The sequence below is a fragment of the Scyliorhinus canicula genome, chromosome 2 (assembly GCF_902713615.1).
Source record: "Scyliorhinus canicula chromosome 2, sScyCan1.1, whole genome shotgun sequence".
NCBI lineage: Eukaryota > Metazoa > Chordata > Chondrichthyes > Carcharhiniformes > Scyliorhinidae > Scyliorhinus > Scyliorhinus canicula.
Window position 1 is genome coordinate 41,851,428 of NC_052147.1, and position 514,183 is coordinate 42,365,610.

A 514,183-nucleotide genomic window follows, 5' to 3' on the forward strand; every position below is an offset into this window, starting at 1 on the left:
CAGCTGGCCCTACGGTCCAGGAACCTCCCGGCCTACCATTGGCAGGAGGTCCTCCCTGATGCACTACACCCCATTCGGTCACTACTGTGCACCGCCACTAACAATACACCTCATGAACGTCTTTTTGCCTTCCCCAGGAAGTCCATATCCGGGGTGTCGCTCCTGATTTGGCTCGCAGCTCCAGGACCCGTCCTGCTCTGTAGGCACGTCCGACTCCACAAGGTGGACCCGTTGGTGGAGAGGGTGCATTTGCTCCTTGCAAACCCCCAGTATGCTTACGTGGCGTACCCCGATGGCCGCCAGGATACTGTCTGCCTCAGGGACCTGGCACTAGCAGGTTCCACACACACACCTCCCCCCCCCCCCCGGCCCGGTGCCACCATCCCCTCCCCCGGCGCTCCCAGCAGCAACACCCCCAGGACCATCCGTCCTCCCCCTGTCCACGCCTGAGAATGAAGAGGATTTTGGCATGTTCCCAGAGTCACCGGACATCAGACCAGCATCGGCATCGCCACCACCACTAGGTCGCTCCCAGTGGCACATCAAGGCCCCGGACCGGTTAAACCTCTAACTGGTCCACTGAACTTCAAAAGACACTTTTTTTTTTCTCTATCGAATATTGTAAATATAAAAACCATTTGTTGTATATAGTTCTCCACCACCCCCGCCGGACTCAATTTTAACAGGGGGTGAATGTGGTAAACCACTGTTGCACCTTTATTAGGTGATGTATGGTAGGACCTATACTACAGGTACATTGGTAGTCCCTGCCTGCTGGCTCCGCCCAGTAGGCGGAGTATAAATATGTGTGTCCTCCATGCTGCAGCCATTTCGCCAGCTGCTGTGGGAGGCTACACATCTTAGAGCAATACAGCCTCAGTTGTATCCAACTCAAGTCTTTGTGCAATTGATCATGCATCAACCTGGGTGCCTATTTTTCTGGGTAAGTTGAATTCTTCAATTTAGACTTTGAATTGCCAAGTATTACATATATTACAAGGACACAGTTTGTCTCTGAGAAGCCAGTTTTCAGGCAGAGAAACGGCATATGTTACAATTCAAGGTGTAGTGGTTAATATTGCTGCCTCACAGCGCCGAAGACCTGGGTTCGATTGCGGCCCTGGGTCACTGTCCGTATGGAGTTTGCACATGGGTCTCACTCCCACAACCCAAAAATGTGCAGGTTGTGGTGAGCCACATATGGCTACTGTATATACTCTGTTGTTCTATTATTACTATTGTCATCGACATCCACTATTGTATATACTTACTGTTGTTGCTGTTACTGTTGCTGTTGAATTGTTGTGTTGGTGCTGCCGTTGGCTCCGCCTGTGGCTCCGCCCCTCTGAGGAGGTATATAACCGGCCGATCTGAGACAGGCTCTCAGTGCGGGAGAAGCTACAGGTTGGCACACATCTAGTTGATTAAAGACTGAATTGATGGTCATCACAGGTAGGTGGATTGGCCGCGCTAAATTGCCCCTTAATTGGAAAAGGGACTTTAAATTAAAAAAAAACAATTCAAGATCTATTCTTCAATGTGTAACAAGTGAGCATTGTGATGGCCCCAGCAAGTCTGCTGATAGCAATTTGATGGCTACACCCCAGATATCGGATCACCGATATCACTATTTGCAAGGCAACGTAAGTGCTTTTGTAATGATTAAATAGTTTAATTAAGCATGCGGACCTTTAATGTGATTGGTTAATTATTCTCACATACAATGCATGATGTAACCTTAATCGATAGTCATGATTTGACATGGATAACTAGTAACAAATGATTGGTATATGCTAATTCCTTGTAATCAAATTGTATCATTTTTGAATCTGGGCTTTCTTGGTGTCCCAATTGGAGTGCCAAAATCCCTCTCGAGCTTGTAAATAAAGACTAGTTTTTAATTCCAAGAGTCTTCCTCTGGCTTCTCATGAGTGAAAGTGAAGTACACTACAGTCAAATAGCTGAACAATTTTTCTCTCAACATGGTACATTGTGCCACTGTGCATTGGTGGTGGACTGAGTGAATTTTTAAGTTGTTGGATGGGATGCTGATCAAGTGTGCTTTTTTGTCCTGAATAGTGTTGATCATTCTAATGGAGCCACACTAATCCAGGCGAGTGGAGAGCATTCCATCACATTCCTGACTTGTGCCTCGTAGATGGTGGACAGGTTTTGGTGAGTCAGGAGGTGAGTTATTCACCTCAGAATCCCAGCTTCTGACCTGCTCTTGCCTTGTGGTCACAGTATTAATATGGCTGGTCAAGTTAACTTTCTGATCAATAGCACAGAGTCTCACTCTATGGAAATGACCCGCTCCTCTACGTCTCAAAACCACAGGAAGGACGGAAAGCAATTATCCAGATCCTGAAAGAGTTTGGATCCTTCTCCGGTTATAAGCTCAACCTGGGCAAGAGTGAGGCCCAAACTGGGGAGGGACAGAGCTGGAAACCAGCCCAAAACAGATTCAGCTACTTGGGGACCCAAATAGCCAGAGACTGGACACAGATCCACAAGTGGAATCTGACAAGCCTAGTGGAGGAAGTGCAAAGATGGGACACACTCTCACTCTCCCTGGCGGAGAGAGTGCAAATCATCAAAATGAACGTACTGGCGAGGTTCCTCTTCCTGTTTAGATCCATATCGACCTTCATCCCCAAGCACTTATTCCAAAACATGCACAGCTTAATCATGGCGTATGTGTGGAGAGTAAGAAACTGAGAGTCCCCAAACTAACACTGCAAAAGAGGAATATTAAGGGTGGCCTGGCATTACCAAACCTGCAATACTACCACTGGACAGCAATGGCAGAGAGAGTGAGGGGATGGGTACACAAACCTAATTTGGAATGGGTGCGGATGGAGGTGGCCTCCTGCAGGGGGGTTACCCTCCGGGCCCTAGCCACGGCAGCACTCCCATCTCCCCCGACGAAATATACATCCAGCCCACACTGAAAACATGAAACCAAATGAGGCAACATTTCGGACTGACCAAGATGTCCCCCATGGCCCCCATCTGCGGAAACTACAAGTTCCCACCAGCCATTCTAGACACCACCTTTAAGAAATTGAGACATGAGGGGAACACTGACGGTTAGGGATCTCTGTATAGGAAACAGACTGGCGACACTAATTGAACTGAAGGAGGAATTGGAACGTCCAACAGGACAAGAAATGAGGCACCTACAAATAAAATACTTCCTCCACAAAGAGACAGGAGTATAACCCAGGGCCCAGGAGACCACACTATTAGAGGACCTGATGAATACGGACAGTAAAGAAGGGGGAAATTGTGGGAAAATGTATGGACAACTACAGGACAGTAGTAGTAGTAGTAGTAGGACCACCACTGTGCAAGACCAGGTGGAAATGGGGGGGGGGGGGGATGAACTGGTGGCAGAAGTGGGTTGGGGACTCTGGAGCGAAGCACTGAGCACGGCCAACCTCACCTCCTCCTGCGCAAGGCTCAGCCTCATGCAGGTTAAAGTGGTGCAGAGCGCACCTAACCAGAACCCGATGAACAGGTTCTTCCAGGAGGTGGAGGACAAATGTGAACGGTGCTAGGGAGGCCCGGCCAACCACACCCACATGTTTTGGGCCTGCCCCAAGCTTGATGGGTTCTGGACAGCCTTTTCCGAGGCAATGTCCAAGGTTTTGGGGGTGAGAGTGGAGCCGTGCCCAAAAGTGGCAATCTTCGGGGTATCAGAGCAGCCAGAGCTACACGTGGGAAAGAAGGCCGACTCCCTAGTTTTCGCTTCCCTAATCGCACGCTGGAGAATCCTGCTCGGTTGGCAATCGACAGCACCACCCACAGCTGCAGACTGGCTTGCTGTCCTGGTGGAATTTCTCCACTTGGAGAAGATCAAATACACCATCCGAGGGTCAGGGGGAGGCTTCCTTAAAGCATGGGGGCAATTTGTCGGCTTGTTTCAGGGCCTGTTCGAGGCCAACAACAACCAGAAAGAAAGAAAATAAAAACAATTAGAGTAGGACTGACAGGGATACACAACCCGGGGGGTGGGAGGGGGGGAGAGAGGAGGGAACTGGAGGGAAATAAAGGGAACAACACAGTGGGAGGGGGCAGAAGACCCCCTTCACCCCCCACCCACAAGGCAGATACGGTGGAAAACACAAAGGAAATAAAGGGGGGAAGGGTGAGAGCGGAAGTACAGGGGGAACCCCCCCCCCAGTGAGCAGGGAGGACATCAAGGGGGGGGGGGGCGCTGGGGATAGCGCTCCGAGAGAGATGGTGACAAAATGTAAATAGATATAAAAGAACCTTATGTACTGTACAATAACGAACACTTAATGCAACTGTATATAAAAATCAAAAATGCCAATAAAAATATATTATTTTAAACTTTCTGGTCAATAGTAACCACAGGATGTTGATAGTAAGGAATTCAGCAATAGTAATGCCATTGAATGTCAAGGAGAGAAAGTTAGATTCTTTCTTGTTGGAGATGGTCGTTGCCTGGCATTTGAGTGGCGTGAATGTTATTTGCCACTTATCAGCCCAAATTTGAATGTTGTCCAGGTCTTGTTGCAAATTAGCTTCGGTATCTAAGGAGTTGTGAATGATACTGAACATTTTATGATCATCAGCAAACCCCCACTTCTGATCTTACCATGGAAGGAAGATCATGATGAAAACTCAGTCGAATGCTGCCTTAATGTTAATGTCAGTCATTCTCACCTCCCTTTCAGTTTAGCTCTTTTGTACACATTTGGACCAAGACTGTAACGAAGTTGGGAGTTGAGATGTTCTGGTGAAACCCAAACTGAGCATCAGTGAGTAGGTTATTGCAGTGTAAGAGCTGCTTACTCGCACCATTGATTACACCTTCTATCACTTTACTGGTGGTCAGGACTTCACCTTCACAAGATTAGTGTGGTGGTCACTCCTACCTATACTGTCATGGATTGATGCATTTGTGACAGGTTTATAGGTGAGGAAAAGGTCTAGTCATTTTTTTATTTCTTGTTGATTCCCTCACCACCTGCTGCAGGTCCAGTCTGGCAGCTAGGTCCTTCAGGATTCAGCCAATGTGATCAGTTGTGGTTTAATTCTTACGTTCTGTACCCTTGCCACTCTCGATGCTTCCTCCAAGTATTGTTCAACATGGAAAAGTACTGATTCATGAGACAGAGCAGTAGCCGGAAATCAATAGGAGGTTTCGTTGCCCATATTTACCTGATGCCTTGAGACTTCATGGGGTGCGGGGTCACTGTTAAGGATTCCTCCCAATTGTATACCATTGTGCTACCACCTCAGCTGGGTCTGTCCTATTGGTGGGACAGGGCATACCCAGGGATGATGATAGTGCTGTCTGGGATATTGGCTATAAGGTATGTTTTGGTGAGTATGGCTAGGTCAGGTTGTTGCTTGATTAGTCTGTGGGACAGTTCTCTCAATTTTGGTACAAGCCCCCAAATATTAGTCAGAAGATCTTTGCGTGGTCCACAGGGTTAGGTGTGCTATTGTCATTTCTGGTGCCTAAGTTGATGCCAGGTAGTCCATCCATTATCTTTTTCCCTTTTGACTTCTCTAGAGCAGTTTGGTACAACTGAATGACTTGCTTGGCCATTTCCGAGGGCAGTTAAGAGTCAGCCTTAATGTTGTAGGTCTAGCGACGCATGTCAGATTTCCTTCCCCAAAGGACATTATAGTAAAACTTGGCTCTGAATTTGTTGCACTCCTTGGGCTTGAAAGTTACACTATTCATCAGCAACATATAACCTGAATATGTTAATTAATACTTGAACAGGTGTAAATTCAGGCATAATTTGCATGGAAAATTAGTAAGCAATTAAACTATGCTTCTAGATGACTTCAGATAGGAAAAATTGTAACTTTAAACATGTAATTAATTAACATATGAATATTTAAATGGGTAGAAATGGTTAGATATTCCACAATGACAAATCACTTGCCTAAGTCGTAATCACATAGTTATTAAATATAGTCCACAAGTGAAGGAGCCAAACACACTCACAAGGTTATGAGCTAAATACTCGTCAGGAGTAGAATAAAAATCATATTCGACAATTTATGATGTAGTGTTCTATTGAAATATTTGGTCTTGTTTCATGTTATTTTATTACCAACTTCAATTAATCTTACATTTTAGCAGTGAAGTTTTTGAACATAGTGCTTTATATTATATGGAATTGAATGCTGTGAAATAGCATTCATACTGCTTTATTACTGTTGCTGGGTATTTAATCTGTTGAAGTAGAGTATCAGTCTCTGTTAATAGTGAGAATGTGTTGCAAGATGATGAGAAAACATTTTTTTCTGGTTTATTGACAGAAAATGATTATGGATGCAATACGCTGCGTTTTGCTTAGTCTTCAATGCAAGAAGCATCAGGAATAAGGTTTGTGAACTTAAGGCATGGATTGGTACTTGGGACTACGATGTGGTGGCCATCACGGAAACTTGGAAACTTGGATAGAAGAGGGGCAGAAATGGTTGTTGGAGGTCCCCGGTTATAGATGTTTCAACAAGATTAGGGAGGATGGTAAAAGAGGTGGGGGGGGGGGGGGGGGTGGCATTGTTAAATAGAGATAGTATAACAGCTGCAGAAAGGCAGATCGAGGAGGATCTGCCTACTGAGGTAGTATGGGTTGAAGTCAGAAATAGGAAAGGAGCAGTCACCTTGTTGCGAGTTTTCCAGAGGCCCCCCAATAGCAGCAGAGATATGGAGGAACAGATTGGGAAACAGATTTTGGAAAGGTGCAGAAGTCACAGGGTAGTAGTCATGGGTGACTTCAACTTCCCAAACATTGAGTGGAAACTCTTTAGATCAAATAGTTTGGATGGGGTGGTGTTTGTGCAGTGTGTCCAGGAAGCTTTTCTTTTTTTTAAAATACATTTAGAGTACCCAATTTATTTTTTTCCAATTAAGGGGCAATTTAGCGTGTTCAATCCACCTACCTTGCACATCTTTGTGTTGTGGGGGTGAAACCCACGCAAACACGGGGAGAATGTGCAAACTCCACACAGACAGTGACCCAGAGCCGGGATTGAACCTGGGACCTCGGCGCCGTGAGACTGCAATGGTACCACTGTGCCACCGTGCTGCCCCAGGAAGCTTTTCTAACACAGTATGTAGATTGTCCGACCAGAGGGGAGGCCATATTGGATTTGGTACTTGATAATGAACCAGGGCAAGTGATAGATTTGTTAGCGGGGGAGCATTTTGGAGGTAGTGACCACAATTCTGTGACTTTCACTTTAGTAATGGAGAGGGATAGGTGCGTGCAACAGGGCAAGGTTTACAATTGGGGGAAGGGTAAATACAATGCTGTCAGACAAGAATTGAAGTGCATAATTTGGGAACATAGGCTGTCAGGGAAGGACACAAGTGAAATGTGAAACTTGTTCAAGGAACAGGTACTACGTGTCTTTGATATGTATGTCCCTGTCAGGCAGGGAAGAGATGGTCAAGTGAGGGAACCGTGGTTGACAAGAGAGGTTGAATGTCTTGTTAAGAGGAAGAAGGAGACTTATGTAAGGCTGAGGAAACAAGGTTCAGACAGGTCGCTGGAGGGATACAAGATAGCCAGGAGGGAACTGATGAAAGGGATTAGGAGAGGTAAGAGAGGGCATGAAAAATCTTTGGCGGGTAGGATCAAGGAAAACCCCAAGGCCTTTTAAACATATGTAAGAAATATGAGAATGACTAGAGCGAGGGTAGGTCCAATCAAGGACAGTAGCGAGAGATTGTGTATTGAGTCTGAAGAGATAGGCGAGGTCTTGAACGAGTATTTACAAATGAGAAGGGCCATATTGTTGGAGAGGACAGTGTGAAACAGACTGGTAAGCTCGAGGAGATACTTGTTAGGAAGGAAGATGTGTTGGGCATTTTGAAAAACTTGAGGATAGATTCCCCTGGGCCTGACGGGATATATCCAAGGATTCTATGGGAAGCAAGAAATGAAATTGCAGAGCTGTTGGCAATGATCTTTTCGTCCTCTCTGTCAACAGGGGTGGTACCAGGGGACTGGAGAGTGGCGAATGTCGTGCTCCTGTTCAAAAAAGGGAATAGGGATAACCCTGGGAATTACAGGCCAGTTAGTCTTACTTCGGTGGTAGGCAAAGTAATGGAAAGGGTACTGAGGGATAGGATTTCTGAGCATCTGGAAAAACACTGCCTGATTAGGGATAGTCAGCATGGATTTGTGAGGGGTAGGTCTTGCCTTACAAGTCTTATTGAATCCTTTGAGGAGGTGATCAAGCATGTGGATGAAGGTAAAGCAGTGGATGTAGTGCACATGGATTTTAGTAAGTCATTTGATAAGGTTCCCCATGGTAAGCTTATGCAGAAAGTAAGGAGGCATGGTGATAGTGGGAAATTTGGCCAATTGGATAACGAACTGGCTAACCAATAGAAGTCAGAGAGTGGTGGTGGATGGCAAATATTCAGCCTGGAGCCCAGTTACCAGTGGAGCACTGCAGGGATCAGTTGGGTCCTCTGCTGTTTGTGATTTTAATTAATGACTTGGATGAGGGAGTTGAAGGGTGGGTTAGTAAATTTGCAGATGATACGAAGATTGGTGAGTTGTGGATAGTGAGGAGGGCTGTTGTCGGCTGCAAAGAGACATAGATAGGATGCAGAGCTGGGCTGAGAAGTGGCAGATGGAGTTTAACCCTGACAAGTGTGAGGTTGTCCTTTTTGGAGGGACAAATATGAATGCGGAATACAGGGTTAACGGTAGGGTTCTTGGCAATGTGGAGGAGCAGAGAGATCTTGGGGTCTATGTTCATAGATCTTTGAAAGTTGCCACTCAAGTGGATAGAGCTGTGAAGAAGGCCTATGGTGTGCTCGCGTTCATTAGCAGAGGGATTTAATTTAAGAGCCGTGAGGTGATGATGCAGCTGTACAAAACCTTGGTAAGGCCACATTTGGAGTACTGTGTGCAGTTCTGGTCACCTCATTTTAGGAAGGATGTGGAAGCTTTGGAAAACGTGTAAAGAAGATTTACCAGGATGTTGCTTGGAATGGAGAGTAGGTCTTACGAGGAAAGGTTGAGGGTGCTAGGCCTTTTCTCATTAGAGCAGAGAAGGATGATGGGTGACTTGATAGAGGTTTATAAGATGATCAGGGGAATAGATAGAGTATACAGTCAGAGACTTCTTCCCCGGGTGGAACAAACCATTACAAGGGGACATAAATTTAAGGTGAATGGTGGAAGATATAGGGGGGGATGTCAGAGGTAGGTTCTTTACCCAGAGAGTAGTGGGGGCATGGAATGCACTGCTTGTGGACGTAATTAAGTCGGAAACATTAGGGACCTTCAAGCGGCTATTGGATAGGTACATTGTCTGTGGTAGACAATGTCTACCCCCCCCCTCCTTTCATTGTGGATAGCACAATTGCTTCACAGCTCCAGGGTCCCAGGTTCGATTCCCGGCTTGGGTCACTGTCTGTGCAGAGTCTGCACATCCTCCCTGTGTCTGCGTGGGTTTCCTCCGGGTGCTCCGGTTTCCTCCCACAGTCCAAAAATGTGCAGATTAGGTGGATTGGCCATGATAAATTGCCCCTGGTGTTGGGTGGGGTTACTGGGTTATGGGGATAGGGTGGAGGTGTTGACCTCGGGTAGGGTGCTCTTTCCAAGAGCCGGTGCAGACTCGATGGGCCAAGTGGCCTCCTTCTGCACTGTAAATTCTATGATTAATCTAGGACAAAGGTTCGGCACAACATCGTGGGCCGAAGGATCTGTTCTGTGCTGTATTTTTCTATGTTGTTCTATGTTCATTCTTTCAATTCATATCCTGGCCCTCATATTATTGTACTGTCTGTAGTTGTGAAATATTTTAACATTCTGGAGTTAGCGACAAACTCTGTTAAATGATATTTCAAATTTGAATACATATGTCTATATAAACACATTTCATGGTCCAGAAGTAAAGGTTAAAGCCAACCTATGCCATTGTCACAAATCTCTGTTAAACATGCAGCATTGACATAACAGAAACCTCAACAACAGTTACTAGTTGCTGTTGCTATGGTTGCAGTGAACTTTGCTTTGTGGTGACAAGCACAGTTTGGTTTTATTTTGAACAACCAATGGCTGTGCTTATGGAAAAGTAATTTGTCCAGGCTATATAAATTAATTTTGCATGCACTCACCTGAGATAGAAACTATGTTACATTTGGTCACTGGTCGCATTCAGACCTAGGACACATCCTGTTCTGATTGGGTCACTTCTAAACTGCAGAACAGCATTTCCCTTTTAAACCTTTTCAAAGCATATTTAACATGACCTAAATTTTAAATTAATTCAAGAAGAAATTGAAAACAATAAAAATATTGGGGTAAAATATATATGTTAGTTATATATACACTGAAAACATTATTAAAAATCCTCTTGTATTTCATAAAAATTACAAAGCAACTTGAGGACCTCAATGTGGATAAATACAATGGCTAGAACTTGCAGAAGGGAGTGAGTGCTGTTCATTAGATTTTCTTCTTTATCCTTCAGCTGTAATGAGTTTTGTATCATAAATCGCTGAAAGTGTGAATTGATAATGGGATGGAGACCTTGGCGAACTACTGAGAAGTAGGGTGAATTGAAGTCAGATTTAGATACAGCAAGAGAAAAATAAAGATAAGGGAAGGTAGGTAGAGTTGAGAGTGATAACTAAACAGAAAGGAAACTGAAATATGAAATTTTAATTAAAAATAACCTGTCTAGGAACAATTTCCAGAAGTGCGACATGACAGTTTCAGTTGTTCTCTTTCTGGACCACTAAAGATGAGCGGTATATCAGGATCATAAATCACTCTTTAAAGGATCTATCAGCCCAAGCTCTACATAGCCAGCTTAATTTGTATTTATGGTACAAATCCAATATATGTGGGTCAGTGGTTTTGTCACAGAGTGACATTAAGCATCAAGGGTAGTTACTTGGTCTACTGCCACTGGCTTGCTTACTGTGAAGAGGGAGCTGAGTGCCAGTACACAGCTCCTATATCACTAAAATTCTCTTTTGTCCTTCCTGACGATGGCACTCGGCAACTAGGATCCCACACATCAAGCTGAACTGCAGGGATTCTTGGAGGAATCTTGGTCCCCAGAGATGTGATTTGCAGTCCCATCAGCAATGTGGACACATCCTAGCATCCATAACCAGGTCCCAGCTAAGGATCAAATAGTACCCTCTGACTTGTGGATCTGGCTCAGGAAGGTCAACGGCCTAGGAGTGGAGGCCTGTGGACAACTAGTTGTCTTTTTAAGCAAATACTTTAATATGGTCCTGACAACCTAATTACCTTATCTCCATTTACTTGCATTTTCTGCTGGTCGTGCCCTTTTCTCCATAGTCCTGTCTATTTGTACTACCCATTCCATATTTCTCTCATTTCCCCTGTTGCCCAATCTGTCCATTGTTGGCTATACCATCCCCTGAATGGCTTATGTCTATATGTATATTGTCAGGGGATATGATCTCACTCTATACTTTTTATAAAAGTCTATATATATCATCCTGGCTAATTTATATATATATATTTAAAATTGGACAAAGGCTTTAAAATGGCTGAAGCCAGGGCTCCTTTGGCGCAGACAAAAGGAACTTTCTGGTATTCCGAGAAGGGGCTGGTTTAGCTCACTCAGCTAAATCGCTGGCTTTTAAAGCAGACCAAGCAGGCCAGCCTCTCCGGACAGGCGCCGGAATGTGGCGACTAGGGGCTTTTCACAGTAACTTCATTGAATCCTACTTGTGACAATAAGCGATTTTCATTTTTCATTTTTTTTCATTTCATTATCTCTGAAGATACACTAATGATGTTGTAAACTCTGTTCTCTGTTTTAAGTGTGTGTGAAATAAACTAACCTTCTGGTTTTTCTCTATCTGGAATTTGCTGTGGGGTTATTAATAGAAATTGGATCACACTAAAACAGAGGGGTTGGGAAAATATGGCACTGCTTATAGAGGGGGAAATAAAAATCCAAAACACCTTTCTGTTTACCGATGGTTGGTGAGATTAAACCCCTCCTGTCGGTGACAATATAGAGAAAGAAATTGAACCACACTGTCACCTTTTCCTAGTCTATACAGACAAAATATAGGGTACTGCCACTGCTGTACTATGAAACAGCAAAGTATCCACCATTACACTTTTATGCATTTTAAATAATTGCATTTGTATTATTGTGCACAAGTTGTGGTAATTTGACGGTCGAACCAATGAACGGTATAGAACTGAGTCTTGAATTACGGACTTGAAGGGGTATCACAGAAAGTGGAAACCGCAAATTTTCTATGTTGCATCATTGTCAGATTGCTTAGAAATGACTTAAATAATACATGCCAGCAATTTCCGTCAATGGAATATTTTTAAACCAACCTGTGATGACTTCATAGTTGCACTTATTAGCTGAATGTTATTCCAGCCGATAGACCCACTTAGATGTTTTTGAAATCCTCTTCCGGTTGCTTCGTGTTATATTTGGTTTGGCACAAAGCCATCTGTAAAGCTAGCGACTAATACAGTAGTGTTAGAACAAATGACGTGATCAGCGTGTCTGAAGTTCAGGAGAAGCAACTGCAGCACTAACATATATTTTAAAGAGCAAATATTTATATATGTTTTTATTTTAAGAGCTATTATATACTCCTTCAATTCGAAACTTTATATTTGGAAACGAGTGCTTTAAATTGGGAAAAAATAAATTGCGGTTGAAATCTAAAATCTCCTGGAAACAGAAGTAAACAAACTGCAAGATCAGCGGACATATTCCTCTCCTAAGTGTTATGTGTAACTGATTTACACCGAAGTGGAGTACCATAACAATCATATTCGGGATGACACATATGATAAATTCGTTGAACGATGATACTCTGAGAGAAAAACCTTATCACAACCAAAAGATGCTGGTTCATTTCACATTCAGCAATCTGCTCAGAGCTAAAGGTGAGACTGAATTTTCGCGCGTTTATTGAATATTGTGAAAACAATAGTTTGAGATCGTCTCTCCCGTTTGTCATATTTTCTATCCTCGTCCACTTCTGGATCCAAGGGGGGAAAATCAGAAGGTTTTCTTGAAGAGGGAACACGAGGCTGGAGTCGCAAAGAGGTTTGTTTGGGTGTCCAGATACATTGCGCACTAAAACTATATTTTTTTAAAATAACATTTACATCAAATGGAATGAAATACAGAGGGGAGGAAATTATGCTTCAAGTCATACGGAGCCTTGGTCAGATTCCAGAGAACTTCGCTCAGTTTTGTACACGAACATCAGGCAGGGCATAAAAGCAAAATTCTGTGGATGCTGAAAATCTGAAATAAAATCAAAGTGCTGGAAATGCTCAGCAGGTCTGGCAGGAGCTCTGTCTGAGCTATATTCAATTGGAAACATTACCTCCGTTGCACTCTCCATAGAGGATGCCAGATCTACTTGAGTATCTCCAGCACTTTCTGTTTTTATCGCAGGAAGGACATAATGGTCTTGTGCAGTGTGTAAAGGGCAGATTTACTAGAATGTTACCATGACATAAAGGGTTACATTATGTGGACATGTTCCATAAACTTAGCTTTTATCCGTGAGAGGTTAGCGTATGGAGACAAGACCTAAAGGGATTTATTTGATAGAGTAGATACAGAATCATTGTTTCCTTTGCTGGGAGATCTCCAACAAAAATACATAATTGTAATATTGTGCCAGGTGATTTCAGAATAAAATCAGAAAGCACAATTTCAAACAAAGGATGGTGTAAACCTAGCACTCTATTCTCCAAAAAGGTTCTGGATACTGAGTCAATTTAAATTTTCAGGACTGAAATTAATATATTTTGTTAGGTAAGGACATCAAGGGATATCGTGCAAAACAGGCTCAAGGGGGTGCATGGCTTATGATCTGATGATTTTTTTTGAAATCATGGAATGGTCACAGCACAGAAGGTGGACATTCACTTGGTTGTGTCCATGCCAGCACTCTGCAAAAGTAGCTCTGTCAGACCCACTTTCCAAACTTTTCCCATAGCCCACCATTTTTTTCTGTTCAGGTACTGATCTAATTCCCTTTTGAAAGCCCCGATTGAATCTGCCTCGACCACATTCACAGAGTGTTTTCCAGACCCTATATACTCGCTAGTAAAAAGGTTCTTCCTCATGTTACCATTGATTTTTTTTGCCAATCACTTTGAATCAGTGTCCTCCGGCTCTTGATCTTGAAACCAAAAGTTTTTACCAATCTACTATGTCCAGACCCCTCCTGATTATGAACACCCCTACCAAATCTCCTCTGAACCATCTTCTAAGGAGCTTCCCCAATCTATCTATGAAATCTCTCATCGCTGGAATCATTCTTGTAAACCTTTGCTGCACTCTCTCTAAAGCCTTCATACATTTCCTAAAGTGCGGAACCCAGAATTGGGCACATAATCTAGTTGAGCCAATGTTTTATTATGAAAATGAAAATCGCTTATCGTCACAAGTAGGCTTCAAATGAAGTTACTGTGAAGAGCCCCTAGTCGCCATATTCCGGCGCCTGTTCGGGTTAAGGTTCATTATTAAGGTTCATTATAACTTCCTTACATGTGTGATGTCTGCCTCTTTTTTTAAAGCCCATGATCCAATATGTCTTTTTTTAAAAAAAAGGTATTTTTATTAAAAATGTTTACATTTCAACATTCAAAGCACACAACAGTACAAAGTAAAACCAACACAACCCCCCCCCCCCCCCCCCCCCCCATCCACTTCCCCGGCAGCCTAACCAAGCACCCCCAAGAGGCCAACTGTTCCCCGTTCCTAGTTGCTCTTTGTTCACCATTGTTTGCCATTCACACATTCTAATCTCTTTATGTGCCACTATCAGCACCCATTTTAGCCTTAATCACTCCCATTTACATTCCTTTTGTCTTTTTGTCCATGGCATCTTTTTCAATCTCCACTTATCACTGCTGGTCTCTATGCAGTCCCACAGCTCATCGCTGTGGTGATATGCCTATGGGCTTTATCATAGTTGGATAGTATGAGACCTCCAACCAGCAGGTGGTGGTACAGACACTCCATGCAGTCTCCAGACCAAAGTCATGTAACCTGGGACCCAGATATAAAGAGAGGCACATCCGGCCATCTTCGCAAGACGAAGGAGAGGGTAATGAAATGTACATGTAATTGGTCAGTTCTAGGTGGAAGTTCCGGAGGAGTAACAAGACTCCACGATAACGTGCTCTGTATCAGATTACTAACCTACAATGAGACACAATAAAAGGATCCTGGTTTGGACTTAAAGTGTTTGGTGAGTTTCTTCATAAAGTACAAGGGACCAATCACAGCATGGTACCACGAGTGCTGAAGATTTGAGGTTGGCAACGGCAGTGACAACGTTAGGCATTCGGCTTGAAGACCAGTCAGGCGAACTGCAACCTGAGGCGACCCAACGTGTAAGAAATGCTGAAGCTCGAGATGGATGGATTGAAGGACCCCAACCAGCTTCAGATATCCGTAATGTAGGTGAGAACTGGCGGCTGTTCAAACAGCAGTTCGAACTTTATGTATTGACTGTGGACCTGCAACCCCAGCCTGATGGAAGGCAAATTACATTGCTGCTAACATTGGTAGGTTCACAAGCACTCAAACTATAGAACTCATTTGTCTTTGAAAGTGAGGGGGACCAGAATAACTTTGATGAAGTGATAAAGCGTTTCGACAAGCATTGTTCCCCCAAGAAAAATTAAATGTTTGAGCGTTATATGTTTCGTATGCGTAGCCAGAGACCTGGCAAATCTTTTGACAGTTTTATCACAGACTTGAGGCTGAAGGCCCAGTCATGCAACTTCGGTGACTTAAAATCCTCCTTAATCCATGACCAAATTATCTTTGGTGTGCTTGATGATAAGCTTCGGGCAATATTATTGTGGGAGGAAGCTTTGGAGCTGGAAAAGGCAGTGAAGCCTTGTTAGGCGAGCAAGATTTCTGTACAAAGAATAGGCGCACTCTGCTCAAAACATTTTGGCACCGACATGGATAAAGAAGCCAGCGCCATTAGTACTGTGTCCCACATCATTAAGGAACGTGGTCTCAGTGCAGGCGGCTATTTTAAGTGGCCGACAGGAGCTGTCGCTGCCACCTTGTGCCACAAATGTGGCACTCAACATCCCCCAGTCAATGTCTGGCCTATGGAAAAGTTTGTTCCAGGTGCAGCCACGTTGGACACTTTGCAAAGGGATGCTTTGCGCATTCCACCATAGATCATGTACGGACGGTGTATGCAGTAGATGAGATATACACATAAGAACAATTTTTCACTGATCTCATTACGCCGAGAAACCACACAACTAACAGAAAAAAGATGGAAGCAGAATCAGAACAAAGCATGAAGACAATCGGAATGTTCCGAAACACTTCACGTCTGTACTCAAATCGATGGAATGCTCACTCGGTGTGACTTTGACTCTAAAGCGACAGCCAACCTCGTAAGTCAAAAGGCTTGCAGAAGTTAAATGTGCAATGAGACTTTGCTAATCGGACAGAGATCATGATATCTTTGGCACAAGAACTCTAAAAACCTTTGATGTTTGCGAATTAGTGCTCTCAGTGGCAGGCATAACGCACACAATACTCTTTCACATTGTAGATTTGAATGTGGACTCAGTAATTGGTATAAAATTGTGTGAATCCTATAATCTAGTCGAGCGGCTAAATCTCCTAGGTGATAGTGGTCACCTGAGCACAGTGAATCACTGCAAAGCATTACAGTATGCACAGTGTATGAGGACTTAGAAGAAATCCGAGTGGAAGATGACAAACCAGGCATGGGGACGGAACTGCCGACGAGCCGTCCGCAATTCTGGTTAACAGTCTTGGAGAATGTGCATAAACTCAATGGCATGATATGAGGATATGATGAAACCGTATTAAAACATCTGCGAGATGTGAGTGTTAAATGGACAGAGATTGAAAAACTGTGGAGCTTCACTCTGGAGTTACAGTTCGGGTCTAATGGGTATTTCACAAATGAGCTGATCACTGAAGTGTATCAGTTGGACTCATGGCCGCTTGAATCGTGCATGGATGAGCCGCAGATCATCGGCTCCATAATTGACTGACTGGAGGGCAAAAATGTAACAATACGAACAATACCAAAGTACAGGGGTGGAAGCAATCCAAGAACAGGGGCAAGAACCATATCCAAGGAATGGTTCTTCAAATTCTTCAGTCCCACTGAAGGTCGATGGGCTGGAATTTTGAGCCAAGCTTTGGCGGCCAAACAAAAGGCTGGTTTTTAACTTGGTGTGCTATTTCGAAAATGAGTAATTCCGTATGCAAAGTTACATTTTTCGGGTGAAAAGACTGACGATGATGCTGAATCTAGGGCCCACTACTCTGAAAATCTGTTTGGGATTACTGACAATGATGAAGGTGAGACGGATGAAGAACTCTCTGAGCTGCTAGTACATCTCTTCTCCAGCAGCACAGATGAGACTCTAGAGACAAGGCTCCGTGGCCTGCAAGCCATGGCGAGGTGGTCACAGGGACGCCCGGACCACACTGGCCTCTGTGGAGAGGGGGAGTTTGGAGGTGGTGCAAGTAGAATTCAATACGACTGATGATCAGCTGTTAAGGGTACCAAAGATGCAAGAAATCGTACTGATCTTGAAAAAAATGGCCCCGGAGATATATGATGTCACGCTGCAAGTTCTAGAAACGGCTCCAATGACGTACTCCCAAGCAGTCGGCGACACCGATAACGAGTGGGAGGACGTTGATGAAGATGCTGTTTGCAATGATGTGGAGGTTGAACTATTAGGCGACTCTGACACTGATTCTGAAGGCAACCTAATGTCCATATCATTGTGCAGCTCCATGGACCACGAGTTTGATCTAGAAGACCCAGCGCTAGGATCAGCTAAGCCAGAAACTATAGTCATCTCCAGTCATGACGACAAAGTAACTGATGCTCCAGCAAGCCAAGGGGAGGTGAGACTGCAAAACATGGTTCCATCCTCCATGCCGGCACTAGAAACCAAGATGATCAGTATGTTGATGAGGCTGCAGAAATGGGCCCGCTCACACCGACCAGGGATGAGGAGATGCCTAAACCTCTTTGGACACCTCATCACATAACGATAGGCAGCGCCACGCCAGAGGCTGCTACAAAGAAGACAACCAAGAGACACATTGGACGCAGATATGGCGGTCTTGGACACAGGCCTTTCAAAGACACAGGGCGAAGCGTGAGAAAAGCAAGAAGCCAGCAAGTGAGCTAGATTCTGCAGAAGTGGGCACCGACTTCAACAATGACGTCTGCACAGAATGCAAATGGACACTTTTTGTAAAACTTGCTCACTGAACCAGCTGCATGCCATATCTGTATAAAATGTAGTGTTGCCTGTAAAAAATCATTTTATATTAATGTTTTGTGAGGAATGGGGATGTGGTGATATGCCTATGGGCTATATCATAGTTGGATGGTGTGAGACCTCCAACCAGCAGTGGCGGTAAATATATAATAATCTTTATTGTCACATGTAGGCTTACATTAACACTGCAATGAAGATACTGTGAAAAGCCCCTAGTTGCCACATTCTGGCACCTGTTTGGGTACACGGAGGGAGAATTCAAAATGTCCAATTCACCTAACAGCACATTTTTCAGTGCTTGTGGGAGGAAACCAGAGCACCTGGAGGAAACCCACACAGACAGAGGGAGAATGTACAGACTCCACACAGACAGAGACCCAAGCCGGGAATTGAACATGGGACCCTGGAGCTGTGAAGCAACAGTGCTACCCACTGTGCTACCATGCCGCCCACTGTGCAGACACAACATGTGAGCTCCAGACCAAGGTCATGTGACCTGGGACCCGGTTATAAAGAGAGGCACATCCGGCCATCTTCACAAGGAGTGGATAATAAGATGTACATGTAATTGGTCAGTGCTAGGTGTCAGTTCCAGAGGAGTAGCAAGACTCCATGATAACGTGCTCTGTGTCAGATTGCCATCCTACCACAAAACACAATAAAAGGATCCAGCCTTGGACTTATCAAAGTGTTTGGAGAGTTACTTCATAAAGTACAAGAGACTAAATACAACAAACACCCCCCCCCCACCCCCACAACAGTATATATCTGACATTATTTCCAGTTCTCTCCAGCTTTGACAAAGAGTCATCCACCTCAAAATGTTAATTTTTCTCATCACTTTTCTGATGATTAAAAGTAGACTAATAGGATGATAATTGGCTGAATTGGATTTGTCTAGCTGTTTATTAACAGGACGTGCCTAGAAAATTTCCATGTACTGGAAATATATTAGTTAGATGGGCAAAATCAAGGATCAATGTTAGCTTGCTCCCGAGTCCATATCGGTAAGTACATTTTACAAAAATTACCAAATTGGTGGTGGCCTCCAGTAGTTCCTTTAAAATCCAGTGATTATGCTGCATGCAGATCCCATTTTATTGAACACAGGAGGCTTGGCACGGGATGGATCCTGGGCACTGGATGGATTCAGGGCAAACCAATTGACAAAGGTGGCATCAAAGTGGGGTAAACAGAGAACATACAGTGCAGGAGGAGGCCATTCAGCCCATCGACGCTGCACCGACCCACTTAAGCCCTCATTTCCTCCCTATCCCCGTAACCCAATAAACCCTCCTAACCTTTTTGGACACCAAGGGCAATTTAGCATGGCCAATCCACCTAACCTGCACATCTTTGGACTGTGGGAGGAAACTGGAGCACCCGGACGAAACCCACGCAGACACAGGGAGAACGTGCAGACTCTGCACCGACAGTGTCCCAGCGGGGAATCGTACCTGGAACCCTGGCGCTGTGAAGCCACACTGCTTGCCACTTGTGCTACCGTGCTGTCCTAAATTAATTGAGGGTTAGGCCCCTCATTTCATGGTATATATAGCCTGTAGGCCTTGAATGACTCTTTTGATTGCTAAACCAATATGACAAGCATTTCCAATTTAAAATAAATGAGCAAACACCTCCTGTCATATTGGGCACTTTGGTGTCATTTTATACTTGCAAAATAGATGAAGCATCATTGAGTCCCTTACTCACTTGGTGACACCCTTACCTCTGAATCACAAGGTTCTGGGCTCAAGTCCCACTCAGGGGCTTGAGTACAAATATCTGTGCTGAGACTTCAGTGCAGTACTGAGTGAGTGCTGCACTGCAGGAGGTGCTATCATTTCAGCTAAGATTTGAAAACAAGGCCCCATCTTTCTCCTGGGTGGATGTAAAATATCCCATGACACTAGTTTGAAGAACAGTAAGCATTATCAAGGTATTCCGGCTACAATTAATCCTCAATTGACATCACAAAAAAAACACATTTGGGTTGGAACTTCCGATGAGAGACTAAAGAAAATAATTAAAATTAATAATCAATACTCTCAATATTCAATATGTGGTAGTCGGACTTTATTTTTACACAGAAATTAATTGGGTCGAATCTTACCGCCTTAGGTTTTAAATGGCCAGAACCATTTCCAGGACCCACCCCGGATGGTTTACGAGATCTGCCTACCTGCGCAATCTTCCCTAAAGTGGCCAATTAAGGATAGTTGGCAGGCTGCTTAGGTGGAGGGGTGTGGGCCAATCAGAGCACCTGAGATTTGGGACAGCTGGCAGCCCCATGGGAAGATGTGGACATTGCCGCTCAGCTGTAGGTGGGAAACCGTAAAGATGCCTTATGATGGAGGTGTCCCACAAGCATTTTGAATGCATATAAAGATCACAGCTGCCAGGCAATGGCATATGTAGCTGCAACTGTATCTCTCTGGCCCTTGTGGCTTAAGCGTGTGTGTGTGTGTGTGGAGGTAATTAAAGGAAGCAATGCTGGACACCGCCACCACCGCTCCACCTCCCTGCACCCTACCCACCCCTACTCCACCACCAACCTGTGACAGGTTGCTACCTGCAGCCATCTGCTGGGTCTCAGCAGGGAGTCAATCTCACCATCAAGAAGGTGCTGGCTGCATTACCATTCTGCCCACAATGGGGTACTTAAGTGCCAATAATTGGTGATCTGCCTCTTTTGAGCGAGTATCATTTGCTGTCATTCAGCAAGATCACTAGAGGCAGATTGTGTCAGGTGTACAACCCAAACTTCCTCTCTGCCTCCGTAGTCATGGCTTTGATAAGATTCTGCACATTATCTACTATATTATGGAAAATAAATATTTAATTTGACAGCAATATGATGAGAAATACATCGATGATGAAGTCGACCATAATGTCTTATCATCTCGATAGATTTACCAATGGAGATATTTATAATACTTTATTGGTGGAAAATATATCCTGATCACTGTGCCTTGTACTGTTGAAAGATGATGTAATAATAAAGTGATATGACCTCATGGACTGACAGTCTGAAAGGTTTGACTTGGATAAATTTAGCAGATTTCCCTTCTGAGAGATATGAAAAAGTTATAACGTTGCACAAAAGAGAAATCAAAAGGGTCCACTTGAGAACTGATAATGGACAGAGGTATATTCCATTACAGTAAGGAATAAGAATGAGAGATTTCTGCACTTCCAAATACCTTGTTGACTTATACAAAGATACAGTAAATGGATTTTTTTTTTAATGACAGGTGAATCAAAACATTTTATGGAATAACTACCTCAGGGTCTTAATAATAACTACTTTATATCATCTTTTAAATTTAGAGGACCAAAACACCAAGAAACGTTGCTTCCTAGGTAAGTACATACATAAGATTGCTTACAGAATAGAATAGTGTTTCGAGACCGGGCATACTTATTTATTTTTAATTCACTGCCTTTTGCAGTCAATTTCTAATCGTTAAATGTCAGAGGAAAGAACTATACTGCATTTAGATAAATTAACATCATACAAAGAGTATTTTAGAAAATAGGAAACATAAAAGATAATCCTTTAAGGTCTAAATACGTTGGGCCAGATTACATGGTCAGTAGCAAAGCGATGGTACTTGCTGCTGACCTCCAACTAAAAGTGTCCACTTACTGAATGCAATGGTGCAGTGATGGCAGGGGCGATAATTCCACCTGGATGACAGGAGGATTTCCTCACGACATCGACTATACTATAGCTCTGCAGCATTCTCTTAGGCAGTGGGGGTGAACAGTAAAGAACAGATCACATGATGTTGAGAAGAAGACATATCACAGAACCTGTCAAAACTAAGCTCCTGCAGCACCTGCCAAGAGTATCATGTTAAAAAGTTATTTAAATTTAATGGCTTAACCGTCAGACAAATATTAGAATCATGTTAAAAGTTACTAAAATGTAATAATTTTAATTTAATAATATTTTAATGAAGTTAAATAAATTACAGCAGAATCACGTTAAAGAATAAGATTGAATAATTTAAAAAGTCAGATTCAGAATCCTTCCCACAGCCATTTTGAAAGCTGAAAATTCCCGTATCAGTGGCCTAATTGGCCCATATTGGGTCACTGTCTGTGTGGAGTCTGCACATTCTCCCTGCGTCTGCATGGGTTTCCTCCGGGTGTTCTGGATTCCTCCCACAAGCACCAAAAGACGTGCTGTTAGAATTGGACATTCTGAATTCTCCCTCTGTGTACCTGATGTACCATCAATTGGACTCGAGACACGATTAGGATCCGAACTGTGGCTTTAATCAGTTGTTAGCCCGGTGGTCGACTACAGAGTAAGGCCGACCTCCGAGAACTCTGGGTACTTATACCCCGCCTCGGAGGCGGGGACTACTTGCCTCTCGACCAATTGGTGAGCAGTCACATGACTAGTCCCAGCCAATCGGATGAGAGGCACATGACCAGCCAGAGCCAATGGGAAACCCATGCTCTGCACCAATGGCAGTGCTTACATTCATACCACCACAGTACCTGTACAGGCGCCTGAATGTGGCGACTCGGGGCTTTTCACAGTAACTTCATTGCAGTGTTAATGTAAGCCTACTTGTGACAAGAAAGATTATAATATTTGTTTTTGGGGTGTGCGCATCACTGGCAAGGCCAGCGTTTATTACCCATCCCTAATTACCTTTGAAAATATGGCGGTGATTCACCTCCTTGAATTTCTGTAGTCCATAGGGTGTAGGTCCACCTAAGGTGCTGTTAGGGAGGGGGTTCCGGGAATTCAACCCAATAATAGTGAAGGAACAGTGATATAGTTCCACCATATCTGGATGGTTTAGAGTGGAACTTGCAGGATGTAATGTTTCCATGCATTTCCTGCCCTTGTCTTTCCGGGTGGTAGAGGTTGCGAGTTTGGAAGGTACTGTCGACGGAGCCTTTGCTGCAGTATATCTTGTAGGTCCTTCTGTTTTAGTATCATATACTATCCATATTCTGCCAACATACATTTATTTTGAATGTGGTTAACAATGACCAGATAATCTTTTTTTTATAATATTGATTGAGAGCTCTATACCGGCTGGGGTACCAGGGATAATTCCTCTGCTCTTCAAAATAATGCTGTGGGGTGTTTTACACCCATGTCTGTTTAACATCACATCCAAAAGATGGTACCTCTGATGGTGCTATCTCACACAATATTGCACTATTGCTTTGATGTTTATGTGCTCAAATCCAGGAATGGGATTTGAACCCAGGATCTTGTGGTTCAGAGGCAAGAGTAATCCAACTGATCCACAGCTGACACAAATAGTACACTTTGCTGCCACTGTGTGCCAGTAGTGGAGGGAGTGAATGTTTAAGATGGTGGGTGAGATGCTAATCATGCGGGCTGTTTTGTCTTGTCGAGCTTCTAGAGTGCTGTTGAAGCCGCACCCACCAGTCAAGTGGTGAGTATTCCATCATATTCCTTCCTTGTGCCTTGTAGATGGTGAACAGACTTTGGGGAGTCAGGAAGTGAGTTGTGTGCCACAGAATTCCCAGCTTAACATACTGTATTTATATGACTGGTCTAGTTAAGTTTCTGGTCAATGTTAACCCCCAGGAGCCTAATGGTGGCGAATGCAGCAATGTACTACTGTTAAACATCAATGGGAGATTGTTACATTCTCTCTTAATTGAGGATGGTCACTGCCTGGCATTCGCCTGACACGAATGTTACTTATCAGCCAAAGCCTGAATATTGTCCAGGTCTTGCTTCATGTGGATACGGAACCAGTTCAATATCTGAGCAGTTGCAATCGTCAGCAAACATCCCCATTTCTGACTTTATGTTGGAGAGAAGATCATTGATGAAACAGCTGAAGATAGTTGCACCTAGGAAAGTATCCTGAGGGACTCCTCCAGCAATGTCCTGGGGCTGCAATGATTGACTTCCAACAATTACAAACATCTTTTTAGTGCTGGGTATAACCAGTGGTTGAAGGTACTCTTCTCAAAAGGACTTGAGGGCGTTAGTTGGCTCATCCAGAGTCAATGGTTTGTCCATACTCTCCCACATACTGTCATCCATGATAGGGGACAGAAAGGACCAGGAGGCCATACTGTGGGCTTCATGTCATCCGATCTGGCATAAAAGGATTTGCTGATCCTGAAAATGTCAGACTGAGATGACTTTACGGAGCCATCTTCATCCTTCAGGCTGCTGGTCACAGAGATCTGTGTGTGTACCTTTTGGAAGTAGAAACACAAGCACATCTCATTCTGTTCCATGGAACGGTCACTAGACCAGAAGTTGATCTTGGAGGCCTCCGTGACAAAGAGCAAGGCTTTCCGGCTCTTCACGTCTTGGAGATTCCCCTTGACATCAAGCCTCATTGATTGCAGCTGGAGCAGATTTACATGGTTTTACGGAGTCAGGAGATTTCCTTCTGTTCCTTTCTAGCCTTGTGAACATCTTTGAGGATGAAACACCTGCTGTTCGCCTTGATCACTTCCCATCAGTATGTTGGGGACTCAAAGAGAGGTTTCACGGCACTCCAAACTTTGTAATTCCTTTTGAGCTTCTCAATGTTTTCAGGGTACAACAGTTTCATGTTAGTTTCCATGTCCTGTCCCCCACCCAACCCTCTTTATTTCCTGTAAGTGACATTCAGCCAGTAGGAAGCAGAGGCCAAGAAGAACAGGTGGATCTGACTGTGAACATTTAGGACACAAAACAGGAAGCCTATCCTGGAATGGTTGACCCCTCTAGCCGTGACCTGGTCTACCTATGCTGCACCCCATCTGCAGGGTTGCTGAAGACATCATGCAACTTGGCATCTTTTGCTATTTCCATCAGCAATCTGATCCAATCTGCTGTCGGCCCGACTGAATCATTCAGCTGTTAATTAACTGGAGCGGGGCATATTGTGCAATATGTTTGCTAGGAGGAGGTGCCCGCCTACCACATTTTTAACTTTCGAGATGGCGAAGTTGCCTCCTCACAGGAGAATATCCAGGTCGTAACCTCCTGAACAGATCAATGGCCAATGGGACACCATCGTCACCACTACCTGTAAGAGCCGCAGCATGGTTTTGCATACTCCACTACCTGTAAGAGCTGCTGCGTGGTTTTGCATACTCCTGAAGAAACGGCAGGTCAGCCTTTTTTAAAATAATGTTTTTATTAAACACATTTTAACAGATGCAAACCATAAAACAAAACAAACAACCAAACACAGCAGCATCAACCATCATCCCCCTTAACAGCCTACGGTGACTAGGGGTGGAATTCTCCCACCCCCCGCAGGGTCGGAGAATCGCCCAGGGCCGGCGTCAATCCCGCCCCCACCGTGGCCCAAATTCTCCGCCGCCCGGGAATCGGCGGGAATCGCGCCGCGCTGGTCAGAGGGCCCCCTGAGGCGATTCTCCGGCCCGCAATGGGCCGAAGTCCCGCCACTGACAGGCCAATCCTGCCGGCGGGAATCAAAACATCTCTGGTGCCGGCGGGATTGGCGGTGCGGGCGGGCTCCGGGGTCCTGGGGGGGGGGGGGGGGGGGCAGGGTGATCTGACCCTGGGGGATGCCCCCACGGTGGCCTGGCCCGCAATCGGGGCTGTGCCGCGAGGGCATTCTTTTTCTTCCGCCCTGCCATGGCTTTCACCATGGCGGGGACGGAAGAGAACCCCCTCCGCTGCGCATGCGCCGGTATGACGTCAGCAGCAGCTGGCGCACCGGCACATGCGCGGACGTCAGCCGCCCGGCGAAGGCCTTTTGGCCCCAGCTGGCGGGGCACCAAAGGCCGTTTGCGCCGGTCGGCGGAGCAGCAACCACTCCAGCATGGGCCTAGCCCCTCAATGTGAGGGCTTGGCCCCTAAAGGTGTGGAGACGCCACTCCAATACGCCGGGAACCACCGCCCTGCCGGGTAGGGGAGAATCCCGGCCTAGCTCTTTAAAGAACACAATAAAAGGCTGCCATCTTTTGTAGAACCCCTCAATTGCGCTCCTTTAACGTGTCTTTAACTTTCTCAAGATGCAAGAACTCCATGAGATTCCCCAGCCACACACCGAGGCATTGGATGGAATTGCTGACCTCCACTCCAACAGAACCCATCTGTGAGCGTCAACGAAGCGAAGACTAAGCCATCTGCCCCTGCACCCATCTGCAACTCCAGCAGGTCTGACACCCCAAATATGGCCCATGGGCTGGTTTAGCACAGGGATAAATCGCTGGCTTTGAAAGCAGACCAAGGCAGGCCAGCAGCACGGGACACTGTCCATGTGGAGTTTGCACATTCTCCCTGTGTTTGCGTGGGTTTCGCCCCCGCAACCCAAAAGATGTGCGGGATAGGTATATTGGCCACACTAAATTGCCCCTTAATTGGAAAAAAGGAATTGGATACTCTAAATTTACTGAAAAAAGGTAAGTTGGTTGTTGGATTGCTTAGCTGTCTTAGCATGTGTTGCTCGTTTATAACCACAGTGTGTGCTTAACCCGTATGGTGGACAAATAATCACACAAGTATTTCAGTTCAATCACAGTTTATTTATTAAACACAAGGTTATATAATTAAGTAATCACACGTTCATGTATACTAAGACTATAACTATCACACTTAAACAACCTTAACTTAACTTCCAAATGACCGGCAGGTGCAGGGTAGATAAGGCCTTTATCTGTTTCCTAACTTCTGGCGGCTTGAACTCGGGTAGCTTGTCTGTGCTTGATGGTCGTCCTTCGGTAGATGTCGCGGGTCCTTGAACTTGGCTGATATCAGTAGCTGTGCTGCAATCAGATGTCACGCGCAAGAGCTGGTCCAAAAGAAAGAGAAATGATGGCTGCCCAGTCTTTTCATCGGCTTGAGTTTTCCCTGCCCCCTTTTGTGGGTGGTTTATGGGTCACTGTCAATCAATTCCTCAGGGCTCCACCCTCTGATCGGTCACATCCTATCAGGGGCTGCCACATCACTTTTGAGGTGGGCACTCAGTGGCCAATCAAGGGAGTGCTCCGAGCACGGGCTTGGTGCCGCCCAGTCTGGGAGATGATGTGATGGACAAGTTTGTCCATTGTTCCTTTAATTGCCTTTCAATGGCCCATTTGCAGATGTGAGTTTCTACATAAAGTCTGGGCTGCCATTTGCAAATATACAAACTGCAGCTTGTCTGTGTCCCAAGCTTGACCACATTTCCCATCACTCTTTGCGGGAGGCCATTTTAGATGGCCACACATTCTACCTCCATTCTTTAGCATGAATATTTATCCTTTGTTATAGCTTCTCCAGATCGCCTCCTCATTTTATATGGTATGGCTGGTGCTGCTCCTGGAATGCTCTCCTGCACTTGTCATGAAATTCATTGATCTCTGTGTCCCTGGGTGTTAAATTAGCCATCTGTGGAGATTGTAATATATAAGGTACAGGATGTTCCAATGCTTGTTACATTGATTCCTGTCTAGTAGCAAGGATGGAACACTCTTGGAATGTTTTGATAGGTTACTAGATTGGTTCAAGGGTCAGTGAGTCATTCTTCCAGCAAACAAGTGCCATAGAAACAGAGACAGTCAGACGTCCCAGTTCAATTGAGTTTTAAAAATTGGAGGAAAGGGTGTGGGGAAAAGACTTTAAATAAAGAGGGCCGTTGGGTACCCCTTTTGGAGCAGTGGTGTCCTGCTTGGCTCAGCCATAGATCTGAAAGTGTGCTTGTGAGCTAGGGTTTGAGTGTACTCAGGAATCCAGGGAGAAGAAATCTTGGAAGGTGAAATTAAAACCCTGTGTGGTGGGCTATTGTTAAAAGTCGTGAGTGGGAGTGACCTTTGGAGAGAATTCCAAGGATAGATCTTCAAAGATGGAGATTGGAAACCCTTGTGAGAAAAACAGAGTTTCAGTGAGATTGGTTAACTCCTAGTGTGACTAAGGTCTGGGTGATTTGTTTTTTTTGGAAATGAGTTTTATTAAATGTTAAACATTTTAGACAGAATGTTACAAAAGACATAACAAACACTTTACAAAATAGCAACCCCAGCCCCACTTCCACCCCCAACTAACAAAACGAACCCAACAAAAGGCGAATAACCCCTCCCCATCCAACCTGCCAAACACACCCCCCCCCCCCAACAGATAACAGTGACCAATGCTCTAAAGTACAATATAAACAGCCGTCATTTTTGATAGGACCCCTCAATTTACCAGCTCACGGTATATTTGACTTTCTCAAGGTGAGAATTCCTAAACTTCAGTCCGGAGGCAAGTATCAGTCGAACACCAGATTACTTCAGTGATTCTTTTATTCACTGCGGGGCTACACCAGTGTAACTCTGGGTTACAGCAAGTGAAGGCAATTTTCTTTCAGTTACAGTTAATTATATACGTGTACAAAACCCCTCAAACCCCTCCTTCATATATTTATTTCTTTGTCTCAATAGTCACACAGTTATTCATTAGTTACATTATTTCTTTGTCTCAATAATCACAGTTAGTTCATTAGCTACATAGCATAGCAATTTTTATCTTCAGAAGGAGTAACCCATCCCCCAGCTGCATCTCAGGATCGCGATAAGGCCATATCAAGCCGAACACAGAAGCAATTAATCTCACAAGGCACATACACATATTACACAAACCTTGACATTCCATTTCCCATCAAGCTCTGATTCTATCTTGAGTCAAACTTGACATTCCATTTCCCATCATGCTCTGATTCTATCTCGAGCCAACCTCTCATTCCCCCCTTTTATCATTTTATGATAACTTCTAATCCATAGCCACTTGCCTCAGTCTTTCCCATTCTATCTGCACTTCTATCATTTTCCTATGTTCCTCTGCATCTTCTTTCTCATCCATTAGGCTCACTTCATGTTGCTGTATTAACTGTTGGGGAATTACTGCTGCACCGACACTTTTACACAAGCATTTAATTAGGAAGCTAAACATGATTATTACAAGTATTACAACTCCCAGGATCATTAATCCATGCACCATGTAAGACCCCCATGATTGCTTTCACTCTCTTGCCTATAAGGGTTGTTCTTCACTAACACATCTCTAAAACACCCTTCCTTATACTTTCGTCCTGGCGGTACAGTTTTATGCCTGTTTTTGTAATTATAGTCCCAACCACATCCAATCCGATGGCAGGGCAATCTTCCTTCAGTTCTTCCATCAAGGAGCAGAGTTTGGTGTGGTCGTCGCACGTAGGCCGAACATCCGTCCACTGGGGTCACATTCCAGGATCCTCCTTCCTCAGGGTCATTGTTGATGCAGCGTAAAGTGTCCTCCCGACACAGGTGATGGACTCGTTTTCCGCTGCCTCCACAGGTTCTTTGCTTGGCCTCCCCACTTGTCTCCAAGAATCCCAGCAGGACTACGATGATAAGTAGGTACTTCATCCTACAGGCTGGGTGGAACTGTAACCTAGGGCTTGGAAACAAAAGAGGCTACTTCTCATTTCACTTCAAGGCCTTGCAATGATGGATGTGGATCCAGGCATGTTTCCCTTCCACCTTTACTGCAGTTGGGGTGGTAAGTAGGACTTGGTAAGGTCCCTCCCAATGAGGTTCCAGTCCTTTCCTAATCCAATTACGAATCAGGACATACTCTCCCGTATTAATAGTGACAGAACTGGACAAGGGAGGTATTTCCTCATAAGCAGCTCGCACCCGTAAATGGAGGCCTTTCAACACCTTAGTTAAGGTTATCACATAGTTGGCCATTTCAGTAGTCATGTGGTGGAATTGGACGTCCTTGGGATTTTCTTGATCCCAGGGAGTTCAAAAGGGTCTGCCGTATAGAATTTCGGCGGGACTCAGTCGTGTCTTTCCGGCCGGGGTTGCATGTATCTGGAAGAGGGCAATAGGCAATAATTTAAGCCAAGTGGCTCCAGTCTCTGCATTTAGTTTTGCCAGTTTCATTTTTAATGCCTGATTAGCTCTTTCTACCATTCTCGCTGCCTGGGCTCGGTACGCGTAATGTAATTGTTGTTTTATTCCCAGCTGAGTACAAAATTCCTTATTGATCTGTCCCACAAAATGAGGTCCATTATCAGAGCTTAATCCATGTGGAATCCCAAATCTAGGAACAATTTCGCACATCAAAACTTTTACTACCATGGAAGCTTTGTTATCTACAGTGGGGTAAGCTTCTATCCACTTACTAAATACATCAACAATAACCAATCATGTTTATAACATTGGCATCTTTCCAACTCAATGTAATCCATCTGGAGTGTCTCAAAGGGACTTTCTGGTAACGGGGTTTTACCCATTTCACAGGGTATTGCTTTTCCAGGGTTATATCGCTGACATACCAGGCAACGACTGCTAATGTTTTGTGCTATTTCCTGCAGTCTTGGATGCCACCAAGTTTTCAGCAATATATCACCCGTAGCTTGTGCACCACAATGAGTTGCAAAGTGAACACATTCAGTGACCCAGGCTGCCAAGGCATCGGACATACAAGTTTGTCCTGCCGGGGTGACCCACAAATTAGTCATGTGATCGTAATGACACCCTAATTCTTCCCACAACTTTCATACTTTTAGGAGCGCCCTCCTACAACTTAACGACGTCGGTAATGGTTGGCATTGGCTTTTCCGAGGGAGACTGGCTTGGTGAGCTTTTAGTCTGACTCATCATTCTTGGCACCACCATCTCCTTCCATTGGGAGGCTTCTTTGGCTTGGTGGTCTGCCTGTCTATTTCCTATATCTGTTGGGGTTTTACCTGATGTATGGGCAGTGCTTTTTATGACCGCGATTTGTTTGGGCAGCATCAGGGCCTGTAACAAGTGAGAAACTAATGCCTTGTGTGAAATTTGTGTATTGGCGGATGTCAAAAATCCTCTATTTTTCCATAATTGGCCAAAGTCATGCTTAACTCCAAAGGCATATCTAGAGTCTGTATAAATATTCACCCTTAAATCCCTTCTGAGGACACAGGCGCGAATTAGGGCAAATAACTCAGCCTGTTGGGCTGAGAATGGGGTTTCAAAGGCTGCTGCCTCGAATTAGTTTGTATTCTCATTTACATACAATCAATCAACGATATTCGCGTCACACTTATTACATGCAGTCAATCAAGTTTACAAACATCCCCAATTATCACATATATGGTTAAAGTGGGTGTTGTCTTACCCGCCCCTAACTTCATACAGAAGGTAGCAGCAGGGTAGCATGGTGGTTAGCATAAATGCTTCACAGCTCCAGGGTCCCAGGTTCGATTCCCGGCTGGGTCACTGTCTGTGTGGAGTCTGCACGTCCTCCCCCTGTGTGCGTGGGTTTCCTCCGGGTGCTCCGGTTTCCTCCCACAGTCCAAAGATGTGCGGGTTAGGTGGATTGGCCATGCTAAATTGCCCATAGTGTCCTAATAAAAGTAAGGTTAAGGGGGGGTTGTTGGGTTACGGGTATAGGGTGGATACGTGGGTTTGAGTAGGGTGATCATGGCTCGGCACAACATTGAGGGCCGAAGGGCCTGTTCTGTGCTGTACTATTCTATGTTCTAGAAGTCATTCAAAACTAACATAATGATGTCCTGTCTACAGTTGTAGACCTTGAGCAAGGATACATTGCATGTCTTGTACTGTGAAGCTGTTATCAGCGGCTGTTGGGATACTGCCTGTACATACCCACGCTTGGGTCCCATAAGACAGTTTACAGGGAATGTGGCTTGTTCAGCCATTTTGTGTCATTAATATCACAATATAAGTTGTTCTACCTTCGCATTCAACCTTTGCATGTCTAGTGACTTTACCATAGAAGTTTCTGTCTTAAATCAAGTCACTACATTATTGATTATGCCTCTTCTAACCCTGTGTAGGCCGTCATGCCCTCAAAATCTAGTGGCACCCTTGTCATTGGCAGCCTGCTTCATAACAACCTTATTTAAAACACTGTACATATTTAATTCATATTATAAACAATACCAGAACGCGCGAGAAGCAGACACAAGTTGTATATACGCATCCAATGTCTTTCCCCGAATGTAACTGTAGCCAAGCATTAAAATAAGCTATATCCTTGGTCCAGTCTCTAACTGCTGGGATGCATATCCCATCAAATTATGTACAGCACCATAGTTCATATAGCTATGTGCATCCTGTGTACGTTGTGAAGTCAATGATGTTCAAGCGCCTTGAAGTGCTTGTAGTTGTTCTGAGATCTCAAGAGCCATCACAAGTCTTCACAGGTGCTGCTGTCATGCCAGCCTTTCCTAAATGTTTAACCTAAAAATTTAAAGGAAAAGTGGAAAAGTGTCCTGGTCATCACCAGGTGTTAGATGTTGTCCGTATGAAACTTTTCCTGTCTGGGCCGAACACTTGTGTTATGCAGGGGTTAGTTGTCCTTATATATATATTCCGAACCTTTCATATCCATTTTCCTAGTTCTGTTGCGTTTGAACCCGACCTTGACGTGCATTTGCCTGGTTAATTAGCCAGTTTATAATAACTCAACTGTCTCAAATTCCTGAAGCTACTGCAAATATCGTGGCACTTATAGTTACTTGTAAAGTTCTGCACTATACGTTCTATGTTCTAACACCAAAGATCCATTCAGCATGGGACAGAGTGGCTTAACTAATCTGAATATATCTGAAAATTCAAAACTTAAGATTTGTAAGTTCCAATTAAAAATACATCTTCAGCTGTTTTGACTTTTTATTACTTTATCAGAATTACAAAGTCAGAGCTCAGAGTGTAGACAGGCAAACCCAGCACGGCAGTGTTGGATTGCTGCCAAGTTCCTGTTATCAAGTGTCTGAGAACTATGTGTTTTTTTTGGAATATAGATTTGCTTTCAATCACAGTTGTGTGTTTTTTCTTTTAAAAACAGCTTCCACATTGTCTGCAGTTTTAATTTCCGAGCTAATTTTGAACAATTATTTTGAACTATCAAACACAGTAAGTTATTGAATATATGACTGAACCAATTTTGCTCTGTATCGTGTTTCTCTACCAGACGTCCTTTTGTCACCACCCTACTTTTGTTTAAACAAGAAACATGATCATGGACATATTTTATTTACCCATCTGTCCTTTACACTTAATGCTGCAATCTCAGAATTAAAACATGTGCGTTGTGAGACAGGTTAGTTTTACCCTACTGATGATTACAAAGTATTTGTGTCAGGGAAGTTTCAACCCTGAACTAATGAAACACCGGCTTGGTCATATGTCATATGCATTGCAACTGTCATATGTATTTCAACTATCCCAACTTCCACTGAACACCATAAAACTAAGATTTTCTTATTCTTACATATGTGATTTTGCACCCTGATTAAAATTCCTTGTGTATCAAAATTACCCTGGAAATGTCAATGATAGCCTTTGAAAAGAAAACATTTGTAAACTGTACTCAAACTATGATCTTTAAATCACAATGTCAGACGACACACCACAATAAGTTAGGTAAAAATCCTTCTGGAGCCTATTCTAAAATTCCTGATTATAAACCCAAGGTTACTTTCTCAGAAGATAAATCATAGCAGAGAGATATTAACATTCACAGACCAAGCATACACATTCTCACAGGTCGCAAATATCAGAGTAAAGAGATAGAAATTTCACAATAGCTCAATTAAATACTGAACAAAATCTTCCATTCTCCTTCGAAAACTTTGGGCAAATTCTCCGCAAATGCGGAGAATCGTAAAGGCTGCCGTGGGACAGGCCGTGACCCACGGCAGCCTTCATGCCCACTTCTGGGGCCGATTCTCCCCCCCGGGTGGGGCTAGGAGCACGGCCCCGTGCGTCACGGCGGCGCGGCCTTGATGACGGTCGTCAAGGCCGCACGTCAAGCGTCACGCCGGCTGACGTGGCCGATGACGTCGGCCGCGTATGCGCAAGTTGGACAACGCCAACCCCCGCATGCGCAGTTGGCATCTTTTCCCTCAGCCGCCCCGCAAGACGTGGCGGCTTGATCTTGCGGGGCGGCGGAGGGAAAAGAGTGCGTCCGTTACGGACGCACGGCCCGCGATCAGTGGGCCCCGATCGCGGGCCTATGCCCCCCTTGGCATGGCCGTGGTACTGCCATGCCAATCGGGCCCCCAGATGCCCCAAACGGGCATCTGGCGCCCGTTTCATGACGGCAGCGAGCAGGTGTGTTTGCTGCCGTGTTGAAACGGGTGTGAAGGCCCGGCCGCTCGGCCCATCGGCCTCAGAGAATCGCCGCTCGCCGTAAAAAAACGGCGAGCGGCGATTCGTGGCGTGGGGGGGGGGGGGGGAGAGAATAGCAGGAGGGCATGAAAAATGTCGGGAGGCCCTCCCGCTATTCTCCCACCCGGCGTGGGGGGGCGGAGAATCGCGCCCTTTATCTGTGTTATTCCATTTAAGTCAATTTCCACTGATTAATTTTAGAGGCATTAGCTATTCTTAGAGACGTATATTTCTTTGTGAAGATGACCTGCTTGCTGAAATGGCTAAATTTTTGTACAGAATTGAAAGTGGTGGAGAACTTGGCATGATGCCATTTTTATCTGTTACGTGACCTCAGACATTATTTATCCTTTCCTTCAAAGTTACTCAAATTTCTGTCTTGTTCTTTAAACTGAATTCAATTTTCAATGTTCGCTATTTAACCAGTTTTTGAAAGAGATATTACTGGATGTTTATTTTTAAAATTTCAAATGAATTGAATTACCGCCGAGTTTATCTGGATGGCTTGAAACGATCTGAGGTTATTCTAGACAAAAATCCATTGTTAAGTTTCTAACCTTAATCTTGTATTGAATTTACTCCCCATTTTTTTGTTTTGGGAGGCGGATTTGTCATCCTCAGATATTTCTGAACAAAAGCTGGTTGAGCGTTTCAGCCCCTTTCTGATCTTTTGGACTTTACTTTATTTGATTTTTTTTTTTCTTCTTGAGACATTCCAGGACAGTCATTAGCCGTAATTGTTGGCAGTTTTCTGTGATGTCTTTGCCAGTTTGCACAATCTGCACTGCCGCTATCTTTACTCGCTTTATTGCTATGTTTAAAGGAGTCAGAGCTCAATTCCTTTAAACTAGCCTGTTTTCCAAATGGTGTGAAGGCTTAATTTCAGTCATTTGTTCTTTTAACGGGTGAACTAAGATGATTCCTGCTTTATTTGTCTCATCTCACTTCTGTGTATCTCACCATTTTTCCCTGTTCCACAGGGATCACACCTATCTTTGATCATTGTTTTTTTTTTGTACCAGAGTATTTTGCTCTTCAAAAACCAAAAAAAAGAAATTTTAAACTGACTCTTTTACTCACTTAGCCTTGATACCAGATTCGTTGGATGTTACCTCACCGTCCGTCTGCCTTGCCGAGTGACTCTAATTTCTGGCGGTCAAAGGTTTGACTACTCGCCTTGTCCACCGGCTCGAGCGGCGTCTGGCTCAGCAACATCCTGCCAGACTACACCAAATGTTAGGGGTGAAAATATTCACCCGAAGGCCTGAGTATCAGTAAAAAAAGCAGTTTATTATGTCAGAATTCTGGGAGACAAGATCTGGGGATTCCGCAGCCCCTGACAGCACCTTATCCCACTTAAGGTTAAGCTCACATGGATTAATATACAGATTCAAGGCGGATAGCTTAATGACCTGGTTCTTTTCCCATGCGCGCATTCCTTTTTCAAGACCTTGGCTGTTTTAACTATTCCTCCCTCTGTCAATTCTATACCCAATTTTAATGCATTATCCTGCCAGCTGGCTAACAAGGAGGCATCCTTCAATTTTTTGACAATATTCCCTCCATAGAGCAATTAACTTTTTAGCAGTCGACCCTCGGTTATTTTCCAAATTAAATGTTGTGCTTCCATGACTGTTGATGGGTCTTTAGTTCCCCCAGTGGCCATTTCCCTTCTCCTAATTTTTAATGCAATTCCCCCGATAATAGTCTCAACTGCTTAGAGTGCTCCGGATATTGTTCACAAAGCGTTTGCAGTGCACTGCCACTTTCAAAAGTTGTATCTAAAGTATTACCCATTATATCTTTTGTCTGATGCCAGATGGTCCTTCCGATTACAATTTAATAGTGATCCTAGATCATTAATCCAATTTTGAATTTATTACAGGGTTATCCTGCCCTGTTTTTCAATTGATTAAGGAGATTACGTGTATGGTGGTTTATGCCAGGGTCCGCAACGCTTTTGCCCTGTTTTATGTGTTGGTAAGCAGAGTTATCCGCACCTGCAGGGGATTATAATTTAAGTCACGGAGTAATCGCGCTCCGAACAAGTCAATTTACAGCTCAGAGGTGACACTGTAAAGATTCTATGTCACCCGCCTTACAAAGTTAACAGGAACCTTTTATCGCTAAGGTTTTAGGTAATAACAAGGATCATGTCGACATCGATATCTCTTTACCTCTTTTAGCTATTTCTTAGGGACTCCAACCCTTGTTCTTTAGAGGACTCTAACCTCAGGGACTCTAACCCAAGTTCTTTCAATTTTCTGGGGTTCGCCGGACTGACCTGAATCTCGTAGGGACATCTCCAGCAGCAGACAGTAGGACAGGCTCGCGACCGGGACAGCAAAGGGGAAAACCAAAGTAGTAAAAATACTCACATTTGGGGGCCCTATTCCCCCTACGCATCCGGAGACGATCTGTCGCTTACACCATCTGCTTCTGTCGACGCACCAGAGATCCCACCGCTGCCACCAAATGAGAATTCCTAAACTTCAGTCCGGATGCACGAATCAGTCGAACACCAGATGACTTCAATGATTCTTTTATTCACCGCGGGGCTACACCAGTGTAACTCTGGGTTACAGCAAGTGAAGGTAATTTTCTTTCAGTTACAGTTAATTATATACTTGTACAAAACCCCTCAAACCCCTCCTTCATACATTTATTTATTTGTCTCAATAGTCACACAGTTAGTTCATTAGCTACATTATTTATTTGTCTCAATAGTCACACAGTTAGTTCATTAGCTACATAGCATTGCAATTTTTATCTTCAGAAGGAGTAACCCATCCCCCAGCTGCGTCTCGTTTTTGCAGACAGTCACAGCCAGGATCGCGATAAGGCCATACCAAGCCGAACACAGAAGCTATTCATCTCACAAGGCGCATACACATATTACACAAACCTTGACATTCCATTTCCCATCAAGCTCTGATTCTATCTCGAGCCAAACTTGACATTCCATTTCCCATTAAGCTCTGATTCTATCTCGAGCCAAACTCTCAAAGGTGCAAAAACACCATAACATCCCCTAGCCACGCCAAAGCACTCAGCGGTGTTGCCAAATTCCAGTCCAATAGGATCCGCCTCCGTACCACCAACAAAACGAAAGCCAGGATATCTGCCTCTGTCCCCGTCCGCAGTTCAGGCACATCAGAGACCCCAAAAATCGTCGCCACTGGGCTGGGTTCCAGCCCCACATTCAGGATCTCCGACATGGTGCCAAAAAAGGACCTCCAGAACCCCACCAGCCTGGGACGCAACTAGAACATGTGTGTAGTGCGCAGGGCCCCTCAAGCAGCGCTCGCACCTGACCTCCACCCCTTCAGAATAGCGGCTCATCCTCGCTTTAATGAAGTGTACTCAAAATACCACCTTCAACTACATAAGGCTCAGTCTTGTGTAAGACGATGTCATGTACATCCTCCTCAGTGCCACACTCCACACCTCTTCCTCCAGTATCGGACCCAACTCCTCGACTCATTTTGCCTTCATCAAACCCGACTCCTCCCCCACTATTTGCTGATACATACCGGACGTACTTCCCTCATCTGATCCTGTGCAGGGTAGAGGGTTGTACCACCAGGAAAGACGGAAAAATCTCCTTAACCCAGCTCCACACCTGGAGGTAAATAAACACGTCTGCGTCTGGCCCAAATTAATTCCTCCAAGCTTGCAAACTGCCCCTCTAAAAAATAGATCCCCCACCTTCTCCAACCCTTTCCCCCTCCATGCACCAAATATGGCATTTAGCTTTGCCGGCTCGAATAGGTGGTTAGCGCAAATGGGAGCCAGCCATGAAACTACTCCCAACTTGAAATGTTGGCAGAGTTTCCTCCAGTTTTTAGCGTGGCCACCACCACTGGATTTGTTGAGTATTTTGCCGGCACCACCGAAAGTGGCACTGTTACCAATCCGCCCAGGCTTGTCCCTTGAGCTCATTCCGGCTCCATCTGGACCCAAAGTGCCTCCAGATCCCAGCGCCTTCTCCACGTTGGTCGCCCAATAATAGTATAACAAATTTGACAACACCAGGATACCACCTGTCTCTAATAACTGTCTGGAAGTAAGGAGAGAAAAGAGCTAACGTTTAGAGTCCAGATGACCCTTTGTCAAACCCAGTAATAAGTTGGTCCACCTCTCTCAAAAAATCAACTTGGGGCAGAAACAATGGGAAGCATTGGAATAAAAATAGAAATCTTGTCAAAATATTTAGCTTAACTGACTGGACATGGTCCGCCAGCGATAAAGGGAATCTATCTCACCTCTGCAGGTCTGCCTTGACCTTCCCCATCAAGCTCATGTAATTCAGCTTCTGAAGTCGTCCCCAATCCTCACCACGCGTACCCCCATGTACCGAAAGCTAGTCCCTGCTAATCGAAACGGCAATCCCCTCAGCCCAGTTCCAGCCCCGGTGCCCCTATCAAAGTATTCACTCTTCCCTGTCTTCAGCTTGTAGCCTGAGAAAGCTCCAAAGTGCTGCAGAATCCCCATAATACTCCCAACAGACATCTCTGGGTCCCTAACGTATCATAACAAGTCGTCGACAAATAACGATATCCTGTGAATCACCCCCTCTAATGACCCCATTCCATTCCTTCAAGGCCCTCAACACCATGGCCAGCGGCTCAATTGCCATTGCAAACAACAAGGGAGACATTGGACACCCCTCTCTCATACCCCGATGCAGCCAAAGGCCCCAGGTCATATTGTTAGTACAGACACTAGCAAACATCCGCATTCCGCAGCTGCACACAGGACACAAACCCGGATCCAAACTTTTCCAATACCTTAAAGAGGTACCCCCAACCGGTTTCTTGACGGACTGGACATACCAGTTGTGGGAGAGGGCAGAAAACGGGATCTGGAAGCACCACTAGCACTGGGAGAGATCATGGACAGCATTAGCTCCATGCAGGCGGGGAAGGCGCCGGGACCGGACGGATTCCCGGCGGACTTCTACAAAAAATTTGCGACAGCGCTGGCCCCGCACCTGCGGGAGATGTTCACAGACTCGCTAGCTAGGGGCACGTTGCCACCCACGTTAGCACAGGCCTCAATCTCGCTGATACCTAAGAAAGACAAAGACCCAACGGAATGTGGGTCATACAGACCCATATCTCTGCTGAATGCAGACGCCAAAATACTGGTCAAAATCCTAGCCAAGAGGCTAGAAGACTGTGTACCTGAGGTGGTCACAGAGGACCAGACGGGCTTTGTCAAAGGTAGACAGCTTACCGCGAACATCAGGCGCCTGCTGAACGTGATAATGACCCCCTCCGGGGAGAGAACACAAGAGGTGATCATCTCCCTGGACGCAGAAAAGGCCTTCGACAGAGTCGAGTGGAAATACCTCATAGAGGTACTGGAGCGGTTCGGGCTTGGAACAGGGTTCACCGCTTGGGTAAAGCTCCTGTACAACGCTCCCATGGCGAGTGTACAGACCAACAATACCAACTCCCAATACTTCCAGCTGCACAGGGGCACCAGACAAGGATGCCCACTGTCCCCGCTGCTGTTCGCACTAGCAATTGAACCGCTAGCAATCGCGCTCAGGGCAGCAAAAAATTGGAGGGGGATCCGAAGGGGAGGTAGAGAGCACAGAGTCTCACTCTATGCGGATGATCTGCTCCTCTATATCTCGGACCCACAAAGCAGCATGGACGGAATCATCGCGCTCCTGAAAGAGTTTGGAGCCTTCTCGGGCTACAAACTCAACATGAGCAAAAGTGAGATCTTCCCAGTACACCCGCAAGGGGGGGGGGGGGCAGCACTAAAGGGGCTGCCGTTCAATCAAGCCCGACATAAATTCCGCTACCTGGGGATCCAAATAGCCCATGACTGGAAAGGGATCCACAAATGGAACCTCACCAGCCTGACGGAGGAAGTTAAAAAGGACCTGCAAAGATGGAACACACTCCCGCTCTCCCTCGCGGGGAGAGTTCAGACGATCAAAATGAACGTACTGCCCAGGTTCCTCTTCCTGTTTAGATCCATTCCGATCTACATCCCCAAGGCCTTTTTCAAAGCGCTGGACAAACTCATCATGGCGTTCGTATGGGGGGGGGTAAAAATGCTAGGATCCCAAAGAAGGTCTTACAAAAAACAAAAACCAGGGGAGGGCTAGCCCTCCCGAATCTACAATTCTACCACTGGGCAGCAACAGCCGAGCGAGTAAGGGGATGGATCCAGGAGCCAGAGGCTGAGTGGGTGCGTGCGGAGGAGGCCTCCTGCATGGGAACCTCCCTCCGGGCCCTCGCCACGGCAGCACTCCCATCCCCACCCAAAAAACACTCCAGCAGCCCAGTGGTGACAGCCACCCTCCAATCCTGGAACCAACTGCGGCAGCAACTTGGCCTGACCAAAATGTCGAACAGGGCTCCCATCTGCAACAACCATAGGTTCACACCAGCACTGACTGACGCCACCTTCAAAAGGTGGAGGCAGGACGGGGGGACACTGACAGTCAGGGACCTATACACGGACGACAGGATCGCAACACTGGACGAACTGACAGAGAAATTTCAGCTAGCTGGGGGGAACGAGCTACGGTACCTGCAGCTCAAAAACTTCCTACGAAAGGAGACAAGGACGTACCCACAACCGCCACGACAGACACTACTGGAAGACCTACTGGACGCAAGTATCCTAGAGAAAGGGAACTGTAGTGACATGTATGACCGACTGGTAGATAGGGACGACACCGTACTGGACGCAACAAGAAGGAAATGGGAGGACGACCTGGGGATGGAGATAGGGTGGGGACTCTGGAGCGAAGCACTGCATAGGGTCAACTCCACCTCCACGTGCGCAAGGCTCAGCCTGACGCAACTAAAAGTGGTACATAGAGCCCACTTAACAAGAACCCGTATGAGTAGGTTCTTCCCGGAGGTGGAAGACAGATGTGAACGGTGCCAAAGAGGCCCGGCCAACCACGCCCACATGTTCTGGTCTTGCCCCAGACTCGTGGAGTACTGGACAGCCTTCTTCGAGGTTATGTCCAAAGTGGTGGGAGTGAGGGTGGAGCCATGCCCGATAGTGGCGGTCTTCGGGGTTTCAGAACAGCCAGATCTATTCCTGGGGAGGAGGGCGGACGCCCTTGCCTTTGCCTCCCTGATCGCCCGCCGTAGAATCCTGTTTGGCTGGCGGTCAGCAGCACCGCCCAGAGCTGCGGACTGGCTGTCCGACCTCTCGGAATCTCTCCAAATGGAGAAAATCAAATTTGCCATCCGAGGGTCGGACGACGGCTTCCACAGAACGTGGGAGCCATTCATGCAACTGTTCCGGGACCTATTTGTGGCCAATGTACAAGAGGAAGAATAGTCGGGGGAAGGTAGCGGGAGGGGGGGGGGGGGCTACAGGTTCGGTACGGGGGGTCGATGGCTAGCTAAGGCCCAAAACCAAACTAAATAAACATGTTGAGGGGGGGGGGGGGGGGGGGGGGGGGCGGGCGCAGTTACTACTACGAAGATGCTTACCTGTAAATATGTATGTTAATTTTTGCGTGTTTGTTTGTTTTTTTTGTTTTTTTTCTCTCCTAACAATTTGTAATTTGTTCAATATAAAATATGAAAACTGAATAAAAACATTTATAAAAAATAAAAAAAAGAGGTACCCCCACTCCACCCGGTTAAACACCTTCTCCGCATCCAAAGATACAATGACATCCGGCACCAGACCGCCTGCAGTAAGCACCACATTAAGCAACCGGCATACATTTGCTGACAACCTCCGCCCCTTCACAAGTCGCGTCTGATCTTCCCCTACTACTCGGAATCTGGGAGGCATGGGCCTAATCTTAATGCCAGCACGTTGGGCAGCAATTCGGCATCTGCGTGCAGCAGGGAAATCGGAGGCTACGACCCATACTTTGTGGGGTCCTTGTCCTTCTTCAAGAGTAGTGAGAGGGATACCTGCCTCAATGTCTCTGGGAGGATGTCCTGCTCCAAGGAGTCTCTGAACATGCCCAACAATAGAGGGCCCAACTGATCCACAAGCGTTTTATAAAACTCCACTGGCAATCAGTCCAGCCCCACTGCCTCCTCTGGCTGCATCTATTTCAGCGCTACCTGGACCTCCTCCAAGCTCAATGGGGTCTCCAACTCCTCCCACAATGGCTCCCCCACCTTGGGAAACTCCAGATCCCCCCAAAATTCCGTCATCCCCCATTCATCCCCCAGTGGCTCTGATCTATATAGCTCCTCGTAGAAGGCCCTGAACACCCCATTCACCTTGTCTGAGGCAGCGACCTGCCTACATTCCCGATCCCGAACCTGAACAATCTCCCTGTCCACCTCCTGCCACTGCAGTTGATAAGCCAAGAGTTGACTCACCTTCTCCCCATATTAATATGCTGCCCCTTTTGCCCACCTCAATTGCTGCACCGCCTTGTCCGTGGACATCAAGTCAAATTGTGTTTGCAGGTGCAATGTGGTTGTTCAAGGCAGCTAACCAACTAAAGTGGCCAAAGAATACATGAACTCTCATCGTTTGGGTTGGGGAGGCTATGGATATGTATTTTAGTCTTTCAGAAGAACAATCTTCAGATTATGAGACAGATAAAGCTGCAGTAATTAATCCCTATGAGCTTGTCCTGGATGTCAGTTGAAATTTCAGACTTTAAAGAAAAGACCAAATGAAAGCTTTGTAGAGTTTGCTAGAGACAAAGAACTGCAGTGGGACCGATGGTTTTGATCACGAAAGTTGGAACAAAATTTAGAGAATGTGAGGGAGCTAAATATAATTGAAGAATTTCAAAATAGCATCCCAATAGATATATTCGATCACACCTGAAATAGCATAAGGTTTCTAAGGTACATGAAGCAGTGGTTCTGAAAGAAGAGTACGACACATCACATTGGCAGCTAGCGGGCGAAAATTCTCCATATGTAAGCCAATAGGGAAACTAGAGGAATAGGGAAGAGCCTAGCTTTATGGAGCATGCAGAGGAGTCAAGAAAAATGATAGTGTGGAGAATAAAAGGAATGAAAATAAACCGGTATGATTTCATTGCCACAGAACAGGGCATCCCAAAGCCCATTTTTGGAAGCTGAAAGGTAAAACAGTAGCAGTAGTAAGAATACTTAAATAATTCACAGAAAAGGCTGTATCAGAAGACAAAATGGATATTAAAAATGTAGCAATGGTAAATTGTGAAAAAGGGGGATATGGCTCAGGATAGTCAAGGGAATTCTTCCTTGACTACTGCTAAATTGAGCCAGGTTATTGGTATTTTATCCAAAGTTAGAAGTGTTCCTTTACTTCACCAACAAAATAAGTAAACACATTAATATTTTGAGAGATGCCAGAGCGGATCAGTCAATAATGGTGGCTGATGATACAATTTATGTTCCAAATGGTTTGATGAAGGAACAGATATTTTTGGAATGATTAATGGAACTTATGAACCTGTTCCCTTGTGTGAGGTCAATTTACAAAATGACATAGTTATCAGAATGATTACAGAGGAATTGTTCCTAGTTTACTGATGGAAGGGATAGATTTTGTACTGGCAATGATCTGGCTTGTGGATACAGTAACATGGCAACAGCTGTATCGCAGCAGGCACGTGATCATATTGATCTTACAAAACTCATTAAAATTACTTTGGCCAATCATGAGAAGCTTAGTACCAATGAGCAATTGAAGGAAAAACTGATCAATGCGAAGAACCAATTCTCACACACAAAAGATGAGTTTGCTAGTGAAAATTGAGAACCGGTGTGAGTTCTGGGTATTATTTGAACTCAAATTAATTTTGTTCATTTGAGACTTTAACCAAAAAGGCAACAGGCGACAGTCTGGTGAATTAGCTCAGGAAACTTTATTTAAGTTATGAATTAATACTTAACACAGCAGGGCAGCAATTTTGTTTTATAAATTGAGTGTACTCAATTATTTTTTTTCCAATTAAGGGGCAATTTAGCGTGCCCAATCCACCTAACCTGCACATCTTTGGGTTGTGGGGGTGGGACCCATGCAGACGCGGGGAGAATGTGCAAAGTCCATACAGACAGTCATCTGGTGTCGGGATCGAACCCGGGACTTCAGTGCCACAGGCAGCAGTGCTAACCACTGTGTCACTGTGCCGCCCGAGCAGGGCAGCCAATTTTTTAAAAAAGTATTTTTATTGATTTTTTTGTGGTATACAAAACAAGGATAAATAGGAACAAACACCAGGAGACAGAGTAAAAAGAAAAATATTTACGCATCGGTTGGTTTCAACTATTTACATACATTTGGGGGCCTCACGGTAGCATGGTGGTTAGCATCAATGCTTCACAGCTCCAGGGTCCCAGGTTCGATTCCCGGCTGGGTCACTGTCTGTGTGGAGTCTGCACGTCCTCCCTGTGTGTGCGTGGGTTTCCTCCGGGTGCTCCGGTTTCCTCCCACAGTCCAAAGATGTGCGGGTTAGGTGGATTGGCCATGCTAAATTGCCCGTAGTGTAAGGTTAATGGGGGGATTGTTGGGTTACGGGTATACGGGTTACGTGGGTTTAAGTAGGGTGATCATTGCTCGGCACAACATCGAGGGCCGAAGGGCCTGTTCTGTGCTGTACTGTTCTATGTTCTATGTTCTATACATTGTAGTTTTTTTTCTCTTACATTATTTACAGTGGTGGTTGTGGATTCCTGAATTTCGTTCCCCATCGGTTTTCTTTTTTTCCTTTGGTTCAGGTTGTTGCCCCTGCGCCCCCCCCCCCCCCCTTCTCTTTTCCTGACCCTCCCCTTGTATCTCATGCTTCTTTTATTGAACATGGTTAGGTTGCATGTTTCCCTGCCCCTCCTCTCACTCCTCTTTCCTCCCCCCTCCACACTTCCTTGCTGTGTCGTGGCTACCCGCTCCTGTTCTTTGGCTTCTTAGTTGTTGACTACAAACAGGTCTTGGAACAACCGAGTGAATGCTCCCACGTTTTGTGGAAGCCCTCCTCCGAACCCTTGGATGGCGAATTTAATTTTCTCCATTTGGAGAAATTCCAATAGGTTGGAGAGCCAGTCTGCAGCTTTGGGTGGTGCTGCTGACCGCCAGCTGAGCAAGATTTTCCAGCAGGCAATTTGGGAAGCAAAGGCCCTCCTCCCCATAAAGAGATCTGGCTGTTAAGATATCTCGAAGACTGACACTCTTGAGTAAGGCTCTTGGACATTGCCTCGAAGAAGGTACCGGTGCATTTTGACAATTATCGCCCTTGGCTGTTCCCCGGTTTTGGGCTTTGGGCGAAGCAACTGGTGGGCTCTGTCAATTCCTGGTGGGTTGGGGAAGCTATCCTTTCCCACCAGGTTGCCTACCATTTGGGCCACATGGTCTGTAGGGTTCCTACCTTTGATCCTCTCTGGTAAGCTTAAAATTCGTAGGTCTAAATGATAAACTTGAAGCAAATTCAACAAAGGTAGTTCTCATTTGAAACTTGATGAACTTCAAGTATCAGATGAAGTATTGCCTTGAGCAGGAAAAGGAATTGCTGGTGAATAACAATTGGTTGAATGCAGAATTAATAACCAAGACTGATAAACTGTTAGAACTTTGTTGGGAAAAGAGGATGAGCTTTGGCAGAATTACAACTTTGATTAATGAAAAGGATGGCAATTGGGCTGTGGACTTTACCGAAACATTAATTTTTGAGTGAAAGATTGAGAATCAGAGGAAGAAGCAGCATTGAGATATGACAATTCTGAGATATTTAAATCCTGCTAATACTACATGTTACATGTATTGACTTTTGTTTTCATTAAACCTTTGTAAATTGTATAATGTGATGTGTAGTTATGAAACAAAATGAAAAGTTTATCTGTATAGTTAGTGATAAGCTTTTCCTTAAAAATTATGATAAGTACTTACTGTGAAGAAACTTTAAAGCCATTGTAAAAACAAACCTTAATGGCTCAGACTCCACTGCAATACGGAGCAGCGAGTCCAGCCCTGGACTCTCTGTTGTGTGATCCTGTCCAATAGGTAAACTGCCTACTTGAGTCTCTGGCCATCTCTTACTTTTAAGAAAACTGTTATAACCTGCCTGCTTACCACTGGCTGGGGACTAATGGCAATCCCACAATGCTTAGGGAGTATGAGGTTCCCCAATTTGGGGGGGGGGAGAAATCATTAGCAGGCCCTTCGTGGCCCTCACAAAAACCATTCATCATCACAGTTCACTTGCCAGCAGCTGGAAAATGTAAGCAACTTCACTCTGTGATTTGGTGCCAAAAGCACGTACCTGGAGGACGCTTGATGTCAAGTGTGCATGCAGGGCATGTGACCAACTCTCTGTTGCCGCTTCCAGCCCGAAGAATCCACACAGCCTAAGTTATTCCGATTTAAAAGGTGGCAGCAGCCGCCATTCTCAATGTAAGAGCCAGTAGCAGTTGTTGGGTGCTTCTCCCACGATTGGGGCCATCGTGGGAACGGCATGACCAATTGCTCCGCAATCTGCCAGACACCTCCCCACAACCTACCGGCACTTTGAAAAACCCTGATTTAAGGTATATGCTCTTCCAATGTTTGTTACATTGATTCCTGCCTCATCACAAAGGTGGGACCCTCTGGGAGCATTTTGATAAGTCATCAGATTGGTTCATGGGTCAGTAAACAGCTCTTCTTGAGGAAGTCATTTGAGGTAGTCTACATAGGAATTAGGAGCAGAAGTAGGCAATTCAGCCCTTTAAGCTTGCTCCACTATTCAATTAGGTCATGGCTGATCTCTTCCTGGTCTCAAATAAACCTCCCTACCTGTTCCCCAAATTCCTTTAACCCTTTTTTAAAATCAGAAATATATCTATCTCCTTCTTGAAACCATTTAATGGCTCAGACTCCACTGCACTATGGGGCAGCGAGTTCCATAAACTCACCACCCTCTGCAAGAAGTTGTTCCTCCTCATCTCAGTTGAAATCTACTGCCTCTCAACCTATATCTGTGACCTTCCATTCTAGATAGCCCCACAAGGGGGAACATTTGGTTTACGTTTACTTTATCAATCACTCTTAGTGTTTTATATACCTCGATCAGATCCCCTCTCATCTTTCTTAACTCCAGCGAGTATAAGACCAAACTGTTCAATCTCTCTTCATACTTCAACCCTTTTATCCTCGGAATCAATCTGGTGAACCTCCTATGAACTGCTTCGTATGCCACCACATCCTTCCCCAAATACGAGACTAAAGCTAGACACAATACTCCAGATGTGGTCTCACCAACACCCTATACAATTGAAACAACACTTCTCTACTTTTATAGTCCAGTCCTTTGCAATAAGCGCTAACATTCCATTTGCATTTTTAATTACGTGCTGTACCCGCATAACAACTTTCTGCGATTCATGAACACAGACACATAGATTCCTCTGCACAGGCGCATTTTGAATTTGCTTTCCATTTAGATAATAATTTGCCTTTCTATTTTTTCGACTAAAATGGATAACCTCACACTTATCCACATTAAACTCCATCTGCCAAATTTTGGCCCAATCTTCTAGCCTATCTATATCCATCTGTAAACTCTTTATCTCCTCTTCACTGCCTGCTTTCCCACCTATTTTAGTATCATCCACAAATGTTGCTATGTTACACTCTGTCCCTGCTTGCAGATCATTTATATAGATTGTAAACAGTTGAGGACCGAGGATTGACACCTGTGGCACTCCACTAGTTACAGTTCGCCAGCCAGAGAAGGACCCATTTATCCTGATCCACTGTTTCTGTCAGTCAGCCAATCGTCAATCCAATCTAGTACTCCACCTCTAACCCCCTGCAGTCTCACGTTCTGGACAACTTGTCAAACGCCGCCTGGAAGTCTAGATATACCACATCCACAGGTTCCCCATTACCCACCTTGCTGGTTACGCCCTCAAAGAACTCAAGCACGTTTGTCAAGCATAATTATAAAACCATGCTGACAATGGTGAATTGAGCTTTGTCCTTCCAAATGTTCAGTCATTTTCTCCTTAATGATTAATTCCAGCAACTTCCCCACCACAGAGGTCAAGTTAACGGGCCTATAGTTTCCTATTTTTTGCCTCACTCCCTTTTGGAATAGGGGCGTCACATAAGCGTGTTTCCAATCAACTGGGACCCTTCCAGAATCCAGGGAATTCTGAAATATCATAACGAATGCATCCACTATCTCTGCTGCCACCTCCTTAATATCCTAGGGAGCAGGCCATCAGGTCCCGGAGACATATCTGTCTTTAAACCCATTAATTTATTCAATACTCTCTCCCTAGTGATGGTTATTGCACAAAGTTCCTCTGCGTTAACTGCAGTTTTTGGAAACATTTTATTATTTTCTACCATGTAAACAGAGGTAAAATATTGGTTCAGTGCCTCCGCCGCCTCTGTTTTCCCCATTATTACTTCACCAGTATTGTCCTCTGAAGGGTCAACATTTACGTGTATTCTCTTCCTCTCTCTGTACTTATAGAAGCTTGTGGTTTTAAGTTTTCTCGTAGTTTCCTTTCGTAGTTCATCTTAGCTCTTTTGATTTTATTTTTAGTAGCCTTTTGTAGAACCTTAAAGTTCTCTCAATACTCCTGCTTACCACTAGCTTTTGCAGTATGGTGTACCTTAGTTTTTGCCTTTGTCTTCCCTGACTTTGTTGTTTGGCCATTGAACATTTTTCTCCCTTTTACAATTCCTCTTCCTCTCAGGAATATGTACTTTAACTGAGAGGTATTTAGTATCTCCCTGAACATTTGCCATTGTTCCTCAACTTTCCTACCCTTAATTATTTGTGTCCAGTGTACTTGGGCCAACTATTTCCTCAGGCCTGTACAATTACCTCTGTCCAACGCTAAAACTCTGGTATGGCACTCTGTCTTCTCTCGCTCAATCTGAATTTGAAATTCTAGCATGCTGTGATCACTCCTTCCAAGAGGATCCTTAGCGACAAGCCTATTTATCATTCATAGTTCTAAATCTAAAATAGCCTGCTCAATGGTTGGCTCTTTAACATATTGCTCTAAGAAACAACCCCTCATACACTCAATGAAATCGCCTTTGAGGCTACCCTTGCCAATTTGATCAATCAAGTCAATATGCATATTAAAACCACCCATGATTACCATTGTGCCCTTCTCACAAGGCCTCATTATTTCTTGGTAAGAAGTCTTACAACACCAGGTTAAAGTCCAACAGGTTTGTTTCAAACACGAGCTTTCGGAGCATGGCTCCTTCTTCAGGAGCCATGCTCCGAAAGCTCGTGTTTGAAACAAACCTGTTGGACTTTAACCTGGTGTTGTAAGACTTCTTACTGTGCTCACCCCAGTCCAATGCCGGCATCTCCACATCATGGTCATCATTATTTCTTGGTTTATACTATGCTCCACTGTGGAAGTATTGCTCGGTACCTGCAAACTACTCCTACCAAGGAGTTTTTTTCCCCTTGTTTTTATTTCCACACAGATTGATTCAACATTTTATTCCTTAGTGCCAATATCATTTCTTAATTCAGCCTTGATGTCAACTTTAACTAAAAAAGCAACTCCACTTTCTGTTCAATCCTGTCTATCCTTTTGGAATACTGAGTACCCTTGGACATCCAACTCCCAGTCTTGGTCCTCCTGCAATCATGTTTCAGTAATCCCACCAAATCATACCCATTTGCCTCTATTTGTGCCATCAGCTCGTTGATCTTATCCCGAATACTGCGTGTATTTCGGTACAAAGTTTTAAAATATGTCTGTGGGATCTCTGTCAATGTCCTACTGATTTATCTTTCCTTTGCAGGATTTTCTTGTGCACTTCGCTTGACACACATTCTGACCTCCTTTATTAATCTCTGATAACACTCAGCCTCATCCCCAACTTTCACTCCCACAGTCACCTTACATTTTGACGCTGATTGCCACTCCGAGGATGTCATGGACCACTGTTGATTCCTTGAGAGTATTCAATTAATATATTCTACTGACAATGAATTAGACAAGCTGGCAACAGATGATTTTAAGATAGTGAACCACAATTTTGAAGATATTAGGATGAACCAATAGACAAGGCTCGACTATATTAATACCCTGTCAGCCAACAAGTACCACAGGGAAAGGGACAGACAGAGGTCTCAGTTCAGTTGGGTTAAAAGTTAGAGAAAGTGGTGTCCTGATAGGAAAAGACATCAATCCGAAAGTGGCTTGTGAGGTAATTGTTTAATTGTACTTTGGAATCCAGGGAGAAGTAATCTTGGAAGATGAGTTTGAAACCCTATGAGGTGGGCCATTGTTAAAACCATTTGAGTGGGAATGACTTTTGGAGAGAATTCTAAGGAGAAGTCTTCAAAGATGGAGATTGGAAGCCCGTGTGAGAAATATGGAGTTTCAGTGAGATTGGTTAACTTACAGTGGGACTAACGTCTGGGTGATTTGTTGAGAAATCCATAGAGTCTGCTTTTGGTTGCACCTGTAGTTCACTCTGAAGTATGGTATCCAACCATAGTTTGTCTGTTAATTCACATGTACTTCATACTTAACCCTGAATGTTAATGTATAAAGTAGATATTGTAAATTGTTTTATCTTTCTGAACTTGTGTTGTTTTTTTGTTGCTTGTTCAAAACACATGGAATCTTGTGGCTTTATTCAAAAAGCAGGTGTCTTGATTATTTACCTTTATCTAATTTAAACAAAATGTTATTGGTCCCTAACCGGATCTCCTTTCACGTCCAGAGTTTGGCCAAGGATCATACCACACTTCTCATCAAACTAAGGTTGGTCCATTGGCTTGATGCTAGTGATAGAGTAAAGTATATGCTGGGCCATTAGTTGTCAACCAGAGTAAAAGGAAATTAATTATCTGAATTTAACTTGGAGCCAATAATGAAATGCACACAATCAGGGACAGGTGATCTATACACTTGACACTTATGCCTGATATGCAGCCATTACACATAATATGATACAATGCAGATAGAGAGAACCAATTCATTACTGAAGAGCTACAGGTCATCACGAAGTGAACAATAATATTACAGGTTGGAATTCCAAAATCTGTCTGTTCAAAATCCAGAATTATCCAAAAACATGCCATTTTTGAAAATATTTCATTTGATATTCAGTTGTATGAAATTTGGATACCAGGACCATTTGGCTAGGCACTAGTTTCAGTGGTGGACGAGTTATTGAATTTTCCACTTAGTTTAAAGTGGCAGGTCAGTCTAGTTCTTGTGCTCTGAGTCGACCCGAATGGCGCTCAACTCCAGCCTTGATTTTTGCTACTCTTGTTGCTTCACGCAATTGATCTAGTTGTCCCAAGTGGTGACCATTAAACAAGTTGCACTATATAGCTTTGAAAATGGAAATGAATAAATGTTTGAAGGTAAAAAGAAAAGGATATGGGGAAAGAGCAGGGAAATTAGATAAAGCATGCAGCTCTTTCGGGAACTGGTGGTGGTGCCAATAATCAAATGACCTTTTATGTTTGGTAAAATATTTTGATTTCCAGTTTTGGCGTATTGATATTTTTCTTTTTTTCACTCCTTCCCCAGCAAGAGTCTGCTTGGAGGCAGGACTATGCCAGCATTAGTGCAAGTATCACACTCTGTTAAACTTATAGGGCATAGAGTTTTAACAGAGTGCTTTCACTTACATCATACTATTTGGAATAATCCCACCTTCCCATTCTGCTGCTTTCTCACTCTCCATGCAGGCAGAGAAAGCAAGAGAAACATGATACATGTGCCCACAAATTCCACCGAAGAGCAGACTTTGAAGACAGCTGATAAAAAGAGACAGAGAAAGCAAGGTAGAGAAAATAAGAAAATGCAGAATAGAAAGCACGGGAGAAAAATGAATTAATGCCACGTTTACACTTTTTGATCTGAAGGTTGCAGTTTGGTTCTATTTATCGAAATCATAGAAAATTTACAACACAGGCCATTCGGCCCATCACATCCTTGTTGGTGACAAAGGCTACCAAGCCTACTCCCACCTTCTTTCACTAGGTCTGTAGCCCTTCAGGTTACGGAAGTTCAAGTAGACACACAAGCACATTTTAAATGTGGTGAGGGTTTCTGCCTCTTAATTCTGACAACCAGTGCCAGGTCATTGCAACGTTAGGAAAGCATGGTTCCGAAATAAGTCGCCAGTGTTTTTTTTTTAAGTGTTGAAAGCTTATTTTGTGAGCCGTCATATGGCATTGTGCAGAAATTGGTGCACACCCAAATGGGGCGTGAAATCGCTCCATCTGCATGATTTTTATAAGACGTCTGCCCGAAAGCACCAACTATTGCGCCAGTATCGGGAGACTCGGTCACTCCAATAATAGATGGGCAGTGGAATCAGTGACCGGGCACTGCAGCATGAAATGGCGATATCAGATGGACTGCTGAAGGCAGGGTCCCACTCAACGGTTGTTGTTTTAAACTGCTCTTGGTACAGCCATTTAAAAATGTTGTAGGAAATCTTTTAGAAAATAAGTATGGACACTCGAATCTGATATCGAGTATGAGGAATAAAAAAAAACATCGTTAATTTAGGAAGGAAATGTCGTAGCCTCACTCACACTCCCCTGGAGAGATTAGGGAGCGGGCAGGTGCCCCGGCCCACACCTGCTCGAGCCCGGGCGGGGCAGGCGTGCCCTGTTTCCAGGGCAACGAGGATGTGAGACACAGGCCGTGTCTCAGCCCTCCCCTCAGCCGTTGCTCGAATTCCTTAATCCCCGTGTGCGTCGAGGTGAAAACATAAAAGCGTCGAATCACAGAAATGCATTCAGACTTTAAAACCATGAGCCGACGATGACTAGTAAGAACGATAATTTTTTTTAAAAAGAAGCAGGGCAAACGTGAAACAGGCGGCCCGAGTGGGACGCTGCTCCACGGAGGTGGTCTGCCATCTTGTGCACACCTGGGTATCCGTGAGTGAGAAGCAAGATGTGTTACCTGCTGCCGGAAAAGGGCATAGGATCAATCCTACCAGTGTAATTTTCAGTTTAAGGGCAGTGGGGTTCGGGTTTGCGGTAAACCGGCGATGCTTTGTTTCATTAAATGTTGTTGTTTATTTTTTTTTAAAAGAATATCGACTAGTAGCTAAAATAGGCGAGGGGACATTTTCAGAGGTCTGGAAGGCGCAAAGCTTAAAAGATGGGACCTACTACGCTTGTAAAAAGATGAAACAACACATTGAAAGGTAAATTGAAATTATAATGCTAAAGCTTGTGAAATTAACATATTTACGATGTTTAATATGTTGTGAAATTTATTTTTAAATCCTAGCGTTGTCTAAATGGAACTTGACAAATATTTGTACTATTCTAAATATTTTATTAAAAGTTGCCATTAATTAGAATCTGTTTTAACTACAGCAAAGCCTAGTAATCAGCAATAGATTTTTAAATACTTTTTGTTACTGACCATTTATTTAGTGAAATCAATACATTGCCACTTTAAATTTCTGTGGAGAGCTAAAAACGGTGGCATGTGTTTAATTAATCTACTGCCTGGAGATAGGAGTTCCCCAAATCTGTCCCTTATCACAACTTGCCTTATTTGAGTCTGGATTTTATTTTTATTGCTGCTGTTTTAAGAGCTTGAACTTAGCAATATAACTAAATAAAGTCACTGCAGCTTTTACTTTAGCGGTAACAAGACTGACTAAGAAATATGGTGGAAACATAGACAGGGATTGACATGAGTAACTGCAGTGGAATTTGTTTAGGAGCTGGGAACAGGGAGGAAAATCTAGAGAGTAGTGGGTGGGAGAGGGTGCTCTCGCTCCGGCTCTCCCTCTAGCACGGATGAGATGTGAATTAGGGAAAGGGGGCCACTACGCAAATGTGAATTAGAAACATTGAGGAGGTACATAGTGCAGTATGGACCAGCCTCCAGAGATGACATTGGTGACAGCAGAATGTACAAACATATGAATTAGGAGCAGGAATAGACTATTCAGCCCCTCAAGCCTGCTGTACCATTTGACAAGATCACAGCTGATTACTGATTATGACCTCCACTTTCCTGTCTACTCCCTTGTCAGTCAAGAATCAATTTAATTCAGCCTTCAAAATTCCAATGACCCAGCATCCACTGCTCTCTGGGGAAGAGAATTCCACAGATTAATGATTCGGAGAAAAAACATCTCCTAATTTCCTTCTTTAAATGGGAGAACTCTTATTTGAAATGGTGCCCTTCACTACTAATTGCTCCCATAAGGGCAAACTCAGTACCACCCTGTCAAGCCCTCTCAGGACCTTATATGTTTCAATAAGATCACATCTCATTCTTCTGGACCCTAGTGGATACAGGCCCAAATCTTTCCTCGTAAAACAATCCCTTTATTAAAGGAATCGGTCGAGTGAACCTTCTCTGCACTCCTTTAAATGCATTTATATCCTTTTTTTAGAGATCAAAACTGTACACAGGACTCCAGATATTGTCTCACCAATGCCCTGTACAACTGCAGCAAAACTTTCTTTCCTTTACTTTCCATCCCACTTGGATTAAACATCAACATCACATTTGCATTCCTAATCACTTGCTCTACCTGCATACTAACATTTTGCAATTCATGAACCAGGACACCGATCCCTCTATAATGCAGAGTTCTGCAATTTCTCTCTGTTTAAATAATTTGCTGGAGAGGGTGAGAAAATAAATAATGCAAGCTTGGGTAAGGTGGTGGAAGACCCTGCTTTGGAAGAAAAAGCCTGTTGATTTTGTCCTAGTGTTTGCAACCTTGATTTTGAACAACTTCTTGCTACTTTTGATACATTCACATAATATCTAGGGCCATAGCAACATACCCAGTATTGACCATGGGCAAACCTTGGAGACATATGCAGCTTAAAGAAATAAACTTCTAACAATCTAATGCAGCTCTCAGACCTACTTCAGTGAAAAATATGGTCAGTCATAAAACCCATTAAAAACTTTGAAGTCTCAAATGGTTAATCTCTTATAAATAAACTTCTATTCGGACCACACATCAAAGACAGACAATCGTTTAATAACCTCTTTAAAATGTCAATCAAACTGAACCCATCCCCCTGCTGAGGTAATTATGGTTTTTGAAACTCAACCAAGCTATCATAATGAAATAATGATAGCCCTTGGGGAAATGTCAACAAAGAGCCAAATGCTACTTTTTCTTCTATCAAGCAGCATGTGGCCTGAGAATTAAAGCAATTCAACAGGGGATTTTTAAAAAATATTTTATTCAAGACATTTCCTATAAACAGACAAAAGCAGAAGCACAACCGAACAGCATTATGAACTACCCACACCTACTCCCACCCCTCCTCGTTCCTCTAATACCACTCCCTCCTCGTATCCCACATTCCCCATTTTATCTCATCTCTGCCCCCCGGACTCCTCAAACCTCCTTAAACAAATTAATAAATGGCTTCCACCCATGATTGAACCCACCCACTGACCGGCCCTCAAGATGAACTTTACCTTCTCCAGCCTCTGGAATTCTGCCAGGTCGCTCACCCACCCTCCCCTGCTTTTGGTGTCTGAGTCCCACCACCCGAGCAAAATCTGTCTCTGGGCTTTCAGGGGGGCAAAGGCCAAACCATCTCACCCCTGAACCCGATCTTCTGACACCCCGAATATCAGCACCTCTGTACTCGGGATGAGCACCTCTGTACTCGGGACCAGCTCCACCCCCAGCACCTTGGAAATTACATCTGCAAACCCCTGTCAGAACTCCTTCAGTCTTGGACACTCCCAGAACATGTGGATGTGATTTGTGGGTGTCTCCGCACACTGCCCACACCTATCCTCTATCCCCTCAAAGAACCTATTTATCCTTGCTACTGTCATATGCTACCGTCATATGCATCCTATGTATTACTTTAAACTAGGTGGCACATTGGTTAGCACTGCTGTCTCACGACTCTCCTGCTTCAGCAGCTTGTTCCTTCTTGCACCACTCCTAGTCTGTAGATCCATCCACCAATCACACCAGAGGAGTAAAACCTTCCCCAGGCACTTCTGCACCACTTGCTCTCAAATACTTCGCCCTTCGGGTGGGGAAAAGATCGAAAAAAATCTGCCTTGAACACGAGCCACCAAATGTGCGACCGTTCATTCCCTGGCCTCCGCTGGAAGTCCCATCAAGAGGATTTTTTTAAAGGCACACGGACCTTGCGCATGTTTCAAGAGCATTTCCGCATAATCCTACAATTATGACTCTTACATTGGGGTTAAGATCCTTGGAATAGCCAAAATGAGGTCTGTGCTCAGCACCAAATTCAAATGGTCCTCCTGAGTTTGGATTTCACTTGTATGTATAATGTCCTATCCCCTTCCCCAGCTGGCAAAAATTGGATTTGTCTGAAATGGGGCGGGCCTTTCACATTAGGGCCCTGTCTGCCATTTAAAAAAAATCTGCACAGTCTTTTCGATCTTGTGAAAATACAGTCCCTAATGTCATTTCTGTGATGCTCCATTGATATAGAATCATAGAATCCCTATTGTGCGGGGGGTTTATAAAAAAAAAATTAAACTTATTGCCGATTGTTGTAAAAACCTATTTGGTTTACTTTATATTCTTCCTGGTCTGTATAGTTCAGTTACTAGCCAGGTAAAATCACTGTGAACCAATGAACCAAACATAATATAAAAAATGAAAATTTTCTGGGAAACTGCACCAAAAGAACACCTCAAAAATAATTTTAAATCTATGATGTGCAGTACAGTCACTTCTAAAAGCACTGAGCGGCCTTGCATATCAGGCAATTAAAAATCCGACCAGTGCCAACATCTTAAAAATGCTGAAAAATTTGTGACCGCGCTGGCCCCGCACCTGCGGGAGATGTTCACAGACTCGCTAGCTAGGGGCACACTGCCACCCACGTTAGCACAGACCTCAATCTCGCTGATACCTAAGAAAGACAAAGACCCAACGGAATGTGGGTCATACAGACCCATCTCTCTGCTGAACGCAGACGCCAAAATACTGGCCAAAATCCTAGCCAAAAGGCTAGAATACTGTGTATCCGAAGTGGTCGCAGAGGACCAGACGGGTTTCGCCAAAGGTAGACAGCTTGCCTCGAACATCAGGTGCCTGCTGAACGTGATAATGACCCCCTCTGGGGAGAGAACACAAGAGGTGATCGTCTCCCTGGATGCAGAAAAGGCCTTCGACAGAGTCGAATGGAAATACCTCATAGAGGTACTGGAGTGGTTTGGGCTTGGAACAGGGTTCGCTGCTTGGGTAAAGCTCCTATACAACGCTCCCACGGCGAGCGTACGGACCAACAATACCAACTCCCAATACTTCCAGCTGCACAGGGGCAACAGACAAGGATGCCCACTGTCCCCGCTGCTGTTCGCACTAGCACTCGAACCGCTAGCAATCGTGCTCAAGGCAGCAAAAAATTGGAGGGGGATCCGAAGGGGTGGCAGAGAGCACAGAGTCTCACTCTATGCAGATGACCTGCTCCTCTACATCTCGGACCCACAGAGCAGCATGGACGGAATCATTGCACTAAAGGGGCTGCCGTTCAAACAAGCCCGACACAAATTCCGCTACCTGGGGATCCAAATAGCCCATGACTGGAAAGGGATCCACAAATGGAACCTCACCAGTCTGACGGAAGAAGTAAAAAAGGACCGGCAAAGATGGAACACACTCCCACTCTCCCTCGCGGGGAGAGTCCAGACGATCAAAATGAACGTACTGCCCAGGTTCCTCTTCCTGTTTAGATCTATTCCGATCTACATCCCCAAAGCCTTTTTCAAAGCACTGGACAAACTAATCATGGGATTCGTATGGAGTGGGGGGGGGGGGGGGGGGGGGGGAATGCTAGGATCCCAAAGAAGGTCCTACAAAAAACAAAATCCAGGGGGGGGCTAGCCCTCCCAAACCTACAATTCTACCACTGAGCGGCAACAGCCGAGCGAGTAAGGGGATGGATCCAGGAGCCAGAGGCCGAGTGGGTGCGTGCGGAGGAGGCCTCCTGCATGGAGACCTCCCTCCGGGCCCTCGCCACGGCAGCACTCCCATCCCCACCCAAAAAACACTCCAGCAGCCCAGTGGTGACAGCCACCCTCCAATCCTGGAACCAACTGCGGCAGCAATTTGGCCTGACCAAAATGTCGGACAAAGCTCCCATCTGCAACAACCATAGGTTCACACCAGCACTGACTGACGCCACCTTCAAAAGGTGGAGGCAGGACGGAGGGTCACTGACAGTCAGGGACCTATACACGGATGGCAGGATCGCAACACTGGACGAACTGACAGAGAAAGTTCGGCTAGCCAGGGGGAACGAGCTACGGTATCTGCAGCTCAAAAACTTCTTACGAAAGGAGACAAGGACGTACCCACAACCGCCACGACAGACACTACTGGAAGACCTACTGGGGATTGAGATAGGGTGGGGACTCTGGAGCGAAGCACTGCATAGGGTCACCTCCACCTCCACGTGCGCAAGGCTCAGCCTGACGCAGCTAAAAGTAGTACATAGAGCCCACTTAACAAGAAACCGTATGAGTAGGTTCTTCCCGGAGGTGGAGGACAGATGTGAACAGTGCCAAAGAGGCCCGGCCAACCACGCCCACATGTTCTGGTCTTGCCCCAGACTTGTGGAGTACTGGACAGCCTTCTTCGAGGCTATGTCCAAAGTGGTGGAGGTGAGGGTGGAGCCATGCCCGATAGTGGCGGTCTTCGGGGTTTCAGACCAGCCAGATCTATTCCTGGGGAGGAGGGCGGATGCCCTTGCCTTTGCCTCCCTGATCGCCCGCCGTAGAATCCTGTTTGGCTGGCGGGCAGCAGCACCACCTAGAGCTCCAGACTGGCTGTCCGACCTCTCGGAATCTCTCCACATAGAGAAAATCAAATTCGCCATCCGAGGGTCAGACGACGGCTTCCACAGAATGTGGGATCCATTCATGCAATTGTTCCGGGACCTGTTTGTGGCCAGCAAACAAGAGGAAGAATAGTCGGGTGGCCAAGAATCAGGGGAAAATGGACGGGAATCGGGGGAAGGTAGCCGGGGGGGGGGGGGGGGGGGGGCTACGGGTTCGTTATGGGGGTTTGTTCTCATGGTTTTATGCTTATTTCTTTTTCGTGTTAATTTATTGTTTTTGTATTGGAGGGGAGGGGCTACTGTTTTTCTCTGTTGTGATAAAATTTGTTGTTGAAAACTTGAATAAAAATTATTCCAAAAAAAAGGAAGGACAAAGCCGCAAGCGACAGTCTGATGGCAAGCTAAGGCCCAAAACCAAATTGTAAATAAATGCCTATAAACATGTGCCTCGGCCATATTGGGGAATGTAAAATATGTATGCCGGTTAAAAGGGGTGGCCACAGTTGTTATTATGAAGATGCTTGCCTGTAAATATACACATAAATTTTTGCGTGTTTTTTTCTAGTAATTTGTAATTTTTTGGATATAAAATATGAAAACTCAATAAAAAACATTTCCGAAAAAAAAATGCTGAAAACTTCCACAGACAAATTGAACCACTTAGAAAGACATGTGAAAATTTGTTAAAGAAAGTGACAGACTTTTCAGGTTCAGTTGACATTTATAAACTTTTTGTAGTTGCGTACTCTTGAATTATATCTGATGATAGTGAGCTGCTGATAATCATTGTTCTCAATTGAAATTTTGTAATTAGCATAGAGCAAGTGAACAATCTACGTGAAATTCAAGCCATGCGCAGACTGAGTTTACATCCTAATATTCTTCAATTACATGAAGTGGCCTAGTAAGTATTGCTTCATTGATACATTTAGTAAGTAATGAAATATATCAATAAATAACATTTTTATAGATCTGACTGTTTTCTACTTGCAGCTGAGTTAAAGCAAAATGTTTGAATCTGAGAAGTGCTTTGCATTCTCACTAAGTATGGTGTACCGATACTCATTACTCACCAACAATGTGTGTATGCCGTACCGGCCTCCCTGAACAGGTGCCGGAATGTGGCGACTAAGGGCTTTTCACAGTAGCTTCATTGAAGCCTACTTGTGACAATAATTTATTATTCTATAGCCTGTTTAATGCTGTAAAACATTTTGAATATTTATTTTTATACTCTGACTGTTTACTGTCAGTTATGCATGCTGATTTTCTGATTTTTCTGGTCAATTGATAGAATCTCCATTCCATTGTTTCCTTGCTTAAAACTACAGTATAAAGAATTGTATTCTAACAAAATACACCTCGCCTCACTTTTTTAACAAGCTTTTATTGTAGAAAATCTTTAAAATGCTAAATGCACAAGGGATTTACTGCTTCCACTATGCTATTAATTGTAATAAATATTTCTATTAATGGTCACTTTTGTGCCCTCTCTTCTCCATGAAGGCATTCACTGTTTGCTGACATTACTTGCCTCTAGTTTCTTGCAAACTGCCCATTATTTCTGTTTCAGCTTTGACTTTGGACACTAGCAGGATTGTTTGTCAACCAAAGAGGAGAGAGTTAGTTGGGAAGAGACAATAGACAGTCGGGGCTGATTCTGATCTTTAGGAACGTAGGAAATAAGAACAGGAGTAGGCCATTTGGTCCCTCAATCATGCTGCGCATTTGATTAGATCATGGCTGATCTTCTACCTCAGTTCTTGTTTTCCGCACTCTCCATATCCCTTAATGTTTTTAATATCTAGGAATATATCAACCTCTGTCTTGAACAACTGAGCCTCCACAGCCCTCTGCAGTAGAGAATTCCAAAGATTCACCACCCGCTAGTGTGAAGAACTTCTCTGGATAACAGTCTTAAATGGCCTACCTCTTATTCTGTTGCCCTGGTTCTAGATCCCTCAGAAGAGGAAACATCCTTCCTGCATCTACCCTGTCAAGCTCTATAATATTTTTGTCTGCTTCATTGAAATCGCCTCTCATTCTTCTAAATGCTATAGAATTTTTAAAAACTCATTCAAGGGATATGGACTTCGCTGGCTCAGCTAGCATTTATTGCTCGTTCCTCATAGCCCTTGAGAAGATGGCGGTGTGCTGCCTTCTTGAACCACTGTAGTCCCAAGTATGGGCGGCATGGTAGCACAGTGGTTAGCATTGTCGCTTCACAGCACCTGGGTCCCAGGTTCGATTACCGCTTGGGTCACTGTATGTGCGGAGTGTGCACATTCTTCCCATGTCTGTGTGGGTTTCCTCCGGGTGCTCCGGTTTCCCCCCACAAGTCCTGAAAGACGTGCTTGTTAGGTGAATTAGGCATTCTGAATTCTCTCTGTGTACCCGAACTGGCGCCGGAATGTGGTGACCAAGGGCTTTTCAAAGTAACTTCATTGCAGTGTTAATGTAAGCCTACTTGCGACACTAATAAAGATTATTATCTGGTGTCGGTAAACCACAGAGCTGTTCAGGGAGCTCCAGGATGTCAGGGGTGACCCAGTGACAGTGAAAGAATGGTGATATATTTACAAGTTAGGATGGTGCATGGTTTCGAGTGGAACTTCCAGATGGTCATGTTCCCATGTGTCGGCTGTCCATTTCCGTCTAGATGGTAGTGCTTGGGGGGTTTGAAAGGTGCTGCCTAAGGAACTTGGTGAGTTCCTGCATTGCATAGTGTAGATGGTATGCAAATATGCCACAAGTGTGTTTGTGGTGGAGGGAGTGAATGTTTGTAGATGGAGTGCTGATCAAGTGGGCTACTTTGTCCAGGATCGTGTCAAACATCTTGAGTGTTCTCGGAGCAGCATTCATCCAGACAATGGGACTGCATTCCATCACACGTATAAACCCAGTCTCCTTAATCTTTCATTTTAGGACAATCCTGCCATGCCAGTAATCAGTCTGTGAACCTTCGCTATTTCAAGTATATCCTTCCTTGGGTAAGGGGACCAATACTCCAGGTGCAGTCTTACCAGGATTCCATAAAATTGCAGCAAGACTGTTTTACTCTTGGGGCAGCATGGTGGCGCAGTGGTTAGCACTGCTGCATCACTGTGCCAAGGTCCCAGCTTTGATCCCGGCCCTAGGGAGTTTGCACGTTCTCCCCATGTTTGCGAGGATTTCATCCCCACAGTCCAAAGATGTGCAGTGGAGGTGAATTGGCCACGTTAAATTGCCCTTTTAATTGGCAAAAATGAATTGGGTACTCTAAGTTTACTCTGGGGAGACAGTGGCAGAGTGGTAATGCCCTGGATAGGTAATCCAGCAACCCAGGCTAATGCTCTGGGGACAATGATTCAAATCCCACCATGGTCTTTGGTGGAATTTAAATTTAGTTAATAATCTGGAATTGGAAAGCTCATCTCATAATGGTGACCATGAAACCATTGTCAATTATTGTAAAAATCCACTGGTTCACTAATCTCTTAAAGGAAATCTGCTGTCCTGATGTATGTGTGTACAATGTGGTTGGCACTTAATTATCCTCTGAAGTGGTGACATGGGGACAATCAGTGATGAGGAAACAAATACTGGTCTTGCCAGTGACATACATATCGCAAAGAAAAAAAACACTTCATCCTTCTGCAAAAAAGACCAACATACCATTTGCCTTCCTAATTGCTTGCTGTACCTGCATGTCGGCTTTCAGTGACTAATGAACAAGTACACCCTTTGGGCATCAACACTTCTCAATCTCTCGTCATTTAAGAAATAGTCTGCATTTATGCTTTCCTAGCAAAGTGCATAACATCACATTTTTTCCATGTTATATTGTTAAGAACACTGCTGATGTTGAATACGATGGTTATCCCAAAACCCAGAACAGTAACTTGGAACATGGTCTTGAGTAGTGAGTAGTGTATGTTTTCAATTTGCTATACTGTGAGAAAAGATGTATGCAAACCAGGGAGGAATAATCAATAGATCAATTAAAGAATATTTATTAATTTAAAAGAAAAACATTCGGCAAGAAGGACTATAATATACTACAACAGTACACTTAACTACACTGATGGCTATACGCACAAAAGTATTTGATGAAGTTATCCCTTTGTTCCCAACTGCCTTGGTTTCCTGAACTCTGAGACACTCTTGTACCCAAACAAAATCCAATATTATTTAATCCTGGGAGAAATCCAGCAGTTAATTACCATGCACAGGTTATTTGCCCATTTTTGGAAAACCATCTTTAGTTTCAGAGAAGGTGTAATCTTCTTGGTTTGAGTTTTGGATTTTAACCGGCTGCCCTTTTAGCAATAACTTATTTTCAGGGGTGAAACTTGTATGCAAGTATATTCACTCTATTTTCTGCACCTGGGTGTGGCTATAATTGTAACTGACTCTACTGTGTCCTTTTCTCCGGTTATTGTGCTATGGATATTTAATTATTTCCCTTTGATGTTACCCACTATATGGACCCAGCATTCAGCATATAAGTGCCAATTCCCTTACCCCTCAATTTGTTTTTATAAATTTAGAGTACCCAATTATTATTTTTCTATTTTCCAATTAAGGGTGTTGCTCGTTGTGTTCTCTTTAATTGGCTCTTTTATGGTGGTTAATATGGTCACCTTCCTTAATTCTAATTATGTTTGCTCAAGAGTCGCCAGGTATCTTTCGATACCGCCACAAGGTTCAAAACCGAATACTGATCAAAGACTCGATACACCAGTTAGTAAGTTTGAAATCAATGCTCATTTATTTACACACACAGTCAATTATATTCATGCACAAACTCTACCAACTAAACTATCACTACTATTAAAGCCTATACTTGGCTTCGGGCGCCCACTCAGTCAGAGGAACAATGGCCGTTGTCCGGTTCTGAGGTTGCTGGGGTCGAGCTGGTACGGAATAGTAGCTAGGAGCGTCTGTCTCGTAGCATGCGTTGACTTTGAACGAACTTGTTCTGGTGCAGCTGCTAGGTAGGTCTCTCGTCGCTGAGAGCCAAGGCCAAGAAGAACGATTCTCTCTTGGGGGCTTCTTCTTATACCCAAAGGGGACTTTGCGCGCTTTTGGGCGGTCCTTGAACTTGGTCCCAATTAATTGGACCGCATCCTGATCATTGGTATCGATTTCCTCCAATAAAGGGGTGGCTGCCCTGATTGCTGGGCGGGCTCTAGGTGGCCGTTGGCCTGCTTTGTTCTAGTCTCCTCTGGCACCAGGCTGTCTGCTTTAGTATCATTTATCTAAATGTTTCTCTTTTGTCCCCGGAGATGGCTCATTAGTATGGTAATGGATTTGCAGTATCGGTCTTGTCTGGGAGCTACAGCTCCAATCAACAGACAAACCTTGCACCTGCTTGCTTTCTCAGCATTGTCCATTTTTCCCTTCATTCTTTGCATAGTGTCCATTTTGTAATTGGGACGTGGCCATCCCAGGTGACTACAAGGGGTAATTTAGCGTGGCTAATCCACCTAACCACATCTTTGAGTTGTGGGGGTGAAACTCACATGGACATGGGGAGAATGTGCAAACTCCACATGGACAGTGACCCAGGGCTGGGATTCTAACCCAGGTCCTCAGCGTCGCAGTCCCAGTGCTATCCACTGCACCACATGCCGCCCCATACCTCTCAATTTTGAAGTTGTCTATACCCCATTGCTTTCCCCTAGTCACATAGGTAAACAATTCCTTTTCTCACTTGTATGTTAATTAGAATATCAAAACACCCCTTCAGACCGCTGCCCTTATCAGTTCCCCTTTTTATTTTGTCCCGATTTCATTATTTAATCTTAAGTTTTCCCCAGTTGCCATGTCCATGCCCACTTACTTAGCCTGTCTAAATCCGCTTGAAGCCTCTTTGCATCCTTCTTGCAACTCACATTTCGGCCTAGTTTTAGAATTATTACATTTGGTCCCCACATTCAAATTATTGGCAGAGACTGTGAATAACTGAGGCCCAAACACTGATCCTTGTGGTGCCCAAGAGTCACAGCCTGCCAAGCTGAGAATGACGCATTTATTCCAACCAATGCATTGCATCCACTTATCTATTCTGCTAGTTACAACCTCAACAGGTTTGTCAATCATGATTTGCCTTTCAAAATTAACAATCGCAAACAGGAACTATGGGGTGATCTTTCCCTCCCCAACCAAAGCATCAGCTGAGTTGGCACAGATCCTATTCATCCACATTAAATTTCACCTGCTAATTTACATGTGTTTTCTGCAATCCTTTCAAATCATTAATGCTTCTATCCTCCAGTAATGGAAACACAATCTCAACATTTTCCAATTCTAGATCATCAGTGTATACTGAGAATAAAACTGACCCCAGGTGTACATAATTTTCAACCTTTCACTATTTGTCTCCTCTTTTCTGTCAGTCAATCATGCTGCTACATTTCCTCATTCATAGAATGCTACAGTGCAGAAGGAGGGAATTCAGCCCATCGAATCTGCACCAACACTCTGAAAGAGCGCCCTACCTCGATCCAATTCCCTGCCCTAACCCCGTAACCCCACATTTTATTTTTGGATCCACATCATTTTTTTAGTACACCTAAGGGGCAATTTAGCATGGCCTATCCACTTAACATGCACATCTTTGGACTCTGGGAGGAAACCCATGCAGACACTGGGAGAACAGGCAAGCTCCACACAGTCAATGGACCAGAATTTTCCTCACAAAATCTCATTAGATACTTTATGAAACACTTCCTAAAAATCCATTTATATATTACATCTGTCCAATTACTGGCCTAAATTATGTAATTAGGTGATTTTTGTAGCAGCTGTTTTTGCTTTAATGCAATTTTTCTGCTGTAAGAACATCAGCATTCTTTTCCAAAACGATTTGATGTATACGGCCTAATTTTGCTCCTATATTCCTATGGTATATGCACGCATAGGATCAGTATCCTGTCCATATATCTGTGTGCATGATGGCACTTTAATCATTGGGGGAAAACCAGAATGTTGATACTACCTACACGTATCTCTGTGAACATGAGAGGTAGAACTTATTCTTTTTCTTTTTCCACAGCTAATGGTTAATGAGGGAGACCAAGCAAGTGCTTGTGTCTGTTTCCATAGCTAGTTAATAATCCTTATTAGTGTTACAAGTAGGCTTACATTGACACTGCAATGAAGTTACTGTGAAAATCCCCTAGTTGCCACACTCTGGCACCTGTTTGGGTACACTGAGGGAGAATTTGGAATGTCCAATTCACCTAACAAGCACGTCTTTCGGGACTTGAGAGGAATCCGCAGCACCCGGAGGAAACCCACGCAGACATGAGGAGAACGTGCAGACTCCGCACAGACAGTGACCCAAGCCAGGAATCAAACTTAGGTCCCTGGCACTGTGGAGCAACAGTGCTACCGTGCCGCCTGTTGTTCCTGGAACAGTCGGTAACGTGCCAGCAGTGGCTATAGCTTGGGGCTGGGTACCACTCTGCATCACTCTCCTGCTCTTACTGCCTGCCGTAGGCATATTGGAAGGATTTACAGGTCCTAAATCTACCTGTTTGGTCACGGAATGAATGCACCTTCTGTGGCTATCAAGTACTGGAGCTGGCTCAGGGGTACAGGTGCTACCTACTACACAATAAGGACTCCCCAGAACTTATTATTTGAAGCTAATAAGTTTATTTAAAAAAAAAATGATTACTTGTTTGTCACAAAATACAATGGATTCTGCACGCTCCCCACTTCAGGTGTAACGAATGCGACGCTCAAATACAACGCTTAATTGTGAAGCCCCTGTGAAGAGTAGGAATTCTTGGAAAATCTACCCTTTTATTCCTTCTGGCAATTTTCTAACTTCTCCACTTTGTGTGAAGTTTGTGCTGAAGTACTGGTTCCATTGGTACTTGCACTGTTCAATATCCAGTCAGTTTTCATGTATGAAATAAAAAACAGTGAGTGTTTGCAGACTATTTGAGCATAGAGGCAATGGGAAAATAGGGTCATTTTTGTCTTTTAATTTTATACAGTGTTATAAAATAGTTGGAATTAAAATTGAAACTTTAAATTGAAATTTAAAAGTGGAGACCAGAAAATTAGTTATCTATAACACTAGACTGGATTGAGTAATCTGGAAATTATTCAGGATACAGGTGCTTCTGGATTCTATTTATATTATACATAATCGAACATGTGAATAGCTACCCATGTATGATGTACAATCTCTTCTACTGAAGGTCTGCTAAATACTTTTATCCAAATGTCCTGTTGTTTATCAAATTTTGCAATGTGTATGTTCTTAAATTTTTCTAATGTTAACTGACCCTTTTTCCATTGTGAAACTTTGCATGCTCAGTTTCATGCTGTGTTGCTGCTTCTATGTACTAATTGATTTATGAATTAAACTTGTTTGAGCCTGTGCGCCATGGTCTGATGAAAGAGATCAAAGTGGTCAGTATCCCAGGTGATCTCCACAATTAGAGAAAATTATTAATCCTGAGCTCGCTTTCCTATGGCAAATTTTAATGAACAAAATAGGCTATTTGCTTATGGAAACTATCTTTTTTGTTTGTGATTAGAAGAATAAGACAGTCCAAACTATAACAACAGCATCATAGTATCCATATTTGTGCTGTACAACAGAGGTTGTTGAAAATCAATCATGAGCTGGAAGCCTGACCAATTTCCTCTTCATAACCCATAAGTACTGAAGTCAACTACAGTGCCTCAGTTATTATGAGTGAAAGTTGTTATCTCAGCACATCCCAAGATTGGAATGTGAGAACCTTTAGGACTGTTTGCTGTTCAGTATTTTACTTCAACCAGCTGATCTATTGGGGGAACAAATCCATGAATATATTGATGCCACAAGACACTCTGGTAATACAAGCAAATATATAATTGCAGTATTCAGTAGAATTTTTGAGAACTGTAGGCTATGGAAAGGTTGCAGTTTAAGAAGGTTTTAAGAGCTACAATTATTATTAGGTTGAAAGCCAAATGGATTCACAAGCTGTCCACTCCAGAGTTACAGTGGAATGGCAGCCCCTTTTTAACTGCAGAGGCTTTTTAACATTCTGCTGATATTACAGGAAAAGTCTGCAGAGTTGACGACCCTGCTGAACAAACCATTAGCAAACTGTCTTGTGTATTTTTGCTTCACTGAGATCCTGCAAATGCCTCCGTCAGAACTCTGGAAGGTCCTGAAGGCAAAGAAGTTGAGAGAGGTGGTGACTTTGACGGCCTTTGGTTTGGTATAGCTATCGGGTCTGCCTCGTAGCAAATCCTGTTCCAATATGCTGCAAATATCTGCCACCACTGATGTGATACTCTGTCTCCTGAGACACTGGTGTTCTGACATGTTAAGGAAGCTGATCTTCTGCCAGTAGACTGTGTCCCTGGTGTGATCTCCTGCAAACCACACCTCTCTGTCGTTTCCCTCTCTGCTTTTGAGCAGCAGGCTTATGAGCTGCCCCTACTAGCGCTGGCCACCTTGACCCAATTCTGAGGTCCAAACTAACATAGCATGAATAGCACCCATGCTGATGCGGTAGATAAGAGCTCCAAAGTGCTGATCAAATGTACAAAACTCCTAACCGTGGATGGCACTTCCAAAGTTGTACGGTTAAACTTTCAACACCGATAACACCTTTAGACAAGCAGGCAAGAAAGCATCTGTGAGATCAGTTGTTGGCCTGCCATATATTCAGTCTTCCTCAAATGCATTGCGCACTTACCTTACTTTCACTGGCACATTCCAAGAATTGTAAGGATGAACTTTCAAAACCTTTAGACAAGCCGGCAAGAAAGCATCTGTGAGCATCAGTTACTGGCCAGCCATGTATTCTGTCTTCTCAAATGCCATTCCATCTCACTTTACTTTCGTTGGCAAGTTCCAGGAATTCCAGGGTGCCCATGGACCCACAGTTAAATGACATGTTACTATTGTAATAATTAAGCAATTAACATTTTAAAATTGATAACCTGGACTGGATGACACCCCTCCCCGAATTAGCAGATCACCTGGCAGTGGATGTCCAGCTCACAGCTGATGCCATCCGTGACCGGAGAACTGTCGTGCTCGGACCCAATGCCACTCATGATACCGAGGAGGCACAGGTGTGCAGTGAATTCTGCCAGAGTGCACCCCTGCTTGAATGGAATTTCACATTGGCCCAAAGCCTGGAACCTTCCCTTGGGAGTCAGAGCCCACAGCCCAAGCAGACTTGCTGAAATGTCCTCTGGTGATATCTCCAACCTTCTTTCCGGATATACTTGTAAAATATTTTAGTTTTAACTATTGTGGTGGGAAAAAGGAAAACTCAGAAACAATCAGTCATGAATAAGAGAAAGTTTATTTCTTAACTCTGCAGAGGACACCCTCCTCTCTCTACAGGAGAGAGAGGAAAGCACGCCGAGCGCCGCAACCTTCAGTCTTTATACATTCAAAAGATACAAGTAAATCTCCATTCCATATAAGGAGTTGTTTTTCTCCTAACTTTACTATCTCGACCTTCAGACAGCTGGGATATTAGTTTTGCAGTTTCTCTCTCTCTAACCTTGCGCACACATACACACACAAATGTCTGCAGGTTTAGTTAATCACACTATTAAGCAGTTATTCAATATTAAGTATTAAAATTGTTCATTACAATTCCCTCCTTTTTGTCATCTTAATGACAACATCTATCAAAATTTTAATCGCAGCCAGTCACCTAAGCAGTATCTACATTCCCTTATTGTTAAACAAATGTTTGCTCAAAGAACATACATCAGGTATCATCGTACTCCTGTAGATTTTTCAATAATACCATCATTAATCTTTGGTACATAAAATGGGAAACAGGTTGTCATTATAGCTATATGATACAGAAGATTTATCTGTTGACAGTTCATTCTCGAATGGAGGTATCCACTGGTTTGCGTCCTCTAAGTCAACTTGTTCCCTTGCTGCTGTTGGGTCAGATAGTTTCAACATCCGGTAACTGCGGGACAGGTTTGCTATAGCTGCTTTCTGTAGGCATTGGCAGATGCATGGTCCAGTTTTGGGGAGTCCTTTCGCTGTGGTCGCCACCACCAGGTTCCAGTTGTATGGGCCACAGGGGTCTCGGCATAAGTACTTATCATCTCACAAGTATTTAGAGTCATAGGGCCACGGGTCACACGTAAATGTGCCTGCCTCTCCTCTGGTTAATATCACTGTAACCTCTCCAGCCCAATACGCTTTTCCCATTACCAGTTCCAGCATAAGCATCATGATAAGCGACATTACCCCTTTCATGTTGACTTGTCTGGTGTGAGCTAGGGCTCCGGCACCCGCTTAGAATGACTAGCGTGAATTCACGTTGCTCTTTCTGCTACCTTTATCGCTGTCTGCGTCACAAGGAGCACCTGGAATGGTCCCAGCCACCGTCTAGCTCTCCAGCTCATCCTCCTGAAGTCTTTCACCACTACCCAGTCGCCTGGCTGCAGGGCATGCAACTTCCCCTCAGCCGGTTATGGCAGGGCTTCCTTCACTTGAGCTTGCACCTGAGATAAAATCGCAGAGAGTTTTGTACAGTAACATAACATTTCATCCTCACAATGGCTAGTCAGGGTCCTCGCGACAGGTTTTGGCCCAATTCCAGTGTTGGGTGGTCTGCCGAATAATATTTCAAATGGACTTAAATTGGCTCTACCTCTGACCCTAGTCCTCATGTACATTAGTACTACGGGCAGGGCTTTCGTCCATGGTATTCCCATTTCATCGCAACACTTTGCTAGCTTATTTTTCAGAGTGGCATTTACCCTTTCTCCGCTCCTCCACTCGCTGGATGGTATGCACAGTGTTGCCTTAGATCAATGCCTAGGTATTCTCCTACCTGCTTAAGAGCCTGATTTACAAATGGCGTGCCATTATCACTGCTGATTTTCTCTGGGATGCCCCATCGTGGAATAATTTCAGTTAACAGGGCCTTGGTTACTGCACTAGCATCTTGTTTGGCTGTAGGGAACACCTCTACCCACTTAGAGAACATGTCAACCATTACTAGGCAGTATTTCTTCCCTTTCACTTGGGGTTAGCTCAATAAAGTCTATTTGAATATGCCCGTAGGGTCTCAGTGGTTCTGGGTGCGCCCCTGGGCTTATCTTAATTCCTCTCCCCACATTATTGGTAGCACAAATAACACATCGCTCACAAAATTTCTGGGAGTAACTAGTAAAGCCTCTGGTGTACCAATGTGCAGCGATACTCTTCAACATCCCTCCTTTTGACACATGGTCCTTGCCGTGTGTCAACTTAGCATAATGAGGAAATAGCGCTCTCGGTAGACATGGCTTAACATTGGGGCTGTGCCATACCCCTTTTTTTACCTTACCCCCTGCCTTTGACCATTCTTTCTTTTCTTCCCGTGAGGCTTGTGTTTGCAGGTCTTGTATGTCCGATGTTGGGATAGGAACTGTTAGCATTGGCATGTTTACATTATCACTGATAGGTTTTCGCGCTGCTGCTTTCGCTGCCATATCCACCCTTGCATTTCCCTGTGAGACTGGATCGGTTTTCCCTGTATGTGCGTCACACTTACAGACTGCAATACACTTGGGTAAGAGGACTGCGTCCAAGAGATCCGAAATGAGCCCATGGTGCGTGATTGGTTTGCCTGTTGATGTTAAGAATCCCCTATGTTTCCACAAGGTTCCGAAATCATGACTCACCCCAAAGGCATATCTACTGTCTGTGTAGATAGTAACGGACTTGCCTTCTGCAAGTTTACATGCTTCTGTAAGGGCTATCAGTTCCGCAGTTTGTGCGGAGAGGTGTCTAGGAAGCGGCTCTGCTTTTAGTATGTTGTGTGATGTGACTATGGCATGCCCCACACAGTTCTGGCCTGCTTCTCGATCTCTGAACGCAGACCCATCCACAAACAGTTCCATGTCGGGATTTTGTAGGGGGGTATCCTGCAAGTCAGGTCGCGGACTACAAACTTCATTAGTTAGAGCAACACAATCATATGGTTCCCCATCACCGGCGGTGGGAAGAAGAGTGGCGGGGTTAAGTATGGTACACCTTTTCACTGTAATGTTTGGCATTTCCAGCAGGACCGTGTTATATCTTAACCACCTTGCCGCAGACATATGAGCTGTTATTTGCTCTAGGAGAAGTAGTCAGACTGCATGTGGTACCAACAAAGTTAATTCACTGTATCCCACAATATCTCTAGAGACTGCTATTGCTTTTTCGGCAGCTGCGACTGCTCTCGGGCAAGTAGGCATCCAATTTAGCAGAGAAATTTGGGCAGCACGGTAGCATGGTGGTTAGCATAAATGCTTCACAGCTCCAGGGTCCCAGGTTCGATTCCCGGCTGGGTCACTGTCTGTGTGGAGTCTGCACGTCCTCCCCCTGTGTGCGTGGGTTTCCTCCGGGTGCTCCGGTTTCCTCCCACAGTCCAAAGATGTGCGGGTTAGGTGGATTGGCCATGCTAAATTGCCCGTAGTGTTCTAAAATGTAAGGTTAAGGGGGGGGGGGTTGTTGGGTTACGGGTATAGGGTGGATACGTGGGTTTGAGTAGGGTGATCATGGCTCGGCACAACATCGAGGGCCGAAGGGCCTGTTCTGTGCTGTACTGTTCTATGTTCTATGCCACTGGCCGAAGTTTCCCTCCGTGCTCTTGTAACAGCACGGACGTCATGCAGCCTCGTTTTACATCTACCGTTTGGATAAAAGGCTTATCTGGGTTGGGAATTCCTAGGGTCGGTGTAGACTGTAAAGCCAATTTCAAGTCGCTGAACGCCTTTTCTGCTTCTGGGGTCCAGCTGAGTGTACTGTGGGCTTGCAAGCCCTTCCCGTGGGCTATGTCACTTGTGTGGGCTTCAAGGACGGCATAGTTGGGAATAAACATCCTACAGTATGAGCACACCCCCAAGAAGGACATCAACTTTTTTAGTCCTGGGTTTAGGAATTTCTTGGATTGCTTTCACTCTGCTTTGTCCTAAGGTCTTACACTGGGCTGATATTAAATGTCCCAGAAACTTTACTTGTTCTTGCACGAACTGCAATTTTGAAAGGCTTTCCTTGTGTCCTTCCTCAGCTAGGTGGCATAATAGTGCCAATGCATCTTGCTCACGCTGCTCCTTGGTTGGAGCTGCGATTAGATAATTGTCTACATACTGTAGGAGGGCTGATCCCGGGGACAGGATTAGTGGCTCCAAACTCTTTTTTTTTTAACGTTTCGTTATAGTTGGTGGGCGATTCACAATATCCCTGACATAACCTTGTAAATGTATAAGAACTTCCCTTAAATGAAAAAGCAAACCAGTACTGACTGTCTGGGTGAACAGGAATGCTAAAGAATGCATTAACGAGGTCTACTACGGAGAACCACCTGCTCCCGGGTGGGATCTGTGCCAAAATGGTATATGGATTCGGAACATTAGGGGCTCTGGCCATAACAGCATCATTGACTGCCTGCAAGTCCTGTACAAATCTCCATCCCTTGGGTTCTCCCGAGAGAGTCGCCTTTTTTACTGGGAAAATCAGTGTACGCACTGGTGAGTTTTCGCAGGGTACTATGACTCCCGCCTTCAATTGTGAATTGAATACGGGGGTGATCCCTTCTACCGCTTCGGGTTTTAGCGGATACTGTGTTCTGCATGGTCTATAATCAGACTTTGGTGTAATCTTTACGGGCTCACAATCGCGTATTAGACCCACATTATGTTTTCCCTTTGCCCAAAGTTTCCCCGGAACTGTCTGCAGTCGCGGGTCATCGGCAGTAATTTGTACAAAACTCCAGTTTGTTCCCCTATGGCTCTGGTCCGAGGCGGGGACTATTTCCACCACACTCTCTGCCTGAGATAGCCAGTTAAGATTCTTTTTATAAGCTTGCATACTCGTACTGAACCACACAGTTGTGACTGAAAGCAGTGTCCAATCATTGACTTTGAGATTTTTAAGGACCCACGGTCCCAAATCTTTCCATTGTCTATTGTGCCCTTTTGCTAACGATACATGGGGGTGTGACCCTTCTATTGTAAAGGGGTGTGGTACTCCCGATCTCAGACGTATTCTAGACAGGTCTATACTTGCAGCGCACCTATGCTCATCCCAATATAATTCCTGTATCAGCAGCACCTCAGACTTTTGCAACTTCCCGAGCCATTCATTCTCATATCGATTATCTGGTCCCCCCCCCCCCAAGTGAATGTGTGCAGTGCAGTGCAGATTCTCCTTGGACATAAAGTCAGTGTTAATAGGGTTAACACGTTCGCGTGCTTCTCCCATGAGTGCTCGGTTTACTGAACTCACTGCCGCTGGAGTCAATCTCCATTCATAAATATACATCAGAGGTCTGGCGTCAAATTTAACTCCTTGGAATGCTATTTCCTCTCCTTCCATAACCCTTAGCCTGATCAGCACCCCAGAGGGACTAAGTCCCAATTTTCCTATCAAATCCCGTCCCATGAGATTAATCGGGCAACACCTAGAGAGTAAAAATGCAAATTTAAACCTTTCTCCATAATTAGTCTCACACCTTAAGGGTGCAGTAAATTGTTCTTGTACTATGACGCCAGATGCCCCGATGGAGTTCAGGTACCTCCCACTCGTCTTAATCGGTGCCTTTAATTGACTAATCTGATTCACAGAGTTTCCCGCACCGGAGTCAACGAAAAACATAAGCCTTTCCCCTTCCACAGTTAATACGTACACTGGCATTCGTCGATAGAATTCTTCATTATACTTAACATAAGTGCCTCGCGGTTTAGATTTGTGCATCACGCTCTCTATAGTCTGTGTAAGGTTTTCCAGAACGTTAGTACAAGAGGTTAGCTTAAGCGGTTCTTCATTGCAAAGCATCAAGGTTTTGGACTCGCCCTCTCCTTCAGGCATACCTCCATCGTCCTCTCCTCCCCTTTGCCAATTACCATAGTCATCATCGTCTCTTGGCCCTACTTGTCTCTTTGTTGGGCAGTCTCTTGCCCAGTGGTCCTTGCTTCCGCACGTGAAACACCCATCCGTCTTACCGCGCCCTCGACCTCCCCTGCCTCTTCCTCTTGTCCGTCCTCTACCTCTTCCTCGTTGCTGACCTTCTGCAACCTGTGTCACCATCTGCATCATAGTTAGCTGTGTTTGGTGACTCTGATCCTCCCTCCTTTTGTTCCGCTTCGCCTTTTCTTGTGTCAGTAGCTTTTCAGCGTGTATGGCGTGTTGTTCGATTTAAGTTGAGTTTCCCTGTGTCCCATGTAATACATGTATTTTTCACCTTCTTAGCGATGTCCTCACTTAATCATAAAACTGTTCCGCAGATGTGCCTCATACGGAGTCACTTCAGCTATATTCATGTCTGGGAGTTGTTCATAGGCACATTCAATGTCTTTCATTGTCCACGGTCTGTGGACAAGTATCGGTTGTCCTTCCAGGCCCGCCACCTCTATCATTGGAGCATTGAGGACACTGCCGAGAAATCTACTGTCTCCTTCCCTTTCTTCGTCGTCTTTGTGATAATTAAACGGTTCTGGTGCATCTGGAAGGGCAGATTTAGGTCTGCACGATGCCTTACTCCGGGTATGGTGAGCTACTGGGGAGTCAGATGTAGTCATGGTACTGATATCTGGGTAAAGGGGGTGATGGTCAGCTCCTGACGGTAGAGTTCCCATGGACGTCTCAGGCGTTCCCCGAGGGGGTTCACTATATGGTGGAGGGCTCGGTCGCGACTGTTGGCCTGGGTTTGTGGGGGCCACTTGTGGAGGAGCCGTTGGGGGCAGCCATCCAGGTCGGGATCATCCGGAATGGGGTGACCTGAAATAGACTTAACACACTGAAGAGAGTTGGTTTTATTTGCAGTTTCTTTGGGTTTCGCCTGTGATCGTCTATTTCTTATTTCTGCCTCTGTTTTCCACATACCGTAAGCCGCCCAATTTATCGTTTCTCTTTTCCTTTTGCTTTTCTTTCCACTTTCTTTTGCCCTCTGTTCTAACTGAGTTTTTAATAATTCCAATTGTCTTAAACTAAAACTTCCTCCTTCAGGAAAACCACACTCCTTCACCCACATTTTAACTTGACTCACCGAGTCTTGTCCATAATTAGTAACCATGTATCGTATATTAGGGCTATTTAAACTTGCGCATTTGTTTGTTTTTTCCATTGCTATTACCCATGACCGGTCTCTTACTGGTGACCCAGACTCACAGCGGCCTTATCCCTTGTGACTTGATTTTCCTCCGGAGGCTCCCGCACGTAATCGCGTCCGCTTAGGTGGCTTGGTTTTCCTAAACCAGCAAACCAATACCTACCGTTTAGGTATTTTTACAGGTCCAACCTGTTTGATAGATCCAAGTCTAAATCCACCCGTCACTGTGAGACTGTTCACCACTGTCTATAATTAATAATAGAGCAATTCTTTACCACAGATTTCAGTCCGGATCCCGGTGCTGAGGTGACACAGTAATTCCTGGTCCTCGCACGCTGATGGCCAATTGAAGCGTTTGAGATGAGGTGAAAAGCCCTCAATGTGTCAGCGCTAACGCCTCCCCGGAATCTCCCAGTGTCTATCTCAAGCACGGGATCCCATCCTTCGTCGCCAAGAACTGTGGTTGGAAAAAGGAAAACTCAGAAACAATCAGTCATGAATTAGAGAAAGTTAGTTTATTTCTTAACTCTGCAGAGGACACCCTCCTCTCTCTACAGGAGAGAGAGGAAAGCACGCCGAGCGCCGCAACCTTCAGTCTTTATACATTCAAAAGATACAAGTAAATCTCCATTCCATATAAGGAGTTGTTTTTCTCCTAACTTTACTATCTTGACCTTCAGACAGCTGGGATATCAGTTTTGCAGTTTCTCTCTCTCTAACCTTGCGCGCGCACACACACACACACACGCCTGCAGCTTTAGTTAATCACGCTATTAAGCAGTTATTCAATATTAAGTATTAAAATTGTCCATTACACTATACACCAGTTTCTCCATCAAAGTACTGCTGAGGTGAGAATTGACATTCAGTGAATCTTTTAACACTCTCAACCACAAACTGCACTTGAACGCATTACAAAATTGAAGCTGAAAATGGAATGCTTGAGGAAAAGCACTTTAAAATGTAGGTTTAAAGCATTCTTTTATTTTAAAATGTTTCAGCTATTCCAGGACACCTGAATAAATGTAACTAACTGGTTTTGTTTCTTCTTGGCTGTTTCTTTCCAGTGATAAGAGGTCCGGGTCTCTTGCTCTAATATGTGAACTAATGGACATGAATATCTATGAGCTTATACGAGGTCAGTATTATTATATTGACTGACTTCTAATAAATTGCTTACATTATTCAATAATAGAAAAGTCATATCTAAGTTATTTTCTATACTGTAACTGTTTCTAAATGATTCCTGGGATGTGGGCATCATGGCAAGGCTAGTATTTATTGCCCACTCTAATCTCCTTTGAGAAGGTGGTAGTGAGCCACTTTCTTGAACCACTGCAGTTAGAATCCATATAATCCATACAGTGCAGAAGGAAGCCATTCAGCCCATTGAATCTGCACCAACCCTCTGAAAGGCCCACTGTCCCGCCCTATCCCCGCAACCGCGTGTATTGATCATGGCCAATCCACCTTGCCTGCATATCTTTGGACTGTGGGAGGAAACCAAAGCATCCAGAGGAAACCCACGCAGCCTCGGGGAGAACGTGCAAACTCCACACCGTGTTATCCAAGGCCTGAATCAAATCCAGGACCCTGGTGCTGTGAGGCAGCAGTGCTTGCCACTGTGCTGCCCTTTTTGTGGCCTAGGTGCAGACACTCTGCTGTTAGGGAGGGAGTTCCAGGATATTGATCAGCGATAGTGAAACAATAATTTCCAGGTCAGGATGATGTGTGACTTGGAAGCAAACTTGCAGTTGGTGGTGTTCCCTTGCATCTGTTCTTCTAGGTTGTAAGAGGTTGGAGGTTTGGCAGGTGCTGTCGAAGGAGCGCTGGAAAGTTGCTGCAGTGCATCTAGTAAATATACTCATTGCTACCACTATTCTAGTGGTAGTGGGAGTGAATAAAGATGGTGGATTGGATGGCCATCAAGCAGGCTTCAAGGTCAAGGTTCTTGAGGGTTGTTGCACACATCCAGGTAAGTGGAGAGTACTCCTCGCAAACTTGACTTATGCCTTGTAGATGTTGGAAAGGCTTTGAGGAGTTGGAGACTTCTCAGTCTCTTAACCTCCCCTTATAACCACGCTACTTTTATATCAGGATTTTTCATACTGCCGGTCGCAACCTGTGGGTGGGTTGCGGGAGGGTCACCGATTGTTCCCGATCCCGGGAGAAGCAGCCAGTAGCCGTAACCAACTTTTAAGAATGCCGACCATTATTGGCTTTTACGTTGAAAGTGAAGGCCACGACCGGCTTCTAAATGCAAACCATGCAGTCTTCCCACCAGAAGCAGCGATAGAGAGCAGGTCACGCACCCGGCATTCTTGTGCTCTGTCGTCCGTACTTTTGGCACAAAACCATGGAGAACAGATTCTCCACTTTCTAACTGTGAGCAAGCAAGACATCAGAACTGTGAAGAACTGAAGATGGATCATTTTGTTATAAGGAAGCGAGTGGCAGAGACACAAACAGGCCAGGATCTCACAACTGAATCTGCTGGAGAGAGCTGCACAGGAGAGACCACAGCAAGACAAAGCAGTGCTAATGTGAACTTATACAGAACTCCAGGGCCTCTGGTGAACAGCCTACAATGCAGAACATTTCTTGATGTATGGCTTTGTTAATTGTGCCAATGCAGATCAGGATGCAAAACCCATGTGTGCTATATGCAGAGGAGTACTGACAAATGAAAGTTGGATGCTATGTCTTGCCTTGCAGACATCTTTTCAATTGTAAGCGAATTGAATTTCAAATTACAAGGGAAGGATGTTGATTGCTCTCGGCACTGAAGAAATAGATGCTTTCCAAAGTAATTGAAAATTTGGCATATGTGAGTACAAATCCAACATGTTTCCCACACTGCTATGACACATCACACATCGAAGAAAACCGTGTTCGTAAGGGATCTGTCAATAGACTGGCAAGCCTTATTCAGTCGCATCTGGCTGCCCTGATCAACAGTTTTGTTGTTACTTTCCAGAGGAGAAGTTTCCGATTTTGAAAGAGAAGAGATGGGTGAAAAATACGTTTGCGTTTGAGACCCCAGAGCAACTCTCAATTATTAACTTACAGCTGACTCCAAATTAAGAGTCTGAACTTGTCGCCCACTTGTTATAGCATATTAAAAACACTCCACAAGTCCACGTGTCTGTCAGCATTCTGGAGTAGCATCTCCGAGGCATGTCCAGTGCTGAGTAAAATGAGCATTTTGTTGCTATTGCCCTTCACAATGATCTACATGTGCGAGGTTGGATTTTCCATCCTCACAAAGGTGAAAGACAGCACAAAGGAACCAGCTAAACTCTGAACCTGATATGCGCATTGGCCTCTGCTCGTGTGAACCTGATCGGAGTGAGACCATGAGGGTCAAGCTGGCTCACCTGTTGCATTAAAGGTAAGTGAAAATGGTATGTCACGAAGGTTAGCCAGCGTGGTTCCCGAAGGTCGGCCTGTTTGTAAAAAAGGGTCCTGGGGAAAAGAAAACTCAAACACTGATTTATATGGCTGGTCCATATAAGTTTCTGGTCACTGTTATACCCCCTGGATGTCTGTGGAGGATTCAGCAACGATAATGTTATTGAACATCATGGCGAGGTGGTTAGATTCCATCTTGTTGGGGATGGTCATTGCTTAGCACTTGTGTAGTGCAAATGTTACTTGCCACTTATTAGCCCAAGCCTGAATTTTGTTGGGTCTTGCTACATGTGTGCACAGACTACTTCAGTGTCTGAGGATTGCGAATCATTCACAAACATCCCACTTTTGGAACAAAGGCCACTGATGAACAATTGAAAATAGTTGGGCTTAGAATGCTTCCCTGATAACTCCTGCAGAGAGGTACTGGGACTAAGATGATTGGCCTCCAAGACCATAGCCATCTTCCTTTGTGCTTGGTATGACTGCCACAAAACTCTTATATAACTCTTTAAGGAGGCATTAGCAAATGGAATAGTGTAATTGAGAAGCTTTTATATCTATATAATTAAAAGTCTTGAGCTAGAATTTGCTTTTCTAGAAGTGATAACATTTTTGAGAGGTGACAGATTGTCAATTGTGAGCCCTGCACCTATTACCATTGAGGTAGGCAACACACATTTCTCCTCTTAATATGCTATAATGATTGTAGTGTTGATCTGAACAGGGCCCATCTACGTGAGCACTCCGCAGAGAACTGAGCATTGTTTAGAGATCACACGATACAGACAGCCTGCTCCTCTTTAAGGCATTCAACCTCTCTGAGAGGGGAGCTATTGAATCACAGAAGGCTGCTGAATATTATTACCATAATTCTGAACAAAGAAAACGGAACAAAGGGAAGAAAGAAGCCTCCCAGATTCATTGATGCAGCACTCAAGTATTGGTGGTGTTGGTTGATAGGAGGAGGTAGGCCTTTAAGGACCATGCCCAGCATTAATGGGGGGAGCTGTTGGCCAAGGAAGTCCATTCCCAGAGTCCAGCCCCAATGTCTTAATAGCAGTGTCAGAAAAAATTCAGTAATCCCATGTGAGTAGTCAAGATCAGCGAATACATCTTCATGTGACATCCACACCAACCTCTCGTGCTGCTCAATTCACCACACCTCTATCACTCGCCCATCAACAGTTCCTGACATCTAGGACGTCGGTCTAACATCCAGATACTCCACTTCACATGCATATTATGCCAACTTCACACCCAACTCTGCTGCAGCTTCCTACCCAACTCCTACTTCCCGCTACGCAACTATCAAGCACATGACTGAAACAACACAATCACAAGGGGAGAAGGTAGCCTGAAACAGGTGGGAACAGAACAGAACAGTTGGAGCCAAAGATGCTGCGTCTCTTGAGCCCTCTGGAGGAGATGGTTCTCTGGGTCATGTGGCCAGACATGACCAAACCTGTGACATCCAGTGTCGCTGAGAAGATGGAGGATATGTTACTGCCTTGTGCCCAATCTCAACTTCAGCTCACCTTCATCCTGTTCTCTGAAATGATAACCTAACTGTAGATGGGTGTGACCATAGGCCTCTTACTTTCTACCCAGTCCCCTTCTCCTCAATCTAACCTTTTGCTTTCTGATTTTCTGCTCTCACTCCCGACACTGCCGCCAGCCTAGCCTCAGTGGCCCCAGGAGAAAGGTGAGAACAATAGCACAACACTGATGGAGGCCACTTCACTTGATCTGACAATGCTAGCCACCAGTTCAACAATGCACATATCTAGTATAGAGTTAGAATCTGCATATGGTGATAAGCCATTGGACACGAGTGGGCTGTATCGACTTCCCGTGTGGACCATGGAGTAAGTGGTCACACACAAGGCAGCTCCTGCCCAAGGTTATAGAAAAGAGCTCTTTTTTGAATCAATACGGGGTTGAATTTTGATGAAAAGATGAAGGTTAAAGTTGGAGAAGTACTTTCCCCCAGGAATGGTATGTCTCTTGGTTACCAGACCCAGCAGAAACAGTGAAAGATTTGGCTGGAGCTGCAGCAAAGACAAAAGCCTCTTCCAGCATGCAGGCGGGGGAAGGGCGAGCTTAAAGGCTTCAAGCTGACTCGAGAGCCTTTATTAAAGCTGAATTCTAGCAGCAGAGGGAACAACTGTGAAAAGATCTCGCCAAGGCCATTGAGGAAGGGGTGACGAGACTTCCGGTGGCGGCCATGGAGGAGTGGGTCGTGCATTCGGCAGCTCCCGTCTGGAACGGACTCTCGGACCTTTTTCAGGAGTTTCCACTGACTTTTTGGGGCAGACTGGTGAAGCGAACACTGCCAAAAGGATTCCCTCTCTGTTGTATGGATAGCTGGACCAGGAGTGGCCGGGTGAAGCGTTTAAGTCCCGCCAGACAGAAGCGTGCGGAGCTGGTGCCGAGGCACGGCATGGCGGCCGGTATAGACCAGGATGCATGGGTGCAGTGGGCACAGGAGCAACAGGAGTTCCTTAGGAGCTGCTTTGCTGATCTTAAAAAGGACATGCTGGCCCTGATGAAGGCATTAATAGACAAAATGATCGCAACTCGGGCAACACAAGGGAAAGCGATTAAGGAGATGGAGAAAAAGCTGTCCGACCATGAGGACGCGTTGGTCGCATTGGCCCTTAAGGCGGAGGTACAGGATGACATCTACAGGAAGTGGCAGGAGGGGCTGGAGGACATAGAAAACAGGTCCAGGAGACAGAACTTGAGAATTATGGGCCTCGCCGAAGGTGTGGAGGGGTCAGATGCGGGAGCATTTGTGTTCAAGATGCTGGGCCGCTGATAGGGATGGGGGTATTCCCTTGACCCCTGGAGCTGGACAGGGCGCACAAAGCCCTCGCGAGGAAGCCCAACGCGAATGAACCGCCGAGGGCCATGGTAGTGGGATTTCAGAGCTTCTTGGACAAGGAACTTGTCTTACGGTGGGCAAAAAAAGAACGGAGCAGCAGGTGGGAGAACAGCGTGATACGCATCTACCAGGACCTGGGTCAGAGCTGGCCAAGAGGCGTGCTGGATTCAACCGGGTGAAGACGACCCTCTTCAGCAAGGGCGTGAAATTTGGGATGCTACACCCAGCAAGGCTATGGGTCACGTACAAGGAACAGCATCACTATTTTGAGATGCCGGACGAGGTGTGGTCATTCGTCAAACCAGAAAAGCTGTACTTGAATTAAAGGACGGCTGAGCTTTGGTGGAATGCGGCGGTGGGGCTGGGTAGCACGGTACCGTTTCTAATATAAGATTGTATACAATGTTGGGTGTGTGTAAGAGCTGTGGTGGTGGCTGGAGGGTGCAGTGTTTTCGGCAAAGTTGAGATATGGAGGGGGGAGGGGGCCCTGTACTTAGTGCGAATTTTCAGGAAGTTGGAGCCTTGGTTCAGCAAGTATCCTCACGGGGCAATGTTAGTGTCTTCTGTTTATTTTTTGTTTCGTGTTACTATTTACTCACTGGGGCTGGAGAGGTAGTTTAATTGGTTTATTCATTTGGGGAGAAGGGTCCGGACAATGAGGTGACAGTCTGATCGGCGCCAGGGGCGGGAGCTGTCTGGGTCAGCTGACTCTCGGGAGCGTAGTGGGGGGTGAGCAAGTGCCCAGCCGGTGCTTGGCAGGGGGTTTTGGATTGTGGGGCTGTTGAGGGGGGGATGCTGCTTTGCTGACAGAGGAGGTATCAATTTAGGGGTACCAATTGAGGGTCGGGGCGGCGGCTCCCTGTGGGGGCGCTTGAGGAAGCGAAGGGCATGGGCTCGAGGTTGGCCAAGAAAGGGCGAAGGCTAGTCGGTGCGGGGGGGGGGGGGGGGGGGTTAGCACCCCGTCTAGGCTGATCACGTGGAATGTGAGGGGTTTGAATGGGCTGGTCAAAAGAGCGCGCGTGTTCGTGCATCTAAAGGGGTTAAAGGCAGATGTAGCAATACTTCAGGAGACACATTTAAAGCTCGCAGATCACACGAGATTGAGAAAGGGATGGGTAGGCCAGGGCTGGATTCGAAGACAGGGGGGTAGCAATTCTGATCCGTAAGGGTGTGGCATTCGTGGCTGGTAGAATTGTGGCAGATAAGGGGGGCAGGTAAATAATGGTGAGTGGAAAGTGGGACGGGTTCCGGGTGGTGTTTGTGAACGTCTGTGCTCCGAATTGGGATGATGTGGAATTTGAGACGCATGCTGGGCAAAATCCCGGACTGAGAGTCACACAACCTGATCATGGGGGGAGACTTTAACACAGTCATCGACCCCGAGCTGGACCGGTTGAAGGCCAGGACAGGGAAGCGACTGGCAGTGGCTAAGGAACTGAGGGTTTTATGGAGCAGATGGGGTGGGGGGGAACATTGCGGGTCATACCCGCAAATTTTGGTCCTTTAGAGGATGAGAAGGGAGTTTTAATAATGGGAAATTAGGAAATGGCTGAGGAACTGAACAAGTTTTTTGGGTCGGTCTTCACAGTGGAAGACACAAATAACATGCCAGCGACTGATAGAAATGAGGCTATGACAGGTGAGGACCTTGAGAGGATTGTTATCACTAAGGAGGGAGTGATGGGCAAGCTAATGGGGCTAAAGGTAGACAAGTCTCCTGGCCCTGATGGAATGCATCCCAGAGTGCTAAAAGAGATGGCTAGGGATATTGCATATGCACTAGTGATAATTTACCAAAATTCACTAGACTCTGGGGTGGTCCCGGTGGATTGGAAATTAGCAAACGTGACGCCACTGTTTAAAAAAAAAAGGAGGTAGGCAGAAAGCAGGAAATTATAGGCCAGTGAGCTTAACTTCGGTAGTAGGGAAGATGCTGGAATCTATCATCAAGGAAGGAATTGTGAGGCATCTGGATAGAAATTGTCCCATTGGGCAGACGCAGCATGGGTTCGTAAAGGGCAGGTCATGCCTAACTAATTTAGTGGAATTGTTTGAGGACATTACCAGTGCAGTAGATAACGGGGAGCCAATGGATGTGGTATATCTGGATTTCCAGAAAGCCTTTGACAAGGTGCCACACAAAAGGTTGCTGCATAAGATAAAGATGCATGGCATTAAGGGTAAAGTAGTAGCATGGATAGAGGATTGGTTAATTAATAGAAAGCAAAGAGTTGGGATAAATGGGTGTTTCTCTGGTTGGCAATCAGTAGCTAGTGGTGTCCCTCAGGGATCCGTGTTGGGCCCACAATTGTTCACAATTTACATAGATGATTTGGAGTTGGGGACCAAGGGCAATGTGTCCAAGTTTGCAGATGACACTAAGATGAGTGGTAAAGCGAAAAGTGCAGAGGATACTGGAAGTCTGCAGAGGGATTTGGATAGGTTAAGTGAATGGGCTAGGGTCTGGCAGATGGAATACAATGTTGACAAATGTGAGGTTATCCATTTTGGTAGGAATAACAGCAAACGGGATTATTATTTAAACGATAAAATATTAAAGCATGCCGCTGTTCAGAGAGACTTGGGTGTGCTAGTGCATGAGTCACAGAAGGTTGGTTTACAAGTGCAACAGGTGATTAAGAAGGCAAATGGAATTTTGTCCTTCATTGCTAGAGGGATGGAGTTTAAGACTAGGAAGGTTATGTTGCAATTGTATAAGGTGTTAGTGCGGCCACACCTGGAGTATTGTGTTCAGTTTTGGTCTCCTTACTTGAGAAAGGACGTACTGGCGCTGGAGGGTGTGCAGTGGAGATTCACTAGGTTAATCCCAGAACTGAAGGGGTTGGATTATGAGGAGAGGTTGAGTAGACTGGGACTGTACTCGTTGGAATTTAGAAGGATGAGGGGGATCTTATAGAAACATTTAAAATTATGAAGGGAATAGATAGGATAGATGCGGGCAGGTTGTTTCCACTGGCGGGTGACAGCAGAACTAGGGGACATAGCCTCAAAATAAGGGGAAGTAGATTTAGGACTGAGTTTAGGAGGAACTTCTTCACCCAAAGGGTTGTGAATCTATGGAATTCCTTGCCCAGTGAAGCAGTTGAGGCTCCTTCATTACATGTTTTTAAGGTAAAGATAGATAGTTTTTTGAAGAATAAAGGGATTAAGGGTTATGGTGTTCGGGCCGGAAAGTGGAGCTGAGTCCACAAAAGATCAGCCATGATCTAATTGAATGGCGGAGCAGGCTCGAGGGGCCAGATGGCCTACTCCTGCTCCTAGTTCTTATGTTCTTATACAGGCCGATTTTGCTTTTAAACGTGGATGCCAAATTGCTAGCTAAGGTTCTGGCCACAAGAATTGAGGATTGTGTCCCAGGGGTGACAGAGGAAGACTAGACTGGGTTTGTTAAAGGCAGACAACTCCATACCAATGGCCGGAGACTTTTGAATATTATTATGATGCTCTCAGAGGGAGGGGAGGCGGAGGTGGTAATAGCGATGGACGCAGAGAAAGCCTTTGACTGGGTGGAGTGGGAGTACCTGTGGGAAACACTGGGGAGGTTCGGGTTTGGCGAAGGCTTTATTGGGTGGGTGAAATTGCAGTACCAGGCAGCTGGTATGTACAAACCGGCTGAAGTCGGGGTACTTCGAGCTTCACCGGGGAATGATGCAGGGGTGTCCCCTCTCCCCGTTACTATTTGCCCGAGCTATAGAACCACTAGCTATGGCGCTGAGAGCCTCGAGGAACTGACGGGGACTGGTTCGGGGGAGGGGGCGGGGGGGGGTGGGGGGTGGGGGTGGAACATCGGGTCTTGCTATACGCCGATGATTTGCTCCTGTACATTTCGGACCCTGTGGAGGGGATGGGGGAGGTTCTGTGGATTCTGAGGGATTTTGGTAGTTTTTCGGGGTGCAAACTGAACGTGGGAAAGAGCGAGTTGTTTGTGATCCAGGCCAAGGGCAGGAGGAGAGACTGAAAGAGCTGCCGCTCAGGATGGTAGAGAAAAGTTTTCGTTACCTGGGTATACAGGTGACCTGGAAATGGGATGCCCTGCACAGGCTCAACCTGACCCGGTTGGTGGAACAAATGGAAGGTGGGACATGCTCCCACTATCACTGGCAGGGAGGGTGCAGACCGTGAAAATGACTCTCCTCCCCAGATTTTTGTTTGTCTTTCAGTGCCTCCCCATCTTCATCCCTAAGGCCTTTTTTAAGCGGGTGAGTAGGATCATTTATGGGCTTTGTGTGGGCGAGTAAGACCTCGGGAGTAAGGAGATTGCTGTTGGAGCGCAGTAGGGGGGGGGGGGGTTGGTTGGCACTGCCGAACCTTCGCAACTACTACTGGGCAGCCAATATAGCTATGATTAGGAAGTGGGCGATTGGGGGCGAGGGGGGGCGGCATGGGAGGCAGCTGGCGGCGGCGTCATGTAAAGGCACTAGTCTGGGAGCTTTGATAACGGCTCCTTTGCCGTTCTCGCCAACCCGTTACTCCACAAGTCCGGTGGTGGTGGCGACACTGCAGATCTGGGGACAGTGGAGGAGGTACAAGAAAGTGGAGGGAGCGTTGGTCTGGACCCCGATATGCAACAACCACAGGTTGGATGGTGGGTTCCAGAGCTGGCAGAGGGCAGGCATCAGAAGGATGGGAGATCTGTTCATAGACGGAAGATTTCCCAGTTTGAAGGCGCTAGAGGACAAATTTAATCTGCGGCCAGGAAACCCCTTTAAATATCTGCAAGTACGAGCCTTCCTGAAAAAACAGGTTGTGGCCTTTCCAACGCTACTGCCACTTGAGGATACAGGACAGGGTGGTCTCCGGCACCTGGTTGGGGGAGGGGAGGGTGTCTGATATCTACCAGGAACTACAGGAGGCGGAGGAAACCCCGGTGGAGGAGCTCGAGGGCAAATGGGAGGAGGAGCTAGGTGAGGAGTTGAAAGCGAGTCTGTGGGTAGAGATCCTGGGCAGGGTTAATTCCTCCTCATCATGTGCCAGGCTCAGTCTAATTCAATTTAAGGTAGTCCACTGGGCACACATAATGGCAGCAAGAATGAGCAAGTTTTTTGGAGTAGAAGACAGTTGTATGAGGTGCAAGGGCAGCCCTGCAAACTATGTCCACGTGTTTTGGGCATGCCCGGAGCTTAGCGTGTTCTGGCAAGGGTTCGCAAGGGCAATGTCCAAGGTGCTTAACACATGGGTGGGGCCGAGTCCAGAGATAGCAATCTGTGGAGTGTCAGAAGACCCGGGAGTTCGGGGGGCGAAAGAGTCTTGGCCTTTGCCTCCCTAGTAGCCCGGAGACAGATTTTATTAATGTGGAGGGACTCTAAGCCCCCCAGTGTGGAGACTTGGGTTACCGTCATGGCCGGGTTTCTCAGCCTCGAAAATAAAGTTTGACTTAAGAGGGTCGACACTAGGGTTCTCTCGGAGGTGGCAGCCATTCGTCTACTTTCTCGGAGAAAATTAAAATGTCAGCAGCAGCAGCAATTGCTTCATTGGGATGGTGTGGGAAGACTTGGTCGCGTGGGGTAATGTCTATTAATTGTTATTGTATATTCTCTTTTTGCACTATGTTAATGTTCACTCTAGTTTGTTTTGTTATTATGGTTACTACTGTTTTATTATGAAAAATTCTGCAAAACCTTAATAAAAATACTTTTATAAAACAAAAAATGAGTGGGCTGTATCCAGTCCAGGAGGATAGGACAGTCCATGTGCCAGCTCCCCGGAGGGCAGTCACGGATGAGCTCTTCTACAGCAGATTCAGATGAGGACGTCGATGGGTTGACATAAAGAAAAAGTCTGATGACCATGCATCCCAAAATTCTGAATGTATTGGTCAGCCTGCCGGATGTCTCCTGTCAATATTCAGAGAGTTCTTGTCTGGCCCTTTAAATAATGATTCTGCTGGGCCCCTTTTGCAGCTGAATGCATGTTCTTAAGTGGCAAGTATTTTGAGTGGACCAATCTTGTGAAACCCCATTTACAATGGAGCATCAAATTAGCCGGTCAAGCTGAGTTTTGTCATGACAACACCGGTAAGGAGGATCCTGGCTCATGCAGGGGATGCTTGTATGAGTGCACTTTCCAGCACTGGATGCCATGTGGGCCACGCTGGAAATGGCTGAAGCAATCTCAGGATCTCTGACCTTTTGAACACATTCTCTGACTGTATTGCAGATCTAAATTTGGTGCCCCTTTTTTGTCCACACACTTCCTGAACAGAATTTTCTCGGCCCGTGAAATGGGATGGAGTTGGCCAGGAATATAGTGGGAAACCACATCATATGCAGGCTCCCTGCCAGCTGGCACATTTCCAAGTTTTAGATATGGTTTTTGGTATGTTTAATTTATTGTTTCTTTGCCTGGAAGGTTAAAACCTCTCATTAGATTAATGCTGGACAAAGGTGTTTGTATATGTGGGGGTTGGTTAAGTTCCAACTGTGTTTCTATTGTGCTTAGGGCTACACTTGTTTTTTAAAATGAGTAACCAATTTTTTTTTTTTCCCAATTAAGGGGCAATTTTAGCATGGCCAATGCACCTACCCTTCACATCTTTGGGTTGTGGGGATGAGACCCACGCAGACACGGGTTGTGGGGGCGAGACCCATGCAGGCAAGGGAAGAACATGCAAACTCCACACGGGCAGTGACCCCTGAGCTGGGATCGAACCCGGGTCCTCCGTGCTGTGAGGCAGCAGTGCTAACCACTGTGCCGCCATGCTGCTCTAGGGCTACAGCACTGTCTACAGAATTTGAATTAGAAAAATGACACTGAGAAGCAGAATTTAATTTATTGAGGCATTTATATCAGCAACAAACACACAAACTAGAGCAGTGTTCTTCAAACTTTTTTTCCAGGGACCCATTTTTACCAACCAGCCAACCTTCAGGACCCAACATGGCTTGCCTTCGCGACCCACGCCGACCATCCTGAGCGACCCACCATTTTCTCTTGCCTTGTTTGCTGCTGATCAAAATGAAGGAAATGGTTTTGGGTCCCTTTGGCCCTTTTACACGTTCCTCCAATGGAACCTGTTGTATGAAGGTGAAGCCTTCTGGTGTCGCAAAGTATGGATCTCCATCTGTCCAAAGTTCTGCCATTTTTTTCCTGTAAAATTTTATCAAACAAAGCCCCCCAAACTTGTAAAAAAAAATAAAATGAATAAAATAAATGAATAAAAATAAAATGAATAAAACCCCCCCGAACTTGTACAAAAAACCAAAATGAATAAAATAAATGAAAAAAATAAAAATAAAATGAATAAAATAAATGAATAAAAACCCCCTGAACTTGTAAACAAAAAGCTGGGACCATTTAACAAAAAAATAGCGGTCCCACTGCGCATGCGCGCCCGATCATCGGCGCACATGCGCATGGTTTTGCGCATGCGCGTCGATGCATGCGCAATGTGGCTGATTTTTTTTTTTTTTACATGCTCGTGGCCATTTTAAAGGCTGCTTGCAGCCGGCGTTATTAAAAGCCGGTTGCTGCGCGGGGATTTGCGCAATCAGGAGCGCCGTGAAGGACGACATCATGACCCTCCCGACATCCGCCCGTGACCCACCCGCGGGTCGCGCCCCCGAGTTTGAAGAACACTGAACTAGAGCAGAAGCCAAATTGTACAGCATAATAAACAACCAACAGCCACATCCCCCCCCTGCCCTTCCCTTCCTCCCGTTCTGCCTTCCCACTTTAACCCCCGTATTTCCCCTTCCCCTTTGCTGACACCCCAGTCCTCCTTCAAGAAGTTAATGAATGGCTCCCACCTCCAGGTGAACCCATCAACCGACCCTCTCAAGAAGATCTTGATCTTTTCCAACCTCAGGAATTCTGCCAGGTAACTTACCCACACCCCCTCTTTCGGCGGCTCCGAATCCCTTTCCCACTGGGCAGCTCATACTTTTCCTCCAGGTCTTCTAAGTTCGCAAAGCTGCCCCGATGAACAGATCCCCAAACTGCTCAATCCCCTGCCGCCAGCCCAGAACCTTGTGTCCAGCCCCACCCCCGCGTAAACGTATGGTTGTCACAAATTGGTGCCTACGCTGAGGCACTGTCCGGTCTCTGTTGTCTCCACAGCTCCCATCCCCTCCAGGCCGACATCACCAGTGGGCTCACGGAGTACTTGGCTGGCGAGAACGGCAAAGGCGCCATCAACAATGCCCCTAAGCTTGTTCCCCTGCAAGAAGCCGCCCCCATACCGATCCCTTCCCCACTAACCATAGCAATGTTAGGCGCGCTGTAATAATTCATTATATGCGGCAACGCCAGCCCCCACGCCCCCCCCCCCACCCCTGTTCCAAAAACGCTCTCTTGACACGCGGGGTGTTCCCCACCCACACAAACACCAAAATCAATGCATTGACCTTTTTTCCTTTTTAAAAAAAAAAAAATGACTTTGGAACAAGAGCGGGAGCAGCACTGTCATCTTCACTGCATCTAGGGCAGCACGGTGGCCTAGTGGTTAGCACAACTGCCTCACGGCGCTGAGGTCCCAGGTTCGATCCCGGCTCTGGGTCACTGTTCGTGTGGAGTTTGCATATTCTCCCCGTGTCTGCGTGGGTTTCGCCCCCACAACCCAAAAATGTGCTGAGTAGGTGAATTGGCCACGCTAAATTGCCCCATAATTGGAAAAAATTATTGGGTAATCTAAATTTTAAAAATAAATAAATAAATAAATAAAAAATTCTTCACTGCACCTGACCCGCCAATGATAAGAAGTACATCTCACCTCTTAAAATCCCCCTTCATCTGCTCAACCAACCAAGCAAAATTCAACTTATGCAGTTGCACCCAGCCTCATGCCATCTGGATGCCCAAATACGTGCAGCTTACCCCACCACCTTGAACGGCAGTTTCCCAAACTTCTCTCCTGCCCTCTGGTCTCAATCGGGAACACCTCGTTCTTTCCCATGTTCAGCTTGTATCCACTCTTCCAATCTCCCTCGCCGCCTCCTGCTTCCTAGGTTGGTGGCCAGCATCCTGTTCGCCTTCTCCCCGTACTCTTACATCGTTCCCCCTGGCCCTCGGCAACTGCCCTATCCCCTTCCCTGTAGACACCAACCCAACCTCCATTTGGACCTTCTGACACTCCTTCAACAACCCTGCCTCTCCCGGGCCTCGGAATACCTCGTATTGACCCTCAAAATCTCTTCCACCAACCTTGCCACCTCTGCTCGTTTCATATTTTCCCTGTGCTGCCGAATCGGAAAAACCTCCCCCCTAACCACTGCCTTGAGTGCTTCCCACAGCGAAAGCTCCCCCGTATTGTTGAGTTCCACATACCCCCGGATGACAGCCCTCACCTCGCATACTGCCTCATCCGCCAACAACCCACATGCAGCCTCCACGGCGGGTGCTGGGTCCACTCGCAAATCCACCCAGTGCATGGTCTGAGACCACAATCGCCGAATACACCGGGTTGACCATACCTGCCAACGGCGCTTTGTCCATCACAAAAAATTCAATCCTGAGGGCAGCACGGTGGTGCAGTGTGTTAGCCCCACTGCCTCATGGCGCTGAGGTCCCAGGTTCGATCCCGGCTCTGGGTCACTGTCCATGTGGAGTTTGCACATTCTCCCCGTGTGTGTGTGGGTTTTGCCCCCACAAACCAAGGATGTGCAGGCTGGGTGGATTGGCCATGCTAAATTGCCTCTTAATTGGAAAAATGAATTGGGTACTCTAAATGTATTTTAAAAAAAGAAAAAGAAAGTCAATCCAGGAGTACACCCGGTGCACTTAAGAAAAATACAGAAACTCCTACGGGTCTCTTTCCTCTCTCTCCTCTCCAAGCCCCCTACCCCTCCACTGATTCCCCCCCCCGTTCGCACTCCCTCAAGAAACAAAGAAACAGAAAAAAGGTGCACTTGTCCTTGGTGCTTCCCAAGTACCCGACCACCAAGTCCAACAAAACATTTCAAAAGAGAGAAGCTCTCCGAACAACCATCAAAAGACACCACCTCCAAAATTCAATGTCCTCCTTCTCCTGCAAGTTCATTGTCTCTCAAAATCTATGTTGCATCCTCTGGCGTACCAAAACAATATTCCTGATTCTGGAAGGTGACCCAGAGGCAGGCCTGGGTACAACAGCCCAGACTTCACCCACTTCCTGAAGAGCCTTGCCACAGTTAAACCCGTTCCTCCTCTTCGCCAGTTCTGCACCCAGGTCCCACAGCTCATTCCCTTCCCATGTGCACCTCCTCGTCTGCCTCCCCCCATCGCAGAATCTTCTCCTTGTCCAGGAAACAATGCAACTGCACCAATATTGCCCTCAGCGGCTCACCCGTCTGCAGCCTCCTCATCGGCACCCTGTGCCCTCGGTCGACCTCCAGGGGCCAGGCAAAGGCCCCCTGCCATCAACGTTTCCAACATCATGGCCACATACATACCGTCACCCACTCTTTAAATGCCTTCGGGCATCCCCACAATCCGCAGATTTTTTCTTCTGGAGCAGTTCTCCAGATCCTCCTCCTTCTCCTTAGCTGCTTTTGGGCCTCTCGCATCACCCCCATCTCGGCCACTAACAAGAAGAGCTGCTCCTCGTGCTCCTTCACTGTCTCCTCCACTATCTGAATCGCGTGGCCCTGGGACACCAGTTTCTGCTCCACACGGCCAATCCCCACTTTAAGCGGCTCTATCACCATGTTTAGGTCCTCATGGGCTTCCCTCCTCTGCTGGCTGAACTTCTCATTTAAGGAATCCACCAACTGCTCTGTTGACCACTGGGCGGGCAGGATAGGCCCTTTGCCCTCCGCCATCTTGACCTGTGGCGCATGAAGATACTCCTCCTTCTCGATCGACTTCTGGTCTGTGGATCCAGCCACCAGCCACACCAGTGGAGTCTCACTTTCTCCTGGCACTCCTAAACCTTTTCCATCCAAACTTCACCCTACGAACGGGGAAAGATCCAAAAAAATCCACCTTGAGCGGGAGCTACCAAATGTGCGACCGCTCCCTCCATGCCTGCCACTGGAATTCCCCACAAAGTATTCTAATTCAAAGTGGAATAAAACCAATATAGCAGAAATATATTTTAAAAGTCAGTATGCAGCTGCAAAATCATTAGCTCATCCTTAGGCTCATTAAGTCACCTTAGACAAATGCAGGGCCTAAGGAAGATCCTTGAGTTGACAGACCAGAAATTCTTCAAATGACCTCACTGCAGTTATAACCACAAGCCAGAGTGCTGGAAGATGGTCGCTTCGAATTCGCAGCCTTCAACACATCATCGATGAAGATGAACATCTTGCCAAGGTCATCCCCACACCCCCACTACTTGCCTTCAAACAACCGCGCAACCTCAAACAAACCATTGTTTGCAGCAAACTACCCAGCCTTCAGAACAGCGACCACGAACACCACACGACCCTGCCAGGGCAATCTCTGCAAGACGTGCCAGATCATCGACATGGATACTACCATTACACGTGAGAACACCACCAACCAGGTACGCGGTTACATACTCGTGAGACTCGGCCAACGTTGTCTACCTCATACGCTGCAGGAAAGGATGTCCCGAAGCATGGTATATTGGCGAGACCATGCAAACGCTGCGACAATGAATGAACGGACATCGTGCGACAATCACCAGGCAGGAATGTTCCCTTCCATGCGGGGAACACTTCAGCAGTCAAGGGCATTCAGCCTCTGATCTCTGGGTAAGCGTTCTCCAAGGCGGCCTTCAGGACGCGCAACAACGGAGAATCGCCGAGCATAAACTTATAGCCAAGTTCCACACACATGAGTGCGGCCTCAACCGGGACCTGGGATTCATGTCCCATTACATTAATTCCCCACCATCTGGCCTGGGCTTGCGAAATCCTACCAATTGTCCTGGCTTGAGACAATTCCCACCTCTTTAACCTGGGGTTACCCCTATCTCTGGATCTGTAAAGACTTCATTACCTGCAAATGCTTGCATTCTAAGCATTGTCCGGCATCTTTGAATTTGTCTATATATATATGTTTCTGGAACATACCTCTTCATTCACCTGAGGAAGGAGCAGTGCTCCGAAAGCTAGTGTTTGAAACAAACCTGTTGGACTTTAACCTGGTGTTGTAAGACTTCTTACTGTCATCAAACAAAGACCATTGTGGTTTTTGTAAGTATGTTTCTATTAAACTTCTTAGAACTGTATTAGAAATTGTTATGAGATACTTTAGAATTTTCCATGTTTAGATGTATCCTCTTTGAGAAGTTAGTTTATAACAAAGGATTGTTAACTGACATTTTTGTGTTTAATGAGACCATTGTAGCTTAAGATGTACTTTGAAATCTATGTTAATCTTTAAATCTGTGTGTAGTTGCTAATCTAAGAAAGGAATAAAGGAGTATTGTATAATCAATTTTCATTTATTTTTCTTGTTAACTAATTAGTGGCCCTGTAACTTTGTTCCTCAGTGTTTAAAAAATGTAAAAGTTACGGTCTTTTGAGCCAATCTGGAATCTTCCCGTCCAGTTATAACATCAACTGGGATCATAACACAAGGGCAGCTGGGAAGCAGACAGGAGCCCGCTGGCCGGCAGAGGACACCCAACTGAAGCTGTAAAGAGTGGACCATTTACAGAAATTTTACATAGGGATTTTAATTTTGTAAATACGTACAGGACCCATGGAGCTTCAGTGACTCGCCAGTCTAAATGAGGAGAGAGCACAGAGGGTGGGATAATTGTTGCCTTTAACTGAGGGGCATTAGTTGTGCAGATTTTCCAAGCAGGAAGACTTTGTACTGTGATTGGATGACAATGTGCTTTGAAGGGATTTTTGTATGGAAGGACTGCTGCCGAGGCCAGTACCTTTTGAGGTTGAGGTATTCACTCAGGATCCCTGCACCAAGCCCAGTCAAGGCAGACGTAAGGTGTGACACCCATCGAAGGTTGAAAATTACAAATGAAGATGAGTCTCCTGCATTCAGAATTTGTCCCCTCCATCTGGAGACGAGTGAGGGGCAGATGCTTCAGCCACATGGGAATGGGCTACCCTGGGCAGAGGAGGGGCATCAGCAGCATGACGCTGTGCTGGTATGTGCAGGTGGAGGGTGCCAAGTTGTCAGTAAGGCAGTCAGATGATCGAGGAAGGTAATACCAGTTCACAATGAGACAGTGGATTAGCTTCATGGAACTGTTGGAGCACCAGTACTTCCGAAGGCTGTGGTTATCAAAAAAGATGGTCACAGATCTATGGAGGTGTTGAGGCTTCTGGAATGTGGACTCAGACTGCCTGTGGCTCAGCATTTTTACTTTTAGGGATCAGCTGGGGACATTGGTGGGATCACGCAATCTGCGGCATATCGTTGCATCAAGCAGGCCTATTTACAAGGCAAGGGGGCGGGGACATGAAGATTCTGGACCAATCATGTAACCCAGGTCAGGAGAACAAGCAGCGTTCGAGCCATGGCAGGGTTCCCTTCAGATCAGGAGGTCATAGAACATAGAACATAGAACAGTACAGCACAGAACAGGCCCTTCGGTCCTCGATGTTGTGCCGAGCCATGATCACCCTACTCAAACCCACGCATCCACCCTATACCCGTAACCCAACAACCCCCCCCTTAACCTTACTTTTTAGGACACTACGGGCAATTTAGCATGGCCAATCCACCTAACCCGCACATCTTTGGACTGTGGGAGGAAACCGGAGCACCCGGAGGAAACCCACGCACACACGTGGAGGACGTGCAGACTCCGCACAGACAGTGACCCAGCTGGGAATCGAACCTGGGACCCTGGAGCTGTGAAGCATTTATGCTAACCACCATGCTACCGTACTGCCCATGTCATGCACAACATGTTTTCTGGCCATCCAAGCTCAGGTGCATTCATCTACAGGAAGGAGTTCCACTCACTCAAATGTGCAGATCATGTGCAACCAATGCAAAAGGTTCCTGCAAGTAGGGACTAGGCTCCTGGGAAGCAACCATGTCTCTTTATTCTGAGACAGTCCCAGGTGCATCAATTGTTTACTCCAGTAAACCTTCAGAAATGAATCCTGTGTGACAAGGGGTAGCCACTGAGAATATGACTGCTTACCCCAGTGTAGAACTGCAACACTGAGGCACAAGAAATATAGAACTACAGCCAACTAGCTATTAGGTTGGCCATTGAGCATGCCCTTAGAAGATGTGCCTCAGAGGTTTATCATTCTGGGAAATTCTCCAATATCTCCTGGATCACGGTGGTGTGTGCTTTACATAAGCACTTCTGTGGTGATTACACATGATCTGTATATTGAGTGAGTGGAACCTTTTCCTGGAGAAATAAGTGTTTGGCTCTTCTGAGGGAATCTTGATGGCCACGTGTGCAGTGAATGGCCCCTGGGCCTGATGAAAAACTTGTCATGGCACCAACCTCCCAAAGCAGAGTTGAACCGTTGCCAGATGATTCTCTTGAATGCATCACTACCTGTAATGAGGTTGAGAAGCACCTTGTGCAGAGCCCCAATGGCCTTCAACTATCCATTCCTTGATTCTTTCATGCTCCACATGCACTCCCCTGCTTGAGAGCAGTAGACGACCACCTGGTCCATGCACCTATGATCTATCACATCAACCCAGGGCTCAGCATTGCTCAAAGTTGACACACATTATGGAAACCCTTTCATGTCTCCAGCAAAGACTTAGTACCCTGCTGCATGTGGCTCTCTGGATTCGCCATTCTCTCAGTGGAGATAAGCTGGATGCATGATACATAGTATGGATGGATCCCTTCATGGCATGGATGGATTGCTCCATCGTGTTCATATGCAAGTGAACAGTCTCTGGAAACTCTTGATGAATGCGCCTGCTTCGCTTATGACTCCTAAGGGCCTGCATGGATCTGAGCTTTGCTGAGCCTGTCCTCATTCCTCAAATGAGAACTGGCCGAAGCTGTCACTGCCTCCATCACCCACTCCTATATGTTTGTGCTGTGTTCACCAACTGGCATCACCTATTCTAATTGTGTGTCATGCCCTATTAACACAAGTTTGCTGGTGGAGGGTGCACTAGGCTGATGGTGATTCCTTCTTGAAGTCTCTGGCTTCGATACCCTTTGCTGTGCCACCTCCACAACTGGCCGTGTGAGAGAGGCAAAAGCACAGTTATCAACATCCCTCGGCTTCCTTTCTCTTGACTGTACATTCCAATGAAAAGATGAGTGAGGTTTCGGGACTGCAGTCATTGTGTCTCTTGCGCTCCCTGTGCTCCACACCTGCCTTGTCTTCAGCCAATAACCATTGACTCCTCCTCCGTCTGCATTATAATGTGAAGAAGGGCACACCACCAATGATTCCTCCCTTCTCCCTTGAATTATGAGTCAGTCATGTGTGACATCACTGCCTCCGCGATGACAATAAGGCTGTGCCATTTTGTGCCCATTATTGCAGTACTGGGTGGCCGGCTGTTTGTGTTCATCCATGTCTGGCACTGCATCAAGTGCTGATGATTGGCCACGGTGCTCTGGAGTGACACTATCTCAGTCTTGATGCTTAATACACACATTCATCCTTGTTGAGCCCCTGTATATGGGTTATTCACAATGCAGGAGATGTTATGGCTGTCATGTTATCAATACATGCAAGCCTACCAGGTCATTGAAGTACTTCTGGCTGCTCACTTCTTTGGTCTGAGTAAGGCTGCTTGCTTTCTTTGCCCTGTCTCTGCTTTCCTGCTTTTCTGCACCTCCATGCACTCTTTATACCTCGCATGCCTCTCGCTCACCCCAAACCTGTTATTCTTCCATGTAGGGTGACTTGGTTAATTAGATATTTTCAAACTTTATTGTGACATTCGGGTTTCAAGTGTATCACTGCTTGTCTGGTCTCTTATTTTCAAGTAAGCGACGGGGTCTGGTGGTAGTTTGCGATTGAGTTTATTGCAAGAGTAGCACACATTCAAATACAAACAAAATAAATAAAAGCCCAGCAAGGCATAAGGAAGAGAACAATAGAAAGAGAACAAAGAGAGAGAGACAGCAGTGCACCAAGAGCTTTTTACCTGCACTCTCTGGTACTGTCCCCCTCTCTGCCCAAATTGGCTTACAAGTTTTGAATTGTGACTTCTGAATAGTGCTCCATACCCTCACTCACGCTGGTATTCACACTTGTAGTCTGGATCCTGAAAGGCTGATGTAGCATTTCACTTATATCATGACTCAGAACAATACAGGCTTGAATTTCATCCCACAATTACAATATTTGTATCAAAACTTGGTTTTTATATTTCCCTACACTGCCTATCAAATAATCCCACCTGATTTTGAAAACCCACCACTATTCTTAGAATTCCACCTATACCAAAAAGGGCCGACATTCTAAATGGTGAACAGGGATTCTCACTCCCTGTCTCCGATGCAGTCTTCAGTGGGTGCTATTCTGGTCAAACTATATTTTCAAGTTATCCCCCGGTATAACCCATACTTTCACTGAAGATTTTATCTACTTACCACTTAGTAGCATCGATGTCCTGGGTCCTGCATTGCTAAGTAAGTAAAGTAGACTTTAGGAATAACCACTTTTTCAGGTTAAGTTATTTTATTATTATATTTTTTCTTTTAAAAGCTGCAAACACTTGCTTTACAGAAAGGTAAAAAGATCTTGCTTCTGGATCCTGCTGGTTGGTTGGAGGGACCTTCAGGCCCACCTTGACAATCAATCTTCTTTAAAGTCTGGTCTTCTTGAGATGTGTTCGCTGGTTAGCTCTGTTGCTGTGTCTTGTTGATCCCATGTATTGAACTATAAGAGCTGGCTCTGCTAGCTATCTCTCAGCTGACTCTGACTCCTGTTTAAATTCTAGTCTTCCTTGGATGTATAGCTGTTTAAGCTCGGCTGCTCGTCTTGTCTTTCCCATGACCAAGCTGTGAAAGCTGAATATGCTTCTCTCCTCTCTCTGAGTTCTCCTCCCCTTCCCTTCTGGTTCTGCTCCCTGGGTTTATATTCTCTTTCTAACAATTATTACGTTTTTATTACCTTATTGTAAATTAACTTAGAATCAAAGAATCATAGAATTTACAGTGCAGGAGGAGGCCATTAGGCCCAACGAGTCTGCACCGGCTCTTGGAAAGAGCACTCCACCCAAGGTCAACACCTCCACTCCATCCCAGCAACCCCACCCAACACCAAGGGCAATTTTGGACACTAAGGGCAATTTATCATGGCCAATCCACCTAACCTGCACATCTTTGGACTGTGGGAGGAAACCGGAGCACCCGGAGGAAACCCACGCACACACGGGGAGGACTTATTTCACTTTGATTGTTAAAAAGTATCTTTGATCTAAACTTTTTAATACAACTAAGTATTCATTTTGGCATGATCTGATTACATTGTCCTTTGTGATGTTCAAGGTTCCTTTGTGATATTCAAAAAATGCTTTGGTTTCAAGAGGTGTTACTTTTAATTTCTGTCATTTGAATAGTTTAATTTGCCAATTGTCCCCAGCTCATAACTTTGCCTTTGATTTTGACTTTAAATGATGTTTCTCATAGACAGGTTGTCTCCAATTTTCTTTAATTTACTTGATGTTAGTAGAATTTCACACTTAGAATTGACACCAAATTCAACTGAACATCATCCATCCTTTCCAGCTGTTTACTAAGAGAGTTAATTTCAATGAAGGTGTGAAACCTTTGCTTTTAGCTGTATGCTAAAAATCCAGTTAGTTATAACTTGAAAGTCCTGCCTGTTTTAAACATTTGTCACTTAATTCAATTGAAACTCTCATCCATGCTTTTCCAGATGCTTCCTAAGATAGTTACTTTCAATGAAGGTGTGAACCATTGTTTTTAGCTTAATACAAGAATCCTTTGTGTTTGCTGAGCCTGCTTGTGAGAAAGATTCTGCATTTTATAATTCTGCTCTTTGCAGCTGCTATTAACCCTTTGTGGGATCTTTCCCTGTATCCTCTCAGGTTTCTCGCAGACCAGATATTGCCAGACTTCCATGTTTCAAATGACACATTTTTCTGTATTTTCAAGAACACACCCCTTTAAACTGAGGTTGAGGATTATTTTAATTACCTCCGCCACTGAAGGTGGGCGGAGGTAATATTTTTGTTCCTGTTTGTCAGTCTGCCTGTTTGTAAACAATATATCCCAAATCTGAATGATAGAATTTACAGTGCAGAAGGAGACCAGTAATTCTGTAATTTTTTCTCAAATATTTTCTTCAGGCCTTTTCATAAAATAAACCAAAGCAGAAGAAAAATCATACAACATTTGGGGCCTCACGGTAGCATGGTGGTTAGCATCAATGCTTCACAGCTCCAGGGTCCCAGGTTCGATTCCCGGCTGGGTCACTGTCTGTGTGGAGTCTGCACGTCCTCCCCGTGTGTGCGTGGGTTTCCTCCGGGTGCTCCGGTTTCCTCCCACAGTCCAAAGATGTGCGAGTTAGGTGGATTGGTCATGCTAAATTGCCCATAGTGTAAGGTTAATGGGGGGTTTGTTGGGTTACGGGTATACGGGTTACGTGGGTTTAAGTAGGGTGATCATTGCTCGGCACAACATCGAGGGCCGAAGGGCCTGTTCTGTGCTGTACTGTTCTATTCTATAACATTACAAATAACCCCCCCCCCTTGCTGACCCCTCAATCCTCCTCAAAGATGTCAGTGAATGACTTCCACAAAGTATCTGACTGGCGAGAATGGCAGAGGCGCTGTTAACAACACCCTTAAGCTTGTTCCCCTACAGGAAACCGCCCCCATGCCGACCCCTTCCACCACTATCAGTTTCTTGACCACAGCAATGTTTGCCACTAAGTAGTAGGTCATTGTATTCAGCAATGCCAGCATGTCCTCCTGACCCCCAGGGTCTTCCACGCCCACAAAACCCAGAAATCTGCGCATTGACCTTTTTAAAGAATACCTTGGGACAATGGTTGGGAGGTTCTGAAATACAAACAGAAATTTTGTTTGCATCCGTCCCTCCAGCGATAATGGCAGCACACCCACCTCTTAAAATATCCCCTTCATCTGTTCCACCAACCGCAGCAAGTTCAACTTGTGCATCTAGGCCCAACCCCGCGTCACCGGAGTGCCCAGTTATTTAAAACTCAGCCCCCCACCTTAAACAGCAGCTCTCCTAATCTCCTCTCCTGCCCTCTAGCCTCCCATGTTCAACTTTACCCAGAGAATTGGCCAAAATTCTCCAAAATCCCCATAATGCCCCCAATACCACTAAGTGGGCCCGAAATGTATAACAGCAGTACAGTGAGTACCAATGCTCAGTGCCCCGCCCCTTCCCGTACAATCCCTCGATGCCCTAAGTGCCATTGCCAGCGGGTCTATTACCAGAGCAAAGAGCAACGGTGAGAGCGGGCACCCTTGCCTCGTCCTCCCCGATAATTATTTTAAAGTATGCATTGATATTGAGAGATAGGGCAAATTGATTTTTTCGAATGTTGTCAAAATTTGACCAGAGTTTTCAGAGCAAGTCATTGGATGTGGATTAGGCTGAAGCCAGAGATGGAAGTTCTTCAGGAAGAGATTTCTTTTTGGCTTTGTAGTTGCAGAGCTTCACCAGACAGGGAAATGTTTCAAGGAAGAACTGTGTAATTGTATTAACATTGAATTAACACAGCATGGAGGAAGTATGTGCTCTACTGAATGGTTTCCTCACTTGATGATGTGGAGGTGTTGGCGTTGGACTGGGGTGGGAACAGTAAGAAGTCTTACAACACCAGATTAAAGTCCAACAGGTTTGTTTCCAATCACTAGCTTTCGGAGCGCAGCTGATTCCCCTGAGGAAGGGGATAAATCGATAAAATTGCCATTGATTATGAACTGTAAATTATACATTAAATGGCAGATACAACTAAGACAGATCTCACAAATTGGCTCAGCAGTCCACTCAGTACAACAATCTCCATCACAAGTTCCTTCAAAACTAAGTTTCAGCACATGCAACCAATGCCGTCGGGAACTTGGCTGGTCGGGGGCAGAGCACCAGGGGGGTGGGCCTCCGGCAATGTCCTGAGGCCGTCGATAGGACGTACAGCGCACTCCCCGAGTATACCACTTTGGAGGGGATGGAGCATTGCGAAAGCAGCGCCGCCCTCGATTCGGCTGTGAATGGTGATTCTCCAGTCGATCACCAAACTCTACTTCGGTGTTGGCGACCGGAGGATCCCGCCCGCTGTTTCTGGATCTTCTCTTCCAGCTGTTCCTGGAGCCTTTGCTGGATTGAGGAGCTTTAGTTGATCTATGAAGCTTGCGCTTGAATGCTATACCGTGCACCCATCAACTGGTGATGCATCTAATGTTGGCACGCGTTTGAAGTTGCAGGCAAGTGTGCAACTTTAGGAATGATCTGTACACCTTGCATTTCTGGTATGTGAGCTAGATCAATGTCCTCAACATTAGGCATTCCTTCGTCACTTTGTGATTTAGCCTCAATTAATGGTTCATCCTCAACAGATGTACTGATGCATGCTTTGTTGTTTGCACGAAGATGTATCCATCTGTTCTTCCTGCAAATGTTTTGATGGACTGGCCTTAAGTGCTTGGGAATCCATTGCAAGAGCATAGGATAATCATGCTTCTCCAGAAACAATTTCTCCAAAGTGGGGATAATTTCTTCAATTTGAAGTTGGCTGTTCGCAGTTGATGTGCTCTCACTGAAAATCTTATCAACGACAGACAGGACTTCGCTGTCTGTCCCCTCTACCAAGTGAAAGGTTTTGGTCGCCCCAGTATCCAACAGGAGTAACACTGCCAGGCAAAGTGGTTTGCTCTGCCACATTTGGAACCGATCAGTCCAAAAGCTGGACACCTTCGTGGCAAATATTGCCACATCACTGGAATATCATGGAGGATTGGGTCGGTTGCTCAAAATGGCCACCTGCATGAGGAGCAGGTTTCGTATTCAGCTATGTCACCCCACTAATGGCGTCTGCCGCCTCTTCTGCCTTTACGGCAAAACTACGGAGATTCAATGTGTCGAGCTGCTTTGCAGCAAGCTCACTAGCATGACATATTTGAACGGCACTTTCAAATTTCAGGTCTGTTTTCCGTAATAGCCGCTCGCGCACTTTATTATTGGAGATTCCAAAAACCATCTGGTAATGTATCATCGATGACTGGAGTGTGCCGAAGTTACACGACTGCGTTTTCAATCGCAAGTCAGTGAGGAAGCTATCGAATGCCTCTCCCGCGTTCTGGGTTCGCATACTGAATTTATAGCACTGTAAGGTTTTGTTTTTTCTAGGGGAGCAATGCTGATCAAATCTTTTAAGCACTTCTTCAAAGCTTTTGCCGTCGGCCTTGTCCTCAAATGGGTAAGTGTTGACGATCTCAATTATTTAGGGACCTGCTACAGTGAGCAGCAATGTGATACGCCTCTCATAGGGGTGTGCCTGCAGACCAAGGGCTGTAACATAAAGTTTAAACTGCTGCTTGAACACCCTCCAATTTTTGTCTACATTACCGGTAAACTGAAGCTTTTGAGGTGCCTTGATAGTTTCTATTCCAGGCTTCAAAGCTTTCCTGCACGTTAGCTTGCAAGGTTAGTCGCAAAGATTTGTTCCCTGTCTTATCCTGCAGAGTTATCTTCAGTGGTTCAAATTGTCTTGCACAGAATCTTCCAAGTTCTGGTTAAGTCATCAAACCTGGTACCATGTCATGTTCTGTAGACTGGCCGAAGTGAATGATAATATACTGAACATGTAGTTTTAAATATTTTATTATAGAACAAACTGTATGGTAAGATAACTAGGATAAATTAACGAACAAACAACTAACACTAAACAACTCTCGTGAAATTACTGCAAATACGTCTACCTCCCAACACGACCAACTCCCAGATCATATGGGGACGTGATGGGTTTGCAGTGCCACCAAGTGCCTAACATTATGTACAAACTTACATTATTCATATCATCATACACTCCATGTCTTTGGGTTGTGGGGGTGAGACCCATGCAGACATGGGTACAATGCACAAACTCCACAAGGACAGTGACCCGGGGCTGAGATTGAACCCGGGTCCTCGGCGCCTTGAGGCAGCAGTGTTAACCACTGGGCCACAGTGCTGCCCATTGTTATCTTCAAGTAACAGAAACATCTACAGCAACTGTATGTTCACCTATTCGCATTTTCAGGATTTAGCCACAGTCTTCTTTAGCCTGCCTGTACCACTGAGATAATTTCAACCAGTTTTAATCTCCCCACCTTTTGTCTCCAGTTTCAGTCTTAGTTTCCTTAGAAACTGGGAGGGTCAGTTTCCTTTCTGAGATTCCCCTTTTAATTAGAGTCTGTCTCAAAAAATACAAGCTGTGAAACCACAAATTTTGTCGCTGTTTTCTCATGAGTATTCTTTGAGTAGGCTTTCGGAAGGTTTTTGTGTCTGTGCACAAATGTGACTTTATAGCACTGGTTGCATGCCAGGAGGAGCAACGGAGAGTAGGGAAGATCGGATAGGAGAATGTTAAATCGTGCCCAATATCTATGCTGGTGAATATGGGGCAGCACAGTAGCACAGTGGTTCGCATTGTTGCTTCACAGCAGGGTCCCAGGTTTGATTCGCGGCTTGGGTCACTGTCTGTGCGAAGTCTGCAGATTTTCCGTGTCTGCGTGGCTTTCCTCGTGTGCTACGGTTCCTCCCACAAGTCCCGTAAAACGTGCTGTTAGGTAATTTGGACATTCCGAATTTTCCCTCTGTGTACTTGAACTGGTGCTGGACTGTGGCGACTAAGGGCTTTTCAGAGTACCTTCATTGCAGTGTTAATGTAAGCCTACTTGTGACAAGAAAGATTCTTATTCTTATTATATAAAGGAAAGGGCATTATAATATTTAGAACTCAAAACGTTAAGCCACTTCCATCGGTTGCTCTGAAATTAGTTTAAAATTGAACAGACTGAGTAAGAGGAATCTGAAATAAAGTAATGGCTCTTCTATCCACTTGGTGTTTAACATCTTGTCAGTTGTGGCAAGGCCCAAACAACATAATGGGCTACAAAGCAAAGCCGAGCAGTGACTTCGGTGTCAGTGGACCTCTCCCTGATGAACTCAATGCATTCTATGCTTGGTTTGAGCAGGAAACCATCAATCCGCTGTCGACTGCCCCAGCCGCCCCGGACCCACCGTATCAGCTTCCGAAGTCAGATCAGCCTTCCTGAAAGTGAACCCTCGGAAGGCGACGGGCTGGATTGGATCCCTGGTCATACACTCAGAGCCTGCGTGGACCAGCTGACAGCGGACCAGCTGGCAGATTTGTTCGCGGACATCTTCAACCTGTTCCTACACCGCTCCGAGGTCCACACCTGCTTCAAGAAGACCACCATCATACTGGTGCCAAAGAAGAACCAGGCAATGTGCCTCAATGACTGCCGTCCAGTGGCCCTGACATCAATCGAATGAAGGGCTTTGAGAGGTTGGTCATGAAGCACATTAACTCCATACTTCCAGGATGCCTAGATCCACTGCAATTTGCATACCGCTACAAACGGTCCACAGCAGACGGCATCTCCCTGGCCCTACACTCATCCCTGGAGCATCTCGACAATAAGGGACTGCTACTTCAGGCTCCTATTTATTGACTACAGCTCCGCCTTCAACACCATAATCCCAACCAAGCTCATATTAAAGCTCCAAAACCTAGGACTTGGCTCCTCACTCTGCAAATCGATCCTTGACTTTCTGACCCATAGACCCCAATCAGTAAGAATAAACAACACCTCCTTCACGATAGTCCTCAATACCAGGCCCCGCAAGGCTGCGTACTTGGCCCCCTACTATACTTCCTATACACACACAACTGTGTGACAAAATTTGGTTCCAACTCCATCTACAAGTTTGCTGATGACACAACCATAGTGGGTCAGATCTTGAGCATAGAGGCAGCACGGTAGCATAGTGGTTAGCATTGTGGCTTCACAGCGCCAGGGTCCCAGGTTCGATTCCCTGCTTGGTCATTGTCTGTGCAGAGTCTGCACGTTCTCCCCCTGACTGCGTGGCTTTCCTCCGGGTGCTCCGGTTTCCTCCCACAGACCAAAGATGTGTAGGTTAGGTGGATTGGCCATGCTAAATTGTTCTTAGTGTCCAAAAAAGTTAGGAGGGGTTATTGGGTTAAGGGGATAGGGTTGAAGTGAGGGCTTAAATGAGTCGGTGCAGACTCGATGGGCCGAAAGGCCTCCTTCTGCAATGTATGTTCTATGTATAACAATGAATCAGAATACAGGAGAGAGATAGAGAATCTAGTGGAGTGGTGTAACGACAACAATTTATCCCTCAATGCCAGCAAAACTAAAGAGCTGGTCATTGACTTCAGGAAGCAAAGTACTGTATGCACTCCTGTCTGCATCAATGGTGTGAGGCAGAGATGGTTGACAGCTTCAATTACTAGGGGGTATAGGTTTAAGGTGCGAGGGGCAAGGTTTAGAGGAGATGTACGAGGCAAGTTTTTTACACCGAGGGTAGTGGGTGCCTGGAACTCGCTGCCGGAGGAGGTGATGGAAGCAGGGACGATAGTGACATTTAAGGGGGCATCTTGACAAATACATGAATAGGATGGGAATAGAGGGATACGGATCCTGGAAGTGTGGAAGATTTTAGTTTAGACGGGCAGCATGGTTGGAACCGGCTTGGAGGGCCGAAGGGCTGTTACTTTTCTTTGTTCAAATTCCTAGGTGTGCACGTCACCAAAGATCTGTCTTGGTCCATCCACGTCGACGCTACCACCAAGAAAACACAACTGCGTCTATTATTCCTCAGGAAACTAAGGAAATTTGGCATGTCCACATTGACTGTTACTAACTTTTATAGGTGCACCATAGAAAGCATCCTATCTGGCTGCATCACAGCCTGGTATGGCAACTGCTCGGCACAAGACCGCAAGAAACTTCAGAGAGTCGTGAACACAGTCCAGTCCATCACACGAACCCGCCTGCCTTGGGAAAGCGGGCAGCATAATCAAAGACCCCTCCCACCCGGCTTACTCACTCTTCCAACGTCTTCCATCGGGCAGGAGATAAAAAAGTCTGAGAACACGCACAAACAGATTCAAAAACAGCTTCTTCCCCGCTGTTACCAGACTCCTAAACGACCCTGTTATGGACTGATCTGATTAATACTACACTCCTGCATGCTTCACCCGATGCCGGTGTCTATGTATTTACATTGTGTACCTTGTGTTGCCCTATTATGTATTTTCTTTTTCTTTTTTCTTTTTTCATGTACTGAATGATCTGTTTGATTGAGCAGCATGCAAAAAAATACTTTTCACTGTACCTCGGTACAATCAACAAGTCCAAATCCTGGGAATGTTTTGAAAGTGTGTTTGAATTACATTGTCTATGAATATAGCCTACACACTGCTGGTGTAGTTATTGTTTAAGAGTACAGTTGACATTAGTGAGATTTACAGAACACTCTTATTTTCAGGGCGGAGAAATCCATTACCGGAAGGTAAAATAAAGAGTTACATGTATCAACTATGTAAGTCCCTTGATTACATGCACAGGTAAGGAAAGTATCAACAGTGAAAATAAGCATCTTAAATATTTTCTAGAGAGTATTAAACTGAGTTAATTTACAATTAATTTAAAATGTTTAATTTTAAGGACTATTTTGGCTGATTGTATTGCCAAATCATGGCTGTTTATTTGTTTACAAAAGCTTTTTATATTCACCACAGAAATGGGATTTTTCACCGTGATGTAAAGCCCGAAAATATTTTAATTAAGGTAATTATTTTTCTATAGTCCTTCAATGCTCCGTAGTATGGAGTAATAGGATGCTAGCTTACACCCTCACTGTATGATGATTAACCAAACCTAGCTGTTTCCAGGAGGAAGTGCTTGGCTATTGACTGAGAAATAGGGAAGTTTGAAAGTTCACACTGAATTGAATGGATGACCTTTTTAAATTAAAGCAGAGTAAAGGAAATTTACTCTGTATCTAAGTATATAACCTAGAATTGCTTGGCACTAACAATGAGTTGGCCAAGTAAAAGTGTTCCATTTGGCATATTGATCCTTGTCACCTTCATAAGCACAAAAAACAGCATACAGAATGTAAGGAAACAAAATTTGATATTCGCAATCTTTGACTGATTAGCTCTTGTACAAAATTGAAGGAGATTTGGATGCTTAACTATAACATACTTCAATCAGTATATTACATGTTGAGACCTTGAGATCGAAAGTCCAAGGCTATTTTGGTACACTCCTGCTGTAAATTGGTGGGAGGGCAAAGTGAACAATGGGTACAAGTGGTGGATGAGAAACTACACCAAGTGTGAGGATTCTAGGCTTACATTGGGAATTCTGCGGTGCCTTGTTGGTGTTGGGACCTCTTTACACCTCAAAAAGAAAACCATTGGCATAAGAAATGGTGTGGTTGGGATCAGTGAACTCAAACCTTTCCTGCCGTTAGTGAGACCTAGTATTTGGGGTATTAAATTAAGGCAGGAGTACAATTTCAACCAGGGATAGAAATGCCCAAGAAGGAAAACATCGCGTGGAATGTAGGGAGAACATAGCAGGAGGCCCAGAAATTGGTTTCATGCTGACTTGAATTTAAAGCAGGATTTTCCGCTGGTGCTGCCAGCCAGAGCCCGTCATGAGCCTCCTTTGCATCGCATTAATATGTAGGTCCGACCCCTCATGCTAGATTCTCCGTGATGCCAGTGGGAAAACGCACTCACGTGAAATACATTTGGAGCAAAATAGTGTGCAGATGTTGGGACGCGCCTGAATAATGCCTGGAGCTGCTTCTGCAGATCAGGATGGAGGTAGCCCACAACTTTGGATGCTGGAACATCACAGAGGCGGGTTAGGGGTGCAACTACAGGTGGACCATCAGATTTGGTGTCCTGGGGAGGGTCCATCTTCCAGCCTCAGGATGTTCCTGGAGATCCATCTTCATTCTGAGGATTTCCGCCTTCTTGTCTGAGTGCCCACAGACATCTGTCTTCATTTTCAGGCAGTCCATCTTCTTTCTTTAATAGTGAGTCAGTTGGGCACCTTTTCAGTATGGCACCCAGACACAACAGTGGACTATGCGCCATCCATATCTGTAATCCCCCCCCCCCCCCCCCCCCCCCCCCCCCCCCCCCCCCCCCCCCCCCCCCCCCCCCCACCCCCCCCCCCCCCCCCAAGTTGGTGTATTTTATCAGCCCACCTCTGCAGTGGGAACATTCCACGTTAATGCCCCCGCGCGCTAAGTGGCAACGGGAGCATTCCACCCATTATTTTTATTGTAAATATGGCAATTCTGTTTTGTTTCAAAGGGCATCATTTCTCATTTATTTCCAGCTTCCTGGATGTAGATGTCTGTCTTTGCAATGTAAAGTATAGAGCTTCTCTAACTGGGAAGTCCATGCGGTGAACGGTAGAGACTTATTATGGATTAATCTTTGTCTCTTTGCCAGGTTGTTCTAGGGGCTTTTCACAGTAACTTCATTGAAGCCTACTTGTGACAATAAACGATTATTATTATTATTATTCTCCTATGCAGATTCCCACGGCCCTTGTCTGTTTTTTTGTTGCACAAGGTGACACAATATAATATTCTATTATATATTTCTTGTGCTCTAAAAACATTTTCTTTGTGAGCTATTCTGTGAATAAAATTTAATGTATTACCCCATTTACTGTAATTTCATTCCCATCTTCAACATTCTGGTTAGCCAAGAGGGCAGATATACGGCTCTAGCTGCTTATTACGTACCATATAAAATGTAGTCCCATCATTATTCATTTATTTGCTGTTATGGCACCCTGCTAAACAGAAATTGGCTGCCATGTTTGCCTATGTAATAATATGAACTACACATCAAAAAGTAAATTTATTGGCTGTGAAACAATTTGATCTGTCATGAGAAAAAATGCTGTATAAATATGTTAATTCATTCTATTAGTTGATGATACCAAGAAGGAGCTGATTGTGATGTTTAATGAAAATAATTGCGGAAGTGAGAAAAAGGAATCTCTGACTAAATGTATCTCCGCTGAGTTTCAGAATTTTAGCAGGGATTCCATCTGTCCCAGAGGCCTTGTTGCATTTCAGCTTTCAAACGTTCAACTTTGCCCTGGACCAGGGTACTGCTGAGACCTAGTCAGACGGGGTATTGAGGACTAGAGTTAAGGACATTAAAATCAGGAGTTCACTCAAATGAGTACTGACTGCCTGCCTCTCTGTCCATAATGAACTCCTCTGACAGTGGGGTGGGCCCTTGATCGTTTTGACACTCCTGAAGAAACCGTGCATGTCCTCTATGTCTGCCAGTTTTCATCTCCTGGTCTCTTTCCACTCCCTGAGGGACTAGATAAGTTCATTTTTGTGGTGAAGCCCACCCCGTGAAGGTGTTGTTTCTTTTTCTGGAAGGCCTGTCCATAAAAAGGTGTATCCATTGCTTTCTTATTTCAGTTGGCCATCTCCTGCATGTTGCGTCACCCTTAGGGTGGCAATGTTGATGTTGATGCAGCAGAGTTCCTGAATTTTGGTGGTGCGGTCTTGTCTGTCACTGTTGGGAGTTGTCCAATAGGGTCCTGAGTTCCAGGTCCTAAACTTCATTTTGACGCAGACTGCCACACTGTCTTGGCAGAGGGTGACCATTGGCCAATGACTTGGGTTTTGCAAGAAGACGAGTGCTTGATTCTGTGCATGGTCATAATGAGATGCATGTATAACCTGTGACCAGGAACAGACTGAAGCTGAAATAGCAGTTGAATCAGTAGCTCAGCACAGGCTCAGTAGGAAACTGAAGTCTCTCAATCATTGGAGAGAGAGGGGCAATAGAATGAGATCAGCAAGATGGACATGGGATATAGCCAGTGTAGTTCAGAGCAGAAAATAGCATCTTGACATCTTCCTGCACCAACTTTCTTCTCCATTTTCCTCGCTGCAGCACTGAATCTCCTCTGCAGCAAATACCCCATAGGTAGGAAGGTAACAGGTGGGAAATTATTCCACCTTAAGACAAAACCACTTCAACCTAAATAATGGAGCTTCAGTATGCAAATTATACTTGTGTATGCACTCACTCAAACTGAGTTCTGGGCCTTTCATTAAACATCCGGGAAAACTAAGGTCCACTTCTAACCAGGCACCACAGCATAACACTTTTACGACCACCTCGGGCCAAACCCTATATTGTATATGGTTCCCCTCCTACACCCTGGAGTACGAACTCCCCAGGTGATTTCCCCCCCCCCCCCCCCCCCCCCCCCCCCCCCCCCCCCCCCCCCCCCCCCCCCCCCCCCCCCCCCCCCCCCCCCCCCCCCCCCCCCCCCCAATTGGGAGGAACCTCACAGGATATGGATATAAACCCCAACCCTGAAGCAGATGGGGGGTGACCCTGTGGGATTAGGAGTAGTGTAATTATAGTATTATGAGTAGAGCAAATAAACCTAGTTGTTATCCTGCCTGCTAGTGTTGTGTGAAGTCCTTGCCTTCGGCTATCACACTTACGATGAGGATAAAGTAGACTTTTCCACTGGACTTTTCACCACCGACCAGCTTCATCTAGGCTTGGGAGAGGCCTCTGTGCTAAGCAGAGCGATGGCGCTCATTGGTAAGCTGGAACCATTTGACCCTTACACTGACGACTGCCGAGCGGGTACAACTGTTTTGTTGGATGATGAAAGGCAGATGGTTACACTGCTAACTGCTGTTGGTGGTCCAACCTTTGCTTTAATTAAACGCTTTGTCTACCTGGACAGGCCGGACACGCTGCCTGGTTGAAAGATACTTAAACCCAAAGCCTCCAATCATGGTCTGGAGGTACTGTTTCCACACGGCCTCGCAGGCCCCGACCAAATCTAATGGGCTGCTTTTGGCGTCTGTGGAAGCTCGCCGCCCCCTGCAAATTTGGGATGGCCTTGGCTGAATCCCTGCAGGACCGTTTTGTCTGTGGCCTATGGAACCGAGAGATGCAACACCAATTATTGATGGAGACACCCCTGACCCTCCAGGGAGCAGTAGACATCGCACACTCCAGTAAGAATGCCGACCATGGCATCCAGGAACTCCAGGGCTTAGCGGTACTCTCTATCGGCCGTCGGCAGGACTGCCGTCCGCAACTGCAAGTTATCAGCCTGGGTTTTTGCGAGGAAGAACCCACCCCAGCTCTGCGGCTAACGCCACAACTCCCCCGGGCGACCGTGGAGTTTCTCCTGACCCAACCCCAAATGTTCCAAGATCTTGGAGATCACAAGGGGAAGCCGTTCCCCGACAACAGACCAGTCGCCATCCTACCCCCCCTCCCCAAACAAGAGGCCAGACGTACTACATGGATGATCCAGAAGCAGAAGCCTCTCCCCTGCCACTACACTGTGTTATGTGCCCCAGGACCACACTATCTGGTTCACGCTACAGATAAATTGCCACACACCGACATGGAACTCGACAGTGGTTTCAGTGATCAGCCATTGGATGGTTGCCGCAATCCTAACCGGCCTCCAGACGCTGGAACTTAGGGACACGTGAGCCAGGTTGGCCACTTTTTTTTCATTTACGGGATGTGGGTGTCACTGGTTAGGCCATTATTTATTGCCCATCTCTAGTTGCCCTTCAGAAGGTGGTGGTGAGTTGCCTTGAACCGCTGCAGTTTTATTGAGGTGTAGGTACACCCACTGTCTGTAGGGAGGTAGTTTCAGGATGTTGCCCCAGCAACACTGAAGGAGTGGCGATATATTTCCAAGTCCGGGTGTTGAGTGACTTGGCGGGGAACATCCAGGTGTTGGGGTTCCCAGGTATCATCTACTCTTGTCCTTCTATATGGTAGTGGACGTGGGTTTGGAAGGTGTTGTCTAAGGAACCTTGGTGAGTTCCTGAAGGGCATCTTGTAGATGGTACACACGGCTGTCTCTGTTCATTGGTGGTGGAGGGTTTGAATGTTTTTGGAAGGGGGAAGCAATCAAGTGGGCTGATATGTCCTGAATGGTATCGAGCTTGCACCTTGGAATCATTGGCCATCGGGGGCATTGCCCATGTGCCTGTAGTATACAGGGACCAATCAGCGTGCTTGTCATTGGTGGTGGGCACGATTGGCTATGCCACCTGCGGTTGAATTTCAGCGTGCATGTCAGATGAACTCCCGCGGGCCGAAAGGTGCGGTGGCCAAGTTCCTGGGAGTCTTCACCATAAGCCTCAGTACCATAAAGGGAGTGATGGCCAAGATTAGCATGGACGAGGATGCTCAACCCTGCCCAGTACCTTGCGCACTGCGCCCCAAGGTCAAACATGAGCTAGACCGGTTTGAGCATTTGGGCATCACCCTCCCTGTCCACTTCATGGATTGGGCCACACCAGTGGTCCCAGTATTAAAGCCCAGTGAATCCGTATGAGACTGTAGCGACCATGAACCGTGTATCCCACCTCGACCCTTACCTGGTCCTGCATATCAAGGCCCTATACACTAAGCTCAGTGGGGGCAAGATGTTCATGAAGCTTGATTTGAGCCATGCATGCCTGCAGCTGGTGCTGGATCCGGGGTCTTGCAAATTTGTAACGATTAACACTCATAGGGGGCTATACGAATACACCCAGTTGCCGTTCGGGGTTTCCTCAGCCTGGGCTGTTTTCCAGCGTGTCTTGGAAAACATCTTATGGGGTTTGCCAAGGGTGACCTTGTACCTCGACTTCCTTCTTACAGGCACCTCCAAAAAAGAGCATATGGAAATTCTCATCTAAATCCTTGAGAGGTTTGAACAGGCTGGCGTCTGCCTCCAGAAAAGCGTTTTTAATGCCCCTGAGGTCACTTCCTTGGGTTACTGGGTGGACAGTTGGGGCCTCCTACCGGTGGGGGACAAGGTACAAGCAATTCGACCAGGCCCCCATCCCTCATGACCCGACGGAGTTCCACTCCTTTCTTGGGCTGGCCAACTACTATAGAAAATTTATACCAAGAATGGCCACATTGCTCAACCCGCGCCACCATCTTAAAAAGGCAGCGTTGGGACTGAGGCAGCTCGCACCAGGAGGGCAAGCGGCGCCTATCGTCAAAATAACTACTGACACACTTCAAAACGTCGAATCCGGTGCTTCGCGTATGGAACACCTCGCCTTAAGGTGTTGGAGCGGTCCTGCGCACCAGATGTCCCACTTCTCAGAACGGCCAGTAGTCTTCAATTCACACAAGCTCGCTGACACCAAGCAAAATTATGCGCAGGTTGAGAAGGAAGATTTGACCGTCATATTTGCGGAACGGAATTTCGATCAGTACGTTTACGGGTGAGCCTTTACGATTTATACAGACCACAAACCCCAGCTGGGATTATTTAAGGAGGACAGGGTGATCCTGACGATCACATCTGCCCGGGTCCAATTGTGGGCTTTGCTACGAGCCGTCTACAAATACACCCTGGAGCACCATCCAGGTATTAAAAGACCACAAGCCGACATGTTGAGCTGCCTGCCAGCGCCTGCTACAGCCACGAAAGTAATCGCCGCCCTCCACTTCATGGACACCTTGCCCGTCACGGCGGCTTGTATTAAGGTGTGGACCCAGACAGACCCACAATTGTCACAGGCCCGACACATGTTTCAACATGGCGGCCAGCATACAGCAATGCCGGATGGTCTGAGTGCCTACACCACGATCAGCTGAGTGTAGAAGGCGGTGTCCTTTTTATGGGCGGGGGAGTGGTCATCCCCGAGCAAGGTCGCACGTCCTTGTTAAAGCACCTCTACAATGGGCACTCGGGGGTGGCCAAAATGAAGATACTGGATCGCAGCTACATTTGATGGACTCGGGATGGACTCCGAGATTGAGAGAGTGGCCCAACACCTTGCCGGGAGCACCAGAAAGCCCCACTGGCGGCCCCGATGCACCCAATGGAATAGCTGGGGAAATCATGGTCCCGCGTCCATGTGGACCTCGGCCCGTTCCAGTGGACCATGTTCCTTATCCTGGTAAATGTCCATTCCAAATGGTTCGAGGTCTACTGGGTACAAACTGCAACTACACGGATGACCGTAGACAGGCTATGACACATTTCTAGCATACACTGAATACCCAAAATCCTGGTGACCGATAATGGGACAGCATTCACCAGCCAAGACTTTGCATCATTCATGGCCACAAGTGGAAAGTGGAATCTGGCACGTGAGGACTGCCCTGTACCAGCCGGCCTCCAACTGTTTGGCCGAGCGTGCAGTCCAGATTGTTAAGTGAGCTATAAAGAACATGACCGCCAGAACCCGGGAGACACAGCTGGCCCGTTTTCCCTTCAGCTACAGACGACGCTGCATGCCACCACTGGGGTTCCACCGGTGGAATTGCTCATGTGACCGGCTCAGAATTCACCTCAGTCTCTTATTTCCTGACATTGGCCCACGGATCCACTAACGGCAGGATTGCTCCAAAGTGGGCTCTTATCGGCGCTCACCACCACGCATTTTTGAGCTGGATGACACTATATCTGCGTGCAAAATTTCAGTGATGGAGCCGCATGGATCCCTGCCGTTGCCCTCCGAGCGATGGGCCCTGTCTACATGGTCAAGACTCGAGGGAATGAAGCAAACCGCCACCTTGACCACATTCGATGATGCAAGCAAGAACCGCTAGAGCTAAGTCAGGATACCCCAAAAGGGTCCTGGCACAATTCTCTTTAAAGCCTAGGAAAGACCCCTGGGGCACCGCCAGGGTCAGAGCACCGCTCACCACCGTCGCCACTTGTCAGGCATTGGGAGCCTAGGTACCCAATGCATCCACAGGACCATCCAACGATGTGCCAGCTCAGCCTACGATCGACTGACGGCAAGCGTATTTGAGGATCAGACTCTCAAACCTGTGGCTAAGTTCATAGTTTACCAGGTTGCAGTGATCCCTGTGCCCTATGGTTCGGAACTTTTGGAACTGACAGCAGGCATCTCAAAGTACTGGAGAAGTACCTCAGCAGTGCCTTTGAGGGGGGATTTTGATAAGGTCAGATATGATTTGGCCACAGTGGACTGGAGCAGACACATTTTGGTAAATCTGTGACAGAACAGTGGGATGCATTCAAGAAGGAAATAGGAAGAGTAGAGGGTCAACATGTTCCAATCAAGAAAAAAAGCAGATCACCAAATTGAGTAAACCTTGGATATCAGGGGATACATATCATTGGATGAGGAGAAAAAGGGAGGCTTATGTCAATTATCGAGGCCTCAAAACAGCAGAAGCCCTAGAGGGATTCAGGACTGGGCCCAGCTTCACAAGTTAAATCTGGCAGTTTAGTGGAGGGGATGAAAGAGAAGTTTAAAAGATGGGACAGATTGCCGCTATCACTGTCTGGGAGAGTTCAGACACTAAAGATGGTGATCATGCCGAAGTTCCTTTTTGTATTCCAGAATCTCCCAATTTGCTTGCCCAAATCTTTTTTCAAAAAGGTGAATAGGTTTATTCTGGGTTTTGTGTGGGCGGGGAGAATTCCCCTTATTAAAAGAGTTTATCTGGGGAAGGGTAGACGGTGTGGTGGCTTGACTCTCCCTAACTTTCAGATTTACTACTGGGCTGCCAATATTGTCATGGTCCAGAAATGGGTGTTCGATCTAAGATCAGTGTGGTGCAGGGTGGAAGAGGCCTCGTGTAGGGAGACCTCCTTAAGGGAATTGGCTTCAGCTCCTCTACCATTCTCACCGAGCAGGTACTCACCAAATCCAATGATAGTTTCCACTCTGAGGGTGTGGAATCAGTGCCGGCTACTTGGAGGGCATGTACAGAAAGACCTCGATCAGTGGTAACCATAGATTTGTTCCAGCAAGATTGGATGCCATGTTTAAGGAGTGGGACTGTTTGGGGATCAAATGCTTAGAGGTCTGTTTTTGGGTGGAAGTTTGCAGACCTAACTGAGCTGACAGAGGCTTACCAATTGCCCAGCAGTAATAAGTTCAGATACTTCCAGATAAGGGCCTTTTTGAATAAAGAGGTAATAATAATCTTTATTATTGTCACAAGTAGGCTTGCATTAACACTGCAATGAAATTACTGTGAAAATCCCCTAGTCGCCACACTCCGGCACCTGTTTAGGTACACGGAGGGAGAATTCAGAATGTCCAAATTACCCAACAGCACATCTTTTGGGACTTGTGAGAGGAAACCGGAGCACCTGGAGGAAATCCACGCAGACACTGGGAGAATGTGCAGACTCGCACAGACAGTGACCCAAGCCGTGAATCGAACCTGGGACCCTGGCACTGTGAAGCAACAATGCTAACCACTGTGTTACCGTGCCACCCTAGTGGTTTCGTTCCCAATGTTGCTGCCCTTGGGTCTACGGGACAGGCTCCTCTCAGAGGATGTTGTTGGGGAGGGCAAGATCGCGAATCTGTGCACCCAGTTTGCCAGAAGGAGGAAGTTTCGTTGGTGGCAAAAATGGCAGGAAGAATTGGGAGCATGGTACGAGGTTGGATTTGGTAACAAGCACTGCGTAGGATTAATGCATCCTTGTTGTATGCTAGACTTCGTATAATTCATCTTAAAGTTGTGCATAGAGCACATATGATGCTGGCAAGGTTGAGCCGATTCTTCCCTGAAGTGGCCGAGAATTATGCCACATGTTCTGATCCTGTCCAAAATTGGTGGGGTTCTGGGTGGGGGTCACAGATAATACATCTGTGGTGGGAATGGTCGTCACACTTTCTCCATGGGTAGCTATTTTTGAGTGTCTGAGGATCCGAGTGTTTTGGTGGGGAAGGAGACTGATTGAGGCTTTTGCCTCCCTATTCACCCGAAGGAGAATTTTGCTAAATTGAGGAAGGTGACTGGGTACAGTAACCATTGGTTGTTAAGGGGCTGGAGGGGCTACATTATTTTGTTTTGAAAAAATTCTTTAGGGGTGTGGTTGATTTATTTGTATATATGGAGGGTTCCTGCTGTGTTATATTGCTATAGTGTTATATGCATTGTTGATATGTTATGGCGTGTTCGATATTGTTTTGTGTTATTGACAGCTCTTACTTTTTTGTATTTTCTTAATATACCTTCAATAAATTACCTTTTTTTTAAAAAAAAATCATTGAGAGGGATTGTGATGAAATTAACATAGAGAAGAGGTACTGAGTGATATGTCATGCTTCAAAATAGGCCAATCTCCATGGCCAGATGGAAAATGTATCCCAGGCTGTTGAGTGAGGCAAGGGAGGAAATGGAGGCGCTGGCAATAATTTCTGGCCATAGGAGAGGTACCAGAGGACTGCAGAATATCCAATGTGGTACCATTATTCAAGTAGGGTGGAAGGGACAAACCAGGGAACTATAGGCCAGTTAGTCTAACTTCTGTGGTGGGACAGCTATTTAAAGTAATTCTGAGACAGAATTAATCTGCATTTGGATTAATCAAGAACATCAGCATAGTTTTGTTATGATGTGGAGATGCCGGCGTTGGACTGGGGGGGACACAATAACAAAACCAGGTTCCATTCCAACAGGTTTGTTTCGAATCACTAGCTAAAGTCAATGATGCAAGACGATACTTTGAATGCGAGTCTTTGCAGGTAATTAGGTCTTTACAGGTCCCGACGGTGCGACTGGAGAGAGGGATAATCACAGTTAAAGTGTGAATTGTTCAAGCCAGGACAGTTGGTAAGATTTTGCAAACCCAGGCCAGATGGTGGGGCTGAATGTAATGCAACATGAATCCAAGGTCCCGGTTGAGGCCGTATTCGTGTGCGGAACTTGGCTATCAGTTTCTGCTGGACGATTCTGCATTGTCGCATGTCCTGAAGGCCACCTTTGAGAACGCTTACCCAAGGATCAGACGCTGAATGCCCTTGACTGCTGAAGTGTTGCCCGACTGGAAGAGAACATTCCTGCCTGGCGATTGTTGCGCCATATCCGTTCATCCATTGGCGCAGCGTTGGCATAGTCTCGCCAATGTGCCACACCTCGGGACATCCTTTCCTGCAGCATATGAGGTAGACAACCTTGGCCGAGTCGCAAGAATATGTACTTCGTATCTGGTGGGTGGTGTTCTCACATGTAATTATGGTACCGATGTTGATGATCTGGCACGTCTTGAGGAAGTTCCCATGACAGGGTTGTGTGGTGTCATAGTCGCTTATTTCCTGAAGGCTGGGTAGTTTGCTGCAAACAGTGGTCTGTTTGAGTTGCGTGGTTGTTTGAAGGCAAGTTGTGGGGATGGCCGTGGCAAGATGTTCGTCTTCATCAATGACGTGTTAAAGTCTACGAAGAAGATGTTGTAGTTTATCCGCTCCAGGGAAGTACTGGACGACGAAGGGTACTCTGTTGGTTGTGTCCCGTGTTTGTCTTCTGAGGAGGTCGGTGCGTTTTTTTGCTGTGGCGCATTGGAACTGTCGATCGATGCGTCGAGTGCCATATTCTGTTCATATGGTGGCATCTTTCAGCATCTGTAGATGTCTGTTGCGTTCCTCATACGAGCAGATCCTGTGTATATGGAGGGCTTGTTCATAGGGGATGGCTTCTTTAATGTGTTTAAGGTGGAAGCTGGAGAAGTAGAGCATCGTGAGTTTATCTGTTGGCTTGCGGTAAAGCGAAACGCTCAGGTGACCGTCCTTGATGGAGATGAGTGTTGTTACGGGCCAGGGTTTAGAAAATCCAAAGTGTATCATGGAGTTCACCTGACCGACAACTGTTAATTAATTTTGGTTACGAGGAGCAGAAAGGCCTACTTTTCAGGTGTTATTTTAACAGAGGCCTTAAGCACTTTTAAACAGAACAAAGTTTATTCTACGAATTCAGTTAACATTTTATAAACACACACAGTAAGCATTTTTTTATCAACTACAAACATAAATTCCCCACACAGTTACAGTTCTATTAATAACTTCCCTTTCTGCTGTTTCAACTTGATAACATCATCCAATAAAAGCAGGAAACCCTTTTAACAAAACAGTAGGTTTGAATTCTTTTGAGAAATCAGTTATCGCTTTTAAATTAGCAAGTGATCTGGATTAACGTACAGAGAGAGAGAGGGGAAGCCTTCTTTTTCTGAATCCAGCTTCCAACAGTGTAAACCGAAAGTAAAAGCCAGGGCCACAGCCCAGCTCCACCCACACAATGACATCACTGAAGCCATGTGATAATACAAACATTTCTTCAAGGGACACTTGCATGACAAGTGTCCAAGAATGCATGCGATTCTGCAGAGTAGTCCATGGTGAGTTTGATGGTGGGATGGAACTTATTGATGTTGTCAGGTAGTCGTTTCAGTGATTCTTCACCGTGGGTCCAAAGGAAAAAAAATGTAATCGATGTATCTGGTGTATAATGTCGGTTGAAGTTCATATGCGATGAGGAAGTCATGTTCAAACTTGTGCATTAAGATGTTGGCGTATTGAGGTGCGAATTTGGTCCCCATGTCTGTTCCGTGTGTCTGAATGAAGAACTTGTCGAAGGTGAAGACGTTGTGATCCAGGATGAAGCGGATGAGTTGTAGAATTGCCTCTGGAGATTGACAGTTGTTGGTGTTGAGTACTGAGGCTGTTGCAGCAATGCTGTCGTAATGGGGGCTGCTGGTGTAGAGTGTTGAGACGTCCATTGTGATGAAGAATGTTCCTGGTTCAACTGGTCCATGGGTGTTGAGTTTCTGTAAGAAGTCCGTCGTATCGCGACAGAAGCTGGACGTTCCTTGTATGATAGGTTTCAGGATTCCCTCTATGTAGCCAGAAAGGTTCTCGCACAGGGCCCCATTACCTGATATGATAGGACAGCCTGGTGTGTTTGGCTTGTGCCTTTTTGGGAGGCAGTAGAGATCTCCACACAGGGAGTACATGGGTTGAGAGCACGTAGGGTGCTCTGAAGGTCTGGATCCAAGCTCTTGATCAGTCTGTTGAGTTGGTGGGTGTGTTCCTTGGTCGGATCTGCGGGTACCTACCTGTAGTGTTCCTAGTGTTCCCGGTTGTTGAGTTGTCGGTACACTTCTTTGCTGTAGTCCGTTCTGTTCAGTATAACGGCCCTCCTTTGTCTGCTGGTTTGATGATGATGTTGCGGTTGGTCTTGAGAGCGCGGATGGCGTTGCATTGTGCTTGCGTGACGTTTGGGGCTGTCTTGTGAATGCGACTGATGAATTTGGCATTGACGCGATTCCTGATAGCTTGAGCATACATATCGAGTCTAGGGCAACGGCTTCCGGAGAGGTCTAATTTGACTCTTTCCTCTTCGGTTTCTGCACCGGTTCTCTCGGTGTGTTCCGGTTCATTGGGTTCGCTGTCGGCCTCTTGAGGTCTGTGGAAGAACTCTCGGAGCCTCATTCGCCTGATGAATTCCTCCGTGTCTGCTGCGAGACTGATGGGGTCCATTTTGGTAATGGTGCAGAAATTGAACCCTCTGCTGCAGACTTCGATTTCATCTGGTTGAAGGGTGCAGTTCGACAAGTTGTCAATAGATTTCCCGGTATTGTTTTCTACTGTGGTACCGGGGGAGACTTGTTTGCTGCTGGTGGTGATGCCGAGTTTCTCAAGCTTCCTGTTCTTGGTGTGCATATAGGTGGCATAGTACCGCTGTCTCATGTGTTTGGCGGTGTCTGCTGTGTCCTGAGTGCAAGTTGAGAATATGGACTCTATCTTGGTTTCCAGGTTGCGGTGTCTGCTGTAGAGCTGGTGTACGAGGTGGTTGAGCAGAGGTTTTGCTAAGGGGATGTCATGTCTGACCAACTTGATTGAATTTTTCGAAGAGGTGACTGGGTGTGTAGATGAGGGCAACTCATTTGATGTAGTCTACTTGGACTTCATCAAGGCTTTTGATAAATTTCCACTTGGGAGACTGATGGCAAAACCTGTGCACAGTGGAGTCCTGCAGGGATTAAGAACAAAGAAAAGTACAGCACAGGAACAGGCTCTTTGGCCCTGCAAGCCTGCGCCGACCATGCTGCCGGTCTAAACTAAAATGTTCTACACTTCCGGGGTCCGTATTCCTCTATTCCCATCCTATTCATGTATTTGTCAAGATGCCTCTCAAACGTCACTATCGTCCATGCTTCCACCACCTCCTCCGACAGCGAGTTCCAAGCACCCACTACCCTCTGTGTAAAAAATGTTTGCATCTCCTCTAAACCTTGCCCCTCGCATCTTAAATAATTGACTCCTCTACACTGGGAAAAAGACTCTGACTATCCACTCTGTCCATGTCCCTCATAATTTGTAGACCCCTATCAGGTCGCCCCTCAACCTCCTTCGTTCCAGTGAGAACAAACCAAGTTTATTCAACCTCTCATCATAACTAATGCCCTCCATACCAGGCAACATCCTGTTAAATCTCTTCTGCACCCTCTCTAAAGCCTCCACATCCTTCTGGTAGTGTGGTGACCAGAATTGAACACTATACTCCAAGTGTGGCCTAACTAAGGTTCTACACAGCTGCAACATGACTTGCCAACTTTTATACTCAATGCCCCGGCCAATGAAGGCAAGCATGCCGTATACCTTCTTGACCATCTTCTCCACCTGTATTGCCCCTTTCAGTGACCTGTGGACCTGTCAATACTCTTGAGGGACCAACCTTTGTGTCGTCTGCAAACGTACTAATCAGACCAGTTACATTTTCCTCCAAATCATTTATGTATACGAACAGCAAAGGTCCCAGCACTGATCCCTGCGGAACACCACTAGTCACAGCCCTCCAATCAGAAAAGCACCCTTCCATTGCTACTCTCTGCCTTCTATGACCTAGCCAGTTCTGTATCTATCTTGCCAGCTCACCTCTGATCCAGTGTGACTTAACGTTTTGTACCAGTCTGCCATGAGGCACCTTGTCAAAGGCCTGACTGAAGTCCATATAGACAACATCCACTGCCCTACCTGCATCAATCATCTTTGTGACCTCTTCTAAAAACTCTATCAAGTTAGTGACACAACCTCCCCTTCACAAAACAGTGCTGCCTCTAGCTAATATGACCACTTGCGTCCAAATGGTAGTAGATCCTGTCTCGAAGAATTTTCCCCAGTAATTTCCTCACCACTGACCGAAGGCTCACCGGCCTGTAGTTCCCTGGATTATCCTTGTTTCCTTCTTGAACAAAGGAACAACATTGGCTACTCTCCAGTCCTTCGGGACATCACCCGAAGACAGTGAGGATCCAAAGATTTCTGTCAAGGCCTCAGCAATTTCCTCTTTTGCCTCCTTCAGTATTCTGGGGTAGATCCCTTCAGGCCCTGGGGGCTTATCCACCTTAATATTTTTCAAGACGCCCAACACCTTGTCTTTCTGGATCTCAATGTGACCCAGGCTATCTACACACCCTTCTCCAGACTCAACATCCACCGATTTGTTCTCTTTGGTGAATACTGATGCAAAGTATTCATTTAGTACCTCGCCCATTTCCTCTGGCTCCACACATAGATTCCCTCCCCTGTCCTTCTGTGAGCCAACCCTTTCCCTGGCTACCTTCTTGCTTTTTATGTACGTGTACAAAGCCTTGGGATTTTCCTTAACCTTATTTGCCAATGACTTTTCGTGACCCCTTTTAGCTCTCCTGACTCCTTGCTTAAGTTCCTTCCGACTTTCCTTATATTCCACACAGGCTTCATCTGTTCCCAGCCTTCTAGCCCTGACAAATGCCTCCTTTTTTTTTTGACGAGGCCTATCTCTCATTATCCAAGGTTCCTGAAATTTGCCAGATTTATCCTTCTTTCTCACAGGAACATGCCAGTCCTGAATTCCTTTCAACTGACATTTGAAAGCCTCCCACATGTCAGATGTTGATATACCCTCAAAACATCCGCCCGAAATCTATGTTCTTCAGTTCCCGCCTAATATTGTTATAATTAGCCTTCCCCCAATTTCGCACATTCACCCTAGGACCACTCTTATCCTTGTCCACCAGCACTTTAAAACTTACTGAATTGTGGTCACTGTTCCCGAAATGCTCCCCTACTGAAACTTCTACCACCTGGCTGGGCTCATTCCCCAATACCAGGTCGAGTACAGCCCCTTCCCTAGTTGGACTATCTACATATTGTTTTAAGAAGCCCACCTGGATGCTCCTTACAAACTCTGCCCCGTCCAAGCCCCTAGCACTGAGTGAGTCCCAGTCAATATTGGGGTAGTTAAAGTCTCCCATCACAACAATCCTGTTGCTTTTACTCCTTTCCAAAATCTGTCTACCTATCTGCTCCTCTATCTCCCACTAGCTGTTGGAAGACCTGTGGTTAAACCCCCAACATTGTGACTGCACCCTTCTTATTCCTGATCTCTACCCATAGCCTCACTGCCCTCTGAGGTGTCCTCCCGCAGTACAGCTGTGATATTCTCCCGAACCAGTAGCATAACTCCTCCACCCCTTTTACATCCCCCTCTATCCCGCCTGAAACATCTAAATCCTGGAATGTTGAGCTGCCAATCCTGTCCTTCCCTCAACCAGGTGTCTGTAATGGCACCAACATCATAGTTCCAAGTACTAATCCAAGCTTTAAGTTCATCTGCCTTACCTGTTATACTTCTTGCATTTAAGACATATGCACTTCAGGCCACGAGTCCCGCTGTTTTCAGCAACATCTCCCTGTCTGCTCTTCCTCAGAGCCATAGTGGCCCTATTTCCTAGTTCTCCCTCAATTGTTTCACCTTCTGACCTATTGCTCCAGTACCCACCCCCCTGCCATTCTAGTTTAAACTCTCCCGTGTGACACTAGCAAACCTCGCGGCCAGGATATTTATGCATCTCCAGATGCAACCCATCCTTCTAAAACAGGTCACACCTGCCCCGGAAGAGCTCCCAGTGGTCCAGATAACTGAAACCCTCCCTCCTACACCAGCTGTTTAGCCACGTGTTTAGTTGCTCCATCTTCCTAATACTAGCCTCACTGGCACGTGGCACAGGATTACAACCCTTGAGGCCCTGTCTTTAACTTTCTGCCTAGCTCCCTGAACTCCAGCTGCAGGACCTCATTCCCCCTTCCTGCCTATGTCATTAGTACCAATATGTACTATGACCTCTGCCTGTTTGCTCCCTTCAGGATGCCCGCTACCCGTTCTGAGACATCCTGGACCCTGGCACCAGGAAAGCAACATACCATCCTGGAGTCTCTTTCACGTCCACAGAAACGCCTATCTATGCCCCTGACTATAGAGTCCCCTATGACTATTGGTATTCTGCGCTTTGACCCTCCCTGCTGAACAACAAAGCCAGCCGTGGTGTCACTGCTCTGGCTGCTGCTGTTTTCCCCTGATAGGCTATTCCCCCTGACAGTATCCAAAGGGGTATACCTGTTCGAGAGGGGGACAACCACAGAGGATTCCTGCACTGACTGCCTGCCCCTTCTGGTGGTCACCCATCTCTCTGCCTGCACCTTTGGTGTGACCACATCTATATAACTGCTGTCTATGATGCTTTCCGCCACCTGCATGCTCCTAAGTGCATCCAACTGCTGCTCCAACCGAACCATGCGGTCTTTGAGGAGCCCCAGTTGGGTGCACTTTCTGCAGATGAAGCAATCCGGGATGCTGGAAGCCTCCTGGACCTGCCACATCTCTCAGTCAGAGCACTGCACCCCTCTAATTGACATTGCGTTAACTAATTAGTAAATTTTAAATTAAATTATTTTAGTGTTGGGGCCCTTGCTGTTTATGGTTTATGTAAATGATTTAGACATGAACCTTTAGGAAGGTTGATCAATAAGTTCATGAGTGATACGAAAATTGGTGCGGCGGTAAATAGTGAGGAGGATAACCTTAGATTACAGGAAGATATTGACGGATTGGTCAGATGGACTTATCAGTGGCAAATGGAATCCGGATAAGTATGTGTTAGTGCATTTGGGCAAACCAGGCAAGGCTATACTTGATATAAACTGCAGGACCCTGGGAAGCACTAAGGATCAGAGGGACCTTGGTGTGCATGTACATTGGTCCCTTAAGGTAGAAGGGCAGGTACATTCAGTGATTGAAAAGGCATGTGGTATGCTTGCCTTTATTAGCTAAGGCATAGAGTTTATGAGCAGGGAGGTTATGCTGGAACTGTATAAAAAGTTGGTTAGGCCACAGCTAGAGTATTGTGTGCAGTTCTGGAATCCACATTATAGGAGGGGTGCGATGGCACTGGAAAGGGTGCAGAGGTGATTTACCAGGATATTGCCTGGGCTGAAGAGTTTTAGCTATGAAGTGAGATTGGATTGACTGGGGTTTTTCTTGGAGTAGTGGAGACTGAGGGGGGACATGAGGGGCAGTGATGGAATAGACAGGAAGAAACTTCTCCCCTTGGAAGAATCAATGACCAGGGGCATAGATTTATGATAAGGGGCAGGAGTTTCAAGGGGATGCGAGGACAAACTTTTTCACTGAGAGGGAGGTGGGAGTTTGGAATTCACTGCCTAAAAGGTGGTGGAGGCAGAAATCCTCATAAGATTTAAGAAATATTGTGACTTCCAGTGATAGGGATGTGCTGAATGAACGTACGAAAGGTGACTGTCCTCCTAAGAATTCAAAATTAGGCACTTTTAGTCAAAAATAGCCCGCCAGAAGCGGAAAAAAAGCATCCTCTCACCCTCTCCAATCGAAATACAAAGAATGAGGCCGAACAATAGCTCCAGAGGCCAAAAAGAGGCAAAAAGCAACAGAAGCCAGGAGAAGTGAGCGAACGGGATGGTGGACCCACAAAGCGAAGAAACTCCGACCACACCCGAAAGAGAGGGACTAACAAGCCGGAAGGCGATGGAAGAGGTTTCTCATCAGGGAGCTCAAGGAGGACATCAAGGTCGACATACAGGCGGCGGTCACAGTAGAACTGGCCGTCATGCAGGTGACCCTGGACAAGGCAACGAGAGGCCCGGGCAACACCATTAAAGAGCTGGAAAAGGCCTGAACAAACCAGAGCAACCAGATCGTCACCTTGGAGATGGGGATGGCGAGATTGGTGGCGACACAGGGGAACCTAAAAGGGAAGATACAACACCAGGAGAACCAGTTGTGGCGGCAAAATCTGAGGGTAGTAGGCCTGCCAGAGGAAACCGAAGGCAGGAATCCTACAGACTACGTGGCCCAGATGCTGGGAAACCTGGTGGGGAGGAACAGCTTCCCAACCCCCAGAGATAGACAGCCCACAGGTCACTCCGGCCGAAACCCAGGACCAGGGAACAGGTGAGGGCAATAATTGCCAAGATGTACGGTATCAGGACCGGGAAAGTATCCTACACTGGGCCAGGCAGACAAAGGAGATTGGGGCACAGTTTAACAGAGTTAAGGTGGCCCTGTTCAAAAGTAGGGTGAAGTTTGGGAAGCTGAACCCAGCCATGGTTCAGCTTTCTGTCTGAAAGCGCCTCCCCATGACTTGGACGTGGCGCCGTAATGGGCCCACATCGGTGGCTGTCGGAAGTTCCTTCCGGAAGAGAACCTTCTCCAGAGCCCATGGATGTAGAGCCTGGTAAGCGCAGGACTTGTGGATGCCGACCCCAGCGCAGATGCTGGTCGTGGCCACTTCAAGAGGGCCATCTGCTCCTGCAGGATCTGGGGCCAACCCAGGGCCTGTACTTTCCATGTAGATGAACTCGAGGATGACGCACCCAAAGATGAGGGCATGGAGGATGACTGCCTTGCAACTGTGGTGCATGGCAGCCCCCGAGTGGCCCCCATTATGATATGGGTAAATGGTCACCACTTGAAATGGAGTTGGACACCAGTGCAGAAGTCTCTGTGATTGGACAGAAGATGTTTGATAGCATCAAGCGGGGTATACATACCCTTGCGTCGACTGATACATAGGACAGGTTGGCCACATATATGGGGGAGCCATTAGACATTGCTGGGGTTACAATGACTCCTGTCGCTGCCGGGACTACAATGATTCCTGTCGCTTACGGATGCCAGTCGGGGAGCCTCCTGCTCATCGTGGTGCGAGGCCACAGACCCAGCCTGTTGGATCGGGACTGGTTGTGCCATTTGCTGCTACAATGGCAGCACATTCCTCAAATAGGCTCTGGTGGTTTGACTGAGGGCACTAGGAAGATATCCAGATTTGTTTCAGCCTGTTCCTATCCAAGGTTCGGCACTTGGTTTGATATGGTGTGCAGCAGAGACAGTTCCTAGGCAATTTGCGCGCATTTTCCTCCAAGCTGTCCAAATTCAGTGTCGAAGATGGTATCTTGTTGTGGGACACGTGTGGTTGTCCCAGAAAAGGGCAGGAAATAATCCTAGAGGACCTCCACAATGGCCATCCGGGTGTGACCAAAATGAAAATGTTGGCGCGGTGCAGACTTGTGTCTGGTGGTCAGGCCTCGATTTCGACATTGAGAAGATGGCCCAATGCTACTCCATCAGACGTTTCCGCCAGCCACACCCCTGCATCTCTGGGAATGGCCAGGCCGATGTTGGACGCGAATACATGCTGATTTTGGTGGCCCTTTTCAAGGATCCATGTTCCTCCTATTGATTGATGCCCTTTCACTGTGGCTCAAGGTACATTGGATGGCAGGAACGACGTCCCGTGCAACCATAAGTGAAGATGCATTATTTTTTTTAGCATGCATGGCCTCCCCGAGGTGCTTGTCACTGACAACGGCATTTCTTTCGTAAGTGAGGAGTTTGCAGGTTTCATGAAGATGAACAGTATCCGGCTTATTTGCACTGCCCCGTACCACCCGGCTTTCAATGAGTTGGCGGAGTGCCCAGTGCAAACATTAAAGCGAGGCCTCAGGAAACAATCTTTCCTCTCATGAGTGAGGAGTTTGCGGGTTTCATGAAGATGAACGGTATACGGCTCATTTGCACCGCCCCATACCACCCGGCTTTTAATGAGTTGGCGGAGCACCCAGCGCAAACATTGAAGCAGGGCCTCTGGAAACAGTCTTCCAGGTCCATGGACACTAGACTGGCTCATTTTTGTTTTGTTATACGACCACTATGCATTGGGTGACTGGGGTAGCTCCCATGGAACTACTAATGGGCCGCAGTTCGTACCAGCCTCAACATGGTTTTCCGGACATTGGCGCGAAGGTGCGCAGAAATCAGGAACGGCAGAGGCATTGCCCTTCTCTACACCACCCAGTCCGGCAGTTTTCACCCGGGGACCTGGTGTTTGTTTGCAATTTTGCCATTGGCGCTCGGTGGGTCTCTGGCATTATCTTTCGTCTAACGGTGCCAATCTCTTACCAGGTGGAAGCCTAGGGCTGTGTTCAACGTAAGCATTTGGACCACATTAGATCCAGGAGGCCACCTCTTCCGTAGATTCCTCTCCCTGGAAATTGCTTTTCCAGCTACAGTAGCTACAGGATCCAGATACAGTGGATGCTTATTCTCGAGAGCTCTCGTGGCCTGCTCAGGTCGCTACAGAATCCCACGAAAATAGGGATGCAAAGATGATGGAGGCTCTTGACTCCCAAGATGGACATGCGGGACACCTCTGAGGGCGAGGCCTCTGTTCCACAGCCCACGAACGTGCAGCCGTACAACGTTTGTCTCGGAAGCATTCTTCGTCTTGCCATTATACGCTGTCTGATCTGGCTCCTCACGTGCATGACGCCTAGCCTGATGCCAAGAGTCCAATGCCCTTTTCGCCCAGGGTCTTTGGCGGATGCCTTGGTCTTTTGGGGGCGGGGGGTGTTATAACCTGCCCGGATCGTATTGGCTGGAGACAATTGGTTGCCCCAAGTTACTTGGGAAGTATTATGAACTCCACCAATAGAGCTGGCCATTTTGGTACCAGCTAGAGAGGGAACTAGAAGTAAAGTACTGGCTCTGTGTACATATTGTTGTGAACAAAGTTAATTTCTGCTTGACTGCAGAAATTTGTGCTGGATTCTTTGTGGCCCTCAGAAAACCCGCAGTCTTCGCTTCTATTCGCCACTGACGATTATCCTCAGAATGAGGATCCAGTCAGGTGTGTGTGCGTGCGTGATCCCGATGTATGGCATCTCAAGTCCACTTCTTTGCGTGCACGAGCCAATATGCTTACTTCAGGGCATAACAGGCCTCAACTTGAGAAAGGATCTGAACCTTCAAGCACCGGGTCCCATGGGAGTAGGCTTCTTCATTGTGAAGGATGTTGTGGTCGGTGAAGCCAGAGACCTGATTATATTTGATGCCATCCCCTCCTAATAGGCACTGAATTTTTTGAGCAGAGGTGGAGATGGTTGACGGCTTCAAATTCCGAGGCGTAGACATCACAAAAAATCTGTCCTGGTCCACCCACGTCTATGCAACCATCAAGAAAGCACCACAGACCTTTATTTCCTCTGGACGCTAAGGAAATTCGGCATGTCCACACTGACTCTTACCAACTTTTAAAGATGCACCATAGAAAGCATCCTATCTGGCTGCATCACAGCCTGGTATGGCAACTGCTCGGCCCAAGACCACAAGAAACTTAAGAGAGTCGTGAACACAGCCCAGTCCATCACACAAACCTGCCTCCCATCCACTGACTCCATCTACACCTCCCGCTGCCTGGAGAAGGCGGGCAGTATAATCAAAGACCCCTCCCACCCGGCTTACTCACTCTTCCAACTTCTTTCATCGGGCAGGAGATACAAAAGTCTGAGAACACGCACAAACAGATTCAAAACAGCTTCTCCCCTGCTGTTACCAGACTCCTAAACGACCCTCTTATGGACTGATCTGATTAATAAGAGACTCCTGTAGTCTTCACCCGATGCCGGTGTCTATGTATTTACATTGTGTCCCTTGTGTTGCCCTGTTATGTAATTTCTTTTTCTTTTCGTTTCATGTACTAAATGATCTGTTTGAGCTGCTCACAGGAAAAATACTTTTCACTGTACCTCAGTACAGTTGACAATAAATAAATCCAATCAAATGCAGAGAGTATTTTGAAATGAATGTCTGTAAAGGATTCCCTGCCATTTCCTTTCATTGGATTAAATGGATGGAACAACAGACAAGTTCCTTTGCTGCGGAGTATTCCCACTTGTTCCATCTTCTGAAATTGACCATACCTCGGGAATCCAGTAAATGTGGACAAAATACAAACAAAAACGTCAAAACATCTGATCATCTTCTATTACAGGGGTTTTCAAACTCAGGGTCGCGACCCACAGGTGGGTCATGGACAGGTTTTGTGATAGGGGGGCATGGCGTTTTCGATCGCGGGAGGGACGGCCAACGACAGCGACTGGATTTTAAAACTACCAGCTGCAATGGACGTTTGAGATTGCCGGCCATCCCGCGCATGCGTGCAGGATCAAGCAGTGCGCAGGCCTGGAGCACAGCGTGGTGGACCACCTCCTCTGGATGCCATCACGCTGTGTCCAGGGCCAGTTTTGTTTAGCAAATGACTGAGTCCTCCCACCGGAAGAGGTAACAGAGAGCAGGTCACACGCCCTGTATGATGAGAGATTCCTCCATTTTGCAGCTGCCAGCAGTGCTGGTGTGAACTCCAGGGCCTCTGGTTGTTAACCTATGAAGAAGAAGCTGAAAAAAGGAACAAAGCAGCATAAAGATGATTACTTGAGGTGTGGGTTATTAATTGTGCCACTGCAAATCAGGATTCAACGTTCATGTATAATATATGCAAGGAAGCACTGGCAAATGAAAGTTTAAAACCCTCAAAACTTCAAACACATTTGAAAACTATACATGGCGTGTTCGAGAACAAACCTCTTCTTTTAAACGGATACAGTGAGATCTTGTATCAGCTGAAGTAATTATCAGAAATGTAACATTGAATAACAAAGCAAGTGAGATCGTGAGGACCAAGCAGGCTCATCTGTCCCATTAAAGGTAAGTGAAAATGGAGGATCATGGAGGTCAGCCGGCGTGGGTCCCGAAGGATGGCCGGTTGTTAAAAATAGATCCCGGACAAAAAAATTTGAAAAACACTGTTCTATTAGACGCAAACAAATATGTAATGACAAGACTATTGCACATGGCATCCAGTAAGAGAAGGCCTTTTTGAAGTAATGTTTGGAGCTGGTATTCTAGCAGATGTTCCTGTTTTGCCATCGAAGGCCTCGGAGGACAGCTCATGAGAAGCCGAGAATAGGAGCTTCCACCAAAGCTGCATAGGCTGGTCATACTGACTCCTTTGTGAGATTGCTCCTGAAGAGTCACTGGTACTTGACAAGACACTCCAGGGTAGTCAGTAGTGTGATAATGCTGGTGAAACTTAATGCATGGCTTGGCAAGATCATGTTTTGCCCTTGAGAAGATGGTAGTGAAATTTCCTCTTGTAGCACTGGAGTCTGTGTGTGTGTGTGTTTGTGTGTGGGTGTTTGTGTGTTTGTGTGTTTGTGTGTGTGTGTGTGTACTCCCACAGTGTTAGATAGCAAGTTCCAGGATTTTCACCCAGTGACAGTGAAGGGACGACAATTTATTTCCCCATCCGGATGGTGGATGGTTCAACCAATACTGACATGAACAGATAACATCTTTGTCAGATCTATTAATGAGGCTGAGTTCAAATAGGTTACTCCCTTTTAGCTCACTCACCACCTGCTGTAGGCCCAGTCTGGCAAGTATGCCCTTCAGAAATCAGCCAGCATGATCAGTAATAGTACTAACAAGCCACTCTTGGTGATGGACTTGATGACAGATTGAAGTCTCCACCTGGAGCACATTCTGTGCCCTTGTTACTCTTTGTTGGCTTCAAGACCAAAAGCAGAGTGTAAGTAAAGCGTAGTTATTCATATAGTCGCTTAGAAGTACAGAATGAGTATTGCTGAAAAAAGCGACAGGCTGCGAAAAATTTTAATCTTGCACTCAAACTTAAGAATGCAAATTTCAAAGGGAGCAACAATTTATTCTGCAGAAGAAAAAGATGCTGGTTTGTCAAGATGTTACCCTGAAAAATTACACGGGAACTATTGTCTGTGCGGAGTCTGTATGTTCTCCCTGTAATGATGTGAATATGTGTATATAACTAAAGGGTTAATTTGAGCATCGAGCTGTAACACTACCACTAGAGGGCACCACAAGATCCACCTATAAGTATCACCTCCCAGAGGATCTTGGTCTCTTTCAACACAGGAGTGTTTAGTAAGCAGTTGTGTATTTAGATAGCTCTCAATATGGTTAGTATGTATAGTTGTGAATCATTTAATACAATTTCCTTAAGTTGAAGACTCGTGGTTTCTTCAGGATCACACCATCAGACCATCTGCATTAACAGCAACTAGTAACGATACATATTACTAGACCCAGGAACATAACACTCCCTGTGTCTGCGTGGTTTCTTCTGGGTGCTCCCGTTTCCTCCCTCAAGTCCGGAAAGACGTGATGTTAGGTAGTTTGGACATTCTGAATTCTCCCTCCTTGTACCCGAACAGGTGGCGACTAGGGGCTTTTCACAGTCACTTCATTGCAGTGTTAATGCAACCCTACGTGTGACAATAAAGATTATTATGATTATTATTATGCCCCGTCCTTTTGTTTAATTCAAAAAAGGCACAATATCTGGACATGTTCAGTTTGCCTGTGGAGGACAGGTTCTTGCTTATTATTATATGTAGCTTCTAGCATTGCAAGCCTAACTGATTAATCTTAAATTGGTTCTAAGAATTATTCTTAGCAAACTATGATTATTAATCAAGTATTGTCCAATCGTGGAAACATACTGAAGGCTAGACATGATGCTCTGCGTTTTGCAAGCAGAGGCTAGTTGTGGATGTTCAAGTACACTGTCTATTGTGAACAGCCGAAGAGATATGCTTTTTGATATGATCCGCCAGTCATTGGGGCTTGCGGTCTCTGTACCTGGCATCAGACTGGCACTAAAATTCCTCTACCACGTTACTTACTTATGTGGTCTTCTGGGCTTGAAGGCAGCATACTGTGCAAAATACCACTTGTGTTGCAACTACAAAGTGGCAGAGTGAAACGGCTAGCATCACTTGTTGCTCAATTTCTTTGGGATACCTTACCCTTCCAAGGTAATTTGTAAGTGGGGCCTGAGCCATTTGTTCACTCGATGCTGAATTGGGGTGCATCAAAGCTGTCCAACGGTCTGATAGCCACCCCGATCCACCCATTACTCACTATGTGTAGCATATATGCATGGGCCAATAAGGCTGCCACTTTCAGATCTGAAAAGTGTCGTGTCTACCTCAAATTACCCAAGAAGAGTGTAAAGCATCTCAAAAATTTGAGCAGCGGGTGAAGCTAACTATTTCAAGCTGCGACTATGCAGTGGCAATGTGTTACTTTCCACTAACAGGGCATTGCCGTCAATTCGAAGAGATATTCTGTCCAGAACACAAACAAGTAATGTGGTGTATGAATTTCTGTGCCAGTCGAAGCCGGGTATATAGGCTGTATGTTCCAACCTTTAATGAATTGTATCAAGCAGCACGTCTCTCTGGCTATTCATCAACTGATTAATGAACAGAAAATACTGGGTCAATCAACATTTACCAGGCTCCGTCACGAGAGAGTGCAGAGGAGATTTACTACGATGACGCCAGGCATGAGAGAATGCAGTTGATATGCAGGGTCTGAAGAAGTTGGAATTCTTCTTAAAGCAAGGAAGTCTAAGGCGAAAATTAATAGAGATGTTCAAGTAAAATGTGGTTTTGTTAAGGAAGAAACTTTCCAGCGGTAGAAGGGTTGATAACCAGAGAGAAATGAATGTGAGATAATCAGTAAGAAAAAAAGGCAGAGGGGGAAATGAGAGTTTTGTTTTCCATAGAATGTTCTGAAAGGGCACTGGAGCAGATTCAATAATAATTTTTAAAAGCGGATATGAATACAGATTTGAAAAAGAAATCTTTGCAGAGCTTTATGGAAGAAGCAGGTGGGAGTTGGGCCGATTGGAAATATCTTTTGAAGAGCCAGCACAGGCATAGCGGGCTGAATGCATTCTGTATTTCAACAAATACGTAAAGAAATTTCACCCAACTTCTTCCCACCCTCTATGGTTTTAAATTGACCTTTTATCACTAACTCTCCAAACGGAGCAATTAGTCCTCTAGTCCCTCTGAACTAAACCTTTTATAATTTAAAAGAAAGTTGCATCTTAGCTCACATCTCGGCCTTCACTGCTTGAGCGGAAATAGTCCTGATGTCTCAACTGTCTCCTCATCGGTACAGTTTCTAATCCTTAAAGTTGCCCTGTTTGATTTCTTTTTATTTAATTCTATTTATCATTTATCTAATTCTCTTCACCTTTCATATTAACTCTTGTTTGAGCACTAAGGATTGTAGTCTGTCCAGACATCGAGCTTATCTACAACATGTGATATGACAGTCATATTTATGGAATCAAAAATAAAAATTATACACGGGAATGGGTTTGAGGGTTGAGGTTTTGCCTTGTGAAAATTCAAGAGATAACAAATGATTTTTGTTAAGTGGATTTGGTTACTCATCAGAAAACTGAGAAGGTGACTGTGCCGTGGATTAAAATTCCATAAATTATTGATCTACATTTAATGACTGACCTGTATTTATTAATTATGGTTCCGTTCTTTTAATTTAGCTTGCATCTTTCAGCTCCCCTTGTGATGCTGCCTATTTAATATCTGAACAATAATCAAAAATGGAAACTGAAATGGACAAATTACGTGTCTGTAACTGATTTCTAGAACAGTTTATTAATATAGAGAGATAATATTGATAACTACTCCATGTTTTAAATATGCTGGGTTTACCGTTGCAGCAAAACTTACTGAAGTTGGCAGATTTTGGTTCCTGTAGGAGTGTCTTCTCAAAGCAGCCATACACTGAATATATTTCCACTCGATGGTATCGAGCCCCAGAGTGCCTTCTTACAGATGGGTACTACAGTTTCAAAATGGACATCTGGAGCACAGGCTGTGTTTTTTATGAAATTACAAGGTGAAGTTCGAACTCTACTGTCGTACAAACATTATTTGGTGTTATTGAAAAAAATCTATGTCGTTGAGCTATTTATTTGACAGCTCAAGGTTTAAACAATCTAATTTGTGCACCTATTTAACTTGATATTAACATTTCCTCAAAAAATATAAACTACAGTGCCACCTACAGGTCGTTGCAACATGTAGATATGCTGGTTTGCTCTTGGGATATGCAATTGTTAACATTACAAAAATAATTTAAAAGATTTGAACTTATATAATGTTCGAGATGTTTCAGATTTATTCCCTAAATTTGTAGCTTCCTCCAACCATGTAAACTATTCCCTCCAAACTGCTTATTCCTTTGACTGACCTTTTGCGCACTCCCACCTTTCTTTTTGACCCACCATTCATTGCAATGTCTTCAGTTGTCTGAGCTCAATGCTCTCCCTAAACCCCTCCATGTCTTCCTTTTAAAACCCTCCTTGAAACCAACCACTTTATCAATTGGTCACTCTAATATCTTTTTCTTTGGCTTAGCATCCATTTTTTGTCTAATTTGAGGCTCTCCTGAAGCACTTTAACACTAGTTGTTGTCAGAAGCCGCTACATTTGGTCACAAGATCAAAACATAATTACACACTTCTGGAAGCACTGCTATTAGTGAGAATTTTGTATTAAAAACCTTATTAAGTTAAATGTAGCTTCTAAATGATTCAAATTCAGATCGGTGGAGATGAAAAATGTTCGTTAGAATTTAGATGAAGAACCTGAATCAGAGTCCTTTTGACAATGAAAGTTAGTTTAGCGATTCCAACGAAGGTTCGCAAATGTTTTAGCAAAGTTTACACCCAATAATCAATTCCATCATTTGGCTTGGGATTGATGTAAAATGAATGAGTGTGGCATTGCCTATGATTGACTTATTGCACTTTTTAAGGTTGGTCATCATATTAGCATGTTTTGAAACTGCTGGTGCTTTTTGTATCCAATGTCGGCCTCATAATGTCTCAGGAAATTTGTGTTTCTTAGCACTCTTTTATAAATAGCTTCTATCCCAGGGGATTAATTGGTCTTCAGACATTTAAACCTACTTTGGACTTTTTTGATATAAAGTCAATTTGTTTAGCCTACGCTGTCTCTGTTTGGCAGGGGCACCCTTGTGAATACTTAGAGAAAGTAATTATTCAATGTTAACTGTTAAATGCCCTCTGTTTTAAGGCTCATTTGTTCAGGTTCTGTGAATATTGTTTACTCTTACGGCTTGTCTCTGCAGCCATGCTTTTTTCTAGGTATCTCTCTTCTCTGATCAGTTTGTCAACATATTTATGCATAGAATTATCAAATAATACAGAATAGAAGGAGGCCATTTGACTCATTATTCCTGTGCTAGCTTTTCAAAAGAATTATTCAATTCCTCCCGCTCCTTCATTCTTTACCCCATAGCCCTCCAATTTGTAAGTTGGGAGGTTTGGAGGCTGCGGTGGGCGTTCAAAGATTGGGGCGGTATTCAAAAATGGCATCCCAATCTCTTCCTGCACCGGCAAACTGAGCTTGTTATTGCAGGAAATGGGCGTAAGTGCGACCTCAGCGGGGCTTTCGTTGCTGAGGCTCGGAAAAGAAGCAGAGTCCCGTTTATGAGCGGAGTAGTTTTTGGTGCTGCAAGCGTCGGGGAAACACCCAGCTAAACGCACCCAAAACAGGATTTTGTTTCATTTCCATTAAATCGTGATTCTTGTTGCTTCATGTTCTTTTGCCAATTACCTTTAAATTTGTGTCCTGTGTTTACTAACTCTTCAGCTTTATCAAAATTCTTCAATATTTAATAACCTTTATCAAAGCTTCCTTTTATTGATCTTGCTTGTTTAGTTTGCACTTGCTGGTCTAGTTATATTGTTATCTTCTGCGTTCAACATTATGCATTTAAAGGTGTGCTATATGTCAGTGTTCTTCAAACGTTTTTTCCGGGGACCCATTTTTACCAACCAGCCAACCTTCGGAACCCAACCCAGCCGACCTTTGCGACTCACGCCGGCCGACCTGCGAACCCACCATTTTCTCTTACCTTGTTTGCTGCTGACGAAAATGGAGGAAATGGTTTTGGGTCCCTTTGGCCCTCATACACGCTCCTCCAATGGAACCTGTTGGATGAAGGTGAAGCCTTCCGGTGTCGGAAAGTATGGAGTCTCCATCGTCCAAAGTTCTGAATTTTTTTTCCTGTAAAGCTTTATCAAATAAACGCCCCCGGAACTTGTAAAAAAAAATGAGTAAAATAAATGAACAAAATGAATTTTAAAAAAAACCCCCCGACCTTGCAAAAAAAATCAAATTAATAAAATAAATGAAAAAAAATAAAAATTAAATGAATAAAATAAATGAATAAAAACCACTACAGAACTTGTAAAAAAGCTGCAACCGTTTAATTAAAAAAAGCGGTCGCATGGCGTGCACAATTTACGCATGCGCACTGATCATCATGCGCGCACGCGCAATGCTGCCGGATTTTTTTTGGACATGTTCCCGGCCGCTTGCAGCCGGTGTTATGAAAAGCCGGCTGCTGCGCGGGGATTTGTGTGATCGGGAGCGTCACGGACAATGGTTCCGCGACCCTCCCGACACCCGCCCGCTACCCACCCGCGGGTTACGCCCCCGACTTTGAAGAACACTGCTATATGTCCTCCATTGGAGTAATCTTTTTTTTAAAATTTAGAGTACCCAGTTATTTTTTCCAATTAAGGGGCAATTTAGCGTGGCCAATCCACCTATCCTGCACATCTTTTGGGTTGTGGGGGCGAAACCCACGCAGACACGGGGAGAATGTGCAAACTCCACACAGACAGTGACCCAGGGCCGGGACTCGAACCTGGGTCCTCAGCACCGTAGGCAGCAATGCTAACCACTGTGCCACCGTGCTGCCCCCATTGGAGTAATCTTGAACAACCCTCTGTGACAGTGTGGACATTGAATGGTAAATGAAGGGTTAACAATTCTATGTAAATACATCGAACCACCAGATGGTGATCAAGAGCAGTTATGTAGATCACGTGACACCCTTGATTCTGGAAGAAGGTGTTTAGGCATGAGAGAGAGCAGTCGTATGTTCAGGAGATCTGTAGATAAGAGTTATAGCATAGTTTATTTAGCAACCTTTGTACTTTTGGAAGACATTCTAATCTAGTTATAAGTAGTGTTAATAAATTAGCTTTGTAAATTAAGGGGCAGCACAATGGCATAGTGGTTAGCATTGCTGCCTCACGACGCCGAGGTTCCAGGTTCGATCCTGGCTCTGGGTCACTGTCCGTGTGGAGTTTGCACATTCTCCCCGTGTTTGCGTGTGTTTTACCCCACAGCCCAAAGATGTGCAGGGTAGGTGGATTGGTCACTCTAAATTGCCCCTGAATTAGAAAAAAATGAATTGGGTACTCTTAAATTTAAAAAAAAAAGCTTTGTTAATCAACATAGCTTGATCTTTGTTGAACACTACACATCAAAGCCATTCTTATCAGGCAAGCAGAGAACATCACATGGTACAGGTGAACTTCCTAAGATAAAATAGAAGGTTTAGTGAAAGAAAAAAAATCTCTGCAAAAGAAACTTACGAAGAAAGTAAAACTGTCCTACTGTGATAAAACTTTCCGATCTCAACGACCTCCTTGAAGCTAGTAACGTCGAAAAAACTGCCCAGTCAAAGCGAGATGGAAGGTTTGCAAACTCCACGGCAATTTCGACATCGGGTAAAGTTGATGTTAACTGGAAAAATTTCAAACAGCAGTTTGAATTTTTTTCTCTGCCGTAGACCTTGAAGTGGCCAGCGTCCAGCGAAAAATATTGTTGTTCCTAACAATGGCTGGACCACAAGCCTTAGAAATATTCAACTCATTCCGCTTTGAGAATGAGGATGCTAAATATATAGCAAAGTAATTGAAAGTTTCGACAAGCATTGCGAGCTTCAGAGAAATTAAACTTTTGACAGATATATTTCAGTCAAAGAGTCCAGACAGCAGGTGAAACACTTGACTGCTTTATTACAGATCTCGGGCTTCAAGCTCAGGCCTGTAATTTTTCCATTCTCCCTTCTGTGCAATCAGATAGTTTGTGGAGTTAAAAGCAAAAAAGCTGCTTGAGAGATCACTGAGACAATCAAAATTAACATTAGAAGATGCCATTAGCATATGTCGTCCACGCGAACTTGCAAAAAAAAAAAAATCAATATTCTGAAATGCTGGTCCGTGAAAGTGGCGCGAAAACGAACAACATGGCCGATGCCTTTGATTCTGTGGCGCACTTGATGAATAAGCGCGCTCCATACGCCGGCCAATTTGTGCATGACGTCACGAACATATTGATGGGCAAGCAATGTGGCCACGCCCACCAAGTGAAAAGATGCCCCACATTCAGTAAAACCTGTGCAAAGTGTCACAGACTTAATTACTTTGCTTCTCAGTGTAGAACGGAAACTACATTGCAACAGTTTAAGAAAACGGGTACAGTTCACAAGGAAAGATCTGTACAGGAAATAAGTTTAAAGAAACATGAAAATATAGCAAGTAGACCTGTACAAGATGAATTTGATCTAGAAGTCTTTTTTTTTTGTCGATATAGTTGAAAGTGTAGACAAAGTTTAACAGGCAATTTCTGATGCGGTCATTTTAAAACCAATCTCAATCGTTCACTATCATGATGATCGGATGATTCCATTGAAATTTAACGGCATCAATAATCCAATGACATTGGATACAGGTGCGAAAGCGGATCTCCATAATCAGACAGATGATAAGCCAGACGATCCTGTAAATTTATTTTGTTTATTTGGCATCAGTAACAAGCTGATAACCAATAGTATCCAATCTGAGCAGGACAACGGCGAGAGTGAAATTTCTCAAATGGACTGTGCAGAGGCTGAACGTGAAAGTGCAACAGCAGACAAATAAGTTGATAGCACATCAGTTGCGAACAGGAAACTAAAGACATCCTGGAGAAGTTGACTCGAGCTCAGAAGCATAAGACTACAATTGATGCATTCTTATCACTTTTTGTTGGAAACTTAAACTCTGAGAAGAATTCTGAGGAACTAAAGAAAGCGTTGAATAACTTCTTCACACAAAAGAAACTGCCAGTCACGGATATCAAAAGTGGGTCCAGAAGGAAATTTGGTTATGTAGACTTTGAAACCAAAGAACAACTAGAACACGCATTGCAGTTCAATGAAAACAGAGTGTTGGGACTTGCAGTAAAACATGACAAATCACGCAGTATGGATAGCAATGCAGATAGCAAACTTGAAGAAAACCCCCCATTCCAGATGACACAGGTAGATGTGTGTATGTGTAGACCGTACCAAATTCACGTATGACCATATCAAGTTCATGTATGATGGTCCTAAAGCCAGGAAGAAACGGAGAAGGAAAAAAGCGTCATTTTCAACAGGCTGAAAGAGTTGGTCCTTGCTCAAAGACCAGAAAAAAAAACTAGCTTTTCGGGCAAAGGAGACAAGAAATCAACACCACAAGCACAAGAGAAAGACCAATTCAGGCAACAAAGATGGTTCAGCATCAGAATCGACCTGATAGATTGAACTGATAACTTGCTGGTTATGTACCACATTTCCACAAACAACAATTGACACAGAGCTACTTATGGCAACTTCTACAGCATGACAGCGAGGTGGTGTTACTACAGCAAAGACAACAACAGCAGTTCACAACCATGATTGAGAAAGTCCACACATAAAATAAAGAAACCGGACAAACTCAATTTGTGAACATAGGAGTGGCATGTGGTGCAGTGGTTAGCACTAGGACTGTGACGCTGAGGACACTGGTTTGAATCAAGGCCCTGGGTCACTGTCCACGTGGAGTTTGCACATTCTCCCCATGTCTGCGTGGGTTTCGTCCTCACAACCCAAAGATGTGCAGGTTAGGTGGATTGGCCACGCTAAATTGCCCCTTAATTGATGGAAAAAAAATTGGGTATTCTAAATTTATAAATAAAAAAAAAATGTTGTCACTGTCCATGTGTGAAACGAGAACATTAAAAAAAGTCAACTTCTGAACTATAACCATAACAGTAACAATTCCACCATGAATAGTACATACATTGCTCCTATCATGTAAATATGTTTGTACAAGTCTCCAAACAGATTCAAATGAAGGGGGAATGTGACGATCTGGATATCGTATGGTAAATGAAGGGTTAATAATTCTATGTAAATACATCTAACCACCAGATGGTGATCAAGAGCAGTCACGTAGATCACATAACATCCTTGATTCTGGAAGAAGATGTTTAGGCGTGAGAGAGCAGTCGTATGTTCAGGAGATTTGTAGATAGTTATACCATAGTTTATTTTGCCACATTTGTACTTTAGCAAGACGTTCAAATCTAGTTATAAATAGTGTTAATAAATTAGCTTTATTAATCAACATAGCTTGATGTTCTTTGTTGAACACTACACATCAAAGCCATCCTTATCAAGAAAGCAGAGAACATCACACCCTCTACGAGTTGTTTCCTCATTTTCTGGAAGTTAACTCTTTTTAAAGTAATGCGAGGTCAGAAGTGAGGTTGTTTCCTGATGATTGCACAGTAATCCGATCCATTTACAACTTCTTGGATAATGAAGCCGTCCGTGTCTAGTTGCAGCAGGACCTAGGAAATATCCACGGTTGAATTGAAAACTGGCAAGTAATATTCACACTACAGAAGTGCAAGGCAATGATCATCTCAGCAAGAGAATCTAATCACCTTCTCTGGACATTCAATGGTATTATCATTGTTGTATCTCACATCATCAACATTCTGGGAATCAGGCACTGACCAGAAACTTAACTGGTTTAGCCAGATACATACTGTGGTTACCACAGCAGGTCAGAGACTGGATATTCTGTGCCGTGTGAATCACCTGCTGACTCCTCCAAGCTTTTCTAATAACTAGAAGGCACAAGGCAGGCGTGTGTGGAAATATTCTCCACTTGCCTGGATGAATGCAGTTCCAGTGACCCCAGGGGAATCTTGACACCATCCACGTCAAAGAATCCTGTTTGATTGTTACCCCACTTACTACCTTAAATATTCACTTCCCTCACCAGCACATTATTGCTGCAGTATGGAACATCTACAAAATGCCCTGCAGAAACTCACCAAGGCTGCTTCCACAGCAGCAGCTTCTCAACCTAAGGCTTCTTACATCTAGCTGGCTAACAGCAGTAAATGCATGGGAACAACACCATCTGCAATTTGTCCTCCAAGTCGCACACCATTCTGACTTCAAAATACATTGCAGTTCCTTCAGTGTGACTGGGTCAAAAACCTGGCACTTGCTACCTAATAGCATAGTGGGAGCATCTACGTAACACAGATGCAGTTCAAGAAGTCGGTCAGAAGCAGCTCGCGAACAGTTAGGAATGGGCAATAAATGCTGGCCTTGCCAGTGAAGCCTAAATTCCATGAATGATTAAAAATACATTTTAAAAGACTTGACTCTTGTTATTTGATATTTCTAAAACAGATTATGTTGATTTAATCATTCTTTGGTCGCTGTCCCTCGGTGTAATAAGACTTCAATTTTCTATATGTTGTTCAGATCATTTATGAATACCAGGTCAGTATGAACACTGCCTCTTGTGGCTTGTCTTATGGCACTGGGTCTTAAATCTGATGTGCATTATGCTAACCACCTTTGGCACTTAATAATTTGGATTCTCCGAGTTCATATTTGGTGATAAGTTACATTGAAATGCAGTGCTTGTTTTCGAGTAGGCAAAATTTATGATTCACAAATCTATTTAAACCTGTGTTAAAGTGCAATCTATAAGGCGTTTGACCGGGTAGAATGGGGGTACTCGATGGCAGTTCTGGAGCGGTTTGGGATTGCACCAAGATTTGTGAACTGGGTATAGCTATTATATAAGGAGCCGAAGGCGAGTGTCCGCACAAACAACATCAGCTCAAGATACTTTTCTCTCCACCGTGGGACGAGGCAGGGATGTCCCATGTGCCCCCTGCTGTTTGCACTTGCGATTGAGCCATTGGCCATCGCATTAAGAAGTTCGGGAGCATGGAAAGGAATAGTGCAGTGGCGGGGGGGGGGGGGGGGGGGGGGGGGTGGGGGGGGGGGGGTGGGGTGTAGAGCATAGGGTATCCTTATATGCCGCTGACTTGCTGTTATATGTGTCGGAACTGAATGTGTCGATGGGGGAATATTGGAGCTACTGCGAGTATTTGGGTCTTTCTCAGGGTACAAGCTGAACCTAGACAAGAGTGAGTATTTTGTGGTGTCGGGGGTGGGGGCAGGGGTGGTGGGGCTGCCATTCCGTAGGGCAGGGACTCACTTTAGGTATCTGGGGGTGCAGGTTGCGTGGGAGTGGGGGAGGCTTTGCAGGTACAACATCTTTAGTTTGGTGGGGAGAGTGAAAGCCAATCTGGCAAGGTGGGATTGTCTCCCTCTGTCACTGGCGGGTCAGGTACAGGCGGTTAAAATGAATGTGTTGCCGCGATTCTGTTTATTTTTTCAATGCCTACCGATTTCCTGCCAAGGCTTTTTTCAGGGAGATTGAGGGAAGGATTACCTCATTCATATGGGGAGGAAAGGTGCTGCTACAGAGGGAAAGGCAGGCAGGGGGTTTGGGTCTTCCGAACCTGATGTACTACTACTGGGCGGCGAATGTGGAGAAGGTGCAGAGCTGGGTCAAAGGGGTTGATTCCAAGTGGGTCAGAATGGAGGAGAGTTTGTGCAGGGGGTCGGGACTGAAAGCACTAGCAACAGCGCCGCTCCCGATAGCTCCGGGGAAATACTCAGGGAGACTGGTAATAATAGCTTCATTGAAAATCTGGAGGCAGTTTCGCCAACACTTCGGGGTGAGGGCAGGGTCAAGGGAAATGCCGATTCGGGGGAACCACAGATTTGAGCCAGGGAGGTGGGATGGACATTTCCGGAAATGGGAAGAGAAGGGGATTAAGACGCTGAAAGATATGTTTCTATGGGGACGGTTTGCAGGATTAAAGAAGCTGGAAGCGAAGTATGGGCCGGAGCAGGGAGAAATGTTTAGATACATGCAGGTTTGAGATTTTGCTAGAAAGGAGATACAGAGCTTCCCGGAGTTACCGGTCTCCCCATTGCTGGAGGAGGTGCTGACGACAAGTGGACTGGAGAAGGGGGTAGTCTCAGCAGTGGGGTGGGGTGCCCGCTAATCACGTTTATATGTTTTGGTCCTGACCAAAGCTAGAGGATTGCCTGGAAGTAGGGTTTAGGGTAATTTCCAAGGTGGTGCATGTGAAACTGGACCGGGTCCCCGGGAGGCCATATTCGGGGTGTCGGACCAGCCAGGGTTGGAAATGGGTGCGGAGGGAAATATCATAGCCTTCGCCTCGTTGATCGTCCAAAGGCGGATCATATGGGATGGAGAGCAGCCTCTCCACCTTATGCCCTGGCGTGGCGGGGAGACCTGTTAGAATTCTTGACTCTTGAGAAGGTTAAGTTTGAACTGAGGGGAAGCTCGGAGGGGTTCTACAAGTCATGGCCATTATTCATTCTGCACTTTCAAGAACTGGATAACATTGAACATTAGTTGGCGGGGGATGGGTGGGAGGGTTGGGGAGGAGGGGGCTGTGTGTATTCAGGGTGACTGTGGGTAATCCGTGATTCCTTTTTATCATTTGTTTATGTAAACATGCGGGCTAATGTTGGGGGTTGGTGGGAGATGGATCGTTGTTATTGTTATGGGGATTTACATATTGTTGCTGATTATTGTTTATTGTCGGTGGGTGTAAATTTGGGAGGAAAAATGTGAAAAAGGAGAATAAAATATATATTTTTAAAAGTGCGATCTATCAAATACATTGTATTTTAAATTTATATGAATGAGATTTTAAATATGAACATACACATAAATATGTACATGTGTATATGCTAAACATATAACTTTGTGTCATCTCCTATTTCCAGTAATCCTGTTAAACTATTTTATTCCACTTTTTCCTGACTCAACAGGAGAAAATTGCAGTCTAGAAATTCTATTTCAAGGATGTATTGAATGTGGCTGTGTGCCAGAGAACTGAAGAGTAGCTAATGCAGCACACATTATTTAAAAAGGTGATGGAGATAATCCGGGTAATTACAGGCTGGTCAGTTTAGATTCTGTGATTAGGGAAGTTTCAGAGATTTTGGTGAAGTGCGTCAACCTACTGAGAGGAGGATGGAAAACTGAATTAAAACTTGGTCAGAAGAGGGAAACTGAGTAAAATTAAGGGCAGTTTTTCATTGTGATTAGAAGTCGGTAGTGGGTTGTCCCAAAGAGTGTTCAGTTCAGGGGGTCAGTTAGCACAGTTGGCTGGATGGCTGGTCGTGATGTGGAGCAACACCAACAATATGGGTTCAGTTCCTGTACTGGCTGAGGTTATCCATGACGGGCCCTGCCTTCTCTACCTTGCCCTTTGCCTGAGGAGTGGTTACCCTTAGGTTAAATCACCACCAGTCAGCTCTCTTTCTCACAGCGGAGAGCTGCCTATGGTCCTCTGGGACAATGGCGACGTTCACTTCTCTGTTCACCATGCAAATCAGTGATTTGGTATGGGTCTAGAGACAAGTGGTGTCAGAATTTGCACATTACTGCAAAATAGTTATAGTTCATTTTTTTAAAAGACCAAATGAAGTTACAAAGACATATTCATAGAATGAATACAGCATGGAATGGGGCTATTGTGTCCTGCTGGCTCTCTGTAAGAGCCATTACCTAGACCCTCTTGCCTGCCTTTTCCCCGTCGCCCTGCAAATATTTATTTTCTTATAATTACCTCATTCTTCTTGAAAGCCGCAATCCAACCTGCCTCCACCTCCCTCTCAGACAATCATTCCAGATCCCTGCCATTTGCCAACCACCTTAAATCAGTGCCCTCTGGTTTGTGATTTCTTCACCAACAGAACAATTTCTCCCCATCTTTTCTGTACAGACCTGTCATGATTTTTAACCCACTTCTTTCAAATTCTCTTTCTCCAAGGGGAACAACCCTAGCCTCTCTAATCTATTTATTTAACTGAAGTTCCTCCTCCCTGGTACTGTTCTTGTAAATCTTTCCTGTACCCTTGCTAATACCTTCACATCCATCCTAAAGTGTGGTGCCTCGAACTGGGCACAGTGGTGAAGGCCAGGCACGTATTTTATAATGACTTCCTTGCCCTACCTATAAGCTCAGTTTCTGTCTGTTTTTAAGGCTTTAACAAATGCTTTGCCACCTTCAGTTATTTGTGCATATAATCCCCCAGTTCCCTCTGGTCTCTATTTTCTATTGCCTTTCATTTTTCCTACCAAAATGAATCATTTACATTTCTCTGCATTAAATTTAATCTGTCAAGTGTCCTCTCATTCCACCAGTTATCTGTATCTTGAACTTTATCACTACCCTTCATACAGTTTCCAATACTTCCAGGTTTTGTGTCCTGTACATTCAAGATTGGGTCAGTAATAATTATCAGGTAAAGCAGGGTCTTAACTCTTGTGTTCCTCAGGGGTCAATGACACCTTCCTATAGCCTGGAAAAACAACCATTCACCACTACTCTGTTTCATGTACACCACATCATCAACATTACCCATATCAACCTTCTCTGTATTTCATCAAAAACTCAAACAAATTGAATTAAACCTTATTTTCCCTTAACAAATCCATGCTGGCTTTCCTTAACGAATCCATATTTGTCTAAGTGACAGTTTATTTTTCTAAATTATTGTTTCCACCATTGAGGTTAAACTGACTTGCCTGTAGTTACTCATCTCATCCATACACCCCTTCTTGAACATAGCTGTAACATATGCATTTTTGCAGTTCTCTGACACATCTAAGGAGGAATGGGTGAGGATGGCCATTGCTTCCAGAATTTCATCCTTACTTCCCCCGGTATCCTTTGATGATCTCATCTGATCCTGGTTACTTACCAACTTTTAAGTACAGCCAGCCATGCTAATACCTCCTCTTTACCAATTTTTAGCCCATTCAAGTTTCAACTGCCTCTCAACTGACTTGGACAGCATCTTTTACTTGGCAAAGGCACAATTCTCTTTCCATCTTTATTTGTTTTATCACTGCCCCTCTGATCGTTTCTGGTTCTCGCTTGTATTACCCAACTGACATACGCACATGCAGCTTTTTCATCTTTCTATCTCTTGCATCTTCACGAAGGCCCTGGATTTGTTTGTTGTAATGAACTCCAATTGGCTTTATTGGTTGGCCAATTGGAGTATGAGCTCCCTCAATGATAGCTCATTGAGGGGGCCCATATAATCACCTGTGTAGACTTTGTGAGCCAGTCTTAGGTTGACTGGACAGCTAGCAGCACTGTTTGTAGCTGCCCCTGTAATATCGTTATTGTAAATAAATATTGGTGTGGTGACGGAACTCCTGCCTCCCGTGGATTACAAATTTGTCCTACCTCTTTCCTCTCATGGAAATATATCTTGACTCTATCCAAGCTATCTCCTCTTTAAAGGCATTTCATTGTACTATCATAGTTTTGCTTCTCAATCTTTGATTCCAATTTACCTGCTCTCATTCCAATGAAGTTGACCCTCCCAATGAATTATTTTTACCCTGGATTACTCCTTGGCTTTTCCATAGCCAACATTTTTCTTTAACGTTCATTCATTTTTAAAAAAAAAAGTATTTTATTACAAACATGTATCAAAACAGATTACAGCGAAGAAACGCCCTGGGAAACATACTTCCCAGCAATCAACTATACAGTCTGTACAGATTTTTTCCCTTTTTCAGCCCCCCCACCCCCCCACGACGAATAGCCCCTTAAACATGGACACTTGCCACTTGTCAGCACAAGCCACAGCCCACAGGTGCAAGCTTGAAGTCACAGATGCCATGTATGCCCAGGCAGCGATTATATTAACTTTGAGCTGGGCCCAAGCCCCATCAAGATGCCTGGGCAGTAAGATTCCTTGCCATCGCCAGGATACCCCCGCACCCCTGCAAAGTCCAAGAACCAACCGAAGACCTGGTGAAGGAGGGCGACAGATTTGTTTTGCTGCAGGTCGGACACTATTTGCAGGAGGTGCTGGATTGGGCTGGCGTTTATCGAGAAGAAGAACGGTTGCTTTCCGTGATGAACGGCCATAACGGTTGTACATCCACAGGCCATGGGGACCGTGGACTCCCCCTCAACGGTGTCCTGTGTCTCCATCCCGGAGTCAGAGTCCACTGCATCCGTCATCTCGGGGTCCCTATATCAACGCGGCACTGCAATGACCTGCGCAGGCTTTGAGTGCGGCGCCAGAGGAAGATCGTGAGGATGAACCTCCACTGTGTCTGGCGTCTGCGGCTAAGTGAGCTCACGGGGGGGGGAATTCTTTGGAAGTGGCGGCCTTCTGAGACTGAACGTGGTCTCATGCTTGCACTGAAGACGACCCTGGGCTTGTACCTGGTAAGAAATAGGGCCCGTTCGGCGAAAGATAAAGCCAGGAACCACTGGGCACCACCAGCAAAATTCAAACGAACACCGGTCACCAGATGCAAACTGCCAAATCGGCCGATGCCGAGAAAGGCCATGCCCCTGCCGTTCTTGAGTGCGGTGTACTTTGCGCCAATGTCAGGAAAAACCATGCTAAGGCGGGTGCGAAGTCTCCGACCCATTAGGGGAGATACTCAAGTCACCGCATGTGGAATGGTCCAATACGAAACCGAAAATGAGCCAATCTAGTGTCATCAACCCGGAAGACTTTCTTTAGGCCCCGTTTGAACGTCTGCACTGCGCGCTCCTCCAACCCATTGGAAGCCGGGTGGTGTGGAGCGGTAGCGGATATGGCATATGCCATTCATCTTCATGAACCTAGCAACCTGCTCACTTGTGAATGGAGTGCCATTGTCCGTGACGAGCACCTCTGGGAGGCCGTGCGTACTGAAAGACAAACGCATCTTCTCAATCGTTGCGTAGGACGTTGTGCACACCATCTTATGCACCTCTAGCCATTTAGATTAGGTATCGATTAATAAAAGGAACATGGATCCTTGAAAAGGGTCGGCGAAATCCGCATGCAAGTGCGCCCAAGGCCGCCCTGGCCATTCCCAGTGATGTAGGGGCGTGGCCGGCAGCAGCTACTGGCAAATGGGGCAGTTTTGGGACACCTTCCCAATGTTGGCATCGAGGCCTGGCCACCAGACATAACTCAGGGCCTACATTTTCATTTTGGGTCACACCCGGATTCCTAATTGCAAGCCCTTTAGTATCAGCTTTTTTCCGGGGCGACCACATGCATCCCCCCCACAACTGGATACAGTCTTCCATGCTAAATTTTGACAGCTTGGAGGAAAATGGCCGCAACTCGCCTGGGAGCGGTCTATGCTGCCCATCATACAGGACTATGTGCCGAACCTTTGACAGGACTGGATCTGTCTGGGTCCACTCACGGATTCTCCCCATTAAATGTGGACGCCAAACTGCTGGCTAAGATATTGGCCACAAGGATAGAGGACTGTGACCCGGGGGTGATAGGGGAAGACCAGACGGGGTTTGTAAAGGGCAGGCAACTCACGGCTAATGTTAGAAGGCTCTTGAACGTTATCATGATGCCCTCAGAGGGGGGGGAGATGGAGGTGGCAAAGGCCTTTGATCGGGTGGAGTGGAATTATTTGTCAGAGGTGTTAGGAAGGTTCGGGTTTGGTCACTGCTTAATTGATTGGGTGCATTGCTGTCTTCAGGCACAGTAGCAAGTGTGCGTACGAATCAGCAGATGTCGGGCTATTTTAATCTGCACCGAGAGACAAGGCAAGGGTTGTCCCCTCGCCCGCTGTTGTTTGCTCTGGCCATAGAGCCATTGGCTGTGGCGTTAAACGCTTCCAGGAACTGGAAAGGGCTGGTCTGGCGGGGGGGCGGGGGGGGCGGGGGGGGGGGGGGGGGGGGGCGGGTGGAGCATTGGGTCTCGCTTTATGCAGATGACCTGCTCCTGTACATTTTGGACCCATTAGAGGGGATGGGGGAGATTATGCAGATCTTAGGGGAATTTGTCAGGTTTTAGTGGTACAAATTGATTATGGGGAAAAGCGGGATGCTCGCGATCCAGGCGAGGGGGCAGGAGAGGAGACTGGGAGAGCTGCTGTTTAGAATGGTAGGAAGGAGCTTTCACTATCTGGGAATCCAGGTGGCACGGGAATAGGAGACATTGCACTAGTTAAACTTGTTCTGGCTTGTAGAACAAATGAAGGAGGACTTTAAGAGATGGGACATGCTCCCGCTGTCACTGGCGGGGAGGGTACAGACTGTGAAAATGACGGTTCACAGATTTCTGTTTGTCTTTCAGTGTCTCCTCATCTTTGTCCTGAGGGCCTTTTTTAAACGGGTGAATAAGGTGATTTTGGGCTTTGTGTGGGCGGGTAAAACCCCGCGAGTGAAGAAAGTGTTGTTGGAGCATAGTTGGGGGGAGGATGGGTTGGCGCTGCTGAACTTTTGTAACTACTACTGGGTGGCTAATATAGCCATGATTAGGAAGTGGGTAGTGGGCCATGATTAGGAAGTGGGTATTGGGTGGGAGAGGGGGGGGTTGGGTCAGTGTGGGAGTGAGTAGAGGCGGCATTGTGTAAGAACACAAGTTTGAGAGCACTGATAAGGGCTCCTCTGCCGTTCTTGCCGGCCCGATACTCCACAAGCCCGGTGGTAGTGGCGGCTCCGAGAGTCTGGGGGCAGTGGAGGAAAAATAGGAGAGCGGAGGGAGCATTGATCTGGGCCCCGATTTACAACAACCATCGGATTGTGCCGGGAAGGCTGGATGGAGGGAATCGGAGATGGTAAAGAGTTGGAATTGAGAGGATGGGAGATCTGTTTATAGACAGAGCTTCCCTAGCTTGAAGGATTTGGAGGAGAAATTTGAACTGCCAGCAGGGAATGGGTTTAGATATCTGCAGGTACGGGATTTTCTGAGAAGGCAGGTTCTGACCTTCCCGCTCCTGCCACCACAGGGGATACAGGACAGGGTAGTTTCCAGAACATGGTGGGAGAGGGGAAGGTATCAGATATCTACAAAGAACTTATGGAGTCGGAGGAAACTCAGGTAGACGAACTAAAGGGCAAGTGAGAAGCTGAGCTAGTGGGAGAGATAGAGGCGGGTCTGTGGGCAGATGCCTTAAGCAGGGTTAACACATCCTCATCATGTGCCAGGCTTAGCCTGATACAATTTAAGGTAGTCCACCGGGCACACCTGACGGCGGCCCGGATCAGCAAGTTCTTTGGGGTAGAGGACAGGTGTGCAAGGTGCACGGGAGGTCCAGCAAACCATGTCCATATGTTTTGGGCATGCCCGAAGCTTAGAGGGTTTTGGCAGGGTTTTGCTAAGGCTATGTCCACGATACTTAAAACACGGGTGGCGCCGAGTCCAGAGATGGCGATCTTTGGAGTGTCGGAAGAGCCGGGAGTCCAGGGGGAGAGAGAGGCTGACATTTTGGCCTTTGCCTCCCTGGTAGCCCGGAGATGGATACTGTTAATGTGGAGGGACTCAAAGCCTCCGAAATTAGAGACCTGGGTTTGTGACATGGCTGGATTTCTCAGTCTTGAGAAAATAAAGTTCGCCCTAAGAGGGTCAATGTTAAGGTTCGTCCGGAGGTGGCAGCCGTTCGTCGCCTTTCTCGGAGAAAATTAAAATGTCAGCAGAGGCAGAAATCTAGGGGGCTATTATTTCATTGATTGGAGGTGCGAAGAACGTGCTAGGAATGGAAATGTTTTATGTACCATGTTTATGCTGCTGTTGTTGTTATTACCATTATAAAAATTACAAATGCCGTAATAAAATGTTTTTAAAAAAAAGAAACGATAGTGTGAAGTGGCAGCCATAAACATACTGGTGGAAGCGTTTCACCACAAAAAACCACCGCCAGGCCCTCCTTCTCGATTTGTGATTATTTATTTTCTGCTGCAGTCAATGTGGGGGAGGCAATGTGGGGGAGGCGAAAGCTATCGGCTGCTCGGTTCCATTCTCCATCTTTTGGGACAGGACAGCCCCAATACCATATGGGGATGCATCGCACGTGATGAGCAAAGGCTTTTTAGGATCATGGTGGGTTAATAACCCAGGCAACTACAATTGCTGTTTCACCCACCGGAAAGCGGTTTCTTGCGGCTGACCCCAAACCCAGGTGTGATTCTTCTTTAACAGAAGGTGCAATGGGGCCAGTGTCGTTGCCAGATTGGGGAGGAACTTCCCATAATAGTTTACGAGGCCGAGAAAACAATGAAGATGCGAAGTGTCGGGGCAGGGACCTGGAATTGCGCGCACCTTCTCAATTAAGGGGTGCAAACCTCTGCGGTCCACCCGATAACCCAGGTAGACCGCTTCCTTCGTCTGAAAGACGCATTTTGTATGACGTAAACGGACTCCAGCCTCGGAGAAGTGTTTCCTAAGGACAGCCTTCAAATTTTCCAAATGTTCCTGCTCCAACATCCCCGTAATCATAACATCTTCTAAGTAAACAGTGACATATGGTAAACCTCAAGATGCCCCCCATGACACGTTGAAAGATAGCGCAGGCAAAGGATACTCTAAAGGGCAACCATGTATATTCATACAGGCCCCAGTGTGTATTAATAGTTACATATGGCCGGGAGGCAGTGTCCTGCTCCAACTGTAGGTAGGCGTGACTCGTATCGAATTTTGTGAACGAGAATCCGCCTGCAAGCTTCGCGTAGAGATCTTCTATGCGGGGCATGAGTTTGGACGAGCCGAGAAGCCGTATTCACTAAGTCTACTGTCGCCGCACAAGCGAACCTTCACATCTGGCTTCAATACAGATACAATCGGCGCTGTCCAGTCAGCGAAACGGACGGGGCTGATAATACCCAAGAACTCCAAACGAGTGAGCTCCCCTTCTACCTTCTCAAACAAGGTGTAAGGCACTGGGCGCACCCGGAAATAGCGTGGCGTGGCTCCTGGTTCGACCTGGATATATATGGATATTTATCTTCTCCAAACCGGACCTAAATACATCTGGGTACCGTCCTAGTACCTCCGTCAACTCTCCAAAACCTGTTTGAAGGATGTGCTGCCACTGCAGCCGTAAATGGCACAACCAGTCCCAACCCAACAGGCACTATGATAAGCGGGAAACGCCCCTCCTGGCGTCCATAAGCAACAGGGGTCATCGTAGTTCCAGCAATGTCCAATGGTTTCCCCCGTGTAGGTGGCCAACCTGGCCTGTGTGTCGGTTAAAGTAAGGGTCTGTAAACCCTGCTTGATGTGGTTGAATGTCCTCTGGCAATCACGGAAACCGCTGCGCCAGTGTCCAACTCCATTTCAAGCGAGTGACCATTGACCCATACTGTCACCTTAATGGGGGCCACACGGGGAGCTGCCACACAATACAGCTGCAGACAGTCTTCCTCCGTATCCACATCCTCGGGAGTAGTTGCCACAGGTTCATCCAAATGAAAGGTACAGCCCCTAGGCTGGCCCCAATTTCTGTCGGAACGACAGTGCCTCTGGCTCCACCAGGGCCGGCGTCCAAGACGGGGTTGGTGTTCACATGTCCGACACTGACATGGCTCTTCATCCATCGGATCTGGCGAAGGCTCCCTTCGGGGACAAACATCCGGCAGCCACTGCCGTCGATCTGAACACCGCCCCGCCCAAGGTACGGCAGGGGTGCAGGGAGGCGATTTTGGATGGAAAGGGTTGCGCCCCAAGGCATGCACCTCCATTCTCTGTAGCTCCTGCACTCCCCTCTCTGCACTCTCTCGGGATAATACCATCTGAATGGTGTAAAAGTCGATGTCGGCTCGACTAACAACTTTCTCTGGGTGGCCGCGTTGTTAATACCGCAAACCAAAGAGTCGCGTAACATTTCTGACAAAGTTTCATCATAGTCACAGTACTCCAGAATCCTGCGTAGCCTACATAGAAACTCATCAAGTTTCATCAAGTGCCATATGTCCTGGGGTCCTCTCTGCGGTATTAAACCGGTAATGCTGGACTATCGTGGACGGAGTTGGGTTGAAATGTTGCCCCACCAAGGTCACAAGTTCATCAAACGTCTTGATGTCCGGCACAGCTGTGTACGTAATGCTCGTAATCACCGCAAACAGGCGGTGAGCAGAATTACCACCTGCCCTTGTTTTCGGTGATGTTATTTGCCTGGAAATAGTAACGCATTCATTGTCGAAAACGTCGGCGACTGGATTGTTTTCCTCCAAGAAGAAGATATTACAGAGTAACATTTTAGAATACTGTGCTGGTAGCTCCTGAGCCTGACAAATCTTAATTGTTCATTCCAAAGGCAGCTCCAATTCCCTCAGCAACCGTTCCCTCAGCTTATTTTCATTCACATCAAACACAATCTGGTCCCAAATCATGTGGAACATTCCACCGCAAAAAAATTAGCTTTTAACTTTAAATGAGTGATGAACTGACCTATGGATTGTCCTGTCTTCTTTAAACATGATCTAAACATATAGCATTCATAAATTTCATTCTTTCTGGGGCTGCAATGGGCACCAAATGTTCGAAATCCTTTGTTAAAATCTTTACTATCTTCATCTTTTGCTAATTTTAACGTATTAAACACAGCAATTGTTTCAAGCCCTGGCGCTGTTAGGAGCATCGCTACCTTGCATGAATCTGATTGATCATCTTAATTTATTGTAGTAAAAAAATAGATTAAATTGTTCTTTAAATTAGATTTGTTTATTGTCACATGCGCTGAGGTACAGTGAAAAGTATTTTTCTGCCAGCAGCTCAAACAGATCATTTAGTAAAATACAGAAAAGAAAATACATAATAGGGCAACACAAGGTCCACAACACAAATACATAGACACGGGCATTGGTGAAGCATACAGGAGTATAGTATTAATCAGGTCGGTCCATAAGAGGGTCTTTTAGGAGTCTGGTAACAGCGGGAAAGAAGCTGTTTTTGAATCTGTTCGTGCGTGTTCGCAGACTTTTATATCTCCTGCCCGATGGAAGAAGTTGGAAGAATGAGTAAGCCGGGTGGGAGGTCTTTGATTATGCTGCCCACTTTCCCAAAGCAGCGGAAGGTGTAGATAGTCAATGGATAGGAGGCGGGTTTGTGTGATGGACTGAGCTGTGTTCTCGACTTTCTGAAGTTTCTTGCGGTCTTGGGTCGATCAGTTACCATAGCAGGCTGTGATGCAGCCAGATAGGATGCTTTCTATGCCTGTTGCTGTCCCCGTTACCCTGAAAGCTGAGACTCTTTGGTGGCTTCAATGACTCCATGCTGTTAATTCTGCAGTCTGGAAAATCTTCAAATCTGTGTGGCAGGCTTTCTCAGTGTTTCATACCATCCAACCCCATTCCAGGTGCCATTTAGTTTGTCAGATGGCCTGATTTATTACAAGAACACTTGTAGCTAAAGCTGTAAATGAATTATTAACATTAACTGTGGGTAAACTATATACGAAACAACATTTTCTCTTATCTTGTTTGCTGCTGACAAAAATGGAGGAAATGGTTTTGGGTCTCTTTGGCCCTCATACACGCTCCTCCAATAGAACCTGTTGGATGAAGGTGAAGCTTTCCAGTGTCAGAAAGTATGGAGTCTCCATCTGTCCAAAGTTCTGAACTTTTTTCCTTTAAAATGTTATCAAATAAACCCCCCCCGAACTTATAAAAAAAATAAAATGAGTAAAATAAATGGAAAAATATGAATAAAAACCCCCAAACTTGTAAAAAAAATAAAATGAATAAAATAAATTTAAAAAATAAAAAATAAATGAATTGAATAAATGAATAAAAACCACTACAGAACTTGTAAAACAAAAAGCTGCAACTGTTTAAAAAAATAGCAGCCGCTCTGCGCATGTGTTAATGCGCATGCGCGCCGATCATCGTGCGTGCATGCGCAATGCGACCGAATTATTATTTTTTTAACATGTTCGTGGCCGCTTGCAGCCGGCGTTATGAAAAGCCAGCTGCTGCGCGGGATTTGCACGATCGGGAGCGCCGCGGACAACGGCTCCGCGACCCTCCCGACACCCGTCCGCGGGTCGCGCCCCCGACTTTGAAGAACACTGTTCTAGAGTATTGATAAGATAGGAGAATGGAAATGGACTAAAAATGGCAGCTGGAATTCTAAGTCCATAAATATGAGGTGACACACTTTGGTTAAAAAACACTCATACTCTAAATAGAAGTGGGATTTTTTGCGGTGGATGTACTGAAAGATTTGGGAGTACAAGTTAATAGAACATGAAAAGCAGCAACTCGATCACGAAGCAGCAAAGAATGATTAGTCAAATTCTTAGGTCTTCTCACAAATATAAAAGGCAAGAGGTCAAAATGAGCCTGTATAAAATCTTAATCCCTTGGTTACAGTACTATGCCGATTATTGAGCTTCACCTTATGGGAAGAATATTGTTGCTTCAGAAAGCTTACAGTGTACAAACTCTAAGATGTTGCCTGGTTTGATGTTTTCTTCGCATTACAACCATGCAAATGATATGATAATATGATGAAAATGTATAAAATTATGAAAGGATAGAATAGGCTGACTGTTTTCTGTAGTTGAAATGTCAAGGTTAAATGTAGGCGATTAAGAATGAAGAACAGGCAGAACCTCTTTCCACAGAGACTTGTGAGGCTGTGAAATTCTCTTCCAGGATTTGGTGATTGAGGTGGAAACTATGTCAACATTAAAGATTAAAGCCTCCCTGGACAGGCACCGGAATGTGGCGACTAGGGGCTTTTCACAGTAACTTCATTGAAGCCTTCTCGTGACAATAAGCGATTTTCATTTCATTTCATTTTCATAATGAAAGAATATGGTAATGAAATGGGTGCATTTTGTTAGAACTGACGTCTCATGGGATGAGTAAACACTGATATGGGCTGGGTGAGCGAAATGTTGTAATGTCTTATGTATTTCTAATGCCACAGGAGATCCCATATATGACCATAAAACCATAAGATATAGGAGTAGAATTAGGACATTTGGCCCATCGAGTATGCTCTGCCATTCGATCATGGCTGATACTTTCCTGACTTCTTCCCATTACCCCTGATCTCCATATTAATCAAGAAAAACCCTTATTAATAAAGAACTCCAGATTTGTGCTTGAGGTGCTGTTACATACAGGGCTACAAACCAAGATCTGGATGGTGAAGTCAGACAATACTTCTCCCTTAGAACATCAGGGTACGGGATTCTCCCCTACCCGGCGGAGCGGGAGTTCCTGGCGTAGCGGAGTGGCGCCAGCCACTCCGGCGTCGGGCTTCCCCAAAGGTGTGGAATTCTCCGCACCTTTAGGGGCTAGGCCCACGCCGGAGTGGTTGGCGCCACGCCAACTGGCGCCAGAACCGGTGCCAGCGGCCTTTGACGCCCGCAGCCCGGCGCCAGGGCTGGCCGAAAGACCTTCACCAGTTCGCGCATGCGCGCTGGGGGATTCTCTTCAGCCTCCGCCATGGTGGAGGCAGTGCTGGCGGCGGAAGAAAAAGAGTGCCCCCACGGCACTGGCCCGCCCGCCGATCGGGGGCCCACTCGTGCCGCCAATCCTGCCGTCACCAGAGGTGGTTGAAACTATGGCGGCAGGAGAGGCCTCTCAGCGGCGAGACTTCAGCCCATCGCGGGCCAGAGAATCGCTGCGGGGGGCTCGGCGATCGGCGATCGGCGCGGAGGGCATGCCTATCGGCGGGGCGGGATTCCCGCCCCCGCCAATTCCCGGGTGGTGGAGAATTTCTGCCACGGCGGGGCGGGATTTTCGCCGGTCCTGGGCGATTCTCCGACCCTGCGGGGGGGGGGGGGTCAGAGAATTTTGCCCCAGAACTAAGAGCAGGAGTAGGCAATTTAGCCCCTTGAGCCTGCTCCACCATTCAATAAGATCATGGCTGATCTCATCATGGCCTCAGCTATACTGTCTTGCCCGTTCTCCATAACCCTTCAACCCATTACCAATTAAAAATCTGTCAAACTCCTCTTTAAATGTGCTCACTGTCCCAGCATCCACTGGACTCTAGGGTAGTGAATGTCATTGATTCACAACCCTTTGGGAGAAGCAGTTTCTTTTCATCTCTTTTTTTTAAATAAATGTTTTTATTCTCCATTTTCACATTTTCCTTCAAAATTTACACTCCACCCACGGTAACAAATACAAAATCAATCCCCTTAACAATAACAACGATCCCAGCCTCCCACCACCCAAAACAATGGCCCACCTGTCAATATATGCATCCAATAAAACAAACCCTCCCACAGTGAAACAAAAAACAAAGGAGAAAAAGAAAAAGGAGTTCGGGACCGCCCATGGTCACCATTAACCTATACCTTAAACCGGCCAGCGTGGAGGCCCCGCCCGAGTCCCTTTCCCCCTTGCCCAGCCCTCGGAAAGCCCAGAAATCCCCTTTTAGCACTCAAACCCCGCATATCCACCTACACCCCAAAGAGCACTCATTTCGAGTGAAAGTCCCATCACTTCCCTTGTCCAAATATATACAACATTGGCTCCTTTCGCCCATACACCCGCACGCACTGAAACAAAAAAGAAGAAAATACAGTCATGAGGTTACATCGGCACATGGCCATTTCTCAATTTCTCAGTTCTGCCACAGTCCTTCTGCCTTCGCAAACTCCTCCGCTGCTTCCGCCGTTCCAAAATAAAAGTCCTTGAGCTTGTAAGTCACCCTCAGCTTCACTGGATATACAATGCCGCATTGCACCTTGCTAACGTACAGTGCCCTCTTCACCCAGTTGAAGGCAGCCCGCCTCCTCGCCAGCTCCACCGTAAAAACTGGTATACACGTATACCAGCTCCAGCCCACTGCACCACCCGCTTCTGTTTGGCCCAGCACAGGACCTTCTCCTTCACACTGTACCTACGGAAGCACAGAGTCACTACCCTTGGCGGCTCACTCGCCTTTGGTGCAGGCCTCCACAACCGATGAGCACGATCCAGTTCATATCGGGAGGGATCCTCCCCCTCCCCCAATAGTTTTGCCAGTTTCGCGGCAAAATACTCAGTCGGCCTCTGTCCTTCAACTCCTTCGGGCAGCCCCACCATCCTCAAATTCTGTCGCATGGATCTGTTTTCCAGGTCTTCCATTTTTCCTCGCAGATCCTTGTTAATCTCTATCACCTTCCCCATCGAGGTAAGTTGATCACCGTGCTGCAATAATGTCTTCTCCACTTCCTTCAGCGCCTCACCTTGCTTCCGCACCTCCGCCACTGCGCTCGCCACCGCCGTCCTCACCGGGGTAATTGCCTCCTCCACCAGCACACTCAAAACCTCCCTCATCTCCTTCCTCATTGCCTCCATGTGTTTTGTCAACTGCCTTTCGAATTCCGCAGCCATCACCATAGTCATTTCTTCAGCCGTAAGCAATTAGGCCTCCCCTGGTGCTCCAGCCTCCATTTTCCTTGGTGACCCCGCAGTGACCTTTCCACTCCCCGACGGACTTTCAGCTGTTTTTTTTACGGCCGTTTTTTTGCTCACCCGTGACATTTTCCTTTACTGTGCCGTCACTGTGCCTCCTCTGTGCCTTCTCCCTGCTTTTGCTGTCCCCGTGGCCCCTGGGACCAGGCTTAAAGCCCCGAAAATGTCGTTCCCGAATGGGAACCCTCCAATGTGCGGCTGCCTCCCACCCGCCGTCACCGGAAGTCTCGTTTGTTTTCATCTCTGTTATAAATTTGCTATCCATTATCCTGAGATTATGCCCCACAAGAGGAAGCATCCGGACCATAAGACCATAAGACATAGGAGTGGAAGTAAGGCCATTCGGCCCATCGAGTCCACTCCACCATTCAATCATGGTTGATTTCAACTCCATTTACCCGCTCTCTCCCCATAGCCCTTAATTCCTCGAGAAATCAAGAATTTATCAATTTCTGTCTTAAAGACACTCAATGTCCTGGCCTCCACCGCCCTCTGTGGCAATGAATTCCACAGACCTACCACTCTCTGGCTGAAGAAATTTCTCCTCATCTCTGTTCTAAAGTGACTCCCTTTTATTCTAAGGCTGTGCCCCCGCGTCCTAGTCTCCCCTGCTAATGGAAACAACTTCCCTACGTCCATCCTATCCAAGCCATTCATTATCTTGTACGTTTCTATTAGATCTCCCCTCAACCTCCTAAACGCCAATGAATATAATCCCACGATCCTCAGACGTTCATCGTATGTTAGGCCTACCATTCCTGGGATCATCCGTGTGAATCTCCGCTGGACCCGCTCCAGTGCCAGTATGTCCTTCCTGAGGTATGGGGCCCAAAATTGCTCACAGTATTCTAAATGGGGCCTAACTAGTGCTTTATAAAGCCTCAGAAGTACATCCCTGCTTTTATATTCCAAGCCTCTTGAGATAAATGACAACATTACATTTGCTTTCCTAATTACGGACTCAACCTGCAAGTTTACCTTTAGAGAATCCTGGACTAGGACTCCCAAGTCCCTTTGCACTTTAGCATTATGAATTTTGTCACCGTTTATAAAATAGTCCATGCCTCTATTCTTTTTTCCAAAGTGCAAGACCTCGCACTTGCCCACGTTGAATTTCATCAGCCACTTCTTGGACCATTCTCCTAAACTGTCTAAATCTTTCTGCAGCCTCCCCACCTCCTCAATACTACCTGCCCCTCCACCTATTTTTGTATCATCGGCAAACTTGGCCAGAATGCCCCCAGTCCCGTCATCTAGATCGTTAATATATAAAGAGAACAGCTGTGGCCCCAACACTGAACCCTGCGGGACACCACTTGTCACCGGTTGCCATTCCGAAAAATAACCTTTTATCCCAACTCTCTGCCTTCTGTCTGACAGCCAATCGTCAATCCATGTTATTACCTTGCCTCGAATACCATGGGCCCTTATTTTACTCAGCAGTCTCCCGTGAGGCACCTTGTCAAAGGCCTTTTGGAAGTCAAGATAGATAACATCCATTGGCTCTCCTTGGTCTAACCTATTTGTTATCTCTTCAAAGAACTCTAACAGGTTTGTCAGGCACGACCTCCCCTTACTAAATCCATGCTGACTTGTCCTAATCCGACCCTGCACTTCCAAGAATTTAGAAATCTCATCCTTAACGATGGATTCTAGAATTTTGCCAACAACCGAGGTTAGGCTAATTGGCCTATAATTTTCCATCTTTTTTCTTGTTCCCTTCTTGAACAGGGGGGTTACAACAGCGATTTTCCAATCCTCTGGGACTTTCCCTGATTCCAGTGACTTTTGAAAGATCATAACTAACGCCTCCACTATTTCTTCAGCTATCTCCTTTAGAACTCTAGGATGTAGCCCATCTGGGCCCGGAGATTTATCAATTTTCAGACCTTTTAGTTTCTCTAGCACCTTCTCCTTTGTGATGGCAACCATATTCAACTCTGCCCCCTGACTTTCCTGAATTGTTGGGATATTACTCATGTCTTCTACTGTGAAGACTGGCGCAAAGTACTTATTAAGTTCCTCAGCTATTTCCTTGTCTCCCATCACTAGATTACCAGCGTCATTTTGGAGCGGCCCAATGTCTACTTTTGCCTCCCGTTTGTTTTTAATGTATTTAAAGAAACTTTTACTATCATTCCTAATGTTACTGGCTAGCCTACCTTCATATTTGATCCTCTTCTTCCTTATTTCTCTCTTTGTTATCCTCTGTTTGTTTTTGTAGCCTTCCCAATCTTCTGACTTCCCACTCCTCTTTGCCACATTATAGGCTCTCTCTTTTGCCTTGATGCATTCCCTGACTTCCTTTGTCAGCCATGGCTGCCTAATCCTCCCTCTGATAACCTTTCTTTTCTTTGGGATGAACTTCTGCACTGTGTCCTCAATTACTCCCAGAAACTACGATCCACGTCTACTTTATCCATAATTTTTTATCATCTTGTATGCCTCAATTTGATCTCCCCTCAAAGTCTATACTTTAGAGAGTATAGGCCTAAACTGATCAATCTCTCTTCATGCGACAATCCCCTCACCTCCAGAATCAATCTTGTGAACTTCTCTGAACTGCCTCCAATGCCACTACACATTTCCTCAAATAAGGGGAACAAGGGTTTCGCTAGGGGCTGGTTTAGCTCACTCAGCTAAATCACTGGCTTTTAAAGCAGACCAAGCAGGCCAGCAGCACGGTTCGATTCCCATACCAGCCTCCCCGGACAGGCGCTGGAATGTGGCGACTAGGGGCTTTTCACAGTAACTTCATTGAAGCCTACTCGTGACAGTAAGCAATTTTCATTTTCATTTCATTTTCAAGATGTGCAATGTAGGTGGATTGGCCACTTTTAATTGCCTTAGTTGTAAAAAATGAATTGGGTACTCTAAATTTATTTTTTTAAATGAGGGAAACAAAACGATGCCACAAAATTCCAGATGCAGTCTTACCAATGCCTTGTATAGTTGCAACAACACTTCCTTACTTTTATATTTTATTCCTTTAGCTATAAATGCCAACATTCCATTCACTTTCTTTATTCTCTGCTATACCTGCATGCTAGTTTACTGCAACTCATGCATGAGGACACCCAGATCCCTCAGCACCGGAGCACCCCGAAGCCTCTCCCCATTTAGATAATAAATTGCTGTCCTATTTTTCTGATCAAAATGCATGACCGCACACTTATCCACATATATGTATATACACACACACAGCTGATTTTAAATATAGTGAAATATAGAATCATTACTTAAAATTTATTTCAAAAACTTTTTGCCTGCAGCCTACAGCCACTTTTTCCTGGTTCTAATGAAGTTGACCAAATTGCAAAAATCCATGAAGTTATTGGAACTCCAAACTCCGAAACCCTAAGGAAGTTCAAGCAGTAAGTACATCCTAAATTACAAAAACATGGATACCTTTCAGAATTTTGTTTTGGACCATTTACTTTTTCAAAGATTGAAAAATAATTTAAAGACTTTGAAGTACTTTTATTTACTATTTTTGCATATTTAGCATTGAGGTGTTTAACTTCATGTTAAGATTTTTTTGAAAAACATGAAGCTGATAAATGTTTTTGCCTAATGGCAGTTGTTGCACAAATTTACCAGTTGCTGTAAATAATGAATGTACCTTTTTTTTGGCAATTAGAACACAAGAAGTAGGACTAGACCATACTACCCCTTGATTGATAACCCTCTATGATAGTGAATTCCAAAGAAGCATCCCTCTGATTTGAGGAAATTTCTCCCCATCTCAGTCCTAAATGATCAATCCTTTATTCTGATACTGTGTCTCTTTGCTCTAGATCCCCTAACCACGTGAAACAACCTCTCTGAAACCTCATACTGAAATTAAGAAAGAAATGTCCCCAAATTTTTAATTCCGTCATTTTCCATAAAAATCCTTTTAATGCTGTCTACCCTTGAAACCTCATCAGAATTTTATACGCTTCAATGAGATGACTTTGCATTGTTAGTTCCAGCGAATGTGCCCAATTTACTCAGCCTCTCATCATTGGACCACCTCTTATTCCAAGGACCAATGTCGTGAATGTTTGCTGCACATATTAATGAAGTAAAACCCCAAACCGATGGAGTGAGAATAGATTATTGCAGACATTCATTCTGGTCATGTAATAATATGAAACAAAATCTCGTTAGTCTTTCTGTTGAGCCCTATTGCTGAATAAAAATTGGAAAGGATTAAAAGGAAACATTAGTAGTACTTAATTGCATTTGAAGATCTTTGATGTACCTTTAAGAAACATATGAATACATATTTAATTCTTAATCTTCCTTTCATATGTCATATTGATTTTCTTTCTTCCAAACCGGCTCTTGAACGGCTGTCTGCTCCTCCAAGTTGCCTGCAGCCTTTTCACAAAGCAGGTTAGGGGTGACACATTTGTTTGCCGACTTCTAGCCTTCTCTTCTTAAAGGCATGCTGTACCTTAAAAGGAAGTTCACAAAAATATTACTACAATATGAATTATCACAAACTGAAAACCCTGGGTATACAGTGGGTTTCAGAGTAATGGGCACTGGAGGCATTAATGTGCATTAGCTCTGCAGGAGACCCTCCAGGATCACCGTCACAAGGGATTGGAGAAGATAGTCGGGGAGGTCAACTTCCAAAGTCAGTGTTCTGCTTTTGCTATTGGGCCAAAGATGATTTTACAATGTTTAGAGAAGAGAAGATCATTTGGTTAACATTATTCACTATCAAACTCAAAATTTCTTTCAAGGGATAAAGTCCCTGTAATTTCTGTTAGAAATCTTTTGTTTATTCCTGTGATATGTGAAGGTTGCCTAATGAAGAAGAAATTTATAATACCACAGGAATTGAAGTTCAAACAATTGTGTGGTTTCATCTGTTAATTTTTGTAATGTCTTTTAAATGCTGTTTACTTAAAGCTGTTTTGCTTTAGACTACTTGAGTAAAATAATTACTTTTTCAATGTAGAACACGGGCTATGAGTTTTGACTTCCCACAAAAAAAGGGAACAGGCATATCTTGTCTCATTCCGCACCCTACCTCTGAGAGTATTTCACTGATGCATGCAATGATGGAGTATGACCCTGAAGAAAGAATCACTGCTAAGCGGGCATTACAGCATCCTTATTTCCGTGAATTGAGGTGAGCCAAGGTTTCCAAGCAGCATGACACTTAGCTATTCCTCTCATTGAGTATTAATCTGTCTTTGACCACGAAAATATTCGATATTTCTCTTGAACCAACTCTCTGCACCTGTCAATAGATACATTTTCTACAATTGTATTGATATTTTAAAAATAATTCCATTTAATATTTTGGTTGAATCATAACGTTTTACTTTGCACTTTCAGAAATTGAATTGTGTTTATAGGTATAAAATTGAATGTCTTCCCCCTTTCACAAAATGAATGCTAAGTAGCACATTATGGATTGTTCACCTTCAAACAACAGTAGATTTACTTTGTTGAAAAAATAGTAATAATTCCAGTGGTTGGGGTGAAATTTTATTCAGGGTTTTCAAAAGGATAATTATCTCAATAAACATTACTGATATTCTGTTGACTTTCCCATTGCATTTTCCACTCAAGAAACCAAAACAAATTTGGACACTATCAAAGCCTTGGGATTTAAAGTAGTATGTTCCATACCATAAGCAATTCAGTTGAAAGGGAAAGAAAATAAATTACATTTATTTAGGGCCATCTTTCATCCCTGAGAATTGTGTTAAGTGTTAATTTATACAAATTACTTTTGAAGCACAGTCATTATGTCCTTCATTTTTAGCAGGCAAATATAACTACTTTGTAAATTAGACACTTGAATATACTTTTAAATTTTTTTAGCAAAAGGGCAATTTAGCGTGGCCAATCCACATCCAGCACATCTTTGGTTTGTAGGGGTGAGACCCACGCAGAGATGGGGAGAATATGCAAACTCCACCAGAACAGTGACCTGGCACCAGAATCAAACCCGGGCCCTCGGCGCCGTGAGGCAGCAGTGCTAACCACTGCGCCACTGTGCTGCCCTTAGATATTTGAATTTGCAAAGGAATTTTTTTCCCAACAAGCCATGAACTTTGCAATTAAAGCATGAAAGGTTCTGTGTCTGTATACATTATAAACCAAAAAGTTGTGAATTTATCATTTGAAAAGATTTGCTGCCAATATAACTTCATGATAGTTTTGATTTAAGAATACTGTAATGGTGAAGATGATACTTTATCCTACATATATACCAGCAGATATTCAAAAGAGGTGACAAACAGGTACAGATATCTACAGACCCATTCATCTCACTTGCATGCCACTGAAAACACTGAAATCAGTTATCAGGATAAAATCTGAGGATTGTCTGAGGAACTCTAACCTAGTAACCAGCTCCGGACAAGATTATTTCTGAGCATAATAGGTGACTTCTTTGAGATAGTGACATCCGAAGTGAACTGTTTGAAACCATATAATATGATGGCATGAAAATACAGCCACACAGCACCCATTGAACAGATTCCTAAACTTCCAAAAAGGAAGTTCATGCTCATTACAAGCCAAAACTATGGCACCCGCCATATTGATTGAGGCCAAAATATTGGTGCCTGAAATATTCATTAGGCTCTTTGCATGCACAAATAAAATATAGTTGCAAAAAATCAGAAAATCTAGGTTTACATGTGGCCTAACCATCAGTTCTTCAAGTTACAGTCCATCAGGTTGCAGCCAACTATCCGCCCTCCCTTTCCTGTTCCCTTTTGTTAATTACTTGAAGGCCATGGCCAGCGTCACTTTTGCCCTCTCTTCAATTGCATAGCACTGGCAAGCTGCCATTAGTGTCCAAAGCTTGCTAACTCAATTATATTGTGACCCAAAGCTCAAAATCTGTAATCAAGGCCCAAATGCCTCAGGCCTTGTTATTCAGAGACCTTGTGTGTCCAGTAAAAGCATTTTGAATTGAATTGTTTTTGATTGGTTTATCAATGAATGTTGCAAATTGAGCTAGGGAAATTATACTGGGAAATGTGGTCTTGGGAATTTACAATGGTGGAATTTACATAAACTTGATCACAATGTGACAACTGGGGGAAAATTTACAAACAGAAAATGCAGGCTGATCTAAAAATTTTAATGAGCCATATAGATTATTTGATTTGAGAAAGAAGACTATTAGTTTACATTAAGTAAATGAACACGTCCATCGTGATTTCTCTTTCCTGTAGATTTGCTGAGAAACAAGCTGCCACAATGCAGCGTAGAGTTAGATGCTTAGAAGGGAATGAGAACAATCTAAGCCCAGCTGTGGTGCACAACCTCTGGCGAATCCATAAGGGGCGTAAACAGGTAAATTGAGGAACATTGTCACTTGCCACCCTGCCTTTAACTGTTCCACCATTAAATCAAGTGCCAAATTTTTCCAGCAAAATATTATCTGAAATAATTGCATAATTAGGATATGATGTTTAGGATGTTTTAAAATTGGATTAATGACGCTAGACTAATTCTTAAGCAGAAAAGCTCATTTTTAATATTGCTCTGGCCTTGTGTTTTGTAACACATTTAACTATTTCGTACAGGCCCAGTAGATAATGCTCATGGATTACATGAACAAATTAAACTAGTTTTTTTTCATCTTGACCTAACATCTTGATAAAGCTGTTAGTGTCATTTAAAATGAAATGAAAATCGCTTATTGTCACAAGTAAGCTTCAAATGAAGTTACTGTGAAAAGCCCCTAGTCGCCACATTCCGGCGCCTGTTCGGGGAGGCCAATACGGGAATCGAGCCGTGTGGCTGGCTTGCCTTGGTCTGCTTTCAAAGCCAGTGAGCAAGTGTTCATTGTCCAGATGGTATTTTGACAGGGAAGATGAGGTCGTGACCCGTGGGTCACGGGATGATGTAAAATGAGTCACAAAAAGGTCTCAAAATATGATCCCAGGGGTTCGTCTGACCGTTTTCCCCATTTTCTCCCTGGGTGAATTCTGGCTACACTGCAGTGTGTGGCCACTTGAGGCTGATGTAGAGGCCGGTGCCGTGGACCTTCGGCCTCCCTGGGTCACTGTTACAATCACCAACACCGACACAGCCTCCAGCAGCCACTCCTGTTTCTGCAGCAGCTGATCATCCAGGTTAGTCAGCCCCTTCACCTACAACTGAAGAGTCTAAAAGGAAAAAAAAATCAATTATCTTTAAATTTATTTCCTGCAGATACTCCTGCACAATGTTAGTTTCCATCAGTGCTTCACAAACTTTTTTTCCAGACCTGCATCTCCCATCCAAAACCAAGTGACTGCCGACTGGAGTATATGTCCACCAGTATCCCAGTTAGTAACTCATAGCCGGAGTACTCCCTTATACAGGATCTGATCTCCCCACCTTTCAATTGATCCATTGTCACAAAACTGATTTATATTTATATTTGCCCCATTTTGAACTCTGCTCTGGGGGACGCGTATAGGTTTGGAAACTCCTTCCATCCCAGTCAGGGGGGAAATGCATCTGTTCAAGTACAGTGCATAGGAAGCACAGTCAATGATCACACAAAGAGACCAACTTCCATCCATCCCAGTCAGGGGGGAAATGCATCTGTTCAAGTACAGTGCATAGGAAGCACAGAGTCAATGATCACACAAAGAGACCAACTTCAGGGTTAACGTTCTGAATCGGAGACATGTTTAATTTCTGCCTTACCATTGTCAATTAGTCTTGAATTTCTGTTACCATTAACATTGTCAGTTTTGGTTAAATTTCTGTGACAATTAATCTTGTTTATGTCTGTTTCATTTACTCTTAACCTTGTCAATCAGATCTATGCTTAAGTTGTGCTGTGTGTGCATTAGGGTTTGATGTATATTTAAAATGCTACTCTCCGCTCACTTTCTGAGATCAGTCGCTCTCTCAGTGAGACTGACTTTGCGATCAATGGTGAGTCTCCGTTCTTCCCCATTAGTCCAAAATCCAGACCAAAATATATTTTCAATTATAATTTTTTACATTTAATAGTACAGAAGTGCCAACAATGAACGTGATGTTTTAAAAAGTAACTGTGGAGAAGCTATTGTCTATTAAATCGATAACGCGGCGTGGGTCGCTAGAGGCAGCTATTTTGCAAAAATGGGTCGCCCGAAAAAATGTTTGAAAAACACTGGCCTAGGTGATGAAGAGGAAAATCTTATTCAGTGTTTTTCCACAAAGTTACCAATCTTAGCTTAAGGAGGACCCAACAATCTGAGTATGCACACTGTGGAAACTTTCCCACAATGTCCCTGAAGTGGACATTCTGATTCCTTCCTCCGTGTACCTGAACAGGCACCGTAGTGTGGCGACTAGGGGATTTTCAAAGTAACTTAATTGCACTGTTACTAAGCCTACTTGTGACACTAATAAAAGATTATTATTGGGTTGTCTGCCGAATGAAAAGAATCATTTTCTTCAGCCTCATTTGATTGTTTTCCCAAAATACTTAAAGACATTTGGGAGACAATTTTCAAAGGCTTTAATTGGCTAAAATTAACATTGCACATTGTGTTAACAAAGAAGCTGCCTAATAGATATATGGAAACGGATTCCACTTTAAACTTGATCCCTACTGAAGCGCATCTTCCCATGCCATGTTAATCTTAAAATTCCAAAAGTGTCAAATACTTTATTATTCTCAGTTACCATTGGGGAAACTTTTGTCAGATAATTGTGCACCATCTTTAAATATGATTTTGGTTCAGACCTACTGAATTACACATGGTGTTTTTGTGTATTTTAAGCATCACTTTAATCTTTTTTTATGACAAACTTCAAACAAGCAAAACAGCAACTTTGGTCATAGTGTGAGAGCATACTATAGTTACTTACCATTCAGGGCACTGATTATTCCGTCATGGGAGCCATGCCAATAGATTTCTTGCTTCTATGGAGGATTCATTGTAGCTCCTCATAGATGCATGCCCTCTTTTTTTTTTCTTATTATTGTTCAAAACACTTCCCTTTGTCTCACAGACTTTACATATTCTTTATTGCATGAAGAAAGGAAGTCAAATCAAGGAAATGATTCCCAATTGCTGAAATAATACTTAAATCCTAGCAAAAATGTTGCGAATGCTGGAAGTCTGAACTATAAACAAAAGATACTAGAAATACACAGCAGGTCACACAACATTATGAACACAGAAACAGAAACCGAAGGGTGTAATGTTGTTTGATTGGCTGGTATTGAATCTTGATACTGTAGTGTGAACAAAGAACATTACAAAGTTATTTATTACTAGCACTACACAAATGAATTACTAAAATGTCTAAGATTAATACAATTGGAAATAATGGTCGAACACTAACTTACACTAACATACTACAGAGCTACTCTAATATGCGACTGCTACAAACTCTTTACTAACACCTTCTCCTGGAACACATGGGGCTGGATTCTCCTCAGCCCCGTTCCGCCATCGCTCCCATACTCTCCGGTCCCTGGAGAATCGCTCGCACGCGGATTACGCGGCACGGCTGGGGGGCCATTGACAGAGGTCCCCCCCCCCTGCCCAGTGATTCTCCGGGCAAAACTGGCCGAGTTCCCGACGGTGTGGTTCGAACCACGTATCGCCCGTCGGGAGCCTCGGGTTGTGGCTGCGGACTCAGTCCATGGCTGCCCTGGTGGGGAGGCGGGGGGGGGGGGGTCGAGCACCCGGGGGGGCCTCATGGGCGGCTGGGGCATTGATCGGGCGGCTTGGAACCATGGGTGCGCCCCACTGGAGGGGGAGGCCTACATTGTCGATATCGGTCCGCTTCCGAGTCTGCCATAGCACATGGCGCAGCTGCTAGAGCCCGCCGCCGTGTGCACGTGCGGGCACTCGACCGGAAGTGCTGGGCCCTGTATCCACAGCCAGAGCTGCGAGAAACACTGGTGGGCCTTCCTAGCACCCTGCAGGTAAGTGAATCACTCTTGACTTTTTTAAGGAAAGTCAAGAATGAAACGCCCGGGGCAGCACGGTGGCCTAGTGGTTAGCACAACCGCCTCACGGCGCTGAGGTCCCAGGTTCGATCCCGGCTCTGGGTCACTGTCTGTGTGGAGTTTGCACATTCTCCCCGTGTCTGCGTGGGTTTCGCCCCCACAACCCAAAAATGTGCAGAGTAGGTGGATTGGCCACGCTAAATTGCCCCTTAATTGGAAAAAATAATTGGGTAATCTAAATTTATAAAAAAAAAAAAAAAAAAAAAGAATGAAACGCCAGCGTTTTACGCCTGTGTGGGGACATGGCCCCATTTTTGGAGAATACAGCCCATGGTGTGTCCAGGTCACGTATCTGCATATTCACACTACCTGGTGGTTGGATGCTGGAACTACAACAATTATACATATATTATTATTTACATACAGATGACAATCTACTTATCATCACAATGGGGAAAAGTTTTGCTTGTGGAGAAAGAGCCTGGGAGAGGGCGGAGTATTAAAGCAATGAAATTGAGCTCGCCAAGAAGCTGGCTCCAATCTACTGGCTTGTGCATTTAATTGCACTGTGTTAGGCTGCATTGGAGCAGCCGCCTCAAGAATGAAAGGTGGATTCTTAAAACGGCTCGCTTAAAGTGATATTAACTTAGGTTTGGGGATTTTCCTGCTGGTGCATGGGTTTCCTGTAGGTGCATGGGTTTCCTGGTCTTCCTGGAACCTACCAGTGAAAAAAGGTTAGTACAGTGGCAATTGAAGGTATTGAAAAAAATGATAGGAAAACGTTTCCTTAAGTACTGAAATTTCATAGCTGCTTTCTTGCCTAATTGTGTGATAGACCTTTGCTCTCAATACTTGTTCTGAGAAACTACTTTCTCTAGTTTGGAGGTGACCACTTGGGAGGGTTGAGCATCTGATTTCCACTTTCAGCTGTGAGCTATCAAATCAGCCGAGGTGTTGCTTATGCTGGAACTTGGACTGTAAATGAAGACCAAAATGGAAGAACACCATTTGCTGGAGGACCAACGGCAGGAGAGCCTCCAAATCACACACTGCTGAATTGGGACTATATTGCCTTTCCTTCACTGTCGTTGGGTCAAATTTCTGGAATTCATTCCCTAACAGCATTATGGATGTACCTCACCAGATGGACGACAGCAGTTCAAGAAGGTGGCTCACCACCACTTTCTCAAGGGCTATTAGGGATGGGCAATAAATGTTGGCCTTGTCAGTGGTACCCTCATCCATGAAAAAATATTCAAAAATAAATCACTTCCCACCCCACTAAACTGTCTATAATAACAATCTTTATTGTCACAAGTAGGCTTACATTAACACTGCAATGAAGTTACTGTGGTGATATGCATCACTGTAAATCTACAAGGGGTTAATGTAGATACATGTAGACTAGCTAGACACTAGAGGGAGCACCAGAGACATGACACACAGACATTCAACCAATAGGCCAGTAAGATAGGACATGACCAATGGGCATTCACGACACACACAGAGGTGACATTACCACAGGAGGGCATTACACCAACCCATATAAAAGGTCACAGCACACATGATCTTCCTCTTTCCAGTGGAGACACTCAGTGAGTATACAGGGTTGATTTGAAACACATCACACCCACCCCGTGGATTGTAGCAGACTAGTTCGTCAGTCTGAGTAGCTATAGCAGGATTAACAGGAGAGTCAAATCCAAGTAGGAGAATTGTTAACAGTTTAATAAATGTATTAAAGCTATCTCCGTCTGAACCTTCCTTTGTCAGAGTGCACAACAAGGAAGCAGCTTATGCTACATCAAAAACAGTTACTGTGAAAAGCCCCTAGTCGCCACATTCCGCGTCTGTTCGGGTACATGGAGGGAGATTTCAGAATGTCCAGATTACCTAACAGCACATCTTTTGGGACTTGTGGGAGGAAACCGGAACACCCGGAAGAAACCCACGCAGACATGGGGAGAATGTGCAGACTCCACCCAGACAGTGACCCAAGCCGGGAATCGAACCTAGGATGCTGGAGCTGTGAAGCAACAGTGCCATCATCTCCTCCAATCGAGTATTTTTACTCTTGTTATTCTCTGTCCTTTTCTATAGCTAACCTGAAACTTTTATGGTACTATGACCATTGTTTCCTAAATGTTCCTCTACTGATACTTGATCAACTTGACTCACCTGATTACCCAGAACCAGGTCCAGCAATGCCTCCTTCCACATTGGACTGGAAACATACTGATGAAGAAAATTCTCCTGTACACGACTTCAGAAACACTTCTCTCTCGATTTCCGGTGGCAGCCATGGACGTCGCTCATTTTGTGGCTCCCGCTCAAGGTGGATTTTGTTAGTCCTTCCCCACCCGTATGAGGGACTTTCTGAGTACAAAAACTGTGTGAGTGCCCAGGGAAGGTAATCGGTGTATGGATCAGAGAATGGGACGTGCCACGAGAAAGCTGGAGCAGGACAGTTTTTATGGTGTGCTACAGGTTAAGGTGGTGAAGGGGAGGGGGCAGCGTTGCCTGCCCAGTGGTCAACTGAACAGCTTGTGGAGTATTTGGATGGGAAACTCTAGCAGCAGAGAAAGGAGGCTTTGGAAGACATGAGTGGTGGAACCGCTCAGAGCTGGGGTGGAAATTGGAAGCTCAGGGCCTGGCGAATCAAAAGGTGGAGAAGGCGGTGGGGGAGCATAAGGAGTGGATGGCCTCATTGGTGGCGGAGTTGGAGATGGTCTTCAACAGCCAGAAGAGGCTGAGAGAGAAATTGGAGGACCTGGTGAATTGCTCCAGGAGACGGAACCTGAGGATCGTCAGGATGCCTGAGGATATCAAGGGAGTGGAGGCTGGCAAGAATGTGGTGAGGATGCTGGAGCAGTTGATGGTGAGGGGACCTTTGACTGGCCCCTCGAGGTGGCTTGGGCACACAGGGCTCTGAGGAGGAGGCTACAGATGGGCGAGTCGCTGAGGGTGATGGTGGTGCAGCTGCATTGTTCCTTGGACGAAGAAAAGATTTTGAAATGGATGAGGCAGACCAGGAGGTGCACCACCTAGGAAGGGAGTGATCTGCGGGTCTACAAAGACCTGGGTGCAGAGTTAGCAAAGGGGAGAGCTCGGTTCAACCGAATAAAGGTTGCCTTCTTCAAGAAGGGGGTGAAGTTTGGGGTTCTGTACCCTGCCCGCTTATGGGTGACACCCCAGAAACAGGAGTTTTATTTTGACTCACCAGAGAAGGCGATGGACTTTGAGGGACCATGAACTGGGAGGAGTGTGAGGACACTCGACTTTGGAGAGGAGCTTTGTGTGAATGGGAAGGGAGACCTTGGGCGGGCCCACCATGCTAACTGGGTGAGCTAGTTAACTTAAGTGAAGTGGGTGGTCATCAGGAGGAGGGACTGGGTGGGGGGGGGGGGGGGGGGGGGAATGGGGTTGATTCTTTGCTGGTGACGGGAGGGGAGGGGGAGGTTTTCTGACATGAGTGCAGTTGGTGTTGCACAACTAGGAAGGGAGAAATGGCGGCAGACATTCGAGGATGGGCCCAGAGAGGTGCATGACTCAGGCTGGGGGCTGGCTCAAAAAGAGGTATGGCTAATCGGTAGGGGAGGGGGGTGCGGGGAGCTCCCCCAACCAGGCTGATCACGTGGAACATGCAAGGGTCGAACAGGCTGGTTAAATGGACGCATGTGTTCACGCATCTGAGGAGTCTGAAGGTGGACTTGGTGTTTCTAGAGGAGGCGCACTGAAGTTGGTGATCAGATGAAGCTGCAGAAGGGATGGGTGGGGCAGGTGTTCCACTCAGGGCTGGATATGAAGACGAGGGGAGTGGTGGTGTTGATCAATAAGAGGGTGGCATTTGAAATGGGGTGTATTGTGGCCGATCCTGGGGGGTAGGTTGTGAAGGTCAGTGGGAAACTGGGGGGGGGGGGGGGGGGGGGGACACCGGTGGTCCTGGTGAATATTTATGCCCTGAATTGGGATGATGTGGATTGTTTGAGGCAGGTATTGGGGAAGATTCCAGACTTGGACACTCACCGGTTGATTATTGGAATGATTTTAATACAGTCCTGGACCCGAGTCTGGGCCGGTTTAAAATGTTTTTATTGGGTTTTATATGCGATATAATTACAAATATACACACAGAAAAATAAAAAAACAAAGGAAGTAGAAAACAAGTAACAGGAAAAGGGGTCTCCCCCCCCCCCCTTTTTTTCTTTTTACAAAACAAAACAGGGTGGAAGGAGTACCTGGTGGTGCCCTGATGCTATTTACATTTCTCGGTCAGTTTTTTTTATCTCTGTACAAATGGGTCAGGGTTTAGAGAACCCCAAAGTGTATCATGGAATTCACTGACCCACAACTTTTAATAGGTTGTGGTTATGGGGAGCACACGGGCCTACTCTACTGCCGTAGTACAACAGAGATCTACAGTACTTTTAAATTAAAACAATGTTTATTTATGAAACCAGTTAACACTTTTAAACCCACAGCAAACATCTTAACAACTATCAACACCAATAAATCCTCCAAAGAATACAGTACTCTATAAGTAACTCTTAATCTTTCCTTGCAAAAAAGGACAAAAAAAAACCTTTTTACAGAAAGACGTCAGGTTTAACTTCTCTACAGAAACAGGTATTATTTTTAGATCACCAAAGGATCTGGAGACAGTCTTTAGATTGTAGAGAGAGAGACTAATACACCTTCCTGCTGTGACTGCAACTATCCAGCTCTCAAAACGAAACTAAAACACACCCTGTAGCAAAAAGGTACACCCACTATTGCTATTTTATAAACACCCATTTCTTAAAGTTACTCTCACGTGACAAGTTGCATCAGCATTGGCCATTGGTCGTTCCTTGTCCCGTTCTTTCTTTCTTTCCTTCGCCTTGCTGTGCTTGTTGTGGCCGTTGTCTTCCCCTGCGCTCTCTTTCCGTGCCCCCCCCCCTCCCCCCAGGTTTGTGTTCCCTCCTCTTTTCTCCCTTTGGCTCCCCTCTATTATTCTTCCTGCTCCCCCCCGCCCCACCGCTTCTTCTCCGTTACCCTTCTTTCTTTCCTGCTGGGTTTGACTACCTCTTCTTGCCCCCCCCCCCCCCCCCCCCTCCCTCCCGGGTCCTCGCTTTCCTCTCTTCTATCTTGGCTACTTACCCCTGGCTCCTTATTTATTTATGTGTTGGCCACTAACAGGTACTGGAACAGTCGGGTGAATAGCTCCCATGTTTTCAGGAAGCTATCTACCAACCCACGGATGGAAAACTTGATTTTCTCCATCTGGAGAAATTCCGATAGGTCGGACAGTAAGCCAAGCAGGTTTCCACGGCAGGCGATCAGGGAGGCTAAGGCAAGAACATCAGCCCTCCTTCCCATGAAGAGATCTGGCTGGTCTGATACCGCAAAGACTGCCATTTTCGGGCATGGCTCCTCCCTCATCCCCACCACTTTGGAAATTACCTCGAAGAAGGCTGCCCAGTACGCAGCAAATCTGGGGCAGCCAGAACATGGGGTGTGGTTGGCCGGACCTCCTTGGCAACATTCACATCTGTCCTCCACCTCTGGGAAGAACCTACCCATTTGGGTTCTTGTTAAGTGGGCTCTATGTACCACTTTTTAAAAAAAAATTTAGAGTACGCAATTAATTCTATCCAATTAAGGGGCAATTTAGCGTGGCCAATCTACCTAGCCTGCACATCTTTGGGTTGTGGAGGCGAAACCCACGCAAACACGCAGACAATGTGCAAACTCCACACGGACAGTGACCCAGAGCCGAGATCGAACCTAGGACCTCGGTGCCGTGAAGCAGCAGTGCTAACCACTGCGCCACCGTGCTACCCTGTACCACTTTTAGTTGCGTTAGGTTGAGCCTTGCGTACGTGGTGTTGACCCTACATAGTGCTTTGCTCCAGAGCCCTATTTAGAACCCCAAGTCTTCCTCCCATTTCCTCCTCGTTGCATCCAGTTCGGTGTTGGCCCTCTCTACCTGTCATTCGTATATGTCTCAACAGTTCCCTCTGCCAAGAATGTCTGCGTCCAGTAGTTCTTCTAATAGTAATAATAATAATCTTCATAGTCACAAGTAGGCTTACATTAACACTACAATGTAGTTACTGTGAAAAGTTCCTAGTTGCCACATTCTGACGCCTGTTCGGGTACATAGAGGGAGAATTCAGAATCTTTCGGGACTTGTGGGAGGAAACCAGAGCATCCGGAGGAAACCGACGCAGACACGGGGAGAACATGGAGACTCCACACAGACAGTGACCAAAGCCGGGAATCGAACCTGGGATGCTGGAGCTGTGAAGCAACAGTGTTACCCACTGTGCTACCGTGCTGCCCATAATAGTGTCTGTCATGGCGGTCGCAGGTGTGGCCTTGTCTCCTTCCGTAGGAAGTTTTTAAGCTGCAGGTACCTGAGTTTGTTGCCCTTTGTCCAGTGTTGTAATCCTACCATCAGTGTATAGGTCCTGACTGTCAATTTCCCCCGTCCTGTCTCCATCTTTTAAAGGTGGCGTCAGTGAGTGCCGGCATGAACCTATGGTTATTGCAGATGAGGGCTTTGTCGGACATTTCGGTCAGTCCGAATTGCTGCTGTAGTTGGTTCTAAGGGTGGCTACCTCCACTGGACTGCTGGAGTGTTTCTTGGGTGGGGATGGGAGTGCCGCTATTGGTTGGCAAATATTGCGATGGTGAGGAAATGGGCGTTGGAGGAGAGATTGGCGCGGGGTGGGTGGAGGTGTCAGCATGTAGGGGAACGGGTTTGAGGGCTTTGTTATTGGCGCCTTGGCTGTTCTCACCAGGCAGGTATTTTGCGAGCCCAGTGGTGGTGTCGGCTTTAAGGATGTGGGGACAGTGTAGGCAGCATTTGGTGTTGGAGGATATGTCATTGTGGGTACCAATTTCCGACAACCATAGATTTGTGCCGTCGAAGCTGGATGCGAGGTTCTGGGGGTGGTGGCAGGTGGGGATTGAGTACTCTGGGGACTTATTTATAGGGAACAAATTCGCAGGAGTGGGGGAGTTGCAGGAACTGTATGAGTTGCCCAAGGGGAATGGTTTTAGGTACCTGCAAGTTCAGGATTTTCTGAGGAGAGAGGGGCTATCTTTCCTGGGGCTACCGTCTCCTGCACTGCAGGAGAACTCTTGTTGGAGGACGAAATTGAGGAGGGCAAGGTGTCAGATATCTATAAGGAATTGATGAAAAGGGAGAGTGCCCTGGTGGAGGACGTTAAGCGCAAGTGGGAGGAGGAGCTGGGAAGAGAGATAAAGGTCGGGATATGGGCTGAGGCATTGTGGAGGGTGAACATGTCCTCATCATGTGCGAGGTCCCCGTCGTGTGCGAGGTTAAACCTCATCCCGTTTAAAGTGGTGCATAGGGCCCACATGATGGGGGTGAGGATGAGCAGGTTCTTTGAGGGGGTGGAAGATCAGTGTGGGCTTGGATGTTATGTCTGAGGGTCTGAGTGCGGGGGTGGCTCCGAGTCCGGAGGTGTCGATATTTGGTGTGCCAAAAGACCGGGGAGAGAGGCTGTTATATTGGCCCTTGCCTCTCTGATAGCCCAGAGACAGTTTTGTTGTGTGTTGGCGGGACTCAGAGCCACCGAAGGCAGGGGGAGTAATCTGGCAGAATTCCTGAGGTTGGAGAAGATCAAGTTCTCTATGCGGGGGTCGCTAGAAGGGTTCACTCGGAGATGGAAATCGTCCATTGATTTCTTCAAGGAAGATTAAGGGGTGGGGGGGGGTTCTTGGGAAGGGGTAAGGTGGGTTAAAATTGGGATGGTGGGATGTGGCAAAGGGCTGGGGTCAACGGGGCTGGAAGGTTGTGTTTGTTTATTTGGTTGATGCGTTCTTCTGATATTCTGTATATTTTTGTTGAAAAGCCTTGAATAAAAATATTTTTAAAAAAGAAACTCTCTCTCTGTCTTTTAATTATCCTAATACAGACAAAAGCCTGGCATTTTCACCTCCCTGTAATGTCTCTGCAAGTAGTGTGCTCCTCTATATCTTTCACACTAGTTGGTGGCCCATACACCTATTAGTGTAAAGGTATCTCTCTGTGGTGAGATAACCACTGTAGTTATGTGTACTGCAGTAGGGGGATGTATGCCTGTACCTGTAATACAGGTTCCTCCGGTCAGCCCCTGCCGGCTAGCTCCGCCCACAGGGAGCTTATGTATAAATGTATGAGAGCTGCTCAGACCCTTAGTCTACTGTTGCAGATGGAGGGACAACATCGTACAGCAATAAAGCCTCTATTGTACTAGTCTCTCGGCTTTGAGTATAATTGTTAGCGCCACAATTTATTGCTGTACGATTTTCCAGTCACCATGGACATCAGAGTCAAGCCTGACCGTCTGCAGCTGGATCCGCATTCGCCTCACGCCAGAAAAGACTTCGATCACTGGCTCGCAGTCTTCGAGGCCTACATCTCTTCAGCAGACCCTCCCCCGACGGAGGCTCAGAAAAAGCAACTCCTGTACTCCAGACTTAGCTCCAGCGTCTTTCCGCTCATTCGAGATGCGACCGACTACACCGCAGCTATGGAACTGCTCAAGGAGAACTATGCACCATCGGCGAACACCCTGTTTGCGAGGCATCAACTTTCTACTCGCGTCCAGCAGCCGGGTGAGTCGATTGAGGACTTCTGGAGGGCCCTTATACCTCTGGTACGAGACTGCGACTGCCGGGCCCTCACAGCCACGGAACATTCTGATTTACTCATGCGCGATGCCTTCGTTACAGGCATTGCATCGGACCCCATCCGGCAACTACTGCTGGAAGGGGTCGCCCCCGACCTCACGGCCGCAAAGGCCCTGGCGCTCTCCATGACGGCCGCCTCCCGTAGTGCGCAAACTTACTCCGCTAGCCACTCGGCCCACCCGTCCTACCCCTCGTGGTTACGTAAACGGCTCCCCAGGCCCATCCATCCTACCCCTCGTGGACCCCGCAAACAGCCCCCCCAGCAGCCGCCCCCGCGCACTATGCCTGCGCTGCCCGCCGCACCGCACCCCCTGGGGGTCCCCACTGTTACTTCTGCGGCCAACAGAAGCACCCTCGCCAACGCTGCCCGGCCCGCACAGCGACCTGCAAAGCTTGTGGCAAGAAAGGCCACTTTGCAGCGGTGTGTCAGTCCCGGACGGTCGCCGCTATCACGCCGCCGGTCCCCACGCCTCAGCCGCTTCCTCAATGGGCCCCGCCGTCCGCTTCCCCCGACCCCACGTGCGATCAGTGGGCGCTGCCATCTTTTGCCACCCCGCCACGTGCGCCCCATGGGCGCCGCCATCTTCATCCACCACAGCCATGTGCGTTCCATGGGCGCCGCCATTTTGTTCCGACCCCATAACGTGCGCTCCATGGACGCCGCCATTTTACCCACAGGTACTGCGGATGCCGCCATCTCGTCTCCAGGGGCCGCCATCACGGGACACGGGTCGCTACCGCTCCTCGTCGGACTCATCTGACTCAACCGCCGACCAACCACTGCTCGCCTCCGTTACGCTCGACCAGTCCCGTCCTCGCAACCTGGCACCCTCTTCCACATCGGTGCTGGTCAACGGCCATGTGACCTCCTGCCTCATCGACTCCGGGAGCACCGAGAGCTTCGTCCACCCGGACACGGTAAGGCGCTATTCCCTTGCGATCCATCCCGCCGACCGGCAGATCTCCCTTGCCTCCGGTTCCCACTCTGTCCCGATCCGGGGTTTCTGCCTGGTTAAACTCACTGTACAGGGTGTGGAATTCGACCGTTTCCGTCTGTACATTCTCCCCGACCTCTGCACTTCACTCTTACTAGGCCTGGATTTCCAGTGCAATCTCCAGAGCTTCACCCTCAAATTCGGTGGACCCCTACCTCCCCTCACCGTTTGCGGCCTCGCGACCCTCAAGGTCGAGCCTCCCTCCCTCTTTGCCAATCTGACTGTGGATTGCAAGCCCGTCGCCACCAGGAGCAGACGGTACAGCACCCAGGACAAGGCCTTCATCAGGTCCGAAGTCCAGCGGCTGCTTCGGGAGGGTATCATCGAGGCCAGCAACAGCCCTTGGAGAGCCCAGGTGGTAGTGGTTAAGACCGGGGAGAAGCACAGGATGGTCGTGGACTACAGCCAGACCATCAACCGGTACACGCAGCTCGACGCGTACCCCCTCCCCCGCATTTCTGATATGGTCAATCAGATTGCACAGTACCGGGTCTTCTCTACTATTGACCTGAAATCCGCCTACCACCAGCTCCCTATCCGTAAATCGGACCGTCCCTACACTGCCTTCGAGGCGGACGGTCGTCTGTACCAATTTCTGAGGGTTCCCTTCGGCGTCACGAATGGGGTCTCGGTCTTTCAGCGAGAAATGGACCGAATGGTTGACCGGTACGGATTGCAGGCCACCTTCCCGTACCTCGACAATGTCACCATCTGCGGCCATGACCAGCAGGACCATGATGCCAACCTTTATAAATTCCTCCACACCGCATCTCTCCTTAATCTCACGTACAACAAGGAGAAATGCGTGTTCCGCACAGACCGCTTAGCCATCCTTGGCTACGTAGTCCAAAACGGACTACTGGGGCCCGATCCCGACCGCATGCGCCCCCTCATGGAGCTCCCAATTCCCCACTGCCCCAAGGCCCTCAAACGCTGCCTTGGATTTTTCTCTTATTACGCCCAGTGGGTCCCGCAATACGCAGACAAGGCCCGGCCACTTATCCAGTCCACACATTTTCCTCTCTCGGCCGAGGCACAACAGGCCTTCGCCTGCATTCGATCTGACATAGCCAGGGCGGGGATGCACGCCGTAGACGAGACTCTGCCTTTCCAAGTAGAGAGCGACGCTTCAGATGTCGCCCTTGCCGCCACGCTGAATCAGGCCGGCAGACCCGTGGCATTCTTTTCACGCACCCTCCACGCCTCCGAAATTCGGCATTCCTCTGTCGAAAAGGAAGCCCAGGCAATCGTTGAAGCGGTGCGGCACTGGAGGCATTACCTGGCCGGCAGGAGATTCACTCTCCTCACTGACCAACGGTCGGTAGCCTTCATGTTCAACAACACGCAGCGGGGCAAGATCAAGAATGACAAAATCTTGCGGTGGAGAATCGAGCTCTCCACCTTTAACTACGAGATCTTGTATCGCCCCGGCAAGCTCAACGAGCCCCCAGACGCCCTCTCCCGAGGTACATGTGCCAGTGCACAAGTGAACCAGCTCCGTGCCTTGCACGACAGCCTTTGCCATCCAGGGGTCACTCGCTTGTACCATCTGATCAAAGCCCGCAATCTGCCCTACTCCGTCGAGGAAGTACGGACAGTCACCAGAGACTGCCAGATCTGTGCGGAGTGCAAGCCGCACTTCTACCGGCCAGATCGCGCGCGCCTGGTGAAAGCATCCCGCCCCTTTGAACGCCTCAGCGTGGACTTCAAAGGGCCCCTTCCCTCCACCGACCGCAACACCTACATCCTTAGTGTGGTCGATGAATTTTCTAGGTTCCCCTTTGCCATCCCATGCCCAGATATGACGTCTGCCACCGTCATCAAGGCCCTGGATTCCATTTTCGCCCTGTTCGGTTTCCCCGACTATATCCACAGTGACAGGGGATCCTCATTCATGAGCGATGAGCTGCGTCAATTCCTGCTCAGCAGGGGTATCGCCTCCAGCAAGACGACCAGCTACAACCCCCGGGGTAACGGGCAGGTAGAGAGGGAGAACGGGACGGTATGGAGGGCTGTCCAGCTGGCCCTACGGTCCAGGAACCTCCCAGCCGCTCGCTGGCAGCATGTCCTCCCTGACGCGCTCCATTCCATTCGATCACTACTGTGCACCGCAACTAACAGTACACCCCATGAACGTGTTTTTGCCTTCCCTAGGAAGTCCACATCCGGAGTGTTGCTCCCGACTTGGCTCACGACTCCGGGCCCAGTCCTTCTCCGTAGGCATGTACGGCACCACAAGGCGGAACCCCTGGTGGACAAAGTACGCCTTCTCCACGCCAACCCTCAGTATGCCTACGTGGAGTTCCCCGACGGCCGCCAGGACACAGTCTCGCTCCGGGACCTGGCTCCCTCAGGTGCCGATCCCATGCCCACACCCCTTCCTGCGCCAACCCCAGCGCCCCCCTATTCGTCCCCATCAGGTCCATCCCTCATCCCCCTGCCCACCCTGGAGGACACGGAAGATTTCGGCTTGCTCTCGGAGTCATCCCGCCAGCAGCCAGCACCAACACCAGCAGCACCTGCACCATCGGGGCCATCACCGCCTGTGCCGACGTCACCACCACAGCTACGCCGATCACAGCGGAACGTCCGACCACCGATTCGGCTCAACCTGTAACCTGCTAACCGGATGGACTCTTGATTTTCCTTGTTGGACCCTCTTGTAAATAGCATCCTTTGTATTAGAGTTACATGTCACCCCCGCCGGACTCATTTTTTACAGGGGGTGAATGTGGTGAGATAACCACTGTAGTTATGTGTACTGCAGTAGGGGGATGTATGCCTGTACCTGTAATACAGGTTCCTCCGGTCAGCCCCTGCCGGCTAGCTCCGCCCACAGGGAGCTTATGTATAAATGTATGAGAGCTGCTCAGACCCTTAGTCTACTGTTGCAGATGGAGGGACAACATCGTACAGCAATAAAGCCTCTATTGTACTAGTCTCTCGGCTTTGAGTATAATTGTTAGCGCCACACTCTCTTATTGCTTATGTCAGTGCTGACTCTGTTGGTAGCACGCTGTTTTCTGAGTCACAAAGTTCTGAGTGCAAGTTCTTCTCCAGGGCTTGAGCAGAAAAATCAAGGCTGACATTTGTTGCAAATATCTAGTTAATGGTTTTGTTAATATTTTGGATTTGTTTTTGTTCGGGGCAGATTGCAGTTGTAACGGTAAGGCAATTAATGCTGGGCTTTAGAGATTGCCATATCAGTTCAAAAGGTGATCTGTGTTTGTTTAATAAATCGGAATAGAAGAGAGATCCATAAAACAGCAGGTGGCTCACTTGGCTGAAGAGTTGGAGATCTGGGGTTGTTTTCTCCGCCGTCGGGATGCTCCGTTTTGCCGGCAGCCCGGGGGTTTCCCGACGGCGTGGGGCTGCCCCACATGGGAAACCCCATTAACCAGCTGGCGAAACATACATCCCGCCAACGTCCTGAATCAGAAATCTGGCGCGGCAGGACAGAGAATCCAGCCCTTGATGTCTGCAATGTTTACAATGTTGCTATTCCAGAGAGATGTTTTTGTTTTGGAAATTAGGGCTAAAATAGTTTTAAAGTGTTCAGTAGTCCCCAAAAGGTTGTAAAACCCATTTACTTAATCAGATCAAAGAAGACATTGTAAATGAGGACCATTAACCTAAAGGTTGGGTTGACAGTATCCCAGAGCAGGCTACATCATCATCATGTTGGGTAGACGTTCTCTGGTTTCAAGATTAGCTTGGTTTTTAAACTGCAAAAGATGGCCAAAGTAACTGTAAACCGAATATAAAACTAACTTCTTCATTCACCATGTAGAATGTAGGTTAGGCTTAATTTCGGTTTGCATTTTGTGAGGGAACAGAAGCTTGAAGATTGCCTAGTTTGAAACTAGTGGAAGAATTTACAGTGGTCCTCCAGTGTCTTGTGCCAAAATAAGCAAAATGGGCAGCACAGTAGCATAGTGGTTAGCACTATGGCTTCACAGCGCCAGTGTCCCAGATTTGATTCCCGGCTTCGGTCACTGTCTGTGCGGAGTCTGCACGTTCTCCCCGAGTCTGCATGGGTTTCCTCCGGGTGCTCCGGTTTCCTCCCACAGCCCAAAGACGTGCAGGTTAGGTGGATTGGCCGTGCTAAATTGCCCTTAGTGTCCAAAAAGGTTAGGAGGGGTTATTGGGTTACGGGGATAGGGTAGAAGTGAGGGCTTAGGTGGGTCGGTGCAGACTTGATGGGCCGAATGGTCTCCTTCTACATTGTATGTTCTATGTAATGCTGGTTAGCTGGTTTTATTGAAAAAGTAACCAGAACAAAGAACTGAGACATTCACAGCCAGGAGATGGCACCTCTGAGAATAGCTGGAGCTGATCTTTCTAGTTTGAACGAAATAGATTCTATTCTTGAACTCTTCTCTAGCATTCTAATATTCTCAACACAGAAAATTCTCACGCTCGCTTTCCTTCCCTATGTTTCCTGAAAAGGAAACATTTTGTGGCATAGCATAGCTCTATTGATTAAAACAAAGTGTTTGGATTTCTCTTTAAATGTTAATGGCAGAAAAATACTTTTCACTGTACCTCGGTACACGTGACAATAAACAAATCCAATCCAATCCTTGCCGTATCTTAACAAATTCTAGGGCAATGTTGAGAGTATGTTGCACAGAGGTTTTGTCACTAAGATGAGACTGAACACCTTGTATCCAAGGATATTTGGTACAAGTTCTACCCTTTTTGAGCCTGGCCTCTATTATTGACACACCATATTCCATGTGTTTTTCTGCACCTGCAGCTTACCAACCTTGTTTGCCATACTAGTATTTACATACGTGCACTATAAAGCTAATTTAGACCTGATTAATTAATTAATTAAGCAGAGATAGACAGGTTCTTGATTCACAGGAGGATCAGGGGTTATGGGGAAAAGGCAGGAGAATGGGGATGAGAAACATATGAACCATGATTGAATGGCAGACTCGATGGACCAAATGGCCTAATTCTGCCCCTGTATCTTATGGTCTTATGATTGCATTACCTCTTGGTCTGACCCCACCTAATACTTTGCTGTTTCGTAATCCAGTGTTATATGGCTCTCCCAATCCTTTTCGTATCTTTTTATCCATTCTAAATCCTGGTTCCCATCCCCTGTCAAGTAGGCTTAAACCCTTTTCCAATAGCACTAGCAAACTGTCATGCAAGGATATTGGTCCCAGCTCTGTTGAGGTGCAATCCTTTTGTATAGACCCCACCGCTCTCAGAACCATTCCAATGTCCCATGAATCTAAAGCCCTCCCTCCTGCATCATCTCTCCAACCACGCATTCATCTGCTGTATCTTCCTATTATAACTACACTCACTAGCACATGACACCAGGAGTATTCCAGAGGACACCACCTTTGATATGCTGTTTGCTTGTCTCCTTCCTAGGTCCCTAAAATTTGTCTGCAGGACCACATCCCTTTTATTCACCTACATTTAAAAAAAAATGTATTCATGGGTATTGACATCGCTGGCTAGGCCAACATTTATTGCCCATCCCTAATTGAGAAGGTGAGGAGTGCTGCCTTCTTGAACTGCTACATTCCATGTGGTGTAGGTACATCCACAGTGCTGTTAGGGAGGGACTTCCAAGATTTTGACTCAGCGACAGTGAAGGAATGATTAAATATTTCCAAGTCAGGATGGTGAGCAGCTTGAAGAGGAACTTCCAGATGGTGGCGTTACCATCTGCTGTCCTGTCCTTCTCAATGGTAGCGGCTGTGAGTTTGGAAGGTGCTATCTAAGAAGCCTTGGTGAGTTCCTGCAGTGCAACGTGTAGATGAGACACACTGCTGCCACTATTCATCGATGATGAAGAGAGTAAATGTTTATGAAAGGGGTGCCAATTAAATGAGCTTCTTTGCCCTGGTTGATGTTGATCTTTTTTTTAATAAAAAGTATTTTTAACATTTTATACAAATCGGAACAAAACAACAGTAAAGCATGTATCAATGCCCAAAAAGGCAAACTCCTATCAACAACTATAACAACCCTCCTCAAAGAAAACCTAGAACAACCTCACCCCCCCTCCCCTACCTCCCCCGACTAACAGTGACCAGATCCTTAAAGTGCGATAGGAATGGCCACCATCTACGATAGCACCTCACAGTGAACTAAACCATCTCGAGATACAAAAACTCCATCAAATCACCTAGCCACAATGTGGCACTAGGTGATGTCGTCTGCCTCCAACTCAGCAGAATCCGCTGCTGAGCCAGCAACGAGGTGAAAGCCAAAGTGTCCTAAATTCCAGCTGGTCCAGCATCCCAAATATCGCTACTAATGGACAGGGCTCCAGACCCACATTCAGGATTGCCAATATGTTGTTGAGAAAAGACCTCCAAACATCCTATCAACTTGGGACAGGACCAGAACATGTGCTTATAGTTCTCAGGCCATCCCAAGCACCGCTCATGGCTGTCAACCCCCTCAAAAAATTGACTTATTCTGGCCTTGGTGAGGTGTGAGCTGTATCAAACTTAACCGGATGGCATAGTGTTCACCCTGCGTAGCGACTCACTGCACACCACTTCCTCCAAACTGGGTCCCAGTTCCTCCTCCCATCTGCCATCACCTCCTCAACCGAAACCTCCTCTTTCCCCATAAAACGTCCGTATATCCCGGGCGTGCTGCCCCCCTCCGACAGGAGTGTATCCTTTCCAGGAAAGTGGACGGTGGCACCTCCGGAAATATTGAAAAAGCCCGCCTAACCAATTACGCCCCTGAAAGTACCTGGACATATCCATCCACCTCCCCCAAGTCCTACTTTATCCTTCAGCTCCTCCCAGCTAGTAAACCAACCCTCAAAATACAAGTTCCTTACCTTCTCCAACCCCTTGCCTTTCCACCCCCCCAAATGTCTCATCCAATTTCGCCGGTTCCTACAGATAGGGCCCCACCTTGATACTACCTGTATCTTAAAATGTTGGCGGAGTTGCCTCCATATCTTTAACGTGGAGGTGACCACCGAATTCGAAGAATATTTCGCTGGGGCAAATTGCAGAGATGCCGTCACCAGCGCCTCCCATGCATGACCCCGACACCATCCACGCCCAAGTGACTTCCTGGTCCCCAAACCAATCCAGCACTTCTGTGCATTGGCCACCCAATAATAAAACAGCCATGTTCAGCAGTGCCAGCCCTCCCGCCTGCCTCTCTCCCTGCAAGGCCCCCTCAGAATCCAAGGAGTTTTATTCACCCATTTGAAGCCCGTTATGAACTGCTCCAATGCCCGAAAAAACGCTTTAGGCAGAAAGACTGGGAGGTATTGAAACAAAAACACCAGCGACAATGGGAGACTGTCCCACCTCTGCAGATCCACTCTAGCCCTGCTCACCAGGCTAGTGGCGAAGCCGTGCCCAATCCCACGCCACCTGGACACCCAGATAGCGGAAACTAGTCCCAGCAAGACAAAATGGCAGCACCCCCCACACCCCCCACCTCTCAACCCAGCTCTTTCCTCAGGGGTCCAAACACAAAACACTCTCTCTTCCCAATGTTTAGTTTATACCACGAAAGGAGCCAAACCTCTTCAATATCCTCATCCTTGTCCCTGTGTCCCTTACATACAGCAAAAGACTGTCAGCATGCAAAGACACCTGATGCTCCACTCTCTCTCCACTTATCCGAAGCCCTCAAGGCAATTGCCAAAGGCTCAAATGCCAACACAGAAAACAACAGAGACAACCTTGTCACTTCCCCCTATAGGACAACCTTGTCTCTTCCTCCTATACTTCCTAAAGGACCCCAAACTCAAGGTGTTAGTTCGCACATGAGTAGACGGTGCCTCATATAGCAGCCAGACCCATGAAACAAACCCGGGATCGATCCCAACTTCTCCAGAGCCAAGAGCAGGTAGCTCCTTCCAACCCTATCGAACGCCTTTTCTGCGTCCAAAGATACGATTAACTCCAGTTCCGGTCCCACCTCTGGCATGAGTAACCACCTCGTGTTTAACACCAGCTTCCTACTCTTCACATAACCTGTCTGATCTTCCCCCACAACCTCTGGGACACGGGGCTCCAACTTTAACGCTAAAACCTTATCCACACTGATCAGAGAAATCGTCCGGCACGACCTGCCCTCTGTGGGGTCCTTACCCTCTTTCAGAAGGAGGGAAATGGACACGTGCTGAAAGTCTCCAGGAGAGAACCCATGCCAATGAATCATTAAACATCCACAGCACCAATGGAGCTAACTGATCCACAAACTTCTTATAGAATTCTTCCGGAAACCCATCTAGCCCCAGCGCCTGTCCCGTCTGCATCTTCCTCCAGGCCGTGCAAACCTCCTCCAAACCCCAACGGCACCTCCAACTCTCCCTGCACTTCCTGCCACCTGGGTGAACTCCAAACCCTCGAAGAACTCTGCCATCCCCTGCTCATCCTCTGGTGGCTCCATCTTATAAAGCCCCTCATAAAAGTCCCAGAACACCCCATTGACTTTCTCTGGGGTGGACACCAACTAAACCCCTGACTCCTGCACCTGCACAATCTCTCCAGCAGTTTCTTGCTGCCTTAATTTTTTTTCATGTATTTTATTCCAAACATGTATAAACAAGAACAATAATAAATCCAGCAAAACAATCAACAACATACACCTTGTACAATTTTATCTTGTTTCACCTTTACCCCCTCCCCCTAACTCAAATTTGATCTGGCTAATCTCTACATACTCGATTGTTGACCTCACCTTCTCACAAAATCCCTTGTCTGCCAAAAGACTCGAGTCAAAACCTCCAACCTGCCCACCTCACTGAGTCTCACCTCCATCCAATGCTGTGTGTGGTCGGATATTACGATCCCCGCATACTCCGCCTCCACCACCCCCAACAACACTGCCCGGCTCACCACAAAAAAATCAATCCCCGAGTATGCCTTATGTACATGTGAGAAGAAGGAATAGTTCTGTCCACCTTTGGCTCCATCACACAATTGAAATCTTCCAATAATCAATTGGTGTGTATCTAGGTTTGGGATCACACCCAGCAGACTCGTCATAAACCCCATTGTTATAATATGCACTCATGCACATTATGAGGTAAAGACAGGCAGTGCGAGACACCTAGGTTAGCCAATCAACACACAGGACAGAACACAACCAATCACTAGACAGAACACGAAAGGGGGGCTTCCCACTATAAAACACACGAGGCATCAGCACTCCACCTCTTTCTACTGGTGACAACTGTAGTGACAGTCAGGGTGTACATATTAGCACCTTCCACACGTGACTCAGGGCTAGCCTGGTCTAGTTAGTTGGAGTTAGTATACTTAGAATAGTAGTGTCAACCCACAGCAAGCTGTGTGCCTTGTTACAGAAGTTCAATAAATCTTATTGAACCAACGTCTAGGTTTGGTGTCTGCTTTACAGTCTAACTGCATTCCGTTGCAGTCTCTGTTACCCCAGGGTTAATAACACGACATGATACCAGGAGTGTCTACTTCATCTCAGTAATTTACCTTGAATAATCCACTGATGACCAGCAAGTGCCTTCCAGGGGCATGGAGAAGATCCAGGCCCCTCCACAGCTCTGGATCTCCGGCAATCTCGGCACCAACTGGTGGGTCTTCAAGCAGAAGTTTAGTCTCTACATAGAGGCCTCATGCCTCGAGGATGCGTCCAATGCCAGAAAGATCGCACTGCTCCTATCGACTGCGGGGGACCAAGCCATCCAAATCTTCAACTCACTCACTTTGGCGAGGACAAAACCAAGTTCAAGACCGTTCTAGCCAAATTCAACAGTCACTGTGAAGTCGAAACGAACGAGAGCTTTGAGCGCTATGTCTTCCAGTAATGCCTTCAGGGTAAGGTTGAGCCTTTCCAATCTTTTCTCACTCACCGCTGACTCCCTCATCAGGGATCAGATCGTGTTTGGCATCCACTCCGATGCCCTACAGGAGCATCTCCTGAAGATAACAAACATGACCCTGCCAGTCGCTATTGAGACGTGTAAAGTGCATGAACAGGCAAAAAGTCTGTATTCTTGCCTCAAATCGGCAGAACAGGACCAACTTGCCTCCCACGAGGCAGAGAGTCTACAGGCTATCGCCCGGAGGCGGTGCCTTAGCATCGATGAAGGCAGCCATTTTGCGCGCTTTTCCCGGAGTCCCACGCATGCGCACCACGGATGGGAGAACGAAGCGACCAAAGACCACACTGCGCAGGTAAGAACGGCGGCTGATCGCATTGCGCATGTGCGACGACATACGGAGCGTGATGACGTCGACGTCATGATGTGCCCAAACTGCGGCACCGCCCACTTAAAGCGCCAATGCCCTGCAAAAGGCAGGCGCTGTTTAAATTGTGGGAAACTTGGACATTATGCAGCCCTGTGCAGGTCTGCACCATCGGTCGTGGCCCAAAGATCCCAGTTCCAATGCAAACGCGTTAGATGTGTGCATCATGGGCTGGTGGATTCTGATCCTGGTAGCACCACGAATCCAGAGGACGACTGCTTGGAGGTCCCACATCGTGTGGACATCATTACTACCTGTGACTAGGCCTCCTCAAACACAGCCACACACCTATCTATTCTCAATGTGGATTCTGTGGACGAATGGCGTGCTGTCGTTCACGTTAACCAATGCAGCATCCGGTTCAAGCTGGACACTGGTGCTTCAGCCAATCTCATATCACAAGCAGATCTTGATCGCATCAAAAGACGACCTAAAATCCTTCCGCCGGCCTTCCAGCTTCTTGATTATAATGGCAATGCCATTACTACATTAGGGTCTTGTCACCTGCATGTCTTCAACAAGGCTATCACGGCCACACTGAGATTCAAAATCATCAAGCTTGACAAGGCTTCCCTGCTTGATGCCCATTCATGCAAGCTACTCAATCTTGTGCAGCGCGTCCATGCCATGTCCTCTGCCAATGTGAATCTTCGGGCTGACATTGATGACATCTTGTCACAATACCCGGATGTGTTCAGTGGGATGGGTACACTGCCGTACCGATACAATATCTTACTCAGGCCTGATGCCACGCCTGTGATCCATGCTCCACGCCGGGTGCCGGCTCCTCTGAAGAAATGTTTAAAGGCGCAGCTATAGGAACTCCAAGACCAAGGCATAATCTCTAAAGTGACGGAACCAACTGACTGGGTCAGCTCGATGGTCTGTGTGAAGAAGCCCTCAGGAGAGTTACGCATATGTATAGATCCAAAGGATCTCAATCGGAACATCATGCGGGAACACTACCTGAAGCAGGAGCAGCTAACCAGTGAGATGGCACATGCCAAATTCTTCACGAAACTAGATGCATCGCGTGGTTTCTGGCAGATACAACTGGACGAGTCCAGCAGGAAACTCGGCACGTTTAATACACTTTTCGGAAGGTACTTTTACAAACGCATGCCGTTCGGTATTGTTTCAGCCTCTGAAATCTTTCACAGGATCATGGGGCAGATGCTGGAGGGAATTGAGGGAGTGCGGGTCAATGTTGATGATGTGATCATATGGTCCACGACCCCAGAGGAACACACAGATCGTCTCAAACAGGTCTTTCACCGCATCTATGCCAACGGCCTCAAGTTAAACAAAGCCAAATGCTCCTTTGGCATGTCATCAATCAAGTTTCTGGGCGATCAAATCTCCAAGCAGGGTGTGCAACCAGACTTTGAGAAAGTCAAGGCCATCAACACCATGAAGACCCGGAAGACAAGAAGGCGGTACTACGCTTCCTCGGTATGGTTAACTTTCTGGGAAAGTTCATTCCCAACCTCTCATCACACACCACGGCTCTCAGGCATCTCGTGAAGAAGTCAATGGCCTTCCACTGGCTACCCACACATCAAGCAGAGTGGTTCTAGCTAAAGGCAAAGCTCAGCACTGCTCCGAAACTAGCATTCGTTGACCCGGAGAGGGAGACGATAATCTCCACAGATACCAGCCAGGACGGCATTGGTGTGGTACTCCTCCAGAAGGATGACTCCTCGTCCTGTGCTCCAGTGGCCTATGCGTCAAGGGCCATGACTCCCACTGAGCAGAGGTATGCTCAGATGGAAAAAGAGTGCCTGGGCCTCCTAACCGGTATTGTAAAGTTCCATGACTATGTCTACAGTCTACCAATCTTCACAGTAGAGACTGACCACAGGCCCTTAGTCCATATCATTCACAAGGACTTGAATGACATGGCGCCCAGGCTTCAGCGCATTCTCCTTCATCTCCGCAGGTATGATTTTGAGCTGGTTTACACAACGGGTAAAGAGCTAATCATTGTGGACGCCCTGTCATGCGCCATCACCTCGCCCTGTGAACAGGTCGACTTTACCCGCCAAATTGAGGCACAGGTGCAACTGTGTGCCAGTAACCTCCCGGCCTCAGACAAATGAGTGGTCAACATTCAAGAAGAAACTGCTAAGGACACTCTTCTGCAACGGGTCATGCATCACCTTGCTAATGGTTGGCAGAAAGGGCAAAGCCCCCAGTTCTTTAATGTCAAGGACAACCTAACTGTTGTCAAGGGGATCCTCCTCAAGGTCGACCGCATTGTTATTCCTCACAGCCTTCAGAGCTTAGTGCTCAAACAGGTCCACGAGGGACGCCTTGGTGTTGAGAAATGCAGGCGCAGAGCCCGGCAGGGTGTCTATTAGCCTGGAGTCAACCAGGACATTTCCAACATAGTCCTAAATTGTGCAACCTGCCAACGTTTCCAGCCTGCTCAGCCCAAGAAAACACGCCAGCAACACGAGATCGTGACCTCTCCGTGGTCTAAGGTGGGAATCGACCTTTTTCACGCCAATGGGCGTGACTATGTGCTCATTATCAATTTACTTTTCGAACTAACCAGACGCTGGGACAAGCATCCATCCCTCTGCTCCTGAAACAGGGTAAGGAATCCAGAGTTTGGGTCGTCTCCTGTGATCTCACTGCTAAATGTAGTTACTAAGTTATTGGCCAAATATACCGAGAGGGGGCCGATTGAAGGGTTCTATTCGAGTTGGTGGTCATTTATAGTGTATTCCAGAGAGTTGCTCACTGTTAGCTGTTAAAGGGGGGTGGGTATGAAAAGGTGGGGGGGAAGGGTGAATATGCGGGGGGGGGGGGGGGGTCTTATTCCTTGGGTTGTAGGGTTTTTTGGGGGTTCTGTTTATTTGCATCTAATTAAGGGATATTATTTGTCCATTTTGCAATTTTGTATAAAATGTTAAAACTTTAAAACATTTTTTGAAAACTAAGAAAAAAGGATTTAGGGTGATAAGTGGGGGGACATTGAAAAAGAAATTAAAAGCTTGGAGGACATTCATTTTAATGGTTTGAATCCTGCCCGTCAACGACAGGGGGAGGTTATCCACTGTTGCAAGTCAGATTTGACCCCATTCACCAGACTAGCATAATAAATTTATGAAGCAAGGCCCAATTGTGGACCACCCAGATACCCCGATAATGAAAGCTAGATCTGACAAGCCAAAAAGTAACATCCTCAGATTGGCTCCCCTCCCAGGGGGATTAACCGGGAAGTATTCCCTTTTATCCAGATTCAACTTGTACCCTGAGAAGGAGCCAAAACTCCTAAGTAGCTTCATTATCTTATCCATAGTGGAGACTGGGTCCGTAATATAAAGAAGCAGATCATCTGCGCACAAGGACGCCCTATGTTACCCCCCTCCCCACTTATCCTCTTCCACCTATCGGAAGATCTCAACGCTATGACCAATGGTTCAATTGCTAAAGGAAAACAGAAGAGAAACAGTGGACATCCCTGTCTCATACCCCTGTTCAACAAATAAAAACCCGAGCTCAAGGCATTAGTGCGGAAACTAGCCGTGAGAACCTTGTACAGTAACCAAACTTTTTCCCAAAAGCAAACCTCCTTTTTCCCAAAAGCAAAGGACATGGATCCACACTCCACCCGATCAAACGCTATTTCAGCGTCCATGGACATAATCACCTCTGGTTCAGGCACAGGACGGGGGGAAGGAAGATATTTAACAGCTAACGTATATTGGCCGACAATTAACAAAGCCTGTCTGGTCTGTGATTACCTCTGGGTGGCAGGACACCAATCGCAGCGCTAATCATTTATATACACCACGAACAACAAAGGCCCCAGAACTGATCCCTGTGGAACGCCGTTAGTCACAACCTTCTATTCAGAAAAACATCCTTCTACTGCTAACCTCTGTCTTCTGTGCCCAAGCCAGTTCTGTATCCAACTTGCCAGCTCCCCTCTGATCCCATGTGACTTCACCTTTTGTACCAGTCTACCGTGAGGTACCTTGTCAAAGGCTTTACTGAAGTCCATGTATACAACATCTACTGCCTTTCGCTCATCTATCACTTTTGTCACTTCCTTGAAAAACTCGATGAAATTTGTGAGGCACGACCTTCCCTTCACAAAACCAGCTGTTCATCGCTAATAAGTCCATTTGTTTCCAAATGTGAGTAAATCCTATCTCTAAGAATCTTTTCCAATAATTTCCCTACCACTGACGTAAGGCTCACCGGCCTATAATTTCCTGGATTATTCCTACGGCTCCTCTTAAACAATGGGACGACATTGGCTATTCTCCAGTTCTCTGGAACTTCACCTGCAGCCAATGAGGATACAAAGATTACTGTCAAGGTCGCGGCAATTTCCTCCCTCGCCTCCCTCAGTATTCTGGGGTCGAACCCATCAGGCCCTGGGGACTTATCTACTTTAATGCTTTTTAAGATGTCCAACACCTCCTTTTTATTAATATCAACATGACTCAAAATATCTACACACTCTACCCAATACTCCTAATCCTCCAAGTCCTTCTCTTTGGTGAATACTGAGGCAAAGTATTCATTTAGTATCTCTCCCATTTTCTTTGGTTCCATACATATATTCCCTTCAATATCCTTGAATGGGCCAACCCTTTCTCTGGCTACCCTCTTGCTCTTTACATATGTATAAAACGCCTTAAGATTTTCCTTAATCCTGTTTGCCAATGACATTTCATGATTCATTTTAGCCTTCCTAACTCCTACCTTAAGTTCCTTCCTACTTGCTTTATATTCTTCAAGGGCCTCATCTGTTCTAAGCCTTCTAGACCTTACGAATGCTTCCTTTTTCTTTTTGACAAGGTTCATAATATCTCTCGTTATCCAGAGTTCCCTATACTTGCCACCTTTATCGTTCCGCCTCACAGGTACATGCCGGTCCTGAATTCTAGTCAACTGACATTTGAAAGCCTCCCCCAAGCCGGATGTTTATTTTCCCTCAAACAGGCTCGTCCAGTCAACACTCTCCAGATCCTGCCTAATGCTGTTGTAATTAGCCTTCCCCCAGTCTAACACCTTCACCTGAGGACCACTCTTGTCCTTTAAGCAGCTTAAAACTTACAGAATTATGATCACTGTTCCCGAAATGATCTCTCCTACTGAAACTTTGATCACCTGGTGTAATGAACTCCAATTGGCTTTATTGGTTGGCCAATTGGAGTATGAGCTCCCTCAATGATAGCTCATTGAGGGGGCCCATATAAGCACCTGTGTAGGCTTTGTGAGCAGTTTTAAATTGACTGGACTGCTAGCAGCACTGTTTGTAGCTGCTCCTGTAATATCGTTATTGTAAATAAATATTGGTGTGGTGACGGAACTCCTGCCTCCCGTGGATTACTACACCTGGCCAGGCTCATTTCCCAGTACCAGGTCTAATATGGCCCCTTCCCGAGTTGGGCTATTTACATATTGTTTCAAGAAACCCTCCTGGACGCTCCTTACAAATTCTGTTCCATTCATGCCTCTAGCAGTACGTGTGTCCCAGTCAATGTATGGAAAGTTAAAATCACCCACCACAATAACCCTATTGTTTATGCATCTTTCCAAGATCTGTTTCATATCTGCACCTCTATCTCCTGCTGGCTGTTAGGAGGTCTGTAGTAAACCCCCAACATTGTGACAGCACCCTTCCTATTCCTGAGCTCTACCTAGATTGCCTTGCTGCCTGAACCCTCCAAGGTGTCCTCCCTCAGCACAGCTGTAATATTCTCCTTAACCAATAATGCAACTCCCCCACCCCTTTTGCATCCCCCTCTATCCTGCCTGAAACATCTAAATCCTGGAATGTTTAGTTGTCAATGCTGTCCCTCTTTCAACCAAGTTTCTGTAATAGCAACAACATCATAATCCCACATACTAATCCAAGCTCTAAATTCATCTGTTTTACCTGAAATACTCCTCAGCCCACCAGCCTCGCTGCGTTGACCAGCCACTCCCTGCCTGCTCTTCCTCTTAATTTTACCGGCCTTAGTCTGTAGCTCTCCCTCAGTTATTTCTTCCGCTGACCTACTGCTCTGGTTCTCATACCCCCTGCCATACAGCGCAGTTCAATCTGTTTCTCTGCCTTCCACTTTTCTCCTTACTAGCTTTTGTTTCTGTCCCTTCTTTAGTACCCTCTGACTTCCTGCATTGGTTCCCATCCCCCTGCCACATTAGTTTAAACGCACTCCAACAGCACTCGCAAACAACCCCCCTAGGACATTGGTTCCAGTCCTGGCCAGGTGTAGACCGTCCGATTTGTAATGGTCCCACCTCTCCCAGAACTGGTTCCAATGTCCCAAAAATCTGAATCCCTCTCTCCTGCACCATCTCTCAAGCCATGCGTTCATCCTGTCTATCCTATCATTCCTATTCTGACTAGCACGTGGCACTGGTAGCAATCCTGAGATTACTACCTTTGAAGTCCTACTTTTTAGTTTATCTCCTAACTTCCTAAATTCAGCATGTAGGACCTCATCCCATTTTGTTCCTATATTGTTGGGGCCTATATGCACCATGACAGTTGGCTGTTCACCCTCTCCCTTAAGAATGTCCTCCAGCTACTCTGAGACATCCAGGACCCTTGCACCCGGGAGGCAACATACCTTCCTGGAGTCTTGTTTGCGTCCGCAGAAATGCCTGTCTACTCACCTTACAATCGAATTCCCTATCACTATAGATCACTCTTTTCCTGCCCTCCTGTGTAGCAGAGCCAGCCACGATGCCACGAACCTGGCTATTGCTGCCTTCCCCTGGTGAGCCATCTCCCTCAACAGTATCCAAAACAGTATACCTGTTTTGGAGGGAGATGACGCAAGGGACCCCTTCTTATACTTCCTCTGTCAGGTGGTCACACATTTCCTACCTCCCTCAATACTCTTTATCTGCGATGTGACCAACTTGCTAAACGTGCTATCTACGACTCCCTCGGCATCGTGGATGCATCAAAGTGAGTCCTTCCTCAGCTCCAGAGCCGTCAAGTGGTCTAACAGGAGCTGCAGCTAGAGACACTTCTTGCACGTGAAGGAGCCAGGGACAGTGGATGTCTCCCTGAAATCCCACATCGCACACGAGGAGCCAGGGACAGTGGATGTCTCCCTGAACTCCCACATCGCAAACGAGTAGCATGACACTGGTCTGGGATCTCTTGCCATGTCTAAACCCTGAAGTTAACTTCCGATCCACATTCCGTAGGGTCCTTATCCTTCTTCAAGATCAGAGAAATAGAAGCCTATGTATGTGTAATGGGCTTGAATCCCAGGACAAGGAATCATTGAGCATGTTTAATAGTAAAGGAATGAACTGACCTGCAAACATCTTGTAGAACTCGATGGGGAATGCATCAGGGCTGGGCGCTTTACCCTTCTGCATTAACCCAGTACCTTTCAAAATCTCCTCAGACTCAATAGGGATTCCAACTCCACCCGCCTTTCTCTCCACCAATGAGAAGGACAACCCATCTAAAAACACCGCCGCCAACAAACCCTCCTATCGGGTTCCGATCTTTAAAGATCCGATCCCTATAGAATTCTTCGAAAGCCGTATGGAAAGGGGGGGGGGGGGGGGGGGGGGGGGGTGGAACGGGACCAAACTGCCACTCTAGTCCCTAATCTGTATAATCTCCCAGGAAGCCGCCTGCCACCTCAGCTGATGAGCTAAAGTGTGACTGGCCTTTTCTCCATATTCATAGAACACCCTCTTCGAGCGCTGCAGCTGACTCACCGCTTTACCTGTTGATGATAATTCAAATTGCGTCTGCAGGTTTTTTCTGCTCACAAGCAACTTCGAGGTAGGGTCAAGTGAATACGGATTGTCCACCTCAAAGTGTAGAGCATGGTCCGAAATTACAATAGCCGGGCTGCACGGTGGCGCAGTGATTAGCACTGCTACTTCACGGTGCCGAGGATCCAGTTTTAATCTCGGCCTCAGGTCACTGTCCATGTGGAGTTTGCACATTCTCCCCGTGTCTGTGTGCTTCTCACCCCCATAACCCAAAGATGTGCAGGATAGGTGGATTGGCCACGCTAAATTGCACCTTAGTTGGAAAAAACAATATTTGGGTACTCTAAATTCATTTTTTAAAATTACAATAGCCGAATACCCTGTCCTCTTCACCCAGGGGAGAAGAGACCTACCCACCAGAAAAAAGTCAATCCATTAATAAACCTGATGGACATGGGAAAAGAAGAAAAATCCTTATCCCTCGGGTGCAAAAAAACACCATGGATCTGCACCCCCCCTTCTATTCCATAAAAGTCAACAATGCCTTTGCCATCCCCGATGGAGCCAACGATCTGGGCCTAGATCAATCCAACATCGGGTCAAGAACATAGTTTAATTCCCTCCCACCCCCAGGATTAGGTAATGGGAGTCCACGTCCGAAATGGATGCCAACAACCTCCTAACAAACTCCGTATCATCCCAGTTTGGCGAATAGACATTGGCCAGGACCACCAAAGTGCCTGCTAAAGACCTACTAACCATCACATATCTACCACTAGTATCCGCCACGATCTTCGCAGCTGAAAACTGTCCACCCCAGGCCCTACTGTCAAAGACCAAATGAAATACCTAGCTCACCCACCCCTTAACCGCAAATAAGTCTCCTGCAAATACACCACATCAGCACTCAAACTTTTCAGGTGAGTGAATACCCTCGACCTTTTCACTGGGCCACCCAACCCCCTTACATTCCAGGTGACCATCCGAATTAGGGGCCTCCCCACCTCCCTTGACCATGATTCAGCCATTTCCACCACAAGGAGTTATCCAACAACTGTTCCGAGAGCATTGGCACAAGGCCCACCCAAGATGGTCGCCAAACCCACCAGCAAGACAAAACAAAGAGACATTTGTAAACTTACACTGCCTCCCGCCCTCAAACAATACCACACCCAAATGTACATTCCAATAACAATAAAACGAATGAAACCCCCTCACAACTAACCCTAACCCCAAATAAAACAAAAACACTAAGGTCATTGTCCCAAACCAAACCAGTGTAATGAGCTACAGCTATCCCCACCACCTCGCTCCTGTTAGCTAGCAAACTCTTTGGCTAGTAAGGTGGCACCCACCCAGTGTGGGGGGAAAAAAAACTACTGGCCAGAATAAAACCCCTTCAAACATCATATTCCAACCAGGAGCTGTATGATCCCCACAACAACCTTAGTACAAAGAACAACACCCTTCATAACATTAAGCCCCCCATCAACATCCAAAATATGAAACAATCATCCCACCCAAGAACAGAGAAATACAAACATCTATGAACAAGGAACCCGAACAAGTTTCCACACCCACTTTCCCACCCCAACAATCAAAATCCTCACAAAAACACAACTTGAACCGAGCCCTTTTTTTTACACAGACATCCGCATCCTCCGGCACATCAAAATAATAGTCCTTTGTCTCAAAAGTCACACGGAGCTATGCCAAGTACATCACCCCCAACTGAACTCCACTCTTATACAGGGCGACTTTAGCTTTGTTAAACGCTGCCCACTTCTTTTCCAGTTCTGCTCCAATGTCCTGGTAGAGCCTGATTGCGTAGTCTTCCCATTTATAGTCCCGAAGCTCCTTAACCCATTTCAGGACCTGTTCCTTCTCCTGGAAGCTGTGGAACAATAACAGCCCATGGTGGTGCATTGGGTCGGGGTTTCTGCCGAAGAGTCCGATGGGCTTGATCCAGCTTGGGAGGGGACGTGAAACCACCCTCTCCCAACATCTTCCCAAACATCTTCCGTGGGAGATGGGCCTTCCATATCCTCCAGCAGCCCCACGATATTGACATTCTGCCTCTTAGAGCGGTTCTCCAAATCTTAGTGTTTTATTTTCACCGACCATCAGGAAGATCTCTGCCTCCAGCGAGGCAATTTGTTCGCTGTGTTTCAAAAGAGCAGTCTCCACTCCCTTAATTGCCGTGCCATGCCCTTTTTGCGGACATTTGCCAACGACTAGCTTACCCAGCATTTTGGCCACGTACTCCGTTAGATTCCAGCCCTCTATATCCTCCGGTGCGACCACAGTGCGGAGATTCTGGCAGCATAACCGGTTCCCCTGATCCTCTACCTTCCCTTGAGTGTTCCTTGGGTCGCCACCAACCTTCCCACCTCTGTCTCCAATGAGGCGATTTGGTCGCTTTGTTTGGTCGCTGGTTTTTCCAGCTCCCTTATTGTCGCTTCCTGGGCCTCCGCCTTTCCCAGCGCTTCCTTGAAGGGGGCTAGCACATCCACGACTGCTGCTTTCACTGTTGCCATCATCTCCAGCTTAATGTTTCTGTGCTTTAGGTGCTCCATCCACTGGCTTACTGGCGGATAGTCTGGCATGTGCACAGCCTGTTCAGTTGCGACACACTCTGTCTCGCTCCGTGTGTTCATAAGAACATAAGAACATAAGAACTAGGAGCAGGAGTAGGCCATCTGGCCCCTCGAGCCTGCTCCGCCATTCAATTAGATCATGGCTGATCTTTTGTGGACTCAGCTCCACTTTCCGGCCCGAACACCATAATCCTTAATCCCTTTATTCTTCAAAAAACTATTTATCTTTACCTTAAAAACATGTAATGAAGGAGCCTCAACTGCTTCACTGGGCAAGGAATTCCATAGATTCACAACCCTTTGGGTGAAGAAGTTCCTCCTAAACTCAGTCCTAAATCTACTTCCCCTCATTTTGAGGCTATGTCCCCTAGTTCTGCTTTCACCCGCCAGTGGAAACAACCTGCCCGCATCTATCCTATCTATTCCCTTCATAATTTTAAATGTTTCTATAAGATCCCCCCTCATCCTTCTAAATTCCAATGAGTACAGTCCCAGTCTACTCAACCTCTCCTCATAATCCAACCCCTTCAGCTCTGGGATTAACCTAGTGAATCTCCTCTGCACACCCCCCAGTGCCAGTACGTCCTTTCTCAAGTAAGGAGACCAAAACTGAACACAATACTCCAGGTGTGGCCTCACTAACACCTTATACAATTGCAACATAACCTCCCTAGTCTTAAACTCAATCCCTCTAGCAATGAAGGACAAAATTCCATTTGCCTTCTTAATCACCTGTTATACCTGTAAACCAACCTTCTGTGACTCATGCACTAGCACACCCAAGTCTCTCTCCACAGTGGTATGCTTTAATATTTTATCGTTTAAATAATAATCCCGTTTGCTGTTATTCCTACCAAAATGGATAACCTCACATTTGTCAACATTGTATTCCATCTGCCAGACCCTAGCCCATTCACTTAACCTATCCAAATCCCTCTGCAGACTTCCAGTATCCTCTGCATTTTTCGCTTTACCACTCATCTTAGTGTCATCTGCAAACTTGGACACATTGCCCTTGGTCCCCAACTCCAAATCATCTATGTAAATTGTGAACAATTGTGGGCCCAACACGGATCCCTGAGGGACACCACTAGCTACTGATTGCCAACCAGAGAAACACCCATTAATCCCCACTCTTTGCTTTCTATTAATTAACCAATCCTCTATCCATGCTACTACTTTACCCTTAATGCCATGCATCTTTATCTTATGCAGCAACCTTTTGTGTGGCACCTTGTCAAAGGCTTTCTGGAAATCCAGATATACCACATACATTGGCTCCCTGTTATCTACTGCACTGGTAATGTCCTCAAAAAATTCCACTAAATTAGTTAGGCATGACCTGCCCTTTATGAACCCATGCTGCGTCTGCCCAATGGGACAATTTCTATCCAGATGCCTCGCTATTTCTTCCTTGATGATAGATTCCAGCATCTTCCCTACTACTGAAGTTAAGCTCACTGGCCTATAATTTCCTGCTTTCTGCCTACCTCCTTTTTTAAACAGTGGTGTCACGTTTGCTAATTTCCAATCCACCGGGACCACCCCAGAGTCTAGTGAATTTCGGTAAATTATCACTAGTGCATCTGCAATTTCCCTAGCCATCTCTTTTAGCACTCTGGGATGCATTCCATCAGGGCCAGGAGACTTGTCTACCTTTAGCCCCATTAGCTTGCCCATCACTACCTCCTTAGTGATAACAATCCTCTCAAGGTCCTCACCTGTCATAGCCTCATTTCTATCAGTCGCTGGCATGTTATTTGTGTCTTCCACTGTGAAGACCGACCCAAAAAACCTGTTCAGTTTCTCAGCCATTTCCTAATTTCCCATTATTAAAACTCCCTTCTCATCTTCTAGCAGTGCATCTCAAACTATCTGATGTGGCAGACCGGCAGTTTTGTTTTTCAATGTGCCAGGGACCGGTGAGCGAAACAAGCCAATCCAGGATTACTGTCTCTTTCTTTTCTGGAAACACTCCAAGTACCGGCAGACGATGGCTCGCGTACCGGCACCGGTACGCGTACCACACTTTGAGAAGCACTGCTCTAAAGGACCAATATTTACCTTAGCCACTCTTGTTTGTCTTATATATTTGTAAAAACTTTTACTGTCTGTTTTTATATTCTGAGCAAGTTTACACTCATACTCTATCTTACTCTTCTTTATAGCTTTTTTAGTAGCTTTCTGTTGCCCCCTAAAGATTTCCCAGCCCTCTAATCTCCCAGCAATCTTTGCCACTTTATATGCTTTTTCCTTCAATTTGATACTCTCCCTTATTTCCTTAGATATTCACGGTCGATTTTCCCTCTTTCTCCCGTCCTTCCTTTTTGTTGGTATAAACCTTTGCTGAGCACTGTGAAAAATCGCTTGGAAGGTTCTCCACTGTTCCTCAACTGTTCCACCATAAAGCCTTTGCTCCCAGTCTACCTTAGCTAGTTCTTCTCTCATCCCCTTGTAATCTCCTTTGTTTAAACACAAAACACTAGTATTTGATTTTACTTTCTCACCCTCCATCTGTATTTTAAATTGCACCATATTGTGATCGCTCCTTCTGAGAGGATCCCTAACTATGAGATCATGAATCAATCCTGTCTCATTACACAGGACAAGATCTAGGACCACTTGTTCCCTCATAGGTTCCATCACATACTGTTCTAGGAAACTATCGCGGATACATTCTATAAACTCCTCCTCAAGGTTGCCTTGACCGACCTGGTTAAACCAATCGACATGTAGATTAAAATCCCCCATGATAACTGCTGTACCATTTCTACATGCATCAGTTATTTCTTTGTTTATTGCCTGCCCCACCATAACGATACTATTTGGTGGCCGATAGACTACTCCTATCAGTGACTTTTTCGCCTTAGTATTCCTGATTTCCACCCAAATGGATTCAACCTTATCCTCCATAGCACCGATATCATCCCTTACTATTGCCCGGATGTCATCCTTAAATAACAGAGCAACACCACCTCCCTTACCATCCACTCTGTCCTTCCGAATAGTTTGATACCCTCGGATATTTAACTCCCAGTCGTGACCATCCTTTAACCATGTTTCAGTAATGGCCACTAAATCATAGTCATTTACAATGATTTGTGCCGTCAACTCATTAACTTCGCCGCCACATTCTTTCTCTCCAGAGTCTTGCTAACTCTACCATCTCTTCTGCTTTTTGAGTTGTTCATGGGCATCTCTTTGTATCTGTGGTGATCTTGGAGGAGAGGGTGTTGGCCTATTTCAGTCTAAAAGTGCCAAATTCCAAACTTGGAGGAGGAGCGCCATCTTTCCTGCAACCATTCAGCACATCCCTGCCACCAGAAGTTGGAGCTGAGATGATTGACCTGCAACCACCACAAACATCTTCCTTTGTGCTAGGTATGACTCCAACCAGTGGAGAGTTTCCCCCCTAATTCCCATTGAATCCAGTTTTGCTAGTGCTCCTTGATGCTGTACTGGGTTAAATGCTGCCTTGATGTTGAGAGCAGTCACTCTCCCTCACCTGTGGAGCTCCGCTCTCTTGTCCATGTTTGAACCAAGGCTGTCTCACAGACTAGTCACAGAATCATACCTTAGAGACAATGGGCGGCATTCTCCCCTACCCGGCGTGACGGAGGGTCCCAGAGTAGGGGAGTGGCGCCAACCACTCAGGGGTCGCGCCTCCCCAAAGGTGGGCCGCTGACGTCACTGCAGACGCATGCGCGATGTGGGGTTCTCTTCCGCCTCGTGGAAGAACATAATACAGCCAGGGCACTGGCCCGGAGTCTGAGCGGGGGGCCCCGATCGCGGGCCAGGCCACCGTGGGGGCACCCCCCGGGGTTCGATTGCCCCCCGCCCCCCCAGGACCCCGGGGGCCTGCTTGCGCCGCTGAGCCCGCCGTTCCAGAGGTGGTTTAAACCTCGGTGGCGGGAGAGGCCTCCCAGTGGCGGGACTTCGGCCCATCCAGGCCGGAGAATCACCGCAGGGGCCTCTCCGATCGGAGTGGCGAGATTCCGCCGCGGCCACTTCCCGGGTGGCGGAGAATCTCTGCCACGGCGGGGGCGGAATTTTAGGCGCCCCCCCAGGCGATTCTCCGACCCTGCTGGGGGTCGGAGAATTTCGCCCAATGTCCCAGACAACACCACTACAGCTATTCCTGGGTATGTCCCGTCTCACTGGCAGGAAAGATCCAGCAGAGTTGGCAGTACAATAGTATACAGTCGGGAGGGTGTTCCCCTGGAAGTCCTCAACATAGACTCTGGAATCTATGAAGTCTCAGGGTTTCAGGGCAAACATGGGCAAGGGACCCTCCTGCTGATTATCACGTACTGTCCACCATCAGCTGATAATTCAGTATTCCTCCATGTTGAGCATCACTTGGAGGAAGCATTGAGTGTGGCAAGGGTGCAGATTATCATCTGGGTGGGGGACCTCAGTCCATCACCAATAGTGGCTTGGTAGTACCATCACAGACCGAGCTGGCTGGATCTGTAATATAGCTGCTTGACTGTGACTGTAGCAGGTGGTGAGGGAACCAACAAGAGGGAAAAACATACTTGACCTCATCCACACCAACCTGCCTGCTACAGATGCATCTGTCCATGACAGTTTCAGCAGAAGTGACCACAGCACAGTCCATGTGGAGACAAAGTTCCATCTTCATTTTGAAGATACCCTCCATCATGTTGTGTGGCACTGCCACCATGCTAAATAGACTTTGAACAGATCTAGCGACTCAAGCCTGGGCAGGCGCTGCAAAAAGCACCGAAGTTCTACTCAACCACAATCAGCAACGTCATGGCCCAACATAATCCCCCACTCTACTATTACCACCAAGCCAGAGGATCAACTTTAGTTCAAAGAAGAGTGCAGGAGAGCATGCCAGGAGCAACATCAGGCATACTGAAAATTGAGGTGTCAATCTGGTGAAGCTACAACACAGAAATACTTGTGTGTCAAGCAGCATAAGCAGCAAGTAATAGATAGAGGCAGCGATTCCACAATGAACGCATCAGAGCTACGTAAAGCTCTGCAGTCCTGCCACATCTAGCCATGAATGGTGGTGGACAATTAAACAACTCACAGGAGGAAGAGGCTCCACAAACGTCCCCATCCTCAATGATGGAGGAGAGCCAGTGCAAAAGACAAGGCTGAAGCATTCGCAATACTTTTCAGCAAGAAGTGTCGAGCGGATGATCCATCTCGGTCTTCTCCAGGATCCCCAGCATCACAGATATCAGACCTCAGCCAATACGATTCACTCCATGTGATATCAAGAAACGGATTAAGGCACTGGAACTGTAAAGGCCATGGGCCCTGAAAATATTCTGGCAATAGTACAGAAGACTTGTGAACCAGAACTTGCCGCATCCCTTGCTAAGCTGTTCCGGTACAGCTACAACACTGGCATCTACCTGGCAATGTGGAAAATTGCCTAGGTGTGCCCTACACAAAAGAAACAGGAGAAATCCAATGCAGTCAATTACCACCCTATCAGTCTACTCTCCATCAGCCACGTGAAAGAAGGAGTCATCAACAATGTTATCAAGTGGCATTTACTCAGCAATAACCTGCTCACGGACATGCAGTTTGGATTCCACCAGGTTCACTCAGCTCCTGACCTCATTACTTTGACACAAGCCAGATGTTAGTAAGAAGGGCTTTGCAGGGTCACAAGCCAGATGTTAGTAAGGAGGACTTTGCAGGGTCGACAGGGCTGGGTTTGCCATTTACGGTGCCTAGGTTGATGCCAGGTGGTCTGTCCAGCTTCATTCCTTTTTTGTGTTTTTGTGGTGGTTGAATACAACTGAGTGGGTTCCTGGGCCATTTCAGAGGGCATTTAAGAATCAACCACATTGCTGTGGATCTGGAGTCACATGCAGGCCAGACCAGGTGAGTACGGCAGATTTTCTTCCCTAAAGGACATTAATAAACCAGGTGGGTTTTTACAACAATCAACAATGGTTTCATGGTCATCTTTGAACTTATTCCAGATATTTTTATTAACTTTAAATTCCGCCATCTGTCATGGTGGGATTCAAGTCCTGGTCCCCAGATCATTACCCTGGGTCTCTGGATTACTAGTCCAGCAACAAAACCACTACCACCACCTCCCTGGATGTCCTCTGATGTTTGCACAATCACGATTTGCCACTCCGCAGACAATGAAGCAGCCCAAGTGCAAATGCAGCAACACTGGACAATATTCAGACTTGGGCTGACAAGTGGAAAGTAACATTCGCATCAGACAAGTGCCAGACAATGACATAGAACATAGAACGGTACAGCACAAACAGGGCCTTCGGCCCTCGATGTTGTGCCGAGCAATGATCACCCTACTCAAACCCACGTATCCACCCTATACCCGTAACCCAACAACCCCCCCCCCCACCTTACTTTTTAGGACACTACGGGCAATTTAGCATGGCCAATCCACCTAACCCGCACATCTTTGGACTGTGGGAGGAAACCGGAGCACCCGGAGGAAACCCACGCACACACGGGGAGGACGTGCAGACTCCGCACAGACAGTGACCCAGCCGGGAATCGAACCTGGGACCGTGGAGCTGTGAAGCATTTATGCTAACCACCATGCTACCGTGCTGCCCCATCTCCAATAAGAGAGAATCAAACCATCGCCCCTTGACATTCAATGGCATTACCATCACTGAATCCCCCACTATCAACATCCTGGGGGTTACCATTGACGAGAATCTGAACTAGATTAGCCATATAAATACTGTGGCTACAAGAGCAGGTCAGAGGCTAAGAATCCTGTGGGATTGTCTCACCTCCTGACATCCCAAAGCCTGTTCACCCTACAACCCATAAGTCAGGAGTGTGATGGAATACTGCCTGGATGAGTGCAGCTCCAACAACACTCAAGAGCCTCAACACCATCCAGGACAAAGCAGCACGGTTGACTGGCACCCCGCGTCAAGCATTAACTCCCTCCACCACCGACACACAGTAGCAGCAGTGTGTACCATCTACAAGATGCATTACAGGAACTCAACAAGGCTCCTTAGGCAGCACCTTCCAAACACATACCACTACCATCTAGAAGTACAAGGGCAGCAGGTATATGGGAACACCACCACCTGGAAGGTCCCCTCCATCCTGACTTTGAAACATATTGCCATTCCTTCACTGTTACTAAGTCAAAATCCTGCAAGGTAAACATGCAGGTTGAATCCGTGATTAAGAAAGCGAATGCAATGTTGTCATTTATCTCAAGAGGGTTGGAATATAAAAGCAGCGATGTGCTACTGAGCCTTTATAAGGCTCTGGTTAAGCCCCATTTGGAGTACTGTGTCCAGTTTTGGGCCCCACATCTCAGGAAGGACATGCTGGCACTGGAGCGTGTCCAGCGGAGATTCACACGGATGATCCCTGGAATGGCGGGTCTAACATATGAGGAACGGCTGAGGATCCTGGGATTGTATTCATTGGAGTTTAGAAGGTTAAGGGGAGATCTAATAGAAACTACAAGATAATACATGGCTTAGAAAGGGTGGACGCAAAGAAACTGTTTCCGTTAGGCGAGGAGACGAGGACCCGTGGGCACAGCCTTAGAATTAGAGGGGGTAAATTCAGAACAGAAATGCGGAGACATTTCTTCAGCCAGAGAGTGGTGGGCCTGTGGAATTCATTGCCGCGGAGTGCAGTGGAGGCCGGGACGCTAAATGGCTTCAAGGCAGAGATAGATAAATTCTTGATGTCGCGAGGAATTAAGGGCTACGGGGAGAATGCTGGTAGGAGTTGAAATGCCCATCAGCCATGATTGAATGGCGGAGTGGACTCGATGGGCCGAATGGCCTTACTTCCACTCCTATGTCTTACGGTCTTATGGTCTAACTTCTTCCCTAATAGCTTAGTGGATATACCTACACCACATGGACTGCAGCCGTTCAATAAGGGGTGGCATAGGGGTATTGTCACAGGACTAGTAAAACCAGAGGCCTAGAGTAATGCTCTGGGGACCCAGGTTTAAATCTTGCCACTTCAGATGGTGAAATTTGGAATTAAAAGTCTAATGATGACCATGAAACCATTGTTGATTGAAGTAAAAACCTATTGGGTTCAGTGATGCCCTTTTGGGAAGGAAATTTGTTGTCCTTACCTGGTCTGGCCTACATAAGATTCTAGATCCACAGCAACGTGGTTGACTCTTAACCTCCACTCAAGGGCAATTAGGGATGGGTAATAAATGCTGGCCCAGCTGTGACGCCCAGATCCCTTGAACAAAGTTTTTAAAAAAGGTCAACTCACCGCCACCTTCTGAGGGTAATTAGGGATGGGCAAGAAATGCAGCCCTGCCAGCGAAGCCCATATCCTGTAAAAATGAATTTTAAAAAGGGGGAATTTATCAAGTGCAACAAAGAAATGGCTGACCAACTAAATGCATACTTTGGTTCTCCTTTGCAAACTGAGACACAAGTAAAGTACCAGAAATGTTGGGAAACACAGGGTTGAGTGAGAGGGAGGGAAGAACTGAAAGAAATCAGTATTAACAGGGAAATGGTGTTTGGGAAATTGATGAGAGTGAAGGCCGATAAAACCCCAGGGCCTGATAATCTATATCCCAGAGTGCTTAAGAAAGTGGCCCGAGAAACAATGGATGCATTGGTGGTCATTCACAATTCTATAGACTGTGGAACAGTTCCTACAGATTGGAGGATAGCTAAATTTACTATTTAAAAAGGTACTTCGAGAGAAAACTGAATTATAGAGCAATCAGCCTGACACTGTAGTGAGGATAATGCTAGAGTCCATCATCAAAGATTTGATAGCAGAGCACTTGGAAAACAGTGGCAGGATCGGACAGAGTCAGCATGGATTTACGAAAGGAAACTCATGCTTGACAAATTTATTGGAATTCTTCAAGGATGTAATTAATAGAGTTGACAAGAGAGAACCAGAGGATGTGGTTTATTTGGACTTCTTTCGACAAAGTCCCATATAAGAGATTAGCGTGTAAAATTAAAGCAGATGGTAGACTGAGAGTAGTGTATTTAGATGGATAGAAAATTGGTTGGAAAACAAGAAACAAAGAGCAGGAATAACGGGGTCTTTTTCCAAATGGAAGACAGAGACTAGTGGGGTACTGCAGCGATCAGTGTTAGGACACAAGCTGTTCACATATATTAATGATTTAGATGTGGGAACTAAATGTAATATCTCCAAATTTGCAGATGACATAAAGCTGTGAGGATGATGCAGAGGTGCTTCTGTGCGATTTGGACAAATTGAGTGAGTGGGTAAATGCATGGGAGATGCGGTATGTGAGGTATAAACGTGTGGTTATCCACTTTGGTAACAAAAACATGAAGACCGATTATTATCTGACTGGTTATAGATTGAGAGACCTTGGTGTCCTTCTACATCAGTTGCTGAAAGTAAGCATGCAGATATAGCCGGGCGGTAAGGAAGGCAATTTATAAGAAGGATTTGAGTACAGGAGTGGGGATGTCTCGCTGCAATTATAAATTACTTTGGAGAGACCACATCAGGAATATTGTGTGCAGTTTTGGTCTCCTTATCTGAGGAAAGGTTTACCAGACTGATTTCTGGGATGGCGGGACTGGCGAGATTGAGTTGATTTGGATTTGATTTCCTGGAGTTTAGAAGAATGAGGGGAGATCGCATAGAAACCTGTAAACTAACAGGACTAAGCCAGGTAGATGCAGGAAGGAGTTCCCGATGGCAGGGGAGGGCAAGGGCACACTAGCACAGTGGTTAGCACTGTTGCTTCACAATGTCCAGGACACGGGTTTGATGCCCGGCTTGGGTCACTGTCTGTGCGGAGTCTGCACGTTCTCCCCATGTCTGCCTGCTTGGGTTTCCTCGGGTGCTCCGGTTTCCTCCCACAAGTCCCGAAAGACGTGCTTGTTAGGTGAATTGGACATTCTGAATTCTCCCCCAGTGTACCCGAACAGGTGCCGTAGCAGGTGTGGCAACTAGGGGCTTAGATGGGTTAAAAATGTGAACTGGCCTGGTGTTTAGTGAAGTCTTGGGCTTCTTCCACTCTTGCTCATGTTACTCAGTCCAAGTGAAATCCGTTGTCCTCTGCAGGAGATCACGTAGATGTGTTGCTTTTGTTGACAGGTTTGGAATTCATTTCCCTATAAAATTGATCATACACATCACTCTAAAGGTGGCTTTCTTGTTGTGTGGTTTTTGGCATGTTGAGAATCGCTTGGATTTTGTCCTTGTCAGGTTCAATGCCATGCGATGAGAGCTTGTTACCTTGGAATGTGACCTCAGTTATTCCAAATTGGCACTTTTGCTTGTTGAGCTTCAGCCCATTTCTCCTGATGCTCATTAGAACTTTAAGCAACCTTGAATTATGCTCTTCTATGGTTGAGCCCCAAGAAATGATATCATCCATGTACACACGTACACCTTTAATGCCTTCGATTATGTGCTCCATGGCATGGTGAACAATTTCTGATGCTGAAATTATGCCAAATGGCATTCTCAGAAAGCAGTACCATCCAAATGGCACGTTAAAAGTCAACACTTTGTACTTTGTTCCTCTAGCTTTAGTTGCCAGAAACCTTGAGATGCCTCAAGTTTTGTAAAGAATTGTGCACCAGCCATCTCAGGTGTGATTTCCTCACGCTTTGGTATTTGGTAATGTTCTCTTTTGATATTCTCGTTCAGATCTTTAGGATCCATGCAAATGCTAATATCGCCATTATTTTTCTTTAAACTCACCATAGAGTTTACCCAATTGGTAGGTTCTTCTATCTTTCTGATTACTTTTAATTTTGCCATTCTGTCTAGCTCCTTTTTGAGGCTATCCCGAAGAGGTGCAGGTACGCTTCTTGGTGCCTGTATTATAAGTTTTGCATCCTCTTTCGTTGTATCTTGTAGGTGAATGGTAGTGTACCAAAAGCTTTGAACACATCGCTGAATTTGTTGATAATGTTCTCAGAAACGTCGGTGTGTTGATACAATCCTTTGTGGATGCCATATACCAACTGCACTAGACCTTATTCTTCACAGGACTGATCACCTAATAATGAATCCAAGCCCTTGGATACAACACAGAATAGGACGGAATAAACTTTGTTCTTCACCAGCACACTCGGATCACAAGCACCATAACATTTAATGCTTGAACCATTAAAATCTCTCAGAGATCAAGGGTGGGATCCTCCGAGCCGAAATTGCGACCAGCGCAGAGAATGGGCATCAAACCCGAAATCTGGGCCAACTCTGCTCCCGCGATTCCCCGGTCCCCAGAGAATCACGCGCGCACGGTCGACGCAGCCCGTGTTGGGGGCCATTGACAGAGACCCCAGCGATGATTCTCCAACGTAAACTAGCCGAGTTCTGACAGCGTGGTTCTAAGCACATTTTGCATTTCGGAAACGGCCAGTGGCGGCTGCGGAGTCAGTCACGAAACCCTGATGGGGGGGAGGGGGGCCCTTCACCGGGGGAGGCCTCACAGATGGCCAGGATATTGATGGGGGGCCACCGATCCGCGGGCGCGCGCGATCTCAGTGGGGGGGGGTGCCTATCTCTTTGGTGCCTGTCCACGGTGTGGGTCTGCCATGTTGCACGGGGCAGCCGCCACCATGCACATGCGCGGACCCCGACCAGAAGTGCAGGGCCTCGTATTGGCAGCCGAAGCTGCGAGGACTACTCTGGGGCTCAGCTGGCCCCCTTCAGGTAGGAGATTTTGTGATTTCTTCTAATCAGCTGAATTTTTTGATTTTTAAAATCAGTCATGCTGATTAAATTGACTTTGGCACCAGTGTCTAACTTCATTTGAACCACTGTACCGTTTACTTGAAGTGGTAGCAGCCATTTGTCCTCATCAACCGCATTTATTTTAAATGGAGTATCAGTTTGTATGTTTTGAAGTGCAGGAGAATTTTTTAATGTCTTTATTCATCTATGTTATTACTCCAACAAACAATAATGTTTCATCACTGGAGACTGCGTCTTCCACTGTGCTGACTGATCTGAGGTTGAGCTTAGAGTAACAATTCTGAGCTAAGTGATTTTTTTTCTTTGTATCTGGAACAAAACTAGCCAAACGCTGGATGCTGCCTTAATTTGTGCCTTGGACCACATATTTTACACAGAAATACTTTGTCCTGATCTTTGACCTGTCTGTTGGTGTATGAGGAGCTTCAGGAACTTTCCCGCCTTTTTTCGGAAGTTTCTTATCTTTTTGGAAATATAGTGTCAACTGGAGTGCTTTCTTCCAAGAAGAAGCCAACATTACTGAGAAACATTTTAAAATGCTGTGCTGCTAGCTCATGACCCTGACAAATCTTAACTGTTCATTCCAAAGGCAGCTCCAATTCCCTCAACAACCGTTCCCTCAGCTTATTTTCATTCACAGCAAACACAATCTGGTGCTGAATTACGGAAAATTCCAACTCGGAAAAATTTCAGATTTTAGCTTTTGACTTTAAATCAGTGATGAAATGATCTATCAACTCTACTGTCTTCTGTAAATATGATATTAACAGATAGCACTCATAAATTTCATTCATTCCGGAGGTGCAATGTGCATCACATCTTCAAATTACTTAGTTAAACTTTTTACTATCTTCATCGTTTACAAATTTAAGCTTATTAAGCAATTGCTTCAGGCCCTGCCGCTGTTATGAGCATCGCTACCTTGTGGGAATCTGTTTGATCTTCTAAATTTACTGCAGTAACAAACAGATTAAACTGTCCAAACACACGCCAGTTGCTGTCCACATTACCATGAAATCTGAGACTCATTGGTGGCTTCAGTGACTCCATATTGTTAATTCTGTCAGTCTGCAAAATCTTCAAATCTCTGTGGTCCTCATGGCAGGCTGATGGTTTTTTTCTCAGTGTTTAATACCATCCAATCCTGGTACCATGTAATGTTCTTGTCAGATGGCCTGATTTTAGTACAAGAACTCCTGTAGCTAATGCTATAAACAATTTATTAACATTAATTGTGGGTCAACTGTATACAAAACAACAGATGACTAACAGTATAAACATGCACAAGCAACCTCTGCCAGCTCTCCAATCAGTCTGAGGTCACCTGACTCTAACATTCACTTATATACTATGTGACTCCTAGTGGTCAGTCGGTGTACTACAATACACCCATGATATCACCATGCCCCTCTCTGTTGATTCTGATGTACTTGGATTTCCCCTGTGTTTGATTCACTCCCCTCCTTTATATCTAGCCTCCAATTTTCTGGTGTGTTTTTTTTTTAAACCCTACCTGTTCCTTTTCTTTTATAGCTGGCCTCTGATCAATCCTGACTTCCTTCTTTTGTTCTCTCATCTCTATATCCATCAACTGTGATTTTCCCATTACGGTTATTGTATAGAGAGCCGAGGGCGAGTGTTTTGCACAAATAGTAAGAGTTTGTGGTATTTTGTTCTGCACTGGGGGACCAGGCAGGGGTGCCCCATGTCCCCTCTTATTTGCACTAGCGATCGAGCTTTGGCCACTGCGTTGAGGAGTTTGGGGGTGTGGAAGGGAATAGTATGGGGGAGAGGTGGAACATAGGGTATTGTTATATGTGGATGATTTGTTGTTCTATGTGTCGGAGCCGTGTGCGTCAATGGGGGCTATATTGGAGCTGCTCCCGAGTGTTTGTGTCCTTTTTGGGGTATAAGCTAAATTTGGACAAAAGTTAATATTTTGCGGTGTCCCGGGCAGGGGTGGTGATGGTGGGGGGCTGCCATTCCATAGGGCGGCGACTCACTTTAGATACTGGGGATGCAAGTGACAAGAGATTGGGGGGAGCTCCATAGGTATAACCTTATAAGTTCGGTGGGGAAGATGAAGGTGGACTTGGCAAGATGGGATGGTTTAAAAAAAATTCTAGGTCCTCGGCGCCATGAGGCATCAGTGCTAACCATTGCGCCGCTGTGCCACCACTGGAGCCCCAAGATTTTGACACAGGGATTTGACCTGAGGAAAGTGAAGAAATGGTGATTGTATTTCCAAATCAGGATGGTGAGTGACTTGGAAGGGATCCTGCAAGTGGTGGTATTCACAAACATGTGCTGTTCTTGTTCTCCTGGGTGATAGAAGTCGTAGGTTTGCAAGTTGCTGTTAAATGGGCCTGTGCAGATTGCTTCAATGTATCTTGTAGATGGTACACAATGGTGTGCACCACCAGAGTGAATTTTTCAGGTGACAGTTGGGGTACCAATCAAGCAAGCTGTTTTTTCTGATGGCGTTGATGATCTTGGGAATTTTTGGTTTTACATTCATCCAGGCAAGTGGTGTGTTCCATCTCATTCCTGACTGGAATCTTGTAGATGGAAAACAAACTTTGGGGAGTCAGGAGATGAGTTATTTGCCATTAAATTATAGCTTTGACTTGCTTTCATGCCACAATATCTATATGGTTAGTTCGGATATAAGCTTCTGGCCAATGGTAACCTCCAATATGTTGATGGTGGAGGATTCAGCAATGGTAATGTTAAATATCAAGGGTGGGTGGTTAGATTATCTCTTGTTGAAGATGATCATTGCTTGACACTTGTATGACAGAAACTCACTAATCACTTGTCAGCTCAAGCTTGATAGTTGTCCAAGTCTTTCTACACACAGACATGGACTGCTTCAGTACCTGAGGAGTTGTGAATTGCACTGAACACTGCAATCATCAGCGAACATCTCCAATTCTGATGTAACATTAAGGACACAAGGTCATACATAAAGCAGTTGAAAATAGCTCTACTGAAAACAGAAAATGCTGAAAAAACTCAGCAAGTCCAGCAACATCTGTGGACAAAGAAATAGTGTTAACATTTCTTCAGCGCTCAGGACCAGCTGAAGATAACTGGGTCTAGGACTCTACCTTGAGGAGCTCCTGCAGCAATGTCCTGGAGTTGTGATGATTGGTTTCCAACAAGAACAACCACCTTCCTTTGAGACACTGTGATTTAATAATCACATTATCATGTTAAATTTCATATTTGCATAAAACAAAGCTTAACATTGCTGAACTAGCAGATTCCTACATCAATCAAGTTAGTCATAGGATATATGTTGCTGTCCTGATTAACTCCTGCGTGATGAATGTATAAATTGTTACAATATTTTCTATTTGTGGCAATAATGTTATTACTACAAACCCTGGTTTAAAATGCATATAGGCAGTATGTCTGTTAAAGCTGTACTTAAGAGTTGAAAGAAGGTGAGGTAATCATTGATTCCAACCAATTACTTGGTTACAGATAAAGGGCTAATGGGATATTGTTATGATTTTTGGAGATTCCCTGGAGAGTAGATAATTTATGAGGGATTTTACTTATTCCTAGGTTAACAGGACATGGCACTTAGAGCAATACCGATGGTATAATTAATGGGATGAGCCAGGTCTATCTAGTTTTGCAGTCTGTTGTAAGATTTTAAGTTGAACTGCAGTTTGCCATTGGATTTGAGTCTGACAGTATCTATGAGGAAAGAAATGAGTTACATTTCAGATCAACGATCTTTCATTTAAACAATCCTGTTCAAAAGCCCTGGGAAAAGCAATGACAACTGGCAACCCAATGTTTTGCCCCGGTGTCAGGTTCACAAAATGTAGATATTACAATCCCATTTGATATGACAGGCTGGAAAGATCCCAGAATGAAAGCCTAGCTCAAAAGACCATAACTTTTTTTGTATGAAACCTGGAGCAACAATGTTAGAAGAGCACTAATTAGTTTTAACAACAAGGAGAAAACATTTATTAACCATTAAAAATTGGATTATAGTACAATAGATCTTTACTCTCCCCTTTGCTTAACAATTACCCACAGGTTTTAAGTTTAACACTGATTACATACATCTTACTCTACAATGGTCTCATTGACACACAAAGTCCCTTTCAGGCACACAGGTGGCCCTGCAGGTTGCCTACCACTACCCGACACAATGGTACCTTGACCTCATGAACTGCAGCAGTTCACGGAGAAGGTCCATAACCATTTCCTCGAGCAACTAGGGATGGGCTATAAACTTTGGTGTTGCCAGTGATGCCCTGATCTCAAAGAATGCATTTTTTAAAAGAAAGTCAATTCATGGTAAGGGGGTTACTGGATTGATTTGCATTCAGAAGGTGAGGTTACCCTGAACAGGTGAGGACAAAACGTAGCTTGTGGCTTCTGAAGACTTTATTTCCAGGATTTAAGCTATTTTCCGCATTTGTTTAGCATACATAATTTTTCAGATTACAGTTAAATTTCTTTCAGCACCCTGAAGCAGATGGTCATTCCCAGAAAAAAATGATATTGTTTTTTATTGGGTATGATATTCAGTTGAAAAAGGACATTTTGCGATTATTACTATTCTTTCATTTTAGGTGCTATTTTTACAAGTTATTATGTTAAACCATATCTGAGATGGATAACAATATGAAGAAATTTCAGTGGAGGATTGTACAACAATTCTTAAGCGTGAAAAATTTATTTCAGCATACAAATTATCCACAGGGAATTCCTATTCGACGCCAGTTTCCACCGTATCCTGTGGAACTACCAAAGCTGAACGTGCCAGCCACAACAAAGATTGTTGCTTACCCCAGTCAAACTTTAAAGTCTGTCTTTCCAACAGCATCACGGGCTGAAAATGGAACTCTACCCCAAGTGCCATACATTGGCAAAAGCAAGGTATGAATTTTCATTTTTTATTCGGCTCTAGTTAAAGAAAGGTCACTTTTTAAAATAAACCTAACTGTTTTGCATGTGATGCTCAGTCTTAAAGATTTGTAAAACGGTTCAGGTTAAAGGCAATTGTCACCTGATATATTGCTTTCAATGGTCAGTAATATAGTACTTCTCTTCAGGTGTAATGATTAATTATTTGAATTCAAGTACACATACCATGGGTAACCAGCTAACCTACCTGGGAAAATTACAGGGACATCAACAGCTTCATATTGTTTTGGTTTGAATCTACTGCCATTCACACCTCCATTACAGGTGACATTTACGTGCAGATTTTTTTTTTTGATTTTGTTACTGAGGCATGGATTAACAAGCAAACCTTTAAGATCTCAATGCAAATGTTATTTAAGAGGATTGGATTGGATTGGATTTGTTTATTGTCACGTGTACCGAGGTACAGTGAAAAGTATTTTTCTGCAAGCAGATCAACAGATCATTCAGTACATGGAAGAAAAGGGAATTAAACAAAATTCAAGAAAATACATGAGAATACATAATAGGGCAACACAAGATATACAATGTAACTACATAAGCATTGGCATCGGTTGAAGCATACAGGGTGTAGTGTTAATGAGGTCAGTCAATAAGAGGGTCATTTAGGAGTCTGGTGACAGTGGGGAAGAAGCTGTTTTTGAGTCTGTTCGTGCGTGTTCTCAGACTTCTGAATCTCCTGCCCGATGGAAGAAGTTGGAAAAGTGAGTAAGCCGGGTGGGAGGGATCCTTGATTATGCTGCCCGCTTTCCCCCGGCAGGGTGGATAATTTCAAAAACTATGCATACACAAACTGATTTTTTTGGTACAATTTATTTCCTCTTCCAACCTCTCCTAAAGGTGACTCATGCTCCGATACTATTGTCTTACATTGCCAAAGTTTTTCTACTGAGTTTTTGAAAAAGATATCTTTATCTGGTATTTACATATGCAAGATTCCAGCTTTGTTTTATGTATAGTTTCCAGAAATAGGAACATTGACAATATGGTTATTGTTATCATGTGAGAAAAAAGATAATCAAAAGTAATGTGAGCCTTTAAAAAGCAAACTAAGGAAATGGCAGACCTGCTCATAATTACTTTCTATCGGTCTTCCCAGTGAAGGAAGAAGATTACATATCTGACTTTTAGGGAAATTAATAATGAATCGAAGATTGGACCTCATTAAAGTTAATGTGGGCAAGAAAAACAATATTAGAAAAAATAGCAGCCCAAAAGACTGGCAAGTCCCCAGGATCTAATGATTCTCACCCCAGTGTTTTAGAGGAAGTTGGCAAAGAAATTGTAAAAGCTTTAACCATAACCGTCCAAAGTTCACTCAATTCAGAAATTGCCCTTTTAGATTGGAAAATTGCAAATATAATGCCGCTACATATGATAGATGAGAGAACGAAACCAGGAAATTATAGACTGTTAGTCTAAAATTTGATGTGGGTAAACTATTTAAATCTGTAATAAAGGTTAGAGTGACTGAACACTTAGAAAATTTGAGATGATTGAGAAACTAGTCCCACGTACCCGCATTTGGCCCATATCCCTCTAGACCCACCCTGCCCATGTAACTGTCCTAACTGCTTTTTAAAAGACAAAACTGTCCGTTGCAGGGCCGGGATTATCCCCTACCCGACGGGCCGGAGGGTCCCTGTGTACCGGAGTGGTGAGAACCACTCCGGCATTGGGCCTCCCCAAAGGTGCGGAATTCTCCTCGCCTTTAGGGGCTAGGCCCACGCCAGAGTGGCTCCCGCTCCGCCGACCGGCGCGAACGGCCTTTGGCGTCCTGCCAACCGGCACCACGGCTGGCCGAAAGGCCTTCGTGAGTCCGCGCATGTGCCGGAGCGTCAACGGCCGCTGACGTCACCCCGGCGTATGCGCGGTGGAGGGGGTCTCTTCCACGTCCGCCATGGTGGAGGCCGTGGCGGCAGCAGAAGAGAAAGAGTGCCCCCACGGCACAGGCCCGCCCACCAATCGGTGGGCCCCGATCGTGGGCCAGGCCACCGTGAGGGCAGCCCCCGGGGTCAGACCGCCCCACGCCCCCCTCAGGACCCCGGGGCCCGCTCACGACGCCTGCTCCTGCCAGCACCAGAGGTGGTTTAAACCACGTCGGTGGGAGAGGCCTGACAACGGCGGGATTTCGGCCCATCGCGGGCCGGAGAATCGCCGCGGGGGGCCCGCCAACCGGCGCACCGTGATTCCCACCCCCGCCGATTCCCGGGTGGCGGAGAATTCCGGCCACGGCGGGGGCAGGATTTACGCCGGCCCCGGGCGATTCTCCGACCCTGCGGGGAGGTAGGAGAATTCTGCCCCAGATGCTGACCACCCTCTGTGTGAAGAAATTTCCCCTCTGGTCTCTTTTATATTTCACACCTCGCACCTTAAACCTATGCCCTCTAGCTCTAGACTACTATACCTTTGGAAAAAGATGTCGACTATCTACCTGATCTATGCTCCTCATTATTTTATAGACCTCTACAAGATCACCCGAAAGCCTCCTACGCTCCAGGGAGAAAAGTCCCAGCCTATCCAGCCTCTCCTTATAACTCAGACCCTCAGGTCCTGGTAGCATCCTCGTAAATCTCTTCTGCATTCTCTCTCGTTTAACAATGTCCTTCCTATAATAGGGTGACCAGAACTGAACACAGTAGTCCATGTGTGGTCTTACCAATGACTTGTACAACTTCAACAAGACTTTCCAACATCTGTATTCAATATTCTGACCCATAGAATCTAGCATGCTGAATGCCTTCTTCACCACCCTGTCCACCTGCGACTCCATCTTCAAGGAGCTATGAACCTGTACTCCTAGATCACTTTGTTGTGTAACCCTCTCCAACTCCTTACCATTAACTGAGTAGGTTCTGCCCTGATTTGATCTACAAAAATGCATCACCTACATTTATCCAAATTAAACTCCGTCTGCCATTCATCAGCCCACTGACCCAATTGGTCAAGATCCTGTTGCAATCTTTTATAACCTTCATTACCCACTATGCCACCAATCTTGGTGTCATCTGCAAACCTACTAACCATGCATCCTACATTCTCATCCAAATCGTTATTTATTATATATTACCCACTACAGAAGTAAGGCTCACCGGTCTGTAGTTCCCAGGCTTATCCCTATAGCCCTTCTTAAACAAGGGCACAACATTTGCTACCCTCCAATCTTCAGGCACCTCTCCTTTGGCTGTCAATGATTCAAATATCTCAACCAGGGGGCTGGTAATTTCTTCCCCAGCCTACCACGACGTCCTGGGACACATTTCATCAAGTCCTGGGGATTGATCTATCTTGGCGCGCTTTAACACCTCCAGCACCTCCTTCTCTACAATATCTACAAGTCCTCAAGACATCACTTTTTATTTCCCCAATTTCCCTAACATTCGTGCTTTTCTCAACAGTAAATACTGACGAGAAATATTCATTTAGGACCTCTCTCATCCCTTGTGGATCCGCACTTAGATGACCTTGTTTATCTTTAAGAGGCCCTACCATCTCCCTAGTCACTCTTTTGCCCTTTATGTATCTGTAAAATCTCTTTGGATTTTCCTTTCTTTTATCTGCCAAGACAATCTCATGTCCCCTTTTTGACCTCCTGATTTCTCTCTTAACTCTATTCCGACAAGCCCTATACTCTTCAAGGGATCCACTTGATCCCAGCTGCCTATGCATGTCATATGCCTCCTTCTTCCTTTTGACTATGGCATCAATATCCCGAGTCATCCAGGATTTCCTACTTCTACCAGTCTTACACTTCACTCGAAGAGGAATGTGCTCACCCTGAACCCTAGTTGACACCCTTTTGAAAGATTCCCACTTACTAGCTGTCCCCTTGCCTGTAAATAGGCTCCCCCAATCAACTTTTGAAAGTTCCCACCTAATACCATCGACATTGGCCTTTCCCCAATTTAAAATTTTAACTTTGGGGCCAGAACTATCATTCTCCATAGCTATCTTTTTTTTTCTTTTATAAATTTAGAGTACCTAATTCATTTTTTCCAATTGAGGGGCAATTTAGCGTGGCCAATCCACCTAGCTGGCACATTTTTGGGTTGTGGGGGCGAAACCCACGCAAACACGGGGAGAACGTGCAAACTCCACACGGACAGTGACCCAGAGCCGGGATCGAACCTGAGACCTCGGCGCCGTGAGGCCACAGTGCTAACCTACTGCGCCACCGTGCTGCCTTCGCCACAGCTATCTTAAAACTAATGGAATTATGGTCACTGATCTCACAGTGATCCCTCACTAACACTTCCGTCACCTGCCCTTCCTTATTCCCCAAGAGTGGAGTATCTTAGGCAGTGTCTCAGAATCAAGGATGGCTTGCTTCCATTCTGGTTCAGTGGCTGTTATCCATTGTGCTACCTGCAGACTCTGCCACATGTGAGGCAGGCAGTGCTTGGAGGGTTGGCCAGGTGAGTTATTTGGACGTTTGAGTGCTTTCTCTGATGCCTTGAATTCGTCCATGTGTGTGAAGTCACTCAATGTGTTTGGTGCCTTCCTGAATGAACCTTTTCTAAATTAGTCTATCACAAACCAGGAACTCCCATGTGTCAGTGGGGATGTTTGACCTCTTCAGAGATGCTTTGAGAACATCCATATCGCATTTCCTCAACCCTCCTGTGAGTCTCCTGCTGTAATCTAGTTCTTCAGTTGCTTTAGGATTCTGATTTTGGCATGAACAACCTGTGCAATGGAGCTGGTTTTAAGCATCTCAGTGCTGGGCATATTGGCTTGAGAGCTTCCCCTTCAATGCACCTATAATATTCACCTCAATTACTCCGTGTTACTGAGTTCCATATTCTCACCAGTCTCTAAGTAAAGGAATTTCTTCTGAATTTCTAATTTGATTTCTTGGTCACTATCTTATATTGATGGCCTCTAGTTTGCTCTTACTCACAACATTCTCTCTGTGCCTACTCGATCAAAACCTTTCAATATTTTAAATAGAATACTGATACTCTTCCTGGAAGGAAGTACCTGGGCGTGTCCCACAAGGATCTTTCTCAGGGCCTCAATTATTCACTGTTAATAAGTAACTTGAATAATGCAATATAAAGCCATATATCCAAGCCGGGCCATTCAGGAGAAATATCAGGGAAGACTTCTCCAAGGAAAGAATGAGTTCAGAGAAGTATTCTCTCCTTCACCGCAAAGAGCACCAGGCACGAGATTTTAAATCCAAGATTTGATTAATTTTTTGCGAGCCATAGGTATAAAGGAATATGGAGCAAAGCCAGATGGATGGAACTAAGATGCACATCAGCCTTTATCTCGTCAAATGGTGGAACAGATTCAAGGGATTGAATGGGCTACCTGTGTTCCTATGTTCTTAATCTCTGCATCCTGCTCAGTGAGTTTGCTAAATTGTGCAAATTTTGATCTACATGCATATGCTTATTAGGAACTTAGCACCCACTACCCAACTTCATTTCACAGAAGCCCTAACTATAATAATCCAAAGATATCATGACTCGGGAGCCATTATTAGATTGGAAAATTGTACCTGTCACTCTGTTATTTAAGGTGACAGAAAAACACCAGGGAAATTTAGCCTAACATCTATTTTTGAGAAATTGCTAGTGTTTATAATTAAGAATAGTGTGAGTGAACACTTTGAAAATGTTCAGCTTGATCAGAAAGAGCCAACATGGATTTGCAAAGATTTCCATGCCTGATGAATCTGATTGTGGACAGGGAATATCTATGGCTATTATTTATTTGGGCCACCATAAGGTATGTGAAAATGTTTGCTCATGTGAACCCCATAGAATTGAAAAATTATAAGGGAAGGCAGTTGAATACAAACGTACGAAGGCTCCACAACTTTACTATGATGCCGGCTGTGGAAGGGGAGGCGGAGATAGTGGTGGCATTAGATGCGGAGAAGGCCTTTGATAGGGTTGAGTGGGGGTATCTGTGGGAGGTGTTGGAAAGGTTTGGGTTTGGGGAGGGGTTTGTCCATTGGGTGAGGTTGCTCTATAAGGCCCCGATGGCAAGTGTAGCCACGAATAGGAGGAGGTCGGAGTACTTTCGGTTGTACCGGGGGACGAGACAGGGGTGTCCCCTGTCCCCCTTGCTCTTTGCATTGGCAATTGAGCCCCTGGCCATGGCATTGAGGGAGTCAGGGAACTGGAGGGGCCTGGTGCGGGGTGGGGAGGAGCATCGAGTGTCGCTTTATACGGACGACCTGTTGCTGTATGTGGCGGACCCGGTGGGGGGGATGCCGGGGGTGATGAGGATTCTAAGTGAATTTGGGGGCTTCTCTGGGTATCAGCTGAACCTGGGCAAGAGCGAGTTGTTCGTGGTGCACCCGGGGGATCAGGAGGAGGGGATTGGTAGGCTCCCACTGAAGCAGGCAGGGAAGAGCTTCAGGTACCTAGGAGTCCAGGTGGCTGGGAGCTGGTGGGCCCTGCACAAGCTCAACCTCACAAGGTTGGTAGAGCAGATGGAGGAGGTGTTTAAGAGGTGGGATATGTTACCACTGTCACTGGCAGGGAGGGTGCAGTCCGTTAAGATGACGGTGCTCCCGAGGTAATTGTTCCTGTTCCAGTACCTCCCCATCCTTATCCCGAAGGCCTTTTTTAGGAGGGTCAACAGGAGCATTACGGGATTTGTGTGGGCGCATGGGACTCCGAGGGTGAGAAGAGTGTTCTTGGAACGGGGCAGGGATAGGGGGGGGCTGGCGCTTCCCAACCTATGTGGGTACTATTGGGCTGCCAATGCAGTGATGGTGCGTAAGTGGGTAATGGACGGGGAAGGAGCAGCATGGAAGAGGATGGAGGTAGCGTCCTGTGTGGGTACGAGCCTCCAACGAGGCTCCAACGAGGCTCCAACGAGGTATACCATGAGCCCGGTGGTGGCGGCTACCCTAAAAATCTGGGGGCAATGGAGACGGCATAGGGGAGAAGTGGGGGGCTCGATGGAGGCCCCGATACGGGGGAACCATCAGTTTGTTCCAGGGAGCATTGATGGCGGATTTCTGGGCTGGCACAGGGTAGGGGTTAGGAGGTTGAGGGACCTGTTTGTGGAGGGGAGGTTCGCGAGCTTGGGGAAGTTAGAGGGGAAGTTTGGGCTCCCCCTGGGGAACATGTTTCGGTACATGCAGGTTAGGGCGTTTGCCAGGCGGCAGGTGGAGGGGTTCCCCTTGTTGCCCCCAGGTGGGGTACGGGACAGGGTGCTCTCGGGGGTGTGTGTTGGAGGAGGGAGGATTTCGAACATATACCGGGTAATCCTCGGTGGAGGAGCTGAAGGGTAAATGGGAAGAGGAGCTGGGTGAGGAGATTGAGGAGAGGACGTGGGCAGATGCCCTGGAGAGAGTGAATTCCTCCTCTTCTTGTGCGAGGCCTAGCCTCATACAGTTCAAGGTGCTGCATAGGGCCCACATGACTGGGACGAGGATGAGTAGGTTCTTTGGGGGCGAAGACAGGTGTGCTAGGTGCTCGGGGTGCCCAGCAAACCACGGCCATATGTTTTGGGCGTGCCTAGCGCTGGGGGAGTTTTGGAAGGGGGTAGCAAGGACGGTGTCGAGGGTGGTGGGATCCAGGGTCAAGCCAGGCTGGGGACTCGCAATTTTTGGGGTTGCAGTGGAGCCGGGAGTGCAGGAGGCGAAAGAGGCCGGTGTCCTGGCCTTTGCGTCCCTAGTAGCCCGGTGGAGGATTCTTCTTCAGTGGAAGGATGCGAGGCCCCCAAGCGTGGAGACCTGGATCAATGATATGGCGGGCTTCATCAAATTGGAGAAGGTGAAATTTGCCCTGAGGGGATCAGTACAAGGGTTCTTTAGGCGGTGGCAGCCTTTCCTGGACTTCCTGGCGGAACGGTAGGGAAATAGGCTGCAGCAGCAGCAACCCGGGGGGGAGGAGGTGGGGAGGGGAGGGGGGGAGGAGGTGGGGAGGGGGGGGGGGGGAGGAGGTGGGGAGGGGAGGGGGGGAGGAGGTGGGGAGGGGGGGGGGGGGAGGAGGTGGGGAGGGGGGGGGAGGGGGGGAGGAGGTGGGGAGGGGGGGGGAGGGGGGGGAGGAGGTGGGGAGGGGGGGGAGGGGGGGAGGAGGTGGGGAGGGGGGGGGGAGGGGGGGAGGAGGTGGGGGGGGGAGGGGGGGAGGAGGTGGGGAGGGGGGGAGGAGGTGGGGAGGGGGGGGGAGGGTGGGAGGAGGTGGGGAGGGGGGGAGGAGGGGGGGAGGGGAGGGGGGGAGGGGGGGAGGGGGGGAGGGGGGGAGGAGGTGGGGAGGGGGGGAGGAGGTGGGGAGGAGGTGGGGAGGGGGGGAGGAGGTGGGGAGGAGGGGGGGAGGGGGGAGGGGAGGGGGGGAGGGGGGAGGGGAGGGGGGAGGGGGAGGGGAGGGGGGAGGGGGGGGTTTGGTTCAGTGGGAGGGAGAACTGTATACATGGGTTTGTGGAATGTGGGGGGTGTAATCTCTCCTTTTTGTTTTTGTTGTTTGCTTTTTTTTTAGTTGCTTTTGTAGTTGGGTGGGTGTTGTTCTTGGGTTTTTACCATGGTTGTTTTGTTAATATTGTGTTGTTGTTTATATTTTGTGAAAATCTTAATAAAAATTATTTTAAAAAAAGAATTGAAAAATTATTGACCTGGTTAGGAAATTGACTAAGTGGCAGGGAACAGAGTGTGGGGATAATGGGCAGATACTCTAATTGTCAGGAAATGGCTAGTGGTGTCCTACATAACCTGGGGCCAAAGCTATTCACTGCATAAATAACAACTTAGATGATGGAATAGAAAGCCGCATTTCAGATGGCACAAAGATGGACGGCATTTAAAGCAGCATTGCTGAAAACATAAAATTACAAGAAGATATTGCCAGATTAAGTGACTAGGCAAAACTGTGGCAAATGGATATCAATTTAAGCAAAAATTAGGTCATCCACTTTAAACTTGAAAAGGATAGCACATGGCACTTCCTAAATCATGAAAAGCTAGAAATAGTGACCGTCCAAAAAGACTTGGGGTTTCGTTACATGGGTCATTAAAATGTCACGAATGTGAAAAGGTACAAAAAGTTAATCGAAGTGGTCTATGGAATGGTGGACTTTAAATCTAGAAGAATAAAGTGAAAAGGGTTAGAAATTGTGCTTCATCTATACAAAGCCCTGATTAGACCATATCTGGAGTGTCATGAGAGGTTCTGGGCACCACACCTTAATAGAGATAATTTGGCCTTGGAGAGAGTACAGCATAGTTTTACCAGCATGATATCTGGACTGCAAAGACTAAATTACAAGGATAGATTATACAAAGTAGGATTGTACTCTTTGGAATTTAGATAGTTAGAGGGTGACTTTATTGCAGTTTTGAAGATATTAGGGGGAATAAATCAAATAAATATTTAGCCAAAGTCCACGAGGGACATTGGCATCTATCTATGCTAGAAAGAGAAATTTGTTCCAAATTTTGACGGGCACCACACCACACCAGCCATGGGGCATGGCTCTACCTCAACTGGAACAGGAACCCACATTGTTTGTGTTACTCTGAACCACGTGTTAGCCATCTAGCCAACTGAGCTAATTGGGCTCAAGCAGATAGGGTAGATAGAATCTAGTTCCATTGGTTGGGGAGTCTAGGACATCTAGGAGCGAGTCTTAAAAATTAGAGCCAGACCTTTCAGGAGTGAAATTAAGAAACAATTTTACACACAAATGTTGAGAGAAATTTGAAACTCTTCTAAAATGACAATTGATATTAAAATAATTGTAAATTGATAGGTTTATTTTATCTAAAGGCATTAAAGGATGTGGGACTACGGTTGGGTATATGCACTTATATCACAGATCAACCGTGATCACATTGAATGGTAAAATGGCTTGAGGAGCTCCTGTTCCTATGTTCTTTATTGCTAGTAGAGAGAGACAGAGGTAGAACATTTTCATTATATCAGTCTGGTGCACTCATTTTGTGTCACCATCTAGTGCTCTTACTCATTATTTGCCGAGCATTACATTGATTTACTTGCTCAACTTCCTTAATTCCTTGATCTGTACTTTCAGGTCAGATAGAAAATTGAAGGTGAGAAAAAAACACTGTGCTTATAACCAAACAATTGCTGAGCGTGTTCCGCAACAGCTCACAATAACCTCATACAGCATCAATCTGCCCCTGTACCTGAGATCTTCTATAAACACAACGGGGGAGATTAACTGCACATGGTTTAAACACAGAGATTTTCTCTAAACAATAATGTGATGTTGAATGAGAAAATCCAAATCTGTGGTGAATAATCTAACGTTATAAAAAAAATCATACTTCCAGAATTAAGAGTAGGTAAATTTTCGGTGTAATAAACTCTCCTATTTGATTAACAAAGAGCAACTCTCATAACTCTACTGTCTTGATAAAAGAAATGTAATTGATGTTGATAAATAACAACGGGTATGATCTATTAGCTCTATGGATATCATTAAGAAAACATCCGGTGCGCGATTCTCAGGCCTCATTATGTTCTCGCTCAAGCGAAACGAACCCGGTGAATAGCGGGAGAGACCAAAACCGAGATCCGCGCCAGGCGCCGAACAGTTTGCAACTGGCCCGCTCCCGTAGGTGAAATCGGGATCTCGCTGTAATGTGGCGAGAAACCAATTATCACCACTTCAGCCCAATTCCCATACAATTAACAGGAGCCACCCCATATCCAAAGGCCTCCTGTTATTCAGCGGTCTCCCCAGCAAGTGCTCACAGCGACGATTAGTGCTCCTTTTGAAAAATGTGAACCTGGCAGAATGGCTTCTGCGGGGAGCCGAGAAAGCGAGTAGCCATCTTTGTTCATAGGCACCGAGCCGGGGGTACTGGATTTGCCATCCCATTGCTCATGGGGGGGTGAGAGTCCCTCAGCTGGGGGTGGGGGATCCTCCGCAGGAGTGGGCCGCCGGGGGGCTCAAAGGGGGGCAGCCGCACAAGGCACCACTATGCCAACCCCTGGATCGTGTGACCCGTTCCGGGGGCAACCCTTGTCCCTGCCCGTCTGCCCCAACGACCACCCATAGCCCCCACCGACTGCTGAGGCCTCTGACTGCACGGCTGAAGGCGATTGCCAACAGGGAATTGGTAATTGTGGTTAAGTGAGCACTTCACACATGCCAAGTGGATTCCCGTGGGTGGGTGGGCCATGTAGCATGTGGGAGTCATTGTCTAGCATCCCAATCACACCCTGTGTTTGAACAATGCGGGAGGCAACACCACACACGTTTCATCTGAATACCCGTGGACATGCCCACAGCCAAAGGGTGGGTGAGCGCCATGGGGAGGGGGCGGCGGAGGATGTCGGAGAGATAGGCAAAGGGTCCGCACATCAGACCGCATTGCAGAAAGAAGTGAAAGAGGCATCATAATGGTTGTGTAAAAGTGTGTTTAATGTGCTGTACAATACCCCACTGCTGATGTGCTGCCCACCCCCTTCCCTGTTGCCCTCAGTGATTCTCAACGTGCTTGGCCCTCCTAGCTCTACCGTCTAGGTGTTTCCCCAAGATGCACATCTGAGGTGGATGCTGCCAGCTACCTCCCTTGTCCCATGGCCTTCGATGCCCCTGGCGGGCGTCCTTTGGGGACTCTGGGGCTGGAGGGCCCCTGCTCACTTGTCGGCTGCAAATGACAACCGTGCCGCCCTGCCCATGTGCTGACCTTGAGACGCAGCCTCATCAGAGGGGTGGGACAAGGGGGAGCTGGTGGCCACCATTCCCTAATGTATTTTATTACAAACATGTATCAATCAGGTTACAACAAATAAACACCCCAGGAGACTTACCTCCCAACAATCATATATAGTCTGTACAGATTTCTCCCCATTTTCACCCTGCCCCCCGTGACAAACAGCTCCTCAAACACAGTCACAAACATCCCCCACCTTTACTCAAACCCACCTGCTGAGCCCCTTAACTCCTACTTTATCTGCTCTAACCGCAGGAAGTTGTACAGGTCACTCAACCAAGCTGCTACCCCCGGTGGCGATGCCAACCGTCACTCCAGCAAAAATTGCCGCCGTGGAATCAGAGAGGCGAAGGCCACGGCATCGGCTTCCTCCTCTCCATGAGCTCCACCGCAAATATCGCCACAAAGGATCTGGGTCCACCTCCTCTTTCACTACCCTGGCTAAGACCGCGAACACTCCTGCCCAGAATCTTCATAATTTTTCGCAACCCCAAAACATGTGCGTGTAATTCGCTGGCCCCCCGCCCACACCTCTCACACTCATCTGCTACCCACTGAAAGAACCCACTCATTCTCGCCCGGGTCATCGGCACCCTGTGCACCACCTTAAACTGTATCTGTCTCATCCTTGCACAAGAGGAGGTCCCGTTTACCCTACGCTGTGCTTCACTCCATTATCCCCAATTGATCTCCCCTCCTAACTCCGCTTCCCATTTCTCCTTCACCTTCACCACCCGCTCTCCTCCCTCCTCCGGCTTATATATATATATACTTATATATATCCCCATTTCTTCCCTCCCCTTCCACATCCGGAAGCAGCAGTTGCTCCAGCAGGGTGTATCCTGGAAACCTAGGGAACCCCCTCCAGACCTTTTGCGCAAAGTCCCTAACCTGCAGATACCTGAACTCACTCCCCCTCGGCAGCTTTATCCTCGCCCTTAGCTTCTCCAGACTGGCGAACCCTTCACCAAATACAGATCCCTCACCTTGACCAGTCCCACTTCCCTCCACCTCCTGCATACACTAACCCCCCCACCGCTCAAGCCCATGATTCTCGTACAATGGGGTTAGCACCGACATCCCTTCCACCCTAAAATGCACCTTCACTCATGATGCCGCGTCGTGCACGAGGTTCTCCACTGCGGTCACCACATGAGCAGTGTTGGCCTCGGTACCACTCATTGTCGGAACCATCCCTGTGCCCGTAGCCTTTGGGACTCCTCCAATCGGTTATGGATCTGCTGGAGTGGTGCTGTCATCTGCCTCTGAATATCCCGGTCACTCCCTATCGTCTCCATCAGCTCTGAGTACCTCTGTACCACAGGCTCAGCATCAGGCTGGAACCCAGCTGGAGCCCTCCTACTGCTGTTTCGCCTGGAGTTTCCTACCTCCGCCTAATGTGCATCATCAGCATTGTGGTGCTTACCAGATTGTGATCCCGAAGCCTGTCTTCTAACATGCCCCACCGAGGTGCGTGTATCTGTGCTGGTGGAGGGTGGGGATAACAGCTGTGTTGCGACTATAACAGTTGCGTCCTCGGAGCTCCCCGAGATGATCTCCTCAGAGTCAGGAGAGGGGGCCATCTGGAATGCACTGGCACCGTCGGTTGGAGGACCTGTGGGAGAATGGACATGCGGATGGGTCAGTCAGTGAGGCACTAACAACTGTCGTTTGACACCTCCACCTTCAGGTGAAGCCTGGTGGTTCCACACCCCTGCTGCATCCGCCAGTCTCCGCATAGTTGAATGATCTGTCCTCTGTCATCCCACTCTCCTCCAGGGCACGCTCCTCTAAGGAGGTGAAGGTTCTTAAGTCCAGCACCCATCCGCCAGTCTGGGCCCTCTCCCAGCAATTATGGGAAAGCTTTTCCTGAGGAGACACAGAGAGGGCACCGTTAGCCATACGCTAAGTTCAAAGTAGTAGGGGGTGTGTGTGAAGGAGGGATTGGGGGGGAGTGAAGAGGGAGGGGGTTGAAGAATGGTTTGGTGTCGCATGGGGAGCTGGGGGGGTAGATGCTCCCTTGGGGGTGGGGGTGCGTTGGTGTCTATTCACTTGTGCTGCTGCTCAGTGTAGGTCGTTGACCATCTTATGGCATTGAAGGCTAGTCCTCCTGGTCACACTCCCCGAGCTGACAGCTGCCGCCACCTCATTCCAGGCAGCACTGGCTGCCTGGTGATTGACTCTTTGGAACCCTTGGGGGAACAGGACAACCCTCCTGGCCTCCACTGCATCTAAGAGCCTCCTCAGGTCAACATCCCCAAATCTTGGGACTGGACTCCTTGGAGACATTGTTGCGAGCTTACTGGGGTTGGCTGAGCAAGTGCAATTTAAGTGCTGCACGACCTTGTTAGTGGGGGGTTGGCGAGCACGGTCCGGGAGAATCAGCTGGCGAGCCTTTATTTGCGACGAGAAGCCATTGAGACCTTGTTAAGTGGACCAATTAATGTTGAATAGCGTTGTCGGTCTTGCTGGGCTGAGCACCGAGAAGCTCGCGGCAATTCCCGCTCGCTACCACACTTAGAAATTTTTCTGGAGAATTGCGCCCCAGGTCCTTTTTTAAAAATATTTTTGTTGAAGTGTTTTCATTTATAAACAAACAAAATACACAATAACAACATGGAAAACGAATATTACAAAGCACAGTATTATAAAAAACAGAATCAACTGTACAAAACCCACCCAGGAAAGAAACACCTTTCCCCAGACAATGGGAGCTAAAAACTAACTCCCCAACAGCTGATGGTGATTAGTTCTTTAAAGTAGGAAATGAATGGCCGCCATCTCAGTTAGAACCCTTTGGTGTACTTGACCTTCTGTAGATGTACAAATTTCATAAGGTCATCCAACCAGACCGAGGCACTGGTGGAACAGCAGGCCTCCATCCCAGCAGGACTTTGCCTCCGGACTATTAGCGAGGCAAAGGCAAGAACATCCGCCTTCACCCCCAGTGAGTACGACACTCCCAAAATGGCCACCAAAGGACAAGGCTCCAGATCAATGTTAAGAATTGCTGGCATGGTTCTAAAGGAGACCCAAAATCCTATCGTCCTGGGATACGACCAAATCATGTGGATGTGATTAGCAAGTCCCAAAGAATGCCACTCGAACCTGTCTTTCACTCCCAAAAAGACACTGTTCAACCGAGCTTTAATTAGGTGAGCACTATGTATTACCTTGAGCTGAATTAGACTAAATTGGATTGGATTGGATTGGATTGGATTTGTTTATTGTCCCGTGTACCGAGGTACAGTGAAAAGTATTTATCTGCGAGCAGCTCAACAGATCATTAAGTACATGGGAAGAAAAGGGAATAAAAGAAAATACATAATAGGGCAACACAAAGTATACAATGTAACTACATAAGCACTAGCATCGGATGAAGCATACAGGGTGTAGTGTTAATGAGGTCAATCCATAAGAGGGTCATTTAGGAGTCTGGTAACAGCAGGGAAGAAGCTGTTTTTGAGTCTGTGCGTGTTCTCAGGCTTCTGTATCTCCTGCTCGATGGAAGAAGTTGGAAGAGTGAGTAAGCCAGGTGGGAGTGGTCTTTGATTATGCTGCCCGCTTTCCCCAGGCAGTGGGAGGTGTAGATGGAGTCAATGGATGGGAGACAGGTTTGTGTGATGGACTGGCGGTGTTCACAACTCTCTGAAGTTTCTTGCGGTCCTGGGCCAAGCAGTTGCCATACCAGGCTGTGATTCAGTCAGATAGGATGCTTTCTATAGTACATCTGTAAAAGTTGGTAAGGGTTAATGTGGACATGCCGAATTTCCTTTGTTTCCTGAGGAAGTATAGGTGCTGTTGTGCTTTCTTGGTGGTAGCATCGACGTGGGTGGGCCAGGACAGATTTTTGGAGAAGTGCACCCATAGGAATTTGAAACTGCTAACCATCTCCACCTCGGCTCCGTTGATGCTGATAGGGGTTTGTACAGTACTTTGCTTCCTGAAGTCAATGACCAGCTCTTTAGTTTTGCTGGTGTTGAGGGAGAGATTGTTGTCGCTGCACCACTCCACTAGGTTCTCTATCTCCCTCCTATATCCTCACTCGTCGTTATTCGAGATCCGGCCCACTATGGTCGTATCGTCAGCAAACTTGTAGATGAAGTTGGAACCAAATTTTGCCACACAGTGTGTACAGGGAGTAGAGTAGGGGGCTAAGTATGCAGCCTTGTGGGGCCCGGTATTGAGGACTATTGTGGAGGAGGTGTTGTTGTTCATTCTTACTGATTGTGGTCTGTTGGTCAGAAAATTGAGGATCCAGTTGCAGAGTGGGGAGCCAAGTCCTAAATTTTGTAGCTTTAATATGAGCTTGGCTGGGATTATGGTGTTGAAGGCGGAGCTGTAGTCAATAAACAGGAGTCTGATGTTGGAGTCCTTGTTGTCGAGATGCTCTAGGGATGAGTGTAGGGCCAAGGAAATGGCGTCTGCTGTGGACCGGTTGCGACGGTATGCGTATTGCAGTGGATCAAGGCGTTCTGGGAGTATGGAGGTGATGCGCTTCATGATCAACTTCTCAAAGCACTTCATGGCGACTGAAGTCAGGGCCACCGGACGGTAGTCATTGAGGCACATTGCCGCGTTCTTCTTTGGCACCGGTATGATGGTGGTCTTCTTGAAGCAGGTGGGGACCTCGGAGTGGAGTAGGGACAGGTTAAAGATGTCCGCGAACACCTCTGCCAGCTGGTCTGCGCAGGCTCTGAGTGGATAACCAGGGGTCCCGTCCGGGCCCATCGCCTTCCGAGGGTTCACTTTCAAGAAGGCCGATCTGACTTCGGAAGCTGTGATGGTGGGTACGGGTGAGTTATGGGCTGCTGGGGCACTCGACAGCGGATTGTTGGTTGTGCACAAGAGGTCGTGGAGTTCACCCTGCAAAGGGCCTCATACCCCACGTCTCCATCTAAAATAGGTCCCAGTATTCCCTCCCATTTTGCCCATATCTTGTCTAGTAAAGCCACATCTGTTGACAAGATTTACCATTGATGTTGAAATTGGTCCCGCCACCAGACCCTGCAAGCAATAGGATCCTACTCAATAAGGAGATTGCGAAGTCGAGGGGAATGTGGGAAAAGCCTTATGAACAAAATCACATACCTAGAGGTAATGGAACAAGTTCGTTCCCGGAAGTTGAAACTTGGTCGATAATACCTCCAAACTAGTAAACTACCCTTCCATAAATAGGTCCCTCAAACACCCAAGTCTCTTCCCCTTCCACGACCTAAATATCGCGTCTAAACCCGACGGAGCCAATATGTGGCTGCCACAGATAGCAATAACATGGATCCTGATTTGTAATGCCTAAATTTCAGCCATATTTTAAGTGTGGACACCACCACCGGGTTCCAGGAGAGCCTCATCGGAGAGAAGGGAAGCAGGGCTGTTGCCAAAGCATTAGAGATTAGAGCCCCAACATAAGCCTATCTCCATCTGTCCCCACATGGGGCCCGGCTCCCCGATTCATCCCAATACCGTCTTGATGTTGGCCGCCCAATAATAAACAAGCAAGTTGGGTAACACCAGACCCCCGACTGCCTGTCCCTCTGAAGGAAAGCTCGACAGACTCTGTAGGCACTCGGGAGGCTCGGAAAAAGAAATAATACCGCGGAAGAACATTCATTTTCATAGTCTAGATCATTCCCGCCAAGAACATCGGGAGGTTATCCCACTTTTGCAAGTTGGACCTCACCCCGCTCACCAGACTAGTGTAGTTACGTGTATGGAGATGGCCAATTGCAGGCTACCCAGATACCGAGGTAACAAAAACTACCTCTGGCAAGATGAAAAGGTAATACCCCCAGATTAACTCCCTTTCCTGGGATGTTAACCTGAAAACATTCACGAAAAGCTCCTGAACTGGACATGTGCTCACAAAACCCACTGCCTCCCAGCAGTGCTATGTCTAGCTCCCACAGTGGGCGCTGATTAGAATCTGTTGCCAAGACCAAGTCCACAAACTGTGGATAATGGTTCGAGATAACAATTGCTGAGTATTCTGCTCTCCGGGGTAGGAGGGACCCACCCATTAAGAAGTTAATCCTGAAGTAGACTTTATGTACTTAGGAAAAGAACAAGAACTCCCTGTCCCCTGGATGCAAAAGCCATCATGGGTCTACCCCCCAACCTGTTCCGTAAAGACCAGGAGCACATTCACTATCACCGAGGGAGCAAACGACCTAGGCCTGGATCGATCTAGTTTAGGATCCAAAACACAGTTGAAATCCCCTCCAAAGATCAGGTTGGTATCTAGGTCATGAATGGCAGACAACATTTTTTACACATGGCACATTATCCTAATTTGGTGGGTAGATAATTACTAGCCACTGTCATGCCCGTGAGAGACCACTGACCATTACGCCATTCGGATCCACAAGGGTCATAGTGGCCACACCCAAAATGACCACCATATCCATCTACAGAATGAGACAAAGAGAATCTCGTAATCCCCCCACCCCACCTTCTTGCTCCTGTTAACGAGTTGAATTTTATTTCTAGCAGGGTAACCCTCCCCCATCTGGATAGAGAAGAAAAAACATAACTTTATCATCTGCTCCAAGGATAATACAAGCTTCTCAATACCAATGCATCCACAAGACTATGTTCCCAACCGGGGAATATAACTCCAACTATAGTACAATAGACAGAAAAAAACACTTTTCATAGAAGTTAACTCGTCACAAATAACCAAACTACATGTGAAGCAAAAAATCTCCCGTCATCCCCATTGAAGAGGAAACAGAAAAAGATAAGAATTTCACCCTCAAACAACAACAATTGTATATAGGATGCCCCAATATTCTTCCCAACCGATAGTGGTCAAAGACCAAACAATGCATCATAAATTTGAATGAAGTTAATGCTTCTTGATGAAGGCGCCCGTCTCATCCGGTGTATCAAAGTAGAAGCCCCGTGATTTTTAAGTGACCCACAGCCTCGCCAGGGTACACCACCCCGAACCGAACTTCTTTCCTGTGCAAATCAGCCGTAGCCTTGTTGAAGGCTGCCCACTTCCCCACCAGTTCAACTGCCACGTCCTGGTATACCTGCATGAGGCCGCCTTCCCACCTCCAATCCCGATGATCGTTGTCCATTTCAGGGCCCGCTATTTCTCCAAAAACTATGGAAGTGCACTATTATCGCACCTGGCGGCTCTATCAGTCGAGATTTTTGGCGAAGGGCCCAGTGGGCTCTATCCAATTCCAGAGGGGATGGGGGGCCACCCTCATTTTCACAAACATTCCAGCAAGATGCAGTTGGGTTCGGGCCCTCTACTCCCTCCAGCAACCCCAAAGCTCGTAAGGTTCTGCCTCCTAGCTTGGTTTTCGAGGTCGTAGGCTTTACCCTTCTGTTTTCAGCAGCCCGCTACCTCTATTTCAGCTTCTAGTGAGGCAAGCTGGTCCCCATGACTCGTCAGTGCTTTTTCCATGCTTTCGATCACCTCGCCATGTTTTTTTAACTGAAGCCGTTTTTTTCTAATTTCACCCAGACAGGACCCAGGGCTTCCTCAAATGACTTAGGTAGTTTTTCTTCCAACCGCCTCCACTGCTTCTCGAGGTGGGCATCGAATTTCTTAGCTAGCATGCTGGCCAGCATGTCTGCTGTGATCGGGGAGGCCACCATCGCTGACGCAGCCTCCGCCATTTTGTTAGCAGCTGTGCGACGCCTCCGAGTCAGTTGATTAATTTCTTTCAGTAGGTTGCTTATGCCTTTTATTTGGCATTACAGTGAATTAGGAATCCTTTATAAACAATATAAAGCGATTTGGTGAAAGAATTTCCCAAAATAAATGGGCAAAAAGGACTCTAGAAAGAGGGTCCTGGTGGAAGCTGCGATATATGGGTCCTCATCACATATGACGTCACCCGAAGTCAACATCAGAGATCTTTAATAAAAGTTGAGCTAATTTAATCACAAACTTATTTCCTACTAAGTAGAAGGCCACTTTGAACGAGTTAGAGTTGTTGGATTCTGCTTGTTACTAAAGTTTCTGTCTATATGTAAAATCTTGTGTGTGTGTATATATGTATATATATATATATATATGAGATTTTACCTTATATACTAATGTAAATTATTTTGCTTTTAATTTGCTTTGTCCTATTACAGACATCCTTTGCTATTCAAATGATCATACAAATTTGAAGAAAAACTGTTGCTCCTAACATATTTTATTAATGAGAAATGTCCTTGCAGCTGAGTGAACCAGGCTACAGAATAACATCTTGTTATGGACATTTTGAAATATATATATATATATAATATATTTCGATATATGTATAGACCATGTCATAGATGGACTTCTGTAATTCGTAACATTCATTCTAAAGTTGTCTGACTTTTTATTCTTATTCTCTGCTATGGCTGAGAAGCATTCATATCCTGAAAGATGATATTTATTCAGTTATTTCCTTTGCAGTATGTAAATGATCTGATTTTGCATGTGTTCAGGAATCAGCTATGCTAAGGATGTATTTTTCCTCATGCTTAAGATTTAAATTGTTTTTTCCAACAGATGTTCCTGCTGATATTCACACCCTTCGACCTCTCCTGTATGGGTCTGGTTTTCAAATTTGTATCTCTATGTGGTTATATTATGTATTTTTTATACAGTTGGCTGGTTGTGAAAAACAATGGCTTTGATGGGTAAAGTTAACAAAAGATTAATTCCTCCTGGAAGGAATTTCTCCATTTTCCATTCAGTTGTGACCTTTTCCTATAAGTAACAGAAAATCATTGGCAAGAATGAATTAAAGTGATAGGCCCAAAAATACACTTTTAGAAGGGAAAGCTTCAGGGACCTTTGGGTGTATGAGCAAGGAAAGAGCATTATGTTTGTTTTTATTCTCTCTTTCCCTTCAACCCCCCAAAAATAGGAGGATCCATTCAATCTTTCCACTCTTCAGAACAAGCTTGTGTCATTCAGGAAGACTACTGATGACCGGAGATAAATTAGTTTGGGTAAGATTTTTTTTTTACATGCTTCTGGAAATCCCTAAATTAACACAGAGCAGCTCATTACAAACTTTTATTTCGAAACTTCAAATATTAAAAAAAAACAATCGGCAAATGCAGCAAAAACAAATAGTACTGCAACCAACACACTCTGAAATGCAAGAGTAATGACAATGGTGTAATGGTGGATGGGAGAATTCAATTTACTATTAAAATTTGTAATTCAACTAATTTAAAAGAGATTATAAAAACACCATCGGTATCTGTTACAAAATTCTGAGAAAGAAAATTGAGCACCATCGTTATTCCTTATTAACATTTTGAAATATATTTAATATTAAATATTTAAATATTAGAACATAAAGACCATGGACAAACAAGGTAAACCTATTAAGTGTACAGAATTGTACAAAATAATTAGAAGGGATTCAACTGATTCAGGGATTATATTGTACATTGACTAATTAGTGTGATATTAAAGGATACATACAAGATCAACACTGTAGTGACCTCAGTTTATGTTAATACATGAAGGGTTAATGTGTAGGCAGTGCAGTCAGATGATCACTAGAGGGCAACACTAATGAGAGGTCTATAAACAGCCACAATCTGTTTTCCCGCTCTCTTTGAAAGTGTTGTGGCTAGAGTAATGAAGTATATCAAGATCAGAGTGCAGTGTATAAGTTTCATTGTTAATCTAAATCTACCTTAACTAATTAGAACTGGTAAAAGTATTGAAGAAAAGAACTGACGACTAATTTAATCAGTTACTCAATAAATTTTATTGTCAACTGGCCGACTTCGAGTATTCATCATGTAAGTTAAGTTCAACTCGGCAGAAACAAATTAGTAACAAATATGACCCCCAAGTAATATAACATGGTACCAGGTAAAAGCTTTAAGAAAATAATACTGGATAGATTAGGTAAGAAAAAAGAAAGTTCCAGTACCGACTGTTCGACTGTGGAAGACTTTGCAGCAAACGGATCCTCAACAACAAATCGCATCAATGGACCATGTTCAAGCTCCACAGCAGCTGAAAGCCTCTGGTAACTTAAACTTAAATTGGAAGTTGTTTAAATAATAGTTCCAACTGTACCTAGAAGTGCATGATTTAAATTCTGCCTCTGAAGCCAGAAGAATAGCATTGCTACTGTCAATGGCAGTATGCTATCGAGATATATAATTCATTTATATTCTCCGAAGGCGAAGACAAAATCAAATTTGGTGTGATTATCGCGAAGTTTGATGACCACTGCAAGATGCAGACTAATGAAATACTGGAGCGTTTCAGGTTTCATAAATGCTTTACAGAAAAACGGCGAACTTATCACTAGCTTTGTCTCCGACTTAAATCTGGTAGCGCAAACATGTAATTTCACTGATTTTCGTGATTCATTAATAAAGGAGCAAATTGTTTACGGACTTTGTGATGAAAGTTTGAGAGAAGCATTACTGAGACGAAACGATCTAACGCTCAAAATCGCGATCGAAAGATGTATTTCGCATGAGTAAAGCAGAAATCAATATTTGGAGTTTAATCACCGGTAAAAGGGCGCGAAAGTCCACCATGAGGTTGAGAGTGTTAAAATGGTGCCGCAGGCAGCAAAGAAGCACGTTCAGGATAGCAGCTATGTTGCGCGCGCGCAATCCAGCTCGGGACATGCACAGTTCGTACAAAGATGCGGGGCTCGAGAAGAGTTTGCGCATGCCTGAACGTGCATCGTAAGTCATAGAGATGACGTCCTGACATGCTACCGATGTGGTAACGTCCACTTAAAGGGGAAGTGTCCTGCACAAGGAAAACAATGTTTAAAATGCTCAAAAGCTCAACCACTTTGCATCTCAGTGCAAGTCCACAGCGATTTTTTATAATCCAACTTTGAAACAATAACAATTCAATGTTCGTAACATTGATAAAATGGAACATGAAGAATCCAAGAAAGATTTTATGGAAGATGAAGATTTTTTCTCCTTAGAAAATACTTTCTTTGCGGGAATAATAAATACAGAAGATGAACTTAAAGATGAACTTCAATCAACGACTAAGGCTCATAAGCAAATAAATCAAGTTGATTACAACAGTGAATGAACCACAACAGTGCAAGTCAGTGATGTATCAATACTCTTCAAACTTGACACTGGTGCTTCAGCAAACTTGATGACTAGCAAAGATCTCGCATCAATCCATGGGGAACATGAGATGATACCTGCAGCATGCAAGTTAAAAGATTATAATGGCAACCAGACAGTTTCCAAAGGTTCATGCCATTTAAGTGTGATCAATAAAAAGTTCAAAAGAAAACTACGTTTTGAAATCGTGTATGATCCGAAATCTTTGCTGTTAGGTGCTCAAGCCTGCAAGGACAGATTCATGAATCTCCATGAATACAGAAGACACATCCCAACTGGAACATGACATCCAGCAACGTCTTAGTGAAAACCCAGATGGGTACATTACCATACACGTACAAAATTTTGCTCAAAAAGGATGCAAAACCCGTCATTCATCCACCAAGATGAGTACTAGCTCCACTGAGAGAATGACTCAAAGAAGAGTTAATACGATTACAGTCTCAGGGAATCATATCAAAAGTAATTTAACCGACTGACTGGGTCAGTTCATTGTTCTGTGTCAAGAAACCTTCAGGTGACCTACGAATCTGTATGGATCCCAAAGATCTAAACAAGAACATCCGTAGGGAACACTACCCTATTCCCAAGCAAGAGGAGATAACTTGTGAAATGGCAAACGCTCGCATTTTTACAAAACTCAGTGCTTCACAAGGTTTCTGGCAGATGCAATTAGATGATTCCAATAAATTACTCTGGATGTTCAACACACCAATTGGACATAATTGTTTTAATCAAATGCCCTTCTTGATCATCTCAGCCTCAGGGATTTTTCACCGAATCATGGAGCAGAGGATAGAGAACATTGAAGGTGTCAGAGTCTATGTGGATGACATCATCATTTCGTCGAAGACTGAAGAAGACCATATTGCAAGACTTAAGCAAGTATTTCAGAGGATACACCAGTATGGACAAAAGCTCAACAGATCTAAATGCATGTTCGTGTGTTCATCCTTGATCTTGGGTGATACTATTTCAGCTCAAGGTGTCAGACCAGACAATGTGAAGATATCAGGGGCGAAATTCTCCGACCCCACGCAGGGTCGGAGAATCGGCCGGCAGCGGCGTTAATCCCGCTCCCGCCGGGTTTTTTATTCTCCGACCAGCCAAAAACCGGCATTGTGCAAATCCCGCCGGCAGCCTCTGAAAACAGCTGGCGCCGGCGGGATTTCATTATATTTTTCTTTCACAAAATCTCCGGCCCGGATGGGCCGAAGTCCCGCCGACGTGGCCATGGGTCACGTCGGCGAAAAACAGAGTAGCTTTAAAACGACGTCGGGGTGGTGGGGAGGGGGGTAGGGGTGGTGGGGAGGGGGGTAGGGGTGGTGGGGAGGGGTGTAGGGGTGGTGGGGAGGGGGGTACGGGTGGTGGGGAGGGGGGTAGGGGCAGTGGGGAGGGGGTGGGGCGGTGGGGGGGTAGGGACATTGGAGGGGGTAGGGGTGGTGGGGGGGTTTGGGGGTGGCGGCGTGCAGAGAGGGGGGGGGCGACGGATGCCCGGGGCCAACGCACCGTCGCTCCGCCTCTGCGCGCCGCTGCCCCCTACCCCAACCACCCCCCCTCACCACCCCTACCTCCCTCCAACGCCCCTACCCCCCTCACCACCCCTACCCCCCTAACCACCCCTACCCCCTCCAACGCCCCTACCCCCTCACCACCCCTACCCCCCACCCCACCACCCCTACCCCCCTCCAACGCCGCCCCCCCATCTCTCGCAACGCCGCAACCCCCCACCCTCAACGCCGCAACCCCCCACCCTCAACGCCGCAACCCCCCACCCGCTCAACGCCGCAACCCTCCCTCGCAACGCCGCAACCCCCCCCTATCGCTGCAACCCCCCACCCTCAACCCCTACCTCATCGCCGCAACCCCCCACCCTCTCAACGCCGGCCCCCCCCCCTCTCAACACCGGGTCCCCCCCTCTCAACGCCGGGTCCCCCCTCCTCAACGCCGGGTCCCCCCCCCAACGACGGGTCCCCCCCCCCCCCCCAACGACGGGTCGTCCCCCCCCCAACGACGGGTCCCCCCCCCCTCTCCTCTCAACGCCGGGTCCCCCACCCCTCTCCTCTCAACGCCGGGTCCGCCACACCTCTCCTCTCAACGCCGGGTCCCCCACTCCTCTCCTCTCAACGCCGGGTCCCCCACCCCTCTCCTCTCAATGCCGGGTCCCCACCCCTCTCCTCTCAATGCCGGGTCCCCCACCCCTCTCCTCTCAACGCAGGGTCCCCCACCCTCTCCTCTCAACGCCCCGTCCCCCACCCCTCCTCTCAACGCAGGGTCCCCCCCCCCTCTCAATGCCGGGTCCCCCACCCCTCTCCTCTCAACGCAGGGTCCCCCCCCCCTCTCCTCTCAACGCTGGTACACACACCCCCCCCCTCTCAACGCCGGTACCCACACCCCCCCTCCACCTCCCTCTGAAGGCCGGTACCCACACCCCCCTCCCTCTGAAGGCCGGTACCCACACCCCCCTCCCCCTCCCTCTGAAGGCCGGTACACACACACACCCCCCCCCCGCTCTGAAGGCCGGTACCCACACACCCCTCCCCCTCACTCTGAAGGCCGGTACCGACACCCCCCCCCCTCCCCCTCACTCTGAAGGCCGGTACCCACACCCCCCCCCCCTCCCTCTGAAGGCCGGTACCCACACCCCCCTCCCTCTGAAGGCCGGTACCCACACCCCCCTCCCTCTGAAGGCCGGTACCCACACCCCTCCTCCCTCTGAAGGGCGGTACCCACACCCCCCTCCCCCTCCCTCTGAAGGCCGGTACCCACACCCCCCTCCCTCTCTCCTCCTCCCCCCTCCTCCTCCCCCCCTTCCTTCCTCCTCCCCCCTTCCTTCCTCCTCCCCCCTTCCTTCCTCCTCCCCCCCACCTTATTTCCTCCTCCCCCCCACCTTCCTTCCTCCTCCCCCCCCACCTTCCTTCCTCCTCCCCCTCACCTTCCTTCCTCCTCCCCCCACCTTCCTTCCTCCTCCCCTCCACCTTCCTTCCTCCTCCCCCCCACCTACCTTCCTCCTCCCCCCCACCTTCCTTCCTCCTCCCCCACCTTCCTTCCTCCTCCCCCCCACCTTCCTTCCTCCTCCCCCCCACCTTCCTTCCTCCTCCCCCCACCTTCCTTCCTCCTCCCCCCCACCTTCCATCCTCCTCCCCCCCCACCTTCCTTCCTCCTCCCCCCCACCTTCCTTCCTCCTCCCCCCCACCTTCCTTCCTCCTCCCCCCCACCTTCCTTCCTCCCCCCCCCATCTTCCTTCCTCCTCCTCCCCCCCCCCATCTTCCTTCCTCCTCCTCCCCCCCCCCCCCACCTTCCTTCCTCCTCCTCTCCCCACGCCGGTACCCGCCCTCTCTCTCTCAACGCGCCACTTCTGCAGCGCATTAAAATGACGCGTATCGCGTCGGTCCGATGCTGGCCCCTCCGGGAACGGAGATTAGCGGCCTAAAAGAAGGCCCCGACGCCGGAGTCATCTGCACCACATTTGCTCGCCGGAAATTGGCGTCACGACCAGAACATGCAGCAGCCAAAAGACAAGAAAACTGTGCTTCAATTTATGGGATTCATAAATTTCCGAGTGAAATTCATTTCAAACTTATCGACGAGGACGTCAGCTCTACAAAACTTGATCAAGAAAACTACAGAGTTTGAGTGGACTCCACGCCAAAGGGTTTATCCTGATGTTACCTATGGTTACAATTGGTGTATTGAGAGTTAAGATTTTTCCTTAGTTACTATATTTTTCCCCAAATAATCGTAGTTAATAAGCTCCATGGGAAGTACAATACTAAATCCATAGTTACCATTGGGCCTTGCATTCCCACAGGGCACCAAATTGCACAATATCCAACATTACACTTGCATGATTTTTTCTGGTATTTTTATCCAAGATAATCAACCATTTGCATTTATATGGAACCTTATCTTTATCTTAATTTGTGGAAAAGAGAGATTATTTTATACATCATACGCTGAGATTTTACCTACTGGTGGAATAAATTATCCAAAGACAATAGCAGTCTAAGAGCCTTTTTTAATTAGTTGTTGCTTCATTCAATTCCCCCAGGACTCTGATATTTAAATGACTGCTCTCATTCTAAGCTTATGTCTCAGTTTGCACTGCTGAGTTTAAATCTCATCTTTCATTTTCTATTCTATCAAGAGGAATAATTACCATTTAAATATCATAGCCATGTGGAGAAAGGAAATAGTTGACCAAAATACCCTAAAAATATTCAGGCTCCTCCTGAATTGATATTTGAAATTTTAAATGATTCCCTTTAGTAATTGATGGCTTGAATTTATTGAAGTTTGAAAATATTAAGATTACATAAACAACACAATAAACTGACAGTGCTGGACTAGTAAAGCAGAGAGACAGTTGACAGCTGATAAAATTGAACTCCTTTAGTGCTGGATTTTTCTGTAAAAATAATGGTGGGGCTGACAGTGTTTCAATGTAAGGAGTGTGAGGAATAAGGGAGATGAACTTAGAGCATGGATCAGTACTTGGAACTACGATGTTGTGGCTATTACGGAGACATAGATTTCACAAGGGCAGGAATCGTTGTTAGATGTTCTGGGGTTTAGATGTTTTCAGAAGAATAGGGAGGGAGGTAAAAGAGGAGGGAGAGTGGCACTGTTAATTAGGGAGTGCACCACAGCTGCAGAAAAGGATGTAGTTGAGGAGGGTTGTCTACTGAGTCAGTATGGGTGGAAGTCAGAAACAAGAAAGGAGCAGTCACTTTATTGGGAGTTTTCTATAGACCCCCAATAGCAGCAGAAAGATAGAGGAACAGATTGGGCGGCAGATCTTGAAAAGTGCAGAAGTAACAGAGTCATTGTCATGGGTGACTTCAACTTCCCTAATATTGACTGGAACCTCCTTAGTGCAAATGGTTTGGATGGAGCAGATTTTGTCAGGTGTGTACAGGAAGGATTCCTGACTCAATATGTAGATAGGCCGACTAGGGGGGAGGCCATATTGGACTTGGTGCTCGGCAACGAACCAGGGCAGGTGTCAGACGTCTCGGTGGGAGAGCATTTTGGTGACAGTGACCACAACTCCTTGACCTTTACCTAGTCATGGAGAGGGATAGGAACAGACAGTTTGGGAAGGTATTTAATTGGGGGAGGGGAAATTATACTGCTATTAGACAGGAGCTGAGGAGCATAAAGTGGGAACAATTGTTCTTGGGGAAATGCACACCAGTAATGTGGGGGTTATTTAAGGAGCACTTGCTGCGAGTGCTGGATAGTTTTTTCTCACTGACACGAGGAAGGAATGGTAAGGTGAAAGAGCCTTGGATGACAAGAAAAGTGGAGCTTCTAGTCAAGAAGAAGAAGGAAGCTTACGTAAGGTTGAGGAAGCAAGGATCTGACTCAGCTCTAGAGGGTTACAAGGTAGCCAGGAAGGAACTCAAAAATGGACTGAGGAGAGCTAGAAGAGGGCATGAAAAAGCCCTGGCAGGAAGGATTAGGGAAAACCTCAAGGGGTTCTACACTTGTGTGAGAAATAAGAGTGAGAGTAGCACCGATCAGGGATAGTGGAGGGAACTTGTGCCTAGAGTCTGAGGAGATGGGGAGGCCCTAAATGAATATTTTGCTTCAGTATTCATTAGAGAGAGGGACCTTGTTGCTCAGGAGAACTGCGTGAACCAGGTTAATAAACTCGAACAGGTTGATATCAAAAAGGAGGATGTGCTGGAAATTTTGAAAAGCATCAGGATAGATAAGTCCCCTGGGACTGACGGGATATACCCAGGTTACTACGGGAAGGGAACGAGGAGATTGCTGCACGGTTGGCAATGACCATTGCATCCTCACTCTCTACTGGAATAGTACCAGATGATTGGAAGGAGGCGAATGTTGTTCCCCTGTTCAAGAAAGAGAGGGAATAGGGAAATCCCTGGGAATTACAGACCCATCATTCTTACGTCTGTGGTGAGCAAAATATTGGAAAGGATTCTGAGAGATAGGATTTATGATTATTTAGAAAAACATAGTTTTATTAAAGATAGTCAGCATGGCTTTTTGAGAGGCAGGTCATGCCTCACAAGCCTCATTGAATTCTTTGAGGATGTGACGAGACACATTGATGAAAGTCGGGCAGTGGATGTGGTGTATATGGATTTCAGTAAGGCATTTGATATGGTTCGCCAAGGTAGGCTCATTCAAAAAGTTAGGGGGCATGGGATACAGGGACATTTGGCTGTCTGGATACAGAATTGGCTGGCTGAAAGAAGACAGCGAGTGGTAGTATATGGAAAGTATTCCGCCTGAAGGTCTGTGACCAGTGGTGTCCTGCAAAGACCTCTGCTCTTGGTGGTTTTTATAAATGCCTTGGATGAGGAAGTGGAAGGGTGGGTTAGTAAGTTTGCCGATGACATGAAGGTTGGGGGAGTTGTAGATAGTGTTGAGGGTTGTTGCAGGTTACAACAGGACATTGACAGGATGCAGAGCTGGGCTGAGAAGTGGCAGATGGAGTTCAACCTTGATAAATGTGAAGTGAATCATTTTGGAAGGTTTCAATTTGAATGCTGAATACAGGGTTAAAGACAGGATTCTTGGAAGTGTGGAGGAACAGAGGGATCTTGGGGTCCACGTACATAGATGCCTCAAAGTTGCCACCCAGGTTGATAGGGTTGTTAAGAAGGCGTATGGTGTGTTGGCTTTCATTAACAGGGGGATTGAGTTTAAGAGCCACGAGATTTTGCTGTGGCTAGTTAGACATACTTGGAATATTGTGTCCAGTTCTGGTCGCCTCATTATAGGAAGAACGTGGATGCTTTGGAGAGGGTACAGAGGAGATTTACCAGGATGCTGCCTGGACTGGAGGGCATGTCTTATGAAGAAAGGTTGAGGGAACTAGGGCTTGTCTCACTGGAGCAAAGAAGGCAGAGAAGTGACTTGATAGAGGTGTACAAGGTGATGAGAGGCGTGGATAGAGTCGATAGCCAGAGACTTTTCTCCAGGGTGGAAATGGCTGTCACGAGGGGACATAATTTTAAGGTGATTGGAGGAAGGTATAGGGGAGGTGTCAGAGGTAGGTTCTTTACACAGAGAGTGGTGGGTGTGTGGAATGCACTGCCAGCAGAGGTGATGGAGTCACAGTCATTAGAGATATTTAAGCGACTCTTAGGCAGGCACATGGACAGCAGTAAATTGAAGGGGTGTAGGTTAGGTCGATCTTAGATTAGGATAAATGGTTGGCACAACATCGTGGGCTGAAGGGCCTGTACTGTGCTGTACTGTTCTATGTTCTATATTCTATTAAAGCGTCAATCAGATACTTTCAGTGACCGCAGGAGTGCAGTTAAGTGCAGAAATCTTGGGCGGAATTCTCCGACCCCCCGCAGGGTCGGGGAATCGCCCGGGGCCGGCAGAAACCCCGCCCCCACCGTGGTCGGAATTCTCCGCCACCCAGGAATCGGCGGGAGCGGGAATCACGCCGCGCCGATCAGCGTGCCCTCCGCGGCGATTCTCCGGCCCGCGATGGGTCGAAGTCCCGCCACTGACAGGCCTCTCCCGCTGGCGGGAATTGGAGCACCTCTCGTGCCGGCGGGATTGGCGATTGGCGGCGCGAGCGGGCCCCCGGGGTCCTGAGGGGGGGGGGGGGGGGGGGGGCGCTGGGTGATCGTGCCCCGGGTGGGTGGGCCCAATCGCGGGCCAGGCCACCGTGGGGGCACTCTTTTTCTTCAACCGCCGCCACGGCCTCCACCATGGCGGAGGCGAAAGAGACCCACCCTACCATGCATGCGCCGGTGGTGACGCCAGGGGCCGCTGACGCACCGGCGCATGCGCGAACCGGCGAAGGTCTTTCGGCCAACCCCGACGCCGGTGGAAATCACTCCGGCGCGGGCCTAGCCCCTAAAGGTGCGGAGAATTTGGGAGGCCCAACACCGGAGTGGTTGCTGCCACTCCGCTAAGCTGGGAACCCCCCGCCCCGCCGGGTAGGGGAGAGTCCCGGCCCTTATTTCTGCCCTTGTCAGCCGCTTCTCCAGCTGCTGCGCTATATCCACGTTTAAGTCAAGAAACTTGGCATTGAAATAAATGGAACTGGATGGGTTTGCTGCACTAATGTGATAGATAACCATTAACCTTACCAAAAAAGTTAGAGCTTGTCTTCCAGTAGAAGAAAAGTTTTAACTGCATGATCAATCTTACTGCCAAACAACTTCTTTGACACGCATATCAACTTTTTAAATTGTCGTCACTTCAGACTTTAATTATTGTTGCAGGTAACTCACATTTTCTTTACTTTTTCCTAATCATCGCTATCTTGCACCTGCTGCTTAAATTGGAAGCATTCAGCATGATGCATAGCTAAAGATCAACCTCAAAATCAGTACAAGATGCCAAGGCTGATGGGTTGCTGTTTAAATATTACAATTTTGAACAAAAAGTTGGGAAAGAGCTGATAGGAATTTGCTGGTTGGAATGAGAAAGAACAAAGGAACAGTGTACTAATGGACTTTTGTCAATGCGAGACAAGAGCATAAGAAGTATGAGCAGGAGAGGGGACATGTGGCGAATCAAATCTGCTCAGTCATTCTATAAGATCATGGCTGAACTGCTGCATCAATTCCAGTTTGTCTCTCTGTTTCCATATCCCTTGATGCCCTTAGCGTTCAAAAATCTTATCAATCTCTGAGCAGTGTGACTGAGCAGCCACAGGAGTCTGGGGTAGTAATTCCATTGATTCACAACCTTCTCAGTGAAGAAATTTGTTTGGTCTTAAATGACAACCTCTTATCCTGACACGATGGGCTGAATTTTGCAAGAGGAGTCAGGTCCCTGACATTGGGCTAAAAAATGTACCTTGAGCCTGCGTTTACAACAGGCAGCCTCCTAATTGACCACCCATGGGTTTGCTGTCCATTTAAGGATGGTCATACCGACTTCCGGTTGCGGCTATGACTAGCTAAGCCGCACATTTGGAAGCTCCTGCAACAAAGGTGTTTTTGGGCCAATTGGAGGGCCCCAACGGCGCTGAAAAAACGAATCCCGGTGGGGGAAGGTCCCCTGAGGAGAACTAGACCGATTTTATGGTCGGTACCCGGAGTGGAGCGGCAAGAAAAACGGCAGCAGCTCCCCAAAAAAAGCGGGGGAAGAAAATCAAAATGGCGGCCGGCGGTGCACCGGAGGAGTGGAAGAAATGGGCGGAGGAGCAGCAGGCCGCTCTCCTCCGTTTTTTCACGGAGATGAAAGTGGAACTCTTAGAGTCCATGAACGCGACGGCCACCAGGTTGGTGGGAGCCCAGGCGATCCAAGAGGCGTCGATTAAAGATCTGCAGCAGGAGATGGCCGCGAGGGAGGAGGAGGCCACAGTCATCGGGGCAAAGGTGGAGGTGCACGAGGCACTCCACACGAAGTGGCAGAGCCGCTTCGAGGAGCTGGACACTCGGATGAGGAGGAAAAATTTGAGGATCCTGGGCCTGGAAGAAGGCCTGGAGGGGTCGGATCTCCCGGGATATGTGGCGGAGATGTTGAGCTCCCTGATGGGGGAAGGGGCCGGTCCGGCGCCCCTGGAATTGGAAGAGGCATACCGGGTCATGGCCAGGAGGCCTAGGGCAAACGAGCCCCCGAGGGCGGTGCTGGTGCGGTTCCAGCGGCTAAGTGATCGAGAGAAAGTCCTGAGGTGGGCTAAAAGGGAGAAAAGCAGCAAGTGGCAGAACTCGACGGTAAGGGTGTACCAGGACTGGAGTGCGGAGGTGGCAAAGCGGCGGGCCCGGTACAACCGGACAAAGGCGGTGCTACACGCGAAAAAGATCAAATTTGGAATGTTGCAACCGGCGCGCTTGTGGGTCACCTACAAGGACCAACATCATTATTTCGAGTCCCCAGAGGAGGCCTGGACCTTTGTACAAGAGGAAAAGTTGGACACGAACTAAAACCTGGGAGCACCGGCGGTCGTAGCCGCCGGGGGACTCTTGATTGTGCAAGTGGCCCTTTTCTTTTTCAGGCCAGGTCGGAACTGGGTAACAGTTTTGTGGAGTGTTTGGGGTGTTTTTTCTCGAACGGTTGACTTTTCTGAATACTTTGAAGGTTTCGAGTTGTTGGGTGTTTCTGTATATTTGTACTGTTGAAATCTCTATTGTGGGTCGTTGGCTTCTTATGGGGTGTTTTTTCCCGTTTCCAATTTCCCTTAGTTATTTACCCCTCTTACCCTTTTTCTTTGGGTGCTTGGGGGGGTTTTTTGGTTCTTTTTTTTCTTTTCGGGTTATGGTTATCTGCGGTTATTTATACTGTTTGATGGAGGGTGATGGTTGGGCACGCGGTTAGTTGATAGTTAGTTAATTATTTTGTTATTTAAGTATGTAGTTAAGTATTTATGTATTTAGTTGCCATTGGGTATTTGTATTTATATCGTTAAGTTGGGGAGACGGGACGGGGGGGGAGCGGGTTGATTATGCGGGTCTTTCTCGGGGGTTTTAAGGGGATCTTTCACGGGCGCAGATGGGGTGAACCGGGAGGAGTCGGAATGTGGCAGGAGCAGCCGGGTCAGCGGAGACCAGCTGACTCTCGGGAGTACGATGTGGGGTACATCGCGGCTAGGAGGGGTCCTAGCCAGGGGGGGGGGGGGGGGGGGAAGGGGGGGGGACTGGGGGGGGACACCGGGTTGCTGCTAGAAAGACCAGGGACGAGAAGGGGAGAGCCGGGGGGGGTGGGGGGGGGGGGGGGGCCATCGCTATGGGAAGCGGGTCAGAAAAGAAGGGATGACCCGGGGCGAGCAAGGGACAAGACATGGCTAATCGACAGGGAGTAGGGACGGGTCGCTCTGCGACCCGATTGATCACGTGGAACGTAAGGGGGCTGAATGGGCCGGTCAAAAGATCAAGGGTCTTCTCACACCTGAAGGGACTGAAGGCTGATGTAGCAATGCTGCAGGAGACTCATTTGAGGGTAGCAGATCAGGTCCGCCTGAGAAGGGGGTGGGTGGGACAGGTGTTCCACTCAGGCTTGGATATCAAGAACCGGGGGGTGGCGATTTTGGTGGGAAAGAGAGTGTCGTTTGTGGCGGCAGAGGTGGTGGCAGACAAGGAGGGCAGGTACGTGATGGTGAGGGGTAGGCTGCAGGGAGAGAGTGTGGTACTGGTAAATGTGTATGCCCCGAACTGGGACGACGCGGGTTTTATGAGGCGCCTGCTGGGCCTCATCCCGGGACTGGAGGCAGGGGGCCTGATCATGGGAGGGGACTTTAATACGGTGTTAGACCCTGGGCTGGATAGATCGAGTTCCAGGACGAATAGGAGGCCGGCAGCAGCAGAGGTGTTAAGGGGGTTCATGGAGCAGATGGGAGGGGTAGACCCATGGAGATTTGGTAGGCCTAGGGCGAGGGAGTATTCTTTTTTCTCCCACGTCCACAGAGTGTACTCTAGGATCGATTTTTTCGTATTGAACAGGGGGCTGATACCGAGAGTGCAGGACACGGAGTACTCGGCCATTGCGATATCGGACCATGCACCACATTGGGTGGACGTGGACATGGGGGAGGCGCGGGACCAACGCCCGTTGTGGCGCCTGGATGTAGGGCTGTTGGCGGACGAAGAGGTGTGCAGAAGGGTGAGAACGGGCATTGAGAACTATCTGGGTACGAATGACACAGGTGAGGTGCAGGTGGGGACGGTCTGGGAGGCCTTGAAAGCAGTGATTAGAGGAGAGCTGATCTCCATAAGGGCACACAGAGAGAGGAAGGAGAGGCAGGAAAGGGAGAGGCTGGTGGGGGAGCTCCTAGAAGTAGATAGGAAATATGCGGCGGCGCCAGAGGAGGGGCTATTAAGGGAGCGGCGTAGCTTGCAGGCCAGGTTCGACCTACTGACCACTAGGAAGGCGGAAATGCAGTGGAGAAGGGCGCAGGGTGCGGCGTATGAGTACGGGGAAAAGGCGAGCAGGATGCTGGCACACCAGCTTCGTAAGCGAGATGCAGCCAGAGAGATTGGGGGAGTGAGAGAGAGGGGTGGGGATGTAGTGCAGAAGGGGCAAGAGGTGAATAGGGTCTTTAGGGACTTCTATAGGGAATTGTATAGGTCTGAACCGCCGAAGAGGAGAGGGGGAATGAAGAACTTTCTCGACAAATTGGGGTTCCCAAAGGTACAGGAGGAGCTGGTGGAAGGGTTGGGGGCGCCGATAGAGCTGCAGGAGCTAATTAAAGGGATAGGCCAGATGCAGGCGGGGAAGGCGCCGGGGCCGGATGGGTTCCCGGTGGAGTTTTACAGGAAATTTGTGGACTTGGTGGGTCCAGTGCTGGTGCGAGCCTTCAATGAGGCGCGCGAGGGGGGGGTTCTGCCTCCAACAATGTCGCAGGCCCTGATCTCCTTGATTTTGAAGCGGGACAAGGACCCGGTCCAGTGCGGGTCCTACAGGCCTATCTCCCTCTTAAATGTAGATGCCAAGCTGTTAGCAAAGGTCCTGGCAACCAGGATAGAGGACTGTGTGCCAGGGGTAGTCCATGAAGACCAGACGGGGTTCGTGAAGGGACGCCAACTTAACACAAATGTTCGGAGATTGTTAAATGTGATTATGATGCCAGCAGTGGAAGGGGAGGCGGAGATAGTGGTAGCGCTGGACGCGGAGAAGGCATTTGACAGGGTGGAGTGGGAATACTTGTGGGAGACGTTGGAAAGGTTTGGGTTTGGGGAGGGATTTATCAAGTGGGTAAAACTGCTCTATTCAGCTCCGATGGCAAGTGTGGTAACAAACGGGAGGAGGTCAGAATATTTTGGGCTCCATCGAGGTACTAGGCAGGGATGTCCCCTATCTCCCTTACTCTTTGCATTAGCGATTGAGCCGTTGGCGATGGCACTGAGGGGTTCAGGGGGGTGGAGAGGACTGACAAGGGGAGGGGAGGAACATCGGGTCTCGCTCTATGCGGATGATTTGTTGTTGTATGTGGCAGACCCGGAGGGGGGAATGCCGGAGGTAATGGGGATACTAGCGGAGTTCGGGGACTTTTCGGGATATAAATTAAATCTGGGGAAAAGTGAGGTCTTTGTAATACACCCGGGAGACCAAGGGGAGGGAATTGGGAGGCTCCCCTTCAAAAGAGCAGTTAAAAGTTTTAGGTATTTGGGGGTGCAGGTGGCAAAGAACTGGGGGACCCTACACAAGTTGAACTTTTCCAGACTGGTGGAGCAGATGGAGGAGGAGTTTAAGAGGTGGGACATGGTGCCGCTGTCGCTAGCAGGGAGGGTGCAGTCAGTTAAAATGACGGTCCTCCCGAGGTTCTTGTTTTTGTTCCAGTGTCTGCCCATCTTCCTCCCCAGGGCCTTTTTCAAGAAGGTAACGAGTAGTATCATGGGGTATGTGTGGGCACATGGCACCCCGAGAGTTAGAAGGGTCTTTTTGGAGCGGAGTAGGGATAGTGGAGGGCTGGCGTTACCCAACCTTTCCGGATATTACTGGGCGGCAAATACATCGATGGTACGAAAGTGGATGATGGAAGGGGAGGGGGCAGCCTGGAAGCGCATGGAGAGGGCGTCCTGCGGCAACATAAGCTTAGGGGCACTGGTAACGGCACCATGGCCGCTCCCTCCCACGAGGTATACCACGAGCCCGGTGGTGGCGGCCACCCTCAAGATCTGGGGGCAGTGGAGGCGACACAGGGGGGAAGTGGGAGGTCTGATAGGGGCACCACTAAGAGGGAACCACAGATTTGCGCCGGGAAACACAGGAGGGGGATTCCAGAGCTGGCAGAGGGCGGGTATTAGACAACTGAGGGACTTGTTTATAGAGGGGAGGTTTGCGAGCCTGGGAGAGCTGGAGGAGAAATTTGGGCTCCCCCCGGGGAACACGTTCAGGTACCTCCAAGTGAAGGCATTTGCCAGACGACAGGTAGCGGGGTTCCCCGCGCTCCCCGACAGGGGGGTGAGTGATAGGGTGCTATCAGGGGTCTGGGTCGGGGAGGGGAAGATCTCGGACATCTATAAGATTATGCAGGAGGTGGAGGAGGTACCAGTAGAGGAGCTGAAAGATAAGTGGGAGTTAGAGCTGGGGGAACAGATAGAGGACGGGACATGGGCAGACGCCCTGGAGAGGGTTAACTCGTCGTCGTCATGTGCGCGACTAAGTCTCATTCAATTTAAGGTACTGCATAGAGCCCACATGACGGGGACAAGGATGAGTCGGTTTTTTCGGGGGTGAAGACAGGTGTATTAGATGTTCGGGAAGCCCTGCGAATCATGCACATATGTTTTGGGCATGTCCGGCACTGGAGGAGTTCTGGAAGGGGGTGGCAGGGACGGTGTCGAGAGTGGTGGGGTCCAGGGTCAAGCCAGGATGGGGACTTGCGATCTTCGGGGTTGGGGTGGAACCGGGGGTACAGGAGGCGAGGGAGGCTGGAATATTAGCCTTTGCGTCCTTGGTGGCTCGGAGGAGGATCCTGATTCAGTGGAGGGACGAAAGGCCTCCGAGTGTTAACACCTGGTTAAACGACATGGCAAACTTTATCCAATTGGAAAGGATCAAATTCGCCCTGAGAGGGTCGGTGCAGGGGTTTTCCAGGCGATGGCAACCCTTCCTAGACCTCTTGGATCAGAGATAGAAACTGAGGCCATGACAGCAGCAACCCGGGAGGGGAGGGGAGGGCGGGAGGAGGGGAGGGGGGGGGGGGGGGGGGAGGGGGGAAAACGACGAAGGAAGTACGGTAGCGGCGGTGGCACGGGCAAGGCCTGCCCGAGGACGCTGCTAGAAATGATAAGTTGGTCTGACTGTCGGTTCGCCGGCGGGGGGGGGGGGGGGGGGGGGGGGGATGCGCGGGTAGGGGGGGGGGGGGGGATTCTTTTTCTTTTCCTTGTTAAGTAGGGGGGTTTGACTTTGTTTTGTTATAATTTAAATGTAAATGTAGGGGGGGTTAAAATGTTTTGTATTTTGAAAATTCAATAAAAATTATTTAAAAAAAAAGGATGGTCATACCCCTGATGCTAATAGTCCACCTGAGGACCGGCAGATCTTGAAACAACAAGAGAGGTTGTCACTACTGAGAAATTCAGAAGACGTGGGCGAAATTCTCCGACCCCCACGACGGGTCGGAGAATAGCGGGAGGGCCTTCCCAACATTTTTCCCGCCCTCCCGCTATTCTCCCCCACCCCCCGCCCAACTCCCGACCCGAATCGCTGCCGCCGTTTTTTTACGGCCGGCAGCGATTCACAGCTGTTCGATGGGCCGAAGTCCCAGCCCTTTACGCCGTTTTTACGAACGGCAAACACACCTGGTCTGGCCGTTCGTAAAAACGGCATCACAAATTCGCTTTTTATAACCATGGCACCGATTGGCACAGCAGTACCACGGCCGTGCCAAGGGTGCCATGGGCCCGCGATCGGTGCCCACCGATCGCGGGCAGCGGGCCCGATGCCCGCGCACTCTTTCTCCTTCCGCCGCCCCGCAGTATCCATTCGCGGGGCGGCTGAGGGGCAACCCGGCCCGCGCATGCGCGGGTTTCGCGCAAATACGCGATGACGTCATCCGCGCATGCGCGGGTTGGAGTCTTCCAATCCGCGCATGCGCGGCTGACGTCATATGACGCGTCAGCCGGCGCTAACTCCGGCAAGCGGGCTTAACGATATTCGTTAAGCCCGTCATGCCCGAGCCTACGGCGTCGGGCTGCTAGCCCCGACCGGGGACCAGAATCGGTTCCCGGTCGGGAAGGGGCGCGCTGGCGTCAACCCCGCCCGGGTTTGACGCCAGCCTTACGATTTCTCCCGTTTTGGGAGAATCTCGCCCATGGGGTTTTCAAGTTTAAAAATAAATTAGAAAATCATGGGGTCCCTTCTCTGAGGGGAATTCCTTCCAGGGAAATAGTTGGGACCATGGACCCTGCCTGCAGCCCACTCTTTGTTCCATAGAACTTTGGCCACACCCCCCAGTCAGCTACATTTAACAGTGTCCTCCCTACCCAGCTGGTGGGTGTCACTCTGCCATTGACATTTTGCCAAACGCGCTGTTAATTGGCCCCTTATTGGGCCATTCTTTATGGCAATCAGCTGCCTGCCTACTTGGAATAGGCAGCCTCTCCACAGCTGGTCCCGCCATCAATAAAATGCCTTGACATTGGGAATTCAATCCACTATGGCTCCCCTTGATTTTACTGCCTTCAACTCCCAGCTTGCTTCCTGTGGGGTGAGTAAACTCCTGGCCTAGTCTCCATCAAGCGGGGAAAAATGTCTCAACATCTACCCTGTCAAGAACAGAATTCTATGTGATCCAACACAACTAATAAACAAGACCATAACACATAGGAGCATAATTAGGCCACTCGGCCCATCGAGTCTGCTCCGCCATTCAATCATGGCTGATATTTTTCTCATCCCCATTCTCCTGCCTTCTCCTCATAACCCCTGATCCCCTTATTGATCAAAAACCTATCTATCTCTGTCTTAAAGACACTCAGTGAGTTGGCCTCCACAGCCTTCTGTGGCAAAGAGTTGCACAGATTCATCACCTTCTGGCTGAAGAAATTTCTCCTCATCTCTGTTTTAAAGGAATGTCTCTTTAAAATAGTATTTTAACAAAGTCATTTACATCTATATACAAGTGCAGGCATCATATTATCCTGCAATAACACAGACAATAAGATAGACAATCAGGTGGACGTTTATTTCTCGCTGATTGCCTGCACACCTCCGGACTTTGTCATTCTCAACCTTAGATGTACTTTCAGGTTCTCCAGTAGATGTCTCTACTCTGGATTGAATTGGATTGGATTTGTTTATTGTCACGTGTATCGAGGTACAGTGAAAAGTATTTTTCTGCGAGCAGCTTAACAGATCATTAAGTACATGGGAAGAAAAGGGAATAAAAGAAAATACATAGTAGGGCAACACAAGGTATACAATGTAACTACATAAACACCAGCATCGGATGAAGCATACAGGGTGTAGTGTGAATGAGGTCAATCCATAAAAGGGTCATTTAGGAGTCTGATAGGGAAGAAGCTGTTTTTGAGTCTTTTTGTGCGTGTTCTCAGGCTTCTATATCTTCTGCCCGATGGAGGAAGTTGGAAGAGTGAGGGCTCTTTGATTATGCTGCCCACCTTCCCCAGGCAGCGGGAGGTGTAGATGGAGTCAATAGATGGGAGGTAGGTTCGTATGATGGACTGGGCGGTGTTCACAACTCTCTGAAATTTATTGCGGTTCTGGGTCAAGCAGTAGCCATACCAGGCTGTGATGCAGCCAGATAGGATGCTTTCTATGGTGGATAGGATGCTTTCTATGGAAGGCTTTACAGTCTCTTTTTCTGAAGGAAGACTAGTAATAGTAGGTATATCTATTCTGCCAAGAACAGAATTCTATGTATTTCAATGGCATCATCTTTAATTCTTCTAAAATCCAGAGAATTTAGGTCCATTTTATTCACTCCTCATAGGACGTCCTCTCATCTGAGGAATCAATCTAGTGTCATTCCATCTTAGCCAAATATATCCTTCCTTCACTAAGAACACTAAAGCTGTACATGCTATTCCAGATGTGATCCAGTAAGGATCTTAATATTGCAGCAAGTCTTCCCATTTATCTTCCTAGTTGCTTGCTGTACCAGCATCTTAACTTACAGTGATCCGGACTTCCAGTTGCGGCTATGCGGAGCTAAGCCGCACGTTCGGCAGCTCCCACTTTAATACTGTAGGACTTGTGGGCTCTTTTAAGGGCCCCAAACGGCGCTGATTCGACGATTCCCTGTGGATAAAGGGGTCTGGAGCAAAACCCCTCTGGATTTATGGTGCGGTCTCGGAGTGGGGCGAGGAGAAAAACGGCAGCAGCTCCCCTGGAAAAGGGGGGGGAAGATGGACAAAATGGCGGCCGGTGGAGCCCCTGAGGAGTGGAGGCAGTGGGCGGAGGAGCAGCAGACGGCCCTTCTGCGCTATTTTACGGAGCTGAAAGGAGAGGTGTTGGAATCCCTGAATGTAACGACTAGTAAGCTGCTGGAGACCCAGACAACCCAGGATGCAGCGATACTTGAGTTGCAGCAGCACGCCTCTGAGCGCGAGGATGAGGTTTCGGCCCTCGTGGGGAAGGTGGAGATACATGAGGCGCTTCACAAAAAGTGGCAAGATCGGTTCGAGGAGGTGGAGTTTCGATCACGGAGGAAGAACTTGCGGATCCTGGGCCTCGAGGAGGGGCTGGAGGGGTCGGACCTGCCGGCCTATGTGGCCGTGATGCTGAACTCGCTGGTGGGGGCAGGATCCTTCCATCTGCCCCTGGAGCTGGAGGTGGTCCACAGAGTACTGGCCAGGCGGCCTAAGGCGAATGAACCCCCGCGGGCGGTGCTGGTGCGGTTCCATCAGTTCAGTGACCGGGAGTGTGTTCTGCGATGAGCCAAGAAGGTGAGGAGTAGCAAGTGGGAGAATTCGGTAGTGCGTATCTACCAGGACTGGAGTGCGGAGGTGGCTAAGCAGAGGGCCGGGTTCAACCGGACAAAGGCAGTGCTCCACGGAAAGCAGGTGAAGTTCGGCATGCTGCCGCCTGCGTGCCTGTGGGTCACCTACAAGGACCGGCATTACTATTTTGAGTCCCCGGAGGAGGCGTGGGCCTTTGTGCAGACTGAAAAGTTGGACTTGAACTAGAGATTGGGTGCTCTGGGAGTTTTTTTATTTCTGTATCACTGTTTATGCTGTTGCTGGTTATTCTGTTTGTTTCTGTTTTTTTTCTCGCTTTCGGATGATGTTGGTTATGGTTTTGTGTTTTAAGGGGGGTATTGGGGTTTGTAGTTGATCTGTGTTTTTGTTTGTACGGAGATGGTGGATGGGTTGGGACTGCTGTTTGGGAGCTGCGTTGGGGGTGTGGGGTGGGGGAGTGTGAAAGTGCGGGCTTTTCTCGAGGGGGGTGGAGCTGGTGGCAAGGGGCGTGGCTATCAGATCCGTTTTCCCGCGCTGAAGCGGTGCCAAGGAGCTGATGCAGGGGAGGAGGGGTGACCTCATATCGGGAGGGGTCGGAGTTAGGGCGGGAGCTGCCGGGGTCAGCAGAGGTCAGCTGGCTCACGGGAGTACTATGGAGGGAGCGTCGCGGCTAGGAGGGGTCCTAGCCTAGGGTGGGGATACCGGGTTGCTGCTGGATTGGCCAGGGAGGAGCTGGTGTGGGTCGGGGTGAGGTTCTATCGCCGTGGGAAACGGGCCGAATGGGTGCTGGCCAGGGGCGAGCAGTCGATGGGCTATGGCTAGTCGACGGGGGAGGGGGGCGGGGTGGGCGGGGTGGGCGGGGTGCCCCCTGATCCGGCTGATTACGTGGAATGTGAGGGGGTTGAATGGGCCGGTTAAGCGGGCCCGGGTGTTTTCGCATCTGAAGGGGCTGAAGGCGGACTTGGCCATGCTCCAGGAGACCCACCTGAAGGTGGCGGACCAGGTCCGTCTGAGGAAGGGGTGGGTGGGGCAGGTTTTCCATTCAGGGCTCGACTCGAAGAACCGGGGGGTGGCGATCCTGGTGGGGAAGAGGGTGGCGTTTGAGGCGTCTGAGGTGGTGGCTGATAGTGGCGGCAGATATGTGATGGTGAGCGGTAAGCTGCAGGGGGAGAGGGTGGTGTTGGTAAATGTGTACGCCCCAAATTGGGATGATGATGGTTTCATGAGGCGTATGTTGGGCTGCATTCCTGGCCTGGAGGGGGGGGGGCTTGATCATGCGGGGGGGATTTCAATACGGTGCTGGATCCCCTACTGGAGCGTTCTAGTTCAAGGACAGGCAGGAGGCCGGCGGCGGCCAAGGTGTTGAGGGGGTTTATGGACCAGATGGGAGGAGTGGATCCCTGGAGGTTTGGGAGGCCGAGGGCTCGGGAGTACTCTTTTTATCTCCCATGTGCACAGGGTTTATTCCCGCATTGATTTCTTTGTTCTGAGTAGGGGACTGGTCCTAAGGGTGGAGGATGAACCATCAATCGAACACGAGACGAGTTGCTGTACAAAAGTTAGGCTTTAATAAGCTAGAAGTTAGCCCTGCGGTCGACTACAGTAAATGGACGACCGCCGGGCGTTCTGGGTATTTATACCTCGCTCTGGAGGCGGGGTTAACTCAGCCTCTCGACCAATCGGAGAGTCGTCACATGACTGGTCTCAACCAATCGGTCGAGAGGCACATGACCGACCAGGGCCAATGGTAAGCCAGTGTTCTGCACCAATGGCAAATCATACCACCACACGGACCATGCTCCGCATGGTGGATCTGGAGATGGGGGAGGTGCGGGATCAGCGCCTGCTTTGGCGTCTGGACGTGGGGTTGTTGGCTGATGAGGAGGTGTGTAGGAGGGTCCGGGGATGTATCGAGAGGTACCTCGAGGTCAATGATACTGGGGAGGTTCAGGTGGGGATGGTGTGGGAGGCTCTGAAGGTAGTGATTAGGGGGGAGCTGATCTCCATCCGAGTCCATAGGGAGAGGGGGAGAGGAGGGAGAGGGAGAGACTGGATGGGGGAGCTGCTGAGTGTAGATAGGAGGTATGCAGAGGCCCCGGAGGAGGGATTGCTGGGGGAGCGGCGTACCCTGCAGGCCAAGTTTGATTTATTGACCACCAGAAAGGCGGAGACACAGTGGAGGAAGGCGCAGGGAGCGGTCTACGAGTATGGAGAGAAGGCGAGCAGGATGCTGGCGCATCAGTTTCGTAAGCGAGACGCAGCTAGGGAGATTGGTGGAGTGAAGGATAGGGGTGGGAATGTGGTGCGGCAGGGGGCAGAGGTCAATGAGGTCTTTAGGGACTTCTACAGGGAACTGTACCGGTCGGAGCCGCCGGTGGTGGGAGGGGGAATGGAGAGCTTTTTGGACAGGCTGCAATTTCCTAGGGTTCAGGAGGAGCAGGTGGAGGGACTGGGGGCGCCGATCGAGTTGGAGGAGCTGGTCAGAGGGATTGGCCACATGCAGTCGGGGAAGGCGCCGGGACCGGATGGGTTCCCAGTTGAACTTTATAAGAAATACGCGGACCTGTTGGGCCCCCTGTTGGTTAGGACCTTTAACAAGGCATGGGAGGGGGGAGTTTTGCCCCCGACGATGTCTCGGGCGCTGATTTCCCTGATCCTGAAGCGTGATAAGGACCTCTTGCAGTGCGGATCATACAGGCCAATTTCACTGCTGAATGTGGACGCCAAGTTGCTGGCGAAGATCTTGGCCACTAGAATAGAGGACTGGGTGCCGGGGGTGATACATGAAGATCAGACGGGTTTCGTGAAGGAGAGGCAGCTGAACACTAACGTGCGAAGGCTGCTAAATGTTATAATGATGCCGGCAGCAGAAGGAGAGGCGGAGATTGTGGTGGCATTGGATGCGGAGAAGGCCTTTGACAGAGTTGAGTGGGGGTACTTGTGGGAGGTGTTGGAGAGATTCGGGTTTGGGGTGGGGTTTATTAAATGGGTGAGGTTGCTGTACGAGGCCCCGATGGCGATTGTAGCGACAAATGGGAGGAGGTCCGAGTACTTCAGGCTCCACCGTGGGGCGTGACAGGGGTGCCCCCTGTCTCCCTTGCTTTTTGCATTGGCAATTGAGCCTCTTGTCATGGCTCTCAGGGAGTCAGGGAGGTGGAGGGGTGTGGTGCGAGGTGGGGAGGAGTATGCAGACAACTTGCTGCTGTATGTAGCAGACCCGGTGGGGGGAATGCCGGAGGTGATGGAGATTCTTGCTTAGTTTGGGAGTTTCTCGGGCTATAAATTGAACCTGGGCAAGAGTGAGCTGTTTGTTGTACACCCGGGAGATCAGGAGGAGGGGATTGGTAGGCTCCTGCTAAAGAGGGCAGTGAGGAGTTTTAGGTACCTGGGGGTTCAGGTGGCTAGGAGCTGGGGGACTCTGCACAAGCTTAATTTTACTAGGTTGGTGGAGCAGATGGAGGAGGAATTTAAAAGGTGGGACATGCTGCCGTTGTCGTTGGCGGGTAGAGTACAGTCCGTTAAAATGACGGTGCTCCCGAGGTTTTTTGCTTTGTTTCAATGCCTCCCCATTTTCATTCCGAGGTCCTTTTTTAGGAGGGTGAACAGCAGCATTCTGGGATTTGTTTGGGCGCACGGGACTCTGAGGGTAAGGAGGGTCTTTTTGGAGCGGGGCAGGGATAGAGGGGGGCTGGCGCTGCCCAACCTCTCTGGGTACTATTGGGCGGCTAACGTCTCGATGGTACGTAAGTGGGTAATGGATGGGGAGGGGGCAGCATGGAAACGGATGGAGATGGCGTCCTGTGGAGGCACGAGCCTGAAGGCACTGGTAACGGCGCCGTTGACGCTCCCTCCAATGAGGTACACTACGAGCCCGGTGGTGGCGGCTACCCTCAAAATTTGGGGGCAGTGGAGGTGACACAGGGGGGAAGTGGGGGGGCTCGGTGGAGGCCCCGCTGCGGGGGAACCACCGGTTTGTCCCAGGGAACATGGATGGCGGGTTCCTGGGGTGGCACAGGGCGGGCATTAGGAAGTTGGGAGACCTGTTCATTGACGGGAGGTTTGCGAGTCTGGGTGAACTGGAGGAGAAGTTTGAGCTCGCCCCGGGGAATATGTTCAGGTACCTTCAGGTCAAGGCGTTTGCTCGACGGCAGCTGGAGGGGTTCCCTTCGCTGCCCGCGCGGGGGGTAAGGGATAGGGTGCTCTCGGGGGTGTGGGTCGAGGATGGGAAGGTGTCTGACATCTACCAGATGATGCAGGAGGTGGAGGAGGCGTCGGTAGAGGAGCTGAAGGCTAAGTGGGAGGTGGAGCTGGGGGAGCAGATTGAGGAGGGGACATGGGCGGACGCCCTGGAGAGGGTGAAGTCCTCCTCTTCATGTGCGAGGCTTAGCCTCATCCAGTTCAAGGTGCTGCACCGGGCCCACATGTCCAGGTCTAGGATGAGTAGGTTCTTTGGGGGCGAAGACAGGTGTGTCAGGTGTTCGGGGAGTCCAGCGAACCATGCCCATATGTTCGGGGCATGCCCGGCACTAGAGGAGTTCTGGAAGGGGGTGGCGAGGACGGTGTCGAGGGTGTTAGGATCTAGGGTCAAGCCAGGCTGGGGACTCGCGATTTTTGGGGTTGGGGTGGAGCCGGGAGTGCAGGATGCGAAAGAGGCCGATGTTTTGGCCTTTGCGTCCCTAGTAGCTCGGCGGAGGATCTTGCTGCAGTGGAAAGATGCGAGACCTCCGAGCGTGGAGACCTGGATCAATGACATGGCGGGATTCATTAAGCTGGAGAGGGTCAAATTCGCCCTGAGGGGGTCGGTACAAGGGTTCTTTAGGAGGTGGCAGCCTTTCCTCGACTTTCTGGCTCAACGATAAGGAACTAGGTCAGCAGCAGCAGCAACCGGGGGGGGGGGGGGGGGGGGGGGGGAAAGGGGGGGTCTTAGGGGATAGTGTTTAAGTTAATTTGCTTATTGTTAATTTATTTTGTTGTTTATTGGGTTTGGGGGGGGGGTTTGTTATATGCGCTGTTACGGGTGCCGGGGGGGGGGGGGGGGGGGTTATTATTGTTATTGTTATTATTGTTCTGTATATTTTTCAAAAAATTCCAATAAAAATTATTTTTTTTTAAACTTACAGTGATCCGACAAGTATCTCCAAATCCCTCTGAATAACAAGGAAAACTTATACTTAACATAATAAAACCTTCCAAGGCACTTGATAGGAGCAGTATAAGACAAAGTATGACACACAGCCGCATCAGGTTTGAAGGGTTGAATGGCCTACTCCTACTTCTAAGACCTATGTAAGGAGATATTAGGTCAGATGACCAAAAGCTTGGTCAACAAAGTAGGGTTTAAGTAGTGTCTGAAAGGAGCAAAGCAAGGTAGAGAGGCGGAGAGGTTTAACGAGAGAGGTCCAGAGCTTGGCGCTTAGACAACTGAAGGCATAGCCACCATTGTTGGATCAATTATAAATGGGAATGCACAAAAGGTAAGAGAGTGCAGATATCTTGAAGGGGTGTGGAACTGGAGGAGATTGCAGATCTTAGGAGTGGTAAGGCCATGGAGAGATATGAAAACAAATGAGAATTTTGAAGTTGAGACATTGCTTGGCTGGAATGCAGAAGTCAGCAAGCACAGGGATAGATGATAGGGGAAATGGGACTTGATGGGAGTGAAGACAGAGTCAGCTCAAGGTTACTTGGGTAGAATGTGAGAGACCAGCCAGGAGTGTATTGGATGTCAAGTCTAGAGATAAAGAAGGCATGAATGAGGGTTTCAACAGCAGATGAGCAGAGAGGGGTAAAGTTGGTCGATGTTGAAATAGACAGTCATGGATATGAGGTCTGAAGTTCAACTCAGGATCAAGTGTGACACCAAGGTTGTGAATTATTTGGCTTAATATGAGGCTGTTACCAGGGAGAGGGATGGAGGCAGTACATGGGAAATAGTAGCAGGAGTAGGCTCTCTTGCCCCTCCACCCTGCTCCGCCATTTGCAGCTGTTTTTGTACCTCATTCAACATTATCCCATATCCCTTGATATCTTCAATATCTAGAAATCTATTGATTTGTGTCTTAAATATACTCAATGACCGAGCTTCCTCAGTCTTTTGAAAATGAAAATGAAAATCGCTTATTGTCACGAGTAGGCTTCAATGAAGTTACTGTGAAAAGCCCCTAGTCGCCACATTCCGGCGCCTGTCTGGGGAGACTGGTACGGGAAAATTCAAAAGATTTATCACCCTTTTGAGTGAAGATATTCCTCCTCATCTCAGTCTTAAAAGGCCTACCTCTTATTCTGAGACTGTCCCTGGGTTTTAGGCTCCCCGCCTCCCAGCCAGAGGAAACATCCTTCTTACTTCGACCCTATCATGCTCTATAAGAATTGTGTATGCTTCATTTGAGATCACCTCTCATATATCTAAATGTTACTGAATAAAGATGCAGTCTCCTTAATTTCTTGTCTTGGGATAATCTGCCATGCTAGAAATCAGTTTAGTAAACCTTCATTTCACTCCCTCTATGAGAAGTATATCCTTCCTTAGGTCAGGTGACCAAAACTGTACACTACTCCAGCTGCTGTCTCACCAAGGCTCTGTACAATTGCAGTAAGACTTCTTTATTCCTATACTCAAATCCTCTTTCAATAAAGGCCAACATACCATTTTCCTTCCTAATTGCTTGCAGAACCTGTATGTTGGCTTTCAATGTCTTATGAACAAGGCCACCCAGATCTCTTTGGACATCAACCCTTCCCAATCTCTCACCATTTAAGAAATACTCTGTTTAAGAAATATGCGGTTTTGGACCTGGTGGGGGTGAATGGGGTGTTTCGGGATTTTTACAGCAGGCTGTATGAGTCGGAACCCCCAGCCAGGGTGGAGGGGTTGAGGCGGTTTTTGGAGGGGTTGGAGTTCCCGAGGGTGGAAGAGGAACTGGTGGAGGGGCTGGGTGCTCCCATTGGGCTGGTAGAAGTGGTGCAGGGGCTGGAGGCGATGCAATTGGGCAAGGCGCCGGGCCTGGATGGATAGCCAGTGGAGTTGTATAAAATGTTTTGGGGGTCATGGGGCCCTTGTTGGTGAGGGCGTTTAACGAGGTGAGGGAGAGGGGGGTGCTCCCCCCGACGTTGTTGCAGGCCTCGATATCCTTGATTTTGAAGTGGGATAAGGATCCGGAGCAGTGTGGGTCATATAGGCCGATCTTACTGTTAAATGTGGATGCCAAATTATTGGCCAAGATCTTGGCCTCGAGAATTGAGGACTGTGTGCCAGGGATGATAGGGGAGGACCAGACGGGGTTCGTGAAGGGGAGGCATGTGGCGGTTTATATGAGGAGGTTGCTAAATGTGATAATGCTGCCCCCCCCCCCCCCACCCCACCCCCGTCGAGGGACGAGAGGTGGATGAATGCAGTGAAGGCCTTTGATCGAGTGGAGTGGGACTATTTGTGGGAAGTTCTGAGGCAGCAGGATTTTATGGATTGGGTCCGGCTGCTGTACCCAGACACCGGTGGCGAGTATGCGGACGAACTGGGTGAGCTCGGGGGATGAGGCAGGGATGTCCACTGCTCTTTTCCCTGGCTATAGAGCCATTGGCGATGGCGCTGAGAGCGTTGAGGGACTGGCAGGGGTAGTGCCGGGGAGGAGGGGGGGGGGTGGAACACAGGGTCCCGCTTTACGCGGACGATTTGTTACTGTATATTTCGGACCCGTTGGGGAGATTATGGGGTTCTTAGAGGACATGGGGAAGAGTGATCCAGGCGATGGGGCAGGAGAAAAGACTAGGGGAGATGCCATTTCAAGGTGGTGGTGGGGGTCGATATTTGGGCATTCAGGTGGCGTGGGCGTGGGAGCAGCTGCATAAGTTAAATCTGGCTCGGTTGGTGGAGCAGATGAAGGTGGACTTTAGGAGGTGGAATGCACTCCCGTTGTCATTGGTGGGGAAGATTCGGACAGTAAAGATGATGATCTTCCTGAGGTTCTTGTTTGTATTTCATAGCCTCCCAATCTTCATTCCCAAGGCGTTTTTCAGGAAAGTGAATGCGGTGATCTCGGGGTTTGTGTGGGCGGATAAAGCCCCGTGGGTTAAGAAGGTGCTGGAGCGGGGTTGGGGGAGGTGGTTGCCCTGGCTCTCCCAAAGTTTATAAAATACTACTGGGCGGCGAATATAGCAATGGTCAGGAAATGGGTAGCGGGGGAGTGGTCTGTATGGGAGCGTTTGGAGGCAGTCTCATGTGAGGACACGGGTTTAGGGGCACTGTTAATAGCGGCTCTGTCATTCTCGCCAGCCAGGTATTCCACAAGGTAGTGGTGACGGCCCTGAGGGCGTGGGGACAGTGGCGGCAGCACATGGGACTGGAGGGGGCATTGGTGTGGGCACCGATATGTTGCAACCACTGCTTTGCTCCGGGTGGGCTGGATGGGAGGTTTCTGGGGTGGCAGCGGGCGGGGATCGAGTGGTTTGGGGATTTGTTTATATACAGGAGCTTTCCATGCTTGGAAGAGCTGGAGGAGGAGTTTGAGCTGCCAGGTGGGAAAGGGTTCCATTACTTGCAGGTGAAGGACTTTGTGCGGAGGCTGGTATCGACGTTCCCACACCTGCCGCCCCAGGGGCTCCAGGATAAGTTAGCGTCGAAAATGAGAGTATGGATGGGGAAGATATCGGAAATCTATAAGGAGCTAATGGACTGGGAGGGAACCCCAATAGGGGAGGTTAAGTGGAGGTGGGAGAAAGAGCTGGGTTGGAAGTTGGAGGCTGGGTTATGGGAGGAAGCCCTGAGGCAAGTCAGTGCGTCCTCGTCGTGTGCCAGGCTTAGCCTTATACAATTTAAGGTGGTCCACAGGACACAGATGACTGTGGCCCGGGTGAGCAAGATTTTTGAAGGGGTGGAGGACAAGTGTGGGCAGTGTGTGGGTGAGCCTGCGAATCATGTCCATATGTTTTGGGCATGTCCAAAGCTTGGGGGATTCTGGCAGGGGTTTGCCGAATCATGTCAGAGGTAATGAAGGTAAGGGTGGTCCGAGTCCAGAGGTGACGATTTTTGGTGCGTCGGAAGACCCGGGGCTCCAGGTGTGAGAGGGGCCGATGTCTTGGCCTTTGCCTCCCTGGTAGCCCAGAGACGGATCTTGCTAGCATGGAGGGACTCAGAACCCCCGAAGTTGGGGATATGGGTTAGTGACATGGCTGGGTTTCTCAGGCTTGAGAAGATCAAGTTTGCCCAGAGGGGCTCGATGCTGGGGTTTTCCCAGAGGTGGCAGCCATTTATCAACTTCTTTCAAAAGGACTAAGCTGTCAACAGGGGGGAGGGGGTGGTTAAAAAAGGGGAGGCAAGGTGAGTTGGGTAAGGTGGGGTAGGCTGATGGGGAATTGTTGTTGGGGTGTTGTTTATGTAAGCCATGTTGACTGGGTTTTGTTTTTCTTGGTGTGTGGTTTCTTATTTTGTTAATTTATAATATAAATGCCTCAATAAGGGCGGCACGGTGGCACAGTGGTTAGCATTGCTGCTTACGGCGCTGAGGACCCGGGTTCGAATCCCGGCCCTGGGTCACTGTCCGTGTGGAGTTTGCACATTCTCCCCGTGTCTGCGTGGGTTTCGCCCTCACAACTCAAAAGATGTGCAGGATAAGTGGATTGGCCACGCTAAATTGCCCCTTAATTGGAAAAAATAATTGGGTACTCTAAATTTAAAAAATAAATAAATGCCTCAATTACCTACTTTAAAAAAAAAGAAAATGTCTTCACTATACAAGGTTTGGTACTAGACTCCTCAAAAGCCCACAAAGTAGTCGATGACATCACATAGGTCACATAACTCCATTCTTAAAGTGACAATGCACACAACTACAATAACCCACATGTATAGCATCTCTCCCCCTTTGCTTCTAAGATCCAACACAACTACTAAATAGTGTTTTAACAAAGTCATTTTAATCTATATACAAGGGCAGGCATCGTATTATTCTGTAATAACACAGTCAATAAGATAGACAATCAGATGGACGTTTATTTTGCGCTGGTTGCCTTCGCACTTCTGGGACTTTGTCATTCTCGACCTTAGATGTACTTTCAGGTTCACCAGTAGTTGCCTTTACTTTGGAAGGTGTTACATGCCCTTTTTCTGAAGGAAGACAAGTAAAAGCAGGTACTTCTGATTCAATCACTTCTTCCGTAGATGAACGAGCAATTACAGTCAGATGGAATGGATACTGTTACCTCTTGAGGCATTTCTGGCACTGGTACGCTGATGTGTGTTGACAATAATAAATCAGCATGGCGTCTCCACATCTGGCATTTGGACTGTGTATGATATTGGAACTATTTGAGCCAAAAATGTATCAGGGACCCACTCACTTCTGTACTTGTTGAAACAAGCACTTCCTTGAGTTATTTTCTTGTCTCATGATCTATGACTGTTGGTTTTGCTCTACTATGTCAGATGTCTCCTCTGGCAGGAGTGAATCAATTGCCGTCCTCAGCTTCCTTTTCATCAATAGTAAAGCTGGTGAACTTTGTGTAGTATTCCGTATGTTGCTAAAACATTTTAACATGGCAGTGAAGTGAACCATGGTCTTTCAAAGCCTTCAGTGTGTGCTTCAAGGACCGGACAAACATTCCACCAAACAATTCGTAGATGGGTGGTAAGGTGTTGACTTAATATGTTTGTTGGAACCAACAATTCTACGGACACGTACTTGTAGGATTAGAATAGCGGTTTTAATATACTTACAACAGAGCCAGTCTGTTAGCCGTTGAACTTTCGGTGAACTGGCTGGCTGACCCTGTGGCACGGATCTTTATACAGCAGCTCCAGGGGGAGGAGTCCTGGGCGGAGCCAAGGGAGGAGCCCAGTACAAACTCTCGAGTACTCCCAGAGCTACTCCCCCTGGTGGTCAGGTAGTGCAACTGCACTCACAATATTGATGCATTATATACAGATTATAATACCCCTGTGAAAAAAATCGAGTCCGGCGGGGGTGGTGGCTCACAGAGTTAGTCTGTCCGGTGGACAAATTGTCCGTTTCGATCTGTGGAGCACCGGGGTTGCAGCCTCTTGCGGTGGCTGGGTGGGTGTTGAGAGCTGGGGTATGATGGCAGACTCTGGGGCGGGTCTCGTCCAAACTTCATACACCTCTGGCTCGACTGGGGGCGCTGGGGGTGGGCTGGTGCTGGCGCGTGGAACCAGTGGGGCGAGCTTGCGGAATCGGGGGCGCGAGGGGGCGGCCGCATAGGGAATGGGGTAAGGGGTTCCTCAGTGGGGGTGGGGGGGGGGGCTGGATCCAGCGGGTGCCAGGTCCCGAAGGGATACTGTGTCCTGGCGACCGTCCGGGAACTCCACGAGTGCGTACCGGGGGTTGGAATGGAGGAGGCGCACCTTTTCAACGAGGGGGTCAGTTTTGTGCCCCCTGACGTGCTTCCTCAGGAGAACCGGGCCTGGTGTCCTCAGCCACGCCGGAAGTGAGATCCCCGTGGTAGTTCCCCTAGAAAAAATGAAGAGCCGCTCGTGAGGGGTTTGATTTGTAGCTGTACAGAGGAGGGATCTGATTGCGTGGAGCACGTCTGGGAGGACTTCTTGCCATTGGGAGACTTGGAGTTTTCTACACCGGAGGGTCAGTAGGACGGTCTTCCAGACCGTCGCGTTCTCCCTCTCCACCTGCCCGTTCCCCCTGGGGTTGTAGCTGGTAGTCCTGCTCGAGGCGATGCCCTTGTCGAGCATGTACTGACGCAGCTCGTCGCTCATAAAGGACGAACCCCGGTCGCTGTGCACGTAGCTGGGGAAACCGAACAGGGTGAAGACACTATGCAGGGCCCTAATGACTGTGTGGGAGGTCATAACGGGGCATGGGATGGCAAAAGGGAATCGGAAGAACTCATCGATGATGTTGAGGAAATAAATGTTTTTGTTAGTGGAGGGGAGTGGCCCTTTGAAATCGATCGCAAGGCGTTCAAAGGGCCTAGAAGCCTTGACCAGGTGGGCCCTGTCTGGTCTAGGAGTGCGGTTTGCACTCTGCACAGATCGGGCAGTCCCTGGTGACCGCTTTTACCTCCTCGTTGGAGAAAGGCAGGTTTCGGGCTCTGATGTAGTGGGCGAGCCGGGTGACCCCTGGATGGCAGAGGTCCACGTGGATGGCTTTCAGACGGCTGATCTGCGCTGGCGCATGTCCCGCGGGATAGGGTATCCGAGGGCTCATTGAGCTTCCCTGGTCGATATTTAATATCATAACTATAGGTGGAGAGTTCGATCCTCCACCGAAGGGTTTTATCATTTTTTATTTTGCCCCTTTGCGAGTTGTCAAACATAAAGGCAACCGATCGTTGGTCGGTGATGAGGGGGAACCTCCTACCTGCGTGGTAGTGCCCAACCGGGAAAGTCATAGTCTTCAGATGAGCTTTCTGAGCATGCCGATGCAGATGGGGCCCGTGGATCGCACGTGGTGAGCGGCGAGGAAGATGGCGGCCCCCATGAGTCGCACGTGGCCGGCCGCATGGTGGGGGTTTGCCAAGATGGCGGCCCCCATGGATCGCACGTGGTGGGAGGGGGAGGAGTCGGGGCGTAGGCCGCAGCGTTTCGGGCCCCTGGTGTTGGGAGCGATTTGTTCTCTCTACTGGGGAGTTAAAAAACTGGGGCCCTTTTCGCGAGGCATACTCTGGCATAGTGGCCTTTCTTCCCGCAGCTGCTGCAGGTTGCGGATCGGGCTGGGCAGTGCTGCCGCGGGTGCTGGCTTTGGCCACAGAAATGGCAGGCTGGGGCAGCTGAGTAGCTGGCTGGGGCAGCAGAATAACTGGCTTTGGCAGCGCGGTAGCTGGGGGGCCTTGCGGCACAGGCCTGGGAGGGATTGGTCGGGGGTCCACAATGAGGTCGCGGGGTCCGCGGGAAACGACGTGAGGCTGCGGAAGGAGACTTCCATAGTGGTAGCAGCCTCCACAGTAGTATCTAAGTCCTGGGCCCCCTTTTCTAGCAGTCTTTGGCGCACATAGTTAGATCTGAGGCCCGCTACGAAAACATCCCGCACAGCAAGCTCCCTATGTTCAGCCGCGGTAACGGCTTGATAATTACAGTCATTGGAAAGATTGTTCAGTTCCCGTACAAACTCAGCTAGCATTTCTGTAGGCCGCTGACGGCGAGTCGTAAACACGTGGCGTGCATAAACCTCGTTAATGGGTCTAACATATATTTTGTCCAATATTGCCAGCGCTGCGTTGTAAGAACCGGCCGGATTTAGCTGTGTGGAGATTCTGTGGCTTACCCTTGCGTGCAGTAGGCTGAGTTTTTGTTCCTTCGTTGTTCCGGCGGTGCTGGCTTCTGCCAAGTAGGCTTTAAAACATCTCAGCCAGTGGAAAAAAATTTCCTTAGCCTCTGCATCCTGCGGGTCGAGTTCTAGGCGTCCGGACTTGAGGGCTGCTTCCATAATTTATTTCGACTGTTTCGTAAGTATATTAAATTGTTGGAACCAACAATTTTACGGACACGTGCTTGTAGGATTAGAATAGCGGTTTTAATATACTTACAACAGAGCCAGCCTGTTAGCCATTGAACTTTCGGTGAACTGGCTGGCTGACCCTGTGGCACGGATCTTTATACAGCAGCTCCAGGGGGAGGAGTCCTGGGCGGAGCCAAGGGAGGAGCCCAGTACAAACTCTCGAGTATTCCCAGAGCTACTCCCCCTAGTGGTCAGGTAGTGCAACTGCACTTACAATATTGATGCATATATACAGATTATAATACCGTGTGAATTCTCATTCACCACAATGTTGAACTCTATACATCTAAGTAGCCTTTTAATTCTTTGGCTGTAAGCTGTGGCTCAATGTCGCTCACGATCATAGAATCCCTACAGCACAGAAGGAGGCTATTCAGCCTATCGAGTCTGCACCGACCCTCTGAAAGAGCACCCTACTTAGATCCAATCCCTGTAACCGCACCTAATCTTTGAACACTGAGGTGCAATTTAACATGGCCAATCCACCTAACGATCTGCTCTGGTTTACTGAATCTCACAAAGATCTTGTTGAGTCTCTTGATGGTTTGTTCTGCAGTGGTTGACTTCATTACCACCACCTCAGGCCACTGAGTGTGCGTCTACAATGACATAAACATGTGCTCCTTGAATGGACCGGCAAAGTCAATACACATGAAAGATCCCGCTGATGATCTTTTGTGCTGTGCCACCACCCCCCCCCCCACCCCACCCCCCCCCCCCCCCCCCCCCCCCCCCCCCCCCCCCCCCCCCCCCCACCACCCCCACCTCTGTGTCTTACTGTACTGCACATAGCAGGCCCTGCAGCCTGACTCCTCAGATTGCCGGTTTTAAAATTGCTACATGTCCTTCCTTTGAATATTTGCTCTAATACCTTACCCGTTCTGACGCCAGTGATTTCTGACCTTCTGTTAATCAGTTGATCGGTTGACCTGTTGAAGCTGCTCCACCCACAACAATTTTTGAAAAATAAACCTTTTTTCTTTCTTCTGATCAGTTCCTTGTCATTAGTTTTTTTTGTAAACTGTTGTATTTTTAGACTAACAGTATAAAATAATTAAATTGCCATAGCACGTGGGTTTGATGCAAGATTAACAGTGAGATGAATGTAGAAATTTCATGTTTGTAGCGGTAATGTTATTAAAAACCCTGATTTAAAATACATAGTGCACACACTGTAATTGAGAAGTCATAAAAGGTGAGGTAATGATTGATTTTAACCATTTACTTGATAACCGAGAGATGACTAATGGGAATTTGTATTGATTGCTGGATATTCCCTGGAGAGTAGATCATTTATGACAGATTGTATTTAGTCCTGGCTAAGTAGCTGATGGGCATCTTTGTGGGATACAGGTGATGTAATTAATGGGAGGAGCCAAGTCTGTCTGTAGTTTGCAGTTTTGTCAAATACTGTTAGGTCAAGCAGAAGGGTCTGACAAGACAGAATGTAATGGATGTGTTCTTAAAAAGGGTCTCTCTCTGAAAATCTCTGCACAGATAAGCAAATAAACTGTTTTAACTTTGTTTCTAAATGGCATTTGAATTTTATTGGGTTACATAATTGGAATCGGTAGCAGATGTAGATAGTTAGTTCAGGTTTTCCTTTATTTAAGAACTGTTCAATTGTTCATTGTAAAGCTATTTCCTGATGTTAATGTGGTTAATTCTGTGTTTCAATTAAAGTTTGTTTCAACATAAAAGATACCTCTTAATCAGAGTCATCCCTCCTAGGGTTCTTGCCCAGCATCTGAACAAAAGTTGGGGCCCAGTATCCTAACTCAGAGGTTCACTGAATAGGTCTTCACTGTACATAGTTTGGTACTAGGCTCCATAAAAGCCCGCAAAGTAAATTAAATTAAAATGAAATGAAATGAAATGAAAATCGCTTATTGTCGAAGTAGGCTTCAAATGAAGTTACTGTGTAAAGCCCCTAGTCGCCACATTGCGGCGCCTGTTTGGGGAGGATGGTATGGGAATTGAACCGTGCTGCTGGCCTGCCTTGGTCTGCTTTAAAAGCTAGCTATTTAGCCCTGTGGGTGTCACATGACTCCATTCTTAAAGAGACATTGCACACAACTACAATAACCCACATATATAACATTATCTACTCAGTCGGTCTGTCCAAATCCCTTGACGCTTCTTTGCATCCTCCACAGAACTCACATTTTCACCATGTTTTGGGTCATCAGCAAACTTGGAAATTATGGCCCCTAACTTCCTGATTCCCCGGTGTCGCATTTAGGGGATAACCCAATGATGCGGTGGGGAATTCCTCTAGGAAGTTCTCACGTAAGGGTTTATCCAGCAATTGCCTAGAAGTGCTAATTCTTCTGGCCAATAGCACAGGGCTGGCAACCATCGACAGAAGTGATTTAAATCGCTAATTTTTGATGGTTCTGCCAGTTTTACACTGATAGTTACTCTGAAAGGGTTAGAGGAAAGAAATCACTTATACCTCCAGAGTAACTGTTTAAAAATCCCAAACCTAGTCTTGCATGGGATCCCCCCACAATTTACACCCCCTCTCCTCCTCTCCACCACCACCCAGGGCACCGACCCGAATGTTATTAAAAACCCTGGTTTAAAATACATCCAGCAATGTGTCTGCTAAAGCTGTAATTAAAGAGTTCTGAAGGGTGATTCCAACCACTTACTTGATTAATGGAGTAGTGTAGTGATTGTTGGAGATTCCCTGGAGTGTAGATCATTTATGAAGGATTGGATTTAGACCTAGCTAAGCAGGTCATGGAACATGGTCCAAAGATGGGCACGTTATGTGGATTAGCCATGCTAAATTGCCCTTTGTGTCTAACGTTTAGGTGGGATTCAAGGGATAGGGTGGATGAGGGACCCTAGTGCCTAGGTAGGATGGTCTTTAAGATGATTGATGCAGACTCGATGGGCCAAATGCCCTCCCATCTACACTGTAGGGAGCTATGATTCTAACTCAGTGGGATGCAGATGATGTAATTAATGGGAGGAATCAGGTCTGTCTACTGTTTTGCAGTCTGTTATAAGATTTTATGTTGAACAGCAGTTTTGCCTAATGCTGTTAGGTCGAGCAGAAGTTCACTGGATTTGCTCTTGAAAGGAACTCTCAAAGTCCCTGCAGAGATTTAACAAGTAAGCTGTTTTGTTAACTTTTATAAGGGTCATTCTTTATAATGGATTTTAGCATTTTCCCTGCTACTAATGTCAGGCTAACAGACCTTTGGTTCCTTGGTTTCTCTTGCTCTTTTTCCTTAAATAGTGGGATTACATTTGCTACCTTCCAATCTGCAGGAACTATTTCAGAATCTATAGAATTTTGGAAGGTGACCAACAACATATCCATTATCTCTCCAGTCACCTCTTTCAACACTCTTGGATGTAGATCATTAGGTCCCCCTTGGGGGAACCCCCCCCCCCCCCCCCCCCCCCCCCCCCAGCCCAGGAGCAGGTGGTGACTAGCTCTTTAAAGTACAGAATAAAGAGCTGCCAGAACCCCTAAATTGCATCCCTTATAGTGTACTTAACTTTCTTGAAGCTGTAGAAACTCCACAAGACCACCACCCCCCCCCCCCCCCCCCCCAACCATACTGATGGATCTGAACTTTGTTAATATATTTATGTGTCGCCGCACTATATATTAATCGACAGAACACGAGACTGAGCTTCTTGGGTGAAGTCAAGTAGAGCTTTATGTCAGTTTTAAAGTCTACTAATCAAGTCAAATTTTATGCAAATGCAGAATCTAGAAAGTTGTTTGTGCAACGCCAATACAGATGGCTGAGTTGAATTCAAAATACAATTCAGTTTGTGGTCATTTCTTCAGATCAAAATGCACAATACAAAAATGAAACAAAAGAAAATGAAAGTTGTTTGCAAAGCAAAGTAGGAATAGGTTTGAAAAGTTAGGTTAAAGATGAATTCAGAGAGAGCAGGCAAAGGTTCTCTCTCGGTCTCTTAAGGAAATCATAATCTTTTGAGGCTCTATCCCCTTTCTGACTGTGATTGGGTTAAAATAATTATAATTCATCTAATTCAACCAAAATGTCTGTCTATCAAGTTTTAAGAGATAATGTGGCATGGGAGAATTTCTCTGTTTCCATAATATGGTGTGATTGAACCACCATGTTTTCTAGAACTGCCCAGTAATGATAACAATGAGTCTATTCTGCAACGTGGATAGTCAGCTTGAGAACTGACCTCCTTATCTGATCTTTTCCCATGCTCTCAGAATTCCCTGCTGGCTAATATATGATTTTTAATAGTATAATGTCACAAAATAATTTTTTCCCTTAAACTTTTATTACCTATAAGAAAAGTAGGGGCGGAATTCTCCGCTGCCCGGAAAAATCGGGAAGGCCGTCGTGAACTCGGCCGAGTTTCACGACGGCCTCGGAGGCCGCTCCTCTCACCGTATTCACCCACACCTGGGGGAGGCTTGCATCAAGGCGGCGCGCCGAGAATGATGCGACGGCTGCGCCTATGTGACGTCAGCCGCGCATGTGCAGGTTGGCCGGCTCCAACCCGCACATGCGCGGCTGACGTCACGACGGCTGATGGTTCAAACCCGCGCATGCGCGGTTGCCATCTTCCCCTCCACTGTCCCGCAAGACGTGGCGGCTTGATCTTGCGGGGCGGCGGAGGGGAAAGAGTGCGTCACTTTGAGACGCCGGCCCGACGATTGGTAGGCACCGATCGTGGGCCAGTCCCCTCCCGAGCACGGCCGTGGTGCTCACTCCCCTCTCCGCCCCCCACAAGCTTCAAACGAGCCTTTGGCGCCCATGTTCATGACGGCAGCGAGCAGGTGTGGTTGCCGCCGTCGTGAAATGGTCGCGAACGGCAGGCTGCTCGGCCCATCCGGGTCGGAGAATCGGCGGTCACTGTGAAAAACGGCAAGCGGCGATTCTTCCGAACGGGGGGTGGGAGCATCGCGGGGGGGCGCCAGGGGGGCGTGAAATGAGTCGCCCGGCCCTCCCGCGATTCTCCCACCCGGCGTGGGGAGTGGAGAAACGGACCTCCACTCCAACAGAATGCGCCTGCGCGTGATCAGCGAGGCGAAGGCAAAGGCATCCGTCCTCGCACCCGTCTGCAACTCCGGCAAATCTGACACCCCAAATTTGGCCGTAGGAGTCTAGGCTCCAATTCCATTTGCAGAATCGCCGACATAGTGTTGAAGAAGGAGACCCAGAATCCCACCAGGTCAGGACATGCCCAGAACATATGCACATGGTTTGCCGGGCCCCTCCCACAGGACTCACACTTATCCTCCACCCCTTGAAACAGCCGACTCATCCTAGCCCTTGTTAAATGCGCCCGGTACACCACCTTTAACTGTGTAAGCCCAAGTCTCGCGCACAACAAAATCGCGTTTACCCTTCGCAGGACTTCGCACTACGCCTCCTCCTCCAATACCACCCCTAGCTGCTCCTCCCACTTGACCTTCATCCCCTCCAGGGTGCAGCATCCTCCACAAAAGATCCTCCCATAAATTCAAGATAACTCCCCGCCTCCGTACTGGTGAGCAACAAATCCCTTTCCAACAATGACGATGGCGGCACTACTGGGAATGATGGAAAAATCTTCCTTGCAAAGTCCCGCACCTGCAGATACATAACGTTTTCTGACCGCGAAGGCCCAGACTAGCCAGCCAACAATTGACTGGCCTTCTCCCCATATTCATACATCGCCCCTTTTGAGCACCGTAGCTGACTGTGGACAGCAGATTGAACTGCATCTCAAGATTCTTCCTGCTGGAGTGGGGTCCTCTGAGTACTTACCGTCCGCCTCCAAAATTTGATCCCCCAGCCATTGGCATTCCTCCCTAACCTCCCTATCAACCTGCACCTGATATGAAATTATCTCCTCTCAATTATCTCTTCAAAAGACTTGCCACAGCACCAAGGGCGAAACCTCCCCATTTTTATTAAACCCTACATCTAAACACCACCATCTGCTCTGACCTATGTCTGAGTGCCTTGTCACATGACCACTGACTCGAGAACACATGGTGGATATGTACCGCCACCTGCTGGTTGGAGGTCGCACCACCAACTATATACAGCACCATCTCCAGGAATATCACCGCACCACCCTCTACAAAATCGACATCATCCCAATTTGCCTCCCCGAAAAGGTGCCGGAATGTGGCAACTAGGGGCTTTTCACAGAAACTTAATTTGAAGCCTACTTGTGACAATAAGCGATTTTCATTTCATTTCATTTGGAGCGTATACATTTGCCAAAACCACCGACCTGCCCTCCAGCACCCCCATGACCATGACGTCTACCTCCCTGGTCAGCCACTACCTTCTGCATCTGAAATCGGACTCTTTTGCTAATCAGGATTGCTACCCCCGGGGCTCACTATCAAAACCCGACTAAAACACTTGACCTACCCAACCCTCACCGAGCCATACCTGGTCCTTCACCTGCAAGTCGGTCTCCTGCAGCAGCACCACATCTGCCCTCAAACTCTTCAAGTGAGCAGAAATCCTCGCCCATTTTACCGGGCCCCTCAGCTCCCGCACGTTCCATGTCACCAAAGGGGGTCTCTCCGACCACCGACCCCTCCCCCCGACTCAGCTATCACCCCCATGGGGGATGCTCCCATCCTCCCACCATTCTCCATAACCCAAGATGACACCCAGCCACACCCATCGCATGGGACAAAGAACAACTCCCAGTCCCCGTCAGCCAGCTACCCCATTCCTTTCCCAGAAATCCCCCTCCCCTTCCTCTTGAACCAACACCTTTCTCCTCTGTCCACTTCCCTCCACCACTCACACCTCCTAGGCATGCGAAAAGCTCCCTAAACAGGTTCAGCAGGCAGCGGCCCCGCCCACAACTCCCTCCCTTTCACTAGCGAACTGCAGTTTGCTACCAGGATAGCCCCCCTGCCAGAGTCCCCCTCCTCCCCAGTGACCAACAAAGAAACAATAAACACTCCACACCCAACCCATCCACCTTAAAGTATCAAAACTCCCCATCCCCCCACTCTTCCACAGCAACTGCTAAACACTTCTCTGTTTTTATGTACCCGCTCCAACTCCTAAAATCTCTGAAAAAGGAGAGAAGCAACTCCAACACAAAGAACCATCCCCCAAACCTATTTTCAATTCACAATAACTATATACAGAAGAAAAAGTAAGGAGCCCCAACAAAGAGAACAAATAACAGGCGAACACTTCCCTTATTATCCCACCATACCCCTCCCAACAACCTCCACAAAGTCCCACTTCCACCATTCTCAGTTCAGTCCAATTCTTTCTGCCTCCATGAATGCCTCTGCCTCTTCTGCCGTCTCAAAAAAATGATCCCTGGAGTTATGTGTGACTTGCAGCTTTGCCAGGTAGACCACTCCAAAATGCACTTTGCTCTTGTAAAATGCTGCCTTCGCGCTGTTGAAGCTCTCTTCAGCTCCACCATGACATCCTGGTATATCTGAATACCACTAGCTTCCAACCTCACCTTACGGTTCTGCTTGGCCCATCGCAGTACCTTCTCCTTCATCTGGTAGCTCTGAAAGACTACTGCAGCTCTTGGTGGCTTGTTCACCCAAGACTGGCCAATGGAACCTATCCAGCTCAAAGGAGGACATTGTCCTCCTCCCACAACAGCTTCGCAAACATCATCATAATGTACTCCTTCAGCCTTGGGCCTTCAACCCCCAGGCAGCCCCACGATCCTTACATTCTGCCACCGCAACCTGTTTTCCAGGTCTTCGACCTTCGCTGTCAGGCCCTTGTTCCTGTTCTGCACCTTTACCACCTCAGCCTCCAGCGAAGTGAGATGTCACCGTGCCTCAACAGTGCTTCCTCCACCTCCTTCAACACCTCACCATGCTCCCACACCATCTCCGACGTCCTTCCAAGTACCTCCCATATTGGGGCCAGTGAGTCTTCCACCAACTGTTGAAACTCTCTAACATCTCCTATGCCGTTCAAAATGTTTCCTGGACTGCCATTCAAATTCAGCCACCATCACCTCCACCAGCGTGTCCACCGTAATAGGACCGACCCCACCCAGAGACCTTACTCTTGCCATCTTCCCTCCCACTGCACTCAGCACTGCACTTGACCCGGCAGGCTTGGGTTCTCACCTTTTATCCCCATATTCTTTGTTTGGTTCTTAGCCATTATTAAGAACCCACTCTCGACTTCTGGTGGCCGCCATTAAGGACCAGGACGCACATTTGATAGCTCCCGCCTGTGACGGACTTTTGGACCTTTTTCTCCCGTTTTTTTCTGGATTTTATTGGATAAATTGGTGGAGAGTGAGGCGGTGAGGAGAAATCCCCCTCCAGCGTATGGAGAATTGGACCAGAAGTAGCCGTGTGAGAAGACAAACTTCTACCAGGAAGACGCGAGTAGAGCTGGCAACGTGGGAAAGCATGGCAGAGAAGCAGGGCAGCGGGGAGACGGCACAGTGATCGATGGAGCAGCTGGTGAAGTTTTTGAAGATTGCTTCGCCAAGCTTAAGAAGGATGCGCTAGACCCAATCAAGGCTTCGATTGATCAGGTGGCGCAAAATCAAGAAACCCACGGATGTGCGATCCAGGAGGTGGAGAAAAAGGTGTCTGAGCATGAGAAAAACTTAACCGTGCTGGAGACCACGGTGGAGATGATGCATGACCGCCAGAAAAGAATGCAGGAGAAGCTGGAGGACCTGGAGAACAGAAGTCAGAACCTGAGAATCGTCTGCCTCCCTGAGGGCAGTGAGTGATCGGATGCGAGGGCTTATGTGACGAACATGCTGGAGAAGTTGATGGGGGCTGAGGTGTTCCCTCGGCCCCTGGAAGTGGATAGAGCACACAAAGTCCTTGTGAAGAAGCTCCAAGTGAACGAGCCGTTGAGGGCTATGGTGGTACGTTTGCACCGATTCCTGAACAAGGAACACGTTCTGCGGTGGGCCAAGAAAGAATGGAGCAGCAGCTGGGAGTATTGTGAGCTGTGCATTTATCAAGAGCTGGGCGCGGATTAGGCCAAGAGGCGAGCTGGGTTTAATAGGGCAAAATCGGCCCTCTTTAAGAAGTGGGTGAAGTTCGGGATGTTGTACCCAGCGCGTCTGTGGGTCACATATGAGGAACGGGATTTTTACTTTGAAACATCAGACGATGCATTGATTTTCATCGAGGAAAAAAGACTGGATGTGAACTAAAGACACTGAATCCTTGGGGAGAGTATTGCAGTGGCGATTTTTTGACAATCATTTTTGTGCTGGTTTGAATAAGTAGTATTATGCGAAATAATGAGCTGTTTCGATGGCTAAAGTTAACTTTGTCTTACTGGGAGCTGGGTAGAGCGGGGTGGTTTCTGTGGTTGTTTTTTCTGTGGTTGTTTTTCCACTGTTTTTTCTGGTTTGTTTACTGGGGAATGCGATGCTTTGAATATGTATGTCCAAGTGGGGGGAGAAGTGAGAAAACAACGGGGAGACAGACTGTTTGGTGCCATGGGTGGGAGCTATCAAGTCAGTGAGATCAGCTGACTCACGGAAGCACAGTGGGGAGGCGAGCAGGCGTTAAGCTTGAGCTTGAAATGGGGGGTTGGGTTTCTGGGGTGGAGGGAGTGGTGTGGGGGGGGGAGCTGCTTTGCTGACAGGGGAGGAACTGTAACTAGGGGACAGATGGGAGGTCGGGGACGGCAAATTCCCAAGGGCGGGCTCAGGGCGGCCGGGGACGCGAGCTGGAGGCTGGCCTAAAAAGGCTGATGGCAGGCGGGGGGGGGGGGCGACCAGGCTGATGACATGGAACGTTTGAATGGGCCGGTCAAGAGGGCTCGCGTGTTTGTGCATTTGATGGGGCTGAAGGCAGACGTGGCAATGTTACAAGAGACACACCTAAAGGCTACAGACCAGACTACGTTGAGAAAGGGGTGGGTTGGCTAAGTATTCCACTCAGGGATGGATTCAAAGACCAGGTGGGTAGCGATTTTGATCAATAAACGGGTGGCATTCGAAGCAGGGAGAATCGTGTCACACAGGGGGGGAAGGTACATAATGGTGAGTGGGAACCTGGAGGGGGTGCGGGTGGTACTCGTGAACGTATATGCTCCGAATTGGGACAATGTGGAATTTATGAGGCGGGTGTTAGGTAAGATCCCAGACTTAGAGTCACATAACTTAGTCATGGGAGGAGATTTTAACACAGTCATTGATCCAGAATTGGACTGGTCAAAATCCAGGACAGGGAGGGTGCCAGCTGCGGCAAAGGAATTGAAGGGTTTATGGAACAGATGGAGGGAGTAGACCCATGGAGGTTTGCACGGCCAAAGGCGAAGGAGTTTTCTTTTTTCTCCCATGTCCACAAGGTATACTCTTGCATCAACTGTTTTGTTCTGAGTAGGGCTGTAATACCGGGGGTGGTGGCTACTGAATACTCGGCAATCGCAGTGTCGGATCATGCCCCACATTGGGTGGATCTATGGGTCAGTTTGGAGAAAGGACAACACCCGCTATGGAAACTGGATGTGGGGTTGTTCGCGGACGAAGCGATCTGTGGGCGGGTTAACAAGTCCATCCAAAACTACCTGGAAACAAACGATACGGGGGAGATCTCTGCAGTAACGGTTTGGGAAGCTTTGAAGGCAGTGGTCAGAGGGGAATTAATCTCGATACGGGCCCACAGAGAAAAGGTGGAATGGGCTGAGAGGGATAGGTTAGTTGAGGAGATCCTCCAGGTGGACAGGAGATACTCAAGAGGCCCCGGACGCAGGGCTACTTAGGGAGCAGCGGCGGTTACAGGTGAAGTTTGGGCTGTTGACTACAGGGAAAGTGGTGGAACAGCTGAGGAAGGCAAGATCCATGAGTATGGGGAAAAGGCAAGTAGAATGTTAGCGCACCAGCTCAGAAAAAGGGGGCGGCCAGGGAGATAGGGAGAGTAAAGAGTAGAGGTGGGATCACGATCCTGGACCCAGCGGGGGTGAATGAGGTGTTTAAAGACTTTTACAGCAAATTATATGAGTCAGAATCCCCGGCTGGGATGGAGGGGATGGGGCAGTTTTTGGGTCAGTTGAGGTTCCCGAGGGTGGTTGAGGATTTGGTGGAAGGGCTGGGAGCCCCAATTGAAATTGAGGAAATAATTGAGGGGCTGGAGGGCATGCAGTCGGGCAAAGCCCCGGGGCCGGACGGCTACCCAGTGGAATTCTATAAGACGTTTTCAGAGATATTGAGCCCACTGCTGGTGAGGACATTTAATAAAGCAAGAGAGAAGGGAGTCGTCCGTCCCCCCCCCCCCCCCCCCCCCCCCCCCCCCCCCCCCCCCAACAATGTCTCAGGCCTCAATTTCATTGATCCTGAAACGTGAAAAGGATCTGGAGCAATATGAGTCATACAGGCCAATTTCTCTACTGAATGTGGACGCCAAACTGCTGGCTGAGATACTGGCCACAAGGCTAGAGGATTGTGTCCCGGGGAAGATATAGGGGAAGACCAGACGGGATTTGTAAAGGGCAGGCAACTCAAGGCCAATGTTCGAAGGCTTTTAAATGTTATTATGATGCCCTCAGAAGGAGGGGAGATGGAGGTGGTGGTAGCGATGGATGCGGAGAAGGCTTTTGATCAGGTGGAGTGGGATTACCTGTCGGAGGTGCTGGGAAGGTTTGGATTTGGCGAGGGCTTCATTGACTGGGTGCAGTTTCTCTATCAGGCACCAGTAGCAAGTGTGCGTACGAACCGGCTGAGGTCGGGGTATTTTAAACTACACCGAGGGATGAGGCGAGGGTTCTCCCTCTCCCCGCTACTGTTTGCTCTGGCCATAGAGCCACTGGCCATGGCGTTAAGAGCGTCGTGGAACTGGAAAGGGCTGGTTCGGTTGGTGGGGGGGGGGGGGGGGGGGGGGGGGGGGTGGGGGGGTGGCCGTGCAGCACCAGATCTTGCTCTACACAGATGACCTGCTCTTGTATATTTCAGACCCATTGGGGGGGATGGGGAAGTTATGCGGCTCCCCAGGGAATTTGGTAATTTTTCGGGGGTATAAATTGAACATGAGGAAAAGCGAGATGTTCGCGATCCAGGCAAGAGGGCAGGAGAAGAGACTGGGAGAGCTGCCGTTTAGAATGGTAAGAAGGAGCCCGGGAATGGGAGGCACTGCATAAGTTAAACCTACCCTGGCTTGAAAACAAATGAAAGAGGACTTTAAGAGATGGGACATGCTCCCGCTATCACTGGCAGGGAGGGTACAGACTGAAAATGATGGCACTCCCCAGATTTCTGTTTGGCTTTCAGTGCCTCCCCATCTTCATCCCGAGGGCCTTTTTCAAGCGGGTGAATAAGGTTATTTTGGGCTTTGTGTGCGCGAGTAAGGAAGGTGTTGCTGGAGCGCAGTCAGGGGGAAGGTGGGTTGGCGCTGCCGAACTTTTGCAATTACCATTGGGCGGCTAATATAGCCATGATTAGGAAGTGGGTAGTGGGGGAGCGGATGGAGGCAGCGTCATGTAAAGACACAAGTTTTGGAGCACTGATAACGGCTCCTCTCCCGTTCTCGCCGGTCCGATAATCCACAAGTCCGGTGGTGGTGGCGGCTCTGAGAATCTGGGGGCGGTGGAGGAGATATAAGAGAGTGAAGGGAGCATCGGTTTGGACCCTGATTTATAATAATAATCGGTTTGTACCGGGTAGGCTGGATGGTGGATTCCGGAGATGGCAAAGGGCAGGAATTAGGAGGATGGGGGATCTATTTATAGATGGGAGCTTCCCCAGCTTGAAAGCCGTGGAGGATAAATTTGGATTACCAGCAGGAAATGGGTTTAGGTATCTGCAGGTGCAAGACTTCTTGAGGAGGCAGGTTCCGGCCTTCCCGCCGCTGCCGCCACAGGCAATACAGGACAGAGTAGTCTCCAGTACCTGGGTGGCGAGTAGTCTCCAGTACCTGGGTGGGAGAGGGGAAGGTATCAGATATCTACCAGGAACTTTTGGAATCGGAGAACTCTGTTGTTTTATTGTTGGGGGGTGTGAAGATTGGGATGGGGGTGGAGATGCTTATTGTGCCATGTTTATGTTGTTGTTATTGTTATTATTATAAAAACTTGCAAATACCCTAATAAAAATATTTTTTAAAAAAAGAACCCACTCTCAATTGGGACGAGTTTGCATACAAATTCTCACCAGAAATTGGGTGAAAGGGGCCAAAAACCAAGGACTCTGGTGGGAGCTACCTCCTCCTACATGTCACCACTGGAAGCTCCCTAGAGGTGGGTTTAAAAAAAATATTTTTATTATAACAAAAAAAACAATACACAAAACCCAACCCCGTAATATCCTAAAAGTACACCCCTTCTTTTCCTCCCCTCACCTCCTGTAGAGAAATTAGAACTTTAATTTAAAATATAAAAAGAGAAACACCCCCGCCCCCTCCCACCCCAACAGCTGACGGTAATCAGTTTGCTGAAAAAAGAAGTTAGAGCCCATCCCTCATCCACCGAATCCCTCATGGTATACTTGATCATCTCAAGTTGCAAAAATTCCATCAGGACCCCAACCAAGCCGAGGCCGTAGGTGGCACTGGGGATCTCCACCCAAGCAGAACTCTCCTCTGGGCTATTAGCGAGGCAAAGGCTAGGAAATCTGCCCTTGTCTGCAGTACCGGCGAGTCCAATACTCCACCGGGCCAAGAGAATCTAGCAGGGGAAAATGGGAGTGGTGCAATAACCAGGGCCCTCAGACTCAACCATGTACATGAAACCTCCTCCATCCACCCCATATAGAGTTTGGATCCTCGAGTCACCCCCGCACCATACCAATATTTGGCGCCCAGTAGTAACTTAATAGATTAGGCAGTGCCACCACCCCCACCCCCCTTGCCTGCCTATCCCTTTGCAAAAACATCCTACAAACCCGAGGAGTCTTACCAGCCCAAACAAAGGCAGATATAAATTTGTTAAACCTGCAAAAGAAAGCCTTGGGAAGAAAGACTGGGAGACACTAGAACAAAAACAAAAACCTTGGGGGAATATTCATCTTCACAGTCTTTACCCTTCCCTTCAGGTGAGAAAAGTTACGTTTATGGAGGGATGCCCAAATCATTGGCCACCGGTTCCCAGATACCAGAAGCTGGTCGTTACCGGTGGAAATGGCAGCCTCCCCAGATCAGCTCCCTTCCTCGGGGGGTTCATCGGAAAATATTCACTCTTGCCCAGATCCAGCTTGTATCCAGAAAAGGAGCCAAACTTCCTGAGGAACTGCATTATCTCCCCCTCATTGGAGAGTGGATCTGTGATATATAGTAACAAATTATCCGCATATAAGGACACCCTATGCACTCTCCTCCCACGCTCTATCCCCTCCATCTGTTAGATGACTTCAATACAATGGTCAGCGGCTCGCTTTTTAAGGCAAACAAAAGTGGAGACAGTGGACACCCCTCCCTTGTACTCCTGTTCATTTGGAACTAACACAAGCTCAAGGCATTAGTACGTACACTCGCGGTGGGGGCCCTGCACAAAAGCCTAATCCATGAAATAAATTTTGGTCCAAAGCCAAACCGCCCCAGGATCTCAAAGAGATCCCCATTCAACTCTATCGGATGCCTTCTCCGCGTCCATCAAAATAACCACTTCTGGCTCGGTCCCCAAGGAGGGCAAAAGCACAACATTTAACAATTTCCTAATATTGGCATACAACTGCACCCCGGATAGGCAGAATTCCAAATGCATTGTCAACATCTTAGCCAACAATGTAGCTCAATCATTTTCAAACCCAGGGCCACGACCTGTCGGTGGGTCGCAGGTGGGTGTCGGGAGGGTCACAGGGCCATGCGTTGCGGTGTTAACGATTGTGAGGCCATGTGTCGTACCGTTCCTGATCTCGGGAAGTAGTGCCAACGGCCACGACTGGCTTTCAGAATGCCAGCCGCTCCACACATGCGTGCCTCCTCAACAGTGCACAGGCCAGGAGCACAGCGGGGCAGAGTGCCTCCTCCTGATGTCAGGGCGCTGACCCAGGAATAGATTTTTTTTTTTTAATTGCTGGAATCTTCCTGCCTGGAGTAGTGGCAGAGAGCAGGTTATGCACCCCATACACTGACGTCATGTGTTCTGGGCATGTGAGAAATTCCTCCATTTTGCAGCTGCCAGTAGTGCTGGTGCGAACCACAGGGCTTCTGGTAAACATCCCATGAGAAAGAAGCTGAACACAGGAACAAAGCATCATAAAGATGATTATTTGAAGAATGAATTTATTAATTGTGCCACTGCGAATCAGGATTCAAAGTTCATGAGTGTTATATGCAGGGAAGCACTGGCAAATGAAAGACTAAAACCCTCAAAATTTCAAAGGCATTTGAAGACTAAGATTGGCGAGTTCGAGGAAAGACCTTGATGTGTTGGGTAAGCTGGGTCTACGTGGGCTGCGTTTGATGCAGTGTAGAGAGAGACAGGCTTCCAACACTTGAAAAAATGTAACACTATTTTATTGATCAACTAACTATAATACATGCTTAACTGTGGATTGACACTATGCTGACTTGACTGGAGATCTGAGGCTAACCTGACCAGGCTATCTGACTACCACATGGTGTTTGTACTAGTTGCTGCTCACGCGCCCTGACTGTCTCAGAGGCTGGATCCCGAGAGAGCGGGAAAACTGGTGCCCTCTGGCTTTATAGTGGTCGTGTCCTGTCTGGTGATTGGCTTTTGTGTGCTCACTGGTCATCCTGTGTGTCAATCACTGCCTGTCTGTGCTCCATCATATACCTGGATGTATATTATGATATCTCCCTCCCCTTTTAAAAAAAATGTGTTAAGGTCAATAAATAATGAATATGTGTACAGGAACCTGACTATATACAGAATATGCTAACGTATATACATGGGAAGGTGTCTAGTGCAGATAGAGGGCAGATAAAACATGAGAAAAAAAACAATATGTACAGATGTGTGAACGATGAGATAACAAGGTAATGCAACATTCAGTCTATAAATTCAGTCTCTGTGGCGGGCGACGAATTTTGGTTGACTGCCTCAAGGGTGGGTTAGGGGCCGCCTGCACTTGAATGGGCGGAACTGCCTCCAATGTCGTGGTCTTAGAGGTCGGTAGAAGAACTGGCAGATCGGTGGCCTCGTGGAAGGGCCCGTCCTGAGGAAGCAGTGTGCGAGGCGGGACATCTCGGTTGGGTGGCGGGTGTGGAAGTCTACGCAGTGCCCGCCTGTTATGCCAGAGAAAGGAGCCATCAGCATGCGGACGAGGAACGATCTCGGGTCCACTTGTTTCACCACCACAGCTGTGGCGGACCAGCCACCGTCAGGCAGCTGAATACGAACTCGGTCAGCAGGGACCAGCTCGGGGAGATCTGTGGCATAGGCATCGTACGCTGACTTGCATTGGGCCCGTCAGTGCTGCATCCTCTGTATGACCGGGAAGTTATCAAGGTCCGGAATGTGGATGGCCGGCACCGTCGTTCGCAGGGTGCGGTTCATGAGGAGCTGCGCTGGGGACAGCCCAGTGGACAGAGGGATAGCTCTGTAAGCCAACAGCGCCAGGTTGAAATCAGAACCCGAGTCAGCAGCTTTGCACAATAGTCTTTTAACGATGTGGACCCCTTTTTTGGCCTCCCCCTTCGACTGGGAGTAGTGGGGGCTGGATGTGACGTGCCGAAAGTTGTACAGCCGGGCAAAATCTGACCACTCCTGGCTGAAGAAGCAGGGGCCGTTGTCACTCATCACCGTGAGTGGGATCCCATGCCGGGCAAAAGTTTACTTGCATGCCTTGATTACCGTTGCTGACGTGAGGTCAGACAGTTTGACCACTTCGGGGTAGTTGGAAAAGTAGTCCACTAGGAGGACATAGTCACGCCCCTTGGCCTAGAACAGGTCAACACCAACTTTGGACCATGGGGAGGTCACCATTTCATGCGGCTGTAGAGTCTCTTTAGGCTGAGCCGGCTGGAATCTTTGACACGTCGGGCAATTGAGGACCGTGTTGGCGACATCTTGGCTGATGCCTGGCCAGTATACTGCCTCACGGGCTCGACGGCGACACTTTTCGACCCCCAGGCGACCCTCGTGGATTTGGCCGAGGACCAAATCTCGCATGCTCTGTGAGATCACAATTCTGTCAAGCTTCATAAGGATACCGTCTACCACCGATAGATCGTCCTTGACATTATAAAACTGGGGACACTGCCTCTTTTGCCAACCATCCATGAGATGCCGCATGACCCGCTGGAGCAGAGGATCCCTGGCCGTCACCTCACGAATTTGCACGACCCTCTCATCAGTGGCCGGAAAGTTGGAGGCACAGAACTGCACCTGCGCATCTATTTGACAGACAAAGTCAGTCTGCTCAAAGGGTGTGGTGATAGATCTGGAGAGTGCATCGGCAACAATGAGCTCTTTGCCCGGGGTGCACACCAGGTCGAAAGTTTAGCAGCGGAGCTTGAGGAGGATACGTTGTAGTTGTGGCGTCATGTCATTGAGGTCTTTTTGGATGATGTGAACCAATGGCCTGTGGTCCGTCTCGACCGTAAATTTGGGGAGGCCCTACACATAATCATGGAACTTGTCGGTCCCTGTAAGGAGGCCCAGGCATTCTTTTTCAATCTGAGCGTATCGTTGCTCAGTGGGTGTCATGGCTCTAGAGGCATATGCAATTGGGGCCCAGGAGGAGGAGTCATCCAGTTGGAGGAGCACTGCCCCAATGCCAGCCTGGCGTCGGTGGATATTTTCGTTTCCTTGGCGGGGTCGAAAAATGCCAGCACCGGGGTCTTGGTGAGTTTCGCCCTGAGCTCACACCACTCTTGCTCATGAGCGGGTAGCCACTGGAAGTCTGTAGTTTTTTAACTGGATGGCGGAGAGATGTGGTGTGTGACGTCAAGTTGGGGATGAACTTCCCAAGGAAGTTGACCATCCCTAGAAAGCGGAGGACCGCCTTCTTGTCCTCCGGGGTCTTCATGGCTTTGATTGCCGAAACCTTGTCCGCATCTGGCTGCACACTGAACTGCGAAATGTGGTCGCCAAGGAATTTAATTTCTGATTGACCAAACGAGCATTTGGCTCTGTTGAGTCGGAGGCCATGCTCGTGGATCCTGTGGAACACCCGCTTGAGGCGATCGATATGTTCGTGAGGAGTTGTGGACCAGATAATGACATAGTTGACGTACATCGTCGACCCCTCGATGCCCTCCGTTATTTGTTCCATTATGCGGTGGAACACCTCTGAGGCGGAGATGATGCCAAAGGGCATTCGGTTGTAACAGTAGCGACCGCACGGGTTATTAAATGTGCACAGCGTTCGACTGGACAAGTCCAGCTGTATTTGCCAAAACCCCTTGGAGGTGTCCAGCTTCGTGAAGAATTTGCCATGAGCCATCTCGCTGGTTAGCTCTTCTCGTTTAGGTATTGGGTAGTGTTCCCTCATGATGTTGCGGTTCAAATCTTTGGGGTCGATACAGATGCGAAGTTCCCCTGACAGCTTCTTGACACAAACCATGGAGCTAACCCATCCATGGGTTCCGTGACCTTTGAAATGACACCCTGGTCCTGGAGGTCTTGCAGCTGCTGCTTGAGGCGGTCCTTGAGGGGTGCCGGCACCCGACGCGGTGCGTGAACCACAGGGGTGGCATTTGGCTTCAATAGGATTTTGCATCGGTATGGGAGTGTGCTCATGCCTTCAAACACGCTATGGTATTGCGCTATGATGTCATCGAGTTGAGCCTGGAAGTTATCATCTGGCAAGGCTGTTGCCTGTGCGGACGACATGGTGTGAACCCGCTGCACCAGGTTCAGGAGTTTCCAGGCCCGAGCACCGAGCAGGGAAGCTCTGTTGGTTCCTACGATTTCAAATCGCAGCGTTGCTTTTAATGGCCTATTGGACACTGCAAGTTGGCATGAGCCACTGGCAGCAATGGCATTGCCATTGTAGTCGAGGAGCTGGCAGGTCAGTGGAAGAATGCTTGGTTTGACATGGATGGTGTCGAGGTCAGACTTTGAAATGAGGTTTGTTGAAGCGCCGGTGTCCAGCTTGAAACTTATGCGAGCCTTGTTAACCGTAAGGGTGGCACACCACTCGTCGTCCGGATCAATGCTCAGAGTTGGGAGTTGTTTCACCATCGTTGAGAAAGGCAGCGCATGCTTGGTGAAGATGCCCACCCGGAATGGGGATTTGAGGCCCTCAGCGTCGGGATCTGATAGACTGTCGGGATCGGAGTCTGTCACGGGTTGCTGTACTGACCAGATGCTCCTGCGCTGTGGCTGGGATCGCTGTGTGCTGGGCAGTGGAGCAGATCTGCAAAGGGCTGCGTAGTGGCCAAGCTTGCCACGCTGGAGACAGCGTCGAGATTTTGCCGGACATTGCCACTTTAAGTGGGCGGAGACACAATTGGAACACGTCATGACGCCGATGTCTGGACGTTCCGTGTGCCACCACGCATGCGCAGTGCGGTCGAACGACGTGCGCGCTTGCATGGGCTGGTCGTCGGTCTTCCATCCCCTCGGTCGTGGCGCGCAAGCGCTGGAGCCCGGGAAAAGCGCGCAAAATGGCCACTCTTATCCAGACTCAGGCCCTGCATTTGTTTGATGGCCTGCACCCATTCTGCCTCGTGGGGGTTTTGCCGTGCCGTTTTTGGCGCCTTGATATGGGAGTACAGGTTGTTAGTGTGCTCGTGGAGGACGTAGGTTTCGATAGCGATGGTGAGGGTGAGCTGCTTAGCTTTTAGGAGCTGCTGGCGAAGGGAATCGGAGTGGACCCCGAAAACGATCTGATCCCGGACCATGGAATCAGTTGTCGAGTCATAGTTGCATGACTGTGCGAGGATGCGGAGGTGAGTTAAAAAGGACTGAAAAGGTTCATCCTTACCCTGAAGCCTCTGCTGGAAAACGAACCGTTCAAAGCTCTCATTGACCTCAGTGTCGCAGTGGCTGTTGAACTTCAGCAGGACCGTTTTAAACTTCGTCTTGCCTTCACCTTCAGCAAACGTGAGAGAGTTGTAGATGTGGATAGCGTGGTCCCCGGCTGTAGAAAGGAAGAGTGCGATCTTCCTGGCATCCGATGCGGCCTCGAGGTCGGTGGCTTCAAGATAGAGCTGGAACTTCTGCTTGAAAATCTTCCAGTTTGCACCTAGGTTGCCGGCGATGCGGAGCTGCGGAGGGGGGCGGACGCTGTCCATGTTACTGGATGGCTGATCACTGGTCAAAGGCAGATTATCTCAAGGTAGGTCCGTCAAACTTCAGCATTACTCACTGGTACCATGATGTGTTGGGTAAGCTGGGTCTACGTGGACTGCGTTTGATGCAGTGTAGAGAGAGACCGGCTTCTAACACGAGAAGAAATGCAACACGATTTTATTGATCAACTAACTATAATACATGCTTAACTGTGGGTTGACACTATACTGACTTGGCTGGAGACCTGAGGCTAACCTGACCAGACTATCTGACTACCACATGGTGTTTGTACTAGTTGCTGCTCACGAGCTCTAAATGTCTCAGAGGCTGGATCCCGAGAGAGAGCGGGAGAACTGGTGCCTTCTGGCTTTATAGTGGTCGTGTCCTGTCTGGTGATTGGCTGTTGTGTTCTGTGTGCTCACTGGTCATCCTGTGTGTCAATCACTGCCTGTCTGCACTCCATCATATACCTGGATGTATATTATGACAGACCTCTTGATTTCTTTCAACGGATGCAGTGAGATCTTAAATCTTCAGCTAAAGTCATTATCAGAAATGTAACATTGAATAACAAAGCAAGTGGGATCATGAGGATCAAGCAGGCTCACCTGTAACATTAAAGGTAAGTGAAAATAGTGAGTTGCAAAGACGGCCGGCGGGGGACCCGAAGGATGGTGGGTTGGTGAAAATGGGTTCCTGGTCGCAAAGGTTTGAAAAACACTGACTTAGCATCAGCACTTAACAATGAAATAGGCCGATACAACCCACATTCCATGGAATCCTGGTCCTTCTTCAGGACCAATGAAATCGATGCCTGTGCCAGGGTGGCCAGTAACACTCCCGGGACTCAGAATCATTAAACATATCCAGCAGAACTGGAACCAACAGACCAACAAACTGTTTGCAAAATTCAATAGGGAACCCATCTGGATCCGGTGCTTTGCCCACCTGCATTAACCGAATACAGCTCATGATCTCCAGCCCTATAGGCATCTCCAACTCCTGCCTTCTCTCCTGCTGCACCTCAGGAAAGATCAACCATCCAAAAATGGCTTCATTGATGAACCCTCCTCTGGGGGCTCGGCCTCATACTGAGGCCTATGGTAGAAGGCCTCAAACACCTCATTAATCTTCTCTGGGGCAGAAACCAACCGGCCACCCAGGTCCCTAACCTGAACTATCTCCTGGGAGGAAGCCTGCCATCTCAGCTGGTGAACAAACAGACAATGGCATTTTTCCCATACTGTACTCATAAAAAGTCCCCCTTGAGCATCGCAGCTGGCTCACCTGTTGACAACAACTCAAAATCTATTTGCAATTTCTTTCTTTCCGGTAGCACTGTTGCTTCACAGCTCCAGGGTCGCAGGTTCGATTCCTGGCTTGGGTCACTGTCTGTGTGGAGTCTGCACATTCTACCTGTGTCTGCGTGGGTTTCCTCCGGGTGCTCCAGTTTCCTTCCGCAAGTCCCGAAAGACGTGCTGTCAGGTGAATTGGATATTCTAAATTCTCCCTCTGTGTACCTGAACAGGCGCTGGAATGTGGCGACAAGGGGCTTTTCACAGCAACCTCATTGCAGTGTCAATGTATGCCTACTTGTGACTGTAAAGATTATTATTACCAAAAACATCAGTGTCGGGACGATTGAGTACCGGCGGTCCACCTTGAAAATGGAGTCCACCAACTTCTGCCTTTCCACCTTCCCAGATATATCCCTATGCATCTGATAAGAGATTATCTCCCCCTAATAACTGTCTTTTTGGCTTCCCAGAGTGTGGAAGGTGAAACCATCTTGTTCCTGTTGAACTCAACATATTTCCCAATGGCAGAGGAAACGCGCTCACAATAACTCTTATATATGAGCAATGCTTTTTCCAGTCTCCATGGGGGGCGCGGAGAGCGGCCTGGCTCCAACATAAGGTCCACAAAATGCAGAGCATGATTCAATGTAATGATCGCCGAGCACCACACCCCCCTCATCCCCGGGAGAAGAGATCTTCCCACTACAAAGACGTCAATCCGGGAGTAAACCCAATGGACGTGGGGGGTAAAAAAGAAAGCTCCTTATCCCTCAGAAACCTAAATCTCTAAGGATCCTCCCCACCCCCACCTTTCCATCTGTTCCATGAAAACCAATAACTCCTTTTATGGACTCAGACTTGGGACTCAACCTATCCAACCTCGGATCCAAAACACAATTGAAGTGCCCCCCCCCACCTAATCCCCATAATTATCTGATGTGAATAAAGATCTGGGACAAATGCAGCACCTTATTAATGAATGCTGTGTCATCCCCGTTCAGTGCATACACGTTGACCAAAATCACCGGTGTGCCCGCCAATGACCCACTGTTGATTACCGGTCTGCTAATATGTTAACCGCAGAAAGAAACACTTATTAATCAATACAGCGGCCACGCCCCACAATCAAAACCCAAGTGATACCTGCCCCACCCATCCCTTATACCTGCCCCACCCATTCCTTCCGCAACCTTGTTTGATCCTTGATTCTCAAATGGGTCTCCTGTAGAAAAAACGCACCTGCCTTCTAATCTCTCAGCTGCGCAAACTGGTACCTTTTGTAGTGGACCATTCCAAGTTTACAACTGGACAGAGGGCCTTTTGAGGCAATTCACCAGTGCCCAACCTGCACAAGCTCCAGGCCCACCCAAGGTGGCCATCACTTCCCCCATCAAGCCAGTTCCAAAACAAAGGAACCGTCACCATCAGCAGTCTAACCCCCCCCCCCCCCCCCTCCTCCCCAGCCCTTCCCCAACATGGGAACCAAACAAACAACCAACAAAAGAACAGAAGCCCCCTCCCCCCTTCCCTGTCCCCAAACAGAACAGAAACAAAAAGTCTAAGCTCATTATGTTAATAAAAACAGAAAAATCCACCCAATGGCAACAAACTGCAGACATCTCTTCTCCGCTCCCATTAACTAGCTATATTGCTAGCAGAGTGATCCTGCACGGGGTCGAAATCAATGTCAATTAAATAATATATCAATGATCATCTCCCTTGCCTGAACCAAACTTTAATACAGAAGAATAGAGGAAAATCACACCAACGCCCCTCCCCCCCACAAAGAAAACTCCCAACAGTACAATATACAAACCCCAACTTCACCCAGAAAAAGCAACCACCAACAAACCCAGTCACAATACCAAGCCCTCCCCACATTACAACAATCCACAATAAATACAAATACTGATGAACTTAACAATGAACAAACAACAAACCCCATAGTCCTTGAGCACTTTAGTTCACCCTTAGTCTGTGCTTCTTGACAAACTCCTTTGCATCCTCCGACGCATCGAAGTCTCTGTCCTTGAAAGTCATCTGAAGACAAGCCAGGTACACAACACCAAACCTCAAGTTGCTCTTGTACAGCGTGGCTGTGGCCTTATTAACTGCCACACACCTTCTCACCAGCTCTGCTCCAACAACTTGTATATTCTGATGGCCTGGCCCTCCCATCTACAGTCTTGATGGTCTTTTGCCCACCTCAGGGCCCACTCCAGGAATCGATGAAACCTGACTATGATTGCCGGTGATGACTCCCCAGATCTGGACTTCTGCCTCAGTGACCAATGGACCTGACCCAACATGGAGTGGTCGAAAAGACCCCCTCCCCCACCAACTTTCCAATTATCTTGGATATATGGGGCAGGGTTCTCTCTTCTGGGGACTAAATCCCCACGCCGGCTGGAAAACTGGCGCCAACCATTCCGGTGTCAACAGGCCCCGAAAGTGAGGAATTCTCCGAACTTTCGGGGGCTAGGTGGATGCCGGAGCGGTTGTTGCCGCTCCAGCCAGCGCCAAAGGGCCGGCGCGACTTCGTGCATGCGCGGAACGGCCGGCGTGATCTCGCACATGCGTGGACTGGCCGGCGTATTTCCGCGCATGCGCCGACCGGCTGCCGTATTTCCACGTATGCACGGGGGTTCTCTTCTCCGCTCCAATATGGTGAAGTCCTACAGGGGCCCGGCGCGGAGGAAAGAAGTCCCCCCACGGAACAGGCCTGCCCGTAAATCTGTAGGCCCAGATCGCGGGCCAGGCCACCATGGGTGCCCCCCCTCGGGGTCAGAGCCCTCCAGCACCACCCCCCACCCCCGAGCACTGCCCCTGCATACTCACCTGCCAGGCCGTGTGTGAGGTTAGTAATTCACGCTGGCGGGACTGGCCAAAACTGGAAGGCTGCTCATCGGGGCCCATAGAATCGGCGGGAAGCCACTCTGAACGGCGTCCGACCGGTGTGGCCGCCCGAAAAACTGCGCCGGAGAATAGGGCAGCCAGCGTCGGGGCGGGATTCGCGACTCCCCCGGGGATTCTCCGACTCGGCGGGGGGTCAGGGAATCCCGGCCGTATTCTTTGGAGTCCGAGCCCTCCAGGCCCTCGGACAGCCCAACGAGTCTTAGCTTTGGCGTCTGGAGCAGTTCTCTAGACCGTTAACCTTGGCTGTTAGCACTCTACACTCCTCAGCCAACAATGCCATTTCGGCCTTCAGGGAGACAATCTGATCACGATGGTCAGAAAGTGCCACCTCCACCTTGTGTATCATCACTCCTTGAACCTCTATCTGCCAATCCATCTTGTCCATGGCCGCCAGAATTGGGGCCAAAGCCCCCTCCGTTGCCTTCTCCAGATTCTCAACGTCCGCCTGCTGCTGCTTCTTAAATTTATCGGTCAAGAAGCTAATCAGCGTCTCAGTCGACCAATGAGGGACCAACGACAACAGAGGCCTCCGTCATATTCCCCCATGCTGAGTCTCAAGGAACGTCTGAGTCTGACGACGATCCCTTGCCCGACTTCTGCCTTTTGTTATATTTACCAGACATTACTCGTACGAGGGAATCTTATTCCATCAAAGTACACCAATTTCCTCCAAAAGAATCATCCATAAATGACAAAAAGGGTCAAAAATAAAGTACTCTGGCAGGAGCCACTGTAGGCTCCACCGAAAGTCATGCACCCCAGAGCATAAATCCTGCCATTCGGGTGAGTTCCTACCGGGTTTGGAAGGGCGAGCCAGGAGTTTTTCCGACTCCCTGATTTGGGAACGAAAATCCGCACTGAAATGTCTCTCATTAATTTGTATGCAGTTGCTGGCTTGTCATGTGATGTGTAATATTACTGTGCTTGATTTGCTTTAAAAGTTTTAACGCAAGCATTTTAAGACAAGAAAAGGTCATTTTGTATTTACGACTTTGAAAAGTAGAAACTGCATCATTTTACATGCACAATCTCTGAGCAAATAGGCCATGCAGTTTCAGACATCGCTTCTGCTGGTGCTAATTTATCGAAATGCTTCTGCTGACAAATTAGGGAGAAATGCTTTATTTTAATCTTCTCTATAGGCCTTGCTCCTCAGCAGCAATGGAGTTCTGTGATTCATTTCACTCTACCAGAGCTATCTATATGATTTCTTAAGTTTATAATGGTTCCTTGGATGAATGTTTTTCTACATTGTTCCCTGGAACATAAATCTGGGTAAAATTGGTTTCTATTGAATTTGTTCTCTATGATATTTACAAAGTAAAATAGAATAAAACCTTTGTTAAACCAGTTTGCAATACATTTGCAACACAGAACCTCAAGATTTTAAGAAGTGCACACTGGTGTGTGCACCCCAGGGTAGCCTGTCTGCCTGCTAATATCAGCTCTTTTTTAAAAAATGACTAAAATTAAGTAGGGCACAAATGAGTTCAAACTGGGTTGGTCAACAGAAAACTTGGTTTATTGCACAGCAATTATATTTACAATATACATCAGAGTGGGTCTGCTCTGTTGGTTCCTTACCTGGCCAAGCTTTATACAGATCTCAATCATGAATGTCCTCAGGCTCCCTGCTCTCTTAGCGAGGGAGCTCATAGTCTGCGCGACTCACGGGGAAACTGATTGCTCCAACCCCGTAGGTCTCGTGTGAGTTATAACATCCCTCACCCTCCATCCACCCCCAAAGTCTGAAGACTTCTGACGACTGTGGAGTAAGAGGACGTCGGACTCTCTTCGCCTTTGGCTGTTCTTCCTGCCCTTGCGGGGCTGGATCAGATGCCATTAATCTGGACGATGAATGCCGCTTCTATTCGTAGCACTGTAGTGGATACATTGTCCGAGGCTGCTCAACAGTTTGCTCCCCTTGGGAGACTTCTGATGCTTGCGTCTCCATTTCGGAATCCGTATTTAAGGCCTCTCTCATTTCAGTGTCTTGACCTGCTTGGTGTAGTGCTCTAGCCTCTACTGACATTGATTTTGGTAGGACTGTAATTTTCCACTCCCGAGGAATTTTTCGGACAACAGTTTCCTGGACGTATGTTATTATCATAGAATTTACAGTGCAGAAGGAGGCCATTCGGCCCATCGAGTCCGCACCGGCTTCTGGAAAGAGCACCCCACCCAAGGTCAACACCTCCACCCTAACCCCACAACCCAGCAACCCCACCCAACACCAAGGACAATTTTGGACACTAAGGGCAATTTAGCATGGCCAATCTACCTAACCTGCACATCTTTGCGATCAAGATGCTTTTTCATGACCCAACCTTGTGCCTGAACTTGATAAGATACCTGGCCTGTCTGGCCGACAATTGTCTCTGAGATCCACTGGATGCCGTCTGCAAAGTTAGGAACATAAACTGCGTCAACTGGTGCAAACAGTCAGGGCATTTCTTTTTTTTATAACATTTTGTTGAGGTATTTATGGTTTTACAACAAAATAAACAATGCACATGAATTTATGAACATAGTGCAAAAGCCATCTTCCTCTCTTACAGGTCCCACCTTTACTAACTCCCTACTCTAAATTAAGCTAACCCCCATCGCCCCCCCTCCCCCCTTCTGCTGATGGTTAATTTTCCACAAAGAAGTCGACGAACGGCTGCCACCTCCAGGCAAACCTGAACATTGACCCTCTCAAGGCGAACTTGATTTTCTCCAAGCAGAGAAAGCTAGCCATCTCAGATAGCCAGGTCTCTGACTTCTCCAAGCTAATAATATCCGTCTCCGGGTACCAGGGAAGCAAAGGCCAGAACGTCTGCCTCTTTCTCCTCTTGGATTCCCGGATATTCTGACACTCCAAAAATCGCTACCTCTGGACTCGGTGCCACCCTCGTTTTTAACACCGTGGACATGACATTCGCAAACCCCTGCCAGAATCCCCTCAGCTTTGGGCATATCCAGAACATGTGGACATGGTTCGCTGGCCCTCCCGCACATCTTGCGCACCTATCTTCCACCCCAAAGAACCTGCTCATCCAGGCCACTGTCATGTGAGCCCGGTGAACGACCTTGAATTGTATCAGGCTGAGCCTGGCAATTGTTGTGGATGCGTTCACTCTACTCAACGCGTCCGCCCAGAGACCATCCTCTATCTCTCCTCCCAACTCCTCTTCCCACTTGCGCTTCAGCACCTCAGTATGCGACGCCTCTGACCCCATGAGCGAGACCCTCCCTTCTGAAAAATGAAGTGAAAATCACTTATTGTCACGAGTAGGCTTCAAATGAAGTTACTGTGAAAAGCCCCTAGTCGCCACATTCCGGCGCCTGTTCGGGGAGGCTGTTACGGGAACCCACCACCTTCTCCCACCACCACTCTAGAAACTACCCTGTCCTGTATCCCCCTTGGTGGTAGGAGCGGGAAGGTTGAAACCTGCCTGCGTAGAAAGTCCTGCTCCTGCAGGTACCTAAATTTGTTTCCCTTCGCCAATCCAAATTTCTCCTCCAGCTCCCTCAGGCTTAACATGTTTGAGCATCGGGACCACCGGCGCCGCCCAATCGGCAAAACACACCAAATAATCCCAAGGCCATCGAGCTGGCTGAGTTTGGCCTCAACCTTTGCTAACAAAGTGTATGGGACCGGCAAGCCCTGAAGTACCTTGGTTTTGTGTCCAAGCATACCTGAATTATTGGCATGGCCCCTTTAATTTTCCCCAGTCCAGGTTGGAAAACCTCAGGGTACCTTCTTAATACTTTGTAAAAGCCCCTGGATCCCATTTGGAAAATTTGCTGCTTGTCCTAGGTGTTTTATCCAGTCGCAGCCTACCAGGCTGGGGCCATGTCCCTTGACTATGATCAACTGAAGTCGAACTGACTGTTGTCCATAAACTACCAGGGTTATTGTGGTTCCTGCAATGGCTAACAGTTCGCCGATTTATATCGCTAATCTTGCCTCGGTGTCCCGCAGATCTAACTGCTATAACTCCATCTTTATCTTGTTGAAGCTTTACTGAAACCACAGCTCCCATGTCTAGTTCCGTGTCTTTTTAAATTTTAGAGTACCCAAATAATTTTTTCCAATGAAGAGGGAATTTAGTGTGGCCAATCCAGGAAAAGCAAAATTTGCATGGCATGAAGTTTTGGGGACAGTTTGGCTAGCAAAATCTTCTGAGTAGTCATGTTATTTGTGCTGCAGATCAGACGGTAGCACAGCATTTCTGAAAGGGAAGTTTCGTATTCATTTTTTTAAATAATATTTTTATTGGCATTTTCCAATTTTAACAGATTGACAATTTGACATATAAAGCACATAATATTTACAGAATGATGTTTCTTATGTACAATTTTACATGCACCCCTTCTGTCAGCCCTCCCCTCCTCCCCCGTTGATAGGTGGGCTCCCTCCTGGTACCACCTTTCGCCATAGGCATTGTATTGCTATACTTCTTTCCTTATGTAATTTCTGCTGTTACTCTTGAGGGAATGCTCCATAATAATAATATTCGGCCAGGTTTCATAGCCTCGTCAGAAATTCATTTATGGACTCTCTTGGGTTCTCTCTGCCGTCTTAATACAGCATCTCTGTACTATAACCAACAGTTTAGAGTTGCAATGTTGCCCCACTGGGGTCACCGATTGTTTGAAAGTTTTAGTGTCAGGAGCAACAGGACATCTAAGTCTTTTTATCACTCTACAGTCAGCAATATCCGTCCGTCGGTCAACATGTGATAATGTAGGGCAGCACGGTGGCCTAGTGGTTAGCACAGCTGCCTCACGGCGCTGAGGTCCCAGGTTCGATCCCGGCATTGGGTCCCTGTGCCTGCGTGGGTTTCACCCGCACAACCCAAAAATGTACAGAATAGGTGGATTGGGCACGCTAAATTGCCCCTTAATTGGAAAAAATAATTGGGTAATCTAAATTTAAAAAAAAAAACATGTGGTAGTGTTTGCCCGGAAAATGTAATACATGCATTCTGCATACTGTGTCCAGTCCTCTATGCTTGTGTCTGAACAAAGGCATATATGCAACAGAAAAAAAAATTTCTAACCTTAGTCCAGAAGTGGAAGGAGGCGGTTGTTCATTCCAAGGTGTAGCAGCTTCGACAGTAATCTAGTTTTATTCTCGTCACTAGTTTAGTAGGCCGCAAATGAGTCTGAACAACCAAGTTAGTCACAAGGAAACTTGATTTATTGCAAAGTAATATGCATCAGATCCCAGCCAGGTCTGTTCTGTCGGTTTCATACCTGGCCAGCTTATACAGATTTCAATCATGAATGTCCTCAAGCTCCCCATCCCCATAGCGGGGGAGTTCATATTCGTTGAAACTCACAGGGAGACTGATTCCTCCGACCCCATAGGTCTCATGCAGGCTTTAATATAAATGAGTGTAGCTTGTGGACAGTCAGCCCAAATTGTCAAATTGCAGGTCCTGTCACTTTACAAAGCAGCCCGGCTGGACCATCATTGTACGATCCTACGGAGCCCACTCAGGTGCACTTCAACTTCTGGTTTTCAGTGCAGAGGTTGTAGTGCTGTTCTGACTTTCAATAATGGAAACTATCTCAATGTTTGCAGTCATTGGGACCACAAAATACAGGCCATGCTTTAATATTAGCATAAAGGTAAAAATGTTCATAGTTTTATAATATTGGTTCTTGCCTTACGAGAGCCATGGATTGTATGTTTGGGAGATACCTTTTAAATATGTCATTTGAGAACATAAGCATTGTAATCCAGTCAAATGAATATGTAATTTGGTACTTATATTTTTTCATTTTGCAACTTGCGTTCAAATTTGAGGCGGGTTTAGCACAGGGCTAAATAGCTGGCTTTGAAAGCAGACCAAGGCAGGCCAGCAGCGTGGGTTCAATTCCCATACCAGCCTTCCTGAACAGGAGCCGGAATGTGGCGACTAGGGGCTTTTCACAGTAACTTCATTTGAAGCTTACTTGTGACAATAAGCGATTTTCATTTCATTTCATTTCAATTTTTCTATAAAAATAGGGTACTGTAGAAGCTTAAAGCTATGTTAATATTATTAAGGATTATGGTTGTAATAATGGTTTAGGTAGACCCATTGTTGCTAATTATATGGAAGAAAAGTAGCTTGTGTGACTAGACTTTTACTTTTCTTCATCCTCTTGCATTGCGGAACAGATGATTATTCACCTTTTCGATAAATTTTCCGTTTACAATTTTGAATACATGAAATATAACAGTTCAACATATGGAGAGGCAGCGAGGGGTTTGTTTCAGCAGTATGAGGAGTCAATATATTCCTGTAAGCCAAGGATAATTAATGTACAGCCTTGGTGATGGGGAAGGATGAACTGAAGGTTGTGCAATTTGAGGCAGGATCACCAGCCACGACCACTGTGGACACACAGGCTCTACATTATTGAGTCTTAATATCCCCTGAAGTCACTAAGGAAGAACAAGACTCGGATGATCACAGCCAATCCACCTTTCAAGACCATAGCAATAGCCTGCTGATTACCAAGTACTGTTTCCCATTCAACTGACGAATAAGTACTCCTCCACGTTGAACACCAATTGTAATAAGCACTGAGGGAAACAAAGGCATAAAATATGCTTTGATTGGGGGACATCAACATCCACCTTCAAAAGTACCTGAATAATACCACCACTGACCAAGTTGGGCACATCCTAAAGGACATAGCTGTTGGACTTTCTTCACCTATGTGCTGCAGACATGATCAAACATGTCTGACTATGGTGGGTACAGGTGACCACTGCTCACATGGTCCTGATGAAGGTAAAGTCTCATCTTATGGTGAAGATACTACCACTGTGCTAAGTGGGGCAGACTAAGGACAGAACAAGCAACTAAAAACTGAGTATCCATGAGGTACTCTGAAATGATGGGGGTATACAGTTCCAACAGTAGTTCAGTCACGCAAGGGAACATGGGGGCGGTAGCACAGTGGTTAGCACTGTTGCCTCACTGTGCCAGGGACTCGAGTTCGATTCCCGGCTTGGGTCACTGTCTGTGGAGTACGCACGTTCTCCCCATGTCTGCATGGGTTTCCTCTGGGTGCTCTGGTTTCCTCCCACAAATCCTGAAAGACATGCTTGATAGGTGAATTGGACATTCTGAATTCTCCCTCACTGTACCCGAACAGGCGCTGTAGTGTTGCTACTAAGAGATTTTCACAGTAATGTCATTGCAGATTTAATGTAAGCCTATTTGTGACACTAATGAAGATTATGATCATTATATAACACATGCTGTTGTATAATGGTCCTCACATGTTCTAACGTAGTTCAGCGAGCATAGGGGTGATAAGTGAATGGGTCTTGGTGAAAGTTAAAGCACGGGCAACAGAGGTTTGGGTGACCATTGTTAGAGAGGGTACAATTTGGGAGACCAGCCAGGAGTGAATTGGAATAATCAGGTTTGGAGGTAAAGAAGGAATGAATGAGGGTTTCAACAGTAAATGAGACAGGGGCAAGGTTGGGTGATATTACAGATGTGAAAATAGGCGGCCTTAGTAATGGTGTGAATAATATGGTTAGGACGTCATCTCAGTGTCATCAAGGTTATGAACATATTGGTTTGATCTCAGACCTTTGCTCAGGAGAGGTCTGGAGGTAGCAGCTAGAGTATGGAACAGGGACTGAAAACCATGACTTTAGTCTTCCCAACGCTAAATTGTTGAAAATTTCTGCTCATCCACTACTAGACGTCGGAGAAACAGATAATTTAGCACCAGTTGAGCAGTAGGGAGAGATGGTTAGAGAGGGCTGTGTGTTGTTAGCTGTTACTATTAGTCTACTGCGAGGTCCCAAAATTTGTTATTCCGGAGGAGATCTTTCAATTTGTTCCCCCCCCTCCCCCCCCCCCCCCCCCCAATCCCCTCTAAGGGAACTAGCCTGGGACAAACCTCAATTTGTTAGACAAGCCTTAATTTGTTAAATTTCAGACGGGATATCAAAAATTGTTATGCCCCAAGCTGAGGACTCCATTCTCTTTATTGCAAATTTATGGCTGATTGCAAGAAGATTAATTTATAAAGGATCCCTTCCTTGCGGATACCTTTTCCCAGTCCCAATGAATTTATGTTTTAAAAGGAGCTACTTTACGCAGGCTTTTAAAAAAAGTAAGTTAGCTACTAAAATGCAAAAAGAAAATGCACGCATATATACACACACACGGATTAGAAATTAGAAGTGTGGTCAGCACGGTGACGCAGCAGTTAGCACTGCTGACTCACGGCGCTGAGGACGCAGGTTCGATCCCGGCCCCGGATCACTGTCCTTGTGGAGTTTGCACATTCTCCCCGTGTATGCGTGGGTCTCACCCCACAACCGAAAAAGATGTGCAGGGCAGGTGGATTTGCTACGCTAAATTGCCCCTTACTTGGAAAAAAAACAAATTGGGCACTTTAAAACAAAAGAATGGGACCAGGTATGAGTAGCCCCGCCCAACTGGATGACAGTGGCGGAGGAGGTGTGGTCAACAATGTCAAAGACTGCAGATAAGTTGAGAAGGACTAGGAGGGAATGTTTACCTTTGTCACAGTTGCATAGGATGTAATTTATGATGATGAGAAGATCTGTTCTGGTAGTGTAACAGGTGGACAACCTGATAGGAGAGAGTCAAACATGGAGTTTGAGGAAAAATGGGCATGGATATGGGAGGCAACAACGTGATCAAGGACTTTGGAAAAGCAAGGGAGATTGGAGATGGATGGTAATTTATAGGGATGGTGGACGAACTATTATGACAGCAGGTTTAAAAGGAGGGAGGGACAACACCTGAAGAGAAAGAACAGTCAACAACACCAGCTAACATGGGGACCAAGAGGAAAACAAATACAGAAAATACTAGACAATCTCAGCAGGTCTGACTGCATCAGTGGAGAGAAAAGGGAACCAATGTTTCAAACCTGGATAACTCTTTGTCAAAGCTTTGACAAACCACAGGCTGAAGTTGGGGAGAAGGTGAGACCGAGAGTCTTAAAAGCCAAACTGGCCTGAAAGTGTTCTTTTGAATGAAGGCCCAGGGTAATAAAAGTTAAAGTAACTCCCCAGAGGAAACCCTACAGCCTGAGTGTTCTGACTGAATGCTCTTGCCAAAAGATCCTCGTTAGCAATCCAACCGGTGGTTTCAATCACTCAGAATCCCGGGAAGACAGCCCGCTGCAACAACTTAAACATTCAAAGCAAAAACCCTCATCTTCCATTTCATATTAATCCTCTTATTATTTTACCCCTTTCCCTCCCCTTGTGTGTGTCTGTCCTTTGTATTTGGATAGATGGTGGGATGGTAAAAGGTGGAATAGTAGATTAGTTGCCAGTTATTCCATTATAATTATTGCATGTTGGATTAGATTGGATTTGTTTATTGTCACGTGTACCGAGGTACAGTGAAAAGTATTTTTCTGCAAGCAGCTCAACAGATCATTCAGTACATGGGAAGAAAAGGGAATTAAACAAAATACAAGAAAATACATAATAGGGCAACACAAGATATACAATGTAACTACATAAGCATTGGCATCAGATGAAGCATACAGGGTGTAGCGTTAATGAGGTCAGTCAATAAGAGGGTCATTTGGGAGTCTGGTGACAGTGGGGAAGAAGCTGTTTTTGAGTCTATTTGTGCGTGTTCTCAGACTTCTGTATCTCCTGCCCGATGGAAGAAGTTGGAAAAGTGAGTAAGCCAGGTGGGAGGGATCCTTGATAATGCTGCCCGCTTTCCCCAGGCAGCAGGATGTGATGCAGCCCGATAGGATGCTTTCTATGGTGCATCTGTAAAAGTTGGTCAGGGTTAATGTGGACATGCCGAATTTCCTTAGTTTCCTGAGGAAGTATAGCCGCTGTTGTGCTTTCTTGGTGATAGCGTCGACGTGAGTGGACCAGGACAGATTTTTGGTGATGTGCACCCCTAGGAATTTGAAACTGCTAACCATCTCCACCTCGGCCCCGTTGATGCTGACAGGGGTGTGTACAGTACTTTGCTTCCTGAAGTCAATGACCAGCTCTTTAGTTTTGCTGGCATTGAGGGAGAGATTGTTGTCGTTACACCACTCCACCAGGTTCTCTATCTCCCTCCTGTATTCTGACTCATCGTTATTCGAGATCCGGCCCACTATGGTCGTATCGTCAGAAAACTTGTAGATGGAGTTGGACTTTATTTCTGTTTCAACTTTATTTATGTTTCAACTTTATTTTTGTTATCATAGAATCATAGAATTTACAGTGCAGAAGGAGGCCATCGGCCCATCAAGTCTGCAATGGCACTTAGAAAGAGCACCCTACCCAAGCCAACACCTCCACCCTATCCCTGTAACCTCACCCAACCCTTTTGGACACCAAGGACAATTTATCATGGCCAGTCCACCTAACCTGCACATCTTTGGACTGTGGGAGGAAACCGGAGCACTCGGAGGAAACCCACCCACACACGGGGAGGATGTGCAGACTCCGCACACTCAGTGACCCAAGCCGGGAATCGGACCTGGGACCCTGGAGCTGAAGCAACTGTGCTAACCACTTGCTACCATGCTGCCCTGTCAATGGAAAATGTTTTTTATCTTACAAACCTAGTGCCTGTAAGTCATTCGAGCAGTCAAGGGCCAAGGATCTCAAACTTTATACAAATTACTCATTGATTCACTTCTGTTGGGACTCCAGGGCCTGTGGGGCTGGAATTGACCGCACACTTGCCTAGGGTGTGTAACACTGTCAAGTTTACTTTCCTAAAATCATAATCTATCCTTGTCTACATTGGTTCTGATTATTCATTGGTTTCAACTTTGTTCACATTATAGCTACTGTTTCCCATAGATTTCACCACTCTTTCATTGAGGCAATATGCAATAAAAACAGAAGCTACTGCAAAATTAGAGCATTGTAAAGAGAAAGAACACGTTTTATTGGTTGGGTGTAAATCCAACATCAAATCATATTACAGGTTTCCAGCATGTAATTTCTTCATGTTTGCATTCTTAAATCTGTACATAAGAGCATTTAAGTAAAAACATGTGCTGTGTGAAATATGTCAAAGTGGTTATCTAATATAAAGATTAAAGAGATCTCAGAGTTTTACTGTTCTTGGCACAATGAAGCAGCAATTGAAATAAATTAAATACTGGATACTACTGCCAACTTAAGTAGACATAATTCAGAGCATGTCATTCTAAAACTGTTCAGTGCTTTGTTTGAGAACTTGTCCAGTTTTGACTACCAAGGTACAAGGGAAACATTCAAGCCCCAAAACTGCTGTAGAAAAGAACCAGGGGACTGAAAGCTGAGGAGAAGACAAGACAAAAACTTGTCTTTGAAAACAGGCAAGTAAGGAGGGACCTGAAAAATAATTAAAGGGATAGGAAAAGTATAACTGGAACAGCACATCATCAAACTGTGATAATAGGACAAACAGCAAGGGTTCAAACTAGTGAATAGCAATTTTTTTTAAATATATTGGTTTTACAGTTATTTACGGTAACATTTGCTATGGATAACATACAATAATAAAAAAAAAAAGAAGAAAAAAGGAAAAATAGGAATCTACAAAGTGGGTATACAAAAGGAAATAATAAAGGATAAACAAACCTTTATAGAAAAGGAACCTACGAACGGTATGGGGGCCCGGTGTTTGAGTCCCCAGAAGTCAGTTGTGGCAACTGTACTGTCTTACTTATGGCCTGTGCCCACTGGTACTGGAACAGGCTTTGGGGGGTGGGGGGAAGTTGTGCTTGGCATCAACCGTGCGTGTTTTGACTTTGCGGTCACCCCCATGTGTGTCCTGGCCCTTCTGGCTCCCCTGCCCTGCTTACCCTGTGTTTGCCTTGGCGTCTTCACACCCTCTCTTCCTTTTCATTCCTCTCTGTTGTCCAATTCGGTCCTCCCTCCCTCCTCCTTCCCCCAGCTTACTTATTGGTTGCGGGTCACGAACAGGTCTTGGAACAGTCTGGTGAATAGGGGGCCATGATGGACATTGTGGTCAGATTGAAGTGGTGTTTCAGTTGGTTTCCAGTTCTCAGTGTGGCTACCACTAGGCTTCTTGAGTATCTGGTTGGGGGGACTGGGGCCAGTGCTTGGAAGGATGTCCCTTTGCAGGAATTCTCCATTTTAACCCATTCCGCTCGTGGCTCCATGACCCATCCCCATATTTTTTCTGTGGTAGCTGCCCAGTGGTAGAATAGGAGGTTCGGAAGGGTCCAGCCCCCATATTCTTCCTTCTTTGCAGGACCTTTGTTCTGATTCTTGGGTTCTCCCCCCCCCCCCCCCTCCCCCCTCCCCCAAAATACTCACATATACAAGAATGCCATGTTTAGTTTGTCTATCTTAATGAAGGCGGCCTTGGGGCTGATTTAGCACAGTGGGCTAAATAACTGCCTTGTAATGCAGACCAATGCTAGCAGCACGGGCTCAATTCCCATACTGGCCTCCCCGAACAGGCTCGGAATGTGGCAACTAGGGGCTTTTCACAGAAACTTCATTGAAGCCTACTTGTGACAATAAGTGATATTATTATTATTAGAGATCGGGAGGGATCTAAACAGAAAGAGGAACCTAGGCAGTACGTTAATTTTGATTGTCTACGTTCCCCGCCAGGGAGAGCGCGGGCGAGTCCTACCTCTGCAGTTCTCTCTTTACCTCCTCCACTAGGCTCGGCAGGTTCCACTTGTGGTCCGTGTCCAGTCATGGGCACTTTGGATCTCCAGGAATCAGAATTTGGCTTGGGCCAGCTCTAATCCTCCCCCATGGGCTCACAGGGAAGATTTTGCTCTTGTTCAGGTTAAGTTTGTAACCTGAAAAGGCACCAAACCTCCTCGGGAGTTCCATTATTCCTACCATGCTGGCTAGGCGGTTTGAAAGGTAAAGGAGCAGGTTATCCGCATAGAGTAAGGCTCTGTGCTCCCTGTCTCCCCTCTGAATACCTCTCCACCCCTTCGCTGATCTGAGAGCGATGGCCAGTGGCCCAATTGCCAGGAAAAATAGCAGCAGGCACAATAGGCCTCATGCCTCTGTGCAGTTATAGTGGTGATTTCAGTCCCCCTGCTTCTTTTCCTCCCCCACGACTGGTATGTCCAGTCCCTCGAGGAACTGTTTCATATTCGAGTCCCCCTGTAGTGGCTCAGAGGTGTACAGCTCTCTGTAGGAAGTCTCAAAGATCTCATTAATCTTGTAGCACTGCCACTAACATGCCTCTCCCATCCTTTACCTGTACTATTTCACTTGTGGCACCCTGCCTTCTCAGCTGGTGTGCCAGTAGGCGGTTGGCCTAGTCACCTTGCTCATAAACGGTCCTCCAAGTCTGGCGGAGCTGGTTCACTGCTTTCCTGGTGGAGAACAGGTGAAATTCCATTTGTAATTTTTTTCCTCTCTGCCAGTAGTTCCACAGTTGGGGCAGTGAAGTACCACCGGTCCACCTCAAATATGGAGTCACGAATAGCAAATCTGTCACCACTAAAGCAGCCTTTATCAAAATTACAAATAATAACTGTGACTATCATAAACTACCCTTTCTCATCCTTCTCAATTTATCTGCAGTCTTTAACACGGTTGATCATGCCATACTCTTTCAGTGCTTCCCTCTGCTTTCATTCCTGGTTATACAGTAATAGCTAGCAACTCATCTGAAATGGCCACTCTTCCTGCTCCTTCATATTTCTTATCTACATGCTCCGCCTCGGTCATATCATCTGAAAGTAGTACCACATGACACCCAGCTCCACTGCACCAGATCCCCTCTTCCCCCTCCTTTACCTCTGATCTGTTATGTGGCTTGCTTGACATCCAATTTTAGATGAACAGATATTTCAAATATTTGGAAGATCAAGGCTGTTCTCTTCAGCCCACCTTAAATTCTATTTCCTAGCCTTACTCTTCCTGGCAACTGTCTGAAGCTGACCTAGATGTTTGCAACCTTGGCATTCTCTTTGATCCAGAACTGAGCTTCTGTCATCAGGACTGTCTAATTCCACCTCCATAACATCACCCAAGGTCACGTTTCTCTTTCTGATGAAAGCATCATTGAGGCTTTGTAAGTTCCAGATTTGTCAATTCCAGTGCTGTCCTAGCTCGCTTCCAATCTTGCAGTTTAACTTTGAGCTCATCTGTAATTTTGTTAACTTCCAAAAGGTCACTCATTACTCCTGTGCTCATTGCCCATAATCCATCAATGATTTTGAAATCTCATCTTTGCTTTTAAATCCCTCGTGTTTCAACCCTCTCCATCTTTGCAACTTACTTCAGTTCTAAAACTCCCCAAGATCTCCACATTCCACCAAATCTGCCCTCTTACACATCCCATTCTTTAATTGCACAATCTTTGGTGGCTGTGCCTTAACCTACCTAGGCTCAAGCACTGGATTTCCCTTTCTCTGTCACTGTACTTCTCTCTCCTCTTTTAAGACCACCCTTAAACCCTACTTTGTGTTATTAAAGGTGTGATAGCAGTGCAAGTTGTTGCTTTTTCGTTGCTCCCTTTTCATTGGAAAACTTACAAACATGCATCACTTCCAATCAAACACAATTCAATTTCCAGGGTTGCATAGCTTTCCTTACCCATGGTATGTGTTGGCATAAGAGCATGATATGGCACTTGAATGTTTTTAAATTGAAAAATATGTGGTCTTTCTTTATTTGTGATATTCACTATAACATAGGAAAATCATTTGATCAAAAGTTCTATTTAAACTAAGTACACCTGTTTTGCATAGCAATTTCGAAATGCATTATGTTCAAACTAATATTGAAATGAACAGTTTGACATTTCAGAATAGTAGCTTGATAACATTTTTAAATGGTTATTCTTTTGCTTATAATGCATAATATTTACAATACAATTTTAATATTTTGAATTGGATGTCAGAGAAACAAGTTGAGTTGATAGTGTTACTACTTTTCCATATTCATTCTTAAGTTTTCATTTATTTGTAGTGTCCAGGACAACGGAAACCTACCACAAAATGTTACAATATACCCTCTTCGACAGAAAGAAAAAGTGATGGCTACTGAGAACAATTACAATCCAAGAATATTCAATAACCATTCCTTTTCACATCAAAGCTCTTGTAATGTTTTTTAAAAAAAAGTTGTAAGAGACCATATTTAAACTGTCTTCCACTAGACTACAGGCCAATCAGTCATCGAGTTTGTGCCTTATTCCTAACTTCAGTTTTTAATCAAGTGACACACTAGCTAAGGACTACAATCAAATGTTCATTCCGTTGATACTGGAAGGTCGTGTGTTAAAAGCTCATGCTGAAAAAATTGGAACAAGCCAAAAAAATTTGACATTTGATATGTTGATCTGAAAAAAATTGGCATTTTAATAACATGTAACAAGTTTCAGTTAGTTATGGAATTAACCCAAGACACGAGTTCCTGTTAATGGATAAAGTTATTTTACTTAACTGATCTAAAGCTGAAGACATGGGTTAATATGCTTTTCTTCTCCAATCTCCCCAAATGGGATCCAGAGTTTGTGTCATTATCAGTTCTAACATCAATCAACTTGAGTGGAATTTTACTCACTTCATTTCATAAAAACTTTTATACTGTTGTGTATTTTCATGGAAATATTACAAATTTATAACTTTGTGCAAAAAGAGATCTTTGATTTTCTTTAGGCCAAAGTTTCTACATTGAGCATTTTAATAGATTGTAATCTCAACATTATTTTTCTAGCCTATTAAATTACAGTTTTATTTTGAAAATTACAATCAGTAATAAATAAAATGGAGCTTACTTTACACTGCAACCATATAATTTGTTTTATAGACAACACAAATATATCAGAGTTCAATAAAATGGTTGAACCTTCTTTGGAATTTGCTCTTCAGTGAGTACATATTTCTCTCACCTGATATATATTCTTTTCATTTTTGGCTCCTTGTTTGAGAGAAACAAAGCTAGCTTGCTACATTTGCCATTGACAATTTAAATAGGCTGAAGATAAAGTAAAAATACCAAAAATGTTTTTGTGGAATGAACAGTGGCTGTGAATTGCATGGAAGCATACTTCCTGTGGTAGGTTTGTTTTTCAACTACATGCATGATTCCAAAGCTAATGGGAAGCCACTGTGACTATTTACTACATTCTCTACATTCTCGTGTGAAATATTTAACATTTTACAGAATTATAGAGTAAAATTAAAATACCAGACCAATCATTGTATTTTCTAAGTAACATTTTGGTATTTATCAAATATATTTGGAAAAAAATCAATTTAATAAACAATGTTATATGTTTCATTGTATTTTAGTATAATGTTAAAATATAGTTTGTGTACTATTTCTACGTAATATTTTTGAACTCCGCAGCAAAACAACTTTTATGTATATAAAGTTCTTAACGTAGTGAAATGCCCCAAGATGTTTCGCAGGAGCATTATCAAACAAAATTTCACACTAAGTCACATAAGGAAATGATAGGACAGATAAACAAAAGCTTGGTCAAAGAGCTGGATTGAAGAAGTGCCTTATAAGAGGGGAGATAGGTAGTTTTACGGGGAGAATTTCAGAGCTAAGACCTTAGCTGGTGAGGGCATAGCTACCGATGGTACAGTAATTACAATCAGGGATACTCAAGATGCTAGAATTGGAGGAGTGTAAATAGCTTGGAGGTTTAAAGGGCTGGGGGAGATTACAGAGATTGATCATGGAGAGATTTAAAAACAAGAATGAAAATTTTAAAAACTGTCAGCAGAAAAAAGGAGTGATGGGTGAATGGGCTTTTGTAGAGTTGGGACACGAGCAGAAGTTTGGATGACATGATGACATTATGGCGGGTAGAACATAGGCTGGTCAGGAATTCTTTGGATTAGTCAAGTCTAGACATAACAGAGGCATGGATGACAGTTTCAGAAGAGGAGCAGAGTCAAAGATATAATTGGGCAATTATGGAGGGAGAAATGGAGGTCTTAGTGATGTGTGGGTATGTGGCCAGGATACAAGAGGTCAAATAGGACACCAACATTGTGAACAGTCTGGGATCAGCCTTCGATAGTTGTTGTTGAAGGGATGGAGTCAAACGCAAAGATACAGATGACCAAAGACGATGGCTAATGGCTTCAGTCTTCCCAATATTTCCTTGTAGCAAATTTCTACATGCCCAGTATTGGACGCTGGATAAGCAGTCTAACAATTTAGAGACACTGGGGGGGGGGGGGGGGGGGGGGGGGGGGGGGGAGAGCGATTCTCCGAGCCCCGCGCCGGTCTGGAGAATCGCCACAACCGCCCGCCCCGATGCCGGCGCATGATTCTCCGAGGTGCGGAGAATGGGCCGAGCGGATACGACAGAGTCCCACCGGCGCTGTTCACCCCTGGTCGCTGCCGACAGGAACTCTGCGCGAACGGTCGGGGGGGGGGCGCTCCATCTCTTTGGGGGGGGGGGGGGGCGCTCCAATGTGGTCCGGCCCGCGATCAGAGCCCACCAATCGGCGGGCCGGCCTCTTTCCCCCCCCCCCCCCCCCCCCACCCCACCGCGGGCCTACTTTCCAGCACGGCCGGCGCCTGAACACCAACGCCATATTGAGTCGGGGCCAGCATGTAGAAGAAGTCCCCCGTGCATGCGCAGGTTGGCGCGGCCCAACTGCGCATGCACGGGTTGGCACAGCGCCCATTTGGCACCGGGAAGGGTGGCTGGAGCGGCGTGAACCGCTCGAGCGCCTGCTGGCCCCCTGTGGGTGAAAGATTAGGTCGTACCCAGGCCCGTTTCACACCGTCGTGAAACGCGACGGCGTTCACGACGGGGCGAACACTTGGGCTCCATTTGGGAGAATCGCCCCCTGGAGCTATCAAAGGAGGTAATGGTGAAGGAGAGCATTAGATTTCAAAATTCCTAAAAGATATTTGACCTGAAATATTAGCTTGGCTTCTCTTTCTACAGATGCTGCCTATTCTGCTGAGTATTTCCAGTATTTTCTCTTTTTCATAAGACACAATTTATTGATCTGAAGAAAATGGCCACTTTACATCTCAAACTTGGTTCTTTAGTTATGCAAGTAGAAGTCAAGGCTGTAATTTTCAAAATCACGTTACACCACGTAAAATCCAGATAAGGAATAAACATTTTTTAAAATCTGCAGGACTCTCGTCATTGTCAGGGGTAATGACAGATATTCTGCAAGCCTCTCCCAATTTGCCTGGTAAAGCAAATGGAAAGCAGCAAGATCTTCTTTCATCAAAAAAGAGCCGTTAAATTAGAGGAAGATAAGTTTTAAGCTAGAATTATAAAAGCATCATAAATAAACCAATCTTAAAGCATGACAACCATTGAAGGTAAACTTGGTGCAGTATAAATCATAAAAAAAACATTTACAGTAAAAACTTCAGTCCAGGAAGATTGAGATTTTATAATTTATACTCAACAAGAATGCCCAACAATCTTAAGGGGGAAAAAAATCAGTCAATTGTACATATCAATCTAATTGGCTAAAATGTTCACAGGGTTCAAATTGCAGAGATCAAAGTTGGAAGAGTAAGAGAGGTTTAAATACACTTAAAGATAACAAGCTTGGACATAACTGTAAACCCAAGAGCATTTTTAAAAAACCGTATAAATCAAGAGTGATGGGGTGAACAGCCAGAGGACACAGATTTAAGATAATTAGCAAAAGAACCAGAGGGATGATGAGATTTTTATTTAAGTAGCAATTCGTGATAATCAGTAATGTACATTCAGAAAGGGTGGCAAAGTAGTTGCAGTAGCAATTTTCAAAAGGGAACTGAACTGTAGTCACAATTTTTGAATTGGTTTCATTTTTAAAATATGAAGATCAAAGTGGTTCATTTTATTTGGAACTGGAGTCTTAAGTGTATTTTCCTATTGTATATGGTCTTAAATTTTGAGCTCCACATTTTTTTGGGATAATGCCAGTTGTATATTTGAAAATAATATTGAACGTGTGACAATTTCTACTTCAAAATAGGATTAAAGTGGAATTTTGCTTCTGTTCAACAGTTCTAGAGTTCCAGTATATGGATAGAAAAATTAATTTGTTTTGTTCCTCCTTGTGGATAGTAAATTGATTCAACAGTGATGCAATACAGACAGTGACACAAGTAGACAAAAGGTGACAGAACTTACCACTCTCAGATTGAACTCTGCCCAATTATCAGACTTAATTTTTCCATTTGAGTTTCATAATTATTGGTCCATTGAAGATTTTGCTGAATGTATAAATTAGATTGTAATTTACAGCATTTGCTTAACTTTTGTACTTCAAATTTTGATTTGATAGTTAATAAATGTTAGTTATATTAAAATCTGGTGAGCAAAATCTGCTTTATTTGATATGCACCATTCAAAATAAATCGGACTATGCATTTTGATATTATATTTACATTCAATATACAGATACTTGCAACTAGAAAATTTTTAATTCTCATTATGTACCTTTGCAAGGATAGATTACCAGATAAATCAGCTTCTCAATTGCAGTAAACTAGATGCAAGAACCACTACTGTTAACTATTGAGCTAGTTGGCCTAAATGCTAAACTCTCAATGAACAAAGCAAATGTGGATGAGGGCTCGGTGAACATTGCATGAGGGCATGCAATGTTATATAATAGTTTCTAATGTAGGTTTATTCTGTTCATTTTATATATTACATTGCATAGATATTTATTAGATTGCATTAATTTAGGTATCGTTGTGGCTGATTTTGATTATAAGGATGATTGACTAGTCATTGTTGGTTACAGATCAGTCAAGTTAAAACAATGCTGCATGTCACTGGATAAATGTCACAGAAAATATCTTTTTGTTCACCTTTGCAAGATTGAACCCAAGAACTTCTATTCAGTTTGAGCTTAGTTTTGAGAATTTTTAAAAATCAAATTCCTTTGTTTATTTGCATCCATATTGAAAAGTAGGAATTACTTCAGTTAAACTTGTAACTGGTCATGTGTTGTCAGCAAAATTGCTTGAGAAAAGCTGTTCAAGACCATGTCTCTTATTCCAATGAGTGAGACCCACCAATGGTTGGAAATCCCAACTGCAGCTATGCAAGACTTGTTTATAGATAGAATTTTCCAAATAGTGGGTATATATTTCAAAGTACCTGATCCATATTAAGACTTCGCATTGGTAATTGACTTGGATCTCTTAACAGTCATATCTATGCATACAACTGATTTTTCCCATATCTCAATGCAACTAAATTTTCTTCATCCCAAGTAGTTGTTTAATCAGACAGTGTTTGACACCTTGCTACTAGCAACGGCCAACCCTTTCACTGCATATAGGGAGAGTACGCCACCCTCCCTCCATGGCATGTTAACCAGTTCGAGTTTGTGGGACTTTGGTTCTTTGCTTACAAAACTGCTATCAGGAGAGTATATTCAAAATACAAACCAGAGAATAATGCAACAGTAGCTCACCCTACGAACTAGCTAGACCATCATTAGTAGTCTATGATGACATTACACGGAATAGTTACAGGAAGAGGCTGTTGGCCCTTCACGTCTGTGCTTGCTCTCTGAAGTAGCAATTCACCTAATGCCGCTCCCCTAACTTTTCCCTGTAGTCCTGCACATTCTTCCTCTTCATATATTCAATTCCTTCTTGAATGCCTTGATTGAGCCCATCTACTACACACTCTCAAGCAGTTCATTCCAGAACCTAACCACTCACTGTTTGTGAAAGTTTTTCCTCATGTCATTATTGATTCTTTTGCCAATTACCTTAAGTCCGTGCCTTCTGGTTCTCAATCCTTCCAACAATGAGAACAGTTTTCCCTACCTACTTTGTCAAGACCCTTCATGATTTTGAATACTCTATCAAATCATCATGCTGAAAACCTGACATTTGTGCAAATAAAGATTAGTATATCAATCTGCACAGCGGTTTCAGAGGGTTAAATCAAGACGTGGATTGGATTGGATTATTGCCACCTGTACCGAGGTGAAGTGAAAAGCATTGTCCTGCGTACAGCTCAAACAGATCATTCCATACATGAAAAGAAAATACATAATAGGGCAAACATAAAATACACAATGTAAATATATAGACACAGGCATCGAGTGAAGATGTGTGAAGAGATCAGATCAGTCCATCAGTCTATAAGAGGGTCGTTTAGGAGTCTGGTAACAGCGGGGAAGAAACTGTTTTTGAATCTGCGTGTTCTCAGACTTTGTATCTCCTGCCCGATGGAAGAAGTTGGAAGAATGAGTAAGACTGGTGGGAGGGTCTTTGATTATGCTGCCCGCTTTCCCAAGGCAGCGGGAGGTGTAGATAGAATCAATGGATGGGAGGCGGGTTTGTGTGATGGACTGGGCGGTGTTCATGACTTTCTGTAGTTTCTTCCGGTCTCGGGCTGAGCAGTTGCCATACCAGGCTGTGCTGCAGCGAGATAGGATGGTTTCTATGGTACACTTGTAAAAGTCGGTAAGAGTCAATGTGGACATGCCGAATTTCCTTAGTTTCCTGAGGAACTGTAGGCGCTATTGTGCTTTCTTAGTCATAGCTTCGATGCGAATGGACCAGGACAGATTTTTGATGATGTACACACCTATGAATTTGAAGCTGTCAACCATCTCCACCTTGGTCCCGTTGATGCAGACAGGGGGGTGTACAGTGCTTTGCTTCCTGAAGTCAATGACCAGCTCTTTAGTTTTGCTGAAATTGAAGGAGAGATTGTTGTCAGTGCACCACTCCACTAGGTTCTCTATCTCCCTCCTGTATTCTGACTCATTGCTGTTTGAGATCCGACCCACTACGGCCGTGTCATCAGCAAACATGTAGATGGAGTGGGGACCAAATTTTGCCTCACAGTCTTGTGTATAGGGAGTATAGTAGGGGGCTGAGTATGCAGCCTTGCAGGGCTCCGGTATTGAGGACTATCATGGAGGAGGTGTTGTTTATTCTTACTGATTGTGGTCTATGGGTCAGGATGTCGAGGATCCAGTTGAAGAGTGAGGAGCCAAGTCCTAGGTTTTGGAACTTTGATATGAGCTTGGCTGGGATTATGGTGTTAAAGTCGGAGCTGTAGTCAATAAATAGAAGTCTGATGTAGGAGTTGTTGTTGTTGAGATGGTCCAGGGATGAGTGTTGGGCCAGGGAGATGGCGTCTGCTGTGGACCGGTTGTGACAATATGCGAATTGCAGTGCATCTATGCATGTGGAGTTGATGTGCCTGATGACCAACCTCTCGAAGCACTTCATTACGTATCGATGTCAGGGCCACCGGAAGATAGTCATTGAGGCACGTTGCTTGGTCCTTCTTTGGCACCGGTATGATGGTGGTCTTGAAGCAGGTGGGGACCTCGGAACTGACTAGGGACAGGTTAAAGATGTTCGCGAAATCATCTGCCAGCTGGTTTGCGCAGGAACTGAGTGTATGACCAGGGACCCATCGTCTTCAGAGGGTTCACTTTCAAGAAGGCCGATCTGACTTTGGAAGCTGTGATGGTGGGTGTGGGTGTGTCGACAGAGGTTTGATGGTTTCCTGCTCGAACCGAGCATAGAATGCGTTGAGTTCATCAGGGAGGGGTGCGCTGCTGTCGGAGATTCTGCTCGGCTTCGCTTTGTAGTTTAAGCCTTTCCACAACTGAGGAGAGTCTAAGACTGTTAATCTCCTGATTAAGCTATGGTTTCCGGTTGGGGAATGTACGTACTACTTGATGCACTATCAATTACCACAAAGACGAGAGTAGTGGAATAATCGAGGCTTTATTGAGCAAAGATGATATGCCTCCTGTAGCTGCTACCAGAATGGCTGCAGCACCGGCGAGCACACACATTTATGCACCGCCTACTGGGCGGAGCCAGCAGGCAGGGATTTACCCATGTGTCTCTATTATACGTGTCTTACCGTAATACATATAATACTGTTAGTGGTGACTACCACATTCACCCTCTGTTTAAAAAAAAAAGAGTCCGGCGCGGGTGGTGGAAAAAAGAATTACAAGTTCAGTTTGTCGGGGGCCTTGACCCTCCTCTGTGATCGTCTCAGTCATGGTGAAGATGTGGGCGCCGACTTGGTCACCTGTGACTCCGGGAGTGTATTGTCCTCGTCTTCGTCACCCCTGAGTGGAACCAATGGGAGGATAGATCCTCCAGGGGCGGGGGCTGCGGTGAGGTTTGCTGGGGGGAGGGTGAGTGGCGCAGGGGTGAATGAATGAGAATGAATGTCAGGTCGGTGGCCGTGAGATCCAGCGGGTGCCAGGTGACGGAGGGAGACTGTGTCCTGGCGCCCATCGGGGTGTGCCACGTAGGTGTACTGCAGGTTCGCGTGTAGGAGGTGGACCCTTTCGTCCAAAGGGTCCGACTTATGGGTCCGCACATGCTTGCGAAGGAGGACGGGCCCAGGAACTGTCAGCCATGTTGGGAGCGAGACCTCGGAGGTGGACTTCCTGAGGAAGGCAAAGAGACATTCATGAGGGGTCTCGTTAGTCGCGGTACAGAGGAGCGATCGGATGGAGTGGAGTGTGGCGGGGAGGATCTCCTGCCAGCGGGAGACTGGGAGATTTATAGCCTCAGGGCCAGCAGGACGGCCTTCCAGACCGTCCCGTTCTCCCTCTCCACCTACCCGTTTCCCCGGGGGTTGGAGCTGGTCGTTCTGCTCGAGGCAATGTCCTTGCTGACCAGGAACTGACGCAGCTCACTCCTCATAAAAGAGGATCCCCGACCACTGTGGACGTAGGTGGGGAAACCGAACAGGGTGAAGATGCTGTGGAGGGCTTTAATGACCGTGGCAGAAGTCATATCGGGGCATGGGATGGCGAAAGGGAACCGGGAGTACTCATCGACCACGTTCAGAAAATACGTGTTGTGGTTGGTGGAGGGGAGGGGCTCTTTGAAATCCATGCTGAGGCGCTCAAAGGGGCGGGAGGCCTTCACCAGGTGCGCTCGATCTGGCCGGTAGAAGTGCGGCTTGCACTCCACGCAGACCTGGCAGTCTCTGGTGACAGTACTGACCTCCTCAATGGAGTAGGGCAGGTTGCGGGCCTTAATGAAATGGAAGAACCGGGTGACCCCCGGGTGGCAGAGGTCATAGTGCAGAGCCCGGAGTTGGTCCACGTGCGCTGGCACATATACCGTGGGATAGGGCGTTAGGGGGCTCGTTGAGCTTCCCCGGGCAATACAAAAATCTCGTAAGTATAAGTGGAGAGCTCAATCCTCCACCTCAAGATCTTGTCGTTTTTGATCTTGCCCTGCTGTGTGTTATTGAACATGAAGGCAACCGACCGTTGGTTAGTGAGGAGAGTGAATCTCCTAGTGGCCAGGTAAGGCCCCCAATGTCGCACAGCTTCCACAATGGCTTGGGCCTCCTTTTCGACGGAGGAGTGCTGAATTTCAGAGGCATGGAGGGTGTGGGAAAAGAAGGTACGGGCCTGCCCGCCTGGTTGAGGGTGGCGGTCAGAGCTACGTCCGATGCATCGTTCTCCACCTGAAAATGGGAGGGACTCGTCGACTGTGTGCATTGTGGCCTTGGCGACATCTGCCTTGATGCGATTGAAGGCCTGGCGGGCCTCAGCCGTCAGGGGAAAAACTGTGGAGTGAATGAGTGGGCGGGCCTTGTCCGCATAATTAGGGACCCACTGGGCATAGTAGGAGAAAAACCCCAGGCATTGTTTCATGCCTTGGGGCAGTGGGAGTTCCATGAGGGGGCAACATGTGGTCAGGGTCGGGCCCTAGAACCCCATTTCCCACGACGTAGCCAAGGATGGCTAAGCGGTTGGTGCGGAACACGCATTTCTCCTTATTGTACGCGAGGTCAAGGAGTTTGGCGGTCTGGAGGAATTTTAGGAGGTTAGCGTCGTGGTCCTGCTGATCGTGGCTGCAGATGGCGATGTTATCTAGGTAAGGGAAGGTGGCCCGCAGTCTGTACCGGTCAACCATTCGGTCCATCTCACGTTGGAAGACCGAGACCCCATTAGTGACGGCGAAGGGAATCCTAAGGCAGTGATAGAGGCGGCCATCTGCTTCGAATGCAGTGTATTGGCGGTCCTCCGGGCAGATGGGGAGCTGGTGGTAGGCGGACTACAGGTCCACTGTGGAAAAGACCCGATACTGCACAATCTGATAGACCATGTCAGATACGCGTGGGAGGGGGTACGCGTCGAGCTGTGTGTACCGATTGATGATCTGACTATAGTCAATGACCATCCTGTGCCTCTCCCCAGTCTTTACTACTACCACTTGAGCTCCCCAGGGGCTGTTGCTGGCCTTAATGACTCCTTCCCGCAGAAGTCGTTGGACCTCCAACCTGATGAAGGTCCTGTCCTGCGCACTGTACCGTCTGCTCTTGGTGGTGACAGGTTTGCAATCCGGGGTGAGGTTCACAAACAAGGAAGGTGGATCGACCTTAAGGGTCATCTCGTGCCCATCGATTTTCACCGTCGTTGTTGCGGTCGCGAGGTTGCGGGGCCGGGACTGATCCAAAGTGATCGAGGCGGATGCTGGGAGGTCCCGGGCTGGTCAGCGGTGGTGGAGATAGCGGCATTCGATGAATGGCCAGATGAGCAGGGCGCCTGTGGACTGAATGAGTGGGCGGGTCTTGTCCGCATAATTAGGGACCCACTGGGCATAGTAGGAGAAAAACCCCGGGCATTGTTTCATGCCTTGGGGCAGTGGGGGAGGGGGAGTTCCATGAGGGGGCAACATGTGGTCGGGGTCGGGCCCTAGAAGGCGCCGTCCAAAATGGCACCGAAGATGGCGGTGCCCACGGGGCGCCCATGCCGGACGGCATCAAAGATGGCGGCGCCAACGGGCCGCACGTGACCTGCGGAGAAGATGATGGCAGCGCCCATGGGCCGCATGTGGCTTGCGAGGAGGAAAATGGCGGCATACCTGGGTCGCACATGGGGGGTGTAGAAATGCTGGGCCTGGAAACAGCGGCGACCGACTGGGCCTGGCAAACAGAAACAAAGTGTCCCTTCTTTCCACATCCGTTGCAGGTCACACTCCGCGCCTGGTAGCACTGCCGGGGGTGTTTGTTCTGCCCGCAAAAATAGCACTCGGGGGGGCCCCCCCAGAGTTGGCTGGCTGCTGCGCAGCACAGGCTTGCGATGAGCTGGTGTCGGCAGCTGGTGGGGCCCACGATGCCCATGAAAGTGCCGCGCGGTCAGGGGCGTACGACTGGACATTAAGGGAGGCCATTTCTAACGGGTTTGCGAGCTGCCTAGTTCCCGCAAGATCAATCGTACCCCCTTCCAGTAGGCGCTGCCGGACGTACGCAGACCTCATGCCCGTAACAAAGGCACCTTGGATTGAAAGTTCTGTGTGCTGGACTGCCGAAACTGTCCGGCAGTCACAGTTCCTCCCCAGGATGTGCAGGGCATGCCAGAAATCGTCTAGGGACTCACCGTGGAGTTGCTGTCTCGTGGGCAGGAGGTGCCTGGCGTATAGTTGATTGACTGGCCGAACGTAATGTCCCTTCAGGAGCTCCATCGCTTCGGAGTAAGTGGGCGCATCCCGGATGAGAGAAAAATGTCAGGGCTCACCCGTGAATAAAGGACTTGGAGCTTCTGCGTGTCCGAGGGTTCCTCAGCGGATGTTCGGACGTAGTTTTCGAAGCAGGCTAGCCAGTGGTCAAAAGCGGACGTAGCGTTGGCTGCTTGAGGGCTCAGCTGCAGGCGATCAGGCTTGATGCGAAGAGCCATCGTTTTAAAAATCTTTGCTCAATAAATTGATGCACCATCAATTATCACAAAGACGAGAGTAGTGGAATAATCGAGGCTTTATTGAGCAAAGATGTAGTGCCTCCTGTAGCTGCTACCCGAATGGCTGCAGCACCGACGACCACACACATTTATACGCTGCCTACTGGGCGGAGCCAGCAGGCAGGGATTTGCCCATGTACCTCTAGTATACGTGTCTTACTATAATACAGCTAATGGTGACTACCACACTACTTTCTTTGGAACGCAGTCGTCTACACATTTGCTGATAAAGTATGTGATGGTGGTGGCTTCCTCATTTAGGTTAGTCGCTGATTTCTTAAATATGGACCAGTCCACTGACTCCAACCAGTCATGTAGGAGCTCTTCTGTTGCCGCAGGCCAGCACTGCACGACCTTCTTAACCGGATTCTCCCATTTCAGTTTCTGCTTGTATACCGTAAGAGCGGTCAGGGGATGGATCGGCAGGCGCCTTTGATTTTTGTGTAGCTGTGGTCAAGAGTGTTGTCACCCCTGGTGGGGCAGGAGATATGTTGGTGGAGTACACTCTTGAGGTTGGCCTTATTGAAGTCCCTGGTCACGATGAACAAGGCCTCCGGGTGTTCTGTTTCATTGTTATTTATAACTGGCTACAATTCGTCCAGCACCTTCTTCATTTCTGCCTGGGGTGGGATGTAGACCGCTGTGATCGTGGCTGAAGTGAACTCACGTGGAATGCGGCACTTTACACAGAGTCAGGAATTCCAGGTCCAGGGAGCAGTAGGTCCCCAGGGTCGCCAAGGACAGACAACAGTTGTACTCAGCAGAGCTCAATCTTAGACATGTGACTGGACATGCCAAGGTAAATTTAGCTAATTTTCCACAGGAAATAGTGGATCTTGCACAGCTCCTAGTAATCAGCGAACAGAGCATTAATTTGTCAATCTTTACATGTACAGCTATTCCTTGAATGGCTTGTATCACAGGAAGAAATACATTAAGGCATCCAGGAGGGAATCTATACAGGAATAAAAAATAAATTATTACTAGATTACATAAAACAAGATGAGAGAACAGTGATTCAAACTTCATATTGACCCATGATATTCACAACAATCTGCAGGCCTCCTTTTGATGACATCATTCTCAAGTGCCAGACTGCTTACAGCTGTTAGGGTCAAGGGTTTGTAGCCATCTAAGATGGACACTGGGCTACAAAATGGAGAACTGCTAAGACTGCAGGGAAAATCAGTCATAGTGAGGACAAACAGCTTGCAGAAGACTGTTTTGCATTCTGCACGTACAGAAACCAGTTTCTGGCCAGGTGCAGAGTTTCAGCCAAAGGTGCAAATGGGAATCAGATCTGCATAGTAATGAGGTGATCCAGATCCAGACCCCGGACAATAGAAACATTTAAGTATCAATGGATACTTTTCCATAGACGCCCAGACAGAATGGCGCCAAAGCAACCAACACAAAGAGCCGTAGGGATCGCCCCACCCATCGAGGAACGACCCTCAGATTGGGGAGTTTGAAAGATATCGATTGGGAAAGACCCAATCGATACCTAGCAGGTGAAAGAACCCGCCCCAAGGGGCACGGACTTCTAGGACCTATAAAGAGAAGGTCAAGCACATGACTCGGTCTATTGTTTTGCTCCGGCCCAGACCTGTTACATCGCATCCTGACTCCAGTTTCATCACCGGCCGTTGAGCCTCAGCCATCGAACTGTAAGTGCCAACACAACGATCGCTACGTGATCCAGACCTTGCTAGCCCTTGACAACTTTGCGAATCAGAAAGTTACAGACCAAGAACGGGACGAAGGCCTTGCTCCCTGACCTTGCCTGTTCCTAACTAGATAAGTATTTAGTTGTTTAGTATTAGAAGTAAGTTAGTCTCTTTAGCGTATGCATGTGTATTTATTATATTTGTTATAATAAACACCAATCATTTGGACTTACTAATCGGTGTACGGATTTATTACTTTGAACCTGACCTTGATATACTTGTGACGGTGTCTCAATACGGCACCTGGCGACTCCGAGCATAATTACACATACAGAGCCATAGTAGTGTTAAGCACACGGCCTTTAAACGGAGGCGTGTTAATCACACTCCAGTAAAACGAGCAACAGGTTGCCATATAACAAAAGAGAGAAAAAAAACTGCAGAGAAAAGGCATGGGTGTGGAACAACTGAGGTTTTCTTGCAAAGAGCTGACACAAACATGACAGACCGAATTGGCCTCCTGTCATGTAATCATTCTATGATTCCATTCATTAGTCAGGAACGCCATTTTTCTTTTTTTGGATTGTCACGTAGGAGAAATCTTCATTGTAGTAACTTTTTTTAATGCAGTTCTGTTGTTGGGTGCGAAAGGCTTTCCTGTTATTTCTATGTTGTATGGAAGTTAGAGGCTGCCTCAAAAGTTTGGGGCTGAGTGGATGGGGCAGGAGGAGAGGAGATGGCCTGAAACAAAGTTAGAAAGTGAGTTTCTTTGATTGTAATTTTTCTTCCCTTTAGGATTCAGGTAGTTCCTATTTGTATGGAAACACTGAAGGACTTGCAAGGAATGAGAAAGAACAGTAAGTAATTACCTACATATATATATATATATATCCTTTTCCCTATGAAAGCAATTATAACTTAGTTAAATATTATATTGTCTTTCACCACCCCAAGTCCTTTAGCAGATGAAGCCAACTTTGCAAGCTCAACAACCAGAAAGGAATTTTTCTGATTCAAGAGCCACAAAGGTAGCATACTAACCTTTTCGCACTGACTACAAATTAACATATAATGTGCAAGAAATAAAAAGAATCAGCAGGAGATTTACAGGATGGATCAAAGTAGCTCAATCGGCCACATTGGTCTGTGGGCTGAGACATTTCTAATTGAAGACACACAATACACAAGTGCTGGGCTAGATACTAAGGAGGGCTGCTGTAACAATTGCCAACATCTCACTTGAATAGATATGAATGTACAAATAACTAATTAAAAGGCAGATATAGGCAGTTATTTCAAAATGTGTAGTTTTAATTTTGGTATTTAAAAAGGGACAGACTCCGAATTGAAACAAACATTGCAAAAAAAATTGAAACTTTAATGCTAAAGTTTAGCAGCAAAGTACAAGATATTGTTTGTTTTCATATTTTTGTTCTGCAGGTCTAGTTTTGAAAGGCTGTCTATTGGAAGAAGCCATACTCTTCACATGAAAGATATTTACTGACAGCTAATTGCAATGTTCAAATTTTCAATGTTCAAATTTTAGTATGCAACTCGACGCAGTGCATTTAACACTCTATTCCTATTTTTCTCAAACTGGTCAATTTGTGCAATAATGAGCGAAATTCTTCACCTTGCAATGCCGCAAAAGTAAACAGCGATCAGTTAGAGATTTGGGCGTCCGGTCAAAAGCAAGATCCATACCCGGCGCTGATGTGGGCACCATGCTTTGGTCCCTCGTTGGTGGCGATAACTAGGTCTGTACCCCGCACTGGCAACGGCATGCAAAACCAGAATTTGCATGCATTTAAATGTGATTAGCACATTTAACCCACTATGCTTAGAGTCTCTTCGATGCTCCGCCCCTCTCAGGAGGAAGTCACGCGGGCGTGATTTGAATAATAGAATTTACAGTGCAGAAGGAGGCCATTCAGTCTCATTAAGTCTGCACCGGCCCATGGAAAGAGCACCCCACTTACGCCCATGCCTCCACCTAGCCCCACCTAACGTTTTGGACACTAAGGGGAAATTTAGCATGGCCAGTCCACCTAACCTGCACATCTTTGGACTCTGGGAGGAAACCGGAAACCGGAGCACCCAGAGGAAACCCACGCAGACACTGGGAGAAAGTGCAAACTCCACACAGACAGTCACCTGAGGCCGGAATTGAACCTGGGACCCTGGAACTGTGAGGCAGTAGTGCTAGCCACCATGCCGCCCCTGCTACAGGTATTTACAAATGGGGACTGGGCGCCATGGCTGCTGAGGGGGAGAGAAAAGGTGAGCCAAAATTTTAAGAGCGGTTTAAAAATTGTAGCGCTTGCTATGGGTTGACTGTCAGGGCCAGGGGTGAGTAGGCTGGATTGACTTGGTGACAGCTGTGGATTTGGGGTGTTCCCCTCAGGATCAGAGTGGCCTGGCTCAGGCTGCCATTGCTGTAGTATTTGTTTTAAACACACCCATTTGGAACAAGTTACAGACCCCTGGCTGCTCATTCTGTCCTGGAATGTTTACAGAGCCTCTGGTCAATTAGGAGCCCACCCAGGCTGCCCCTCTGAAAACCCTCAGACGTCAGCTGACCCATCTAGGGGATGGGCGTGGCCAAGTTCAATCAGTGGCCCACCAGGTGCTGCACTCCTCAGTACACATCAGAACCGCAGCCCCACCGCAGGAGAAAGCAGAGCAGATCCCAAACAAAGGATGCCTTTGGCACCCTCCCTGGTACACCCGGGACTGAGGCCTCACTATCAGCTAGCCCACTCGGCAGGACCACCAGCCGTTTCCCACAGTGCCCCTGCTCCCAAACGTCCTGCCCCTGGACAGGTTGTCACAGCCTGTGCATCACACCCAGGGCCCACATCACACTGCAGCTATGCTCCCAGCAGAGGCACACTTCCCTGCCTCACCCCCATCTGTAGGACTTGCCCAAACACAAGCCTCTAAGCATGGAGGCACTTGGTGGCACACAGTGACTCTTTCCACAGCACAACCTGGTGCCACCCTGCTGGCAGGATAACAACAGCCCACCCAATGAGAACATCCAGGTAAACCCTATTGGGGAAACTCATGGTCACCACGTAGTCTGTTGGATTTGGATGGGCAAGGGAATACTCATCTTGCTAACATGTCTTCTCTACCCCCCCCCCGCCCCGCCCCCCCCCGCCCCCGCCCCGCCCCCCCCTGCCCCCCCCCATCCCGCCCCCCCGCTGCCCCCCCCCCACCCCCGCCCCCCCGCTGGCCCCCCCCCCGCCCCCCCGCTGCCCCCCCCCCCCCCCCCGCCCCCCCGCTGCCCCCCCCCCCCCCCCCCCCCAGGGGGCTGCGTCCTCCAGTGTCCTCCACAACGTTGTGCAGCAGAAGGAAGACATGCTAGAGGAAGAGGAAGAACGCCAGGCCTCGTCTGACGAGGAGGATGGCCAGAGAACTGGGCATGGAGCCTGGGCTGGCGAGGCAGGCTGCCCAATGTGTGCTCCACGGCCACTGCACAAGGGACAACCTCATCACCTCCAGAGTTTCCTACTAGGAGACCTGGCCACTGACAGCTCTGCCACCCTGCCCCATCTCTCCATACTCTCTTTGCCCCTCTACTCCCTTCCAAGTGGTACCCCATTCCCCATTGCTGCTGACATCCTCCCCTGTCCCTCTTCCCTTCAGCCATGCCAACTTATTTTATGTGGCCTACTGCTTCTTATAGATGTGACTCCAGACAGCACATCAGATGTGGAGGCGGCCTGCTGCGAATCTCGGCCACTGACATCAGATGCCTTTGTAAGCCATCCTCTGGAGGGCCTGGACCTGGATGGGCCCATGCCAGTGCCTCCCGCAGAGGAGGTGCTGGAACACCTCAGCGCCTCTGAATCCACCCACCACCACCCCCCGCCCCCCCCCCCCCACCCCCCCAAGGGACTGGGCTCCCTTGTCCTGAGCCTTAGCCATCAACCACACAGTCTACCCCAAACCTTGGACGTCTTGACCCATGGCCGTGATTTTCTGACCCAATGCTTCCATTGTGAATGCCACCTGTTCAGTGTTGACCTGGGTACCATGCATTGTCGGCATGATCTCCTGCACCTGCAGGCACTGTAAAGTTACTGACCCCCCCCCCCCCCACCCCCCCCCCCCCCCCCCCCCCCCCCCCCCCTCCTGTAGGTCCTGGCTCTGTGTCTGCATCTCCACCAGTGATGGATCATCTTTCCAAAAGCATGATACCTGATTGGACTACAGCTTATTCCTGGGATCGAGAGTCCCTACCTCCACCTGATGTGCTGCAGCATGTGTGACATGCACACCAGAAGGTAACCCGGGAGGCTCTTCACTAAAATGCTCCACTGGGGTGATGGTCTCTGCGATGGTGGAGGGTGCAGGTAAATGTAGTGCTGAGAAGTCAGTGTCATCCCCGGACTGGTCCTCTGGGGTGTTCTGGGGTTGTGGCTAGGCCAAGGTACCCCAGATGGGCTGCCATGGTCTGATGACGATCCTACAAGACAAAAAACAAGACACATAGTGAGATCTTTAAAAGGACATCATTTTGCATTCGGGCCTTACTTGATTGCCGCATGCCGACCTCCACCTCGGAGATAGCCCTCTCCTACACTTCACCGTATAATTCCATCACCCTCTGCTCGTGGGTGAGAGCCCTGAGGTCCAAGACACCAATCTTCTCCTGCTCTCTTCTGTTTAGGGCAGTTTCTTCCTAGTGGACACATAAAGGACATGGTGAGGCGTATGGAGGCAAGTTACATGGGGGATCTGTAGTTGGTGGCATGTGTGTGCAAGGCACCTGGCCAAAGAGGACAATACGGGTGTTGGGGTTTGGTGCAGGGTGGGATGTGAGGGAGATGCAGGCAGGTGGGTTTTCATTGGCCTCCAAGGGAGGGGGAGGGGGGGGGGGGGGGTTGATGTAATGGACAGGAGTTATGCCAGGGGAACAGAGGTGGTGGCTCACCCAAACTGCTAAAAGGAGGTAATTCATCGTCTTGTGACACTTTGTGCCAGTCCGCCTGGTGAGACTCACAGCGCTGACTGCCTCAGCCATCCCCGCCCAGATCCAGTTGATGATCCTGGGCAGAAGTCTCCTGCCCACCCTGGGAAGGAGGGTGTCCTGCCTCTCCTCCACCACAACCAACATGGTATCAAGCTTTGCATCCATGAAACGCGGTGCTGCTCTTCTCTGGGCCATCTTCTTGGCCGGAATGAGTGTATGTGGGGAGTGGAGTGCTTATAAGCAGCTCCAGCTTATCAAGCTCTCCAGCACCAATTCCGGCACCAGCGAATCAGACACCAGTGGGAATGAGAATTGCTCTAAATTCACGTGGGCAGAGTGCTGGCCCATTGCTCCACTTTCGGTGTGGCACCTTGGCACAGTGGTTAGCATTGCTGCCTCACAGCTCCAGGAACCCGGGTTCAATTCCTGCCTCGGGTGACTGTGTGGAGTTTGCACATTCTCCCCATGTCTCCGTGGGTTTCCTCCGGGTGCTCCAGTTTCCTCCCACAGTCCAAAGATGTGCGGGGTTAGGTAGATTGGCCATGCTAAATTGCCCTTTCGTGTCCACTAGGTTAGGTGGGGTTACTGGGTTATGGGGATAGAGTGGAGGCGGGGTGCTCTTTCCAAGGACCAGTGCAGACACGATGGGCCGAATGGCCTCCATCTGCACTGTAAATTCTAAAAACAAAATAGTCCCCCCAATGGGAATGCAGACCACACACAATTCAGTCCCAGCATCAACATTCTCCGAAACGGAAAATTGCACCCAATTTGTTGGTTTTCATTGGTGCAAAGTTAGGATACTACAAATATAACTGGCAAAACTGCCAACGGTAGAAATCCATTTCAGTGAATTCATGATTTTCATATTCAGCAAAAAAACAGTGGAGGGATCTCATATCAAAAATGTCAGGTCAGTTCTCATCAAGGAGACTTTAAGTACATGTTAAATGACCTACCAAGTGGAAAGAAAAATGTCAAGTAGTATGCAAGGTATCATTTATTCAAGCTTCATCTGTCTTTACATTCTTCCAAGGAATCAGCATTAATCTGTACAGCGAATTTATAATGTAACATAACCCAACACACAGAAATTACTGGTTAGATTGCATGACAACTGTAAAACGTTTGGCACATTCTAAATTATTTTACATTGATGAGGGTCAGTTAAGATGGAGCAATTCTAACCCACAAACGATTTCTCAATATAACTGCTACGAATTAGCATCTAACAAGTCCAAGTGCTAGTTTTGGACCTTGGTGATGCTTCAGCCACAGAAATACAAAGTTCAGAATTTTAAAATATGTATGGTTATGAGAACACTACATCTTTTCAATAGAAAGATTTTCATTTGTACCAAACAGTTAATTCAACAAAGGATTAATTACAGACAAATGTATTGTTTACAACTGAAAATAAATGAACAATAAAACTATATTCAAGATTTTATGTATAATTTCTGAATTAGAAACCACTTTCACTAGAGGGCAAAACTTCAACTAGTGTAAATGATTATTGCCCCATGACTAATGGTATTTATACATATCGTACACAGTTGGTTCAATTTGCAACAATATTAAAATAAATGTTTAAGAGATAGAGAAGAAATATCTTCTTTGTCTGCAATTGTCTGGGAGTTTTTGCACATCCCATTGTAAGTAATTACTTGCATTAAACTATTAAGTGCAACTTTAAAAAAAATATAAATCTATGATTGCAACTTCCACCTCGTGAATCACAAATTCAGGCCAGAAAGTAATGACTCAATTCCACCAAGTGCATTTCAAGCGGCTTTCCAACCAGTTTAAATTTATAAAATGAGAAAGCAAAACAAAAATCAGTGCAAAATACACAAGTGAGATACTTATCCGCAGGGCTATTTAATGTACTATAAATAAACTTTTTGTTTTAATATTTTTTTCATTATACATGTGATTAACATAGACGAAAAAAAATTGAAAAGTTAAGATTGATAAAATGTTTTTTGTGTTTTCTTTCCTGCTAATACCAAATAAATAAATTAGCAGAATTCTTCGAGTTAGCAGCCTTCCCATTTCAAGAACTTACACTCGACGTTGTTCCCCAGTGTTAGCTCTACATGATTCACAGCAGAACCCTGAACAAAAACAGCACTATGATAAAACTGCTAAAGCTGTGTGGCTGAAGACCAGCTCCTGGTTCCAATGTCATTACTTCATATCCTGTAGCGAAGGTTTGCTAGCAGTAGCACGATGGCTATACTACAGTACCACTCGGCGAGTTGGCTTGGTGTTGGGATGACAATAAGCCCTGCAAATACAGCATTTCAAATTGTTATACCGTAGTCATTTGTACTAAATATTAGTTCAATTGTTACTTATGACTCAATAAGTGTTTCAAGTTTTTCTGTTGAGGCATCATAAAGTATTAGGTAAATTGGGAAACTTTTCAAAAGCAAGGAACTTCTGATAAATGCTTTATTAGTAAATTACTTGAATTCACAAGTAGAAATGTAAATAAAAACTAAATTCATTCAACAGGTCTAACAGCAACAGAAAGGACAAAAATATTCCTGCATCAATTATTAAACTTCTTTTCAGAGATGGCTCCAAGTGAAATGTTGTAAATGAAATGACTCAAGTATTGAGCACATGAAGTAAATAATTGGAAAGCGGTTTATTCCAGGATGACAAACTATAAAATTATAACAAATGGAAAGCAGTTTAGAAAAGTAATACATTGCCTCACTTGGTCATACTTAAAAAGGCTAGCTCAAATTTTATATTTCCCAAGAAGTTTACAAATACAATTGCAGCTACAAAAAGGTTGTTTAAATAGTATATTTGTAAAATGAATCAAAGGTTGGCAATATAGCCAAGTCAAAACGATTGTTCAATTCACTTTCCGACTTCCGATACTGAAGCCAGCGACAGCGGACAAGCTAGGGGGCACGTGCACGAAAGGGGGCAAGTTAGGGGCACGCCCAAGACAGTGAGCAAGCTAATGGGCATGCACACGACAGCAGGCGAGCTGAGGGGCACAGTTATGACAGCAGGCAAGCTAGGGGCACGTGCATGAAAGCAGGTGAGCTAGGGAGTGCGCGCAAGACAAGTGAGCAAGCTAGTGGGCATGCACACGACCGCGAGCGAGCTAGGGGGCACAGGCATGACAACAGGCGAGCTAAGGGACACATGACAGCGGGCGATATAGGGGGCATGTGCATGAAGGCGGGTGAGCTAAGAGGGACATAGAAGGCGTATGTGTGCACGAGAGAGAGAGAGAGAGAGAGAGAGAGAGAGAGAAAGCAAGCTATAGGGCGCTGGCCAGCATGCACAAGCGAGAGTGAGCTAGATAGCTGGAGGGCACTCGTGTGTGTGTGTGTGTGTGTGTGTGTGTGTGTTTGCGTGTGAGCGTGCTTGAGAGAGAGAGAAAACCCGAGGGCACGTGTGAAGGAGCAAGCTACAGGGCACTCCAGCGCTCAAAAGATGGGCAAGCGACAGGGGTGCGGTTGAACAAGAGAGGGTGATCAGAAGGTGGGTGAGCATGAGGACAAGGTGTTTATGCGCATGATAAAGCGCGCGAGTTAGAGTGCTTGCATGTGCGTGCAGGAGAGCGAGCAAGCTATAGGTCACTTGTGCGAGGGAGTGAGCAAGCTAGAGGAAGCTCAAGACAGAGAGCTGGAGGGCGTGCATGTGCATGAGAGAGAGCTGGAGGGCAAACATGTGCATGAGAGAGACAGGATGTATATATCAGTGTAAGAGAGAGGATGAGCTAGATGGCACTTGTGTGAGGGGGGAGTGAATGAGGTAGAGGACAGCGCACGATAGAGAGATGATGAGCTTGAGGGCATAGCAGGTGGCTGAGTGTAAAAGAGCGGGCATGAGGGCATGCCTGCCATAGCGCACGCGAGAGCAGGCGAGCTAGTGGTCACACGCCTGTGCAAGATGGCGGGCATTCACGCATACAAGAGGGTGCGGGTTACAGGGCACTGGTGCGAGAGAATGATCGAGAGAGCACACTAGAGGGCATTCGCGCCCGAGAGAGTGAATGAGTGAGAGAGCAAGATAGCGGGTGCAAGCACACTCAAATGTGATCATGAGAATGAACGAGCTAGAGGACGCTTGAATGAGAGTGAATGAACGAGTTAGAGGGTGCTCACACAAGAGCAAGCTAAAGGGCACTCAAGCAAGAGGAAAAGCCAACTGGAGGACACTCAAGTGAGTTAGAGGGCACTTGCACAAAAGCGAGCGAATGAGCTAGATGGGGCCAGCATGAGAGAGTGAGCTCGAGCGAGAGTGTGTAAGGGAGAGCGACTACAGGGCGCTCACACGAGAGCGAACAAGTTAAAGGGTGCTCATGCAAGTGCAAATGAATGCAAAAGCTGCTCACGCAAGAGCGAGCTAGAGGGTGCTTGAACAAGCTAGAGGGTGCTCGAGGGAGAGCCAACTGGAGGGAACTTGCATGAGAACGAGCTAGATGCAAGAGAGTGAGTTTGTGTGAGAGTGAGCGAGCTAGAGGCAACTCATGTGAGAGACAGAGAGAATGACTAGGGGACACTCGTGAAGATTGCGAGCTAGGGGGCGTTCGCCTGAGAGAGTTAGAGGGAGCTTGTGTGATAGTAAGCGGGTTAGAGGGCATACACGAGAGGAAGAAAATTAGGGGGCATGAGCAAGAGTAGGTTAGAGCACACGCAAGAGCATTTGAGGGTGCGTGTGAGGGAGAGCGAGATTGAATTGAGAGAAATCAGTGGGTGATGGAGAGTATTTGCACGTGAGAGTGAGTGTTGGAGGGCACTAGCATACTCAAGAGAGAATTAAAGGGAATTGGCGCAAGAGTGTCCAAGGTCAATAGTGCGGGAGGGAGAGTTATAGGGCACTTGCACAAATGAGAGATGTAGTTAGCGGGCACTCGTGCAAGAGACAGGGAGAGTTGGCAGGGGGCACGTGGGCGAGAGGGAGCGAGAGGGCATGTCATAAATGAAAGGGGGCGTGAGTGTGGGAGGGGCACGTGAGAGAAAGATAGAGGGGGGTTGCGAGAGAAGGGAGCACGTGCGCAGGCGCAAGAGAGAGGGAGGGCATGCGTGTGAGTGAATGATCAGGCGTGCAAGAGAGGTTATAGACAATTGGTGTGTGCGCATGAAGCAGATGTTCTGCGCCAGAAAGTGAGCGTGTGTGAAAGGAGGGTCAGTTTGTGTATGAGAGAAGGTTATGTGTTTTTTTAATTCAATTATGGGATGTGGATGTCGCTGATTCGACTAGCATTTATTTCTCATCCCCAATTGTCCTCGAGAAGATGGTGGTGAACTGCATTGTTGAACCGTTGCAGATTCTGTGGTGGAGGTACCAGAATTTGCACCTAGCAATAGTTAAGGAACAGAGATATATTTCCAAGTCAGGGTGGTGAGTGACTTGGAGGGGAATCGCAGGTGGTGGTGGTCCCATGTCTCTGCAACCTACCCTTCTAGGTGATATCGGTTGTTGGTTTGGAAGGTGCTGCCTAAGAAGCCTTGGTGAGATCCTGCAGTGCATCTTGGTGATGGTACACACTGCTCCCACCGTTCATCGGTGGTGGAGAGAGTGAATGTTTGTGGATGGGATGCTAATAAAGCGGGCTACATTGTTCAAAATAGTGCCAAACGTCTTAGTGTTGTTGGAGCCACACTGATCCAGGCAAGTGGGGAGTATATGCTTTAGGGAGTTAGGAGGTGAGTTATTCGCCACAGGATTCCCAGCCTTTGACCTGCACTTGTAGCCATAGTAATAATAATAATCTTTATTAGTGTCACAAGTTGGCTTATATTAACACTGCAATGAAGTCACTGTGAAAATCCCCTAGTCACCACACTCCGACGCCTGTTCGGGTACAGTTGATGGAGAATTCAGAATGTCCAATTCACCTAACAAGTACGTCTTTCGGGACTTGTGTGAGGAAACCGCGCCTGTTCGGGTACACGAGGGAGAATTCAGAATGTCCAATTCACCTCAAAAGCACGTCTTTCGGGACTTTTGAGTGAGGAAACCGGAGCACCTGGAGGAAGCCCACGCAGACACAGGGAGAACATGCAGACTCCGCACAGTGACTCAAGCCGGGAATCAAACCTGGGACCTTGGCACTGTGAAACAAAAGTGCTAACCACTGTGCTACCAGTCCAGTTTACTTTCTCTTTAATGGTAACCTCCAGGATGTTGATAGTGGAAGATTCAGTGATGGTAATGCCAGTGAATGCCAAGGGGCGATTTGGTTCTCTCTTGAAGATGGTCATTGCCTGGCACTTCTTTAAAAAATTCCAATGAAGAGGAATTTTAGCATGGCCAATCCACCTACCCTGCACATCATTGGGTTGTGGGGATGAGACCCATGCAGACATGGGGAGAATCTGCAAACTCCACACGAAAAGTGACCCAGTGCTGGAATCAAACCACGGTGCTCGTTGTTCTGAGGCAGCAGTGCTAAGCTTGGCACTTGTTCGGCGCAAATGTTACTTGCCACTAATCATCATCCCAAGCTTGGATATTGTTCAGGTCTTGCTGCATTTGGACATCTAAGGAGTCGTGAATGGTGCTGAATGTTGTGGAATTATCACTGACCTTTGAGTCTATGATGGAAGGAAGCAGCTGAAGATGGTTGGGCCTCGGATACTACCCTGAGGAACTCCTGCAGTGATATCCTTGAATGGGGTTGATTGACCTCCAACCACCACAACCATTTTCGTTTGTGTCAGGTATGATTCCAACCAGCAGATGGTTTTCCCATTATCCCATTGACTCCAGATTTGCGAGGGCTCCTTGATGCTACACTCCATCAAATACTGTCAAGGGCAGTGTGCTCACGTGAGGCAGAGAGAGAATACGAGTGTGAGAGAGATGAGTGTTATTATGATTCCGGATCAGATCCCAACAGTTGCTAGGATACCAGACATAAATCCTAATACTTTATTTATTTTGTACGGCTCTGAGGAAAGGATACCTTGCTCCAGGAGTGATTTCACACAAATAGGAATATGGTATAATAAAACAAACATTATTTTGGCCAAGGGTAGAATCATGACCGGTACAGACTTGGAGGGCCAAAGGACCTATTCCTGTGCTGTATTGTTCTTTGTCATACAAGAAAACAGCTAACAATTACTTGTAATTGCTTAACAGTACAATGAAACAATGAATCCTAACTGCTATCTGTTGTCTCCACTCAAGCAAAACCCAGCTCAGTTCAAAACCCACTTTTAAATACATTTAGCAGACCCAGGAATACTTGCTAAATAGAGATCCTTTTAAAAGACAGATTGGAAAGAGAAATCGGGTCAGGAAATCGCCTGCAGATTCTTGCACGTTTCAGAGTACTGTTTAACCTGCCAGCCTTTGAGAAACTACTCCTGTCCTGTTCACAGGCAAATCTTTAACTCATTGTTTTGAGAGAAGCTGCTTCTGTTCAGAGACAGACCAACATGCAGTTTTGAGAGTAGCTGCTGGTCTAGTAATGAACATAGGAATTTCAGATATATTGTATTATACGTAGTTGGTTAAAAGCCTGGATTAGTGTGTGACTGCTTCAGTCATGTTTTTTAAAATCCTGGTTTGAAAGGCAGCAGATACTCTTTGGAGACAGAGGTGCAATACAAGGTGGCCCAGTTTAGCTCAGTTGCCCAGACAACTGGTTTGTGATGTAGAGCAAGGCCAACAGCACGGGTTTGATTCCCCCGTACTGACTGAGGTTATTCATGAAGACCCTGTCCTCTCAACCTTGCCCTCGCTTGAGGTGTAGTGACCCTCAGGTTAAATCACCACCAGTCAGCTCTCCCCCTCAAAAGGGGAAAGCAGCCTGTGGTCATCTGTAACAATGGTGACTTTACTTTTTACTTTAAAGCATCATAAAAGTTGGATCATAATTCATTCCAGCCATGGATATTGTTTGTTAAAGTTGGGCTAATGGAATTTTGTTTATATTAAGAGGGTTCCCTGGGGTGTAGATAATTAGAGACATTGTATTCAGCTTAGTAAGATGGTGTAGTTAATTGAAGGAGCGGAAGCTGAAGCAGTTTCTGGAGTTACAGTTCAGTTTGGATCTATGAACAGAATAAATTTTTCTCTCAAAGCAGTTTGATTTTTGCCTGTGAACATAACAGAAGGTTCTGAAAAGGCTGGCAGATGAAAAATGAATGAAATGAAAATCACTTATTGTCACGAGTAGGCTTCAATGAAGTTACTGTGAAAAGCCCCTAGTCACCACATTCCGGTGCCTGTCCGGAGAGGCTGCTACGGGAATCGAACTGTGCTGCTGGCATGCTTGGTCTGCTTTAAAAGCTAGCGATTTAGCCCAGTGAGCTAAACCAGCCCCTGAAAATCACTTATTGTAGGCTTCAATGAAGCTACTGTGAAAAGCCCCTAGTCGCCACATTCCGGCGCCTGTCCGGGGAGGCTGGTACTGGAATCGAACCGTGTTGCTGGCCTGCTTGGTCTGCTTTAAAAGCCAGCGATTTAGCTGAGTGAGCTAAACCAGCCCCATTAAACCAGCCCCAGATTAAACAGCAGCTTGACAGGCAAGAATCCACAAGCTGAAAGCTGTTCATTGGAGGATCTCTCTATCAACGTGGTTTATCTGACATCTCTACAGTAAGTATTCCTGAGTCTGCTAACTACATTTTAAAAATGGGTTTTGTTTGAGTGGAATTAAGGATAGCAGTTAGGATTGTTTAACTGGAGGGCAGCACGGTGGCCTAGTGGTTAGCACAGCTGCCTCACGGCGCTGAGGTCCCAGGTTCGATCCCGGCTCTGGGTCACTGTCCGTGTGAAGTTTGCACATTCTCCCCGTGTCTGCGTGGGTTTCGTCCCCACAACCCAAAGATGTGCAGAGTAGGTGGATTGGCCACGCTAAATTGCCCCTTAATTGGAAACAATAATTGGGTAATCTAAATTTATTTAAAAAAAGGATTGTTTAACTGGTAATTTAATTTTTTTTTTATTCCAATTAAGTGGCAATTTAACCAATCCACCTATCCTGCTTATCTTTGAGTTGTGGGGGCGAGACCCACAAGACAGTGAAGAATGTGTGAACTTCAAATGGACAGTGACTCGGGGCCGGGATCAAGCCTGGGTCCCCGGCGCCATGAGGCTGCAGTGCTAATCACTGCGCCACTGTGCTGCAGCTATTGTCTTTATGACAAAGTTATTAATACTGTATTAGTACTAAAGTTTGTTTTAATATACCATATCCCTATTGTACGTGAAATCATTCCTGGAGTGAAGCATCCTGTCCCCTCAGGCTTACAAATTCAATAAATTTAGGGGCTTATCCAGGATTTAAAAGTATAATTCCTTGTTTTGCTTGGGATTATTGAACTTAAATACAGTGAGTGTTTCCGGAACTGGTGCTTTCTTTCAGGTGTTGCAAGTTAAATAAGGAGTGGCATGGGAAATGGCTCTTCCAGTTGCAAAGAATTTCCTGTGTGTGGAAAAGGTCACTCGAGCAGGTTTACAAAGGATGGTTAAAACAAAGGTTTTGGATTTGGCGAACAAGCTGCAGTTGACTTTACCTAGAAAGGCAAGGAAGGTGGAGATAATTACAGGGAAAGCTCAGCATTTAAATTTGCCAGAGACACAGTCTGAAGCATTGGGATTGACTGTGACAGCTTGAATTCAAAGAAAAAGTAACAGAGAAAAGGGCAATGGCAGAAGCAAAGGAAGAGGGAGAGAGGCAGTGGCAAGAGAAAAGAGTAAAGAGAGAATTTGAACGTCACAAATTGGAAATGAATGAGGGAGTTGGAAAGGAAAAGAGAATATCAACTTAAAGTGTTGGTGGTAAAGGCAGAAGTTGAGGAAAGTTGAGAGGAAGGATTAACACTTTCTAGTCTAAAGCCTAGCCTGTATTCAAGCACTGCCAACATTTAACAAGAAAGATTTGAAAGCATTTTTAAAATCTCACTTGAGAAAGTGGCTAAACAATTGAAGTGCACAAAGACCATGAGGGTATTGTTGGTTCAAACAAAGTTTGTATGTAAAGTTAGTAAACTATCAGAGGAGGTGTTTAGGGATTATGATGAGACATGTAAAGCTATCTTAAGTGCATATGAACTAGTGCCAGAAGCCGACAGACAGAAGTTTAGAACTCTAAGGAAAGAACCAGGTCAATAAACAAAATAATTTTGATAGCTGGATAAGAGCATTGAAAATAGACCAAACTTTTGACATTCTTAGGGAAATAATAATTTTGGAGAACATAAGAACTAGCAGCAGGAGTAGGCTACCTGGCTCCTCGAGCCTGGTCCACCATTCAGTAAGATCATGGCTGACCTTTTTGTGGACTCAGCTCCACTTACCTGCCTGCTCACCATAGCCCTCAATTATTTTACAGTTCAGATTTCAGATTCACATCCCCCAGTCATGTGGAAGTCATATGGAAGAGCGAAGGGTTAAAACTACTAGACTGGCAGCAGAAATAGATGATTTTGAATTAGCTCAAACCAAGGTCTGGTTTTCAACATCAATTTGTGAAGGATAGAAACTGGAGAAATAAGAAATGCACAGGTGGTCAAGGCAAAGAAGGTCTAGTTGGGGATATTGAAGAGAGTTTGCCTCAGGTTAAAAAAGAAACATGATCGTAGAAGAAAGATAAGAAAACTTAAATGTTTTCATTGTAATAAAGTCAGACACATGAAGTCGCAGTGTTGACAGCTTAAGAAATGTACTGGGAAGACAGGCTTGTTAAAACAAGAAAAGCCAGTGGACATTTAGTAAAGTGGAAAAAGCAACCATAGTTCCAGCGGAAGAGGTGCAGCAGGAAGTACAGCCTGTTCCGAGGTTGGTGGATAAGCAGCGACCAGATTATAGAATAGAATCACTACAGTGCAGAAGTCTGCACCGACCCTACAAAAGAGCACCCTATTCAAACCCAGGCCCAACTCAGTAACCCAAACTAAGCTTTTGAACATTATGCAGCAATTTAGCATGGCCAACCCACCTAGCCTGCACATCTTTGGACTGTCAGAGGAAACCAGAGCACCTGAAGGAAATCCACTCAGACATGGGCACATGTGCAAACTCCGCACAGTCACCCAAGGTCAGAATCGGATCGGGATCCCTGGAGCTGAGAGGCAACAGTGTTAACTCTTTTAAAATATTTTATTCGTGAGGGTAAGTTTTTACTTGTGTGTACAAGTGGCGTAGGTAAGGAGATTAAGATCTTAAAGGATACAAGGGCAAGTCAATCTTTAATGGTGAGTGATAAGGAGATATGTAGTTTGGAAGGAGTATTGACAGAAAAGGTGGTAATATGTGGAATTAGTGGTGAAAGGAGTAGTGTGGCATTATGTAAGGGAAGGTTAGAGAGTCCGGTGAAAAGTGGTGGTAAGAGTAATAGAAAAATGACCGTTTCCAGGGGTATAATTTATCCTGGGTAATGATATAGCTGGATCATAGGTGGGAGTGATTCCTACTGTGGTTGAAAAGGTGGGTGGGTGGCATGGTGGCACAGTGGTTAGCATTGCTGCCTACCTGTGCCGAGGACCCAGGTTCGATCCTGGCCCTGGGTCACTGTCCGTGTGGAGTTTGCACATTCTCCCCGTGTCTGCGTGGGTATGAAATGAATGAAAATCGCTTATTGTCACAAGTAGGCTTCAAATGAAGTTACTGTGAAAAGCTCCTAGTGGCCACATTCCGGCGCCTGTTCAGGGTAGCTGGTACAGGAATTGACCTGTGCTGCTGGCCTGTCTCGGTCTGCTTTAAAAGCCAGCTATTTAGCCCTGTGCTAAACCAGTCCCTATCACCCCCACAACCCAAAGATGTGCAGAGTAGGTGCATTGGCCACGCTAAATTGCCCTTAATTGTAAAAAAGAAATGAATTGGGTACTTTAATTTGCTTAAAAAAAGAAAAGCTGGTGGAAAGTCAAACAACTGAGGAGTTTTCCTTACTCCTAAAGGACCCTCTACTGGAACTTCTTGCGCTACCCACAAAACCATCTTTCTGTAACCCACCGGTACTACCACTTTATAAGTAGGCTTACATTAGCACTGCAATGAAGTTACTGTGAAAATCCCCTAGTCGCCACAGGGGAAAACTCAAGCAACATCCTGGAATGTTTCCAGATTGTGTGGTGACAAGATCACAAAGTCACAGGTTGAAACAGGAGGAAGAGAACTCAGAGTACAGATAGGGAGGCTCAGGTTTATTTATCAGAAATAATCTGTGACCAGATGGTCGATAAAAGAACAAGAAAAGGTTCTGGATGAAGCGGATAGTTAAAGAAACATGGTAGAATTACAACTGCTTTATCTCGGAATCTTTCTGCTGTATCAGGAAGCATATAGAGATATAACCTGAGTGTATACCGGAGTGTCATTATATTAGAAAGAACGCATTAATGAGGAAATGGAGACCTTTACATACTCAGGCAGATGAGAAATGGGCAGCTGTTCACTGTTGCTTCACAGCGTCAGGGACCCGGGTTTGATTCCCAGCTTGTGTCACTACCTGTGCAGAGTCTGCATGTTCTCCCCATGTCTGCGTGGGTTTCCTCCAGGTGGTCCAATTTCCTCCCACAAGTTCTGAAAGACGTGCTTGTTAGGTGAATTGGACGTTCTGAATTCTCCCTCTGTGTACCCAAACAGGCGCCGGACTGTGGCGACTGCGGGATTTTTACAGTAACTTCATTGCGGTGTTATAACTTCATTGCAGTGCTAATGTAAGCCTATTTATAAAGTGGTAGTACCGGTGGGTTACAGAAAGGTGGTTTTGTGGGTAGCGCAAGAAGTTCCAGTAGGGGGTCCTTTAGGAGTAAGGAAAACTCAAGCAAAAATACAAAAACATTTTTATTGCTCTGAACTGCAGAAGGATGGAGTTGAATTTTACCATACATGCTACACGTCAGGTAATAGGAAAACCTCAAGCAGTAATCAAACCAGCATCCTTAACACCTATTCCGGCATTTGAGGAACCTTTTACTAGGGCTCTGATTGATTGCATGGGACATGTGCCTAAATAAAAAGTGGGAATCAGTATTTGTTGAACATAATGGAGGTGTTTATTACATTTCCAGAGGTCAATACATTAAGAAATATTATAGCTGTGAGGGTTGTCAAAGAGGTAACTAAATTGTTTTCCAGGTACAGAATCAAAAGAAATCCAATCAGATCAGGGATCCAATTTTATGCCAAAGTTATTCAAGGAAGTTATGGATAGCTTAGGGATAAAGCAATTTAACTCAACCGTGTATCATACAGAATCAAAGGGAGCATTAAGAAGGTGGCCATGTTGAGGGCCTTTAGTCAGGATTATCTAAAGGATCGGGATAAAGGAATTCCATTGGTCCTATTTGCAATTAGGGATATACCTAATGAATCTACTAAATTCAGTCCATGAGGCAAGTGGACCACTTAATTTGGTCGGAGGAAAAATTGGTGAGTCAGCGTTCTGAGACCACATTGTTGGACTGTGTCACACTTTAGGGAGAGATTAACCAGGGCTAGTGAGTTGGCTAGAAAGCATTTGAAATTGTCACAGCTTGTGATTAAAAAAGAGGCAGATAAGAAATCAAAAAGTTGTAGTTTTGTTGGTGGGGAGAAAGTTTTAGTATTACAGTATTACCAGTGGTAGATGAACTATGAAAAGCAAGATTTAGTGGGCCTTATCAAATTTAAAGGAAATTGAGTGAGGCTAATTATTTGATAAGAACGCCAGATAGAAGGAAAACTCACAAGTGTGTCATATTAATATTCTCAAAGGGAATTTTGATAGAGAAGGAAGCTACTTGCAGTAACTCAGGGAAAAGAGATAAATCCTGATTATTCTGGATTTGACATTCCTCAAATTAGATTGGACAATGAGGAAGTGTTAGAAATCGGGATATATCATGGAGTTACCTTCCAGGGAAAAATTAGTGTTACCTGAACGAGTTATTACAGTCACATGTTGCAACAAACTAGAAAGTACAAAAGTAATTATACATGTAGATGTAGGAAATGCTGTTACAATTAAGCAACATCCATATAGACTCAATTTACTAAAGTTGGCACAGGTACAAAAGGGGATTTAAAGCATGCTTAGGAGGATATCATCAAAATGAGTTGCAGCGATTTGAGCTCACCTATTGTGATGGTACAAAACCAGATAGAACGCAACAATGTGTGTGGACTGTAGAAAAGTCAGTGCAACTACAAAGTCAGATTCGTATCCTATTGCTCATTTGGAAGGCTGTATTGAAAATTATATTACCAAACTTTCCTTACTTAAAGGATACGGGCAAGCACCTTTATCAGACAGGATGAAAAAGTTTCAGATTTTGTAACACCAAATCGCCTGTCTCAGTTTAAAGTTTTGTCATTTGGAATGAAGAATGCACCAGCAACATTCCAAAGATTAACCAACAAGGCCATTTCATAGATTTTACAGTGCAGAAGGAGGCCATTCGGCCCATCAAGTCTGCACCGGCTCTTGGAAAGAGCACCCTATCCAAGGTCAACACCTCCACCCCATCCCCATAACCCCATAACCCAGTAACTCCACCAAACACTAAGGGCAATTTATCATGGCCAATCCACCTAACCTGCTCATCTTTGGACTGTGGGAGGAAACCGGAGCACCCGGAGGAAACCCACGCACACACGGGGAGGATGTGCAGACTCCGCACAGACAGTGACCCAAGCCGGAATCGAACCTGGGACCCTGGTGCTGTGAAGCGATTGTGCTATCCACAATGCTACCATGCTGCCCACTCATTCTGGGATAAACAATTGTGCAGTGTACGTTAACAGTGTGCATTCAATGAAACATTTAAACATGATGTGGAGATGCCGGCATTGGACTGGGGTGGGCACAGTAAGAAGTCTTACAACACCAGGTTAAAGTCCAACAGGTTTGTTTCAAATCACTAGCTTTCGGAGTGCAGCTCCTTCATCAGGTGAGGCCGGATTGGTGGTAAACTTGAATTTGCAAAAGCTCAAGTCACATTCTTAGGCCATACAATTGGATATGGTCAGGTGGCCCCACAGAATGTGAAAATGAAAGCTATTGGGGAGTTTCCAATGTCAAAAATGAGAAGTTCTGAGATTTCTGGGTTCTGCGGTTTCTTCTGCAAATTCGTGCCAAATTTTAGCAGTGCGGTTGCCCCACTGACTCAACTTCTGAAAAAGAATAGAAATTTCAATGGACATCAAAATATCAGGAGGAATGTGACAATCTGAAAACTGTGTTAACCACCGGTGTTGGCAATACCTAATGCCAAGCAATTTAAGGTAGCAATTGATGCGAACGATGTGAGCGTTGGTGCTGTACTGTTACAGGAAGACGATGAAAGAATAGAAAGGATTGTTAGTTATTTTTCTGAAAAACTAAAAATATTCATCAAAAGAAATATTCGGCCATTGAGAAGGAGACATTGAGTTTGGTATTAGCGTTCCAATATTTTGACATTTATGTTGCTAATAATTAATCGGAGATAATTATATATAGACCATAAGCCATTAGTATTTTTGGAAAGTTTAAAGATCGAAAAGCAACATTGTTTAGATGGAATTTATTGCTACAACCATTATTATACATGTAGCACAAAGGGAAATGTGATTGCAGATGCTTTATCACTACTTTGAAATGTGAGAAAACTGGTCGTTCGAAAGTATAAAAGAAAGATTGAAACGGTCCGTACCCATATTTAAATTTGCATGAATGTAATATCATATGTAAATTATAAAGTATTGGGGTGTTTAGTAAGGAGTAATGTGAGTTGAAAGGCATTGGAACATGAAGCAATCTTTTCATATCGTTGGTTCATTTTTTTTTTTAAAGGGGGGGATTTTTTATGTAGGAGTTTGATCTATATTGTATTATACTGTATGTAGCTGGTGCAGTGAAGGTTAAAAGCTTGGGTTAATATGTGACTGCTGCAGCCATCTTTGTAAAACCCCTGATTGAAAGGCAGCAGACACTTATTTGGAGAGAGGTGGCCGGCAAGGTAGCAGTGATGAGCTCTGATGCTTCATAGCGCCAGGGACCCGGGTTTGATTTCTGGCTTGGGTCACTGTGCTGAGTCTGCACGTTCTCCCCATGTCTGTGTGGGTTTCCTCCTGGTGCTCCGGTTTCCTCCCACGAGTCCTGAAAGACGTACTTGATAGATGAATTGGACATTCAGAATTCTCCCTCTGTCTACCCGAACAGGCACCGTTGTGGCGACTCGGGGTTTTTACACTGTAACTTCATTGCAGTATTAATGTAAGCCTACTTGTGACACTAATTAAGATTATTCTTAGAGCATCATAAGAGGAGCAATTAAAGCATTGTATAAGATCATAATTCATTACATCCATGGATATAGTCCTAATCGAGGGCGAGGGGATCAGAGACCGGGGGGGGGGGGGGGGGGGGGGGGGCCTTTTAGCCGGCCGTGGATTAGATCTGTGGGGTTAGAGGTTCGGGTACGCAGCCTATAGGGGGGTCTCATTTTTTTTGTCTGCCTTCGGGGTCTGAGTCTGCCATGGAACTCGGCGCAGTCGCTGGAGGCCGCCACCGTGCACATGCGTGGACTCCGAACCGAAGATGTGTGGGCCTGTATCTGCAACTAAAGCTTTGAGATTTACTCCGGGTCCCTGCTAGCCCCCTGCAGGGCAATGAATTAGGGTAACTTTGCTTTTTGGGCAGGAATCTCTGGAGTAAAACGCCACCATTTTTACACCTGCGTGGGGACAAAAGGAGAAACCAACCTCTGGTGCGTGATTGTGTTGGAACGAGGTCATTGAATTTCACGAGAAACCTCCCGCAAGATTCGCAATGCTTGAAATGTCTCGCATCTTTCATTGAAATCACACAGGGTGACACGATCTGGAATCCACCCTCACTGGGCACGATCTACATTAGCATATTTGAATAAGCTCATTTAAAAAAAACATTCGTCGGATTCACGCGCCGCCCGGGACTCAGCGGCCACGCCTGGGAGACCTCACCAGACCGTCGTTTAGTACTAGTCCACACAAACATGGACCAGAAGGCGGCATGGTGGCGCAGTGGTTAGCACTGCTGCCTCACAGTGCCAAGGACTAAGGATCGATCCCAGCCACAAGTCGTCCGGGTGGAGTTTTTTTATTTGTTCATGGGATGTGGGCATTCCTTGCTGTGTCTGCATATTGCCCATCCCCAATTGTCCTTGAGGGGGCAATTAAGAGTCAACCACATGCTGTGGGGCTGGAGTCACATGTAGGCCAGACCAGGTAAGGATGGCAGATTTCCATTAGTGATCCAGATGGGGTTTTTTTTTTAAAATGAAAATTGACAATGGTTTCATGGTCATCATTAGACTTTCAATTCTGGATTTTATTGAATTCAAATTTTATCATCTGCAGTGACGAGCTTTGAACCTGGGTCCCCAAGGAAGGATCGCAAAAACAGGGGTAGTGGGCCAGTAAGCGGGGCCTATGGGGAGAAGATCGGGCCAGCCGCCCCATCTGCAAGGAGCTTTTCCAGAAAATCCCTCCAAGTGCAACCTCGGGTGGAGTGAACCTCCTCTTAGCCAAACAAAACTGCAAAGTGCCGTTGAATAGAAGGATGTTTCACGGCATTGCATGCGCCGAGGTACACCCCACTAAACGTGCCATTCAAAGGACTTTAACTCAAGTCCACTGAATCAGTCCATTGTGTTTAGTTTTAGTAAGATGATGTAGTTTTTTACTTTTCTAATTAAGGGGCAATTTAGCGTGGGCAATCCACCTACCCTGCACATTTTGGGGTTGTGGGCGGGGGGGGGGGGGGGGGGGGGGGGGGAGGAGACCCACGCAGAAACGGGGAGAATGTGCAAACTCCACACGGACAGTGACCAGGCGTCAGGATTGAATCCGCATTCTTGGCGCTGTGTAGGAGTAGTGCTAACCACTGCGCCACCGAGCTACCCAGATGATGTCGCTAATGGGAGGAGCCAGCGGTTGAAGCAGTTTCTGAGTTTCAGTTCAGTTTGGATCTGTCTGTTAACTGACTAGCTTCTTCTCTCAAAGCAGTTCAATTGAAAAAAATTTGCCTGTGAACAGAACAGCAGATTCTAAAAAGGCTGGCAGATTAAACAGTAGTTTGATACACAAGCTGTTTTCTGGAGGATCGCTCTCAAAATGGTTTATCCAAGGTATCTCTTTACAGCAAGTATTCCTGAGTCTGCTAATTCTGGGCAGAAGTAGATTTTGACCCAAGATGGGTTTTGTTTAGCTGGAAATAAAGATAGCAGTTTGGATTGTGTCCTTGTATTATTAAGCAGTTTTTCACTGGTAAATGAAATATGATGTCTTATGATGTTAAAGTTAATAACAGTGTGTTAGTAATAAAGTTTGTTTTAATATTCCATATCCCTATTTGTGCGTGAAATCACAGCTGGAGTGAAACATCCATTCTTCTCAGTCTTAACAAATCAAATAAAATATTGTGGTTTCTGTCCAGTATCCTAGAAAACGTTGGGGTCTGGTCTGGGTATAATAGTCAAATCTTTAACTGAACTTTAAAACTGAAAACTCAACACCTGCTTCAGCCTTGGCTCATTCCATTAACTACATCTTACTAAAACTAAGCACAATGGGTTGGATTCTCCGTTCCTGCGGCTAAGTGCCGGCTCGAACGGAGAATCCGCCGGAGGTCTACGCGTAAAGAAATCGGCGTGAACACCTTTTCCGGTACTGGTGAGGTGCTGGCACTGGTGCCAACCAAAACTCCCGCCTCTCACTACGAAAGCGGCCGGAAAATGGCCTGGTCCCAGGCCGCGCATCCTCACGATTGACCATTTGCATCTACCACGCCGTGCAACCTGGAGCTGGCTGTGCACGGACCCAACCCACAAACTGCGACCTCACACCCACCCCTGACCACCCCCCACTGAACCCCCACCCATGAACCCCAGCCGAGTGTGGCGGCGCTGGACACAGTCCGCAGCCACCACATCGGATTCATGATTTCTGTGAGTACACATGTCCTGCGCCATCGTCGGGAACTCAGCCCATCAGGGCGGAGCATTACGAGTGGGCCAGCTGATGAGGCACCAATGGCATTGCGACTATGCACTGCGCACATAACGATGACGGTGGTTTGGAGGGGACGGAGACTCGTAAACCAGCCGATGAGGCACCAATGGCATTGCAACTGCGCACGGCACACATTACAATGGCGCCGGATTGGAGGGGAGACTCGTAAACCAGCACCGATTCCGCCATCAGAATCGATTCTCCGCCCGATCGACGATTACTATATCGGCATCAGGCAATGGAGAAACCCGCCCAATTATCTACTTCCCAGGGAACGTCATCTATACAAACAAAATTCCATGAGCCCAACTTTTCTGATCCTTTAATTGCACCACCATCTCCATCTGTGTGAGAGAGTATGGCTGTGCCTGTGTACTTGTGGGTGTGTTGTATGTGATGGCGTGTGCGATTTTGTGTGCGCGTGCAAGAGAGGATGTGTGTTGCGACAGTTCCTAGGATACTGGACAGAAACCCCAATATTTTTAATTTGTAAACCTGTCAGGAAAGGATACTTGGGGCAGCACAGTGGGTTAGCCCTATTGCCTCACGGCACCGAGGTCTCAGGTTCGATCCCGGCTCTGGGTCACTGTTCGTGTGGAGTTTGCACATTCTCCCTGTGTTTGCGTGGATTTCGCCCCCACAACCCAAAAGATGTGCAGAGTAGGTGAATGGGCCACGCTAAATTGCACCTCAATTGAAAACAAAATAAGAATTGGGTACTCTAAATTTATTTATTTTTTTAAAAAGGAAAAGATACTTCACTCCAGGAGTGATTACAAGCACAAAGAGGGATATGGTACATTAAAACTAGTTTTATTACTAACGCAGTATTACTAACTTTAGCATTACAAAGAAAAATAACTTACAATTACCCATCGACAAACCTTAACGATACAATGAAACAATAACCCTTAACTGCTATGATTATCTCCACCTAAACAAAACCCATCTCAGGTTTAAATTGACTTTAAAAATCAGATCGCCAGTCCAGGAATATTGCTGTAAAGCGATGTCTTGGATAAACCACTTTGGGAAAGCGATGTTCCTCAGGACCCAGCTGGAAGATACTTGCCTGTCTCAACTACTGTTTAAACAGCCAGCCTGAGAAATAGCTCCTGTTCTGTCTCCAGTCAATTTTTTTGGCTAAGCTGCTTTGAGGGAAGATGCTGATCTGTTGGCAGACAGACCAAAACTGAACTGAAACTCCAAAACCCAACAACTTTCTGCTTCAGCCTCTGGCTCCAACCATCATCAACATCATCTTACCAAAACTAAACTCACTGTCTCTAATTATCTACTCCCCAGGGAACCCCCTTGATATCAACAACATCCATTAGCCCAACTTCAGCAAACAATATTCATGGCTGGAATCAATTATGATCTTAATTTTATGATGATTTAATTGCCCCTTTGTCTCCAAAAAGTGTCAGTTGTCTTTCAAACCAGGATTTTTAAAAACATTACTGCAGTAGGCACCTTCTAACCAGGCTTTTCACCCTTACTGCACCAACTCCATAAAATGCAATACAACGGAAATTCCTACATTAATCGCAGTGAAAGTTGATGTGTGTAGGCACGCACGTGCATGCATGAGAGAGCGTGTGTGCACGTGAGAGTGGGAGGGGTTGGGTGTACATGAGAGACGATGTATGCATCTAGGTGAGTGACGGTGCAGGCATGCATGAAGGAGGGAGGAACCTTGTGTGTGCACGTGCACAAGAATTGATGCGTGCGCACTGCGTGCCTAAATGTGTGCGCTAGACTGATGGTGCATGTATGAGAGAAACAGTAGCGACGGTGTATGCATGCATGAGAAACAAGATTTGTGTGCATGCATGCAAGATGTGCATGTGAGAAAACAACATGCGTATGGGAGAGAGAAATAAGGTGCGCGTATGCTGTGATTAATGTAGGGAATAGTTATATAAATTATATATCTGTTGCAGTAATATTTTTATAAATCCTGGTTTAACATACAGGCAGGCCGTGTGTGTGCAAATCATGCAATTAAGATGTCATAAAAGTGAGATAATCATTGATTATAACTATTTAATTGTTTGCCGCTATCGGGCTAATGCACTTTTGTTTATTGAAGGGCTCCCTGGGGTTTAGATAATTAAGAGGTTGTGTTTAGATTTCATGAGATGATCATAAGACAGTTCCTGGGATAGAGATGATGTAATTAATGAGGAGGAGCCAGGTCTGCCTATGAACATAACAGCAGTTTCTAAAAAGCCTGGCAGGTTTAAAAAAGCAGTTACTGACACAAGCAGAAATCTGCAAACTGGATTCCTCAAAGTGGTTTATCCAAGACATCTCTTTACCGCAAGTATTCCTGGGTTGGCTAACTATTTAAAAGTGGATTTTGACCAGATATGGGTTTTGCTTGAGTAGAGATAAAATATAGGAGTTAAATGTTTCATGTTACATGGGCGGCATGGTAGCACATGGTTAGCACTGTTGCTTCACAGCACCAGGGTCCCAGGTTCGATTCCCGGCTTGGGTCACTGTCTGTGCGGAGTCTGCATGCGCTTTCAGTGTCTGCGTGGGTTTCCTCCGGGTGCTCCGGTTTCCTCCCACAAGACCCGAAAGGCGTGCTGTTAGATAATTTGGACATTCAGAATTGCCCCTCTATCTACCCGAACAGGCGCCGTAGTGTGGCGACTAGGGGCTTTTCAAAGTAATTGCAGTATCAATGTAAGCCTACTTGTGACAATAAAGATTATTGTTATTGTTAAGCAGTGTTTAACTGGTAATTGTAAGCTATTTTCTTTGAGGTTGAAAGTTAGCAATTGTTAGTAATAAAGTTTATTTTAAAATACCATATCCCTATTATGTGTAGAATCATTCCTGGAGCAAAGTACCCTTTCCTCACAGTCTTACAAAGCAAATAAAATATGGGGTTTCTGTTGGGTATCCTAGCAACTGGTGGGGTCTGGTCACCATAACAAAAATTGGTGGCTCTTACGGGATTAAAAAGTATAATTCCTAGTTTGTTTTAGGATTATTAAATTTAAAAGACTGAGTGTGAGGAACCAGTCTTTCAGGTGATGCAGTTTAATTAGGGAGTAATTTGTGAAATGGCACGTTCAGTGGCTAAGAACTTCACAGTTGTGGATAAGTTTACCCGGAGTTATTTACAAAGGATGGTTAAAACCAAGCTTTTGGATTTGGCGAACAAGCTGCAGTTGATGTTACCTGTAGAGGCGAGGAATGTGGAGATAATTGCAGCGATATCTCAGCAGTTAAATTTGGAAACAATGCTCACAGCCGGAAACATTAGCATTGGCTAAAATTCAATTACAAATTAAACAATTAGAAATGCAGAAGAAAAGAAAAGGAGAGAATGGCAAAAGAGAACATAAAATGGCAGAAGCAAAGGAAAGAGGGGGCAGTAAAGCAAAGAGAGAAGGCAAATTTCAGAAGAAAAGGAAAGAGAAAGGCAATTGCAGAAGTAAAAAAAGAGTGTAAATGTTAGGAGCAAAGGAAAGAAAGGGAGGCAACGTTAAGTAAAGAGAAAGAATTTGAAAGTCACAAAACGGAAATAAGGGAGTTGGAAAGGAAAAGAGAATATCTATTTAAAACGTTCATGGTAAAGGCAGAAGTTGAGGAAAAGTTAAGAGGGATGATTAACACTTCCTAGTCAAAGGCCTAGTGGGGATATGGTTAAAAATATTCAAGAGCTGCCGAGGTTTGACGAGAAAGATGTGGAAACTTTTTAAAATCTAATTTGAGAAAGTAGCTAAGCAACTGAGTTGGTCAAAAACAACATGGGTATTCTTGGTTCAAAGTTGGTAGGTAGAACAAGAGAAGTGTATGCATCACTGTTAGAGGAGGTATCTAGGGATTATGATGAGGTGAGAAAAGCCATTTTAAGTGCACATGAACTAGTGCCAGAAGACTACAGGCAGAGGTTTAGAAATCTAAGGAAAGAACCAAGTCAGACATATATAAGATTTGAAAGAATCAAACAAAATAACTTTGATGGGTGGATAGGAGCATTAAAAATAGACCAAACAAGTGACACATTTAAGGAATCAGTTATTTTGGAGGAATTTAAAGATCCACTTCCTGCAGTAATGAGAGTGCATCTGGAAGAGCAAAAGGTTAAAACTGCTAGACTGGCAGCAGAAATTGCAGATGGTTTTGAATTAGTTCATAAATTAAGGTTTGGTTTTCAACATCATTTTCGGCCACATCGCGCATGTGCATAATCGGGCACGCATGCGCAGTGCGGCTGCTATTTTTTTTTTTTTAAACGGTTGCAGCTTTTTGTTTTACAAGTTCTGTAGTGGTTTTTATTCATTTATTTTATTCATTTAAGTTTTATTTTTTTCATTTATTTTATTCATTTTTTTTTTACAAGTTCGGGGGGTTTTATTCATTTTTTTCATTTATTTTGCTCATTTTATTTTTATTTTTTTTACAAGTTCGGGGGGGGGGGGGGGGGGGGGGGTTTATTTGATAAAATTTTACAGGAAAAAAATTCTAAATTTTGGATAGATGGAGACTCCATACTTTCCGACACCAGAAGGCTTCACCTTCATCCAAAAGGTTCCATTGGAGGAGCGTGTACGAGGGCCAAAGGGTCCCAAAACCATTTCCTCCATTTTTGTCAGCAGCAAACAAGGTAAGAGAAAATGGTGGGTCCCGCAGGTGGGCCGGCGTGGGCCGCGCAGGTGGGCCGGCGTGGGTCGCGCAGGTGGGCCGGCGTGGATCGCGCAGGTGGGCCGCGCAGGTGGGCCGGCGTGGGCCGCGCAGGTCGGCTGCCGTGGGTCGTGCAGGTCGGTCAGTTGGTAAAAATGGGTCCCCGGAAAAAGTTTGAAGAGCACTGCACTACATCCGTGTGAGGGTGGAGACAGGCTGTGCCCAACGCCCCACATGGAGGTTGGACATGGCCCTCTTGGCCGGCAAGCTCTTCTGCCAGAAAATATCACAGGCCACAGACAAGTACATTACTAACAACCGGAAAGGGGAGGTCTTACCCTCTATGTTCTGGGAGGTGCTGATGGCTGATTAGAGGAGAAATCATTGCCTGCAAGGCACGCAGAGACAGAAGAGAGGGCGGCTAGGCAGCAACTGATTGACTAGTTGGGCAGCAGGGTAGCATGGTGGTTAGCATAAATGCTTCACAGCTCCAGGGTCCCAGGTTCGATTCCCGGCTGGATCACTGTCTGTGAGGAGTCTGCACGTCCTCCCCCTGTGTGCGTGGGTTTCCTCCGGGTGCTCCGGTTTCCTCCCACAGTCCAAAGATGTGCGGGTTAGGTGGATTGGCCATGCTAAATTGCCCGTAGTGTCCTAATTAAAGTAAGGTTAAGGGGGGGTTGTTGGGTTACGGGTATAGGGTGGATACGTGTGTTTGAGTAGGGTGATCATGGCTCGGCACAACATTGAGGGCCGAAGGGCCTGTTCTGTGCTGTACTGTTCTATGTTCTATGTTCTATGTTCTATGACTGCATTGCAGGTCGACAGGAGATACTCTGAGGCCCCGACCATACAGCTTCTGGCAGAGAGAAAAATGCTACAAATGGACTTGAACCAGCTATTCATCAGGAAGGCAGTGCACCAACTCCGCCTGACACAGGAGACATTCTATGAACACGGTTACAAGCCTAGCTATGAGGAAATTAGCACGAGTGAGGGACAGCACAGGCAGACTGGTAGCCGAACCAAAAAAGGTCAACAAAGCGTTTGAGGCCTTCTACCGGGGACAGTACACTTCCGAGCCCGCCCCCCCCAGACAGGACTCGGGAGGTGAATCGGTTCCTCGATTGACTGGACCTGCCAGTCATTGGGGCCGATTTTAGTAAGGGGCAGAAAACATCACAACTGGGAGAAGTCATGGAGAGCATCAGCTCCATGCAGTCGAGGAAGGCAGCAGAACTCAATGGGTTCCCGGCGACTTCTACAAAAGATTTGCGACACAACTGGCCCCACACTTGCGGGAGATGTTCGCAGACTCATTATTGAGGCGCACCCAAGCCACCATATTGCTGATACCCAAGAAAGGCAAAGACCCAACGGAATGCGGATCATACAGACACATTTCGCTGCTAAATGTGGATGCGAAAATACTAGCAAAAAGCAGCCAGAGGTGGTTGCAGAGGACCAGACGGGTTTTGTCAAGGGTAGACAGCTAAGAGCGAACATCAGGCGACTGCTAAATGTGATAATGACCTCATCCAGGGAAGAGAACACTGGAGGTGATAAGTCTCCCTGGACGCAGAAAAAGCCTTCGACAGAGTCGAGTGGAAATACCTCAGAGGTAGTAGAGTGGTTTGGGAAAGGGATAGGGTTCACCTCATGGGTGAAACCTCTGTCAAAAACCCCCAAGGTGAACGTGCAAACTAACACCACCAGCTCAGAATACTTCCAGCTGCACAAAGGCACAAGGCAGGGATGCCCACTATCTCCTCTCTTGTTTGCCCTGACAATTGAGCCATTGGCGATGACCCTCAGAGTGGCAAAAAGCTGGAAGGGAATCTGAAGAGGAGACAAAGAGCACAGAGTCTCACTCTATGCGGATGATCTGCTCCTCTACATCTCGGACTCCCAAAGTGGATTGGTAGGAATCAGGAAGCTCCTGAGAGAGCTTGGAGCCTTCTCGGGCTGCAGACTCAACCTGCCCAAGAGTGAAGTCTTCCCTGTGAACCCGAGAGAGGGAGGGGCAGAGCTGGGGGAACTACCATTCAAATTAGCCCAAAGCAATTTCCGCTACCCGGGGATCCCGATTGAGGTGGAACCTGACCAGTCTGGTGGAAGAAGTAAAAAAGGACCTCCATAGATGGGACATACTTCCGTTCTCCCTGCAGGCAGGGTACAGATGATGAAGATGAACGCTCACCTAGGTTTCTCTTCCTGTTCCGATCCACACAGTTCTACATCCCCAAGGCCTTCAATGCGATCGACAAAATGATTAGTGCATTTGTGTGGCCATACAGGGATGACCTTCCGGGCCCTCACCAGCAAAACACTCGGTAAGCCCAGTGGTGGAAGCCACGCTCCGAACCTGGAACCAGATGAGGCAGCACTTCCCCATGTCCACCATCTGCAGCAACCAGAAGTTCGCGCCAGCCATGCTAGACGCCACCTTCCAGAGGTGGAGACAGGAGCGGGGGGGGGGGGGGGGGGGGGGAGAGAAGAGAGCACTGGCCGTCAGGGACTTTTACACAGAGGACAGGCAGGGGGGGGGGGGGGGGGGGGGGGATAATAATAGGGTATAATCTTCATTGTTGTCACAAGTAGGCTCACATTAACACTGCAATTAATTTAGTGTGAAACTCCCGTACTCACAATACTCTTGCGCCTGTTCAGGCACACTGAGGGAGAATTCAGAATGTCCAATTCACATAACAAGCACACCTTTTGGGACTTGTGGGAGGAAACTGGAGCACCCGGAGGAAATCCACGCAGGCACAGAGAACGTGCAGAGTCCGCACAGACAATGGCCCAAGCCGGGAATCGAACCTGGGACCCTGGCACAGTGAAACAACAGTGCTAACTATGGTGCTACCGTGCCACCCTAGCAACCTTAGAGGAGCTGACAAAGAGACTGAAGGAACCTAATGGGAACGAACTCCGACACCGACAGGTGCATGCTAGTGTATAGAACCTTGGTATGGTCTCACTTGGAATATTGTGCACAATTCTGGTCGCCACACTACCAGAAGGATGTGTAGGCTTTGGAGAGGGTGCAGAGGAGGTTTACCAGGATGTTGCCTAGTATGGAGGATGTTAGCTATGCGGAGAGGCTGAATAGACTTGGACTGTTTTCATTAGAAAGACGGAGGTTGAGCGGTGACCTGATAAGAGGTCTACAAGATTATGAGGGGCATGAATAGAGTGGATGGGTAGGCACTCTTTTCCTGGGTGAAGGGGTCAGTCACCAGGGGGCATAGGTTTAAGGTCCGTGGGAAGAAGTTAGGGAATGTGCGAGGCAGGTTTGTTTTTTTATTTGTTTTTTTTTTTTTACACAGAGGGTGGCGAGTGCCTGGAAAGCGTTGCCAGGGGAGATTGTGAAAGCCGATACATTAACGGCGTTCAAACGGCATCTTGACAAACACATGGATAGGGAGGGTATCGAGAGATACGGCACAAGGAAGCGCTGAGGGTTTTTGCCCAGGTTGGGATCAGGACCGGTACAGGCTTGGAGGGCCGAAGGGCCTGTTCCTGTGCTGTATTGTTCTTTGAGACGATAGCATACCCAAGGACCCAGAGACGCACAATGCTAGAGGAACTACTGGATGTAGGTAACCTGGGAGGGTACTGCAGGGACCTGTAAGGGCGACTATTAGAAAAGGAACGCTCTCTTGAGGCAGCCTCATGTAAGGACACGAGTTTGGGGCATTGTTAACAGCACCTGTCATTCTCGCCAGCTCGGTACGCCACAAGCCCGCCCAGAGGGTGTGGGGACAGTGGAGGCAGCACATGTGGTTAGAGAGGGCATCGGTGTGGTAACCACTGGTTCGCTTCGGGGGGGGGGGGGGGGGGGGGGGTTTCGGAGGTGACAGCGGGCAGGGAACGAGAGATTTGGAGATCTCGTTATTGATGAGGGTTTCCCGAGCTTGGTGAAGTTGGAGGAGTTTGAATTACCAGGTGGGAATGGATTCCGGTATTTACAAATGATGGATTTTGTATGGAAGCAGCTTTCGACCTTCCCGCACCTGTCGCCCCAGGGGCTACAGGATAGGGTGGTGTCGAGAACAGGAGTAGGAGAGGGGAAGGTCTCAGAGATCTATCAGGAGCAGATGGAGTGGGAGGGAGCCCGAACAGGGGAAATTGAGTGAGGTGAATTATTTGATAAGTACGCCAGATAAAGAAAAACTCACTAAGTGTGTAATGTTAATATGCTCAAATGGTATTTTGATAGAGAAGGGAAGTGTTAGTCGTTGTAACTCAGGGAGAAGAGATAAATCCAGATTCTGAATTTGACGTACCTTAAATCAGACTGGTCAATGAGGAAGTCATAATAAATTGGGATATATTACTGAGTTACCTTCCAGAGGAAAATCAGAGTTAGCTGAAAGTTATTATAGTCACATAAGCTATATTCTGGAACAAACTAGGAAGTACAATAGTAATTATAAATGACGCAGATTTAGGAAATGATGTTCCAATTAAGCAACATCCTTATGACATATAGACTCAATCCACTAAAGTTGGCACAGATACAGAAGGAGATTGAAACCATGCTTAAGAATGACATAATTGAAGCGAGTCAGAGCTCACCTTTTGTGATGGTACCAAAACTAGATACAGTTATGAAGCCAGATTTGTGTCCTATTCCTTGTTTGGAAGATATATTGAAACCGGCTGGGGGGGGGGGGGGGGGGGGGGGCAAATTTTATTACCAAACTTGATTTACTTAAAGGGTACTGGCAAGAACCTTTATCAGAAAGGACGTTTCGTCTTTTGTGACGCCAAATTCTATCAGTTTTAAATGATGCCATTTGGAATGAGGAATGTGGCAGCAACATTCCAAAGATTAATCAACAAGGTAATTGCTGGATTAAAGAATTGTGCAGTGTACATAGATGAGCTGGTGGTGTTCTCTCAAACATGGAAGGAACATTTAAAGGAATTGTTTGATCAAGTATAGGAGGCTGACTTGGTGGTAAAAGTGAATTTGTGAAAGCCCAAATCACATTCTTCTGCCATACAACAGACACGGTAAGATGGCCCCAACGAAAGTGGAAAAGCAAACTACTGGGGAGTTCATACCATCAACGAGAAGAGACGTTCTGAGCCTTCTGGGCATGAGTGGTTTATACCGGAAATTTGTGCCAAACATTAAGTGGAGTTGCTCCACAATCTGAACTTCTGAAAAAGCAGAGGAAATTTCAGTGGCGATCAGAATATCAGGCAGCATTTGACAATCTGCAAACTGTGCTAACCACACCAGTTTTGGTACACTTTTATGGCAAGCAATGTAAGGTGGCCATTGATGTGAGTGATGTAGGCATTGGTGTGAGTGATGTAGGCATTGGTGTGAGTGATGTAGGCATTGGTGTGAGTGATGTAGGCATTGGTGTGTACTGTTGCAAGAAGATGATGAAAGGCTAGAAAGACCGTTGGTTATTTTTCCAATAAACTAAATATTCATCAAAAGTATTCGCTCATCGAGAAGGATACATTGAGTTTGGTATTGACGTTGCACCATTTTGACATTTACGTTGCTAACAATTCACCGGAGACTATGGTGTATCAGGAGTCTGAAAAAGACAAAGGGCTGTATTCTCCACAGCCCCGCGGCAAAATTCAGCGCGGGGGCAGAGAATCCACTTTTGCGCCGCAATTGGGCCTGATGTCGCTCTGGCGATTCTCCGGGACCCGAGAATCAGCGTGATCGTGGAGTACGCCGCGCGGCTGGAGGCCCATTGACAGAGGCCACCCCAGCGATCCTCCGCTCTCGACCAGCCGAGTTCCCAACGGCATAGAACCATCTATTGCCGGATGGGATGCTGGCGTGGCGGCTGTGGACTTGGTCCGCAGCCGCCCTGGTGGGGGGTGCGGTTAGATGCTCGAGCATGCGGCCGATCGGGGGGTCTAATTTTTGTGTGTGGCTCCACAGTCCGAGTCCGCCATGGAGCTTGGCGTGGTTGCTGCAGGCTGCCGCTGTGCGCATGCGCAGACTCTGGAAGTGCGGGGACCTGTATCCCCAGCTAAAGCTGCGTGAATCACTCCAGGTCCCTGCTAGCCCCCTGTAGGACATTGAATTAGCTGATCTTGTTTCCAGGAATCACTGGAGTAAAACTCCAGCGTGGGGACATTGTCCCATTTGAGAGAATCCAGCCCAAAGACTTGCAGGTTGTGCCTGGAATGGGTCTCCCTCCTTTGTTGAAGCAACTCTCTACCCAGAGGACAAGTATCTCTGTGTTTGCTAACTTGATCTGCAAGTGGCTTTTGACCTGTAATTGGTTTTGCTTAATTAGCAATAGAAAAGATTCTGAGAAGTTAAAATTTTTCCTTTTGGGCAGCTCAGTGATAGCAGTTGCCTACACTGCCGAGGATCCGGGTTCGTTCCCAGCCCCGGGTCACTGTTCGTGTGGACTTTGCACATTCTTCCCGTGTCTGCATGGGTCTCACCCCCATAACCTAAAGATGTGCAGAGTTGGTAGATTGACCATTCTAAATTGCCCCTTAATTGAAAAAAATAATAATTGGGTACTCTAAATTTATAAGAAATATGTTTCCTTTTATTGTTAAGAATTTTTAAGTGTTAATTGTAAACGGGCTGGGCCCTAGGGCAACAGGGCGGGGAGGTGCGGGCAAAGTGGTGGACACAGGGGAAGTGAGGGCGTCGCAGGGGAAACATGCAGAAAATATGGTGGGCGCATGGACACGAGGGGAATGACTGCGCATACGTGAGCACATACGGGAGTGACTGCGCTCACACATGTACGTGGGGGAATATCTCTGCGTACGCGTGTACGAGGGGGAGTGGCTGCCCGAATGTACGAGGGGGTGACTGTGCGTACGTACAAGGGGGAGGGTGTCTGCAACTATGCGTACATACAAGGGGGAGGGTGTCTGCCATTGTGCGTACACTGGGGGGGGGGGGGGGGGAGGAGGTGGCTGCACCTGTGCGTACACGAGGGAGAGGGTGCGCGCGTATGCAAACGGGGTGCCTGCACGCATACATGAACGGGAGGGTGTCTGCACGTGTACACGAGGGGAAGGGTGTCTGAAGGCATACATGAGGGGGTCTGCACGGGTGGCAGTCTGCGTGTGTACACGAGGGGAGTGTCTGCGTGCATGTGTGTGAGAGAGATTGAGAGCGAGACACCTAGGCTGGAATTTTCCAGCCTCCCTGTGCACCTGCTGTGGGAGATTTGCCAGCTAAAAGTCCATTGACATTTGGTGGGTGTAAACAATCCTAGCTGTGGGCCAGGATATCCACAACAGAATTGGTAGAAGGCGGGCTAAGTGCATTTGTTGTGCACAGCAGGAAACATTCATAATATATTCTGTATCCCAGGCGATTAACACTGGAGTCTCATATGCAGAAGTTGCTATTGTTCTTTATCCATTTATGCAATATTATATACATACCAGACTAAATGAATCTGGAAAGCAATTTAGTTGATCATGCATATATCCAATTGATCATGAAGGATCGTTGAGGATGTTCCAGAGGGGGAGGGTTAATGAACAGGAATAAAATCAGCCACGGGTGAAGGTAGACAATTAAAGGACCTACAGTCATTATCATAGATGTATTAATATGCATGCACTACTGCTAAGATCTTAGCTTTCTCTTTATGACAACTAATGAATTTCCTAAATTACCCAGACAAATGAGCATAAAATTACATAGAAATTACAACACAGATTTTCACATACACTCATCTACTGCATGTACTAACCAATTTTGAGTATTTAGTCACAAAAGGAATGGTGTTTGCCTTCTAAGTTAATTTTTATTTTAGTTTGCAGTTTTCATTTGAATTTACAAATATGAAATCAATAAATTTACTTTAATGGAATTAGAAACTAATCAGCTGGTGCCAATAGGTGGAAGGATCTACTATTAGATTTTCACTAGGATTTCCTCAAGATGTTGCTGAGCTAAATAAAGACTAAACATCACGTGGTGAAATCTCTGGACTTTTACAAAAACATCTCAGCAGCGTTGGCCCCGCACCTGCGGGAGATGTTCAACGACTCACTGTTGAAGGGGGCCCTGCTGCCCACGCTGGCCCAGGCCTTGATCTCATTCTTCCCAAAAAAGGACAAAGACCCCACAGAGTGTGGATCACACAGACCCATTTCTCTCTTAAATACTGATGTGGAAGTCCTAGTGAAAGCATTAGCGAGGCGACTAGAGAGTTGCCTGCCAGAAGCGATCGCGGAAGATCAGACTGGGTTTGTTAAGGGCAGACAACTAACAGCGAACATCAGACGCCTGCTGAACCTAATAATGACCCCGTCGGCAGAGAGGACGTCAGAGTTGATGGTCTCCTTGGATGCTGAGAAAGCCTTTGTAGAATGGAAGTACCTCATGGAGGTGCTTGAACAGTTTAGGTTTGGAGCACGGTTCAACACGTGGGTGATGCTCCTGTACAGCACCCCTATGGCAAGCATGCGGACGAATGCCACCAGCTCCAAATACTTCCAGCTCCACAGGGGAACAAGGCAGGGGTGCCAGCTATCCCCACTACTGTTCGCACTGGCAATCGAGCCGCTGGCTATTGCCCTTAGATCGACAGATTGGTAGATAGGCATTCGGAGAAGGGGCAGAGAGCATACAGTCTCACTCAATGCAGATGACCTGCTCCTCTATATGTTGACCCCCGAGCCAGCATGGGAAAGATAACCGGACACCTTAGGAAGTTCAGCGCCTTCTCGGATTGTAAACCCTACCTGGGAAAGAGTGAATTTTCCATGTAAACCTTAGAGAGAGGAGCGGGGCTGGAGGAACTGCCAATTAAAGTAACCCAGACCAAGTTCAGGTATCTGGGGATCCAAGTGGCCCACACCTGGAACAGGCTCCATAAATGGAGGCGTTGAAGAGGGACCTGCAAAGATCGGACTCGCTCCCTCTTTCTCTGGCCAGAAGGGTACAGGCAGTCAAATTGAATGTGCTGCCCAAAGTTCCTCTTTGTGTCTAGATCACTCCCGATCTTCATCCCCAAATCCTTCTTCACCAGGGTCGGCAAGTTAATCATGACCTTCGCGGGGGGTGAAGAGTTACGTACCCTAGTATGTTACCTCCACCCACACACACACACATATACACACACTGCAGGAGCCCAGTGGTAGTCGCCACCCTAAGGACATGGAACGGTTTAGGTACCACTTTGAATTTGGTGAGATATCCATAGGGGCCCCCATCTGCAACAATCACGCGGTCACACCGGCAAGGACAGACACCACATTTGGAATGTGCAGGGAGGACAGAGCAACACCGATAGTCGAGGACATGTACATGGACGACAGACTAGCAAAATTGGGGAACTCTCACAGAGGCACTAACGCCCGAAAGGGAACGAGCTTGGGTACCTGCAACTGCGTGACTTTCTCCACAAGGAGACAAAAACATTCCCCCAGAGAACTGGACACACATTTCTGGACACAATGATAGGAATGGACTGGTTAGGAGATGACAAGTGTGGTAACATCTACGGTGACTTATAAAAAAGGTCAGGATCTCACTGGATGGGACCAGACAGAAATGGGGGGAGGAAATTGTTATGGAGATGTGGGGAGGACTCTGGATCAGGGTGCTGCACAGAGTGAACTCCACCTCCTCCTATGCCAGGCTGAGCCTGATACAGCTCAAGGTAGTGCACAGAGCGCACCTTACCAAGATGTGTATGAGTGGGTTCTTCCCAGAGGTGGAGGATAAGTGTAAGCGTTGTCAGGGGGCACAGCCAACTACCCCACATGTCCTGTTCCTGATGCAGTCTCGGGGAGATCTGGATGGCCTTTTTCGAGGCCATGTCCAGGGTGATTGAGGTTGAAGTGGAGCCGTGCCCATCTGTGGCAGTCTTCAGGGTGTCAGAGCACCCAGAGCTCTGGAGAGGGAAGGGGATGGAGGCCTTGGCCTCACTGATCGGCAGGTGGAGACGTCTGCCAGGGTCTTGGACTGGCTCTCTGACCTGGCCAAATTCCCGAGGCTGGAAAAAATAAAATTTGTGATAAAGGGGTCAGATGCGAGACTCCACAGCACTTGGAATAAATTTACAAGCCTCTTCACAGACCTGTTGGCAATCAGCAGGCAATTGGGGATGGAGGGGGTGCAGGGAATGTCGCCTGGAAGGAGGGGAGCTCTCAAAGAACAGAAGGTGTGGGGAGGAGGGAACACAAACCCCTCCCGCACAAGCTGAACCGGGGAAACAAATCAACCCACCCTCCCTCAAAAACTCAAACTCAAGGCGGATGGGGACTCCACCCACCAGTGAAACGAAGACAACTGGCAAGCGAGTGGATGAATTCCAACAATATTTGTAAATATGTGGGTAAAGCTCGGTGCAACTCCTGCGTCATGTGGTAGGAGCCTCATTAAGAACCTGTCAAAATCCTGTCAAAATTATCACTACTGTAAAAATGTAAAGTAGTATTAGGGCCTCAGTCACAGTTATGGTGACAGCGAGGGCGCATGTTTTGTCATTTCTATTTTGCTACTTATTATTACCGTTATATTGTTTATACGCAAAACACGGTTTTTCTAATTCCAAATGTCAATGAAAATATATATTTTTTACTTTTTTAAAAACTCTTTGGACTAAAGCTTGTGACAGCAATGCAAGATTAGCATATTAATTCCAGAAGCCAAATTGAAAAATCCGTAAATGAATATTTCTGTAAAACAACCAGAAAACAAAGCTCAAATGTTTTCCAGGTAAACCAATAATATGTATTGGCTAAATTAATCATTTTGAGCTTTTGTTTATTTCGTGATTGATTTTTCAAAACATTAAATACCAAATTTATAATTCAAATTGGAGTTCGAATTTACGAGCACTTGAAGAAGTGGTCCTCTTCCAAGATTCTGTAGACTCTGAAACAGTTCTTATAGATTGGAGGATATCTAATGCAGCCCAACTATTTAAAAAGGAGGATAAAGAGAAAACGGAATTATAGTCCGGTCAACCGGAAGTTGCTAGTGGGGAGAAAACTAGAATCCATTATCAAAGGTTTTATAGTAGAGCACTTGGAAATCAGTACTAGAATTGGACAGAGTCAGCATGGATTTACGCTCGATAATCTACTTAAATTCTTCAAGGTTGTAACTAGTAGAGTTGATAAGGGGGAGGCAGTAGATGTGGTTTATTTGGACTTTCAGAAGGCTTTCGACAAGAGATTCGTAAGAGATTAGGATTGCGTGTAGTGTATTTAGATGGCTAGAAAATTGATTGACAGAGAAGAAACAAAGAGTAGGAATAAACAGTTCTATTTCCGAATGACAGGCAATGACCGGTTGGGTATCACAGGCATCGGTGGTAGGACCCCAGCTATTCACAATATTATTAATGATTTCGATGAGGGAATTAAATGTAATAACTCCGAGGTAGTATGGGCTGAGGTTAGAAACAGGAAAGGAGAGGTCACCCTGTTGGGAGTTTTCTATAGGCCACCTAATAGTTCTAGGGATGTAGAGGAAAGGATGGCGAAGATGATTCTGGAAAAGAGCGAAAGTAACAGGGTAGTTGTTAAGGAACAAGGAAAACCCAAAAGCTTTCTATAGGTATGTCAGGAATAAAAGAATGACTAGGGCAAGAGTAGGGCCAGTCAAGGACAGTGGTGGGAAGTTGTGTGTGGAGACTGAGGAGATAAGCAAGATACTAAATGAATACTTTTCGTCAGTATTCACTCAGGAAAAAGATAATGTTGTGGAGGAGAATGCTGAGACCCAGGCTATTAGAATAGATGGCATTGAGGTGCGTAGGAAAGAAGTGTTGGCAATTCTGGACAAGGTGAAAATAGATAAGTCCCTGGGGCCTGATGGGATTCATCCTAGGATTCTCTGGGAAGCCAGGGAAGAGATTGCTGAGCCTTTGGCTTTGACTTTTATGTCATCATTGGCTACAGGAATCAGGAATAGTGCCAGAGGACTGGAGGATAGCAAATGTGGTCCCTTTGTTCAAGAAGGGGAGTAGAGATAACCCCAGTAACTATAGGCCGGTGAGCCTCACGTCTGTTGTGGGTAAAGTCTTGGAGAAGATTATAAGAGATACGATTTATAATCATCTAGATAGGAATAATATGATTAGGGATAGTCAGCATGGTTTTGTGAAGGGTAGGTCATGCCTCACAAACCTTATCGAGTTCTTTGAGAAGGTGACTGAACAGGTAGACGAGGGTAGAGCAGTTGATGTGGTGTATATGGATTTCAGTAAAGCGTTTGATAAGGTTCCCCACGGTCGGCTATTGCAGAAAATACGGAGGCTGGGGATTGAAGGTGATTTAGAGATGTGGATCAGAAATTGGCTAGTTGAAAGAAGACAGAGGGTGGTGGTTGACGGCAAATGTTCAGAATGGAGTTCAGTTACGAGTGGCGTACCACAAGGATCTGTTCTGGGGCCATTGCTGTTTATCATTTTTATAAATGACCTAGAGGGCGGCACAGAAGGTTGGTGAATAAATTTGCAGATGACACTAAAGTCGGTGGAGTTGTAGAGTGTGGAAGGATGTTGCAGGTTACAGAGGGACATAGATAAGCTGCAGAGCTGGGCTGAGAGGTGGCAAACGGAGTTTAATGTAGAGAAGTGTGAGGTGATTCACTTTGGAAAGAATAACAGGAATGCGGAATATTTGGCTAATGGTAAAATTCTTGGTAGTGTGGATGAGCAGAGGGATCTCGGTGTCCATGTACATAGATTCCTGAAAGTTGCCACCCAGGTTGATAGGGTTGTGAAGAAGGCCTATGGTGTGTTGGCCTTTATTGGTAGAGGGATTGAGTTCCGGAGCCATGAGGTCATGTTGCAGCTGTACAAAACTCTGGTACGGCCGCATGTGGAGTATTGCGTACAGTTCTGGTCGCCTCATTATAGGAAGGACGTGGAAGCTTTGGAACGGGTGCAGAGGAGATTTACCAGGATGTTGCCTGGTATGGAGGGAAAATCTTATGAGGAAAGGCTGATGGACTTGAGGTTGTTTTCGTTAGAGAGAAGAAGGTTAAGAGGTGACTTAATAGAGGCATACAAAATGATCAGAGGGTTAGATAGGGTGGACAGTGAGAGCCTTCTCCCGCGGATGGAGGTGGCTAGCACGAGGGGACATAAACTTAAATTGAGGGGTAATAGATATAGGACAGAGGCCAGAGGTAGGTTTTTTACGCAAAGAGTGGTGAGGCCGTGGAATGCCCTACCTGCAACAGTAGTGAACTCGCCAACATTGAGGGCATTTAAAAGTTTATTGGATAAGCATATGGATGATAAGGGAATAGTGTAGGTTAGATGGCCTTTAGTTTTTGACTTCCCATGTCGGTGCAACATCGTGGGCCGAAGGGCCTGTACTGCGCTGTATCGTTCTATGTTCTATGTGCTATGTAGCTGGGTGGGAGGGTGAGCTGTAAAGGGGTGCAGAAGTGCTTCAGTGCGATTTGGACAAGTTGGGTGAGTGGACAAATCATGGCAGGTGAAGTATAATGTGGATAAATGAGAGGTTAGCCACTTTGGTAGCAAAAACAGGAAGGTAGATTTTCTGAATGGCTATAAATTGAGAGAGGGGAATGTGCAACAAGACCTGGGTATCCTCGTACACCAATCGCTGAATGCAAGCATGCAGGTGCAGAGGGTGGTAAAGGAGGCAAATGGTAGGTTGACCTGCACAGCAAGAGGATTAGTGTGCAGAAGCAGGGATGTCTTGCTGGAATTATACAAGGCCTTGATGAGGCCACGCCTGGAATAGCGTGTACAGTTTTGTTCTCATTATCTGAGGAAGGATGTGCTTGCTATAGAGAGTGCAGAAAAAGGTTTACCAGACTGATGACTGTGATGGCAGGACTGAGTACAAGGAGCGATCGAGTCAGATAGGATTTATTTCCTGGACTTCAGAAAGAATGAGGGGGGATCTTATAGAAATCTATAAAACTCTAACAGAACAAGATGGGATAGATGCAAGAAGGATGTTCTGTTGGTGAGGGTGTCCACAACCAGGAATCATAGTCTAAGGATACGGGGTAAACCTTAAGACTAAGATGAGAAAAAATTGCTTCACCCAGAGAGTGGCAAGTCTGTGGAATTTGCTACCATGGGAAGCAGTTATGGCCAAAACATTGCATGTTTTCCAGAAGGCGCTAGATACAGCTCTTGGGGCTAAAGGGATCAATGGACACGAGGGGAAAGTGAGAACAGGTTACTGAATTGGGAACTAGTTACTGAACAGCCATGATCATATTGAATCGACTCCTGCTTTTTCTTTGGTTCTATCTATGTCTCATGTTCGAATCAGAGCCTCCGTTATGTTAAAATTTTCATTTACAGTTAACTGCCAATCAGTTATCAAAACTATCAATGCCAGGTCCATGTGTACCACCGTGACTCCAAAGGCCGTTCCTTTTTATATCCAAAAAGAGCTGCTGCAACTGTTTCTACTCTTCAACAGTGTACCCAGTCTGCATCAAAAACAAATCTTTACATGCATCTTCTCCCGTCTATAAAATTCTTCCCCTTGCAACCTAGGTTACCTCGACTACTGTTCCCTGAACTTGAAGTGGAAGAGGTGGACTACGGATATTCGAATATGCATTGAGCCATAGGGAATCTTGTGCATTGCCCATGGACAGAACAGTCGAGTTTAAATTCTAGTCTGATAATTCCCAACATACACTTGCAGAAGGCTTTGTAAGACACTTACAGCACCATCCAGCAGCCGAACCAATGTGAATGGCAGTGGAAATGAAAACTAGCCTACTCTCCAGCTTTTCTGCACATTGAAGGATCAGCAAAGCATTTTATCTTTAGAGACTGCACACATACACACAAGGCTTAAAAATGACTAAGTTTAAATACATTAACAAGTTGCTAATGTTTCAAAGCATTTTTAAATTAAAGATCAATTCATAATCATGAAAGCTTAGTGCAACAAAGCAATTAAAGGAGAAAGAAACTGGGAAATTTCAATTAGTTACTCACCATTCATACTGCATTAACCACATTTTTTGTTCTGCACAATAACGATGTACTTTTCATCAAATGGTTGAATCAGAACAGTTTTTATTGTTTTTCTAGATCTTGGTGAAGTGGCTCTAGTTTTTTTTTTAATGATGTGTGGAAAATTGAGCAAATCAACACTGCATACAGTTGTGTTGGCAGCTGCATCTCTCCATAATAAAGCAGTATGTACTGAGAGCAAAATGATAAGTCTGCGGCAGAACAACATTTTGAAAATTTACATTTAAAATAATATTCAGCACATTGAGTTCTCCTTTAAGGTCTTCATTTCACAGTTCGCAGAGTGTGCATGATAATCCAGTTCCATTTGTCAGTGTAAACAACTAAATTATTTCTTTTCTGGGCCACTAAATAGAGCATTGCCCTAGGGAGAAAGCCAAGATCACCTTATTGAAACATGATTTTTATTTCTGACAAACAGCACCAGTGCCAAGAGATGAAAATGCATGAAGCCTACACAAACCCTAGCTAAAATAATTGTAAGGAGCAGCTGCTATGTGGGGTGAAGAACAGGAAAGAGAGAATCTGATTTAAAACTTGTATATCACCTTTAAAACGTATTTCATTGATGCAAGATCCCATAGAAGCCCTACAGTGCCGAAGGAGGCAATTCGGTCCAATTTGCACTGACCTGATGATTGCTAGGCAAGATAAATTGCTTTCACTTGAAAATTAGAATTATATGCAGCTAAAAAAAAGTTTTGATTGTTTAGGTACTTTAATCATAACCTTTGGACCATTATTAAAAGGAACACAGCCAAAGGTGGTAAAACCATCTCCAATGATGCAACATTTTTCAGGGAAAATCAAATGTATAATTTGAAAGCATAAGCAGAAAGGTACACAGCAGTATTAATTTGTTAATCCCAATTACACTGTTGAGAGGTAAATCATGAGGATCAAAGTTCCAATGCTTCAAAAGAGATCAAGACCTATTTTGATTTCTTCCCAATGATGGTAACACCCTCTTTTTCTGTCAAGCTTACAACAACTGAACTGTAACACCGCTCCAAAAAGTTACTTATTAAACTATGCTGTATTTTACACAACTCCATGAACACAGTATCCAACATTTATTAAGTGTTGTATTCAAAATGATTTCAAATAATTTTACTGTTGTTCAGAGCCAGTTATGTGAACAACTTCCAGTTTCCTACTGAAAAGAACAGTTTCTTAGTACCAGCTGGCAACTTTTAGTGGGGCTGTAGTCTCTTCTGCAATCAATGTTGTTGCTGTTTACCAGTGACCTATGGAAAGCTTCCTTATAAAACTGAAACTACCTAGCACTAGCAACAGCGCCGCTCCCGATAGCTTCAGGGAAATACTCCGGTTCAGGGAAATACTCAGGGAGTCCGGTAATAATAGCTTAATTGAAAATTGGAGGCAGTTTCACCAACATTTCAGGTTGAGGGCAGGGTCAAGGGAAATGCCGATTTGGGGGAACCACAGATTTGAGCCAGGAGGTGGGATGGAAGTTTTCGGAAATGGGAAGAGAAGGGGATTAAGACGCTAAAAGATTTGTTTCTTAGGGGTCGGTTTGCAGAATTGAGGGAGCTGGAAGCGAAGTATGGGAGAAATGTTTAGATACATGCAGGTTCGAGATTTTGCCAGGAAGGAGATACAGAGCTTCCCGGAGGAACCGGCCTCCACATTGCAGGAGGAGGTGCTGATGATAAGGGGACTTGAGAAGGGGGTAGTATCAGTGGTGTATGGAGCTATTTTGGAGGAGGTTAAGGCCCCACTGGAAGGGATCAAAGCAAAGTGGGAGGAAGAGTTGGGAGAGGTTATAGAGGAGGGGGTCTGGTGTGAGGTGCTCCGGAGAGTAAATGCCTCCACCTCATGTGCGAGGTTGGGGCTGATACAGCTGAAGGTGGTATACAGTGTGCACCTCACGAGGGCGAGGATGAGCCGATTCTTTGAAGGAGTAAAAGATGTGTGTGAGCGTTGTGTTGGGGAGCTAATCTTGTTCATATGTTTTGGTCCTGTCCAAAGCTAGAGGACTACCGGAAGGAGGTTTTTAGGATAATTTCCAAGGTGGTGCATGTGAAACTGGACCCGGGTCCCCGGGAAGGTGTCAGACCAGCCAGGGTTGGAAACGGGTGCGGATGCAGATATTGTAGCTTTCACCTCTTGATTGCCCGAAGGCGGATCCTGCTGGGATGGAGAGCAGCCTCTCCACCCTGTGCCCTGGCGTGGCGGGGGGACCTGTTGGAATACTTGACCTTTGAGAAGGTTAAGTTTGAACTGAGGGGAAGTTCGGAGGCGTTCTACAAGTCATGAGCATTTACTATGCACTTTCAAGAACTGGATAACATTGAATATTAGTTGGGGGGGGGGAAGGGGGGCTGTGTATATTAAGGATGAGTATGGGTAATCCCTGATTCCTTTTTGTCATTTGTTTGTGTAAACATGCGGGCTGATGTTTGGGGGTTGGTGGGAGGATGGGATCGTTGTTATTGTTATGGGGATTGACAGATTTGTTGTTGATTGTTGTTTATTGTTGGTGGGTGTAAATTCGGGAGAAAATGTGAAGGAGAATAAAAAAAATTTTTTGTTTTTTTTAAACTGAAACTACATATGACCCCAGCAAGGGGGATAATTTGGGAAGTATTTGACAGGAATTAAGAGGGCCCATTGAAACATTCATGGATCACTATTTGAAACACTGGGTCATCATATGCTGCCAAAATAACAGATCAGTGGTACCTCCCATTATTTATGTGCATATACGTCAGCAACCAGAGGTGCAGGTAGATACATGGAAATGCAAACGTTGCTGTCCAAGACACACCGCTTCACTGTTAGCTTCATGGAAATGCCATTGAAACGCACTGAGCAGCAGATATATACTAAATTTACCACATTCCACATTGAAAATTAACTATTACAAGTGTGATGTCTCATTCCTTCAGGTTTGAATCGACAGGGATATTAAAATATAAAACTTACTTTTCAAAAAACCTTTTTGTTTATCTTTTACTGTATTGATTTTTTTGTACCTGATTGTGATGGAATTCAGAATCTGATTCATATTTTCTACTCTGTCCTAGTATTAATGTCACAATCCTTCAATCTGATCGGTTAGATATTTAGTTGCTTGCCTTGTCCACTCAAATGCCCAGTTTCCCTCATCACAACATTATCAGCTCACAGCAGCTTGCAGACTAAAATATTATCCAAATTAAACGGGCCAGTCTTACTAAAGACAGATACCATTTGGTGCCCTACTACAGCAAATCATGGTCCATTAAAATGCCTCTTTTCTAAGCGAAAGAAACAAGGGTAAATTGGCAATGGTATCAAATTGTTACTTGTTTAGTCTTGCATAGCAATTGCTATGGATGCAATTAGATTACTGCCTAAAAGCTGCCTGTTCCCAATGCAATTGTCAAAATGGAAATGAGTCGTAAAATGCAAGCTTCACATTTACTTTGAAACTAGATTAAACATTTAAATATGTATATTTCAGACAATTTACATCTACATACTTAATATATGCATTGCCTAGAAATAGTTTGTTGAACTCAGTATTCTTAATCCATGAAACAATGAGAAATTTTAAATGTAGATCAGTACAGCCTGACTATTTTGTGTTACAAAAGATTACTGGAGCTTCATTGCACAGCAAAAAAAATAAACATTTGCAATATTTTCATGGATTCAGTTATAAATTATAAACGTATCGCAATGTAATACCAACAAAAACAATAGGAATTAGTTTGTCACCTGGACTTTGTGAAAAACCTTAGAAAAAATGCATTATGCCCATGAGATAATGATATCAGTAATCAATGCAAATGGCAAGATTGACACGAGCAAAAGGCACAAGCTCCACTTTTGTTTTTAGAAACAAATATTTTTAGTCTAAAAGTATTAATGTTAAAAGAAATCTGGTGAAGTAATTATTGTTTGAGAACAAAAAGTGAAAGCAGTGCATATTTAAAAATAAAGCGAAACTAAATTAAATAATCTATTATTGTTTGACACTTGTTCATCCACCAAAATTCATGGCATCAGCAAACACTTGCTGACAATGTATAGGGGTGACACTCATTGGATATTTCACAGCTACTGTAGTAATGACTCAATTTAACCAAAGATCATGTAAGTTCATTGGAAAATCAGTTTTAAATAACTTGAGTTAAGATTTGGATTTAACATTTTAACATTGGTTCAACGGTTTCATAATTTGCTCTAAATTTATCCTTGTACCATTTTATGTATCAGTGAACACAAACAATTAAATCATTGACAATTAAGATTACTATTAAAAGCACTAGACCGTAAATCTATCTCATCATTTATTTGATTGTTACTGAATTTACTAAAATTTGAGAATTGTTGATTGCGAGCATGCTTCCAACACAAATAAAATTGAAACGGTGCAAAGTCATAATTCTATTTTCTTAGTTACAGGAAAAATGAATTTGAAATATTTACCTTTCTAAAGAGAAATCACTCTGCAAAGTATACTCTTCTCACTTTATGTACAGCAATACAAAGGTTTTAAAACAAATAAAATTATGTACTTTTTTAAAAATGTGCCAAAAAGACTACAGTGTTATTAGTTGTATTGAATTTGTAATTTATGATTCAAAAGCTTTCATTTTTGGATGTGACGACACTTATTGTAAATGAAAGTGTTACCACAGTCAGAAAAACTGAAACAACAGCATTTATATACAGCATACATTCATTTAATATACACTAGCAGAATTCACTGGTTTTCTTCTCCAAACTGTGAATTAAAGAAATTGACATCTCACTGAATTCCACTGTAAAAATTGTGGACTGTTCTGGTACACACCAGATCATGAAAACATGCACAAGTTTTTACAGAGATGTACAGTAGTAGTTAATACAGGACATGATAAATATACCCCATGTTTAAAGACATTATACACATTACTCCATTTAAAGAAGCACTTAATCTTAATTAGAAAAAAATTATCCTTTTATAAATGATGCTTTTCATATACAGAGATATATATCTCTATATACACATACATATGTATATATACACATCTATAAATATATATATATATATATATATATATACACACACACACAACCATTTTGATACTTTATATTAGTGAAAGGGAAATATACCCTCATCACAAATTCCATTTGTGAAGGGAAATAAATCAAATGGGATACAATAAATCTGACAGACCACCCCCTAATGTTAATGATAGTAATGGTGGTCCAATGTTTTCTGGAAGTTATGTTGTAATCCCTCCACAATATGGACCTGAAATGGCAGGCCTGGTGAAAGAGATTACACCTTCTCATTTTGTAATTTAAAAAAATATATTTACTACATCTCATGGTTTATTAGTACTCGTGAATAATTTTTAGCATTGCTTCAGGAGCAAGTCGCTGCAGAACAATTGGTATCTATCAATATTTGGACTTAAGTGTCTGTCAAAAGGAAATCATGATTTGGTCAAAAAGCAGCTTTTTGAAAATAATTTATTTGCTCCAAAGAGGAATTGAGTGAACTTCAATTTTCTTTTTATAACTTAGGTCTAAGAGCTCAGACTTACCACTTTACCAGGCCTTGCCCATGTGCAAATAAATCCCTCTTGACAGGCAGTGACTATACAGTCTTCAAGAAATATTAACACAGTCAGTCTTTCATGTGCTATCTTTTTACAGATAAGAGGCTCTAACAGGGGCACATCATCCATTCTAGGGCAGAGAGAGGTTCCCAGAGTCTTGGCTGAGTCCATTTTAGTTTTGGTGACTAGGTTTAGTTTGTCGCTGCTTTTGCTGGAAATGTGACCCATGCTGTGGTTTCGTTTGTGATCCTTCTCATGGTGTCTTTCCTTGCGGTCGTGTAGTGATAAGGTTGCAAATTTACTGACTCCAGAAGCAATTGCGCCATCCATGACACTGCTTTTGTTATTGACATTTGTAACTGCTGAATGCGGAAGGCTATTCGATCTAGGAAGAGGAGGTGGTAAGGAGTTGCTGGGTGTTGTGATGCTGCTGTTGCCATTGCTTCCAGTGCTGGTTGCAACATTTCCAGCTGATGGGCTTGTGGCATTCATCACATTTGTGTGTGTCCGAGCACGTGAAAGAGGTTGATGAGGGAACAGAATATCTTCCGTCAGATCCCATAAACAGAGCTGTGTGTCTTGGCCAACAGAGCCAAACCTATATGTGACACTTACAGGACGACTGTCTGTAGAATTCCTTTTTGACAACCTAGATTGTGTACTATTTGCCCGATCTCTGCCAAAGTGTATTTGGTCTTGGAAGTCCTCATCACTCCCACTGAACTCCATAGGATCATTTTCTTCTACACTAGTGGTATAAGGGTCAAATGCAACAACGCTGACCCATGACTTATGTCCATGTCCCCTGGCTATTACACGACAGTCTATAAAAGACCACACGGTCACCAGATCATCCTCGCCACCTGTTACAATGTATTTTCCATCTGGACTCCAACATACACATAGCAGTCCTCCAAAGTAACTTTTCATTGTACCATGCAACTCCACCGAATCAAAATTAAAAACACGGAGAAATCCATCCTGACTTACACAAGCAAGGTACTTCCCATCAGGAGAGAATGCAAACTCATTCAGGGCCCCCTCTCCAACTGTCCATTTGAGTAAAGGATTTCTTGTAGATTTGCTTTTGCAGGTGTGAACCGCATAATTGTCTCCTTGTTTCAGTGGCTGATAATGTGGTGCTGTGGTACCACAAGAATGTTCCACATTATACAAGTACATATTGCCACTGGAATGAGATACTAAAAACAGGCTTTCTGAACCAGGCACCCATTTTACACAGGTTACTCGGGACTTGTCTATTAACCTCTGTTGAGGAAAAAGATGAACCAATTAATACTTCTGTGCAATATCTTCCAAAAACTGTATTGAAACATGTATAGAATAGTTAACAATGTTAAAACAAAATACATTAAATTTCCCTTTACAGACAATTAAAATGTTATTAAAAACATATAAGCCTACTAAAATATGATTATTATATATTTTGATAACTAAAACAATGATACTATTGAATGTTGGATATAAAGGACCTAAATGACCAAATCTAAATACATATGACAATCATACATGCTGGGTTAGTCATTTTGATCTTTAATAAATCAAACTACAAACACAGTTGGTCATTGTGTTAGGTTTTATGAATGAGTCACTGAAGCAACGTAAATAGTGTAACTTCAGATCATTGATGTCTTCTGGCTAACAATCCAACTTTTAAAAAATAAATTTAGGGTACCCAATTATTTTTTCCAATTAAGGGGCAATTTAGCGTGGCCAATCTACCTATCCTGCACATCTTTTGGGTTGTGGGGGTGAAACCCACGCAGACACGGGGAGAATGTGCAAACTCCTCACGGACAGTGACCCAGAGCCGGGATTCGAACCCGGGTCCTCAGTGCCATAGGCAGCAATGCTAACCACTGTGCCACCGTGCTGCCCTACTAACAATCCAACTTGGGAATAGTGAGTTAGGCAAAAAAAAGAGTTTGGTTCATGTCTAATTAATAGTCTTCCATCTCACACGTTGCATATTCCCCACTATAGCTACAGCCTGGATTTTTCTGTACAAATAATCATTAGGCCATCAGTACCAGCTGTTATAACTATAAAACTGATTGCAACTTCTAGCATTCATACAAATAGAAAATGTTAAAATAGAAATTCGAACGCTGCTGTGCGATAACCCTGTTCCTCCTAATGTAATCGATACAGAGATCATGGTGTGAATTTAGGCTATTTACCCACTGTTCTCACACTAAATATGGACGAAAAAACTAGGGCGTGTTCAATCAAAAGTAACTGAACTTTTAACGAATGTAGTACAGGATAATTGCTAAATAACCTCTGACCCTGAAAAAATAATTTTAAAAGTGTGGAGTCTCATTCCCACAGAAGAAAATTAATGTTGAAATCTTTAAATAGTTTTTCTGTTCTTTATGTCTTTAATTTAATCCAATCTTTATTTCAATTCATGTTCAATGATTTAAGTACATATTATATTTTAAAGTTTTTTTTAAACAACCATTATTGTAATCTGCATATCTCAGCAAGAATTCTTCATTCCAACTGGTTGACAAGCTTCTGTGCTGCTTTCCCTGTTCACAGACGCCATGTATCCCCTTTAGTGGGTGAAATCTAAACAGGTACTGGATGAGTGAAGACTCCACACAAGCTCATTAAAGGTCTGTGGGTAACTGTACACAGGGTGAAGAATAAAAATTGTTCCCTAATCAGTCACAGTAAAATTCAGACCATTGCCTTCAGTATCCCACTACTTTGTTAATGATGTTAAAGCATATTTAAGAATCGTAGAACAGTTACAGCACAGCAGGAGGCCATTTGGTCCACCATCGGCAACTTGGCTAGTCCCATTCCCATGCCTATTCCCTGAAAATCTTCTCTCATTAGGTAATTATCCAATTCCCTTTTGGAAGCCACAGCTGAATCTGCCGTCATCACACTCTGGCTGTGCATGCCAGATCCTAATCGCTTGTTGCATAGAAAAGCTTTTCTTAATGTTGCCTCTGGTACTTTGCTAATGCTTTAAATTGGTGCCCTATGGTTGTCTTCCATCAATGGGAACAGTTTCTCCCTAACTACTGTCCAGGCCCCTCATGATCCTGAATGCCTCGATCAGATCTCCTCTCAACCTTCCACTATGTCGTAGTTTAACCTCTCTGCATCTGACTAAATTGCTTTAATATATGTTTTTTGATAAAAGCAAAGCATTCCAACTGCACAATTCCAACAGCAGTTTAATTAATGTCTTCCATCTCTTGATCAATTAAAGCTATAACATTAAAAAATCCATTGACATTCGAAGAAGATAATTTTTGCAGAGGCTTCAAATCCAGTATCACAAATTTGGATGGTGCCAAATATTCATCTGATTTCATAAATATTTAAAGGAAGATGAAAATCTGTTACCTTTCCATACCAACACTAAATTATGCTTCAGAAGTCAGTATACCCCTGACATTAACTAACAATTTCAGGTCAAGAATATATCAACTGGGGAAATTTCTCAAGGTACGGCTCCCTTCCTTTTTTCAAGTATGCTCCAAGGTATACTTCCAAGTATGCCTCCAAGGAAGAAGAATAAAGAGATTAAGGGTTATGGTGTTCGGGCCGGAAAGTGGAGCTGAGTCCACAAACGATCAACCATGATTTCATTGAATGGAGGAGCAGGCTTGAGGGGCCAGATGGCCTACTCCTGTCCTAGTTCTTATGTTCTTATACATGAATCTTTCATTATTATCCCTCAACGTGATGGTCTTTGGGGAAAGCAGGTCTTCAATAGCCGTTTTCTGTATTTACTTCTGATTGTGTGCGCATGTGTGTGAGTACACGCTCTCGCCGGTAAAAGAGGAAATGTAAATGTCGCCACAGTCTCAGAGGACCATAGGCTACTCCCCCCTTTGACAGGTGACTGGTGGTGATTTAACTTGAGAGTCAGCACACCTCAGGCGAGGGGCAAGTTTGAGAAGGTGGGAACTGCATAAATATCCTCAACAGGAATTGAACCCGCGCTGTTGCCGTTGCTCCCCATCACGAACCAGTCGTCCAGTCAACTGAAGTAACTGACCCCTCTTTCTCATTCATATGCTATTCTGTACTTCTCTTTCACAAAATGGTTCATAGGATATTGAATATATTGTCAGTGCAAATGTTATAAAGAAAGGGAATAAGCAACATTTTCATCTCTACTTTGATACTTTGCTGGTACAGATTTAACCTGTTAACTTCCCAACATGCTCCCTTTGGGCAGCATGGTAGCACAGTGGATAGCATTGTGACTTCACAGCGCCAGGGTCCCAGGTTTGATTCCCTGCTGGGTCACTGTCTCCGGAGTCTGCACGTTCTCCCCGTGTCTGCATGGGTTTCCTCCGGTTTCCTCCCATAGTCCAAAGATGTGCAGGTTAGGTGGTTTGGCCATGCTAAATTGCCCTTATTTTCCAAAAACGTTTATGAGGTTTATTGGGCTATGGGAATAGGGTGGAAGTGCAGGCTTAAGCGGGTCGGTGCAGATTCGATGGGCCGAATGCCCTCCTTCTGCACTGTATGTTCTATGTAATCTATGTAACAGATCCAATGTCATTCAGTTGTAGTTTTATACTTGCAGTCATGCTTTTCTCACTATGAAGTCCTGGCAAGATTTTGCTTTAAAAAAAAAGAGACTCTGAAAGCAAGACTGAACATTTAAAATAGTTCCAGGCAACTACAGTGAAGGAGATCCAATATCTTGGGCAGATATGGTTGCTTTGGTGATTTGACAAAGTACAACTAAATAAACTAATGGATGATTGATCAGGGTGGTAGTCAAAATTGCCTTCCTTCACTTCTGGGGAGATGGAAATGGAAATAATCAAAATAGGAATGCAAGATACCACTAAAAGGAAAGGTGCATTTTATACCCCCAAGCCAAAATCTTTCATCTTTCAGTAGGGAATATACTTTGAAAACCTGGCCGACTGGATTGGCCAATTTAAATTAGCAACTCCTAATGACAAAGGTACAGCACAGAACCAAATCTGAGCTGCAGAGCTATGCCAGAATTCAATATCACCTAGCCAACATTGGGAAAGTAGGTTTGGTACAAGGCTTTGGTAGTAGTATTCCGAAGTGTACCATCCATAATATAATTTTAAAAATCTGGGAACTTCATAGCCTTAAATGAACTGTCGTGAAACAGAAAAAACTTCAACCCACACTTGGTATTAAAAAAACATGTCCAAAATACTTGGAAACTGTGCCCTGATTCATCTTCATAATTCTTGTCTTGTTCCAGAACAAAATTGTCACTGCAAAATCCATCAGATGTCTGGTGAAAAAAGGTGTGATGAACCATGTGATAAATGTACTGGTCTTACCCTTTCACAAGTTAGAACTTTACTCATGAAATTCTGCAATAGTAGCAAGTATAAAATACAAAAAATAGCATTATCATTAGTACGCAGAAAGTACAGGACCAGAAAAGATAATGCAATCTTTGATTGGTGCTAAAAATCAACACCTCACAGTAACACATTTGTACAAATTTATGGCTGCATCTCAATTTCTTTTCCCATATCATCTGTTTCCTTGGGTGATCCATTCCATTTTTTCCACTAGCAGCTGCAAAATACTTTTAAAGAACTAACTTGTGCAATTCCCCATTCTAAACATAAATCTTTGTCTTATATTTGAGGTTGCGCCAGAATTAAGAATAGGAGGACTACATTTGGCCCCTCAAACCTATTCTGCTACTCAATGAAATCATGGCTGATCTGCAAAAACCAGCCTTTGCCCCATATCCCTTAATACCGTAACAAAAAACGATCAAACTTGGTCAAAGGTTGTAGAGGGAAGACACAAAAGTAGACTTGAGGCTATTAAACGGTGGAAGTAGTTTATATCCTACATGTTATTCGTAGTCTCTTGAAAAATGTAAAGAAATCATCCCTTAACCATCTAGAATTCTAGGGAATTCAACCCTACAAGCATACAAAGTAGAAGCAGGTAAATCAGCCCCTCAAGTCTGTTCCACCATATAATGGTGGACATGGTGGTTAGCATAAATGCTTCACAGCTCCAGGGTCCCAGGTTCGGTTCCCGGCTGGATCACTGTCTGTGCGGAGTCTGCACGTCCTCCCAGTGTGTGCGTGGGTTTCCTCCGGGTGCTCCAGTTTCCTCCCACAGTCCAAAGATGTGCGGGTTAGGTGGATTGGCCATGCTAAATTGCCCGTAGTGTCCTTAAAAAAAGGGTACGGTTGGGGGGGTTGTTGGGTTACGGGTATAGGGTGGATACTTGGGGTTTGAGTAGGGTGATCATTGCTCGGCACAACATCGAGGGCCGAAGGGCCTGTTCTGTGCTGTTCTACAATAGCCTAAATACTTTCTTGACTTCTCTCGATAACCTTTGACTCCCTTGCTAATCAATAATCTATCTAACTCAGCATTAAAATATTCAATGGCTCTGTCTCCAATACTCTGTGGGGAAAGAATTCCACATACTAATGACCTGCTGAGAGAAAGAAATTCTCTTCTCTACCATAAATAGGAGACCATTTATTTTAATTGTATCCCTTCGATCTAGCATCTTTCACAAGGGGAAGCATCCTCTTGGCATCAACTCTGTCAAGTCCCTTCAGAATCTTCTATGTTTCAATAAGATCGTCTCTCATTCTTCTAAACTCCAATGGATACATGCACAACCTGTCCAATCTTATGGAATGGCACAGCAGGTTTGAACGGCTGAGTCGCCTACTCCTTCGCCTAATGTTTACCAAACAGGGCCTCTTGTCTACTATCACTATGTTGTTAATCATAACAACTGAACTCACCCTTCCTTCTCCAAAATCTTTTCAAGCCCGTCAGAGATGTCCCTCACCCTGGCACCAACTAAGAAAATAACATTCCATGTTGATCTTGCTTGCAAAGAATGCTATATGTCTCTTAATTACTGAATTCATTGCAACTCCCATGTTATGTTTCCCCTCCTCCTGCTCCAGATTACCATAACTCAAATTCTAGCCGTCCTTCCAACAATCTTTCCTTATCCTCAAACTGAGCAACTATTTCTGCGCATCCTCATTTTCTATCCCACCCGAGGTCCCGTTTCTCTGCACCTTATCCGACACACCAATTCTGCTCTGAACATACACCTCTCTATAAAGTGTGACTAAGAACTGAAGCAAACTGTTCAGATACTTGCATCCCTCGCTTGTGTTGGAGTGCCTGCAACCCACATCCAGCTCAATCACGCTCAGCTGGAGAGATTTGAGGTGAAGACACAGTAAATGTGTTCACTTGAGACAGTCTCGCTGACAAATCTGCACATATTGTAATCCAGTCACACAGCCTGCTCTGTCAAATCTTAATCTATCTTATTTATACCTACCTATTAGTTTGTTATATTATCTACTTTATAGTTTGCCTTTTTTTATTTTCTACACACTAACAACACATAGAAACACATAAAATAGAAGCAGGAGGCCACTTGGCCCTTCGAGCCTGCTGTGCCATTCATTATGATGGCTAATCATCAAGTTCAATAAATACCCTGATCCTGCCTTCTCCCCACATCCCTTTAGCCCATAAAGCTATATCTAATTCCTTCTTGAAATTACAAAGGTTTTGGCCTCAACTATTTTCTGTGATTACACGAAGCATTAAAAAATTGGACCAAACCTTTAAATACTTACTACCTCGCGCCTACACGCACCAACCAGGACAAATGCTGGAGGCAAAAAGAAACACCTTCATCCACGTTGCTCAGAATTCTCACTCTCCCTAGTCTCCCAAATTTTACAAGAGCAATATACTGTGGGTGCTGAAATCTGAAATAAAAACAGAAACTGCTGGAAATACTCCGCAGGTCTGGCTACATCTGATTCCACTGCCGAACACAATTTCCTCCCCTCAACTTTCAGGTTTCTGAAAGGGACCGTTCCTTCTGTCGCACTGGCCAGTCCTCAATCATCTCCAGCAAATGCCTCCACTTTTCACAGCACCTTCCCATGCAAGCGCAGGAGATGCTTTTGCCTCCTTCCTTCACATTAGTCAAGATTCCAAACACTCCTTGCAGGTGAAACAACAATTTACTTGTACTTCTTTCAATTTAGTAATGTAATCACCTCAGGAGACAGACTGGTGTCATCTGCAGACCTAGTTAACAGCCTTGCTTCAAATCATATGTATCCACTACAGCCGTTTCCTTCTGAAACCCTTTGAGTGATCTCTTTCCATAATGACATTGTTCCATTCACAGCAGCCTTTTGCTTTTCTGGTTTAGTAATTTTCCATCCACTTCAAGCTTTTTACCTTAAGTGCATTATTGAATGCACTTGCGCAGTAGCAATGTTCCAAAGTTGTGCAATCACATCGAGAGAATTCCTTCTGTCAATAATGTCCATCATCCCCTTTTATTAATTTCTCTTGCCGGACAATATCCCTTTTTGGAGTCATTTACCTATTTTCCAATCCAAACGTACTACTTCAGTTTCTAATAAGGCCAAAAGATAGTTGCATTGATGCTACCAATTTTGTTGGCTACTTTCGGTATCCTCATGAAATCCATCAAGGCCTAACCTCATCTTCAACAGTTCCAGAGTAACCACCTCATCAGAAATTTCCATTTATTTTAGGGCTTCCTCTGTTCAATTATTGATATTGTGAGACTGCCCAAAGTGTCCTAATGTGAACATAGAAAAATTAATTTAGTAGTCTGGAGCCAGGAACCAGAATGGATAGATAGTAAGCTGGCTTAAAAAAAATAGGGGTTGAAGGTAGCTCCTCAGATTGGCAAAACGTCTGAAGTGGTGTGCCATAAGGATCAGTGCTTGGACCACTGTCATTCCTATTTACATCAACAATTTGGAAGTTTAATTTCAAATATTACCGGTGAGACCAAATTGAGGACTGCAGTTAATATAGAGAAGCCCTGCAACAAAATATAGGAAGTAATAAACTTGCAAAATAGATGCGTAATTGGCAGGTGACAAGATAGATAAATGTGAGCGAGTACATTTTGGTAAAATAAGGAAGCTATACAGTCCTTGAAAAATAAATGTCTCAGCGGCATAGAGGAATGGAGAGATCTGGGGACACAGATTGATAAAGCCTCAAAGAGTAAACAAAACATTCTGCTTAGACTTTCTGAAGAGGTAACAAAGAGGGTTGATGAGGGTAATGTGGTTGACTGGTGTACTTGAACTTCCAAAAGATATTTGATACGTGGCACATGGCAGGTTTGTCAGCAGCTCATGGAATAAAACGAACAGTGGCAGCATGAACACAACATTGGCTATGTGACAGAAAACAGTAGGACTGAATTGGGGTTTTTTTGGACCAGAAGGATACAGTGGAATTCTCCAGAGGTTAGTATTAGGTTTATTTTTTTTTCATTTTTTACATTAATTTATGGGATGTAGGCATCACTGGTTAGGCCAGCATTTATTACCCATCCTTTGCTTCCCCCGAGAAGGTGGCGGTGAGCTGCGTTCTTGAACCACTGCAGTCCCTGATGTGTACGCAGAAACAGAAAGACCTGGTGGTATAGGTGCACATATCAATGAAGGCAGCAGGGCAGATTAATCTCAGGCAGAAGGCACAGAACATTCAGCCAAAACAGTCCAGGCTGATGTTTATGCTCTACTTGAGCCTCCTTCCATCTTTCCTGAACTAAATTTGCTATCGTAACCATCTATTGCCTTCTCCCTCGAATCTTATTTGGCTTCCCCTCAAATCTATCAAAAGTTGTAGAGGGAAGACACCCCCTGCCCCTGCCCAACCAAGAAAGTCCCAGCCTGTCAATTCGTTCCTGATATGAATACCCATACATTTCTGGTACAATCCTTGTAAACCTCTGCACCCTCCATTGCCTCTATATCCTTTTTTATATTATGATGAGTATGCATGCAGCATTCTTAAGTACAGTCTGCCCAAGTTTCAATACAGGTTTAGTATAACTTCCCTACTTTTTAATTCATTGGTTAATAAAATGGTTAATAAGGCATATGGGAGGCTTCCGGTGGCGACAATGCGGAGCTAAGCCGCACATTCGGCAGCTCCCGCTGAAAATGGACTTTGGGGCTCTTTTCAAAGCCCCCTACAGAGCTGTGTCGGCAAAGCCCGACGTGGGAAGAGGACAGGAGTCGACCCCTACGGTCCTATGGTCCGGACCAAGAGTAGGGTAAGGAGAAAACCGGAGAAAGCACCCCTGAAAAAGCGGGGGAAGGAAGACAAAATGGCGGCCGGCAGAGACCCGGAGGACTGGAGGCAATGGGCTCAGGAGCAGCAGGCGACTCTGCTGCGCTGCTTCCAGGAGCTTAAGTTGGAGATGCTGGAGTCGCTGAAGGTAACCACCAGGGAGCTGATGGAGACCCAGACAGCCCAGGGGGCTGCGATCTGGGAGCTGCAGCAGCAGGCCTCCGAAAGGGAGGATGAGGCCGTGACCGTGGCGGGGAAGGTGGAGATGCACGAGGCGCTCCATAAAAGATGGCAGGAGCGGTTCGAGGAGCTGGACAACCGGTCAAGGAGGAAGAATTTGCGGATCCTGGGCCGCACGGAGGGGCTGGAGGGGTCGGACCTGGCGGCCTATGTGGCGGTTATGTTAAACTCGCTGATGGGGGCTGGGTCCTTCCAGGGGCCCCTGGAGCTAGAGGGGGCCCACAGAATTCTGGCTAGGAGGACTAACCCGAACGAGCCACCGCGGGCGGTGCTGGTGCGGTTTCATCGGTTCGTGGATCGTGAGTGTGTGATCCGCTGGGCCAAGAAGGAGCGGAGCAGCAAGTGGGAGAACACGGAGGTGCGGATCTTCCAGGACTGGAGTGCAGAGGTGGCGAGGCGGAGGGCCGGGTTTAACCGGACGAAGGCGGTGCTCCATGGACGGAGTGTGAAGTTCGGCATGTTGCAGCCGGCGCATCTGTGGGTCACCTATAAGGATTGGCACCATTATTTTGAGTCCCCGGAGGAGGCGTGGGCCTTTGTGCAGGCCGAGAAATTGGACTCAAACGGAGGGTCTAAGATGGGGGATGCTGTATAATACTGTATTTGTATTTTCTTGGTTTAATATATGATGTGGGTTGGCCTTAGGGTGGGTGGGGTGATGTCGATTTTTCTTTTCTGTATGGGTTTTTCTGTAGGGGTCTGGTGGACGGGTTCGGGCAGGGGGGTAAACGGGGAGTTCGGGGAGCTGGTGGGGGGGACTGACAATGGGAGTAGCCCTGGAGGAGGGGGGACCGGGCAGGGCGAAAGCACGGGCTTTCTGCGGGTTTCCCGCGCTGGGAGATGGTGGGGGCGGGGTCGGGGCTGAGAAGCGCGGGTCGTTGCTGGCTGTTTTCTTTTCCCCCGCGCAAGAGCCGGGGGGAGGGGGGGGGGGGGGGAGGACCCATTGACGGGCACGATGGAGGAGGGGTAGTCCCACGTGGGGAGGGGTCGGAGGTAGGGCGGGAGTCGCCGGGGTCAGCAGAAGTTAGCTGGCACACGGGAGTGCTATGGAGGGAGGGGCGTGGCTAGGAGGGGTCCTAGCCTTGGGGGGGGGGGGTTAACCGGGTTGTTGCTGAAACGGTCAGGAAGGAGCTGGAGGACGCAGGGGGTGCTGGAGGGGGAGGGAGTTGCCGCCGTGGGAAACTGGCAGAGCGGGGGACGCTGGCTAGTGGTGGGCAAGGGATGGGGTATGGCTAATCGGCAGGGGAGGGGGGCAGAGAGCCCTCTGATCCGGCTGATAACCTGGAATGTGAGGGGGCTGAATGGGCCGGTCAAACAGGCGTATTTGCGCACCTGAAGGGGCTGAAGGCGGATGTGGCCATGCTCCAGGAGACACACCGGAGAGTGGTGGACCAGGTTCGGCTGAGGATGGGGTGGGTGGGCCAAGTATTTCACTCAGGGCTGGATGAGAAGAGTAGGGGGGTGGCGATCCTGGTGGGGAAGAGGGTGTCATTTGAGGCGTTAAATGAGGTGGCTGACAGTGGCGGGAGATATGTGATGGTGAGTGGTAAGCTGCAGGGGGAGCGGGTGGTGTTGGTGAATGTTTACGCCCCAAATTGGGACGATGCGGGTTTATGCGGCGTATGTTGGGCCGCATTCCGGACCTGGAGGTGGGGGGCCTGATCATGGGGGGGGGACTTCAACACGGTACTGGATCCCCCATTGGATCGATCCAAGTCCCGGACGGGTAGGAGGCCGGCGACGGCTAAGGTGTTGAGGAAATTTATGGACCAGATGGGGAGAGGGGGGGGGGGGGGGGGGGGGGGGGGGTGGTGGATCCCTGGAGGTTTGCGAGGCCAAGGGCCAGGGAGTACTCGTTTTTCTCCCACGTACATAAGGCCTACTCGAGGATTGATTTTTTTTTGTCCTGAGCAGGGGGTTGGTTTCGAGGGTGGAGGATGTGGAATACTCCGCCATTGCCATCTCAGATCATGCCCCACACTGGGTGGACCTTGGGCTGGGGGAAGAGAGGGACCAACGTCCGTTCTGGCGCTTGGAGGTGGGGCTGCTGGCAGATGAGGAGGTGGCCGAGAGGGTTCGGGGGTGTATAGAGAGGTACCTTGAGGCCAATGACAACGGGGAGGTCCGAATGGGGACGGTCTGGGAAGCATTGAAGGCGGTGATGAGGAGGGAATTGATCTCCATCCGAACCCATAGGGAGAGGGGGGAGCAGAGGGAGAGGGAGAGACTGATAGGGGAGATGGTGCGGGTGGATAGGAGATATGCGGAGGCTCCAGAGGAGGGATTGCTGGGGGAGAGGCGTAGCCTTCAGGCCAGATTCGACCTATTGACTACCAGAAAGGCGGAAGCTCAGTGGAGGAAAGCACAGGGGGCGGTGTATGAGTATGGGGAGAAGGCGAGCAGGATGCTGGCACACCAGCTCCGAAAGCGGGATGCGGCCAGGGAGATTGGGGGAGTGACGGATATGGCTGGGAAGGTGGTGCGGAGGGGAGTAGATGTTAATGGGGTCTTCAGAGACTTCTATGGGGAACTGTACCGGTCGGAACCCCCGGTGGAGGGGGGTGGAATGGGGCGCTTCTTGGACAAGCTGCGATTCCCGAGGGTGGAGGAGGAGCAGGTGGAGGGACTGGGGGCTCCGATTGAGCTGGAGGTCAAAGGGATAGGGAGCATGCAGTCGGGGAAGGCGCCGGGCCGGACGGGTTTCTGGCAGAATTTTATAAAAGGTATTTGGATCTGTTGGGCCCCCTGTTGGTCCGGACCTTTAACGAGGCAAGGGAGGGGGGTGCTTTGCCCCCAACTATGTCACGGGCGCTGATGTCCTTGATCCTGAAGCGGGACAAGGACCCTCTGCAGTGCGGATCATATAGGCCGATTTCGTTGCTAAACGCCGACGCTAAGCTGCTGGCAAAGATCCTGGCCACTAGAATAGAGGATTGCGTGCCCGGGGTCATTCATGAGGACCAGACGGGGTTTGTGAAGGGAAGGCAGTTGAATACGAACGTGCGAAGGCTCCTCAATGTCATTTTGATGCCGGCCATGGAAGGGGAGGCGGAGATAGTGGTGGCATTGGATGCGTAGAAGGCCTTTGATAGGGTTGAGTGGGAGTATCTGTGGGAGGTGTTGGAGAGGTTTGGGTTTGGGGAGGGGTTTATCCGGTGGGTGAGGCTGCTCTACGAGGCCCCGATGGCGAGTGTAGCCACAAATAGGAGGAGGTCGGAGTACTTTCGGCTGTACCGGGGGACGAGACAGGGGTGCCCCCTGTCCCTCTTCCTCTTCGCGTTGGCGATTGAGCCCCTGGCCATGGCATTGAGGGAGTCAGGAAACTGGAGGGGCCTGGTGCGGGGTGGGGAGGAGCATCGAGTGTCGCTGTATGCGGGCGACCTGTTTCTGTATGTGGCGGACCCGGTGGGGGGGGGGATGCCGGAGGTGATGAGGATTCTTAGTGAATTCGGGGGTTTCTCTGGGTATAAGTTGAACCTGGGCAAGAGTGAGTTGTTTGTGGTGCATCCGGGGGATTAAGAGGAGGGGATTGGTAGGCTCCCACTGAAGCAGGCAGGGAAGATCTTCAGGTACCTAGGGGTCCAGGTGGCTGGGAGGCCCTGCACAAGCTCAACCTCACAAGGTTGGTGGAGCAGATGGAGGAGAAGTTTAAGAGGTGGGATGTGTTACCGCTGTCACTGGCGGGGAGGATGCAGTCCGTTAAGGTGACGGTGCTCCCGAGGCTTTTGTTCCTGTTCCAGTGCCTCCCCATCCTTATCCCGAAGGCCTTTTTAGGAGGGTCAACAGGAGTATCACGGGATTTGTGTGGGCGCATGGGACTCCGAGGGTGAGAAACGTGTTCCTGGAACAGGGCAGGGATAGGGGGGGGGGGGGGCTGTCATTGCCCAACCTCTGTGGGTACTATTGGGCTGCCAACGCAGCGATGCTGCGTAAGTGGGTAATGGACGAGGAAGGGGCAGCATGGAAGAGGATGGAGGCGGCGTCATGTGTGGGCACGAGCCTAAAGGCGCTGGTAACGGCGCCGTTGCCACTCCCTCCAATGAGGTATACCACGAGCCCGGTGGTGGCGGCTACCCTCAAAATTTGGGGGCAATGGAGACGGCATAGGGGAGAAGTGGGGGGCTCGATGGAGGCCCCGATACGGGGGAACCATCGGTTTGTCCCAGGGAGCATTGATGGCGGATTTCTGGGCTGGCACAGGGCAGGGGTTAGGAGGTTGAGGGACCTGTTTGTGGAGGGGAGTTAATAGAGGGGAAGTTTGGGCTCCCCACGGGGAACATGTTTAGGTACATGCAGGTAAGGGTGTTTGCCAGGCAGCAGGTGGAGGGGTTCCCCTTGCTGCCCACACGAGGGGTGCGGGATCGGTTGCTCTCGAGGGTGTGGGTTGGAGGAGGGAGGATTTCGGACATATACCGGGTGATGCAGGAGGTAGACGAGGCCTCGGTGGAGGAACTGATGGGTAAATGGGAAGAGGAGCTGGGTGAGGTGATTGAGGAGGGGACGTGGGCGGATGCCCTGGAGAGAGTGAATTCCTCCTCTACCTGTGCGAGGCTTAGCCTCATACAGTTCAAGGTGCCGCATAGGGCCCACATGACTGGGACGAGGATGAGTAGGTTTTTTGGGGGAAGAGGACAGGTGTGCTTGGTGCTCGGGGAGCCCAGCGAACCACGCCCATATGTTTTGGGCGCGTTATTGTTGATTATTTGTTGGTGGGTGTAAATTTGATCAAAATGTGAAAAATGATGACCATGAAACCTTTTGAATGAAATGAAAAATGAAAATCGCTTATTGTCACGAGTAGACTTCAACAAAGTTACTGTGAAAAGCCCCTAGTTGCCACATTCCGGCACCTATCCGGGGAGGCTGGTACGGGAATCGAACCGTGCTGCTGGCCTGCTTTAAAAGCCAGCGATTTAGCCGAGTGAGCTAAACCAGCCCCAATAGTGTTACAATTTCCTCTCATCTGCTTTAAAAACAAATGCTTGACATTTAATATTCCCTGTGGTCGAACCTCAATTTTTCATTTTCGGTTTTCTGACTAGCTCCTACAGCTCTTACCTTGTTTTTTTTTTAATGTTCATCTCGCTTCACTTCAATTGTTGTAAATGTGTTCACTAATATCCTTGAGGGAAGGCAATCCGTCATCCTTCCCTGGTCTGGTCTACAAGTGACTCCAAATCCATAGCAATGTGGTTGACTCTTATTTTTAAAAAGCCCTCTGAAATGGTCTAGTAAGTCACTCAGTCCAAGAGCTATTAGGGATGCATACATCCAATTATAAAATAGTTTCTATACAACTTGAACATAACTGAACTTTTTAATTCAATCCCTCTTGAAACAAATGTTTTGTTTATTCACTGTATGGCCTTATGGCCTACATCAGTACACTCACTAAAAGGTACAGAAGCACTGGAGAAGATGCAAAAAAAGATTTACTGAACAAAATGAACACTAAGAGAAATACCTTTCAGGAAGGGTCAAATTGGTTTTCTCTGGTAAATGCAAAGCTGCGGAGATGACTTCATGGAGATCTTTTAGATTATGGCTCGATAGGGCATACTTGAGAAAATGTTTCCCCTTGCAGAGGAGAGCAGAAATAGGGGTCACCTGATAAAAATGGGGCAATCAGGACAAACTGCTTAACCCAGAGAATGGTTAAAATGTGGAACCTGTTGGAGCGAATATCATAGAAAGACGTGATAAGGGGTTAGATGAAATGGGGTGGGAGGAGGTTCATGCAGACAGAAGAAGAAGAATCTTTATTAGCGTCACAAGTAGGCTTACATTAACACTGCAGTGAAGTTACTGTGAAAAGCCCCTGGTCGCCTATGACACCTGCTCAGGTGCACTGAGGGAGAATTCAGAATGTCCAATTCACCTAACAAGCACGTCTTTTGGGACTTGTGGGAGGAAACCGGAGCACCCGGAGGAAACCCATGCAGACATGGGAAGAACGTGCAGACTCCGCACAGACAGTGACCCAAGCCAGGAATCGAACCCAGGTCCCTGGCACTGTGAAGCAACAGTGCTAACCACTGTGCTACCGTGCCACCCATAAACACCCATATAGACTTGTTGGCCCAAATGGTCCATTTCCATGAAGCAAATAATTTGTAGAACATTTGCTATCCGTTGATCACTTGATTTTGAGTAACCTTTTGAATGATTCAATAGTGTTACAATTTCCTCTCATCTGCTTTAAAAACAAGTGCTTGACATTTAATATTCCCTGTGGTCGAACCTCATTTTTAATTTTCGGTTTTCTGACTAGATCCTACATCTCTTACCTTGTTTTTTTTTTTTTTAAATGTTCATCTCGCTTCACTGCACTACCCATTACTTTATGAACAATCTGTCCTTTTGCCCTTATTTGTACACATTACTTCTGCCATTGTCCAGAGTGACATTTTTCCTCTGTTAACCTTCCTTTTCTGCAGTTTGTCTTTTCTTACTGGGCTCAGTAATCCTGAACACAAGCTAGTTTTTATTCAATGGTTTATCCTCCAAACAGTGCTCTTCTCACGTCTTATCCTCTCAAAATATGCCTTTTGTCATTTAAGCTATTCTGCCTTCCACCCTATCACAGATCTTCTTTGGTTCACCCCACCATCTCCCTTCCCCACCCAACCGGCTCATCCAAACCCCCACCTCTGTACTTGCGTAAAAACTCACTAACATTTTTCCAGTTTTGGGAACTGAACTTCAGGAAAGATATGTTGGTCTTGGGAGCGGTACAGCACTGATACACCAAAATGTCACCATATTATGATTGAACATGCAAATCATCTTTTTGATGATTTTCTATGACAGTGAGATGCTGCTAACATACGAGCAAGAGAGCAGAGGAGCTGTTTGTGATAAAGAGATGTTGACTTCTCAAGATTGCAAACACACTTTTAAAAAGTATGGTGTCTTGTGACTTCAGTCTTTGAATAGTAGTCTAATTTAATTTGGATAAATAAAATTATTTCCAATTTGCTTGAAAGAAAATTAAATGTTCTCAACACTTTTCAACGGTCTCATAGTAACTGCATAATTCAGTAATATACAATTCGTCCCAACTTTTTATCCTTTAATGTACACCCATCGTTCAGTATGTTTCCTATACAGATATACTTTATATTTGATATTAGTCTACATTAACTTTCACCTGCCACTCTTTAGATTTTGAACACTCGTCTCAAGGAAGCTATGCTAAATTACACACAGATAATAATGGGAAATTTTTATAAATTTAGAGTACCCAATTATTTTTTTTACATTTAAGGAGCGATTTAGCATGGCCAATCCATCTAACCTGCACATCTTTGGGTTTGTGGGGGTGAAACTCATGCAGACATGGGGAGAATGTGCAAACTCCACATTGACAGTGATTCAGGGCCGGGATTCGAAACCGGGTCCTCAGCGCCATAGGCAGCAATGCTAACCACTGTGCCACGCCGACAATAATGGGAAATTAATCGATTTATGCAGCCATCTTCATGCAAGATGGAACAGGAGAGTTTTACTGTCATAACGTCAGAAAATTGTAAAGGGAGTTTGATTTTACAGTTTTGAGAACCACACTTAATCCTGCAGTACGTGATTGTTTCTGAATGTGGGAGAATGACCGGTTTATGATTGATAAAAGTGAAGGTGCATAATAAAAAAAAGTGCAAATAGGTTGACCAACTACTGCTGCACAATGACAAGATTAAGTCATCATGAGATACTTACTTCCTCATTAAATAACTTGCTAGTTTCTTTCTTTACAGGATCGATAAGTTGAACCTGTCCTGCAGAGAAGCCCACAAGTAGGGAGACACTTTCTGCTGTAGCTGTCAGATGGTTGAAGTCATGGCAGGTGGGTTGTGTTCCTTTGTATATCCGCTTGTCAATAGGTTTACTTAAATCTGCAGCCTAAGAAAGAAAAAGGCACATTCATCATATTTTTTAAAAATTAGTCACTCAGATATAATCTGATTTTAATTTATAAATCTTCTAAATTTCCAACAATTTGACGTTTTGCACTTCTGGTTTTTCTCAGCATTTTCTGTTTTTAATTAAAATGCCCCAACTATTACATGATACTAAGTACCAATTTTGTAATCAAAAGCTGAAATGCAGTAACTAATGACAATCACAAAGGGTTTATGAGATGGTAGGGGGAGGTGCAGAAAAGAGGAAAAATATTTAAAATTCTCAACGATTACATTTCCAGACATGATTTCATATAGCACATTAACTTAATGAATCTTCACTATTTTTTGTTTAACTCAAAACAAATAACGTGGAACCAAATCAGCTTGCCTTGTACTACAAATAATCAACACACGGTAGTTTGCATTTTCAATACAAGTTGCTTCATTTTAAAAAGGCACAAAACAGAAACTCGATTTGTTTCTCTGCATAAAGGGAGTTTTAGCCAAACAATAGGAAACATTTCCACTTGTGGCATTTAGAATATTGAAATTTGTCTCAAGTATTTATGTCCTAACAGAAAATTCAGAACTTTTTTAAAGAAATATTTTAACAGATTATCTCCTCAATGTTTTTTTAAAATAAATCTAGAGTACCCAATTCATCTACCCTGCACATCTTTGAGTTGTGGGGGTGATGCGCACAGACACGGGGAGAATGTGCAAACTCCACACGGACAGTGACCAGAGGCCAGGATCGGACCCAGGTCTTCAGTGCCGTATTTTCCTTCCCTTCATTATCTGCAATTTTTACTTCAAATTACGAACTGTCATATGCACCAGCCTGCAAATTATCTTCCAGTATTACTGAATTTCCACTGCTGAAAAGTTTGACGACATTGCTGACTTCAAGAAACAGGAAATGCTATCATGCTGTACAAGTGAAGAGCCAGTTAAGAAGTTGTGACACAAGTCTTTTAAAATTATTTATAATGATGCTTCTATAAAACAGCTATAAAAGTATCAGACTTTTGAAGTGAAGATGCTAATTTATTTTCTCCAAATAAGTAACCCAGAAGTATTATGGTTAGCATATTGAAGCAAATCTCCTTCTTGACAATGTTAATAGAATACATGGCTACCTGAAATTAACTGATCAAGATCTTATCAAAGATAAACAGTTGGATATTCAATGCATGATATCAATGTACAGATGCTGAAGTATTTGCTAAGTATTTACACATTAAAATACTTTGATGGTGGCTATTAACTGCACAACTGTGTTGTTAGGGAGGGAGCTCCAGGACTTTTCCCCATGATGGTTATTAATTGCACAAGTTACGATGGTGGCTATTAACTGCACAAGTACAAATTGTGTCACTGGTTGCAGTTCATATCTGAGTTGGACCTAATTTATTTCATAGCTTGTTGAGAGGTATATCAGTTAGAGAGAGTATCAGATCACTGGAATTTTCATTGCATTCCACTTGCCATTTAAACACAAAATATTTGAAAGTTGCTGTTTTTTATGTAATATCCTTAGAAACTGAAGACCAAGTTATAGAACATACAAACACATGTATTAGGAGAAGTAGACCATTTGGGGCCTGGCCTGTTCCACCATTCAATAAGATCATGGCTGATCAGATTGTGACTTCAACCCTACGTTCTGCCATACCTGACATTCTTGGGCTCCCATTTTAGTCAATCCACCTACCTCTGCCTTATAAGTATTCACTGACCCTACCTCCACTGCTCTCTAAGGGAAGAGTTATCTATCTTAAATTGGAGACGCATTAATGTTTTTAAACTGTGTCCCCTAATTTTAGTCTCTCCCACAAGGAGAAACATCTTAGCAAGTGCTCTTAGGGTCTTATGTAACATTAGTGATTTAAGATCAAATCTAGTGAGCGGCACGGTGGCACAGTGGTTAGAACTGCTGCCTCACATCGGTGAGGACACGGGTTCGAAACCAGCCCCGGATCACAGTTAGTGAGGAGTTTGCACATTCTCCCAGCATCTGCGTGGGTCTCACCCACACAAACCCAAAGATGTGCAGGGTAGGTAGATTGGCCACGCTAAATTGTTCCTTAATTGGAAAAAAAAAATCAGGTACGCTAAATTTATTTTTTTTAAAGAATCTCGTGGTTGTAGAGTGCTTTGGTACATTAGGACATGATAATGCTTTGTACAAATAAAAGTAATTTCTTTTGAGGCAACTTCTAACCTTAAACAGCACACGTTTAAGCAAGATAGTGAATCAAAAATCCCCAAGTTACAAAAATCTGGCATATACAGGAGAGTATTGTATTATACACCACCAGCATTGTCTTACCAAAGCAGGAATTTCACCAATTTCTGATATACATCATCTGCTTTTGGACACTAATAAGGCTTGCCAGCAATAATTTGAAAAGAGTGTGATGACAAGAATCATCCATAAACAACATTAGACTCTTGGTCAGAAACATATTCACTTCATTGTACAAAGTAGACATGTTCACTTCATTGTAAAAAGCAGTAGACAATACAAAAATTGCTCTTAAGGCAAAAAAACAAGCACCAAATTATTTAAATCTTGAAAAATTATACTGTTCTTTGAATAATACCATGACAAAAATTAATATTGCCATGAATACATCTAAAATACTTCAATTTTAGTACATCCTTTTAATGAACAGAATGGACCAATATAGAAAATAGTTTTTTGCAATAGTTACAATCCAGCTGTTGTTCCAACTGGACGGGAAGATCCAGAATGGAACACTGGTTCAAAAGATCACGACGTTTAGATTTTTTTAGAAAACGTGGAGGAAAAGCTTAACACTAATTAGTTTTAATAAGAAAAAAAAATTAAACATGAAAAGTTTGATCATGATACAATAGTCCTCTACTCACACCTTAGCTTCACAAATATACACAGGTTTTAGGGTTAACACAGGTTACAAAGTATATCTTAGGCTATGTAATGGTCTCAGCAAGACTCCTTCTGAACCCAAGTGAATGTCTGTGGAGGTCACCCCAAAATCCCCCAGATGATTCTTATACGGTGAGCCATTTTGTCTCACTGAAGTCCAGCTTCCACAGGAGTGATTTCAAATTCTGCTCTCAAAGACATCCTTTCAAATCTTCTTTTAAACAATGCTTTCCTCAGCTGCTCCCAGCTAAGTTTTACACCTCTCCCTTCAGATTTCCTTTGTCTCGATTGTTGCACACTTTACAATTGCTTTAACAATCAATTCCCAGACGGTATTAAGATGGCACAAAATGTTTGATTTACCTCTGAAGTTTGTTTTCCCACTTTAAATCTAGTTATTGCAGCGGTCTCTTTAACTCAGAAGACATAGATACATTGAAGAGAGGAGCAGGAGGAGGCCTTTTAGCCCTTCAAGCCTGTTCCGCCATTTATCACAATCATGGCTGTTCATCCAACACAATAGCCTAATCCTGCTTTTTCCCCATAACCTTGGATCCCATTTGCCCCAAGTGCTATATCTAGCCACCTCTTGAATATATTCAATGTTTTAGCATGAACTACTTCCTGTGGTAATGAATTCTTTGGGTGAAGAAATGTCTCCTCATCTCTGTCCAAAATGGTTTTCCCTGAATCCTCAGACTGACCCCTGGTCTGGACACACCCACCATTGGGAACAGCTTCCCTGCATCTACCCTGTCTAGTCCTGTTAGAATTTTATAAGTCTTTATGAGATTTCCCCCCTCATTCTTCTGAACTCCAGCGAGAACAATCCTAACTTAGTCAATCTCTCCTCATATGACAGTCCCGCCATCCCTGGAATCAGTCTGGTAAACCTTCGCTCCCTCGAGAGCAAGAACATCCTTCCTCAGAAAAAGAGACCATAACTGTATACAATATTCTAGGTGTGGCCTCACAAAAGCCCTGTATAATTGCAACACATCCCTGCTCCTGTACTCAAAACGAAGGCCAACATACCATTAGCCTTCTTTACCGCCTGCTGCATCTGTATGCTTACCTTCAGCAACACAAGGACACCCAGCTTCACACTCCCCTCTCCCAATTTACAACCGTTCAGGTTGCCTTCTGCCTTACAATCTGCCTTCCTGTTTTTGCTTCCAAAGTGAATAACCTCACACTTCTCCAAATTTTACTGCATCTGCCATTATTTGCCCACTTGCCCAACCTGTCCAGATCATGCTGTAGGATCTCTGCAACCTCGTCACAGTTCACCCTCCCACCCAACTTGATATCATCTGCAAACTTTGAGATGTTACATTTTGTTCCCTCATCCAAATCATTAATATATATTGTGAATAGCTGGGGTCCCAGCACCAATACCTGTGGCACCCCACCAGTTACTGCCTGCCAATCTGAAAAGGACCCATTAATTCCTACTCTTGTTTCCTCTCTGCCAACCAGTTTTCTATCCACCTCAATACACTTCTTCCCCCAATCCCATGCGCTTTAATTTTGCACAATAATCTCTTATGCGGGACTTTGTCAAACGCCTTCTGAAAATCCAAATATACCACATTGACTGGCTCCCCCTTGTCAACTGTACTAGTTACATCTTCAAAAAATTCCAACAGATTTGTTAAGCATGATTTCTCTTTCATAAATCCTTGCTGACTCGGACTGATCCTGCCACTGCTTTCTAAATGTTCCTGTATAAAGTTCTTGGATTCAAGAATTTTCCCCACTACCGATGTTAGGCTTACTGGTCTATAATTGCCTGTTTTCTCTCTACCTCCCTTTATGAATATTGGAGTGACATTAGCTACCCTCCAATCTGCAAGGACTATTTCAGAGTCGATAGAATCCCGGAAGATGACCATCAATGCATCCACTATTTCCAGAGCCACCTCCATAAGGACTCAGTGATGCAAATTAACAGGCCCTGGAGATTTATCCACCCTCAATCTCATCAATTTTCCCAGCATCATTTTTCTACTAATATTGATCTCCCTCAGTTCTTCCCCCTCACTAAACCTTTCATTCCCCAACATTTCTGGTATCTGATTTGTGTCCTCTTTTGTGAAGACGGAACCAAAGTATGTATTTAATTGCTCAACCATATCATTGTCCCTTATTATACATTCTTCTGTTTCTGTCTGTAGGGGGCCTACAATTCTCTTCACCAATCTCTTTCTCTTCATATATCTATAGAAACTCTTAGTATCAGTCTTTATGTTTCCTGCAAGCTTACTCTCGTACTGTATTTTCCCCTTCTTAGTCAATACCTTGGTCTTTCTTTACTGAATTCTAAGCTGGTCCCAATCCTCAGACTTATTATTTTTCTTTGCCAATCTGTATGCTTCTTCCTTGGATCGGATACTATTTCTAATTTCCTCTGTAACACATGGATTGGCCCTCTTACCCATTTTGCTTTTGTACCAGACAGGAATGAACAGTTGCTGCAGTTCCTCCATGTGTTCCTTGAAAGTTTGCCATTGCCTATCCACTGTCATCTCTTTAAGTAACTCTCCTCAAGATTTCAAAGCCACCTCACACCTCAGTTTCCTTTATTAGGATTCAGCACCCTAGTCTCTGAATCAACTACATCACTCTAATTTTGATTAAAAATTCTATAATGTTATGGTCGCTCATATCCAGGGGTCTCGCACAGCCAGACTGGCAATGATTTACTTCTCATTACACAGTACCCAGTCTAAGATAGCCTGCTCTCTAGTTGGTTCCTCTGCATATTGGTCAAGAAAACTGTCCTGTATACACTCCAGGAATTTCTCCTCTACAGCATTGTGGCTAATTTGATTTGCCCAATCTATGTGCAGATTAAAATCATCCCTGATCACTGATATTCCCTTATTATATGCATCTCTAATTTCTTGTTTAATGCCATTCCCAACATCAGCACTGCAATTTGGGGATCTATATATGACACCCACTAATGTTTTTTACCCCTTAGTATTTCTCAACTCTACACATACAGACTCCACATTGTCAGCGCTAATATCCTATTTCACTATTGTGTTAATTTCCTCTTTAACCTGCAGTGCCACGCCACCACCTTTTCTTTTATGCCTGTCCTTCCTAAATACTGAATACCCCGAGACATTCAGTTCCCATTCATGGTCACCCTGCAGCCAAGTCTCCGTAAACCGAAGCATATTATACCCATTTATATCTATCTGTACGATTAGTTCATCCACTTTATTGCAAATGCTCCGTGCATTAAGGCACAGTAGTTTAGATAGCGCTAGCAAACAACCCCCCCCCCCCCCCGGACATTGGTTCCAGTCCTGCCCAGGTGTAGACCGTCCGATTTGAATTGGGCCCACCTCTCCCAGAACCGTTTCCAATGTCCCAAAAATCTGAATCCCTCTCTCCTGCATCATCTCTCAAGCTACGCATTCATCTTGTCTATCCTGTCATTCCTACTCTGACTAGCGCTTGGCACTGGTAGCAATCCTGAGATTACTACCTTTGAGTTTCTACTTTTTAGTTTAGCTCCTAACTCCTTAAATCCAGCATGTAGGACCTCATCCCGTTTTTTACCTATATCGTTGGTGCCTATATACACCATGACAGCTGGCTGTTCACCCTCCCCTTAAGAATGTCCTGCAGCTGCTCCGAGACATCCAGGACCCTTCCACCCGGGAGGCAATATACCTTCCTGGAGTCTCGTTTGCATCTACAGAAACACCTGCCAATCCTCTTACAATCGAATCCCCTATTACTATAGCTCCACCACTCTTTTTCTTGCCCTCCTGCACAGCAGAGCCCGCCACGGTGCCATGAACCTGGCTACTGCTGCCTTCCCCTGGTGAACCATCTCCCCCAACAGTATTCAAAAAGACTATATCTGTTTTTCCCTTGAACTGTACCTGGTTCAACGTCTTGGTCTCTGTTCACTTAATTTTATACTTCCCAAGACATTCTGTCCTAATTCCCTGGTTATCTGGTTCTTTGGGAAGTCTGCCATTTTTCAGCCTCCTCATCCTCTCTAGCTTTTCTTCTGGCAGAGTTGAGAGATAGTCACTCCCCAGCATCCTATCTCCAACTGCCTTCACTTCCAGTTGAACTAAGAACAAATGAAATGTCTTCCCTCTGGAAAGTGGTCCCTGGTTACTGAGCAATAACTTCTACCTCTGTCATGTCTTCTATTTACTCTGCACACCCTAACTTCTTCAAGCACAGTAGAAGCACAGTTTGAATTGAAACTAAAAGCCCCACAGATATAAGCACCTTTATCCAGCCTGAATCCAACTATAGGCTTACCCTATATTTTTTATTTTGTCATAGATGTCAGCATCGCTGGAGGGGCCATCAATTGTTGCACATCCCTAATTGCCTTTGAGAAGGTGGTAGTGAGCCGCCATCTTAAAATGCTGCAGTCCATGTGTTGTATGTGCACTATTAGGCAGGGAGTTTCAGGTTTTTGATCCAGTAATAAGTGAAGGAATGGTGACATAGTTCCAAGTCAGATTGTTGTGTGACTTGGAGGGAAATTTGCAAGTGGTGTTGTTCGCACTTGTCTGCTGCCCTTGTCCTTTTGGGTGGTGTGATGAACGTAGGAATTTCAGATATATATTGTATTAAATGTATCTAGTGCAGTAATGGTTAAAAGCCTGGATTAGTGTGTGTCTGTGACTGCTGCAGTAATGTTTTTTTAAAATCTGGTTTAAAAGAAAGATTGGGCGCAATCCACCGCCCATGTTGCACTCTCGCTCGAGCACAGTGCAGCTGGTGAATGCTGGGAGAGGCCTCTCGCGGGCTTCCCAGCAGTCTTCACGCCTCGTGGGATTTACCAAGTCCCACGAATCGTCAGAGTCAGAATCCTGTCCTCAAGGAAGCCGGTTTTTAAACCAACTTCAGCAAACTTACCCGGGATCCACCAGTGACGCCACAGCTGCTGCCTACGGCGCTAAGGACCTGGGTTCGATCCCGACCCCGGGTGACTATCCATGTGGACTTTGCACATTCTCCCCGTGTCTGCGTGGGTTTCACCCCCACAGCCCTAAGATGTGCAGGTTAGGTGGATTGGTCACACTTAAATTACCCCTTTATTGGAAAAAAATAATTGGGTACTCTAAATTTATTTTAAAAAACATGAAGCAAAGATGGCCTGTTGCCTTCCTGGTGCCAGGGTCAAGGATGTCACTGAACGGCTGCAGGGCATTCTGGGGAGGGAAGGTGAACAGCCAGTGATCATGGTACACATTGGTATCAACAACATAGGTAAGCTAAAGGATGAGGACCTGCAAGCCGTGTACATGAAGTTAGAAGATAACTAAAATGCAGGACCTCAAATGTAGTAATCTCAGGATCATTCCCAGTTCCACGCGCTAGAGACAGCAGGAATAGACGGATAGATCAGATGAATGCATGGCTGGAGAGATGGTGTAGCCAGGAGGGATACAGATTCTTGAGGAACTGGGACCAGTTCGGGGCAGGTGGCACCTGTACAAACCGGACCGATTGCACCCAGGCAGAAATGGGACTAATATCCTTGCGGGGGCTTTTGCTAGTTCTGTTGGGGAGTATTTAAACTAGTGTGGCTGGGGAATGGGATTCTAGGAGTAGGATCAGATAGGCTAAAATCAGATCAGGAAAATGGAGGTAGAACTTTAACTTGTGATGTAGACTATGTAATGATATACTTGGAAATACAGGAGAAGCGGAAAAGCAAAGTTTTAAAAGTGTCCAGCAAGGGAAAATGATGGGGTTAAACGGTACTTCAATGCAAGGAGTATTACAAACAAGGTAGACAAGTTGAGAGCACATGTAGACACGTGGCAGCAGGTTGTCATTGCTATAATGTGGCTACGAGGACCGATTAGACAAGTTGGAGTTATTTTCCTTGGAACAAAGAAAATAATTGAGGGGCGACTTTTTAATTTTTAAAAAATAATGTTTATTGTCACAATTAGGCTTACATTAACACTGCAATGAGGCTTCTGTGAAAAGCCCCTAGTCGCCACATTCCGGTGCCTGTTTGGGTACACAGAGGGAGAATTCAGAATGTCCAATTCACCTAACAGTACGTCTTTCGGGACTTGTGGGAGGAAACCGCAGCACCCGGAGGAAACCCACGCAGACACGCTACCCTGCACATCTTTTTGGGTTGTGGGGGTGAGATCCACACAGACTCAAGGAGAATGTGTAAACTCTAAAAGGACAGTAACCCGGGAGCATCCCTTTTACGGCTGTACACCCTGCATCACAATGCCTGGTGGGTCCATCCTATCGATAGGACAAGCTTTCCCAGGAACAAAGATGGAGGAATCAGACACATTGATTGTAAGACAATGCCAGGCTGTTGCTTCACTCGTTTGTGGGGCCGTTCTCTCAATTTTGGCACAAGCCCACAGATAACAGTAAGGAGAACTTTGCAGGGTCAACTGGCCAGAGTGTGCTATTGCTTTTTTTTATCCTTTCATGGGATGTGAGCATCGCCAACTGGCCCAGCATTTATTGCAAATCCCTATTTGCCCTTGAACTGAGTGGCTAGCTGGGCCATTTCAGAGGGAATCTTACAAGTCAACCACATTTCCGTGGATCTGGAGCCACATGCGGACCAGACCAGGAAGGGGCGGAAGGTTTCCTTCCCTCAGGACATTAGTGAACCGGGTGGGTTTTTATGGCAATCAATAATGGTTTCATGGTCATCACAAGACTTTTAATTTCAGATTTAAAAAATTTTTTTTTTTTGCTGAATTCAAATTTCCCGAGGTGCAGTGGTGGGATTCAAACCTAGTTCCCCAGAGCATGACCTTGGGTTTCGGGATTACTAGTCCAGTGACAATATCACTACGTCACCGCCTCCATTTCTAGTATCCGGGTGGTCCAGCCAGTTAATTCTAGTCAACTTTCCAGCAGGAGCTTGGTATGCTTGAGTGCCTTGCTAGGTCATTACAGAAGGCTGTTAAATGGCAACCATATTGCTGTGAGTATGAAGACATGTATATGGCAGATTGTCTAAGGACCACAGGTTTCCTTTCTTAAAATAAATTAGATTACGTTGACCTAAGATTAAGTTGCGAAATCAAGCAATACTTTATGAATTAAATGTATAAGATATTTACAGTGGCAGAACAACAGTCTACACTTGCTTTGTTCTATTCAATTTCCAAAACTTAACTTTCAGTGGCACAGTGGTCACCACTGCTGCCTCACAGCACCAGGGACCCGGGTTCGATTCCAGCCTTGGGTAACTGTATAGTTTACATGTTCTCCCTGTGTTTGCGTCGGTTTCCTCCCACAGTCCAAAGATATGCAGGTCAGGTGGATAGGCCATGCTTTTTCTTTTAAATTTAAAGTGCCCAATTCTTTTTTTCGCCACTTAAGGGGCAATTTAGTGTGGCCAAGTCACCTACCCTGCACATCTTTAGGCTGTGGGGACGAGACCCACGCAGACACGGGGAGAACGTGCAAACTCCACACAGACAATGACCCGGGGCCACGATCGAACCCGGGTGCTCACCACTGTGCCACCTATGGATTGGCCATGCTAAATTGCCCCTTCGCATTCAAATACGTGCAGGTTAGGTGGGGTGATGGAGTACAGGGATAGGATAGGGGAGTAGGTCTAGGTAGAGTGCTCTTTCGGATGGACAATGCAGACCCGATGGGCCGAATGGCCTCCATCTGCACTGTAGGGATTCTATGTATTTCGCTACTAAGTCATATGTAGACAGAATAATGAAATCCTAACCAAATTTTAGCTGTGTGCTAACTCACACTAATTCTGTTCTCACATCACTCATGTACTCACTGGCTCTTGATTAAGCAACATCATGATTTTAAAACGTTCATCCTTGTTCTCAAATCCATGGCCTCAGCCTTTCCATCACTGTAATATCCTTTAATCCCACAAATCTCCAAGATGTCTGTGCTCCTGTGATTCTAGCCTCTTGAGCATCTCAGTTAATCAGTTCACCACTGGTGGTCCTGCCTTCCAGTGCTGAGGGCAAGTCTGGAAATCCTTTCCTAGATCTGTGTCTCTCTACATTATTTCCTCCTTTAAGATATTCCTTAAAACCTTCCAGCATTTTGATCATCTGTTCCAATATCTCTTTGTGTCTTTGTGTCAAATGTTGTCTTATAATGGTCTTGAGAACACCTTTGGATGTTTTAGGCTAAAGAATCTAAATAAATAGAAGAAATTGGTGTAAACAAACTACTGTCTCCAATTCAAAACGACTTGATTCTTATCCAAAATAAAAATTCTGAGGAAAAAATATGCAAATTGCCAGTACTTTAGTTAAACATTAGCTCCCCTCATATTATCCAATGAAATGGCAGCATTCAACAATCCAGTCTGAGTACAAAAATAATTAAATAAGTCCCAAGACTAACGCTGAGACGGTTAAATTGTAAATCACCTATTTCATGAACTTTCCATGCTTATTAATACGTTCTGAAAACATAGGTTTGGGGGGGGGGGGGGGGGGGGGGGGGGGATAATAGAGCGGGGGAGCCCACTGATGATATTGAAATGTATGGTAATGGAATTCCTGACCTTTCATAGCAGGAACCCCATTACACCATTGGCAGGAGGGTGGAGGTGACAATCTGAACAGGAAGTCCCGATGGCGTTGAGGCCGCTTGGAGACTCCAGTTGGATTCTCCACCCCTACCGCCATTTCTGCTTGCCAGAAAAGAGGGTGGAAAATCCTCGCCCCATACCTCGGCAGTTTTAAATTGCCTCCTAATGCTTTTAAATTTCTTCCTGCAAAACTTTCTTGAACTCATTGTTCTGCACATTTCCCCCCCAAATCTATATAACACGTACTTTTGTAGTAAAATATGCCATGAAAACACAAATGCCTGTTTTTTAAAAATTGCTGCTACAGTTTTCATGGGCCAGGATTTTGTGGATAGCAGAGTTTCTTATCCCTTCCTGGGCCTAGCCTCGCCTGTCCCACTGTAAAATTGCAGAGAAGTCAGGGCAGGCAACTAAAATACATTGTTGTAACAGGAATGTTGGCTCAGTAATAACAGTGAGGAAGAGCTGCACTGTCAAGAGGTTCTATTTTTTAGATGAAAGATGCCCACTGATTTAAAGTAATTTTCAAAAGAAGCAAATGTGATGCAAGAAAAAAAAAAGTGGTTCAGGTCTTAAATGCACTGCCTGAAAGTATGCTGAAGGCAGGTTCAATCGAGGCATTCAAGAGGGCATTAGATTATTATTTGAATAGAAAAAACGTGCAGGGGTTTGGGGGAAAAGGCAGGAGAATGGCACAAAGACACAATGCTCATTTGGAGAGCCGGTGCAGGCATGATAGGCTGAATTAGCCTCCTTTCTGAGAAATATTAAACTAACATCTGACTTCTCAGGTTAACATAAAAGATTCTGTAATACCATTCCAAGCCATATTCTCCCAATTACTAGTCAATGTTTTTCTCTCAACCAACATCCATAAAACAAATTATCTGATTATTATATTTAGGCTGTTTGTGGATCTTGCTGTGGACAGATTGGCTGCCACATTTCCCTACTTTGACTACACTTAAGTTGTAAAGTACTTTGCGCCATCCAAAGGTAGTGAAATGACCTATATAAATGCAGCTTGATCCTTTTTTCCCTACTCTACATCTGGCCTTGCTTCATCTGATCTCAGAATATTTGATGTAGGGATTTTTTTTTTTTTTATTAAATCAGAACTAGTTTTACTCACCACCATGAGCACAAAAAAATTAAATTTCAGTACAGTGAATTTTTTTTAAACTCTAAAATAAAGACTTTGCAACTTTGTTTTACTTGATGGTCATCAAGTTGATTCAAGTCAAAGTACTTTGATTGATGGTGCTATTCCATTTAACAGAATATTACATTATATTATACTCGGCTGTTGTCCACGTTCACCCAAAAGCGGGGGCTTCTGAATGATAACTTTCAATGCTATTTTTTAAAATCAGATAATTAACAGGAATTTCTACGCTTATATCCCACTTTAAAGATATTTACAGCATGCAAATATCTGTTCAGGTCTTCAACAAATCCCACTAACCTGTCAATGCTCTCCTGCCTGATCTAACGTGGAGTAGAGAAGGCACTAAACCAATTTAAAATTCACATCTGTAGGTTTGTAAATCCCTTCATGGCCTTACTGCTCTCAATCTCCAAGCTCCTCCAGCCCTACAACCCCCTTTCAAATTCTCTGGTCTTCTGACTCCTGTCTTTTTAACAACTACCCCCCCCCCCCCCCCCCCCCCCCTTGCCCATCATTGAAGGCACATCTGCCAATTTTCTGGAATTCCCTCCCTAAACCAATTACCTCTCCACCTTTCCCTCTTCCTTAAAGATACTGTTTTAAATCCACTCCTATGACAAGCTTACTGGTCAAACCAACCAATAATTCCTTTGATTGCTGAACTTTTTTCCTAATATGCGTCAATGAAGTTTTATTATGTTAAAGGCATTACATAAATTCAAGATGTTGCTGTTTTGCCAAAACTGAAAACACATCAGTTAAACAGCTAGCTTTGAAGAAATTTACTACGAACACTGAATTGACAACACCCTCTCACAATGTGCATAACTCCTCTTTATATTATTCTCCTCTTAGTTTTCCAGGTTTTTACTTCATATTGGAATACTACAAACATACAGCATCCTGCTGTGCACTGGCTACATCCAGGCCACCACTAACGGCACGCAAACTGGTCATTAGGATGCGAAAGCAACTTTGTCAAGTTACCCTTCAATGTACCCAATAGTCTTGTGACAAAGACTCTGGGCGAGATTCTCCGCAAATGCGGAGTCTCGTAAAGGGCTGCCGTGAAACTGGCCGTGTTTCACGGCAGCCTTCACGCCCATTCCTGTAAAGGCCCGGCCGCTCGGCCCATTGGCCGCGGAGAATCACTGCTCGTCGTAAAAAACGGCGAGCGCCGTTTTGTGACATGGGGGGGGGGGGGGGTGGTGAGAGAATAGCGGGAGGGCACAAAAAATGTCGGGAGGCCCTCCCGCTATTCTCCCAACCGGCGTGGGGAGGGCGGAGAATCGCCCCCTCTGTGTCCACAATGAATTTGCAATGAAGACCAACAACCATTTTCCTTCTTAATTGCTTACTGCACCTGCATCCTAGCTTTTATTCACTCATGAGCAAAGACACCCTGGTCCGGTGAGACATCAACAGTTCTCAACCTCTCATCATTCAAGAGACACTCTGGGCTGGATTCTCTGCAGTCCCGCGCCAAAATAGAGTTTGGCATGGGAACGGAATATCAATATTCCTGACCGAATTGGACCCGGCGCCCAGAGAATCGCTCGTCCGCGAAATACGCTGGGGGGCCATTGTCAGAGGCCCTCCCAGCGATACTCCGATCCCGACTGACTGAGTGTGGAACTAATGTGGTATGGCAGGTCGGGACTCTCGTGGGGCGGCTGCGGACTCTGTCCGTGGTGGGGGGCGGGGGGTATCAAGCACTGGGGGGGGGGGGGGCTTTGTTTGTTGGTCTTGATTCACTGTCCGAGTCCACCAGAGGGCACCGCTGTGTGCATGCGCGGACTCGGAACTGGAAGTGCAGGGACCCGTATCCACAGCCAAAGCTGCGTGAAGCTCCCCGGGTCCCTGCTAGTCCCCTGCAGGTAAGTGAATAGCCTTTTAATTTTTACAGGAAACTGGGGAGTGAAACGCCAGCATTTTTACACCGGCGTGGGGCATGGCCCTATTTTTGGAGAATCCAGCCCTCTGTCTTTCTGCTTTTACTATCAAAGTGGATAACTTCACACTTATTCACATTACATTTATTTTGTCATGTTCTTGCTCACTTAGCCTGTCCAAATCCACTTGAAGCCTCCTTGCATCCTCCTCACAACTTACATTCCCACCTACATTTGTGTCATCGGAAAATTTTGAAATATTACATTTTGTCTCCACATCCAAATCATGTACATAGACTGTGACTTCAGCACCGATCCTCATGGCACCTCACTAGTAACAGCCTGCCATCCTGAGAATTACCTATTTCCTTCCACTCTGTTTTCTGTCTGTTTTTTATAAATTTAGAGTACCCAATTCATTTTTTCCCAATTAAGTGACAATTTAACATGGTCAATCCACCTAGCCTGCACATTTTGGGTTGTGAGGGCAAAACCCACGCAAACACAGAGAGAATGTGCAAACGCCACACAGACAATGACCCAGAGCCAGGATCGAACCTGGGACCGCGGCGCCATGAGGCAGCAGTGCTACTCCCGTGTCTGCGTGGGTCTCACCCCCATAACCCAAAGATGTGCAGTTTAGGTGGATCGGCCACGCTAAATTGCCCCTTAATTGGAAAAGTGGTTACACTAACTTTATTTTTTTTTAAGTTCTAACAGGTTTATCAAACATGGTTTCCCTTTCATAAACCATGTTGACTTTGCCCAAACATATCATTATTTTCTAAATGTCCAATTATCACACGCTTTCCAATAGATATGGGGCAGCAGGGTAGCATGGTGGTTAGCATAAATGCTTCACAGCTCCAGGGTCCCAGGTTCGATTCCCGGCTGGGTCACTGTCTGTGTGGAGTCTGCACGTCCTCCCCCTGTGTGCGTGGGTTTCCTCCGGGTGCTCCGGTTTCCTCCCACAGTCCAAAGTTGTGCGGGTTAGGTGGATTGGCCATGCTAAATTGCCCGTAGTGTCCTAATAAAAGTAAGGTTAAGGGGGGGGTTGTTGGGTTACGGGTATAGGGTGGATACGTGGGTTTGAGTAGGGTGATCATGGCTCGGCACAACATTGAGGGCCGAAGGGCCTGTTCTGTGCTGTACTGTTCTATGTTCTATGTTCTAGATTCTAATATTTTCACTACTATTGACATCAAACTAACAGGCCTGAGGTTCTTTGTTTTCTCTTTCCCACCCTTTGTAAACAATGGGTTACATTTACTACTTTCCAGTCTGCATGAATCTCTCCAGAATCCATATAAATTTTACATTTTACCCAGAGGTTAAACACTCGAATAAGGGGATATAATAAGAAAAAAGGGGCTGATAGGAATAGACAGATAAAACACTCTCAATCCAAATCACGCACCAGGAATGTGATTTTCATTTTATCCAAAAATTCTGTATCAAAAATAATATAAAGTTCCCGGACTGTCCAGTGAGTATCTGAGGCACCGGTTGTAAAGTTCAGGTTTAATGCTCAACATTCTTTGAGTTAGTTTAGCAAAGTGGTAAAAGTAAAGGGCAATAAAACTAGCCTCAGCATCGTGAGTTGAGGGAAAGGGGTAACAATGAAAAAAAAATGGCAAGATTTGAGCTTCTGTGTACCATCAAACAAAATCCTTCTAGGTGTGTAGTCATAAGTAAATTCAGCTAGAATGTCACCTGCAGTTCAACAATTTGAGTACAGTTACTATTGAGATTTATACATGAATAACAGTCAACTACATGAGCTATTAAATAACCTTGGAGATAAAAGAATGGTACTTGAGCAAGGAGTCAATGTGTTCAAGAAAGACTGAAAAAAAATAACCAAGAACACAATGCCATAAAACATAGAACATTACAGCACAGTACGGGCCCTTCGGCCCTCGATATTGCGCCGACCCGTGAAACCATCTGAAGCCTATCTGACCTACAGTATTCCATTTTCATCCATATGTCTATCCAGTGACCACTTAAATGCCCTTAAATTTGGCGAGTCTACTACTGTTGCAGGCAGGGCGTTCCACACCCCTACTACTCTCTGAGTAAAGAAACTGCCTCTGACATCTGTCCTATATCTACCACCCCTCAATTTAAAGCTATGTCCCCTCATGTTGGTCATCACCATCCGAGGAAACATTTGGTCTCCTCAATGTATGGGTGAATTCTGCAAGTTATGGAAATAATTTGTTTTCTCCAAAGGTTCATCCCCTCCCCCAATAAGATGCTTTCGCCTGTATCGCACAATAAATTAGTACAAGTTCGCCCTTGTATATTTTTCTGGTGTAACTGTCCTGCACGTTATTATCAGAAGGCTGGCACAGTGGTTAGCACTGCTGTCTCAGTTCCAGAGACCTGGGTTCGAGTCCAGCCTTGGGTGACTGTCTATATGAAGTTTACACGTTCTCCTCGTGTCTGCGTGGGTTTCCTCCCACAGTCCAAAAATGTGCAGATTAGGTGGATTGGCCATTCTAAATTGCCCCATAGTATCCAAAAATGTGCAGATTAACTGGGGTTATGGGAATATGGTGTGGGAGTGGGCCTAGGTAGGGTGCTCTTTTGGGAGGCGTGTGCAGGCTCGATGGGCCAAATGGCCTCCTTCTGTACTGTAGGGATTTTATGGATATGAAGTCCGCCATGACACCAAGTATTAGACTGCTGGAAGGTCGAAGATTCTAGATATCCACGTACTCCTAGTGCTGTGTCAGGAAGAATTCACAAAGGACTGTCAAAGAAGTTGATTGCGAAGGAGAATACTGTCTGTTAGCTTGAATACATTTGTAAAATACGGGGCTGTTGAAGCAAATAAATAACTTGTTTAGGAAAAAACTTAAATGCAATAAGCTTGAAGCCACATTATTTTCATCAGTGGCATTTCCGGAATTCAAACTTTTTTTTCCTCGGGGCATGTACCTTCCCGCTAGGGAGAATCGTATACTCAAATCCTTAGCACAATTTGCCACAGATACAGCAACAAGAAAAAAATACTGCAGCGTTTAAGTAAACCAAACTTATCTGAATTTGAATCAAACAAAAGGAAGCCAGAGTGACTGCACAATCAGCAAGCGCAATAGACGATAAGGTTTTGAAAAAGGCACAGGTGGTCGGATTGGGTCCTGAAATCAGATCTCAATTGTAAGATGAGCTAAATGGGTTGCATTCCTTCAGAAGGATTTCTCTTTTGTTTGATTATAAAATATCTTCCTGACACCTGAAAGTTGAGCTCGCTCTCTCTCTGATAAAAGTATCTTTATTTATTTTCTATACATTTTATTGAAAAACAAAACCTTAAATCAATGGTTGAAAGCAGCTTAATTCTATGAGAGATGCAAAAATTGTGCAGCAATACAGTTAATATTCAAAGAAGCTTTACATAAGAATGCTTATTTTAGGCGAATAGGTCATACTAAAGGGTGGGTACCTTTCCTTTCCCATTTGTGGAAAACAAAGCAAGCATAAGTAACACGCAAGCATTCATGCCTGCAGCAAAAACAATTTCCCTGCTTTCTCTCGCTCTCAAGGGGATTCAGGAAGTATTTGATATAACGCTGTATAGAAAGAAGTTTCTTTAAAACCTGTTGATCTTTGGAATAAATCTGTAAAATTGTTGGGTCGGGCTACATTTGACACAAAGGGAAAATTGAGCTTCGTTTTGTCAGAAAAGAATGACAGGTGGGTGGAAAATCATTTTGTACGGGGCTGGTTTAGCACAGTGAGCAAAACAGCTGGCTTGTAATGCAGAACAAGACAGCAGCGCGGGTTCAATTCCCGTGCCGGCCTCCCCGAACAGGCACCGAAATGTGGCGACTAGGGGCTTTTCCCAGTAACTTCATTGAAGCCTACTTGTGACAATAAGCAATTTTTATTAATCACGTTAAAATGTCGAGATATTTAACTCAAAATTCTACATACATGTAGACAACACGCAACAGGTTAGTAATACCGATACAATAACACAACTTCCATCCCCACATAATCTACAGCATGTCTACAGAAATTGGAGAGTAGCAGCAAAGGTGGATAAGCTGATCAAGAAGGCATAAAGACATTTTCCTTTGTTGGCCAAAGCATAGCATACAAAAGCAGGAAGGTAATGCTAAAACTGCATAAAATAGCAGTTTGAGCACAGACAAAGTACAATACACAGTTCTAGTCAGCGCATTACAGGAATGAATTATCACACTTGAGATGGTACAGAATTATAAGGAGCATGGAGAATTATAGTTATGAAGAAAGAATGGATTTGTTGGAGTTGTTTTCTTTGAAACTGTGCAGACTGAGGAGAGATTTAATTGAGATGTATAAAATTATGAGGGACTTAGATAGAGTAGGTAAAAAGGATCTATTTCTCTTAGCAGAGAGCAAAAGTAAATTAGCAGAAGCTAAAGGGAGTTCAGCAGTAATTTTTTCACCCAGAGTGTGTAAGGGGTCTGGACTGGAACACTGCCTGAAAAGGTGGTCGATGCAGAAACTCTGATCGCATTTTTAAAAATACTTGGATATGGACTGGAGGACTATGGTCCAAGAGCAGAAGGTGGAATTAGACTGAATAGCTTTATTTTTGGTCAGCATTGTCCTAATAGGCCATATGGCCTACTTCTGTGCCCTAAATCTTTCTATGTTTCTACACTATCCATTACAATGACTATCTATTTCTATCTCTGCCTTTAGCTCCGCCCATCCACCATTGAAACCTTCATCCATACCTTTGTCACCTCTATACTCAACTGTTCTTTTTTTTTTAATAAATTTAGATTACCCAATTATTTTTTCCAATTAAGGGGCAATTTAGCGTGGCCAATCCACCTACTCTGCACATTTTGGGGTTGTGGGGGCGAAACCCACGCAGACACGGGGAGAATGTGCAAACTCCACACGGACAGTGACCCAGAGCCGGGATCGAACCTGGGAACTCAGCGCCGTGAGGCGGTTGTGCTAACCACTAGGCCACCGTGCTGCCCGTACTCAACTGTTCTAACAATCTCCTAACCTGCTAGTCTCAGCCAGAGTTACACATGGGCAAGGGGGCCAACGCCCTTCCTTTCGCTTCCCTAATCGCATGTCGGGGAATCCTGTTCAGCTGGTGAACAGCAGCACCACCCAAAGCTGCAGACTGGCTCGCTGACCTCTCAGAATTTCTCCACCAGGAGAAGATTAAGTACGCCATCCGAGGGTCAGAGGAAGGCTTCCTGGATACTTGGGGACAGTTCGTCGGCCTGTTCCAAAACCTGTTCGAAACCAGCAACGGGGAGTAAGCGAGGAAAAAGCTTTTTTTTTTGGGGGGGGGGGGGGGGGCAAGAAAAATGTAATGTGCACACACAACAACGGTTTATAAATATGAGAGAAGCCAATAAAAAAGATTTCCAAAGACTTCCGGTGGCGGCTATGAAGGAGTAAGTCGCACATTTGGTGGCTCCCGCTCTGGTCGGACTTTTGGACCTTTCCCCCGTTTTTCTACCGGACTTGAATTGTAAAACGGATGTTAGTGGCAATTGATTACTGAATTCCCACTTCGGTGCATGGAGAGAAGGACGAGAAGTGTTCGTAAGGGCAGAAACAAAAAGATGGAGAAGGCTTGGGCTGTAGCTGCAACAGAAGACAGCACGGCGGAGGTTCGGACCTCTGGCTTGTCGACCCAGCAGTGGAGGTGGATAGGGCTCACAGAGCACTCGCGAGGAAGCCGCGAATGGGAGACCCCCCTAAGGGCAATGGTGGTGAATTCCACAGGTTCTCGGATAAGGAGCGCATTCTACAGTGGGCCAAGCAGACACAGAGCTGTAAATGGGACAATAGCATCCTGCGGGTTTACCAGGACCAGAGTGTAGAGGTGGCCAGGAAGAGAGCAGGCTTCAACCAGATCAGGTCGATCCTTTTCAAGAAAAAGGTGGTTTGGACTGTTATACCCAGCCAGTCTCTGGGTCACGCATGAGGATCAGCACTTCTACTTCGAGTCGCCTGAGGACGCGTTGGACTTTGCGAAAAAGGGCTGGTGATGGATTGAGAACTTTTGAACTTGGCTGCAACGTTCCTGTTTTTGGTTTTTCTTTTTGTTTCTCTGTTTTTGTAAATAGTTTCTCATTTTGTGTTTCATGGAAGATGTTTGTGATGCTGTTTGCATTGATTTGGAACCAGCGGTAGAGCTAAGTGAGTTAAGGTTTTCATTTGCGCGGTTGGGGGATGGAGGTGTGCTTGTTTTGATCTTGGTGTTTTTCTGTTGGGCAATTGTGTGGGGATTCTTCGATGTTAGAGTTTCTTTGTATGAGCAAGGGGTGGGGGGGGAACAATAGGTAGGAGACTATCTGGCACCGGGATGGGGCCACCAAGCTAGCTGGGCGAGCTAGCTCTCGCAAGCACAGTGGGGGTTGTGCATATGTTTGGTTTAGTAAAGGGGTTGGGTTACAGGGTACTGTAACTAGGGGGGTGAATGTTCTGCTGACGAGGGAGGGACTTGGGCTGAGGGACAGTGAGGAGGTTGGGGCTGCCTAGGGATGGACCAGTGGAGGCATGTAGCACGGGCTGGAGGCGAGCCTAAAAAAGGGGATGGCTATTCGGCGGAGCGGGAGGGCAATGAGCCCCCCAACTAGGCTGATCACCTGGAATATTCAAGGGTTAAATGGGCCGGTCAAAGGGCACGGGTGTTTGCGCATCTTAGGGGATTGAGGGCAAACATGGTAATGTTGCAGGAGACGCACCTTCGAGTAACAGACCAGGTTAGACTGAGGAAAGGCTGGATCAGTCAGGTCTTTCACTCGGGACTAGATTCACAGATTAGAGGGATCGCGATCCTGATCAATAAGTGGGTGGTGTTTGAGGCGGGTAGAATAGTCTCGGATAGGGGAGGTCAGTACATTATGGTCAGTGGGAAGCTAGACGGGAGTGCAGGTGGTATTAGTACATGTGTATGCGCCAAATTGGGATGCTGTGGAGTTTATAAAGAGGATGCTGGGGAAGATACCGGACCTGGACTCGCACAGGTTGGTCATAGGAGGGGACTTCAACACAGTTATGGACCCTGACTTGGACCAGTCAATCTCAAAAACGGGCAGGGTGCCAGCAATGGCACAGGAACTAAGCAATGGAGCTGATGAAGGGGGTGGATCCATGGAGATTTGGGCAGCCGAGGGTGCATAAAGTGTATTCCTGGATTGATTTCTTTATTTTGAGCAGGGCCTTGCTGGCTGGGGTGGTGGACACGGGGTACTCGACGATTACAATATCAGACCATGCTCTGCACTGGATTGACCTGCAGGTTAGTAAAGACAGTAACCAGCGGTCACACTGGAGGTTAGATGTGGGACTTTTGGCGGATGAAGGGGTGTGCGAGCGACCGAGGAAATGTATTCAGAGCTACCTGCAGGTCAATGACACAGGGAAATTTCAGCAGCGGTGGTGTGGGAAGCACTGAAGGGGGGTGCTGATCTCGATCCGGGCCCACAGGGAGAAGGTGGACAGGGCAGATACGGACCGACTGGTAAAGGAGATACTACAGATTGATAGGAGGTATGCGGAGACCCCAGAGGCAGGGCTTTTAAGGGAACAGCGGAGGTTACAGGCAGCATTTAGTTTGCTGACCACAGGGAGGGCGGTGGAGCAGCTGAGAAAGGCGAGGGGGGCAATCTATGAACATGGAGAGAAGGCCAGTAGAATGCTTGCACAGCAGCTTAGGAAGAGGGAGGCAGCTAGGGAGATAGGCAAAGTAAAGGACGGAGATGGGAAAGTGGTTGGTGATTCAGTAGGGGTGAATAAGGTGTTTCGGGATTTCTACAGCAGGCTGTACAGGTCGGAACTCCCTACGGGGCCGGAAGGAATGAGGCACTTCTTGGAGGGGCTTAATTTCCCAAAGGTGGATGGGGAACGGGTAAAAGGACTGGGGGCCCCCAATCGGGCTAGAAGAGATAGTAGAGGGCTTGAAGGCCATGGAGGCGAGTAAGGCCCCGGGTCCGGAGGGGTACCCAGTGGAGTTTTATAAAAAGTTCTCGGGGAAATTGGGGCCGGTGTTGTTGAGGATGTTCAATAAGGCAAGGGAAAGAGGGGTGTTGACTCAGACGATGTCACAGGCTCTCCCCACTGTTGTTTGCCCTGGCCATAGAGCTGTTGGCAGTTGCTCTGAGAGCCTCGAGGTGGTGGTGGTGGTGGGGGGAGGAGCACAGGGTTTAACTCTATATGGATGACCTGCTTCTTCTGTACATTTCAGACCCAATAGAGGGGATGGAAGAAATCATGAGGACTCTAGGGGAATTTGGCCGGTTTTCGGGGTATAAACTTAATATGGGAAAGAGTGAGATCTTTGTGGTCCAGGCGAGGTGACAAGAGAGGCAACTGGGAGAGCTGACGTTTAGGTTAGTAGAGGGAAGCTTTAGGTATCTCAGCATCCAGGTGGCGCGGGAATGGGACCGGCTGCATATATTGAATCTGGCCCGGCTGGTGGACCAAATGAAGGTTGATTTTCGGAGATGGGACACGCTTCCGTTGTCTCTGGCTGGGAGGGTGCAAACGGTGAAGATGACGGTCCTCCCGAGATTCCTATTTGTATTTCAGTGTTTACCCATCTTTATTCCGCGGTCCTTTTTAAACAAGTCAACGGAGTGATCACGGCTTCGTCTGGGAGGGCAAGACCCCGTGTGTAAGGAAGGTAACGCTTGAGCGGAGTCGGGGAGAGGTCGGGCTGGCGCTGCCAAATTTTAGCAACTATTACTGGGCGGCTAATATAGCCATGATCAGGAAGTGGGTGGTGGGGGAGGGGTCAGCATGGGTGTGTATGGAGGCGGCTTCATGTAAGGGCACCAGTTTGGGGGCGTCGGTAACTGCACCTCTGCCGTTCCCGCCGGTACGGTACTCCACCAGTCCAGTGGTGGTGGCGGCCCTGAGAGTTTGGGGTCAGTGGAGACAGCATGTGGGAGCATTGGTCTGGGCCCCAAGCTGTGATAATCACTGGTTTGTCATGGGGAGTATGGACGAGGGGTTCCGGTTATGGCAGAGAGCGGGGATTGAGAGGATGGGGGATATGTTCATAGAGGGGAGCTTCCAGAGTATGATAGCGTTGGAGGAAAAGTTTGGGTAGGCGAGTGGAAATGAATTCAGGTATCTGCAGGTGTGGGACTTCCTTCATAAACAGGTGTCAACCTTCCCTCTCCTACCGCTAAGGGGGATTCAGGATAGGGTAGTTCCAGAGGATTGGTAGGAGAAGGGTTCGTCTCGGACATTTATAAGGGGCTTATGGGGTTGGAGGAGACGCAGACCAAGGAGCTGAAGCGCAAGTGGGAGGAGGAGGAGCTGGGAGGTGAGATAGAGGATGGTCTATGGGCAGACGCATCGAGTGGAGTCAACGCGTCCGCAACATGTGCCATGGCGGGCTCACATGACAGTGGCCCTGATGAGCAGATTCTATGGGGTGGAGGACAGGTGCGCAAAATGTGCAGGAGGACTGGCGAACCATGTCCACACATTTTGCACATGTCCAAAGCTTAGGGCATTTTGGCAGGGGTTTGCGGACATCATGTCCACGGTGTTAAAAACAAGGGTGGCACTGAGTCCAGAGGTGGCGTTTTTCAGGATGTCAGAAGACCCGGGAATCCAGGAGGAGAAAGAGGCAGATGTTCTGGCCTTTGATTCCCTGGTAGCCCGGAGACGAACACTATTAGCATGGAGGGACTCAAAGCCCCCGAAGTCGGAGACCTGGCTTTCAGACATGGCTAGCTTTCTCTGTTTGGAGAAAATCAAGTTCGCCTAGATTAGAGATGGGGATCAATAAGGGTGGGACCTGTACGAGAGGTAAATGGCTTTTGCACTATGTTTATGACTTCATGTATATTGTTTATTTTGTTGTTGTTACTGTACCAAAAATACCTCAATAAAATGTTTATTTAAAAACAAATTCAAAAAAAAAAACTCTGAAATCTCACCATTAATCCTCTCTCTTTAAAAAGTCTCCTTTAAAGGATCCTGATCTTTGACTACATTCCCCCCACCCCCAATAGCTTCTTCTTTGGTGCAACAGCCATCATTGACGAACTATGTACATCACTACAGGAATTTGTCAGGTTAGTATCCTTGGCCCAATCTTCTTCAGCTGCCTCATCATGACCTTCATTCTTTCACAGAGGTCAGAAGTGAGGATGTTAGTTGATGATTGCACAATGCTCAGTACTGTTTGCAACTCCTCAGATTCTGAAGCAGTCCGTGCCAATATGCAACAAGACGTGGACAACATTCAGGCTACACAAATGCCAGGCAATGACCATCTCCAACAAAAGAAATTTCAATCACCTCCTCATGCCAATCAATGGTATTAATATTGCTGAATTCCCTGCTATCAACATCGTGGGGATTACCATTGACCAGAAACTGAACTGGACTAGCCATACAAATACTACAAGAGCAGGTCAGAGGCTGAAAATTCTGCAACATGCAAGACACCTCCTAACTTCCCAAAACCTATCCACCATCTGGAAGACACTTATTATTTTTATCTTTATTACTGTCACAAGTAGGCTTACATTAACACCACAATGAAGTCACTGTGAGAAGTCACTGGGAAAAGCCCCTAGTCACCACACTCCAGCACCTGTTCGGGTACTGAGGGTGAATTCAGAATGTCCAATTCAGCAAACAGAACGTCTTTCGAGACTTGTGGGAGGAAACTGGAGCACCCAGAGGAAACCCACGCAGACATGGGGAGAACGTGCAGACTCTGCACAGTGACCCATGCGGAAATCGAACCTGGGACACTGGTGCTGTGAAGCCACAGTGCTAACCACTGTGCTACCATGTCACCAGGGGTGTGATGGAATACTCTCCACTTGCCTGGATGAATGGGGTCCAGTAACACACAGGAAGCTCAATATCATCGTGACAAAGTAGTCTGCTCAATCAGCATCCCATCGACCAATTCTTTTGAATACATTTAGAGTACCCAATTCATTTTTTCCAATTAAGGGGCAATTTAATGTGGCCAATCCATTTATCTGCACACCTTTGGGCTGTGGGGACAAAATCCACGCAAACACGGGGATAATGTGCAAACTCCACACGGACAGTGGCCCAGAGCCGGATCGAACATGGGAACTTGGCGCCATGAGGCAGCAGCGTGTATCATATACAAGATACACTGCAGCATCTCACCAAGGCTTTTTCACAGGACTTTCTAAATCCACAACCTCTGCCACCTTCAAGGACAAGGGCAGAAAATGCACGGGAACACCACTGCTTGCACGTTCCCCTTCAAGCCACACACCATCCTGACTTGGAACTATATTGCCACCTCTACATCGTGGCAGAGTCAAAATCCAGGAACTTTCTTCCCAGACGCACTGTGGGAATACATGAGCCAAATGGACTACAACGTTTCAAGAAGGTACCTCACCACCTACTTGTCAAGGTTAATTAGAGACGGGCAACAAATGCTGGCCCTGTCACTGACGTCTGTATTCCATGAAAGAACAGAAGGAAAATCTAAGCATTTACAAAATAGATGGCATAATGATGATTCTATGAAATTGGATTTGGTTGGTTGGGACTACTCTTGTAGCCATGGTTCAAGACAGATAACTGGCGCAAATGTACCAGTACATTCCCCAAAAAATCATATTTAATTGCCTCGGTGCTCATTTTTCACACACCTCTTTTAAAGCTCACCTTGATTGTATAAGAGTACCCAATTATTTTTTTTCCCCCAATTAAGGGGCAATTTAGCATGGCCAATTCATCTACCCTGCACACCTTTTTGGATTGTGGAGGTGAGACCCATGCAGACATGGGGAGAATGTGCAAACTCCACACTGACAGTGACCCGAGGTCGGGATCGAACCTGGGTCCTAGGCGCCGTGAGGCAACAGTGCTACCCACTGCACCACCCTGCTGCCCATATTGTATAATAAATAGTATCTTTCGCATTTTATGAACGGGGCTACAGGGAAGTTGAAGGGGAGGGTGTGGCGATAATGGAGCTGACTAGATTGCTCTACAGAGCACAGTCATGGATTTGATGGGTCAAATTACCTCTTTCTCCATTATAATGGCTCTGATTAATCTAAGGATGTAATACCTGTCTGTGTTCAATTATAAATCTGTTTCTAGAGACAGAAATTCATACAGGATTTTTTGCAATCAAAGTAACGGAAATGAATTCCTTAGTAATCTGACCAGAATACCGTCCACCGTTCAAATTTTGTTTTAAATTTAAAAAGGGCAATTCAGTTAATCAGTGGCTTTGTATATTATTACAATTTATTATTTCACATCCTAAATAAAAAGTATTTGCTAAAACAAAGTTCTATTCAGTTCTTAGTTGCTCAGCTATTTTGAATAGAGGGGCCAGGCCAACAGCCATTTCTTGAGAAGGCCTCCACATAATGATCTAATCTAGCCTGAGAAAATTGAGAGAGACAAAAGACAGAGGTGAAGAAGTTTAAGGAGGTTAACTCCAGAGAATAGGGCTGAGCAGCTGATGGTTTCAGTCATCAATGCAGGCTGTGAAGAACATGGATTGAAAACACAGAATGCCAGATTGAAACATTTGGGAAAGTATAAAGGAAGAAATTGCAAAGATGGGATGGGGCAAGGGAATGGAGGGAGGTACAGAAAAAGTCAAGGATTTTGAATTAAGTACTGTGGGGATTAAAGGCGAGGATGCAGTTAATAAAGAAGCAGTACTCAGTGACAGAGAGGATATATGTAACATTGGTGGTCAACTTTATGAAGGGTGGATAGTCAGAGGTAGGCAAGGGAAGTAGTGAAGTCTGGAGATGATAAAAGCATGCGTTAAGATTTTAGTGGCAGAGATGTTAAGGAATGGGAAGAAACCAGTGTTTCAGAATTGAAATACATGATCTTAGTGACAGATTGGATGTGGCATTGAAAACGCACTTCAGGGTCAACTAGGTTGCCAAGACTACAACAGCTTAATTCTGCCTGACAGAGATGGCGAGGGGATCAGTCGCAAAGGGCAGAATCTGTGGTGGTGGATAATGGCTTTGATCACCTTACTAATGACCTGAAAGAGCACATAATCTGGACAAATAAATAATCTGATAACACAAAGGCAGGCACAGGCTTGCGAAGTGATGGACAGATGGGGCACCCATGCAAAGGCTGCAACGTAAGTGAATAATGGAGAAAGTCACATCCATTTAATTGGAACTTTGGGAAATTGGACGGCACAGAAAATTCAGACAGTATCAGCCATGGCTCAGTTGAGAGCACTCTCATCCGAGTCAGAAGTTGTCGGTTTAAGCCCCACTCAAGGGCTTGAGCAAATAAAATCAAGGCCAACACTCCAGTACAGTATTGAGGGAGTCTAGCATTGTTGGGGGTGTCAACTTTCAAATAAGACTTTAAACCGAGGCCTCATCTGATCCCTCAGGTGAACATAAAATATCCCATGGCACTATTTAAAAAGAACAAGGGAGTTATCCCCAGTGTCCCAGATAATATATGTCCTTAAATCAACATCTCAAAAACAAAGAGATGAATTTTAACCTTGGCACGCCGTTTCTGACGCCAGAAAGGGGAGGGTCTCTTCATTCTCTTGCTTTTAGATGGTCCCCCAGAATTTTTTTTTTTAGAAAATATTTTATTGAAGCATTTGTAATTTTCACAGTTTAACACATTAACATTTCTTAAACCACGTGGGCCAACACATGCAAAAAACCAAAAAAAACAATGTCCCCTACTACGCCCGCCCTATTCCCTAATTACCCATATACGGAGTTCCCTGTCCTTATCTAACAGTGCCATGCCTCCTGTTTTCTTCCCCCCCCCCCCCCCCCCTTACTGCTGACGTTCAATTTTCTTTGAAGTCGATGAACGGTTGCCATCTCTGGACGAACCCCTGAATTGATCCTCTCAAGGCGAACCTGATATTTTCCAGGGTCCCCACAGAATTACAACTAATATTTAAAATGCCAACAGCATGCACAGGAATCACATGTATCACATCATCTTTAAACAAGATGTGAATCGGATGTAACGGGATTCTGTGCGACACTGGCTTTATATTGGAGGTAGGACATAATATTTTCTTAATATTCTAATGATATTCATGGAATGCATATATATTGAAAGTGGGAATCAACCACAAGATGCTGCGAGGTGCGACATACCACAAACACACTTAATCTCTCCATCTTGACCCGCCATCAGGAAATCAAGATATTAGTTGCCACCTAATTCAGTCACCCCACTTGCCACGTTTCCCATCCTTGCAGGCTACATAAAAAAATCAACTCCTAACTCATCTAATCTGTAATGCATTGCCATTGGTGAGATTTTTCAGTGCACAAATTGGCTGGTATGCTTCTTACATTACAACAGTGAGTACACTCAAAAATATCCAATTGGCTAAGATGTCATGGGGTAGTGGCACTATATAAATGCAAGTCTTTTTATTAACAGTAGAAAAATACGGAAATCTCAAAGAGCCCTGCCGTAATGCAGAGCTAATTTAGAGAGGAGCCAAGCAACTACAGTGACTCTATCGTGCTTTGTGGTACACTGATAAATACTTAAAAAGATATCCCAACAGATGTAGCTGATTAAGCCTCCATTTTACCAACCACAATTCATAATCTCAGAGTACAAAGCAAGAAAATCATAGGAAAAGGCTGCAATGAATTCTAATAACACAAATAATAGCAACAGGAGAAAATTCTCACATCCCTATGTACCAGATTGTTTTCAATCAAGTGTTAAATAACATCATAATGAGGAACCACACCAAAATATACTGTAATGCTCCATTCTTGCCACAGGGTGGCAAGGCATTTGCAGTTCTCACTGCTTCCAGTCCCACCCAACTGGCCTCATTGCATCTGGTTGGTAAAAGACAGGAAATGGCAAGTGCTCCCACTCCTGATCAGAATGCAGCAACCCTTGCCGAAAGTAGCATACCTACATGAGAGACAGATTATGGTAAAATCACATTTAACTGTAATGCATCCCCACAGATAATCTAAATTCACATATGAATAACAATGTAGTCAAGATAACTGGACGAGTGTGATTTTCCACTGCCCATACTACCATCAGGACATAATAAAACACCAACTAAAACTCACCCCTCTAGTACAGCACTCTCCCATAACGACATTCATTGTATACTGAAGAAGCATTGTATCGCTGCTTGTATTACCTTGTTTGATAAATTAAAAGTTTGCAAATCTGTGCAAAGTTTTATTTTTAATTTATTACTTTATTTTTCTTAAAAAAACATTTTATTGAGGTAGTTTTGGTACAGTAACAACAAAATAAACAATATACATGAAACCATAAACATAGTGCAAAAGCCATTTACCTCTCGTACAGGTCCCACCCTTATTAACCCCCTACTCTAATCCACTAATCTAAACTACCTGACAATTAATTTCCCGCAAAGAAGTTGACGAACGGTTGTCACCTCCGGGTGAACCCTAACAGTTACCCTCTCAAGGTGAACTTGATTTTCTCCAAACAGAGAAAGCTAGCCATGTCCAATAGTCGGCGACTTCGGGGGCTTCGCGTCCCTCCAAGCTAATAGTATCCGTCTCCAGGCTACCAGGGAAGCAAAGGCCAGAACGTCAGCCTCTTTCTCCTCCTGGATTCCCAGGTCATCTGACACCCCGAAAATCGCAACCTCTGGACTCAGTGCCACCCTTGTTTTTAACACCGTGGACATGACGTCCGCAAACCCCTGCCAAAATCCCCTAAGCTTTGGACGTGTCCAAAACATGTGGACATCGTTCGCCGGTCCTCCCGCACATTTTGCGCACCTGTCCTCCACCCCAAAGAATCTGCTCGTTCGGGCCACTGTCATGTGAGCCCGGTGAACAACTTTAAATTGTATCAGGCTGAGCCTGGCACATGTTGTGGATGCGTTGACTCTACTCAACGCGTCTGCCCATAGACCATCCTCTATCTCACCTCCCAGCTCCTCCTCCCACTTGCGCTTCAGCTCCTCGGTCTGCGTCTCCTCCGACCCTATAAGCTCCTTATAAATGTCCGAGACGCTCCCTTCTCCTGCCATGCTCTGGAAACTACCCTGTCCTGAATCCCCCGTGGCGGTAGGAGCAGGAAGGTTGACACCTGTTTACGAAGGAAGTCCCACACCTGAAGATCCGGGCCAGATTCAATTGATGCAGCCAGTCCCATTCCTGTGCCACTTGGATGCCTAGGTACCTAAAGCTTCCCTCTACTAACCAGCTCAAAATAAAGAAATCAATCCAGGAATACACTTTATGCACGTGTGAGTAGAAGGAGAACTCCTTCACCCTCAGCTGCCCAAATCTCAATTGATCCCCCCCCCCCCCCCCCCAACAACCACCACCACCCCCACCCACCCCATCAGCTCCACAAACCCTCTTAGTTCCTTGGCCATTGCTGGCACCCTGCCCATTTGAGCTTGACCGGTCCAAGCCGGGGTCCATAATTGTGTTGAAGTCCCCTCCCACGATCACCTGTGCGAGTCCAGGTCCGGTATCTTCCCCAGCATCCTCTTTATAAACTTCACATCATCCCACTTTGGCGCATACACATTTAATACCACCTGCACCCCCTCTAGCTTCCCACTGACCATAATGTACCAACTTCCCACATCCGAGACTATTCTACCCGCCTCAAACATCACCCGCGTATTGATCAAGATCGCGACCCCTCTCGTCTTTGAATCAAGTCGAGTGAAAGACCTGACTGACCCAGCCTTTCCTCAGTCTAACCTGGTCCGTTACTCTCAGGTGCATCTCCTGCAACATTACCACATCCGCCTTCAATCCCTTAGGATGCGCGAACACACGTGCCCTGTTGACCGGCCCATTTAACCCTCGAACATTCCAGGTGATCAGCCTAGTTGGGGGGCTCATTGCCGCCGCCGATCAGCCATCCCATTTTTTATGCTCACCTCCAGCCCATGCTACGCGCCTCCACCGGTCCATCCCTAGGCAGCCCCAACCTCCTCACTGTCCCTCAGCCCAAGTCCCTCCCTCGTCAGCAGAACATTCACCCCCCCCCCACCCTCGCCCCCCTAGTAACAACACCCTGTAACCCAATCCCTTTACTAAACCAAACATATGCACACCCCTCACTGCGCTTCCGAGAACTAGCTCACCCAGCTAGCTTGGTGGCCCCCATTGACAAACTCCAACATCAAACAATCCCCAAACAATTGCCCAACAGAAAAACACCAAGATCAAAACAAGCACACCTCCATCCCCAGCAGTGCAAATGAAAACCTTAACTCACTCAGCTTTACTGCTGGTTCCAAGTCAATGCAAACGGTATCAAACATCTTCCATGAAATGCAAACAAGAAACTTTTTACAAAAACAGAGAAACAAAAACAAAAAACTAAAACAGGAACGTTGCAGCCAAGTTCAAAAGTTCTCAATTCATCACCAGCCCTTTCTTTTTCACAAAGTCCAATGCATCCTCAGGCGACTCGAAGTAGAAGTGAGATTTACAGGTTCTCGGATAAGGAGCACATTCTACAGTGGGCCAAGCAGGCACGGAGCTGTAAATGGGACAATAGCATCCTTAGGGTTTACCAGTGTAGTGGTGGCCAGGAGGAGAGCAGGCTTCAACCAGATCAGGTCGATCCTTTTCAAGAAAAAGGTGAAGTTTGGACTGTTATACCCAGTCCAGCTCAGATTAATGGAATGAAAGTATTTCTTGCTGCTTAAAACAAAGCTTTGTGATATAGATTCAGCGATCTTAACCTCGGTCCTCTTGAACATGTACTTGCATTGTAGAATGACCCTCTAATTAATAATCTTTCTCAGAGAGGTGCCTGCTTGGCCCACTGTAGAATGCGCTCCTTATCAGAGAACCTGTAAATCTCACTTCTACTTCGAGTCGCCTGAGGATGCATTGGACTTTGTGAAAAAGAAAGGGCTGGTGATGAATTGAGAACTTTTGCCGGGGGGGGTCGTCGTCGTCTCCCATTCACGGCTTCCTCGTGAATGCTTTGTGAGCCCTATCCACCTCCAAGGTCCGAGAGAATGCCCCATCCCCCAGCAACTTCACAAACATGTCTGCGATGTATGCCCCAGTGTCCGTTCCTTCGTACCCCTCCGGGAGCCCGACGATTCTTAGGTTCTGACGGCGGGACCTATTTTCTAGGTCCTCTGCTTTCTCCAGGAGCTTCTTCTGCTGGTCCCTCAACATCCCCACCTCCAGCTCCACTGCACTCTGATGTTCCTCCTGTTCAGCCAGCGCCTTCTCCACCTTCTGGACCGCCCAATCCTGGCCGTCCAACCTATGCTCCAACCGTTCAATCGACTCTTTATCGGTCCAAGCAGTCCCGTTGCTGCGTAGCAAAGCCATCCTGAATGACTTGCATCAGCTGCTCCATAGACTGCTGAGTCGACAAGCCAGAGGTCCGAACCTCCGCCATGCTGTCTTCTGCTGCAGCTACAGCCCAAACCTTCTCTATCTTTTTGTTTCTGACCTTACGAACACTTCCAGTCCTTCTCTCCGTGCACCAAAGTGGGAATTCAGTAAACAATTGCCACTAACATTTTTTTACAATTCAAGTCCGGTAGAAAAACAGGGGGAAAGGTCCAAAAGTCCGACCAGAGCGAGAGCCACCAAATGTGCGACTTACTCCTTCATAGCCGCCACCGGAAGTCCCCAATTATCATTAATTTCTAATGACATTCTTTGGTCCAACTTTTCTTTTTGATTTTACTTATCTATACGATTCATTATGGTCCTTCTTGTGTCATGACCCTCTTCTAAATTTGATCCAAACTTTAGTATATTACTCCTGTTCTGTCTATTTGGGCAACCATTGAGTAGCTATTTTAATTGCTTCTTCACAATACTAAATCATCTCACCTCTCTGAGAAAGATTATTAATTAGAGGGTCATTCTACAATGCAAGTACATGTTCAAGAGGACCGAGGTTAAGATCGCTGAATCTATATCACAAAGCTTTGTTTTAAGCAGCAAGAAATACTTTCATTCCATCAATCTGAGCTGGATTTAAATCCACGTTGCAGAGATGAGATGCTAATATCTAAACTACTCTGACCAAATACCTCACTTAATAAAAACTTAAGCAAATTTAAAGACCAGAAGTTTTAACAACTTGCACCTATCCTCCTTCCAAAGTGACTTTTTTTAAAGAAGAAAACCACAACGATGTTTTCAGTAAAGCATCTCGAATTGTTCGAATGTTAAACCTTTCATCAAACACACCTCAAATGTAATCCACACAAACTAAAGATTATTTTCTCACTCTTCTGATGAAAGCTAAATTTAAACAAGCAAAAAGAAAAATTCCAGTAGCAAAAGTGGACCTGCAACATATTGTTAGTACTGACATATATATGTCTCACCATGCATGGCACCTTTAGTTAAGATTAGAATGCTTACATAAATTGAGCTTCATGATAACAAATTTCTGCGCACTCTAAATCCTGCTGTTTTTCATTTGCAAAATCAGCATTTATTGCCCATCCCTAATTGCCTTTAAGAAAGTGGTGGTAAATCATTGAGCCATTGTAGTCCACCTGGCATAGATACACCCATTATACTGTTCGGGAAGCAGTTCCAGGATTTTGACTCAGCAATGTGAAGGAATGGCAGTATAGTTCAAAGTCAGGATGATTTGTGGCTTGGAGAGAAACACACAGATGGTGGAGTTCCCATTTGTCTGCTGCTCTTGTTCTTCAAGGTTGTAGGGGCTGCAGATTTAGAAGTTGCTGCAATGCATTTTGCTGCTGCACCATTGTAAGCCGATGCTGGACAGAATGAATGTTTCAGGAAGGTGGATGGGGTGCTGATCAAGCAAGCTACTTGGTCCTGAATGGTGTCAAGCTTCTGGAGTGGTGTTCGGGCTGCATTCAGAAAGTCAAGTGGAAAGTATTCCAACACACACCTAACTTGTACCTTGTAGACCATGGACAGACATTGGGGACTCAGGAGCTAAGTATGTTTTTACAGAAGCAAGAGAGTTCCAGCCTCTGACCTGCACTTGTAGCCACAGTATTTTGTAAGTCTTGAACTTTGGATCTTCAGCTATTCCCCCCCCCCCCCCCCCCAATAGAAATATTTTGACAATAAAAACAACAAATGATCTTAAAAGCATTTTCTTCACAATGTTAAATTATTTACAGCTACCATAAAGGATATTAATGTTCTACTTTCTGCTCAACACCTTTGTTGCTATTGCATAAAAATCTATTCCCAAAACCTAAATAACTTTTCTCATGTTTTTCAAAAATCTTAAAACATTTTACATTCAAAGAACTATTTTTTTTAAATTAATTTAGAGTACCCAATTATTTTTTTCCAATTAAGGGGCAATGTAGTGTGGCCAATCCAACTAGCCTGCACATCCTTTGGGTTGCGGGGGTGAGACCCATCCAGACACGGGGAGAATGTGCAAACTCCACATGGACAGTGACCCGTGGCCGGAATCGAACCCGGGTCCTCGGTGCAAACTCGACATGGACAGTGACCCGTGGCCGGAATCGAACCCGGGTCCTCAGCGCTGTGAGTAACAGACTATTTTGAAGTGCAGTTGTAAGAGCAATTACTCTTAGGTAGCCAAATATAGCAGCCATTTTACACACAACTAGCTCCCACAAACAGCAATAAGATGAATACAAGTTACTTTATTTTGAAGGTGTTACTTGAGGAATGAATGTTAGCCAGGCACCTAGAGGACTCCAGTCTGTTCTTGAGTAGTGTCACTAAAACCTAACCTCCACTGGGCATGTGAAACTGGGCCTCAGTTTAATGTCTTATCCAAAAGATGGCACTTCTCCCTCAGTATTTTATTGAACGGTCAGCTTTGTTACGTGCTCAAGTTCTGAAGTGCGACTTGAACCCACAACCTTCTGACTCAGAAGGGAAAGTGTTGTGCAACAGACATTTTGCTTTGTATTCTAGTCTAGTTTTGTAATTTACTAGCAATCTCATAGTGTAGGTTTTAAACTTTAAAACATTTTGGAATAGGTTTTGGGTAGTGAGTCAGACTTGGTGTTTTCACACAGCATGGAGGGAAATCTGTCACATTGGATTGCTCCTGCGCACCACTAAGCAGCTGAATTTTCTTTTGGTCAGCTCAGTGCTTGACATACAAAAAAACTAATTCAAATCTCTACGGCAAGCTATGGAGAAATCCACGGAGGTGGAGTTTCTCTTTATCCAGAATAGAGTGTATACTTTATCGTTTACAAGGGTGTCTTTACTTACAGAGCAACGGCCTGGGAATTGCAACCCCCACACCATGCCCATTCCTCCCCCCCCCCCCCACCCAACACCATGCCCATTTCCCCCCCCCCCCCCCCCCCCACCAACTTTAAACATCCACCAGGTGACAGTGGAGTTTAGTCAGCATGACCATATAACCTACTAGCAGACTACTGGTTCTCCACCGAACACATAGGGTCGGGTCTCTGGAAGAGTAGGAAGTATTTCACACTTGCATGGCAGGTCTATCTCTCCAGGTTCCATCTAGTATGCCAGGCTAGCTAATTCAATATCAACAGTGCTGCAGATCTGATTGTCTCAGAGATTATTTTACTGAGTCTGCCACAGAATGTTAACTTGGTTATGAACTTCTAGTAGAATGTAATATAATAATCTTTATAGTCACAAGTAGGCATAACATTCATACTGCAATGAAGTTATTGTGTAAAGCCCCTAGTCGCCACATTCCAGCACCCGTTTGGGTACACAGAAGGAGAATTCAGAATTTCCAAATTACCTAACAGCACATTTTTCGGGACATGTGGGGGGAAACCGGAGCACCCGGAGGAAACCCACGCAGACACGGAGCGAACGTGCAGACTCCACACAGACAGTAACCAAAGCCGGAAATCGAACCTGGGACCCTGGAGCTGTGAAGCAACAGTGCTAACCACTCTGCTACCTTGCTGCCCAATGTGTCATCTTGATAACCATCTCAACTGAACAGAAATGTTGCTTACTTGTACAACCACCCAAGGAGGACACAACATCAAGAAAGATACTATCAACAATCAGAGAAATCATCAGTGGAATGGTGTATGCTTCAATGAGACACAAATATCAATTTTAAAAGGTGGGAAAGGGGAAGGTGCAAAATAAGTCTGTATATTTTACATTATTGAAAGCTGTAAAGTATTTAAGACAAATCAACACTTGGCAGAAGGCCATTTGGTAGGAAGTAATAATACTTAGTGGTCACTGGAGTCTTTAGCTATTGTATAATTTCTAAGATCAATCATATTGCAGTGGTTCAATCTCAACATCTAAAATAGATGTAGGAGATTATAAATCATCTGGGGAAAATGGGAACTATTGTGCTTCCACAACCAATAAAATTATGTACAGATTTTAATAATCAGTGATCAAGTGAAATGCAACAAACTGCTTACAAAACATGGATACCTTGCTAGTTATGAAGACCTCAGTTACGATGCCAGTAAACAACTCATGTATGCTTTAATATTATCCGCTTTATAAAACACTTGATATAAATGGTTTTAAAATATATAGTCTTGCAACTGTCTCTCTCAAATCTGTAAATTTAAATTTCAAATCCCTTTCTGTAAAAATGCACTTTTTAGTTTGTCCAATGCTCAGATGATATTTATTTCCCCATCACCCAAGACCAATACAACAATTGTATGTTCTCAATAATTTACATTTTACGAAGTACTTCAGCATTTTGTGCATTTTTCCTTTTTCCCCTAATAGTTAAATAACTCTGGTGGTGTGAAACAATCTTTCTTCTGGGTTGTTCTCTTCAACATACATAGAAAAATATTAATACAATTTCAAACTCGCTGTTTCAGATATTGTAACCTCAAGAAATGCACAAATACCCATCTCCCCCACACTTTCTGATTTCCTTGTATGTCTGATTGCCTCACCTTCAATTTAAAACAAAAAGGCAAATTCAATACATTCAAATGAAGTGACCTGTTATCTCTTCATCTCATCCTCTCAGTACATTAATTATATTAAGTGAATATATTCTCTTAATCACATAAACAGCTGCAGTTAGACCTTGACTTTTACCCATTTGAACTCTGTAAATAACCATATGTACAGGTACATCACCAGTTACACAATCCTATACATCAAGCAAAAAATTGCAATACTTATAAAGCTGTAAGACATGTTACATCATGCCAGCTTTGGAAAATGGCAGAAACATGTCAAATTTGATACCTTAATGTCTGATGCCTTCTAAAAACGTCATACATTAAAGAGAGATAGCCTTGCTGGACCCATCTGCGGAACTTACTAACCACAACTACAAAAATTTTCTTCATTGGAATTGCATTTTGAAAAGATACTATGTTCAAAATCAGTGATGTTATTTTAGTTAAATGGAAGTTTTAAAATATGCTGAAGTAAATCCCAGATCGTTTTAATCCTCCTCCCATTATGTGTGGAATAAATCTGCGATCCTTTGACATTAAAAAAATAGAAAACCAAACTATATCACCTTTTATAGTTATTTTTATGAAATACGGCTGAAATGTTCGAAGAAATTGTTATTCGTATAAACCATAACACATTAAATGCGCAAAACGAACCCTTGAACATAAAAGAAATGGAACCTCTCCAAACATTCAAATCACAAATCCACTGCACGGATCCAACCCTGTTTGCAAGCTGAACGCCACTTGCATAACTGGTTGAGGGCGGGGGTAGAGGTGACAAGCTAGCCTAAGGGGCGAGCTCCCACCCTCTCAACACCCGCAATAACAAGTGATCGCCAACCAGGTACTGCACAGTATCACACCTATGTGCATAGTTTTTTTTTAAAAAGGCCTTGTTCTCCATTCGCTTCCCCGTGCCCCCACCCCCGAGCCCCCCGAAACAAACACAGACAAAACATCCTGATGTTTACCTTCCTTATGCCTTTGTAAATGTAAAAGTACAACTCCCGGCCCACGTTAAAGCAGATTCTGTCCCCATTGCCGGACTGGTCGTTCACATTTACGAATGACACCTTGACTGGATTGGATCCTTGGGAATTAAAAGGCACCCTATTCGGCCGGCTGTACTCCGAGTGGGTCAACACTTTATAAACACCTTCCCTGGTAGTAAACTGAGTTTTGATTTCGTTCATCTCCTTGCCTCCTCCCTCGGTCGCCATGTTGTAATTTAGGATTCATCCTATCCGAGCCCGGATGTTACTCAGGACGCCTGCGTAAACCGCTGACGTGCCATGGCGCGATGACGTCTCACACGCAACGCTGCGTGGCGTGACTCCGGGGTCCGGAAATGCTCGCAAGTGCTGTCAAAGGCGACGTTCAAAGGCCTTATCCGGGAAGCACAGCCTGCTTGTTGGTTGCAAGTTTGCGCCCAAAATATGGCGCGCTGAGATATTGTCGCGGGGACGGGGAACGTTCGTTTCCCTTCCGTTGCGTGGGGCCGTGCAGCAGCATTCAGAACCGATAAATAAATGTGCCGCCCACGCTGACCCTCTGGTGCACCAGTGAGGGAGGCTGGGCCGTCCTCCAGATAAACCGACGACTCATTTTCCTGCTAGTGGGTTGGGGGGAGGGGAGGACGACGTCCATAGCACCATTTCCATGCGTTTTAAGTGGGCACGGTGTGTTTGGAGAGAGGGTTGTGTGTTACCAACGTCTGGACTCAAAATGCACCCTGCAGCCCCCAGCCTTACTCTTAACTGCTGGGGCGCCCTGCTGTTTCAAAAACATTTTCTTTTACTCACACGCCCTTGTAAGAGTAATAAATACAAGATGCTTATCACACGAACACTGAAATTTGCTTCATCAGGAGGTGGAAGGGCTGGTTTAGCACAGGGCTAAATCGCTGGCTTTGAAAGCAGGCCAGCAGCATAGTTCAATTCCCATACCAGCCTCCCCAAACAGGCACTGGAATGTGGCAACTAGGGGCTTTTCACAGTAACTTCATTTGATGCCTACTTGTGACAATAAGCTATTTTCATTTTCATTTCATTCATTTTCATTTTAGGGACAGGCTGGTCAAATAAGTGGTCCGTTTGAAGGAGGAGGGAAAAGAAGGAGGCAGTAATTTTTGAGGAGGGCGTTCCAAAGTTGAGGGTCCAAACAGCTGAAGGCGAGGCTGACAATGGAGCAATAAAAATCGGGATGTGCAGAGGCAGAATTGGAAAAGTGCAGAGGGCTAGAGTAGACTGGTGATTTGAACACATGCATGAACATTTTAAAATCAGGGTTTTGCTGGACCAGGGGTATATAAGACAACATGAGTGATTGGTGAATGGGACTGTGCAAGCTAGGATAGCTGGCAATAGAGATTTGAATGGGCCAGGAATAGTCACAACTTTAGGTTTAAAATAAAACAAGAATGAGGGTTTCAATGGCAGATATACTCAGGTAAGGGGATGATGTGTGGAGGTGAAAGCAGGCAGTCTTGATGTAATGAATATGGAGTCGGAAGGTCAGCCTCAGGATTAAATAGAAAGTTCACAATGAAAACTTCATAGATGGCCAGCAAGTGGCTTTCGGCTTCACCTAGATATTTTATGCTCTGAAAGACTATCCCTGGAAATAAGCCCCTGCTCAAAGTACAGTGTGACTCCACATGCATGATATTGTCAATGTACTGTTGTCTCAGATCCACATGAAAACTCTTGTGGTTTTTCAGACTTTGGAAATACATTCATTACTTAGATTAAAAGCCATAAAATAAGCTGATTAAAATAAGCAACAAATATTCAGTAGCGATTAACAGTATGCTAGATCGCTCTTTTGTGAGCTCTTTTTATTGACCAAAATAATAGAAAACGTGATTTTTTGCACGTTATGCTGATACTAAACATGAATGAGTGTCACGGCGCCAGGGACCAGGGTTCGATTCCAACTTTAGGTGACTGTGGAGTTTGCACGTTCTCCACTGTCTGTATGGATTTCTTTCAAGTGCTTCTTTCAAGTGCTCCCGTTTCTTCCCACAGTCCAAAAATGTGCAGGTTAGGTGTATTAGCCATGCTAAATTGCCCCTTAGTGACCAACCGTTAGGGTGGGGATTGGGTCTAAGTAGGGTGCTCTTTCATAGGGCTAGTGCTGACTTGATGGGTCAAGTGGAGTCCTGCACTGTAAGGATTCTATGATCATAATTTTTAAACTTAAATATTCATAATGATAACGGAAACGCTTCAAGATCATCTCTACATAAGGAGTAGTAAGGGTTTGAACTTTCAAACTGAGGGATATAGTCAGGAGATGAAGCTGTCACTCAATCGCCTCATTCAAAAAGTTTTCTCTAGAAATAACTAGGTTACTTTCATAAAATACTTACATTTAATGTTTGGACAAGAATAATCAAAATAGTTACACAAACAAAAATAGATGTAGCTCATGAGGGGGGCATTTGAGGCATTCTATAAGACTCTTTGTAGGTCAGAGCCACCAGAGAAGTTGAGGATTTTGGAGTGGATTTGGATTGTCCCAAGGTTGAGCAGGAGGATCGGGGAGAGATGGAGGGGCTACTGGGGGTAGGAGATCAGAAAGGCATTTGGGCAATTGCAGACAAATAAAGAGCCGGGGCAGGATGGAGTTTTATAAAAATGTGCTGATCAAGTGGTGCTGGTACTGGCATGGAGATGTTTGAAGACTTGGTGGTTCGGGCTCTCTTCCAGAGACAATGATGCAAGCGTCCATTTCGCTTCTGTTAAGGAAGGATAAGGACTTGGTTGAGTGCGGATCGTTCCTCCTGATTTCACCATTGAATGTAGATGCTCAGATTTTGGCTAAGGTGTGAGTACTGAGGGGTGTCTCGTTTGTGAAGGGTAGGCACTTGTCCAATATGAAACGATTTTTGAATGTGGTATTGTCCCCGGTGGAGGGGAGGGAGCAGGAGGTCATTGTGGCATTGGACACTGTGAAGACCTTTGATAGGGTAGAATGGGGATATTTGTTTGCAGTGCTGAACAATTCGAGATGGGGCCTAAGTTTGTGGCGTGGGTTCAGTTATTATATAAGGCACCTAAGGACAAACAATGTGAGCTCGAGGTATTTCCAGTTATACAGGGGAACGAGACCAGGGTGCTCTATATTCCCCCTCTTGTTTGCGTTAGCAATTGAACCTTTGTCCATTGCCCTGAGAGCTTCAGATAGGTGGAGAGGGTTAGTAAGGGAGAGGGGAGGGGGTTTGAGCATAGGGCGTCCTTGAATGTGGATTATCTTCTTTTGTTTGTAACGGATCCAATCCCCACAATGGGTGATATCATGGCACCACTGAAGCAATTTGAGGCTTTTCCAGGGTATAAATTGAATTGGGGGAAGAGTGAATATTTTCAGATAACCCAGCCGTGGAGGGGAGTTAATTTGAGGGTATTGCTGTTTCGCCTTATGGGTCCCCGTTTTAGATATTTAGGGATGCAGGTGGCACCGGATTGGGCCCAGCTTCAGAAATTAAAATTCATGAACCTGGTGCCTTAGGTGAAGGCGGGAGAGCCTCCCTCTATCCTTGCCGGGCAGAATTCAATAGGTGAAAATAAATGTCCTGCCTCGTTTACTATTTTTATTCCAATTTTTGCCGGACTTTTTTCTTTCCAAAATGCTTTTTTGGGAGCATGGAGAGATTGATTTTGATGTTCATCTGGGCGGAAAAAGTAGCCAGGATTAGGAAGCCGGTACTTCAGAGGGACAGGCAGTCGGGAGGCTTGGCGTTGCCAAACATGATATATTATTATTGGGCGGCGAACACTGAGAAGGTGTTGGCTTGGTGTGGTGATCTGTAGGCTTTATGGGTGCGGATGGAGTAGAGCTCGTATAGGGGGTCGAGGTTCAGGGCATTGGTCACGGCTTCTCTACCTTTTTCTCCAGGGACATACTCAGGGAATCTAGTGGTGATCTCCACACTGAAGAGATGGAGACAATTTTGACAGTACTTAAAATTGGGGGCAGTATCGAAGTCGGTGCCGGTTTGTGCGAACCACATGTTTGAGCCGGTGAGGCTGGACACTAGGTTTTGGGGATGAGAAGAGAAGGGGTTTGCTGCGATGAAGGATCTGTTTTTGGAAGGACGATTTCGAACTTTGAGGAATTGGTGGAAAAATGTGGACTCTCACAGGCGGATATACTTAGATACTCACAGGTGCATGACTTCACAAAGAGGATCTTTCCGACGTTCCCGGTGGCACCCCCTTCCTTGTTGATGGAGAGGGTTTTGTCATTGGCAGGGATGGAGGAGGGGAGTACCATGGGGGTTTATGGAAGACTTATAGCGGAAGAGGAAGAATCCTTGGTAGGAGTGAAGGCCAAGTGGGAGGAGAAGTTGGGGTCCGAGTTGGAGGAAGGGGTGTGGTGTGAAATTCTGCCTAGGGTGATTGCAATGTCATCATGCGCAAGGTTAGGGCTGACACAATTGAAGGTAGTGCATAGGGCCAGTTTGACCAAGTCCAGGATGAGCAAGCTGTTTGCGGGAGTGGAGGATGAGTGTGAACGTTGTGAGAAGGGTGTGGCTAACCATGTGCATATGTTCTGGTCATGTCCAAAGCTCGTGGGGTCTGGACCTCCTTCTTTTGCCCCCTGTCGGCGATCCTACAAATTCAACTGAAGCCTTGTCCCCTCGGGGCCATATTCGGGACATCGGATCTGCCGGAGCTGCAGACTGGGGCGGGGGCTGATGTTCTGGCCTTCACCTCGCTGATGCTCAAAAGCGTGTGGTGATGGGTTGGAGGTCAACTTCTTCGCCCAGTGTCTCGGTTTGGCTGGGGGACCTTTGGAGTTTTTGTATCTGGAGCAAGTTAAGTACAACGTGAAGGGTGCAATTGAAGGGTTTTACCGAAGATGGCAGCTGTTTACTTTGTACTTTAAAGAGCTGGTCACCGTTAGTTGTTGTGGTGGGGAGGGGGTGGGTGCGGGAGGGGAGGGTTGGTGGGATTTCTGTTGGGATTTTTAGGGAGGGGAGGGTTTGGGGAGAAGTTTGTTATTTCCTGTTTGGGTTATGTATAAAATTGAAAAAGCTGAATAAAACTATTCTTTAAAAATAAGAGAAATAAAAATACTTTGTAAAATTGGTACAGAGGGAATGGCCCCCCACCAATATTGCAGCAGGAATCCATGGCATTCCTAGTGTTCAGCACTGCTTCACAGAAATACTGGAGATAGCATAATGATTTTCCATCATTTGCCCCTCAGGAAAATATTTGAACGAATTGAATGCCTATCATAATTTTCAGAAACCCCAGCAATTGGTAGGTTTTTTTATGCTTCATCTTCGTTCTATTTGATTCCATCAAGCCAACTGCAGAATATCATTTCTAGTCACTCATTGAGAATTTGAATGTAACATTTCACAGGATCACAGAATTGTTAAAGTGCAGAAGGAAGCCATTCAGTTCATTGTGTCTGCAGCTGCTCTCTGAATGAGCATTTCACCCTCGTGCCATTCCTGCCTTCTCCCCATATCGCTGCACATTGATTTTTTTCAAATATTCACGTAATTTCCTCTTTAATGCCTCAATTGTACCTACCTCCATCGCATTCTCAGGCAGTGCATTCTGGACCCTAACCACTCGCTGTGCAAAAAAAAAAAATTTTTCTCACCTCGCTTTCGCTTCGTTTTCAAGTTACCTTAAATATGCACTCTCTGGTTCTCTATCCTTCCACCAATGGGAATGTTTTTTTTCCCTATCTAACCTGTTCAGGACCCTCACGATTTTGAATATTTCTATCAAATCTCAATAATAGGCTTGTTAAATAAAGACAAGTCTGAAGTGATTATCCACCTCTCATAAACAAATATTGAAAATATAATTCACGGTGCAATATTCAAAACAATTATTTAAGCAGTGGTGTGCAGAAGTCAAGAAAGATATTTGTCTGATCCATGACACTTGCAAAGATATATCCTGAGGCCAACAATGCAATTGCCTTATACGTATGAAAGAGACAAAGATATAACAAACCATAATTCTGCGATTACATGGAGAACACCAAGTTCCAATGATAAAGTACAATTTCATCAAATCATGCAAACCCAAATGTACACAGCTACAAATTATTTTAAATCCTGAAAAGTAACAACTCCTTCCTTATCACGTTGAAAATTAAAATTTTGGATATTTTACCTTCAATGTAAGAGCTTGAAATATTTATGCAACTCACCCATGCTACCCATGTCTCCCTACTATATTGTGGTTTTTAATTTTTTAATTCTTTTTTTCTTAATAAGGGGCAATTTAGCATGGCGAATCCACCTACCCTGCACATCTTTGGGTTGTCGGGGGTGAGACCCATGCAGACGTGGGGAGAATGTGCAAACTCCACACGGACAGTGATCTGGTGCTGGGAGCAAACCTGGGTCCTCGGCGCCATGAGGCAACAGTGCCTTTATTTTACTGCTTCATCTAACAAATCATGATCCTGCAATTATAAGGAGAACACCAAGTTCTTTTATTAATTCATGAGATGTGGGCTTCACTGGCTAGATCAGCATTTATTGCCCATCCCTAATTGCCCTTGAGAAGGCGGTGGTGTGAGTCATTGTAAAAAATACACTGTAACCATGGTTTGCTTTCTGTCACCAGCACATTTGTCCACTGGCATTTAATAGAAGAAAGTTGCATTGAGAATCTGTACTTCACGGGAGTCCCATGGTTGTCAACTACCAAGATGAGGAATCTCTAATTGACCTTGCATGGTGTTCACAGAATTAGATCTCACAGCCTTTAGAACATAGAACATAGAACAGTACAGCACAGAACAGGCCCTTCGGCCCTCGATGTTGTGCCGAGCAATGATCACCCTACTCAAACCCACGTATCCACCCTATACCCGTAACCCAAGAACACCCCCCCTTAACCTTACTTTTTTAGGACACTACGGGCAATTTAGCATGGCCAATCCACCTAACCCGCACATCTTTGGACTGTGGGAGGAAACCGGAGCACCCGGAGGAAACCCACGCACACACGGGGAGGACGTGCAGACTCCGCACAGACAGTGACCCAGTCGGGAATCGAACCTGGGACCCTGGAGCTGTGAAGCATTTATGCTAACCACCATGCTACCGCGCTGCCCCAATTAAGTGATATTGCTTCACTGAATAGAACAATACATTCTGCATTCTATCTGTGACACTCCTGTACTTATTTTAAAAAGGCTGTCCATCCCCTGTTGGTTAGGACCTGTAACGAGGCAAGGGGGGGGGGGAGGCTTTGCCCCCGACTATGTCACGGGCGCTGATTTCCTTGATCCTTAAACGGGACAAGGACCCCCTGCAGTGTGGATCATATAGGCCGATCTCGTTTTTAAATGTGGATGCCAAGCTGTTGGCAAAGATTTTGGCCACAAGGATAGAGGACTGTGTGCCGGGGGTCATTCATGAGGACCAGACGGGGTTTGTGAAGGGAAGGCAGCTGAACACCAATATACGTAGGCTTCTGAATGTTATAATGATGCCGGCGGTAGAAGGGGAGGTGGAGATAGTGGTAGCATTAGACGCGGAGAAGGCCTTTGATAGGGTTGAGTGGGGATACCTGTGGGAGGTGCTGGAAAGGTTTGGGTTCGGGGAGGGGTTTGTCAGTTGGGTGAGGCTGTTATATGAGGCCTCGATGGCGAGCGTAGCCACGAATAGGAGGAGATCGGAGTACTTTCGGTTGTACCGGGGGACGAGGCAGGGGTGTCCCCTGTCCCATTTGCTCTTTGCATTGGCAATTGAGCCCCTGGCCATGGCGTTGAGGGAGTCGAGGAATTGGAGGGGTCTGGTGCCGGGCGGGGAGGAGCACCGAGTGTCATTATATGCAGATGACTTGTTGCTTTATGTGGCGGACCCAGTGGGGGGAATGCCGGAGGTGATGCAGATCCTTAGGGAATTTGGGAGCTTTTCTGGGTACAAGCTCAACCTGGGTAAGAGTGAGCTGTTCGTCATGCACCCGGGGGATCAAGAGGCGGGGATTGATAGGCTCCCGCTGAAAAGGGCGGGGAGGAGCTTTAGGTACCTGGGAGTGCAGGTGGCTAGGAGCTGGGGGGCCCTTCACCAGCTTAACCTCACTATGCTGGTGGAGCAAATGGAGGAGGAGTTTAAAAGATGGGACATGTTGCCGCTGTCACTGGCGGGTAGGGTGCAGTCTGTCAAGATAACGGTGCTCCTAAGGTTTTTGTTTCTGTTCCAGTGCCTCCCCATCCTTATCCCGAAGGCCTTTTTTAGGAGGGTCAACAGGAGTATTACGGGATTTGTATGGGCGGATGGGACTCCGAGGGTGAGAAGGGTGTTTTTGGAGCAGGGCAGGGATAGGGGGGGGCTGACACCGGCCAACCTCTGTGGGTACTACTGGGCTGCCAACGCAGCGATGGTGTGTAAGTGGGTAATGGACGGGGAAGGGGCAGCATGGAAGAGGATGGAGATGGCGTCCTGCGTGGGCACGACCCTGGAGGCGCTGGTAACGGTGCCGTTGCCGCTCCCTCCAACGAGGTATACCATGAGCCCGGTGGTGGCAGCTACCCTCAAAATTTGGGGGCAATGGAGACGGCATGGGGGGAGGTGGGGGGCTCGATGGAGTCCCCGATACGGGGGAACCACCGGTTTGTACCAGGGAGCATCGATGGCGGGTTTCTTGGCTGGCACAGGGTAAGTATTAGGAGGTTGAGGGACCTGTTTGTGGATGGGAGGTTTACGAGCCTGGGTGAGTTAGAGGGTAAGTTTGGGCTCCCCCCGAGGAACATGTTTAGGTACATGCAGGTTAGGGCGTTTGCCAGGCGACAGGTGGAGGGGTTCCCTCTGCTGCCCCCACGGGGAGTACGGGACAGGGTGCTCTCGGGGGTGTGGGTTGGAGGGGGGAGGATTTTGGACGTATACCGCGTAATGCAGGAGGTGGATGAGGCCTCAGTGGAGGAGCTGAAGGGTAAATGGGAAGAGGAGCTGGGTGAGGAGATTGAGGAGGGGACGTGGGCGGATGCCCTGGAAAGAGTGAATTCCTCCTCTTCCTGTGTGAGGCTTAGCCTCATACAGTTCAAGGTGCTGCATACATAGGGCCCACATGACCCGGACGAGGATGAGTAGGTTTTTCGGGGCGAAGACAGGCGTGCTAGGTGCTCGGGGAGCCCAGCGAACCACGCCCATATGTTCTGGGCGTGCCCAGCGTTGGGGGAGTTTTGGAAGGGGTAGCAAGGATGGTGTCGAGGGTGGTAGGATCCAGGGTCAAGCCAGGCTGAGGACTTGCAATTTTTGGGGTTGCAGTGGAGCCGGGAGTGCAGGAGGCGAAAGAGGCCGGTGTTCAGGCCTTTGCGTCTCTAGTAGCCCGGCGGAGGATCTTGCTTCAATGGAAGAATGCGAGGCCCCCAAGCGCGGAGACCTGGATCAATGACATGGCGGGGTTCATTAAATTGGAGAAGGTGAAATTTGGGGCTGGTTTAGCTCACTCAGCTAAATCACTGGCTTTCAAAGCAGACCAAGCAGGCCAGCAGCACGGTTCGATTCCCGTACCAGCCTCCCTGGACAGGCGCTGGAATGTGGCGACTAGGGGCTTTTCACAGTAACTTCATTGAAGCCTTCTCGGTGCAATAAGCGATTTTAATTTTCATTTTTTTCATTTGCCCTGAGGAGATCAGTACAGGGGTTCTTTAGGCGGTGGCAGCCTTTCCTGGACTTCCTGGCAGAACGGTAGGAAAATAGGCCAGCAGCAGCAGCATCCCGGGGGGGGGGGGGGGGGGGGGTTTGTTTCGGGGGAAGGGAGAAATGTGTATATGTGTTTATTGAATATGCCGGGTGTTTATCTATTTCTTCTTTTTGTAGTTACTGGGGGGGGGGGGGGGGGGGGGGGGGGTTGGTTTTGGGTGTTAGTGAGTTTTTCTTTTGGTTTTTGTTAATACTGGTTTCTTCTTGTTATTTTCTGTTTTTGATATGTTTTGGAAAAGCTCAATAAAAATTATTTTTTTTTTAAAAAGGCTGTCCATGAGTGAATATATAAAACCAGTCTGCGTGTTTCACCTATCACATTTCATTATAGATGCAAAACAATTTTACAAAGGAAAAGTTAGCTAATTAGCTTCTGATCTGCAGTCTGAACTGTAACTGTACTAACATTGTCCAATCTGAAGAGTGCTCTCGCCAAAAACATCATACTATCCATTTATAAGAACATAAGAACTAGGAACAGGAGTTGGCCATCTGGCCCCTTGAGCCTGTTCCGCCATTCAATAAGTTCATGACTCAACTTTTTGTGGAGTCAGCTCCACTTACCCACCCGCTCACCATAACCCATAATTCCTTTAATATTCAATAATCTATCTATCTTTGCCTTAAAAACATTCAAGGAGGTAGCCTCAACTGCTTCACTGGGCAGGGAATTTAATAAATTCACAACCCTTTGGATGAAGAAGCTCCTCCTCGCCTCAGTCCAAAATGTGCTCCCCCTTATTTTTAGGCTATGTTCCCTAGTTCTAGTTTCATCTGCCAGTGGAAACAACCTCCCTGTTTCTAACTTATCAATAATTTTACATATTTCTATAAGATCCCCCCTTATTCTTCTAAACTCCAATGTGTATAGTCCCAGTCTACTCAATCTCTCCTCATAAACTAATCCTCTCAACTCCGGAATCTACCTAGTGAATCTCCTCTGCAACCCCTCTAGTGCCAGTACATCCTTTCTCAAATAAGGAGACCAAAACTGTACACAGTACTCCAGATGTGACCTCACCAGCACTCTATACACGTGCGACATAACCTCCCTCTTTTTAAACTCCATCCCTCTAGCAATGAGGACAAAATTCCATTTGCCTTCTTAATTACCTGCTGCACCCGCATACCAACTTTTGCGATTCATGCACAAGGACACCCAGGTCCCTCTGAACAGCAGCATGCTGCATTATTTTACCATTTAAGTGAGAGTCCATTTTGTTGTTATTCCTACCAAAATGGATGACCTCACATTTACCAGCATTGTATTCCATCTGCCAGACTCTTGCCCACTCACCTAAACTGTCTATATCCCTCTGCAGACTTTCAGTGTCCACTGCACACTTTGTTCTACCATTCATCTTCGTGTCATCTGCAAACTTTGACATATTACACTTGGTTCCCAACTCCAAATCATCTATGTAAATTGTAAACAATTGCGATCCCAACACTGATCCCTGAGGCACACCACTAGCCACTGAACGCCAACTAGAAATATACCCATTTATCCCCACTCTTTGCTTTCTGTTAGTTAAACAATCCTCTATCGATGCTAATATATTACCCGTAATGCTGTGTGCGCCTTTATCCTATGCAGCAGCCTTTTGTGCGGCGCCTTGTCAAATGCCTTCTGGAAATCCAGATACACCACATCCACCGATTTTTGGTTGTCCACCGTGCTCAAAATGTCCTCAAAGAATTCCAATAAATTAGTTAAACATGACCGGCCTTTCATGAATCCATGCTGTGTCTGCTCAATGGAACAATTTCTACTCAGATGTCTCGCTATTTCTTCCTCGATGATAGATTCAAGCATTTTCCCCTTTACAGAAGTTAAGCTAACTGGCCTATAGTTACCCGCCTTTTGTCTACTTCCTTTTTTAAAAAATAATTTTTATTAAAGTTTTCACAAAATATCAACAACAGAATGGAAAAAGAACCCCATAGAATTAAATACATAACAAAACAAAACATCCCAGTACCCCCCCCACGCCCCGCCCCCCACGCCCCCCCCCACCCCCGTACATAAATAATAAATTAACACCCGTCAAAACACAAAGTAAACATAGAAAATATGTACACCCCCTCAGATCCCCCAGTATTGATCCCCCCCCCGCCTTCGGCTGCCCGAAGGAGTGGATGGACCGAGGCCGAATGAGTATTTTGCCACAATGTTGGCAAAGCTATTGGGGGAGGGGGAAGATCCCTCCCAATATGAACTGGATCGGGCTCATCGGTTGTGGAGGCCTGTACCAAAGGCGAGTGAGCCGCCAAGAGTACTGACTTTGTGCTTCCGTAGGTACAGTGTGAAGGAGAAGGTCCTGTGCTGAGCTAAGCAGAAGCAGGTGGTGCAGTGGGCTGGAGCTGGTATACGTGTATACCAGGACTTTACGGTGGAGCTGGTGAGGAGGTGGGCTGCCTTCAACCGGGTGAAGAGGGCATTGTACATTAGCAAGGTGCAGTGCGGCATTGTATATCCAGCGAAGTTGAGGGTGACCTAAAAGGATTTTTATTTTGGTACGGCGGAAGCAGCGGAGGAGTTTGCAAAGGCATAAGGACTGTGGCAGAATTGAGAAATCCTCATGTACCGATGTAGCCTCATGACTGTATTTTTTCGGGCAGCACGGTGGCGCAGTGGGTTAGCCCTGTTGCCTCATGGCGCCGAGGTCCCAGGTTCGAATCCCGGCTCTGGGTCACTGTCTGTGTGGAGTTTGCACATTCTCCCCGTGTCTGCGTGGGTTTCGCCCCCACAACCCAAAGATGTGCAGAGTAGGTGGATTGGCCTCACTAAATTGCCCCTTAATTGGAAAAATGAATTGGGTATTCTAAATTTATAAAAAAAAAAAAAAAATGACTGTATTTTTTCTTTTTTGTTTCACTGTATGCTGGTGTATGGGCTACAGGAGCCAACGTTGTGTATATTTGGACAAGGAAAGAAATGGGACTTTCAGTCGTAATGAGGGTTCTTTGGGGTGTGGGTGTGTATGCGGGGTTTGTGTGCTAAAGGGGACTTCTGGGTTTTCCTGGGGCTGGGCAAGGGGGAAAGAGACCCGGGCGGGGGCCTCCACGCTGGCCGGTTTAAGCCGGCCAATGAATGGGGGTGAGATGGGGGGGAGGGGCTGCGGCTATCGGAGCCTGGCAGAACAGGGTCCGATGAGTCTAGCCGGGGTGGAAAGTTGGTGGGAGGATGGGATCGTTGTTGATGTTAAGGGTATTGACTTTGTATTTGTTACCATTTACTGCTTGTTGGGGGATGGAAAGTTTGAAGGAAAATGTGAAAATGGAGAATAAAAATATGTTTTTAAAAAGATATAAATCACCCAGGTAGGTTTCTGAAAAGTAGATGATTCTGGTTGTTCAGAAGTTGTGTGGCATGGAGCATCAACATATAGTGAGTCCACACTTTTTTATTTTTATTGTTTTTACTTCCCTCCTTTGTTCTTCTAAAGTCATTGATTCTGCTCCTGCTGGAGCTCCCAGACTGGGCAGGAATCCAAAATGTCGATATCACAATATTTTTGTTTAAAACAACTAATCCAGCACAGCCTAAATCTGGAACATTCTGCATCTGTATGGCCAAGCTACTAAGTGGATAAACTCAATGGGCCAGCTTTTGCTGTGAGCAGCAAATAAATGACACCTCTAGCTGTTCATTAGGTGTTATTTGCCTAGACAAGAGGTTCTGCACGGCAAGTTGCTGTCAGTGAGACCAGGGTCAATCAGGGGAAGGGACCTGGAATTCAAGCTGAAAGGGGGCCTCAAATTCAGACATTAGTTAATTTTCTGGCATTTGATAAGTTTTGCAACATGTCTTTATGCACATAAGGAAATAATATAAGAATATTAACTATGTTTTGTTGTTCTGTATTGCACATCAGGCAGTGTCTGCGCAGCCTCTCCTACTGGCGTATGAATGATGATGTAAGTACGTGAATACTGTTGGGGGAGATGGTTCACCAGGGGAAGGTGGCAGCAGCCAGGTTCATGGCACCGTGGCTGGCTCTGCTGCACCACGCAGAGGGCAGGAGGGCAGGAAAAAGACTGGCAGAGCTATGTATAGATAATGGTATAGATAAAATAATGGGATGAGGTCCTACAATAATTTAGGGAGTTAGAAGTTAAACTAAAAAGTAGGACCTCAAAGGCAGTAATCTCAGGACTGCTACCAATGACACGTGCTATAGTGATGGCAGAGCTTTAGTGATATGGGGATTCAATTGTAAGGGGCGTATCTTTGAAGATGACAACACAAGTGGACAAGGTAGTCAAGAAAGCATACGGGATGCTTACCTTCATTGGATGGGGCATCGAATATAAAAACTGGCAAGTCACGCTACAGTTGTATAGAACCTTGGTAAAGCCACACTTGGAATATTGCGCACAATTCTGGTCGCCGTACTACCAGAAGGATATGGAGGCTTTGGAGAGGGTGCAGATGAGGTTTACCAGGATGTTGCCTGGTATGGAGGATGTTAGCTATGCGGAGAGGCTGAATAGACGTGGACTGTTTTCATTAGAAAGACGGAGGTTGAGGGATGACCTGATAGAGGTCTACAAGATTATGAGGGGCATGGATAGTGTGGCACTCTTTTCTAGGGTGGAGGGTCAGTCACCAGGGGGCATAGGTTTAAGGTCCGTTGTGCAAAGTTTAGAGGAGATGTGCGAGGCAGGTTTTTTATGCTGAAGGTAGTGAGTGCCTGGAATGCGATGCCAGGGGAGATTGTGGAAGGAGATACATTATCAGCGCTCAAAAGACATCTTAACAAATACATGGATAGGATAGGTATAAAAGGCACAAGGAAGTGCTAAGGGTTTTGGCAAAGGTTGGTGTCATGACCAGTACAGGCTTGGAGTGCTTGTTCCTAGGCTGTATTGCTCTTTGTTCTTTGTTTCTGCAGCCACAAATGAGACCCCAGGATGATGTGTTGCCTGTGCAAGGGTCAAGGATGTCTCGGAGTGGCGGCGCTGAGGACACGGGTTTGAACCCTGCACCTGGTCACTGTATTGAGTTTACACATTCTCACCATGTCTGTGGGATTTCACCCCCACAACCCAAAAGATGTGCTGATTAGGTGGATTGGCCACACTAAATTGCCCCTTAATTGGAAAAGAAAAATCATTGGCTACTGTAAATTTATTTTTTAAAAGGATGTCTCGGAGTGGCTGCAGGGCATTCTGGAGGGGGAGGGTGAACAGCCAGCTGTTGTGGTGCGTATAGGCACCAATGGTATAGATAGAATAATGGGATGAGGTGCTACAATAATTTAGGGAGTTAGGAGTTAAACTAAAAAGTAGGACCTCAAAGGCAGTAATCTCAGGACTGCTACCAGTGACATGTGCTAGTCAAAGTAGGAACAGCAGGATAGCCAAGATAAATACGTGACTTGCGGGATGGTGCAAGAGGGAGGGATTCAAATTCCTCGGACATTGGAACCGGTTCTGGGGGATGTGGGACCAGTACAAACCAGATGGTCTGCGTCGGGACAGACAGGACTGAAATCAATGTCCTAGATGGAGCGTTTGCTAGTACTGTTGGGGAGGGTTTAAACAAATATGGCAGGGGAATGGGAACGAATGCACAAAGTCGGAGGGAAGTAAGTTGGCAACCAAAACAAAAGGCAGTAAAGGGAAAAGTAGAAGGCAGACAGTCCAAAGACAACAATCAAAAAGGGTCACATTATATCATAATTCTAAAAGGGCAATAAATGTCAAGAAAACAAGCCTGAAGGTTCTGTGCCTCAATATAAGGAGCATTTGTAATAATGTTGATTAATTAACTTCACTGACAATCATTAACTGATATGATGTAATTGGGATCACGGAGACCTGGCTCCAGGGTGACCTGGAGGATGGGAACTCAACATCCAGGGGTATTCAACATTCATAAAGATAGAAAGGAAAGGGAGGTGGGGTAGCATTGCTAGTTAAAGAGGAGATTATCGCAATAGTAAAAAGGACATTAGCCTGGACGATGTGGAATCTGGGTGAAACTACGGAACACCAAAGGGCAAAAACATTAAAGGAATTTGTGTGCAAACCATCAAACAGTAGTTGGGAGGTTGGGGATGGCATCAAACAGGAAATTTGAGATGTGTGTAGTAAGGGTGCAGCAGTTATTATGGGTGACTTCAATCTGTATATTGATTGGGCTAATTGAACTGGTAGCAATGTGATGGAGGAGGATTTCCTCGAATGTATAAGAGATGCTTTTCTTGACCAATATGTCGAGGAACCAACTAGAGAGCAGGCCATCCTAGACTTGGTGTTGTGCAATGAGAGAGGATTAATTACCAATGTTGTGGTGTGAGATCCTTTAGGGAAGAGTGACCATAATATGGTAGAATTTTTAATTAAGATGGAGAGTGACGCAGTTAAGTCTGAGACTAGGGTCCTGAACTTAAAGAAAGGTAACTTTGATGGTATGAGACGTGCATTGGCTAGGATAAGCTGACAAAGGATACTTAAGGGGCGGGATTCTGCCATAATCGGCGGGGCAGAAAACTCCGGTGGGAAGGAGTGGCGTTAACACTCCGGCTCGGGCCGCCCCGAAGGTGCGGAATCCTCCGTACCTTCAGGGGCTAGGCCGGCCCTGGAGTGGTTTGTGTTGCGCCGGCCAGCGGGGAAGGGGCTTGGCGCCACGCCAACCGGTGCCAAAGGGCCTCCGCTGGCCAGCGCGCATTGGCGCATGCACGGGAGCGCCATCCCAGCGCATGCGCAGAGGGCTTCATTTCCACACCGGCAATGGCGGACCACTACAGCCGGTGGGCACCGCTGACCGGCGCAGCGCGATTCCCATCCCCGCCAAATCCCCGGTGCCGGAGAATTCGGCAGCCGGCAGGTGTGGGATTGACGCCACCCCCCGGCGATTCTCCGACCCGGCGGAGGGTCGGAGAATCCCGCCCAAGGGGTTGATGGTGGATAGACAATGGCAGACATTTAAAGAACACATGGATTAACTTCAACAATTGTACATCCCTGTCTGGCGCAAGAGTAAGTTGGGGAAGATGGCTGAACCATGGCTAACAAGAGAAATCAGGGATAGCATTAAAACCAAAGAGAAGGCATATTAATTTTTCCAGAAAAAGCAGCAAGCTTGAGCTCTGGGAGAAATTTAAAATTCAGCAAAGGAGGACAAAGGGTTTAATTCAGAAGGGGAAAATCAAATACAAGAGTAAGCTTGTAGAAAACATAAAAATTGACTGCAAAATCTTCTATAATTATGTGAAGTGAAAAGTACTGGTGAAGACAAATGTCTTTACAGTTAGAATCAGGTGAATTCATAATGGGCAACAAAGAGTTGAACAATTATTTTGGTCTTCACTAGTCTTCACATCTTAGTCTTCACTAAGGAGGACACAAATAACCTTCCGGAATTACTAGGGGACAGAGGGTCTAGCATGGAGGAGGAACTGAAGGAAACCCTTATTAGTGAGGAAATTTGTATTGAGGAAATTGTTGGAATTAAAACCCAATAAATCCCCAGGGCCTGATGCTTTGCATCCCAGAATACGTAAAGAAGTGGATCTAGAAATAGTGGATGCATTGGTGATCATTTTCCAGCATTCTCTTGACTCAGGAAGAGTTCCAATGGATTGGAGGGTAGCTAATGTAACCCCACTTGTTTTTAACAGGAGGGAGAGAGAAAACGGGGAATTATAGACCAGTTAGCCTGACATCAATGGTGGGCAAAATGCTGGAGTCAATTATTAAGGATGAAATAACTGAGCATTTGGAAAGTGGGGACAGGATCGGTTCAAGTCAGCATGGATTCAGAAAAGGGAAATCATACCTGACAAATCTTCTGGAATTCTTTGGGATGTGATCAGTAGAGTGGACAAGGGTGAACCAGTGGATGTTATGTTTCTGGATTTTCAAAAGGCTTTTGACAAGGTCCCACACAAGAGATTAGTGAACAAAATTAAAGCTTGTGGTATTGGGGGTAATGTATCAAAGTGGATAGAGAACTGGTTGGCAGACAGGAGGCTGAGAGTGGGAATAAAAGAATATTTTTCGGAGTGGCAAACAGTGACTAGTGGGGTACCGCAGGGTTCAGTGCTAGGACTCCAGCTGTTCACAATACACATTAATGATTTGGGCAAAGGAATTGCATGCAATATCTCCAAATTTGCAGACAACACTATGCTGGGTGGCAGTGTGTGCCGTGGGGAGGATGCAAAGTGAAGTGAAATGAAAATCGCTTATTGTCACGAGTAGGCTTCAATGAAGTTACTGTGAAAAGCCCCTAGTCGCCACATTCCGGCGCCTGTCCGGGGAGGCTGGTATGGGAATTGAACCGTGCTGCTGGCCTGCTTGGTCTGCTTTAAAAGCCAGCGACTTAGCCGAGTGAGCTAAACCAGCCCCAAAGTGGCTGCAAGGTGACTATGGTGACAAGGTTACTATGAAAAGCCCCTAGTCGCCACATTCCTGCACCTGTTCGGGTACACAGAGGGAAAATTTAGAATGTCCAATTCACCTAACAGCACGTCTTTCGGGACTTGTGGGAGGAAACCGGAGTGCCGGGAGGAAAACCACGCAGACACGGGGAGAAGGTGCAGACTCCGCACAGACAGTGACCCAAGCCGGGAATCGAACCTGGGACCCTGGTGCTCTGAAGCAACAGTGTTAACCACTACCATACCGCCACATTTTAAGTGTAAAAAAATGTTTTTAAAACAAGAGGAACTTGTTGGCCAAGTCGCGCCACTAACCTCAAATTGCCTTTAATAAATAAAAATGAACATTACCTGATTTTGCCTGGTTGTTTGCAGAGGGAGAGAGAATGAAAGTGTGCAACAATTCACAAGTTTGAAGAAGTGATTTCTTGGCAAATGCTATATAATGTGGGTAAATGTGAGGTTATCCACTTTGGTGGCAAAAACAGGAAGGCAGATTATTATCTGAATGGTGGCAGTTTAGGAAAAGGGGAAATGCAACAAGACCTGAGTGTTATGGTGGAACAGTCGCTGAAGGCTGACATGCAGGTACAGCAGGCAGTGAGGAAAGCAAATGGCATGCTGGCCTTCATAGCAAGAGGATTTAAGTGGAGCAGTAGGGACATCTTGCGGCAGGTATACAGGACCTTAGTAAGGTCACACCTTGAGTATTGTGTGCAGTTTTGGTCTCCTAGTTTGAGAAAGGACATTTTTGCTATTGAGGGTGTCCAACGAAGGTTCACCAGACTAATTCACGGGATGGGAAGACTGACATATGAAGAAAGACTGGATCGACTGGGCTTGTACTCACTGGAGTTTAGAAGAATGAGAGGGGATCTCATAGAAACATATAAAATCCTGATGGGACTGGATAGGCTAGAACTGGGAAGAATGTGCCCAATGTTGGGGACATCCAGAATTAGGGGGTCACAGCCTAACAATATGAGGTAAGCTATTCAGGGCTGAGATGAGGAAGTACTTCTCTCAGAAAGTTGTGAACTTGTGGAATTCTCTACCACAGAAAGCTATTCGGACCAGTTCATTAGATATATTCAAGAGGGAGCTGGGCGTGCCCCTTGTGGCTAAAGGGATCAAGGGGTATGGAGAGAAAGTGGGAGTGGGATACTGAATTTGCATGATCAGCCAGGATCATTTTGAATGGTGGTGTAGGCTCGAAGGGCCGAATGGCCTACTCCTGCACCTATTTTCTATGTTTCTATGTATACATTAAAGCAGCAGAGCTGGCACACGGTTGAAGTTGTTATACGATTTGTTCACAGTAACTCTTTATAATGGATAGTTTTTCAACATAAAGTCCTAAGAATGAAAATACCCTTCTCTGGATTGCAAGCCAAAGGATTTGCTTCAAGAAATGCTCAACCTTGGACTCTCTGGGGTGTTTCCCAATATCACAATTGCATTGTGTATTTTTGTCAGTTTGCCTGCATCAGTGGCTTCAGGAGAACTCACTTCCAACCCATTGAAGAGGGTAAAGAACCATCACCACTCAGCTATGGGACAAGAGCGTTTCAATGGTATCACCATGCTTAATATCAACTGTGATATTGCTTGAAAGCTAGATTTTTCCTCAATAATTAGTGGATATGCACAGAAAAACAGTTACATTTTTAAACATAAATTTCGAGTACCCAATTATTTTTTTCCAATTAAGGGCAATTTAGCGTGGCCAATCCACCTACCCTGCACATCTTTGGATTGTGGGGGTGAGCTTCATGGAGACACGGTGAGAACATGCAAACTTCACATGGACAGTGACCCGGAGCCGGGGTCAAACCCGGGTCCTCAGTGCCGTAGGCAGTAGTGGTAGCCACCATGCCGCCTAACATTTGTTACATTTTTAAAATATTCAAATTATGTCTCACCTTTTCTTGGTGTCATATTTTCTTTCCTTGTATCTTCATTTTTTAAATTATGGCTAGGGGCCTCAAAAGCTGAGGTGGCCCAAGCCTCACTGAACCTCTGAGAGGGCCTGAGTGAGACACCCAAATGGTGCAGCACTCTCAACAGGGACCCATGTCAACAAGCCAAGAAACTATGCATCTCTGCAACCAATCAGGTTGAAGAATAGTTACTGAGCAGTGCAAAATATGAACCAGGAAGAGTAACTATTTAAAAAATAAATTTAGAGTACCCAATTATTTTGTTTTCCAATTAAGGGTCAATTTAGTGTGGCTAATCCACCTAACCTGCACATCTTTGGGTTGGGGGGGGTGAAACCCACGCACACATGGGGCGAATGTGCAAACTCCACATGGACAGTGACCCAGGGCCGAGATTTGAACCCGGGTCCTCAGCGCTGCAGTCCTAGTGCTAACCACTGCTCCACATTCCGTCCCAGGAAGAGTAACTTGAGCAGTGAATTAAATGCCAAACCTGATATAGCAAGTGAAAAAAAGATTGGATTAAGTGGGGGGAGATATAAAAAAGACAGAATTTTTTTAAAAACAATTTAATTTTAGCAAATCCCCCAAAATCTGAAGAAACTAGATCCCAAAATTGTTAAAGTTAATATTCAATGCCAGAGGTTATTTGTTAGCAATTAAGATTTGCAAGTTGTTAAAAAGGGTCCTTAGACAGTGATAATGAGGTTAACATCTATATCAGCAATACAGGAACTTCATGCCAACAAATGCATTTCAATATGGAGTCAGTCAGCAAAATGCCACTTTTGCTGACTATAACAGATCCACCTCCTCACCTACCAAGCTCACTCACCTACCCACTCGTCCACCTCATCCACCTAGACACTCATCCACCTACCCATCTCACCCATTCATCCACTTATCCATTCACCAACTCACACGCAAAGATTAAAAGCAAATTACTGCGGATGCTGGAATCTGAAACGAAAGGGAAAATGCTGGAAAATCTCAGCAGGTCTGGCAGCATCTATAGGGAGAGAAAAGAGCTAACGTTTCGAGTCCGATGACTCTTTGTCAAAGCCATTCTCACCCATTCATCCACTTATCCATTCACCAACCCACACTCAAAGATTGGACCTTTAAACTTACCAGACAATATTACAACTAGTGCCGTAAAAGGGTGGCTTCTTCTGTCTTCCCTTGACTCTATTCGGACAAAGTTCCCTTTGGAGGAGATATAAAAAAGACAGAAATTTTTTTTAAACAATTTAATTTTAGGCAATCCCCAAAAATCTGAAGAAACTAGATTCCGAAATTGTTAAAGTTAATATTCAATGCCAGAGGTTATTTGATAGCAATTAAGATTTGCAAGTTGTTAAAAAGGGTACTTAGACAGTGATAATGAGGTTAACTTCAAGCCTTCAAATGCATTTCAATATGGAGCTAGTCAGCAAAATGCCACTTTCGCATGGCAAGAATGTTGAACTGAAATCTTTGCTTGCCAGAAGTTGCTATCCAATTCGCGTGTAAATAACGAGAACCATTAAATATGTCAATGCTTGCTTCAACCATTCCATGTGACAGCAAAGCCCACATTCCCAGAACTGTCTGTGCAAGAAATTCCTTTTAAATTTGATTGCATTCTGGTTATCCTATATTTAGGTTGCCTAGCTCTGGACTCACTTGTCATAATATACATCCAGGTATATGATGGAGTGCAGACAGGCAGTGATTGACACACAGGATGACCAGTGAGCACACAGAACACAGCAGCCAATCACCAGACGGTGCTATGTCTTTTCGTCCGACGTCATTTCGTCCAACGACACTTCGTCCACGTCTTTTGGTCCAACGTCTTTTTGTCCGCCCGTCTTTTGGTCCAACGTCACTTCGTCCAATTATCCAATTACAAATAGTTTAATTTAGTTTTTCAATGTTACTGCTCAAGGATCCTCTCCACCTATTTCGCCTCTTGATGTTGAGTTCTGCATTTGTGCTGCTTGATCTCCAGACATTATTAAGATAAGCTGCAGGATATTCACCCATGTATGCTCCAGCGTGATGAGAGCCATTGAATCTGATGAAATATTTGATAATTTCAGACCTGTAATGTCAGAACCCACTGCCGACCAGAGGTTTTAATCACTCGACGAAAATCGAGTTTAAATCTGCTTCTTTCAGAACTGCACTCATTGTCTAAATCCAATTAGACTCCCACTTATATCTGTGTCTGTCGGAATTGTAGAATATCAAATCATCTTGTCCTCTCCCCATTATTCTCTCTCGGGTACAGTTCTGGAAATCTAACTTTTAGGGAATTTCGGGAATTTACAATTTACATCAATTTTAAGTAATTTCGGGAATTTTAAGTAATTAGTAAACTTTTAGATTTTTTAACTGCACTTTTAGATTTTTTAACTTTTTAACTGCATTTTTCAACTTGCATTTTACTTGCATTTTATCAATTACTTGCATTTTATCAATTAAATGGTTTTATACGGAGTTAATTTGTAATTGGATAATTGGACGAAGTGACGTTGGACCAAAAGACGGGCGGACAAAAAGACGTTGGACCAAAAGACGTGGACGAAGTGTCGTTGGACGAAGTGACGTCGGACGAAAAGACGCGACACGCACCAGACAGGACACGACCACTATAAAGCCAGAGGGCACCAGTTTTCCCGCTCTCTCGGGATCCAGCCTCTGAGACAGTCAGAGCTCGTGAGCAGCAACTAGAACAAACACCATGTGGTAGTCAGTTAGTCTGGTCAGGTTAGCCTCAGGTCTCCAGTCAAGTCAGCATAGTGTCAACCCACAGTTAAGCATGTATTATTGTTGGTTATTCAATAAAATCGTGTTGCATCTCTTCAAGTGTTGGAAGCCTGTCTCTCTCTACACTGCACCAAATGCAGTCCACGTAGACCCAGCATACCCAACACATCATCACTCACATAATAATGATGTTATTATGTTTCTTTAACATTGATAGTTATTTGCACAGCAAAGCTCAGCCTACTAAAGTAGTTGAGCTGAATCTTCTGAGCAACGTCAACAGTAGGCACATTGTAGCAGTGTGTGAAGATTTACCTGACCCAATGTTGCTGCAGATTTCTTCTGGATCTTCAAATCCCAGCTGTCACAGAAATCTGCAGTGCACGATCCCCCAGGGAACTTTGTCCGAATAGAGTCAAAGGAAGACAGAAGAAGCCACCCTTTTAAGGCATTAGTTGTCATATTCGTTCTGGTAAGTTTAAAGGTCCAGTCTTTGAGTGTGGGTTGGTGAATGGATAAGTGGATGAATGGGTAAGATGGGTAGATGGATGAGTGTCTAGGTGGATGAGGTGGACAAGTGGGTAGGTAGTGAGCTTGGTAGGTGGGGAGGTGGATCTGTTATAAGGTTCTAGCACATATAAGGTAAATGTGGGACTGACTGAATATAGTACCACCTCCACAGTGATCAAAGAGAGCACATGATCAGTACCCATAGTTAGTGTCGTGTTGGATTGAGCCACATTCAGGCCTAAGAATGGAGACGTGTATCTAGTTTACACCCATCTAGTAGTTAATAAAGATTTCCAGTTAACCAGCTAAAGACTATGAAGACTTTATCAAATGTACTGAGATGTAATCAACACCACGCAACATGGGGGGAGCTCATGGACAAAACCAAAATCTCACTAAAATGCAGAGACAAACTGCAGGAAGACTGAGGAAAAAAAATCAGAAAAGCATTCTGATGCTCCAGAAGCAGAGGCACAGAGACAAAAATCGCCAGGAAAAGCTCCAAAGAAAGGCTTGAAAGCTGAAGGCAGAGTTTTAAAATGTCTTACTGCAGCAGCAGACTCCATTGCAGCTCCTTTGGAAGTCCAGTTTCAAATCCCAGAGTTCATAATCAGCAGGGTGAGCTAAATCTTTTATATCTCCAGGCTACAGCAAGTCTGGACCAAACTTTAAATAACTCAGACAGAAGTGCAGTTTGAAAAAAGTGCCATTGCTAAATCCCAATCCCCAAGTCAGTATGATGGCCACGCTCACTCCGAAATTGAGACAGTAATTAATTCAAGATTCCCAGGGGAACTACGGCTTCTAAATTCAGCTGGGAGAAAGCAAAGGCCGGACCTTCCAAATTTGTAACTTTAAAATAAAACACGGAACAAGAGAACTCGCCAGGCAGTCAAGCCAGGCAGACATTGTTGAAAATCCCTTTGTTTCCGAGCGAAATTCAATTCAATGCCTAAATCAACTACAGGATTGAAGACTTTGGAGGAAACAATTCTTTTTTTTTTTTAAACATTTTTTTTTTAGTAAATTTAGAGTGCCCAATTATTTTTTCCAATTAAGGGGCAATTTAGTGTGGCCAATCCACCTACTCTGCACATTTTGGGTTGTGGGGGCGAAACCCACGCAGACACGGGGAGAATGTGCAAACTCCACACAGACAGTGACCCAGAGCCGGGATCGAACCTGGGACCTCAGCGCCGTGAGGCGGTTGTGCTAACCACTAGGCCACCGTGCTGCCCGGAGGAAACAATTCTTAAGATACAGCAATGTTTCAGGTTTAAATAAAAAGTCAGAGAAGAGCAGGTGAACACCCTGCTTTACTCGGTAGGCCGATGCAGACAACATTTGCAAGGCAAGAAATTAATGAATCATCTACAAAATTCAATGCAGTACTAAGTTCATTCAACATTTATTTTAATCTTAGAAGTAATAAAATATTTGTAGAGATCAATACTTCTTTTAATATATTTTTATTGAAAACATTTTTCATTGTAACAAAATAATACCACACTGTAACTTTAGGTATCTGGGGATACAAGTGGCGCGCGGCTGGGGCCAGTTACACAAGTTGAACTTGTCCCGGCTGGTTGAGCAGATGGGGGGTGAGTTTCGGAGATGGGATGTGCTCCCGCTATCACTGGCGGGGAAGGTGCAGACGGTTAAGATGACGATATTGCTGAGATTTTTATTTGTGTTCTAATGCCTCCCGATTTTCATACTGCGGTCTTTTGTCAAGAGGATCAACAAAATCATTTTGGGCTTTCTTTGGGCGGGTAAGTCCCCATGGGTGAAAAAGGTGATGCTCAAGAGGAATCGGGGGGAGGGCGGGCTTGCCCTGCCACATTTTAGTAATTATTAATGGGCGGCCAATATTGCGATGATAAGAAAGTGGGTGGTGGGGAGCGGATGGAAGCGGCCTCATGCAGGGGTAGTGTCTAGGGGATGGGTGGGGGAGGGGAGCATCTCGGACGAGCATCTTTGTACTGTGGTTGTTTGTTATGCCAAAAATACCTCATAAAAAATTGTTTGTTAAAAATAATACCACACTGTATTAATTGTACATAAAGGTACAACATAAAAATAGCACAATCAATACTTAACAACCCCACGAAACCCAACCCCTCAAACTTACAACTAAAACCCCTCCCTAACAGCTGACTCTTTGAAAAAGGAAATGAATGGCTGCCATCTCGAGTAGAATGCTTCTACCGACACCCTAATGATGTACTTGATCTTCTCCAGATATAAAAGAACTCCATTAGGTCACCCAACCAAGCAGAGGCACTGGGTGGAGTAGAGATTTCCACGCCAGCAGAACTCACCTCTGGCTATCAATGAAATGAAATGAAAATCACTTATTGTCACAAGTAGGCTTCAAATGAAGTTACTGTGAAAAGCCCCTAGTTACCACATTCTGCCGCCTGTTCGGGGAGGCTGGTACGGGAATTGAACCGTGCTGCTGGCCTGCCTTGGTCTGCTTTCAAAGCCAGCAATTTAGCCCTGTGCTAAACCAGCCTCGGCAATGAGGCAAAGGCAAGGGCATTCGCCTTCATCCCTGTCTGCAGCACTGGCAAGTCCGAAATCTGGAAAATTGAGACAATCACGCCCGATTCAGGCACTGGAGAAGGGGAGAGGACAATGTTTAATAATCGATGTATGTTGGCCGACAGCTGCCGACTCTTAGCAAAACCCGTCTGTTCTTCCAAAATCACCTCTGGAATGCAGGGCTCCAACCTTGGTGCCAGACCTTTAGTGAGCAATTTAGCATCAGCATTCAACAACGAGTTAGGCTGATACGACCCACACTCTGTAGAGTCCTTGTTCTTCTTCAGAATCAGGGAAATAGAGCCTACGCTAGTGTAACAAGCAATACCCCCCCACGCCAAGGAATCATTAAACATGTCCACTATCAGTGGGATCAACTGCCACAAATTTTTCACAGACCTCGATGGGAAACCCATCTGGGCCCGAGCCTTCCCCAACTCCATGAAACCAATATTTTCCATAATCTCCTCAGGGCCCAACGGGGATTCCAACTCTTCCCTTCTCTCCTCCTCCACCACCAGGAAGGATAACCCATCCAAAAACTGCATCATGGGCAAACTCTCCTCCAGGGGCTCCAAACTATAAAGACTTTGATAAAAGTCCTCAAACACAGCGTTAACCTTTAGTGTGGCGGAGACCAAATTGCCACCCGAGTGTCTTACCTGCATAATCTACCAGGGGCAGCCTTCTACCTCAGCTGTTGCGCTAAACGAGCGTCGCAGCTGGCTCACCGCCTTACCCGTAAGTGTAACTCAAACCGCATCTGCAACTTTCTCCTACTCGCCAACAACTCTGGTGTAGGGGGCAAGCGTGTACTGATGGTCCACCTCAAGGCTGGACTCCACCAGCCTCTGCCATTCCACCCTCCCAACCCTTTCCTGGTGTGCCTTGTAGGAAATTACTCCCCCCTAATCACCCCTTAAGTGCCTCCCACAATGCAAAAGCTGAGATCGACTCACTCTTATTAAACTTAATGTACTCCCCAGTGGCAGAGGAGAAACATTCGTAGAACCTTTTGCCTGCCAACAACGCCTTATCCAATCTTCACCAAATCCACAACATGTGGGGCAAGGTCTGAGATCACAATGGCCGGGTACCCCGCCCTCTTCACCCAGGAAAGGAGAGACCTACCCACCACAAAAAAGTCGATCTAAGAATAAACCTGATGGACATGGGAGAAAAAAGAAAATATCTCATCACTCGGATACAAAGCAGCCATTGATCTACATCCCCTCCCCAGCCCCGCTTCTGCTCCATAAAAGCCAATAATGCCTTTGCCACCAATGATGGGATCAGAGACTTAGGACTTGATCGATCCATCCGAGGGTCCAAAATACAATTTAAATCGTCCCCCCATAAAATTAGCTGGTGTGAGTCCAAATTAGGAATAGAAGCCAGTAGGTTGTTAATAAAAGCCGTATCATCCCAATTTGGTGCAGACACATTGGGTTGAATTCTCCATTTCTGAGGCTGAATGCCGGCGCCAATGACGAATCCGTGGTGTCCCACGATGGGAAAATCGATTCTAATACTGGTGAGGGGCTAACACCGGCGCTGCGTGAAACACCTGCGGAATGCGCAGAAAACGGCCGGAGAATTGGCAGGTCCCAGGCCGCACATGCTCAGGGCTGACAAGCTGCAGTTGCACACGCCTACAACCGCACGGTCACACCGGAAAACATGGCGCCGGCCGTGTTGGACCACGTATCCCCCCCCCACCTGACCCCTCAGCCCACCTCCTGGCCATCCCCCAACACCCCGCAGCCCGAGCAGAAGCCTCCTGGCCAGCGGCACGGATCTCGGCCGAGTATGGCAGCGCTGGACGCTGTCCTCAGCCGGCACGCTGGGTTCCTGACCGCTGGTATCAGAGGGGTGTCCCTTTAAGAAATGTTTGTCTTATCAAATGGCTTCAGTGATGTTATTGTGTGGGTGGAGCTGGGCTATGGCTCTGGCTTTTACTTTCGTTTTGAGCTGGGAGCTGGCTGTGGCTCTGAGTTTTACTTTCGGTTTACACAGTTGGAAGCTGGATTCAGACAAAGAAGGCTTCTCCTCTCTCTCTCTCTCTACATGTTAAAAGGTGTCCAGATCACTTGATAATTTATAAGTAATAATTGTTTTCTGGAAAGAATTCAAACCTACTGTTTTGGTAAAAGGGTTTTTTTTTGGTTTATTGGATGTTGTTATCAAATTGAAACAGTTGAAAGGGAACTTATTAAGGGTTATATATAGAGAGAACTGTAGCTGTGTGGGGTATTTATGTTTGTAGTTGATAAAGATTCTTACTGTGTGTGTTTATAGAAATGTTAACTGAATTTGTAGAATAAATTTTGTTTTTGATTTAAAGTGCTTAAGACCTCTGTTCAATAACACCTGAAAGGTATGCTCCTCATAACAAAAATCTATAAACAGTTGTGGGTCAGGTGAACTCCATGATATACTTTGGTGTTTTCTAAACCCCTGGCCCATAACACTGGGACCACACGTGGCCCGCGCTGTCAGGAACTCGGCCCATTGGAAGTGGAGAATAGTGGGTGGGCCGGCTGATGGCGCTCCGACGGGGTTGTGACTGCACGCGGCACAACGTCCGCCAATTTGGAGGGGCCGGAGCATCGCAAACCGGTGTCAAACTAGCACCTGCCCCAATTTTGGCGTCAGGAGCCATTCCCGATTTCAGAATCAGGCTACGGATAATCCCACCCATTAACTAAAACTACCGAAGTGCCTGCCAAAGACCCACTGACAATCACATGTCTCCCTTTCGGGTTCCCCAAGATCTTAGCCGTCAAAAAAGGAATCCTTTTGTTACTCAAAACTACTGCCCTTCCTGGGCCCTACCATCAAAACCCGAGTGTAAAACCTGTCCCGCCCAACCCTCCTGTAACTGTCTGGTCCCTTACCCACAAATGAGTCTCCTGCAGAAACACCATATCAGCATTCCAACTTTTCAGGTGAACAAATATCCTCGACCTTTTCACTGGGCCGTTCAACCCCCTTATATTCCAAATTATCAGCCCAATTGGACGCCTTCCACACCCCCACCCCACCCCCGTCCTGTCCCGTCCGGTCCCATCCCGTCCCAAAGTCAGCCATTTCCACCAAACAGGGCACAGGCACCAGGTCCACCCAAGATGTCCGCCTGACCCTCCATCCAAGAGCAAAAACTGTATCACTGTCAGAAAACTATCCATATCCCCCAAACCCCTCCCCCATCTCCCAACAATACCACGTCAAAATAAACAATCAAACAACCAAAAGGCAAACAAGGCTGCCTGGCCCCTACCTCCACTACCCCTAACCCCAAACAAAACAAAAACACAAGCTCATTATCTAAAACTACTATAATATAGTGAGCTGCAGTTACCCCCACCACTTAGCTAACTTTTCAGCTAGCAGGGCTGCCCCCATTTAGAATAAAAACAAATAAATAATAATCTTTATTATTATCACAAGTAGGCTTACATTAACACTGCAATGAAGTTACTGTGAAAATGCCCTAGTCGCCACATTCCGGAGCCTATTCGGATACACGGAGGGAGAATTCAGAATGTCCAATTCACCTAACAAGCACGTGTTTTGGGAATTGTGGGAGGAAAGCGGAGCACTCTGAGGAAATCCACGCAGACATGGGTAGAAGGTGCAGACTCCGCGCAAACAGTGACCCAAGCGGGAATCAAAGCAGGGACCCTGGCACTGTGAAGCAACAGCGCTAACCACCGTGCTACCGTGCCATAACCACCAGCCCCCCCCGCCCAAATCCAACATCAAAAACAAAGAAAAACATCCCTCCCATACAAGAACAAAAAAATACAAATTTGCACCCCAACAAATCCCCATAACCATATGCCCTCCCCAAACATACAAAGATCTTGTGAAAATTATGATTAGCTCGTCCCAGCCCATGATTCTTAATCAAAGCCTCTGACTCCTCCAGCATGTCAAAATAATAGTCCTTCATATCAAAAGTCATTCTGAGACGTGCAGAGTATACCACCCCAAATTGAACTCAGCTCTTACACAATGTGGCCTTGGCCTAGTTAAATGCCGCCTGCTTTTTGATAGCTCTGTGTCCACATCCTGATAAAGCTTGATGGCGTGGCTCTTCCATTTATTGTCCCAATGATCCTTCGCCAACTTCAGGACTTATTCCTTCTCCTGAAAACCATGGAACCTCACAATGATTGCCTGTGGAGGCTCGCTAGAATGAAAAGCTTCTGCCTGAGTGACTGGTGGGCTCGATCCAGCTCGGGAGGGCATGTCAATCCACCCTCCCCCACAATCTTCCCAATACATCTTCGAGATATAGTCCATTCGATTTGGACCTTCCATTTCCTCCGGCAACACCACAATTCTAAGATTCTGTCTCCTGGAATGATTCTCCAGATCATCCACCTTGGCCCTCAGTGCTTTATTAACACCGCCCAACATTGCCCTCACCCATTCATCCACTTACCCATTAACCTTATAACAGATCCACCTCCCCACCTACCAAGCTCACTCACCTACCCACCCGTCCACCTCATCCACCTAAACACTCATCCAGCTACACACCTCACCCATTCATCCATTTACCCATTAACCTTATAACAGATCCACCTCCCCACCTACCAAGCTCACTCACCTACCCACCCGTCCACCTCATCCACCTAAACACCCATCCAGCTACACACCTCACCCATTCATCCACTTACCCATTAACCTTATAACAGATCCACCTCCCCACCTACCAAGCTCACTCACCTACCCACCCGTCCACCTCATCCACCTAAACACTCATCCACCTACACACCTTACCCATTCATCCACTTACCCATTCGCCAACCCACACTCAAAGATTGGACCTTTAAACTTACCAAACAGAATATGACAACAAGTGCCATAAAAGGGTGGCTTATTCTGACTCTGTTGAGTGTGCTGCACCATTTGGATCTCTCATTCAGGCCCTCTCAGAGACATAATTTGAATATTTTAAAAATGTAACAAATATTAGGCAGCATGGTGGCTACCACTACTGCCTACGGCGCTGAGGACCCGGGTTTGATCCCGGCTCCGGGTCACTGTCCGTGTGAAGTTTGCACGTTCTCCCCGTGTCTGCGTGGGGCTCACCCCCACAATCCAAAGATGTGCAGGGTAGGTGGATTGATCATGCTAAATTGCCCTTAATTGTAAAAAAATAATTAGGTACTCTAAATTTATTTTTTTTAAATCAACAAATATTTTTCATCCTTTTTCTGTGCAACTCCACTAATTATTGAGGACAAATCTAGTTTTCATGCAATATCACAGTTGATATTCAGCAGGTTGATACCATTGAAATGCTCTTGTCCCATAGGGGAATGGTGATGGTTCTTTACCTGCTTCAACAGGTTGAAAGTACGTTCACCATGCGAAGTGTGCGGGGGGGGGGGGGGGGGGGGGGGGGGGGGGGGGGAGGGGGGGGGGGGGTGGTGGAGGGACTCGAAGCCCCCGAAATCGGAGACCTGGCTTTCAGACATGGCTGGCTTCCTCTGCCTGGAGAAAATTAAGTTCGCCATGAGAGGGTCTCTGCTGGGGTTCGCCCGGAGGTGGCAACCATTCGTCGACTTCCTCGCAGCGAATTAATCGTCAGCAGAAAAGAGGGGGGGGGGTAGGTTAGCGTAGTTTTGGGGGGTAAGTAATGGCAAGACCTGCGGGGGAGGGTGGTGGAATTTGCCCTATGTATATATTTCTCTTGTTATTTATATTGTTGATTTTGTTGCTGTTAAAATGCCAAAGAAATACCTAAATAAAACGTTTATTAAAAAAAAAGAAAGTACGTTCACCTGAAGCCACTGATGCAGGCAAACTGACAAAAATACACAATGCAATTGTGATATTCGGAACCACCCCAGAGAGTCCAAGGTTGAGCATTTCTTGAAGCAAATCCTTTGGCTTGCAATCCAGAGAAGGGTATTTTCATTCTTAGGACTTTATGTTGAAAAACTATCCATTATAAAGAGTTACTGTGAACAAATAGTACAACAACTTTAATTGTGTTCCAGCTCAGCTACTTTACCATATACATAGAAACATAGAAAATAGGTGCAGGAGTAAGCCATTCGGTCCTTTGAGCCTGCACCACTATTCACAATGGTCATGGCTGATCATGCAAATCAGAATTCTCCAACTCGGGAAGGAGGGGGGAGAGATGAAGGAGGGGGATGGGGATGAAGGAAGGGGCATGGGTGGGTCAAGAAGAGGGGGTGGGCGAGTGAAGGAGGGGGTGGAATGTGAAGAGAGCAGATGGGGATGAGTGGGTGAAGGGGGAGATGGGTGGGTGGGGAAGGAAAAGGGATAAGTGAGTGAAGACGGGAGATGGGGTGAAAAAGGGGGAATGGGGGCAGTGAACGAGGGGGGTGAGGGAGGGAAGGAGGAATGGGGTGAAGGAGGGAGGATGGGTGGGTGGAGGGATGAGTAGGTGAAGGAGGGCATATTGGAATGAAGGAGGGGTCATGAGGTAGGGGGAGTTAAATGCCTGCAATCGTGGTTCCCATACCGTGGGCAGGGATTTACATGTGTGCACCTCAAATTCCGGCATGTCCACATGACAGCTGTATTGTGATCCCAACCAGACCAGACCCCAACAGTGGCTAGGATACTGGACCAAAATCCCAATATTTTATTTTAATTTTGTAAGTCTGTGAGAAATGGGTACTTCGCTCCAGGAATGACTGCACAAAAAATAGGAGTATGGTATATTAAAACAAACTTTATTACTCACATAGTATTAACATCACACCAGAAAATATCTTACAATTACCCGTGAAACAATACTACTCAATACAGTGAATACAATACCCTTAATTGCTATCTTTAGTCCTACTTAAACAACAAGGGGGGAAAAAATCTCGATTCTCAATCCACTTTAAATACTAATGACACAGAGTAATACTTGCTTAACCAAGTTATTCTCTGAGAAAGAGATCTCTTGACACCGCTTTACAGAAAAGATGTGACTCCAGTCAGAAATTCTGGCTGTATGTCTTCAAAAGCTGTTTCAACTGGCTTGTTTCAGCTCCCCCTTGTCCTCAGACAAGTCTGAACTGCTTTAAATGTAGCTAATCTATTTTAACTAACTGACAGTGAGAGCAGGACTGTTACACTGTGCACATAGCTTCAGCCAGATCGCAACTGAATTGAAAATGCTTTCTCAAAAAGGCTTAGCCCCACCCAGCAATGACATCATCTCACTAAGCTGAAAACGAATTAACTCCCCAGAAAATCCCCTTAATCAAAACAAAATTGCATTAGCCCAAGCTTTTTACGATGGTTAATTGCACTTCTGGCTCCCAAAAGCTTTGTTGCCTTTCAACCTAAGAATCTTGTAAAACATGATTTCAGCAACCAAACACACTCTAACCCAGGCGTTTAACCCTTACTTCACCAAGTAATTATAATACAATTCCTACATTCATCACAGCTGTTCCTGTTCGTGTCCTCTCTGTTTTGAACTCTCGAACGCTGTGCGCCAACTACTACTGTGCTCCCATCGGGCGCCGCGGGCTGGGTCACCCCAATTCCATACTGACACTCCTCATTGTACAGACAATTGAACACACGCAGCATGGGTAATGTAGTTCTCAACGTGTGAATGTCCCCATGGTGCCCAGACAGAACTGAAAGTTGCAATGGATCAAATAAATCCTGTCCCCTTCATCTGTGCTTGGTTGGGAACAGTGACTGACTTTTCAATTGTCTAAGGCCCCGGGACCTGACGGATTCCCAGTGGTGGTGGCAGCCCTGAGGGTGTGGGGGCAATGGAGGCAGCACATGGGACTGGAGTCAGTGTGGTCACCGATCTGTGACAATCACCGGTTTGCACCAGGGGGGCTGGATGGGGCCTTTAAGAGATGGCAGTGGGCAGGCATTGAGAGATTTGAGGACCTATTCATCCAGGAGGACTTTCCGATCTTGGAGGCATTAAAGGAGGAGTTCGAGCTGCCGGGTGGGAACGGGTTTCGGTACTTTTAGGTGCGGGACTTTGTACGGAGGCAGGTTCTAAGTTTCACGCCTCCCCCTGAGGGGACTACAGGACAAGGTGATGTCAAAAACCGGGGTTGGAGAGGGGAGGGTTTCGGAGATATACAAGGAGTTGCCAGAGTGGGTAGGGGCCCCTTTCAGTGAGGTGAAGAGGAAGTGGGAAGAGTAGCTGGGAGGAGAGTTGGAAATTGAACTGTGGGAAAAAGCCTTGAAGAGAGTCAATTCATCCTCATTGTGTGCCAGACTTAGCTTGATCAAGTTCAAGGTGGTCCACAGGGCCCACATGACGGTAGCCTGGATGAGCAGGTTCTTTGAGGAGGTGGAGGATAGATGTGGGCGATGTGGGGGTAGCCCGGCGAACCATGTACATATGTTTTGGGCATGTCCGAAATTGAGGGGATTCTGGCAGGGATTTGCGGACGTTATGTCAGAAGTCCTGGAAGGTAGGATAACTCTGAGTCCAGAACTGGCACTATTTGGGCTATCGGAAGAGCCGGGGGGCCAAGGGGGGGAGGGAGGCCGATGTCCTGGCCTTCTCCTCCCTGGTGGCCTAGAGATGGATTTTGCTGGGATGGATGGACTGAGAGACCCCGAAGTCAGGAGTGTGGGTCAGCGATATGCCAGGGTTTCTCAGCCTGGAGAAAATCAAGTTTGCTTTGAGAGGATCAATTCAGGGGTTCGCCCAGAGATGGCAACCATTCATCGATTTCTTCAAGGAAAATTGAACGTCAGCAGTAAGGGGGGGGAGGGGAAAAGCGGAGGGCGGGGAGGGAGGAAAACAGGAGGCATGGCAATGTTAGATAAGGACAGGGAACGTAGTATACGGGTAATTAGCGGGGGTAGTAGGCAACGTTGTTTACTGTTTTTTGATTTTTAGATGTTTTGCGTGTGTCGGCCCGCGCGGTTGTTTAAGAAATGTTAACGTGTTAAACTGTGAAAATTACAAATGCTTCAATAAAAAAATGTTTTAAAAAGAAAAGACTTTTCAATTGTGGGAAGGTTTACAATATTTATCTGTCCCTGTTTGGCTGTGAGTGATATGAATCAAATCATCTGAATTTTGAGCCCCACCTTGCCTTTGGAGGACCCCCCCCCCATGCTCGTGCATAATGTGTTTAATTGTAAATCCGACCCTGGTTCTAGTAGTTGATAATGGCTTACTTACAACTGAGCTGCTAAAGAGTACAAAATTTCACCCAACCTACCGAGATGTAACCAACACCACACATCATTGTGTCTAGCTGTAGTGGGATGGTAGTTGGTTAGGTTGGGGGTATCTGGCGTGGGTGCGGGGGGGGGCTAGTTGGGAAGTTAGAGGGGTAACTGAGTGGGTGGGGTAGTCGGGTGGTAAAGGCTAGTCAGGAGGTGGGAGGGTTGATTTGGGGGTTCGGTTGTGGAGTTACCCAGTTGTTGGACCAGGTTTTAAACTGTCTAACATTCCCGAGGTAACTATCTCTCCCAACGCTCTGAGCCTAGCTCAGGGAGCAGGGAAATTGCCCAATGGATGTTTAAACATCCTGGGTAATTCCCACCTAGATCCAGCATCAAGATTTCCACAGGCACAACTTTAGTCGTACGTCTAGCCTCTAATGATCCACAGACCAGAGGTTTAGATCAATGTAGAGGAACAGCCGGACTGATGGTTCATGGCTTCTTATAAACAATAGTTCCTACTTAACCCAAGTTCTAGAGGAATACTAATAATCAGTCCCTGTAGTCTGCTGTGGAATATATTCCCATATTCACCATCTTCATATTCTTTAATATAAATTTAGAGTATCCAATTCTTTTTTTTTAAATTAAGGGGCAATTTAGCGTGGCCAATCACCTAGCTTGCGCAGCTTTTTTTTTGGGTTGTGGGGGTTAGACCCACCCACGGGGCAGAATGTATAAACTCCACACGGACAGTGACCCGGGGCCCAGATTGAACCCAGATCCTCAGCGCTGCGAGGCTGCAGTGCTAACCACTGTGCCACCGTGCTGCCCTATTCACCATCGCTATATTAGGGTGATAGGATTGTTTACATTGTCCTTCTGCCCATGAATTTTAAAAATCGCTGCATAAGGGGGGCACGGTCGCACAGTGGTTAGCATAGTTGCTTCACCGCTCCAGGGTCCCAGGTTCTATTCCCGGCTTGATGTGCGGGTTGGGTAGATTGGCCACACTAAATTTCCCTGTAGTGTCCAAAAGATTAGGTGGGGTTACTGGGCTGCTGGGTTACGGGGATAGAATGGAGGTGTGGGCTTAGGTAGGGTACTCTTTCCAAGGGCTGGTGCACACTCTATGGGTCAAATGGCCTCCTTCTGCACTGTAATACTATGATTCTATGATAACACGCAGTTTTCTAAAAGAACATTGGATTCCTCATTCACAGCTTTTCAGTTTCCAGTACACAAACCATATGCATACTTTTTTTAAGTCAATTACTTTCAACTAAAGATTTCCTGAAGAAAGTTTGTAATCTCAGCTAAATTAAAACATTATAAACAATGATATTACTGCTCTTCTGTCAACAGATATTTAGTTACGAGCACATCTGATTGTAATCATGTTTATGCTCACACATGACTCGCAATCAAATAGCGCCATCTACTGATCATTTGAGATATATGAAAAGTGATAAACGCATTATCTTAATTAGCTCTGCATTCCACTTGTGTTTGGCTTAGTCTGATCTAATTCAAGGTGGTGCACAGGGCTCATCTGACCAAGGCGAGGATGAGCGGCTTTATCTCTGAGGTGGAGGACAGGTGTGAGCGTTGTTCTCGGGGACTGGCGAACCATTCTTATGTATTCTGGTCTTGTCCCAAGTTAGTAAGCTTTCGGGTCTCTTTCTTTTTTTAAAAAATTATTCTTATTGAGATTTTCAAAACATATCCAAACAGAAAATAACAACAAGAAAACAATGTTAACAACACAAAAAGAAAAACACGCTAACCCCCAAAACCAAACCCCCCCCCCCCCCCCCCCCCCCCCACCAGTAACTACAAAAAGGAGAAATAGATAAACACCCGGCATATTCAATAAACACATATACACATTTCTCCCTTCCCCCAAAACAACCCCCCCCCCTCCTCTCCCCCCTCCCTTCTTCCCCCCCCCCCCCCCCCCCCCCCCCCGGGATGCTGCTGCTGCCGGCCTATTTCCCTACCGTTCTGCCAGGAAGTCCAGGAAAGGCTGTCGCCGCCTAAAGAACCCCTGTACTGATCTCCTCAGGGCAAATTTCACCTTCTCCAATTTAATGAACCTCGCCATATCATTGATCCAGGCCTCCACGCTTGGGGGCCTCGCACCTTCCATTTCAGCAAGATCCTCCGCCGGGCTGCTAGGGACGCAAAGGCCAGAACACCGGCCTCTTTCGCCTCCTGCATTCCCGGCTCCACTGCAACCCCAAATATTGCGAGTCCCCAGCCTGACTTGACCCTGGATCCTACCACCCTCGACACCGTCCTTGCTACCCCCTTCCAAAACTCTCCCAGCGCTGGGCACGCCCAAAACATATGGGCGTGGTTCGCTGGGCTCCCCGAGTACCTAGCACACCTGTCTTTGCCCCCGAAAAACCTACTCATCCTCCTCCCAGTCATGTGGGCCCTGTGCAGCACCTTGAATTGTATGAGGCTAAGCCTCGCACAGGAAGAGGAGGAATTCACTCTTTCCAGGGCATCCGCCCACGTCCCCTCCTCAATCTCCTCACCCAGCTCCTCCTCCCATTTACACTTCAGCTCCTCCACCGAGGCCTCATCCACCTCCTGCATTACGCGGTATACGTCCAAAATCCTCCCCCCTCCAACCCACACCCCCGAGAGCACCCTGTCCCGTACCCCACGTGGGGGCAGCAGAGGGAACCCCTCCACCTGCCGCCTGGCAAATGCCCTAACCTGCATGAACCTAAACATGTTCCCCGGGGGGGGAGCCCAAACTTCCTCTCTAACTCACCCAGGCTCGCGAACCTCCCATCCACAAACAGGTCCCTCAACCTCCTAATACCTACTCTGTGCCAGCCCAGAAACCCGCCATCGATGCTCTCTGGAACAAACCGGTGGTTCCCCGTATCGGGGACTCCATTGAGCCCCCCACCTCCCCCTTGTGCCGTCTCCATTGCCCCCATATTTTGAGGGTAGCCGCCACCACCGGGCTCGTGGTATACCTCGTTGGAGGGAGAGACAACGGCGCCGTTACCAGCGCCTCCAGGCTCGTGTCCATGCAGGACGCCATCTCCATCCTCTTCCATGCTGCCCCCGCCCCGTCCATTACCCACTTACGCACCATCGCTGCATTGGCAGCCCAGTAGTACCCACAGAGGTTGGGCCACGCCAGCCCCCCCTATCCCTGCCACGCTCCAGAAACACCCTTCTCACCCTCGGGGTCCCGTGCGCCCATACAAATCCCGTAATACTCCTATTGACCCTCCTGAAAAAGGCCTTCAGGATAAGGATGGGGAGGCACTGGAACAGGAAGAAAAACCTTGGGAGCACCGACATCTTGACGGACTGCACCCTGCCCGCCAGCAACAGCGGCAACGTGTCCCATCTTTTGAACTCCTCCTCCATTTGCTCCACCAGCCTAGTGAGGTTAAGCTTGTGAAGGGCCCCCCAGCTCCTAGCCACATGGGCTCCCAGGTATCGAAAGCTCCTCCCCGCCCTTTTCAGCGGGAGCCTACCAATCCCCTCCTCCTGATCCCCCGGGTGCACGACGAACAGCTCACTCTTACCCAGGTTGAGCTTGTACCCAGAAAAGCCCCCAAATTATCTAAGGATCTGCATCACCTCCGGCATTCCCCCCACTGGGTCCGCCACATAAAGCAACAAGTCATCTGCGTATAATGACACTCGGTGCTCCTCCCCACCCCGCACCAGACCCCTCCAATTCCTCAACTCCCTCAGCGCCATGGCCAGGGGCTCAATTGCCAATGCAAAGAGCAAAGGGTACAGGGGACACCCCTGCCTCGTCCCCCGGTACAACCGAAAGTACTCCGATCTCCTCCTATTCGTGGCTACGCTCGCCATCGGGGCCTCATATAACATCCTCACCCAACTGACAAACCCCTCCCCGAATCCAAACCTTTCCAGCACCTCCCACAAGTACCCCCACTCAACCCTATCAAAGGCCTTCTCCACGTCTAATGCTACCACTATCTCCGCCTCCCCTTCTACCGCCGGCATCATTGTAACATTTAGAATCCTACGTATATTGGTGTTCAGCTGCCTTCCCTTCACAAACCCTGTCTGGATCTCATGAATGACCCCCGGCACACAGTCCTCTATCCTTGTGGCCAAGATCTTCGCCAACAGCTTGGCATCCACATTTAACAACGAGATCGGCCTATATGATCCACACTGTAGGGGGTCCTTGTCCCATTTAAGGATCAAGGAAATCAGCGCCCGTGACATGGTCGGCGGCAAAGCCTCCCCCTCCCTTGCCTCGTTAAAGGTCCTAACCAACAGGGGGCCCAACAGGTCTGCATACATTTTGTAAAATTCGACCGGAAACCCATCCGGCCCAGGCGCCTTCCCTGGCTGCATGCTGCCTATCTCTTTGACCAGCTCAATCGGCGCCCCCAGCCCCTCCACCCGTCCCTCTTCCACCTTTGGAAATCTCAGCCTATCCAAAACCCCCCCCCCACCGGGGGCTCTGACCGGTACAGTTCCCCATAAAAGTCCCTGAAGACTCCATTAATGTCCACCCCCCTTCGCACCACATTACCTCCCCTATCCGTCACTCCACCAATCTCCCTGGCCGCGTCTCATTTACGTAGCTGATGCGCCAGCATCCTACTCGCCTTCTCCCCATATTCGTAAACCGCTCCCTGTGCCTTCCTCCACTGAGCTTCCGCCTTTCCGGTGGTCAGCAAGTCGAACTTGGCCTGAAGGCTACGTCGCTCCCCCAACAGTCCCTCCTCTGGAGCCTCCGCGTATCTCCTGTCCACCCTCACCATCTCCCCCACCAACCTCTCCCTCTCTCTTTGCTCTCCCTTCTCCATATGGGCTCGGATGGAAATCAACTCCCCTCTAATCACCGTCATCAATGCCTCCCAAACCATCCCAACCCGGACCTCCCCATTATCATTGGCCTCTAAGTACCTCTTGATACACCCCCGAACCCGCCCGCCCACCTTCTCATCCGCCAGCAGTCCCACCTCCAGGCGCCAGAGCGGGCGCTGGTCCCTCTCCTCCCCCAGCTCAAGGTCTACCCAGTGCGGGGCATGGTCCGAAATGACTATGGCCGAATACTCAGCAAACTTCACCCTCGAAATCAGCCCCCTGCTCAGGACAAAAAAATCAATCCGGGAATAGGCTTTACTCACGTGGGAAAAAAATGAATACTCCCTGGCCCTCGGCCTCACGAACCTCCAAGGATTCACCCCTCCCATCTGGTCCATAAACCCCCTCAACACCTTAGCCGCCGCAGGCCTCCTGCCCGTCCTGGACATGGATCGATCCAATGGGGGATCCAGCACCGTGTTAAAGTCCCCCCCCCCCAGTATCAGGCCCCCCATCTCTAGATCCGGAATGCGGCCCAGCATACGCCGCATAAAACCCGCATCGTCCCAATTTGGGGCATAGACATTCACCAGCACCACCCGCTCCCCTTGCAACTTGCCGCTCACCATCACATACCTCCCTCCACTGTCAGCCACCACCTTTGACGCCTCAAACGACACCCTTTTCCCCACCAGAATCGCCACCCCCCCGATTTTTTGCATCCAGCCCCGAATGAAACACCTGGCCTACCCAGCCCTTCCTCAGTCTAACCTGGTCCACCACCTTCAGGTGCGTCTCCTGAAGCATAGCCACGTCCGCCTTCAGCCCCTTCAGGTGCGTAAACACCCGGGCCCGTTTGACCAGCCCATTCAGCCCCCTCACATTCCAAATTATCAGCCAGATCAGAGGGCTCACTGCCCCCCTCCCCTGCCGACTACCCATAACCCATCCCCTGCCCGCCCCAGGCCAGCTCCCTCCGCTTGGCCCATTCCCCACAGCGGCAAACCCCCCCCCCCCCCCCCCCTCTGCCCCCCCTACATACTCCAGCTCCTTCCTGGCCATTTCAGCTAGGACCCCTCCCAGCCGCGTTACTCCCTCCGTAGCACTCCCGTGAGCCAGCTAACTTCTGCTGACCCCGGCAACTCCCGCCACACCTCCGACCCCCCCCCCTCCCCCCCCCCCCCCCCCAAACGTGGAGCTACTCCTCCTCCCCCAGACCCATCATCAGACCCTCCTCCTCCCCCTCCCGCTCTCGCGCGGGGAAAAAAGCCCACGCTTCTCGGCTCCGACCCCGCCCCCATCCACCCTCAGCACGGGAAACAGAAGAAAAGCCCGCGCTTTCCCTCTGCCCAACCCCGCCCACGCAAAAAAGACAGCACCCCACCCGCCCAAGAACCAACACACAACCAGCTTAAAACAGCATAAAACAGAGACCCTTCCCACCAAAAGTTAACACAGTTATTTACAAACCCCCGACCCTCAGTCAGAGTCCAACTTCTCGGTCTGCACAAAGGCCCACGCCTCATCCGGGGTTTTAAAATAAAAGTGCCGGTCCTTGAAAGTGACCCACAGACGCGCCGGCTATAACATGCCAAACTTCACACTCTTTCTGTGGAGCACCGCCTTCGTCCAGTTGTACCCGGCCCTCCGCTTAGCCACCTCCGCACTCCAGTCCTGGTAGATCCGCACTACCGTGTTCTCCCACTTGCTGCTCTGCTCCTTCTTGGCCCACCTAAGCACACACTTTCGGTCAGCGAACCGGTGGAACCACACCAGCACCGTCCGTGGCGGCTCATTCGGCTTGGGCCTCCTGGCCAGTATTCTGTGGGGGCCCTCAAGCTCCAGGGGCCCCTGGAAGGACCCAGCTCCCATCAGCGAGTTCAGTAAGATGACCACGTAGGCCCCCAGGTCTGACCCCTTCAGCCCCTCCGTGAGGCCCAGGATCCGCAAATGTTTCCGCCTCGAACGGTTCTCCATCTCCACGAACCGCTCCTCCCACTTCTTATGCCTCATGCATCTCCACCTTTACCGCGAGGGCCGCGGCCTCATCCTCTCTTTCGGAGGCTTGTTGTCGGAGCTCCCAGATCTCCACCCCCTGGGCTGCCTGCGTCGCCAGCAGCTTGTCCGCAATCGCCTTCAGCGAGTCTAGCAGCTCCACTTTTAGCTCCTGAAAACATCGCTGGAGAGTCTCCTGCTGCACCTGCGCCCATTGCCTCCATTCCTCGAGGCCTCCGCCGGCCGCCATCTTGATTCTCTTCCCCCGCTTTTTCTTAGGCGCTGCTACCGCTATTTTGCTGGCCCCACTCCTGGTCAAGACCATAGACCACTGGGGATCCGCTGCAGACACCTCCCCACGTCGGGAACCGTCAAGCAAGTACCGCTGGGGGGCCTTAAAAGAGCCCAAAAGTCCGTTCCTGGCGGGAGCTGCCGAACATGCGGCTTAGCTCCGCATAGCCACAACCGGAAGAGCTTTGGGTCTCTTTCTTGAACTCCATGTCAGAGATACTTAACGTTCATTTGGAGCCATGTCTACTGATGACCATTTTCAGGGTATCTGACTCACCAGTGCTGCAGACGTGGGTGAAGGTAGATGTCCTCGCCTTTGCCTTATTAATAGCCTGGACTCGAGTTCTGCTTGGGCAGAGGGGGACCTCATGTTGTTCTTACATTTGGAAAAGGTCAAGTACACCATTAGCAGGTTGGTAGTAGGGTTCTACCTAAGTTGGGGGCCATTCATTTGCTTTATTAAAGAGATAGTCACCGTCAGTTGTTAAGGGATTTAGTTTAGTGTTGGGGGCATGGTTAAGTTAATTGGTGTTCTTGGTTGTTTCTCATGTTCTTTGTCACTGTAACTTGAGTTAATTCTTTTATATTATTTTGTTTATAATGGAACTTTTTCAATAAACATATTTTTAATTAGCTCTACATTCCAGAATTCCCTTCTTGTACTCTACTAACTTGTTACATTTCTTCCTGCCTTCAAAATTTTCCTCAAAACCTACATTTTCAAATACACCTTTGGTCACCTTCCAAAACTACCCCTAACTCTGCCCAATCTTTGTACAACAACAAATTTCCTCTGAAGTACCTTGAAATCCTAAAGCAACAGTTGACGTGCAAGTAGTTGCTGGTTTGTTTTTAAATTAAATTTAACAGTTATCAAAGAAAACATAGAATTTATAGTGCAGAAGGGGGCCATTCAGCCCATCGAGGCTGCACCGACCCTACCTAAGTCCACACCATCCCCATAACCCAGTAACCCCACCCAACACTAATGGCAATTTTGGACACTGAGGGCAATTTAGCACGGCCAATCCACCTAACGTGCACATCTTTGGACTGTGGGAGGAAACCGGAGCACCCGGAGGAAACAGACTCCACACAGACAGTGACCCAAGCCGGGAATTGAACCTGGGACCCTGGAGCTGCGAAGCAATTGTGCTAACCACTGTGCTACCATGCCACCCAAGATCAGAACATCCTTAAGATCAGAACAGACAAATATGAAATTGAATTTTAAGCACAGCAAAAACACTATAAATGCAGTTTTACATAGACCAGATTAGATTGAGATCATCTTGAGGGACCTTAATGGTCATCTCGTCATTGTTGGCCAACTAATTATTTATTGAATTCAACTTCACTACTTAGCAGATTGGAGCTTGAACTCACAATCTCAAGGTTATTACTCCAGTAACCATCAGGCTAATATAGCCCTACATTATAATCAGATGTTGAATGCATTAAGAATGGTGACATTGCTTTACTTTGCATAAAGAATACCGCATATCATGACATACAACAAGGTTTTCAAACTGTTTCCTTTTGATATATGGATTCACACTGTTCAATGGAACATGGCAACAGATTGCCTATGAGCTCTTTATGGTATTACGAACAATGAATCCTCTTTCATCAAGCTTACCTGTTCCAGGTTTCCTCCATATGCCTCTGCTAATTAAAAATGATATACATTTACTGAGCAATATACAGGTTATGTATTTATATATTTTCAAAAAATGTATGCAGTGACAACAATATTGTCAATAAAGATTTCTAAGCCTAACCCAAAAGCAGTTTCTAATCTTAATCCCTAAACCTTTCACCCTAAACTGCAGTGTCAGTAACACAACACAAGGTCAGCAATAGTGTCGATAGTTGGTAATGCAAGTTAACCACAATGTCAATAGTTACTCCAGTATGTACATTTTTATCTCATTAAATATATTATCTTTGCACATACTTCCTGTCGATAAAAACATAATTCTTGTTGGATGGAAGTGTTGGATCGGGTGGATGTGGAGAAACGTTTTTTCTATCTGGGTGAATCTAGAACCAGGCCCACTTTAATTCACGTTCCCAGCTTCCCCATCCCGAATAAACAAACTCCCAGTGTCTACCCTGTCAAATTTCTTCAGAATCATGTATGTTTCAGTGAGATCCCTGTAAACACATAGAACTTGGGCCCAATTTACTCAACATTTCTTCATAAGACACTGTGTCATCCTAGGAGTCAATCTAGTGAATGTTCACTGAACAGCCTCCAAACTAATATGTGCTTCTTGAGATTTGGAGACTAAGCTACACATTGTATTCCAGATGTGGTTCCACCAAACGCCAATACAATCAGGGGTGGATTTACAATGAAACATACCGTGCGGCGGCATGGGGCCCTGATGGCAGATAGGTACCGTAAACCTCCTAGTCATACCACCACATTCACCCCTTGTGGAGAAATAAGCCCCGGGGGGGGGGGGGGGGGGGGGGGGGGAGACAGGAGTAAGAAGGGGGGGGGGGGCTGTTGGACTGGTGGTATGACTAGAGAGAACGAGGTGTACCGAGGTAAATGGTGGTTGCCCACTGGCTCGCAACAACTGTGCAGATACAATGAACAGCAATGAACAGTACACAAATAGAAAAACGAAGAAAAAAAAATGTGCAACTTGTACATTGGAACTCGAGGAGTCTGATAAAAGTCCTGTGGAACATCAGATCGACGCGATCAGTCTGTCGGTCAGTCTGTCTGTCGATGTTCTGCTGGACCGTCGCAGTGGTGCCGGTGACGTCGGGCCGGTGGCCGTCCTTGACTCCGGGAGCGGCGGTCGTGATCCTGTGTCCGTACCCCTGGTCGGTGCTAGTGAAGCTCTGGCTGGGGGAGGGGGTTTCTGTGTGCTGGTTTGCGGGGGCGCCGGGGGGGGTTGGGACTGGGAGGAGGGTGTTGATGTGGGCGGTTGGGGCCGCACGCCAGCGGGTGCCAGGACTCGAAGGGAGACCGTGTCCTGCCGACCGTCAGGATACTCCACGTACGCGTACTGCGGGTTAGCATGGAGTAACTGGACTCGTTCCACCAACGGGTCGGACTTATGCACCCGCACGTGCTTCCAGAGCAAGATGGGCCCGTGGGCGGCCAGCCAGGTCGGGAGTGGGGATCCTGAGGACGACTTCCTAAGGAAAATAAGCAGACGTTCATGAGGCGTTTGGTTTGTGGCAGTGCAGAGGAGAGACCGAATTGAATGGAGGGCGTCGGGGATGACCTCTTGCCAGTGGGAGATAGGGAGATCTCTGGACCATAGGGCCAGTAGGACGGTCTTCCTGACTGTGCCATTCTCCCGCTCGACCTGCCCGTTACCCCGAGGGTTATAATTGGTCATCCTGCTAGAGGCGGTGCCCCTGCTGAGCAGGAATTGACGCAGTTCATCAGTCATAAAGGAGGACCCCCGGTCGCTGTGGATGTACGCGGGGTAACCAAACAGGGAGAAAATGGAGAGGAGGGCCTTGATGACGGTTGTCGTGGTCATGTCGAGGCAGGGAATGGCGAAAGGGAAGCGGGAGTACTCGTCAATCACACTTAAGAAGTAGGTTGCGGTTGTTGGAGGTGAGGGGACCCTTGAAGTCCATACTAAGACGTTCAAAAGGGCGGGACACCTTTACCAGATGCGCTTGCTCGGGGCGGTAGAAGTGCAGTAGACAGGGGGGTTGCGTGCCACGTTGCCCAAGGGGCTGCCGCGCGGCCGGGGGCATATGCGCGGGCGTTTCGGTCGGCAACCTCCAGAGAGGATGCGAGGGTCCATGCCTCAGCGAGGTTTAAAGTGTCTTTTTCTAATAACCGCTGCCGTATTGAAGAAGTTTGCATGCCTGCAACGAAGGCATCCCGGATTAACAGTTCCGTATGTTCTGCCGCAATAACTTGCGGGCAGGCGCAATTTATCCCCAAGCCAACGAGGGCCTGATAAAATTCATCAAGGGACTCACCGGGGAACTGCTGCCTTGTAGCCAGGAGATGCCGTGCGTAGACTTGGTGAACAGGCCTGAGAAAATGTCCTTTTGCATTTTCAAAACAAAGTGTTATCAATGAAAAGTCCAGTTGCACGTTGTCCTGGCTGTTCCCACGAAATTCATTCTGTTGAGTTTCAGTTTATGCACACAAGTCTGTTAGCCTCTTTTACCATCATGCATCACGGCACAATGTTAGCTATTGCCCTCATCACATGTGACGATACTTGTTTTCTTTACAATTCTGTGCTTTGAGTGTCATTAAAAACAATAGCTTATACCACAAAGGTAGGAAAATTATATGAACAAAGCAAGTCAACTACATGACGTTCTTGGTACTGAGATCCATAAACTCTTCCAAAGTGCTCAGTGAAATTGTTGATTCTAAGATCATTCACACACCTTGTGTTTATTGGGTGACCCTTGTCACCTGAAGTTCTGATACTGAGGGCAGCGGCGTGCAGAGGGGGGGGGGGGGGGGGTGGAGCGACGGTGCGTTGGCCCCGGGCATCCATTGGATGGGGGCATCAGCAGATCTTCCTCAAGGCTCCCCTTCCTCCCGTTCGCTTCTACCCACAGCGTGTGGGGAGGGAAGCGTTCAGTACGCCGGGAAGAGATCCTTTGGGTCTCTCTCTGCCTGTGTTCTGTGTGAAGGCGATCCACACAAGATTGAATGTTCCGCTGTGGGCTGAGAGAGATGGAAGAATGAATTGTAGTTGGAGCAATGCTTTTGTGTATGTGTATGTATGTCTGTGTGTGGATGATGGTAAGTTCTCCTCACATCACATCATTCACGAGTTGTGATTCTTTTTAAACTGTGCTAATTGTTGCCTGACAGCCTAGAATTCTGCCGCTCGACTCCCAGTGACTCCAGAGAAGCCAATCCCACTGTGAGCAGATAGGTGACATAAACCACTGACAGGGTGAAATCACACCGAATCATCCATTGAGCCCGAATTTCTCTTAGAAATATAACATATCCACCTGATTCCATCTCGCCCTTCAGAATTCCGATCGGAATTGCCAGGAAAAAGAGCATGTTTATTGGATGTTTCGGTTAATTTGTGATAATCGAACAGAAAAATCAATTATGTTCTGATTATAGCAAAAGTATTCTGCATTCTACTTGGTTCATATCTTCATTAATTAGCATCTCCTATCAAACTATGGAGAGAGATGGTGGGGCTGTTTAATTTTGTCCAATTGCTCTACAGCATAATTTACTTTTTGCACATTATAAAGTAGGACTTTTAATATGAAAAGAATCCAAGGCTGTTGCAGTGGCATGGTCTGTCAGTTATTTATCACCACAATGTCATCACAAGCCAATGTTCAGGATAGCTACCTCTGCATTTAGCACATCAAAATGGATTGTTTGATACGATTAATTATTTACAGCATTTAAGTCAGCCTAGCAACAGGAAATGTGGAAATATTAAAAGAGCATTTGAATATGTTTGATGATCATATTCAAAAGTACCCCCCTCCCCCCAGGCCCGCAAGTTTCTCCTTCCTGGAGTTTCCAGCCGGAGATGTCTTTGAGTTTGTCCACACCAGGACCGTGAAGCCACAGCCACAGGTCATGTATCCCTCCCCAATTATTTTGCTCCCAATATACAATCAACGTGAAACAAATAATGGGTGAAGGTCACAGGATGGCAGAAGACTAACATCCACTAATGAAAAATAAAAGTTGCACTCGGTACTTGTTGGAATTGTTTGGCATGTCGCTGCTTGTTCCCGGCCTTTCAATTTCCATTTTCCATTTGCAAGTCATGAAGAGCTAGACGGGGAAGAGTTTGTAATCCACCATCCCTCCATTTAATTTCCTGTCAGCCTAATCAGGTTGCTTTCACCCACAGCTGCCCTGGTGGTTTGCTTTGTAATGTTTCTGGAAGAGTGGGGAGGGAGGAGATTAATCACTGCAAACAAATATCTTCACTTTCATCGCTGGTTTTCTTCTATACAGACAGAGAGAAAAGGGGGCCGGGCTTCGAGCATTTTATTGCTTCTTAATATGGGGTTAGGTTTTAATAAAAGTTAAACGGTCTCTGACCAAATTGATTTTGTGCAGTCATCCATGTCACAAGGAATCACATTTGCCGGTGTAGCTGCCTGAAGGATTTTGCTGTCCCTTGGCCCCAGTGAGAGTGTTGTGAAATGCATTCAAAAGTGTGGCATTGGAGGAACTATAATGACACAATGCAAGACTGACCTTGCTTTAAGACGAGTGCTATTGCCTGCGTATAAAGTGGGGGGGGGGGGGGGGGGGGGGGGGGTTTGGTGCTACTTGAGTCTTTGGGGCATACAATCAAGATTTGCCCCGGGCATCACCAGACCTCTGCACGCCACTGACTGAGGGCTTGATTCAACTAATTGGGAACAAAGTCCCATAGTAAGCATGTTTAGCTGCATGTTTTCCACCACACATGTTGTCTAAGGGGCTTCAGCCAGGAACACGCAGCCAATGGTTTTGTGAAGGGTAGGTCGTGCCTCACAAACCTCATTGAGTTCTTCGAGAAGGTGACCAAACAGATGGATGAGGGTAAAGCAGTTGATGTGGTGTATATGGATTTCAGTAAAGTATTTGATAAGGTTCCCCACGGTAGGGTATTGCAGAAAATACAGAGGCATGGGATTCAGGGCGATTTAGCAGTTTGGATCAGAAATTGGCTAGCTAGGGCAGCACGGTGGCCTAGTGGTTAGCACAGCTGCCTCACGGTGCTGAGGTCCCAGGTTCGATCCCGGCTCTGGTTCACTGTCCGTGTGGAGTTTGCACATTCTCCCCGTGTCTGCGTGGGTTTCGCCCCCACAACCCAAAAATGTGCAGAGTAGGTGGATTGGTCACACTAAATTGCCCCTTAATTGGAAAAAATAATTGGGTAATCTAAATTAATTAAAAAAAAGAAATTGGCTAACTGATAGAAGACAAAGGGTGGTGTTTGATGGGAAATGTTCTGACTGGTGTCCAGTTACTAGTGGTGTACCACAAGGATCTGTTTTGGGGCCGCTGCTGTTTGTCATTTTTATAAATGACCTGGCGGAGGGCGTAGAAGGATGGGTGAGTAAATTTGCAGATGACACTAAAGTCGGTGGAGTTGTGGACAGTGCAGAATGATGTTACAAGTTACAGAGGGACATAGATAAGCTGCAGAGCTGGGCTGACAGGTGGCAAATGGTGTTTAATGCAGAAAAGTGTGAGGTGATTCATTTTGGAGGGAATAACAGGAAGACAGGTACTGGGCTAAAGGTAAGAGTCTTGGTAGTGTGGACGAGCAGAGAGATCTCGGTGTCCATGTCCATAGATCCCTAAAAGTTGCCACCCAGGTTGAGAGGGTTGTTAAGAAGGCGCACGGTGTATTAGCTTTTATTGGTAGAGGAATTGAGTTTCGGAGCCATGAGGTCATGTTGCAGTTGTACAAAACTCTGGTGTGGCCGAATTTGGAGTATTGCGTGCAGTTCTGGTCGCCACATTATAGGAAGGATGTGGAAGCATTGGAAAGGGTACAGAGGAGATTTACAAGGATGTTGCCCGGTATGGAGGGAAGATCTTATGAGGAAAGGCTGAAGGACTTGAGGCTGTTTCGTTAGAGAGAAGAAGGTTAAGAGGTGACTTAATTGAGGCATACAAGATGATCAGAGGATTAGATAGGGTGGACATTGAGAGCCTTTTTCCTCGAATGGTGATGTCCAGCATGAGGGGGACATAGCTTTAAATTGAGGGGAGATAGATATAGGACAGATGTCAGAGGTAGGTTCTTTACTCAGAGAGTAGTAAGGGCGTGGAATGCCCTGCTTGCAACAGTAGGGGACTCGCCAACACTAAACGCATTCAAATGATCATTGGATAGGCATATGGACGATAAGGGAATAGTGTAGAGGGACTTTAGAGGGGTTTCACAGGATGGCCCAACATCGAGGGTCGAAGGGCCTGTACTGCGCTGTAATGATCTATGTTCTAAGGTAGCACATAGCTCCATTTTGTATGCTGAGGAGCTCCGCTCAAAGCTCCAAAGGCTCTGAAGTGATCCCCTACCGTCCCCAGCCCAAACACTCAATGGGAGGGTCCCCAACCCTTCCCAACACCCATGCAGGGCACCCTAGCCCAATAACACACACACAAAAATATCAGTGCCTTGTCACACACCTTGTCAGTGCCACCCTGGTACCACCTCTGCTAGTGCCACTTGGGCACCTTGGCAGTCCAGGGCACCGCCCTGTTCAAAGGGCATGAAGCCCAGGGCCTCCATTCCCCAGGGAGATCACCACAAGTGCTGTTCCACCTGGTCCCCATTAGTGGGGAACAGTGCTGAACAGTGCTCGCCCAAGGTTTCCAAGGCGAAGGGGATGAATCCCAAACCCTCAGGTACCTCGGGAATCTGCACATTAGAGTGAGACTTGCTGTCTCGCTCTAATATGCAGATTTGCCAAAAAGTGATCCCGCCCACAGTGGGCAGAATTTACATTGCAGCATCTCGCGGATCTCGTGGCTTTGCAAGCCGGGTAGATCCCGGGAGCAGGGTCTCCCGGCTTTTATTTGCCACGCTGCTTCAAGGCGAGCTGATTTTCAGTCACAGTGTAGCCATTGGATTGCCCCCCTGAGAAACCGAAACCCATAGTGCCAGATGCCATTGAGCGGAGAAGACTAACCCCAGTGCTTCTAACAGCTGCTGGAGGCAAGCAAATGGCGCTGCCCTGAGTTCAAACAAATCCCGGCCAACCACCGGCTCAGCTTGCCTCCTTATTGAGGTGCGAGCCAGTCCGATCCTCACTTGCACCAAACCCGGGTCATTAAATTTGATAATTTATCTGTAATAAATACATTAAATAACAAGGTGGGTCTGAGAGGCTAACTGCAGAAGGGACCTTCGGAACCTTTTGCTGCCCTTGTCTCTTAGATATCGTTAATTTAAGGTTGCAGGGTGGTGCAGTGATTAGCACTGCTGCATCACAGCGCTGATGTCCCGGGTTTGATCCCAGCCCCAGGTCACTGTCCGTGTAGAGTTTGCACATTCTCCCCGTGTCTGTGTGGGTCTCACCCCCACAATCCAAAGATATGTAGGCTAGGTGGATTGAGCATGCTAAATTGTCCCTTAATTGGGGGGAAAAAAGAATTGCGTACTCTAAATGTATTTTTTAAAAGTCGTTAATTTATTTTTTAACTGTAATCATCAATTTGCTGAGAGATTTTAATCAGCACAATGATAAAAATTGCAAGAACTGCAAAGGTTTTCATTGTCAGCTTTGTGTTTCTGTTGCTCTTTTCTGCTTTTGGAGGACTTCAAAGTAGCCAGGTAACTTTTCAGCATAATGAATGTAGCATTTCAATGTAACTTACAATTTGGAACTTCAGGAGGGATTCATATTCCATGTTTGCATTGTTGTGAAATTGTAATTTTGATATTATGTTTCTGCTTGAGGTGCATTTAAATTGTCAAACGGGTTTACACTGAAGTCCCAATTTCAGTTCCCGTCACAGAGTCCAGATTATTTTTAACACCCCCCCCCGTTATATCCTCCAGGACAGCCTGAGCACACTGATGCCGTGGAGGAGGAGGAGTGGGAGGCATGTTCTAAATACCATAATAGCTGACGGGTTCCAGGAAGAGTAAAACCAAGTCAGACCATCAGATCTGTTCTAGCCCTCCAAGCCATTTCTTGATTCCTGAGGAGGATGGGTCCTACATTCACATTAAGAGCTCATGGCTCACTAGGATTAGATCTTGGTTGTGGTAATCTGTGTCCTCCTAATAGACTCACACTGTCAACCTAATGTCCACCAAGTAAGTACAGTGAAGTGAATCGAGGCTAGACATTGTTTTGTTTTTTTTTATAAATTTAGAGTACCCAATTATTTTTTCCAATTAAGGGGCAATTTTAGCATGGCCAATCCACCTTCTCTGCACATTTTTGGGTTGTGGGGGCGAAACCCACGCAGACACGGGGAGAATGTGCAAACTCCACACGGACAGTGACCCAGAGCCGGGATCAAACCTGGGACCTCAGCGCCGTGAGGCGGTTGTGCTAACCACTAGGCCACCGTGCTGCCCTGAGGCTAGACATTTTCTACACCATGTAAGGCTGCAAACACTGCAGCGAAGGAAATGGGGACCAGCGTAGGGCTATCCTCCTAAGGTCCATGTCTTGGTTTGGGACATTATCATATAGGAAACTCAGAATCACAAGTCACATTGCTGATGAACCCACCTGAGCCATTGCTATCCCCTAGAACCAACGGTTGAGAACTCACCCATCAAACACTTTTAATAAATAATTACATACATGTCCCTGACAATAGTTGCACTCAGGTTGACATCATATGAATGTTAATCCCAAGAGGGGGCACTCTAAGTGTGAAGGAGGTTGAACCTCGGGGTAATAGGATTGCAAAGATCCAAACTAAAACATTTTCATCTGTCTTCTGTTGTTTGTCTTATTCATCCACCTCCTTGCCCCTCTGCCTGCCATCATGAGCCCTCGCCCTTCCTGTCCTTGCACAGCCCTCATTCCACATTTCCCTCCACCCTTTGTGTTTGCCCTCTACCCACGTCCCGCACAACATTCCACATTTAGAATTCCGGTTGCGGCGATGCAGTGCTAAGCCGCACGTTCGGTGGCTCCCGCTATTTTTGGACTTTCGGGCTCTTTTAAGGGCCCGCAACGGCGCTGTTTTGACTTTTCCCCGGGTGGGAACGCAGCCTGTGTGCTTGGCGGCCGGTGGATGGGCTGGACTAGAAGTGGAGCGACCAGAAAATCAACTTTGCAGCAGAAGAAGGTGCGAGGCAGAAAGGACAAGATGGCGGCGAGCGGGGAACCGGCAGCGTGGCAGCAGTGGACGAGGGGGCAGCAGGTGCTGCTGCTACACTCCATCCAGGAACTAAAGGCTGAGATCCTGGAGCCGTTGAGGGCATCGCTGGACAGGCTCGGGGCAACTCAGACGGCTCAGGCTGCAGAGATTCGGGAGCTGCAGCAGAAGGCTTCAGAGAACGAGGACAAACTCCTGGGCCTGGCGGTGAAGGTGGAGTCGCACGAGGCGCTTCACAAGAAATGGTTGGCAAGGATGGAGGAGATGGAGAATCGCTCCCGCCGGAAGAATCTGCAGATTTTGGGCCTCCCGGAAAGGCTGGAAGGTTCAGATTTGGGTGCGTACGTGGTCCTGATGCTGAACTCGCTGATGGGGGCGGGGTCATTCCGGGGACCCCTGGAGCTGGAGGATGCCCATCGGGTGATGCTGCGGAAGCCCAGGCCGAACGAGCCGCCCAGGGCGGTGCTGGTCCGCTTTCAACGCCTGTCTTCCCGCGCTTTGGGTCGGGGGGGGCTTGGAATGGGGGCGCGGGCTTTTCTCCCGCGCTGGAGATGCAAGGGGCGGGGTCGGCATTGGGGGAATGGGTGTGTGTCACTGGGGAGGGTAATTGGGATGGCGGGTGCAGCCGGGGTCAGCAGGAGTCGGCTGACTTACGGAAGTACAATGACTGGAGTTACGCAGCTAGGGGGGGCCCTAGCTTGGGGGGGTGGGGAGGTTTGGGGGGGGGGGAATACCGGGTTGCTGCTGGAATGGCCAAGAAGGAGCTGGAGCATGTAGAGGGGGTTGGGATGGGGGTCTATCGCTGTGGGGAACGGGCTGAGCGGGGGGCGCGGGCACGTGGCGGATTACGGAAGGGTGATGGTTAGTCGACGGGGGAGGGGGGCAGGTGGCCCTCCAATCCAGCTGATCACCTGGAATGTGAGGGGACTGAATGGGCCGGTTAACCGGTCCCACGTGTTTGCGCACCTGAGGGGGCTGAAGGCGGACGTGGCTATGCTTCAGGAGACGCACCTGAAGGTGGCGGATCAGGTTAGATTGAGGAATGGGTGGGTGGGCCAAGTGTTTCATTCGGGGCTGGATGCAAAAAACCGGGGGGGTGGCAATCCTGGTGGGGAAGAGGGTGTCGTTTGAGGCGTAGAATGTGGTGGCAGACAGCGGCGGGAGGTACGTGATGGTGAGCGGCAAGCTACAAGGGGAACGGGTGGTGCTGGTTAATGTATACGCCCCGAACTGGGATGATGCAGGTTTCATACGGCGCATGTTGGGCCGGATTCCAGATTTGGAGGCGGGGGAGGGCCTGGTAATGGGGGAGGATTTCAACACGGTGCTGGATCCGCCACTGGATCGATCCAGATCCAGGACGGGTAGGAGCCCTGCGGCGGCTAAGGTGTTGAGGGGGTTTATGGACCAGATGGGAGGGGTGGATCCATGGAGGTTTGTGAGGCCGAGGGCCAGGGAATTTTCATACTTCTCCCATGTGCACAAGGCCTACTCCCGGATCGATTTTTTCGTTTTAAGTAGGGCGCTGATTGCGAGGGTAGTAGACGCTGAGTACTCGGCGATAGCCATTTCGGACCATGCTCCGCATTGGGTGGACCTCGAGCTGGGGGAGGAGAGGGACCAGCGCCCGTTGTGGCGCTTGGAGGTGGGGCTGCTGGCGGATGAGGCGGTGAGGGGGCGGGTTTGAGGATGTGTCGAGAGGTATCCAGAGGCCAACGATAATGGGGAGGTCCGAGTGGGGATGGTCTGGGAGGCGCTGAAGGCAGTGGTTCAGGGAGAGTTGATCTCCAGTTGGGCCCACAGGGAGAGAGCGGAGCAGAGGGAGAGATTGGTGGGGGAGATGGTAAGGGTGGGCAGGAGGTAGGCGGAGGCCCCGGAGGAGGGATTGCTGAGGGAGCGGCGCAGCCTTCGGGCTGAGTTCGACTTGTTGACCACCAGGAAAGCGGAGGCTCAATGGAGAAAGGCTCAGGGTGCGGTGTACGAGTATGGGGAGAAGGCGAGCAGGATGCTGGCACACCAGCTCCGTAAGCGGGATGCGGCCAGGGAGATTGGTGGTGTTAAGGATCAGGGAGGAAATGTGGTGCGGAGGTGGGTAGACATTAATGGGGTCTTCAGGGACTTTTATGAGAGACTATATCGGTCTGAACCTCCGGTGGAGGAGGGGGGGAAGGGGCGCTTTTTAGACCGGCTGAGATTTCCGAGGGTGGAGGAGGGACGGGTGGAGGGTCTGGGGGCGCCAATTGAGCTCGGGGAGCTGGTCAAAGGGATAGGGAGCATGCAGTCGGGGAAGGCGCCAGGGCCGGATGGGTTCCTGGTTGAATTTTACAAGACGTATGCAGACCTGCTGGGCCCCCTGTTGGTTAGGACCTTCAACGAGGTAAGGGAGTGGGGGACTTTGCCCCCAACGATGTCTCGGGCGCTGATCTCCTTGATTCTTAAGCAAGACAAGGATCCCCTGCAGTGTGGGTCATACAGGCCAATCTCACTATTGAATGTGGACGCCAAGTTATTGGCAAAGACCTTAGCCACGAGGGTTGAGGACTGTGTGCCGCAGGTTATTCACGAGGATCAAACGGGGTTTGTGAAGGGGAGGCAGCTGAACGCTAATATACGGAGGCTCTTGAACGTTATAATGATGCCGGCGGTGGAAGGGGAGGCGGAGATAGTGGTGGCACTAGATGCGGAGAAGGCCTTTGACAAGGTCGAGTGGGGGTACTTGTGGGAGGTGCTGGAAAGGTTCGGGTTTGGGGAGGGGTTTGTCAGTTGGGCGAGGCTGTAGTATGAGGCCCTGATGGCGAGTGTGGCCACGAATAAGAGGAGGTCGGAGTATTTTTGATTGTATCAAGTGACGAGGCGCTGGCAATTGAACCCCTGGCTATGGCACTGAGGGAGTCGGGAGATTGGAGGGGACTGGTCCGGGGTGGGGAGGAGCACCGAGTGTCGCTCTACGCGGACGACCTTTTGTTGTATGTGGCGGACCCGGTGGAGGGAATACCGGTGGTGATGGGGATTCTCCGGGAATTTGGGGATTTCTCAGGGTATAAGCTTAACTTTGGGAAAGTGAGCTGTTTGTCGTCCACCCGGGGGACCAGGACGGGGGGATTGGGAGGCTCCCGCTGAAAAGGGCGGAGAGGAGCTTCAGGTACTTGGGGGTTCAGGTGACCAGGAGCTGGGGGGGGGGGGGGGGGGGGGGGGGGGGGGGGCTTGCATAAGCTTAACCTCACAAGGCTGGTGGAGCAAATGGAGGAGGAGTTTAAGAGGTGGGACATGCTGCCCTGTCTCTGGCGGGTAGGGTGCAGTCAGTCAAGATGACGGTGCTCCCGAGGTTTCTGTTCCTGTTCCAGTGCCTCCCCATCCTTATCCCAAAGGCCTTTTTCAGGCGGGTTAACAGGAGCATTACGGGATTTGTGTGGGCGCACGGGACCCCGAGGGTGAGAAGGGTGTTTCTGGAGCGGGGCAGGGATAGGGGGGGCTGGCGCTGCCCAATCTCTGTGGGTATTATTGGGCTGCCAACGCAGCGATGGTGCGTAAGTGGGTAATGGACGGGGAGGGGGCAGCATGGAAGAGGATGGAGATGGCATCCTGTGTGGGCACGAGCCTGGAAGCGCTGGTAACGGCTCCGCTGCCGCTCCCTCCAGCGTGGTATACCACGAGCCCTGGTGGTGGCAGCTACCCTCAAGATTTGGGGGCAATGGAGACGGCACAGGTGGGAGGTGGGGGCCTCGATGGGGTCCCCGATACTGGGGAACCACCGGTTTGTCCCGGGGAGAATTGATGGCGGGTTCCTGAGTTGGCACAGGGCAGGTGTCAGGAAGCTGGGGGACCCTTTGAGAGGTCGGAAGTTCGCGAGCCTGGGTGAGTTGGAAGGGAAGTTTGGGCTCTCCCCGGGGAACACCTTTAGGTACATGCAAGTAAGGGCGTTTGTCAGGCGGCAGGTGGCGGGGTTCCCTCTGCTACCACCGCGTGGGGTACAGGACAGAGTGCTCTCGGGGTTGTGGGTTGGAGAGGGGAGGATCTCGGAAGCGTACCAGGTGATGCAGGAGGTAGACGAGGCTTCAGTGGAGGAGCTGAAAGGTAAATGGGAGGAGGAGCTGGGTGAGGAGATTGAGGAGGGGACGTGGGAGGATGCCCTGGAAAGGGTGAACGCCTCCTCTTCTTGTGCGAGGCTTCGCCTCATACAGTTTAAGGTGCTGCATAGGGCTCATATGACCGGGACAAGGATGAGCTGGTTCTGGGAGTGAGGACAGGTGTATTAGGTGCTGTGGGGGCCCAGCAAACCATGTCCATATGTTCTGGGCATGCCCAGCGCTGGGGGAATTTTGGAAGGGTGTAGCAAGGACGGTATCGAAGGTGGTAGGATCCAGGGTCAATCCAGGCTGGGGACTCGCAATATTTGGGGTTGCAGTGGAGCCGTGAGTGTAGGAGGCGAAAGAGGCCGGTGTTCTGGCCTTTGCGTCCCTAGTAGCCCGGCGGAGGATTCTTCTTCAGTGGAAAGATGCGAGACCCCAAAGCGTGGAGGCCTGGGTCAACGATATGGCGGGGTTTATTGAATTGGAGAAGGTGAAATTTGCCCTAAGGGGGTCAGTGCAGGGGTTTTTCAGGAGATGGCAACCATTCCTAGATCTCCTGGAGGAACGGTAAAGTCAAAAGGTCAGCAGCAGCAGCAACCGGGGGGGGGGGTCTCTTTCTCTTTCTTTTGGGTTGAATCTTCGCTAACGACGGGCGTTTATTTACTGTTTCTCTTTTGTATATATGGGGGGGGGTTTGTTCTTTGAATTTTCTGTTACTGTTTTCTTTTTTTTGTGAAAATGTGAAAATTTGAATAAAAATTATTTTTTTGAAAACATTCCACATTTACAATTGTCCCCTTATCTTTGTCAGACTACCATCCCCTGCATCCCCCTTCCCTCACCTTACACCCCATCCCCAGTCAAACTTCGGAATTTTATTGCAGTAGCTGCACAGTGCTGCCCATGCAGAGATGGAGGGCAGGAACCAGTCTGTCCCAGCAGAGTGATGCACAGCGCATCAAGAGCAGAGCAGCATTATGTCAGGTAGGCTTTGGATGTTGCATTCACCTTGAAGTGTCTTGAAAACTGAGGACCACCTTACGCATGTTATTCTCGATCAATCGGGTTTGAGACCGACGTAATTTCCTGCTGGCGTGGCGCAAGATTGGGAGGCCTGATGGGAATGCAGTGGCCAGCTGTTTTAATGAGCATTCATGAGATGCGAATGACTGCAAATGGCATTAACACCACCAGACCGACCCGCCATTGGGAGAATTGCAACTTTTTTTACGCCAGTGGATTTCTAACTTTTTGAATCCAGCTAGATTCTCTGCACCCGCCTGCCACAAAACTGCCACAGGCGAGATGGGAGAATTCAGCCCATAGTGTCTAATGAATCTAGCCTATGAAATGCTCCAAATTGCAGAAGCACTTAATTACCAAGTATGAGAAATAGTAGGACAAGCAACATTGTTTTCTTTTGTAATTGTATAACTATTTTTCTTTATATAAATTTAGAGTACCCAATTTATTTTTTCCAATTAAGGGGCAATTTAGCATGGCCAATCCACTTACCCTGTCCATCTTTTTGGGTTGTGGGGGTGAGACCCACGCAGGACTGTTTTTCATACAGAAAAAATACTTCTGTTATCCAGGGGGTCCACAGACCTTTTATAACAAGGTGGATCCCTAGAAACAGAATGGTTGAGAACCCCTGCACAAGTTGTCCCACTTTCATATTATTGTGAATGGTTCTCCCATGACTTTGTTCATGGTGTTGCAGGATATGATGGCTGCCTTACCGGTCAGTGTCATCTTCATAGTGATTGTATGACTGCTTTCTGACTGTCTCCATTCAATCTGTTGTTTTGTGACTGTTTTGGTTGTCTCCATTGTATTTTTATCTTTATTTAACCTTTTGACTTTTTATATCAACTCATTTTCTTCTGTTCCTTCTGCATGGGAAGTGGTGCGTGGAAGAATGCATTATGGCAAGGACAGCAGGATTTTTGGGCAGGTGGCATGGCAACGGCCAAAAGTAATGTGAAGATGCAACTAACATTATTTCCAATTTTTGGTTCTTGTTGGACATAGCAAAACTGAAAAATAAAGGTTCCAAGTGCAATATCCTTCTGTGTCCTTACTACATCTACATGGTTAGTAACAAGGTCACAGCTTGAGTTCAGTTTACATGAGTACATGAGAGGCAGTCACTTCCCTACTGCCTGTTCTGCCTACTCTTTACCAGTAACTGACCCATAACGGGTGTGTTTGTGCGCATGTGCCAGTGATGCAGTTAGTTCAATTGGCTTGATGGCTCACTTGTGGATCACATTAACTTCAACAGATGCGATTTGATCCCTGTTCCAGCTGAGATAGACACAAGGCCTGTCTCCTCACCCCACCAGTAGTAAAAGATCAGGTCACTTTATTTAGGGTTCGATGGATAATCACCAAGGATTTGTCTTTGGGCAGAGAACTGAAGGATAATAGATTAATTTAAATATGTGGGCCCTTAAGTTATTTTGCACAGTCACAGCAACTTAAACGGCAGATTTGTACTGAGCCTGCATGAAAAATTGTCAGATGGCAGAGGAGAAAACTGAGTTTTGGAATTTTGCTATGGCCACAGAAAATTGGATTGTTTCTGGGTCCTGACACTTCTGTACCCCACCGGCCCTCCCCTACCCCCCCCCCCCCCCCCCCCCCCCCACCCCCACCCCCCACCCCCACCCCCCTCAACCTAGGGAAATAGGAGTAGCCTCGAGTTTCGTGGATGAAATCTCTTAATTGATATAGAGATGGGTTTGGCGATCAATTAACGGTCATGGGTGTGGAAACAAATGTGGGACGTTCAAGTGAGAGCCCGACTTAAACTCACCATTACAGCTATTACTGTGACTACCATTTCACTGCTGTAACCGGAGAGTGAACCCAACTTTGAGTTGGATTTTTCATTTTAATAACATCTCAAGAGAACCTGGTCCTCAATTGTCAGATAGCAACTTGAAGGAGATCCTCTTTCTGGGGGTGGCAGGAGGAAGTCTCCTACACAGATCAAGCAGGCTTTGATGGACATCGTTGTCACTGTCAGAAAAAAGCATGATGCGAAGAATATGGATCCAGTGCAGGAATAGATTCAGCAGCCTGATACCATCTTTTAAATTGTGTGCTTTCCCCAATTATCAGGACAGCTCTCTGGGTATTCAGCCTCCATCAGACACACCAGCTGAGGAGCCTCAGGGCGCACGCTGCACAACACCTTGGGGATCCAATGTGCATAGGGGAATTACTGACCCCTGATCTCAGCCAAAGTGCTGCTGAGGAGGGTATATATTTCCGTGTTGTCAGCTGCCATTGGTCAGAGGACAGCAGTACCTTAATACATTTTATTTTGTACTTGTAGAGGATACAGGTAGAAAATTCCCGAGAGAAGGTTCACATGGAGGAGAGGGTACCCCTAACTTCAGATCATTACACCAATGAAGGATACAGTAATAGAAATAGTCACTATCACAAATCATAAGGAAGCAGTCCCTGGGGATATGTGCACATGTTGATAAGACAGCAATGCCACCCTGTCCAACAGCATATTGAAACATTTAGGTTGTGTTAGAATGCCTCAGCACTGCAAGGCTTCTGCTTTTAAGATTAACTCATTATCTCTCTGTCTGCCACAGTTGCAGACATCCACCTAAGAAGACTTTCTCCCTCTTGCTCATCAGGTCAGGATCCGAATAAAGCACCGTCACACCATATACGTGCACTGTTCACCACACAGATACATTCACCTCGGTGGGTCCTCACATATGTTCAGATAGGATGGCACTGGGTGAGAACATAGAACATAGAAAAATACAGCACAGAACAGGCCCTTCGGCCCACGATGTTGCGCCAAACTTTTGTCCTAGATTAAGAACAAATTAATCTACACCCCATCAGTACAACGTAATCCATGTACCTATCCAATAGCCGCTTGAAGGTCCCTAATGTTTCCGACTCAACTACTTCCACAGGCAGTGCATTCCATGCCCCCACTACTCTCTGGGTACTTCTGACATCCCCCCTATATCTTAAAGCTGGGAATTAATATGCAGGAGATGCTAGAGAACAGACAGCTTTGCTCAGTTTGTCACAAGGAGTCACTAGAAGAGGCTCCACCTGGACCAGCAGCAGATATGCTTCGACATGGCAAGATTTCCCTAAAGCAGACAGGGTCATGGGCAGAGGAACCCATCACGTGTGTGCCACAATAGCTCAGGGCTATGAATGCATGAGCACCGAAAGAGGGGCAAATTTCATGGAGAGCCAAATGCAGCAGTATTTGGAATGCATGCTGGAACTGCACACTTATGTAGACAAGATGCATACGCTCTATTGCTTGGACTGGTCAGTAGCACTGCTGGCAGAAATGTTTGGAAGAATGCCAATTGGAAAATCCATATAATGCAGAAGCTATTCAGCCCATTGAATCTGCACCAATCCTCTGAAAGCACACTCCACCCAAACCCACTTCCCTATAACCCCTTCATCTAACCTACACATCCCTGGATGTGCAATTTAACATGGCCACTCCACCTAACCTGCACATCTTTGGACTGTGGGAGGAAACCAGAGCACCCGGAGGAAACCCACACAAACAGGGGAGAATGTGCAAACTCCACACAGTCACCCAAGACTGGAATTGAACCGAGGTCCCTGGTGCTGTGAAGCAGCAGTGCTAACCACTGTATCACCGTGCCACCCATTGCGACCCAGCTGGTGCTCCAAACACCAAGGGGCGAGAATGTGATCAAGGATGACATTGCCATCCCTCAGGGGCGCCTTCATCATCTTCAGCCTCTTTGCCTCCTGTGACAGTGGAAGCATCTGTGCAGCAAAGCCAAGTTTTTGAGGTTTCCCCTCCAATGATGCAGGTACAGCAGCCCTTGGAGATACCCCCATGGGCACTTCTATCCACAAGGATGACCACCAACTGCATCTCAGATGCAAGCCAACACAATTGAGCAGACTGTCTTCTGAGGCCACAAGCAGAGCATCGCATACAACTGGCAGAGCAGAGGCCACCTTGTCCCATGGAGCACTGAGTTGTCACTGGCATGCCTTCGCTGTAACTCTGCAGTTTTCTTTTCTGAGTACTATGTAATTAAGAATATGGTGGCACGGTAGAAGTGGTTAGCACTGTTGATTCATAGCACCAGGGACCCAGGTTTGATTCCCGACTTGAGTCACTGTCTGTGCGGAGTCTGCACGTTCTCCGTGTCTGCTTGGCCTTCTCCGGATGCTCTCGTTTCCTCCCACAAGTCCCAAAAGACGTGCTTGCTAGGTGAGTTGGACATTCTGAATTCCTCCTTGTTGTACTCAAACAGGCGCCATAGTGTGGCGACTGAGGATTTTCACAGCAACTTCATTGCAGTGTTAATGTGACACGAATAAAGATTATTATTAAAACCACTATTTAGAAATGGTGAACAAAACCATATTGATGTACTGATGTTGACTTCACTGAGCTGAAGCATAAATTTTAGTTATTTGGATTCTCTTTTTTAAATTTAGAGTACCCAAAGGAGCAATTTAGCATGGCCAATCCAACTCCCCTGCACGTTTTTGGGTTGTGGAGACGAGACCCACGCAGATACGGGAGAATGTGCAAACTCCACACGGACAGTGACCCAGGGCCAGGATTGAACCTGGGTACTCGGCGTCATGAGGCAGCAGTGCAACCACTGCGCCACCGTGCTGCCCTGGATTCTCATTTTAATTGCTAAGTGTTCTTATATGATCAGTAGGTACAATGGTGATGATTGATGTGTTACAATATTTGTCCAAATATGTACTTATTATAAAACTGGTCTGTCAATGGAATCCTTTTTCAATCAGATTTTTCTCAATTTCTGTATAGGAATGGTGTGTTTCTAATAATTTCTCCACCTGGACACCTAAAATTCAAATGGAATAATTGAGAGGTTTGTATATTCAAAATTGTGCAGTCACAGGCGTATTGGTTTTAATATAACCCACCGTTGTTGTGTATTAGGAGCATTGTTTTTTTGACATTATTTTATTGCATAATATACTTAATTTCTTGACTTAATTCTTAAGCTGTTATTGTCGAAATTTTTTATTGTCACCTTGGGTTTTGCTTACATGTTAATTGAAAGAATGTTCCAGAATCTGAAACGAAAAGCATTGCATTGCCACCACGCAGATGAAAGTACATTCAATTGGCGCGGCAACGTATGTTCAAAATATACTCTCATCCTCCTCCCCTCGTTATCTGTGGTATTTACAAAGTGCTTAAAACTTTCGTGGCCAGTGGACATCATCGAGCTGCAGGAATTCGTGCATTAAATTCAACCAGGATAGCTGTCGACTGGGACACTCAATTCGACGGGGAGAAGAATCGATTATATTTTCATGTTTTAAGTTTTTGTTTTAAAGCTTGATTAGAAGGACTAATCGGGACCTCCAATTAAACAGCGCTTTGCTCACTTTCACAGCCTGTATAACAAATGAATTGTCTGATACGTGAAGGAAACGTTTTTTTTTAAACCAAGATAAGCGAGACAGGTTTTTCATGGCTATCCAAATTCACAAGAACAACATTGTGAAACGCCGTTACATATTCAAAATAATATGTTTGGTTGCGAGACGAGGCGCGATTTTTCCCCACCCCAGCTCGGTCGGCGATGGAGACGCCAAGTCGCCCTCACCTCGCAACGGCTGAGAAAATTCCAGCAACTCGCGCGGCCCTGGGCTTTCTGCATTGCCAGCGCGCGCGCGCGACCCCGCCTTCAGATCGCTGATTGGCCCAGCCGGCCCGGCCGCTGCGACCTCCCGTTGGTCGACGCCGCTGTCCATCAGCGCCAAGGTTCGAGATGCTTCTCGAACTTCAGCTTCGGCCAAGTCGAGGCGCCCTATAAAAGCTGCCCCGCCGCTTTTTCGCCCCGCAGAAGCTCTAAGAGGCGCTTCTTCTGTGGGGAGTTGGTTGCGTGTGCACGGCGGGTAGCAGCAAGCGGCGGTCATATTTTTAAAAACAAAACACCTCGGAGCGTGAGCGTCCCCTGAAGGAAGGTAAAAGTTTGAGAGGGAGAGGCTCAACGATGTCCATCTCCGTAACGAGCTCAGCGCGATTTGATTCCAAATATTGGGTAGACGAAATGTAATGACGGGAACGGGTTGCGTTGACTCGATCGTGGTTTCAAATCGTCGAGCCGGTTTACCGACTGGGAGGGTGGGTGTTTGGAACGATGTCAGGTTTTGATTCACGCGGGTTGTAATTTAACGGCGAAAAATCAAATCTATATTTGGGGGGGGGTGAAGTGATTTTCCTCGAACGATTCCTCATTGTCTAGCGTTGTTACCGCGCTAAGCTTTCTGGTAACCCCGAGACTTTTCTAGAAGCTTGTTCCAGTGGGTGGAGTCAGATTTAGAGTCACCGGGTTTCCATCACCAAAATCAATTATCCTTACGGTTTGCTGCCCCGTTTCCATTCAATGATTGCGTCTTTTTTCTTGTTCATCGAACCTTGCTGGGTGTCTTTATCTCCTTTTTTTTTGTGTTACATGAACGACAGATGCCTGAAGAAACTCTGGTAGTTACGCAGGATATGCCGATGGAGGAAGATACCGAGACCTTCGCCTTTCAGGCGGAAATTGCTCAGTTGATGTCTTTGATCATCAACACATTTTATTCCAACAAAGAGATTTTTCTGAGAGAGCTCATTTCCAATTCCTCTGATGTAAGTCATTTTTCAAGTGACTGGTTATCCCGATCTAACTTGCCTCATTTCCACGTGGTTTTAGCACCCTTAATAAAGTTTTTAGTGTCGTTCGTGTTATTTTCTGAGGTGCTACAGTGAGGCGTTTTTATGACTTGTAGCTACTTCCCAACATACTAAGCACTGGTGGTACTGTCAGATTGTTCTGGAAATTGCTGGGAAACATGTTAACACCTACCTCCAACTCCTTCCTTCAACAAAGTGTACTCCACAATAGAATGAATGTCATTCACTTGGACATTCCCAATGTCTGGCTTCTCGATCTGAAATGAGAAGCATTCATGTTTTGGATTATTTTTTTAAAACTTTGATGAAAGAATGATAACCTCTTGTATGACTTGCTAAAATGAAGAGGCAAATGCAAAAGTGTTAACTGTCACTATATTGAAACCACAATTAATATGCTTTAAAGCTTAGTTTGGCTCAAAGATTAAGGACATTAGAGGGTGGCACAGTAGCAGTGGTTAGCACTGCTGGTTCACAGTGCCAAGGACCTGGCTTCAATTCCTGGCTTGGGTCACTGTTGTGGGTTTCCCTCAAGTTCTGAAAGATGTGCTTGTTGGGTGAATTGGGCATTCTGAATTCTCCCATGTGCCTGAACAGGTGCTGTAGTGTGATGACAGGGGGCTTTCACAGTAACTTCACTGCAGTGTTATTGTAAGCCTACTTATGACAAAGATTATTTTAAAATTTAGACTAAGAAAGTATTCTCTTTATTATCACAAGTGTACATTAACACTGCAATGAAGTTACTGTGCAAAGCACCTAGTACCTGTTTAGGTCCATGGAGGGAGAATTCAGAATGTCAAATTACCAACTGCTTGTCTTTGGGACTTGTGGGAGAAAAGCCATGCAGACACTGGGAGAACTCTTGCACAGACAATGACCCAAGCTGGAATCTAACCTGGTGAAGCAATACTGCTAACCACTGTGCTTCAGGGCTTTTCCTGCTTAAGTCTGATTCTACCATAAGATGGATCCAAGTCTTGTTGTTTGATTTGATGGTGTGTGTATATACTTGCTATCGCCTTGAACTAAAAAGGGGATTTAACTGCAGTAACATTGGCATCACCTGGTCAAGACTGGATTTATTTTGTTGTGCTTGCAGAAAATTACATGTGCTATCAACTTACTGATAGCTAATGTATGGTGTGCTGGCAAGACTACTAATAAATCTTTATTAGTGTCACAAGTAGGCTTACATTAACACTGCAATGAAGTTACTGTGAAAATTCTTTCTCTCTTCTCTTTCCACCCCCCGTTACCACACTAGTGCCTTGTTCCTAGTTTCACTTAATGATGGATTTTGCTGAACTAGCACACTGTGGGTGTTCTGTAGGAGGTTTTGGGCTTTAGACCCAGTGAGGGAGGGGTAGAGATCCTAAAAAGAGGAACTTTCAGAAACTGCTTGGCTACAGGGTAGCACTGTGGTTAGCATAGTTGCTTCACAGCTCCTGGGTTGGGTCACTGGAGTCTGCACATTCTCCCCATGTCTTCGTGAGTTTGCTCTGGTTTCCTCCCACAGTCTTAAAGGTGTGCAGGTTTGGTGGATTCGTTCTGCTAAATTGCCCTTCGTGTCCTTTGGGTTGGGTTACAGGGGATAGGGTGGAGGTGTGTGCTTGGGTGGGGTTCTCTTTCAGAGGGCTGGTGCCGACTCAATGGGCCAAATGGCCTCCTTCTGCACAGTAAAGTCCATGCCTTGGGTGGAGAAACTGGGATTTTCATGCCAGCCACTTGACCATGATGCCCACCCTGATCTTCTCTAGTAGCCATGGGTATTGTGTCCTGTCCAATAATGAACCCCACCCAAGATGTTGGTGGAGGAATGTTGATGGAACATTTTTAGAAAAAGGCCATCTTTCCTAACTTGCTTTAGGCTAGCAAATAGCCACTAATGTGGACCATCTAAACAATTGATTCCAGTGAGGCTATTGATGAGCAGACCTAATCACCAAGGGTCTGCAGCCCAGTCACATCATTAAGGCACTAAGTTGGGTCCATGTCAGCTCTTCATCAATGCCACTCTATTTCTGGAAGCATTCCTTGTGAAAGTAAAAGGTAGTATCCCCTTGATATTCTCAAACACTTGCTGAACAGGCACCCCACCAAAATCTGGAAAATCAGCCATTGCAGCACTAATGATCCTGTGGTTTTTTTTCTCAACATAACAAAATTAAGCACTTGATTTTATTTCTAAACTCCACTTTTTAAACTTAAAAGTTAAGCAGGGTTGATCCAGTAACAGCTTTGCAGTTAGTGAGGTTGTCAGTTCTCTGGCAGCTGATGTTTGGTTAATTCTGTCAAGAACTGGTAGTTGTATACACATCTAGTTGTATTACAATATCTTGTAAGAAACCATTTCTTACCATGAGGAATCCTTTAACCCTGATTGGTTAGCATACTGTTAGCTAGTGCATAGTCTCCCATCACATTTTTTGCCATTACTGTAGAGTACACTGACTGGTTTATATTGGGAGTCTTGACAACCTTGTGATGAACTTCAACTTCTTGCTGGCAATATTGAAGCCATCAGGAAACTGCATCTTGTCCTTGACTGTGTGTTGAGAGTTTGCCCACCAAGTTTACTTAGATTAAACTCTGCATTAGCATAGAGGAAGAACTTTGAGTTCAAGTCCCAATCCAGAGGTACAGTTGACCATGTAGCACTGAAGGAGTGCTGTATTGTCTGGTTCTGTAACTTGACCAACTATTCAAACTGAGGCATTTGTATATTTGCACTGCACTTGATTCCAGAGCATAAGAGCTGGGGGTTCTCTGCTTGCTTGCCTTCTCCAACCAACTGGCCAAACACTGGTTGATCACTTAATTTACTTCTCGCAACATATTTCCAATCCTGTTCTATTGGCATGCCACGTGTATTGCCAATTCCTTTGGATCTTAGTGGGGAATAAAGATCTTCCACTCTTGTCAATGCAAGCACACTGGCTCTGCAACCACAACGTTTTGTTAAACTAAAACATCAAAAGGGCCAGTGCAACCCCCATTGGGGAAGACCACCTGATGGAAGCGGGGTGGCATTCCCTATTTTCACGATGGTAGCTTTGCTCAAGTTAGGTCGGTGTTATGGTGTTTGGCTCAGTTAAACTGGATAATCTAGAATTAGACCAGGTATAACAGTCTAATAGAATAGTTCTGGAATGTGGGTATCTCTGGTTAGGGTTATATTTCCCGTGCTAATTAACCTTCCAGAAGGTGGTGTTGAGCTGCTGCAGTCCATATAGTGTAGGCACATCAGTGCTGTTGGGGTATTTCTTGGCTTTTGACCCAGGAATGTCAATATAGTTTCAAGTCTGGTTGGGATGAATGGCTTGGAGGGAAACTTGCAAGTGATGGAGGTGTTCCCATGCATCTGCTGCCCTTGTCTTTCTATATGATTGCAGCATGATTTGGAAGATGGTGTAAAGAAGACCTGGTGAGTTACTGCAGCACATCTTGTAGATGGTACACTATTGCCTTGTGTGTCAGTTCAAGAGGGAGTGAATGCTGATGGGGTTATGATCCATTGTCCTGGAAGGTGTTGAGTTTCTTGTTGGAGCTACATTTACCCAGGCAAATGTCAATCCCACTCTTGATTTCTGCCTTGTAGATGGACAATTGGAGGTGAGTTACTTCCCATATAAATCCTAACCTCTGACCTGCTCTTGTAGCTATAGTATTTAATGGCTGGTCCAGTTCAATTTCTGGTCAATGGTAAACCCCACGATGTACTGTCAGCATGGTAACACCTTTTGAATAGTACTGGTTTCTCTTGTTGAAGATAGTCGTTGTATGGCATTTTTGTTTGGCACAGATGTTACTTGCCACTTATCATCCCTAGCCTGAATATTGACTTGGGTTTGTTGTGTATGGGCATGGACTGGCTCAGTATCTGAGTAACAAAGAACAAAAAAGTACAGCACAGGCCCTTCAGCCCTCCAAGCCCGTGCCGACCATGCTGCCCGTCTAAACTAAACTCTTCTACACTTCCTGGGTCCGTATCCCTCTATTCCTATCCTAATCATGTATTTGTCAAGATGCCCTTGAATGTCACTATCATCCCTGCTTCCACCACCTCTGGCAGTGAGTTCCAGGCACCCACTGCACTCTATGTAGTTTTTTAAAAACTTGCCTCTTGTATCTCTAAACCTTGCCCCTCGCACTGGTGCCCTCTAGTAATTGATCCCCTCTACCCTGGGGAAAAGCCTCTGACTATCCACTCCGTCTATGCCTCTAATTTTGTAGACCTCTATCAGGTTGCCCCTCAACCTCCGTCGTTCCAGTGAGAACAAACCAAGTTTATTCAACTGCTCGGAGTTGTGCAAATCATCAGTGAACATCCCCACTCTGACCTGCTGCAGCAAAGGTCACTAATGAAAGCTGAAGATGATTGGGCCTGACAGTATCCTGCAGAACTACTTTCTCCCCAACAATCAATGTTTTCCTTTTTGTACTAGATATAACTCCCAACCCTCCATATGATTCTACCCTCATCCATACTGACTCAAGAGCTATCCAGTAATTCTACCTTGTAGTTTTTGGTCCAGCACTTCAGATGCACGTCTGAATATTTTTACATGCAATTTAAGGTTTCTAGCTTTACAACCCAGGCTTGAGTTCCAGATTCCTGGGTCAAAATTCTGAACTCTTCCCTAATCAATTGCTTATCAAAACCCTAATATCCTTTCTATTCGTATTTGGGTCTCACTATAATTCAATAAAACTTCCCCTCTGCATCTTAAATAAAACAGTCCCAGCCTATCTCCTTTCTCTTGCCAACATTGCAATCACATCCTTTCTGTAATGTGGAAATCAGAACTGTTCAGCTGTAGTTTCGTGCCCCATACTTCGACTGGCCTAGGATTGGCCATATTCTGCACCTCTTTTTACTTTAAAGCATCTGCGGACTACATTTGTTGGGTCGCTGTTGCCTTGGTTGTCCTACCAAATGCATTCTATTATCAATTTTTTGGCCAATCCATTTGTATCTTTCTGCAGTCTTCTACCTTGCCTTCAACCCTCTAACTAAAGTTCACGGGGATCCATTACTGAGCCATGCATCACCCACTTGAAATAGACTTTGGCCACCAATGCCTATTGACCATAATCCTTTTGCTTTCATATCACCTGAGACTGCTTTGGGTCCAGTGTATTTTTGTTTCTATGCTGCCAGGGAAAAACTGGGTCTGAGGAGAGAATCCATTAACATGGAATCTGAAGCATGATACTTTAGATAACATTGACTCTGGCAATGACCTTGTCAAACCCTAGCAGCTTGAAGTCAACTGAGTAGAATATTGATACTCTTGGGTCGTAACAATACTTTGGGTAACAAAAGGGTCAGTCAAATCAGCCATAACCGTCATCTGTACTGACTCCTGACTGATTGATTTAATCCATGCAATAAATAGTGACATAATGCCATAAAGGAGATATTCCTGTGGACCCTCATGGTGGAGTTCTGGGAAGTACCATAAATAATACTCATCCATTTGGGAGACTGCTGACCCAGTGCAAGCAAATAATACCAACTTTTAAAGTCTAGTTATTAGATTTGAGTAACTGCAGTAGATCATCCAACTATATGTCTCAATAGGTGCACATTTTTCTGGATTGAGGTAGTCTTGGGAGGGTAATTTGAACATTGTATTGCTTCTCCTAAGCACCCTGCAGCCAGTGAATACTAAGCTTTGAACCAGCCCAGGTGGCTATCAGAGCAAGTTATCTGTACTGTGTAGCTCCCCAAGGTACCTCCATGCATTACCTGTCAGGAGTGTGTGGTTATGTTCAACAATACTGATGCTTGATACTATCCAGGCCAAAATAGCTGCTAGGTGATGGATTTCCTAATTTCCCTCCATGCTGCAAAGTGTCCTAGCTATAAAATTTGCACCCAGCCTACTTGATATAGGTGTAGGTTAGCCGGTGGAGATGTAGCATAACTTGTCACTATTCCTCCATCACTGCATCGAAATATTTTATGGATTGCTTTGTGACAGAAGTCATAACAATTTGAGGCTGAGGGATGGGTGATGACTAAGTCTTGTGATGGTTGTATGTACTGAGACCCATATAAGATTTTGACCCAGGGCAGGATTTAAGGCCACGTCTGCCTGTTGACTGGAAATTTCTGCCTGAGGTCAATGGACCTTTTTGCATGGTTCCTGTCCCGCCTGCGGCAGGCATGGCTGAAAAATCCACCCCCCACCACCAATTTTGTTCTATAATGGATGCTTACAAGTGAGTAGCAGAACATTTAGATTTTTAAACATCAAATCTGAATCCAGGCTCCCAAGACTAAAAACAATTGCTTCATGTTTGGTTTCACATTCTTTACTGGCAAGCTGGCCCAAACAGACACAAGATTTGATCTGACCTGTGACTTGGTTGACCCCCTCCCCCCACTACATGCTACTTCCACATTTCCATTACGGATCTGATTTAGCTTTGAACTAATAATCGAATAGTCTGCAGATGTATTATCAAGTTCAAATGAATAATAACTGTCAACTGCATGCCCTGGATCTGTGGCATAATGGGAAGTGCCAAAAAATAATGTTCTGACTTCTAACTAGCCAACTCAGGATGTGCATGGAAATGTTTTTTGGCAATGGTGGGGCCCAGCAGTTATTAAATCTATGGTGTTGCAATTCATGCTATGTTTGATATATCCTCTTGGAAATGCTCAAATTGGGGGTTTGATGCAGGGGTACAGTTTGGTAGCAAGAGAAGACCAGATGCAAGAGATTTGCTAAGACCTTGAATACACAACGTGAAAAGATATGAACAGTTTCAATCGTGTTTTTTCAAAAGAAATGTTGTGCTGTGAGGGTTGAGTTGATGGATTCAACCTGAATAAGATAATTTAAAGATGTCCCAAACAATGGGCTGAATGATTTCTATATTTCAGCATGGAACACCACCTGGAAAGCGTATTTATGTCGAGGCTTGCCATTGTCATAGTCCAATTTTTAATCACTAACCCAGAATTGCATTTCCTTGCTTTCCTAATTTCTACAATTTTTTGTTTTTAGGCACTTGATAAAATTCGCTACGAAAGTTTAACTGATCCAAGCAAGATGGATTCTGGCAAAGAACTGAAGATTGACATTATCCCAGATCAGAAGTCGCGTACTTTGACTCTTAAGGATACTGGTATTGGGATGACCAAAGCTGACCTCATTAATAACTTGGGTACCATTGCCAAGTCTGGAACAAAAGCCTTCATGGAGGCCTTGCAAGCTGGTGCAGACATATCTATGATTGGGCAGTTTGGTGTTGGTTTCTATTCTGCTTATCTAGTTGCAGAAAAAGTAACAGTCATCACTAAGCACAATGATGATGATCAGTATGTGTGGGAATCATCTGCTGGAGGATCTTTCACAGTGAGACTAGACCATGGTAAGTAATTGTGTAGATTAATTTATCAAAATATTAAATTATAGACACTATTGAGTATCCACTTTTTTCCAATTTGGGGCAATTTAGCATGGACTGAGAATTTGATCCAGGGCTGAGATTGAACCCAGATCCTCAGTACCACAAGGAAGCAGTGCTAACAAGTGTGCCATTGTACTGCCCTTGTTCTCATTGTTGACTTAGTTCAATATGTTTGGAATACTGATCTCCATTCTTATTCTCATTCAAAATGAAAAGTGATATTGCAAGATCTTTGTAGTTAAAGATAACGCCACTTTCATACCAGAGGGGTGTCCAATATTTTTTTTTAAACACCTTCATTTGCATAATGCAAAGATATAATAGCTACTTTTGGGTTTAATTTATCTGAAGGTGAAGAAATTGGCCGTGGAACTCGAGTAATATTGCACTTGAAGGAAGATCAAATGGAATACGTAGAAGAAAAAAGAGTAAAAGAAATTGTGAAGAAACATTCCCAGTTCATCGGCTACCCTATTACTTTATTTGTAAGTCTGTTTCTTAATTCAGTATTTTGTGTGGCAGCAATTTTGGTCAGTGATATTGAATGTGTTAATCTAATAATCCAGACAATTCCTTCAATTTGTTTGTTTTTGTTTTTTAAAAACAGGTGGAGAAGGAACGGGATAAAGAGATCAGTGATGATGAAGGAGAAGAAAAAGAGGAGAAGAAAGAGGATGCTGCAGAAGAAGATGATAAACCAAAAATTGAAGATGTTGGATCAGATGAAGAAGAAGATGAAAAGAAAGCAGGTGACAAGAAGAAAAAGAAAAAAATTAAGGAGAAATATATAGATCAAGAAGAATTGAACAAGACCAAGCCTATTTGGACAAGAAATCCTGAAGACATTACCAATGAAGAGTATGGAGAATTCTACAAGAGCCTGACAAATGATTGGGAGGAACATTTGGCAGTAAAAGTATGTGTAATGTTGTTTGTTCACTGCTTAAATGATAAACTGACTTCAATTGCATATACAACAAACTAACCACAAATATTTTTACAGCATTTTTCTGTTGAAGGCCAGCTGGAGTTTAGAGCATTACTATTTGCTCCAAGACGAGCACCATTTGACTTATTTGAAAACAGAAAAAAGAAGAACAATATTAAGCTATATGTGCGTAGGGTCTTCATTATGGATAATTGTGAAGAACTCATTCCAGAATATCTCAGTAAGTATTTCTTTGGGCAGGAATAACCCTAATGCAAATGTGATTAACAAATTTTTGTGATGTCAGGTGAATGTAGTTTCTCATTGGAGTTGCACGTTTTCTTAAATGTTTGCTTTTCTCCCCCAAGATTTTATTAAGGGAGTTGTGGATTCAGAAGATTTGCCCCTTAACATTTCCCGTGAAATGTTGCAGCAAAGCAAGATTCTAAAAGTTATTCGTAAAAATCTGGTTAAGAAATGCTTGGAGCTCTTCACAGAATTATCTGAAGACAAAGAAAACTACAAGAAGTTGTATGAGCAATTTTCCAAAAACCTCAAGGTGATCATCGTGGAGCTAGCAAAGGGAAAGCTTTTTTTCTTGCCACTAGTTGCAATAACGTGGGTGTTCAACTGTTTAGAGAAAGATGTTGTGATTCTGCCTAGATATATATATTTTTAAAATTTAGAGTACCCAATTTTTTTCCAATTAAGGGGTAATTTAGTGTGGCCAATCCACCTAGCCTGCACATGTATTAGTTGTGAGGGCGAAACCCACGCAAACACAGAGACTGCAAATTCCACACGGACAGTGACCCAGAGCCAAGATCGTACCTGGGACCTCGGTGCCGTGAGGCAACAGTGCTGTCTACTGTGCCAGTGTTGCCCGACTTCTGCCATTACTGCTAAATAACTGACCTCTTGTGTAGTAGTTGTCGGTGTATTTCTTTAAACATAAACAGTGGGGGTGCTTCTCTGCTTGCATGTTGAAATCTAGAAGGTTGCCAAGTGTTTCCACTTGAAACTTTACATGATGGTATGCATTCAAGTGACCTTTTAACTGCCCACCTTCAACATTTTGGGAAAACTTTTTCACTCTTTTCTATCAAGATATTCCACTACAAAATCAAATATTTGTGTAAATGACCTTTAGAATCAGCTGGTAATACCAATCTTCACTTTTCTTTCTAGAGCTTTTGTCTGAAGCTTAAATTGGTCCAGTTTGGACAAGTGCTTTCCTCTTTATATTCTGGGACCACATTTTATTTATTTTTTGTGGTGCTTATTCACACATCTAACCAGTGCAATGAAAATAATACTGACTTTTTAGTTGTGCACAAATAGATGCCAGCAGGCCTGTTTCATCCTCTTTCCATCTCACCCTAGCTTGGAATCCATGAAGACTCTCAAAATCGCAAGAAGCTTTCTGAGTTGCTCCGGTACCATACTTCTGTGAGTGGTGATGAAATGATATCTCTGAAAGATTATGTTTCCCGTATGAAAGACAACCAGAAGCATATCTATTACATTACTGGTATGTAAATCTACACTAGTGAAATAATTTCTGAAATAAAGGATCTCCTTGATTAAATTACTTCTGAAATGTATGATCTCCTGCCTGGAACCTAACTATTTGCAAAACTGAGGAATGGTATACATTTCAATTAAGCAAACAATATAGTTCAAAGACCACTTCAGATTTGCTTGGTTTTCTCTGCGTAGAGACCTTGACATTTCTGTTCAATTTCAATCCAATGGCAAACTCAAACTATAGATGGACATGGCCTCTCCCTTAATTACATCTTTTCTACTCTACCCTACCCTAAACATAAGGCATTCCTCCGTCTCCTCCCACAAGATATCCCCATGACCTGGCTCACCAGGACCAAAATAATCTTAAATGATCTCTACCCCAGGAATCTTCAAATCAATATCTCATTAACCTGCTACCTATAAAACAAGTATATTTTTAAAATCGATGACTCCCTCACCTTTTTACACCCCTTAATCAGTTTTAGCCAACCTACTGGGTGTATGCATTCTAAACTGGTTTTTCATAACCGTACTCTTACTACAACAAATATAGCCATTTCTAAAATTAAAATTCGGCACTGTATATGCATGTATAGTCATTCCAGACTTTTTTTAAAAATCAGGTGAAACCAAGGACCAAGTAGCCAACTCTGCATTTGTGGAACGGTTAAGAAAACATGGATTGGAAGTGATTTATATGACTGAGCCAATTGATGAATACTGTGTGCAACAGTTGAAAGAATTTGATGGGAAAAGTTTAGTCTCCGTAACTAAGGAGGGCTTGGAGCTTCCAGAAGATGAAGAAGAGAAAAAGAAACAGGAAGAAAAGAAGGCAAACTTTGAAAATCTGTGCAAGATTATGAAAGACATCTTGGAGAAGAAAATTGAAAAAGTATGTTTAATGAATAATGGAATACAAGTGTGCTGAGGTGAATGATTGCAAAAACAAAATTAAACTTTCCTCCTTGTGGGGGAGTAAAGCTGAAAGATTATTTACTTGGATGAGGTGGGGGGGAGTAAAGCTGAAGATGTATGACTTGAATGCAGGGATAAAAGGTACAGGGCTGGTTTAGCTCAGTGGGCTAGACAACTGGTTTGTGATGCAGAACAAAGCCAGGATTGTGGGTTCAATTCCTGGACCTTCTGAATTCTCCCTCTGTACCCAAACAGGGGCTGGAATGTGGTGACTAGAGGCTTTGCACAGTAACTTCATTGCAGTGTTAATGTAAGCCTACTTGTGACAATAAAGGTTATTTTATTTTTACTGTAGCCAAATTTGCAGAATTAGCACTAAAATAGGTGGGATGGTAAATTGCAATAAAGAAATTAAAAAGTTACAGATATCATAGAATCCCTAATAGTACAAAGACCATTCAGCCCATCTGCACCAACCCTTCGAAAGACCACCCAACTTAGACCCCATCCCCTGCCCTAAACTCCCCTTATGGGGCAATTTAGCTTCCCCAATCCACCTAATCTGCACATCTTTGGACTGAGGGAGGAAACCAGAGCAAGTAGGTTAGGTGAGTGAGCCAGGTTTAATATGGATAATTGAGTTTGTACATTTTGGTTGGAAAACTGGAACGGCAACTTACTACTTGGTGCAGAGGGATCTAGGTGTAGCATGGAGGTAATAGGGAATGCAAATGGAATTTTGCCCTTTTTTATAGCTATAGGAATAAAGTATAAAAGTAGGGACATGATGCTGCAACTATACAAGACATAGTCCACTGCACTTGGAGTATTGTGTACGTTTTTTTTTCGGTCCTCTTATTTGAGGGATATAGTTACATTCAAGGCAGTTCAGAGATGGGCTGTAGAGGCAGGGCAGGAAAGTGGTTGAGACTGAGACTATCGGCCATGATCATTTGGAATGGCAGAGCAGGCTCGACTTCTACTGCAGTTCATGGTGAACTTTTTCTAACATGTCAACTTTTTTGGTGGGGAGGGATTAATAACAGAACCGTGCATACAAGACACATTCCAGGTAGGCTATTGTGCCCATTTATGGGCTTCATACTTGGCTTCATACTTGGAAGGGTGTAACGGTCTTTGAGAAAATGCAGAGATTTGCCAAAATGGTAGCAGGGACAAGACAGTTCTTTAAGCAAAGTTTAATCTAATGACGGACTTGACGTGATTGTCAGAAGTTTGCATGGAATGCATTTACTGGAAGCCCTTCAGTAGTAACTTTGTAAATGCAGTGGATAAATAAATGCACTGGATAAATATTTGATGGAAGAGTTTGGCTACAGTGGCACTAACTGTCAGTTGACTGAAATAGCTATTCATGGATATTTCAATGGGCTAAATGATCTCCTGTGGTTGTTCTGTTCTGTTTTTTTGTTGTGTAATTGCACTAATTCTTTTTTTACCCAGGTAACTGTTTCCAATCGTTTAGTTGCCTCTCCATGTTGCATTGTTACCAGCACCTATGGATGGACTGCCAACATGGAAAGAATCATGAAGGCTCAAGCACTTAGAGATAATTCCACAATGGGTTATATGGCAGCTAAGAAACATTTGGAAATCAATCCTGATCATCCAATTGTTGAAACGCTGAGGCAGAAAGCAGAAGCTGACAAAAATGACAAGTCAGTGAAGGACCTTGTCATTCTTCTTTTTGAGACTGCACTGCTGTCCTCTGGTTTTTCTTTGGAAGATCCACAGACACATGCTAATCGCATTTACAGGATGATCAAACTTGGACTTGGTAAGTATCTTGACCAAATAAATGTATTAGTCTTTATGGGAGCCATAACCGTCTGAAGTTTTTAAACCTCTGCAAATGCTAGTCCAAATTTTAACTCTTTTGCTTTCCAGCTGCTAGTGATTATTCTAAGCTTTATTGAAGAAGGAAAACTGCCTTTTCTTTCCTTTAGGTATTGATGAGGAAGATCCTGTCCTGGAGGATGCAAGCCCAACAAATACTGAAGAGATGCCACCACTAGAAGGTGATGATGATGATACATCACGGATGGAAGAAGTTGATTGAACAAACTACAACTGGCAGCAATCTTAATTCTTAAGAACTGTTGCAATCACCAAGTTTTAAAAAACTAGTAATAGACAGCTGTAAAGGTATCACACTTCTGTGAAGCACAGTTGATGCTTAGTTTCTGTAAAATTGTCAGTACCGGTAAACTAAAAGATGTCTGTACCCGACAAAAAAGTTCACAATTGAGCATATATTGCAAAATAAATTTAAAAATGTTTAAATTCGTTTTTTTCTGAAATCACTAAATACTGTTTAGCTTTTTGCCACTGCTGGACCAAAGCCAGTGCGTGATTGATTTGCAATGTGGTTCCACAGCCATCCCATTCTAAATGTGGCTTTTGGGGTGGAGGTGTGTTTTGATTCGGAAATAAAATTGGCCTTTTACTTTGCTTAAGGTGAAGTATAAATCCGAGCAGAGTATTTGGGATCACTTCTCCACAGTAGTCTTAACAATATTACAGGAGAGAAGCCCTTTAACATTGTCAATAGGCTTTTTACTACTCCAATATTCTGATGTCTGTCCTGCCTTGTGTCTTGAAAGTTGTCTTGCCTCCCCATTTAAATGAAAAGCAACATTGAGATTGGTTACTTTCCTTGTTGGATCCTGTAGTTAATACATTAATACAAAGACAAGCTAGGTTTGTGACTTGCTGTAAATTGGCACTTCTGTACTTCCATGTCAATTGTTTTGAGTCTGCATTCAGTTTTCATTTTTTGGAAATTGGAAGATAATTTATGGTCCCACACTTGTTCAAAGTTTTGTCTCTCAGGCCAATGAGTAAGAGTGAAGTTAATTTTGTAACAATTTGATTAACAAGGCCCCAAAATTATGGATGTACAGTAAACTAGAGTTGATATTTAAAATCCCAACCAGATGGGAAAAGCAAGGGCAACATGGTGCAGTGGTTAACTGCTGCGATCCCAGCCCCGGGTCACTGTCCGTACACATTCTCCCTGTTTCAGCGTGGGTCTTTCCTTTCTTTACCTTTCCCCTAAACCCAGATATGCAGGGTAGTTGAATTGGCCACACTAAATTGCCCCTTAATTGGCAGGGGGAGAATTATTATTTTTTTTAATGGAGAAAATTAATCCAGTTTTCTTGGAACTTGACATGTTACCTCCCCTTTGCTAAAGGGAATACAAGGCTTGCCATTACGAGACCCCATTTGTCCTTTGTATGTTTTCAAAGGAGGAGTGGTTTCCCTTGTATTGCTTAAAGGAGAGGTTTCCTTTTGAGGCTTTTTAAAATTCCGACAGAACAGTGGCTTTGAGTAAAGTACTACTTGTCTTGAAGTTAACCTTGCAGTTGAAACTAGATATATTGGATAAATATATACCATTTGCAAAAAAAAGTTCATGAAATAACTAACCCCAGCTGTTGGTGGCAATTCTAATGATGTGCTGCTTTGGAGCATATTTTGGGAGTGAAGAATGGGTCTTTTGACCTGACTGTTCACATGGCTGTCATTGAATGATATAATGGTGTCTGTTTCATTCAACCTTTCACCATAGCTGGACTAGATTTTATTTTCAGGACAATCTGAAAGATGTAGACTTTGGATTATTGATTGGACCACAGAAATTGTTATTATTGATCTGGTGCAGTAGATGCCAGAAAGGATGCTTCTGTCCTGAAACTGAGCAGATTCCCTTTAACAACCTGCATTTGAGGCACCAGTTGTTCCTGCTCTGTGCCCATCAGTTTACAAAAGCAATTTAAAAGTTGTTTGTCAGCAGAAGAACGGTAAATGTTGTCCTTTTGAGTGATGGTTGTTTCCTTTTTCTTTTGGATTGACTTGGATATTGGAATGCAGCAAAATTTTCCACCAAACCTGACATGTGGCAAATGTGTAGAATTACAAGCAACTAGTAGATGGGGGGGGGGGGCAGAAGGAATTTAAAGAAGTGCAATAATGCATTTTTAATAGGAGAAACAATACAGACAATGGCACGGTACTAAGGAACTCTTGTGTCTCAGTTATTTGGTACAGCAAATAATTTGGGAAAGCTAATATGGCTCATACAGTTCAGTTATAGAGGGTGTTGGTGGGAAGGCTGTAGATGCTTTGGGAGTAGTTCAGAGAAGGCTTGCATTCGGAGCAGTTCAGAGCAGACTTACTAGACTTGATACTCCTGTGAGGAAAGGTTGGATAGGGTAGGCTTGTATCCAGTGGTGGTTTAGAGTAAGGCAACTTTTGAAGCATAAGATCTGGAGGAGTCTCCTGTGGGAGAATCTAAACCCAGGGGTTGCCCATTTTAGAGGTCGTTGGTGGGAAGGCTGTACATGCTTTGGGAGCAGTTCAAAGCAGACTTGCTAGACTTGATACTGGGGTTGTTCTTGGAAGCAAAGGAGGTTGAGACAAAATTTAGATGTGCAAGATAGGTTTTAATTCTCATTAACTGATGGTACAAGGACTTCGGAGCAAATAGTAGTGACCTGGAACTAACTACCTCTGAGGATGCTGGAAGCAGAGATGATATCAAAAGGAAACTGCATAGACATTTGTGGGAAATAAATTGGCATAGCTACAGGGGAATTGGATTTCTGTTCAGTCATCTTTGAAGTCTCTTTTTTAATATAAATTTAGAGTACCTAATTTTTATCCAATTAAGGGGCAATTTATCATAGCCAATCCACCTAACCAGCACAGCTTTGGGTTGTGAGGGTGAGACACGGAGAATGTGCAAACTCCACACGGACAGTGACCTAGGGCCAGGATTCGCAACTAGGTCCTCAGCGGTGCAGTCCCAGTGCTAACCACTGTGCCATGTGCTGTCTTATTTGTCAAAGTCTCTTCACATATATTACCAAGCTCAAATTCATTCCTTTTAAGAATCTTGAATACAATTCCACCCATCCACATCTTTTCTCCAGAATAAGAAATCCCAAGCTTTTACCTTTCCTTCATAACTCACTTGAAGCCAAGCAGTAGGTCCTCTATTTAGTGTAAATGATTTGAAATGTACTCAGAAGTATCATATCAACTGCCTTGCAGTCACTATTCCTCTATACATTTCAAGATCTAGCTTGCTGTTGGTTTCAAAATTTCCAAATTTTTCTCCTGTGTGTTCTGTCACCATTTCAACCCTTGTGTCTATCACCCACTCCTGCATTCCTATCCTGGAGCCATCCACAAACCTGGACATTTCTGCTTCAGTCCTCTGATCCAAACCATTATTACATACTAAAACATGTTACAAGTATCACCTTAGCATAGCCAATGCAAGCCCTTTACAAACCACTTTAATTTAGTGAAAATTTTAATCTACCTGTAGCCAATGCCAGCAAAACAAAATTTAGACTAATTTGGGACCAATTACCTTTTAAGAAAGGGTCCTTTGTAATAAAACACCAAATGAGTAAAGGCTTCAAGTTGCTTTAGTGGGTGGGCAGCACAGTCTGCGGTGATTAGCACTGCTGCCTCATGGAGCCAAGCATCTGGGTTTGATTATAGCCCTGGGTCACTGTCCGTGTGGAGTTTGCACATTCTCCCAGTGTCTGCATAGGTCTCGCCCCCACCCAGAAAATGTGGAGTGCCCCTTAATTTGTGTGTGTGGGGGGACATATTGAGTATTCTAAACTTATTTTTAAGAAGTGGCTTTAGTGGAATTGTTATATTGCTCATTTGCTGGCAAAAAGGAATCAACAGACATAATGGAGCTACTGCTGAGTAATAAGAACCAGCCTATTCTGCTCAGCAATAGAATCAAGGAAATGCACAAATTATGCAGCACTACAGTGGTTTCCAGAAGAGCTACTCGCAACCATTGAAGCGAACCATGAGAAAAAACATCTTAACTCTCCCAGGTTTAGCACCTAAACTCCCTTGGTTCCTGTGCTCGGCAGCATGGTAGCACAGTGAATCGCATTGTAGCTTCACAGCGCCAGGGACCCAGGTTCGATTCCCTGCTGGGTCACTATGCAGAGTCTGCACGTCTGCATGGGTTTCCTCCGGGTGCTCTGGTTTCCTCCCACAGTCCAAAGATGTATAGGTTAGGTGGTTTGGCCATCCTAAACTGCACTTAGTGTCCAAAAAATAAGGTTGGTTGGGTGGGGGTGGGGGGTTATGGGGATAGGGTGGAAGTGAGGGTTTAAGGGTGCAGACTCGATGGCCTCCTGCACTATATGTTCTATGAATTGTGATTCCCCAGAACCAGTTTGTCTAGCTTTGCCATCCGTCAACCCTTTTTTCATTTAATGTGAATTAAAGTTAGAACATAAACTCTGGTTGATTCTCCACAACCCAAAGATGTGCAGTTAGTGGATTATATTGCCCTTTAATTGGGGGGAGAAAAGAATTGGGTACTCTTTAAAAAAAAATTTAATGAGCACAAAAATCAAGGCTGACACTCCAGTGCAGTGCTGAGAACATTGCAGTATTGGAGGTGCCATCTTTTAGATGATGCATTAAACCAAGACCCTTTCTGCTTGGGTGTAAAAGATCCTTTGGCATTGTTTTGAAACGAGCAGGGGAGTGGTCCTGGCCATAATTTATCCTTCAACCTCAACCAAAACAAACTGTCAGATCATCATCACATTGCCATTTGTGGGAGTTCGTTGAGCGCAAGCCCAAATTAAAGTCTTCCCTTAACTTAAGATTTGAAATACACTGCCTGATAGGATGGTATTTATATAGTTCAGAGGGAGCCTTCAAAATTAAATTGGATAAATACTCTAAGGGGAACAATTGCAAGGATATGGAGGAGGGGAAGAGAATAACTGGATTGTTCAGAAAGAAAATAGAGCATATAGTGCGGAAGGAGGCCATTTGGCCCATTGAGTGCACCGACCCACTTAAGCCCTCACTTCCACCCTATCCCTGTAACCCAATAACACTTTCAAACCTTTTGGACACTAAGGGCAATTTATCATGGCCAATCGACCTAACCTGCACGTCTTTGGACTGGGAGGAAACCAGAGCACCCGGAGGAAACCCATGCAAACACAGGGAGAACGTGCAGATTCCGGACAGACAGTGACTCAGCGGGCAATCGAACCTGGGACTCTGCCGCTGTGAAGCCACAGTGCTAGCCACTTGTGCTACCGTGCTGTCCGAAAAACACTGAAGCAGACTCTGGGCTGAAGAGCCTTTGTGCTTTACTATTCAATGAACTTCTGAAATTTATATTTCTTTTAGTACTTCATTCAGCCCAGCAATTCAGTTTCTATACTGAGATTACACATACGCCTCATGAACACCGATAATAATGGGGCAGCACGGTAGCATTGTGGATAGCACAATTGCTTCACAGCTCCAGGGTCCCAGGTTCGATTCCAGCTTGGGTCACTGTCTGTGCGGAGTCTGCACATCCTCCCTGTGTGTGTGTGGGTTTCCTCCGGGTGCTCCGGTTTCTTCCCACAGTCCAAAGATGTGCAGGTTAGGTGGATTGGCCATGATAAATTGCCCTTAGTGTCCAAAA

The 514,183-nt window shown here is 46.4% G+C and overlaps 3 protein-coding genes across 21 annotated transcripts; 2 read left to right on the plus strand and 1 right to left on the minus strand.

The window, feature by feature from the left end:
- The first annotated feature begins 12,581 nt into the window (after positions 1-12,581).
- On the plus strand, positions 12,582-326,217 carry LOC119952899 (MAPK/MAK/MRK overlapping kinase-like). Of its 14 annotated transcripts, none has more exons than XM_038776537.1 (15): positions 12,582-12,926; positions 21,651-21,683; positions 52,048-52,143; positions 53,411-53,525; positions 59,966-60,055; positions 77,288-77,358; positions 107,864-107,942; positions 108,117-108,165; positions 135,919-136,097; positions 163,711-163,812; positions 165,393-165,566; positions 167,635-167,755; positions 218,007-218,201; positions 238,764-238,848; positions 326,156-326,217. In XM_038776537.1, exons 1-14 carry the CDS (start codon positions 12,818-12,820, stop codon positions 238,836-238,838), a joined length of 1,488 nt encoding a protein of 495 aa, XP_038632465.1. In that variant the 5' UTR covers positions 12,582-12,817; the 3' UTR covers positions 238,839-238,848; positions 326,156-326,217. The 14 variants fall into 14 exon arrangements, with proteins under 14 accessions (XP_038632465.1, XP_038632455.1, XP_038632445.1 ...); XM_038776527.1 differs by lacking the exon at positions 326,156-326,217 and adding an exon at positions 311,959-312,844; XM_038776588.1 differs by lacking the exons at positions 12,582-12,926; positions 238,764-238,848; positions 326,156-326,217 and adding exons at positions 21,416-21,468; positions 33,103-33,170; positions 311,959-312,844.
- Positions 326,218-331,323: 5,106 nt separating this feature from the next.
- On the minus strand, positions 331,324-474,998 carry wdr20a (WD repeat domain 20a). Of its 5 annotated transcripts, XR_005457919.1 has the most exons (6): positions 431,159-431,460; positions 392,578-392,760; positions 374,458-375,741; positions 373,352-373,392; positions 368,873-369,552; positions 331,324-332,631 (listed from the first exon to the last, which is right to left on the minus strand). XR_005457919.1 is itself a non-coding variant. In XM_038776660.1 (5 exons), the coding sequence occupies exons 4-5, from the start codon at positions 375,652-375,654 to the stop codon at positions 332,578-332,580; spliced, it is 1,251 nt and encodes a 416-aa protein (XP_038632588.1). In that variant the 5' UTR covers positions 375,655-375,741; positions 392,578-392,760; positions 452,348-452,422; positions 474,927-474,998; the 3' UTR covers positions 331,324-332,577. The 5 variants fall into 5 exon arrangements, 4 of the variants coding, with proteins under 4 accessions (XP_038632588.1, XP_038632573.1, XP_038632563.1 ...); XM_038776660.1 differs by lacking the exons at positions 368,873-369,552; positions 373,352-373,392; positions 431,159-431,460 and adding exons at positions 452,348-452,422; positions 474,927-474,998; XM_038776645.1 differs by lacking the exon at positions 368,873-369,552.
- A 19,940-nt stretch (positions 474,999-494,938) lies between these two features.
- Positions 494,939-508,979, plus strand: LOC119952982 (heat shock protein HSP 90-alpha). Of its 2 annotated transcripts, none has more exons than XM_038776686.1 (11): positions 494,939-495,163; positions 495,666-495,830; positions 502,901-503,267; positions 503,655-503,791; positions 503,914-504,222; positions 504,310-504,475; positions 504,603-504,793; positions 505,618-505,765; positions 506,388-506,656; positions 508,144-508,477; positions 508,647-508,979. In XM_038776686.1, the coding sequence occupies exons 2-11, from the start codon at positions 495,666-495,668 to the stop codon at positions 508,757-508,759; spliced, it is 2,199 nt and encodes a 732-aa protein (XP_038632614.1). In that variant the 5' UTR covers positions 494,939-495,163; the 3' UTR covers positions 508,760-508,979. The 2 variants fall into 2 exon arrangements, with proteins under 2 accessions (XP_038632614.1, XP_038632625.1); XM_038776697.1 differs by having other exon boundaries at positions 503,658-503,791.
- The last annotated feature ends 5,204 nt before the right edge of the window (positions 508,980-514,183 follow it).

Excerpts from the sequence above, each read along its gene's own strand:
- LOC119952899 (XM_038776517.1), top strand. The coding sequence starts at position 12,818 with ATGACACATATGATAAATTCGTTGAACGATGATACTCTGAGAGAAAAA. Across the intron at positions 60,056-77,287 it reads CAATTACATGAAGTGGCCTA|TGATAAGAGGTCCGGGTCTC; the intron begins GTAAGTATTGCT and ends GTTTCTTTCCAG. Across the intron at positions 218,202-311,958 it reads CATACATTGGCAAAAGCAAG|TGTCCAGGACAACGGAAACC; the intron begins GTATGAATTTTC and ends ATTTATTTGTAG.
- wdr20a (XM_038776635.1), bottom strand. The coding sequence starts at position 431,407 with ATGGCGACCGAGGGAGGAGGCAAGGAGATGAACGAAATCAAAACTCAG. Across the intron at positions 392,761-431,158 it reads TTTACAAAGGCATAAGGAAG|GCTGCAGATTTAAGTAAACC; the intron begins GTAAACATCAGG and ends TTTCTTTCTTAG. Across the intron at positions 332,632-374,457 it reads GGGCAAGGCCTGGTAAAGTG|GGCTTATTGTCATCCCAACA; the intron begins GTAAGTCTGAGC and ends CTGTATTTGCAG.
- LOC119952982 (XM_038776686.1), top strand. The coding sequence starts at position 495,666 with ATGCCTGAAGAAACTCTGGTAGTTACGCAGGATATGCCGATGGAGGAA. Across the intron at positions 504,476-504,602 it reads ACTCATTCCAGAATATCTCA|ATTTTATTAAGGGAGTTGTG; the intron begins GTAAGTATTTCT and ends TTCTCCCCCAAG. Across the intron at positions 505,766-506,387 it reads GCATATCTATTACATTACTG|GTGAAACCAAGGACCAAGTA; the intron begins GTATGTAAATCT and ends TTTAAAAATCAG.